Source organism: Magallana gigas, chromosome 5, assembly GCF_963853765.1.
Source record: "Magallana gigas chromosome 5, xbMagGiga1.1, whole genome shotgun sequence".
Classification (NCBI taxonomy): domain Eukaryota; kingdom Metazoa; phylum Mollusca; class Bivalvia; order Ostreida; family Ostreidae; genus Magallana; species Magallana gigas.
Window position 1 is genome coordinate 37,220,821 of NC_088857.1, and position 576,716 is coordinate 37,797,536.

At 33.3% G+C, this 576,716-nt stretch overlaps 38 protein-coding genes and 4 long non-coding RNA genes across 74 annotated transcripts in view; 21 read left to right on the top strand and 21 right to left on the bottom strand.

The window, feature by feature from the left end:
* Window positions 1–5,631: 5,631 nt before the first annotated feature.
* On the bottom strand, window positions 5,632–7,816 carry LOC105318856 (homeobox protein engrailed-1-B). The gene is made up of 2 exons (XM_011416150.4): window positions 7,438–7,816; window positions 5,632–6,060 (listed from the first exon to the last, which is right to left on the bottom strand). Exons 1-2 carry the CDS (start codon window positions 7,814–7,816, stop codon window positions 5,750–5,752), a joined length of 690 nt encoding a protein of 229 aa, XP_011414452.2. The 3' UTR covers window positions 5,632–5,749.
* An 11,707-nt stretch (window positions 7,817–19,523) lies between these two features.
* LOC105318858 (homeobox protein engrailed-1-B) lies at window positions 19,524–20,896 on the top strand. The gene is made up of 2 exons (XM_011416152.4): window positions 19,524–19,972; window positions 20,255–20,896. Exons 1-2 carry the CDS (start codon window positions 19,645–19,647, stop codon window positions 20,566–20,568), a joined length of 642 nt encoding a protein of 213 aa, XP_011414454.1. The 5' UTR covers window positions 19,524–19,644; the 3' UTR covers window positions 20,569–20,896.
* An 11,770-nt stretch (window positions 20,897–32,666) lies between these two features.
* LOC105318861 (uncharacterized) lies at window positions 32,667–39,585 on the bottom strand. 6 transcript variants are annotated; one of them, XM_034466250.2, is made up of 7 exons: window positions 39,410–39,585; window positions 35,835–35,937; window positions 35,593–35,675; window positions 35,397–35,501; window positions 34,225–35,159; window positions 33,752–33,903; window positions 32,667–33,182 (listed from the first exon to the last, which is right to left on the bottom strand). In XM_034466250.2, exons 4-7 carry the CDS (start codon window positions 35,414–35,416, stop codon window positions 32,913–32,915), a joined length of 1,377 nt encoding a protein of 458 aa, XP_034322141.2. In that variant the 5' UTR covers window positions 35,417–35,501; window positions 35,593–35,675; window positions 35,835–35,937; window positions 39,410–39,585; the 3' UTR covers window positions 32,667–32,912. The 6 variants fall into 6 exon arrangements, with proteins under 6 accessions (XP_034322141.2, XP_065940993.1, XP_011414459.4 ...); XM_066084921.1 differs by having other exon boundaries at window positions 35,607–35,695; XM_011416157.4 differs by having other exon boundaries at window positions 35,593–35,695.
* LOC105318859 (low affinity immunoglobulin epsilon Fc receptor) lies at window positions 36,845–39,637 on the top strand. Its single transcript, XM_011416154.4, has 5 exons — window positions 36,845–37,125; window positions 37,453–37,541; window positions 37,917–38,007; window positions 38,159–38,396; window positions 39,511–39,637. The coding sequence occupies exons 1-5, from the start codon at window positions 37,083–37,085 to the stop codon at window positions 39,536–39,538; spliced, it is 489 nt and encodes a 162-aa protein (XP_011414456.3). The 5' UTR covers window positions 36,845–37,082; the 3' UTR covers window positions 39,539–39,637.
* A 917-nt stretch (window positions 39,638–40,554) lies between these two features.
* Window positions 40,555–42,007, bottom strand: LOC117688348 (temptin). Its single transcript, XM_034466361.2, has 3 exons — window positions 41,762–42,007; window positions 41,287–41,437; window positions 40,555–40,710 (listed from the first exon to the last, which is right to left on the bottom strand). The coding sequence occupies exons 1-3, from the start codon at window positions 41,939–41,941 to the stop codon at window positions 40,628–40,630; spliced, it is 414 nt and encodes a 137-aa protein (XP_034322252.2). The 5' UTR covers window positions 41,942–42,007; the 3' UTR covers window positions 40,555–40,627.
* Window positions 42,008–43,868: 1,861 nt separating this feature from the next.
* On the bottom strand, window positions 43,869–56,675 carry LOC105318873 (protocadherin Fat 4). Its single transcript, XM_066085225.1, has 23 exons — window positions 56,630–56,675; window positions 55,553–55,639; window positions 55,240–55,407; window positions 54,127–54,202; window positions 53,563–53,726; window positions 52,953–53,105; window positions 52,507–52,622; window positions 51,983–52,157; window positions 50,951–51,109; window positions 50,680–50,817; window positions 50,379–50,501; window positions 49,985–50,167; window positions 49,199–49,386; window positions 48,374–48,785; window positions 48,032–48,222; window positions 47,481–47,904; window positions 47,123–47,313; window positions 46,399–46,822; window positions 46,115–46,305; window positions 44,858–45,612; window positions 44,654–44,722; window positions 44,515–44,564; window positions 43,869–44,146 (listed from the first exon to the last, which is right to left on the bottom strand). The coding sequence occupies exons 1-23, from the start codon at window positions 56,673–56,675 to the stop codon at window positions 43,965–43,967; spliced, it is 4,665 nt and encodes a 1,554-aa protein (XP_065941297.1). The 3' UTR covers window positions 43,869–43,964.
* Window positions 56,676–80,751: 24,076 nt separating this feature from the next.
* LOC105318864 (uncharacterized) lies at window positions 80,752–86,508 on the bottom strand. Of its 2 annotated transcripts, none has more exons than XR_010713801.1 (3): window positions 86,491–86,508; window positions 81,525–81,677; window positions 80,752–81,412 (listed from the first exon to the last, which is right to left on the bottom strand). It is a non-coding gene; the product is annotated as an uncharacterized lncRNA (long non-coding RNA). The 2 variants fall into 2 exon arrangements; XR_002198572.3 differs by lacking the exon at window positions 86,491–86,508 and adding an exon at window positions 86,328–86,476.
* Window positions 86,509–90,339: 3,831 nt separating this feature from the next.
* Window positions 90,340–91,808, bottom strand: LOC117688358 (uncharacterized). The gene is made up of 2 exons (XM_034466383.2): window positions 91,676–91,808; window positions 90,340–91,371 (listed from the first exon to the last, which is right to left on the bottom strand). The coding sequence occupies exon 2, from the start codon at window positions 91,363–91,365 to the stop codon at window positions 90,766–90,768; it is 600 nt and encodes a 199-aa protein (XP_034322274.1). The 5' UTR covers window positions 91,366–91,371; window positions 91,676–91,808; the 3' UTR covers window positions 90,340–90,765.
* A 4,922-nt stretch (window positions 91,809–96,730) lies between these two features.
* LOC117693076 (melatonin receptor type 1B-A-like) lies at window positions 96,731–98,016 on the bottom strand. Its single transcript, XM_034483145.2, has 2 exons — window positions 97,754–98,016; window positions 96,731–97,596 (listed from the first exon to the last, which is right to left on the bottom strand). Exons 1-2 carry the CDS (start codon window positions 98,010–98,012, stop codon window positions 96,803–96,805), a joined length of 1,053 nt encoding a protein of 350 aa, XP_034339036.2. The 5' UTR covers window positions 98,013–98,016; the 3' UTR covers window positions 96,731–96,802.
* Window positions 98,017–106,495: 8,479 nt separating this feature from the next.
* LOC136275297 (uncharacterized) lies at window positions 106,496–114,741 on the top strand. Its single transcript, XR_010713852.1, has 2 exons — window positions 106,496–106,600; window positions 114,538–114,741. It is a non-coding gene; the product is annotated as an uncharacterized lncRNA (long non-coding RNA).
* An 8,447-nt stretch (window positions 114,742–123,188) lies between these two features.
* LOC105318866 (uncharacterized) lies at window positions 123,189–124,676 on the bottom strand. Its single transcript, XM_034466396.2, has 2 exons — window positions 124,535–124,676; window positions 123,189–124,177 (listed from the first exon to the last, which is right to left on the bottom strand). The coding sequence occupies exon 2, from the start codon at window positions 124,166–124,168 to the stop codon at window positions 123,557–123,559; it is 612 nt and encodes a 203-aa protein (XP_034322287.1). The 5' UTR covers window positions 124,169–124,177; window positions 124,535–124,676; the 3' UTR covers window positions 123,189–123,556.
* A 21,867-nt stretch (window positions 124,677–146,543) lies between these two features.
* LOC105318867 (uncharacterized) lies at window positions 146,544–148,301 on the bottom strand. 2 transcript variants are annotated; one of them, XM_011416165.4, is made up of 2 exons: window positions 148,153–148,301; window positions 146,544–147,524 (listed from the first exon to the last, which is right to left on the bottom strand). In XM_011416165.4, exon 2 carries the CDS (start codon window positions 147,488–147,490, stop codon window positions 146,885–146,887), a length of 606 nt encoding a protein of 201 aa, XP_011414467.2. In that variant the 5' UTR covers window positions 147,491–147,524; window positions 148,153–148,301; the 3' UTR covers window positions 146,544–146,884. The 2 variants fall into 2 exon arrangements, with proteins under 2 accessions (XP_011414467.2, XP_011414468.2); XM_011416166.4 differs by lacking the exon at window positions 148,153–148,301 and adding an exon at window positions 147,628–148,069.
* Window positions 148,302–157,604: 9,303 nt separating this feature from the next.
* On the top strand, window positions 157,605–161,189 carry LOC105318869 (protein NCBP2AS2 homolog). Its single transcript, XM_011416167.4, has 4 exons — window positions 157,605–157,744; window positions 159,847–159,877; window positions 160,193–160,265; window positions 160,924–161,189. The coding sequence occupies exons 1-4, from the start codon at window positions 157,722–157,724 to the stop codon at window positions 161,088–161,090; spliced, it is 294 nt and encodes a 97-aa protein (XP_011414469.2). The 5' UTR covers window positions 157,605–157,721; the 3' UTR covers window positions 161,091–161,189.
* A 4,262-nt stretch (window positions 161,190–165,451) lies between these two features.
* LOC105318870 (zinc finger protein 60) lies at window positions 165,452–170,594 on the bottom strand. The gene is made up of 8 exons (XM_011416168.4): window positions 170,435–170,594; window positions 170,221–170,336; window positions 169,515–169,594; window positions 168,721–168,905; window positions 168,312–168,462; window positions 167,360–167,713; window positions 166,495–166,624; window positions 165,452–165,900 (listed from the first exon to the last, which is right to left on the bottom strand). Exons 2-8 carry the CDS (start codon window positions 170,328–170,330, stop codon window positions 165,729–165,731), a joined length of 1,182 nt encoding a protein of 393 aa, XP_011414470.3. The 5' UTR covers window positions 170,331–170,336; window positions 170,435–170,594; the 3' UTR covers window positions 165,452–165,728.
* A 6,945-nt stretch (window positions 170,595–177,539) lies between these two features.
* On the top strand, window positions 177,540–187,874 carry LOC105329632 (calcitonin gene-related peptide type 1 receptor). The gene is made up of 13 exons (XM_066085747.1): window positions 177,540–177,709; window positions 180,207–180,384; window positions 181,987–182,112; window positions 182,294–182,424; window positions 182,793–182,890; window positions 183,477–183,594; window positions 183,723–183,867; window positions 184,660–184,729; window positions 184,988–185,051; window positions 185,608–185,693; window positions 185,842–185,962; window positions 186,254–186,295; window positions 187,165–187,874. The coding sequence occupies exons 2-13, from the start codon at window positions 180,348–180,350 to the stop codon at window positions 187,321–187,323; spliced, it is 1,197 nt and encodes a 398-aa protein (XP_065941819.1). The 5' UTR covers window positions 177,540–177,709; window positions 180,207–180,347; the 3' UTR covers window positions 187,324–187,874.
* Window positions 187,875–197,212: 9,338 nt separating this feature from the next.
* LOC105318872 (sorting nexin-33) lies at window positions 197,213–224,176 on the bottom strand. Of its 8 annotated transcripts, none has more exons than XM_066084949.1 (18): window positions 224,062–224,176; window positions 218,113–218,208; window positions 212,963–213,037; window positions 212,141–212,452; window positions 211,649–211,696; window positions 210,207–210,322; window positions 209,767–209,857; window positions 208,952–209,077; window positions 208,623–208,737; window positions 207,851–207,889; window positions 206,514–206,644; window positions 203,611–203,714; window positions 202,975–203,078; window positions 202,694–202,771; window positions 202,480–202,556; window positions 201,679–201,768; window positions 201,084–201,290; window positions 197,213–200,569 (listed from the first exon to the last, which is right to left on the bottom strand). In XM_066084949.1, exons 1-18 carry the CDS (start codon window positions 224,071–224,073, stop codon window positions 200,522–200,524), a joined length of 1,869 nt encoding a protein of 622 aa, XP_065941021.1. In that variant the 5' UTR covers window positions 224,074–224,176; the 3' UTR covers window positions 197,213–200,521. The 8 variants fall into 8 exon arrangements, with proteins under 8 accessions (XP_065941021.1, XP_065941018.1, XP_011414473.3 ...); XM_066084946.1 differs by lacking the exons at window positions 207,851–207,889; window positions 224,062–224,176 and adding exons at window positions 207,570–207,587; window positions 218,336–218,422; XM_011416171.4 differs by lacking the exon at window positions 224,062–224,176 and adding an exon at window positions 218,336–218,422.
* LOC105339803 (transient receptor potential cation channel subfamily M member-like 2) lies at window positions 222,909–252,986 on the top strand. 6 transcript variants are annotated; one of them, XM_066084941.1, is made up of 34 exons: window positions 222,909–223,023; window positions 229,617–229,804; window positions 229,940–230,125; window positions 230,670–230,906; window positions 231,230–231,437; window positions 231,575–231,773; window positions 231,880–232,024; window positions 232,318–232,411; window positions 233,215–233,345; window positions 233,796–233,990; window positions 235,153–235,170; window positions 236,488–236,652; window positions 237,023–237,204; window positions 237,710–237,962; window positions 238,114–238,198; window positions 238,663–238,730; window positions 238,827–238,964; window positions 240,276–240,419; window positions 240,652–240,885; window positions 241,270–241,444; window positions 241,643–241,696; window positions 241,892–241,924; window positions 242,208–242,334; window positions 243,673–243,702; window positions 244,940–245,153; window positions 245,612–245,751; window positions 246,707–246,846; window positions 247,014–247,135; window positions 247,264–247,358; window positions 247,673–247,876; window positions 248,383–248,590; window positions 248,809–248,928; window positions 249,134–249,307; window positions 250,610–252,986. In XM_066084941.1, the coding sequence occupies exons 1-34, from the start codon at window positions 222,933–222,935 to the stop codon at window positions 250,709–250,711; spliced, it is 4,899 nt and encodes a 1,632-aa protein (XP_065941013.1). In that variant the 5' UTR covers window positions 222,909–222,932; the 3' UTR covers window positions 250,712–252,986. The 6 variants fall into 6 exon arrangements, with proteins under 6 accessions (XP_065941013.1, XP_065941012.1, XP_065941015.1 ...); XM_066084940.1 differs by having other exon boundaries at window positions 238,114–238,197; window positions 238,659–238,730; XM_066084944.1 differs by lacking the exon at window positions 222,909–223,023 and adding an exon at window positions 227,142–227,244 and having other exon boundaries at window positions 238,114–238,197; window positions 238,659–238,730.
* On the bottom strand, window positions 245,022–254,993 carry LOC136275514 (uncharacterized). The gene is made up of 2 exons (XR_010714097.1): window positions 254,852–254,993; window positions 245,022–245,180 (listed from the first exon to the last, which is right to left on the bottom strand). It is a non-coding gene; the product is annotated as an uncharacterized lncRNA (long non-coding RNA).
* Window positions 254,994–255,099: 106 nt separating this feature from the next.
* On the bottom strand, window positions 255,100–259,122 carry LOC105339800 (uncharacterized). The gene is made up of 3 exons (XR_902058.3): window positions 258,869–259,122; window positions 258,344–258,514; window positions 255,100–256,876 (listed from the first exon to the last, which is right to left on the bottom strand). It is a non-coding gene; the product is annotated as an uncharacterized lncRNA (long non-coding RNA).
* On the top strand, window positions 257,351–277,973 carry LOC105339801 (zinc transporter ZIP10). Of its 3 annotated transcripts, none has more exons than XM_066084952.1 (9): window positions 257,351–257,365; window positions 265,317–265,831; window positions 265,989–266,184; window positions 266,504–266,673; window positions 273,879–274,055; window positions 274,365–274,515; window positions 274,979–275,305; window positions 275,815–276,002; window positions 276,660–277,973. In XM_066084952.1, the coding sequence occupies exons 2-9, from the start codon at window positions 265,451–265,453 to the stop codon at window positions 276,807–276,809; spliced, it is 1,740 nt and encodes a 579-aa protein (XP_065941024.1). In that variant the 5' UTR covers window positions 257,351–257,365; window positions 265,317–265,450; the 3' UTR covers window positions 276,810–277,973. The 3 variants fall into 3 exon arrangements, with proteins under 3 accessions (XP_065941024.1, XP_019927587.3, XP_034322427.2); XM_020072028.3 differs by lacking the exon at window positions 257,351–257,365 and adding an exon at window positions 264,683–264,770; XM_034466536.2 differs by lacking the exon at window positions 257,351–257,365 and adding an exon at window positions 264,685–264,770 and having other exon boundaries at window positions 265,992–266,184.
* A 1,615-nt stretch (window positions 277,974–279,588) lies between these two features.
* Window positions 279,589–292,536, top strand: LOC105339799 (proton-coupled zinc antiporter SLC30A2). The gene is made up of 7 exons (XM_011445523.4): window positions 279,589–280,312; window positions 280,771–280,917; window positions 283,215–283,371; window positions 285,022–285,346; window positions 289,374–289,485; window positions 289,851–289,985; window positions 290,290–292,536. The coding sequence occupies exons 1-7, from the start codon at window positions 279,676–279,678 to the stop codon at window positions 290,436–290,438; spliced, it is 1,662 nt and encodes a 553-aa protein (XP_011443825.3). The 5' UTR covers window positions 279,589–279,675; the 3' UTR covers window positions 290,439–292,536.
* A 4,066-nt stretch (window positions 292,537–296,602) lies between these two features.
* Window positions 296,603–298,832, top strand: LOC105340267 (uncharacterized). Its single transcript, XM_066085226.1, has one exon. It carries the CDS (start codon window positions 296,925–296,927, stop codon window positions 298,830–298,832), a length of 1,908 nt encoding a protein of 635 aa, XP_065941298.1. The 5' UTR covers window positions 296,603–296,924.
* Window positions 298,833–300,915: 2,083 nt separating this feature from the next.
* LOC105339798 (phospholipid phosphatase 2) lies at window positions 300,916–307,029 on the top strand. The gene is made up of 6 exons (XM_034466576.2): window positions 300,916–301,134; window positions 301,453–301,604; window positions 302,800–303,155; window positions 303,336–303,393; window positions 303,744–303,920; window positions 304,400–307,029. The coding sequence occupies exons 1-6, from the start codon at window positions 301,044–301,046 to the stop codon at window positions 304,796–304,798; spliced, it is 1,233 nt and encodes a 410-aa protein (XP_034322467.2). The 5' UTR covers window positions 300,916–301,043; the 3' UTR covers window positions 304,799–307,029.
* A 1,419-nt stretch (window positions 307,030–308,448) lies between these two features.
* On the bottom strand, window positions 308,449–319,821 carry LOC105339796 (DNA damage-binding protein 1). Its single transcript, XM_011445521.4, has 28 exons — window positions 319,671–319,821; window positions 319,145–319,293; window positions 318,121–318,237; window positions 317,834–317,979; window positions 317,531–317,606; window positions 317,286–317,400; window positions 317,102–317,199; window positions 316,639–316,797; window positions 316,446–316,529; window positions 316,238–316,354; window positions 316,033–316,135; window positions 315,728–315,800; window positions 315,485–315,593; window positions 315,114–315,292; window positions 314,758–314,921; window positions 314,465–314,572; window positions 314,155–314,362; window positions 313,944–314,039; window positions 313,434–313,669; window positions 311,165–311,329; window positions 310,949–311,043; window positions 310,690–310,860; window positions 310,315–310,424; window positions 309,905–309,990; window positions 309,669–309,752; window positions 309,298–309,400; window positions 308,897–309,020; window positions 308,449–308,732 (listed from the first exon to the last, which is right to left on the bottom strand). The coding sequence occupies exons 1-28, from the start codon at window positions 319,729–319,731 to the stop codon at window positions 308,649–308,651; spliced, it is 3,420 nt and encodes a 1,139-aa protein (XP_011443823.2). The 5' UTR covers window positions 319,732–319,821; the 3' UTR covers window positions 308,449–308,648.
* Window positions 319,822–320,660: 839 nt separating this feature from the next.
* Window positions 320,661–331,288, top strand: LOC105339795 (X-ray repair cross-complementing protein 5). 4 transcript variants are annotated; one of them, XM_066084955.1, is made up of 20 exons: window positions 320,661–320,701; window positions 322,949–323,030; window positions 323,372–323,485; window positions 323,859–323,933; window positions 324,042–324,089; window positions 324,361–324,415; window positions 325,215–325,308; window positions 325,563–325,641; window positions 326,002–326,109; window positions 326,287–326,363; window positions 326,888–326,971; window positions 327,639–327,735; window positions 327,933–328,047; window positions 328,255–328,343; window positions 328,535–328,663; window positions 328,912–329,023; window positions 329,417–329,578; window positions 330,076–330,176; window positions 330,380–330,478; window positions 330,768–331,288. In XM_066084955.1, the coding sequence occupies exons 1-20, from the start codon at window positions 320,676–320,678 to the stop codon at window positions 330,882–330,884; spliced, it is 1,863 nt and encodes a 620-aa protein (XP_065941027.1). In that variant the 5' UTR covers window positions 320,661–320,675; the 3' UTR covers window positions 330,885–331,288. The 4 variants fall into 4 exon arrangements, with proteins under 4 accessions (XP_065941027.1, XP_065941029.1, XP_065941028.1 ...); XM_066084957.1 differs by lacking the exon at window positions 320,661–320,701 and adding an exon at window positions 321,572–321,646; XM_066084956.1 differs by lacking the exon at window positions 320,661–320,701 and adding an exon at window positions 321,628–321,646 and having other exon boundaries at window positions 322,935–323,030.
* Window positions 331,289–338,015: 6,727 nt separating this feature from the next.
* Window positions 338,016–353,018, top strand: LOC105339794 (cytochrome P450 2B4). 2 transcript variants are annotated; one of them, XM_034466615.2, is made up of 8 exons: window positions 338,016–338,366; window positions 343,852–344,071; window positions 344,216–344,339; window positions 344,511–344,664; window positions 344,941–345,077; window positions 345,837–345,933; window positions 348,151–348,360; window positions 348,606–353,018. In XM_034466615.2, the coding sequence occupies exons 1-8, from the start codon at window positions 338,021–338,023 to the stop codon at window positions 348,791–348,793; spliced, it is 1,476 nt and encodes a 491-aa protein (XP_034322506.2). In that variant the 5' UTR covers window positions 338,016–338,020; the 3' UTR covers window positions 348,794–353,018. The 2 variants fall into 2 exon arrangements, with proteins under 2 accessions (XP_034322506.2, XP_034322512.2); XM_034466621.2 differs by having other exon boundaries at window positions 344,947–345,077.
* A 4,779-nt stretch (window positions 353,019–357,797) lies between these two features.
* LOC105334667 (cytochrome P450 2B4) lies at window positions 357,798–395,122 on the top strand. Of its 4 annotated transcripts, none has more exons than XM_066084964.1 (8): window positions 357,798–358,503; window positions 374,028–374,247; window positions 375,475–375,601; window positions 375,703–375,856; window positions 376,346–376,482; window positions 379,718–379,814; window positions 380,187–380,396; window positions 380,640–381,194. In XM_066084964.1, exons 1-8 carry the CDS (start codon window positions 358,137–358,139, stop codon window positions 380,825–380,827), a joined length of 1,500 nt encoding a protein of 499 aa, XP_065941036.1. In that variant the 5' UTR covers window positions 357,798–358,136; the 3' UTR covers window positions 380,828–381,194. The 4 variants fall into 4 exon arrangements, with proteins under 4 accessions (XP_065941036.1, XP_065941035.1, XP_065941037.1 ...); XM_066084963.1 differs by lacking the exons at window positions 380,187–380,396; window positions 380,640–381,194 and adding exons at window positions 393,829–394,038; window positions 394,282–395,122 and having other exon boundaries at window positions 357,808–358,503; XM_066084965.1 differs by lacking the exons at window positions 374,028–374,247; window positions 375,475–375,601; window positions 375,703–375,856; ... (2 more) ...; window positions 380,187–380,396; window positions 380,640–381,194 and adding exons at window positions 359,775–359,994; window positions 361,687–361,810; window positions 361,913–362,066; ... (2 more) ...; window positions 364,329–364,538; window positions 364,806–366,465 and having other exon boundaries at window positions 357,820–358,503.
* Window positions 384,427–391,878, bottom strand: LOC136275525 (RING finger protein 17-like). The gene is made up of 9 exons (XM_066084989.1): window positions 391,624–391,878; window positions 391,420–391,530; window positions 390,982–391,122; window positions 390,670–390,760; window positions 390,339–390,476; window positions 389,896–390,002; window positions 389,418–389,564; window positions 385,879–385,996; window positions 384,427–385,553 (listed from the first exon to the last, which is right to left on the bottom strand). The coding sequence occupies exons 1-9, from the start codon at window positions 391,714–391,716 to the stop codon at window positions 385,321–385,323; spliced, it is 1,179 nt and encodes a 392-aa protein (XP_065941061.1). The 5' UTR covers window positions 391,717–391,878; the 3' UTR covers window positions 384,427–385,320.
* A 10,185-nt stretch (window positions 395,123–405,307) lies between the features above and the next one.
* Window positions 405,308–414,324, top strand: LOC136269764 (cytochrome P450 2B4-like). The gene is made up of 8 exons (XM_066084968.1): window positions 405,308–405,927; window positions 407,194–407,413; window positions 407,732–407,855; window positions 407,958–408,111; window positions 408,745–408,881; window positions 411,487–411,583; window positions 411,998–412,207; window positions 412,475–414,324. The coding sequence occupies exons 1-8, from the start codon at window positions 405,561–405,563 to the stop codon at window positions 412,660–412,662; spliced, it is 1,497 nt and encodes a 498-aa protein (XP_065941040.1). The 5' UTR covers window positions 405,308–405,560; the 3' UTR covers window positions 412,663–414,324.
* A 509-nt stretch (window positions 414,325–414,833) lies between these two features.
* Window positions 414,834–424,893, top strand: LOC136275519 (cytochrome P450 2B11-like). Its single transcript, XM_066084972.1, has 8 exons — window positions 414,834–415,640; window positions 417,582–417,804; window positions 419,162–419,288; window positions 419,390–419,543; window positions 420,052–420,188; window positions 423,422–423,518; window positions 423,886–424,095; window positions 424,339–424,893. Exons 1-8 carry the CDS (start codon window positions 415,280–415,282, stop codon window positions 424,524–424,526), a joined length of 1,497 nt encoding a protein of 498 aa, XP_065941044.1. The 5' UTR covers window positions 414,834–415,279; the 3' UTR covers window positions 424,527–424,893.
* A 3,279-nt stretch (window positions 424,894–428,172) lies between these two features.
* Window positions 428,173–433,009, bottom strand: LOC136275620 (RING finger protein 17-like). Its single transcript, XM_066085227.1, has 8 exons — window positions 432,903–433,009; window positions 432,481–432,621; window positions 432,177–432,267; window positions 431,848–431,985; window positions 431,405–431,511; window positions 430,945–431,073; window positions 429,624–429,741; window positions 428,173–429,298 (listed from the first exon to the last, which is right to left on the bottom strand). The coding sequence occupies exons 2-8, from the start codon at window positions 432,523–432,525 to the stop codon at window positions 429,066–429,068; spliced, it is 861 nt and encodes a 286-aa protein (XP_065941299.1). The 5' UTR covers window positions 432,526–432,621; window positions 432,903–433,009; the 3' UTR covers window positions 428,173–429,065.
* A 9,455-nt stretch (window positions 433,010–442,464) lies between these two features.
* LOC136269581 (cytochrome P450 2B4-like) lies at window positions 442,465–449,263 on the top strand. Its single transcript, XM_066084970.1, has 8 exons — window positions 442,465–443,169; window positions 444,442–444,661; window positions 444,981–445,104; window positions 445,207–445,360; window positions 445,992–446,128; window positions 447,358–447,454; window positions 447,885–448,094; window positions 448,362–449,263. The coding sequence occupies exons 1-8, from the start codon at window positions 442,803–442,805 to the stop codon at window positions 448,547–448,549; spliced, it is 1,497 nt and encodes a 498-aa protein (XP_065941042.1). The 5' UTR covers window positions 442,465–442,802; the 3' UTR covers window positions 448,550–449,263.
* Window positions 449,264–450,905: 1,642 nt separating this feature from the next.
* LOC136269544 (cytochrome P450 2B4-like) lies at window positions 450,906–460,476 on the top strand. Its single transcript, XM_066084971.1, has 8 exons — window positions 450,906–451,502; window positions 453,407–453,629; window positions 454,793–454,919; window positions 455,016–455,169; window positions 455,686–455,822; window positions 459,060–459,156; window positions 459,530–459,739; window positions 459,983–460,476. Exons 1-8 carry the CDS (start codon window positions 451,142–451,144, stop codon window positions 460,168–460,170), a joined length of 1,497 nt encoding a protein of 498 aa, XP_065941043.1. The 5' UTR covers window positions 450,906–451,141; the 3' UTR covers window positions 460,171–460,476.
* Window positions 460,477–467,381: 6,905 nt separating this feature from the next.
* Window positions 467,382–494,234, bottom strand: LOC105328808 (tudor domain-containing protein 7B). 3 transcript variants are annotated; one of them, XM_011429824.4, is made up of 29 exons: window positions 494,110–494,234; window positions 493,561–493,675; window positions 492,270–492,375; window positions 489,484–489,592; window positions 489,034–489,210; window positions 488,092–488,181; window positions 487,716–487,830; window positions 487,453–487,503; window positions 486,541–486,693; window positions 485,893–485,973; window positions 483,131–483,195; window positions 476,812–476,945; window positions 476,387–476,618; window positions 476,147–476,190; window positions 475,797–475,908; window positions 475,599–475,709; window positions 475,088–475,228; window positions 474,788–474,878; window positions 474,465–474,602; window positions 474,028–474,134; window positions 473,225–473,371; window positions 472,782–472,880; window positions 472,491–472,603; window positions 472,049–472,332; window positions 471,204–471,757; window positions 470,976–471,059; window positions 470,508–470,609; window positions 468,896–469,013; window positions 467,382–468,529 (listed from the first exon to the last, which is right to left on the bottom strand). In XM_011429824.4, the coding sequence occupies exons 2-29, from the start codon at window positions 493,643–493,645 to the stop codon at window positions 468,297–468,299; spliced, it is 3,876 nt and encodes a 1,291-aa protein (XP_011428126.3). In that variant the 5' UTR covers window positions 493,646–493,675; window positions 494,110–494,234; the 3' UTR covers window positions 467,382–468,296. The 3 variants fall into 3 exon arrangements, with proteins under 3 accessions (XP_011428126.3, XP_011428125.3, XP_065941039.1); XM_011429823.4 differs by lacking the exon at window positions 494,110–494,234 and adding an exon at window positions 493,898–494,075; XM_066084967.1 differs by lacking the exons at window positions 488,092–488,181; window positions 494,110–494,234 and adding an exon at window positions 493,898–494,076.
* On the top strand, window positions 477,998–483,110 carry LOC105328807 (BTB and MATH domain-containing protein 38). Its single transcript, XM_011429822.4, has 3 exons — window positions 477,998–478,191; window positions 479,604–479,895; window positions 482,135–483,110. The coding sequence occupies exons 2-3, from the start codon at window positions 479,643–479,645 to the stop codon at window positions 482,683–482,685; spliced, it is 804 nt and encodes a 267-aa protein (XP_011428124.3). The 5' UTR covers window positions 477,998–478,191; window positions 479,604–479,642; the 3' UTR covers window positions 482,686–483,110.
* Window positions 494,235–497,570: 3,336 nt separating the features above from the next.
* LOC105328805 (aspartate aminotransferase) lies at window positions 497,571–505,791 on the top strand. The gene is made up of 12 exons (XM_011429820.4): window positions 497,571–497,883; window positions 499,155–499,292; window positions 501,008–501,135; window positions 501,240–501,303; window positions 501,574–501,613; window positions 501,972–502,062; window positions 503,527–503,592; window positions 504,032–504,145; window positions 504,362–504,444; window positions 504,620–504,773; window positions 505,054–505,230; window positions 505,527–505,791. The coding sequence occupies exons 1-12, from the start codon at window positions 497,682–497,684 to the stop codon at window positions 505,563–505,565; spliced, it is 1,296 nt and encodes a 431-aa protein (XP_011428122.3). The 5' UTR covers window positions 497,571–497,681; the 3' UTR covers window positions 505,566–505,791.
* Window positions 505,783–515,209, bottom strand: LOC105328806 (histone acetyltransferase type B catalytic subunit). The gene is made up of 11 exons (XM_066084973.1): window positions 515,128–515,209; window positions 514,662–514,727; window positions 514,260–514,335; window positions 513,039–513,162; window positions 511,361–511,502; window positions 510,940–511,093; window positions 510,580–510,684; window positions 510,086–510,192; window positions 508,224–508,375; window positions 507,917–508,033; window positions 505,783–507,029 (listed from the first exon to the last, which is right to left on the bottom strand). The coding sequence occupies exons 1-11, from the start codon at window positions 515,132–515,134 to the stop codon at window positions 506,862–506,864; spliced, it is 1,218 nt and encodes a 405-aa protein (XP_065941045.1). The 5' UTR covers window positions 515,135–515,209; the 3' UTR covers window positions 505,783–506,861.
* Window positions 515,189–534,473, top strand: LOC105328804 (electrogenic aspartate/glutamate antiporter SLC25A13, mitochondrial). The gene is made up of 18 exons (XM_011429819.4): window positions 515,189–515,312; window positions 515,476–515,544; window positions 515,878–515,931; window positions 516,172–516,311; window positions 516,450–516,565; window positions 516,806–516,945; window positions 517,295–517,441; window positions 517,587–517,725; window positions 520,653–520,746; window positions 521,422–521,506; window positions 528,859–528,952; window positions 529,067–529,275; window positions 529,691–529,771; window positions 530,085–530,225; window positions 530,334–530,472; window positions 530,808–530,966; window positions 531,421–531,511; window positions 531,775–534,473. Exons 1-18 carry the CDS (start codon window positions 515,292–515,294, stop codon window positions 531,935–531,937), a joined length of 2,082 nt encoding a protein of 693 aa, XP_011428121.1. The 5' UTR covers window positions 515,189–515,291; the 3' UTR covers window positions 531,938–534,473.
* A 1,238-nt stretch (window positions 534,474–535,711) lies between these two features.
* LOC105328803 (large ribosomal subunit protein mL45) lies at window positions 535,712–540,314 on the bottom strand. The gene is made up of 8 exons (XM_011429816.4): window positions 540,196–540,314; window positions 538,933–539,121; window positions 538,557–538,641; window positions 537,890–537,954; window positions 537,535–537,686; window positions 536,998–537,052; window positions 536,330–536,479; window positions 535,712–536,092 (listed from the first exon to the last, which is right to left on the bottom strand). The coding sequence occupies exons 1-8, from the start codon at window positions 540,217–540,219 to the stop codon at window positions 535,739–535,741; spliced, it is 1,074 nt and encodes a 357-aa protein (XP_011428118.3). The 5' UTR covers window positions 540,220–540,314; the 3' UTR covers window positions 535,712–535,738.
* Window positions 540,315–545,039: 4,725 nt separating this feature from the next.
* Window positions 545,040–552,005, bottom strand: LOC105346312 (protein YIPF3). Of its 2 annotated transcripts, XM_011454840.4 has the most exons (12): window positions 551,925–552,005; window positions 550,373–550,442; window positions 550,011–550,096; window positions 549,474–549,580; window positions 548,924–548,969; window positions 548,494–548,586; window positions 548,219–548,350; window positions 547,683–547,805; window positions 547,365–547,488; window positions 546,615–546,692; window positions 546,011–546,152; window positions 545,241–545,296 (listed from the first exon to the last, which is right to left on the bottom strand). In XM_011454840.4, exons 1-11 carry the CDS (start codon window positions 551,958–551,960, stop codon window positions 546,028–546,030), a joined length of 1,020 nt encoding a protein of 339 aa, XP_011453142.3. In that variant the 5' UTR covers window positions 551,961–552,005; the 3' UTR covers window positions 545,241–545,296; window positions 546,011–546,027. The 2 variants fall into 2 exon arrangements, with proteins under 2 accessions (XP_011453144.2, XP_011453142.3); XM_011454842.4 differs by lacking the exon at window positions 546,011–546,152 and having other exon boundaries at window positions 545,040–545,296.
* A 174-nt stretch (window positions 552,006–552,179) lies between these two features.
* Window positions 552,180–558,476, top strand: LOC105346314 (protein Hikeshi). Its single transcript, XM_011454843.4, has 4 exons — window positions 552,180–552,341; window positions 554,452–554,581; window positions 556,403–556,507; window positions 557,640–558,476. The coding sequence occupies exons 1-4, from the start codon at window positions 552,312–552,314 to the stop codon at window positions 557,963–557,965; spliced, it is 591 nt and encodes a 196-aa protein (XP_011453145.1). The 5' UTR covers window positions 552,180–552,311; the 3' UTR covers window positions 557,966–558,476.
* Window positions 558,477–569,121: 10,645 nt separating this feature from the next.
* Window positions 569,122–576,716, bottom strand: part of LOC105346315 (uncharacterized) — a 9,090-nt gene continuing 1,495 nt past the window's right edge. Inside the window, exons 2-10 of one of the 2 annotated variants that reach the window (XM_066084975.1) lie at window positions 575,604–575,728; window positions 574,949–574,975; window positions 574,268–574,653; window positions 572,796–572,849; window positions 572,531–572,669; window positions 572,195–572,310; window positions 571,213–571,291; window positions 570,606–570,949; window positions 569,122–570,284 (exon numbers count right to left, since the gene is read on the bottom strand). In XM_066084975.1, the coding sequence (XP_065941047.1) occupies window positions 570,264–570,284; window positions 570,606–570,949; window positions 571,213–571,291; window positions 572,195–572,310; window positions 572,531–572,669; window positions 572,796–572,849; window positions 574,268–574,653; window positions 574,949–574,975; window positions 575,604–575,728 (1,291 nt within the window). In that variant the 3' untranslated portion in view covers window positions 569,122–570,263. The remainder of the gene's footprint in view (window positions 570,285–570,605; window positions 570,950–571,212; window positions 571,292–572,194; window positions 572,311–572,530; window positions 572,670–572,795; window positions 572,850–574,267; window positions 574,654–574,948; window positions 574,976–575,603; window positions 575,729–576,716) is intronic. The other variant, XM_011454844.4, reaches the window with a different exon arrangement.

Genomic DNA, 576,716 nt, shown 5'->3' on the forward strand with positions numbered 1-576,716 from the left:
GTTTTCCATGTAATAGTATGGATGTGAGCAGGCAGGCATAATAATATTTAAACAAATGACGCGTTTTAGTAGTTTTTACTTTATCATTTAATTTAGAAGAAGACATTTACATTTATTCCGTAACGTAATAGATCCAAAATATGCCTGTAGACATATATTATCTACTTTTGAAGCTGCTTTGGTAAATCGTCGTCTGTTTGAAATGAACGACCTATTTATAATAGAATTGGTTTTTTGTATAGAAACAGATTCTTCTTTAGGTTTTAGTGTTAAAGAGAAAAGGAAAAGATTGAATGTGTACTTACTTACTTACTTAGGCCTCTTCATGCCAGGTGGCACATAAGGCAGCCACACAGTCTCTCCACCCAGTCCGATTCTTTGCTTTTGCCACCACTGTTTTCCATGTTAGCTCCATGTTAGCTCTATCTTTTTCAGCTCACTCATTGAATGTGTACTGTTTTCTTTTATATTGATTGTGAAAAAGCTTTTGCTTTTGGTGCGTAGGGCTATAGATTATAAGTATCAAATATTATATTATAATACCTATCCTATATATCATTAAATCAAGAGTTATCTTCAAATTGGTTACTCAGACCAATTTTATTATATATTTTATAATATATGAAAGTTTTAATGAATTCAATAATGTAATAGGTTTTTATTTAACTTCTACAAAATGAAAAACAAGTTTGATTCGTATTTTAATAAACTTATGATTTAGATGCTTACGATACATGTTCAGTTGTATATCTAGTACAGTACCAATCAGACCCAACCTAACATCAGAGTAAACCCCAACTAAACCCTGGGTTTACTTTGGGTTTACTCTGGGTCCACTCTAGTAAACCCGGAGTAAACCCAGAGTAAACCCAGAAAGTAAGCCCAGGGTTTAGTTGGGGTTTACTCTCTGTTAGGTTGGATCTGATCGGTACTGTGCATGATCTATAACAAGCTGTTAATTGTTGACATTGCTTTTTGACAACAAGGGTAGTTCTTGTCCGGAAAAGCAATCAAACATTTCTTAACGTAAATGCAAACTAAAGCTATGTGAATATCAATGCTGACATTTGGACCTGCCCTAGACTTGCCTTCAACTTCATCATCATAAGAATCGATTAATGTGTAGGTACAGTATTTTCAAACTTTTTTTCTCGTGGCTTTGAGCATGCTTATATTTTCGGCGAAAAACAAACGTAGATGTTAGCTTGATAACTAGTAAATTTGATGTTTATTCCCTAAGATACATTATCATAAACTTACCATACGTTTGCTTTTAACGTAAAATCTTTGAGCTGTTTACTATTTTTGTTTCTTTTTGTACTAAAACAAGTTTACAATGATTTAATCCCAATAAACACAAAAATCAAATATAAAATACTATATAAGACTACATGTACAACTCGTTGCTTTTGTTATATTAATGTATTTGCCATATTGATATACCTTTTATAAAATAAAGACACATGGAGAAGCAACTCTTGCATAAAAATTCAATAGTTTGAATTATGAATAATCACATGACTCGAGTCTAAATAATAGTTTGCGTTTACTTACTATATTTTAAGGATATCCCGAAAGATGGCAGAACCCTTAGGGTTAATCGATCAAGAAAAGGTGTATAAAAAAAAACAATGATAGTACATGTTTGTGTTAATTTTTAACTTTAATTTGATTATATATGTAATTATAAACAAAATCTTTTCAACTGAGTGAAAGAATATTCAAATTTAAGAAAACAAGCAGAACCAAATTGTAAGAATAATCGTTTTCAAACCTTCTTAAACTCCATTGTCAATCAAAGTAGTACAATGTAAGTGCATGATTTGTTTTACAATCAAAGTTTGTTTTACAATCAAAGTCTATCGCCTTGCGTTCACCAAAAAACCCTAGCTACAAGCATGTCATAATTTGATGTTACAGACAATGTCTGTAATATCCAATTTTTAAAAGCAATAACAATCAACAGTTATCTAACTCAGTAAAAGGAATAAAAATGCAGTGTTAGAGCCAAATAAAATTTGTTGGTAAGTTCATGCATATTTCATTCTAGAACACCATTCTCAAGCTGTAGAATTTCATTTGGACGTCTAGATCTCGAACCTACATGTATTTATTTAAAAACTAAAATTAGTATGATATTCTACAATACGCTAACAACATCAAAGATGTGGTAAAGTAAAGAACATGTGAAAATATTGAAAATTTTAAAAATTTGTCGTTTAGCCATTATTTAAAATTTTTAAATCTATACTGTTGACAGACAAAAATAGAGATCTTAAAGAATTAAGGGACGCTGTAGTCAAACAGAAACAGAATATGAAAGTGCATTCTATCATTATTTATTATAACTACATGTAACCTTTATCATAAAATAAAATAGGCTTATTCGTTTTGCTTTTTTATTTAAAAAATTCGGGGTTTTTTTGGAAAATTTTCAAATTATTTTTGGGATCATGGGTTTAGAGAAATCTGTCACATGTTAATGAGTTACTAATGAAAAATGTTTTTAATCCATATATGCACATATTTTGAAATAGCATTTACATACATAGAGAGATGTAAAAGTATTTCCTTACGCGGCCTGATATCTAAAATAGTGATGTATCATGAAGACTAGTAAGTGCGAAATACAGCGTATGAATACAAATATTTTATATTTCTTACGCTTTCAAGGCAACAATGGTTGATATAGAAACTGTTTAAAATTATTCTGAAACCCGATCATGCGCAGTGGGTATGACCTCTTATTTCATTTCCATCTAACAAAGCAATACATGATAATCACACAGTGAAATGTTAAGGGACACCATAGAATTTATTCAATCCATCTTAATGTTATGCTAAGTTAGATGATGACTTCTTATCCTGATTAAATCAAGCTGAATCATGCAATAGCCTGTCGTTATGAATTAAATAAAGAAATAGGCTTTGATTTGAATTTGCAAATGATTTGCCCTTTTCTTGTTTAGCTTTTTATTGTTATGTTTGGCTTTTGTTGTATTTTAATTGCAGAATATTAATCAAGAAAACTTCACAATCTACCGAGTCTGTTCTTGTGAAATAAAAGAATTTTATGATAAAAGCATTGTTCAGTTTCTTTACTTTTTTACCCAGCATTATAAGGGTTGGATGTGGTTGTGGCCAATTTTACACTATATTAATCTGTTTGAGACCAAGAGCTCTTTAAAAAAACATTCCAATTTTTAACCAGTTTTAAAATTTCAAGGAAGATAATATGATGGATTATTTGCTAACCATCAAGCCTGCTTGAAAAAACTAAAAAATAGAAAAAAAAAACTTGTAGGCCTACAGAAAAAATCAATAGTATTTTTTTTTTACTTCTTAAAAATTATATGTTTATTTTTAATCAAAAGACATAATGAAATGATGTCCCACTGAAATAAGAAATATCGAATTATATGCTGTTGCCTTTATTAGATGTTTCATAATATTCTGTCAAAATGATATACATGTAAAGGCAGAAGAAAACCAAGGTCTGGTTTAAGTACATGTATACGGGTACATATTTAATGTACTTACTAACGTATTTCTTGATTTGTTACTATTATTTAGTATATCATCATGTCACAAGGAAAAAGGTATTTCGGACATTTTTCTAAATTATGAAATTTTCATCCTTCATAGCATCAATTTTGATTTACAAATTTAATTCAATTGAAAACAAAAAACACAGTTCATCTTAGGAAAATCTCTCTATATATTTGCTTTCAAAATCTTATATACATACAAATAAGTCCGTATTAAAATTTTAGAGAGAAAATTTAAATGTATTCAGTTTTCATTGGCAGAGAATTATGTCCGTCTTCTTTACACTGACGTAACATTTTTGAAACACTACTCCAAAACTTGAATAGGTTAATTATCTGTCATTTCATTACTTAGCCCGCTAAATTTACACTTTAAGGAAATCTATATTCACATGCAATGGGGAGAAGTCAGTTGTAACGAATGTCAATATAGTGATGTGAAAAGCACTCTCCAGGGGTCCTAGTCTGAGTGGCTGCAAAACTGACTATGGATTTCAAAAAGCGGTTAATCTTGTAGTAAGAATAATTGAGATAATACATCGCCCTGTCGGATACCCGGTTCTCACTAATAGATTGATGACAGTATAGAATTGACATCTTATTCAGACAAGAAAATGACATTGTAGCAAGGAAGGGATAGCTATTTCAAACACTGAGTGGGGTGCAGTATACGGCCATAGGCATGCTAAACAAGCCAATGGGTAAGCATATAATTGTATGAAAGATAACACCATTAATAGAATCTTACCAGGATATTTACAATTTTTTTAGACAGTTTGACTGAACAATTTAAATTGGGGCTAACTGCATGCCATCTTTCCCAATACTCAGTTATTATAATCTTTTTATTGTTTAATAACTTTTTTCTTAAATTACTGTTAAACATGTGAGTACAACTGATGAGTACATATTGGAAAAAGGATCGCTTGAAATATTACCACCGACATAATTTTTAGTAGATTAAATATCACTGAGTTAACAATAAGTGGATCTGCACTATTGTTTATTCCATCTAGATTTTTCAACATTTTCCAGAAGACTTGTAACTTTATTTTATCGATTCAGACTTGTCATGGGTGGTTGAATGTGGTCGTTATAGTATTAAGGAAGAGAAAGTGGTAATCATGGCGATCCACTATCGCCTTGATTGTCTATATCCCGGGGACATATTCATGTTTTGATAAACAGCTATCAACTGATAGTATCTTGTAATAAACCTCACAATATAGACTTTTTTCAAGCTGAAAAGTTTTTCCCTATCGTGAGAGAAATTCATTGAAAGTTGATAGGTCTAAGCCGGAAAAGAGAAATAAGTTTAGAATTGCAAATGGTGTCTTGGACCACAGCAAAATTAATGACCGATTGATAGCATCAGGAAAAGGAGAATTGAATGGAGAGGAATAATATCGCGGTGTTTATAAAATCTGATAGGTATACCAGATTGTTGATACCATGTCAATAAAAAAGACCAATGAAAAGAGGAAAAATTAAGTTTTTTCTTCTGCAACGTTAAGAAAAATACTCGTGTTTAGATATGTTAATCAGGTCCACATCAATTCGAATAGAAATATATTATCAATTCTACAGATCAGACACTATACAGTCAATGAATATATTTGTAATCCAATCCTAAGTCAGCATCATCAAGTGAACATTTATAACTTCAAATCCCCCATTAAAGAAAAATAAAATATATTTGGTGTTTTAATTAAGAATTCAGATTTTGTTATGATCGCAGCGTATAGCTCTAATTATTCTTTAAAGATAGATAATTTGTTTAAATGTCTTTCATATGATACTCTTGAACTTCACAAATTAATACTTTTCAAGCAGAGGGTTCATGATGAATTTACTAGAATTCTTTGTATTTTACCTTAAACTGAATGGAACAAATGTTCCGTTTTATTAGAATAAAATGCATTTTTACAGAAATTCAATTTTCGGATCTTTTTTTCAGATGAGTTGTTGCATAAATATAAATTTTAGGTAAAAGTTTTAGGTTTAGGGGAGGACGAAATATTTTTCATTCAGAAATAATAGTATTTTCTTTACCCACAAAACTGGAAATAAAAAACAAAATCCATTGATTTTAATTCCTTTAAATTTACTACTATATCACGTACAGAAAAACATGGTTTAAAGAAAAACGAATTCGAATAAGTTACACATGTATAAAATATATATACACGAGGAACCATATATTATGACTCGCCTTCATCCGAAACTGTTACTGTTGAATGGTTATAAAGTCCTTGTGACATCAATTTCAGAGCCAGTGTGTTATTGCCTCCCGTGGATTTCTTGATTTTTGCACGTTTGTTTTGGAACCATATTTTGATTTGTGATTCTGATAGTTTCAGTTCCTCTGAAAGTTCAAGTCTTCTCTTCTCCGTGAGATAACGGTTTTCTTCGAACTCGGATTTGAGCCTCTGTAGCTGGTCTGTAGTGAAGGCTGTTCTTGGTCGCTTTTCATCCGGGGCTTTCTTTTTCTTTAATTTTCTGGAACGTGGACCTAATTTTGCAAAGACACATATCAATGTAATATTGCAATAATGTTGGTTATTGTAATATTTTTTTGTAAATATTTTAATGATAATTAAAATTACTATTTTTATGCATTTCAGTAAAAACATAGAACAATAAATTTGCCAATATAATTAAAGTCACGATAAATAGTTTGCTCGATGTCAATTATTATTATAAAAAAATTATGCCGTAAAAGAATTTCTGAAAATGGATATGTTGTAATGCAAATTACAATTATCCGCAAATCAGTGTCCAAAATCTAGAAAAATATACATTTAACCAGTATCAATGTTTTAAATGCTATCTTTTTACTTAGAATATGTTATGTCTACAAATTGCAAATTTTAGTTTTATTATCAGCATCAACTAATCAGTATCCAAGTTATCTTATCACCATATACCAGGAGAGGCTTTTTGATTTGAACCCTCCAAAAAGGGGTCCATAACATTATACAAATAAGAACACTAAAATAAAAAAAATAAATGATCGAAGAATTCAAATTTAGGTATACTGGATTAGATAAAAAACGGAAGTTGTTAAAATAACAACAGCCATACAAGACAAACAACTAAAAAAAGCCTTTGTTACACGATTTTGAGCAACATGACTGTATCATTCTGTGTTGTAATTGTTATAAACGGCCACAACAGTAGAGTTGTTTTGAACCAATAAAACTAATCATAATAAACAAATAGCAAATCATAAATCAGATCGGTGATCATTGGGGGTAAATGGCTAACTCAGTGGCAAGTTTGTACATCGGGAAATGTATGGTGTGGGGAATAATGGGGTCCAATTAGGCGTCTGCTGAGAAAGAGGCAATAAACATTTTCAAATGTCTCGTCTTCTTTTCGCCATTCTGGTGGGCTACCTGCCACATTTTTCGCATTACAATGAATTAGTTTTCCTAGCAGGTTCTTTAAATTGAAATACTATATTGTTTTTAAAACAAAATTATATAACGATTTTTAAAAAACTAAATATAAAAAAAATTATAAGACGTATATAATGCTATCCTGGACAACAGATATGAAATTTTGTAATATTTTAGATTCCAGCGCATAAAGTAAGTATAAGCAATATTGAATCATTGCAGAATGACTAACATTTTGCAGTTTATTCGAGAATGGTTCTATTTATGTCATAATGTAAATTTGCATTTAAACCGAACTAATAAATCCAAAATATACATTAAGACAACAATAATAGGACGTTTTGTGTGTATTATTTTGAATGTGTACATGTACATATCAAATATGTACGAACGAAGCAAAATTCGGCAGACTAAACTATTTAATTAACAGAAACTGAACACATTTTTTTTCCCAGTTTCAGTGGTATGTTTGGAGGAGTTTTATATACCTGAAGAAGGTCTATCAGAATATCTGGTACAAAACACCCATGCTGGCCACAATGGTTTTTCATTCCCGTCCGATCCGGGCGAAGTGGCTACTGGACTACTAGTTGTAGGGTTCGAATCAGGACTGGAACAAACTGAGAGTTGGGAGTCTGATGGTGAAAGTCTGACAAACGCGGACTCGTGTCTGTTTGATTGAAGATCTAGACTAAGTCCGGATGTGGAAATTGTCCTTGAACCATTTCGCACAGGAGAAAATGCCGATAACCAATGGCGCTTTGGTGGTCCAAATGATGGTTTTAATATTTCATCAATAGAGAAATTTGAACATCTTGGAGCAATTTGTTCGTGTGCAGCCTCCGCGTTATTTTGTTTAACATCCATCTCTGAATGTCCGAAGAAAATATCCAGTAAACTTGAAAAAAGACCTTTCTCACATTTCACTCGCTGAATAACATGTAGGTACTCGATCTAATTACCAAATCTTCATAACAAGCATAATTTCCACGCAGCAAAACTTTGATAACTTTTTTGGGGGTCCACTTTGGTTAGGAAAAAAATTAACAAACAAGACCTCGAGAAGGCGGAGCCGTGAGATGCGAACGACGACATCTAATTAAAAATACGCCAATCAGAGCGGGCGGATGGAATGCATTCATACTCCGCGGTATGGGAGTGATCCCGGTTATATCAATTTCTGATTGACGGGTTATGAAAGTTTGGTCTGGGTAGACGGGGGAAATGATACAGAAATATGCGGTACGTCCATAAATTAGTCTCAAAAGAGACGTCGCCTCGTCGCTTGCCTTGGACTTTTAAGGAAATACGATCTTCCGTTCTTTAAATGAGCGACTAATTTATTTTCTAACTGTTTATAATAATGTCAGCAAACTAACCATTTTATGATTAATATAGTTATTGATATTATTTATAGCAGTAATGCTGTTTTAAATCATTTTTATATTGTTTAAAGGAGGAAGTACTTTTTCGGAAACAAGAATTCTTTGTTTGGTTGTTTTATTTTTCTTGTTTTCGGTTTTTTAAAATTTATATATTATATATTAGACATTAGCCGATGCACGGATTTGTATTTTCATCTCGCATTTTGTATTTAAGCCTCGCAAAGTTAATAATAATAAAATTTATTTTGTTTTATTTTGAATTTTGTAAATCTATTTTATGCAAATCAAAATCGTTACAGTTTTGGGGTTTCTTTTTTTTTGGGGGGGGGGGTGAAAACCATTTAATTTACCCAAAAATTTTGAGTCATATAATGTAAGTAACAATTTTCATACAAATATATTTTTTTATGATAAAAAGGTGAATCGTTGCCAGTACACCCTGTATGTTGTTTTAATAATAGACTACCTAGATGTTTTCTTTATTGCTGTCCTTTTTATATACATATACCCCTCTATTATCAGCCTAAGACGAAATAGCTATCATAGGGCAATATCTTCTCCCCGTCATCTCCACGACTGTAAATTGAAGAAAGAAAATAAATAATCCGAACCTAAATTCGTTTGAGAACTTGTGACCCGCAGCTGAGAGAAAGATATAATTTTATTGGTCATTACTATACATGATTAAATACACTAATGACGGCAGTCGAAAACTAATTACCTGTAAAATCATTCACAATAAGACGTCCGGGGCAGAGCTTACCCCGGGCAACGTGTGGTGTTTAGTGTCAATCTTAGCACGTTACAAGATCAATTTCTGGCTAACCCGAACGATTGTTGATAAAATGCCATTAAGTCAGCTAGCGCTGGGATTTCAGAAAACCCAATTTTATTTTCTGTTGATGTTTATGTAATATTAGTGGTTTCTTATAAGATAGAAAGTGAGTACATATGAATCTTATGGAAGAAAAGTGGAAGTTATTAAAATTATTAAAATATGTAAAGACCCCCCCCCCCCACACGTTCAAAGTATTATACCGTATTTGTAGATCAAAATATTCTGTGTGAACAAAATGTAGGCCTTATCATGTTTTTTCTTAAAGCGCAAGAAATATGTTTGCCCAATATGAAACACATACTATCAATAAAAACTTTTTGAAAAATAACTTTGAAAGTAGTTTAAGCATTGATAAAAATCGGGTAAAATCATGTAAAATCTTTATTTAATAATAGAGTAAAAAATCAAGACAACCGTGAAAAATTTAACCCAAAGCGCCCGTTACCATCCTTAAATAATGACTGTGACGGATGATTAATCATGCTTGTTATCAAATCGTGGACATAGATAAATATTTCAGTGCTTAGAACAGATCTTAACGAAGTCTCCAAAAGAATGTCCAGAGGATTTAGAACGAACAGTTAGAGATGAAGTGAAAACCATCAGCAATTAAACTTCTATCTGACAGGTCGCGCGCCATCAACGTGTCATCACGTTATCGGAGTCCGAATTCCCTCTGAGAATTTTGGTAAAAGACCGGGGCGAACTATTGAATCATCTTTGGAAATTCAAATTAATGGCTCAATCACTAAATAATCAGGAATTAAGAGTAGCGCTATGCACAATATTTCGATGTTCAACAATTATAAAGTTATAAAATGTTTGATTTTTTTTATTTTCTTAAATTACAAGAAGGACATGGAAGATTTAATAATTAATTTTTTCTTGTTTTTGCTATTTTTATACTGTATATCAACACAATTTACTATATTTTCGCAAATGCTTTGTAAATGCATATTTATGAGTATTACTTTTATAAAATTAATAACTAAAAGTAACATGTAATATCAAAATGACAACTGTATATATTGTATATATTAGCATTTATTTTCTTCCTTAGAAAATAGGTGCCTTTATTTCACGAGAAAATATTTGAATTACTGTATATTGTAGGCAAAACATAAGTCTGGATCGGTTGGGGGTCCCCCCGCCCCCCCTTTACAACTTATTGGGATCGGGTTCGTCCTTTCAAATCATCACTCTGGGCTGAAAACATCCAAACAAGGTGGGCAATGTATTTTCCAAAAAATTAAGCTCATTTTATGCATCTGTAAAAATCCCACCCTCCCTTCCCTGACAGTCATATTCTTCCCTTTTCTGCTGTTGTGTTCTTTATGTATTTCAGGTCATTAATGAGGACGAAGATGTTAAATTTGAAGAATTTTAAAAAAAAAGACAGTTCAATTAATCGTCGTGGCATATACCAGTGTATCGTTTGCGCGCACCAAATCAACTGATGCCTATGTATTGTTGTGCTGACTTATTGAAAAACTTTGTGACAATTGATTTGTGCATGTGAAGTTGCTGAACTGTTGAACCAGTGAATTGTGTAAAGTTGTACTTGTCTTATTATATAATTTTCATTTAACAATAATTCAACATATTATTAGATTAATTTAAAGTACTTAAATATGTGACCATCCGCGGTAAACCCGGGGTGGTCAATTTCAAACTATAATATTGATGATGTGTTGATTGTTGATGAATATTTGTTGTGACTTTTGTTTGAGTGGGTTTGCCCAGATGTTGTCAATGGCATCCCACATTTCATTTATGCCACGGCCAATACTCGCCAAATAAACTTTAAACATAATATTTTTTGTGTGTAATTTTCTCTGTGTAAATAATATCATTAGGAGAGGAAGATGTAAGTTATGAGAACTTGTTTCCAACCCGCTTGTGTAATTTACACAATAAAATATGTTCAAATCATTTAATTGGTTTAAAGTTGTACTTTTCATTTACATTTGGAGCACGTAGAAAAAAAGTAATTTTTTAAATCATAAGTTCAAAGAGAAAACGTTGACGAATAAGACCGTTACTAGTCGAACATTAGTTTTCTTGGAATATCTCAATCCTAGCAATTACTAATCTGGCGCTAGAATAAAAGTATATACACACGTGTGTTTAAATTTGTAATTTTTTATGCTTGTATCGTATATGTAATTGTGAAAATTAAGAATAAGTAAGCATAGTAACCGATTGCGTACTTTTAATTCGCATTTTAAAAAATTATTGGGAATAAAATTAAATGGGAAAAAATATGCCCCCCCCCCCCCAAAAAAAAAAAAAAAATTGGAAAATTTATTTCAATAAAGAATTCATAAAAGAGAGATTTATAATACCATTAAACACTATCTGCAAGAATTCAGATTATGCAACGAAGGGGCAATTAATTATTTAGTGAAAATATGAATGAAAAATCATTGATTTATATTGTAATTAATATGAAGTAAAATTGAAATAAATTGTAAAGCATCTAATATTTAAAAAAAAAAAAATTATGAATTATAAATTGCCTTTTCTTTATCAAAATTTCGTTGTAGAATAGAAAACGTTAAAAACAAAATGTGAATATACAAGTAAACCCTCTATGGACGAATCCAAACTGGTGGTAATATTTACATATGTTTATGAATATATCAACTACTAATTGTGGGAAAGTTGTCGGGGAAAATACACATCAGTTGTCTAATTTGATACAAAACTGTCAAACTCTTCCAAAATCACTCGAAGACACAAGTTTATATAGGACATTTCTCGTTTATCTACCATGTAAGTAAGTCTAAAAGCGACCACATGGCTTCTTATATGGCTGAACAGCCGTCTCAACATGTATTTATCTACCACAATCACCAAATCTATTTAATTAATTGGAAAATTTATACATTTCGCTAACGTTAATCGTGGGAAAGTGAGAAACAATTGAAGACACATGGAAGGGGTGGTAGGAAGCGTCTATTTGGGGCATTTTTATTCGAGCTCTGTTTAATCAAGCTTGGATGATTTGCCTATATCGTAATGCGTGAAGACATTCCAATCATATTTCGCTAAAGCGTAAACTTCTTATCTAAATTAGGTTTCAATAGAAATATTCCTCATAAAGATTGAAGGTCTATCAAATGCATTGTAAAGTGTACATAATCATCATTCATTAAGTTTGAACGCTATTTATGTGGTCTAGTTTGTCTAACGAGGAGTTATGCATTCGTTTGCATACTTTGCTGACGGAAAATATATGTACTTTTCAGATTTTTTTCCGTAAATTTCGTACTTTACTCGTTAAATTACAGAATACCCCTGTATATCTATGAAATGCGTGCAAAATGCAAATTTTCCGACATTGAAGAGAGAGAGAGAGAGAGAGAGAGAGAGAGAGAGAGAGAGAGAGAGAGAGAGAGAGAGAGAGAGAGAGAGTACATGTACATGTACATATATAAATACATATACTTGTGGTACACCTGTGAAGGAGTGATTGTCGTACATTCTTAATTGACAGATAACGAATGATACATGTTGGAGGTTTGACAGGTATTATGGTTGATGTTTATTAATTTGTCACATGGTTATATGCTGGAGTAAGAGTGGGTATACTTACGTGTAGACCGTGACTGGCCTTACGCTGAACATTGCTAAAATAGACGTATACATTGAATATAATTGCTTAATTTGTCTCCCTAAGTCAGTGAGCTATTTTAGCGAGCCTTATATCTTAGATAATATTGCACACCATATATACTTATTACATTTGACCCTGTCGCTAGAAATAAACATTTACTATACACGTGTATTTTAAATATGAAGAGAAGAAATGCAAAAACATCCACTGCCCTAAAAATATGTCCATATTATCAACTGCTCCGAAAAATATGTCTATATTTACAGGCCCTAAATTTTCATTGATTTACAATAAGTACCATTTTAAATATAATATCCCTTTTGGAAAAGGCTTATGTGGACAGATTGTCTGTTGCCCATTCCTAAAATGTTTACTAGACTAAGTATATTATGTAATAAAAATGTTATTTTTATCATAATGTTTGAATAAAAAATGTAAAATTCGTTTGTTTCAGCATCAGTCATCATAGAAATCAAATTAACTTGGCATACCATAAGATATCTGGGTGACGGAGTAATAGGTTTAGTGGACATATTAATATTGTAATCGTGTGATTTTGTGAAAAATATTGATAGCAACATACAGTAACCACTATGATTTAGACTCCAAAGCTTTGTTGTTACTCTTTCAGCTCTCAATATTTTTTCACAAAATTCAAAGATTGCCAAAAATATGTAGTCTCAACTTTTTTGTCATTCTTAAGTGTTTTTATTGTGTATGTACATTTTTTTATATATATATTCACGATAATGTATCTTTTTGGTTGTTTTATTTTTCATCGTGACATTATAAAATATACAAATATACATGCATTTGATAGCGGACAATACCGCTATATTTACACTGCCATTTGTAATAAAATTCTCTTTTTAATTTAAATGTGCTGTTAAAATTATCTTTCAGATTGGCCAAAAAAAAACAACCCCAACAACAAACAAACAACAAAGCAGAGTAGACTCTGATAAAAAAAAAAACCCCAAAAAACAAGATAGGTTATACACGTATGAAGAAAACATGGACGATGGAGTTAAATTTCAGAATTAGGCAGGATGTTTTCCACGAATGATGAAGGCTTTCGCAAAACAAAATGCATGTATCGGTAACACTAATTAACGAAAGCGAAAGGTCGCTGGGACCATATTGGGCGTGGAAAAAGATTTGTTAGGACAAATCTACGGTCCGAATCCCAACAAGTACGCGGTCAGTGCAGTAGGCGACGGCACAATAAGATTCCTTTAATGGTTTGACGACTTCATGAGTTTGAACGAATCAGCTTCTCTAGGAGAGGGCTTCTTGCTGACTTCAAGAGATTTTAATATCGAATAATTTGTATGGAAATATGTAATTATATGTCTTTTTACAAATAAATTCTATTACGAAGAATGTACAGCAAAAATAAAAAAATCACTGTTCTAAGCAGGCATTATTGTCATATTCCAATGTCCTTTTTACAAGTGTATAGCCTAAGTGTACATCCTACTTCTAAGCTCACGAGCAAAAATTTAAGAACGGTCAAATTAGATAAAAATCAGTGAGAATGACTAAGACAGACAATTTACTTTGTCTCAGGAATGTCAAAAACTTAAGACCTTTTCTTGATAATGGGCCGTCTTTATGTAAGCATTTCTCACCACTTATGAATGTAAGAAGTTAGGCAAAATTCTTTCAAACATATAACGGTAACTACATGTATATACATCTCTTCCCTATCACCCAAGGGCAGGGGCTAATAAGACCGCGCTAATGGCGATGTCAAAACGTCATTAGACTTCCCTCTGTTTATCTTCAAACAATCGGGTATCCTCGGTATCGTTCAATCAGCCGAGACAATAACGGTTACTAATGATTAGTCACACAACGTAAAAGACTTCCTCCCACCAATTAGCCACGATGGACAGTTCATTGTGTATCATTAAGACGCATACAGACATTTTGCTGACAGAAAATACAACCTTCTTGTATTATACCGTATTTCAATTTAAAAAACCCAACACGACGTAGGTTCTACTATCCCAGAAATTATTGTGCAAAATAACAACAGAAAACCAAAAAAAAAAGAAAGAAATTCTTTAATGTAAATTGCTTCTTTCGCATGCCAAAGAGATTTTATCTTCAAAATGCGAAAAAAAAATGTACAAGCTTAATTGTTTTAATTTCGCCAAGTTTTCATAACACTGGTCCGCGGTAAATAAACCATAATAATAATATTTGTAAATTTTAATAAAATGGAACTGCGAAGAGACTGATAATTGGTAGAGGTTATGGTCTGATAATTGTTTCACCGCTGAAGAAGGTTTCATTGGCTCAACAAAAATTAATTCTTTAATCTTTTAGGTTTGATAACATATGAGGAAGTAACAGATGCAAAATAAAAGAAAAACCCGTGCCTTATCGGTTCCAGAATTATCTCTGGAGATTTATAAGACTTTGTTCTAATAACGATCTTCCTGTTTTTCTGCCTCTTATCCTGAAAATAACAACAAACTTTTCATTTCAGATCTTGTTAGGGTGTCAGAAGAAGTCATTGAGGATTGTTAAGTACAGGTGTTCTCCATTCAAAACTTTTTACATTCATCTTTGATTTGTTTAGTCTCTTTAGGCATTTATGCGGGTTAGTTTATTACTTTTTTTGATTTTGATATCAGTGCGTTTTGTTATTTGAAAACATATAATAATTATATAATTATCATGATATATATAAAGAGAATTAATTTTATGTAAAATAACTTGTAATTGGTGATTTTTATACGGGAATTGTACACAGATGTAATTTTCATTGACCCCTGTAAAATTCTGATTTTTTCAAACAATATGTCGCATTTTCATAACTCAAGTCAGTGTATATTGTAATGTTCATTGATGTGCATTTATGTTACATTCACAATTTATTTTAACAGGATTTTTCTATTGTTTTGTTTTGAAAGTATTTTATTGAATAAACAAAAGGATCAGAAGCAAGTTCTAACAACCTACAAGTTCCTCTCCTTAAATATTACAATAGTTGTCTTGCATATGAATATAGAACAAAAGAAAATATAATACTGATATACACAAAGAAATATTATTTAAATCTCAAGGATTCGTCTATAAACTTGTACAGAAGCAAAAATGCTTTTGTTGATATGTAAAGGAAGGTTATTGTTGCCATATAAAAGTAAATCAGTATCAATATTGACTAAATCTAACATAAACAATTGATCAAGCATGTTGTTTCTCGCTCTAGAGTATTTTTTACAAGAAAAAAAGAAATGATACACATCTTCTGTTTGACCACATAAACACAACGGATTATTTATAATATTACGTTTACAAAGATCATAGTTTAATACACAGTTATGTCTCAGCTTTGTATGAATAATGTTGGTACAGCGTTTACCAAAAGAAAAATAAATAGGGGGTTTCGTAACTTTAGGCATATGTTTGCAAAACAAATTGATTGAGGTGGCTGTTCTGGCTTCTATATTTAGTGAATTTTTCTATTTCAACAGATAAAGAGATTTTTTTTATTGTTCTAAATTTTTATGGTTATTTTATTTTAGATTATCTTAAATTTTGCTTTTGCCATTCTATTAAGGCTTGCACAAAATCTTGACGATACTTATCTTGAATTCTACTGTTTTCCTAGGAACTTTGATTTAAAATTATTTAAATTGTCATATTTTTATGTGCTTTAAGAATACATTTGGCGTATTTATGCCCATAAAATGTCAATTATTGAAGCAGTTACCTATTTGAACGCTCGATGGGTCAAGGCAAAGATCATTGTAATGAAACTTGATTTAAATTATTTCTTTCATAATTCTAAGAAGTAGGGTCGATAAATATTAATGATTTTGATTAATATTTCATGGTTATGTAATAAATTACGTTTTTGCGCATTTTTCTGATACTCTTCTTGATGGTAAGTTCGATAACATTGACGTCCCATCTGGTTCGTTGAGTGATCTGAAATATTATTCTTGTTTAACAAAAGGTTAACGCGAATGTTACCAGATGACTTCCAATTGAAATCTAATGTATCCCAAATTAACAGGATTTGTTAATCTGCTAGCCTTGTAGATTACCAGATGATTGCCCCCATAACGGGTCGCAATTAATACAAATAGAATAAATTAATTAATACTCAGTTTCTCTCTTCTCTCTTCCTCCATTTTTCAACCTCTTTCCCTCTTTTTTCTTCCCTCTTCAAGAATTAATTGATTTATACACAGTTTCTCTCTTTCTCTATCACTCTTATTTTCTTCCCTCTTCAACGATAAATTGGTCTATACCCAGTATCTTTCTTTCTCCCTCCTTTTTTTACATGAAATTTTGAAATAACAGGCGTTGGTTATTTAAAAAATTAAGTTTTCTTTAACGATCAACGAAGTAAAAAAATCTTTTGAAAATGATTTTTTAAAATCTTATCTCTGGAAAAAAAAATCAACTCTTAATTTTGCAATTTACTTATAATACTTAACTGAACAGATAAGGATGCACGTACCAGTATATTATAATATTCAAATTAAGAAACTTTTGCATCCTTATCTTGTATTTTGACATTCTTATGCAAGAAGAGGATAAAATAGGCTATGCCTGTGTCCCAAATCCTTCTTGAATATATCCAATATACATGTTTGTTTTAACTAATGATCAATTATTCATGAAAGTTCTTTTTATTTTCGCCAAAAATTCGCAGAAAAGATTGACATTTTCAAAAATTCACACAATAAACAACCGAAAAATAGAACCGGAAACTTTAAACATGTTTACATTTTCTAAAATTCACACTGTAAATAAAAGAGAAGAAGAATTCGATAAACTGAAAAGATTTACAAATGATTATGAAAAAATATCTAATTTTAAATGAGATGTTCGTGAGCTCATCTAAACAAAGTATGATACTACGAACCAAATTAGGGCTTCTTATATATAACAATTGATCGGAAATACTAATACTGCGTATAACGTGTAAAAGGTTCGGACGCTCTTGTTATTAATTATTTACTAATCAACAAAACTTTAATGAAAGGTTAATTTTATGCTTTGTATAACATGCCGTTAAAAACAGATACGGGCATTGTTTACAACATATCACGCATTGCTATCTAAACAAAGGTCTCGTGTCAACATGTGGCAAAGATGGAATATAGATTTTATCTTAAATGTTTGTTTAAACACTTTTGATATCCTACGGTAATAGTACACAGTTAGGTAATCCTTTAACATCTTGTTAATTTTGGCAGATTGTTCCGGAAGGTGTGAAAAAGATTTTCGTTAAATTTTAATGCTCCCCTAATTTTTTTTGTTAGTTTTTTTTTTCTCTTCACAACTTTAATGTTCATACAAGGAGGAAACATGCACATGCATCCATTGGTTTGAATTAATTTCATCGTAATATATTACAATGGGATTGGAACAAGTTCTAAATCTTATGTTGCTCTCTCCCCATACAATAATTGACATCAAAAATGTTCGCATGCAAATGAGATATATTTACTATTAAAGCTTTCTTAAAAAATGTAAATTAATTACATTAAAGATTCAAAATGAAATATGAAATATTCTTAAAAATAGAACATAAAAACTTCTGAATTAATATAAGGAAAAAATGTAACAACTTTATAAAATCAGGTTATATTCACTTGCATCTGACAACATACAAACAGAATATGTCCATGTGTGGTAGCATTATGTTTGGTATGAGTATATGTTTGATAAAAACGAGAGAAGTCAAAGAAGTGGGTCTAAAAATTCAAAGACATGGGCAAGTTTATAGTTTCCCCTTTGCTAAATACTTGATGTGTTGCAAACAAAAATGACATTGACTTTTCCCACACAAGATTTGTGCAAGTTAATTGCCATAGCTTTAGATGGAATATGATATTGCAAAATATTATAATTGATATTTCTCTGCGCGTGGCTCAGTTTACAAAATTTAAAAAAAAAATAAAGTGCAACCTTGTTTAGATAACAGGGAGGTCGACGGAATCTCTTTTTGACAACTAATATTTTGCGAGAGTGTTAATTTAAATTGGATTTCAATGTCATTAATCATGATCTGCCAGTTTTATGAAATGAAAATACAAGTACTTCAGTTCTATTTGTAAATTAACGTATTAATTTTGATATCCATTAAGGGTATTCATTGGAAGTTAATATAAAGCTATTCATCGCTAATACAGAGTTATTAGCAAAATACTGACGATATGAGAATCTTTTGTGAACACATGAGAAAAATTTTAGTCAAAGCCGCAGATTATTTAAAGTCTTTGATATTTAGTTAATATGACCAATGTCCATGTCATATTTCCATTTTACATACAAAGTAAAAGTTCTTATATAATTTTTTTATCTCACTTTTTTCTCTCCATTTGTCAAAGTCATAAATAAATAAATCAAAGAAGCCTGAAATTGCAATGTTTTAATGTTAGGTGAGGTAACGGAACCCATAAAACTTCCAGTTTGTATTTTCTTCCTACTTCCGCATAATGGCGATTACCCGGGATATTGTACCGGGCTAATATCTAGCGTAATGATGTGAAGTGATCAATCAAATGTGTGCCAAACACGAATCGATGATTGTTTACAAAGTGTTAACACCATTGTCATTACAACTCGCTACGGACCCAATGCCATCTTCTCTTCCTGCGGGCATGCTTCATCAACAGAGTCTTTTGGACGCTTCAAGTCCCGCCCACTTTCTTGTTAAACCCCGCCTTTATCTCACTTGGTTTCCATAAGAACGTACGAATTTCGAGTACATCTTTATACCATTTGAATGCTAATTCAAGGTCAATAGAATAGCATTGTGAACAAGCTTTTAAAATTTTTTAATTCATTTCTAACAGAAATCTTTGTTTATCTTTAAAATATGTCGGACGTGAAAGTGAAAGTAGAACTTCAAAGTGATGGGGAAGATTATGAAATTGACATTGAAACAGATACAGAGGTTGTTCAAAGAAATTCTTTAGAATTGTTAAGAAGCGGACCTTTTACAAATTTCTCCATTGAAGAAATTCTGAAGCCCGATTTTGGCTCGAAAAAGCGGAGAAGCGTTTTTGGTCAGTTCAGCCACCCTAGTCCAAAAGTCTCACCTAAAGAGCAAGACGAGAACCGATCCCCACCCAAGGGGTCAGCCGGTCCTCTCCCCCTCCCCGCCTGGGTATACTGCACCAGATACTCTGACAGACCATCTTCTGGTAAGTTATCTTAAATCTTATTGCACGCTAATTGATAAGTGAAATTAAATTATGCTCGGAAAAAGTAATTGTCTATTAATTCATTTTTTTTCAATGTTAATGGCATAAAAATGGGTAGTTTTTACAAAAATAAATTTCAAAAAACAAAAAAAATTCAAACTATCGTATTCTTTTAATTTGTAACTTTTTGATACCATTTTATACTCGTATTTATAATTAGTGCTTACTCGGCTCATCTAGCATTTGTTATATTAAATCAAATTTATTACTTTTATCAAACAGGTCCGAGATCGAGAAAAATCAGAAAGAAAGAGAAATCGCCACAGGACGACAAAAGACCAAGGACCGCCTTCTCTAACGAACAGCTGCAGAGACTAAAAGTAGAATTCGAAAAGTGTCAATATCTCACGGAACAGCGGAGACTGGAACTGGCAAAGACATTGAATCTCTCGGAGGGACAAATAAAAATCTGGTTCCAGAATAAACGCGCGAAGGTCAAGAAATCCTCGGGGGGCAAGAACATTTTGGCTCTCCACCTGATGGCCCAGGGCCTGTACAACCACTGTACGGTATCAGGGGATGGGATGGAGCAATGACCACATATGTCCCTGCATCGATATCGTCATTCTATGGGCAAAGAATGAGACGGTTTAAATCAAAGGGATATAGGATCGAAGCTAGGCTGTGATAATTTTGTGGACGAGGACCTTAAAATCGTTTTTGAAAATTCGCTCGTGCGTGTACTCTGCAATAGGGTGATATTTGGGCACTATCATCAATGTTGATATATTACATATTTATTATGATGTTGAGGTTCCTGTTGTGCTATTATTAATTTTGTACATATTTTAGATATTATATATTAGTCATATAGATAACATTAATTTATGAGATGCAATGTAATGAATAAAAATATTTAGCTTTAAACGACTTTTTAGATTTATTCAATCCGCATTATTGTTATTTAAACTTAAATCAGCTGTTGAACAACTTTTATATCACATCATTTATTTTTAATTAAAATGAACACTTATTTATTTGAAAAAAAAAAGAATTATTCGTCGCAGAAAAAGAAATTTCCAACAGAACCTTAATTTAGTATATATAGAACTTTATTGCAATGATAACTTAATTATATTTAAGATATTACAAAGAAAAAAATCAATAATATTCGATATTGGGTTATAGAATTATTATCACTACCATCATTTTTGAAATAGTTTAAATTAGTTAATTTTTAAAACACGATTAGTGTCACAGAAAGGATGAATGTTAATACAACACGAGGTCAGCTCATTTCGACTCAAACAGCTTCATTTTTGACAAATATGGATGAAGTTGGCATAATTTTTTATCCCAATAAAATAAGTCATAATGAATTTCTATAACAGCGTGGACTGATGCCAATAAGGAACGTTTGGTTTATAAATGAACTTAAAGACACAAATTTGAGTTAAGCATAATTAAGTTTCGCTACAAAAAATGAAATCGGTAGTTTTTCCGACTTATGAATAAAAAACTCATTTTTTTTCTCTTTCCAAATTGCAAGAATTTCTAGATTTTGTGTAAAATATCACGGTGGCATGTTCTTTTCATGGTCGATCGACAGGCGAGACATAACCAGCTCCAATTTTCATCGTCTCTTCGTCTGACGCTATCTTCGGAATTCTGGTAACCCCGAGTCGGTCCGGAGACAAGCGACACGCGCCAATCGCTTTCTAAAACCAAACAGATTGCTTGGTCATTAAAACGTTTGGTTCATTTCACGCGAAAACAAATATCGTTAGACACACGTGTGAAAATGAGAAAACCTGACAAAAACCGGACCTGATTTGGCATGTCCAAGACAACAATTTATCTGCACGTGGCTGCAAACTAAACTAAAAGTTTTCATCGTTAAATCAGTCTTTCATTTAGAAAAAAAAACAACAATATTACACTAACTCCAAAAGGTCCGAGAAATCAGTTTAATTGGGGTATCGAAAAAAAAAATCTTATTTACCAGAAGACGACAGAATTCAAACGTAAATGGACTTTAAATTTTCAATAATGAATGTACTAATGATGACCTAAATAAACAGGGCTGATAGAGATGATCAGTAAGAGATATGTGACATTTTTATTATGTGTTAAGTATTTTGATTCACTGATTTTGAGGTAGATTTTCGATTTCCGCTCTTCCGTTTGACTAACATTGTTTATGACTCAATTTCAATTTTATGAGTCAAACCTTTCCAGATGATTGCTACAAATATTTAAAGTAACGAACTAAATATCTATCAACATCTTAATAGATTGATATGGCTGATACATGTAAATATGGCAAAATCTGATTTCACTTAGTTTTATCATAAGTATTTTTTTTTTCAAGCTTAACTTTAAAACATAATATAGATCTGCAATGCAACAAGACTGTACACTATTAATGGAACTATGTATCAAGACATAGTATCGTTAATACACAAATGTACTGTTAAAATAAAGAAAATTTGTAAGGAACAACATGTACATATTACTTATATGTACATATATGGCAAGAGCAAGGCAGAAAATAAAAACTGTTCCATCTGATTGACATATAAAGAGAAGATTAGTTAAGTATATATTGTATACAAATACTCAGAATTTACTTTCAGTTGTCTTTTTCTCAATGAACATTGAACATATGTCTTCCCTGTGTGGTTTTCTTATCTTTGCCTCCAGCCTTTTGTGTACCGTTTTTCTTTAATTACATTTCAATGTTTTTACATCGACTTTGACACTTGTTTAACCGATTATGGGTGCCCGCAGATATACAAGTCATGCATTTAATTTAAACAGACCCTGTCTCCAGTCAAATTGACTACTGGTATTGAATATACCAGCAATCTACTCAATTTGATCGCATGTATAATTAACTGATAGATTTGTTGATTATCGTATCGAAGAAAATTGTCTGACAATCAAAGAAATTTCAACAAACTTATATAAACAATAACTATTACATGTATGTTTGTTTGAAAATCATTTCTTTTTTGGTAATAAATTAATTATTGAATATTTACTAGTCTTTAAGAAAACCCGTCCATTTAAAATGGATTTGTATCATTTCTTGTCAGCATCAGTTCAGCAACATGCTAAAAATGGTAACTGAATAAAAGATGTACTGAGAATGTTAACAAAGAAGCTCTCAAACTGTACATTGCGATACGTAAAATCTGACAAAAGAGCGAGAGGAATTAAGGGGCGATGGTTTCAATAATAGAGTAAATATATATAGCGATTAATTACACCACTAACTGGGCGAATGATAAACGAAGCCTGAGTATAAGTCGGTGTGACAGCAACAGATAGTCAAATAACGCCTCCAGCACGGCCCTACCCACTTATCAGGCCCCCATTAATGAAACACCGCCACAACAAGCAATTAAGTGTCATCATTTATAATAATAAGATGCTACTGTAGACAGACTGCTGCTTAATTGAAAATAAAGTGATTTGGGAATTCGGAAGGCGGGACCGTGCCGGGTTCTATGTTGTATATCATACTGCCAAACGGAACTGACCTTTGGTGACACGATGTCGAAGATGAGACTTTGGTGTATAACTAATAGTGTATCCGGTTTCAGTCGCCAAATGATCGCCATTTTCTTCTTTCGAGCGATAATCATCTTTAGGCTAGTTCAAACAAGGTGATGTGGGTTATTTGAGAAATAAACTGTTTTCTTGAAAAATAAAAGCAATTCTACGTGAATTAATTTTGTTGCCCGTATATTATTCTTGGTAAAGCCATTCTTTGTTCCCCAAAGGCAAACTCCTTTTAGCATCTTTCTAACAAATCAAAAGAAGTTTTTTTTTAAATAAGACCCGTCGTTATATATATGTTCTAAATATGAAGCTCATGTCTCCATTGCGAGTTTGGGGCGAAATGGTTATGGTGTATAAAATTAAGAACTCTATGAAGCCCAAGCCCATCGAATAAGTTTTAGACAAAATGGTCAAGGATTTAGATGAGTTTTAAATTCAAATTTGATTAAAATGTTAAAATCTTTGCATCAATCGATTTTGTTGTTAATAAGAATTAAGTATTGATAACTTCCAGTGTTTAATTAATTCAATCTTCCATCCGTCTCTGTCCAGGACGATTTTTATCAATCTCTATACGTGCAAAACGGAGGACTTGCTATGATTCTGTTTGAAGCACGGTTTTGGCGATATCATTATCTCTGTGATAATCCCCCCTAATTTGCCGCGGTTTTGCCGATCACACACACCCGATAGCTGGCATCTTTGATCATCCACAGCAGCAACTGATGCTAGTTGACAGAGTTAATGCGGAGAACTGTGCTATCTGTCGCGAACGGTAATTGTGAACGAGCTCGCCCGTAGGATTTCTCAAATCTGGGCTTTCTGAACTCTTCAGTAGATTTGGATGAAATATTTATTAGTTGAGAAATAATTGTTTCACTTCATCAACTTTCAATCAAAGAAAGTAATGACAACAAAATATTGAATAATGATACAAAAACGTTTCAGAGAGTTTAAAAATGCGTATAAATGTTTGAAAAAAAATATCTATATTCAAAAGATTGTGTTAACTTCAGTAGGATAGACAATTTTTATAGTTAAATATTCTTTACATCAATTGACCAGTATTGACCATTATAAATCTACAGATTATTAGAATATTTCATGTATTCTTGACTTAACATACAGAATTTCACTTTATGGGGGGTTTTTTTCTTCAAGAAAGTATTTTGAAATTAGAAATCTTTACTATTTTATTGTTTTTATGATTTTGGATTCATTTTTTGGTAAATACTTAAAACTAAAAAACCTCAAAGAATAAATCATGTTAAGTAAAGCATAAACTACTTATCCAGCTATACAGTGTGGTAAATTCTACTGTAAAAAAAAAAAGAGAAAAATATAAATAAAGTTTGAAATATCTACATTGCTAGAAAAAAAAGAGACCTGTGCTTCCTTAACCAAAGAAATGTTCTCGGAAAGAATGATATATTATAGACCTAATGAGCTCATTTTCCGAATCCTGTCTACAAAAACAAAACATCAAAACATATATTTACATTTCAGCTGCTAAATCTTCATCTCTGCGGAACCAATTTCACGCTATGGCGCCACTGATGAATGGTCTCTTTCACAAGATGCTCCATTAACACTGAGATACTTTGTAAAATGTAATAATTCTCACAGAAAAACCCTGTAAACATGTAATAAATTCATCAGCAATGTGTCTTATACATATTTTCTAAATTTTCTTTTCGGTAAGTTTTTGTACAATTCCTACATGTCCATTACTCTGTTCGTTTTGGGGGAAATAGATGCGAAAAATTAATTACTTGGGATGGAGCTTAATTTAGTGTTAAGAGATCATCCTCTGTAATATTCTTAACAAGGACCATTTTTGTAACATTCTTTAAATGTTATTTTCAAATTTAAGACAACCCAATAGTGTATGGTTGATAATGATTTTTGAATGTAGAGATGTGAAAAACAATCGGTATTTTGTTCTTATTTTCTGTATTTTAATTTAATGTTGAAACTATGTTTAAGTATCTGTATGAAAATCGTTCTACACATTACTGTGATAATGAAAGCACTGCATAAGTGTATCAATCATTACAATTGGATGGATAAAAATTCGTATAAAAAATAATTTTTGTTGAATGCTTATGGCACTTTAGCTGCAAGTGAAAATTCGGATGAACGACCTGGGAGCTACAGTTCCGCACGTGTTAAAAATTTACGGCGCCCAAAAAATGCACAAGTTTTGGACTGATAAATACGGTACGCCTGGTAATACGTAGGTCTAGTTTTTAGACTGTTCTTAAAAAGCGTCGTCTTACCGGTGTTAAAGCTCGCCTGAGTCGAAGGCGTATGTATGGTGTTCCGATGGGGCCACTTCGACCTTCGCACTTTCGCCTTTAGGTCGAGGTACGAGAGTGCGAAGTTGCGACGGCGAAAGTGCGAGAGTGCGACGGCGAAGGAGCGAAAGTGCGAAGATGCGACGGCGAAGCGCGAAGTTGCGACGGCGAGAGTGCGAAGTTGCGACGGCGAAGAAGCGATACTACTATCGCAACTTCGCACTCTCGCCTTCGCATCTTCGCACTTTCGCCTTCGCCTTTTTATAATTATGGAGCTCTCTATCGTTTAAAGACAATTTTAGCTGTATAAAAGGACATCTGAGGCAGACGATGGACTTTTTAGAAATTATTTTCAACAGCCTGCGCAGATCCATAACTTTTTCTAGGGGGTGGGGTGGATAAATAATTATATTTGTCGGGGGTGGGGGAGGGTTCCGAGACATATTTTGGAGATTTTATTATATATAATTAATAAAATTAAATTTTCCGGGGGGATGAGATCCGGACCTTGTCTCTCCCTTTACTGCATGTGTGAAGTTATTAGTATTGAATTTTCCGGGGGGGGGGGGGGGGGGGCCCTCTCCACCTCTAGATCCATACATCAGCAAGGAGTGTCGCATAATGAAATTAGAATGCTACTGTGTTTGATCTACGGTAAACAGACAGCTGGTAAGTGACAGGAGTCTGGAAGTGCATATGTATACATTATGGCGGACCTTACATTTTATATGGAGTATATAACAATTATTTATAAACATTCATAGTAAGCACAATGGCTTAGCGCATGCGTACCAATGATATCATGGATTAATCGGAAAACCTTTGCGAGTACGGTGCCTGCATCAAATTCTATGTAATAGACCGAGACTTTCTGAATGCTATCAAAAAAGGCGAAGGCGAAAGTGCGAAAGTGCGAAGGCGAGAGTGCGAAGTTGCGAAGGCGAGGGAGCGATAGTAGTATCGCTCCTTCGCCTTCGCACCTTCGCACTTTCGCCTTCGCATCTTCGCGCTTCGCCGTCGCATCTTCGCACTTTCGCTCCTTCGCCGTCGCACTCTCGCACTTTCGCCTTCGCAACTTCGCACTCTCGCATCTTCGACCTAAAGGCGAAAGTGCGAAGGTCGAAGTGGCCCCATCGGAACACCATACTTATGTGAGCTTTTCTAATCAAAAGTTGTCATTTGTCTGTCGTCGGCGGCGGAAACTTTTCACATTGTTATCTTCTTCTCCAGATCCTCCGCGCCAATTTCAACTAAACTTGAAAAAAGCATCCTTGAGGGAGGGGCTTTCAAGTTTGTTCAAATGAAGGGCCAGGTCCCCTTTAAGAGGAGATGATGTAAAATCATTTAAAAATTGTTGGGTTTTTTTTCTTCAAAATCTTCTTCTCAAAAACCAATTGGCGAGAAAACTGTACGTTGTGTGGAAGCATCCTCAGGTAGTGATGATTCACGTTTGTTCATATCATAATCTCCAGAGGTAAATCGGGGCCACATTGAAGAGATTTAGTTTTAACATTGGATTCTATAAAGAGAAATCTTTAAAAGATCTTTTAAGAAAAACCCCAATCGGCCAGATTAGTTATTACTCGTGTGGAAGCGTCCTTACGAAGTGTAGATTAAAGTTTATGATGGGGCCATTATTGGGGGGGGGGGGCGAATTTTTACATAAAAAACGTGTAGAGAAAGATATTTAAAAATCTTCTCAAAAACCAATTTGCCAGACAAACTGGAACCTGTGTGGAAGCATCCTCAGGTAGTGTAGATTCAAGTTTGTTCAAAGTTTGAACCCGAAGGTAGGGAGGGGCCATAATGGGGGTCAAATTTTAACACTGGAATATATAGAGAAAATCTTTAAAAATCTTTCTCTCAAAAACCAATTAGCCAGGCTAGTTATAACTTGTGTGGAAGCATCCTAAAAGAAGTGTAAATTTTGAATTTTGAAAGTTTGCTCAAACCGTGATTCCTGGGAAAATAATGAGGCCACAATGGGGTTGGGGTTGAAGTTTTACATAGGAAATAAATTTGATTATCCTCAAAACCTTAAATATTACAATAAATGGTTTTACTTATATGCATTTTGACATTTGTTGATTCTCAATTATAAGACTGTGACCCCTGGACAATTCTGGGGCCACACAATGGGTTCAGTTATATAAAAGTTTATTTGTATATGAATAGTTACATTTAATCTTCTTGAGAACTGCATATATTCAGTGTGTAATATAATTATGAAATCATCCAGTTACAAAAGGGACTCAATATTGAACACAAGAAAAGCTTGAGAAAATCTTTAAAAAATTCGTTTAATACAGGATATATTTTACTTCATTGTTCAGATATTTTGAACATGACTCCTTAAAGCTGATTTGATCATGGCTGTTGTTGCTCAGGTGAGGGATGTAGCCAATGGGTCTCTTGTAGGTAGAAGTTTTTTTTTGGGTTTTGTTTTTTCTTTTGCTTGTTATCAAAAAAAAATATACGCTAATGCAGTAGGAGTCGTTATAAAATATGCTAAGACAGAAGTTTCCGAGCTAACTAAACGTTGACTGCTGTCCGCGTTTCTGACGGGTTTTTTTTTTTTTTGGGGGGGGGGGGGTGTTATCGTTCATTGCGGACTCAACGAGAAAATGGGAGAAGAATGTTCAACAGTAAATATTTAACAGATGGATAAAAAATGAATTCATAATTTAATGTAAAATTATTTTTGTCGATTTTTTGTTAAAATGACCTTCAGTTGGTATTCACTGTGGAGATTGCTTTTTTAAGCCACGGAGTTCGAAATGAGAAAATGGGGGGGGGGGGGGTGTAGTATCGTTAGAAAAGGGGAGTAATCGTCTCAAAACTTAAGGATATCTACTCTAACTTACACATTGCGATTACAGAATTGCACGGAACTTCATAAAGGTAAATTCGGTAACTCGTAGGCATAACTTTTAGGCTGACCTCAAAAGACGTTGTCATTTTAGTGTTTTCAGTTGATATGTACTGTGTCTTAATTAAGGCTCTATATACCACTTTTTGATGACGCAGTGCGCAAAAAAGTAAATCTGGAAGCATGTAATTCCGGTATTTGCTTACTTCAGCTGAGGCGAATTGTATGGGGACCGCTCTTTTGAAAAAATTGTTAAATGAATAGATTAAATTTGATAATATAAAAATTCATAATTACATGTAAGGTGGTATGGGACACCTTCATGTTGTGTCGTATTATTTATCGAAATAAACAATAAAATCAAGTATAATATTATAAATAGTTTCTTTTCTATTTTTGTTAGCTTACAGCGTAGTGCAGTGGGTTAGAGGACTCTCTACGGACCCGTAAGTCACGAGGAAATTCTAAACCGGTGAAAGTGTTTCAATAGTAATGAACTTTAATCCACATTATTATTGACAGATGTTCCATACCACCTTAGTTTAATAAGGGGATGGGAGGGTGGCTTTGAATTTCTCTCAGGTAAGGATACATAAATCCTATAAGTTAATTTTTCCCTTTATTTATTTGACATAGTTTTGCACTAAAGCGAATATATTTACTAATATAGACCTATAATGAATTATGCATGTATTTATCATTCCAAAATAATATTTAGGAAATTTTCTTCAACTCAGAAATTGAAAAGTCCCCAAAATGTTTGGGCCTTGGGACTTACACACGATAACTCTCACCTGAGGAACTTTCATACCAAATAATTTGTTTAACGTTTTGTGTGTTTATTTGCATTGATTTTCATTCAATTTTTATGTCACATTTATTGAAATACATTTTCTTATAACATCAAGCAGCCTTTTAAGATGATTTTCAACAGAGTATGAAGATATGAAAAAATGGGTTTTGGGGAAATACTAAAAAAAATTGCAATAATAAAATTTTTTAAATGTTATGAAACTGTTGTATTTTTCTTATGTGTCTAAAGGAGATATCCATTATATGACAAAAATTCTTTCAATTTGTTAATAGTTAACTTTTTAAAAATTATTTTACAAAAACATGAAAAAACATTAAAAAATTCTTTAAAAATACCTATAGTTTCACTATCATCATTTTACTAATTTGATAAGTATATGTTTTGTGGTCTTCTATTGAAAATTGGTATAAACCGTGGGTGTATAGAGCCACCTTACTTTTTAAAGTTTGTTTGTTATTGAAAATTAATGTGGGCTTATGCAACAGCAGTCATGTTCACGAAGCTGTCTTAGGACTATGGTGCGTCCTAAGTACATCTTAGGATGAGTCTTAGTCTGTTCTCTAAGCTCTCCTAAATTTAGGAACCGTCATGACTTTGTCCTAACTTTAGGACATCACCTTCCTTGTCCTAAGACCATCCTAAAGCTATAAAATCACGTTTCGGGGAATATTGGGATGTTGTGAAGCTTTTTATTAAGACCGGTAGAATAAAGCAATATTTTCCACAGTTCAAGCATTTTCGACAAACATCAAATTCCTAATCCGGGAGGAGGGGGGGGGGGGGTCATTTATTCTATCATGTATGTTCATTTTAACAAAATGATGTGGAAAGGGACACCGAACTCTCACCACTTCCCCGTTGCTACGTGCCTGCCCGGGAGCTGACAAATCTAGAATTGTTTTTTCGCAAATACTATCCCTGTATGAACGAATGAAAATTATTCACTTATTTTTTTTATCTACACTGTACACTAAATGAGTTACATTCATTGTTTTGATTATAATAATTTTTGATAACAATTATTTAAATGTCCTTTGCTAAAAAGTAAATTTACATCGGATTATATAGGCCATGCGTGATAATTCCTAATTTCTATTACTTTATTCTGAAAAAATAATCTTTAAAAAATTTGTAATGTTGAATGAACTGTATTAATATATATTATATAACTTATTTCTTATTTAAAATGTTAGTGTATTCAATATATTGCAGATTAAAGGGAAATTGGTTGTGTTTGTACATGTGTTTCCTCATGTAACGTTTCAAATTTTATGAAAATCGCGTGTTTATGTATTACATATACTTGAATGACAAGATTCTCAAATTTTAATTATCAAATGACAATACACACGTGTTGTTTACATAATTATCTGCTTGCAAGCCAATTCTGTCCTGATTTTTAACAAAAGAACATTCATTTTTTTTGGGGGGGGGGGGGGTGTTTCATTGAAAAAAAAACTTAATTGTTATTGCTCACAGATATATATTTAGGTAAATGTAAATTTTTTAAAATGTATACATTAAAATTACTGGTATTAGGCCTATTGTGTTAACTACCGAGACGTACAATTTTCTCTGGAAAAATGTTTCATGATTCATCCCTAGACAAGTCTCTCAAATTCGATTTGAATGAATATGTGAAAAATAAGAATGATTGTAGAAGATTAGGATATCCTAACTTAAGATGTTCCTAAGTAATCGTCGAGCTACATCTTAAGACGTGTCCTAAGTTGATCTTAAGATGTTCCTAACCTTTTTCCTAAGTCATATCGGGTCATATCTTAGGAAAGTTTCGTGAACATGTTGCAGAATGAGCGAAGAACGATAACTTATTTTTAACTATGTCCTCCCAAGAAAGGTAACCGTTCTTTTAGGTTTCGATGTATCCAAAAAAAAAAAAAAATACTCCTGTCATTTCTCGATGGAAACTTCGTATTCCAAATTGAAATTATTTCTTTAAAATAAAATTTTCATTAAAGTGCTCTCATGATAACAAATGAAATAATTTTGATTGTATCGCCAACTTACATGTATGTATAATACACAATCCAAAGCATGTAAATGAATTTGGATTGTAACAATATATACTGCAGACCCTCTCATGCTCTTATGTAAACTTTATACATATATATCATATTTTTGTATTCCAGTGCTAAATCTACTATGTAGGAAACTGGGGAAAGATATCTTTGTGAAACTTTTTCAAAGTAATTATACCAAAAGTGGCTTTACTAAGTACTGTTAAGGAAATAGAAAAATAGAAAATTCAATATTTACAGCTAAGTGGAAGTTAAAGAAATGTTGAATGTTTTACTGCAATAACATGAACCATACAGCGCAGCGAAATTGATTAAAATGTTAACTTTTGATGCTGCAGGTCATGAGTTCGAAACCGCTCTGTGTGTGTAGGGTTTTTTTTATGGGGGGGGGGGGGGTAGTCATTTGCATTTTTAGGGATATCATGTAAATCTTGTTCCTTTTGTATAAATAAAACTTTATTACATACATGATTCGTATGTTGATATTATTAAAACAATCTTGAAGTTTATCAACACATGGTTTGAAAATACGCAAGTTCAATATGATTATATAAAATTGTAGTTTCAAACATATACATGACTGTAGTCAATTGTTTTTTGTTTTTGTAATATAAATTTTGCCTTTAAAAGATTTCAACATGTTCTTACTTTAAATACAACAAAGTTGCACAAATATACTGCAAAATCATATAACCTCTTTCATACATTTTGTGAAGAGGAATGACTTCTTGATATCAAATTAAAACTTGAATTGAATCTTAATACTTGCATCTTTTCCTGACCATAAATGAGATTTAATGTTTAGGAGACTGGGCAGTCAACAAACACATCAGATCTACCTTAAATTATTTGTAAATATGACTTTTATAGCAATAAACTATTATTTAGTTAAGAAATAAATCAAATATTTAAGCGTTAAAATTTGAATGTTTCTCTATATCTTTACACAAAGCTTTTCTTTCTAAAAATGGCGAAGATCATCAAGCCCTCTTGCTTATTCATCCAATTCAAATAAACCCAAGCTGATGTACTTGCATGTACAATTTTTACTGGTTTAGCATTAAAAGCACTATGGATAAAAAGTATTTTCAAAGACTCAATGCTTAGATACAAGTAAACCATGGCCAAGCGGCAATTTTATTGAACAAACCATATTGATTTTTAATAATCTTCTTTTACATATATACTGTATCATGAAAATGGATTCAAACAGAGATACAGAAAACTTAATGTTAGATAGCAAGTAATTCGGAAAAAACACCACTTCAACATGAAATTCGTTGACACTTTCAGCAGTTGCATTTGTACATGTAAAAAGTTGATAAAGCAAGTTGAAGAATATATGCCAACACTATTATTTTCTTAAATAAATTGAACAGAGTCTTATGGTGACACAGAGATTTAGGGTTTCCCTGGTTGTCAGACTTTCTCGTTTCCTCAAAAGTCCACATTCCTTCAATGCCTGAACACACGGTGACGTCATCGCCATTCTTGAGATGTCGCATAAAGACTTTGGTAACCTGTGGTACATGTCCAGGCCGTTTTGTTCACATCTCTTGAGATATTTGACGAAAGTCTCCGCGTCCGGAGGCCTATACCCAATGTTGGTCATTACAAAGGCAACCTATTGAAAATATTAATGAAGGTACGGTAACTGTTAATCGTGGTCTCGAGAGACTTTCACTTCGCCTTATAAGACACTTTTTATATCTTTTAGCAATGTAGCTTATTAAGATTTATTAATTAAAAAATAAATCAATTTATCTCATAGTGAAGCTAAGTTTTTTAATTGTTCCGGAATTTTTATTTCTAAAATTAGTACAGTTTGGGTTTACGTTTACCAAACTTCCTTTTTTGGAAAAGGCATGCATCACTCAGGATGCACATGAACAAGTTGTGAGTAACCAATAAACACTAATATATGTATATCGTGTTCAAAGCATATTACGTATATCTCCACTTTATTAAAAGAAATCGTATCAAACAAAACGCATTATACAGAGAAAAAACGGGTATTTATGATACATGTATCAACGAACGATTATATAATTAAGCATGCTACACATACTATACCTAATTTATTGAAATGTGTGCAATTGGGTTATAATATTTAGTTTAAATCAATTTGGCTTTTGGAATGTTAGTAAATAAACGTAAGAAAAAAGAAATATCGGTAGCGTGGTATATAATGACCTGGACTCCTATTTGTTGTACCCATGACACAAATGTGGACGGAACTGTCCAGGCGAAGAACCAGACAACCTGTCGGAGTTGATCATCCAATGTCAGACTCGTATCAAAGGTGAATCCATAGAAAATGTCTCTCAGCATCTCCAAAGTTATGTCTGCAACAAGATAACTTAAATCCTAAGATAACATGATGTACAGCTATATCGAACAATACTTCGCAATTAAATTTGTTTCTAGATAGTGCTAAAAAAACCAATTGATGTTTATGATTTACCCAAACAGTAAAGCAATGACAGAATACATTCTGAGACATATTTGAAAGGTAATTTGATAAACATGAAGTAATTAAAATTGCATAATTTGTTTATTTTTGTCCATTTGGCCAAACATTTTGAACTATGAAATTGACAACTTTTACTTTCTGAAACCTTACTTGGATTACGTCACTAAATTTTGAACCTTTGAAAATTACCTACCACCAGTGCTGGGATCGGTATACAGAAAATCACTCGAAATCTGAATCAGACTTGTGAAGAAACCCAACACCAGAGGTAAAAAATAAATCCCTTCCGGACAAGAATCGTATCCACACACCCGGATGTAAAGAGACCTTCCGGTCAAGGACAGACAGAGAAGCACGATGGAGACTGTAATCCCCCACAGTTCACATTTCCGAATGGTTCCTAAACGCATGTAGGATCCAACAAGTACGATGATAAGTAAATGAGAGACATTCAAATTGATGATGCTTTCGCGGCGACCACCGATAAGATAAAATTGGGATAAGAACATCATGCTAAGAATTAAGTTAATTGGCGTTGCGATGAAATTGACCCATCGGGCTAGAAAAGTCACGTGGCTCACTTCAAACATGTACATGTCTTTCAGTATATCCATGAACGTCCACCGGGACAACTTGTCTCCATTTAGGAAGGTAGTGATCATCACCTTTTCCATTTCTTCAACCGTTTTGACTTCATGAATATGGTCTGAACACTCAGACATGTAACCACGAAAAACACACCTCCAGGGTTCTAGCAATCTCTCAGATTTCAGGGACAATGCTGATGATTGCTTTAACAGAGCTTTAAAGTAGGTTTTCTTCAGCAAGTCTTTTATGCTCTGATTCCACATCGTTTTAGTGAACAGATAAAAATGAATGGTGTATTCCCCGCTGGTTCCTTCGAAGATGATGGAACCCTTGTAGAAGACGGGCCCAGCTTGGAAGACACAGTCGCCATCATTTACCACTTTTTCCACATAGTCGTTGACAATGCCACCTATACTATCCACACAGTCAACGTTAGCAATTGCCAAGGTCTGGCTGTAGATGGTCTCGCAGTCTAAATTCAACCCATCGCCACTCAACGTCCGGTTAAAAGCGTCGGATGTTTTACGTTTGTACAAAGCCCTGGACAGAGATACATACATGTACAAGTATACGTACTTGAATATATTTAACTCCATTATGCAAACAAAAAACAAAAACCACAACACTCAAACAAACATGCTACCGGTGTGTGTAAATTAAAGATGTGCTTGTTTGTTTATAAATGTCCCGATTATGCTTGTTTAAAATGACTAATGCTAGTATAAAATAAAAAATGCATTTTAACATCCGGAAAACAAGAACATGTATATACGTTACCTTCTCCTAACGAATGACATTTTTCAAACTACAAATTCCTGTGTCCCCTTACTTCAGTTCAAGACAGGTTTTCAATTGATCCACAAAATATATGCACAAGGTAACCTAGATTATAAATAGAACATACAGCCTTATTCAATAAAGTTCATTCGCAATGCAAGTGAAATACTAATATTGCGTGTAGCTAGACACTTACTTGCAAAATCTTACGTAATCGATTGAAGGTCAGATCATGTCTTTTCCCCGGTTAGTAAGATTACGGTAGCGAATTTGGGAAATCTAAATCAAGTTGAACAACTCTTAAAAAAACCCAAAAGATTGAGAATTTTTTTTTATATTATTATTTATTCGCAGTTTTTAAACAGAACAAAAACATTTGATATCAGGATCACATTTACATTAAAAAATGTGTTGAAAATTTCTGAATATTTAATTTACTTTGTTTTTTTCTGTTCATTTCACATAACCATTTACTGAATTGGAGTTAAGTAACTATTCCAGTCGTCGTTCGCTTCTTTCCAGAAATCAAAAACACGGTTATCTATACAAATGGATACATTGTAATTAAATTCCAATCCGTCTTCACTGAGGTTAATTCATAACGATAAGGATGTTGATTCACAATATCACATAGAAAGGAGACGCAACACGTTTTAAAAGCTTTCAGACATTTTGAAAACGCACCGTGTTTTTCAGGTCATTGGTCTTTAACGATTAATCAACCTCGCTTACTGCTGTCGTCGAGATGATATGGCAAAATATTCATAATTTCGTCAAAGAAGACAAGTGACATTTATAACTCGTTTATATTATCAATTTCATCACTAAATTCTTTTATACATTCAAGTTAATTCCTAGTTATTGTTGATCAAACTGACTTTGGAATTTGTTAGCGTATCTCGTCAGATGACGGTGTCGGATTACGAGCCGCGGCCTTATTCACGTTTTATACAATAGAGGCCCGACGGTTCTGTATTCAAATATCTGACGCTAAACACCTTTTTTTAAATATTTGGTTTAAATGTTGACAATCTCAAAAAAAAAATCTTTCCTTTATAGGATAGAGAGTGTATATTAACAGTCACAGGTATTTCTCCTCTATTCTTTTAAAAAAGGGATAAATGTAATTAGTTAATTAATAATTGTCTTTGAAAAATCACCCAACAAAAACCGGATGTTACAATATGTACCTGTTGATTTAAGACAATTTCAACGATTTCTTTTTTATATATTTCAACGGTATTCAAGGTCTCCTTAAAGATTTTATTTGTAAAATACTGATTGTAAAAACAATATTTTCATGTACTTTTAGTTTTTGTAAATGAAAACAATGGAGAATATATATACAATAAAGTGCTTCCTCTCGAGGTTCATACATGCCAGTGAATTGGTATTCGTCGCAGAAAACAAACTGAAAAAATGTCACAATAATTTCATAAATTATATTGCTTTTGAATTGGTCCTTAAAATATTATGATAATCCTATATCAGACTATAGGAAACAGCATATTACATGTATTTTACACATATGTTTGTAGTAAATTGCATTCTTCGTTTTTTTTTTTTCGAAATGGTTTACATGTTGATCTCAACAACAAAGGATTAACATCCGACCTCCATATATTGAGGTCAGTCATATCTATCATATCTGACCGTATGGAAAGTGGTTAATACTGCGATAAGAAAATGCAGAAGATTTTATTTCTATCGCTGGTTTATATCTGCCAAGGTAATAATTATAACACAATCATTCTTCAAATTCAAGTGATTTAAATAAATATCAATCTATTATCTAATATGCATGTATTTATGTTCATGTCAATAACTGCATCTTGTTATTTAAATCGAAAGTAGTATCTATTTGAAGTTAGTTAAATGTTGTGCAATCAATAAAATATGTCAAAACAAAACAGATTTCAGTAATTTTCTTAATACACCAGAACATTTAAATTAAATAAAGTTCTGAATACTTAAATCGCATGGTTTTAAGGATTCAAACCTCGTTCGAAATGTGTAATCTATTTAACCCATTCATCTTAATTCGCATTGTTTTCAGCATTGGCGGTCTGTCCGCAAGGATTTGTAGAACACGAGGGGTCCTGCTACCACGTGATAAGGATTCAAGCTACGTGGGCGGAAGGAAGAGTAATTTTGCGTTATGATAATTTCGCGACTCTTTCATGTAGTATTAACTCTCTTAGCGACTTCTGTCGATATATTTCAGTGCTAACTCTTGTCGTATTTGTGTTATGTAACCTTAGTTCTTAGAATCAGCAATCAATGCCCTTTGCTTTTGCATTGTAAAATTAATCAAACCTAGTATTCATTCTAAATTTACCGATGCATTATTTATCGAGATAATCATTCATAACGAAACGGTTGAGACAAGAATTTAATTTTTTGTGTGACTTTGTTTCTAATTGTGAAATCTAGTGATTGATTTTAAAGTTTAAGTCTTTGACACGTATGATATATATATGTCACAATACTTATTCAATGCGTGGTTGTTCTTGTTTTTAGATGTACTGCCATGCATATGGATCGAAGTTTGTCAGTATTGAAACGCAGAAAGAAAACACGTTTCTTGTTAATTACCTGAAAAGTATTGATAGTATGTATGCAAATTGTGAATACATGTATAACCTAAAAAATAAAATAAAATTGATCTCAGTAAAAGAAACACGTTTTCCTTTTGAAAACTGTTTTAAGTTAACTCTTTTTGTCCGTAGAACAGACTGTAAAAATCAATTCCTTTCATTTAGACCAGTTTCATTCGGCACGGTTTTGGATCGGCGGAAATGACATAGCACAAACCGGAACTTATATCTGGGAAGGAACACAATTTCCCTTGAACGCGGGGTACACTAATTACTACCAAGGGTCCCCCGATAATGGTGGAGACGATTTGGAAGAACACTGCATGGAAATGTCAGATCGCTATAACTATGAATGGAATGATAATGAATGTAAAAGCAAGTTCTATCCTATTTGTGAAATGAGGTAATTGCTTCCGTTTATATTTCCCCATAATAATTAAGTACATATATTTAGTATATGACTATGGAATAAATAAAATGACAATTCTTCGTTGAAATGCATGCTAAAATATAATTCTACCCTCACAATGAATTGTACAATCTATATGGCAATAATAATATTTCATGTATATTTGCAAACATTAAGTGTTTTCTTTCCGTTGTCGGCTAATTTACAAATGTTATTCGATTCGGAATATTTACATTTTACTACGACGGTGTATAAGTGCAAACTGACAGAATAAATAAATAAAATCGTTTTTACGATTTAAAAATTCGTTCATATATTTTATTCATCATCGTACAAACGATTTTATTTATTTTTTCTGCCAGTATGAAATGGCACTTATATTTTCTAGTGTCTTTGTATAGTGTCAATGTATAGTCCAATACAGTTCATTAATGGTTATTTTAAAATTCAATCGTGCAAATGCTGAAAACTTAATACATATTATTAATAAGGAATCATTCTTTGAATATTATAAGGTGATTAATTACGTTCGGGTGATCAAATCTATTATAAAGACCTTTGGGTTTAATTGGATTAGATTACCTCCGACCGTATTTGATCAACCCATAATACTCAATGAAAGATTCCCTAAATACATTCAGCAGAGTTACATGAATCTTTGGCTGTAAAAATCTCAACGTGCGCCGGCTTCTCGTCACACTGACACTCGATACGTTCTTAACTCATATTACATGTATATGTGAAATCTGAAGACACATCAATATTTTGTTGGATAATTTGTTTCACTAATCATATTGTAGTACCGAAGTATTATTGACCACCCGCAAATGTATGGCTATTTTAAAGAAAAAACACATACACCGCTATAAATTATTCAAGTGTAATATTCCATTGAGAAGAAATAGTAAAAATCGTCGATTCATCTACATGTATATTGTTGATGATTTTTTTAACTGAAGCTGGCATATATAATTATACATAATCGTTACTAAGCAAGCGTTTCTTACCTCGGTACCGCTCGGGTTTGTGTGTGCATGTTTGCATGTGCGAAATGTTCACGCAATAAACAAACTAAACATTTTAAAGTTAATATCTTTTCATTTTCTAGTGGAGAAGATGCCGAAATCATTGGATAATGTAGGAACAATGCAACTGACGTGTGAGACGCCAGCAAAAAATAACACAGACGTCTAATTATGCACTCAGTGTATAGATAAATAAACGGAAGAAAAATGTCTAATATTAGATTACATCCTGTTAAGTTTCAGTAAAAGCGGAAATAGGTTTGGAGATTTATACCGATACATATTTTTGTTACGTGAAGAGGAAGGCAAAGCTACAACTACGCTGCATATGTGTAACATGATGAGTAAAAGATACACTGTACTATACTATGTCCCAAGATATCCTCGATTAATATTTTCCTTCGATATTTATAAATAAACCTCAGGGTTCAAACAAAGTGTTTCCAAAAGTATGAAAAAATCAAAAATTTCTCTTTTGGAACCCCTATCTAGTTTTTCTGCCTTTATTACACGGCTAATAATAAAGGAGTCTACGAGGTTTTTGCATCGAAGCAGACAAGAAAGTACCAGGATGATAACGTAAACAATTGTGCGAGGTATTCCGAGTGACACCCGAATGGAAAAAAATGTCAACACTCATTTTCTTAACAGTTACTACATCTTCGTTGAGATGTTCACAAAAAAAAAATAATACCGTCGTGGTTTATTATAGCAGCTAACTTTTAAACAAAATTAATTCTAAATTAGTCCCTAAACAATAATTATTGTGTGTTTGTCAAATTGTGCGAGTCCTCAACTTTTCCAGCCTTATGCTATGTTCATGAAGTGTATACATGTAGTAACCTCTAATGATAAAGTAACTACTTATGATATACTTATATAAAGTCGCAATAGTGCCCATAATCATAAAAAAAATCATTTAACTTTATTTTTATTATTAAGCACTCATTTATTACAATATGTCAATGCAGTTTCATTTGTATCATAGTAGTACATGTAAATGTTTATAATTATTTAGACTACTTCATCAAAGTAAGATTTCCTCCAATTACTATACATTATAATTCACATGTGGACAGTGTACCACTCGTTGTGGTCAGCACAATATGCCATTATTAAAAATCACAAAATAAGGTATAACAAGCCAACAAACACGAGGGAAAATAAGTTATGAAATTTTTTTTATTTTATTTTTTACATCTAACCAGTGCATGCGTTTCCATGGCAACCGCACCTGAAAGCAACATTGGCACAGGGTCCAGATCCGATCGGTTCACAGATACCTGGGACCAAAAAAAGGTTTAAAACTACTTTGAAAACTTGTATAAACAAATGAGTTTATATGATATTATAGTTACATGTACACTATAACTTATCGTAATAATTTTGGTGCCAAATCGTCACAAATTAGTTTAAAACGTACTTGTTAAACGAAAATTTATGCTAACTGAATCAAATACATGTAGTACATAAATGATATATAATTATTCACAAACTAACCGAAATCAATTTTTCGAATTCTATGCTGAATACAATGAAACATTGTCTAAAATAAGAACCCAAGGCCAAATTTGTAAATTAGTCTCATTTCTTATTTTCAAAAAAGTATTCGAAGCCTCGCTCCCTCCGCCCCCTTCTTAATCGCGTAAATTTTACTTAATATGATCTAACCATGCCTTGACCACAATCTTAACAGATTTTCATCATAGGCCTTAAGTGTACGTGTACATTTATTTCAATGTCTATAAAAAGGAATCATTGTTATATATAGGCGCGCTTACGCAATACGTTGTTTTTCCACGAAGATGCGACTGAATGATGTAAACAATATCATATAAATTTTTGGAAAACATGCAAACCTGGATGTCCCGAGGAGGCTTGAGATGGTGTACTTCCGAGTGTAAACACACAATTTGGATCCCCCAACTCCTCTCCATTGGTCTTACCGTCCCCGTCAGAATCCGCTCGACACAGGGCCTCGTTCCAAACATGGTTGTTGTTACTTAAAGCCTAAAAACAGGAGATGTTTGATTGCATAACTAGACAAAGTTGAGATTGTGACCATCTTAAAGGGTCCTGCTTCATAAAGGGCAAGATAAAACAAATTTAGAGGAAGTTGCTTGACCTTAAGTTAGTATGTAACCAAGAAAAAAAGTTTCAAATCTTAACATATGATGTGTTAATTGTAGTTTTTGTTTTGACGCAAGAAATAGATAGTTACGTCCCACTGAAAGTCAAAGGCCTTGTTTGAATGGTTCTAAAAACTCTTGTTATGTACAAATAAAACAAAAATCTATGTAAGATAGACGATATCAACTGAGAACGTGTACTTACAACACCAAATGGGTTTTTCATGACAGTATGATGGTTAGGGTCATAGTGTCCTACGGCCTGCCAGTAACTGGCGCCGCAAGGATTAAACACGGCGTAACCATTAGGGATATAGTCCCTGTAGTACGGGTGTCCACAGACCAAGGGTAGCAGGCCCAGAACGGTGAAAACGATGCCCCTCATGCCGGCTATGTAACAGATAGTGACTGTAGTAGACTATCACGTATTTGACGTATTCTGAGGGACTGTTTGTCACAAACTTGGAGATAATGCCTCCTGACCTTGTTATATATTTAGCTTACCTGTGTTATAAACGCTTTATGTAATTTGAACTCTTGGAACCAGCATGCGAGGCTTTAAGTTATAAATATATATTAGAAATTATAGCTTTTTTAGTTTTCATCGTCTTCAATCGTCTATCTAAAAAATTTATCTTTTTCATCTTTGGTCAATTGATTCAATAAAGATTATATTGTGCTGAATTTAAACGTTGTGTGAAGACCCTTTCTTGAACTTTTATTCTCACGTTTCCCATACCAAGGCCTGTTTTTCATACACTGAGATAACTTTTTCTCGCATTATCCCCGGTGTGAGATCGGTCTGTCCAGTGTGAGACAGCAGTGTGAGATTTTTCTGTCTCACACAGTGTATTAATACGCCGCTTTGAAACGAAAACAAACGTTGTCTGCTATAAGAAATTGCAAATGATGGATCGAGATTAAAATTACTGATTTTTACTGAAAAAACTGTCGTATACACTCACTTTGACTTGCACTATTTGAAGCACGCGGAGGGATAAACCGAAAGTAATCTTTTGAACGTCGTAACAGAAAGTTGTCAAACATCGTTTGTAAATGTTAAATAATGCGAGAAAAATAATCATTCATTATGTACTCGTGAGGTATATTGAAATTCCACCGAGGGGACAAGATTCACGGTCTAGGACGAGGCTCTGCCGAATCCTAGACCGTCAATCTTGTCTAATCAGTGGAATTTCACTATCCCACACTCGTTATAACTATTAGTCTCGTCGGCAATAAATGGCTAAAGACGGTATATCTACCGATTTTTCGGAGGGTTCCCCTTTGTCCTCCCTTCTCCTGTCTTTTTAGAAGTGAGAGGGAAAACAACTTTTTCCGTATGTGCACTATGTCTGATTAGAAATAGAAGTGTTAATTATTAATAAAAGTGAAGATAAAAGGAAGAAGGCATTTATTTCGAAAAGCTTTCTTGTACGATACACCATACATGTGTTTGCTGAACACGTCGTATTCATTCGGAATAGAACTTCTGTGTGAAACAAAATGATTATAACTATACAAGGAGCAGATACACCAAGATCAATATAACTGTTTTCAATATTTTACAAAATTCTTTTAAGCCCCCCTTATTGAGATTATTATTATTATCATAAGTAGACTTCCTCATATATACATGTACATAACGATTTACTGCCGAACGTGGACACGTGTGTGTTATCAGTTTTCTCGACATTACTTTGGAATGATGACCTCTACTACTCGTGTGCTATTTTTTCCATATAAGAGAGCAATTAATTAGTCAAAAAATCGCAAAATTAAAAATCAATTATTTACTTGTAAAAGGCTCTGCCCGGTTGATCTTTAGTGCTTTCCCAATTTTTATAGGTATAAAGTCCGTGGATATAGATACGTAATGGAAAGCGTTTGAAATACTTGATACACATGTACCCACTTTTTCAGCTGACACGTGTACTGATTAGACAACGTACTTAAGGGAGAGTATATGAAAAAAAATTGATGCGTTTATTTCATATCCAGGGAGTAGGTAAATAAAGAACCATTTTAACACGGCCTTGGACTTTCAGTAGGATGTAACCATCCATTTCTTGCGTCACAACAAGTTAAAATGACGCTGGTTTCAAGCGAAATACACACGGATTGTGTAGTCTTAGCTAAAAGGCTAGACAAATCTTGTTAATTTCAAAGGGCCGTAGCTGTAGTGCCAGCAATGAAATAGACAGGCCTACGTCACAATGTAGTTTGACACAACTACCCAAAGTCCAAGCTCCTGTTAAAATGGTTCTAATGATTTAAACAAGGTAAGAGTACAACAACAAAAAAGACAGAGTACAGCTGATTTTATTTCATGAATTTTATATAAACCATAACGTAACGATTTTCAACAAGAAAAAAAACACAGAAAATTGCTAATCCAATAAAAAAAATCATACATAGTCAAAGTTAGATCGGGGGCCTAATACGTCACTGATTCGGCGACTGGGTCTTGGGAATGACGGGAAGGATCGGTCACTGGAGATAGAAGACCGCCCCGTCTCAAAACCGTCATTGAAAGAAATATCCGTGGGCGTCAGGATCCGTTCTAGATCTTCACAGCGAGCGTTGCTAACTGTAAAGGGATTCCAGTAAATTATCAAATAATATATTCAGGGAAATATTCGCCCCCGCTTTATTTTCGAATTTAAGACTGGGTGAATTTCAATGTCTCAATTTATATCTGTTTTCACAAAAGTTACTGTATCTGGGCGAAATCAAGACTGGGCAAAGCAGTTTGCAAGTGTAGAAAGGCGAAAATAACACGGGGCGAGAATAACTCTGTATACAGTAATTGGTATTTGACCATATAAGCGAAGACAAATTTGTTTGAAAATATGAATCATTTTAGTATACATGTACTTATTTATCTTTAAATGAATCAACCAGCCACGCAGTAATGGGATTGGTGACTTATTTTGTGGATATTATAACATGCATTACCTGAAACTGTTTCCATCTTTGGAGTAGTAAGTGGCAATGAAGGTGCTCTTCTGATAAAACAGGAAAAAAAATTGGATTTATTTGCTTAGCAGAGTCAGTTTAAAATACAAATAATCTTCCGTAAATACGAATGACAAACCTAGTTTTCCTTCGAGCATTTTGGGAAGAGTTAGGTCGGCTCTTACGCTCTTCGGGCTTATCTTCCACTCTGAAAAATAAAGAAATCTCTACTTAATTATAATGAATCTAAATAAATAATCATTGCCATTTATCTAATAAAGAAATCCGGTTTATGCGGTTAAGGCTTAGTCGACAAGCAGAAATCATTACTCTGAGACTTTACCTATTCTTTTCTGCTACTTTCGAGGAGTCTTTCCCCGTTGGAAGTTTCTTGCAGCATCCTTTGCGATACATCAACACCGCGTTGATCAGACCCAACAGACCCACGAGACCTATAGCCCCACAGATCAGAAGCACCTCCCAGTCAGTAAAGTTTAAACCGCCAGAACTGGCTGCAGTGGTTGCTGGTTTTTCCGTTCCTCGAATAATTATTCGGACCAAAGCAGTTGACGACAACGAAGGATTTCCCGCGTCTTTTACGACAGCCGTAAAATTTATTTCCGATCCTTCCGCCATTCCCTCTAGACTCTCGGTCTGATAAATCGTACAGTCTCCTGCGAGTGCAAACTGACTTGCAGCGTGAGAACTGTCCATGGAGCACGTTAACTGAGCATTGAGAGAACTGTCCTTGTCGCTTACGCTAAGCTTCTGGACTTGGCTGCCAATTAAAGAATCCGAATAAACGAACTCAACTAATTCCGGTCCCTCGAATTGCGGGGCGTTGTCATTGATATCCAGAACTTCGATGTTGACAGATGTTGTTGCAGAGAGACCCTTGCTATCTACTACTTTGACAATCAAAGAATGAGTCGAGGGTAGACTAGTGTCAATATCGTAGTTCTTAGCCAACGACAAAGCACACGTTGAAGACAAAATGTCAAAGTACAGGTTATCATTTCCGCTGAATATCTCGCAAGTTGTCGTATCACCAATATCTGGGTCGGAATAAACGACATCGAAGTCAATGATAGTCCCAGCCTAAAACGTAAGCATGGTATTTATAATAATCGATAGTTTATGTAAAAATCGATATGGACGGTATGGTATTGATACTAATCGATACACGTAGTTTATATGAATATAATATGAGTATGAGTATAATATATTGATACTCAGATTGATTTTTAGTGCGGAAATAAATTTCACAAATTACATCATTTCATCCTTTATTTAGCAATGGTGATAATGTACTTCTAATGTTGAAATTTAAAACAAAATTGCTATCAAAATTGAAATAATAAATAAAACGCTACATGTATGAACGTGTATTTGCAAAAAGGAAATTACCTTTTACCAACTACAAATTGAACCAGTACTTTTAAAGATAGGATCTAAATTACAATTTTTGATTTCTAGCTATAGTGAAACAACACATCGGACTGCTTTTTTAAACTTTCAAATGGACCAAACAACCATCGACCGATATGAGTACAACCATCGCTGAACTAATGAATAGACAAAAGTACTTGAATTTACTTACATCACTTTCATTGACTTTGACATTATATGTGTTGTACTGAAAACTGGGCGCTTCATTTACGTCACCAACAGAGTAAGCAACCTGATAGGACGGCGAATCCTCGTAGCCGTCATTGAATATCAAAGTCAAGTTGTACGAAGATTGTACTTCGTAATCTACGGCCTCGTTTAGATAAATGTAGAGTTGTCTACCTGTACAAATTAATTCATCAGTTAATTATTAATTTGAAGCTTTATGACTTAAAGCAAACTATAAGATGAAAAAAGCAGCCAACAGAATCTTACTTGAAAAACTCAAGGAAAACTTGTCGACACCCGAGGCAGGGTCCCAAGAAATTCTTTTCGTTATGATGTCAAGAGAGTCGGGATCGGTGACAGAGAAAATAGATAACAAGGAACCGACAGGAAGTGCTTCCGAAATCTCGTAGCTTCCTGTGAAATTTGCAATCTCTGGCCTAGTATTCACGTGGTTCACAGTGATGACTACGGTTGTTTGGTCATAGGCACCAAATTGGTCCTGAACCTGAACAAGTAAGGTGCAGTTCCCAAACGTCTTGTAGTAGGCGTCATCTACTGCCGTGGATAGTTCCCCGGATGTTGTGTTGATGCTAAATATTCCTGCAGTGCTTTGGCTTACAATGCTGTACGATAGAACGTCAGTGATATCTGGATCCGTTGCAGATATCAACACTGTGACAGGTAGTCCTAACTACTTACAAATATCAGAATGATTCTCTTTAGAAAATAGTCAAAGCAATTAGTACATGTGTAAATTACAATTTAGGATTAGGACTAACCCATTAAAGCTTATAAAATCATACTTATAACCAATGAACCTTTTCGAACGGTGTCATCAGCTTTTAAAATTGAGTTTGTGTTTGCGTTTTATTAATATGTCAAGATTTATTATAAAAGGAAAACACATTCTTCACTGAATAAAGAAAGTTTATACTAGTACATGTAAGTTAACGTTTTTGGCGTAATATCAAAACAAAAAAAGTGTATTTACCGTTCCGTCATCGACTTCTCCAAAATATAGATTGGAGGAAAATACAGGGGGTTCGTTGACGTTGTCTATGTTGACGGTGAGATTTGACGTCACTGTGGCACCGGACAGGTCTTGAACGGTTACTGACGCCACAACTTGATTCAATAACTGGTAGTTCAGTGTAGCATTGTCGCGCAACTTGATTGTGTTACCTGCAATAGATATAGACACATTATCTTAAATAAGAATGCATTCACATTAAACTTTCTCTTACTAAATCTTTGCATGATTTTCTGATTTGAGAATCTAAATTTACAATTGGTAGCTTATGAATTTTACAGAATTCTATGGATTTTTCAAAATTAATGTTATTGAATACCTGTCGAATCAAATTGCAGCAAAGCGGACGCATATATGGGTACAAAAGCAACAGTGTATGTTAAAACATCAGTGGTGTCATCGTCTCGAGCAGTGACGTCATACACAACAGTTCCAGACGGGATATTCTCGGCAACGTTTAAAGTGAAAGGCAGGTTGAGGAAGTAAGGTACTCTATTTACGTTAACAATCGTCATTTCAACGACAGCCGTTGACGATAGCCCGTTCGTGTCCGTAACTTGGACAGTGGTGTTCGTACTGAGTGTATAATCTATGTAAAGGTCTGCTGTTAAATGCATCTGACCCGTGCCAGAGTCTATTCCAAGTTTTGTCAAGTAATCTCCTGTTAATAGACTGTACGTCAATGTGTCACCAGCATCTGGGTCATTAACGTTGTATGCTATTGATGGAAGTGTGGATCCGCTCTGAAATCAAACCAGGTTTAAATGATTTATATATAAATATATGCAATTTTACAACATATATCTATGTCTTATTCACCATGTCCGAAAAAGATGCGAAATTTCAAATATGAGCCGTGCAAAAACCTACAGCATTTTCGTTGAAAGTAATATAATAAACAGGAGATTGAAATTTTGGGGCTTCGTTGACATTGGTAATCTCCAGGCATAATATTGCCGAGTCCGAAGTGATAGATCCGTCGTTGGCTTCGAACGTTAGGTTATACATGGTGGTTGTTTCGTAGTCAAAATTAAATCCTTCCGCAAGATTTAGCTTCCGGTCTACAAACATCGTTCAAGCATAAAATTAAATAGTATCTAATTAAATCAAAATATATTCATATAATGAAATAAATCACTGTGATGACAAATAGATTTAAAAAACCGATTTCAATCAAGGTAGAATGTACTTGTAAATTATGTTATTATTCACCTGTATCATTGTAAGAGAACAGATTGGTGGCCAACACGGGTGTGATGGAGCAGGAGACGGAAGTAGACGCCAAGCTCTCGTCCACAACTCCCAGTACATACAGTTGTGTACCGGAAGCCGTGTTCTCCGGAAAACTGAGGGTCACCGGTAAGTTGGTAAAATACGGCTTCCGGTTGACATTTCTAATTGTGACCACCACTACACAGGTGTCAAATAGCCCACCTGAGTCGGTTACCTGTACGGTAATATTAAATGTGGAAGTAACGGTCACTTCAATGTCCATAGCAAATGATATAACCCCCGTTGTGGCATTGATGACGAAATTCGGTCCATCGGTTATTGCGTAAGTGTAGCTGTCGCCTATGTCTTCATCGGTCACTACAAATCCAACTGCCGGAAGAGGCGTGTCTTTCTGATAATAGAAAGTAAAGGCTTAAACAATCAAAAATCTGCAAAATAAATCATTGTCTCAACGAATAAATCATATTCTCAGGTCCATGTTTAATTTTTTAAAAAGATACTAGCATTTTTAAACTATGAAATTTTAAAACAATCTCCGAACATATATTTTAGAAAACACGCTTTTGCAGCTACTTACCATACTCGAAAAGGTTCAGATGAAGTATAAAATTAAAACTTTAAAAAACGGTTTACAATTTGTTTTGGACAATGATTGTTAAATATAATTGTAATGATCTGTCTTATGATTTAGTTTGGCCTACTCAATCCATCTCTTAGACGATAATATCAGATTAAATGTACGGAACGATTAAAAATAAACAAAACACCTGATATTAATTTTGACTCAAAGACCTGTCACTATACCTGTCCCTCGTCCACAGTAATGTAGTAGGTATCGAGATTGACGTTGGGGGGTTCGTTTTCATCAAGCACCGATATCGTCAAATACGAGGCATCACTAAATATCCCATCGCTTACCGCCACGTATATCGTGTAATTGTATGCGGTTAAGGCTTCATAATTCAACGATGCCCCGTAATGGACTGTTAAATCTAAACAAAAACATTTGTCAATTTAAAGCAAAAAATTTTTTAAAAAAAATAGGATGCATTACAATTAACGGCAACATTTTACTAAACTGTTATAAGCATCTTAAAGAACTTGGTTTGATTACATATTTTTTACTAGGAGTACACAGTACAAAATACATTATATAAATAGTGCCTGTTTGGGAGGGTAACAGTTGAAATTGACACCCCGAGGAAACCATTGTCTGTTTGGGAGGGTAACAGTTGAAATTGACACCCCGGGGAAACCATTGTCAACCGACGCTTCCCTCCCAAACAGGCACTATTTATTTTATTATACTGAAAGTCTTAATTTTAGAGAATTTTTTACTGCTTTTATATAGAAATGACGTGAATTCTACGGCGAACCGTACGCGCATAATTTACGCGCATGTAACAATTCGTTGTGTTACCCGTTGCTAAGTGTGTTGCTAACGCCGAGGGTAATAGAACTGATTATCGACTGCCTCTAAACCAATCAGATTTCAGTATTTAACATGAAAGTATAATAAATTCATTTAGCTTCTTGAATCTTATAGTGCGTTTTTTGTAGTGTTGATCTTTGGTGGACGACATTGGATACCTGTTGTATTAGTTTCAAAGAGCAGAGCACCACTAGAGGGCTGTACTGTAAACGTTGTAGATAGCACGTCAGTAACATCCGGGTCGTACACGGAAATCTGGTATATAAGGGAGGCAACAGACAGATGCTCACTGATAAACAGAGTTTGCGGAAGATTCTGGATGACAGGAGCTGTGTTTAAAGCTATTGAAAAAACAAACATTTCATTCACATACATGTACATGCAATCGTTTTAAAAGGGGGATTTTTCTCGTCTGAGAGAAAGAGAAGACGTACATTGTTCTTTAAAAAAAGGTCCTTGGTCTTCAGGTTTAACTTAATCCCTTTAACCATTACGATATTATTATAAGATAAACACAATTGTATATGACGTAATCATCTGAGGAGAAAAAACCTGAGAGATGAATGGTGAGTGTTCCCGGCCCGGTTGACACTAGGCTGTCTTTGACGTGGAACTCTAGACTGTATGACACAGTTGTCTCGCCTTTTAAATCCGTGGTACAAGTTATTGTGCCATCTGTAATCAAACATTTAAATTAACTTGCACATCTAATTTCATGTTTCTTAGGTACATGTATACTTTCATGAAGTGCTTTTAAAAATGTAAAATTAGAAATGCAAAAACATAAAGTATTCTTATAATAGAAAAAAAAAGTTTTAAGGAATTTAGGAAAGAGTAAATGATATAAATATACCTGAAGCGACAGAGAATGGACATGGTAAGGGGGAACAACTGCTGCTTAATGTCAGACTACTGCTATCGGGATCGGAATACTGAACCGAATACACTGTTGTTCCTATCAGAGTTGACTTAGCAGATATTGTTGTGGAACCTTTGAAAACACGAATGTTTTATTTTTTTATGTTTTACATTAATGTACATGTATTAACAGATTGAAACCGAAAATCTCATATTTTTGGAATATATTTAAAACTGAAGTAAAAAAAAATCTTCGAAAGGCTTACTTGGTAGATTAGTAAAAGAAGGGGCAACATTCTGGAGAATGTACACGATGAATATCTCTGATGACGTGTCGATGCCGTCAGAACAGCTGATATTCAGTGTGTACGTGCTAACCGCTGCATAGGACAGGCCAGGACTGCTCTTGGAGTATATTTCGTAACCTTTAGAAGTAAAACATTACAGGATAAAGCATTTATCATTAAATATCTTTTTTTCTCGCATTATCACCGGTGTGAGATCGGTTTGTCCGGTGTGAGACAGCAGTGTGAGATTTTTCTGTCTTACACTGTGTATAACTACGCTATTTTAAAACGTAAACAAACGTTGTCTGCTGTAGGGAAATGCTAAATAGTGCATTGAGATTATCCATTAAGTAATTGTGTTGCATAATTAATTACAATTTTTCATATTTTAATTGAAAAAACTGTCGTATGCTTTCATTTAACTTGCACTATTTGAATCACGCGGAGGGATAAACCGAAAGTAATCTTTTGAACGTCATAACAGAAAGTTGTTAAACATCATTTTTTAAGCTAATATAATGCGAGAAAAATAATCATTCATTATATACTCGTGTGGGATAGTGAAATTCCACCTCGGGGCCAAGATTCACGGTCTAGGACTCGGCAAAGCCTCGTCCTAGACAGTGAATCTTGTCCCCTCGGTGGAATTTCACTATCCCACACTCGTAATAATGAATGATTCTATTAATCTTTTTAAGCAAAAGCATTAGCATGCAATACCATTATAAAATTCATATTTGGACAAAATAAAGAGAACATTTTAGATCACTTTAACGAAAAATATATTTCAATATATGCACACTATAAATTCCTGGTTGAAGCAAGGAATTAACATCCACGTAATATCGCGAAAAGTACATCTCGTGGATTTTCAAATATCGCTTTTATTTTTCGAACGCATGTAAAATAGGATAAATCATGAAAAATACGGCGTTCACGATTTGATGAAAAACAGTTGACTCGCAGAAATAAGTACTCGCGTAAAATAAAGAATCTACAGTACGGAGGTACCTATGATGCTTCCTGTCAAGTTAGACTTCAGTAAGAATATTCCAAATGTGTTCTCTATTGCACAGGTGAACGAATCACCATCATTATCTGTTGTGCTAAAGGTATGAAGAGAGGTCTCAAGGATGGTGTTTTCATGCAGGTCGTTGCTGAAGGGCAGTCCACTAATCGTCGGTGCCTATATGTAAGATACCAGATTTAACGGTAAGAAACTTCATCAAAGTGTCTGATTTATTCGTTCGAAAAGGTAAAATAAAATCTTGATTTGGCATTAACACAGTAAATTCATGTACTAAATACAATGGACTTCTTGTTTTTTGAAATATTATAGGGCCTACAATATATGATATTTTTTTCTTATTAAAAAGCAGATGGTATAACAGACACTTATGACTGAATAGTGTTGATAATCATGAAATGTTTAACTTGATTCAAGAAAAATACAACAAACTACAATCGGATAGAAATCGTTAAAATTAAGAATCAAGTCGTATGATTTTTTTAAAAAGAAATAAGATACTCCTCACATCATTGGTTGAGATGACGATGAAGCTCTGGGTCTGAGACCGCCCGCAGGAGTCTGTCACGCTGACGGATAGGCTATACGACCCCACGGCCATAGGAGCTGATAAAGTAACTACTCCTGTAGAAAAACAAAGGATGAAACCATTCCAATTTCAACAGACCTTTTGAAACGCATTTAGCAAAATGGATTCTATCATTTTTATGGATAAATTTCGTCTCAACCTTCGCGATATTGCATTTTTAAAATTAAAAAATATATATAATTATTGCCTTACATTTCTAAAAAGAAAATGAATCAACAAACATTTTGAACCAAATTACTGATCATCTTTGTTGCGAAATCATAGTATTACACATATTATTCAAATTCATACTAATATGATTATCAAAATTCACAAATATATTTACGTTCTAATATGTTTTTTTTTTGGTATCTAAATTGATTTACCTGAATTTATATCAATGGCAAATTCTCCAGAGGAACTGAGTGAGAATGTTCCGGACATGCTTGTTAGAACTGGGGTGTAAATGATGGTCCCGAGGGCTGTCGTATGAGACAAAGTTATGGATGTAGGAAAAGCACTCATCTCGGGACCATTTCCTGAATATCGAGAAGGCATTTGTAATCTATGTTGCTAGAACTAAGTATTATACTATTTATCTACAGATTAATTAATTCATTAATTTATAACAATTTTGAATATTTATTTAAGACGGCCTTTAATTAAACGTAGTCGATTTGACATGAGCCTCTTGATTCAGTTTTCCTTAAGAAGTCCAGTGGCGTCAAAAGCAAATTGAAAGAGGAAGGCTAGACTAAAAAACCTTGACCAGCAAAAATTTAAAAAAAAAAAAGAACCCCCCCCCGTTCCGTTGTTGATCGAATTATAGGAATCACATTTTCACCGATTAATGAAATTTTGAAAACAATATGATTTTCCATCAAATTATAAAATCCTAGGAATTGTGAAATAAATCCTGTGAAAATTAATGTACCCACAATAACAAAAAATAAGGAATCGTTCGATCGATCGTCCTTATGAATAAGCATGCCTCACCCGGAGCAAGAATGGCTTTGATGGCGTAATATCTCTTGTTAATGAGTGTCCCTGTGCTCCAGTCGAATTCACCCGCCACCGCCACATCCGCCATACTCTCCTGTATAACCACAGATCCGCTCCCCTCTCTTTTATAAGGAATAATCTCATCATCAGGAGTTGCCCTACGGACGGAAAATGTCGTGATGATGTCAGTTGTTTGAAATGGTATTAATAATGATAATGCATCAAATAAGAAAACTTAAAGTAAAACATGGTATAGACGATGATACATGTACTACAATAACAAGGAAAACTTCACGTTAAACACATTTTGTTTCGATTTATATTCAGACAATATACAGCACTTAATAATCAAATTGTATTGTTTTAATGTGTCAAACCCCCGTATACTAAGCTTTGAATTGAATACATCAACTGTAAGTATTCTCCTATACTTACTACTGAAATTAGTAATAATTGTCGTTTTTTCTATACAATGTTTAAACTTTTTACACTCGTTTGAAGACATATAAGAATAGTTATTCACTGAGAGTGTTGTTCATTTATTAAATAATGACATACCAGCCGATGACATCATTAGCTTGAACTTGTATTCTCTGCTCTGGAATTATGGGTAGGTACTGCTCCTTTAATCCGGCTATTATTAATAAAAAGATCATATTGAGGCTTAGATTTTTAATTTAAACGTCATGTTGGAATAACCATGGATTTTTAGCAGTTAAAAAACGTTAAATTTTAATTTACTTTACCAAGCATTGAAATATTTTCCTGGTCTTTTAACAATCTATAATATTTGTAGTTTTTAATAACGGCAAATAATGGCAATAAATTTAACTACAGTCAACTACAATAAAAAAATTTTTTTTCTCTATATCAACAAAAACGGAAAGGAGTAACATCTAATATCTATTCATAGCAATAGAGTTGGCGTTAGACAGAAAATTTCTTTGTAGGTCAAATAAATTAAAATGAATAAATCTGAATCTATTCTACAAAGATGAAGTGCTAATTTAAAGATAAAACGCAAAGAGCTTAAGCGATGTTTCTAGAATCGATTTAAGTAACAGTATTTCAGCTAGATTTTCAGTGTCAAAAATCATGTCATTCATTTTTCTAAAGATCTTGTTACAAAAGAAAAATCTATTTTAATCTCAGAATTATTTGCAGTTTGAGAATATCAATGACACAGAGGCTTTCTTTTATTACACGTGTGTAAAGCACGTGACTCTACAGATGAAGTCTATTCACCTCGTACTCCCGAGCCTTCGTCTATTGAAACACAGATAAACAGATATGATTGTCAACAAGAATGAATCTTACTTATAGTTATTAGGGGTGAACTTACCGTGTTGATGTGTTATTCCACCTTAACTAAAGCCTATTTCACCGACATTACGCATGCGTGTTTTCATAAAACTTTAGACGTATATATATGTATAGGGTGCATTCCAACTGTCATGTAGTAAATTTTGAATTTACTCGTTGCCATGTTGTATATATATTTGCATTTCCTGCCATCCGGTAAATTCAAAATTCACATCACGACACAATTCAGCCAAAATTCTGAAAGAGCTTATTTCATAAATAGCGCGGGTATTTAGGATTATAAACGTTAAGATTAGTTTGCAATGTAATTTAAATTATCATGCATTCAAGAAAATATACCACACGGACCTGAGGTCAATGAAAAGTTGTTTTGGCCGACAAGTTGGTATCCTGACGCCGTTCCTCGCCATATTTGGAGTTGCACGCGACCGGGTTGCTCTACATACATCTCCCATTGTTGCACCTCCCCGCAACACTGAACTGTGTACAGTGAATCCAGCATGAGATGGCCTCTGTCTAAACACACAAGATTTACTCATGATTATATTTTTATATTAATTCAATAGATTAAATTTCTGTTTTAGAGGTTTGAAATGTTTATCTTTTAATCTTTTTATATCCATGTACACAGTCTATCAAAATCAAATCAAAATTGTCTTACTGAAGTTCCCTCCTTCAAAAGTGTCCTTTTTTGAGAGGGCTTTTTCATGACCCGCGTAGTCATCTGTTGTGCATACAGCGGCCAGTCCTTGTTTTTAAAAAAGCATTTCTTTTAATCATCTTAATCCTCAACTCAAAATATTTTTTAACTTTATAGTCATCATTAACACTCCCAGCATTTTCCCTTTTACCCCACCTATTTTAAATTCTATATATACTGAGGTGTTATATATTGTACTTTTGAAATATTGTTTTTGGTATGCATTTCAACCTTTTAGTTGATTTTCCGGATACCAGTGACAAGTCCAACTCACTGAATTCTAATAAATATCATGTTTCCATCTTTTCAGAATTGAATACAGATTTAAATGGCTTTCCTTTCCCTAAAATCCCCAAACAACTTGAATTTTCGGAAGTTAAAATGAAAGTGCGCCTCTTGCTATAATATTGCTTTACGGACATAGATAATATCTAAACCTTGTGCTGAATTTGATCACAGTTCATAATAAGCTGTGTTATTTTCTTATAGTAACACAATTCATATTTTTTCCTTTTCTTTGAGGGGTGGGGGAGGGTAAAATTTAAAATGAAATATGAGATCATTATTAAGAAAAAAAATTATCAAAGGAAGTTATTCTAATTTCATTGTTTACCTTTCGATGTATTTTTTGGTTATTCTTCATTAATGTTAATTTTATTTTATTTTATTGCTTTTTTGTGTGTTTTTGCTATTCTTATTTATAAAGTGGTTTCATATTTTATCAAGTTAGAATTGGGAAAAGGGATTCCGTTAAATTACGTGACCCAAAATATTGTTCATATAAAAACGCACATCTTTAAATTAATTAACATGAAAAAAAAAACAAATCCTTAATGACAAATTTGATATAAGATAACGAAAAAAATTAAATCACCGCTTTCTAATATTTACATATTATTTAGCGACAAAAATTAAACTACGTTATATTACTGATAGCTAGATTTGACAAAAATTGTTGAATTTAATTTAATTGATTGCATGTTAGTAATTCAAATTTAAAAATGAAAAAAAAAACCGTGTGTATAGAAATAAACTTACCGCATCTAACGAAGAACACGGCGAACACCAGACACTTGCTAATCATCTTTCATTGGGTTTGTTTGAAAAGACGTCTTCGGTAATATTCTTTGCATTGATTTCGAAACATTTGTGCAAGTCTGATGTTCCAGCGCCTCGTCAAAATCTTAGGGAGCAGATTGGAAGATGTTTGACCCCCAGGTAAGAAATCTGGGTTGATGGTCAATTCTTAAATTTGATTGACACCTAATGGAATTGTAGGTATAAAGAAAACATGCACCACGCGCATGGACCAAAACGTTATATTCTATCTTGTTTGTTTAGCAAATTAAAAAGCAAATAACGCATATTGAAACCGTATAAATTTGCACGTGAATCATATATGTATAATGCGTCTGAAATCCAAATCAAATAACAATAGGCATTTCTTTTTGAATCGGCTTTTGAATTTTTAAAGTGTTAATTAATGAGAAATCTACAGAGTAAAGTTACTATTTCATATAATATTTATTTAATGTATGGCAAGTTTGCCGATAAAATTACCCTAATGGAATACACCAAACGGAAATACAATATGAAAATCTTTCATTTTCCAATCAAAGTCGACAAATTATTTGAGTTTACATTACCTAACTAAATTTATTGACATTCAAACTGGGTCACGGGTCACTTTTAAAGGCCGAACAATTAGGTCGTATTCTAGGATTCAGCTTCTCTTGTGTACATTTTGATTTTCGTAACCTCATATTGTTGTCTGCACTTAGTTTGCTTTGTTCACGTTTAAACACCACTTAACATTTTTTGTTTCTTCCTTTCACTACATGTTATTTTAACTTAATAATATGTAGTTTGATATACTGAATGTGCATTTTTATATTAAAGTTCTGGTACATTGCACGTTCTCTTAGCTGTTTTTTTTTTCATTAAGTTAAAATAAATCGTTATGTTTTGGGTCCGATCGACAATTTTTGACAAAGTTATAATAGAAAATTGAAAAAAATCCTATTATTTGCTTTCCGTTCATTATCTCTGCAAAGGTTGAACAGATTGTAATTTCTGACATATCATGTAAAACAGGATTTTGCCAAAAAATGTGTTTAAGAAGACTATTTCTCGAATGCTCTTTAATTCATGTACCTGGGATACAAGTCCACAAAAAGTAAACTATGACACGTCATACTTGATAGGTTGATGCATTTCACAGTGTACCGGAAGATCTCCACCCCTTTGGATTTTAAGTTCAAAAGGTCAATTTCATTTACATGTATACTGCGCATAATGTATACTGCCCATAATGAAGGCTTGTGCACCCTATACTATGTGTCCAAGGGGGGGGGGGGGCATAAATGTTTAACAGACACCTCTTGTTTAAGAAAAAAGTACGGTAATTAGAAGTTGAATTTTTTTTTTAGATATCCATTGTGTCAAACTTTTGAGTGCAGAGAATTTTTTTCTTCCCTTCAAGATAAAACCTCCTACACTAGAACACATATAATAGTATATTGTACACGAATTTAGCGTCGCCCTGTACGTCTATTATAGGATAGGCCTTACAGTCTTATAGACAGACTGAAACATAATATGTTTTTCATATGGTTGAAGAAAGACGCCGCTATTTTTTTCAATTTTGAAGTTTCAGATTAAAAAATTAAACGGTAATGTTTAACTAGTGTGGGATTTTTATTTGAGTTAATATTTAAGCGTGGGTAAGATGAGAAATTAGACACGAAGTTATACATTGTATATCTATCTTCTGGTGATTTTTTCCTTAAAGCCTATTTAACTTTCTTTTAAAAAGCCGTCAATTGGGGATTTCCCTTTGTTAGTATGTTGATTTATTGAAATATCTAAATGATTTTTACGTGATATATCAAGAAATCACTCGTTGTCGCTGGAGTTTAGTTTCGCATTTCAGCATGCTTTGGAATAAACTCCATATACCCTGACATATTCTCGACTTTTCAGCGTTCTCGATAATATGTTTGACAATCGTCCTAGCAAACATTCCTTTCAATTAACAAATCTGATTGTGCATTCTTTAAGGAGACAAATACGTCCCTTCTCTGAACCGGAAACGGCAGCAGACTTTGTGTAAATTTTGGATAGTCGAAGGACATTAGCCTTATTGCACTTATACAATGTGAGCTCCAACCCCACAGCACCCAGATTTTGATAATGTTTATCTAATTGTGGGTTTTATATATAAGATTAAGACTGTTTTTGAATTTTTGAGCGCCTAATGGGACACAAGAAAAAATATAAGAATTACAAATAAAAAGCGAAAAAAAATCATTGACTTCTTTAATATACATCAAACCGTTTTGTTTTATAACTTCTCTTACAAAGACAATAACAACACAGGATTCAATATCACAATGTCGTCATACACGTTAAAACATTCTCAAAATTTAACAGTAACAATTTCAAATGTCTTGAAGAATTGCCTAGCTACAAAAATGAAATGTCAAAGACCGTCCAGGCTTCTAGAAGTATGTTGGACTTTTTAAAAAATAATATTATCAAAGGCAATTCAATAACAAGTACAGCTCTAGTTGAACCTTACTTTTCTAAACTGCACATTAGAATCGTTGTTCATGACGATATTCTAATGAATATATACAGTGCAACATGATACATTCTAAATATTATTTTTGCTTAGTGTTTCATCTATTTGTAATTCCAGCGTCTGTCGAATGTTGTTCTAAATCTTATACTTCTTTATTCCAATAGTATATATGGAAAACAAGTGATTTTTTAATTAAAGATTATTTTCCTAAAACCTGGATGATATGCATTGTAGAACTCTTTTAATGATTTACAGATACCAAATATACTATTTATTCTTTTTAACATGATTTTTAATAGCAGTTACAAATCATTCTTTATGGCACTACCTTAGAGGAAATCGAACTTCCTTATAATTGAAAAAAGGGCCACTATACGCATAATTATCATCGACCCTTTTCCTAATTCGGATTCATACAAACTTTACTTGATCATTTTTGATTTTTTAATCAACTCTCCTATGCAGTTACTCTGGCAAACCGAGAGTGAAACAGTGTTTGGAACTAAGCACAAATCATCACCGCTGACAAGACATCGATCTTGAAAATAATAGATAAATTCGATGTATTGTATGCTGTACCATTGTTTTTCAAAAGAAAAACATCTATAAATACCTTAAAAATAGTCAGATTTTATATAGTACGAACAATTCAATTGTTTTTTGTAGTTGCATGTATTCCTACGCTAGAGTTCAATAAAGTCTCGTTCAACCAGACTGTCTCCGTAAATCGCCGACAAGCAGAGAGTCTCTCTTGGTAGTCGGAGATTAACGGAGACAGCCGAGCGTCTGGTTGAACGAGACTAGAGTTCAATATTGCTTGGATCCAGACGTTTACAATTTTTAGAAACATTTCGATTACTGATACACAGTTTGGTGGAATTAATTCTATCTTTAAATATTACACAACATGATTCATATGGGGTTTTCTCGAAATTCTTGTCGGAAGAGTTCGAGAATTCATATTATAAAAATTTGCATAACATATCGTTGATTTCAAAATTGATAATAATCAATAAAATCAACTCCTGACAGTACTTCAGTACTTTGATTTATCTTAAGATGACACTGTCCAAAGAATGATTTGTAGCAAAATGAACAAAGATCTTTGGATTCCGAAGTGTAGTTTTCAATATAAATGTTAGAATATTTAAACTACATGAAAAATAAAACTCTGTTCTATGATATTCACAATGACATTTAATAAATATATTGGTTTCTTATTACAAATCCTTTGCCTTCGCGAGGCCATTTTCGATGTCGAAAAACGATGAAGAATGATAGGTTAGCCTAGATATCTTACTCATTCACGTAAATGATTTCAGTAATCAGTATTGTCTTACGGAATATTGATTTTTAAAGGTGAGACCCACTAAATATCAAAATACTAATTCATGAAATATATTGGATTACACTTTACATAATCCATTCATAGTGTTAACACGGACAAAAAACTGGAAAATGTAAATATTCGGGTGTAAAATTGTCGCCTCTATCATCCTCCAGCTCTGTGTTACATGTAATGTATTTTCTCATAAATGCAGGACATATATGTTTTCATGTATTAATGGGGATCTTTGCAGGTTAAGTTGAATAGAGTTGTCTTTCCTGCCTTGGTGTTACTAATAACTAAAACTTTTATAATTCTTACATTGAAAAATGGTAATTAATTTTCTTAAGGACTTCGCTTTACTATTTCTTTCGTATCATTCCTATGATATTCATCCATTCATTCTTAGTCTCTGAGCCACTGCAATACATGTAAATGTGTATAACTAGCTCTAATGACTAACGCATAAGATTGTAATGAATAGTGTTGCATACAGCTAATATCTTTAGCATTATTTCACTTCTCTCACATGTATAGAGTAATTCTCTTTGAAGTAAGTATCTTTCTTAAGAAAGTGTATTCATTATCAAACCAAAAAGAAACATATCAAGCTCGTCTGTACTTCATTTGAAAATATGAATTTCAGATCTAGTATATTTATCATATTTGTAAACATTTTTGTTTGTGGTTTTTCATGCGGTGAATGTCATAAGCAATATATGTATTGATGCATGTATGTAATAATGTCTAGGAATATCGTCTTTTTTTTAAGGTATTCAATGTATAATGAAGGGATGTTGAACAATTTTTAATCGTTTTAAACCAGTTAAATAAGCATTGCTAGATAACAATGAAAGTGAAATGAACCAAATTCACATGACTGACAACGTAAAAGAAGCCGGTCATTTTGCACCTTAAAATAAAGAGTTATCTCCCCTTGTTGAAAAAAAGAGAAAATTTTAATTTCGTCAAAATATCTGGATAAATTATTCATTTTCATTCATATTTTAATAAAGAGAATGTTTATGCATGTATTAACCAAGAGAGTTTTACAAATTTTAAGTTACTTTTTACAATATCTTAATAAAACATGTGTTGCCCATAGACTTCAATACAAAATTCAAGGTGTAATTAGTTGGACCATAATTAATATTTTGAAAATTCCTTTGGTGGAGTATTTTTATTTGATAACACCTTCAAAATGAAATTATGATTAAGAATATCGGACCGTTCATTCATCATGTACAAAATGTGGTCGTTATACATTGGATACCTATATACCTTTAAAAGTGGGTTGTTTTTCTAAACCCATTTTACTTGTGGGATTTATAGTGTTCTAGACTAAATTGAAAATATTCATTAATACAAAAATTAAAGGACATTTAAAAAAACAGAGAGAGAGAGAGAGAGAGAGAGAGATTACACATCTTGCTGCTAAAGTAATTAACTCAGCTACACTGAGACAAAGCTCTCCATATTTAATTAATCATAAACATTATCAATCCTAAACAATACTGCATGTGTTCTTATCCTATCTCCGGTTTCCTTTCCCTATTTGTCATAATTTCAGTATTTTGTAAAAAAAAAAATCCAAACAAATAACACTTGTGACTAATGAATAATCACTCATTGCTGTTTGGCATGACAAAAAATATGTGTCATTCCATCGGTCACATGTTTCACAAACTGTGAACAATATTTTGTTAATTTGTTTACACCTTTTCAGTATTTAAAGTAAATCAGAATATATTTTGTTTTCATATTTAGATACTTTAATTTTGAAAATAGATATGTATTTACAGGCACGTAGCATCAGGGGGGGGGGGGGGGGGGGGCAGGGGGGCCTGCCCCCCCCCCCCCCCCCCCCACTTTTTCTCGCAGCAAGAAATTTTTTAAAATTTACATATAAAAAATGGAACTATCATGGAGTTGCCCCCCCCCCCCCACTTTTTTGGGAGTATGTAAAAAATTGATATGAAAATAAGGAAATGAGGAGTGAAATTGAAGTTATATATATGTTCGCCAGACTCCACACCCCCTCCCCCCCCCCCCCCCCAACGGGTTAGGATTTTGAATATTTTGGGAAACTTATAATTTTATTTTTTTTTTTATTTTTTTTTTTGCTTGTCAAGATTTTTTGGATGAGTCTGCCCCCCCCCCCCCCCACTTTCAAAAACGATGCTACGTGCCTGATATACATGTATACTAACTTTTTGTTTATGTATTTAAAAAAAATTAAGATACACGATATACGGGATCAGCTTTCAGTTAGGCTTGTTACTCAAAATTTTTATCAATACATGGACTTATTTTTCAGGGAGATAGTAATCTAGATGCAAAACTGACCATGTATAGGTACTCAAAACTCGTAACCCGTTTAAAATAGCGTGCATGTTGAGTTTTTGATGACAGCATTTCATAAATTTGATATTTTTATGGATATTAATTGATAGTTATTATACTTTATAAAACAATAACCTAACAAAGATCCATTTCACAGCGGTGTAAACATACTTATTCTGGCGCCAACATTGAATTATTGGCTCCGAATGGAATTATGGCAGGTCTGTTGCACAACCAAGGACTACTTCACAATGGTCCATTGTTCTCACGATGGGGACAAAGCGCTGTAGAGTGCAGGAATTTGATGTACTGCAATACTCAACTTGTTTAATACAAACATTTTTTTCTTTCTCTCTCCATGAATTATGCTTTTTTAATTGCATTCGGTCCGAAAATCTTTTTTGATAAACAATGCAAAAGTACACACATTTGCATGTTAATTGTTAAAATGTAGTACATTGATCCGTTTCATGCAAAGTTTAAGCATGTAGATTAGATGATCTGAATTTCTTGAAGCAGGTTTCAAGAATGTAATAAAAAGTACAATAGAAAAGTCATACAGAAAAAAAGCAACATGATGCTTCTATCTGAATTATTAGTACGTTACATGTACATAGAAAGTTTAAATTTATCTTTTTAAACTGAATTCTTAATTAAAATAATTAAAGTTTAAATTGATTTTTTTTAAAACTTTTTTTTTACTTTTAACATAACACAATGGACCTGAAGATGTTTTTGGTCTACCCGATGACAAAATGGTTTGCCATTCTAGATATATTTGTATATATGTTTGTCTTTCTTTCTTTAAAAACTTTATTATTTTGCTATGACGTTTAAATCGTTGCAAAAAATAAGTATATCTCCCCCCTTTCAAATTGCTTCCGACGTCACTGAAGTTTGACAATTATATTTCACTATTAATGAACTTTCAAATTCAAACCTGTTTACCTACGATTAGAATTAATACTCATGTAACTATAAAAATCAGGATCCCATGACATATTATGTTATTTTTTATTGTTTGGGATCGATTTTCCTTTGTTTCACTTTATGAGGCATCATTATGTATTTTAGAAACATATCTGGCTACATCGTTATTCATTTCCACCCTTTTTTTTTTTACAGAGGACTGTGTTCGGAAAATAAGGTTTATCCAAAAATTAGCACAAGTTTATGTGCGCCGTTAATTACAAGGTTTTGTATGGTATGTGAGGCACTGTTCACATAGCGCTAAGGCATGTCAACCCGAATTACAGCAAAGATCTGCAGTGTACAACTCCCGGATACCTTATCTTAGTATTGTACACATAAATGAATGACTTACTGCATTCTTTGTAATATTACAAATCCTTCAATTTTCGTTTTTGCTCTCAATGTATGGAAAATATAAAAAAAAATGCATTAAAAAGTTGCTTGCCTATAAAGACGGAATGAATCAATATATTTTTAGAAGGAAAATCGCCATACCTATCACGCTAAAACGACATGACTTCTCTTTATAACGATCAACTTCTGCATGGAATGTTATATGTCCTGATTGCTAAACCAAATTTCGTGAATCAATGATATTTTTTAAATCAATGTGAAAAACGCTCATGCCTATAGCCTCTTTCGATAACCTAATTACTTCCCCTATTTGACTCTCCAATATTGAAGGTACTTTCTCCCGGTAGGTATTATTGCTGCAAAACTTTTTCCCCTTTGCGGGGTCAACCCAAAGGTCAAAAGGGAAAAGTAACTTTTCCCTTCTTTATGCAACTAAATATTTTGGCGTCCTGTGAAGAATTCTCTTGGAATTTCATTCATTCCTTCGATGTGTGGGTTGCCCCAACTTGGGTCAATCAAATTCACAGTGGAAACAGATTTCTAATGTCAAATGACGAAGTTATAATCCTCTAACTACAAAGGCTACTGTGAGAAATATATGGGTTTTTCCCGAAAGATGGCAACCAAGGGACATAACTTTTGTAAAGTGTGGATTGGTCTATACAAATAAAACAGAATATGGAATCTTTGGACAAAATGACGAAAAAACAACTGATGATTGAATTTTTTTTTAAAGTGTTTAATTAAGAAATAAAGTTGCCAAAAGAACGTGAACATCCCTTTGCTATACTGCGGGGATATCGAAATTCGTTCACTTGGCAATCATGGATTTATTAAAAAAGAGTTTTAAGAATGTGTAAATTCATGGGCATTTATCACATCAATACAAGATATTATTAAAAATTTCACTTTAACTAACATTAGATTTCAATTTCAAATGTGTAATTCAATTATCATAGTTATGATCGATGTTGCATTACAAACAATGAAGTTCCTTTTCCGGTGATATGCAGGTGGACTGCTAAATAGGTTGTAAACACGTAATGGTCGGTTTACAAGAAGTAATTGCATATATAAACTCGCGAAACTTAAAACTAAAAAACGACGTTCGAAGACAGAAAAATCCTTAGCGATTTTAAAGACGACGATTGTCTCATTTCAATATATCGACTTAATGAAGAAATTATACCCAGAATATGTGAATTGCCTTATTGGTGAGGTAAGAGGTAGAACAAAAGATAAAAAGAAATCCACTATATAAGTATATCAAGTTCTAACGGCATCGCAATATTACGCCACAGGCAGTCTTCGAGAACGACTAAAATAGTGAATATTCATCAAAGCAAATAAGCAACAACAATAGACTGAATATATTGTCCGAGATCCATCGCTTTGAGCTTTTTAAAAATTTTAGGCACATATGTATATATACTCATGCCACCTTAAATATTGTGTCTGTACATTTACATCTACCCCATCAAATATCAAAGATGTCATGCACGTGTATCTTATAAAAACCAATACATTCAAATTCGACAAAAGAAATGAAAAATACGTTTTTACTTTTTAACATAAACATGACTTAGCTAAGACATTGCTAAGTTTGCTTTGTGTTACGGTATAAGACATTCTTAAGCAGGACTTATGTAGGTCCTAAGATTCCGCAGTTCTACTTATGACCCTACTGAAGTCAAAATCTTAGCATGCTTAATGTTACTAGCCCCTGGTCACGATTTTAGTCAAAAATTATTTTTTCGATTTTAATATTTACAATGCTTCAGAAAGGCAATTTAAATAGGCGACCGAAATTTGAGAGTCATTTGTTGAGTTATAAGCGAGTTACAGAGCTTGAAATTCTTCGCTATGTAAACAAAGCGTTTGTTTACCTTTAGAATGTTGAAGTAAAAATTTCAGTTTTAAACCTAAAACGAATGTGTTAAACGTTAGAAACTGTTTATATATGCTCAAAATAAATAAAAAGGTAGACAAATAAGCTAGAAAAATATTTTTTACTGGTATCTATGTAAACAAAAACAGGGCACGAGCCTTGTTTACATGACGAAGAGCCCATGCATTGTAAATAATAAAAACATAAAAATAGAATTTGACCAAAATCGTGACCTTGCCCCTTTAAAAGAGATTATAGACATATAAAAACCACAAATTTAAAAAAGCTCACGTCTAACCATCATTAAAAAAATTTGAAATGAAGTCATTTTGGTTCTTTTTTCCTTTAAAAATTGTTTTTTGTTCTTACTCTTTTCAATTTTTCTTTAATTCAATTTTTAATACCAACTAATCACGCATATACTCATATCTAAATAATTATTCTTTCCTTTTTTATTTTGCTTAAGATCTTTTGCGCTATGTATTTATCAGTTTGTTTACTGGCTTGATTTTGCATTCTTAAAACGGGGTTGTTTTTTTATTTACTCTGCACTGTTGTCTGTTTGACAACACATGTGAACTTTTGGTCCCAAATGGGCGTCAAAAACAGACTCATTCACGAGAGCAACATCGAATTGCAGACAATGGACTGTATGTCGCAACTGAAAAAAATCCCGAAATGCTAAAAATAAATCATCATCTGCACCAGCCGACTTTGGAGTTGGTTAGTATGTCACTATTGCAATATTTAGGTCCGTTGTGAATCAAGTAGAATATTTTTTAAAAACAGTTTAACATCTTATAAAAGCTATTTTATTTTGCTTTAACAATGAAATTAGTGAAAATGTAGGCTCTGGATTTCAGTTAGATTTTCTTTAAAACAGTTCATAGATCACACCTTAGCTTATATGTATGGCGTTGAGCTATAACAAATGCAAATATGTGAAGATTAAATAGGAAAATGAACCAAAAGTAAATTATTCTTTATCGGCGATGTGATTGCGAAATTACCTAAAACACACGAAAAAAAAAGAACGCCCAATATTGAAAAAAAACAAAAAACCGTGCGTCCAAAAAGATTCAAGGTCTAACAACTATATTTACGTTCCGACTTAATTTATTCATATTCACGAAAAATACCTAAATAAATAGATTCATACACATGGCATTTAAACATTGAGATAAAGTACTGTTGCCATATGCTTAATAGCGTTCTTTTTCTCCTTATATAATAATAGGAGAAATATGGGTCTGTCTATATTCTAGAAACCAGGGTATATGTACTTGGTATCCGTGAAACAATTTTAACGGTAGTTTTATTAACAGTTTGTTTGCTTATTAAGGCATTAAATTATTGGAACTTTGTGATTGCTTAAACACGCCCAAAAGCACATGGTGGGGAAAAAAGGTATTTTTATGCATATACACTAAATACAGTAATATTTACATTGTCCAGGGCCTTTGTCTGTGATAACACTTCGAATCGATTTTGTACTACACAGTCAAATAAATTCAAATGACAAATGGGCGCCAGCGGGGTTTGCATACTACATACATCTTAATTTTTAATCATACGATTGATGGACAAAATATAAATATAATTAATAAGGAATCATTATTTGAATATTATGAGGTAATAATTTCGGTCGTCTGGGCGTGATGAAATATATATTGTAGATTTATATTGGATTTGATCACGCCCCGATGAAAATTATCATCTCGTAATACTCGAACAATGATTCCTTATTGCTTAATTATAACTTTCCCATTTGGGTAAAACCGGGTAGAACCATGACTGTACAAGTATATGAATGTAGATAATCGTGGCATCAATATCCCATTTGTTTATCATGTTTCAATACATGTTATAAAACACACTTGGTTATTCATTGTTTCTAAATCTAGCGTCTATGTCACTGGGTCAGTACTTGGAATACATAGCACGTTTTGTTTTAATCATGCCATGTGTGATGCGCAAACGTTCCAAGGGTTCAATAGGCCTCACAAATAGCAGCTCATGGCGCCAGAATAGGAATGTCGTCTGCCATCTGGGGTCGCCATTTTGTCAGACACCTCAGCTGATGCTTGGCCCAGAACATCTCGTGAGAAATGTACTTATTGAAAAACATACGTTGACACCCATACTGGGCCAACGAGAGGTCTATATTCAGTCCTCTGTCTCTCATTGGTCCTCAATCATTGCAAAATAAAGGGAGTAAACTTTTTTGATAAATATTGAATGGCCTTTACAAAAGGAACGATAATGTCTCAATTGATGACAACCCCACTGGCTGTCAAGAAAACTTATATGCAACATCGCTCAAATACGGTATTTTTAAGTTCAATTTATAAACTAAAGGTATCCAGATTCCTAAAAATGTGACAAGAACTTAAGAATTCTACATCAAAAGCCGTTAAAAGTCCTTTCATTTTATATCCAGCATTTGCATTGTTCAGTGTGAAAAAATACATTCTTATAAAATGACTCTGAGATGATTATTTGATGTACATGTACTGTATAGGAAGCCTGTTTCTATTTAGAATACCATTGTACATCACGCGTGATTACATACACAGTATGTACTGAGTACATGTAGCTGGAGAGTACACCGGAACTACATCAGTATGTTTGACAACATCAGTGATGTAAAGTGACAGCTGCAGGAACCACGGGAGTGGTTCATTCACAGGATTGGCAAAATAACTTCCCATGAAGCAATGCATTTTTATTCGTGTAGATTTTCGAACTCTAAGTCTATTTACTTGGAAGAAAAACGAAAACTTGAAAGTCTGCAAAATTAACCGTTCAGTAACAAGTTTTTTAAGGCAAGGATTTCGTATATAATGCACGGATACCTGCACATCGAATAAAGAAATAATCATCACTATTCATTTTGCATTTCTGAACGAAGTAAACATTCAAAATAATTCCTTTTTAAACAAAGAAAGCAGCTATTCACATTTTTAAAAACACACCAACAATATCAATGTTATTTTAAAGCTTTTCAACAAGTAATTATAATATAAGTATTTCATATACGAAGTAGTTCTCATCACATGAGTTGATCATACGATGTGTCATTCCACAAACCAAAAATGAACATTCACACGCTCTTGTTTTCGAATAATATTTACTTATTCATTTCATTAAAAAAGTGAATACTAATATTTGTACGGCTGATAAACAAGAGGCCCATGGGCCATTACGGTCACCTGAGTATCACAGCGTAACCTTTAAATAGTAGTATTCATGTCGTACCTACTCACCCCCGCCCCCGGGGTAAGCAAAATTCTTAATGTTTTTATTAAATATATTCAATGTCAGTATGTTCATAGAATTCACCCCCCCCCCCCACACACACACACAACCGAGACCTAACTCTTGCCACAATGGCTATCATAATATCCTAACTTTGATAGAGAGTTTTATTCTCTCCTATAAAATTAATGTGCTTTCATTTTTTATTCAAATTCAACAACAGAACAAACAAGAGATTATATCGTATAATTTATGACCCCCACCTCCACAGTTCGAGTCAGAAGCCCTGCCTGAGGTATCATAAAATTTACAATTCTAAAAGTACACGTCTTTATGGTCTTCTAAATATGCAGTCAGATCATATATTCACAGTCCGTATATTTTAAACATTATAATTATACAATAATGTCATGTAACCGTTTTGGTCCTGCCCTGCAAATCAAAACCTATACCTTAAGGGACATGGAATTTCACTTTTGTTATAGGATTTTGTAGTACATATGTAGTTAAATTTTATTTCTAATCTGCAAAACTTAACTTCAGGTTTCTTTCTGATTAGCATAAGTCAGTTGTAATGCAAAACGACCGATGACGACGGACGACGACGGAAAAGTACTTTTTGCGATAGTTCAACTGAATGACTCAGGTGCCTTTAAAACAGTATCGATTAATTTCAATATTGAATGTTGGTGTTCATTCTATACAGAAGTCTGAAGGTGTTCCCTGTTAACATGTGCTGTTGACAATATAATGGAAAGAATGAAGTATACTCGAAGGAGAAGTGATTACGTCTATCGTAGAATTATTTATATGTTAATGTATCTGAGATTGCTAATCAACAAGGTTATTTCGGGTTAACCAGTGAGCTAGACCTACATTAGGCTTCATATACTTAGGTTGTTCCAGATAATTAATATGCATTAGATATTCGTAATAAAAAAACTCAAGGATACGGTCTTATTGGCCTGGTTTGAAAAAAAAGTTATTTTAATGAGATTTTCTTTTTTTAAATGAATTTGTGAAAGCTTAATTTCTGTAAATATTGTTGAAGTATGTTTCCTGGAAAACTTTAAGTTTTAGAAAGAAAGATAAACAACGATGACAGTATGCGATGCTACACTTTTACATTTTCTTGACAATCTGTAAAAATTTGACGCAATTTTTATATATCATAGACTCAAATAATAACGTAACATACGAGATTTGAGAATACTTTTCATTCAACAATTTGTGGGGTTTTTTTTTCGCGTTTCTTGGTTTAAAAAAAAACGAGTTTGAACAAAATATCATAAGCAATTGCAGATCATGGGAGATTATCTATATGTTTTAAACCCACTTTTATCAAAGACCCATTATAATTCTAAGTATTGACATTGTCATATGATGCAAAGCTGACTGCCTCCATTGCACTCAAGGTAAATCGAAATGTTTACTAAATTTAGGTAAACAAAGTGTACCTGATGTTTTTCACGCGTAAATTTAAAACTTTCAAAAGCCAGTTCTTGCATATGTGAAAAACTTCACGACGTGTGCGACTGTTGCTCTGTAATATGAACAAGAAAAATGATCAAACTGTGTGAAACAAGATAACAAAAAACTGTACTCCTGGACTGGTATAATTATGCGAAAAACAAGACTTTAAAAATAATGCTGACAGTCAATATGTTTAATAAAGATAAAAAGCCATCTTGCATGCAGTACTCTTCACTAGTTGCGAATTTTTTTTCACAATATTTGTTAGTTCACATATGTAATTGTAAGTTTGATATTTTCCTGATTTTAGTACTGATGACGTCATTCGCCATGGCAGGAGATAGATCTTGATCTGTTTTTGACAAACTATTTCTCGATACTGCCACATTAATTTATTAATGTGGCAGTATCGAGGAAGGGTTTGTCGAAAGCAGTTTATAAATTTCAGTCCTATCAAAAGTGAAACGAGCGATGAAATTAATAAACCGTAAACTTTCTGCGAAAGGAATGGAGAAGTGCTATAAATAGAATAAAAAAGGCTTGTGGAGAACTTTGTGATGCTGACCACGTGTGGTATCGCAGTGTTGTCGGAAGCAAATTGAAATTGGGGGGGGGGGGGGGGGCTAGACTTATAAAAGAAAAAAAGGTATTTGGTAATGTCCCCAGCCCCTCTCCGCTCCTAGGTACCGACACCTTTCCAGCAGCGAAACACAGCTCACGGACTGCCATGCGTTATGACTGGAGTTTTTCTTGGTTGTCTCTCGTAGCTCAGCAATGAACAGCCAATCCCAATGGTCTCTGAAAGCCACAAGTACTCAATCATACAATTTTTATAGTACCTGCCTGACCACACATTTGCAACCTGCTAAAAAAATTAAAGAGTATCAATTTAGCAACGTTGATTTTTTTTGTATCACGATGCTTTTTTCTTCCTGCTTTGATAGTTTTTATAATTAAAGAGTTAGATAGAGATGAATTGCCTGCACATGTAGAGCTGAGGTGATTTACACTAAGTCTGACATTTATTGCTCAATTTGCATATTTGGTCTTCTAAAATACGTTTTTGTTAAAACCTGAAATATTCACATTTGTACATACAATACCGTAATTACTTATCTTTGGAAATCTAATTTTTTCAAAACATTTAAATTGTTCGGATTCTTTTGGTAACCAAGAAAGAGGAAAGAATTATTTTTTATCTATCAGTTCACACACATGCACACTTGTAATTACACATTGTTTTCGACAAGCTAATAAAATCAGGGGCGTAGCTTGAGATAATATTCTAGTGAGGCAAATTTATTGCGGCAGGGTGTCTGGGGCCGTATGAGGCCCCCAGCGGGTCCAGGGCAGAGTCCTACGAAAAATGAATTTGGGAGATTAAAAATGTGAAAAAAAACTCATTGTCCGGAACGAAGTTTTGTTATTTTACATTTTAGACCAGCATCTTTTCACAGAATGGTCGTATACAAATTTTTGAATTATAAGAAATTCAAAAATTGAGAACACGATTGTCGTGTACTCACTCTTTGAATTCTTTATAATTCAAAAATGTGCATACGACAATATTTAATAAAATAAAACTTGTAACATATTTTAGATGAATGAACATTTTTATTTTAATCGTTGTTTTACTTCAAACAAATTTAAATGGGCCGATTCGGCGTTCTTTTTTAGGTGTTTGCAAATTTTGTGAGAATATTGTCAACTGAGCCAATTTGGTGCCTGTAAACAAAAGGAAAGGCAGGGCAAACTAGACGGTCCTCGGTCATTGTTGACCTTCCCCAATGTTTCAAGCGTCTCATTGCGGAGAAAGATCTCTCGCAATGGACTGAACCAACTGGCATTGTGAGTAAAATGCGGAATATGACATGAAAATTTGGATAAAAGTCAGAGTCCGCCAACATAATAGCATTGCTCAGAGAGCTCCTTTCAGAACCATCATTTTGCAAGTTTCCACAGAACGCTTTCCAGCGTTCAAATTCTTGACTGATGCCATCTTTGTCCGGTAAATCAGTTTGGAACCTTTCCACAATATCTTTAAATTCATGTCGGGTAAGGGTGTTTATCCGGCCTGGAATGTGCTTGAACTGAAGGCAAGGAACGAAGGACGAATGAATGTGGGAGGGAAAGTCCCATTGATGGTCAAACAAATTCTAGTGAGGCAGTTGCCTCATTGCCAAAATGGAAGCTACGCCCCTGAAAATTCACAACTCCTTTCTTATCCAGCATAGGTGAACAAGCATTTCAAGTCATCAGAAAGACGCCCCTAATGCCCTGTTACACCTTTATTTTCCAAATATAAATTTTCTGGTTGCTACATTAACAGATGTAGAAATGTACAGTATATAATCTCTTCATATTGTGCCACTCACAAACATTCCAACCCTTACAAAAAACGAATGTATTATAGCATATAAACTTGTGTTTGTTCTGTGAAACATAAATTTAAAATCTTGCCTGTCTACTAATCCCGTATGCACATACACTGTGAAAAGCTTACTCAGCAAATCGATGTAAAATAGTTTTTATTATATTAGTTTAGAAAGGGTAAATCTTCTTCAATTCATATATACGTTTACATTTTAGTTATTTATGTGTGCAGTATATCACTAGACCAGACAACTCGGCGGACATGCATTTAGTGGTTAACCCATACATGCCTTATTTTCTAAAACTAATTTTAATTTGTTATGTGATAAACTTTAACTTTGTATTTAAAATTAGTTAGGGACACGTGTACCGATTATCAAATTCCATGATCTGAGAGAGTAATCAATGAAGTGGAATAATTGAATTATTCGGATTATCTACGCATTTAATTGCTATCAAATACATGTTTATCTGTTAAGTAATATAGATTTACGAATGATATATTTAATCCCTGATTTAAACAGTCAAATACCCAAAAAGTTATATTATTTCTCGGTATGTAATAATCGTTTCATAACCGTGTCTCAGTATTCGTCTTTGATCCAAAGTATTGCATCATTCACGCCACAACTCTGTGTATTACATGCAATGCGTGGTCTGTAAATAATCATAATTAATCAAGGTAATGACAAGGTCTCATTAGCTACGTAATTATTCCTGTCAACTTTTCTATATCGGCAGTTGGAGCAAGTGATAAGAATACAGATAAAAAGAAGTTTTTGATGTACGGCAACGATTTCTGGAAAATTCCACACACGGAAATCGTGATCTGATTAAAACAAAATAATTAAAAAAGAAATAATGAACGAGGATTTATACCACATCTCCTGTGAATCGAGTTAAAATCGTTATTAATAATACATATACGTGCTATTGAAAGGATCTTAGTCAATGCTACATGTATAGCTTGTTGTGGGTTAAACATCTGATAATTCGATTCTTAGCCAAAATGGAAGACAAAAAACACAAATTCCAGCACAAACGGACAGACAATGGATATGCATATGTTAAAGTACTACACATTGTAGCAATATGATAATTATTTATTTGTGTGTATGTGTGTAACAAAGGCTTCCTCAATCAAACCATGCACAGGAATGCAACACTTGACACACACATATTAAATATCAAATATCAGTCAAAAGGATGACATAATACGCACACTGATCTGGTTAAATCTAGCTGGTACCTTGTCTAATCTGATTCCATTACCAGCATATCAGACAGTGTCCCTGTTCGAATGATTGAGCGAGGATTATGTTCCTAGTTACCAAATATCTCATTCTTATGTTTATTTTTTCAGCAATCATTAAACATTGAAGTACTTCGTTTGCCAATTTGACGAGATTCTGGACGGATGACTTTCAAAGCGTTTACTATACATTCCTAATACTTTTTGTTGATTTGAAAACAATATTTTTAACAGTTACTTTGTATTATGTACGAGGGCTTTTCGGAATTATTAGGACATTTTCTCTTATGTATCAGATTATGCTAGAAGGATGTAATTTTTCTCGAGATGTATCTTATAATAACTATTTATCTCGGCTGTTTCCGTTTTTATTCACATTTCACATCCTCACACATAATTTCTATAAAAACTGTACATGTGTGTCAACAATAATGCACAATTGTTATTTCAAACGGATACTTCTGTACCAATAAGTTCTGTACTGTTATCTCATCTGAGGATTTTTATAATTATATTGAGTTCGGATTACTCAACGAAGCCATTACTATGATTCTTGGTCTAATTTAAAAAAAATGTAGTGTATGGTGTTAGTCTCGCTGGAGAATTCTATACATTCTGTTGAGTTTTTAAAAAAGGTATTTTATTGCAAAATGGTTGATATCCCGAGTTTTTCAAGTTTATTTGCAACATAGAGTATGTGCTTTTTGAACCCGGGATAAGAAGTTTAATAACTGATGACTAAAAATTGCCTTTACTTATTTTTATTTTAAAAAACACTTGACTTATGTAAATTATGCTTCAATCTTTCTTGATCTGATCTAATTTTTAAAATACTTGAATTGATTACAACCTGCAACTTGCGAATTGATTACAACTTATAACCCATATCGTTTATTTTATTTTTATCTTATTTTGCATCAAACTGAAAACCAGTCTTACTACTGAAAGTACCCCAATTATTTTAACAGGTTTGGAGAACGGTAGTTAACCCCCCCCAAAAAACTGGTACATAAACAAGATGCCCTCGAATTCTGCTTGATACAGAAGCAAAACAAAAATTTGCAAAGGCTGGATTTGGTATAATTAGCAGCGCATTACCGAGCAATCAAATAGTTTGACCGATATTGCCAGCACGATTTAGCCAAAAAACAAAATCATTAACCATTGAATACTTATAACAAATATTCAAAAATCAGAATGGTCATTATTTGCACAGAATACATGCATAAACAACATAAAAACCATACAGCAAAATGTCATCATGACATTTGTCAACAATAGTACATGTGCATCATAAAAATTGGTTACAATACGACCTATTCCCCACTTTCCATATTATGAATAGAAGAAAAAGGAACGATTTTCAATGCACAAACAGGATGAATCATCACAAACATTGTATACATCAAAGCTATATAGTTATACATGTAATGGTTGACCAGAAATAATTTCTCTTGGTCTCTGGGTGCCAATCCCACAAATCAATACGAGAATTCTAGGGGATTTGGATTTCATTGTTTGTCAATGATAACGATCTACTAAAGAAAGTTTCCGCACGGCTCTGTTTATTGAATATGTCTTATTTGTACAGTTAGAAAGGGATGGATACAAGTACATTAACCAACTTTTGGTGTTTTGCATTCATTTATCGCTTCTTGCACGCTAAATATGCATGATCTTTGAAATATGAATTGTTTCATACATGTACGTATGTTTGCTCTTGTTTCATTGGTTTAGCACTTGAAATAATAGCTGATCATAACTGTAGTAAACATTGTTCAAAATTAGGACTTATATAATTCAAATGTGCGTGAAAGCAATGCATGACCAGTAGGTATTTTTAATTTGCAAAACGGGAGTGTTTAGTTTCGTAAACATTCTCCAATTCCATATACATGACACGTTGGGAAACATTTACTTTCGGATCATGATCAAATTGATGTTTTAATTTACAACTCATATAACTTGACATGAGCTGTACTTCTTAGAATTTTAAATAAGCTGTATGTTTGCTGCAAAACCCTTCCATTATGTAATTCTGCATGTGTATTAAATCTTTAGTCTTCTTTGACTTTTAAACATTCTCTTTTAAGAATATTTGTATAGGATGGCAAAAATGTAATACAAGTAGCTCTTCACACAAAAATATGGCTAACAGAAGTTAATAATCAATAATATATAAAACGTTTTTGCAATTTTATCAGTAAATTAAATAAGAATTTCCTCTATTATAATTTCACCGTAAATATAAAACAAACTTCCACTGTCGATAAAAGTTTTTTATTGTTTTATGTAAAATGTCCCAACAATACACAAAATTAACGATGCAATGATATTCTAGTGAAGTTAATATAGAAAGTTGCCGGCACGGGTATAGTTGAGTTAAAGACAATTCACAAGGTGACCGATTATTCATTAGTCTTCTTACAGACTACCGAAGATACAGGGCGGCGACCCTATCGACCAAACGATCAGTATGTAACATCCGGGTCTTGTCGCCCCATAGTAAATGAATACGGACCGACATTACTCACAGACAGAGAGGTACTGACCGATTATATGTGTCAAAGTTTGTCGTTCAACGTTCAATCGATTTGGCTTTATTGCTTCTCACTCTTTTGCAAGGATCGTCCATTGAAGCTGTAAATCCAATTAAGTTGTGTTTTTTGTGCCTTTGCCAACACTCGTCGCACGGCAATACACAACCAAGGGGTTGTTGTCCGTAGCAAACACAGACGGACTGGGTTATTTGGGGATGAAGGAACTGGAGCAGAAGATGAGGGGAAGAAATCGACATGTTTCCATGTCATTGACTCGTGTGGTCAAAGATCCGGGTTACCTGACTCAAAATGACATAAGTAGAGTAAAATTCGCTTATATTTTAACTGTATGGCAACAAAAGTATATCATTCATATATACTCGATTAAAAAAAATGTTTTAAACCATAAATGTGCTGGGTTTTTTTATGGTTGTTATGTTCAGCATTTTTCTGGAATATTTACATTTAACCCCCCCCCCCCTCCCACCACAAGAGAGGAAAAAAAATCAAGAAAAAAAAATTATATATATAAAATTAAAATTCCAACTTAGCGTCAACCCAATATACTGTATCAATTAAACGAGATTCTTGTCATGCAAAAAATTAGAACAGGTTTGTAGTTGAGGTTAGGCAATTGGTTGTATCTGTCATTTAAACTTTAGTGTAACGTTAATATTGAAATCGATTAAATCTCATTTCAATTTCATTATATCTTTTAATCATTGAACGCAATGATTTCTCTGAGACTCTCTTAGCATTTACATGGATAAAATGTCGGTGACCGCCGCCTCCTTTCTTTACGTTTTGGTTGCAGCAATAGGCGTTGACCTAAAATAAATCATTTCAAAATGGAAAATACAACATGTCATAAATAGCCCTATTGACAGTTGGATTGATCATGGCTGTAAAAAGAAATTGGAGGTACAAGAATTGATTTTTCATACAAAAGATATGGAGCAACGGCCTCAGATGCCAACAGCAAGAGTTTGTATCGACTCCGTTTTCTATTATTATACATGCATACTGACTTTAGAACAAAGTCTCTGAATTTAACGACTTTACATGTGCAAATGTAGAGGTTAACGATACCCTTGTATGGCATCATGCTAGAATACAACACCCTTGTTATACATGTATCTTATTAATTATTCTCGCTTGACTGCCCCTTTTGACGTTTTATTAGATTTTAATAGAACATGAACCGAACAAAGTCACTTCAAAAACTTTAATTTAAAAATTTAGGTAAGACAAAAACAGTACAAGTTAACTTGATATTTTCCTACGCATGGACGATATGTTTTGTTTGATATATTTGGTTAATTATGACACGACAGCTCACATTTGACAGTTATGAACTCGGCGCTGTCCAGGGCGGCCTATGAGGGGCCCTAATCATAAAAAATTATAAAATATTGATAATTACTTATCGCTATAATTTTCCATCAACGTCAAGGGTTGGTCTCTCATTGCATAAACGGAAGGTCTAATGCTGACAGAAATAATCACGGAATCTTTTTAACGAGGGATCATCAGCTTGCAACAAGGATACTGTAAACACTTGTTTTTCTACTTTTAATTGAAGGTCTAAAGGTCTTTGACATTATTAGAACAACAATACTCTCTCAGCGAATTGAATTCGTCTATGGGAGTAATGGGACTGTACTAAGACTTCTGTGACGTCACAGAATAGATACATTTCAGGCGGGCTTGTCAGAGAGCGGGTTTACGGCCATCATACTTGTGCTCAAGTTTATGTTTTGTGTACAATTTTGAGTGAATTCTGAAGGACAAGCGATTATTTCCGCAGAAGGCTCATTAATCTCCTGTACAATCTATACAAAGAGTTTTAAATTAGCAGTATTATATACATGTAGATTGTACAGAGTATCTTTTAATGCCTTATTATGATGACATGAGAACAAAAAGTTATTTTAATCATCAACTAATTTGACATTACATCCATTATAGTGTCTTTCTTGTTGATGGATGTCTTTGATACCGTCCTCTTTAAATGTTAAGTATATGTATCAGCCTTAAAGGTTTTTATTCAAAGAAACCTTAATTATGATAATTTGAAGCAAAAATATTAAGTCTTCAACAAAAGTTTGTGCAACATAAAGCATTGCAATAATACTCCTGCGGACGGAGGAAGGTTTGGACTGTTGTCAAGGATGAATACCGGTATTAATCTCTGTTTTATTGAATGCAATTGTCAGCAGCTATAAGCGTATTATAGAATATTCAAATGAATTCTGTCGACACATTTATAGCTACTGGCGTGTCTTTGGTCAGAACTGATTTTTTTAGCTTCTTACACGAATGAGAGCAGAGGAGAATAATGTAACGCCCGCTGTCCATTAAACATACAGACATCAAAACAGACGCCGGTCCTTGGGGTCAAAAGAAGGGTTCCCAGTGCTAAATATCTTGTCAACATCCTAAGAATTGTTTTTCACACCGTGTCATTACAGTAATTGAAAGGAGTTTTACACCTAGCGCGGGAGTTCTGGATCCCAATGCATCAGGCACCATTTGGTTGTTATTCGATTGCTCTGACGTATCAGACTTCGAGGAAAACACATTTCAATAGGTCGGCAAAAATATCTCACAACATGACAGGAATCTGTCTCCAAGTCTTTTGAACGTTTGAAACACGTGTAAAAGAACACTAAACGTTTTGTGAAAAAGATTTACTTGATGAAGGGTACAGATAAAATGACGCAACAATGCGTGTTTGGCGTTGCAAGACTTTCCAAGAAATTGCAATGTGCACATGTTTTTTTCTACTGCTTTTAAGAATTCGAAGGTCCTACATTGGATGGACGATTGCATTACTATTTGGTCTTGAGAACAGTTAATTTGATCTACATGTATTTCCATGCATCATGACCTATTTGCATCGTCTGTAATGACAAGAAAATATAAGTTAGTTCTCCAATATACATTCTTAATCATAATTGTTTTTTGTTGACACTCTAACGACTTTATAATAATGTAACTATAAACAGAAAATATTAGTTCTATTAATCCTGCTTCAAGGAATTAAATTGATTGTAAACGAATGAAATGAATATTTATTTTAGTTGGAATTCCATGCAATCAGAGAGCGGCCTGTAGAGAAGACTACATGCACACGATATAAATACCTATAGGTCGGCTCTTTGTGGTCAACTTGAGGTCATCTGCTTTAGGTATGGAAATCGGTCACACAAATGCTTTATATAATTTTTCTTAATATGACAAATTACAACGTCACCTTCCTCATGCTAACTACTTTTGCAGGTTTGCCTTCAGCTCATTTGTGGACAAAGCGCGCGGTTTTTGCCAAGAAATTAGTTTTTCCCAACAAAAAAATTAATATAGACGAATAATTTGTTGAATTGTTGAACAATCACATGTAAAGCAATGCGTCCATTAGATAAGGGGGAACAAATGCCATGTTTAAGACATGTCCTTCACATATTTATACTTGACATGTTTAGTGTAATTGTTAGTAGTCAAAAATTGATAGAAAACTGTCAGAAAAGATGACATTAATATGCAAAACATTGCATGCATCGTCATGAAAGAGAATTTGTTAACTAACTTCTTACAGTGTTTCTCTTCATTGTCAACTATAGTTTAACATTTATATTTCTATTGTGATAGAAACACAATGTATACTGGCATGATGAATTGTTTTTCGAAAATTCGCAAATAAATAGAATTCAAAGACCATGTGTGATCTCTGAAAAAAAAATTACATAATTATGTTTAGAGAAAATGATCCATCTAGTTTTTATCAAAACCCCTTCTGAAATACATAAAGAGCATTTTAAGTCATGTTGGTTATTTTCAGTCTTGCTTATCGTTAATCTATTAATTAGTTAATGATAATCAATAAACTCCTAGTTTTGTTGACTTGGATGACGTCAAAAGCATAATTATACATACATGCAATGCACATATAATGTACGAATTGGACACTCGTTTGATAGCTTGTTTGCACAGGTCAGCAAATTAAAAATATACACAAACGTAAAAGGCTGATCGTGCATTCTTCTCCCCGCGCATTCTGACAACTGTTTGACCTTGTCAGGGGAGAGAGGCGGCTATAAGAAATTTACATACAGCTCGGGACAGGACAGTGCAAAAGAGCCTCTCGCTCCCAACAACGTGACTCTAAACAAAGCGAGCTCATTGAATATATCAAAGAAATTTCTATTTTCGTGCTCACATTTGGATAACTGAATATTGAAAATAAAACTGAAAACAGATATTAAATTCTTAAAAGGATTTGATTTTTATAAAACTAATTTAGATTCTACATTGTTTTTTTATTGTTTCATAGGAAAGTGGAACCTTTTACATGTATATATTGAATTGAATAGTTGCATTGAGAAAAAATATCCATTCGCATATTGGGAGCCAGTTGCATGATGCCTCAGGATTATTGATAACGCTGACTTCCTAGCTAGCCTGTAAATAATAATGACTGCAATAAATAAAAGTAATGGATTATTTTTAGCATTCTAACAATCAATCTAAATTAGTAATTGGTTGCATTAAAAAAAAAATGGGCAAATTCTACCTGTGAATATGGATTTAAATTTGACTGCAGTCTGAAGTGCGAAGATTCACTGCTTGTCAAAGTGTATTGCATTGCATTGACACACTTTCACGCCCAGACTAATCCGTCCTTGTCGGAAACGGAAGGGACCCAGGAGAACAAACGAGCATGTATCTGAATTAGATACAAATATAATAAATCAACTACAATTTGCGTCTAACAAATGTCTCTTTATTGGGATAAAAGTAATACTGATATACAGCTTTATCTGTCTTAAACAGATTTATTTTCCACATCAAAGGTATTGCCAAAATATTGATATTCAATTGAATTAACATACCAAAAAAACTGTACACGGCTAATTCTAACAAAAATCATAAAACTACATTACTCACTTGATGAGACCGATCAGAGAGAGAGAGAGAGAGAGAGAGAGAGAGAGAGAGAGAGAGAGAGAGAGAGAGAGAGAGAGAGAGAGAGAGAGAGAGAGAGAGAGAGGGGGGGGTTGGGGGTTGGGAGGGGGTCTAGATCTGAAACAATACAATATTCGAACAAACATTAATTTTCGATGTTCTATATTCATCCATGTTGTCAGAGTTTATTTTCCGGAGAAACCAACTGCATTATATCTCAATTAGAAGTTCTATGTGAGTCGGACTTTCATGCTTCCCAAATTAATCGACATTACACATGTTTCAGATGTGCTTTTTTATTTGCTTAATATATACTTAGTATCTATTCATACAAATTTTTGAAAATATATATCTATGGTAATAAAATTTTATTTCCGATTGCATCGATGAATCTCTCTGTACCATTTAATGTATGTCTTTATAGCATGACAAAACGGCTTGCAAAGTAATACTCATAACGATTTTGCTCTGGGGCTTCGTTTTTAAATACTTCATATTTCACTGCACTTGCTTGTTTAGTTATTTAAAGAAAAAAAACCCTGGGCATTTAATAATCCTTTGATGTGTCAAAACTTCCGTAGAAAGCAGTGAAAACCGGATTTTTCTGGAAAGCGTTGGTTCCAAAACATTGTATCACGATTATCATACGATTATGGAAGATCCCCAATTAATAACAAATGAAATAGACATGTTTAATACTTTAATAGCACTTATGTACAATGTGTAGGATCACGAGCAAACACTTATATTCTTACACTTGTGATCGATCATACTCCTGTCATGTTGTAAATTTTGAATTTACTGGGTGGGTGTAAATACAAAATTTACAAGTTGTCATGTTGTAAATTTTGTATTTACACCCACCCAGTAAATTCAAAATTTACAACATGACACTCCTCTTGATTTAACACAGTGCAAAACTAAAACACATGAAATGTATACATATACATGTATTGTCATGTAAATTTTGAATTTACGTTTACCGGGTAGCAGTAGATGCAAAATTTACAACGTGTTTTAAAATTTGTATTTACTACTACCCAGTAAGTTCATGTTGTGAACTTTGTATATATATTTACTGCTAACCGGTAATTCAAAATTTTCAACATAACAATATCATCAACTGTTAGATGTCAATTATCTAAGCGTCCTAAAATTGCAGCAGGGTATTATGTATTCTTTGCCAGTTGTTTTTTGTTATTGTCAAAAACATCTTAAAATAAAATTTACATAGATCTAAAAAAAGATTTCTTGTCTCCCATTATAAAGGGTAGAAAATCAGGGCGTAATAAAACTTCTGTTTGCATTCATCAGCACATACTAAATGTGTTTTTCATTGATATTTTGGATATTTCACATTTATAACCTAGTTAATGGGCGATCTCTTCGCTTCAGAGGTTATGTACAAAACAAGAAAATCCGATGCAACATGATCACTTTATTTTTCCCGAACTCAAGGACGCGGAGACTAGGTGAATTGGAAAATTACCGGCCGCCGAATACTTTGCATCCTGTTTTAAACACCCTTCTCCGTTGTTGAAATGAATACGATTTTTGATTTATTTTAAATCTCGCCACAACGTCTTGAATCTATAACGCGACACCTTTTATTTACTGTTTTTAATAGATATTGCATTATACTTTGTGCTTTGAGCAGTCTGATAAGTGTTGAAAATCAATTTGTAACATTTGTTGTTGACTCAGTACTATATATATAGTATGTGTCACACCTTAACGCCTGGTTCTTATGGATAAAAAAATTAACACTGTAATTTTATTTTGATACTAAAAGAGCTTTGAAGACTTTAGTGAACGCCTCATCTTAAAGTACATTGAATTTACATCGAGCATCCTTGAATCTTTGCAGGGATTTTTTTTTGTTAATTTATTTATTTGTTTATCTACTAGTATTACAAGAGTATCACATGCAGTGCAAAGTTCGAGGGGTTTTCAACAGCTTTCCAATTGTTGAACATATGTTATAATCTCAACCATCAGGATTTTTTTTTTAAACTTGCAAATTAATTTCATATGCATTTCGGATATTTTTGGATCAAATTTCAGCTGTACGCGGTTTCATGCTAAACCTTGAACTATAGAGTTTATTAAGTCACAAGTCACACCTTTGTTTTGAAATTCGAGAAGACCTAATTTTTTAAAAGAGGCATCAGGTCAAATCATCTGAACGGATTAACTTTTCTGCATCGTTGTTTAAAATCAAAGAGGAGACCCTTAACTCGGAAAATGATATCGGAAACACTTCATGATGTGTGCGTCAAGCGCAAAAATCTGCAAAACGCAGATCAATTTTGTTCCCCATCGGTCGTGACTCAGAATGGACAGAATTTCCTTGTTTTGATTATTATCTACTCTGTACTGCCTCACCCCAGCAAAAATCGTTCAAGATGTTGCTGATGTGCACCGTGATATAAATTATTACGCAATATGCATGTATATATCTTGCTTTAAAGCGCCCAACCCAAAACACTATATTTTATATTATTATGTACATGTATATGTAGATTTTGTTCATGGTAAACGCTTTGCGTTGCATAACTTTAAAAGCCCATAGAAGGCATCAAGATATAGACACCTATCAATTTTTTTAACAAAAATGTGTTGCATGCATTATGATTTTGACGATTTGTATCCGTTATCTAAAGCGGTAATGTATTGCAAATAATGACTGGCCGTGGGGCTTTGACGGGCGCGAACAGTTTGCTTAACTGGTGTACATGTGTTTTGTGTATACATTGTACATGTTTAATACTTACTGGTGTTTTACGATGTGTTAAGGAATTTTTGTTATTCCTGACCTAAGGCTGCGACAAATAAGGACAGATTCGAAGTTGTTTGAGCTGTCCATCTGTTTTAAGAGCATGCTTTATTATTTTTTATCAAGTTGGCTAATAGAGCTGGCCCCCCCTTTTTTTTTTAAAATAAAAAAAATAATCTTCAAATAGAGAAGAGTTTGAGATATCTTTACTTAAGTTTACCCCCTCCCCCCCCCCCCCACCCAAAAATAAAATGTAATAAAATCAATAACTTAACAAAATGTAAGTGATTGTTACATGTATCAGTGATACGTGTATATTTATTTTTTAATAAAATAGTATGGACCCACTGATTAACACTTAACCTTGAAGTTCTTAAAACCAGCTTTTGCTAAGAAATCGTATCCACACATCATACAGGTACATGTAGGTTCTATTTCACATCATTTCTATCGTAGGACGCATGATATACAAGTAACAGAAGTAAGGTCTATTTTAACGTATTGGATACTTGCCAAGGTTTACTAAGTTCATTATCACCAATTACAAAAAAAGTTTTTGAAGAGGGAGAAAAAAAAATGTTCATTAAAAAACTCTCGCAACATTGCTTCATGTCTGTATCCATGGTACCATTGTCGGTAAGGAACAAATAAATCAAAGGTTAAACATTCCGCATCTCCTCTGGTAACAAACTAAACAATACTCGGGTAGATGACATTTATATCAAGCTGATGGGTTTCCAGAGCAAGGGATTACTAAACCTGTTTATCTATCACCTGCAATACGGCTTCTTGCAACGCAAAACAGGAAGGCAGATTGGGCACAACGCTCGGTTGTTATGTAATTTAACAAAAATGGTAAAACCGGAATTTTTTTGGAACGAGTTAAGTCTAAGAGATAAAAACTATGGTGAGAGCCTTTAGGAATTACATAAAAGGTCTTCTTCTCCCACACAAATTGTGTTATCGTTTAGTGTTTACATTGCAATACACACATCGCGTGGTTTCGTTTCCTCCATTTCCGGCGAGCGAGATTACGTTAATATTGCAGAGAATGGCCGCAATCACTTTCATCTACCAACATTTATTAAATGACAAACTTCCTATGGGCTTTTATGTGAATGGATAAAAGTAAAAAAAAAATTAATGAAGAAATAAATTTTCTCAACCTTTTGACGGTGAAATAAATGAGCCATAAAGTGTTAGGAAATGTCGGTTAAATAGGTCCTTACGTCGGCCAAGTGGATATTGGTTTAAGAGATCAACGATAAGATTGGGCTAAGTACTATATATAGATATATATAGATAACACCATGGGTTTACTTTGTCCATGTATGCTTATTACATGTACATGTACAATCATACGATGTCGTATTGTCCTGAAAGGAGGGGGGGGGGTAAAAACCGAAACATTATATTATCAAACACCAAGAGAAATCTTTGGCAGAAAAAGATGAAAACATCTTCAAGATGTTAACTGATACAATAGCAGGCAAAATATGTCTTTGGCTTGTAATGTGGTCTTCTTTCATTATATTTTATCATAAGATAAATTAATCATTAACCTGTGGGCATGTTCAGATCTGTAATTACTGTATATTAATCAATTTTTCGTTTCTATTTTTAACACTTTCTTACCAGTTACTTTCCGCCTTTAGAAAATACCACAAAAACTTTCTAAGAACTTCTGACATCAATTTAAGTGTGCCATCGATTAAAATCATAAATAATGTTCTCTGGTTTGATTGCACCAAAATTAGAAAGGGTAAATTTAAACTATAAAAATATTCAAATATCTAACCCATTGTTTCACTGTGAATAAGAAATACACAAAGGTCGTAACAGTGGTGAGTTGTGCATGTACTCTGAAGCAGTCAATAATTGAGGTACTTGCAATTTTGAGTAAGGCCTCAACCAATTACATATAAGTGGTATTTTATTCTCTTAGAGGGAACTTAAGCAAATGGTTTAAATTGTTGCTGCGAATAGGGGTTTGAAATATGAATAGTTATACAAATGTGGAACAGCCTTGAAGCATTGCTGTGTGGAGAAATAAATTGCATGTGGTCCTTCATCTAACGAAAAGAAAGCAAAAAACTGTGTCAGTCGTATGCTGAAACACGAGACCTTAAGTTTATTCTACTTTTTTGTTCGTGTACTGTAATAATGTTTACACAAGGCGATTTATCTGAAAACTTTAATCTTTGAATACGTTATAGAGAGGTAAAATTGACATGGATCCAACAAAGCCCTCCTGTAGTGATATCGGCATTGAAAGTTAGGGATATCTTGTATGCGTTTTGTAATTTTTCTCCCCCGGACTGCATTAAAGTTAAAGACGACTTCTTTTCATCGATTTCAAAACCTGAATTGACGATATCGTGGTGGGAGTTATCTAAATCAATTAACTTTTTTCCTACAATAATCTATACAATCTTTTTTCCACATATTTCCTTGCATCAAATTCAGTGTTAAATGCATTTGAAAACAGCACTTAAAGGTGACTGCGGCTGGACCAACTTGTAAGACTTCTGGATAAAATGACGATGTTTTTATTTGTTCGAATTCGTCTCTTAAATTTAAATATTATGAAGCTTATGGAAGCAGAAAGTGTGCAAGCCGAATTGCTGCATAATTTTGCAACGCTGAATTTAGAATCCATTTTTTCTGTTCGAAAAAAAAAATGTTGGAATTTCGAGAAATAAGATCATTTGCCAAGAAATAGGTCAAGTATTTTCAGGTTTGATGGAAATAAGAACAAAAAAATATCAAAATGGCAAAGCAAAATATCAGATGCATTCAGCACACTACCATTGTTAGAATAATAATTTTGTTAATTAATATGTTACTTAAACCTTATGATATCGATATACTAAAATTCACCAAAATTTGTCTTAGTCTTAAAAAGTACATAAGAAGGCAAAACATACCAGTGATGCTATAATTAAAATGATTAAAATTATACATTGTTAATTATTTATATGGCCTTAATTTAAACGAGATGCTGCTTCTATTATTAATGGCAATTATGACTTGGTTCTACGTCATAGTCCAAGGTTGTATAATTAACAAAATCTCACTACCATATAACTCTGAAGAATGTAAACAATTAATTATGTAGACTGTTGTATATTTGACATTAAATAATACTAAAATCGTGCTGAACAATATTTTATGGGTTACAAAATTTAACATTTATCAAGTGAAGTAACGTGTAATTCAATTTATTTGAACTTTCCTTCTAATACCTTTCCCAAATTAACTGAAGGAAAATATATTTATACATGTACGAAATTATATTATTTCTTCAATGTTTGTGCATGGTTTTGGTTGCAACATTGGTCTTAGAGATGGAAGGGGTGTATAAATCGAGTTTTCTTCCCTTGTAATACTTGTATCTGTTAATAAATACCGATATAACTGCTGTAATCGTTGCTTTCATAATCTAAATAAAATGTAATTTTCTTGTTCGGATGCGTTACATTTTACACGTATTATGCAAACATGTACATGTATATAGCGGTCGCTTAAATAACAATATCCAACTAAAAGCACATGGGATTTGCTAGAATAATTAATGGTTACCAATATTTTATTTTTAAAAGTCACAGTGCTTTGGATCTCGAACCTATCCCACGAAAAACGGAATTAAATGGCTTATTATTCTTTCATATGGAATGACGTACGCTCGGTCATTTACGTAAAATGGCAGAAAGGTAGTTCGTCAAAGACATGAGAATCTTACTACAAAATTTCGAATAGACGATCATTTTCCTTATTGAAATTATGTAAAAACAGACTGATGAAATCACCAGTCCGATTAATTGCTTACAAATGTACTGAGAAGTTTACAGGGGCTGATGTAATACCTGTTACAAAACCATTTTTAATGACATTGTTACTGCTATAGATTGTTATTTTACGGAAAAAAAAAAAGAGAAAAAATGGACGCTTTATTGGATGATGTATGGTGATATAGCGTGCATTCAACGAATCGAATCGATCATTACTTTAAAAAAAATAGGTTATGAAATTCAGTTACGTAACCAACCTTTGAACAGTTTGGTATTTATTATGTACCAGTAAACAGGTATTCAGGGAAGCATGATGAGGCGATTAATCAGATAGTTATTCCAAACTTACAAACAAAAGCAAATAATGAGATACAGTTCCATACGACAATACCAATACTTGTACCAAACTCTTAGTTAACCCCCCCCCCCCCCCTTAAAAAAACCAAACAAAAACAAACAAAAACAAAAACATGTCCCCCTAAATACATGCACATCGTTATTCGGCTGTTCTCTGTGAGATTGATTGATTCTGTATATAGCCTTCAGTTTCTCAAGAGTTTTCCAAAAATAGTATTCCTGCATATATATATACGGTCTATAGGCTTGTTTTACGGACGTCAGAGGTTCGTAGAGTCACGGCATCTGGTTTCTACACACTGACACTGACAGTATGACAGGATCTGGTGTGTCCTGCATTTCTATCAAAATAATTTTCAAATTTTCAATTAAAAAAATATCTCCTTTTAAAAATATTTCGGGTTTTTTTTATTTTTCCGTAATGAGGGTAAACTTATGTGTTCAAAAAGTGACACTTGAATTCAGGTTACATTACTAAAAATTTCCATAAAGGTGCGAATTTTCATTTAATAGGTATGGGTGGAAACCCAATATACCACAGCTTGAGAATATACGACATTCTATTTCAGGCTGAATGGTACATGTGCCAGAACATACCCGTGTATATGAAATCTTTTTTATGTGCTCATGTACTTGGTTTTGTAATACAATACTATCTATGCTAGTCATTAAAAAAAGTTAACTATTCCGTTAAAAATGACTCACTGTCTTTTTCTTGAGTAAGGAGAATGTGCGTCTGCAGTTAACAATGCATGCAGTTTTATTCGATTGACCAACATGCTTCGGCGATAAAACTCGATTTGAATTGGTCATTAGGAAGCTCAGCGACATAGCTGTTATGATAGAGGGAGAGTGATGAGTGCCGAATTATGACTTTGCTACCATAAATCTGGCGTTTATTCTCTGCGTTCAAATAGACGCCCTCTCAAGTCTATTACTCGAGAAATAGCTCGGTGTTTGAAATAAAAGATCAATCACGGGAGAGACCTTATATTCTTGCCATAAATTTGAAAGCTATACGGCGTAAGTAACAGTTAAAAAAACACAATGTTTATAATGCCAAGCATCACAGGTCTCCCAGACGAATTTCTAATCACCCTCCCCCTTCTTCCTTTTCTCTCTAGTATAACCCCTATCAAGTAAACCGCTGCTATTATTATGTATGCTGCGAGTCAGGTTTTGTTTACAAATAAAACAACATCGTTTCAAGTGGCACGACCTTGCCCCCATTATCTATACTGATCCTCGCTGCACACTCTGCAGTGCGACTGTGTCATCCGGGTGACTGCCTGTGCATACAAATTCCTTTGTTTACTCATTGGAAGTGCTCGCGCATGTTTATATTCTACAAGGCATGGTTTTTAAAAATATTTTCCGACCTTAGCAATGTCGATCTGTTATTGCTTTACTCTGGAGTTTTAAGCATGGTGTTTACAACACTGAAATCTCAGTAGGAATGTGTTTTGCTGCGACCATTTAAAAACATAAATAAAAGTCAGTTATAAGTTTTCATATTTTTTATTATTTGCAATATAGAAATGCACAAAGAAAGGTGCATACATAAACAATAATATCAAAAATACATGTATATTTGCTATGGCACCAATGATGCGAGATCACAAAGTCATTGAAAACAGCTTGTGGTATCATGAAAATCAAATTCATGATTTTTTTTTATGTCTGCAATAGTGTGGGGAATTTGACAAGAAAATAAGATCAGTCTTAAAGTCTGTCGAACGATTCCGCGTCACAGAGAAAGGTTTGGTGGCGGTGTCCTTCTGACTCTTGGAGTGCAAGTTAAGACTCCGAGCTGAAGCGCCGGCCCCGATTTATTCGGGATTAAAGAGAGTCTCTCCTCTTTTGTAAAATATTTTCATCCAGGTTGGGTCTAATTGGGTATTAGACCCAAATGCAATTCAGACAGTTCACGTATCATTGGTTATGGAGGACAGATCCCGGTAGTATATTACGGATCCGACCAATTGTCCATTCTGAAGTTTTCCTCCCAGTGGGAGAAAGCCGACCTGTTGGAAGTTCCCGATCTTTTCGATGATTCTTTGGACGGCAATGTTGTTGGAGAAGGTATCCACGTACATGCCCATGTAACCGATTTTCACGGAGAACTCGATGGCTTTCCTCATGCAGAATTCGCCAAGTTTCTGGTTTCTTTCGGAGCGTTTGACAATGATGAATGGATCGACCACTCCGCTGGCACCTCGGTAGAATTTGCTGATGGCCAAGATGAAACCAGCCAAGAGTTCGCCGCTTTCTTTGCAAACGACAGCAAAGCAATCGCTGCCCTCGATTTCTCGGCGGAAGTCTTTTTCGGAGTCAAATTCGTCAATTCCGTACCCATCGCCATGTTGGGCCGCCTCCTGGATCATACAGTAGGTCTCTGTGAGCTGTTGCTCTGTCATGTAGTCAATGATCACATGACGACCGTTGAGTAAGGTGGTCACCATTGGTAGGGAACTGAGCCAGGTCATTCTCTCCATAAATTTTGGGCTTTCTGGTTTCAGAAGCATTTCGATCTGAAAAATACAAAGAGTATATTCATAAGAACTTGTTCTTTGTCACCATGTCGTCACTTATACACAAAGGCATTTTTGTAATAAAAAGACATCGTTACGTAATAATTAATTAGGGTGAACACTGTTGCGTTGTCCTGTTGTAAAATTTCGACAGGTGCTAAATATCAACCATTGCCGAAAGGTGAACTGACAACATGTCTCACGCAAGACGCGTTACCTATTACAACATGTAAATATACACGTGTAAATTTAACCGTCTATTAAAAACAATAAATGCGTTAATAATAAAAGACAAAATACATACCTAGATCTGCTAGAGATTAAAGCAGGAATAAATCCAAATATAGAATATCTGCAGTATATGCAGTGTTATGAAACTCGTATGTTGTTATCTGATGCAATGAACGATAGTGATTTTCTTACATCGCGGGCCGCTTATATACTCTCTGGTGTCAACAAACCGTCAGGGGCGGAGCCTATATCGCTTGTTGTCGATCCAGTTTTTTCTGGAATCTCGCCAAGTCGGCCATTCTCTGATAAGTGTGTGTTGATATGGCTCGATGTACTTTGGCGTTGATTGGTCTACAGAATATTGCGGTTTTGTGGATTACATAGACAGTGAATTATGTGTTAATTTATTATTACTTTATTATTCCTGATTATTATTTTTAACGATCTTATAAAGACCCCGTGCCACTCAGGCTTTGCCTGACGTTTCAGAAATTCTATTATTTTCATTATTGCAATTTTATTCAACCATTTCCATTTGTCCATTGATTGAATAATTACGAAAATTTTCTTTATTCTCGGTGAAACTCTGCATCCTTATTTGCACATTATAGTACATGTACAAGATGCCAAGTTATGCAAAATATGTAACAGGATTCTGTCCTAATTGTGGTATAAATTCAATTGCTTTTAATATAACATGTCCGATGGAGCAATTGAGAGAGAGGGTATAATCGGTCGTTCCACTGTCCAGTGGGTGTCAATGTTTGCACAGACATCAGTAGGTAAAGGTGCCTGTACATGTTGATGTACAGTCATACAGACACAGTAAACACAGCTCTGTGTTAACATTGATACCGATAAAACATTTGATAACACTTTGACCCGCGACCAAATTGTTTGCCCGATTGTGATATCAAGGACTAAACCGAGTAGAAAAGTTAATTCCCTTTTGTTTACTATTCGTCACCGCTAAGAAAACTAAAGCAATTAAAAAATTAAAAGCCTATCATTTTTTTTAATGTGTGAGCAATTTAAGTCAATTGTTCAACGCTGCGTGTCCTTTGCTTGAGGATTAAACAGTATCCTTGACAGAGTTTAAATCCTTTTGACCCTTTTTTTCAGTTGATTAAGGTAAACATCTTTGTGACCTGGACTAGGGTGAAAAGAACTTTTTCACGTAATAAATCACCGAAAAGGATAAAAACACACCGTCTTAAAAATAATCAATGAAAGACAATCAGGCGCAAAGGATGAGTCACTTCTCTTTAGTGGATCAATAGTATTACATTGGGAGCTCTCGATCCGAACATTTAAAAATACATCTATATTTAATAAAGTTTTTCATACATATTAGACGCTAAGGACATTGACCCTTTATCAGAATAACAAGTCTTTCAATTACAGCGATCAGCAAGTTTTTGATATACAAGGTTGACCTTTATCGGATGTTCATCTAATGATCCAGATATGTTGATTTATTTATTAGTTTCTGGAGCATATTCTGGATGCAATCGATGCCAGCCTTATTAATTTGAAGACATTGCAATGATTTACTATAGTAATTGGAGCGTGCATCCTCCTGGACTTTATATTGAAGACATATCGACGGAAACTTAATCAATTTACAATATTAAAGCATTAATACTTCTGCTTTGCCAGATTGTATAGAATACTTGGACTAGTTCACGATTAATGTTTTCTATTCGGAGACAAGCAACCGGATTTCCCTTTGTCTATTTTTACATATTTGTTTATTTTATTATTTTTTTGACATGTTTTTGTGAACGTTCATCCAAATAATGAAGTAAACTATGTAATAATAGACACAAAGAGGACACAACTGCACTCCCAAATATGTAACCGGGAGTTTAAAGCTCTACATTAAAGGTGTAAATATTGATATTGGTTAATTAAATGTATGAGATCATCCATCTGTTTTACCTTACCATTTTAATGTATATCTTTAAAATGCTTCTGAATGACCATGACTCATCTCTGCAACCGCATCGAGCGTGACCGCTTATACTACCAAATATAGGTACTATTATTCAAACAGCAGTTTACTGATGTAAATAAGTTCTTAGCTGTTTACGATGATTCAAAATATTTATTTCTGTCAACAAAAATAAATTTAAAAGTAGATCAGTTCAGGCGTTTATATTATAAACAAGGTATTAAAATAAAGGGGCCATGACTCTTTGCAGAAATTCCCGTAAATCTTCGGTTCGTTTTCCTTTATTTCCATATACGGTCTTTCATAAGTCGATCATTTTAAGGTGACTCACTTGAAGTGTATCGATGTGTTCATAAATATAAACAATCGTATCGGATCAGGACGAGGTGTGGCAGATTGCCGTGACATTGAATCACATATATACCTGTTCGATCGCGTGGCCGCTGTTATCATATTACATATAGGTGCAACGGAAGTCTTGAAAAAAAGGCAGTTCCTTAGATAATTTAAAGGTGATATCAAAATCGTCACAGACTTTATCTCCATGAACTCAAAGAACGAGGATATACTAGATTCAAAGATAATATTACAAAAGATAATTATATTGATTACTGATTAAAATTGGACGAATAAAAATAAGAATAATAGAAAGATAAAGGTTCAACAGGATTTTTCAATGCTAAATTTAAAATTCTTGAATTAATACCAAATGCTGACTAAAGAATAATTAAAACGTCGCTCAACGAGAGATATAATTTTGCGTCACTGCGTACACTTTGTATGAAATATATGTGCATGCATCAATTTATTTTCTGCCCAATATGGTGTCCAAACATTAGTCACTTCCAGCATTTATTATGACAAACGGGGTTGGGTTATTGCATGCACAAGAGAAAAGAGGTCTTGAAGTCTGAATCATGAAAAGAGTTTTACTATCATTTCAAGTGTTTTATTCGGTAATAATTCAAGAATTTTTTTTAAATAAAGATACATGTACCTGTAATTTAAAAACATTTGTGATAGTGCACATTGCACTAGCTTCTTCAGGTGTCAAACACTGATTTACACACCTGTATAGTTTGTCTTCAAGGTTCGTCTTTTACTACTTTGACGTGTGTGATTGAAAAATGTTGACGTAGTCAATCACTCATTTCATAAGACTGTTCAAATTCCAATGACTTTTACGATTTCCAGTAAACAATCCCATTTCTTTTTTTTAAATGATACTTACATGTAGCAATAGAAATTTAAGGAATTTGTCAGGTACATAATTTTACTTCAAACAGCATAACCACAACAGATTTATCACTTATCGTGATCATGCACTTAGCTGTTTAATGATGAGGAGCAGATCTAGGGTTAAATGACTGCTGTTCGTTTCGTGAAAAAATATTCCACGGGAAGTCGACTTCCGGTAAGTTCAGGAGGCCTCGAAACATATTCTCGTAAGTACTGATCATTCCACAGAGGATGAAAGTACAACACAGTACAAAGTCCACATGACAAAACATAATAATAAGGAAATCATCAGATTTAATGCGTAATTTCACTTCCACTAGAAATATATGGGGTGATATGAAATGACTTTTGAAACAAATATATATTAGAAGGTCATAGAATAAAAAAAATAATCCTCATTTTGACCAGGCTACTACTTGTGAAAAATTTATTGCATATAATTCAATGGTTTATTGAATTGACCGATTTATATAATTTAACTAAATGATAAACACCCATTCTGCATAAGTGTTTAGATATATACTTTTTAAAGTTCGGAAATATATTTAGCCAAAAAAATTAAATAACTGCAAGTACAAACAACTAGCATAAGTATGCGTTGTTAATTGAATTTGCGTTGTATATGGATATAAATGCAATGGCTTTAATTTAGTGCACATTTCTAAAATGATATTGGCTGAACTCCGTGCGCTGAATATTGTTATAACATCGCGGACATTTTGAACAGAAAATAATGCAATCGTATTATTGATCAGTGCTTCAAACAATGAACACTGTTTTTCAATAAGATCGATTATAAGTCTCTAAAAAAATTCCTCGGTAAGTCTATACCTCTTTTAGTGGTTATGTTCAAAACGCAGATTATGTACGTACAGCCACTGCAAAGATGCGACGTCACTTCTTGCCACAGTAGGCCTATTTCACCAAGCTCACCTTATACGCACTTTGAAATATAGATCCTAACAATGATATTAATTTTTTTTTAAAATAAAAACAAATTTTGAGGTTAGTCGTTTTTTTCAGCTGCAATCAGTCAAGCTATAAAATGATCAGATACGATTTTGGTGATCACACATAAGCCACGCACACATTAGAAAATGTGATGCATCAATCTTAATGTCATAATACTATTTGTGTGTTTTCTGTAACTTAAGTATCATTTATAATCATCATCTTTTACTGAAGTGTGCATTTTTTAAATTGACTTTACTTTTATTGAACTGAAATCACTGGGAAGGGGGGGGGGGGGTTGCATTGCATGCATGACTGACACGTTATTTCCATTTTGCAAAATTTTGGGAAAACATTTTATACTGTTTATTATTATATTATTAATATCTATGTTTTGAGCATTACTACACCTGTACATATTTACTCAAAAATTGACCAAACGAAAATGACATAATAACATTCCTTATGATGTTAACGCCATTTAGAATTCCCATATGAATTAACTACTTTAATGTATCTATATCGCACAACTGTACTGATTTTAGACAACACAGAACTAAAGAGAGCTATACTTTTTCTTACCATTTTCCTTAACATTTATTCGATTATCAAACAGGCAACGAACAGAAATGTAAATGCACATAGGATCAAGACATTTATAATTTACTACACAAAACCGAAAACAACATAAGAATTTACATTATGTACTAATCTCTCTCTCTCTCTCTCTCTGAGCTATTCCCAACAATATGTACCTTTTCCCCCTAAATAATCATTTTAAGACACTTTTTGACGATTCTGATCTAACTATACATGTACAACAAATCCAAAAATAACATGATACAAAGATTTTGTAAAAATCATGCATGAATATGAAATACACCCGTTACGTTGTATTACATACAAATAAAGTTGGTGTAATTCATGAAAAATAATATAATTTCTTTTATTTTTTTCCCATTTTTTTTGGGGGGGGGGGGGTTGGAAAGTAAAAAAAGGCCACTATGTCAATTAAGCTTTGGGGGTGGAGGGTGGGGATGGTCACGTGTCTGTAGTTTACTCGACTTCTTCGGTCGTGGGGTAAGTTTGAGATCTCGTTGCAGCACTGCTGAAGTTTGTCTCGGTCCTTGACGTATCGGTCTCTTCTTTTACTGTTGGTATACACACCTTACATAGTCTGTCCATCTTCACCAGTTCGTTAAAGGCATGCTGGAATTTCGTGTTGGTAAAATAGTAGATCAGCCAGTTGATTGACGGGTGCAGGTGTCCAATAGCAGTGAGAATCAGATGAGGTTCATAGGGAAACGTGTCGTGTCTGTCTATTACAATTATCAAAGCGTATGGAATCCAACAGAGGGAGAAAACGGCGTAAATAATAAACAGTGTGCGCGCAAGTCTGATTGACTTCCGGTTGCGACTGGCGTTTGTAACTTCCTTCATCCTCTGAGTGCTTCTCTGTACGGTAATAAATATATTAAGATAAAGTATCCCGGTGATAGCGACTGGGACCCACACTAGCACCACAGAAAAGGCTACAGTGTAGTAGTAAGTGGCCATGCGATCCCAAATGCACTCAAGACTTTTTCGATCGAAAGTGTGGTCTCCTATTCCCGCCAAATTTAACAACACAAGCGTCAGGCCAACAATGTACAGACAAAAACACATTGCAACGCATGTCGGTTTCTTAAAAATAGTGTTGTAGTGCTTGTGATGGCAAATAAATATGTACCTGTTAAAACTCATCAGAGTAATTGAACCGAGAGAGTTGACGCAAGCAATAGTGCACAAACAGGCTATTGCTTGGCATAATCCCGGGATAGCATTGAAGAAATTTTCACCCTCCAATTTAGCTGAAATAAATGAAGTAAAATTATGTTCCGTATATAATTAATCCAAGGTAATAATTACAATTAAATTCAATTTCCGAAATGCTGATAACGGGGTAAAAACTTTGCCATTCAATACAAAAGATAGGACGATCTAATAACTGGAATGCCGCATACTTACCCACAATGCTCATTGGATCCGCCACAATGGTTACATACAGGTCCGATAGTGCCAGGTTGCCGATGAAAATGCACTCTAACGAATTCATTTTCTTCGATTTGCAAAGAGCAACCAGGATGAGTAGATTTCCAAACGCTCCTACAAGTGAAGCCAGTATTAGAGCCACGAACAGACAAGACCCGACCCCCGGGGACTCAGCGATGAACTCAAACCGGCTGAAGACTCTTGCTGAGGGACTGAGGTCGGTTGTGACGTCCATCTTGAGGTTTTAAATTATTTACTTGTAATTTTTATTTTCATTAATTTAGAAAAAGTCTTGTATAAGACTCGGATATTGCAGTCAAAATATTACAAATAATCGCAACAAAACTATAGAAATTTCTATAGACCTTTATAACAGAACCATATTCTACCGAAGTGCATAGGCGATTCTTTAAGTCTGTTTTATACCATACGAGCATTGGTGTCTAACCCATTGATATACCTAACTTTAAGGGTAGCTCAGGAAAAAGAAGTCAGCAATTTGTTAGAAACTGGATATCGTTTTTCCTCTAGTATTGAATGAGAGGAGCAAAATCAAATCATATAAAAGGTCAGATATATTACTAATTGAGGAATTATTTTGTTGACAAAAGGATCATACAAGGGCCTAATAGATGTAGTTACGGTTAATTTTTCAAACGAAATGAACAAACAAAGTAAGATATTTAGGTACTCGGAAAACAGGCATGTAGCATCGTTTTTGAATAGGGGAGAGGCTACATGTAGCTTATTTAAACTCTTGACAAGCAGTTTTTGTCTCAAGGGGAGAGGTGTATTACCTTATTTTTTATTTTAATATCGTTTAGATTACCGTATAATTTTTCACTTGCACCCAAAAAAGTGGGGAGGTGGAGGAGCTAAATTTTCAATACGTATGCTAAAAATACATTAAAATCTTATACCCAATTTTTATAAACAAATGTAATTGTATAAAACAATTTTCGACTGCAACTAGCTTAAAAAATTATTGCTTGACCCCATCAAGTTAAAATTCAACTAAATTAGATGGTTGATTTTAGCAAGTATGTTCATAAGGTACATGTAATAAACTCGAAACGAGACGGCACATACAAAAAGTAGTGGGTGGTTAGGACAACCAATCAAAACTTGAACGGATATTTTCACAGTCTACTGATCAAAGAAACAACATCAAATTAAAGGAATTACAAGAATCCTGGAAATGTTCCTTTTGAGTAGACCCAACAGGACACATGTTGATTAACAACATGGAACCATGTCCTTTTCTGATGTCCGATTACATGCTAACGAACAAACGTCTATATTTAATGTCTGTTTTTTGTGTTTAAACATCATCGGGAATCTGTTATGAACGTGGCAATTTGTTTTGTATGGTATTTCAATGGTATTTGCAACACGAGTTTCGTGTTTATGCTGTAGGCTTACAAGGTAATTTGCACCAAGAAACTAAATTTTAATTAATTTGTTCTTGTTCAGTTTGTGAGCTATTTTCACCGTCCTTTGTTTCCAAGGGAATCATATATTTTATGCATGTTTTAGCGATGCTTTTTTTTCTCCATATGATTAAACATGAAAATTAGTTTGAAGTTGGATAAAAAATATTGTTATTTCTTCTACCAATGACTTTTGTCAAAATACTCAAATGCATATTCCTAAAACGTACACAGAACTAATACTGAGTACTTCTATCCAGCAGATAGCCAACGAAGATTCTTTTTATTCAATTTCATTCTTTTTATTCAATTTAATTAAACATTGGCTGAAAAATGATTACAGAAGCTTGAAGATCAGTCATATGTTGAGTATCATTTTGTCTTGAGACAGTGTGATCTTACTTTTTAATTTGGTCATATGGTTATATGTACATGTAACACTTCTCACAAAATGTAGAACTTGCAATCAGTTTGCTCATGTATCACCCAATTACATCTGATTTCTGCGATCAAGTGTAACTTCAAATTTAACAAATTGACACTACTGCCATAAATACATTTACCATGATGTTCTAAATAAACTTTTTTAAAAAGGAATTCCCACCTCCCTGGTGCAATATTAAGTACATGCTAAAATACGCTGATTCGACAAGCTATAATATGTTAACTTAAAGGTTGCTTACAATTCTTGTGCTGCTCTGAGCCCTGAAATCTGTTTTCTTTGCAGGAGACTCTCTTGTAACGATTCCCGACCATCTGCCTACAGATAAATATGGTATCAAGCGCGCTTAAAAAGCGAATGACTCCAAGTTCGCTGGCTTCTTGTAAAAGCCTTCCTTGTTCACGGCTTTGCATGGTTATGCGTTACCTAAATGGCAGATCTTTTGATATTCTCCCTGTATAGAGAAATTGTGTATGAAAATATAAGTTTATCATGGAAATTGAAAAAAATTGTCTTAGATATGCCCAAGTCAAGTAACTTAAGGTTTGCCTTTAAAATACTGATTTCTCATATTAAGCATTATTATCAAACGCAGATTCATGTGTGCGATTTATATGTATGAAGCTGATCAATTATGGAACTTTGTTAATATTGTCCTGATGACATAATTTACAATATATTGCTTCGCGGAGGTTGACAATGGTTTTCGAGGGGTGTCAATTTCAACAGTTACCCTCCCAAACAGGCACTATTTATTTTATTATACTGAATGTCTTAATTTTAAAGAAAATTGTACTGCTTTTATATATAAATGAAGTGAATTCTACGGCGAACAGTACGCGCATAATCTACGCGCATGTAACAATTCGTTGTGTTACCCGTTGCCAAGTGTGTTGCTAACGCTGAGGGTAATAGAACGGATTACCAACTGCGTCTAAACCAATCAGATTTCAGTATTTAACATGAAAGTAGAATAAAACATATTATCATAATCTAGGCCGACATATAATACGTTCTAATAGATAATTCATACATGTATGTCTGCAGAAGTCTTTGCGCTATACGATATTGATTCATCCGAAAATTTTAAAATTTGCTTCTATTTTTGTGTCTTAGAACAATAAATAGTCACATTGGTCACATTTACTTTTTCCTTGTTTTTAAATGTTATCTGTCTAGAGGGTCTATTTATAGTCAAATATCAGCTCAAAACCACAATCACAAGAGAATTTGTCATGCCCAACCAAACTAGTTTTTTTTTTTTTTTTTCTTGTATCTTAAAATAGTTATTTTTACTGGGAATTAAAAAAAAATGAAAATAAATTATATAACAACTAGAGTGTGTTGACTGTAGGGTTTTGACATGTTTGGTTTTTCTGAACTAATACCAATGTGGGTTTTTTACGCAAATGTACTAATTTATTTTACATACTTGACCGTTCATATAAGTGAAGTACCCACACCATTCAGCTCTGATGTCCCTTTAAACTGATACGTAATTTATTAATATCAATACATGAAAATAGAACAAGTAAATACAAATGTACAGAAGAGGTGATTTTAGGTGTGATATGTACGTTGGTTAATTTGTCCTTGACCGTCCTTGAAGAACACAATGTATGATGGAAGTAGAAAAAAAATGGAACCGATCACGTTGGTTTGCAAAGAGATTTGTCTGTTACATAAACACACACTAATTAAGGAAATAAGTACATTGTGTGTTAATGCCTGATTATGTAACATAGATTTCATAAATCCTTCATTAATTACCCAAAAATCCTTTAGAGACAGAAAATTATGCAAGATACTTCAAGAAATTATCGACAATTTATTTGTAGCTAGCAGAGTTTTTACCAATTGATTACAAAACCATCGTCTTAATTTTACATTGATTGCAACTTATTATGCCTGTTAAAGACGTGAATTAATCGCCGTTTTCTTTCATTTATTCATCTAGATAAATTGGACATAAGACACGTGGAGAAAAATAGGCCACCACATCTCTTCTGATCTTGTAGCCCTTTCAATGACTTGTTAGATTATCTCAATGTCATCCATATCGGAACACAAATATGGTTACTGTGGTAGGCTTTCAATAAAACTAGGTGAGAACATTGCATGGTCATTGAAATAAGTCTCATCAATATATTGTTGTTATACACTGTATGCTAAAATCCGAATAAGTTCCCAAAAATAAAGCTTGGTTCATTCACATAAGATGAGTCTGTATGAAGACTGGGTTTGTTCGTCTGTTTGTTTGTGGTATTTTTATATGTTCACATTCAGAAGAACCATTAAAACTATGTTGCTCTTGTGCATGTTGCGGCTCATATGGGTATAAAGAAAGCATGTTTTATATTCCTCCGACAAGACTTAGTAATGCATGCGTTTACTTGATTAAGAACAATGGTTGCAAGAAAACGGTGTGTTGACTGGCTGTTCCGTGATTTCAATGTGTTTTTGCACTGAAGAAAAATCTTTAGACTGCAGTTGACTGATTCTTTTTAAAAGAGCTTAGACCTGCATCAAATGCACGGCATCTGTCACTTATAACCAAGCATGCAATATTAATCATTCATAGTTCAACATATATACATTTACAAAGTTTATTTTTTGGTAAATATCAATCCATGTAGGAGAGAAAGTAAGGCAATAAAGTGCGAGATAAATGGGATATACATGTACATACAGTGTAGTAAAGTCTATTTTCAGCGATCGAGTTAATAACATGGACTTAAATAAGAAGGCATTGTTTTTACTTTAATTACGGTAATCACATATCTCTAATTAGTTGAAACAATAACCAACAGTAAGCTCCGGAGACCGATGCATGTCCATTTGTAGAGCTTTCACGGTCGAATGAGAGCGACTGTAAACCCGAGAGAAGGCCCATTATCCAATCTCCTGGTGCAGCATCATTAATAATGGCTGTCATTGGGCCCCCTATGGCCTCCTTATTTCTCGTCCATTAACTTTTTAACGAGTTTACACATTAAAAGTAATTAATCTGCGTAAGCGTGTTCCGCACGTTGCTTTTTGTTAATAACTGAAACTGACCTTTGCACATGCACACCCAATATTGAATTAAATTGTGTATAAACGCTCTCGCATCAAAGCAAAATTGTGCAATTAGGTGTCAACAAAGCACTATTTTTGGCTCCTGTTTATTATTTGTTTTGTTTTTTTATGAAAAAATACCCAAATGCAATTTTCCGGGTTTCCGTTTAGCTGTAGAGCTCGTTAAAACACATCGAATGTATTTAATTCACCGGATGCTAGAATTTTATACAAAAGTCGATTCCTGTCAGTTTAACTATTCTTTAGATATATATAGACTTCGATATATCTTCTATTGTGTAATTTAGGGTAAATCATTTATTTTAATTTAAAACTTACCTCAATCAATAGCAGTTACTTTATATGTATAAACATTGCTAGTTTTTTAAGGTGATTGTCTCAACCAGCGCTCGCTAGCGTATACGTTGGTTATTTTGCTGAATATCGTGTTCATAATGATAGGTAAAGTTTTACACGCATACTGGTGACAAAACCATCCAACGGTCTTGTATTGAGAATGAACAACAATCAATCAACCACCCCATTAGTTTTTTAATCACGAGAATCAGAATATAGTACATGTATGTCTTTTGTGTATGTAGTTTTCAACATACTCCAAATCATATTACATGTAATTACAATCATAATGCATTAAATTTATACAAATATATATATAATTAGACCTTGAAAAAGATATCAGCTGCTGTTTCTTTATTTGGATAGCTTTATCAAAGGTCTCGTCCTTGAGTGTGTACCCGCTTTGACAATGTGTCACTCTGACACGTGTTGAATACATTGACTGCGAAGGTTGGTTTAATGTATTTTTTTTTTTTGCCGTCAGAACAAACGTTTTGTGGGAAGAAGTTCCTTTGTTTCAAACCTCCCACAAATCATTTGAAATGTGTACGTATCAAAATACCATGGCCCGACTGTCATTATAAAACACGTCACATACCAACATGCATTCTAAGAAAACCAATACTTTTAATTATATACGGGAGAATGTGAATGGCTAGGTCCGTATGTCTTGTTAGCTATTTTGTTTCAGCACCGAAAATAGCCTCGTACATGTAAATGCCCAGGAACAGTGGTGATATTATATAAATAGTGCCTGTTTGGGAGGGTAACAGTTGAAATTGACACCCCGAGAAAAACATTGTCAACCGACGCGAAGCGGAGGTTGACAATGGTTTTCGAGGGGTGTCAATTTCAACTGTTATCCTCCCAAACAGGCACTATTTATTTTGTTATACTGAATGTCTTATGGACTGGACTGAGATTATTTTTAAACGCCATTTGAAGAGCCCTTTACAGACTTACTTTGACCCTATTAAAGATCTCTTTACAGACTTACTTCGGTCTCTCTCTCTCTCTCTCTCTCTCTCTCTCTCTCTCTCTCTCTCTCTCTCTCTCTCTTTATAAAATTCCCGTGTCCCTAACCAACACGTACATTCCAAGATTGAATTAATGAATCAACGATAAAAGAATTGTTTGTGAAATGCTTTGAAGCCGTGTCTTTGCAATGACATACATGTACGTACGTCATCACGATGCACCAAACTTCTAGGTCATTCACGAGTTCGACATAGTAATAATTGCGTGTATGATGTATGTTCTTGGGATGCATACTTCTTCATGTCGTTTGTGTCAAGGACGTGGCTAATACAAACGTTTTACTGTCAAGTTGTCTGCTCCATCAAAGATACGCTGATATCTGCTATTCAATGAATACTTATCAACCCGAGCACGACGAAAGGTTGACATGTTCTTAATGTCTGGAACATTTAATTATTTGGGGGGTTTTTGTGGCAAATATTTTTCTTGGCAAAATTTATGTTATCTTTATTTTTTGTTCTCTTAAATAAAAGTCAATTTCATTAAGAGATGAATAAATTTCAATCAAACTGTCGTTTGTTACCATTCATGCTAATATTATACTGAAGTCGACTTAATAAGAAAATTTCGATTAATATTCGTATCACAGCAAGAAATACACTATATGACTCGTTTTCTTTTTAGAAAGCGTATGATAGACATCTTCGGGATCCAAATATTTTTTTATGCTTTACAGAGAGTTCCTCTCTCTCTCTCTCTCTCTCTCTCTCTCTCTCTCTCTCTCTCTCTCTCTCTCTCTGACACTACACGCAAAAACACAAAAGTTCATTCCATTCATTCCTCATAAAGTGTTGAGGAAGAATTTTATTTTTATTTTCTAATTATGAAAACATTGTTCCCCACTATATTGTTATCTTGTAAAGTAGGAACAAATCAATTCTCCCACTTACGTGCTACTAATCTACAACGTCAAAAATAAGCAATTTTGTAAAATCTTGAATTTAATGTGTACAGATTTAAAACACATTAAAAAAGAAATGTTGTGTTCAAGGACTTGTTTCAAGGTTGATACACATAAAACAAGATGCCTGTATCATATCTACTGCAAAACTTGTTGGGTTTTTTTCAAAGTAAATCAAATATTTTCAATGATTATCTATAGGCATTGGGTCTCCTGTCACCAAGGACGAATATTTTATGAATTTAAGTTTTAAAAAAAAACATCATTTTTCCTAAAATATTTAATCTATGAGGATTAACACCAAAAAACTTGTGAAAAATATCAACCAGATATTTGATAATGTGTCGTATACTTTAAGGTACAGCGGAACGATAATAAGATAAACCGATTTGTCGGGGTTTTTTTAGGTGCAGTTGAACTGAAGATATCGGTCGATTGTGTAAAATAAATTGACAAAAAAATCGGTGCATATGTACAAAAAAATCTTAAGAAATCTTTCATACATTTTACCCAGTAGGTAAGTTTTAGAACAATATTGAATTCACTTATGAGACTTTACATAGTTACAAAATCAGCATTTGCAATTGGTTCGGAATTTCTTCACAGCACATCAGCACATCAGTATATGATTGTAGAGTTTATTTTCTATGAATTCTCGTACTACCCTGAAAACATTGTAAAATATTGATCACGTCGTACATGTAGTTTAAATGTAAAATTCGTTAAAAGTTCCAAGGCTGATTTTTCCGTCCGTGGTCAATTCTGCCTCGTTTGCAGTTCAAAATCGGTTAACATTTAAAAAAAAGGCTTTTGCGTTGTTGAGAAAAAACTATTTCTGAGGTTAATGACACAACTTAACTGAAAAAAATCCAAATAAAACGATAATCAATAATCGAATTATCAACTTTGCTACCGTGTTTTATCTATACAATATCTATATAATTATCCTCTCATAATAATTTGAGCTATAATAAAGAGGTTTGGAAGGTATTGAAATAATAAGGCAATAAAATAGAAAAATGTAATATAATCTGATCGAACAAAATCAGTTTTACAGCGAAAAGACGTTTTGTAAGAGTCGGTGTAAGTCTCCAATGCAGACATAACTGGAAAATCGCTCCCTTCATCTTCTGAAATAAAGCACATTTTACATAACGTGTGAAGAAAATGGGAATAAAGAGAACAAATCATTCCAATTGTTATCGTAAGAGAACATGCAACTTCTGCTCGTATATTATCTGCAGATATTGAAAGAAGATGAGCGGTTATATGGTGCAAATGCAAATTAATTAATTTTGTTTTAATTGTAAAATATGTAAGTTTTTCTTTTTACGCATAATGATACCAAAACTACTAAGATGAGCGATTAAATGGTGCAGATGCCAATTTGTTTTAATTGTAAAATACCGGTTTTACCCAAATGAACCACAATTATGCTATTTTACGAGTATAATGTGGGCCATCACACAAAGTTTTTGTAACTGTTGAGTGTACAAAAACATGGAGCACAGACCCAATGACACTGAAGTTAAAAAGAATGACACCAAAGATTTTGGTATGCATACACCAGTTTGGTTCAGAATTTCGTCATAATGATGGTAAGATAATATGTTAGTTAAATCTCTATTTTGAAAATCGTTCTCTCCTGGAAAAAAACCTTATTATATTGTAATTTCGATCAGTGATGTAGTCCAAATGTAAAACTCATCAAATAATGGGATCAGTTACAGCTAGTTTAATTTTCCAGCTAGTTAATTATGATTTTAATTGGCAATATCAGAATTTGATGATTCTGTGTCGTTCAGAAAAATATTTCAGCTAATGTATGTAACAGAAGCTTAACTGAGAAAAAAAGATTGTACGACAAAGATATTATCAATACGAGTGATAAATTTCAATATTGTTATGAGTTTGGAATGTTTTCTTTCGGTAATATGAATTATACTGATACTGGGCAAGGTTTCGAAAAAAAATGGAGAGGATGTGATAAAATAAAATTTTACTGCGACGAAACATTTTGTAAGATTTTGTATCATTCTCTAACCTAGACATATTTATATATCAGCCAGAAAAATCGCAGCGTTAACGCTCATATTGATCTTCTGAAGTATTCACATTTTGTTTAACGTGTTAAGAAACTGGAAGATAAAAGAGGACAAAGCATGCAGCTACAACTGCCTTATACCGGTATTTTATACCATGTTATAAATTTTTTAGGTGGGTTAAAAAAGACAAGAAAACTCGGGTTGAAAAACGTGGTTTTAGTTTTAAATTTTCAATACCAATCAGTTGCAAGTTTAAGAGACCATGATAACCCACAATCTAATTAAGAAAACATAGAGAAGCGAAATAAATGTATCTTATGTGTTTGTCATCGTTACAATACAAAACTGGAATGCTATCGAACTGTATTTTCTAGATGCTAAAGAATTCCTAATATGATTACATTGAAATTATTGAAAAAGCAATTTACGCAAATGTATCGTATGTCGCATACAATGAACAATTCTTTATTATCTAAGAGTTATAAAAAAAAGAAAAAACATGGGTTCTTTTTAAATAATGTAATGGGCAAGCTTTTAACATTTCAATTCCAATTTGTGAATATACTAATCAAAGGTCGCTCGAAAACCCGCGCTCCGACCTTGTGAGTGGGTGATAAACCTAACCGTACACTACTGTACAACACCAACAGTAGAACTTATTCATCAAGTTGACCATATACATCCTTTGGCATAGTTGAGTTACCTTTTGTTCTGAAAATTTTCATGTTGCAACTTGTTTCATAAAATTCATAGCTATACTCTCGGACAAAAAAATAGTTTTTTGGGTGTGTTTTTTTTTGCGATTCCGCCAATGACCCTGACTTACGTATTGATTATGTATATCACTGCAATGCTACCTTCATACTGGCATGGATCAGCAAGGAAAACACTTTATTGTTTAAATATTGTAATCAAACTCTATGGTTTGACGAAGCCGAAGAAACGACATGCAGGTTGCCTTCATGTACATTTTTGAATTGTTTTCTCCTATTAACGGGGTTTTTTTTTTGGCAATCAATAAACTCAACACCTTAATTGTTTGAATATTGTAATCAAACTCTATGGTTTGATGAATCTAAAAAAAACTAGTATGTAAAAAATTTACTGAAATGTAAAATTTTATTCTGTAACCCCTTTTCTCTGCACCTCCGTGGAACGTAACGCACAGTAGTTTGTTGTCTTCTTTGATCCACTACACTCCCCATCATACGTTCATTTAACCGCCAGGACCTGTTGCAGAACGTGTTACTCATAAAAATGATAAATCAGAAGAATATATACTCAGTGTGGAATCTTCTTATATATACCGACATTTTCTTGTGAAATTCCTTTATATAATTGATAAAAAAGTACACGTGGCCGGATCAAGAGCTAGATTTGTAACTGCCATTTGACACAGTCTTCTCTTGAGACTTGATTTACACTGTCGTGATAAAAGTAATCCGACATAGGTTCAGAAGACCCCTGCAATCTCATGCTAAAGGTCTTAAATCAGGAAATGGTTTTCAGAGTTTGACAAAATACCTCGATAATGGCACCAAACAGGGGCATTAATCAAGCCGAATCTCGTTTATATACCTACCCTAAACATGTGAAAGATAATCTACATCCTGTAGGTCTTTAATGCCCAGTGGACATTTTGCTTTTCAATTGCTCGTTACCCTTTTTGTACTTTTCTACGTATCTTAAAGCTCACACAGAGGAATCTCTTGGATACCAAAACCTTTCCGCTACTCAGTCATCTAAATTTACTATTAATGAAGGCATCGACCATTGATGTTCGAGGCTGTTGTGTCGTGGTATACATGTATTATGTTACAGGACGGGATGAATAGAACCTCGGTTATAAAACGCTTGTTTTCAAACCCTAGCCTTGATTCCATGTCTAACGTTTTATCAGTTCTGGCGACGTTTTTATGAAAGACGACTATACTAGTTCTCTTATTTGGCCTTTAGAAAATCTTCAATGAGAGTTGACGGCCTTCTATATTTTTATATGCAGCGAACGTTGCAAAAGATACACCAAGCGCTATCTCCAGAGGGAACTTTTTTTTTATTTTAATATTTTTTTTTACTTTATTGAATACTAATGTTCATAAGTTGATCTAAAAATTAACTAAAGGTTATCCATGTATCTCTTAAACACTACGAGATTTTTAATTAATTTTATAGTTTGTAAATTAAAACAAGGACATACCTTTTACGCTGTAATTAATAAATTAAAGACGGGTTCGTGGGGCTATTAATTATCTTCTTTGTGTCAGACATATTACATTTGTAAAGCAGATTTAACGCTTATTTTAATTATAAGTAAATAATACACACGCCGTCTGTCAGTTTTTCCCTCTATACGTATTTTTCATTTGACCAAAGAACATCACCAAACGTCAGCACTACAGGAACGGTTACAGAGGCATCCGTGAAAATATTCCTAACTTCGTACAACTCGGTTTTTAATTAGCCGTTTTAAAATTCAAGGAATATGTGGAATGCTTTCGTTATATCTAACCTGCAATAAAACCTGCATTCCATGCAATGACCTAGATTTTTTTGTATGGTTTATAAGTGTTATTTATGTTGAAGTTCTTGATAAAATAAAGGCTTAATAAAGCCTCATTGTATTTTGTATAGGACAGATTGTTGTTTTTATTATGAATTTTATCCATGTATTTTTTTTCATTAAAATTTCATTAGGCATGCACAACATGCAGAACGATCGAAACTTATTGAATGAAGTGGTGTTCGTCTTTTTAACTGATTCATGTATACGCATGCTCGACTTCACTTTAGGGTATTCTAGGAATACTTCTGACTATATATAAACTGTACCGAATCGCAACTTCTCGTACCTTTCTGGCAGAACAGGTTTTTCCCACTGTATTAACACAGGATGTAAGAATCTTACACAAAATAAATGGAATCGCTTCCTGTGATAGTATCGGCTATCCCGGCTAGACAGCCTTGTATTTCGTTTCTGTGGTATTTTTTTAGGGTATATCATTGACTTTATTAAGGCTAGTCCACATCCTAACTGATCGTAAACTGTGTTGTATTTGCATCAAGTTTTGTATTAAAAAAAAAAAAAAAAAAAAAAAAAAAAAGGGGGGGGGGGGGGTTCTGGACGCCTATGTAATAAAATCGAGCTATTTTTCCGAGGCTGTCGAAAAGGCCCGGGAGGTTGCCATCGAAACTGTACAATGTCACTATAGTTTATCATCTATTTATAGTCTGAAGTTTTGTGTTTTGTTGTCTAACCTGTACATAAATGCCAAAACATAACAGTGGCTTTGGTCTTATATAATGGCAAGTTATTCTTAAAATTATATTAAATAGCTTTATCTTTTCTAAACTACCCTCCTCAATCTTATGCCAATGCTGATGTGAAACTGAACCTAGATTCACCATTCTATCCCTGCATCCCAACACAATTTCACTGTGACTTCTTATTAAATGAATAATCAATTTAGAAAATTAAACCACAGTTTAGAAATCTTCTTCTGTGTGTCATGATGGCTACAGCGCTAGCTCACCTATCTTTTTAAAAGGTAAGCTTGTTTGAAAATTAATGACATAAGTAAATACAACAAGAATTCTGCAACTATAACTATTTATATTGGCGTTAACAAGACCGAAACTATTGGTACGACTGTTTACTTACCGTTCAGCCAGTCCCAACCATTGTACAATGGTTTTAAACAGGATCGGTTTAGCGTAATTGAGCAGCACATTGACATATATGCACAGATTGAGTGCAGAAAAGTCTCGAGCCGACAATGTTAACATTAAGGTACAGCTGATACAAGGTGGCTCTTTACACCATTAGCCTGCAAAAAATATCTTAAGGAGAAACTACAAACTACTGCAAAACACGCATAGCAAATCCTGGGGTACTATTTTAGTCATTTGTAAGTACTGTTTATTGGTACTGGGCTTAAGCACTATATAACGGTGGTCATAAGTCGGTACGAAACCTCATCGAAACGAGGTTCTGGTAGTGACAAAAAAGACAACACTGGGGATAATGCGTACGTTAAATCTTTATAGTTTAATCAGTTTAACACCTGCATGTCAGTATGCTAATTTTATTTGCATGTTAATTACAAAACTTATGACGAAACTTAGTTGTTTTGAATGGTCATATATCCAATGTATGGAAATTCGGTTTTACGCAAAATAAAAGTCCCGGCCGCTGGTTGTTTTTGAAGTTTTCGCTTGATAGGACTCGCCACCCACACATACTATTGAGTCATGAAAAACATTCATAATAACTGATTGTCCCTAATATACTTTAATTCAGTTTCACAAAACAATATGATCGATAAAGGACTTGGTTTAATCAAAATTACAGAACATTTAATTACATGCATAGTGACGTTTCCTTTTTTTCTTCGCACTTTTGCTGCATCATTAAAAATATTGCGTCAAAACCTTTCACCTTATGAAAATTATCATTCATAGCAATAAAACATCAAGATAAGATAACATATTTAACTTGAGCCATGTTATATATCATTCTATTCAAATGGGGGTAGTAAATTCAGACCATGCATTTTAACCATTTTTATCGGTTTCTTCAAAACACGTGTCTCGATAAAACGTGAGTAGATTATCCATAAAACCTCATAGTTCATTTAATTTTAATTAAGCTCAAGCATTTTGATGTCCTTTGTTTAAAAAAATGGTAATTTCCCATTATCAACAATATATACATCGTACCTTGCCAAGATTTCCATTCTTTTCCGTCTGTTTTAAGGTCACGCTAAGCGTAAGGGGGAGAGGGATGACCTAGAACGAATAAACTTGACATATTATTTAGGACGTTGACCGTGGTACATGTATAGGCAATCTGATCGGTTTGACTGTTTTCTTGAGTTGACACTAGCATGCATCGATGAAAACACCTATGTCAGCTTTTTAAGGGGCTTTTCCTTATTGAAAGAGATAAGCTCGATTTAGTGGGTCTTTTTGAAACATAGTAACATACATTAGCTTGAACTCGAATAAGATAAATATCATGTTATTCATATATAGAAATCACTGGACACCAAAAGTAGGACAGGCTTCGTTATTTCTATGTACACAATTTTTTTTTGGTACTTTACTATCTGTCTATCAATTTTTGAAGCCAATCGATTCATCACTATATATTCCTACCTTTTTGATTAGACAAAAATAATTTTCTTTCAAAACTTGTCATATTTCATAATCGTTTGTTGGTAAAAATATTGCATAAATGCATAATCATATTTGGTAACGAATGCAGATGAGATTTTTTTTGTATACCTTAGCATTACGCCAAAAACATTTTTGTTTTTTTACGTATAGCCTACTGTGTAAATAACCTTTGCAAAAGAATACCAAAACCCTGAGTAAATATTTTGATATAGGAATTGACAGAAAACATGTAGTCCAACTATCTGATTTTAAGAGCAAGCGTCAATCGGAAGAAATTGAAAGCGCTGTTGTTGTTACTTAGCTTCTCAAACCTTTCAACGAGAATTCAAAATTTGCGTCATTTGTGAAGTTAAGTAAATATTTTCGCAGATCAAATAAATGTAAAGTTCAGCTAGAGGATATTCAACACCATAGGCTCTGCAGAGTTTTGATTAAAAGCTATTGATTTCAAGAGAGAATCGAATGATTGATTATTTTAAAATTCACTTTAAAACTTATAACCAAAGGGTTTTTTAAAATTATTTTGATTGTTTTGGTTGTATGCACTCAATTAATTCATTACTCTAACAAACGCCGTTTACAAGTATTACGATCTTCTCCCTTTTCATGCCTTTACTTGTATTTAAAAAAATCTTTATGAAAAAATAATGCATTGTTTCATTACAACAATAATAACCTGACATTGAGAGTTTTTAATTCAATGCTGAGTTTCAATGATAAGTTACGGACATGTGATCCTTTTAGGGTCTCTGGCTATGACGTCATCGATTTTCAAAAATGAATACTATACAAATAACAATTAACACTGTTTTTAATTCATTTTCATGTAATCTCTTCATGATAAGTTCAAATAACGTCATTACTGGTATCAAACAATTAAAATTACTCAAAAATGAGCCATCAGCAAAGTTGACATAAAAGTAAAACCAATATACATAGTGCCAGTTAAATTGATCAGTATTATTATTCCTAATGAACTGACGTCATGTTTTGTTTTTCAGTCATTCATATTTTGTTTTTCGATTTCACTAAAAATGCAATTTGCTATCAAAGAAGCAAAAAATGAGACCATAATTACTTGCAAAGAGTAAAGTGTTAATAGATGTGTCCATGGTCTTTCTTATTATTTATAAAAATGAAAAGCCAGCACAAATTCCAGTTTTATGGATATAATCATTCGCAGCGGATTTGGAGCTACGTCAACATTTTAAAACATTGTACGGTTTAATTGAACTCCAATGCACTTTTTTTTGTCCATTAAATGTAGAATTATGGAAGCGCATGAACCATTAAATCAAATGTTAATCAGGAATACAAATCCGTCTTTATGGCTTGTCGTGATGGCCTTCATATACAGCATCGTGTCTTTGACGTATTGGTACTACTAAAACCCCGAAAAGCCGTCACTAATTCCACTGAAATGACCTTACAGATCTTTTAATAGCCTTGCAGCTTTTTCACCACCTACGCTGTGTAAGTTATACACACGATTTCAAATTGTTTTCATTAATTATACCTCTGATATACTGTTGTTTTTACATGTAGGACACGTAATACCCCGTAATTCACGAACTGAACCCGCACACGTGCAAAGATGACGAAAATGAGAAATGACAAGAGTTATATATGATAATTGTTTGCATGTATGCGATAAGAAATTTTTGCATACATATTATCACCAAGGTTATAAAGTACATGACTATGTTGATAATTTATCAACAATAACAATAAAATCAAAACTTGTTTAAATGTTGGTGCATTTTGAATGCAAAATTTACATGTATATTATCTTCATTTCGCATTGAAAAATTTAAAATAAATTTCATATTGTATATTTGGTCTTCTTTAGATATACCACAACTGCAAATTATTTATTGGCCATTTAAAACAAATTGTTTTGGATTTTTTTTAGCAAAACCTTGAAAACTATCTATATATTTACACGTTTTAACTTTACTAAATTTCATTTGGTAACCTTCGTTTCGGGATTTTAAGGACCATTGGTTATGAAGACGTTTAATTGTGTTCATGTGCGTTCGGCGTTCATGGCCAATATAGTAATGTGTCTTTGTTCCATCAGCTCCCAGTTTCAAACCGTTTCCTCGACTTGCCAAAGTCTCTTACTTAATTGTTTTGCTGCTCTTTTATGAACCTTTTTGATGATGGCAAATATTTATATGTTATTTTTTTCATTTTGGGGGGAATTTAAAAAATGACTTTGGCAAATCTGGTTTTATCCGTTTGATCGCCACTTTTGTAAAGCGTCGATCGTTGACGAACGAACCTAATCACAATTTCTTGGGTCTTTCTTGCAGAGCTTGGAGACGTTTTCCCGCTGGTGGAGAAGACCTGAAAAGTCGGAGTCAGCTGCCTTATTTCATATACTGATCTACACCTTCTGTGGCTGATGGTCCGTTCCAAAGTTCTTGATTTCCGATCAAAAAGCTAAAACTCACTGGATCACGATTAGAAGATATCTGACTTATATATCCCCTCAAGCATGTGAAATATGTAGCAAAGACTTTACCAAAAATAAACTGGCGACTTAAAAATCCTCATTATTTGAAGTTATTACCTTGAATTTATCAAGTACAGTAATGGAGTCTTCCTTTGAATGCATCAAAATTGCAGCATCAATGAATGACTTAGAATGCATCAAAAATGGCAAGAAAGTTACAATTGAAATAAAAACTAAGAACAAGGTAATTGGTTTGTTAAGCTTTGATCGCAGCACCACCTAGCATTGCGATGGCAAGAATACTAACTGCCATAAGTACGTCATACATCACGTGACCTGATAACATTTTATAAAGTTGTCTATAGCAAAAGTCAAATTTCCAATCATCTCTTTATATTATTATATTTCTTTGACCTGTTAAACACTGTCTAACTAGAGTCCTTTACAGACAATCGTTACTTTGTTTTAATACGGTTACAAGCAGTGCAGGGTAAAAAAAAAAATAGGCATGACAAGAGACCTCATGTTTAATTAATATTCACCATAACGGTAAGAAAATGTATATACTATGTAAATCATAATTATGCATATTCAAATTTTTCGACGTTCTAGGTCACCTTGTAATGCTTTTAAGTAAACACTTTACTCTTTGAAATATTACAGCATTTAAAATGTAATAAACATCCATTTTTTCTTGAGGCAGATTCCTTGTATGGAAGTATGACGTTCGTATAGGGCAACCTTTTCTGTGAAAAAATGTAAATGCTTTCTGGAGATATTATATTCTCGTGTTGTTACAATGAAACGCAATCAAGAATACTTCATTGAGTGAAAGAAATAGGCCTACCACAAAAAGCATTATTTGAAAGAGCTAAGTACGGGGTGTCACAAAGTTAATAATATGCAATATTAATCATACATACAGTATTGTGCTAAATCTGAGTGTCCTATTACAACATCTTGTTTCAGTAATGTTATATTTAATTTTGCAATATATATTGAATCACCATATGAAGTGAATCACATGTTTTAAAAGAAGTTGAAAAAAAGATTGCATAGGGATATTTCAAATCCAAATCCAAGTCCAATCACTGTAACCCATATGAAAGATGAAGATTCTTTTTATCCATTTTGATTTTCGGGCTGCTAAAATAACAACTGAACGATGATTATGAACTTCTGTTGAAGTATTTTGCAATTTACCAAATGCAGCGAATAATGAACAAAGCTCAGAGGGTAGAATTTTGAGCATGTTTCGGTTTGTAATAACGCATGACTTAATTTTCGGTTACCATCATCTTTTTAATGATTCATGGGAATGTGATTTCGTGGATTCGTGTGTATCTATCATAATGTATAAACACTGTGTTAAATATAACTTAGGTGATTTAAGTTCTGGATGAGGGGTGTTTATACCAACGAAACCCACGAAATCTAACCTTCAGGATTTTTAATGATTCCATGGTAGATACTGGTATAATGGGGTTCTCTGTGAATCTATGTATCCAGTTTTCACGTGACATAAATTTTTCAGTAAATGATAAATGCAAGTGTGCATCCGTTTAATGTCGCCAGAAAACAAAATGCTGCCTGGGAATTTAACAATCGTCATTGCATGCCTGCTGGAGCAGAAAAAAATGAATGGTATGAAATTTATCAAGTACATGCTTCAATATAAATCACATTTAACATAAATATAATTGATGGAACTACATTTATATAAAACAAATGCTTAAATTTAGATCGTTTGTCTGTTTCAAGTTGTACTTCATGTTGACAGAAATAAAGTTATGAATCGCCACAGATCACTCGGTGATTGATTTCAATTAGAATAACACGAATACAATTACAGGCATTATGTATTGTATGTAAAGCATACCAACTATTTATGACGAACATGTATATTGATTGGACTTAATCAATAAGACCATCGGACTGTTTCTTTGAAAAGGGACCTCCATACGCTTTTGAAATAAGACTATAACGTTTACATACATGTATATACTGCCAGAACTTAAACATGCAGGGGATGACGTCATAAGAATAAAATCACCAAAAACTGTTTTTATTCACTGATGTCACAGAATAGTATTCCCCCACCCTCTACAGAAAAATAACTGTTCACTTTGATGTGGTGTGTCACTGCTTTCCTTTTCGACTTCCTAAACGTGTCAAATGGAGGAATTGATGTCCCTGTTATTCGTGGTCTTTGTGCAGACATAGAACAACTACGATTTGCTAAACCAACCTCAACTACTTCCAACATTGCCACGGGGCAGGTGGGGATTTCTTTTTTTTTTTTAACTAATTAAGTACTCTCTTACCGATGCTCAATGATGCGGGAAAATAAAATGGCAGTAAATCATTCCGGAATATTTTTGTATATTTGTTGCATGCAGTGAATTATTCAAAGCTGATTGCATTGAAAGGCCTCCATTGTATTTAAATTTTTTAAGTAATATTTCATTAAACAATCGAATGCCTGAATTTTAAATCACTTAAAAATAAAATCTTTGAATAAAATTCTAGATATAAATTGGTTATTTTATTTAAGTCTGCTCCCGTCATTCACCTTATAGTCTACTTCAACAATGTACCAAACGTACTTCAAAAACTGGTGATTGTCAATTGTTTTATTGGTGTTTTTTTATTATTATCTATTTTTTAAGCAATCGATCATTGTCAGAAATAAAATTGAAATCTCTTACGTCATAGAAATCAAAACTCTCACGCGACTTTTAAAATTAGGGCGAAAATTGTGATGGGGGTTTCGAGAAGAAGGTCGTGACCTTGTTTGCCTAAAACCATAAAACACAGGAGGTATAAATATGTCCTGTTTGGGCTTTGATGCATTGTATAATTGATTTCTTTTTTTCGTTTTCTTAGATAGAATCTTTATTCTTCAGTTCATTTATCAAATTTATGTAGACGGGTTTTTAACCAAAACTTCCCGTTTCTATGTTAATTTAATAGCATAACATGGAAAGTTTTACAAGAATTTCGTAGTTTGACCCTTTTATGTCATTCTATAACTTAAGACATAAAAGACACATTGTCTTTACAAGCATGAAAAAAGAAGTCATTTCATCATTTGCGCAAGTAAAAATAACAATTACAGGTCATGCTATTATTCCACAAGCATGTGTATTTACATGTATGTACATACTGTAATAAATCACCAAAACGGTCCTCTAACAAATGCCGTTATAGCAGTGTATATAAACAACTCAGTATTCTCTTAGTATATTTAAAGCAATATGAGCTGCATTTTTCATATTGAATTTTTTTTTTTACTAAAATGTTCTTTTCTACTAAAATGACAAAAATATCATGGTTTTTAAATTTCTGTTAGCCATATTTTTGTGGAAAAGATCGTTAAGAAGCCTTATTTGGAGCCAAATTGAATTATTGTCGTCCTGTACAAAAATTGATTTGCTATATATTCCTTAGAAGAGAAATATTTCCTTTGACAAAAATTAATGATGTTTTCAAATCTTATTTATCATAAAAGTTTAAGTTATATGCAGACTTATCATACTAGCAGGTTTTAGCAGCAAAATAAAATTCTAAAAAAAATACAGCTCATATTGCTTTAAGCTTTTGTTTGAAAATATATTTTATCTAAATTTTTCCTTTCCATTAAAGGAGTATATTATATGATATGGGCCTAAAATGGCCCCTAAAATGAACATCATCATTTTACTGTAATTCTTTTTTTTCTTTGTACAGATATATATGTGATGTTTTTACATAATATTCATTTTGATTCAAGTGCTTACAATTAAGAAATAGGATATCGTTAAGACAACATTTTCCTGCCATTTTTGCATTTTTAGCATAAAACAGCTTGTTTTCAAGCAATTTTCCTTTTAGAAAACATAGAGCGCATGCTTAAACAAACCAAATATTTTAGTCAGTGATTTATCTAGCCAAGACTAATAAGTGACAAAATGATTTTTCTTGTTCAAGCATGCGCTCTATATTTCCCATTCATAAAAAAAGATAAGAAAAATTTCAATTTTTCACTAATTTTAATTGAAACTATAGAAATAACGTCACTTCTGACGTCACATACTGCCAGTGAGTGTAAAATAAATCGAATAAATAAATGGAAAATATATTTTATATCAACTCTTCTAAAAAATAACATAACATTTTATTTTATGGGAGCCAAATTTAACTCATATCATGTATAGTTCTTTCAAAGTTTTTTTAACAATAATTATAGGTCAAATTACAATTGACCTAATGATAAAGTCGATACATGAATTAAATTTTAAATTGACTTTTTTCTCGGTCGCAAATTTTGAACGATCATATAATTGAACAAATGTATAAAAATTATGCATGTACATTGTATCATTAACCTTAAACACTAAAACGCTGGGTGACAGTATATTCAAGTAGTCTGTCAAGGTTGCTATCTCTTGTCTGGTTGTAAGTCATTTTATCAAGTAGATATTGAAAAAAATGTATGTATGTTTAATCACAATTACTTTATATAAAAAATTATAAAAGATAGATTGTGTAGGATGTACGTTTTGAGTAATAAAAAGGAAAAATTAGCATTACTTGTTTGTGTCGAAAAATAACAACCAAAGTTCATAGTGTACATTTATTTATTTATGTTAATGTCTTCAAAACACGATAATCTGACTAATACGAGACAGGATAAGTAAAGTATGTGCCATTCAAAGCAGTTTTGATAAACCATTGTGTTAAAAACCAATCAACAATGAATAAATAACGGAATAAACACTAGGGTTGTGGCCCGGTCAAGGTCTTTCCCGGGATTTATAAGGTCGACCCGTTCGTGTTCTGACGGTTAGTTTTGTAGTCTCATGGCGCGGTACATACAACACGATTTGCTGAAAATTTTAAAACAGGTCGTGAACCTCCGCATTATCCTGATGTTGTTCTTTTTAATTGTTATGAAAATTAATATATCTTTTTTTTCTTTTTTAAATCTTGAAATAAACAAAATATATTTGCCAAAAAAACCCTGTAATATTGTTGACAAACGTTGCTCCAAGGTCATTGCCACTTGGTAAGAACCAAGGAACAGAAACATCACAAAAAACTTACCATTATATACAATTATATAGTCGCACGGTACGGATGTGTACAGAAAATCTTGCAAAATAACATGTTGACCGCAAGGATTAATCCTTTGGCAGTTTGTTTCATTTGTCTAGCTATAGAAGCAACATGTGAGCCTGAATTTTGTTTTAATTTTTTTTTAATTTGGGGGGGGGGGTCAGAACAGTTGGATATCTATAATAAATATTATTGAAATAATCTGCTTAATACTTTTACACGCTGTCCCTGGGTAAACTTAGCTTCCAAAGTTATGACTTATTACACCTTAGCATGCTAGAAACATCAATGATGTACTGTTGGTATTACCAAACATGAACCAAGCTAGATTTAAAAAAGGAAACAGTGTATTGAGATTTGTCTACTGTGTTGTAATACCGTGACAGGAAATAATTAGCATAATGCCACTACTAATAACCTTACACAACCGTTTTCTAATTACAGTTATTCTTTCCTAATATTCTTAAATAAATCATCAATACACATCTCTCTCTCTCTCTCTCTCTCTCTCTCTTCTCTCTCTCTCTCTCTCTCTCTCTCTCTCTCTCTCTCTCTCTCTCTCCACACATTTTTTATTTGCACGTGAGCAATTTGGACACAAACTACAAATCAGCCCGTAGGTTGCATATCATCCTAACCTAGATATTAGAGATTGCGTGCCTGTGCATGTGCAGGAAGACAGTTTTCTTGAACAACAAGACAGACGTTGACAGTTTTGAAAAATAAGAGAGAACGGAGCTATGAAACTGCGGACCTCATTTGTTTCTTCCATACATCTGCAATATTATCCCATTTAACTTGAATAAAATGAGGAGAAAACTACAATTTAAAGCTATTATTTAAAATTATCTAATTATTTAACCTTAATCGTCAAATTTTTCTCGTTGTTGAACCAGATTCCTGACCAGTTACACAAAAAAATATATTTGTGATATTTGGAGAAAATTTATGAAATGCACTTGCTTTCTTGATGGATTCCATGTACAGTAAGTACAGCGACTCTCTAGTATACGGACCTGCAATCTGCATTGGATTGTTATTGACCTTCACGCTAATAAAAAGTTCACCGTAAGCTCATACTCCAAAGGGGCGAGAGGGTTTTTTTGTTTTTACGAAGCGACCCTGCCTTGGATGGCTGCAATATTTATGACCGGGAGAAGTTTGAAGTGTCCGGTGTTGGTCTCTGTGACGTCAAAGAGCAGTCAAGGTATGCGGCAAAATGAATTCATATCCCATAAAGCAGCAGCAAAAACACCACATCAGTGAAAAAACATGTCCACCGATGATCGATCTAATTTACAACAATTTAATGAATGTAAACAATGTGGCCATTCAAGGTGAGGGTCGGGGTTACCCAAGGCCAATCCAAAACGGAAATTCCATTATATATCCAAGTACATGTACAAGTGTATATGCACTTATCGGTCAGTTTCAAACGAGGAGCGAACTTTTAACTTGTACTTTTATACTGCAGATTAATGGCACTTGTAGTGGAAAGGCAGAAGTCAAAATTTTCAAATTCTCATGAATTCATTTATTTGCACCATTTTAATGGACACTTAAAATGTCAGCAGAGGCGGTGTTGCGCTTCTATATATATATTTTGTAATTATTAAGATATGCAAAAAATTATTAGAAAATGCCAATATGCTAAATAGTTATTTCAGTTGCTCTAATATTACTAGTCTTGTACTTTTAATGATTAATGAAATCCAAATTTAAAACCATTTAAAGAAACCTCAAGCTGATTTTTTGCCCAACATTGTAACAGTATCATTTATGTTTTTAGGTATTATTTATGTTTTGCATTATAAAGTGCATAGAAAGCAATAGCTATATAGTAATGGGGAAATCATGCAAAGTAATGAAAACGTTTTCAGTCATAAAGTAAATATGAGAAAATGACACCATAAACAACTAGATCTAAGACCCTTGGAGAGTATCCCATATGTCCATCCTCGTTCAAATTTCGTTGTAATGTGCAGAGTATTCCGGATTGCAAGGGTAGACATGCACTGACAGCTAGCGTCCTTAAAATTAGCCTGCCATTGTGTTGTCACGGGGAATGAATCCACGGATCTCCAGGATGTCTTTATTTGTCACTTAAACATGCACTAATGTAGCCAGGCAAGAGGACACAATGCAAAACCTTATTGCATGTATTGTATCAAAATTTGACACAGGGAATCCACGTTACACGGCCTCCAAACGGGCGGTCGTCAGTCGTAGTCTATAGTCGTACTCAGCTCTGAAGCAAACGTAATAGAAGAATTGAGCTACCTACATGTAGCAATAGCCAAAGACTGACCCCCCCCCCCCCCCCCCCCCCCCTTATGATGAAAAGCTTTCAATGGTGTTTTATGACCAGCAACAGTTTTTAAATACAAAAACACATACCACTGTCTGTGATTTTGAATGTCTTTACACTTTTCTATTGTTTTAGAGTGGGGGTGGGGGGGGGGGGTGGGGGTCATCTACATTGTTTACCATTAGGATGACTGATCTTGTGGAAAGAGGGGGGATGCTTATAGATTTTGTTTACCAACAAAATGAAATTTTGGCGATGTTTGTATGTTTGTTGACCAGCATGGAGCCTTGTTTATACCATGATAACAATTATTCACCGAATTCATTCGCTGTTAAAATGCAGTTTTCATTCCACGTCCAACAACTACAACCTAATCTAGTTCCACCGATTGATTTAAAACCTTCAAAAATCTAAAGGAAAAGCATGCCAGGTGCAATAAATGTAACACAGGTGTGACAGATAAAAAATCGAATTCCTTTGCTATCGAATCCGTTGCATAAGTTCGCATACCTTCAATACTGCTTTGAAAACATATAGCATTCTTTTCCTTAAAATTCTGAGACTTTTTTCGGTAAAAATGACACAAATTGTTTCAGTGTCTCTTTAGAGAATATGACAGTAAAATACAATATATCACGCATGGAATATAGGACTTTCATAAAATATGCATAAAAAACCTGTACTGACAGTTGAGATATACGTTCTGACAATTATGGAGAATACTATCTACTTGAGAAATTTATTCTTAAAATTAACGTAATATTCAAATTTTTGTATCCTCGGGCTAGAACAAAAACGTCTTCAAATGCTAGTGAGGTAATCTTCTGGGGGAACCTGGACAGAAATGGCAAGTTCGCTTGGTGAAAGTTGCGCAATATCTGGAGATCCTTTATTAAAAAATATAATTTAATGTGTTTTCTAATTCATTGTTTAATTAAAAACGGCTTTTACTGACATTTCCTTCGTTATGAAATTTTATTCATTGATAAAAATTGGCTTTGACATTAGGTGCACGTCACATCATGTGACATTACGTACTTAACTTTGTAGGACCGCGCCTCTTTATCTTTTGTCTATTGTATATCAAATACAACAAAAATATCAAAATTTTGATGTGCTGCTTTTAATATGTACAAAACTTATAACAATTGTATAAATTTCAACAACAGTCACAACCAAGTGTTGCAATAGAATGAGTGTAAAAGTCTCGTCTTTATCGCAAAATGTTTATAGGACAATGAAGTCACTGTGCATACTATGTACACGAGACAATATCGCGGAGATCTACATGCGTATGTACATTAATATAGTTCTTCAAAATACATCTCAATTTGTGGAGCACTACTGTCGCGCATTGTCATTTTGTAAGCTTAAACACTTGATGGTGACAACGGTAAGCTCAGTTTGGCATGATAGTAAAGTTATCTGATATTGGGGCATCAGATGAATGTTTCTATACACAGGTCAAAGTTCAGGTATCTTCCGGTTTTTTCGGTTTTTCCGGAGACAGGTCCCGGTAGTAAATAACAGAGCCCACCAACTGTCCGGTCTGCAGGCGACCTCCCAATGGAAGGAAACCCACCCGTTGGAAACCGCCTATCTTCTCGATGATTCTCTGCACGGCTACGTTATTAGAGAAGGTATCAACGTACATTCCCATGTATCCGAGCTTCTTTGAAAACTCGATGGCTTTCCTCATGCAGAACTCGCCGAGTTTTTGTTTTCGCTCTGTGCGTTTTACGATGATGAACGGGTCACATACTCCGCTCATTCCTCGGTAGAACTTGCTCACAGCCAGAATCAACCCGGCGAGGAGTTCGCCACTGTCTTTACTAACGATAGCAAAACAATCGCTGCCCTCGATTTCATGACGGAAGTCTTTTTCGGAGTCGAATTCGTCGATTCCGTACCCGTCACCATGTTGGGCCGCCTCCTGGATCATACAGTAGGTCTCTGTGAGCTGTTGCTCTGTCATGTAGTCTATGATCACATGACGACCCGTTACTAGAGTTGCGACTACAGGAAGGCAGTCCATCCATTCGAGTTCGGTCTCATGGAATCTGAATTCGTGTTTCAGGAGCATGGTTTCTGTCTGTTAAAAGAATAAATGAAATCATTAAAATCCAAACTCATCACACCTCTTACAGGTTATCCAACGCACTGAAACTCAGCATCTCTGCTCTCTTTATTTATAGCAACAGGGGAAAATCGAGAGTGAGAGTGCTTGCCCTACAGACTACTGACACCTAAAATCGATCACAAAAATTGTATTACATGTACGTTAACCTAATGCCTGAGCGAACGTTGTAACACTAAGGGAAAAAATGCGCCAACTCAAAAATTATTATATATATATACATCGAGGCTTAAATCTTGTAGAAATTTGAATAAAAATTAAAAAAAAATGATTCTTTGGTTAAAATTCTATACTATATAAAAAAATAATTACCTTGAGAATGCTAGATGCAGCAAATCACCAAGAGAAAAAAAAACACAGCGGAAGTGAATACCGTGACTATTTGACACAAGTCTCTCGCAATGACGAGATTGAAATTCTGTTGACATCGTAATGTGTTATATAGACTCTGGACTGACAAGGGAGGGAGGAGCCTTTGGGTGATCCGAGCCATAGGTTGGTTGAACAGTTTGCAAAACAAAGTGCAAGGTCCCTGGGAATTAGCTTTTCAAATTTAGTCATACTTAACGAGTTTAATGACTCAAGTCCTAATGCACATCACTGACCGACAGAGGTCGCTTTAGTCGATTGTGATATAATAAACAAAACGATTCGCTCTAGTTGAATTTGTTTATTGCTATTGATAAATTGCAATTTATTTCAGTAATTAACCTTTAGTGCATATGATAATTAGATATTGGTCTTTTACTTTTTTATTTTGCATATTTTCTTGGTTTCAAAATGAAATGCAATTCTTTAAGTAGATTTATTGTACTTTTATGTAATTAATATTTATCTAAATATAGAGAGCCAGAGCATCTCAACGTGACTCCATGATTTGCTTTAAGTAACAATAATTTATCTTTTTGTCAGATAGTCAGATTATAAAAGAAGCTGCTTGCGGAACTGGCTCTGGATTAGTTGGCAGAATCGATTACCGTCTTTGCTCTTATTTACAATGTATTTGTTGCAATTATATTGCACCATAAAAGACCAAAATTCAATTAACGATACACATTTAGATTTATTGGTGTTCTGCAATGTCCTTATGATATTTGGAATGAAATCTCGCGAGATCAAAACGATTGCCGAAGAAAAGGTTGGCGCTTGCGTAAAAGATCGGATTATTTTGAAGTAAACAATCAAGACCTCGCGTAACGGACGACCTTGACCTTGACTTAATTTTGTGTCTTTGTTAAAATGGCAGTAAACAGGGCGATATATATCGAAGTATGTAACGAGTAACATGAATAAGAACATTGATAGATGGTCTTTGTCAAATTTTCAACTGTCAGTCTCGCATTAAAAACTGTTTTTGCAATAATGATGAAGTATCTACACGAAACAGCTTTCATAGTTTGACTCTAATGGAAGTAATGCTTTTGGGATTTTTAATACCACTAATTATCACTGTTTCATAATAAAGATATGTTTTTCTGCAAAATTATTACAGTTTGAACAACCACATTTTTTGCAACGTGAATTATAAGGACCTATTGACTGTGAACACATAATGGCAGGGAAGAACCCCTCATCAAAATGGTGTTTTATCTATGATCTTCAAATCAGTAAACAAGACAGTATCCTGATCAAGAACTTGACATAAAACTTGACTTGATACCATTCTGTGGCAGTCAGCAGTAATTTGATGCATCCATCACTCTAAACTCTAAATGTATGAAATGCCTTTAAATTAAGTTCATTTAAACAATGGTCCGCCTCATTTGGTCACTTACTTGTCCTCATGGAACATTATGATTGGTTGTGCTAATTTTGTATCTGTTGTAATTGCATATCGTTATTTACTCGTTGAATACAGATGTTCAGAAAGCCTTTAAGAGCGTAAGTCAAATAATCACGCAGTAGCTGTGTGCAATTCACACATACAATGTAGTGTGATTATTATTAGCATACAAACTTGTCATGTTATGAGATATCTCCTCTCAATCAATGAAATTAATTAGTTATTAATAATAAATTATGAAAAAGTATATTTATCATAAGCCATCCCTTCTCAGTCAGTGGCATTAATAAGTTTGCATTAATGTCTAATGAAGCTTCTTTGGATATGCAAAGCGGGTCATTAGTGTCAGCGATTGAGACATCCACTGGAGAAGCGTTCCATGACTGTGGGGTTATTAATAAGCTTAAAAAGTATGAATATTATACTATCATATACCAGGGACGAAGTTTATATACATATACGTCCCTGCTTGTAGGTAATGATGTCCACACCTGTTGTACTTTTCAGGTAACAATGTTGTCGAATATATTACTGTGATATTAATAAAATGACTTATACTTCAATACGCAGTTTTTGGTGTTTTATGGTTAATTGTTTCAGCTGTACTTCCCTATAAGTATGTTCAAAATTCAAATTGTGGTCTAGTTTATTTTTTACATATCTGACTAGCAGTGTAGTACTTTTCATGTAGCGAACAGACCGTATAATTTCTGTGTATTAAATATTTTGTGATATAAAAGTGATCACTAAAAAAGCGAAAATGAGATAATCAAATTGAATTTTGATGTTTGTTACTTTAACAAGATTGCATGACATAATATATTCATATTTTTGAACACTTGGGTCTGATTATTTAATTTAACTACTAACTTTAAGACACACTCCTTGATCAAAACAAGCTCATGAAAGGTCATAAAGGCCAACGCTAACAAAATTAGGTCAAGGACGAAGTTGAAGAATAACCGTTTGAGCTGATTCTGTGTCAGTAGCAGCCTGAGAATAGAGGAGACAACTCGCACAGGTTCTAATTACTACCTTATCAGATGCTTAGAGATGTTTACGATTATCAAGCCTTTTAATTTAGGAGAATCAATAGTTCTCCAGTTAGCGTAGCATTATCGCCAATAAACGAATAAAACTCAAAAGCATGTTTTCTCTTTAATTTTAATGTCACATCTAACCTTTTGTATCATCTATTTTGTCTTTGATAATAAATTTTTTTATAGATGTTTATATTTATTAAACTTTTCAGGGGGATTATAATTAGTCTCCAGTTTGCGTTGCCGTAACTTCAAAGCTGTTATTTTTACGACGTTTATTAAGGGCAAAAATAGAGAGCGTTCGAAAATTTTAAATAAGGCGTGCAATACCTGCGTAGCTTTTACTTTCAACGATCAGCAGAAACACACTGAAATACAATCTTTACGATGAACGATGAATATAGTATACATGTATATACAACTTAAGCTTGGTTGAGTGTGCATGAGTTGTTTTTTTTCCACAATAATCAAGCATCTCGAAGGTACATATATTACGTGAGGTACAAACAAAAGTTCCAGGTTATTTTAATGCATAGATCACACACGTGTCTGTTCTCCTAGTCACGTTTGGGTTGAGTCGGAGGGCAAGGACGAATCAGACACAGTGATTTTACACGGTCAAGGTAATTGTGGTTTGATTGGGTTTTTTTGCATGGCCATTTACAGTTATGTAGTAGAATAACATGTAGTACGAGGACCTCCTTGTTTTACTTTTGTCTGGTTGGAAAATGCATCATGATTATTTACCAACAAAATCTGTTTTGTCACCGTTTGATTTATAGGGTCTTGTAAGTTTTAACCCCAGTCCGCTCAGAAGAAGTGTTAATAATGTAATCTTAGCTCTAATAGGTTGAAATAACGTGTTCTAAGATGTAGCTAGACCAATTTGTCTGGCGACCGGGAAAGATAGTGTTTGAAAACTCGGTCATCTAGCAACTTCTAAGGGTAGGTTGAAAAAACTGCTATGTCTTTTCAGAACTATTCCAAAATGATTATGTTAGGAATGTGTATCAGAAATTTTACCAACCATTAAATTCTACATACGAATCTTATTTTTCCCGCGAAATGTTCACTTTCAGTCGTTGGATGTTAAAGAATCTTTGCCATATGTAATGCGATAGTCGTGCATGGCCGTAGTCTGGTGCCGATGCCTTCCGAATCGTAACAAGAACGCACCGGGTACGAGGCTACATGAACGTACTAATTAAGTTGATTTTCTTACATCGCAAGGACCCGCCCGCAAGGCCAACGGTAGGATTCGTATCTGCAAAACAAGATTTTATTCTTTCGCCGGTATGTAAAAATAAAGACATGGCGAAGAATCTGAAGTATCTGTATGTAATATTAAAATTTCGATACATTATTTTTGCTTCCTCGTTATACATCATCGAAGGTAATTTTTTTTTAGATTCCGTAATCTTGATTTATTACATTCCAGTATATTAACATTAATATTTCATTGCTGATCATCGATGGAATGATGAATACGGTTGATATACATGGAGATATTTTCACATTTATATTTCCTGGTATTTGAAAGTTCATATAGTCAACTTGTGAGAAATAAAACCGTGTCTTTTTTGTTCATCAATTTGCAAACTTTGCATGATTTCTGTTGAACCCCATGCTTTTAATGCAAATAAAAATAAGCAAACCATAAGTTACTATTTTGATATTTAAAAATATGATAACAACAGATAAATGAATAGTATTGCAGTAGCAATAATTTGTCCATTCTGACGAATTCTGGCATATTTTACTACATGTATCATTTCCATTGCTATCTTTTGTAGTTTTGTTATAACCCTAGCCTGGTCCCTTTTTCATCGGTGTTTATATCTCTATTTCAATATGTCAAATACAGCATGATATGAAGTGATGTCGTTCTGCCTGAAGGAGAGTATATGTTCAGAGCAGGAACGGTTACGGTTGGGGTGGTATAGATGGGGGTCAACAAGGACAGCAGAGAGCAAGTGGAGACAGCGTATCAGAGCTGGCACGGAAAAGGCAGGTTAGGGGAAGTGAGGTGAACTATTACTCTAGCATAATAGTGGATATGGCGGTGTACATACACGTAGATTAATAGTGGTTTTTAATTTTGTAGTTTTATGTTTTACTATTTGATTAAATGTTTGATGAACAAAATATCAAACTCTTAGTGGTGGACAGTAGCATTGAAATATATTATACTTCTGAATCAAAATGTGGCGCTTTTACATTAAAGTTGCTTCTTTTTCTTTTAAAAACCTGGTCTGATATCAGTCTCCATTAAGAGACATAACCCATATCATGATAAATAATCGTATCTTTTATTGGTCAATCAAAATTTCGAATATGCATATGACGTCCGAAATACATGTATTATGATTTAGTCTATAATTTTTTGATGATGAAATATTGATTGGCGCATAAACACTGACCACAAGGGGAATAAATCACTCCGCCCTCTATTAATGCATAATGTATTTCGTCCGGAACAAAGCAATACCAGATTGTCAAATGCTCAACAGATTTTATGATAATGTTAAGAAAACCTTTGAACTTCTTTTATAGTTCTATGCATTTTGTTATTGTCTAAGACAAACAAACCAGTGTTTCTTACCATCATCAAGGATACTAGGTATGTATTTATAGACATAGGAATATTCATTCCCGAAAGTTCGTTTACATTGGTGTATATTCTAGCTAAAGGCTGTTTTTCAAAATTATACCTTATATTTCAATGCACGGGAGGAAGCCGCAAGATAACCTTTCGAGTTGATTAAAAAAGTAAGTTAATGAATAAATTGTGGAAACTAAGATGATTAAAAGTTATTTTGCTATGATGAAAAATCTGCAAGAAAAGGGATGAAAGGTTAAATGAAATGTTTCCAATTTAGGTCACAGCTTCATGAGCTACTGCAAAATTATTCATGCGATGTTGTGATACTCAAAACATCCTTGTATGACTGAAGATCTATCTACTATGGCAAAACTCTATGGAATTAGTACTCTTTGCGTTTTTGAGTTAATTAAAACACTATCGGGACACAACGAGGTTTTTAAAAAAAGTTGTCTAAATGCATCATCTTTTACACTAATTTTACTCGAATCAAACAATGCGCAAAACTGTGTCTTCTAAAAGCCCTCGCCACAAAAGCAGACAACTTGAAGACTTTGGTGCCAAATGATACGATAGGCGTAAACGTTGTCCCATCAATGAACCGAGAAGTTTATGGTCAGTATTGGTGACACCACACCCTCTTACTTTATATATGTCTCTCCATATAGAGGACAAAACCTGGTGGAAACATTGAACTAAACGTCTCAAGGATCACATTTTATCACAAAGCATTACGACGGTCATCATTCAATAAATGCCAATAAGTCAATATTCTTGCAACAAATGCGTCGGTGGTTAACACTCCAAACATTGATGGAAGCTCGATTTTTTGCATCGCTGAGGTGGTCGCACTTTTGATGTTTGGACATTTATTTTGTTGAATGCGTGCAGGTAGTTTTTTTTAAAGTTCTCATAATTTTTCCATGATATATTTTGAATAAAAGATCTTAAAATCAACTGGGTTTTTTTTTGGTTAGATTGATGATAAACTGGAACTTCTGTTTTGTATAAAGTTTATTAGCATCATAAACTACTTTCGTGCATCTATAAGCAAATCTACATCATCGTGGTTGCCTGTTGAGCACTGCTACTTTTTTTTAAATCAAATCTATTCTAAAACGAATTATATAAAATTCTTCTTTTTCAGTATATGGGGTCATCTACAGAAAGATTTTTCAAATAATGATTATTATTTACCTGTATGATTTATGTAATCTTTGCAACTAAATTCTAAAGTAATTTGATTATAATGGTGATTATAATATCATCCAAATTTATTTATCTTTTAAGAAAACTTGAAGTGCAACGACTTTCAAAATTTAGTTTTAACAGTACAACAGAACTAAGAATCGGGCTTTGAATTTCCTAAACACAATTTTTAAAATCGGAAATTGATATACAAAGGCCATGTTTGTAACTAATAAATCATTTTCCTAAACCGCCAATGCAATTTGTTGCAATATTTAATGAAATACAATACGTCATAGCCGCTAAAAGTACTCACTCTTTTTCGTTGTACAGTTTTTGTCAATTTTCAAGGTAACCATCAAAGAAATAAAATTAATAAAGTTAACATTTGTTTTACTGGCAATTGTCTTCAACACCAATTTCAATTATGGAAGAATATTATGGTTATGGTATATTTGGTTAAGTATTTTTCTTTATCCAATCATGTTTTTCATTCAAGAAGACGATTAAAACCCCATTAAGAAGATAATCAAGGAAGATTAAGACCGCCATTTAAAAAGCTGGGGAACAGTGGGATAATGTTCGTGTAATGTGTTGATGATAATGCTTTGTAGCAAGCCAGTCTTGTCACAGTAAACACACCTATCATTGTCACCACTCTCTGGCTAATTTTTTTTTACCATGGTCTTAGAATATAGGGCAATCAAATAGGATCACAAACACTTGCAAATATATCCGTGTCTGGGTTTTTTTTTCCAATTTAGCATATAAACGAGAGCCAGATGTCTGTAACTCTGTGAAGTTCTGTTTTTACAATCACGTCTTTACTTTTTAGTTTTTCCCTTTAATATGTTTTTTATATTATAATATTCTTCCATATTTATTCAAATTATCGTATCACTTTAAATTGCCTACCACCAGAGTTGAACAACAACCATAAAAACCTTTTTAAAACCTAAGCTTGTTTAGTACATTCTTAATTTTTTTAGGTTCCCAACTCATTCTAATAGTGTATGCATGTAGATGTACAAGTTCCAGGCAGGAAAGTAGGAAGAAAGAGAACATCTATTCTACGCAGTCAGCAATTCCACTTAAATACATCAAAACATGTACTTTGCTGTGATACATTAGCCGTATATATAATGTACAAAACCTACATTTGTCTTTCTTGCCGTCGCGTCCCGGCTGACAAGTTCATTGTGTTAACTGACAGTGAAAGACTAATTAAAAAGTAATATCTTATTTCATCTGCCTGGATAATCCTTTCTACAAAAGAAATTATTTCTTTTGGTTTACAAAATCGTTATATATACATCAAAATAATTAACAAGTGACTGATTGGTGGTATATTTCAAAAGCTTTTGAAGTCTAGCCAACCCGCTAAAGTTTAATGATTTCAACCCTTATCAAGAAAACATTAGCATTTGAGTGTTTGGATCTTTGCAACTTTTGCCAACTTAAGGGGGATGGATGGTCGAGGCCGGTTTTTTTTAAAAACCATATTGATCTTCTTCCGAAGAAGAGGCTTGTATAACGATATAGTAAAATTTATTCTAAATCTCTTGAATGAATTCTTTTATGAATTATAGTTTATAACATTAAAATGATGCCGAAACATTTAAGGTAGACCTGATAGATAAATTGTTAACCGTCAAGCCTCCTTAACAGATTCAAATAGTACCGAGTTGTTGCGTCAACTCGTTTAAAATAGCATTGTCTTAAAACACATTTTAAACACGTGCGCATTGTGAACCACCTGTCCAACCAATATTCACAATCTTGCATAAACCAGTCACAATATTTTTAACATCTTACTTCAAGGTTAGGATGTAAAAAAAAACAACTCACAAAAAATGGAAGGATGTTCCACTTGATGCATGAGAGGCAAACAATTAGGACAAGTTTAGTTTCGTATTTTTATGACAAAATATTTCAAAACTGTTGTGAAATACGACTTTGAGCTAATCATTGACGTTTGCAATTGTTTGCAGCGTGTGCATTGGCTGGTTTGTAAAATATCTATAATAAACATAATAAACAAATCTGTCAAGTGACATTTTAGTTAATTATCCAATGGAATAAGCTTTGTTTTTAGTTATATATTCAATGAAACATGCATTATGCATTTGTGGTTTGTAATGCAATATATGACAAATATTGGGTAATTGTTTATGAATGATCAAAGAACTCATTTTTAAATGTAAAAGATCAAATTTTCTTACAAGAAAGTCGTCAAAAGAGTGTCACGTGACAATTTAATGAAAACAATTCCTTTGTGTGTAAGTACCAGTATATGTACAATCATGTTAATCATTCAGACAATTTAAGAGAAGGAACCATTTAAACAAGACCTTTGACTTTCGGTTGGACGTAGCAATCTATTTCTTGCGTCAAAACAAGTTTAAAATGACACTGTTTCAAGCTAAACATGCACCTATTGCGTAGTCTTAGCTCAAAAGTCAGACAAATCTTGTTGATTTCAAAGAGCTTCAAAGAGCCATGGCTGAGTAGCCAGCAATGAAATAGACAGGCCTACGTCACATTGCTGTTTGACACAACTACCCAAAGTCCAAGCTCTTGTTAAAATGGGTCTAAATACTCATGAACATGCCATGGTCCGTCGTTCCTATGTCTCACATGGACATTTCGATTCAAATTATCTTTCATTTAATATAAACATATTTTATTGAGAATTCAATTCGATTGGGTAAGCCTTTGTAATTGGGTAAGCCTTTGTAAAAAAAATCTCCAAAATACAAAGTATTTATTCTAGATTATAAAACTAATTTATTATTGCTACGTACTGCGGTAGCCTCTAATTTTCGTGGATTTCGATGTTTGCTTGATCCCCGAATTTTAATGTTTATCGAAGTGCATTTTCTAATGGTGTGTCATCTTGTAAATTTTGAATTTATCGGATGCATGGCAGTAAAGACAAAATTGCTTGTAAATTTGTATTCACAGCTACCCGTCATGTTGTAAATTTTGTATAAACTGCTACCCGTCATGTTGTAAATTTTGTATTCACTGCTACCGGTCATGTTGTAAATTTTGTATTCACTGCTACACGTCATGTTGTAAATTTTGTAGAAACTGCTTCTCGTTCATGTTGTAAATTTTGTAGAAACTGCTACCCGTCATGTTGTAAATTTTGTAAAAGCTGCTTCCCGTTTATGGTGTAAATTTTGTAAAAACTGCTCCCCGTTCATGTTGTAAATTTTGTAGAAACTGCTACCCGTCATTTTGTAAATTTTGTATTCACTGCTACCTGTCATGTTGTAAATTTTGTACAAACTGCTACCCGTCAAGTTGTAAATTTTGAAGAAACTGCTACTCGTCATGTTGTAAATTTTGTAGAAACTGCTACCCGTCATGTTGTAAATTTTGTAGAAGCTGCTACCCGTCATGTTGTAAATTTTGTAGAAGCTGCTACCCGTCATGTTGTAAATTTTGTACAAACTGCTACCCGTCATCTTGTAGAGTTTTTATTTATTGCCACCCGTTAAATTCAAAATTTACAACATGACTGACATATTGTATTTGATTGGATCAGTGTCGACCAATTACTTATCCTCGAAACTGTGATTTCAATATCAATCAAATTCACGATTTTGATCAAACCGCCGCATACAAATACTAAATATTAGGTGTAATTTTTGAAGAACAAAAAAATATACTCGAGGGAAATGGTCTATTTACAGAGAATTTAAGTTCAGGTATGATAACATTTGATAAAAATTATGCAGATAAATCATTAGAGTTTATTTATTTTTATATATATGAGTAAACAAGATCAAAGGGTATATCAAAAGTTGATTAAAAGCAATGCAAAAATAATTAAATTTGCAAATGTTAACATATTTGCATGGATTATTAAATGATGCATTCTTCAAACAGAACCGAATTGTGTACCTTAAGCAATCCTTGACATGGCCAAAGAACAAAAGTACGGAAAAATAAACAATCTGCACCTGTTCTGCTTGCAGATACTTAATTAAGAACATTATTTAAGGTATGGTCTCTCATAATTAAGCTCCTCAAGGATTTTTGTTACGTATGAATGGTGAGCAAGCGTTGCTGATTAATTGAATATGTCGTGATCGGCGAATTATTTTTTTCATCTGATTTTCATAAAATTGACATTTTTATATGATAAAAATAACCCCATTATAAATTCGGGTCATAAATTAAAGCTTAAGGCACTTTTGCATGGAATATGTAGGTCAGACTTTTTTTTAAAATGGTGATTATATTAACCGCATATGAAATTCTTAAACTTTTGAAACCAGTTTTATTAGTTTCAACCTGAGCAAATATTTTTTCCTAAGAAAAAAGTCCAGAACAACGAATTTCAAACATTGTTTTAAGATTTTGAAGAGCATTATCAAAGTTAACAAACGAGTACTACCAATCTAATACACTGTGTTCAACGAACATTACCTTTTACTTACTGATAAAAACTTAAATATTTAACTTATTTGTTCTTCACGATGAATGCTGACTGTTGCATGAACATAACATTATTCTTCGAAACTCCTTTTTTGACGAGTTGGTTTGATGGATAATATGTACATTATTATTTCTCAATATCATTGGGTTAAAAACAAATAACACCTCGTTTGGAAAGAACAGAAGTCTATCTCCGCATCACCAGAATATTTTCATGGTCTATATGTTCTCGACAGAAGGCAATTAATATAATTAATACAATGCATCTAATATTCTTGGCCATAGCACAAAATCCATGTGCTAGCCAATAGAGTGAGCAGAAATGAAACTCTGGTCAGACATTGGTTGATGCGATTTACTAATTAATTAACGTATCTAGCAAACAATGCTAAACATTGCGGAACGGATGGGCTATTTGGCATTGGTCAGTGCGCCTTCTTTCGCATTGGTTGGTATATTCAGAGGCGGAACAGAAGGACATAGGCGTGTACAACATACTCTGATGCTTTCCCGCGTTTTATTGGCACGTGCCTCCATGCTCTGAAGACGAGTAGGAGTCGGATCGTGAGCTGCAATGATGCATTTACAAGACAAAGTTATGGTTGGTATGCCAAGTAGATCTAGTAGGAAAATAGGTTTGGCCGGTCTTTTGCTGACGTCATAGTGGACAAGCGTGTCGTGAACCAAAACAAGTCGCACTTATTTTGCGCAAGAAACTTTCGTGTGAAAACAAACACATTAATTGAACTTCATCAACCGTGCGATTTTTGCACACAAACATGTATACATGTAGACTATATATAAACATACAAGTACAAACCCAGTTGTCCTTGAGCATTCAAAGTGGCGATGACAGTGCACTAATGCCCAAACCTGTTCGGAGAGGGCTTGACCTTTATACGATATTATATGATAATTTTATGACCATAAAACGTACATCAAAGATTTGGGGGAGTGAGAAGCTTGACAGAATAGTATTAACCTACAAATATAAATAATTTGTTACTTGTTCGCTTGTATATTTTGATATACATGTTTTAGTATTAATTCTTAGAAACCCGTACCTGGTAGATATGTATACTGTTCAGTGGAAACGGTCCTGGTAGGAAATACCACAAAATCAGCAAGTGTAATCAAAAAGTTAAAGTCATGATTATCCCTTGGATTTGTCAAAACCATCTGTCATTCAATTAAGTTTTCATCTCAGATGTCACTCGCAGTTCATCTCATCATAGCTTTGAAATCAAATGAAGAATTTTTTTTTCAGATTAACATCTTTTGTCGGTGAACTGGAATACGAGTTTATATTTTATGTAAAGAACGTTAAGAATAATATAGGAGAAAAAGGTTCATCTTGCAGGACATCATTTGAAATAAATAAACACGTAGATTAACGTATATGTCAACATTCCTTGATATTTTAAACAGGCGATACATTTTGTATAAAAGAAATCTGAAACATAGAGCAATTTCCCTTGCAAATATTGTGCAATAACATGGACTTCTGAATTATATCAATTGCCTTTGTAATAAAGATTAAAGCGCATTACAAATGTGTGTGGGTTTTTTTTATGTTCTACTCTTATGTCCAAACAAGTGAGTATGTAACTAATTGCTTTGTGTGACAGAATGTAATGGACAAAAACATTAAAGTTATTTGGTATATCGAAATACCCAGGACACATTTTATACTAAACGTTTGGCTTTCTAAAAAATGAACAATAACAAAAAAACATTGAATTTCTGTTATTTAAATGATTATTTCTAGAATTTTCTATATCTAAAGTACATTTAGAAGTTATAGTTTAGAAACTGTCACAATGTGTTACTGTGTCTGCAACTAGGGTGAATATGTAGAATGCTGGTTCTGCACGCTTGACTTGCTTCAGTTTGCAACGGTAGCTACGCTTGACTTGCTTTGACATGATATACAGAATCTAGAATGCGACACGGTGCATCGTTAACATTGACAGGATCACCAAGGTTTCTAGACGATAGAGGCCAAAAGTCAAATCAGGGGCATTGCTTGTGCCAGTCTATATATGCAGTAATACTACACTCAACAAAAGTTAACTTCTAAGTGTTCACCCAGTATAAAGTATCAACTTTATGAAATATTAAGCATATTTACTTGATAAAATTAGCATATGTATTTGTCTTGTCGTCGGGGTGACTGATTTCTGACTTCTTTCAAATATTTAAGAGCGATGCATTGGCCTTGACCCCTGGTTGCGACATGAGACCTTGACCTCTGCTAAATACCACAAACACCTCCGGTTTGTTAAATTTCGCTCAGAGCTTTTGGATTGAATTAAGTTGACGATAAAAATGACGTTACACTTATGGAAGAGAAAAATTATATCAAAATAACGTTTCCTTTGGATTGTTTGATTTTAAAACAAGGTTGAGGACAAAATAAACAGCAAATTGAGAGTGAGTACAGTCTGTCATAGAAACATTATTCCAACGGGTCTGTCTGTTTTCTCAATGATAATTTTGGCCATGTGGGTTTTTTTTTCTTTTTAAACTATCGCCAAAGACTTATGCCAATCACAAAAATTGTCAATCATATTAAGCACGCGCAGAAAAAAACCAATGCAATGTTTTGACGTTTCGTCAAGGGTAATTGATTTCAATAGTTCTTGATTTGAATGAAATATATTTTTGGAAAACCAATGAACTGGCATACTTTTGGCAGATGAGTGTAGATCTAAGACGTAATGTATTCTCTTTAGAGAAGTCGACAGAATGTGTCGTCATCCATTTCTTCGCAAACCATTCTGGAAAACGTGTTAATCTTGGAATCGATAACGGCTTTCGATTCGACCGATGTCTTGACTCAAATAAACGTAGACTTAAGGAGGTAGACTTGGGTTTTATAGTACAACAGACAAACTCTTTTACAATGTAGAGACTAGAACTTGTGGGTAGAGAGTTTTTGGTGTGTCGTTTTGTACAAACCATGAGTAACAGAAAACGATAGAAGATCAATGTTTAGGTTGTCCGGATAAATGCAGAACTCCAAAATAAAAGGTTTTACAGCTACAGAACACCGCTCTCGTTTATGGCTGCTTCTCATAAGCTGAAACATGTACTTTATTCTTGCATATTTTTTTTTTTAGAAATTGTCTTTGAATTTTCCAGTCAAGAGGATGAAATATTCAACTTATCTTAACAGTTCAACCCTCAAGATTTGAATAGGGTAATGCAGCATTTCAAGGAAATTAGAAGAAAAAATTAAGTGTGTTACTATAAAAGCTAAATATTTTTTTCTTAACATGTGTAAATTTTCCTTTGCTTACGTCAATTCATTTAGAACCATGTTGACTGGATTTTTTTTAAATCGTAACATTTGAATTCCTCGTTACACCTTTATGTAATGGGCAAGTTTACAAGCTTATGTGACGTCATGTGACCGATTTTGAATTGCCTTTGAAATACAACTGAGGCAACTAGGCTGTGCTATAGACATTGAAGTAAAGAAAATAAGTTTTAAAATATAAACAATTTTAACTTGCAGACAAAAGTGCCTTATTGTTTAATACAATCATGATTGTAAATAATACTTGGTATTTTAATTTGAATGGGTTTACACACATGTATCATGTTAAAGCTATACCAATGTGAACGAGTTCCAGCATTGTTTTAGACTTCGTTGAACAGGGTCGCAAAATTTCTCAAAATCGCAGACTTCTTTGTTATAGATTCCAAGATAATGGGTTTTTTAATTATCATTTAACATAGATGACAAATTGCAACTTTGGTAGCCTTTCCTACTGGCGGAAAAACAACCTAATTGGACGAGAAGTTGTGTTCGATCAGAAAGGAATTCTATATTGCATTCAGATATATTGTAATGAAAGAAAAGGAAAATTAAAGTCGGGCATATTTGATTTATTAATTTTTTTGATTCAATATTGCACTTCATATTAAAATCTCTAGAGTACATAAGAGTATTTTGATACATATACATATCGATATGCATATTAACAGACTCTTTCACAATTGCCAACTTTCCCCCCTTTTTGAAAGGCTTATTTGGTCGGTAGATAATCTTTCTGTACTTAGCCTTAAAGCAGGTTAACAAGTGTTTGAAATCTAAATGAACAATTCAAATTGATAAAATCTAAGCAAATGGAATATGTACATTTCATTTTTAAACCCTTTTCCGTCATTTTCGAATTTTTAAATAAAATCATTTTAACATAATTATGCACCAAATTCCACCTGAATTTCACAACAATTTTAGTTTTCTAGCAATTTGTATAGATCTATACACTACAAGGTGCAATTTTCTTCAGTCAATTTTCTTCATCAAGTTCTTCAGCTTTCCACTCAAAAAATCTACTTGAAATCAAATTGCAAACAAGTGCATGTTGTATAATCGTAAAGTGCAATTTATATCAGTCTCTTAAGATTACATCAAATAAGCAAAGAACAATAAAATGGGGCTCATTAGTTTTTCTTCACTTTCAAAAACGACTCGACACTGTGTATACAAATATTGATTTTGGACATTTTGATAAAGCGTACTTTTATCAAGTGGGACAAAATGGCGTAATTCCCTCAAGAACGCTTTATCAAGTCTCTCGAAGTTTTCATTCGTTAACACACTGGCGAAGTTACCAGGAAGTGTTCAATACAGACTTATCACTGAAATTGATAGGTTTTAGCAAATTAGTTTTCTTAATATTTTTCGAGTTATTGCCTAATAGCTTTGAAGACATTTTACATGGATATACAAATATACCAGGCCAGAAGGTAAAGATACGATGAACTTTAAGGTAAACATCTGTGACCCGATGTACCCCCGTTTCTGTCCAGATCTAGGGCAATGTTGTCTTATCATTACCCTTGACACCTGTCCTAATTACTTTACCTGACAGACGCATTCTTCATTCTGACCGATACCTTTATAATTGATTGTTTACAAAACTTAACCTCCTCCGTCTTATTTCCAAGGTCTGATTTTAAAAACCGTCGCAAAATTCTTACTTGGGTGTATTGTAATACGATACTATATTTCCTTTTGTAAATTTTTAGTAGACGGTAATATTGGGGGAGGGGGTTTTGGGTTACTTTGTTAATTCTTAGTAAACTGTAATATTGGGGGAGGAGGTGTTGGATTATTTAATATAATAAAACTATATTGTTCGTTGTTTGGTTCACTTAAGTATTGGGTGTTTCCTTTTTATCGTTTTACTTGATACAATTTTTTTTAACATACATACATGTATTATACCATCTGCACGTCTTGTTTGATTATATTTTAAGGGAGCTCGTCTTCACTTTCCAATGTAAAATACAAGTAGTCCATAATATCGATACCCTGGTTTGGCCGTCTGTTAATCTGTAAAATCAAACATACTGTACACGTAGAGGCTTTCTCCTGTGTACAGCGTACGTTGTTTTAATAAGTCAAAATTGTGGTTAACATAATATTTGGCTCCTTGTAGATAAATTTCGACCCCAGTCAGTGCCATTTATTTACAAATCACCATGTGGACAAATTAGGAATACCCAAAGCGTGTTTTGGATTTAGCTTTTTCTTGGTCTGTTGACGGATGTGTTTTTGTCTTTTAAATTCTTATAAAGAGACCTGGGACATCTATATATTGACAAACCTTTTATTGAAATAAGCATCAAAATAAGTTTTCATTTTTCATTTCACAATCTTGATATCTAAAAAAGATGAGCGGTAGATTATATCATTAAATGCATGGTTAAAAGGTTTACAAGTACTTCTTAAAAGTATCTGAAAAAGATAAGTTCAAAACCCTCTGAAATTTTAACATAGTTTACTTTCATATGGTTTTGTAACATACTTTTAATGCGCGGTCAAATGTTTCACAACTTGAAATGGGGTCATTATTTGAAGATATTGTACTTTTTTCCATACTGATATATACCGGTATCAAATTGGCCTTTATCACCTAATTAAACTGTTTTATTTGTATCATTACTCTTTTCTTGGAAAACATTTTCATTTGATACATCAAGCTTTTCCTTCCATAGTTTATCTGCTAAAAACAATATATTTTTCATTACTATTCAACTTTTTTGAAAACCGAAAATGAAGATATCGAAAGTGAAAACAAATACCGATGTTTAGTAAAGCTTTTGAACTAGTTTACTCTTTCAAGGTATGTAATTAATATTAAACTATGGGCTTTCCTAGGTTTCACTATATATATTGTAGGTAATATACGAGAATGTTTAGTAGTCCAAAAACAACAAACAAATTGTCAATGACTAAATGTGATGACAATTTATCGCGAATGTTACAGGTAAGTAGTGTGGATTTAGTACACAGGGACTGATATTTTAATAATGAATGCATCATGTACAGATAAATGCACTTTTGGTCAAGTAATTTACGTACAAAATAAATACTTTGTTGAAAAAAACACATAGAAAAATACATAAACAAACGAACGTATACGTGCACTACGACACTAAATAGTTAACAAATTGGTTTTATAAAGATTGAAAAACAATTTAAGGGAACGGCATGTCCTCAAAACAATTTGGAAATCATATTGCAGTGTCGAGTGATATGTAAAATCGATAAGATATGGGTACGTAATAGAAAACAACAAAATTGGAAAAACCTGCTTTTAAAACAATTTCAAAATCAATACTGCAGTGTCGACTCATGAATATGTTAAATAGATAAGATTTGCACGTGATATTGAAACTATCTCACGGCAGATAGTGTCAATAAACAAACTTGACTTGACAGTATTTTAAGAACAATTATTTGTTCAGATTATCAAATTTAATCGGACGATATTTCACCTGACTCAACAACCAGTGCATATTACAACACATCACCCGATTCACAAGGGTGCGCTTTGTGGAAAATAGTTGAAAAAATATTTGTTGAACTTGACCGTGACGTTTAGTCCAAGAGCACCAAAAACAAACTTTGTTCGGGACTCGCAATGTGGTTCAATTTCCCATGTTAAATTTCAATCCCACAAACACATGTAGATCGACGTTTTTCTGTTATAACGTGTCTGAGTTGTTTAAACTATTCTGTCGTCATTTTCGATGAAGTTACATTTCACATAAATGAAATCATATATTTTTCTATTACCTTGAATTTGATAATTAATACGAATTCTATCATGAAAACATGCATTTGTTTACAGAAGGTTGTGGAAGCAATAAAGTGATTGATGGTATTTCCTTCACGAAATTGTAAAGTACCCAGTCGATTAGTGCATAAAATATTCACGAGAACGAGGAAAAATCAACGAGTTGACACACGGTTATAATACATGTACATGTAAGTACACTGTATGATATACTAGCTATGTGTTTAGAAGGATAAAAATGTTATATCGCCCCAATCTACAGAACATTGTAGCTGAAAATACATCTTTCCTGGAAATGAGGTACCCTTTAACGGGAGGGAGACCAGATTGCCCTACAAACATATCATGTATCTTCCATGCGGGGTTTTTTTTTCGTGCTTCTTGATTTGCTTAATATGACCTTCTTTTCTTAAGTTTCTTTTTTTTTTTTTTCTTTTTTTTTTTTTTTTGAAAAAATAAATGCGCCGTTTGGTACATGACTGATGTTTTCCTGCTGCTTTTACAAGAATCGTAATCGATAATGATGCATGATCCTATCACAAGTGATCAAGAAGTACATAAACAATTGGCATTCCGAACCTATTAAAAAATATCAAACTCTGCATGTATTTATAAAAAAAATGCGGAAATAATATATTGAATGAAAATATCTACTAATCTGGGATTATTTTGACATGCAGTGAACATTGATGAACATTTGTGGATGGTTCTAGAACATAGTATTACGTAACGATTGCGCGTGTGTCTGTGAAGGCCAAGAGTTACATAAATTTAGCATCAACCTGTACTGAAGTATGTCGTCAAGGCCAACCATTATGTAGGTGGTTGGGTGCGTTTCGTGTCATTGAGAACAAATTCTGCTGAGCGTCCTGTGAATGCTTCTTTGTGTTATCAGTTTTTTGCAAATACAAAACAAACTTGGCAGATATCTTATTTTTTCTAAATCTGGTATTGAATATTTATGAGAATCCGCGGAGAGTTAAAAGAAATCCATTCATGAATTGACGGAATTGTTAAGGCGGAATATTTTCATGTTTTCTGATTTTATGGGGTTATTTGAATTCAAGGTATCGAGTGCAGTTGTTTGCATTTCTCAGTATCCATGCAAATAAAGTGGTTAAATATCTTTTACACTTTACGCTCTCAGGAACTGTCATAACGGAAAATGGCCACAGCATGAATTATATAGGTGCCCATTAAAAATCTACAAAATACTAGAATCTGCAGACGCATACCGGTAACGTTATCTCATTTCTTATATTTGTGATATTCCTAACTATTAGATATTAGGCATACACGTAAGTAGATCTGACGGGTAATGTTTGACCAACCAGTCTCCTTAAAATCATTGGACTTTTTTCCTCCTTATTCATTAAAGCTTCATCACAATAAACTCTTAGTCAAGAAACGCCTACAATAGCTGATACTTGTATCTGTCATCAAAAATTATGAATGGCGACGTTTGATTTCTTTCAGGCTCAGCAAATCAACTTGTCACCATACTGTTTCCGTAACAATGCTATATACTCTGGAAGCAAAATGTATCTTGTGGTTAAACACAGTTTCCTAACCTTCAAATAACTTCATTTTGGTTACCTACAACCAAAAATCATGTCTATGATAAACTACGGAAATAGTCATAATTGACTAATAGATTTAACCTTATCACGGAGAATTTGTAACTGTGGTTCCATATTTTATTTCCGCGAGGCAAATGTTCGCCAGGTGTTCAAAGTACATTCATGTATGTATAAATCTATACCATAGAATCAATTTCCAGATAATTTAGTTCCGGCTCTTGCACTTTTTATATTTAAGTATGTATGAGTCAACCAAGGGAAGTTCTGCTCTTCCATTTCTTGCAAAGCATACGTTGGCAGAAAGTAAACTTTGAAATAAAGAAGTGTCTTGTAGATTAATCTTTCTTGAAGAAGAAGAAAAGAGGTCGAAGAATGAAATTCTACGATAACATCAGACCCTGTCATGGTAATAAGGCAATACAATTATTTGAAATTTTTTTATATTTAAACATTTAATTTTTTTTTTACATTTACATGTTGCTCATGGTCTTGGCGTATGACCTATATAAATAAAGTTCATCGCCATTCTTATGTGCATGTATCTACACACCGGAATGTGTACATATATAGTTCGATTGCATTTAATTCTAATTCGCAAACTTTGTTGGACAAGCAGAGATATTTAATTCAAACCCTTATTTTATTATTGTGGAAACAATAAAAGTACTATTTCGTCTAGCAGCATCCGTCATATCAGTTGGGTTTTTACTACGGAAGGTCGACGAATAATGAGCTTATGCCAGAATATGATTGGTCTGATGGAATATTTTAGCAGTCATATATATACTAGTAGTGCACAGTAGAAGTCTGATAGTACGCTGGTTCCACGTATTTTACACTCGTGTCCAGTAGTTCAGCAGTATTGAAGCACTTTCCAAATAGAATATGCAGGGGGGGGGGGGGGGTCTGATGGAAAAGGGTAAACTATAATCAATTAAAATCCTTTCCCGCGTCGGCAAATATATACATGCAAAAAAATAAAAATAAGTCATTTAAAAGATGAGAACAGAAAACACAGACTTTTCCCAGATTGTTTCCCGACCTGCATGAAATGTCGTCTTCATCAGATTTATATCGGAGCAACAATAAATATAAGAAATATAACCTCTATAGAGATACCAGTTTACATATGAGTTCAAAAAGGGACCACAAGTAGTATAAAAATCACTTACTATAGACAGCTCAAGGCCGGGACTCCACCACACGGGCACAGTCCAAGCCTTTGTGTCAATGGGTCCATGTAAGGTTACCTTTATTTATATCATATGGAAAATCGTAAATAATATTCTTGTGTATGGCTACTTCGCATTACTTTAGAGTGTCTCTTCAATATTTCAGATGTAGAAATTACGACGCCGTTGCTAGATGTTAAAAAGCTAGATGTTAAAAATAAGTAAAGGAATGCACACGGAGGTTGTGTGTCTTCATAAAGTCTGATCAAGTGAAACGATGTAACTTTCTCACACAGACTCCATTTTCAGGCTTCCTTAGTACCTTTCTTGTATCTTCAATTAAACTAGTTTTGACAGATCAGTGTAGAGCTAGAGAGACTACGAGCATTGTGTATGTTTGATCTCAAACTACAATTCACCCATGTTTTAACCTCAGGATCGTTAATAGCAAACGTCAAATGGATATTGTTTAGTGATATTGTTGATGCCTTCCACCACCCCTTCACCCACAGGAGACTGGTTGGGGATAGGTAGATATTTTTTTTCAAATATTCAAGATTAAAAATACTAGAAAACAAATGCATTATCATCTCAACTCTCCTCTGGGGTCAGCCTAATCCTTCAGATGAAAGAGTGATAGAGGAATTAGAGGATCGTCTAAATTTGCAGTGGTTTTCATCGATAAAAAAAACATTATTTTGAGACGTATCAGGAGATAGTATTTCTCTGTAGCCTGTCAAATGATGATTGTAGACTAAAAACACATATTTGTTTTGTTCCTAATCAAACATGGTTCAGTTCAGGAAGTCGGTTAATTAAATCCGGAAACAAGACAAAATAATATCATAGGGCGGGAGGGGGGGGGGGGGGGGTAAATGATTTGTACAAGAGGGATGGGGTAGGTTATTTTCCCTCGGCACTTTTTGCTTGGGGGTAAATCTAACCTGGATCATTATTTCGGGGGGGGGGGGTATATGCACGAACCTGATGTTCTACTGGTGTTACATACTGTACTGTGTAACACTTGGCAATCGTTGTGCAACACTATTTTGAATCAACGGCGATTAATTTGACAGGAATCAGAATGGCTATTCATTATCAATGGAATTTTTACGTTTTTGTCACCCAGTCTGAGAGATTGATTACCAAGAAATCAATATACAAAGAAGTACAAGTGAAGATTGATTGATAAGTTAAAACATTAAAACCGAGTCCTTGATAAACTTGGAAATACATTTTTCTCTCCGTTCATCAAATTAATGCGCTCAACTTTGCAAAATCATAATAAATGGAATTCACAATTAATTCTCATCTCTTAAAGATATTTTTTTTTAATTATGAAATCGTGTGTTCACATCATCTTACTTGACGCATTAAGAATTAAATTTAAACAAAAGAAAGAAGTACTCTTTTTATAATAATTTTATTCAGACATTAATAGAGAATAATTGTACATTGTGCATATAGATACCATTTGTTTTGAATCAAATTCTTCGTGATATCTACAATATAAACCATCTGGAATGTTAAAAGTTCTCGTTGGAATGTGCATGAGAGACCATTCTTCTTGGTGCATTGGCCACTGCAGACAGAATTGACTAATTAAATTCCTTCTTCGCTTGGCAAGCCGTTTGCAAGTAAGATGTAAAAACCGGTGAAATCCAGCTTTATAGTTCTTTCCAGGCAACTCATTTTGACCTAATTGGATATTAGGCCGTCCATGGGAAAAATGAACATTAAAAACGCAATCACGTGTCGTCTGAAGGGTTTGTTTGTAGATCCCGGTAGTAAATCACAGAGCCTATTAATTGTCCATCATGTAATTTACCACCCATTGGCAGGAATCCAACTTTCTGGAAATCGCCAATTTTTTCAAGGATTCTCTGAACGGCGACATTGTTGGAGAAAGTGTCCACGTACATTCCCATGTATCCAAGTTTCTTGGAAAACTCGATGGCCTTCCTCATGCAAAACTCACCAAGTTTTTGATTTCGTTCTGAACGTTTGACTATAATAAACGGGTCTACTACTCCACTCACTCCTCTATAGAACTTGCTGACCGCCAAAATGAACCCAGCCAATAGCTCTCCGCTTTCCTTACAAATCACGGCGTAACAGTCACTTCCTTCAATTTCCCGGCGGAAGTCCTTCTCGGAGTCGAATTCGTCGATCCCGTACCCGTCCCCGTTTTGAGCCGCCTCCTGTATCATGCAATAGGTCTCTGTGATTTGAGGTTGCGTCATGTAGTCAATGATGACGTGTCGTCCGTTTATCAATGATGTCACCATTGGTAGGGAACTGATCCAGGGGATTTCTTTTTCTATGAATTTGCTGACCTCTTGGTTAAGCAGCATCTCGATTCAGAGTCTGGTATATATACTAGTAAATCTGGAAAAACAAAAGAAACGTTACGGTACGTGATCAAAACATGAGTAATATAGAATAAGATTAATTGAATACACAGTTATTCCCTGAACTGCCTAATGCTTACATTCTGTAAGGTCGCCGCAGACTGAGTAAGATGGGTGTTTGATGGTTTATTTATCTATGACGCCTCGGCTCGCGAATCGTGTCTACTTAATTAATAATGGCCGCCAGAAAATCCGAAGCATGACGATCATCGAAAACAAGGGAAAGTAAACGAAGCTTAACAGAAGTCATTAACTCCATACAAACACCAACCGAGATTTCTAGAGTACAAAGCCACAATTATTACTACATTCAGAATGATGCACCCACTGAGCCGGTGGCCATTGATGATTTAAATATTTAAATTAATTACCGTTTAAGTGAATAGGGCCTTTTTTATTAAACCGCGTCGATTGACCACAAACCAGTGGTGTGGTTGGATAATTGATTTTCCGAAGTGTTTTATGTGACGCGACAAATATTTTTTTCCTTACATTAAACCATAGTTAAAACGTTTTAAAAAACAATATTTTACAGATTATAAAAAAATTAACACTTTGGGAGTAAATTATTAATAATTAGAAATTATAAAATGACAAAATCATACCTTTTGTGTATTAAGCAATTTGATATTTGAAGAACTTTAATTAGGCCTATTTTGATGTCGGTCTTGTTGGCACAGGTTGTCGGTTAAATATGGTCACACAGCTAATGTGTAGCGGCATTTTTGTGTTTACATATAGGTAAGGGGCAGGTCCCGTACAGGTAAATGACTACATTCGCCGTCCAGATTGGACGAGAACTTGGATTGCGGATAAATGACAGAGTGTTGGGATCTCGTCACGGATTTCGTCAGATATTTAAAAAAAAGAAAAGAAATATCTATACTATCAATTTGAAATAAAGCGAACAGGCCAGATCTATTTTTCATGTCGCTGTATATCTATACTGCATTTTATATCATTTTGGAAAAAATGAAATATTTTTAAAATTTCGAAATTCTTCATTTTCATTTTCAACTTTTTATACATAATTAATATATTTATATATCTTACTAAAATTTTAAGAGTTAAGAGTAAGATTTTATAGTGATACACAATTATGTATCTGATCTAGTTGAATATACCCACATGTATATATATTTACAGAATAACCACTTAAATATTAATTAATATTAAAACATAAACTTTTCTGTCAAAACCATATTTTTTTTATATCATATTATGAAATTTGGTTTTCGGTTTACTTAAATTATTCGGTTTAGGTAACTTATTTGCATTTAGAAAGATAATTATTATTGCGTTTGGGTATGTTCGGTGAATTAGATAATATTGATAGCACTTTGCCTGATTAAATATGAGAAAATCTCCAAGAGAACATATTGGACTTTCCCCATTTTGGCAACTTTTCAAATAGATCACATTTACTGGGTTGACGGTTAAATATAATAATAGCCGGCCTTGACTGACTGGATTATCAATATTTCTCTCTTATCGGGGGTCTTTCAAACGCAAACATAACCTAGACATCTTGGGTCAAGGGCACCTTATAGCGAATAAACATCTTTCTCGTGTGTTTAAACCCATTATTTCTGTCACATTAATCAGAATAATGATGTACTTTTTCCAATGAGGTGTCCCATTGATTTTTATTGAAATTACCGGTTGGGACAGCGTATATAGCAATATGAGATAAATAACAAGTTTACTGGGCTTCTTCAAATTTATTTTTAGGCATATTGTGTACCATCCAGTAAATTCATAAGATATACAAAAATTACATTATTGTAAGCATGAAGTCTTTAGTAACATTATTTTACTATCTGATAAACTTGATAACCGTTTTCCCTACATGTATATTTTCAAATTAATAAAAAGGTTATCAGTGCGTGCATTTGTGATAAGAATTTGATAGATTATTCTAATATTATTTTAATATAATCGTTTAGTTGTGTTTATTCATAAATATTATGTTGTGGTTTACCATGTGTATGTTTTAATCAACTTTTTTTTTCTTTTTTTTTTTTTGGCAATGAAAATAAAAAAACAATAAAATTGAAATTGTAAAGACAACGAAAGGTCTGCCTCAATTTTATAATAAAGTCAAATCTAACTACCCCCACCCCCACCCCCACCCCCACACACTCATATAGATTAACTATAATGCTGGGATGAGGTACGTCGGTCACGATGAAGACAAGATGTACATACTGTCATACATTTGTATATTACGCACTTCTCCTGCATTTGTTGTTTACGTAATATAAATTTATAAACACTGACACAGGTGCGACGATCAAAAATAAGTAATTATTTATTGGACAAGCATTCACTGCACCCCCTCTCCAACGTCTCGGCCAAAATACCTCGTACTGATGCACAGCGAGAATTTATTTTTTCATCAAAGTGTTTTCTTTTTCTCAGAAGTGGAATTTTTCTCCTTGTGGGGGTGCAATGTCCATTGTTGTTCACAACTTCATAAAAATCCATGTTTACTTGTTAAATAGAAAAAATATAGATCACATATATACTTTAGGCAGGTGTATCACTATGCTGCAAAGGTTTTATATCATTATTCTAGCTGCAAGCATTTAATAGAAAAAATGAACAAAACAGAGGGTTTTTTACTGTAAAGTTTATTATGTATCGTTCAAACAAAATTTGTGCCAAAAAGGCGTTCATATCTATAGAAAAATGTATGCATAGCAATGGTGCCGGCCGAAAAGAAGCGACCGAAATGCGAGAGCTTTGTTTGCAAAGATGTTTGATCCTTTGGATTTTACACCAGAGCAAACATTATATTGTTCCGATGAGCTATTTTTGAAAATTGGCATGAGATCTGTTGAACTTTAATTCAAAATAACGGCTATAAATAAGTTTCCATTCAATTTCTGTTTAAAGTGTGGGTTTCGGAGCAGAAGAATAATTTATCTGGGTGTATAAGATCTACATCAAGGTACTCAAATAGACTGCAAATAAAACACAAAGGTTTTGAAAATAGTTCAAAGGTTCAATATAAAGTGCTCTATTTTTTAACCTAATACATGAATATGTTCAAAAGTAGCTGATAACATTTAAAATCGACGATTCTTGCAAGTTTCAGGAAGAATTATAATCCATCATACATCAGTCAACTTAAATTTGAACCTTTCAAATATACGCCAGTTTTATTATTTATTACCTTATCTATTTTTTGAATGTCAATGATTTAAAAATATTGGCACGTAAATCAATTTACAATTTGATACTCCTTGGCGTTGTAACCGGGGGGGCTAAGCCCCAACCCCCCCCCCCTTTTTTTTTGGCAGTTAGACATATTAAACCATAACCCAAATCCTCCATTTTTGGTTTTACAAGATTTCTTATGAGTCAAGCCCCCCCCCCCCTTTAAATTTTCTTCCGACGCCATTGATACTGGCATTGGAATGATTCTTCAAATGCGTATAACAAATTCTCCTAAAAGTACAAGACAGAAACCTTCGCCCGACGTTATCACGCTCATACATGCAACACCTTTTAAAAAGTCTTTAGTTATGATTAAATAGAACTTGGTAAGAATATTCAGTAGTGACATCATCAAGACATGGACCCTTGCCTGAGTATGGTAATTATGGTACATGCTGTCTGCTAATTTATCAAGAGACGGTAGAGGCTGCACAAGCCGTCAGCGACTATAAATTTAGACTTTGTGATATATCCTTCATAGCCAAGTGCTTGATTATAGTTAGTCTTGGGATTTCAACAAAACTGCGCAAATTCATTTCTTATCTGTGCTGTAAGTTTTGTCATAAAAAAAACAGGTGACGGGCTAAATGATCATGACTTTTCACTGAGTCAAAACCCGAGGGCAAGGCCGCCCTAAAGTATGAAGAATTTCAAAATACAGGTAGGGACAAACACAAAGAAAGAAGTACCTTCTTATGTAACAAACTATTAATCATCATCAAACACATTTAGTTTCACTTATTTATATTCAGTTTGTTCATTTCGTCGGAATTATCCTTAAAAGGGAAAAAACGTAAACGTTAGTAGTAGTTTTCCATATAAGCATGTTATTTGTTCACGTGAGATACAGGCCTAATTATTCCTTTATTTACATTTTTTCTTTACGGTATGTTGGGAAATTGAAAAATTGCGGACAGGTGACGTACATTTCACATGAAAGGGACAAATACTTATGATGAAATAAAAAACGTCTAAAACTCAATCCTTTTTTTTCCCTACTTGTCAAATATCATTTTATCATAAATGTACAACAATATGATTTGCGTAAATAAATTTTATTTGATATCACTAACTTACGCACACAATTCTATCCCCTCATCACTAATTCCTCCCTTTTTATTAATCAGATTTTTTGTTAATATTTTGAAAGCGTTCAATGAGCAAAAAAAATGGGTGTTCCAGGAAATTGGAATTAATTAAAACAATAAACAGTTTGTTCTACTTAATGAAATAACCCTAAAAAAATCAAAAGGAAGTTTATTGATGGTCCAACCATTGCTTATTGATTTGATGCCACATTTGGCGGTAGACTTGAGGTTTGTTTGTGGGTGAGTGAAAAATACCACGTGTCACATTGATCACGTTTCCTTCTTTGCACTTTTATTGGTGTTTCGCGTATTTAAAAAATCCCCATATAAAATTTTGACGAAAAAACAATTTTCAGAAAATTTATTGTTTTCAAAATATGAAATGATTACTAGTATGTGGACGGATTTGTCAAACGTTCATATGGGAAATACATGTTTTAAGACGGCAGGGTGGTGGGGGCCATTTTTAACCAATATTTATCTCCTTAAGAAGAAGAGCTCTGTAAGACGCGTACGATAAAGAAAACTTGCAAAAATCGTAAATATTTTGAATTTTTTTTGTATACTTAATAAATCTTTATGATAAGAGTATCATATTTAAAATTTAAAGGCAAATATGTTGGATAATTTGTCGTCTATAATCCCTATTTGAGCTTTGGCCACGTATACAACTGTGTATTTTGCAGAATGGCAATATATTGCATGGTTATATTTAATTTTACGATGTCATGGCCAACGAATGCCATTATCTTAAACGTACCAATAGATGTATTCTCTCCTTGCGACCACCATGCTATTTAAAATAGAAAATATAAATCATTTAATGATTAAAATAATAAAGAGAATTTATTTCACAATGACCTGTAGCCATAATCATTGGATATTTCATCAAATTAAATCATAATGGCCATTTCATGCAGTTTATCAGGCCGCAAAAGAAATACTTGACATAAAAATCCAATTAATCATACCAGCTTTATTAAAAATGGCTGCCACCCTCGCCTGATGTAAATTTCACAAGGGAGGCCTCTGCTTCTGGTGCAATTTGATTGGACAAGATCCTGTAAGCTACCGTTTAAAGAATTAATGTCCGGAAAGAAATATGCGGAATGGAATTTATCTAGCATGGAATAAGAGAGTGAGTTGTCTATATGATGTATGACCTAAATAAAACATAAAGATTGTCAATTGTCTATTTTTTTTTCAAAATGTACAGACGTTTAAATTTCGTTGATTAAAAGTGTAAATGTACATGTATTGGAATTTCATGGAGAGAGAGAGAGAGAGAAAGAGAGAGAGAGAGAGAGAGAGAGAGAGAGAGAGAGAGAGAGAGAGAGAGAGAGAGAGAGAGAGCCCTGCATCTAGTTCTATTCAGACACGTGACGATACGTAACGATTTTGCTTCTTTGGTTCGAACCACAGTGTTTGCATGGTTGGCATTGCGGATAAAAGAACAGAGGTGAGGGTTAATGTAAAGGCTCACTGGCATATATTTACATCTACCAAGTATTATTCCCTCTATTTCTTACGGAAACTTATAGTTAATTCATAGCTATTTAGAAACAGCCAGACTGAAATCTACAGCGACTGAAACTGACAGGACCGAAGTTGAAACGCCCTGTTTATCGATTGGTAAAAATCTACAGCGACCTAAGAAATGTCACGGACTGCACGAAATAATCATGATGATGTCAGACTCAAAGTTCCACAGGAGACGATTTGGCTGTTTCTTTTAGTTAACGTACTTATGTGCATTAAGAGTAATCTAGTGAAATTTACTTACTTTTCGTAATCAATTTATTTATTAGTTAAAAGAAAGATGTTAATATAAACAATAAAATGCTTTCTTTGGTGATTCATGCGGGTTATGAAGGTAGCGATCATCGCAGAAAAAAATTACATAACGCGTTAACGCGGGTTATGTATTTTTCTGCAATGTCGTTACTTTTATATCCCGAATGAATCATCAAAGATAACCATCTGTGATTTTTAAAATTCTGTATTTGGGGACATTTGTGTTGTTGATTCAATGAACTTTGCAAATTAACTTTGCGATGTGCTGTTAACAATTAGTTGCTACTTTATAAGTGCCAACTTTGCTTATGTCATCATAAGAAGGTTAATGCTGCATATCACTTTGCTTCTAGACGTGTCACGTGATGTAGGAGTTCTAAGCGGCCATTGCTGACAATGGAGGTTCTGTCTTTTGTCGACGTCATTTTTTCTGCTTTAAAAGAAATGTCAATCCAGCAGTCTATAGTTGTGGTACATCTTATTAATTAATATTCCTTGGAATATGTATAAATTAAATCTAATTTACCACTAATAAGAAACAAAATGTATATGTTTTGAAGATATCATTGATAGATGATGACAGATGAGGCCACAGAACTGAGGGGTCGAGGCTACCAAGGCGCCAAATCAAGTGATGAAGGATTTAATTGACAGGTTGATTAAAACATCGAAAGATATCAGGGATTGAATATGGGAACTGAAGAGGTTTTACATGCACACAACAAATGAAGATTAATTTACCGTAATCCCTCATGAATGATCGCTTGATCCGCGGCTGGCTGCACGTGACCTCAGTTCTCATTCTATTCATCGCAAAATTCCGTGCTTTATAAGTATTTAAGGCAAAAGTACATCCTTATAGTATTTCTGGAGCCCAAATAACATTAAATTAACGTTTTTAGCATCGATCGATGTATTTATTAATGGATTTAATTCATCAAGATTATCTACTTTTAAGATATAAATGTTGTATCTCGTTTGAACTACCTGTATCGATTCATAGTTGTTTACATCTTAATGTAGGTTAGTTTCAAATTGATAAGGTAGCAAGGAATCGAGATCACAATCAGATTTTTTTAAAACCAATTTACAATAACCTTGACCTTAGACACAAGCACAATTCTTTTTTTTCAAATGGACTGTAATCAGGTAGAGGGCTTGAATATTTTTTTTCATCCATTTATTTGATAAATGATCATTTACTATAGACAACATAACATGTGCACCTAGATACGAGATCCCGTCAACACAATACGTCTCAACTACAAGTATTCGAGTCTTAAATCGCAGGACCACCGTTCGAGAATAATTTAGATAATTCATATTGATGTTCAACAAAGTTTTTAGCTAACGTTAAACAATGTTAAATAAAAATTTTGAGGAGCGAGGTAGCATTAAACAGGCACGTAGCATCGTTTTTGAAAGTGGGGGGGCCAGACTCATCCAAAAATCTTGACAAGCAAAAAAAAGAAAAAAAAAAAAAAAAAAAGGAAAAAAGTAAGTTACTTTCCAAAATCCTGAAAATCCTAAACCGTGGGGGGGGGGGGGGGGGGGGGGAAGAAAGAAAAACTTACTTTTAACTTCAGTGGACTTATTTTCAATCCAAAATTTTTACATGGTCCCTTAAAAGTGGGGGGGGGGGGGGGGCCAACTCCATCTTCATTCAATTATTTGTATATAAATTTAAGAAAAATCTTTGCTGCCCAAAAAAGTGGGGGGGGCATAACGGAGAAAATTCAATGATTTCCGACTGTGTGAGAGAAAATTCATGTGAGTTCCGACGATGTGTCAGGAAAAACTCGGGTTCCATCTATGCTTAAGAAACTAGAGAAAGCAAAAAATGGCGAGGTAACAAAAACCACACTTTAGCACGCCAAAACCATCGACTTGCAAAGAATGTGTACAATTACTAGAATAGACTCGATCGTTAACAGCTACAAGTACAATGTAGGACTAAAACGGGTATAGTGATCATGAGTTTCTCATGCTCGAACAAGATTCGATATAAAGTAAGATATATATTTACATCCCCTAAGTATGATTCCCTCTATTTCTTACCATTCTGAACTTAATTGGGTTGTTTTAAAATTTGTTGGAAGAAAGATGTAAGTATAAGCAATAAAATGCTGTCTTTGATGATTTTTATGGGTTTTGAAGGTAACAACCATTGCAGAAAAAATTAACCCGTTAACACGACTAGTGTAAATGTATTTTTTCTACAATGTCGCTAATTTCATAATCCGCATGAATCACTGAAGGAAGCTTTTTATTGTTTAAAGTGTTTGTTGCATGGCCAATATGTTCATATCACAGACGTAGCTTGTGCCGTTATAAAGATATGCGAATATCTGCGAAAAGCCCGTTCAACTTTGCAGACAATTTATTTTCTACCAGTACCATTCATTCCATCCATGTTCTAGAACAAAGAAAAAGAGAAAGTCAGTGTTTTTTGTCAATCTAGTTTGATGTATGATATGACGGTTGGAAACGATTGCTGAGAAAACCTGAAGATTCTACAACCAATTTTTTGTTTGTTGTATAACTTTGACATTATAAAGCCATGTTTGTGTGAAATTTCAATTTTAAAGAAAAATTATATCCCCTCCCTAATGATTAAGTAAGCAATATCTTTTAATTGTGGGAAAAAGGATTTTGAAGTTATGATTATGCTTCAACGGTTGTAGAATTTTTTTTCCTTTAGAACTGCAGTTTGTTCCTGATACAATAATATCTTCCGGATATTGTTTTGACCCAATGATTATTGTCATACTTGATCTGACGAACAAAGAGGAGTAACTCTATTACAAAGTGTGCAAAATGTCCACATGTACTATATCGTACATAGTTTGAATAAATTACTTAGAGATCGATTATTACTTATTCTCAATTGCTCATGGTGTATTATGTAATCTCTATCGGGCTGGTAAAAATATGTTCTTGGTCTCACAAGTAGTTGTGCATCTGTGGACTGGTAACGGGAAAATTTAAAAATATGAAAACGACTCGTCGTAGAGACACGAGACAATTTGCATTGACTTCGTTGACTTTTCCGCATGCTGAAAGGTCAATGTCAAATGTCAAGGTCGTTCAGAAATGTGTAAAGCTGTCATGTCGTGAAGGTTTCTCAGCTTTTGGGGCAATTGCAACATCTCGGGCCTTTCATGCAGAGCTCGGATAACACCTCGATAGGCTGTTATTAGATGCTTCATGTTAATTTATGTCTTGTTTCCTATTTAGTATCTGATAAACATACGAACATTAAAACCCAGAAGCATTCAATTATAATTTTGTACAAATTTAACTCTCTCTCTCTCTCTCTCTCTCTCTCTCTCTCTCTCTCTCTCTCTCTCTCTCTCCATATATAGCATTCTATACCTAGCAACGTTTCTAGAATTATTTGAGAAATAAATACACTCTCAGATGCATTTATTTAATTAGTTTATTTACATTTACTTCCGAGCACAACAATTGGTATGAAAGATGGATGATCGCATTAATGTGTTCTCTCCATAATTTAAATTGACTACTTAACAGAATCTTTACTTTACACTTCCGTAAATGAGTTTAATAGCGTATAGGCAACGCTTTAGACTTCGGGTCCAAGGGTCTTGGGTTTGCTACCGCCTGGAGAAAAGGATTTTTTTTTCTTAGATTTTTTAAAAATTATTTTTACAAAACAAAAGAAGCAATTGCTGGTAAAAAGACCTCCTTATTGTTCCATGAACAATAAGTCAACTAGTTTTACTTTGCTTTGTATATGTTCATATTTATTATTCGGTAATCAACTTTGGAAATTCTAAAAATCATATACTTTCCTGGGAATAAGTCTCAAGGTCGACGATATTTAACAGTTTATGAAAACGTAGCTGTAGAACTGTAGTTCGACAGAAAAAATACTGATGTATCAAATATATGACGTTTATTTAAAACTATAATAGATCTAAATGAAAGATGAAAAGCAGCAGTCTTTCTATTTTAGATCGGGATCGACATTCACAGCTGACCTTGACTTTGTAAAAATGAAAAACGAAGACATTGGTTTATGAAATATTCAAAGAATATCACATCAGATGGTTTTTCGACATTTATTAAGGTGAGATTCTTGAAAGGGACATAGCCTTATCTGTTCTTGTTTTCTTGTTATTCCACAAGGGTTACACCCTCTGTAAACCAGGAAAGAATGTTAAATTCTAATTTAAGTCATTACAAATATATACTCTGAGTAAATAGAATTGCGATTTGAAAGAATAAAATCATATTTATGAATTATAATATAGTAAATAACAGGATCTTTTTTCACATTGATGATAATTTGATATTATTTCAGGTAATTCATTTAACGTTGGTTTCGTGATTATATTATTCAATGTTAGTATAGTGATGATGTGTTTCTATGCAGCTATGAAAACAATGAGATATGGTAAGGGATTACCGATAATGAAATTGAATATGTGTCGTTATGTGAGGTTGTGAAATGAAATGTCCAGTTATATTCTGTATCCTAGTATTATGCGAGGAAATCACATGATATCACATTCATTTGTTGCCAGGTTCTGATTTGTAAACAACAATCATAGCTGTACTATGTATGGTAGACGGACATCTCGGCCCAACGACACCTCGGCCCAGGGCGGTTGACACCTCGGCCCAGACGGGTCGGCCCAAAACTATTGACACCTCGGCCCATGTACAAGACACCTCGGCCCACAGAAATTTTTATTTAAAAATATGTACAAGACACCTCGGCCCAAAGAAACAATTATTCTTAAAATATTTGATAGACAGTCGAACGTATGCATAGGCGTCGGAAGCAAATTGAAAGTGGGGGGGCTAGACTAATCCTCAGAAATATTGAGAAAAAAGTAATTCCCAAAATCATGGAAATCCTAATCCGTGGGGGGGAGGGGGGGGGGGGATATGCCTATACTTCCAAAAAAACAACTACTTACCCAATTTTTTTTTTTTCGAAAATCTTGAAATTCCTATTCCGTGGGGGGGGGGGGGGGGGGGGGGGGAGCTAGTATCCTTCTGAATCTCTAACTTCTCATTCTTTCAAGGTAAATTAGGAACGATAATCTTTCCTGCGAAAAAAAGTGGGGGGGCTGAACCCTCTATCATGCTATGTTTCTAATGGTTAGGTATAACTTTGCAAAAAAAGTGGGGGGGCTAAGCCCCCCCTAGCCCCCCCGGTTCCGACGCCTATGGTATGTTCTTGTACTCATAAAGACATAATTAATTCAATACAATTTTTTGATGATAAAAGTTTCATCCAGTATCTTACAATACGTATTTTTCTAATACACTAACATACTTACTTTGTTCCTTAATTGACAATGCATTATATTATTATTACGTGACCCAAAATTTAATTAAAAGTTCATTAAAAATAATGAATTTAATAGACTCTTAAAAGTGGATATACTAGAAGCATTTCTAATGTTTCTGGTGTAAATTATTGCAATATTTTTTTTTAATTATGACTAGTCAATTATTATTTTTTTAAATGAAAAGCAGAATTTATAAACAGTAAACACAATCCTTTTTTCTTAACCTTGGATCATTTTTGTTAAGTTTATCACATTCTTAAACAAAGTAAAAAACTGAATAATTCATGATTTAAGTTTAATAAACAGGGTGAGAATATTCTTTGTTTGTCTAGACATGGTTTTATTCATTTGCGTATAAGACCATGGAACTTTAACTTGCAAGATTGGAAATATACAGCTTACTAACACAGAATATACAAGATCTATTCAACAGGTGTGTCGTGTGCCCATGTGCGCGGGGGGGGGGGGGGGGGGGGGGGATTGGAAATATACAGCTAACTAACACATAATATACAAGATATACTCAACAGGTGTGCCGTGTGCCCATGTGCGCGGGGGGAAGATTGGAATATACAGCTAACTAACACAAATATTTTTTTAATTACAAATTATATATATCATATAATTTATATTCAATAAAATATAAATAAAACATGAAAATCATTGATATTTTATTTTAATTCTGCTTGAGCCGAGATGTCTTTTGCTTGGGCCGGGGTGTCTCAAAATTTGGGCCGACCCGTCTTGGCCGAGGAGTCCTGGGGCCGAGGTGTCCATGGGCCGAGGTGTCGTTGGGCCGAGGTGTCTGACATTCCTATGTATAAACAAATGTAATGAAAAATGATATTCAATTTCTTTTTTTTTTCAGGCTTCTGCACAATGATCAGTTTATTCAGAAGGTAAAGTGAAAAATTCAATAAACATTAATAACTTTATTTTTTACAATTATCAAAAATGCTACAAGTAACAAGCTGTTTGACTGGAATTACTTAGCATTAATTTTATTTTTTCTTCTCTAGACTCAACTGTGTATTAATTTAAGCATTAAATATGAAGATATCAAGTTATATAGTTTGACATTCTTTTGTTAGATGTCTCAGTAATTAATTCAAATCAGAAGCCAATTATAATAACTTCATTAGCCATAAAAATACAATTTTTTTTCAACAACTGATATGCTAACTCCACTCACCTAGATGTTATGTCTGTTTCAGCTCGCAGATAGCCGGCCTATAAGGCTCGCAGCCAAATATACTGTAGGAATCTTCCACAGGTTTAATGCAGGAGGTATATTCATATGGTTATTTATTTATATTCCCCCTATTTTTGTTAATAGAACTATTATCTTCTTCTTTTTGCCTGTTAATTAAATGTTAAAGCTGAACATGACTTGTATATTAAGGCATTCTCAGGCATGTTTCTCTTTTATTGCTGCTATCAACACAACTCCTATATAAGCAGTACACCTCTTAACAGTTCAAAATATTTCGTTGTACAGTTCTCACCTGTATGAATGTATATCTTTAATACATCGCCATGTTAACTCTGTTGCTATAAAGTTTTAAATTTTTGCTCTATATTCAAGCTAGGAAGAAAGTAACATCAAATAAACAGGCCAATGCTTTTAAATATACAAACAGAAAAAGCACATAAATCAAGGAATAAAAGTGGAGAATTTAAAACATAAGGAATACTATACATCAGCCATATGGGTTTCAGATGTGCAATCAAATGTAATGATCAACTTAAGGGTTTTTATATAGCCAGGTGCTGGTGCCTACTTGTATTTGAGTCATGTTCAGCCTAAAGTACATGTAGTTCTCTCAAATGTATGGTTATTTTTTACAAGACAGACCTGTAGAAGTTGTGCCCCTCTTCAAAATTCACTGTCAGTCTCTTTGTTCATTGTACATACCGGTAATGTCTTGTAAAAAAAAATTTTCAGAAATTGGGGATATCCTAGGAAAAATACAGAAGATGGCTGAAAATGCAACGAAAAACACACAAAGTTCTAGCAGCACACCACCTAAACAAATTGGATTTACAGAGACATTTAAGAGGGAACTTAGAGAGGGGTTCAAGGAACTAGAGAAAAAGACTAAAAAACAATAGACAAGAATGTAGGGAAGAGAAAAAAAAAGTATTTTCTGTGATGAATGAATGCATGCGTGTGTGTGTATGAGAGATTTTAATAAAATGTGAAAAATTTGATTTAATCTTTGTCTGATCTTAACATATTTACTGAATTACGAGATACGTTTACAGTCAAAACATGGATATTGTGTTTTAAATGAGGGGTACCAGCTAGTATGTGTTTTTGATACATTTATATCCTGGTCCCACCCACTACATGTAATTCACAATTCAATCCTGATGTTTGTAATGCCTGGATTATCAGGATATCTCAGTCTCACTGGCCAGGGTTTTAAAAGTACTTGTACCAACATGTATGTTCACATGAATTAAAATAAGTATATGCAATATTGATTCTTAACTTTGTGTACCTACCCAGTATATGGGTTTATCGAGGTTATTGCAATAACTTGATGAAAATGCTATTCTACATGTATTCTTCTAAAACTTAGACATGTACCAATAATAGGTTTTCCTTGACCTTTCAAGTAAATAGGTATTTTGGGTATTTAAAATTAACGAGGCTTTCGCGCAGCGTTTCATTTGTATTGTGACGTCATCTTTTTGCTTTGTTGACGCCATGGCATCATAGTTTCAACTGCAAAAATTCAGCGAAATTTGTTGAAAATAGCTCGTTTGATGCGTAAAATTGATATTATATTGTGGAATAAACATAAATGTCTCGAAGTATAAGCTATATTTGGGCTCGGGTCGAAAAAATGAAAAGGGTTCAGCAAGCCTAGCCCTCTGTCCAATTTATTTAACCCGCCTAAATATAGCTTAAATCATATATTTCAAGACAGTAACTGTGTATTTTATATTAATGACCCTTAATATGTGATGTTATATATTTATTTATTACTTAAATATGTCTGAATGTTTTAATAATACTATAAAGATCACCATTTCCGTCTTTGTCAAATAAAAAATAGCCATTATCTGACAAACTGGGAAAATAGGCATACATAATATAACTTTGATAAGACCCCTGGAACAAACCAGGAGGTAAAAGGGCTTTTAAAAAAAATGTGCAAAATTGATACATTTCAAGCAAAATCCCATAGGGTCCTATGTTAAAAATTAACAAACTTTGAGACTGCCCCTTAAACAAACGGTGTGGTAAATGTCTTATTTTTTTATCTTAAAATAATAATTATATCAGTAGAAATTCATGTAAAACTTTCATTCAAAAATCTAGGGCAGAACAAATTAGACCCGGCCTCGTTAAGCATATAATTGTTATTACATGTAATATATTTAACTGTGATCACATGATTGACAGGTATCTCTGCTCTTAAGCAGGTCAAACTGACATTAATTGTTAAATATGATGAATCAGCATTGTTTAATCTACATCATTTAAACCTGCATAGTTCTACATTTCACCAACCATGGTCTCCCAATGCAAAGTCTGGCAGGCTTAAGGAGCTTGCAATGGACCAAGTACCTGGTATATTGAAAGGGACTTTTCAAATCCAATATTTAACACTTGGTACATGTGTATATTTTTTTTTCAACAAAAATACAAAAAGAAAACTCATGCTTCAAGTCTCAACCACTCTGGAAGTAAGCCAAGTTGAAACTAGAACTGTCCTAATGGGACTAATACCCCCGCAATGGGACAAATAATTGAATTGAATAATAAAGATTTGAACACATACAAATAAAAAAAATTCAAGAATTGTAAAAAAAAAAAAATTAAAATCAAAATTGTCAGGATTTCACTGTTAGTAAATACTACGAAAGCCCATTGAGCTCATTTTCGTAGGTAGAAAAAATATTTTTTTCGCGAATAAACGCGAAACTTTCGCGATATAACGCGTTAGTTTCGCAAATAAACGCGAAACTTTCGCGAATAAACGCGAAACTTTCGCGATATAACGCGTAACTTTCGCGATATAACGCGAAACTTTCGCGAATAAACGCGTAACTTTCGCGAATAAACGCGAAACTTTCGCGAATAAACGCGTAACTTTCGCGATATAACGCGAAACTTTCGCGAATAAACGCGTTACTTTCGCGAATTAACGCGAAACTATTATATAAATATTGTCATTTCATACAGAACCCATATGAAGAAAAACGATGGAAAACAAACACATTTTAAGTTTTATATAATAAAATACTTATTATTCATTATCATTATAATATCCGTGTTACGTTGATTTATGAAGACAAAATTATCTTTTTTGCATATAGATATTCACACATCTGATAAAACTTTATCATAACATTTTTATATGTTATATGTCCAAAGTAGATAATAAGTTTGAGCATCATATTACGATTTTCAGTTGTTCGCCGACCCTGTGTTCGAACAGGCATTCATTGATGATCTTTTTCTTATAAAATTGATATAAATTTAACCATCACAAACCTTTTAAATCTTAGTATTAATTTTTAAATGACATATGTGATAAATTTGGAGGACGAATTTACGTCATCTAGATTTGAACAAAAGCTTGAAAATTTCAATTCACAGCTTGACTTATCTTTCTGATATAAAACTAGACGTTAAGTTATGTTGCAGCGATATAATATATATTATAACGTTTTAAACAATGATATCCTTTAAATTCTAAAATGATACCTAATTAAACGTTTAATTCGAATTAAAATTGTTATAATTAAAATATGTTGCTGCCTCATTTTCAATAATACAGCGCGCATTAGAATGTGAGAAGCGCGATGCATTATGTTCTTTGAAAATCAGTACTAAGATTTTAAAGATTTCCTACGTTTGAATTTATGTTATTTTGTATAAGGTTAAATCTAATTCATTTACATCTTTATATAATATTATTTTGTTTTATTTAAATTAATATATTTGTATTCAATAATTATTCTTCATAGGGTTTCTTCTATGAAATAACAATATTTATATTTAAGTTTCGCGTTTAATTGCGAAAGTTTCGCGTTATATCGCGAAAGTTTCGCGTTTATTCGCGAAAGTAACGCGTTATATCGCGAAAGTTACGCGTTATATCGCGAAAGTTTCGCGTTTATTCGCGAAACTAACGCGTTATATCGCGAAAGTTTCGCGTTTATTCGCGAAAGTTACGCGTTTATTCGCGAAAAAAATATTTTTTTTACCTACGAAAATGAGCTCAATGGGCTTTCGTAAAATACATATGTATAACAGTAATACATTTAAAAATTTATATATCTGATGATATTTTTTTTTTATTTCATTGTTATAAAGAAAAACCAACAAAATGACAATAACCCCTCCCTTTGCAGTAAATGGAAATACCGATAGCCAAGCAATGCTCTTCTGTTGATAAAACTTTGAATATCTTTCTAATAAAAGTCTTGACAGATGCAATTAGTTGTTACAAATTTTCCCCACTTTCTCCTGTGGTACAATGGAACTCCACATCAGAAAATTTATCCCATATGACTATGATTGAATATCTTTCTAATAAAAGTCTTGACAGATGCAATTAGTTGTTTCAAATTTTCTCACTTTCTCCTGTGGTACAATGGAACTCCATATCAGAAAATTGATCCCATAGGACTATGATTTTCTTTGATGAGCTTGTTAAATTTAATTAACTCCCAAGACATTACCATAATTACCATACTATGTAAAAATATGTAAAAAAAGAAAGTTAACATTACAAACAATTTTAAAATTGCCAAAACACTACAATCATACCAGTAATTTTGAATTTTATTTAAATTATGCCCTATAGGGTCACTTCATCAATTTACTTGACTAATAAATTTAAACAACTTCTTAAAAATAGTTAGCCCAAAAACCACCACCCATTTTACAGATTATCAATTTTTCCTTAACACATGCTTCATCTAAACCATGGCTCAGATAATGGCCCCCTTGGGACAAATGAATTCAGCCACACTTGTCTTTGATGTTCTTATTAGCTCCTAAGAATTTTATATTGACAAACAAAAATTGGCACTGTCAGTTGATAGAATACTTATAAAAAAAATTTAGTTAAGACATAAAGACAAAAAACCTCCATCTGGATGTATTTACACAAATATATATTAGTGTTTTAATACTATTAATTAATAAAAAAATCTGTAAGAATTACCTCCCTTACTTTTCAACATCAGTGTACAATATATAGAATAAGGAAAATGAAAACTGTCATAAAATCATTAAATCTTGTCTAATCTTAAAAAAAATTGCAGGTGCACATCTTCAGATGATGATCAACATATGTAAAAATTTTCAGACTGTTCCATGCAGTAGTTAAAAAATTCTATAGGGGGGACAAAGTTGCGTCTACTTACAGACGGACAGACAGGGTGAAACCAATATATCCCCCTAAACTTCGTTTGCGGAGGTATAATTAGAAAAAACAACAGGTATATGGTGATTGCAAAATGTATTTTGGGAACAATATCTTGGTCAATATATGCATATAAATATAAGCAGCAAACATTCTAAATGACAGCAGAAAAGTATAAATATAATGTACATCATGTATATCAATTACATATTTTTTTTTTAAATACAATCAAAAAATATTTACTTGAAAGACAAACACCTGAAAAATTGAGGTAGAACTACAAATCTTGAACAGTAACTTGTAGAAATTGTTTCAAAATCAAAGCATGAACTCTGTGTTCAAAGCATCCATCTTATTCTCAAATGTCAATGTATCCATTGATGACAGCTAGGGCCATTCCAGCCTCGGGATCCCAAGGTTTGATCCCCTGACAAGCCAGCTCAAACATGTCATCCTCGTCAAAACCCCAGGGATTACAGGCGTAATCAGAATCATCCGAGTCTCCAAGGTGCTCTTTCATAGCTAGTAATCTGTTAAATTAAATGAAGTATAAATCATTACATATCATATACATTGTACCTATATTTATCCATCACAATTCTAACTTTATTTAGAATGTTATAAAATATTTTATGTGAAGTTACACAAATTTCCAAAAGACTGTTAGTACATTTTAGTTTGTTTAATTAAGACTTGCAAAGTCTATATGCAATTCAAATCAATTAAAGTACCAGTAAATCTACAGAGTATTTTCTATAAGAAATCTGATTTGTACAAATAGCTCCTGACAAAACTGACCATGCAACCAGAAGTCCAGAATAAATTGATTTGTCGATCCAGATGTATGAAAATATGCATGCCTTGAAATATTTTGAAGCGGACAAATAATGCATTTATTCAATGACAATTTTTATTCAAATACTGTTGAACTTCGATATCTCAATTACAATGGATATGTGGGAAGGATTTGTAAGTCCCAACCATTTATTTTTTTTAAGTATTTTACTCTCGATACCTCAAATACTCGGATATCTTTGAAGTTTCATCTAGTTCGAGATAACAAAGTTTGACTGTAACTATAATTACGTCAAAGTATTTAAATATGAAAGTGGGTAATGATGTACCTGAAGAAATCGCCCAGATTTCTATGGTTCAAGTCACTAGAGGAGTCGCTGTCCCCCGTGTAGGACGCCACCAGCTGAAGAAGCAGGGTGTCCATACATTCCTTGTCATCATCCAGGCCAATGTCTCGAGCTACATGTCAGAAATGATGATGTAAAAATTATCATTCAAGTTTACCGTGATTCAGTCAGGATGTTCCTTTTAATCAACATAACTGGTTAAACAACACATTCCTTGTAAACACACCCCAAACTTATCAGAGGTACCAGTATATGGCAGTAAAACACACGATTATTATATTTGCAATGGTTAGTAGCCATACAGTAAAACTCAGTTATAGCGAAGTCCTAGTTACCAATGGATTTACTTCATCATATCCATAATTCGTTATATCCGTATAACGAATTCGTAATAATAACTATAGCGAATTCACTATATACATGTTTACTTTCACCAGACTATAATTTTTGCTAATTGAGGCTTTAAACAAATATTACATTACTTTGATACCTTAAATAATCGGATTGTGAATTGAAAAAATTATATAAATAAAAAATCATTCAAACTATTATGTTAAATGGTAGTGCAAACTTTTTAAACTGTAAAGAAATTTGTTCTAAAAATGTTAAATTTCGCTATTATTTACCACTACAGGACTCAATATCAGTTTGCTATATCCATAAATTCGTTATATTCGAATTAGTTATAACCATAAAATTTTGCAAAGTTTTCTTAAGAATTTTACCGGGGACTCAAATAAACTTTGCTATATCTGAGAATTTGCTATATCCGTGTTCATACTAAACGAGTTTTTAAGTATAAAAATTAAAAAAAGATGTAGAAATGTGAAGTGGTGTTGATAGTTACTTGTAAATGCCAAGACCAGCTCGTGTAGCAGTTCCGTGTGATTCTCCTCGTCATCGCTGCCAGACTTGACTTTGTCCGTGATGTGTTGCAGAAGATGTCGGGTCTTCCCAAACACCCGGCCACAGACATTGCACAGCGTCTCTTTATGGAAGCGAGGGTCATGCTGCAGAAAGCCCAGGTGGTCCTTGTTCATGCTGAGGAGCTTGTGGTAGTAATGCTGCTCCAGCTCGTTGTATTTGTGAGTGACATCACTGTCGGTGCTACTTACTGATTTCCCATCATCCTCAGCATCATCAGGCTCTTCGTTTGAAACTCCTGGCAACGTTTTCATGTGAATGAGTTTTCCACATTCTCCTGAAAAAAAAATCTTTTCAATTTTACATAGAATCCAAGAATATCTTAATTTTTTTTAAAGATCTTTTTTAGATTTGCAAAAGGCAAAGGGGTGTGAATCAAACACTCTATTATTATACATGTATTTTCTAATCTAGCTCAAACACTAAGAGTGTCTTTATCTAATACTTGAGTATACCTTTTGCCAAGAACACAGCACAATATTGATTTTTTTTTTTTAAGTTTTATTTAATATCATTTGAATACCGTAATATACTGTCAAGTTGTTTTGTCTATTTGTCTTTGACTATAAAAACAGTATAGTTAGTTTATTTATTGTTCATCTTTAGCAGATGATGAATTAAAGAAGAACCTTGAGTTCTGAGCGAAATTGAATTTTTACTTCGCTAAAAACATTTTCTTTCATCAATGCAATGTTTGCCTGATTTCTTTCATACTTTAACCCCAAATTTAGTTAGGAGGACTTTGACCAGGACTATCCTAACCCTAAAAGCAAGAGTTCAGTTCAGTTACCACATATAAATAAAGGATGAAATAATTTGCATAAAGAATTTCTTTTACATTATGGTACAGTTTCTTTTTTCTAACGAGCACTTACCACATTTAATTGATCCACTTTTGTCCATCTTGCTGTTTTTATCAACACAAGTATCTTGTTCTTCCTTTTTCGAGCAGCTATTGTCCTCGGGAGGGGAAGCTATGGTTTCACCGTCAGGCTTGTCATTCTCTAGTTTAGAAGCACAGTCAACCTACAAAATTAAAACATGTTCTAAGGAAATGATACTATTCTTATTTCAATATCAAAGTTCAAACTCAAATAACCTCAAGTTGATGCACTGTCATATGTGCAGTTGGATAACTAATGAGCTTAATTAATTAACAAACATTATTCTAGAACTGCATGTATATATACTGCTTTATGACAAACAATGAGAATGTCAAACTGTTAACAACTGGGATATATTTTACATGTAGAATTTTTTTTTATTAACTTTGGTTTAACACACCTCTGCTGATTTCTCTTTGCACACTATTTTTCTGGTATCACCTTCAGCTGTTGGTTCCTTCTTCGATTCATCATTTTCTTTTTTGGTTTTATTCTTGGATCCAAAGGATTTTGCATCATCAGAACTCATGGATAATTTTTGAAGTGCACTTGCAATTCCTTTGTCAACCTCAGATGATATTACGTCTACAAAAAGAAAATAAATGTCACAAAGTTTAACCAACCAATAAAAGAATCACATATTCAGTCGTCTTAGAACAATTAAAGCTTACTAATAGGTGCATCTGGACTAGCACAGCATGTTGATATAACATTACTGAGGACATCTTCAAGGTTCATCTATATCATCAAAGATTGACTGTTTCAATACAACGCCCAGTACATACCCCTATTAGTATATATCTGACTAGACTGCTATTCGCGAGTTCAAATGCCAATTTTTTTTTTACCATTTTCTTGTCTTGAAAACACCAATGTATATAAAAACATGAAACAATATATTTAAATCTAGTGCTAGATCATGCACATATCCATATAGAAGCTACTGCCTAGTTTTTGCTTTACCTCCCTTGAATATGCATATCCTTAACATTGCACTATCTTTTAATTATAAGATACAGTTGAACTTCGATATCTCGAACACAATGGATATATATGTCAAAGTGATTTGTAAGTCCCAACCACTTATTTTTTAAGTATTTTACCCTACATATCTTGAATACTCGGATATCTCAAACTTTTTGAAACAGTCCCATCTAGTTCGAGATAACGAAGTTTAAATGTAATTCTTCTCACCTTTAAGTTTTTGAGTCGGTCCATCAAGATCCACATGTCTAAAATAACACTGACTTCCATTTCTACAGGTACCTGGTCCACTACAAAGTTTAGCTTTGAATAATAAAAGTTTCATCAAAAATAAGACAAGTATTAATCATATAATATATATACATGTGCAACAAACCAGTTTGATCACATGCAGCAAATTATGAAATAGCTCAGATGATAGAGCACCTGACTAGAGATTTAGGGGGCCTGGGTTCAAATCCCAATTTTGGTCCGTCGATATTTCTCCAGCTAGCATCATACAGACCAAAAGCCTCTGAATTTCAATCAATAAGCTGTTAGATGTATGGAACAAGAGAGAAAGGTACATGTATACCCTATTCATTTATATATAGATAGGGTATATATAGAAATCTCTTTTCTTCCCATACATTAATGACTTATTGAAAGAAATTCAGAGGCCTGTGAGGTTGTACACACAAACCAGTCAATAAGGTATTACCTACATGCAAATACGGGAATTTCAATACGGGCCAAGCTGACATAACTGTGCTTAGTGTGCTAGTTTTAATTACCTTTGTAGGCAAATCATTTATATATACATGTATTTTCTTTAGCAGAATTTTGAAATTGCAATAAACATGGGACAATATTTACCGTTTTTCTGCAAAAAACTACTTTTATAGAATTTAAGAATCAAAGAAACCATGAACATTACCTGTAGAAACGGCACCTTGGGGCCACACCTTTGACGTGGGCGAACCTGCAGTGGTCACCGAACCAACATCCCGAGGGAGAGTTGAAATACACACATGGCTCCGTACTCATAGTGCCCTGCAAAAATAAGTTCGACCAGTCTGTCTCTACATGCAATGTGAACAAGTTGATGGCTACATGCTTTATGCTTAAGACAAACACAAATTGATACTTACAATGGAATTCGAAACAGTTTATACAGATGTACATTCAGTGCAATTTGCACTGCCACTTGGCTTGAGTTGAAATCACATTTCCCGCAATAATTGGGTCTGGGTAAAACGGTATCGGGTTCGTTCGCCCTATCTACATGTTCGCCTGAGTGCGATTGCTCTAATTAAATGATACTAAATCTCATCGATGAAGGTTTCATTATTTCTGATATTAAAGCAAACCCTTTTTCTGTGTCAGAGAGAATTAACTCTATCGCAGAATGCACCGATAATGAACTTTACATTTGCGTTAAAAATCTGATCATTGAGTTTTCTTTTTTACGGTGAAAGTTTTGTTGGTCGGATTTAGAAATATGTAACCCCAACCCCCCCCCCCCCCCCCATTGTGGCCCCACCCTACCGAAGATCACGATTTTGACAATCTTGAATCTGCACTATCTGAAGATGCTTTCACTGAAATAGCAAATGTTTGTTTTGAAGATTTTTATTTAAATACATGTATATCCTGGCGTCATCCATGGGTTTCCGATAGTCTAACACTAAACGATGTTTCTAATGATATATTTATATTCCTACGTAAGAACTCCCCCCCCCCCCCCAATCACCACATTGTGGCCCCACCCTTCCTTCGGGAATCAACTGAACAATCTACATTAACCGAAAATGATTACACACAAGTTACACCTTTTCTGGCTCAATTGGTTTTGAACATGTTTAAAAAAATATTTCACTTTATATCCCTTAAAGGTTAACATTTGCTCGCCCCTCCCCCTTTCCGTATAGTTTCAACCCTACTCCATCATGAATTGAACAAATTTGAATTTACACTTCCTAAAAATGTTTCAACACAAGTTGCAGGGTTTTTTGGGCCAAACGGTCTTTGAGAAGATTTTTTTTTTGAAAAATACAAACATCTTCAATATCACTTATATATCTTCCTTGGAAGAAAGTGTGGTAATTCATTTTAACGAACTTTAATTTAGAGAATTACAATTTCAATTTACACCTTGTATGCTTTCTATTACTGCCTGTATATAAATATTAATTCAAGGTTATTCTAGAATCACTTTCGTTGTTAGCTAACAGCTTGTGAAGAACCAAAAAAAAATCCAAATAAGGCTGATGCGCCTTACTGGTCACCTATGTATTAAAAACAAGAGGCCCATGGGCCACATCGCTCACCCGAGCAAAAATAGTCACAATATAATCAGCTTTATGTAGTCATATACAAAAATCTGGACAAATGTAGTAAAACACAATCATGCTTCAATAAAAGGGGTTTCGAATTTTCCTCTAGAAATTATGTTAAACATATAGCCCCTTTTGTAATACATGTATAATTATTTTATAGTTATATCACATTTGTTTTTTAGAGGAAAATTTTGAAAGATTTTTCTCTCTATATATATTCCTATGTAAAATTTAGTTCCTCTATTGTGGCCAATCCTACCGCCAGGGATCATGATTTGAACAAACTTGAATCTACACTTCCCGAGGATATTTCCACACACGTTACAGCTTTCCTGGCCAATTGGTTTTTGAGAGAATTTTTTTTATAATCTCTCTATATTTTTTTTGTAGAAATCCTACCCCACCCCCATTCCCATCCCGAGATCATAATTTGAAGAAACTTGAATATACAATACCTGAGGATGCTTTCGCACAGGTTTCAGATTTCCTGGCCAATTTGTTTTGATTATATTTTTAAAAAGATATTTCCCTATATTTTCCTATAAAAATTCGATCCCACATCGTATACCCACCCTACCCCCCGGAGATCATGATTTGAACAAACTTGAATCTACAGTACCTGGGGATGCTTTCTCACAAGTTTCAGCTTTTCTAGCTTTTTTTGAAAAATACCAACAAATTTTCAACAATTTCTAATTATCTCCCCCTGAAAGAGGGTGTGGCTCTTCATTTAACAAATTTGAATCCTTTTCACCTAATGATGCTTTGTGCTAAGTTTGGCTGAAATTGGCTCACTGATTCTGGAGAAGAAGTCGAAAATGTAAAGAGTTTGCAGACAGGCAGACGGACGGGCGGACGAAGAGACTGACACCGGACAAAATGTGATCAGTAAAGCTCACTTGAGCTTTCAGCTTAGGTGAGCTAAAATATATTTCAATTTGTTTCTAATAAAAACATGTCATTTTTTCACACAAGTGATGATTTTTAAAAACATATTAAAAGGACATTTTGAAATTTAGAAATTGATGAAGTTGAAGTTTTTGCAAACTATCACTATAAATATGGTTTGTCCTCCTAATGATTACCTGGCTTCACCTATTTATTTTTCACTGTTTCTTGTAAAGTAAAAAATCAATACTTATAATGGTAATGATATGACACAAGCAAACATTTACAATAGAATTAATTGTAGCGTTTATGATATATGCTTTCAATGTGTACAGATATTTACTGTAACCCATAAAAAGTGAGGGAAAAGTTGTTGATCATTAGATAAGAGGTCGGCTCCAACTTTTGGACGTGGCAAGGTGAGGCAATTGTATGACTGGTCTACCTCAACAAATTGTACATTGGTCTTAGAACAGGTTCCTCATCTGCATCAGTTATAAATTGCAAAATGCTTCCAAGACAAAGGTTTTCACTTCGACCACTTGAAAAGTATAAGTACAACACTTATCATGAAATCTCTCTCTCTCTCTCTCTCTCTCTCTCTCTCTCTCTCTCTCTCTCTCTCTCTCTCTCTCTCTCTCTCTCTCTCATATGGGCCATATCGCTCACCTGAACAACAGTTCATTGTATCATTCTTTTTCAGGTTTTTTTAAACATTTGTCCTACATATTTTTATGTTAAACTTGTTTGTTCCTGTTTTGAACACATTTAAAAATTAGGCATCGAAAAAATGTGTGCAAAACGGGAATTTGACCAGTTATCATGCAAAAAATAAGTAATGATAATTTACATTTAGATGGACACTCTATACATGATAATATGTCATGCTTGGATGAGGAGTAATCTTCAATGAGATACAGTCATTTGGTGGTCCTTTTAATTTGAATTGCATCACGTTTTATGTTTTCCGACGTTTGAAGTGCCGCCATAATGTACAAAACATTAACAGATGAAACTGCCCTACCGTCATATGGTATCTGTTACAAGTTTGAAGAGAAACTATCATACGTTAATATTTAATAAATGTTTCGCTGACGTTGATGGAGGAAATTGAAAACGCTGATAATTATTTTTCTCATTTATTCTGTGGCTTGTATATATAAATTATGTACAAATCCGAGACACTCGATATTTTTTAAGCATCTGTCGTTTAATAATGATTTCTTTCTGCCTCTAGCAGCCAAACGGTGAAGCATCAGGTTAATTTCTTTTGAGTTAAAGTCGATTTGATATTGATGAGTAATAGAGCGAGTACTCCTATAGGAACCGCTATAATTGAAATTTTTTTTATTGGATTGTTTCAATACGAAACCACGTGAATAATGGAACATACCCCTTGGGACGAAAACATTGCCCTCCGCTTCGCGTCGGGCAATATTTCTTCCCTCGGGGGCTAATATAATCAATGTTGCCCTCAACCCCAGTCAGTATTTGTTTTGTTATATGAAGAAACAAATCAAAATTTAAGAAAGTAATTGAAAACAGATCGCCGTAATTTTCTCAGCTCAACAAAGAATTCACGAATTCAATTTTGTGCAAAGTTCATTTTCAAAATATCCTCCGCATCAAACGGTGACTAGTGATATTCCGCCGACTGTAAGAATTAACATACAGATGTTCTACCTGATTTTCCTTCTCAGAAATTCGCAAATCCTTATATCCGTTATGATAGCAAACCGTTGCATTGCGCGTCCGTTGTTTACTTGCCTTGACTGACTCTCTATTATGACGTCACCTTGTTTTGGAGTCGCGAAAGGTTATTTACGTCATCGTTTACAAATCAACAAATCAGAGGCGATTATTTGAAACAGAGGGAATGTTCATTAGATATTATTCCTAGCCAGTCAATATCAAAAAAATATTGACCGGTCAATATTTTTCGGACGAGCTAATATTACAATTAATGACTACTCGTCTATATAGAGTTATATAGTGAGAATATTCTACTGAATATAACAATATTTTTTATTTTTGTTTAGATTTATTAATCGATGTATGATTGTAATCAAATACATGTTTGTTTTCCTATCAAATCACTAAAATCGTTATTAATAAAAAAAGCTTTTTGAAAAAAACAAAAACATTTTGGGCATGTTTGCGTGAGCTGCAAACTTTCGATTTCATCTAATGGGAATACAAACTGATAGGAAGATTTATTGTTATCGTGGATTCAACTTCTGGAGGCCAAAAAAATAAACAAATACATCAACAACTTTATTTGGGCAAAACCCTGGAGACTTCAAAAGTCCAAAACTGTTGGTGCGATTCAGATGTCCTTATAAACAACAATTTTTCATATTTGTTGGAAAAAATTCCATTTAATTTTTAAAGTTCTTTTAATTTCATAAAACAAAACATTTCATCAATCATTATTGAATTATTAATAGTTTTGTCTGCATATTAAAAAACTTATTTACGACGACTTAAACATAAAATTTTAGAGAGAAAATTGCTGCATTTCAGTTTCAAGTACATGTATATCGAGAAATTTGACAGTGCCTAAGAAATCAATTTTTCTACAATTATTTTATTCTAAAACAATTTTTGCATTATATCTAATTTTTATATTAGAAATACTCCTTTCGTAATGGATATTATTTTTGAATGTCCATAAATTTTCTATACCTATGTTTTAAATTGAATGTTTTTACCGATTGAATTTTCTCTCTGAAAATGTCTATATATAAAACATTGTTTCCATAGCTAATACCTGCATGTATAGTATGAATTCAGTGGGTTTTTTTATCGCTTGAACATTTGTTTGGTGTGTTTTATTTTCTTTGTATTGTATTTTAATAAACCCAAATTTATTTATCTGACTTGTGTTGAAAGCCTCTCTACCATGTTTTTCATTACTAATACAACGTGTATTGCAGCTGATTTTGCAGAAGGACCTAATGTACATTTAAATTCCATCACTCCCCCGTTATCAATCAAGCACCATTAAAGTGGACCCAGATATTCTATAGCAACATGACGTTATCATCCTCATTTTATAAGATGTTGATGAGTTTAATGATGGGGATGTGAACGGCTTGTTAGTTCACATTTATTTACTGATTGATTAATACTACTCTAGATTATTGCTTGATAATACTGCTGAAATTTGGCTAAAGCTCAACATGATAGGGCATACTCTAAAACCTGGCCTGGCCTGGCTTGGCCCCATTGGCCTGGCCTGGCCTCAAAGTTGGCCTGGCCTCATTTTTGGCCTCAAAATTGGCCTGGCCCCAAATTTTGGCCTGGCCTCAAAAATTGGCCTGGCCTCTAACTTGGCCTCTTCAAAAATTTTTGGCCTCAAAATTTTAAAATTTCTTTTTTTCTCCTTTTCTTACATTTAGATTGAATTTTTATTGATTTTTTTTAGAAATTGAATATTTTAAAGGAATAATCATATGAAAAAATATATAAGACAAGATGACCGATTTTTCAAGTTGAATAACTTTAATCCATGTCTAAACACACAAAAAATACCTATGACATGCATGTACAGCACTGCTCTTATTATAAGGAATAGATTTTGCAAATACTAAAGCGATTAAGTTGCCACTCCCATCTCCCATTTTAAATTTAAACATCATTTTAAGAGACTGACCTGATTGATATCCAAAACATTTGTAAACTCGTACATAGCATTTAATTGTTATCACTGTGTAATGCACTTTAAAATTTGCTGTTTGTTTACATTACCTGTCAACACCAATCGAGCCCAAATCCCCCCCCCCCCCCCCAGCAGCAATTCTGTCCCTAATCTGCAACATTAAGGTCAGATTCATTGCCTATCCTGTCGTTTAACATTTCACATGTCTAATTTAATTAATGGCATTTGTGAACGACTGCAACATTGCATCCTTCGATAGCTTGACTCAGTGATGTTCATTAATCATCACCTCCTGATTATAGAATAGAGTTTCTTGTATGTGTTGCTTGTATATTTAGGAAATAATTGTTCTCCTATGGGGAATTGTCATTATCAGAATTTTAACAAAGCAGAACATTTTGTGATTTTTGATGTTGGTTAGAATAAACAAATATTGGCCTTCTCCCATTACTTTTTTCTCAAACAAGTCATTGGTAAAAGAAGAGTTACATAGATATTGTCCAATCCTGAGAGCATTTTATCTAAATACATTGCAAAAACATGCCATGGTTATACATTGGCAGGGCAAAATCATATTCTTAAGTTCTTAAGAATTTAAATCAGACTGAATAAAAATCTGTTAGAATTGATTACTCAACATACTTGTAGTCATAGATATATATTGTTAGTACTATATTTTCAATTGTATCTATTATTATTAATACACTATCACTTTAAGACACTATAGCCACCAAACAGGATGTTTAATGTGCATTGAAAATAAATCAATAAAAAATTCATAAAAACATCAAATATGTAAAGAAAATATAAAAATAAATTTGAGGCCAAAAATTTTTGTAGAAGCCAAATTTGAGGCCAGGCCAATTTTTGAGGCCAGGCCAAAATTTGGGGCCAGGCCAATTTTGAGGCCAAAAGTGAGGCCAGGCCAACTTTGAGGCCAGGCCAGGCCAATGGGGCCAAGCCAGGCCAGGCCAGGTTTTAGAGTATGCCACATGATAGAATCCTTTGGTAAAACAGTAATACCGGTAATAAGTGAGATTTTTTGAAATTTTTGATAAGAGGAAGAGACTACCATTTTAACCTCTTAGATTCAACAAACCTAGATTCATATCAAAAAGATGTCTACATCTGTTTTAATTTACAAACTATTTAAGGTTAATAACCTCTTTACTTACATGTACTTATATAAGTACTTTTTAAAGTATTATATATACATGTATTTACTTTATAAGCTTTAAAACTTATTAGTGTACAAGTATACTATAGGTGTGAATACATTTCAGGTTGTAAAAGAGACTGACTGAAGAGTTTGCTCCTTTAGCAGATTGCTACTCAAGCGAACTGATTTACATTACAAAGCAAGCAACTGTTACAGATTCGAAAACAATAAACTCCTATACGTTACGTCATCGCGATACTCAATAAAACAACATGACAGCGCTTCCTTCGACACTCACCCCAAGCGTTGTCATATAGATGATCTGATAGAATCGCCTCACAGAATACGGAGGTCAAAAGAAGAACTCTCCTTGATTCAAGTGAGTGGTTTTTGGATTTTTTTATTAAGCAGATCTAGCTAAACCCAAGGTGACAATTTTTACAAATGCTTGCAGTCTGTGATTCCATTTATATGATATACGTGCGTAGAGTTGTTTGCTACTAGTATTGGAATTCTCAGGTCTTAAACGTGCTTTGTTAAACTTTGTTAAAACTTTTGGTTGGTGGTTGTTTTAGTTGATTTATGTGTACTTTCTAGTTGTGTTATAAATGTTTTGAGAGTGGATCATTCATCATGTTACTTGCTCTGTCTTTGTGATAGAATTCAATTTGAATGATTCTATTCAGCCATCGCTAATAATGATTAGATAAAACCTGTTATTATGAAATCTAAATAGAAGACACAGTTGCTTATTGCAAGGACACTCGGCATCCCTCTGGAAGCTTTGTATTGCCCAATTCTAAAGGACCCCATAGAACATTAGAACAAAATGCAATGCTGACATATACTAGTAGTTAATAATTTGTGATGAAAACTTGTATGAAAAAAAAACCAAAAAATTAAATGACCCAAATCTAAATTATGATGTTCAACGGGTAGTTTTAGTTTTCTTGCGATTTTGGAAGAAGCCAAGGCGTTCACAACAGACGCATAAATACGTTCTTTTTCAAAGACCGCATAACGTTAGTTACTTTATGAACATCAATGCATTTATTTACGTCATCTTATTAATTGGACAGAAATCTATTTGTTCCACAATATTAACCGTCACTTATTCTAATTGATATCAAAGCAATATACATTATTTACAAGTATATAGCATGTTGAAAAAATCATCGCAAAAAAGAGTTTATCATTAATTTATACATGTATATTCAAGGGTATAAACTTTAATCATTTGTTTTTAAATATTGCTGTAAAATACGTAAGCAATATCCATAACAATGTAGAATAGACATTAAAAAACTCGATCATTTCATGATGAACAAATTAAAAGGTTTTTTTTCTTTTTGCAAAGAAACGCGATGAAAAGCCATTTAAAATTGCCAAGGCAAAAATTAGATATGAATGGACTACTACATTAAGTACGTGTTGAAAAAATGCCAGTAATATTTAAAAACATAAAATACTTCCGACTCCTACTCATAACGGTCGCTGTTTTTTGGATTTTCATCATCAAAACTTTTATTTATCTAGTAAACGCTACAATAAGCAGTTTACTTAATATAATTTGACCTGAATTTAAATTTGTAACTTATTACATGTATCTGCGGATTACATCCTTTTCTGAGTGTGTTTGTGTCCTAGGGGGCATAACGTTATTTGGTTATTTTCAAGTATAAGTAAAAAGAGTTCATATGGAGACTTATTTGATAAGCCTTAAAAAAATAATGTTCAATGCTAAAATAATGTTCTAAACAAACATAGATTTCTTGTAGTTATTTTAAACAAATTATCTAAACTATTACAAGAAAAGAATGTTTTGACGAAAAAGGCCAATTGTTTATACCTTTGTTATTTAAGGAATAAGAAATCATTCTTTGAGTATCATGGGCCGCATGGGCCGTGGTCAAATACAATAAAGCCCGAAGGGCTTTCTGAGTGATTTGACCACGCTCTGACCTAAATTATCACCTCATAATATTCAAAGAAGAATTCCTTATTACTTATATTCATATTATTTCCAATTTGTACACTTTAAAACTAAATTATTTTAAAACCACTATTTTTTATGTAGCACATGCTAATATCAAATCAAATATTTATTATGGTTTTTTAAGGATAATTAAAGAAAATTACTTCAAAGCACTTGATCTGCAACGATTGTATTGCGTTTATTTTAATTCAGTCGTGTATAGCACTTGATCTGCAATATATATATATATATATATATATATATATATATATATATATATATATATATATATATATATATATATATATATAAACTAATTTCATGTGATTGTATGCAGTTCCGAATACAACGCGACTTTGATACTGTATTATCTAAGTTGAATTTTAAAGACAAAAACATTGTGGCGGTAAAGAGATAATTAACGAGCTATTTGTTATATTACAGTAATATCATGTTTATGCATGGATAAACTTAAATATAAATAAACAGATAACTCTTATGAGGAGGTAAAATCTATAAAGGCTATCTTACTTTTGGAAACTTTACGATAAAAATAATTTAAGTTTAACAATATTGTCAATATATCGGGATTGATTCAGAAAATTCAACCCGTCAATTTTAATATTGATAAACCAAACGTCGTGTTCTAATTGGTTAATTAATATTTTTATCAGATATTGGCGTTTCGCGTTTACAAGCGTTTATCCATTAAAATGATAAATCACAGACAGTAAAGAGTCCCCGATGGAACATGTGAAATATTTTCTAAGCGATATTTCTATGACGAGCATAAATTATGTATTTTAATATTTTTAATAGTAAAATGTGATATGACGATCCAATATTTATCAATATTTAGTTCTAGCATGAATTATAGTAGAAATCTTTCTTGTCTGATCAGAGAGCATTGGTTGAATAACACCTCTGCGTTAGGACCAGAGAAATCAAATTGCGATAAACCAGTGGAGAAGAACAAGACGAAATCTCATAGCTAGTAATCATTGGTACAAAGATACATGAGCAAAAGAATCAGAGGCAGATAATGGAAGAGTGCAACTTTCCCCCATATCCTACCGACGGTAAGAGAGAGAGAGAGAGAGAGAGAGAGAGAGAGAGAGAGAGAGAGAGAGAGAGAGAGAGAGAGAGAGAGTTATATAGAACCATTTCTTGGACTTTCTGTAGGACGTAGCTATCTAATTCTTGCGTTAAGTTAAAAATGACGCGGTTTCAAGCGAAATATGCACCGATTGCTTAGCCACACAAATTTTGTTGATTTCAAAGAGCCGTGGCTGACAATGAAATAGACAGGCCAACGTCACATTGCTGTTTAACACAACTACCCAAAGTCCAAGCGCTTGTTAAAATGGTTCTATAATGACAGAGAGAGAATGAAAAAAGATGGGAATAGTGTACTAAAATGTTTTTTAATAATGGTTACCATTTATAATAATTTCAAGATTCCATTAAAATAAGCAATAATGACATAAACAGAAACATCACCTTACATACGAACGGAAAACATAAACTATTCTTCATTTTTCATCTTTTCTTTTTATTTCAAAATTGTAACAGATGCATTTTCTCACAGTTCTTGATGTTTTGTAAAAATTTTGTAAAATATTTTAACAAGACCTTGGACTTTCAGTAGGGCGTAAATTTCCATTCCTTGCGTCAAAACAAATAAAGAACGCGGTTTCAATCGAAATATGCATCGATTGCGTAGTCTTAGCTCAAAAGCCAGAAAAATCTTGTTGATTTCAAAGAGCCATGGCTAAGTGGCCAGCAATGAAATAGACAGGCCTACGTCACATTGCTGTTTGACAAAACTAACCAAAGTCCAAGCTCTTGTTAAAACGGTTCTAATTATAAGTCTACCAACACATGTACATAAAATGTAGATGTTTAAGTTTTATAAACCCCGAGTTTGGGCCTGCGCCGGACATCCTAACCACCGACTTCTTTGTGTACCGTCAAAAACAAATTATAAATTGTTTTGTAATATTATTTTGATCGATGATTTGCTTAAGTTTATTTAATGTTTATGCCAATTTTCACTTAAATTCGTCTATTAGAAAGGGAAATATTTATGTTGCCTCAACCCTCGTATGTGGTTTTTTTTTTCAAAATAAATATTGATTATCAACTTCAGGCACTTCAAGATAATCATAGTTCTTCCGAATGGTTCAGTATAGTAAATTGATGTCAATATTTTCTAATAACATCAATTTATCGACGCTCTAATAGCTATTAATAATTAATTTCCCACGCATGGGGTTCAGTAACAAAATTCGTTTGGAGAAAATGAATGAAATGTTCTAGAGAAAATAGTAATTTTTCAAATATGCGTTAAAAATTAAATGCCTCATAACTTTTAACAGCGCTGAAAACACAAATGGGGTTAATACAACAATTTGACTTGTCAAATTGCTCGTCACGAGACATGATGATGTTATCCAAGTGAAGTAGATTTACATTTATTACACAAAGAAATTTTCATTTTAAAAGAACTTAATTATGTAATCATAGTCTAAATTATCACGATAAAGAATTATTGTATTATCTGCGAGATGATCAAGTACCAAAAAGGTTTATTGTAAATTGTATCCATATTGCTAAAAATTATGTGTTTTCCCTATAGACCGTATATTAATGACTCACAGTAGATTACACTACTCATTTAGGTGAATTATATTGCAACGCTACCTTTGATGGCGTGCAGTGTTGGAACTACTCTCTGGCGGGAACAACAGCCTTCGGGGCGTGTCCAGAAAGCCATCCATTTCATTATATGTTTAATGATCCAAAAGGTGAGCAAAATCGGCTTATAGAACATTACTTAAAAGTATATGAAGTTTTCGTGCTTATTTAGAAAATACATACTGTTCTCAAATCAGTCCACGAAATAAACAGGTTTTTAAAGCTATTGATAATTACAAAAGCTCTAGAAGCGGTCTTAAAATAAAGCATGAAATATTTCATGGTTTACAGGTTATTCCTACAGAAAATGTGAAACTAACGGTCATTGGTGGAACAATAGCAATGCTGGAACTCATCAATTCACCAAATCGAATTATGTCCCCTGTCTTTCTCCAAGTACCATTAAACAATTTGAAAGTGATGTACGTCAAACCTATTTAAAAGACTTGTCAATGGATTATTTAATACATGTATATATTTTACATCAACTTGAAATGTCGATTTATTTAATTTGAGGTTGAAGTTAAAAAAAAACCACCTGTTTTTTTTACTGTGAAAGGACAAACAATATATATATTCTAATATATGGTTTAGATACAGTAGATAGTAGAATGCTATAATGTTGGGTAATTCAACATAGATGGGGTAAATTTTAAATATAATAATAAATTACACAGTTTTCTTTAATTTTCGTTAACCGTAGAAATCGATTATCTATAGTATTTTATGTTTCTTTGATATAAAAACACAACAATGAACAATGATGACGTTTTTTACGTTTTAATTTTAGAGCACGCACGTACCGATAATAACGTATATCTATATCAGTGGGTACGCATTGTCCGTATTGCTTCTTGTAATTGCATTGATCATCTTTGGAAAATTCAGGTAAGTATACTAGTCAATTTATCATGAGCAGAAATCAAAGAAAGAAAAAGATGCATGTACAGTATATTAACTTTCTTTCTCACCTGGCCCAATGAGTTTTTTAACCGTTTAGGTATTGTGCGATTCATGCTGGCTGAAAACGGTCCACTTTATGGATTCGATAAGAAAGATGCAGCTATTGTAAATAGAGTAGAATCTCGCTATCAACTCAGCGAAGCTTTATTGGAGTTTGAATTTTCAGAATGACATGCCCTATTATATTATATATACATCTACAATATATTACTTCAGTATTTTGAAGAAAAAAAATATCAGGGACATAAGAGAAATGTTAATTGAAACACTTATATTTCCATGAGAAGGTTGTAGCATGTTATGGAAAACATTCTCATTAAAATTAAATTTTTATAGCGATTTTCTGTTGTTCATTTTAAACTGTGTAGCCACTTTCTAGAATATCGTCCATGATAGAATTCAAATTTCTCATCCCATTTACATTTTGTCAACTGTAGATGTAGCTTAGACAGACGTGTTTGTTTCCTTGGATCCTCTTGTTCATAAAATATAAAAACCTGACATATTTCAGACAACTGTGGTGCAAACGTGTCTTTATCCATTCCAACTTGTTCTCATCATATATCCTGAATGGATTTGTATGGATTGCAGTATTCACCATACTGACGGTTCACCCCCAAGGCTTTTCGGTAAATATGTGACTGTTTAAACATCTACAGTAATATATATTGCATACATTTGATATACATATATTTGCTTGCAATAGTTTTCCTATCCATAAGACCTTTTCTGCCTTTGAATCAAACTGTATTTCCAGAATGCGTTGCCTTTCGTTGGTTTGTACACCATGACGTGTTGTTATGGCTGGATGCTGGCCGAGGGGATGTTCCTGCACTTCTGTGTGGCGAACGCGTTTTCTAATAAGAAAAATCTGATGATAGCGTGCTGCATCGTTGGCTGGGGTAATTATTCAACTCCATAGCAAACAAAACTTATAAATTAGAATGAACAAAAATAAATAACCAACAAATAAAAATTCTTTTGGAAAAGACTAAAAGGACTTGCAAATAATTTTGTTCTAGTCATAACTTTGGAGTAGTGCTTGAAAGGAATATATTTCCTAATGTCCTCACTCTCTAAGAAAAGAAAAACGGAATGAAATAGAAACAAAGTGTATCATTTAATAGCTAACTACATATGTATATATTGCAGAAAAATTGAGTCTGAACTCATTGTCAGCAAAATAATAGATAGTCACGTGTTCAATAGAAGGCCTTTCTTTGTAATGGTATAAATTATACTAAATACCCAAACCAATCAATGTAAATAAACAAAAAGAAAGTTTATGATCGTTAATTTATTGAATATGCATAATTCAAGCAGGTAATTGACCTTAGCTTTGGTAAAGATTAGGGTCCTCAGACCTCCAGTTCGAAAACAACGCCTATACTTATAACATTTTACTTTGATTGAATAAATGAAAAGTTATTTAGAAATATTTTAAAACCTCTTTTGTTTGATATGGGCCCTGAAGCGTATACTTTCCTTGGTAGTTGTCTTTGTAGCCAGAAAATAAAAAATTACTTTCTCTTTTAATCTTAATGAAAATAATTTTTCCTATCTTAACATTAGACATATACTTTATTAGTTGATAAATGTAACGATGAGAAGATTTCTTTAAAATTAGCCTTTTACAGCTTTTAATATAACAAGCACTTCTTAAATTTTTACAACTCTCTTCACCTGAATTTCAGTTTGTCCTGCCATTTCAACGGGGACGTACTATGTTGCAATGCTTGTGGAGGGAGAAAGATCAAATATCAAGTAATTCTAAATTTGATCGAAATATGGCTCATATAATTATTCATCGTTAATGAGATTTTTCATTTGAAAATCTTGACAAACAGAAACAAGTTAATAAAAGGTTTGTTCATTCATTTACCTATACGTAAAAGACATTGGTAGAAAAAAATCTATTCAGTTTTTGAAAAGAAGCACAGAATTATATGTTAATCCGTGTGCGCGTGTGTTAGAATTTGACGGAAAACGTTCTAACCTATTACCATATTTTTTTATTTCTAGTTATTTGCCGAAAAATATGGACTATATCTGGATTGTACTTATTCCTATCATCCTTTTTCAGCTGGTAGGTCCACGTTCCCCCCAAAGTATGTTATTTTGTTTGCGAACTTATAGGTATCCCGTCCGACGTTCTGTATACCAAACTAGGAAACCATCAAGTGTAGATGTTAATGGAGCAATTGTCTTGATGTCGAGACAAAATAAATGTTAAAAATTTTTTTAAATGAATTTCGCAGATCATTTTAAACTTGACTTTTTACGTTGACAGAATATTGAAGGACAATATATGATAATTGGTACAATGCCCGAACAAAAAGATGTACTGTACAAGTAGCGAAATTCACAGCATAATATAAAAAGATACGAAATTGTAGCATGAAAACTACCTTTGGATTAATTGGTGCATTAGAGAACAAAACATTGAACTTTGGTGAAGCATAAATAAATTTTTGAATGAAAAATTAAGATACAATTATGAAAGCGGCATCAGGGTGGTATTCGAATGGAAGTGAACAAATATGTTGCCTTTTTCATATTAAAACAATTTCGTTTTTAACAATTTTGTACTATTATTTGTTATTCAGACTCTGTTGAGTATCAATGTTGTCAACACATTACAGTTAAACATCATATTCCTCATCAACATCATAAGAATACTGCGATCTAAAGTACAAAGAGTGGAAAATAGGAACTCATCGCGATACAGGTAAGAACAGGGTTACATACATTTATCATAGTTTCCAAATCATTCAAATACAATGTACAATAGCATTGTCGAGTATATTTGTTTATTTCAGCTGTTGTATTTTTTTGTACGTTATGCTTACTTGTGTTTTGGGTTTTGTTTTTGGTAGAAAAATTGCCCGCGCCATCTTAATTCTGATACCTCTCCTGGGGTTGCAAAACCTTACCATGGCAGTGAAGTTTGACTCGGTCTATTATAGATACTTCGCCGCAGTCATGTCATCTTACCAGGTGTGTCCTTTATGAACAATGAAATATCATAACAATGAATATTGGTACATGTGTACATCTTGTTTGGTGTTTACACAGACTGACCATATTTGGTAATTAGGTGTCACGTGGTTTTGCCTGTTTTTGGTCACCGTTTGTGTTTTCTGTCGATTATAACAGAATGGTTCTTTAAATTTAATGAACAAAATGAATTTAGAGCATACGTCGGATATTTCCTTTAACAAGACATTCTATTTTGTATCTGTTTTACCATTTGTGACAACACCAATGTTACTTTGCTGTCTGTTTTAGGGAGCTGTTGTTGCCGTTTTGTTCTGTTTCCTAAACAAAGAGGTAAATTGTTTATTTTACGCATTTTAAACATTGAGCCCTTGTTATCATTCAATATTTCACAATTCATAAATGTATGTTTTTTTCTTATAATAAATATTGCAACACGATTTTTTTTTAATATTGAAACTTATTAAGTATATCTAAATACGCTACAAATAGCTACGATTAATCTGCCCCGAGTATTCTACGAGTTAATGTAATTGTTTCTCGAGTATTCCTCGGGTGTCCTCCAAGTGAACGGGAATGTAGTTTGATTTGATGCTACATGTAATACAATACGAAAACAGGCGATCGAGGGCGAGTGCAATACGAGAATTTTTCGAGTGATATACGAGTTAGTACGAAAATACGAGACTAGTTATTGTTTCGCAATATAGTATTTCTTCTTTTGATTACTAAGTTACATCGTTCACTAATTATGTAAGTTTATTACAGAACCTTGTCTTTCGAGATTTTACGTACAGTAATTTCTTCATCCTTAAAAAAAATGTTGTTCTTCATTGATAATCTTATTCATGGAACAAATCGAACATTACTGCTGCCGCTTTCATGATTATTCAAACAATTCATGAACCAAAACAATATCACGATCTTCGTAAAAATTGCCACAGTTATCCAGCCCTGTCTCACGCCACAACGGTTTCACTTTTATAATGAACCAGTGCCATTGATGAAGACTATCACGAAGTATAAGCACATATTTCATTTCAAAAATTCTATGATTTCCACAAATAATTTCCGGATTTGCGAGTTATCGTACCTTGCTGTGGATAGGGCACCTTAAATATTTATAAGGATTTCCATAATCCTCAGTCTCGAAATCATACTTGCATACACCTTTATTTTTATGATAAACGTTGGTTTTGTAGGTTTTAAGAGTTATGAGCAATAGGATTATCACTTGGAGAGGACTCTCTGCAAATTTCTCGATGGGAACAGAAAAAGTTCCTATGATGTTCAACATAGGAAGGAGTAGTGGCAATCAGATTCCTAGCCCCGAAAAACTGGAACCAGACCCTCTCCTGTAATGACACTATTGTAAATCATGTTGTCACCTCTTCAACCGAACCACGGCCTCTACGAATAGCAAAGGGCCACACTGTTTCCTACTGGACTTTTGTTCGAGGATGATCTCGGCTGTCTGAGGCATTACATATTTTCTGCTGTAATATTGAAAGCTGTCTGTCCGCAACCCATTTTTAAGGTCTTCCGTTTCCAACGGAAGACCTTTCTATTATTGTGCGGGTTAAGATTATTCTTATTTTTCTTTTTTTTTTTTTCTTCCTAGACGCGAACTTTGAGGCTTCATATCTTGCTCATTTCTGAACGGATTTTGCTCAAATTTTCAGGGCTAATGGACTTTACAAAACACTATATTCATCAATTCATAAAAGTTAGAATTCCCTTTCCGTTAACGAGTTATTTCCCTTTTAAAATTTTTTAGGGCCTTTGGTTTCCAGACAAAGGCTCCGAGACTATGATAGCAGGGAATGGGAATCCAACGAATTTGAATAACAAAGACATTGAAGTTGTATACATCGGTTTTTGTTTTTGGATTACGTTCCTTATTTAGGAAAAGGTATGGGGTCAAAAAACAGGATTCCAAAAAGTGCAAAAATTTAGACATATTTTCCTTTATATCTTTTTAACGAAAAATATTTTGTTAAGACATGTAGAATAAAAGTTGTGCAGAATATCAAGGGCTTTCATTTAACACCAATAAAAAAGGGCTGGCCCCTTAAATTAAGGGCCAATAGCCCCTAAAAGTTTTTGCTTAATAACTCAAAAACGGTTTGGATTTTGATATGGATGTCGCTGGAAAAGTTGTTTGTTGGGATCTCATAAAGGTCGTAACAATTTTTTTTTGTAAGTGAGTTGTGTAGTATGAGTGTAAAAAGCTTTACATGTTGACATGTACCTGTTTTCATTTGACAAGTTAACGAAAGTCTTTGTGCGTACAACTGGCATTAAGTTGCCGCAGAAAGTATGCTGGTTTATACAGGAGGCATTAATTTATAAGAATTTTTTTTTGTTGGAGTACATGCTTTTTTTTAGGAGTTTAAGTCATTGTTGTTAAGTTCTTATAGTGCACAATCATTAAAAACGGCAATTGGAAAACAAAACATTCTTTTTCTTTTCTTTTTAACCACAAAATATGGAATTAAAAAACTCTATGCATTACATTTTATTTATTAACTCCATGCATTTAAAATCTACCTTGAATCAGAGCTGTGTGTGTGTGTACCATTACGTAAGCTCTCCCTCGCCCGCGGCCGAGAAAATCGGTCACCATGCTCGCGGCTGGACTACCTAGCGGTCAGCGGTTATCTAATACACGAGAGTTGCGTCTCTCATATATGAGTTTATTTAGCCGCGAACTCAAGAATTGTTTTAGTTTTGATTACAGAAAATCTTTTGTGGATTAAACGATTGGATGTCAAGTAAGAAATAGTTCATTTAATTAATAAAAGCAATGTCATTCTCTAAAGCAATAACAGACATAGATCAATTGTGGGGTTTAAGTTTAAAATATATAACTTCTATTTGATAGAGTAAGGTCATTATATTGCAAACTTTTCAAATCTTCCTTGGTTGTGAGCTGTGCGTTGTACCTTTACGAAATATATTCTTTGCCCACGGCCGAGGAGATCAGCTACGGCTGCATTACCTAGCGGTAAGCGGTTATTTAATACACAAGATTCGCACACCGCGACTTACACTTACATGCATATGAACGTGTTTGAGTTAATATAGCCGTATATACAAGAACTGTTTTAATTTTATGTTATAAAAGTTTGTCCTACTTGTATATATTTCATTAAATATTTGAGAGTAAATGAATATTAATGAACGATATTACTCCAAATCGGAAAAATCGTTAGACATAAACTAATTGTTGGTTTGTTTATGTAAACTACTTTAAAAACTGTACAATTAATGTTTTAAATCAACACCCCCCCCCCCCTCAAATATTAAACATTTAAATGATGATAATCCCTCGCACATGGCTGAGGAGATCCGGCGCGAGTGGATAAGTGATCCGCGGTCGGTTCGTGTTCTTCTACATGTACCTTATGACGCGTTTATGTTTCATATTTTGCACGAACACAACTATATTTTATTATGTTTTCAACTATTATATTGGTTTAAGATGAAAAGATAAATTTATTTTACTTGTACAGTTGATTAAGCATTGATTTATACGATAGCGTATAAGGTAGTTTAAAAATCAAATCAAATTATAATCAAAGTTCCATGTTACATGTTTGCGGTAGGTGCTAGCACGATAAAGGAATGCCCTGAATTGAGGCATTCGATGATTATTTTAAAAAATATTCACATGAGTTTAAACAACTTTAGATTAGATTCTATCGGTCACATATTAATCACTACTGTAGTTTCATTGTGGAAGCGAACTCATTGCTGCCTCCCCCCTCCTCCCGCCCCGCTGACTGGTTCTTTTTTAATTGGAGAAAAGATAGCAAGATCTGTCGAAAATCATTTTTGGTGGATTCTTATGTGTAACATTTTGTTTCACTTTCCCACCCCTTTGTTTATTCGGCCAGTCTGTGTTAATTCAATTGCCGCATGCGACCGAGAATCTTGTGTCGCTTCAGCGCACACAGCTCAGAAAATTTATAGCCCCAGGTCATCAATTGTTATGTAATTGAGTAACAGTTGGAAGGGTGATTTTACTACATAAAATAATAAAATCATAATATAATCTATTTGAATTGAGTACCATGCGTATAGATTCCCATAATAATTAATTTTTTTTATTACCTTTCTATGCTTACATTAAATTTTGTTCAAATAATTAATAAATTTTCTATCATTTAAATTGTGTGCTTCATCAAATACGTATTCCGATTACCTTGAAGTCATTAATTTTCCATTGGCTTTTGACAAAAGAGAGACGCCTGACCATCCAATGAAAACAAATACACAGAGTTTGATTGACAGGTTTACCCAGGTGCAGGTCTCACCCGATGTCCGAGGTTATGTGTGCTGCTTGTACACAGCCGAATGGTCTCAGTAAGAGTTATCGATATAAATAAATAATAAAAATACATGCTTATCAAAACATGATCGTGCAAGTTAAAGTTGATTTAGGTTTGTTCCAATAGATATCATGTTTCACTAACTGTATTTAATATTTTTTATGTATAGCGAATTTAAATATTGTTTCAGTACTGAAACATCGCATGAAAACGTTAAATATACATGTAATTATCTGTTACTAGTCGTCTTTTAATATATATACCTTTCTTTTGTTTGTTAAAAATTCGCTCAATTTTGTTAAAGTAATGTAAAACACGGGCGCCATTTTGAAACAATTAACTTGTCAGAGAATTCCGAATGAAATCTGATGAACGTTTCACACGGTTCTCGCACGCTTTGCTCGAAACGATTTACACGCTTTGCCCGAAACGCTAAACGGTTTACATGAAACTCTAAAAGGTTTACACGAAACGTTTCTCGCACGTAGGCCGCACGCTTTTTTGGTGTAGTAGTACGTTTTAGGGTCTGTAAATTTTGTCAGCACGCAATTCTAAACTTGCACATAGTCTTCAAAAATTTAGAAATATTTTAATATAGAAGTTATCTTTGAGAAAGGTTTACGTGTTTTGTAGGCGGGTTCAGTTTAAAAAAGAAATACAATTCCTGACATGAATCATGAGTACATACTGTTTATAACAATGCTTGCTACCCTTGAAAATTTAACTCGCCATTAAACATCTCACTTTTTAAAGAACGTTTGAAACGATTACATAAACTCTGCTCGACAAATAGTTTTCCTAAAATATTTTCTTCCTTTCTTTGTTTCAAAACACGTTTTATATACAGGCTTTCAATCACAACACGTTTTTATAACAAAAGCAGAACTGAAAGTATAGTCATTATAATCGTTTGACACCATATAACATATATTTTCAACTCGCAGCAACAACGGAAGACCTACTCGGGGCTTTGCCACGAGCTGTGCTCTAGTTCAAGTTTTCTGTTTTATCTTCGAAGAAGAGCGAGTCGTCAACCGTGTCTAGAGAATATAAAGTCATTAGCAGATAAACGGCTCAGAATCATGAGATCTACGATAATGCTGATCACATGTTATCATTATACTTTTCCATTGAAAATTTTATACTTTTTTTTAAGAATAAAGTCGTGTTTTAGAAAAGATTTTGTTTGTACTGTCTGAAGTCACGACCCAGAGTCCGTATAGATGAAAGAGAACTCAATATGTAACGAGGGGGAGGTGAATTTGAACTGTCAAACATTAAATAAGTCGAACATTTATTAAAAAAAAAAATTTGGAGGGGGGGGGGGTAATAATTATATATTTGGGATGTGTTTCACGCTCCCTCTTTTGCAATTGGATGCTATCCTTACCAATCATATACTAGTATGCTGAAGGAATATGTAAAATTGCATTATTTTGTTTTAGTGAAACAGCTTCTGGTTCATTAGAAAGTGTGAAAATGCAATCAATCCATGCTTAGCTCATAAAACGTCAATAATAAGCAATAACAATTAACCAATTTTTTTTATCAAATGCATCGTCGAATGAATCTTTGAAAATAGCCTTCAATTAATATTAAACCTTAGTCACAACTGTTCGTACGTGCTTCTACGGATGGTCTACGGGCGGATTTTACTGAAAATCTTGCGAGACACGAAAGTGCATCTTACGGTTTTGGAAGGACGTACGCTTCCCTTAAGCAATGGCTTCTTGATACTTGGTTTCCTTACATCTGAACATATAATTCTTGTCCTCCATTGTATTATTTCATTGTTAACTATATGATTTTAATTTGTACAGTTTCGTCTGTTGGAATCAGACCTTTTGGTGATGATACACCCCAAACAATAGATAAATGTCCGAAAACGCGTGTTGGCTTGTTGGAGGTTTCATGAGACTGGGTCAAACAATAGAATAATCTCAGGGTTGGAATAGTATTAATGCCGTTCGGAAGAGAGCGAGCGTAATAGTTTTGTTATGGTTTTTTTTTAGTTGGGTGAGGACTGGGGAGGGGAGCTAACCAAAGATTCACTATTAAAATCAAACAGTTTATAATGTTAATATTAGACTTAATTTTTGTGATACTTTTTTAACATGAATAGCGACACGTGATAATTTTCATTGTATGTTCATTTTTAATTAAAACATAACTTGTCCGTAATTGAAATAAATAAAATAGTATAAACAGTGATACAATGTGAAGCAGTGTTGTTGCAATAGGTACATCTGGAAATATTCCTTATATTGTTTAAGGTTTAAGTAAGTATAATATAACACTAACTGATATATACCCAATTCAAGTATAACATTTCCATTCAACCAGACGCAACAATAACAAAAACGCGAATCAAGCATCGCAAGAAGACCAACAATGAGAGGCCATGAAATCAAATGCTACGATTACTTACACTTTTTTCAAAAATTATACGTGAATGTTGAAATCATCATAATCTCATCAAAAATTCATAAAATTTCATTCGTTGTTTTCTTGGACGGAGGGTCAAAAAAGTATAGCAAACGCAAAAAGTTGTTCCCAAAAAATTATAGCATTAACCTAAACAAATGGTAGCTCCTTTTCTTATAACAACACTGTTCATTTAAGTTTGGTTACTAGTATGCTTTTCGGGGGAAATTGACAAGATTTTCCACAATAACTCAGAACTAACTTTTCTGAAATATTTAGCCTCCCTTATCCCCTTTGAAGTCCCGCATTTACAAACATACACAAAAGTACCCAAATCAATATAGCTTGTGATCCAAATCAACCATATTTTCGATTAGAACTTCCATACAGTGATGCCGCGATGAGTACAGATCTGCTACTGGGGTTTTACGCGCTGCGGGTTTCTGTAACAGTTGGAGTTTCAGCTAGAGTAGCGATCAGCAAATGGAACAAACTCTAAATATATTTTAACCAATTAACTGCTATATACTAAAGAAATATTTCAAATTTGAATGTTTTCTCTATATCTTTTATAAAGCTCTATATCTTCTTCTTACGGTGATTGCCACGACTACCGAGTCGTCTCAAAGTATTAAGGATGACATGCCTTATTATAAATATTTTAAAATTCCATTCACACATGTTGTAAAATAAAGTGTCAAAAATAACAGGAGTCGATTAAAACTGTAAATTGAATTTTTTATTTTTTTTTTTTTTTTTTTTTTTTTTACATTTTTTTGAGAAGCTTTCACTTTCTTTAAAGAAAATTATCGTTAATATCTTAACTTCTAAAGCTAAAGCGATTTTCTGGGGTTTTTTTTAAGCCGAGTAGCCACTTACTAGAATATCGTCCATGATAGAAATTCCTCATCCCATTTAAATTTTGTCGACTGTACATGTAGCTTAGACAGATATTTTTGGTTCCTGAGATCTGTTTGTTCATTAGATGTAAACACTTTGGAAGAGGCAGCCATGGTACATGTACACTTGCGGCAAAATTAAACACAAACATAATTATGATCATTTAAAAAAAAAAAAACATTGGCTAGAAAATTTGTGAATCAAAATACGAAAGATCTAATAGACAATAAATTTTCGCGATTTAAAAGAGAGGAGGAGCAGTCCCCTAATTCTTTATAGTCAAAATATTCAATACCGTAATATCATGTACACATGTACACAGGTAAAATTGCAACATATGTTCAACATATGTTTCCAGTAACATAAGTTAAACATACGTTGAACATAAGTTAAACATTGAACATATGTTAAACATATGAATTTTTCACAATGTGTTGAACATATGTTGAACATTTTTCGGGATAGATATTAAAAGTTCTGCCTCAAATTACTTTGCAGCTATAAATTTTTTTATATTGAAAATGATGAAAAATTGAAAATGTTTATATACATGTAATAATTATTGAGTTACTAAGTACTTTAAGGTGGCTCGACACACCGATGCATTATTTGATGGATCGATGAAGAATCATTTTTGAGAAATGATTATACAAAAATGACACCTATATCGGCCTCTGATTATTTTATATGAATTTTTTTTGTATTTTTTGATAGAAACCGGAAACATCGTTTTAGCTGCGAACAAGATATATTAGAGCTTAAAATTTGTTATCAATTAATGCACAATATAATTATCTATAAATACATATCAAAACGGCCAGATAAACTTTGAAATATTTTTGTAAAAAAAAAATATTTATGAAAATGAAAAAAAAGGATTGTAGATATTTTTTAAATCTTTGGATAAAAACTGCAGATAAACTGTTACTCGCATTTAACAATTGCTGTACAATCATATTTCAACAAGAAATTGAAACCAAATAGTGAAATTAAAGAAAAAATGGAAAATTTTAAAATCGAACCGATCCCGATTGTAATTAAACTGATCCCGAACGAAATCACATAAAGTTAGAATGAATCAGAATTTTGCAAAAATTTCAGGTTGTTTAGCTGTAAAATGGTTTCGTCATTTACTAACTTTATAATGTATATCAATTACTTAGAAAAAAACTGCAGTTTATTTGTAAAATTTCAATTTTAAAATAATTCTGATCGGGATCAGTTTTTTTTCAATCGGGACCGGTTCAAATTTGATGAATGGCAATTTTTCCAAAATTTCGCATTTTTATTTCAATTTCTTTGTAAAATATCATTGTTTAGTAAATAGTTTATGTGACTATATGTTATTTTTAAAATTTTATCCATAGATTAAAAAGATATTAAAGAATTAAAATTTTGATTTTCAGAAATATTTTTTTAATTAAAAAATTAAACACTTGACCAAACGATCTTTGGCATGAATTTATTTATAATTATATTACACATTAATTGACAACAAGTTTTAAATTCTAGTATATTCCGTTTGTCTGCAAAACAGTTTTTCCTATTTCACTGAAAAAATACAAAGAAATTCGTATAAAATAACTGAAAGCCGATATTGATCTCTGTTTTGTGAAATCGTGTTTCAAAAAAGATTCTCTATCGATCCATAAAATAAAATTTTGGTGTGTCGAGGAACCTTAACAGTTTAAGATGGAGCACGTCTTTGTAAACCTCTAGTCAGTCCTCGCGTGCCACGCTTAGTTATGTTTTCTAATCGTGGAAGAATTCCGCGATTTTTATCGTTCTCGGGAATTAATGAATTAGAACCATTTTAACAATGCCTTGGACTTTTAGTAGGACGTAACTATCTATTTGTAGCGTCAAAACAAATTGAAAATGACGCTGGTTTACACCGATTGCGTAGTCAAGTTAGCTCAAAAGCCAGACAAATCTTGATGATTTCAAAGAGCCATGACTGAGTGACCAGCAATGAAATAGACAGGCCTACATCACATTGCTATTTGACACCAACTACCCAAAGTCCAAGCTCTTGTTGAAATGGTTCTAAGTCCTATTCTGATCAGCTCCTTCACATTTTCATGGAGAAAATTACCTCATTGCACACGCTGATCGAGTACATGAATCTATTGCATAGTGTAGGATTAGATGCATCTTTTCGAAGAAATTGTGTGGCCCTGAAAAGAGCCGTTTGCGTTTCTTTTTTACATCACCAGTAACTGCTCAGGACTCATCATCTGATCCGGAGTCTGACATTTCGTCGGAGATGATCTGTACATCTTCTCCAAACATTTCACGCCTAAGGTCTGCTACAATCTTTGCTTTGTGGTGAGCGTAGTCGTAGTACATGTTTCTGATTCCCTCAACGACGGACAGCCGCAGTCTAAGTCTGTATCTGAAGGAGCGATGATTCTCTGTCTTGGCTGTGCTATACCTGGACTGTAGGTCAGACATCTTGTAGTTGAGTTGTACAATCTGATCACAGGCTTTCTTGAAGCGACGCTCGCTGTCCATCAGAATGAAACGTTTTTCCAGAGTTGTTCTACCTCGGTTGGTACTTGAGGTGAATTCCATCTCAGTAAATTAAACAATATTAGGAAACTTAAGGCAGTCTGTCCTATTTGCTCTGCAGGATCTTTATGCCCATGCTTATCGAGTACCGCTTTATGTGGCAATATCTTGCGCACGGTGGCATTGCTAATTGAGAAACTCGTTTCATTTCATAAGGCGACACGAGTCGCCTGAATAAACAAGTTATTATCTGTCTCAGGGCTGTGCCAGGTGTCACGATTGCTGAGCTTGGGTTGACAATTAACTACCGGAATATACAGTTACTTCGTAGAGTCTTAGGTGACATATTAGAACATTTAATTATATAAGCATTAATTAAAAATAATTTGATGTACCGTAGTCATTAATTACTTTAAAAAAATGTTTGCTCATTGTTTATTTGTTGTTTTTGTTCTCTGTTGCAGTACGGAAAACCAGGGACGTATATTAATCGGCATTCGGTCTGTTAAAAAATGATTATGTTAAATTGACCTTAACTGGTTTTCAGGTTAAACGGTCAGATGTGAGCAGCCTAATCAATGTATTGCCCAAGTAATATGTACATATCTTTTTTCTTTTTTTTGACAGTCATAAAGTTGACGACATTGTTTAACAAGTCGATAATAAGATTCAAAAATTAACCATGGTTGTTTTTAGAGTCAACGGTGAAAGGTCATGATGATTTCATCAAATTTCGTTATATGCCAATTTATGTGGATTATTGTTGAGTTTCTCCACAAAATTAAAGATTTATCTAAGTTATAAACTTTAATTTACGCGTTGATAAATCTTTTTAATAGAACCATTTTACCACAAAATTACGTAACATAAAAACTCCATAATATTGAGCCCTTTTAACTTTATACACAGCTTATTGGCCATTTAATTAAGCCAAAAGGTCAACAAGTCTACCAAAACATTGCCATCTTCCCAAATACACTATTTAACATCCCTCTATTTTTTTTCCCAATGATGTTGGACTAAGTTTCTTGTTTGTTAATAGCCAATAAATGAAAGAATCAGAAATTTAACAAAAGAAAACTTTACATTCTACAATAAATTGATCTTTATTCAAATAAATAACAAAGTCAGCAAATGAATGCAACAGAGCTAAAATTCTAGAATTGGCTACATGGAAAAATGGAGATGGTACTACACAGTAGAGTGGCTATATATAATTATTGAATATGCAACTTCATTATACATATATATAACTGGGAAAAAAGCTTAAACATAAATGTGAAAATTACACATTTTTCTTTTTTGCTATCAAAATATTGCACAAATCATTCAACCTCACTATAAACAATTTCTATTTAATAATTATTCATAATTTTGAATCCCAAAATATGTAATACGTATGAATTCCATTAATCAATACGTTGATATCTGCCTTTAAAAGACCTCAATCTACTGACTTAATTAATTATTGCTAAGCTGACAAGTTCTGTTCCCTGTCTCCATTTTACATGTATAAAGAGACAGGTTTGTCAAGTTTAGCATCATCATAGATTAATTAACAGAGCATAATTACATTGTATGAAGTAAAATGAAATTAGTCTCTGTGCTTATTGAAATCTCCCTGATATTGGACATAACATACATGTGAAGAAAACTGCTAATAAAATCTTGTAATTTGATTTCTAGCTCTATAAAATCATTTCACAAAACTACAAGAAATTTGTTTCTAAGAAAAGCTAGTATCTAAATCTTTACTAATTCAAGTGTATTTGATTGAAGGTCAATCACTACTTATCGGAATATATTTTATTTGTTTTAATTATTTCTTTTAACTCTTACTACTTAAAATTCTAATTCAGTCATCTATATTTAAAAAATGAAGAAAAAAAAACATTCTAGTTTAGTCAAAGTATACATGTATTAAATGACACAAGTCTACAAAGTAAATATATATTTAAACAATGTTATCACATTTGAAAAACAAAATATCAAGTAATCTATCACGTACAACCATAAACAATTTCAACAAGAAAACCCTGAATGCTGACGAGCTTTCACTGATAGATAATAGATAGACAAACTTATTTTTACAAGCATTTTTAACATGTACAACATGCCCTTTTCATCATTACTTGTCCCAATATGTTGAAATAGTATTACAGAAAACATAGTTGAATAGTAGGCTATTACCTTTCCATGACGGAAATATTTATAACATCAGAGGTTGCTCTGTACAGGTACATCAATTGTATCCAAAAATAAAAGTCAGCTGCTTTCAAAATTGCCATTGCTTTGGGGTTTCACTTCAGGGTTTTTTTAATGCAAGTTAATTCCATATATTAATATTTTCTTTGCCAGCAGATTATATGGTATATAAGAAAACATTATAATCATGAAAAACAAAAATTCACTGCATTTTATCCCAAGATAATACATGTTTTGATAAAATATGGTGGATTATTTAGATGAACTCATCTTAACATAATCTAAACATACATGTGAAGCAATATAATCCATATCAACATTGTAGCCACGGATGCTTTTGCAAATGTTTTTGCCATCTTCGCAATTATGATATCATTTCTATATTTTGTGTCTATATATTTCACTGTGCCATCTCCCATACAAAACTTTTAACATACAAACAGCACTAACCCACATTTAGCATTGCACTCTTCATGAGTTTCAATTTGATCAAAGATGGCCATATACACAAAATTGATGCAAAGCACAGAAGAAGAAGAAAAAGACCAATTTGACAACTAGCTTAGTACATGTAATCTGACATGGTAACATCTTGCAGTATATAAAACAAGTAGGAGTATGTAAATTTTAATATAATTATATCAAAAGTACATGTATACAAATAATTTACATATGTACCGGGGTATGTACAATTTGAACTGTACACAATTGCACGTACAAGTACTATTTACAAAGTTACAAAAAGTTGTTGTATAAAGAACCTAGGGCTGGGGGATGACTAGGACATGAAATAGAAACATAGACTGAAGACCCAACTTTAACAACAACTAACCCTCAGAAGCTCTTTTTTTTGGTGACATTAGATATCAGCAATGTTATCAAGGTTTTGGTTTTCGTCTGTAAATTTTTACAAATACTATCCGCATTGTTTTATAAAAATGATATTATCAACAGTTATGACTTATGAGACCTGCCTATACTAAGTACTGTACCAGTATGAATATGACTTTACAATTTATACTCCCACATTAATAGTTTGCTTTTTTAATCCAGTTATTTTCTTTTAACCCACATCCAAGAGGCTGTATATCAGTGTTGTTTTCATGTAAATAATTTTTCATTTACAGTAATTTGAATAGCATGTACTTTATACACACCTTCAGTTAATTTTGATAGATTCTTTCCCTACTCTTTCTGAAATGTGAAAACACCATTAAAAAATCCTTTGACTTTTTTTCAAGAGAGATCAAGAGATGTTTATATGGACAAAGCAGTAACTGGAAAAAGATGCAAATTTCTTGATATACAATAACTGGATAGTGATATTCAAATTATAGGTTTTGTATAAAATATACTTCTTTGTAAGGTTTAGCCAGTACATAATGCATATACACGTGGGTTATAAAATCACAAATCCAGAAAATCTTATCTTGTCTGCCAGAACAAAAAACATTCATTGAAGCTTTTAGGAACCAAGCCACCATTATATGATTATCAGTGATATTTGCAACACCTATCCCCCTCCCCCTTTTTTTTGGTGGTGGTGGTGGGCGTAGAAGGGTTGCATCAAAATATTCATACAGTGAATTTGTATTTTTTATGTCAATATCCTATTTCATAGCACATTAAAAGCACTTCGTACTAAAGTAGTAACAACAGTACAGATATCATTACACATTTCAAGATTGTACAAATATGTAATACTGTTACAAGTTCACCTCTTTTAACAATGCAGAGAAAAATATGTTTATAAGCAGAAATACAAAGAAGCTTAGAGCTGCATCTAACAAATGAGCGACAGTTATTTGTGTCAGATAATGCATTTGAAACAATATATAGGAGTACTTTCACGTGTCTCATATTCATCTTTTGGTGAAATATGTCACCTCCTCCCTCATCGGCTCTTAGCAAATGAGGAACATATGGAATTTATATTTTCCAATGTGCTAAAAATAATTCAAAAATGGATTTGGAATGTATGCATGATACATGTACTAGCCTATATGTCTTCATTCATCACTCGTTTCACACAGAGGTAAGTTATATTAAGATGCCTTTTTAGCTGGTTGGTTGCGAATTTGAATCCATGTTTGGGTTTCATCCCTCATGATGACTAATATAGCCAGCAGCGTAATTCTGTCTAGGTAATTTTCTATATGAACACTTTATAAACACAGTATGTCTGCTATGCATTTTCATATTTGTGAAGAGCTGACTCTAGTTTTTGGGTAATCTGGAAAATAAAATTGTATTGGCATAGAAGTGACAGTTCATCAATTACATCAATCTCTATAATTTGTCATCAAAACCACACTGACAGCCTGGATTAGCAAATAAAGACTATAGTCATTATATTAGGTAGTTAACAATGATTAATGTATGTACATTTAAGAAATTAACAGCAATGTCAAAAAGTTCACCGGGATATGAAGTTGGTTGGTCCCGAAGGGCTTCTTGGTAGATTTGATCACGTACCAACCAACCTCATATCCCAGAGAACTTTTTAACTGTTTATTACTTATATTTACGTTTGAAAAAGACAAATCGTCCAGATTTGTTAAATGAGATTTTAAGTTTACAATAATCCAATTGATAAGTGCTTGTTATGATCAATGTGACATTATGAAAAAGTTCATACAGAATTGAACGTTTTCGCTATTCTATAGGTTCATATATTAAGGAAACATATTTGCAAATGTAAATATGTACAAATAAATGTTTATGCAAGCTCTTCTCGGTTTACTTACATCTCTATAAAATTTAATTTGTCCATGTAAGAATTTTTGCATCATTTCTTTATAGTCTGCTACTCTCTCCCTCTGGAAATGGTTCATTTCTGCTAAAGTTCCAAAAGATATAACATCTGCCCGCTGTATGACAGCAGCTACATCAGACTCGGGCATTCTTCCCTCGTCCTTCAATCGCTCACATTCTTTGGCCTTTCCAATGGCTCCCTACAATCAACCAGTCATAGATAAGGACATCAGATTCTTATAATATATATATTTCTATGAAAATTTTCTATTAATATGAAAAGTTCCTCTAACTGTTAACAAATCAATTCACTGAGAACATGACTGTTTTTATGGTCAAATACCAGAATCCTTAATTTAGAGGATTCATTTTTATACTGAGACATATGTATTGGATTGTATGCAGTGTGACCAAACTTTGAAAGATCCTTGCAAAATTCTTCTGTAAATACATACACATATATGTACAATATGTACAAGGACTGTACAATCTCCCCCGGTGATTGAAATCCTTCTAACTATCTACGAAGTGCATGTAAAGTAAGATGGTTAATACATAAACCCTATTCAGAGTTTACAAGAGACAAACCTCATGGAGTTTTAGAACATCAGGGTAGGTGGAGAGCATCCCTTTGTACTCGAACAGAACCTCTAGCATGTAGTCCAAGTCTTCCCGTGGCTGTAAACATTGAGAATAGAATCAGAAATCAAGCACTGTGAGGTAATACTGTGGAATCATTAAATTTCGTGGGGGCCAATTTTTGTGGATTGCTTAAATTTTACAGGTTCGTGGGGACATAATTTCGTGTATCCTCTTAAACCTACAAAGGAAATATGACTTTATTACCCTCATTCATTAAATCGTGGAGGATGTTAATTCGTGGATGAGAGGTACCCACGATTTCCATGAAAATTGAGCCACCATGAAATCTAATGATTCCACAGTATGCAATGTTTGTGCTATGGTATGGAAATCATACTGAATATACTTGCTTGTAAGTCAGTTCTATGGGAGTAGAAAATCAAGTGAAATTGGGGGTTCATCTTATAGGTGTGACATATGTTCCAACTTATTTTTACAGAGCACAGAATATATCTACTTTACAGTCTTAAAATGATTTGCATGATTACATGTACATGTAATCATATCACGATACAGTCTCCCATGGATCAAGATAATCCATGTTTAAGTCATGTCGTTACACCCTTACAACCTTATCATTCGAATTGCAGATTTACCTGCCATCCTTTTCATTCTCTGAAGAAATGAACATTTATAAAAATAACAAATTTTGAAAAAAAAAATCTGTTTTTGCAGAAAAAACATTTCATGCCATATTAGCTGCCAACAAGCTAGCACATTTTACTGAGCAATTTTTAAATTTCTCACCTGTTTTTCATACATATCTCCGATTTCATTGTAGGTATCACCAGTATAATCAATTGCAGCCGTTAAATTTTGTGAATCTAAATGTACAAATTACACAAAATATTCATCAAATTCAAAGTAGCTCTTATTCATTATCAAAAATTGTATATGTTATTTTTACAGTATAATAATCGTAAACTTTTTTTCCCAAATTAATTTTCAATTCCACACTTACGTGCCGCAGAGTCCAAGTTAAATGTTTCTGCTAACTGTTTAAAGGACCCTCCAATCTTTTGAAATTCTCTTTTGTAAGCTATCAATAATCAAATGCAACTTTCAATCAACAGTTCTCTTGAGAAATCAACGTTCTACAAGTACTACAAAGAGAGACAATTCACATTTATGCAGGAGCAAGTTTCCATTAAAAGGCAAAATTGTCATCTTTGGTACAAATATTGGCACACACAACCCCCCAGACAGTTCAACATATGTACCGGTACATGTACTTGTACTTACGACCCGTGTGTTTTTTCCGACTGTCATGTCCTATTTGCAGCATGTTACGCATATTGTCGTCCATGCCTTTCACAAATCTGCAGAATATTTCCATCCTCTTTTCCCTGTTAATGAAATGGGAGAAAATAAAACATTATCCAGACTTTGTCTTCTAACAATTAATATTTTTTTTAACACAAACTTTGAATAGGCTTTTTTATACACTGCAGAATTTTTACAAGAGTGATTTGGTAATAGAAAATAACGAAAAAACCCCACTGTATACCATATGTTTGAGTTTAATGTGCAGTAACTTTATCTAACTTGAACCTTAGAATTGAGAACTAGCTGAGAATCAATTGCATGGAAAAACATTTGTATAATGTTAAGTGCCTTCTATGAATGTTTTTTAATAAAGAAACTTGACTTTTATTCTATACACAAATTGAAATCTCCCTATCAGACAAATAGAGATGAAGAAAGCTGCTAATAACAAATGTGTAATTTGATTTTTGACTCTATTGATTTAAAATCATTTCACAATACTATTGGAAGTTATTAATTCATATATATTTCTTCTATTTTTCAGACTGCATGGTTTGACCAATGGGCAAGGCTGTATCATTTTTGTTTATCGCAGATCTACCCTATACTTACACGTCCCTCATGTCCAGGGAGGTGGGAGGGGTCTGCAGGGTCAGGAAAAACTTGCCGCCCTGGTATTCATCCTTCTCTGCTTTCCTTTTGCCAGCCTTCCATTTCTACAATAACCAAATAACACTGGAAAATTACATGAATATCAAAAGTACACATCCACAAGTGTTTCGATCCAATATTCAATACACATTTCATGTTAACTTTTATTTGCTGTTTTGATATCTACATATCATATTTTCACTTTCAACAATCAATGCATGCTCTTGAAATGCTAGATTTTTTCTCTCAAAATTTGTCATGAATACAAATACTTTGAAGGTATATAAAATTGAGGCAACTTTTCAAAATTAAATGTTTTCCGTAAATACTCAACAGAAAGGACTTGAAAAGAAAAAAAGATGGCATGCATTTTGTTATCTTAGTTTTGAAACGATAATAGAAAAAGAGTCTCAGAAAAATAATAATTTTATAATTTATAATTTTAATGAACATGGCAGTATAATGAAAGATATCACTGATATGTAAACCTTCACAATGTCAATGCATATAATGTTTTTGTTACTCACATTAAAGTTGCTATCAAAAAAGTCAAATTAATCAACTACTATCTGATTGCATGGTTCCGGTCAGAGAACATATACAGTAACCATGGTAACCAATCAGAATTTGTTTCTGTTCAAAACAATTAACAGAGACTGAGAATTAAAACTTGTATTTATGTATAATAATATGAGACAGTGGCTATATTATCAACCATTTACCGGTATGTACATGCATGTAATTAAAAAATGTTAAACATCTTCAGCAACTAGTGGTATTTATTCTTTACCTGAAAAAGTACCGTAACTAATGTAAGGTACTATTAATCAAAATAAAACAAGTATACTATCGCACGTATTTGGGCGGTACAATGTACTTGTATTACTCCCTTTTTCTCCCCTGGATTGTATCCAAGTTTATAAAGAACAAATTTGCACAGCTGCCATTTATGCATGTAATTACATGTAATTGTTATACACGATGGGAATTGCAATAATTTAACTTTTAGTTGACCTTCACCTTAAGTTAATGTCAATGTAATATTATGAACTAAAAAAAAGTGATTTTACTGTATGTTTTATTTGTAGCGGATAATATATTATTTCTGATGTCTCCACCTTTTTGATAGCAACTGTTGTCAAAGGATAGCATGAGGATTGTAACTAAAAACCTTGACATTGTGAAGATGCAATATGTCAAGTTAATAATATAGTTGTATAACATTCTTGTTTCTTTCATTAATATATAAATCAAAGCATGTAAACAAACTGGGTGATTTTTAATTTTATATATACATTTATTAAAAAAATTATTAATTCTTTTAATGTATTCTGAATCCAATAAATTTTGCGTGTAAAACTACCTACATGTTCTTGTTTTCTGTAAATGTTGCAAGTCAGTGGCGTAGCTAGGGAAAAAATAAATGTAAGCAGTGGGTCTGGAGGGGGCAATAGCCACCACAAGCTGAGCATAATTCTATCAATCACTTTGGCAAGAATTTCTCCTACTGCATGATAATTAGTTTTAAAACTTCAACATTCTGTCTCAAATTTTGATTTTCAAAATAAGCAATCTCAACAATGAGAATAAGATTTTTGCTCATTTCAGGACACTTTCTATGTCCAAGTGATTAAATGTAAGGAAAACTGGCAATTTTCTTTCTTATATTTATGAAAACTGATGTTTGTGGTTGTTTTATGCATGTACTTTAACCTCCAACCAACAGAATTTAGGGCTGAGATCTTGTTTAATACTAAAATAGCCTCATATGATGTTGAATGTTTCAAGATGGTATGATCATTATCCGATTTGAAGGAAAAATATTTAACTACTTAAATGTAATAACATGTCCAACAGTTAAACAGTGTATTGGAGCAAGTTCAGAATGCTTCAGGAAAAGTTCCAGTACAAATGCGAAGCAATATCAAAATTTTCTACGAAAAAATAACCATTTAAATTTTCAAAAACTGCAAAAAATATTTGTAAGCATGTGCTTACAGTGCTATAATGTAGCTACGCCACTGCTAGTAGATGTAAGGTGTAGATAAAATTGTCCAATAAGTTCATTCAAAGAGTTAATTAATAAAGTAAAAAAAAAAAGCCCAGTTTGATACACCAATGTACTGAAATCTGTGTCCATACAGAATACAAATAATGCAAAACTTACTGCAAGACCCTGAAAAAATGTTAATATAACATTGTCAATGAGTTGAATGATCATTAATATCAATACATGTACTGTGATACAATCTCCATAACTTGAAATGCTCAAATTGCACGTACTGTGGCTGGGAAATATCATATTATATATAACAATATATGACTTTTAGATCTTGCCAGGTACATAATCTCTGGTCATGCCAAAATATCTAGTATATCACACTCCTGTCCAGAATCATAATATACTACATTTGTAGTATTTATTCAATCAAAAGAAGACTCTAAAACTTCTCTAAAGGACTGGCTAACTCTAGAACTAGAAGATATTGTTACTCATTAAAACATTTCATAACTAAGGATGATTATAATCATCATATATATACAGGTACCTTGATAACTTGGAGTGTTTAAAATTTTTTCGAAGAAATATGCCTAACAAGAACTTTCTTGTTGAAACAAACAAAATGAAATGAATCAGATTCAGAAGTTATCAAACTTAGAGATATCTTGGCAAATGTAAACATTCAAATTGTAATAATTAACAAGTTCCCATATTCATGCAAAATATTAGCCTAAAAATAATACAGACTGAAAAAAAAATGACAGTTATAACATGTGCATACATGTACATGAACAACACCATTGTCAAACACCACTACTCTGTACACAGGACTGTTATATACAGTATACATGTACAGCATTACCTTTTCGTCTGTACAGGTGAGGAAGTGGTTGAAGACCTCTGACTGGGAGATGACGGGGTGACGTACCATCCTGTCCACCCACAGCTGCAGCTGTCGCATGCGCTCTGACACAAAGTCGTCTTCGTAGCGACCTGCGGGGTCAGAAATGCATTGTTGATGATGTCATTCATGGAAATTACATCAGCCCAAAACATGGGCTTAGATTATGTGTAGTACTGTGGTGCCATTCATATTCAAGATCATCAATTTTCATAGATTTATAGTGAAAACCCCAGTTCTGAGGATATGTAAATTCATGGCCAATGATCTTTTCAATACAATGTCTTGTTTGAAAATGATTTTCAAGGAACATCTAACTTCATCAGTGGCACCTGAGGTTATACATTTTGTTTTAATTTACAAAATATGTAGCCTCTATCTAATTATTAGGTATGGGGGTATATTTCTTTATTATGAGAAAAATATATACCGGTAAAGTCAGGCGCCCAAGAATTTCATGGATCATCTCAATATAAAAATTGCTTAATGAATATTAATGAAACCACAGTATAAATGATGATACGGTTAGATGTTGATTAGAAAAAATGAACACGTTTTATTTAATGTATTAAATACACACTATTGCATTATTCATATTATGAGCATCAAACTTCACATCTTTTAAAAAAATTCAGTAATTTTCAAATTAAGTTCAATTGACTTGATTGAAAATTATCCAAATTCCTTTAAAAGATTATTAAGCATGTAAATAGCAGAGTTATATAAATTGAGAAACTGCCAGTGAACACAAAATTTTTAAAAGTTATTTTGTTATACCAGAGAGTCTAGTCTAACCACCATTTCTAAACCACAAGAAATGCAGAGCCCAAATCCTACACCCATAGCACCCCTAGTCTTTACGTTCGTATCATTATGTGTAAGGATTAATATTTTGCAATGAACACTATTTAGTCACTTTCGTCATGCATATCAGTAATTTCTTCTCGTAGTTCTTCTAGAGAGAGAAAACAAAAATAAAAATTTCACACTTTTCAAATCCCAAAAAAAAACTAGTACCTTTTGATGAATGTTTTGCTGAAAATCCAAATGGTTTAATGTAAGATTTAGATGATAAAGCATGTTGCTTCTTCATCAAAATATGATGAATGCAAGGGATAATAAATACCATCGCCTATAAATGATGTATACATTGCGGTTTGAGATTTTCATACTCCAGGGGAAATTGGATGTGATGTTGGATACTAAGTTTATATAATAGATGGAGGCTGTGTGCAAGGAGGTCCCTGAGCCTCTATACAGGGGCTCAGACGACCAGCTGATCGGGATAAACTACAAACCTCCTTTCACCCCCTGAGTAGACAAGGAACCAAAACTCACTGCAAATTAAGAATCTCATTAGGCTTCGTGTGAATTCAATAACAAATAACACATTCTTTAGGTTGTGCGGATATAAGCAATCCGTACAAGTCCTGTCCTCTTTGGATTGTGGAGACAAGAGCAATCTGTAAAAGTCCTGTCCTGTCTCCAACTCGAAACTAAATGGTATAAGTGCAGTCAAATCTGGGCCACGAGGCTCAAAAGACTGGGGCCTACATCCAGTTTCTCCCCTGATTAACTCCCAGTATACACTGGTAGCTACTTTCAAGTGGGTGGACTGATACAATGCTGTTAAAATGCCTAGACCAGGAACATATAACACCCAGCAGAATTTGAATCAACTGCTTTAGGGTTGGGAGGCAAAAGCTTACCTGTAATATGACCACTAATTTTTAATTCTGTTGAACTTAGGTATCTTGAGCACAGATACCAGTATCTCAAATACCATAGATATGTCTGAGTGATTTGGAAGTCTGTTTCACTTATTCTTTAAGTACAAATACACGTGAACATGTACTTATATATCTCAAATTCTTGGTCCCATGGAGTTGGAGATTAAGAGGTTTAACCGTATTAACTGAATTATGGAAGCTGATTTATACATGTCCTGCATTTCAAAATATATGACTGTATACAGTTTTAAGAGGAAAACATTATAAAATGGCAAGTTAGGTGTAAAAGCGAATGTTACATACATAATTACGTGACAGATCTTCTCCATATAACACATACCTGAAAGAGCTTTATCGGGTAATGGAGGAATGGGAATACAAGTAAATTTGGCTTCTAGGCGCTCGTGTAACCAATCAAAGTGTTTGTATCTCCGACTGACTTGAATGTTGCTAAACTGCAAAAACAAGTTACAAAAAAGTTTTTAATGCATTACATTGATAACGCAACAGCACTATCCGGAAGCAAACTGATGTAAAAATTGCACACAAAACCACAAATCAAAAGTTCTGTTACTGACAAGGGTTTAATTCCACAAGTCTTAAATTTATTTCATCAATTATGAAACTTCACTTCAACAGAGGGAATAGACTTTGGATCATGTGACTTACAGAAGGTGTGAGTTGATAGGCGATGTAACTCTTGAGTCCCTTTAACTTGCTCTCCTTTTTGGGTGACTTGATAGCGCAGGTGTAAGGCTGGGAGGGGTAGTTCCAGGCAGGACCGTCCTGTGTGTCCTACAATGTATTTAAAGCAGTTGAACAAATCATTATCACATAGCAAGATAGATGTACACGTAAGTTCATATGTACCAGTACACATGTAACATCTGTTTTTTGTAAAATATTCAAATTAAACTTTCATCATTTTTGAGACAGGCTTATAAGAATATGCAAAGTATTATGGTAATACAGAATTACGGAAACCTGCTGTTTAGCAGTACATACCTTTTTAACAACGAAAAAAATTGAAAATTTTCATTTATGGTAAATAAATTTGTAGAAAATTTGATATTTTGTTGAAAATGAAATGCTGCATACCGGTAATTTAAATGTGGTAATTATACGTTTAATGATTATTTTCTTTAACAAGAAGCTGCAACTTTTATAGAAAGTGTCTTGAAATTGCATTACAGGTACTAAAAATAGATACTGGTATACTGTATACAGTATACCGCACAGCTGGTTATTTTGGCAAAGTGTTTATTTTCGTCTATTTTTGCATTTTAGAAATACCACCGTTCCAAAGCTGAAGTCACCAAAATTGAGCATGAGTGTGGTTGTGCATCCTTGTATAGTGGATATGTTCAATATTTACCAATATTATTAAAGGTAAACTCGAATCTCTTGAAATTTCCAAATTATACACCTGTCAAAATAACCCGCTATATGGTATAATGTTACCAGAAAAATATAGAATGACATACTATAATCTTAATGAGGTCACTCTCGGATACATTTGCTGACACTGTTCCCATCAAAAAGGCATCCCCTCCAGTTTTGGCAAAGGTAGAGAATCTACAATCAACAAAGAGATGTATTTTTTCTTTAAAACTATGATGAAAAATGATAATGTTTTATGTTTTCTATCACCCTATCACTAATACATGTACCTGCCAGAATCTAGCTAAACTTACTATTAACCAACTTTTATTTGTGATATCTTTATTTCGTAATTTACAAGAGATAAACAAGTTTGCAGTGACTAATTTTTGAGATCATGAATTAAATAATCCGTACAATAATATACTAGAGATTTCAATGACTGGTAAGTGAAAAAAAATGTTCGCGATGACGAGGCTCTCGCCAACTTTACGAAATTTTCTAACACCAATTTAAAGTTGGTTTACGGTATCTAAACAAGCACCTGTTAAAACTTTTCTTCACTGTGCCATATTTGGAAAAATCTGAATTTTGAGTCATCTGTTTTTTTTCTCGCTTTGGGGCAGATAATCCAAAGTTTCCTGACCCAGGCAGCTGGTCCTGTGAAAAAAAAGAAGATATTAAAAATTTAATAGCAACAAACATATAAACTTTTCAGTTTCAAAAAATGTTATAGGTAACTTGTAAATATAATTTTCCTTTAATCTTATTATTGTATCTTAATAATTTAAGATTAACATACAAATTAAGTTTAACATAACTTATCTAAAATGAAAAGCAAGTTCTAGATGAAAATCAAGTCCACAGCAAAACTATGTTATTGATATTTTTCCCACAAACCCATGCATAATAAAGATCTGGAGTTCATTAACTGCCTCTTTTTTTATTTTAATTAATGGTATGTTTTTTATAAATTCACATAACAAACACACTGGTAGAGTTGAAGAATATTTTCAGTAAACCACACAATTCACGATTCCTACTTTGCAAAATAAACTAATACTAGTATGGAGCACAGTATTAGCCAATGGGTTTTTGACAATGATGGAATGAATATTGGTTTAACTATATTAACTGATTAAAGCAACATGCAGTTTTCTCTGGGGTTTGTTCATTCTTTTCCATAGGAGAGACCACCCCTTCTCCAAGCTGTGCAAACCTTACCTCTAGAAAATCCTGTTCACATTGAGTATCAGAAAGAAAAATATTTTACTAATTTATAGAGTACCTTGCCTAATATGATCTGAGAAAATCAACCCAAACCTTAATATTTTGACAAAATGGCCATGGCATTCAGCATGCAAGTAAAGTTCATGAACAATAGATTTAAAAAAAAATCTCAAGTACAGTTTTAATTGGAGTCTTCATACAGAGTGAAAGATACAGGTATTTACCGTAATATGTAAAATTATAACCAGTTATTGGTCATTTGTATTATCTGAAAATATCTATCGATTCTGAAACTCTAAGACATTAACTGAACAATCTGAATTAATTTGGTGCCAGTCATATTGCACAAATAACTTTTACGACAGCTAATACCGGTAGGTCTTACATTTTTAAAAATTAAACAATTTGATACATGTACTATATTAATAAGTAACTGGCCGGTTTATTAGTTAAAACAAAATTGTAATTACTGGTAACTAATACTTGATTACCACCCCTAGTATATTTATCATCATTTTAAATATCATACACAAATATGGTAGGGGTATGCTGTGAAATTTAAATACTGGTACATGTAAGCGAATGTAAATCAATCTTATGTTAATTATATACAGTGATATTGTGAATTTTGAGTATCAATAGGGCTTTGATAGTGCAATGGATCTGTATCTCATTTGAACAAAGAGCTTGGTAATTGATTGCATCATTACAATTGATTGGCTGGGTAGGTAACTGCTGATTGGCTAAGTAATCTACCTTATCTGTAGCTGTAGTCTCAGGAGCATCAGGCTTAATCTCATTGGGCTAATTATTCAACTTGTGTTAATTATCAGCACAAACAGAACCATGCATAGCAAGTATAAGAGGACCTTTAGGTGCATATACAATTGCAATCTAGCTTTCAACATTCCATTATATACTCAGATTATTATTTTAAATTTAACATTTGACTTCATTTATTTTGTTAAAAATCTTTTATATTGTGAATAAAGATGCAACTTAAATCAGAAAATCATGCAGGTATAAATCTGGGTTTCTGAGTTAATAATTTCAAAATAATTTTGGTAGAGAAGATACAGAATTTAGTAAAATATTTAAAGCAACAAAAGAAAAATGTTTCAAAGATGTTGTGTACCAACATTTGTTATATTTACATCTGCAGGTAAAGAAGATAAAATATGTGACATTCGCCATTCAAAATAATCAAAGAAAAAAACGACCAATGGGAAGCCAGGGACTGGATTTTACCTGGCTGGTGTTGGTGGTACTGTTGGAGGAGTTGTCCTCATTTTCATCGTCCCAGTCATCATCCCACCCCTCCTCGCTGGCCTGCTGTTGCATCCCTCCCCCTCGGAACCCCTGGTTGTTGACGCCACCCGCATTGTTGTGGTTGGTATAGTCGGGGGCATGAGGTGGCTCCTGGTCCCAGCTTTCGGAACCGTGGCTATTCCATGCATCGTTGTTCCAGTCCCCGCCCTCAGTTTGTGGTGTGTTCCAGTCACTGACCGGTGCTGATGGGGGTGGGGGTGGAGGGAAAGACGGTTCAGGTGGTTCCAGTAGCTGAAAATTAAGGCAAAATGTCTCAAAAATGGAAATCACTTTTCAGTTAATTGCAAATTATGATTTCTCTTGTTATCCAACTTACCGGTACCTTTACAACAATTTTACAATTATGAAGCATTAATTCCCTTGTTTTGCAAAAAATGTGATAAATTTTACTAAGTAGGATGAATTAAGTTAAAAATAGTTTTACAATAGACACATTGATAGAAATTCTAGAATACTGCCATTATAACTTTCATCCCATCAATATGAGTATTTTTAATATATTTATTTATCATATAAAATTGTGACGATCGAAATTAAAATTCTTAAAGTTAATCAGGAAGTACTTATCTGTATAAATACTAATCAATTCAATATAAAAGATCATCACTTCTTCAATCAAATACAACACAATTACTGCAATAATTTTGCCCTTCCCAATCTTTTTTATTAGCAGTTAAAGGAGGGGACTTACAGTATGAAAAGAAAATAGAGAGGTTTGCATAACTGCAGCTTAAACATTACCTGTACATAGGACTCAGGTATCAACCCCTGTTGGCCGGCTTCATTCCTGGCCTCCCACCATCCCTCTCCAATGTCCTACAACAACAACAACTTAGATAACTATCAACAATCTCCACGGAAAACAACAAATGGCAGAAAGCAAAGAGGAATGCACATATCTCTGGCATCATTATCTTTAGAACTGCATGATTATTTTTTCAATTCACATCTTTTATCGACATTCTTATACATGTATCAGGTTTTTAAAGAATCCTTATTGATTTCTCATCTTTATTCGATCAATAAAATATAACCAATGATATCCTTCAAATCTGTATTTCATTCCTACTTTTCAATTTTAATTTAATATATACTCGAATGATTCAGGAGAGAACATAAATAGGTATTATGCCTGCTGTTCAATCCATTTCAATGTATCTATATACTTGAATAAAATACTTCTTAAATTAAATTAAATACTCGAATGATTGTTTATAAACAGCATCTAATGTTTATCAAACATAACATGTTCTGAAAATAAGTGAAATTTATAATACCATTGAAAAATTTATTAAAGCACACTCTTTTCTAGTAAATCACTAACACAATCTTTACTAAGAAGTGCATGTGTAAGTTGGGATTTTTGCCTTTTATTTTGTTTATCTGTAAACATATTTCCAGTGCACAAACATACCTTATGTAACTTTCCAAAATAAGGAGGATCTAATCTTTACTAGGAATAGCTTTGGGTGAAGGCTATAACTTTTAGTCACCTTAACTTGACTTTCCAAGTAAATCGCTTTAACCTTGTGAGGATTTAAAAGTTAAGTCATCTATTTTGGTAAACATTGCTTTATTTATAACAATGACAGTATGAAACACACCTTCGCACATAATAAACTACCCAAATCTATTCAATAACAATTGAACTATGATCGTCAGTTATTCAATGCATTTATTACATTGCTCTGATGTAACAGGAAATAATTAATCGACAGGTATTTTTAAGTCCCTGCAAGTTCAAAGAGCATAAAGGCCCTGTCACACTTATCCAATTTTTATGTGTATAAATATCAACAGTTTCTCTCCTTCAGCATAACAGCTGTGTATGTACAAGTAAGTAGTTAAAACAAGTGTTTCACAAGTGCCTGGAAGCTTGCCGATAAATATCTAGGACAATAAGGACATCTACATAATCTGTGTAAACGTACTTTCCCGGTATTCCTGCCTCACGTCATTTGTATTGTTTACTTAAGCAGGCATATCTGATCTGTTTGTATGATAAGAGAACTATGTGTACATGTACAATGTATACTAGGATAGTTTTACCAGTATATACATATCACCAGACTTACTAAATAGTAACATGTACACTGTATAAGTATCGTATAGATAAACATGCACGCAATTTGCTGTACAGAGTATGGCCATGGATGAACACTATGAAGCCTCTCTATTTTGGGCCAATAGGGGGCTGTATATTACTTTTAAAACATCTAAAGTTTTTCCTTCTCTAGCTACGGAAACACTGTTTCTTCCTTACATGATACAGAAGAAAATTCTGAGGTCAGAAAACACAAAATAGCTACAGTTATAAAATCAACATAGAACGCGCAGCTGCCTTGGAATTACAAAAATCAAGAGTGGGTGAAATCGCTTTAAACAGTGAACTACAGGTGAAAGGTCGTGACCTGACCCAACCTGGCCACAAACTTCTCTTGAGTCCCCTGCAGGCAATCACTGTCAATTTATATCTTCTGTAGAGTAGTTTAAACAATGTGCAGGTATAGTGTGCGGTCATTGTGTTTAGATGAAATGATACCTAATGGTATTTGCACTCATTATTGTACATGCACTCATCATATTTCTTTGAATGATGTCTCTACTTTGAATGGAATACACTGTGCTGGCATCCTGCAGAATTTGAGCAATTTACAGACTTTCTGATTGCTTAAATTCAGCTAGGATGACCAAAAACTTCAATGTAAATTGCAAAGACGAGAGTAATTTTCTCATTGTTTTAAAGTAAACTCTTTCATGCAGACACCTCTGAATTCAGCTAAATTCAAACTTAAGGGGTGAATCACAAAGTTAACAGCAATTACAACTCATCAGGAAATGATTAAAGCTCCCGCATCCCTAGCCAATCCAAAATACTTGTTGTCTGAGCATTCAAAATAAGATATTTCCTCTCCATGGTGAAACACAGACAAATTGTTATCCCATTAGTCTCTTGCTGAGTCCATATACTATCTGGTTTATCTAGAGTAAATGTACCAACATCACACTTTTGCTAAATGTTTGTAACCCATAACGGCTTAGGCAAAGGTGTTCAATTTGCCTAAACTGATTTATTTAGTAAAGTGTCAACAAACTTCTCATGGCCATAGGACAAGCATTTACTTGATAATGACACCTTTAAAGGAATTCGGATGAGGAACTTTATACAAATTTTAACACACCTTTCTAGATGTCATTGACAAAGATACGCAAATTATTACAAATTACCAGTATACGAGATAACGCTTACAGGATTTATTCTCCCTTCATTCAAATGCTGACACACCATGACAAAAACAACCCTCAGTTCAAATGGATGATTCAATAGATATAGTATTACTTCATATCTGTCTTCTATATAAACCCAAACCTTCCTAAATTATGAAATTCCTTTTCTCCTACTTAATGTCACATTTCTTAATCCTGAGTAATAAAAAATATATAATACTCTGTTTACCTGAAATCAAGTGTGAAATGCTATTAATTATCCTAATTAATCACCTTCTATTCAAGATAGCTAATTCTTTGCTCTCAGTCACCTGTATCATCACATGTATTCATCAACCTTTTAGCTTTTATGAAATGAAAAAATTCAAACTATTATGTAAACATCTTTTTCTTTCCTTTTTTTTTTTAATTTTGAAAGTGTATTATATATCAGATTAGTGTATAGATAATGTTTCATATGTTTAAAAAGTACCTGACAGTATACCAATATATATATATATATATACACAGGGAAAAATTCGTTCCAGTTTTATTTTCGCCCCTTTTGCCTTCATTGTCGGTGGGCAAATTTAAGACTGGGCAAATACTAATGTCTCAAATTAACCTTCTTTAAATACAACTATGTCTTGGCAAATTCAAGACGGAGCAAAAACATGTTTAAGTAAAGAAGGGCGAAAAAAAAAACACAGGGCAAAAATAACTCTGTATACAATATACAATCTATACTACTATATTAAAATAATAGACTCGAATTTCTGCGCTTTAATACCGATAAACCGGAAGAGTGCTGTCTTTTGTTTTATATATTTTTAACATCATTGGTACATGAAGATTACCAATTTTTTTTTATTTTTTCTCAGTTAAGCTTCGCTTATTAATACCGGTAATCAACGAAAATTCCGTAAGGAATCCCGGAAATCATCTGGATTTTTCGGATTTTATAATCTTGCTCGAGCGCAATACATTCACGCTAACAGGATCTTTAGTTTATGTTTCCACAATATCATATTTCCATTAATAAACTCAGAAACAATAATACAAATACGTGTACATTTTTATTGGAAATTGCTTTATATTCTGTTCATGTATATGAGAGAAAATATAAAATAACAATTATACATATCAACTTAGTACTTACAGAATTTTGTCTTCGTGATGGCAATAAAATATTTGATTCCATGCAAAAATTCACATTATATTTCTTAGGAGAGTGAAGATGGAATGTTTTATTGTTGAAATAATAAATGTCCTTTGCTATGGACCCGGTTTTACAAAAGAATGCGTTCCGTGTATTGTCTCTGTATATCGAAGAAAATACATGTACGTTGGTGAAAAAGTGTTGAACTCTTACATTATAATATGGATTAACATTTTAGATGAGAGGTATCTACAGTCTCAAAAAGGTTTATTATGATAAATTTGACTGTTATTTTGAATGCAACTTCAATTTTCTGTTCCATTACGGGTATATGGAAGGCATTCTAACTGTGGTGAGGGCCTTTCCCGGGACACAGTTAGATTGTTCTAACAAAGGAAAGTGTTGTTAAATTAATAGCATTATTGTAGGCTTATAACTTTGTTATGTAAATGTCAACAATATAGTGTATCGATGTATTCATTTCGTAAATGTCCGATATGCAATATCAACCCGTGCACGCACGCGTCAAAATCTAGTATGTTTAGTAGATGTTATCTATTGATATGAGATAAGGATTCATTCAAAAATCTAAATATGAATTTGCATGTACCGTAAATAAATTAAATATGTGTATCTATATTAAGACGAGGAAACAAAATCTTTTACCATATCATACTGCTATATGTACTTCATCTAATTAATGTCTAATCACGTAGGCTATGATATAGATTATAGAGGCTATCATAAACAGTTGGGTCACATCGACAGGTGGTTAAATTTATTATGTACACAGAGATGTCACCTTGCCGTGTATCAAATATTGATCAAAAAGTTTTATAAAGTACAAACTTCGAAAAACTTTCTATCGTTATAACTTTGTTACATTTGAAATGATGCAATTGCAATGTGTATAAATTACATATTGTTACACTAGTCCTGAGGCTGCGCGGAATAAAAATACTACAAAGATATACTCTCCAGTAATAACAATAGTCTGAAAACATATATCTAGTGATAATCTTCATGAAAATTCATCATTTACCTCAATGGTTGGTAAGGATTTATTTCCTAGGTCCATATTGAATCATGATTGTAATATCACATGGGTGATTGCTTAGTATGTAGTGCAACATCAATTTTTATAGACACAATCAAAATGTTAATTATTCATTTAAGAGGATTTTTAAAAATTGATCACTCTATTATTATCAATGTTAAGTATTTTTTACTTAGCTGGAAATACTAATTAGACATGCCTCTAATGAACAAACATGCACAAAGTTGTTTTTTTTAAATTGATCAGTATTATATCATTTATTATAATACTTAAATAATAGTTTTATCTTAGCAGGAAACACTACATGTTAGTACCTCTGATGGGCAAACAGGCACAAAGTTCAATTAAGATATTAATATTATTCATAAATCATTGTGCAAGAATCTTAACTCCCCCCCCCCCCCCCCCAAACACAGTATCAGACCCAGTGTAAAAAGAACAACCTGGATGCAACTTCTGTCAGCTTACCTGTGTTACGATGGTTAGTGTCTCCCCCGTGCTGAACGTCAGCTCCCCATTATCAAGATCCCCGTTGAAGTCGTACAATCCTCGGGCTTGTATAGCCTACAACGAAATCAAAAGCACAGGTTGACAGCATGTCGGCAGATTGAACAAGATTTCTGTGGTACTTGTCATTACTAAAACCATTAAAACATCTACAGATGATGAGAAGAGACAGAACCGCGGCTACCTGTGGCACTGTTAGCATGGTTACAACACTGAGGCTGTTACAGCAGTCATGGAGAATCTGAACTGCGGGCATGAGCAAGGAATCAAATAAAGACTTGTTTATCCTCCCCAGTGGGTTTTTTTTTTCAGTATATATTTTTGCTTCATTAATTAGCGCATATGGTTCAATATTTTTCTGTAGGATTTCCCTTTCCATTACACATCATGATAATAAATTAACAAGAACATTTCCTTAAAATATCAACATTATCTCCTCTTCAAATTTCCAAAACAAAATTAAGGAAAGTATGATTAGAAACAAAATCTAGAAGGATGTATTTAAGGACTCATTGGGTCTTAATCTCTGCTTTTTTGAGTGAAAAATTCAATAACATTACAAAAATGAAATTTGCATAGTTTGGGATAGAAAACTTAACCCTTTTGTATTCAAATTTAAATATGAAATTACACTGTCTGAGGAAATTTGTTGATTTAATCAATATCATGATATGACTGAAATTGTTGTAATATTAGCATGCACACATTATATCTAAGAGTATTCATATATTACCGGTAATGTGTACTGTAACTTTCATATCATTCCTCATAAAATTGGCTGTACCTTTTTATCATGCCCCCCCCCCCCACTCAAATCTTGAAAATGGGGCATATTGTTTTGCACTAAGCTGTTAGTACATCAATCTGTTGGTATAGACTTGCAGTGTTACCCAGTCCACCTTTTTTCAGAATTCTCCCAATTTTAGTGCAATTAAGATTTTATTCCCCTCTCCCTTTAACATATGAATTGAATATCGATCATCAACAAAGTATTGCAATCTTGATCATATGATTATAAAACAAGCATGCAAAAGTAACATGTAAAACATGGAAATAAGTTATCTTAAAGACACATACAGAAAATGTTTTGTAAACCACACAACTAAGAGTATTATCTTTTGTAGAAAACCTCTCTATACCTAAAGGCAACCATATCTTGTTCCATCAGCGAGGGAAAACAAGATTCCAGAATGTTTTAAGCAAATGAATTGATACTCTTTATAAAAATTCCAGCCAAACCCGAATAAACAGATACATAATGCATTAAATAGAACTAAGCATTGATAGAATGCTTTTGAATTAGGTGAAAGATTATCAATTTACTTTAAATTTCTTGCATTTTTTTGTGCAAAGGCCCTAGTTTGAGCTGACCCATATATTTTTACCCATTTTTTGTTTACCTGGGGCCAAGGTGTTCTTAATTAACCATAAAACATCTTAACTTGGGGTTGTGGCTGGACTCCACAAGAAATTAACCCTTGCTATTAACTTGGTGGGCTAGATTCCAGTTGCTGGCATTATGATTATCACTTATATTTTTTTAGTTACTATCAATTAAATCTCTATATATAACCTTGAACATGTATCAGTGTTTGGTTAATTATATCAAAAATATATTTAACTTCTGCATATAACTTCCTCTGAATTTTATATTTCTAAATAATATACAATTTTTTAGGAAGTTAAATCATATCAAAAGCAAAACTTGAATGAAAACTAAAATTTAAGACAAAATGCAAATACATAATTATAGAATATATATTGCAACAGCTAGTAATGAAAGTTTTCTGCAACTGTCAACGTACATATGCATCACCTCTGCTGAATTACGGTTCTGTCACTATCTACAATCCTAATCAAGAGAATATATTTTAGGATAATTTTCGTAGTGGATAACAATACAAATGGTCAGGTTAGAAGGTTCGTCAAGGAGTTCATAAACAGGATGAGCAATTGTGGTCAATCTTTTTTTTTTTGAGTCTCCTGGTGAATGACCATGAATGACCACATGCATACCAGCATACTAAATGCTCCTGTATATAATACTTGTGCCTACAGTACAACCCGTACATTTATACATGTGTAATACACCTTCATAATGACAAATAACAATGGTCTTCTTATATCATACTAAAGTTTTCTTTCCTTCTACTGACTGTAACAGTAATACAATGTACATGTATCTCACATACATTTACACCCAACTTGTTTATAATACACATGTTTCAGGATACACAAATTTGTTATCCTTTTCAATACTAAGTACAAGTTTATCTATATTCTAATTGATTGTGAACTAAGTACCTATTAATTTATATATCCTGTATTTTTCAACTTGTTTGCAACAAAGATAAATGATTGAGTGTTTTTTACAACTACCAGTATACAGCTTTCCTTACACTAGAAGTATTTGTGAGGTACCCAACAATGTATTGTATAACTCATGAAACAGCAATATCTAGAAAACCAATCCAGACAGCCCTACAAAACAGTAAATGTAAGAGAAAGTGGTTTTATTAAATAAATTATTTAAACTAATGTGTCGTACTATACAACTCATTTTCTTTCCGAATCTTGAGGTACAATACCATATACAAATTTTAATTGAAATACAATGTAACTTCTCTATTGTACAGACAGTTGCAATCTTGATGCACATTAATTTAAAAGTTATTGAAGCAGCAATTCATAGACCATAAAATCTGTGCATCTGCCATCTTCATACAAACATCATCTGACTTCAAGATTTGGCCTGCTGTCTTATCCTATTCTTTACATTTACTAAAACTTGTGTTGATAACTAACATGAGGTACCCTGACACATGTCAATATAATGACATTTAGCAATCTACAAACCATTAAATCAGGATCAACCGTTGACAGATGATATCATTTTTTTTAAATCAATGCATAATATTACTGACATAAATAGCATAACATTGAAGTTTTCTTGTCAGTGCACTACATGTACATATGCTATATGGCAATGGGTCACTATTCAATACTACAGTTTCAATTCAAATTTAATTTCAATTTATTTATTGACCAATTAGGGGCCCTCAAGTGGGAACAGGATGATTGTACAATCTTGTAAACAATATGATTAACCAACACAGTACAAGAGGAAAAGAGTTGTATGGTTGAAAGGAGACAGACTTAACATTAATTTGTAAATGCATACATGTATCTTTATCTATATATGATTGAAATAAAAATTTGTATCTGACACTCATATATACATGCAAATCTTTAATAATTTATCACAATGATGAGAAACTGTAATATTTGAAATACAAATTAAAGCACTGTCTTTTGTAAATAATTACCAAGTGATTTTAATAAATGTATGTGGCTATGTCTAATTCTTCACAGTTTAAAATCAAATCTATTTTTTATTACAAGTTTATTTCTGTAAATATTTAAAAACATGCTAATTTTTCTTCTCCTTTGTGAAAGAAACAGATATATTTTTCACATGCAATGGCCAATTAATTAATTGGCAATATTTTACTCTATAAGAGCACACCAATTTAATATCTTGTTCGGTGGACATCTGATGAAAAAAAGTACGTTTAGGTGAGCGACTAATTAATAAAATTAAAATTTTGGGGGGCAAAATTTTTAGGTGATATAGATTAACTTGAGCAGACAATTACCATGATTATATTTAATTTCTACTTTTTTCTGACTTAATTATAAACTAAAACAGTTTATTATACAAAAAATGGAGCGGAAAATAAGAGAAAATAGAACAGAATTTCCTGGATGCTAGAAATCTGAAATATTATTTGTATAGTTTTGTTTAAATATAATCATGAGGGTATATTCCTATGGTGTTGAATTTAATTATTTCTATTTTTTTATTCTTTTCATTTTAAAGGTCATTTTTTTTTTCAAGGGGGGGGGGGTGTGGAAAATTTTTTTTTCTCAGGGTGAAGTTTATCGAGAGAATATTAAATACAACTGTATCCATATGCATGTTATTCAAAGAAATTAAAAAAAATTATATTTCACTTTTTATCTAATAATCTGATTGAGAATACCTAGTATATCTGATAAATTTCACTTTCATATATATACTATAAATATAGTAGTATATAAATAAAAAAAAAATCATCAATATTTGACTGCATAACATCATATAAAGCTAACACCAATGGTACAAGTCATTACATGTAATGTGTTAAACATACACCAAGGATCAGTGACCTGCATGGCTAACACAACCAGCCAAATGCCAAGAATAAACAGGACTGAACTGCCGTTTACCACCACAGTTTCTGCCATAATACAACATTCTGTAATACATGTACTAAGAACAAGCACACTCAAGGGCAGTCATTGATCTAATGGTCAAAAGACTTGACTGTATACACAGTAATACCCCTATTGTCTTTGTACATTTGTATGCGTTGCATATATCCCTATTAATAATTATCTGTGGTCACTTTCAGAGGACCGTGGATTATACATTAGATATTGCAAAGAAAATGTATGTCTAAGAAATTATTTAAGTTCTATACAGGTGAGTAAATGAATTTTCTTTTTTGTAATCTCTATTGTACTTTTGTTGTCATTTTCCAAAATACATGTACATGTATCATTTTTAATGATAAATTCATGGGCAACTATAAAAGATGTCAATCTAGAGTCTTTTAACATTGATGTGCTCTAAGAAATAGCAGTTTTACTGTTAAATCTAGATAAACAAGCCTTTTATTTTAAATTATAATTTAAATCATATTGAAATTGCCATCACAGCAGTCACATTTATCTGAGATATGGAAACCAGAAACAGTTTTCACAGCTGTAACAATGACATCCATGGGGAGTCTGGATGGAAAACCCCAGCTGGTGATGAACTCAAGGACAGTAAGTTTACAATTTACACTAACACTTTTCTTACATAAAATATTCATGACAATCTTGAATCTGCATGGTGTACTTTTTAAACACTCTGACATAATATGAGTATGTAGGCCTATTTGAAAGAGTGGACTCAGGGTACATGACATACATGTATTAAATATATTCAACATATAATGATTGTCCAGTATAAACATTTTACATCATTTTGCAATAAAAAGAATAGCACAAAAATTAAATATAGAAGGAAAATGTAAAAAATCAACATTGCTTTGAACTATACCATGGCTTCCGATGAATTACAGTTCACAAACACACCATTCAATCAATTAAACTGAACAGTAAACCACAAAACTAAAAATATGAGGATAAATGATAAAAAAAAATATGTGATCAATTTAATTGTGTATTTTGAAAGAGAGTACTTCGCAATATACCGACAGAGGTGTGTCCCCATGGGCCCATACCCTCTTTGGTGTTCTCAGGGTCATCTCTAGTGTGTCATTCCTATTTTTGGATTAATTGTTAATGTCATTAATACATTCTAAATAATATTTCTCTCAAAAAAGGGAATATACTACTACCAAATGTTGGTCTAGATACACATACACCCATCCACACAAACAAACTTGTGAATCCGCCACTAACGTATGGACGATTGTTTGTGTATTGATAAAATGATAGTGACAGTTCTGTTATGCAAACAAATATGATGATCCAGCAAATGAATAATTATAAAATAGTGGTAGTGAATATTGCATACAAACGCGTGCATTTTTTTATTTTATTTCAATGGTAACACGGGTATTAAAGTTGGTCAGAGATGTGTGACCAATCCACACGTGTCCCATGAGTTTTAGGGGGTGTCAAAAAGATTTAAGAGATCAAATATCAAGATGGTTGTCAACAGAATATACAATTAAAATACTGCCTATATATACAACGGTATGTTGTTATTAAATATATAGCCATTTAACAAAAATATATATATACATATAAGATATAATACATAAAATTGGTCAATTTTCGTCGGTTCACACTTACCATATCCGCCATACTACTTCGTATTGAAATTACAGCGCCATCTGTAAACAAAGAATCAATTTACAAGGGAGACTACCGAGAATGTACAAGCACCCGAGTGAATCATCTTTGCCTCTCCCTCCTTTCTGTTGTATTGGATGGCGTACTGTATAAAAGTTAAAGAATGAAAAATGCCAGTAATATTTTTTACTGATCTCTGTCAAAGCATTAAAGTACCGTAATATGAGATATATAAGGGGCCTACATGTATATGTAGACATAATTTAAATAACATTTATATTATATTTTATATTTATGCCTCTGGTCTGTGAACATAACCATAATTTATAGTAATAAATTTTACATCCATTGAAGTTTTTCTATTCTATTTTCTGTGTGTTAACCAGAGACATACATAACATTTATTTTATGTTATTTATGTCTCTGTTTTAACTTATTCGTCCATTCAAAATAGCGGGTATTTCAGAATAAATAAACACGTATATGCATCAAGTGCACATGTATTGTTTATTAACAATCTTGAGCCATACGATTTATTGGCGGATCCAGGGAGGGGTTCAGGGTTCGAAACCCCTTTCTCCAGAACATATGAATCCTTATAAAGTTTTGGTGCTTATTTATAGAAGATTTTTCCTATCTATAATCTAAATGCAATAATTATCTCAAACAGATAGTTCAAAATCACCCATTTAAAGAATTTCGTACAATGGACCGTAATTTATAACTTATGGTATGTTTATTCACCATGCAATCAATGACCCTAAAGGGAAGGGGCATATGCATTAAGATAAATAATATCATGTCATGATTATAACAAATAATGAAATGAAATAATAGCAAAGAAAGTTCAGCTTCAGTTCTAAAAAAAATCACTATCGATATTTTATCGAAGTAAAGTTCATCCCTGTTTATTTCACAGAATAAATGTGGAATATAAAAAAATTGTATAAGCTTACGGCAGTATCGCTAAAACACAAATTCATATTTCACAGGGTATTTTCTTTTCTGTTTCTTAAAGACATAGAGCACTGGCGTCGGAAGCAAATTGAAAGTGGGGGAGGGCTAGACTAATCCTCAGAAATATTGAGAAAAAACCTACCCCCCCAGCCCCCCCCCCCCCCGATTCCGACACCTATGTAGAGTTTTGAACGGACAATTAAGCCGGAAATCTACTTGATAAAGGAAACGAACGCTTATGCGGGTTATTTTTGTTTGTTTTTTTCGTTTGGTTTTTTTATGCTAGCTACCGTCATACCCCCATGAAACACAAAAAAAAAAAAAATTGTTTAAATATTTCCAAGAACCGGAAATTCTGTTACAAAAATACCCCCAAAATGGTTTATATGTAAACCATAATGAAAATGTATTATAACTTTTCAAACCTTAATTTCCTGAATATATATCGTGCCAGGATAACCTTGCGTCTACTCTCTATTAGTACCAGATGATATAGCGCATCCCTTGCATGTGCATGTAGAGGTCAGTCGCATCGAGTTCCAGGGGACCGTCATGCTACACAGTGCAGTGATTTTTTTATGAATTCCTTAAGCGCCGTTTTAAGTTCTTTTCTTTCTTTTTGACATCAAATATAAGTGATCATACATCATCTGACAAAACTGAATGGCACTCAGACCAGTGTCAGTCAATTTTTCTGCTATGCCAAACTGATTTCACTCAATAATAAAATGTTTTCTTTGGAGGTTCATGAGGGTATGAAGGTATTGAGCACTAATTCACAGGAAAATACATTGTACGATACCTTAATATATAGCCCATATGAATCGCAAAAAAAACATTGTCAAAATACTGTTAATATATCTATATACATGCATCTCTCGCGAGATAAATTTTGATCAAGGTACAGACACGTAACATCCTTTTTAAAAGCGGGGTGGGGGTGGGGTGGGGATGGGGTGGGGGTTAGGGTTGGGTGGATGGTTAGATTTATTCACCGATCGTCAAAATCCTAGACCATTGAGGGGGGTACAACTCAAGGAAATCCAAATATATAGAAAACAATATTTCACCAATTAAAAATCGTAAGCCTTAATTTAAAAAAAGGGGGGGGGGTCAATATAGTACATAAATCTATAAACCCCAGTCAGAGTTCGTTTGCTCCCAATTTCTAGATGAGGCCGCGACGGAAAGTATGCCTTGATATTCACTATATAATCACTGATAATAATCCTTTGTTACTTTACCATACTGTAATCATTATTCAGTTTTCGTTTTTTTTTGGACATGCTCTTAAAAGGACGGGGTTGTACGTCAAATATCGCCTGACGTTATTCCTATGATGCAAGAAGCCTGAAAATTAGCAGCTGATTACGGCCATCTTCCTGAACAAAAGATGTTTTTTTTATTTTCATAAATATTTTTTCATAAAAAAAACCCTGATAAAACGTCTTAATGATATAATCGGACATGATTTACTCTGATTTATTAACGCTCAATATCTAAATATATATTGCATTTATAAACTCTACAAGACATTACTTGCAACCAAAACAGATTTTTATCTTTTTCTTAAAAAATACACAAAATCTTAAAATACTAAAATAATAATTACGGGCAAGTGAAGTCATCGGGTTCGGGATTCAAAAGTGAAAGTAACAAAACCGAAAACAATAGGTCACATACCACTATTTTTACCCCGTGCTCATTGACCACGCAAGTAGTTCCATTCTAAAAATGTATGTATTATTTCAAAAATTCCTAGGGGTACTAAATGGTCGAATTTGGTTCCTTTTATGGCATGGATGGAAAGAAGAAGGTTTGAAATAAAATACAGGCAGGAAAAAATTTAGAAAAATTATCTTTACAGGCGCAATAGAAAGGGTGTAAAGAGGCCAATGTTTACACAAATTCCAAAGTGAAAGTGAATTTTTCATGGTAGGGGTTATTTTAGGGGCCATATCTCAGTCCCCTCTCGATTGATTTTCCTGTAGTTTGGATATGTTGTTGGACTAGTGTCATTCTATAGGTATGCTGTATTTGAACTCATTTGAGCTGGTGGAATTTTTTATATGATTTATTTTTGTATAAAGGAATAAGAGGGAAAAATAATTGTGGTCTGTGTCCAATACTGTAGTCTACAGTGTAGAATTAATTTATGAACTGAAGGTTGATGACCTTATATATAATGGATTGACAACGCTGGCACATGTCTGTTTAAAATCTAAGGTAAATATTTTCAGCGTTAAGATTTCTTTAAAAAATCAAAAGTACTTAGTAATTTAATCCAGTTTTACATGCTTTCGACTGGGGAATATATGATATAATAATATGATATAATCGCCCCATTAATATGCAATTGCATCATGCGTAGAAAAAGTTTTTAATCCATATGCCTTGCCTAAACCTTACATGCACATACAAATAGTTTACAAGCAAGGCAAGACAAACATTTAAAGCTGAAAAGTTATGTGGATTGGCATATATATTTGAATTCGTTGTGACGAGCTATGCTGGTGGTAAGATGTGCAATTAACAGATTAAATGTTTTATATGCAGTGTCAGACAACATTGCCAAAGAAAACAACGAAATAAATCATTGACTCTAAAAATGCATTTTTTATATTGTGGGTAATGCTCAGTACTAAGTTGCCTAGCATTCTGGCCTCAGTAGATTTTTTAGCTCACCTGAGCTGAAAGCTCAAGTGAGCTATTCTGATCCCATTTTGTCCATCGTCCGTCCGTCTGTAAACTTTTTACATTTTGAACTTCTTCTCTAAAACCGCTTGGTCAATTTCAACCAAATTTGGCACAAAGCAATCTTATGGGTAGGCAAATATAAATTGCAAATATGAAAGACTGATCTTTATTCAAAGTGGAGAAAACCTCGAAACTGTAGGAAAAGGGAGGTGCGTTTTTAAAAATCTTCTTCTCAAAAACTACAGAGTCAAATTCAATGTCATTTAGCAAAAATAATCCTTATGAAAAGGAAAATATAAATTGCAAAAATTATGGGCCAATTCTGTTTAAAAACTGAGTTATTGCGACAATAATAATAAAGGAAAGGCGTGGTTCCAGTTTATAGCTTCGGTATCCATGAGTCTTGGTAAAATGGGTAGCAAAATCAAGCCGGGGCAAAACAAAAGAATGGCAGTTATTAATCTGCCAATCTCATTAAAATTTTCAGGATATTTTACGGACCAGTATATTTGTATTCGCTGTAAATATTGCTGGAAAACAATGTGTATTTTGGAATTGACGATTGCCGATCTAGGCACCAGCTTTTATTTTGCCCCAGCCCGTGTTTGCTTACCCATTTTACCAAGACTCGTATATATTCCATACTTCTAAAACAAGGTTCTTTGTTTAAAGCAGCCATGACATATGATAAATGAATCGATCGGACAATGATGAATTTGTTTCTTGTGCAACAGTTCGCGTATGAAGGGAATCTTTGAAACATGCAAAATACATTGGTGCCGATTTTGTGAAGTAAATTGAGGCTAAATATTTCAATACGTTGACAGTTTTCACATATGATGGTGGTGGTAGCTTGTTTTGATTTTCGTTTTGTTTTCATTATTTATGCTTTGTAATCTGGGAACTATCGCCTGTATTTTGTGAATTTTACATACATGTATCAAATCAAACAGAGACTTCGGTAAATCAGACAGTTAACTGTTTACCTGCGCAAATTAAGCAAGATCTGATATATTAAAAAAGTACTAAAATTCATTCTATCGGTAATTCGGTATGATCTTTTGCGTAATGGTATATTAATGCAATATGTTTTGTTGAGATGCTCGGCATTTTCTCGAGTTTATTCAGTTTAGATAGAGTTTAATATCACTGACGGAAATATGTAGGTATATACATGTATATAATTCATTTTGAAAAATAAATTGTGCTCTTCATTTGTTATAGTACTTATAGAGCTACAGACCTGCAGCGAGGTGGGGCCACAATAGGCAGATCAAGTTTTACATAGGAATATATATATATAGAGAAAATCTTTAAAAATCTTCTTCTCAAAAACTATTAGGCCAGAAAGCTCAAATTAAAATGAAATCATCCTCAGATAGTGTAGATTCAAATTTGTTCAAATCATAGTCCCTGGGGGTAGGGTGGGGCCACAGTAGGGGAATCAAGTTTTACATAGGAATTTATAGAGAAAATCTTTAAAAATCTTTTTCTCAGGCCAGGAAAGCTCAAATTTGAGTGGAAGCATCCTCAGATAGTGTAGATTCAAGTTTGTTCAAATCATGGTCCCTGGGGGTAGGGCAGGACCACAATGGGGGATCACAATGGGGGAAAATCAGTTTCAGGGATATGTGAATTTGTGGCTAATGAAACTTTAACATCTTGATTTTGTCAATTTTAATTAATTTTTTTTAGCAGTGCAATACAGAATGATGTTTTACCATTAATTTGTTGCTATGATCTAGCTAGTATTTTTAACAATTTTAGCAATCATTTGATAAAACATTCCTATGTACGATATTAAACTATCTAAATCTAAGAAAAAAAACCCAACCATATACATGTATATGGTATAAAGTATAAGAGTGTACTGGTATAACAAACATGTGTATGAATTGCAGATCTAGTGACGATGGATGAGGACCTTGAGGAGTTCCCAGAGATAGTACAGGACCCGGTCTACGCCACCGTCAGGAGCACTGCCTCCTACATCAGCACCGACTCCGCCGACGATCTCGACTGGTTAGAGCACTCCAAACTTGCAGGGGGCATCATCAAGTTTCTTTATGAAGGTTCCACTGAAGAGAAGGTAGCTGGTCTTGAATCTGTTGGCTTGTTTCAGTTAAATGTTTTTTGTCAGAGAATATGGTTTAGATCAACATTGGACAGCTTTATAATGGAAAGAATAGGTAGCAGTTACAGTAATTAAATGCATATATTTCAGAGTCACACAGCATACTATGTCCGTGTTGAAGAAGAGGCCTTAATTGATGACTTGGCTAGATATATGTCCAAAGTATGGAAGAAGAGAAACCCAGACATTATCCTATCGGTCATCTCCAGCCTCAGTCACTACAAGAAGTGGAAGAATGGCCAGGAGGTGGAGGACTTTCAAGCAGGTTTGATTCAGGTGAGACACAGGTGAGATGTGGACGAGTTGCTGATGAGACTCAGGTAAAATGCAGATAAGACTTACTGTAAATGAAAAATATTTAGCTTGTACGATATTTTGAGGAAAATGATTTTTCAGCAAGTTACCGTGGATTTTAATTGGTGTTTTTCTGAATGTGCTCATTCTAATACATATATAAAAGGCATTTATTGATGTACTTGAAATAGCAGAAGCCGCTTTCCACCAAACAAACTAAAAAGAATACATAGCCAAATGTTATACGTTTACAGTATGTCAGATGCAGTTGAGATTCGGGTGACACATATCAAATGAAGCGAAAAAAGTAATATTATGATTTAATAGTACATCTGATAAACAAATTTAGTGTAAAAATATTTAATATCTTTGAGAAATTGGTTTTAATCGAATGAAATAAATGCACACTGTTTTTTTTTTTGTTTTTTTTTTTTTGGGGGGGGGGGGGGGGGACTGAAATATAGAAGCTCAAGGGTGTTCATAAAATATATATACGGATCTGTAAAATGCATTTTTTTTTTTGCAGGCAATGAATTCAACGAACATGTGGGTCCTTACCAATGGGTTGGATGGGGGAATCGCTAAAATTGTGGGGGATGCCGTCCGCTTTGAGAGAGAGAGAAGGATTATACTGACCTCCAGAAAGAAGGACTTTTATGTTAAACTCTCCAAGAGAGATGAAGTGGATGACCTTCCCAGACTGACTGTGATGGGGGTCGTTCCAAAGCTTCAGATTGATTTTGATGCAAGCAAGGAGGGAATAGTAAGAAATTTCAAATTTCTTCTCTACTCCCTCACTTTTTGCAAATAACTGAATGCATGATTATGATGACCATAAAGTCTTGATCTTAACAAATTGTGAAATGCATAGCCCCTGGATCAGAGGATTGACCCCCTATTATGAAAATAAGACCCTCTGAGAAATCAATCTAAGGTCTTTGGTACCCAGGTGACCATCAAGGCCTGAAGGCCACCTGTATTGCTTTTAAGTCTCTTTGCACAAATTACAAGATCGTATCAACATTTCCTTTTGAAGTTATATTAAATAAAACTGTTACAATCATAGTAGTTTCCTTCTTTCACCAGCATGACTCCATCATTTCACTGAAAAAGTCTGGCATTAAAAGTGAGGCTTTGGAGTTAAATTCAGAACATTCGCATTTCATCATAATGGAACAAAACACAGATTTGAAAGAGTTGGAAAATTTCCGGCTGAGGGTGGAGGAAAGACTCCTAATGCCCATCGGGAGGGGGAAGAGATACAGAAAAATGCAGATGTTTGACCCTACTCTAAGTGAGTATATTAATGAATCATTTATAGTGGTTATAAAAACAAAATTCAGTGGCTTGAATTTTTTAATACTTTCTTTTAATCCTGTGTTCAAATGCATGTTTTATTTATTTGATTTTGTTAATTTTTTGAATCCATAGATGCTGGATCAATCCCTGAAAATTTGCCGACAATTTCTAGCACCTGTACCCCCATGGTTGGCCTCTTGATACAGGGTGGACCGATAGACATTGATCATGTGGTTGATCTTCTAAGGCGTAAAGTGCCTGTTCTTGTTGTACAAGGGTCAGGACAAGCTGCTGATCTCCTGTCCTTTGTGTATTTTGAAAAAGTCAACCAGTTAGTATAGAAAGCAATTTAAAAAGATGCATTTCAGTCTTGATAAGCATTGTGGTATTGTACTTTGGTGTATGTTGTATTATGGTTTATAATATGTTATTTTCAGTACCGGAGATGACTATGAATCCTATGTGAAGACAGAGCTGATCAAGAGAATGATGAACTGTTTCCCCAAAGATTTTGTGGACGATGAGTTGGCAAGGAATCGATGCAGGGACATATTCCTTGAGTGTGTCAGTCTGGCTTATCAGGTTTGATATGGTTTACTTAAATACAAATTCTGATACTAAAGTTTCAATACCCCATTTTTACACGTCCTTCTTGTGGCTATGATTTTATAAAAGAAATTTTAATTTCTTCTGAATAATTCAACGTATTTTTTGAGGCAAATCTAATCTAAAATCACAATTTTTAAAAAAAATTAAAGTAGATTTATTTTCCTGGTCAAAGAGACATTTTATCAACCTGAATTCTTTAAACTATACTAACATCACATTTTATGTATTACGGTTACTGATTTTATTTGTAAAATTATGAATTGAAGGATAATGGAAGATTCCTTACTGTGCTGGATATTAACGCAGACCCCGATGGACTCAGAAACCTGGACAAGTACATCTTGATGACTTTATTTGAATGTAAGTTACGACACCATATATGTATTGGTATTTAAGTATAATATTGCATGATTGCATGGCTCCATGGTTATACACTGTATATTGACAATTTTGTATGGTTAAATCTGTTTTGCAAAATTTAAAAAAAAAAGTAATGAGGCAAAATTTTAAGGGTACCATGGTAGTTTCCTCATCAGTGCCATATAAAATTTTACGACAATGTTCAGGGCAGATTAAAGTTTTAATGTTTGACAATAAACTGTATTAGTCAAATTCGTTTTCATCCAGATCCCCTTCCCCCTCTTAAAACTTAATGTATTGAATGTTGATTAAGAGCTTCTTAAAATATATTATCTGCTGTTAATTCAAAGAAAGGAACATTTCAGTTACCAAAATTGTGAAATCCAATGTTCAATAACCACTTTTTATGCATTTTGAAAGGCCTTAAAATCTAAAATACAGAATTTATTTTGTCAAGTGTATCATACATATACATGTAATAATCAAAACAGGTATTGTTGCTTTAGAATTGTATTTTACAACACTTATACATTGGACGTTTTTCAAGTTTAATGCAATGTAATAATAAATAGATCAAAAAGTTTAGCCAGCTGTCTGTAAGTGATGGTAGAAGGAAAATATGCATGTTTGGAATATGCTTAATGTGTATTTTTACAAATTCACCACAGTCTGATTAAAGTAAATCCAAGAGTTCCAATACTTTAGCTATAACTAAGTTATATTTCATACCAGCATCTTTTAATGAAGGTTACAAGTCTGAATACACTGCAGTACCCGGTAATTGTTTTTCTGTCCTTTAAAAGCTCAAGTATCCAAACAGGGCAGTAGATTTCAGGAACAGTTCCAATCCGACCTTAAATTGACCTTGGACTGGAATCGACCTGATTTAGCAGCTTCACAGATATTTGAAAAATATGATTGGACAACAATAAAGGTATTAGATGATTTTGATAAGTACATATTTACCATACATATACCGGTATGTAAGTATAGCACTATGTTTTACATGATACATGAAATCATTGTAAAACTTTTGAGATTATTTCAGCGACTTGAATATAAGGTGTACATTTTTTTATAGAAATATTTAATTGGATATGAATTTGGTTAGTGGTCAAACCTTTTTAGCATACCGTAGAACATTTTAGCTTAATATAATTTAATCCATCATCAATACCTCCAGTTAAATACTCTACATTTTTGTTTCCTTCATATGCATTTTGTGATGTCTAGGTATATGTTTGGCAAATTGGATTTAGAGAGGTAATGTTTAAACAACTTCAACCATGTTTACTAATTCTATGTGGAAGGAAAAAAAAAACAACTAAAATCTGAAAATATTTTTCATTTGTCATAACATTACAGTATCATAATTATTATGCAGATCACACCAGAATTGTTTGACAAAGCTTTGTTGAAGCCTGGACGAGAGAAGTTTGTGGAACTTTTCCTGGAGCGTGAAACAATTCTCCTGCATGAGTATATCAACTACAAGAAGCTCTTGGACCTGTTCAACAATGTGGCCAATCCTGATTTCTTCTGTCAGATTTGTCTAGAGGGGGTTCTTGCCAAGTCCCCAGTAAGTACTGTACATATATTAGGATAGTACTGAACTTTGACCTTGGTCAGGTACATGAACAATTCTGATCAAGGTCATTTTTTTTACTCTAAATCAGGTCAAGGTCAGCCCCAAAAATTTTCTTAAACCATTTGTTATTATTGAGGTTCATCAACCATTTTATAAAGATACAGTAAAACTCGTTTAGCACAAACACGGATATAGCGAATTCTCAAATATAACGAAGTTATTTTGAGTCCCCAGTAAAATTCTTAACAAATTTTGCAAAATTTTATGGTTAGAACGATTTCGGATTTTACAAATTTATCTTGAGTCCCATAAAAGTGAATAATAACGAAATTTTACACTTTTATGACAAATTTCTTTAAAGTTAAAATAATTTGTGCTAGCATTTATCATAATAGTTTGGATGAATTTATTAACCTAAATATTTTTTAATTTCCAATCCAATTATTAAAGGTATCAATGTAGTGTAGTTTTATTTTAAGCCTCAATTAACAAAAACGTAATCTGGTGAAAGAAAACATGTATACAGTGAATTTGCTATAGTTATTATTGTGAATTCATTATACTGATATAACAAATTACGGATATAACGATTTAAATCCATTGGTCCCTTGGACTTTGCTATAACCAAGTTTTACTGTATAATAATCATTTTACCTTGATGAGAGTAACTGTTGATGCCTTTCATTCGTTGTATCTGAAATATCACAGTTGGCTGTGTAGAACTCAACTTTCCACAATGGTTTTAATTTCAACGAGACAAGAGTCAATTTTTCTACATACAGTTATTATATAATATTCATGGTTTAATAAAATTAATTTAAATCTATAATTATCACAGTGCAATCTTATTAAAATCATCTGATTTCAAACATAGTGAAATTAAAAACGTGATAATTTTCATGTCCATCTCTTAGTGGATGAAGTTTGAACCTTAATGATAATAATGAATTTTAAATATCTCAGAAACTGTAACTCTGTTGTTAATGCCCCTCACTCTTCTGTATGTTGTCTCAAATATTACCATACATGTACATGTACCTTTGCTGTGCAAAACAGCTTAATATTCCATAGACATTGGACAAACATATTCATAACATATTCATAACATATTCATATCAAACCTTTCATGCTGCATGATTTCCATAATTTATAGGTTGTATTGGCTAATAAGGTAACATTGTTTGTCAGAACTGTCATGTTTTCAACTGTTGTGAATTTTTTGCATTTACCTATTTAGGTATGACCTATTTACATGTATTGATGCTTTAAACTTATAGTTGTTACACCTTTTGAACACTGAGGCCCAAGCAATAATGTATTACTTGTACTTGTACTAAATCAGAAGCTTTGAATGTTAATCTGTGTACAAAGATTTGGGAATAAGAGGGTTGGAAAAAAACATTGTATCTTAGCAAGTCAGTGGTATTTTTATCTGCAAGAACTGAGCAGTGTAGTAAATACCAAGGGCTTGCCCATTGTGCTGACTATTTAAGCCATGTACATGTATGCTCTATAGTCCATATCCAGAGTGGCAACTGTACATATGAATTTTATTCAAACAGCTTCAATGCTGTTTTGTCTGTGCTTGTATATTACTTTTGCTTCTATTTCTCTGTAACACAGAATTGATATATGACTGATGTACAATAAAAAAATGTTTGTGCTACTACAAAAATCCATGTATATCGGTATTTTTCAACCGCTCAATTTCCAAACTGTAAATATATTTTATTGTAATTATTTTAATAGATGAGGATGATATTCTCAATCAGAAAAAAGTTTAAGGTTTCTGATGTTTTTGGATAAAAACTTGTTTGGTCTCAAAGGTGTAACAACTATGTTTTGATGGGAACGAGGTACCATAATCAAAAAGTTACTCTCTTGAAACAAAAGGTAATTTGCATTCAAATTTTAAAAAAGGAATTAAAACATTGTTCTTTGATATACATGTAACATCAAAGTGATCAATAGTTATGCATGAAGTTTATTTTACTTAATATGTTAATGATACTTTTCCTCACTTGAATACAAGAACTTGTAATATTTAGTTCACATTTCTCACTGCATGATATTATGCTTTTTCCAATTACCCAACAAGACAAAAATAATATTATTGCCGTAGTAATTAATGATCAAAGCAATAAATTATTTGGATATGATTAACAAACTCAAATTGTTTATGAGATTTCTAAAAAAAAAAAATATTGATTTTCAAATTTATGTGAGAGAACTCTCTCTGCTGTATAGTTTTAAGATACATGTACCTATATTAATTTACAAAAATCTTATGATAACATCTTTGAAATTGCCTGACAGTGATTGATTACATGGGGAAATTTCCATTGACAGAAATATTAAAAAGGGGGGATAATGAGAGAAAATACTAAATGTACCTACATGTACCATACTGCAGAGAAATGAATTACAAGTCACTCACTGAATATGTATTAACGGTACCTGTGTGATTTGGAATGTCCTTGTTTTGTAGGGAATGAGCTACCCTGTGGGAAAAGATTTTGTGATTGGGAGAGATTGTGACCTGAACTATCTGCTATACAAACTGACAAACCTTGAGAACTTGGTTTCCTCTAAAGATATTTCCATGAACTTCAGTGGGCAGTTTGTATGTGACAAAGTCACAGCAGAGAGAAAGGTTTGTGTTAACAAGTAACCCCTAGTGGTCCTACTACAGTCAAACCTCGTTATCTCGAATTAGATGGGACTGGTTAAAAACTTTGAGATATCCGAGTATTCGAGATATCAAGGGTAAAATACTGAAAGTTTAAGTGTTTGGGACTAAAAAAATCACTTTGACATATCCATTGTATTCGAGATATCGGTGTTCAAGATACCAAAGTTCAACTGTATTTGTTTAGTACAATAAGTAGGTATATGTATTAGTGAAACTATTAAATAAATAAAAAAAGATTTTATGCTGGAAAAGTAAAAAGGAAAATGATAGATTATGCCAATGTGAAGAAGTAGAGTTATGGATTTGAAAAGGATGTATCGATGTTTTTAAGGCTTTGAATGCTCTCATCTATTGGTCGGTTCTGACCTTTAACCCTGGGGTCACCAGGGTACTGTGGAAGAAATCAGACCAGCCAATGGTGATGGCTCTGGTTATTAGCATGATCTGGCACAACCTGGCCATAAAATGGAGCAGGGATCTTGACACCAAACGCCAGCTTAAGCAAGCAGCCATGTAAGTAGATATCTCTGTGTCTACATTCCATAGAGTGATGGAGAATAGGTTGTAAAATAATTATTGAAGGAGTTAGAGTTGATGGAAACAACATGAAACTCTAATTTGTTTGCACATTTATCTCCAGCTTTTGAATTGTAAGAAAATCATCACAAAACACTGCCAGAGGAATAAATTTAATTTTATGAGAGCTGATTTTCTTGGATTAGCAATTTTGAAAAATTCATTGGGATGTAGTGTCTTGATTTGGTTCTATGTAAACTGAATGAAGATTGTGTGTTGTAATTATTGGGGATGTTAATTTTGCGGTATGGAGTCTTGACAAAATCAATGAAAATTGAGCCACCACGAATAATAATGAAATTGATTCCACAGAAGTTCCAATTTCGTCTGTTTGATGGGAAAGAAAGTTCACATCAAAGACTTCAGACAGTGGATTTTTCTTTTATCTGTATTCCCTATCAGTGATACTTATGTTGAATTTTTATTTCTTGTAACTTTCCAGAGAGTTTGGTAAGCAGGCGGTGAAGCTGTTGGATCTGAGTTACTCAGACTCTTGCCTCAACACTATCGCATCTTTAGATGAGAAGTTTCCAGAGCTCAATAACAAAACCACCATTAAGCTTGCCCACATAGCTCGCAATAAGTTCTTTATTGCCCATAAGAGTTGTCAGAAATGGCTGGTTCAGCGTTGGCATGGAAACCTGTTGATAAGGGAGGTGGATTATGGAGTGTTCAAACTTCCAAATTGGCTGAAGGTATGGATGTTTAAAGCTCTACTGAAGGCTACATTGAAAATGCAATTTAAAAATATTCATTTACAGATTCAATAAATATGCATTTTTATTTATATTTGATTGATATTAATGTACTGAACATCAAATAATGGTCTACTTTTTAAACTTCCAGATTTACTTGAGTGTATTGTTCATTTTCCCTATGTTATTCTGGATTACGTATGAGGTGAAAGAAGAAAATGGGATCAAATTAACAGGTAGGCCACTTTGTGTGTATAGAGTAGGTATCTAAGAGAGCAGTGGATGAATAGATTCAATTAGTTTTGTACCTGGTTGATATAGGTAGAAGTAGTGGATAAAGAGATTTCTGCATGTTATACATATCAATTTGTACATGTATATAGAAAGCAGAGCATGGATAGATTGGTAAATGTTTAAAGAAACTAGAACCAGTGTATTGTTAGATTTCTACATGTACATGTAGAGAGGAGACGTTGCCTGAATAGTTCTGTTCATTAAAAGACGAATACTAGATGTAACTCCAATCTTCTTAGTTTTGCTTTCATTGTCAGTAGAAGTTAATATGCCATATTAAAAGATAGAATTATCTCTTTTTAATTATTAAGACAGGAAAATATGACATGGGGCATAAAATGGATGATCATTATTTCATTAAGGAAGGTGATTGAATTATTGAGCTTTGCCATTGTTGTAACTGTAGAAGAAGAGGAAGATATGGATTTAGATCAAATGGATACACAGGACTTGATGCCAATGAAAATGAAATGGGTAAGGCCGTTTGTCATGTACAGATGCAGGAATTTGCCTTGATTTCCATGCTTATGTACAGTTATTTACACCTATTTTGTACACATGTAATGATAGGACAAGAGTACAAAAGGGAAGATGAAGTACCAAATGAAGGAGATGTTATCGTATGGACGCCAGAACCTCAAAGTGCCCATCTATCTGCAGTTTTACTACCTGTGGAGTGCCCCAATCACGAAGTTCTATGTCAGTCAGGTGAGGAGTTTTATGTCAGTCAGGTGAGGAACCGTCACCAAGTTTTAAGTCAGTCAGGTGAGAAAGAACTACAGTATGTAGTACACAGACCATTAGGTCAGTTACTTTGAAATGTACTAATTAGATAAGCTTTCTAACCAAGGTATATTCATTTTTACCTTGCAAGCTTTTGATTATGATAAAGTTAATTTTAGTTGAAAAGCACAGTACAAACAGATTATGACACCTTATTGAACTCCAGTTCCTCTGTCCCAGCATGACTCCCTCGTTTTGTATTGAATCCCAAGAATATAAAATCTCAAACGCCAAGATATTATTATGCCCCCTTTAAAGAAGGGAAGGCATTTTGCTTTGCTGCTGTCCATCTGTCCGTGTCAGTTTATCTGTCGGTCACTCATTCTTTTGAGGCTTTTGGTCTGAAACTTGTATATCCTCTTTTCCTCTGTCTTGGTTAGCTTCCAAGTCTCACATCTATGCAGCAATACGGACAAGACCAGGCTCTTGAAGAGGGAGACTTTGGTTTTTCTACCTATATCCATGGCCTTCTAGCCTCCTGAAGGATGTGTCAGCCATTGCTATTCTCTTCCTGGTGTCAGCCATGCTCTCACCGCCCTATGTAACATTTGCCCCAAGGTATATAAGAAGCTGTCAACTTATTATCAACTGTTAGGCTAGCTTTGCTCTTTCTGTTCAACTTCAGCACATTGCATTTCTTGGCATTTAGTTTCATCCCACATTTGCTGAGTTGTCTTCCAGCTTTGCTGTCTTGAACTGTAGATGGTTCATTGTCGCTGGGCAATGTCATCCACAAAGTCAAAGTCTTCAAGCGTGGTGGTGAAGTTCCAGTGAATTCCTGATATCTCTTTTTTGACCATCTGTTGCATTTCTCAATCTATGAGAAGGAGGAACAAGAAAAATGACACCCGTCACCACAGGAAAAGAGGCTGTGATCTCTTGTCCTCCATCACAGAGCCATGGAAGTCATCATACAGGGCTTTGATCATCTTAATCAGTTTTTGGGGTTTTCCATATATTTTATTAATGATAAACCATAAGCTGTGTCTGTGTACTGAGTTGAATGCTTTCTCAAAGTCCTCAAAACGGATGTACATGGTAGCATTCCACTTGTTGGCTTGTTCGTTCTCGTTATAGTTTCATATAATTCACAACTGCCAGACAAATGAATAGCGAGATTTTAAAATCTGAGATTAAAGCTTTTTGTGATTTTACACAGATATTTTAAAAATCAGTGTGTTTAATGAGGAATCTACTGCTTTGATTTTCATGTAAAAGTATCTTGTAAATTTTCAGATTTTCTACCTGTTTTACTTGACACTGTTCAGCTACGCTGTCATCATTCCGTCGTGCGGTGACTTCTACATAGATCTAGTCGTGTATTTTTGGACTGCCATGATTTGGGTTGAAATCATCAGAAAAACCATCATCAAGAGAAAGGTAGACCTACATGTACCAGTGACCCTTATTTTTATTTATGCAGTATACATATACTTAAATTGAAAAGGCAAATTTACAGATTCAGTCAATTTGCTTGTGGATTATACGTTACTGCATGTGTATGTACAGGTATAGAAGAAAATAGGAGCAAAAATCCCTTTATAATGCAGTAGTTTTAGGTTCATCATACAATAACCAGTATACAGCTGCTAACAATTTCCCCTGATTTCAGGAGTACAAAGAAATGAAGATATTTTGGACAGTCCTGGAGATTGTCCTGATAGGGGCGTTCCTGTTGGTGATCGGCCTCCTTCGCATCGTCCCAAAGTTTGTCCCCTTCATCAAGTACACCACCGCCAAGTTCGTGATGAGTCTGGGCCTGCTTTATTTCTACTACAGGTTGCTGAGTGTGTTCCTTCCCATCAGTCCTGTCCTAGGCCCCATGATAATCAATTTCAAGGCAATGGTATGTTTACTTTTTATGACCTCATCACAACATTGAGAATAAGATTTTTTGAAAAATTGTTTATGAAAACAAATTAATTTTGCAGATTTTGAGTTCTAGTGTGGCAAGGAATTCTGTTGCAATCATTTATGATAAACTTTTGAACATCGAATGGTTTCTCCAAAACTGCATTCTTTTTTCATTTCTTTACAATTGCAGTATAATTATGTGTATTTTTAATGGTATAGTGAGTTCTTTTGAGAAAATTTTTCAGAAGGTGTGATGGATGGTAAACCAATTTTTCCTAGTATACAGTTTTCTGATGTGTGCATGTTTGTTTGAAGAATGGAACTAATAGTAAAAAATACAAAATAGTTCATCAACATACTCTTGTTTGATTTCTAGATGAAGAAGGACTTTGTGACCTGGCTGCGGATGTTCCTGATTTTTATGTTTGCCGGCGGTATCACCATTCAGGCAGTGCTATACCCGAACTACTACCCTCTGGACGAAAGCATCATCATGGCTCTGAGCAGGGCATTCTTTGGAATGTTTCTTACCAAGATAGATGACCTAGATAGTAAGTTCTACTCTTGCATGTTTTGTTTTACAGTATAATGCCTTCAAAAATGTATGATCTAAAAATAGTCTATAAACTTGTACCATTCAGCCCTCATGTTTCCCAGTGCTATGCATCAATGCATCAAGGCATCAAAAGTGAGATTTAATTTATTGACAGAATTGGATTTGCTCACATTTCCTTTCTTTTTCCTTTTAGGTAATGAGAAGTGTGAAAGTTTTTATGACAACCAGACAAAGAAGGTTTGCTACAGTAAGTAATGTCTGTGCATGGACATGTTTCAAAAAGTGATTTAATTGATTATTTGATAATATTTCTTAAAATGAATTGTGAAAGATTTTAAATTTATGAATTATATTGCTACTATTTATCTATAAAATTTACAACACTTCTTTTACAATGTACTTGTATGTGTACAGTATTTGTACAATTGGGATATTTTTTCAGATTCTGCAGCTTCATTTTGGAACAGAAATACTTGTATGTTAAATAATTTTGTTTGATTTTAATCCTACTTATTTTACATGTAAATCCAGATGTCTGATAGAGTGTAAAATGATAATAACAGTATTATTATATTATAATAACGTGATTAATCTCAATGAGAGAAAAAAATTCTTTTCATCTAAATTTGGCAAACCAAGGCATTTCTCTCATCTTAAAAGTACCAGTTAACAGTTGAAATTTGTATATTTACAAATTGCTTGAATAAACTTTGAATGTTGTGTACACACAAAATTTGCATTATTTCTTTTTGTTGTAGCCCAGATTCGGTTCCAGCCTGAGTATGCATCCTGCCCCTATAGAAGTTTTGGAGGCTATGCCATAGTTATGCAGTATTTAGTCATTACAAAGCTCATTCTCCTTACCCTACTGTATGCCTTGTTCAGGTAAGATTTGGAGGTTATGGAGATATACGGTATCTAATCATTACAAAGCTGTGGTCATGGAGATATGCAGTATTTAATCATTACAAAGCCATGGTTATGGAGTCATGCAGTATTTAATCATTACAAAGCCATGGTTATGGAGTCATGCAGTATTTAATCATTACAAAACCATGGTTATTGAGTTATGCAGTATTTAATCATTACAAAACCATGGTTATGGAGTTATACAGTATTTAATCATTACAAAACCATGGTTATGGAGTTATGCAGTATTTAATCATTACAAAACCATGGTCATGGAGATATACAGTATTTAATCATTACAAAGCCATGGTTATGGAGTCATGCAGTATTTAATCATTACAAAACCATGGTTATGGAGTTATGCAGTATCTAATCAATGACATTATAAAACTCATTATTTCACTCTCCTACATGATAAGTTCAGTTACAACATCAAAAGAAATTTTAGTAAATTACAGTAAAACACGCTTACAATGAGGTGCCAGGGACGGGTGATTTTATTTGTTATAGGCCTAGACGTAATTTGTAATTTGTTATATCCATTAGTTTCACAATTTGTTTAAAACCCAAGGGGAATGAAAATAACTTCACTATAAACATCGATTCATTAGAAGCGTGTTCGATACAAGTGTGTTTTACTGTTTACATCAAGTAATAATTTCAATCAAAATAGGACGATTTTTTTATCTCTTAGTCTTTCAATAAGATGCTGTTTTTAAAAACAATTTCGGTATATGCAAGAAGGACATTGTTTAAAGAGTGACTTCATTACAATGGGAATTTATTTAGCCACTTCATCCAATATTGTTTTTGTTTTCTATAAAACATGAAATTATTTTTTTTGCCTTCAAACTGTAAAATTCGAACATGCTAATTTTTTTTTTTTTTTTTTTACAAAATTCTTGTTCAAAAGCAGTTGACTTTTAAATGTTGTTTGAAGACTTTCTTGATGTTCCTATTTCAATGCATGCCTACAAGAAAAAAACATAATACACACTCCAGTATAATTTTCCTTATATATTATCCATATTTAACTTGCTGTTTTAATTTTAAAGATTAGCATTCACGATTTAATTCAAGGTAGAATTTGCTGTGTGTACTCATGTATGCTATTTGGGTTACAAAGCTTGGATGCAATTGTTTCACTGAATAACTATATTATTACTAAATACAGTGTTACTAATGGTCCTCCACACCTGTAACTTATACGTTTTATGACAGAACATCACAACATGGAGATTTTGATTTTCATTTTGATTAACCTGATACTTACTATTGCCTGTGACTACCCACCATGTTGAATTAACCAAACAGAGCAAACTTTAGGACTCGTCCTAGACCATGGTAGGAATTAAACACACTCTCTGATTGGTCCAAATTCTTAATGATTTAGAGAATCATTATAATGTACAGTTTCTTTAGGTCTCTGATTAATATCAAAACTTAAAATAAATAGATACATGTAAATTGTATGGAAAAACAAAAGAGCTAGAATTTTTCATGCAGGATATATTTTTCTTTAGCTGTATTATTAGCAAGATTTAAAAGAGGTAGGAAGTTAAATTACACGCTAGAAAAAGGTAGGGGGTAGACAAGAAAGAAGTGGTTTGGGGGTTGACAAACTAGAAAGCTGGAGTGTACAGAAAAATGAATTACCAGTATAAATTTGATCATTGTGCAGTGAGGTTCTGTCAAAGAACTCTCAGACTTTGCAGAGATTGTAGCTTATTTTTTCAAATGTTTTGATTAGAATTTTGCAGGAAATGTAAATAATGAAGTTTGTTTTTTGTACAGTAGCTGGATGGTCCTCTAAAGAGAATGAGTGCATTAATAATTTTCTCGTTAATTTCAGATAATATGGAATACTTGTTACAATACTTTACGTGTACGCCACATAAAGAAGTAAATTCTTAAAGCTGCTTGGTCCGATTTTTTTGTTAATACACTATCATATTTTTTTCCATACAAACCATTTATCTTAGAAAGTTATGGACTTTCTCCTATTTACACCAGCAGAATCAGTCTCCTTTCAAAGTTAGAAATATTCAAAGTAAATAAAAATAATTTCTCTTTGGGCAAACGAAAAAACAAATCAAAATGCATCACGGGAATGTTTAGAAAAGGAAACCGTTTGGTTTCGTCCCCCGAATGATTGGGGTTATCCAACCTGCATGCAATGCATTGATTGTAAATAAAGCAAACTTCAGAGATATTGGCGAACAAAACGTACACGTTTATTTGTAATTTGTCTGATCATTTCGACCTTTATTTAAAGCGATGTCAAAGTCGTAATACAACCATACCCGACTCGTCGTCAGGGGTGAAATTTAACATGAGGCGAATTAACGCCGTACCCTTTTATCTCGTTTGTTTTGTTAGCAAAGTTTGTACGTAATTTTTCTTCATTGAAATTTGGCTTGATTGACTGGAAACTACTGCAATGTCTATTATTATACGTATACTAAGCATAACCATCGTTTAAAAGCGTGCATTAAATTTGAAATAAAATCGGACCAAGCAGCTTTAAATTTGAAGCAAAAGGTTACTCGTGTATATGGTGGGTAGTGTCTTTTATTTTCAGTGTCACCAATGCCAAAGTGCAATCAGAATCAGAGGAAATTTGGAAGTACCAGGTGTACAGCATCATAGTGGACTTTGAGACGCGCCTCAGACTGCCCGCCCCGTTGAATTTCATCAGCTACATCATCATGTCACTAGAGTTCATCTTCAAGAAAGTCAAGCACTTTTTTGGCTGGTGTTGTAAATCATCGTGTTGTAGGAGGAAGGATGCATTGGTAATTAGTGATTTAGATAAACCACTCCTGTAAAAATTTCATTAAATGTGTACATGTATTGAATTCTGTTTTTATTAATTTCAATTAGATATGCAAAGAATTCATTTCTGTTTTAAAGGTTCTTTAAGTTATTGTTTATGCTTGCTTTTAATATAATTATACTCATTATACAGGATGTTGAGTTTATACATTTTTCTATGAAAAGGAGACATTTTTTTTTACTGTAGATCTATTTTTTAAATGATTTTCATGAAAGCATATTTATATAGTAGTTGGGCCATAAGTGTTATAAATATATTCAGCCTAGGTAGCCTAGGTAGACTTCCTGACAAGAACTACAGGAGCCCTGGGTTTGGGACCCAGTCAGTCATATATTTCCATGGTATATTTACTTACCCATCCTTTCCTTCTCATGATTTTTGCTTATTTTAAAAGGAAAATTATTTATTTGATTAAAGGATGGCAGAAACAAACTTTCCATTGTTAAAGTTCGTGGCTCTGTGGACTATAGCTATTGGAAGAGTTGTATGAAGAAGCTGAATGAAGAGACCGAAAAAACCACGAAAGAGGAGGCTCGCCCTAAAGAACAAAGCCAAAGGTCAGAAGTCTTTCTTTCATCTCAGACATTTAAATACTCCAGATGCTCACAATTCAAGATAAAAGTTCTATTTAAGGATAACGGACCCAATTCATTTCTACATTCATTGTGATTTTCATGAAAATTTTTACATGAGTTACAATTACAGTACTAATGATATATCAAAATCAATCAAAAAATAATGTACAGTTACATATAAAAAAGGAATTAGATTTTTTAAAGTAGGGACCATTCCAAAAATTGTATGTTTTACTTCTCTTTTTCCAATAGACCAATCCACACTTTACAAAAGTTATGTCCCATGGCCGCCATCTTTAGGGAAAAACCCATATATTTCTCACAGTAGCCTTTGAAGTTAAGAGGATTGTTACTTTGTCATTTGACATTGGAAATCCGTTTCCGCTGTGAATTTTGATTGCCCCAAGTTGGGGCAACCCACACATCGAAGGAATAAATTAAATTCCAAGAGATTTCTTCACAGGACGCCCAAATATTTGGTTGCATAAAGAAGGGAAAAGTTGTTTTTTCCCTTTTGACCTTTGGGTTGACCCCGCAAAGGGGAACAACTTTTGCAAAGTGTGGATTTGACTATTGGGGAAAAGCATTCTTAAGAGAGAAAAAATAATTTTCAAAAAATTCTGTTATACATTTTCTATTGGAATTGAAATAAAACTTACCGGTATATGATGATTTTGAATCAATATCATGTAAAAAAAAAAAAAAAAATGACTATGTAATCGAATTAGTATTTACGGGGCACATGCCAAAGTGCGGTGTATCTTTTTTTCTTCAATTTTTCATGAAAGGTACTGTGCAAACTTGGTTATGTACATTTTGTGGTTATTAATTTATGAAAAAAACAATAACTTTAGGTGCATGATATATACGTACATGTATCTGCGCAGAGCGAATTAGGTCCATTGTCCTTGTTAAGTTTAATTATTATTAATTTTAGAATTGAGCAGTTGGTAACCCAATCGAAGCTGCAAAAAGAGTTCAATGACAAAATGACAGAACAGATGTCGAACCTTGAACGACAGTTGATTGTCTGTAGTCTGGCCCTGGAACAGATAGCTCATAAAATAGACACTATAGGTCAGTTTTACTCTTGCACAGAAAGTCATATTAAAATTAATTGGTATTAAATCTAATTCCTGATAAATATATCTGCTTTAATGATATTTGATCCAATGATATCATTATAAAGTGACAGTCTGACAGTAGCTGCCATAGATGACCAGTATTTTCTTTTTTCTCCACAGATCCCAAGGCTCGGCCGGAGCTTGAGACGGTCACTAACCTACACATGGCCAGCAGACAGTCTCCTTACCCTCAGACCAAGCTACAAAGGTTTCCGGTCTTTGATAAATTTGTCAGTTGGGAGGTAAGCAGAAAATAGACTTAAGTAAGCTTGATATTAGACCATTGTCATTTTTTGTTTAACAAAAAAACAAAATTTGATACTCTGTTATGTTCAGACAGAGGGCTTGAACTGCCAAGTCTATCTTTCAGGAACCCTACCCTACTTATGACCCTGTGCTGTACACCAAACCAGTAGATGAGTACAAAGAGTCAGTTCAAAATCTGGTAGATCCAGACTTCATAGAGTAAGTTCAGGCCAAAATACACTGAGGAAAACTGACTTAATAGATCAGTATCTCACTAAATAGGATATTTTTGCATAATGCATGTTCTTTTTAATTACCGAACATAAAATTTATATACTGGTTTAAAAAAAAAATTGCATTACTGAAAAAAATCTAACTAGAGATAGGTTTTTAGACAGTACTTCCAAACATAGATCCCTTCAATTTTGAGTTGGAAAATGAAATAGAAGCATAGATTATAGAATTAATATAAAGTACTGTTTTTAAAAAAATCTATAGTGTTTTAATTCTGGGTGTTTTTCGTTGTTGTACAGAATCACAGAGCGGTTGATCATGAGCAGCCAGAGCCAAGCAGAGCGTGTCAGTTTACTGTCATCAACGGGATTTCAGGTGCCAATGTGGAATAACTCCGCAACATATGTGATTAATGACACGAACGTGGAGGTCAACAGGGTGTCCTGGATCACCAAGGACGGCATGCCCATACGATACGAGCTTGACTCCTCCAACATGCCCATGTAAGAATCTTTTATTAAGCATTGGCTGGCTTTTTTCTAATTTTGTGAAAATTTAAAGTTTTTTGAGTCATTGAGCATATTGACAATTTCTGATTTGCCAGGGTTTTAAACATTCTAACAGGTGAATGTAAAACCAGGTCAAACTGAGAAAAGAAATCAAACATAGCTGTTACAATAATATAATGAACATAAATTACAGATATACTACTAACACATATAAATAGCACTCAAAATTAAGTGAAATCTTTCTCTCTAAGTTAAAAGCTTTATTATTGTATTCTATTAAATCCTAAATATGTACATGTAATTGGTTTGTTATGATATTAGTGCACAATACATAATGAGAAAGGTACTATGATTTACACTTAATAGAGAACTGGTACAATGTACATTTTCAGTAAGCATGGGAGTTACAGCACTTTTTACATAATTGTGTACCGGTACTAGGTTTAATAAATTGTCACTAGATTCACCTACAAATAGGAAGGTGCATGTTTTATCTCCAGAAACCCGATGGGTCGAACTGGTTTGAGAGGGAGAGGGAAGCTGAGGCGGTGGGGCCCAAACCATTGTGTGATGCTGGTGGTGTCCCGGTGGAAGCGGTACCAGTCCACCAGCCAGAGCCAGCAAAACTTTATAACAGTGGACGGAAAAAAGGTCCTAGAGGTCCTTGTTGTACTGAAGAGGGAGACAGGGGAGATCACCCTGCCCAGTGTAAGTGAAGGAACAAAAACTGAGAGGAATATGAACTGAAGCACTGTTTAAGGTTCTGTAGATCCATAATTAAATGTAAGGAATTAATATTGGCTTAAAATCATAAGAAGAACTTGACAGTATGGTACATGGATTAGTATCTTTTTTTATTGTTTAATGTGTTTTTTTTCATACTGCCTCTCAGACTGATGAAGTCATATGTTCTGTTTGTTTTATAGGGCAAGGAGTATGGGGACATATCTCTCTACTCTGCTGTCTGCAGAAAGTTCCTGGAAAACATTTTTGAGTCCAGCAATGTTGAGTTAAACAATAACATGACAGAACAACAAATGGTTCAGGTGAGTTCTAAAAATCAAATATGAAAAAAAAATATTCAAAACATCATTCTCAAAAGTAAATTTTTTTTCAATTTTAAATTGCTATATTTTTTGATTTCATTTACATTATTGAGATTCCTATATATGATGTGTTATATAGTGGTTTATTGATTCTCAACCTTGTTACTGTTTTAAACTCATAAATGTATTTTGAATCAAATTGCAGTTTTTTGAGCAGTTTGTTGAGCCTCATCCTGGGCCCTTCACTGGGTTCACCTCAGGTCAGATTTACAAAGGTTACATGGATGACCCCTGTAATACGGATAATGCCTGGAGGGAAGCGGAGGTCTGGAACATCCACTACCATGTTCCGGATAACCTGGATTTAAAGATCAAAGATGTATGTGTATATTTGTTTACAACTCTCAATGTTTCTGAAATATCAATATGAAACTTCAGATGACGACAAAAGTTCATAATATTTTTGCTCTGAACCATTGATATCAAATAACAATATACCGCTAGCACAGTCATAGAAACAAAGAATTGAAATTAAGGAGAAAAGTATGAACATAAATGTATGTTTGTTGATGGTTAGATATTATACTGTACTGATTAATGTACTGATACACACCTGTCTTGTATGATTTCTGTATATTAAAGATATGTATGTAAGTCGTTTAAATGCATGTATCCTAGGTATGGGAGGATTTTACATATGCATGAGTTCTTTCTGGATCAAAGGTCAATTAAAATAAAAACACATCATCACAAGCCGCAGGTTTTCTATCTGTTTTGCTTCCACAAATGGTATGTGGAAATGAAAAGAAAAGAAAACCTGATGTATGCGATATATGATATACACACTATGTATATTCTTATTCATCCTTAAAGGGGTATGGTTACGAAAGCCATTAAGCTTATTTTCATAGGTTAAAAAAAATGTGAATAATTGGGTAACTTTCATGTTTTAAAGCATAACTTTTGCAAATAAATGTGTTAGTTTTGTGAATAAACACGTAACTTTTGCGAATAAACAGCAAATAAACGCATAACTTTCGCGAATTAACGCATTAGTTTCACAATAAGCGCAAAACCTTCACGATATAACACATCACTTTCGCAAATAAACAGGTTAGAATAGTTTTGTAAATAAAAGCATTAGTTTCACGAATTTCCCAAATAAACTCATAAGAGCCTTTGTATGCAATGTCTATATTCATATTAAAATTTATTCGAGAAACTAACGGGTTTATACACAAAAGTTTTGCGTTTATTCATGAAGGTTACACATGTATTCGCAAAAGTTTCGCATTTGTTTGCGAAAGTTGCACGTTTATTCAAGAAACAAATTTTTACCTATAATAATGAGCTCAAAGGGCTTTTGTACATGGTCATGATTTGATTTCAAAGGGAAAAAAAATGCTTAATCATTTCTCCTTTGCACAGAAACAAAATATTCATTAAAACAAATTTGTTTTGAGACGTTAGATTTAGCCCTTTTGATCCATACCTTGTACCTTCTAAAAGGGTGTTGAAATAAGCATATTTTTTAAGCTTTCCAAATACATGTAGTACACGAGTGAATTTTCTTTTGAATTACCATGGTACATGTACAGGTAATATGAGTGTGTTTCTGTAATCATGCATTTATCATTTCCAATCTTGTGATTTTCTGATTTGATTTTTTTTTGTTTTGCAGAAAGAGAAGAAATGGAAGGAAGTATCATCATATATTCGGCTTCCTGGAAATCAAAACCTGATTGTACAGGAAGCAGCTCGAAATCAAGGCGCCTACTTTTAGAAACCGTTGTAACTGCGGTCACTGTGAGAGCAAGTCTGCCCACAGTCATTATATGCCTTATGTGTTGAAACATATTCCAAGTACTTGTATGTGAACGAAACATTTTTTTTTAATTCAGGTTGTAAGGTGCAGGACGTAGTGCAATGTTAAAGAAAATTTTACATGCATGTATTTACAAGTAATTTTACAAGTATATTTTTTTTTGCAGTCTGAAATTATTGATTGTAAGAGCTCATTATAATTTTAAAGATAATTACTTTAATTATATTGAAGTTTCAACTAAAGTTTAATTATGGGACCTTATCTCACAAAATGAAATGGTTCAACTGGGTTTCTCATTTTATTTATAAAAATTTATTATTTTTCCCTGAAAGAAAAATCTTTTTATCTCCTTTCTTAGGAGATCTATTGAAAATATTTCTTGATACAACTTGATATAATAAAAGTAGCAGATTTTACTGTTCTAGCCCACCTCCGAGGAAAACAGGCCTTTTACAGGTATTTTACAATAGGTAAATTTGAATTATGAGTGTTTTGCTGTTAATTTTTGTCATCTTTTTGAAGAGGGTTTGTTGCAAACTTTATGAACTTTTAAAATGTTCATGTGTAATTGATCATTAATGTGTTCAATGTTTTTTTTTAATTTTTCACAACTGTGCATTTTTAAATGTTGCTTTTGCTCATCAATTTATCTTTTGTTTATTGACATGCCATATTATTTATACTTTATTACTTTTTACATGTATATCTTATCAGTTTAATACAGATAGTCTTGCCTTTTATATTATAAATGTTCATTTATTTTGATTAGTCATAAATGTAACTTGAAAAATAGGGTAGGGGTTATTTATTTCTAGGACTAAATTTTGTTTCGATTTAGTTTTGATTATGTTATTTTTTCTCCCAGATACTAGTCTGTTGTCCTAAGTTTTTCATTTAAATGTAGGTCATGGAGTTGAATGCTGTTGACCAACTATTTTTCGCAACAACTACCTTTTGTGACTTACTGGAGGTAAACTGGTTTGCGGGGCCTATTTTTCGTTATCAAGATGTAGATTTATAAAATAACGTCCCGTGATATTTTATGACTGGTTCCTGGCGAAAAATATTTGCGACTAGGCTCTGGAAAACCTTGCGAAAATTTCTAGCAATGGAAAAAGGTTGGTTTATACTAAATAAATGTCATATTGAACACCCAAACTTTAAGTAAGCTAGTAAACTAGTACTTGTGTTTCGTATGCATGATACATTGAATAACACATGCAGAAAGTAGAATACTATGAACAAAACCAATAGTAGCTAATTGGGATTATGATTGGTTGTATGAACGGTGAATTTGCATGATATTTTTTCTATGGTGCTACACACTGAGGCTTATTTTTTCGTCTCCATTGGTTGCTGATCTATTGATCTCCGCTTATTGTAAGCAACTGTCTCCATAATGAACGTGTCATAATAAAAGGTGTTGTATTTTTTATTGTTAAGGTAACTGTGTCATAAAATGTTTGAGTATTTTTTTTAATGGATAGTGCTTCATTTGTTAAAGTATTAGATGAGTAGAAAATTAATGAACACGAGAAACTTTAGGTTATAAATGTACCGGTATGTACTTAAGTGTATAGTATAGATTGAATTATACCAGAGCCCTGAAAGGGTTACTCAACCAACACAATTCTCTGAAAGAGGAATTTCTTAATAAATTTTATAGATTTATAAATTTATCCTGTCTTTTCAATATAATATACATGGAAAAAGAAGTTGTAAATTATAGGAATCCATCACAGTAGAAACAACACATATGAAGGTTTAACTGCAATATTACATTGATTCATTTCGAAATGTAACATACATGTATGTGAATCAGCTAGTATGAATATACCCTAAGTATTGAATGTTTACATGAATTTCCTTCCCGCAAAAAAAAATCATGTTAATATCCCACGCACAGATACTAGTATCCATACGTATATTTACAGAATTATTTACGGGTTACCATATGTCTAGGGCTTTTTTTTTTTTTTATCAAAAAATGATTTTGAAAAAGTATGTATTGGTTTGCTGCTGTTTGTACGTATCATTCCTTTCATATTAATCTAAAGTAAATTAGATGTATTCTATCCTAGTTAATTGTTTTAACAGATTGTAGCATGTTTTAGCTTTTCCTTAGTATTAATAGTAGTTGTACACGTACGATGTATTTGTTATAGAGATAAAATACAGGGTTTGGTTTGAATAAAATCCATGTACATTTCAAATATATAAAAATTTTAACCAGTTTTTTTGTCTTTAATCAAGTGATCAGACTCCATGCAGCTTCACCAAAACTATTTTATATGTGACAAATACAAAATCAACATTGACCACGGAAACATTTTTTGGTAATTTACATTTGGAAAATGCCAAACTGAGCCATTGATAGGTGTATTTATACATCTACTGAGTAATTTCTCACTTTTTAGTTCTTCTGAACTGCAGGCTCAAAGAGTTGACCTGTGTACGATGGCCATGTGTGCTGTGTGCATAAATGTTTTGGATTATTAGAATGTGGGCCATATCTGAAGAACCACTTTGCCAATTCCTGTAAAATTTGTCAGAGTATCCTCAGACCAAAGGCTTTCTGAATGCTAAAAGGCAAGATACTAGTATGGTCCTTAAGATGGTATGGGACACTTCCATGTTGTGACATATTGTTTATCGAAATAAAAAATAAAACCAAGTAAAGTATAATTATATACCAGGTAAGTAGTTTCTTTCCCAATATTGTCACATAACAGCGTAGCTCAGTGGGTTTACTACGAATATGTAGGTTATCACCAAAGTTGTAGAGAATAGAATATTTTTACTTTATAGATTTAAACAATTGTCTCTTTTTGGCTCACCTGAGCCAAAGCTCAAGTGAGCTTTTCTGATCAAAAGTTTTCTGTTTGAATTGTTGTAAAATTTTCACATTTTCATGTCCTTCTCTGTAACCACAGGATCGATTTCAACCAAACTTGGCACAAAACCTCCTTTAAGGAAGAGCTATCAAGATTGTAAAACTCCCACAATAATAATTAACTCAAGAATTTTATATTACTGGTAATACTAGTATGCAAATCTTCATATTATTTTCTTTGTGGTTCTAAAGATTTAGCAGTTAACAAATTGTGCTGATTGATTTAAAAAAACAACAAACCAAAACAGGACTCACTGACAGATGGGTCTAGAAACATTAACCCCCCCCCCCCCCCCCCCAATAAATTAAAAAAAAAATTCAATGTATGGAGTATCCCTGTATTCATGTAATATAACCAACAAAATTCATGTCAAAGGATAGTTGACTTGCATATCACGGTGACTATTACTGGTATACAGTTGTTGACTGGGGTCGAGGGCAACAGTTGATCTGTCGGACCGTCTCGTAAACTGTTGCCCAAGGCCGAAGGCTGCGGGCAACAGGTTGCAAGCTGGTCCAACAGATCAACTGTTGCCCAAGACACAGCAAACAACTGTTTTGTTATACCCCTTCTAATCACTAACATGTTTTCGCGGAATGTGACGTCACCGGTCAACAGTCTTTTTTAACAGTCGATTTTAACAGTTCTAGTCCAACAGTCAAAATGCTGGACTTTTTTTCGTATAGAGTTATATAGTAACTGTTTTACAGGGGTATAACAATTGGTATTATACACCCAACATATATGCACACTAGTGTGAATTTAAGTGCATGCACCCACTGACATTTGACGAGATGCTTATTGCCTCTTATTTATATTGCTAAATTAACAATAATTTAATTAATTGTACATGTACTATTTTTTCTGTGAATTTCAAGTAAATATTGAAAGTAATAACACTTGGAATTCAAACTTGCATGCAATTTCTTCAATCCCCCTCATCTAATCAAAATTGAACTTTTCTCATAATTACTCCTAGCTTGCTCAGTTCATTTCATGAAAACGGATTAAACAAAGTACAATGAAAGTCCTAATACTATTAATTTTGTTAATTTCTTCTTGAACTAATCTGTCTTATCATTAAAGAGTTTACATGTAGGTACCGGTATCTGTTATTCGTGTTGAGGGGGGAGGGGGGCATAAAAAGACATTTAAAGTAGAAAAATACTGAGGTATTATAACAAGTTCTTCAATAAATAATTACCGTCATGTTGACCTGAGCCATATCCTGAACTGTATCTTTTCAATAGGTTCTACTTTGTACTAGCCCCTCTCTACAATCACTTCTCTGTCAGAGGAAAGGCCTTTTGACAACAATAAATTTCATTTACAATTCACAGATGAATGCTCTATCGGATACATCCTGTTGTTATCAAAACCAGCTATCAATACAGGGAATTTCTGTTTACTGAAAGGAACTTAATGATACCCTGTTCAAAGAAAAACAAACACTTTCTCATTCTAAAAAATAAAACTTTTATTTTCCCTGGAAATTTAAAACAATCAATATAGGTTCAATCATAATAAGATTGCAATAAATGATCAAGTATTTTATTCTTTTCAGTACCGTTGTCCGGTATTCTGAAAAGAAAAAGTTGCCCTTCTTTATTAAACATTTATTTACATGTACATGTATTTGGTTTGTTCAGGTTTTTGGAGGATTGTCAACATATGAGGTTTTCATTATTCAAAGGCAAAACGGTAAAGGAAAAGAATATTTTTTCAAACAGAAGTAGTCACTATGTCAAAGTCAAAAAGGACATGCACTGCAAAAACAAAACTTTATGGATCAAAGTGGAAATTAAAAATTAACCCTTCAAAATACATTTACCACAACAGATATTATTTTATATCTTAAATGAAAGCAGCAACAAATATACATTTTAAAAGTTTTAAAAGGTACATCAATTTGCCAGAGCTGATGATAAGTATTATAAAAATTAATTAAAAGATGGCAAGAATATTTTAAAACCATGTTAAGTTTGGTGCAGTGCAATTGTTGACAGCAAAATACCATTATTTCTCTATCTTAGGAAAAAATGTACCATGACTGGTATAAAAAAATTAACTTGGCTTTGCATTTTTTTATGTTGGCACAGAGAGCCATACAATGCAACATTCAAATACCTGATAGGTCATGAACTTTTGAGTTTAATTTTAAAATCAAAGGCAAAAATCAGATGGTCAATCAAGTCGAATTGAATATGTTTACTCGCTGTTGCCTTCCTGAGCCTTGACCTGGGTGCAGACCATATATATATATCCTTGTGGCCCACGAGTTGTTACCCTATTAATTTGTGCCACAATAGGCACTTATATGCATAGTTAAATTTGTTACACTAAATTAATAGATGTAATAACATACATATTAATGACTTCTATTTCTTTGCATGACTTTACATTACATGCAATATCTTTTTTTAATTTATTAACCTTGGACTAAATCTCACGAGATTTGCGAGGAAAACAAAAGGGCCTCCGATGCAATGATATGTATTGATGTTCAAACCCAAAATTTGTGATGCATGGAACCAAAACATTTTACCCATGAATTGAATAATTTGTGAGTGATTATTTGTCTAATATTAATCTTATTTTAACTTTGTTTTCTCATACTACTGCATAAAGTTTTTATTGAATTACAAGAGTCTATCTACCTATTAAGGAAACAAATACACCTGGTATTTTTTTCAGCTTAGCACCAGACTTTAAAATAAATGCGATTGTACAGTTTGTTTCACTGAAACCACATAACTTGTATACATACAATTGTTATACATGAATTCTTTTATTATCAAATACGATGTACACAAATGAAGATCCACTTCAACATCAGATACTGCGTAACAACATCTTTTAATGACATAAATTACTGAACAACATGCAAAAATTCAATATAATATAAAAACACTTTCCATAAACAGATAAAAGGGTACAAAGCCCATTCATAAAAACTAAAAACAAATAATGTTTGACTATTCATTAGTAGATGATTTTGGTTGATCTGAAGGACTAGGGTCTTCCGGCTTTACATATTTCTTCCACAGATATTCGAAAACAGGTTTTGCTACGATACTAGTGGCACAAACAACGAAAAATCCTTGAGCATACACACGTGTGTGTATAAGATATTGTGAAAACTCCACATGCTGATATTTACTCGCTAACCTTTTGTACCTTCTGTAATAAAGAGCTCTGCCTATTGCAATTGCTGCAATTCCTGCTAAACCTGAAAATATGTAAGAAAGTAAGTAAGTAAAAATTTCAGTTTTCAAGATTAACAAAAACAAAAAACTGACAAATTTTTTAAAGTACCATGTAACTGAAGGTCAAATCAATCAAACACAAATTTGACAATTAAATCATGGTAGTTTGACAAATGATAAAGGTCACAAAAGGTCACAACAACATAACAATGACCCGGGGGACAAGTGGCAGGTGACGGAAACATGTGCATTCGAAGCTCATGGTCATTTCAAGACAACAATTCACTTCACCTGTTACCAGCCCTTTCTCCTGCTGTTGCACTGGGCAATGAATTAACAATTCATTTATCTACCTAAAAATATTGGATGCAAACTTGTTTTTAGAATATAAGCTTTATATCAGAAACGTAAACTGGAACAGTTCAGACGAATTCAGGGTTTTCAGAATTTCACACATTCACAATTTCCAGAATGGATTGTTTGGAATTTATCGCAGAAACTGTTAGCTTTTGGTAATGTACAAATATATTTTTATTTGTTTTTAAGTGAATAGTGGTGAATGACTTTATTAATGTTTTGTCCTTAAAGGTACAAATTACTACCGTTATCTACTTGAAGTACTTCCTCCCTTATAAGTCATGCAGGGCCTTCCTTGGTGGTACTACATAATATTTGAATTCCAAAGTGAACCTGTACTGTTTTTTATTTTCATATTATAAATGTTCATAAAGGTAATTATATGAAGTATATTGAAGTGTATATTGAACTAAAACTTGTTGTTTTCAAAGAATAAAGTTCTAAAAAAAAACTGAGCTGCTGCTATGTTGTACATGTACATTTTATCCATTAAACATGCTGTACAATACATACATGTACAATAAGTTTTAACTTTACAGTAGTCTGTATATTTTTTACATGACCCGGCCATTAGACCAAAATAAAATTAATGTTTGTTTAGAATTGCCGCCCGCCTCTGAATATCTGTTGATTGCAACTTTCAGGGGGGTTTTTCATCATGTATAAACATGAACAACTTTAATCGTAGATTCTGCTCGAAAATAAGTCAGTAAAGCTTAGTGGTCAATTTGTAATTAGGACTAATGCTATGTCACACTGAAAAAAGTTACCAATTCAATAGCTACAGCTTTTAAACTCATAAAAACTGAGTTGGGACAGTTTTCACTTTACAAAATCAAATAACAATGTATTAAAAACATCAATTAATTTTAACCCAATTTATATGAATTTTGTAATCAAATTTTTTAAATTTCATTCTTATCAATTTTTCTGTTCATAAAAGCAGAAATGAAGACGATATGTGTTTTCTGGTTCACAGACTATCAGCATAATTTAATTGGTTAATCCACATCGAAGTTGTTGACTAGGGCTACTATATGTTTCAACCCATGCTCTGAAAGAGTCAGCATCAATCTGATATGATAGATTTTATATGTATAAGTTATTGATATATGCCTGTGATGATTTCATACCAAAACCAATCTGTGGGTAGTCTTTTAGAGGTTTCTTATAGTCAATTTTCTGGTCATTTTTCCACTCCATGATAGCTATTCTGGCTCTCTCCTCCTCACTAAGCTTGTTTTCCCAATTCCTGATGCCTGAGGAATCCATCTCAGATTCTGTCAACTTCCCATCTGGCATATCTGTGATATAAAAGTACTTCTCTGTTTTGTCAAGTTTCATTTCTCATTGTAATCTAGTAATAATTCTTAGACAAATTAGAGTTAAACATTAATGATGAGTTATGGATGCTTCTTTTTAATACCGAGAGCTCGGTTGAAAAAGAACATTTAGTATATTGTTAGAATATAAGTATGACGTCCCTAATGTGATCAAGACATTTCCTTGGGACACCAAATTCCATGCATCAATTCCATGCATCAGCTGAAGTGCATTTGTTTAGAACTTAAACGTATTTTTCAAATTGTTCATCATGTTAATTATTACGTTACAGATATATGCATAACAGTATTGAGACAGAGTGACTTCAACATTACCTTTTAAATTGTGAAACCGGCTTTTAGTTTTAAACTGACGAGAAAATTCGCATCGACACAATCCTCAACTGGGTAACGTAATAACGCAATTTCCTTAGTTTAGTATGTGATGAGATCATTCAAAGCTCTATTCGATAAATCATTTGACATCCGTAACCTTTAACCCATTCAAGTTCAAGAGATATCGGCATGTACGTGACAATCCTCAACCATTCCCTTCCCTGAAAGTTGCGTAAGCAGAAGACGTTATGACCTTTCAGGTGTTTTTCGATCCCGATCATAATTATAGTGAGTGTGTGTGAAAGACGAAATATTGAAAATCAACATGCAAACGTCACGAGTAAAACAGAATTCATTTAATATTGTTTGAAGTATGAATATTCTAATTTTTATTTACATTGAAAACATATTTGCTGAACCGGGAATTGAAAATATCACGAATTAATTAGGATGTCACTATTCAACTCTAAGTGATATTTTCAACTCTGATTCCCAAAAATTTGGATATGCGCATGATGAAATCACCAATTTAGATTTCTCAGAATCATTGTACATGGATCTAGAAGGAGGGTCCGGAACCCCCCCCCCCCCCCCCCCCCCTTAAAGAAATCAAATTCAGTTTGTGATAAAGGTAACGATTGTACGTAGCCTATTTGTATACTAGTATGTGATAATTGAAAATCCAACTATATGAAACGCACGCACGTGCACGAACCATGGCTATGCTGGACCATGTCCCGCGTCCATTCGTGATCTTTTATCTTTTTCTCAACTGACCTCCACCATGTCTCCTTTGGCCGCCCTCTATTTCTTTTTTCAAGTGGAGTCCATATTAAGGCTACCCTAGCTTGCTATCTCTAATGTTTCCTTTAACACATTTTCTTTTCTTTAATCCTGTCAGCTATGGCAGCTATTTGAGTTCTCTTGCACAGCTTTTTCGTTGCAGATCCTGCTTGGCAAGAATATCTTCAGAATCCTGCGGAGACATCTTGCTTGAATGAAGATGTCTATTTTTGGGGTGATGGTATTTGTCACACTCCAGGACTCAGAACCATATAGGAGGACTCCATGTTTATGGTTGGTTTGAATATCAAGAATTTGGGTTGGGTCCGGATATTTGATGACTTTCAGATGTTTTGTAGATTTGCAAACTTAGCACGGACGTTGGTTATTCTCTATTGGACATCTATTGTAGAGCATCCATCTGCTATATCTTACTGCTGAGAAAGTAGAAATACAAAATCGTTGTCTTTTTCAATTATGTTGCTGTTGACTGTGACTTTGCTATCTAGCTGTCATCAGATTTATCTTAAATGTTTTTGCTTTGTTAACATTCATATTAAGTCCAATATGTCTGCTATATTTGACTAGTTCATCAGTTTTATCCTGATATCATTGTGCTTGTAAAGCGGTGTCATATGCAAAGTCAACATCTTCGAGTGATCGACTGTTGGAATGCATGTACAGGATATTCCTATACTAGCCTACCTGGTGGTAATTACAGGCAAAGACACTGGAAAATGTAAATATACATGTATATTTACATTTTCCAGTGTCTTTGCCTGTGATAACACTACGTATCGATTTTGTACTATATAACCCATAATACAAATGACGCCAAATTGAGGCGCCAGCGGGGTTTGCTTATTTATATTTAAATATTTAATCGTTCGATGGCTTAAAATTATATAAATATAAGTAATAAGGAATCATTCTTTGAATATTATGAGGTGATAATTTCGGTCGGGGCGTGATCAAATCTATCATATGGATTTGATCATGCCCCGACCAAAATTATCACCTCATAATACTCAGAAAATGATTCCTTATTCCTTATATCTACGCAGCGACGAGACCAGAAATAATAGACATCCTTGCTGATTTTTAGTCTGACTGACTTGGCTGTTTGTACGTACTTACATGTATTTTCTTTTATACTTTGCATCTTTTTTCGTTGAATTTCCATGTCTTTGGTGTTATCCATTCTTTCTTTTCAACCCAAGTATCTCTTTACTGTGTCTACCACTGATGTGTTGAATTGTTCGGAGTCGGGTTGTTGTGTATCCTTAAGACGGCGAAGGGTTTTTAACCTCGAGCTGAAGCTGAAATGATTTTACGAATGTGGAATATTGCTCGCTTGGGGTGATCAACGTTCCCCTCTATTTCTCAATTTCAGTTTCACTAAGACAATTGTGTGGTCACTTCCTTCATTAGTCCCTCTCAAAGCTCCTGCAGGGTTCCTCTAGTTCACCTCTTATTTATTAGTGCTCGGTCAGTTGGACTCTGCGCGTGACCATCCGGTGAATTCTATAATGATCTGTTAATGGTCCGGTGGCTCCTATAAATTTATTCAGACACAGTGACTCAAACATTCGTAATGTATATAAGCCAAGAAAAAGAGCAAGGTCTGGTCCAGAATTCAATTGCTAGTCAATATAGATATATGTCTGCTCTGGCCAATGCCCAGACTTGGCGGTAAAACACATAAAGCAAGATATACAAACCAACCAAATTCAACCTGACACAAACAACCAATAAAAACCAAGATCACAAATATCCACTGACCAACTCTTGATCAAGCACTGCCCTTAGGGTATATGTACAGGTGAATGAATTAAAAGAAATGGTGGATCTAACTTTTTTATATGTATAATGTTTAGATGTATTAATTACAATAACTTTATTCATTTATTTAAATCAACAATTTTTATACTCTTACAACAAACGTCTACTATTTTGCTACCTTTGTTGTTCATCACACTACAACCATGTTTTCCCATCATGGATTCTTTCCCCTCGTTGTTTTTTGCCAACCTTTGCATTCGAATCACCCAATATAAGGTGTCTATAATGGACTGGTGTTTCCTCCAGAACGTTCTGCAGTTCTTCATAAAAATAATTCTTGTCTTCTTTCGTTTTGTCTTCTGTTGGTGAGTAGCAGACTATAGCAGTCAGTTTTGGCATATTTTGAATGAAAACTTGCAGGAAAAAGTCTATCATTATAAGCAATATACAGGCATATATATACTATGACTAGAATTTTTATTGATTATTCATCTTTATCAAAAAAAAATTGGAGATACAGAATCCCCTTGACTTAAATCAAAATTTTCTTTTTCTTATTTTATGTATAAAATAGTTGATCGACCTGCTCATTGTGAATACTTGACCAAAATTTGAATGTTGGAAGTAAAGTTTTAAGAGAGATACAGAGGTAAAAAGTCATTGTTATGTAAACAAAGCTCGAGTCTTATATTTGTTTACAAATATTGTAAAGTATGGAATTACCGTTTTTAAGACCAAATGATTCGTGGAAAACCAGGTAAACTGATTCAAAGTGTTCATAGATAATATGATAAACAGAAAAAGCAACATTTGATAGAGATTTACACCAATAAAACACCAACACAGTAAACCATAACAAAACTCAAGCTTTGTTTACAAAACAAAGATTTTCAAACTATGTATCTTGCTTAAAACTCAAAATTTGACTTTCAAATTTTGATAAAGCATTAAAGGTACCAATATTACCAATATTAACCATTCTAAACATTAAAATTGGAAAAATAAACTTTTAAATTTTGAGCTCAAATCGTGTCAAAGTCCCTCTAAAGGGGCATGGTCACGATTTTGGTCAAAAATTATTTGTTCGATTTTAATGTTAACAATGCCTCAGTAAGGCATTTGTTTACATTTTGAATGTTGAAGTGAAAATTCCAGTTTTAGACCTGAAATGATCGTGTTAATCGTAAAAAAACTGTTTATTAATGCTTTAAATGAAAAAGAAGATAGACAAATCAGCTTGAAAAAGATATTTTACTGGTATATTGAACCTACGTAAACAAAAACAGGGCACGAGCCTTGTTTACATGACAAAGAATTGTGAGCCTTGGATCTGTCTTAAAACTCTATGTCTGACTCTCAAATTTCACATGATTATTAGAAATACATTCCTAAAGCATTGTAAATAATAAAACAGTAAAATTAAATTTGACCAACATCGTGACCATGCCCCTTTAATTTTAAGCCTCCCATCTCTACACATACCAAATCATGTTGGTAAGTTTTTATATTGTTTGATATCAAGATTTGGATATCAAAAACCGGTTTTAATATAAAAATTTCAGAAGTAATCCCTTTTCTACATTAGACATAATCATATATAAGTTAAACATGTCAGTAGGTCAGATGATAATAGTTAAAACCCTACGTGCTAAATTGGATAGGAACCCCCCCCCCCCAAAAAAAAACAAAAACAAAAAAACAAACAAACAAAACAACAACAACTAAAACACTACAGAAATGTTTTACTCTCTTCAAAAAGTATTGAAAAAAATATATACATATATCAGCATTGGCAGGAATACCCAACAGATTGAACTAGTTTCTAGGGGTTAACAGGAATGGTACTTTGCAAATGTTTCATGAATACTGTTGAATCATTAGAATTCGTGGGGGCCAATTTTCGTGGATTGCTGAAATTTTATAGGTTCATGTGGATTAACTTCGTGTATTTTCTAATACCTACAAAAGGAAATATGACTTTTATTAATTCGTGGAGGATGTTAATTCGTGGCTGAGAGGTACCCACGAATTCCACGAAAATTGAACCCCCACGAAATCTAATGATTTTACAGTAAGTTACAGAATTTTAGACAAGAATGTAATATAAAGACTTTAAGTGGGCCTACATAAATGAAAAAGCTCTACAAATGTGACAAATTACAAGTAACATTTATAACACATTAGAGTTTTCTAGAATGACATAAAAAGACCTTCATGGCAAAGCATAAGACCAAAGATATGCGCATTTAATGCTCCCACTGCACACTTGCCTGTCATAACTGGGTTGTATCTCCAATAAAAGCCCACCAGAGTCCCTAATTATAAGAATTTATCTATAATTGAATGCATTTGGTTTTAGATAATATGGGACGGTTACAAACGGAACTAGAACCATTTTTATAAGACTTTGGACTTTCGGTAGGATGTAACTATCTTTTTCTTGCGTCAAAACAAGTTAAATATGACGCTGGTTTCAAGTGAAATATGCACCGATTGTGTAGTCTTAGCTCAAAAGCCAGACAAATCTTGTTGATTTCAAAGAGCCATAGCTGATTGGCCTACATCACAATGCTGTTTGACAAAATTACCCAAAGTCCAAGCTCCTGTTAAAATGGTTCTATATGTACGGGAATGACGTAGTCATGCGGGTTTGATACTTTAAGAGATTGAAAACTGTATCACAAAGCTTTTCTATGCGTTGTATTACATAATACTGATATTTAATTCTCACATTCAAAAATTTCGAAATTTTGACAAAATTAACGAAATGTTTGATCTTCTTGCAAAATCCGAGAGATAACTGAGGAGGACAGTTTACAGCGTCGCATTTTACAGCGTCAATTTATTCTAATCGCTATTTTGTTTTATCCTTGACAAAAAGGCAAATTAAGTTCGTGAGTACAATAGCCCTATACTTAGAGTAAAACCCTGTGTAGCATTGCTCATCAAAGAGGACGATTTAGTCTATAACTGCGCAAATTTTATGTGAACACTAAAGTTCCATTGGACAGATTTGGCATTTAGGTCGCCTCCGCGCCATCTGCTTGTGAATAAACGGTCATTTTCAGCAAATATGTGAAGTGCAGTAATGAATTGTGAATTTTTTTTTTCAATTGAACCCCACGATATTTCTGATTTATGTAGAACTATGAAACCCTCATTGGCTCATTAACTGTCAACGATTCTTTAATTCAATGTATAATTATTTGTGAGTGGGATAATTCTCTAAACTATAGAATCTAAAATCATAATTATTCTCTCAAAATCAATGGACTCCTGGCAGTACTAGCAAACGGTCCTCAAATTCGTCAGGAGATAGGTGCCAGGTACATTTCGAGTATGTATAAGTTGTTTTTGTTTTGTTTTTTTCGTTTTTTTTAAAGGCTTTTATGTTTTTTGTATTTTAGGTGTTTTTTTTTTTTTTTTGCTTCTTGCTGTAAAATAAAAAAGAACACCTCGATATAGATTTAAACAATATTCTTGGAAATGGCTTATAATTGAGATATTCTTGTCACTTTTTAAAAATCTTTTGTTATAAAAAGGAACAATATACCGGTAAATAATCGACCTTTTCGTTTTGGGAATTCGGGCTTTTGTTTGTTCGTTTGTTTGTTTTAGCCTTTTTGTACTAAGTTATAAATTTTTATTAAAACTAAAATAAATCAAATATTAAAATAAGATACGAAAATGCATCGATTTTTTATTTTGAATAAACTTTAAAATCTTCCAATGAGTTAAATTCGCGATATAAAAGTAACTTGTTTGTAAAATCCACTTAATATATATAAACAATATCAAACCGATAATTACGCGTTTGTATTTGATAAGTGAATTGCTTGTGAGTAAAAGAATGGGCCACATTGTTGTTTTATCTTTATTGTAGAGAGGACACCGGTTAAAGGAAGCTGACAACTCGCTGTTTTCTATATACTTGTATATAAAGGAGCGATTACATTTAGACGCCTTATCAGTTTTTTAATCATCCGGGACTACGTTAACCTTACCTATATACCTGCCATGTTATGCTGGGAGATGCTGGTCCTTTTCCTTTGGGGTAGTGTGGGGGTCCTTTGGGCCGCGAACACGACAAACGAAGCACCCACACGAGCCGATAAAGAACGGTTGTTTTATTTGTCGACCATTTTCCAAAAGTACTCCACCGATGATAACGAAATACCACTGGATAACGTACAGAAGTTGCTGGCCAACCTTGGGCTCCCCGTCCCCGCGGGAGAGGGTCTTCTGTTGAACTCTGAGGGTGGAATTGCAGAGAATGACTCCCACTGCCACGACCTGGAGGCAGGGTGTCCGACCACTTCCACCCCCCTCGATCCATCTGATAGACACATCCACAAGAGGTCGGTGGCCACGGCTGATGATCACTACAATCACCAAAAGGTGTCCTCTTTTGTTATTTGTTTACATTTTTAATTTTACCCCTTTTAACAGCTTACAATCTTTTTTTTTAATTTAAATTTAAGTGTGTGAATAATTTAATTGAATGAATCCAGAATCATCGATGTATATATATATGTGTTTTATTTTATCTCATAAGCAGTGCTTGAGCACAGTTGAATTGTTGAGAACCTACCATTTCCAAACCAAATCGTCCATTGGCAAAGAAGACTTCATGAACCTATGTCCCAGTCTGATTGTACATCTGGACAAAGAGGAATGCAAGAGCGACATAGAACCGCACATTCATAAAGAGGAAGTTGAAGGGAGGCCCTTGGGTTCGATTCCACTAAGTGGTAGGGAAGCTATCAATTGCCATACATGTAATATAACATTTGGAGATGCAATTTTGGGCAGAGGAAAAATTATCAACTTCCCTTGCTAAATTCCAGATTTGACTTTGCTACAACTAGTAATTAAGTTTTTTCTCTGTACAAAAGTGACTTATTGGTGATGAAATTAAATTTCAAAATACTCATTTTATTATACCTATCCACGTGAATGAAAGGTTAAAATAATCATTAAAGATTGCATTTAGCAGTATTTGTAGTTTTGTCCCAACTGTGTGTTTACCCAGGTCTTATATTTACGGATATACTCCCTGTGTTATTTCAGTGTGGGGGTACAGCGCCCTGTCCATCCTCATCATCAGCCTGGTCGGGCTACTCGGTGTGGCGGTAATTCCCATCATGCAAGGCCCGTTCTACAACCATTTACTCCAGTTCCTGGTGGCGCTTGCCGTCGGCGCTCTATCCGGTGACGCAATGCTCCATTTAATTCCACATGTAAGTTATATATCACCCATCCACCCTCTACAGTGTGTAGAAGACTTATGTGTCGAATTCTGTATTTCTTTACACTACACTAAGACACCATCCGTCAATTGATATTTCTTTTTTCAACATGAGATGTCGCTACATAAATGTATATTGTTGTGTACCTGAGGTCGGCATTTACTCTTGGTGAACTTTGTTCCAAACTTAAATCGTATTATCTTTTTGCACTTGACCATTTAACAGTTTGCCTAATGCTTACTATAGCAGACAAGACAACTAAGGTGTGTTATGGGTTTTGTTTCATGAATTGTTCCTCGTCTAGCGTAGGCAAACACTGCACATGCTGGTTTGAGGAAGAGAGGTGTAGCCGTATAACGGGTATTTTCTGCGGTTGTTTATTTTCTGCGCATGAAAGACGGAGTCAACATTATTAACTACAAAGTATTCGGATAACATGTACCACGTTTAAATTCATTTATGCGGTCTTATGTAATCGCAGAAATTGGAAACGCAGAGTATCAATTTAGGGTCTAATCCGCCAATATTTAAAGCCGCAGAAAATACTCGCCATATGGTATGTACATGTACAGTACATATTTTGATGGTATTCGGTAACTGTTAAATATTTTCGTGTAAATAATTTAAATCTTAGTGATTTTCCGGTCTTTAAATCAGTTAATTGAGACTTTGCTGTCGGTAATTTTATTTAACCCCGTCTTTTACAGGCACGTAGCATCTTTTAGGGGGGGGGGCATGTAAAAATTGAAATAAAGAGCGAAATTGAAGTTAAATGTATACAAAAGCAACAAATTTTCGATCCATTTGACTTGATGCCTGGCATTTTCTCCTACGAAATGGCAGAAATCAATTGACCAAAAAAAAAAAGGAAGAAGAAGAAAGGGCACTGTGGCAACGCACTTTGAAAAAAATTACGCATTTTAATTTTTTTTCCAAAGTGCGTTAAATTTGTGACCAAATCAACGCACTTTTGGAAAAAATCGCTTGAATTAAGTACATGATTTTTGTGTAGATGTATTTTTATTGTTTAACCTGATAAAATTCCGTTCAAATCCAGTAACGGACAACAGTAAGTTGTAATCCAGTGTCATCTTAAACTGAAGAATTGCTTTCATTGTAGCACTGTGACATTACACATATTGTTATCAATCTACTTGATTAAAACAAAGTCTTGAATCAAAATCGTTTAGACTGTATGTGAACTATTGGGATATGCATAGTTAGGTTATCTTCTCCAATCCATATCAAAACAATTCTTTTCTCGTGGATTTCCATCAAAATATACAGAAATATACAGTATAATGTATTAATTTTCAAGTCGTAATTTTTGTTGTATAATCTCTGGGTATCTTGTTATAGAAGAATCATCTCTTTCTCAGAGTCATCAAACCCATACTTATATTATAGTTTGTGGTCACTAAACACCATTATGTCAGTTAAATAATCATATTTTCATCTCAATTTTAATCTCCAAACTAACTCATCTTTATCATGCGAATGAATCAATGAAAATATCATTATAATCTTGAAAATATGAAAAATATTTTTAACTCATCATTTCCCATTGTTTGCAATATTGTATAATTTTTTAACTTTAAATTTTTACAACTGAAATGAAAGCTACGACTGAAACCTTTGGCTTTTTACAAGTTTATATGTTCGATTGTAGTAAAAAATAACAAAAATAACGTCTCACATTTTGCTTTCAGAAGAATGATTTTCTTTGTGTAAACTAAACATGTGAAGATTGAGAGGCTAGATTATGAAAGCCTGGGAAAGGATGCGTCAATTCAAACGACATACAGCGAGTGCGTAGTGCAAGTACATTGTAACAAGCATAAAGACCATAATTGTCAAACATCACTGACTCAGACTTTCGGATATCGACATACGAGCTTACTCATTTTTCCAACAAATGGATAATTATCAAGAGATATAAGGATAGGCTGGTCTGATCAGTTCAATTACTGAAAGAACCCGGATTTTTTAAAAATGCAAACATCTTCTTAATTGTTTAACAAACAATTAGCTTTAGAGTCCCCCACACCTTTGGAAATAGTCCAAACAATTTTATAATAACATTTTCCTGGATTCTTTACCGATTTTGATATTTTACTTGCCAGGAACGTTTGAGAAAAGTGTCTTGTAAATTTTGAATTTACTGACACCCGGTAAATTCAAAATTTACAACATGACAAAAGATTCGCACACAAGCCCAATCTTCTGCATTCCATAAATGCATGCATTCAACTTGAAAAATTTGGGGGGGGGGGGTGAACTTTTTAACATTTTTTTGCAATTGATAAACACAAAAGTCCGAGCTGAATTTGAATTTGGGACTGTGGATCAGTAGGCCAAAGCTATACTTATTGTACCACAGAGTCAAGCACCATATTTGGTGATATAAACAATTTTACGATGTTGAAATCACCCGGTTGTGACGCACTTTCATTAAAAGTCACAAGGTATGGAGGGTTCAATGAATCCTATTATACAGACAGATTCACGTTTAATAGCCGATAAGTTTAATCAATTTGAAGAAAAACTTATTTGAACTGTAAAGGTACATCCAAAGATTCTCACCTTAGAGAGATGCCTTTTGAAATAGACACCCCTTTAATATATAGAAATAATTTCGGAGTATATATATGCAATAAAAATAAAGCTGTGTCGTTTTAAAAATAAAAATCTATTTTGAATGTAGATATCAATTGCAAAATTAAAAAAAAGACTCGAATTACTGTAACTTTTAATGGAGCACTGCTTTTAAAAGAGCACATGAAAAAATGAATTTGTGCAAAAATGAACTATTGCACTTCCCATCAAAAATATATAATTCTTCTAGCTGCTTCATGGTCACGCATGTGCAAAGGACCTTTTACACATGCCTTCATGATTTCATTTATTAGTTGCATATTTCAAATATTATCACCAAATTACCACTTATTTTATTCCTCCCCCAGTGTGTCAATCCCATTGAGACCATTTTTATGTAACCTAAATTTTTGACATATTTTACTCTGGATAATTTTACAACGGTTTTCATGCCTCATTGCATAAAGGCATGATTAAGAGTGTGCTGAAACTCATGCATGGATATATTTTTTATTATATATATTTTGTATATTATTATACAATTATTTAATGCTTGAGCAGTCAATAGACCCGAATATTTTTCCATTGGTGCAGGGAACAGCTAAGTATGATCTATTGCCCGAGGCCAACGACCGAGGGCAAAAGATCATACTGAGCTGTTCCCTACACCAAGGGAAAAAATATTCGGGTGTATTGACTGACTGTTCGGACATTAAATAATTGTTTTATTACCTAATTCTGTTTAGTATTTTAAAAGATAAATTTTATGAACAATAGTAAGATAAACATAGTTAAGTTATCTTTTAATCTTGTAGCAATTAAACTTTTTCTAAAATATGCTGCCGGTCCAATAGATCGCAGTCTATTGACCGGCGGTCCGATAGATCGTAGTCTATTGACCGGCAGTTCAATAGATCACTTAATTTCAAACCTGAATACTTTTACAATATAGACGAAAAATTTTAATCTGTAATAAAACAACAAAATCCCTTTGATTAGGTAATAATATTACCTAATCAAAGGGATTTTGTTGTTTTATTACAAATTAAATATTTGCGTCTATTTTGAACTGCCAGTCAAAAGACTGCGATCTATTAGACCGCCGGTCAATAGACTTCGATCTATTGGACCGCCGGTCAATAGACTGCGATCTATTGGACAGGCAACGTATTTCAGAACGCGGGTATGTTAATGTTACATCCTTTCGATAGTTCTCAGGGAATGTGTATTCCTTTACATAGACGCTGTTATTAGTACTTAGTGAAACCAAATTCAATGTTATCAAAATGGAGTATCAAATAATCAACAGTTTTAAAGCTTTATATAAGGTAATTTTAGACTATTTAAAATCAAATGGGTGGAAGACTCCCCCTTCTTTGTGTAAACTAATATTAAATTGAGATGTTGTAATGCATGCAGATTTTGTGCATGTAAAAGATGAAAAAAAAATCTGAGTATATTGCATAATGGTACGAAAACCATCTGCAATATGCAAATTATAAACCCCGAAAACTAAAAAAGAAATTATAGTCTGCCCCAAGTTATTGCTTCCATCGCTTTTTGATGATTTTTAATAAAGTTAGATATACCTGTGAAAGAAATACAGTTGAAATCATTTAAAGGGAATATATCCAAGATATCTTCATTGAACAATTATCCCTTTCCACTCAAAAAAATTCACAGGTACGAAAACAGATTCCTTACGGAGATTTATAATGGGGAATATGTTAACATCTTTTCTCCATTCGGAATACACTCGGAATACATCGCGCAATTTTTTAACGTTATCATCCGGGCATATTAATGGCTGTTGCAATGCAAAATCTCCGTATACTTTCAATTTCGGGATGTGTATTGAAACCTGAAGCGATAGAGGGGGCGTTTCAGAACAGATAATCTGGACATTTTTTATATTAGTGGATGAACGTAGTTTGAGCACAAATGTATTTACTATTATTGAAATATCAAGCAAAAAGTGGTGGAAGCAAAAACTCGGGACAGAGTATAGGTAATAAAACAATTATTTAATGCTCGAACAGTCAATAGACCAGAATTTTTTCCCTTGGTGCAGGGAACAGCTCGGTATGATCTATTGCCCTCGGCCGTTGGCCTCGGGCAATAGATCATACTGCGCTGTTCCCTGCACCTCGGGAAAAATATTCTGGTCTATTGACTGCTCAAGCATTAAACAATTGTATATTATAAAGGATATATTTACATCTACCAAGTATTATTACCTCTATTTCTTACGGAAACTTATAGTTAATTCATAGCTCTATAGAAACAGCCAGACTGAAATCTACACGCCCCGTTTATCGATTGGTAGAAATCTACAGTGGCTGAAACTGACAAGAAAGTGACAGGACTGAAACTGACGCGCCCTGTTTATCGATTGGTCGAGACCTACAACTACCTAAGAAAAATCACAAACTGCACGAAATAATAATGATGATATCAGACTCAAAGTCTCCCAAAAAACGATTTGGCTGTTTCTTTTACCTAACGTACTGATGTACATTAACAGTAATTTAGTGAACTTTACTTACTTTTCACGCTTAATTTATTAATTAGTTAAAAGAAAGATGTTAATATAAACAATAAAATGCTTTTCTTGATAAATATTTACATATACCGGGTGTAATTTATTTTGTTCTTAAGAAAACTGAAAGTTAATTCATACATGTAGCTAAATAGAAACAGCCAGACTGAAATCTGCACGCCACTTTATCGATTGGTCGAAACCTACAGCGACCTATGAAAAATCACGGACTGCACGAAACAATTATGATGATATCAGACTCAAAGTCCCATAGACGTACTGATGTAAATTTACAGTATTTTAGTAAATTTTACTTACTTTTTACAATCAATTTATTATTTATTATATTATAAACTTCGCGCTTACAAATAAAATTGCCGACCAACTCCTGGAATTTTATCTCGTTCTCGTGAATAATTAAAGCCCTATTATATTCCGACTGGCTCTTAAATTTTATGCTTTCGTTAAAGAAACCTTGTTATTGCGTGATGTCGTTGATACTTTCGCATCCATCTATAAACAATACGCATGTTTTCAGATACTACATGTTATGCTTAAAAACAAATACAAGACTTGGTACTATGAACCTAAAATGTAAACAATATTGACATTATACTGTTTTCCGAAATTAAGGCCAACTGTCGGTTTTTGAAGTGTTCTTTTCCAGCACATATACACTGTCTTATTGATGTGCGGTGAGTTTATTGATGGTGCGGTGAGTCTTGACAAATGCAGGTCCGGGGGCGAATGATATGTATATTGTATACAATAATTTTACATTTCCGAATAATTAAAAACTAAATGTAAACAGGTTGTAATTTGATCTGATAGAAATCCTTGTCTCTTTGAGGCGATTTGCACTTTCCTTTTCTCGTCTTCAGTTTCCGTTTTTATGCAAACCAAGGAGTGTTAATTCCGTTTAATTACACACAACAGAACAATCCTAGCCCCTGTCATTAACTGTTTTTGTTAATTTATAATGTACTGTTAGTCAGTTTATGATTTTTTCGACATCATTTCCCCAGTATCAATACCACTTAGTCTATAGCTTTCCCGGGTGTTCAATCTCAATTCTTCATTCACTCAAGACCAGGTTAATGGTTTATGAGGTCCATGTATACAATTAGATACAAATACAGAGAAGGATCCCAAGAACATGTAAATAATTCTTTAAAATATGAATGTAAAGTAGGATGTAAAGTAAACTCTTTGAAAATTGTTAAAAACACCGGGGGAAAATCACTGAAAAATGCTATTATCAAAGAATCGGAAAGTTGTTCAAGAAATCTTTTTAAATACTAGACATTGTCTTCAATAATGAAATAAAGAGCTAAACTTGATCGAATGTCATTTTAAAATATTTAGTGTAATGAAAAATGAAAAAAATATACTAGTACTGTTGAATAATCAAAAGTCTTTAAAAATGTGATGGCTTCATAAGATGTGTTTTCCTTTTCGTGTGTCAGCTTTCGTTTACGAAGACAATTGTTTGATTATAAATAATATTAATGTAACGCCTTTTTAATTCAAATAATGTGTATTATTTTGAATTCGCTAACTACATTCGTAAAATTATCAACTGAACTTCAACAAATTACAATCAACGTCTGAAGCCACGGTCCGCAGTCCGCATAGCTCTCTCAAGATAGGAAAGGATACTGGTACATTGTTTACGACGATGACAAAAGTATTAGAACCATTTCAACAAGAGCTTGGACTTTGGGTAGTTGTGTCAAACAGCAATGTGACGTATGCATTGTGGCAACACACTTTGAAAAATTTGTTCAAAGTGCGTTAGATTTGGGACCAATTTCATTGCTGACCACACAGTCATGGCTCTTTGAAATCAAGTTTTGTCTGGTTTTTGACTACGCAATCGGTGTATATTTTGAAACCAGCGTCATTTTTAACTTGTTTTGACGCAAGGAATAGATTTTTAATTTCCTACTGAAAGTCCAATGCCTTGTTAAAATGGTTCTAATAATGCTATTGTGTATAGTACGTCTTTGCTTCCTGTGTACATGTACCAACCCTTCGTAAATTAACTTTTTTTCCTTTTAAGGCACTAGCCGGGGGTCATGATGAACATGGCGAGGAAGAGGCAGCTCCCGGGGAAGGACTGACCGATGAGCAAATGAACGTGTTCAAAGGACTGACGGCTCTCATCGGCATCTTCATCTTCTTTTTCATCGAAAGAATGATGACCATCATTACAGATATTAAAAGAAAGCGAAGAGAAGTATGTATTGGTTTCATATAATTAGTAAAATCAATGACATAATACTAGTATCTAACCCGTTTATTATATTTTTGCTATCCGATTTTGTTTTTAGGGGGGGGGATATTATTTGCATTCAACATAGTACGCGAAAATTAATATATATGCGCAAATGTATTTATTCGCGTATTTGAGCAATTTATACCAACGTGCGTAATCTTTACTGTAAAGTTTTTTTAACGACATCTTTAAGATTAATATAAAATGAAAAATAAGCAGTGTTTAAAAATTCTTCAACTTATATAAATTTAAACTTAAACACAATTGTAGGAAGAGCATTATAAACATCAGTTGGAACTGGCGGCTAAACTTGGTGAGGATGAAATCGAACAGATCAAAAAGGCCCACGAACTGGCGCATGTCTACAACCACGACCACGACTGTGAATCGCTCAACTGGGGGATCCACCCTGGAAACCGAGGTCAGCTGACCCTGTCGTTTTACAATTAATTCATCTTAAAAAAAACTGTAGGCTAGTTTCATTATTTTTGTTTAGAACTAATTTTCGTGGGTTTGGGTGTTGCGAGGAAAATATTCAAACTTAAAAGCTTACATATATTGCTTTCCATTACTATATAGTTGTTTGGAACTAAATAAATTTAAGGTAGATCAGGTGGGTACGTGTCGTGTACTAGTACTTTGTTGATCACCCAGCTGAAAAAAATAATACCAACCATTACAAGTATCTTTGAAACTTCGTGTTTTATATAGTACAAGAAAAATGATGCTCACAAATGATAATGAAACTACTGTACAAATGTAATAAACTTTTAAGAAACAAAAGAACTAAAATAAATCTTACAGATTTTACAAAATCAAAAAAAAAAAAGAAGAAATCTTCTAGCCTTGAATGTGATAAACACTTTCTTTTCGCCATTTCAAAGCATTGGAACTCTTCGCCGAGGAAGCAAACAAGGAAAAGCACGAGGACGAAGTTCTTATGAAGAAGATTGAAGACAAAAAGAGACTGGACCGGAAGGACCCCAAATCAACTAAATCCCGGAAACTGAGCCGCTCCCATAGTCACTCGCATTCCCACAATGCCGGAATTCCAAAGGACGTGGCAGCAGTTGCATGGATGGTGATCCTCGGGGATGGGATCCATAACTTCTGTGACGGCTTGGCCATAGGCTCGGCCTTCGCCGCATCCGTTACCGGGGGCATCAGTACCACCATTGCTGTGTTCTGTCATGAACTGCCTCATGAAATTGGTACATGTCTCTTTTGGTTTTTTTTAAGGGGGGGGGGAGTATGCCTATGACTCCAACTTCTCAATCTTTCAAGGTATATTTAGGAACAATTACATTTCCGGCGAGAAAAAGTGGGGGGGGGGGGGGGGGGGGGGGGGGCTAAACCCTCTATGATGTTATGTGCCTAATGGTTAAGTCTAACTTTGCAAAAAAAAAGGGGGGGGGGGGGGCTAGCCCCCCCCCCGGTTCCGACGCCTATGCAAACTATTTTGTCAAAGATCTGACATGCATACTACCATTTACTCGTATACATTTTTTTGTTTTTGTTTGGTGTGGTTCACTCATTTATATATATGCATGGTGTGAACAGACAATCTAGTTTATGTAGCTCAGTAGCCCACTAGCATTAGGATCATTAACTCAAAGATAAATTCACTGTGTAATTATTCAACAAAGAAGGTGGTGAACTGCTATTCGAACACGAATAATATAAGTACATGTATTAACATGTTGTTTTTTTTCTTTTTAAGGGGATTTTGCCGTTTTACTGAAGGCGGGAATGAGGCCGAAGCAGGCGATCATGTATAACGTGGTGTCGTCTGTGTTGGCGTTCTGTGGAATGCTTATTGGAGTCATGCTTGGAAATATTGAGTCTGCAAGTCTCTGGATCTTCACAGTGGTCGGCGGCATGTTCCTCTATGTGTCGCTGGTCGACATGGTAATTCCGGGGAAAAAAATCTTAAACTACTCCTGCTACCTGTGTTGAGATACATGAACATTTGTTAAGGAGGTTGGGTGGTTAACAAAGAAGCCATCAGCTCTAACTTTTATTTCAAATATGAATTTTTATGCTAAAAACTATTATTTAGTCAAGAAAAACTCCGTATATTTTAACGTTAAAATATAACATTTTCTATATTTCTATACAGATCTGAGCTCTTCTCTAAAGGAGATCAATAAAGTCTTTTAAAAATGGCTACAACCGTCTTGCCCTCTTAACTCGCTTAGTTTTCTTTTTGTTTATTGACAATTTTAATTTTTTTTCTCTTTAGTAAGGATATAGTTGTTATTGTTTTATGTGTTTTTGAAGGGGCAGGGGCTTTTTTAGCAATAGGATAAAAATATTTAGTTTTGTAACTGCTTGAAATGACCAATAGTGTTTCTTCTGTTACGTCTCGATTGAATAGTATATATCCTATAGTTTTAGTTTATTTCTATGCAAGAGAAGGTGGAGGGAAAAAAATTATCCAATATAATTGTTTATTCTTTTAAAAAAAATGATTCATTTATATTTTACTACATGTACCTTAAATATTGTTTATATATGTTATTTCATAAAAATGTGTCTTTGGTAACTTTAGAATTGTTGTTCCAGCTGCCTGAGATGATGTCGGTTGACTCCAGAGACGGCGAGAATCCATTCTTCCACTTGGTGTTCCAGGCTTGTGGCATGTTTCTTGGGATAGGAATCATGCTTATCATCGCCATGTACGAGGACAAGATGAAAACCATGATGGAACCTTAAAACAGAAATCTACAAACCCAGAAAAAAACCAGCATTGTACGAACCAACTAAAGGTCTGCGCCACCGATTACTGCCACGATTAATGACTGACAATACTCAAAAAACCTTTCACGCTATCATTGTTAAGTTTGTTCTTATCATTTTTGCATAATGAATCTATGTGTGATACTGTGTCCCTGATGCAATGAAATCCTCTCTTGCTTTCTTAGCTGTGCTCCCGTTACAATGATATAGATTTAAATGCATTACAGTCCTGCATGTGTCCAACCCCCCCCCCCCCCCCCTCCGGAAATGTCAATTTCTTAAATATATACATTGTACAATTATACCGAGAATATGCCTCGCTCCGTCCGCCCCGCCCCGGCAAACTCAAATACCCTCCTCTCCCGGAAAAAAATTGCTTGATCTGCGCATGGCTTTAATTAATGTGCAACTTGTTGGACATTTCAGTGTGTTGAACACTTTTTGTGAGGCGTTACGTTTACTAGTAACTTGTGGTTTTTTTTTTTTCGAGTTAACAAGGAAAATGATAACATCATTGTTTCTTTTCAGTACGTAGCAGCTTTTAAGACCGTAAGGTTGAACATTTTTTGCAAGTCTTTTATCATAATAAATATATATATTTATTTATTTATTATGATAAACGATATTTCTTGGTTACTCCAAAAACTTATGCAAACAGTATAGTACCTGTCCAGGTTATTCTGAGTTTTTTTATTTAACAGATTATAGGCGAAAATCGTGTTCAAATGTAAAGATTTTAAAGCGCCTTGTCATTAGTGTATATCTGGATAGATTGATTCGTCGTTTATTTTATTTTATTGTCAGGTCCTTAAAGTTGCAGCTATTTGTCAATTTGTTTATCAAACTGTTTGTTTGATTGTTTAAAGTTTATATCACAGAAAATTCATCTGATAAACAATGCAAGAGTGATTTGATTGTAAATACATGTATACAAGCTTGTGGAGTACATAAGTTTTATAACTGCATGCATGTCTGAATATCATTTCAAAAATGATATGCAAATTTTTAAAAATGTTTATTGTTTTGTTTATTTATATGAATGTTTTTCTCCCCCTTTGTACATATTTACGTGTACATATAGAGATATTTAATAAATGATATACTCATGATGTTTATCAATAAACTGCAATATATACAGCTTTTATTTTTATTTTAATTTCTGGATCACACTGTTAGTGATTACAGGTGTTTGGCCAGGATAGCAATGACATTGTATCACACTTGAACGTCCAAATTTCTAAAAACGGTTCTCTCCTACAGTATGAGGACATGACATCTAATAAATTACATATTGCACGAGCGAACCTTTTTTTTTTTAAGAATTAGCCTACGGACGTTCAACTTCAAGTGTGGTGCAGTACCATTGCTATCCTGGGCCAAATACCTGTAAGGTAGTCCAATGGTTTCCAACTGGGCTCGTCACACGTTTCTGAAAGCTTATGCATGCATTTGTAAACAACTGCAAGGTTTGTATCATCTTCAAATGTTTATATCAATTAATACATGGATAAAATCTTATCGTTGTTCGTTGTGTCAGGAGCTGTGTTGCCATGTTGTGAAATTTTTATGTACAGGGTGGCAGCAAAATTTTAAATTTTAAAACAAAATAGTAAATTTCTTATTAATTGTCACTCGGTAAATTCAAAATTTACAACATGACAGTATGAGCACAATCTATTTTTCTAAGAAGCAGGAAGATAACACTTAGTGGATGTAAATACAATAAAATCGCCATGACCCTTTGGCCTCTTTACTGTATTCTAATCACTGTTTTTGTGAGTACACAGAGTTGAATGAACAAACTTGAAAAAATGAACATAATGGCGTTAATGAATCGGTGATTTGCCCGGTTTTAATATAGAAGTGTTTTGTTTGAGAATAGAAATAGACCTGTCCTGGAATGAGGCTAATGTCACCAGACAGTGAGACTTTGTTTACTCGTGACCAGAAAAGGGGGTAAAGTACTTGATGATACTGCGCGCACACACACACGGAGAGAGAGAGAGAGAGAGAGAGAGAGAGAGAGAGAGAGAGAGAGAGAGTAGGTTCGTGTGTGTGTTTCTTACTTTATTATTAATCTTAAAAGTATTTTTTGTATACTGGCATCTTAGTGTTAGAATGAAAATTTCATTATATCAAAACTCAATATTTCAGACCCGAATATGGGAAATATTTGAGAGCGGTCTTTATGATGTTTTCTTTTATTGTCGTGTCTACTCTTTGAATTTACTGGGGCGAAAATACAATAGAACCAATTTGAAAGTTTTCACTTTGGCTTTGTCGACTCGTCTGTGGATTTTTTTGCTCGCAAAAGGGACAAAAGGGAATTAAACCCAAGTTTGAACATACGACCTAGACAGTGTTCGTGTTCTCCTGTTAAAGCCCAGGCACAAGCGGGGACCAGCTCCATAAAAAAAACCAAAACAAAAGAAAAAAATGCATCTAGAATTAAGTGTTCGATGGGCTAGCGTACTATACTGACCTGTAATTTCAATTTCACTGTTCTGCATTTCCTTATTTTCACTTCAATTTTTTTATATTGGTCCCATAAAAGTGGAAGGGGGGGGGGGGACTCCAGGATAATTCACTTTTTTTATATGTAAATTAAAAAAAAAAACCCACACACACACACCCGACTGCTGTGCTATCGATGTTTGCAGTTTGCACACGTCACTGCATTTAACTTTCAAAATATATTTTCTATTTCGATCTGTTTATCATTGTTTTTATACGAAGGGAAAGAAAAGATAATTCTCTTTTGAATGGTGCTTTTAAATTTCCCGCTAATCCATCATTTTGACAAAATCATGTGATTTACCACGTGGATTTTTATCAGTTCAAAATGGCAGAAGGGTCAAATCGTGAGAATTATGTCAGTTTACCTAACGAAAACAGTGGCTTCGGTGTGAACATAGGGCTAGAGATAAAAGGAGATATTGAAAATAGCTCAAGCACAGACATGTCAGCATCAACGATGGAGATTGGACCATTTGTCAGTGCTGATGTTGATAGGCCGATGGATAACTCAAGTGTAACCACTGCAAATAATATTAATGAGGGTTTATGGCCGAAAGAGGCGGAGCGTGACGATTTATTGTTTCATGATAGTGACAACGACCAAGAGTTTGTGTGGGACAGTTTGCGTGGTGGGACTATGCCAAAACTGAATTTACTAGAAGATATGCACGATGGAAATGCAAATAACTCGGTCCCACATGAGAATGACGGAGTTAAGAAGAAATCCTCTAGAGAAAGCGACAGGCTACTTTCCTCGTCCTCTGATGGTCTGTATAGTGAATATAATGTACAAGAACATGGTAGTGGTAATGGTACAGTGCTTCAAATGGACAATGATGAAAGTGAAGACCCAATGTGGCACTGTCACTTGGATTCCCCCGCTAAAGTTGACAGGGTAGCTAGGAATCAGCTTATTGCCATTAGTGTCATTTGTGTTATTTTCATGATTGGAGAAATTATAGGTGAGTTATGATTTAATGTATAAATGTTGATTTTTTTTGTTTTAAGTACAGTTGTTGGATGCCTTGATTGATCAATTATTATATTCATTATAATGTTTACAAGTTAGTCACCCGATCATTTAAGATTATGACACTTGATTATTTATGTAGGTGCATGTAAATAATATTTGTTTTTATTAACAGATTTCAGTTTTACCTGTAAACAGGATTCATTAGGCACAATCCTTTATTCATCAAGTTGTTAACAGTTGATAATTATAGAAATCCTGTTAATGTTTTGTATAAAACTTTCATGGGGCAATATCCTTGTTCCCTAATTATACTACAATGTAGAGTAGTCTATATGCATTACGCTACCAAGCTGTTTTATTTCATTAACAAAAAAATTAAATGTAATTACATCTTCGACCAAATCAAATACAGACATGTATTGTATCAAGTTGTATTGCACATTTCAGGCGGTGTGTTCTCTCATAGTGTTGCCCTGTTTACTGATGTAGCTCACCTGGCCAGTGACCTAATTAGTTTCCTGATTAGTCTACTAGCTCTGTACCTGTCCACAAAACCAGCTTCAAAACGAATGTCCATGGGGTACTACAGAATAGGTAGGTCAAATGTGTGTGTACCTTGGAATAAATTAAAGGTACTCTTAAATTGTCATTGAAGGATGAATAATAAGTGTCCTCCACACACCTAAGAAAAGTTCTGCATACAAGGCTTACAAGCCCATTCTTCTCAATACTTAGAGATATGGATTTAAGTATGTGTTCGACTTGAAAATGACCCCGAAAAACAATTTTTAGTGGAAAAAATCATCTTCTTAAAATTACTGCTCTTTGAATGTTTAAAATATGTTTTGTTTCATCTATGACCTGTATTAATGAGAGTACTTATGATCGATGTTTGTGTTACTGGAAAGTAGAGAACTCAGATGGAAGACCGCTTGAATTACCATCTGCATCCTGTAATGGATATTTCAGAGAGCATTAAACATGTTGAATTACTGAATCCCATTTGTATGCCAGTGAAAGATCAGGTGATTCATTTACGGATGTTAATTTTAGAAAATGTGGGACCTTAGATAGAAATTGTTAACCCACATGGCACATGGTGACTTGAGGACCACCATCCTCTTTATACACCTTGAGATGTTGACTTTCTTTTCAATAGAAATTCATTTAAGTCATCTACACAACATATTTTACGTTAAATGTCCTTATTAATATGCACATGGAAAATAAATGGATCATGATGACTTGCAAGTAGCCATTTGCAAACGTCATTGACCTCGTAAGAATTATTGGCATTGGTCATTGACCCACTTTCTTTATCTAGTCTATGGTCATCATTTTTGGAAGTGTACATTTGTTTGATCATTATTTTAAGTAAATAGTTGATTCCTCTCTGTACAGGTGCTAGAAGCATTTTTCAATGTTCTAATGATATGGTGGATGATACATTTGTATCACCATGTATCATGATGATATAGTTTATGATCCATTAAATAGGGATGTTAGTCAATATCCTAATAAATGTGATGATATGGCTGATGATACATATTATATATTTAATTATATTATTTGTGGTTTTGTTTTCTGTCTGAAAAAGTTCTAGGAGGACAGCTGCAGATCAGTAGCTCTCAGGCTGAAAAAATCGGATGGATGACCAGGGATGTACATGCAGTTCCATGTGTGTTAAAAAGTTGCAATTAAAGGCACACAAAAACTTGTTTTGGACTGATTAATCTCATTTTAATTCCAGCAAATTCAATGAAAATGATCAGTACCATTAAATTCTTGAGACAATTTACTCCTGATGTCGCTTTACTTGCTTAAAACTTTCTTTAAAATACGGAAAATGAATTATGTTAAATTCAAGTGCAGACAAGAGTCGTCATTTTCTGATGTAAACAAACCACATCACTACGTTTAGGGGCCTACTCATGGTGTTTTAAATAATATGAGAGGCAAATAAAGTGACAATATCGGTAGTTAAATCTCAGAGGAAATTTTAGGAATCGAATATTAATACAGAATGTGTTTGAATGTAAGATAATCTGCGTCTGAAACTTTTTTTGTGTGTGCCCAAATTGCAAGATTCTGAACTGTTGCTCCCAGATTGTCCATCTAAAGTTTTCCAGAATTGGAGCTACAGCTAGGGTATCTGCAGCCAATAGAAGCACTGGGCTGCATTTTACAAAAGAACTTACATGTACTTCAGAGTCTTAAACATACTCTTTGATAAACAAAATTAATATATAACCATTTTTAAAAGCCATTATTGATTAAATTGCAACATTATTAGTTTGTGATTAATAAGGCAGCATTAATCAATTGTAAGTTCTTACTTACAATACTTGTAAGTTCTTATGTAAAATGCAGCCCTGGTCATTATCCTGATATGAACATACATTAGTATGTGTATTGTTTTCTGTCTGTAGAAGTTCTAGGAGCTTTGGTCAGTATCTTGATGATATGATGATGATACATTAGTATATGTATTGTTTTCTGTCTGTAGAGGTGCTAGGAGCATTGGTCAGTATCTTGATGATATGATGATGATACATTAGTATATGTATTGTTTTCTATCTGTAGAGGTGCTAGGAGCGTTGGTCAGTATCTTGATGATATGATGATGATACATTAGTATATGTATTGTTTTCTATCTGTAGAGGTGCTAGGAGCGTTGGTCAGTATCTTGATGATATGATGATGATACATTAGTATATGTATTGTTTTTTGTTTGTAGAGGTGCTGGGAGCATTGGTCAGTATCTTGATGATATGATGATGATACAATAGTATATGTATTGTTTTTTGTTTGTAGAGGTGCTAGGAGCATTGGTCAGTATCTTGATGATATGATGATGATACATTAGTATATGTATTGTTTTTTGTTTGTAGAGGTGCTAGGAGCGTTGGTTAGTATCCTGATGATATGGCTGGTGACCGGAGTGTTGTGTTACACGGCAGCCAAGAGAATCATCACAGGAGACTACACTTCCGTAGAACCCACCTATATGCTGGCCACAGCAGTATCCGGTGTCATATTTAATGTTATGTAAGTATAGGTAAAAATAAGCAAGGCTATACTGCTTCCTTTGGGTCAATCATGAACTGTTGAATTTAGGTTGGTTCACAGAAAGTTCCTGTGAATTGTGTGCTGTTTATCCTGTATTTATATCAATTAATAATTTTGATTGGTTTATTGTTTTGTAGACTTCTTAAATCTGCTAAAAACCAGGATATTTCAAATTCAGGAAGTCATTACAAGCTATCAAATTTCTCCTGTTAAACAGGTGAAAAGGAGTTCATGCTTTAGTTAGCCTCTAACCATGATGAGAGTGCTGTTGTCACCCATTAACTCTTAACTTTGACCACTTTTAAAGCATATCTTGAAAGAGTTTTGTGATTGTTTAAAATAAGAATTTTAAATTGGGGAGTGTATTATACATGTACACTAGTGCGTACTATATTCAGCAAAATACGATACATCAGATACTGGTACATAATGTGTTCTGGAGTTTTTATCACTCAATATATCCACACTTGCTTACCTTACCATGAAAATGAGAAAGTGTCAAGGCCTGTTGATGATTAACATAATACATGCCTGAGTCCATGAAATTTTTCCAGTGAGGGGGTTCATTGACAAGGCTGATTTGGGTTGCTTTGGGTGGATGGGGGTGGGGGTCTGAGGCACAGAAATTTGACATACATGTAGAAGAAAAATTGAATTTAAATTTTATGCATTCAAAACTTATTCCAATCGAATTGTCTTCACTTCCAAATATTACTACTGAGCATTTTGTTGATCATTTTAAATTGTAAAACTCTGAATAAGTCTAATTTTGACATTGCAAAAAAAAAAAAAATGAAGCACAAAAGCAATGCTCACAAACAGTGAAACAAATCTCTCCTGCTTGTTGGATGTTTTTATTCCATTTTTCAGAGTGCAAATGCACAAACTATACCTGCATGTTCTAAATGCTTAAATTTCCAGGTGTCTTTGAAATGTGACCTTATCATGTACCTTTTGAAAGAGGAAATACCCTTCATGGAGCAATTATCCCATAAGGAAAGTTCTGATTTGTTTATTTAATGTATGGTCCTAATGGACTCAAATTTGCAAATACAGATTATTGATGCTAGCTATAGAGGTTCATGAACAGCTGTTTCTATTTATCAATTTTCAGATCCTTTTTCTAATTTTGTATCTGTTTGATAAAAAAATTATTAACATACATTTACATACATTTGTGTATCAAATTAAATCAATACCAGTTGATTCAGATTTCAATTTTTCTGAATAAGTGCCTGAAGTTGGGCTTATTAGTTTTAGATAGACTACCGAAATTTTTATGGCACGTTGAACTGTATTCATACAGCAAGTGTTTTAAAAATCTTTTTCAAACAAGTTGAAAAGATAAAAAAAACAGCTGTGATATTTATAAGATGCAGTATGCTGTTTTATTCTCATCCATTATGCTAATGAACCTAAAGGTTATATCACTATAGGTTATCAAAGATATTGCAGATACACATGAAGAGCTGGGCCCTGGTTAGTCATATGAGACCTTAACATTAAATTGTACATATACCCTGGTATGTTCCATGCAGCACTCCTTTGAAATGACATGAGGGTATTACATATATTACTTTAAATGTGTCCAATTTTTAAAATCTTTCAAGTATTCTATTACTCTTTCAGTATGGGTGTTGTTCTAATCTCCCAGAAATGTGGGTCGGCCACTTCCAATCTGAAATTTGGTCACTCCCATGGCCATGGACACTCCCATTCTCACGGACATTCCCACAATTCCCTGTCGGTCAGTAGCGACCGGCCAGACATTGCTTACCAGCCTCTCCTGAGTCCCGCCAGCCAGGAGGATCTGCTGGACTCTGGGGAGGGGGAGACAGAGAGTCCCGTCCACAAACACGAGAACATTAACATCCGGGCAGCTTTTATACACGTGATAGGCGACATCATTCAGAGCCTAGGGGTTCTCATTGCTTCTCTAATCATCAAGTTTACAGTGAGTGAAACCACCATTTTAGCAAACCAAAGTTGTCTTTTACTTTATTATTATAGTAACTTAACTGTTTTGACATTTTATATATCCTGAATTATTCATGTATATGACATTCCTATTAAGGATCTGTTTTGAGCATTTGTCTTATGAATATCATATTTTTTTGAGATTCAACCAATATGTTTAGCTGATGTCTAAATTTAAGACTGAGTGTTGACAATTCTTTACCAGAAATATCAAATGAAATCTACTTATTAAGGCTAAAATTGATATGTACAATTATTACTAATGCTTCATCTGAATTCTGGTCTAGCTGCAAATTAGTACAAACAAAAACATATGGTGATGTACATATTACATGTATGTACATTGTCTCAAATATATACGGTTGTTCACCAGAAAACATACAACAGGTGCTGCTGTGATCAATTTAATTTACCTCTTCACAAAACTCATTTCTCTGCTTTCATGACATTTATGTTATAGTGGTGCACCTTGAAACCTAGGTTTGATCAAGCCCTCTTATAGATAAAAAAAAAAATTGAGCTTGAATGTTGAGCCTGATTGTTCTAAAAACCCAATTTACATGCTTTTAAATTTAGTGTGTCTTCAGTTTATAAATTCTGCAGGACTAAGTCTTATATGGGGGATTTAATTTATGTGTAATACCCTTGGTAATACATTTACAATTACCGTTAGGTATTGTTAACCTCCATAAAGTTCCCTGTTAGATGAAGACAATAAGGAAATGATACACAACAGAAATTTTGAAGACCAGTTTGGTTGGTTTTTTTTTTTTTTACAATTGATAAATGTTGAATTTCCTGTTAATACATGGAATCTATAATTATGATAACTGATTTGGATTATTTAGTTTCATTTTACAGATCATTCTGTATCCATCTTAAAAAAGTGTTTTCATAAAAAAATCTGACTGAAAAACCATGCACAAAACTTGTTCAATGATTAACACCCCAGTTAGGTGCCAGAGGGTTTTGGTGTGCTTTAAATTGCTTCAAGTACAGCATTTTCTATTCAAATTTATTCACACAAATAAAGGGACAACAGGAAAATAAATGATAATTGACTCTTTAGTTTGGATTTACAGAGTGCACCATACCTACTGGCAGACCCCATAGAGATTACAATTACCCCCCCCCCCCCCTAGTACATATACATTACTCTGTATTTATTTTACACTGTATGAATATGGAATATATAATGAACTTGAGTTGCAATATAAAGGCAATGATCAGGGGTGAAGCAGACTTGATCATGTGATGCAAGGAGATCAGACTGTCTATAGGCATATATCATATATATATGCATCTCTTTGTATGTACTGTAAATGTGTACTATTAGATTTTGTTTTGCTGTTGCTTAAATTTCAAAAAATAACAAATGCATGGTTAGTCTAGCATAATCATATCAGTAAGCATTTATTGTTAAAACTGTTCATTGGTTTTCAAGGATGCTTTCTTCTAGCTTTGCATTTAAGGTATCCGATCCATAATAGCTTCAGATTCAATGAATCTGGGTGCTTAACAGTTATGTATGGTCCAAATACTCAGTATAATTGGACATAATTTTCCTATTTAAGATTCAATATGTAAGAGTGGAATGTGTCCTAATTAATGACCTTTTCCTTTCTTTGAAGAGTTGTCCCCCTTTGCTTTTATTAAATAAAAAATAATTCTAAAAAAATCTACACTGTATAAAATTTATTTACAATAGTTTTTGGATTCCTAATGATAAAATACATCTTTCTACCGAAGCATTTTTTGATATTCCTAGTAATTACTTTTTTATTTTAAAAAATGTACTTGTCTCCGTAGACCTTAATGCAATCTTTATTAATTAATTACTGCTTAGTTAATAATATTTTGGAAAATTTCTCTCAGTAAATCTTTTTCTACGCTTAAATGCTTTAAGTAAATATCAAAGTATTAAATACATAATGGATATTCATGGTTGGAAAAATTTGGTTCTAATATGGATCGGATACCTTAAGTCATTTAGCCTCAATTCCTGTTACATGCAGTAATGCTACATGTAATTACTGTACTTGAACAAACTTCAATCTTATTTGAATCATAAATAATATATTATGAAACAATTATTAAAGATTTGATGCTAGATATAGAGCTTCAGGTGTTCTGCATTAACATCTGCTTTTGAAATGATTATTCACTGTTTTCATTATTGATTAGTGTTTTAATGTTTTGTTTTCCTTGGTTTGAGGCTATGCTTAGCCATACAACTATGCTTTTAGTCCGTATTTAGAGGAAATGTTACAAACTGCATGGTATGACTCATCTTAATTACAGGTAGAGATGAAATAAAAACCGCTTTTAGTTACCAGTACTTTAATTTAGTTTTAGGGAAAATCAATAGTGAAAAATGAACTGGAGTGAAAACATTTATCTTGCTATGTTGAAGAGATTTGAAAGAAAATTAATTTGAATACATGTAATTCTCATTAGGTAAAAGGCCAATTAAAACTGTTTAGAAATGAGTTTCACTTACAAAAGTGAATGCTTGTGGGTGTAATGCATTTTATATAACATCCAGCTCAAACAAACATTTTGTATTTGTTTTGGTTTTTTTAAACACATATGGGCTGAAGTATACCGGTATGTATCATTTACATGCATGTCTCCATTAGATGCACATGTATCTCCATACAAAAATCTCCAGTCAAAATATTTTTGTCTTCTCAATATCTTACAACTTACAGCTGTTAACTTTTGAGCATGCTGATTTTAGCAGAGCTTGGGAATATTTTTTGTGAATTTAGCTTCATGCAGTGTCCTAAACCATTTGCTTCTTGGTTTTTGCAAAGCATAATGCTTTAAATATGAACTTAGAAATTATGTTCTGAAAGCAGCAAAATAGGCTGTTCTTGTGATTCAGCATTCATTGAGAAATTTAATTTAAAATGATAAGATTATATATAAAAGAGTTAAAAATTAACTTTTAGTCATCTATATAGTTTAATTACTTATTTGTTTTCAAAGCATTTTCAAATATGGTGACTTTTCATCTTTGAGATTTTTGTACAATATGTCTTGATTTATTGCATGATTTTTTAAAAATTGTTCTAATTAGTAACACAATATGTTACATATTTCTGGTTAAAAATAGCAATTTAATCAGAAAAAAATGTGCATCCTGGAGGAAAAGTTGGAACAGATTGTACTGCCTCATGCTTTTATTGGTATCTACCAGTACTTGATATTACCAGTTGAATAACTATTAAAATAATGAAAACATGTTTTCACTATTTTATCACATAAAATCTTAATCTTTATTTTTTCATGGAAAATAGTGTATAAAAAAGATTTGTACTGGTTTATAACTGTAATGTGCCCTAAATCTCAGACAAATTGACGTGTTCAAAAAAGCTTTTTTAAAAATTAAATGTACGCATTCATATTGCAAAAGTGTAACTGCTTTACAGGTTTTTCTCATATTGGGCAATGTTTGTTTGTGTTAATCAATCTATGTACCAGTACCTTTGATGGGCCTGGCTTAAATTATTTAGCATGTAGCATCTTTGTTAATTATTAAACTATTTGTATCCATCTAATTCTTAGCTAGGTCAGTCAGGCAGGGTGATTTTATAGTACACAAGGAATTTAGTCCATCACTGCAGACTACCGTATCTGTATCTATAAGCTGACATTGAAGTGACTTCTGTGTAGTACAATTGAGATGCTGTATCTCTTGAAGGGAAATCTCTCAGAAATATAATACTTGTACATGTATATGTATTTACTGTAATTTGACATTAACAAACCATTTGTACTCTGTACATGTTTGGTACATTGACCAATCCAATCCAACCTAATGAATCCGTCAAACTCCCACCGCACTCCCTCACCCCCAGTAAAGATATCCATAATATATATTATGGCAGATATTGGCAAAAGTTTGAGATCTACAAGCATATCTTTGATATTAATATACAAGGAAGTTTCAAGTTGTTGTATTAAATCTTGATATTTCATTTGCTGTCTTGTTGTTGCAGGATGGAGATGAGTACAAGTTAGCAGACCCCATCTGTACATTTGTCTTCTCTATATTAGTCATCATCACCACAGTCAGGGTCCTGAGGGACACACTTCATGTTGTCATGGAAGGTAAGTGCATATGCTTTACATGTACACTGAAGCTCTGTCAGCTGTTAATGAGTTGTCACTACTCTGTGTTACCTTCAGTAGCTCTATGTGTTTGCAACACTATGCCTATGTATGGACAATAATACAGAGTAGTGTATATAGGGATGGTTCCTTGCTGGTCTATCTTTAACATAACAAACCACTGTCACAAGTGTCAACTAACAAAATATTTTTCAGCTAGTTTTGAATTTTAAGTATCATCTTAAAAGTCATTTATTCAATCAAAAGATCAACCAAAATTGCTGAATATATTGGGAATATTTTGAATGGGAATTAGTAAATCCATTCACAGTGGGTTTTTTTTTACATTTGACTTTGAATTTCAGCGGTGCCAAAAGACATGGACTTCCATCAGATTTTGAATGACATTAAATCCATTCCTGGGGTAAAATCGGCCCATAGCTTGGCTCTGTGGGCTCTCACAGTGGACAAAAATGCTGTAACCGTACACATTTCAGTGGGTGAGTAAACATTGTGTCTGGTATTCAAAAAATTAGGGTTAGATATATATAATATGAATGCAACAGTACATGCATTCAAGGTATTTGGATGTCCACATGTGTGTGTTTATAGTTTTAAAGAAGTAGTCAAAGGAAATTAATTTTTTGGGAACCAATATGGATTGACATTTTAGAAACTTGTTCATTTAGATACACAAATACTTATATTTTGAAAATACAAATGTGTGTCGGTATTAGAGATGTTCAAGGAAATGAGAAAAAATTCTGGATTGGCACTTTAGAAACTTATCCATTTTAATTTCAGATGGCTCAAATGATCATCAAGCAATTCTAGAAAGAACATCAAAGATGCTACGAACAAAGTACAAATTCATCTTTACAACGATACAAGTGGAGACTCACCAGTCTTCTATTATGGACTCCTGTCGACATTGTAGCATTCCAAATACTTAACTTAGTACTTGTTCTGCAATTAGACTAAACAGCATTGTACATAAGCATTCCAAATCTATCCTTTAAAGGTGGAAATACATGTATCCGTGGTACAGTTTAAATTGTGGGCCTTGACATTCCACAACATAGGTTTATCAATACTAAACTTACCTCTGACTATTCTAAATTAGCTTTTAATTAATACATTGATGTCGATTCAGAAAGAGAACAAAGCATGATGTATGCTTTCAAACATTGACATGGATAAAATTACAAAAAATTTACGATTTCTAAAAATGTTCGTAATCATTGCTTGTAGTATTTAGTTTATAAAATTCCTGAAAAAGGGTTAAAAAAAATTGCTGAGTAACTTGGCTTGACTTGAACTCAAGCTATTCACATCACAAGCATACTCTTGGGACAACTTAGCTATGCAATATTTGTGACAAAATCTTAGTCCATGTGTCAGAGTGGAGATGTCCCATTCCATAAGCTAGGTAGCTTTTCTCTGTTTTGGATGCAAGAGTCAATGCAAAGCACTTAATTATCTTGACAAATTAATTTGATACCTTTAGACATATTGCTAGTATATTTACAGTTTATAGTTTCTGGTACCCTAGAGTTTGCTCCTGGTTGGGCACATTGCTGCCATTATGGTATAAGATGGTAATTTTGTATTAATGTTGAATTTAGAAAGGTAGCTATATGTATATGCTTATGGATCTGTTATTTCTAATAGCTAAAACAATCCCCCTTTTTTAATTAACCTCTCTTTGCCTGAGAGAATCCATATTTTTTATTGATTGAAGGTGCTGTGATATTATGTTCAATCAAACTAAGTGATATTCATTTCATGTTGTCTTCCATGGTGATTGTTCACAATATTGTGTGTTGAATGTTAAAATGTTCAGGTAGCCTATATGTCATACGGTAATGGTTTCTACAATTATTAATTGAACTTTGACAAACTTCTTTTAGACTGTGCAACTAAGAGGTCAAGATATTTGTAACCCATTTATCTTTTTTCTTAAAGCCTGAAAAATTTTGGCTGTAGAAGATGACATATTTCTCCTTCACAAAGGTTTTTTTGCATTTCTTTTCTAAGAAGTTTTACTGGTAATTTCTGTACATATATACAAATGTATGTTTTAATTTTTAAGTGAGAAATTAAAGACTAACTGAAAAAATGCAATTATTTTATTATGTACTCAAGAATCTAAAGCAGTAATGCTTGTAGGATTGCTTGAAACCTGCATATATATTAACAATTTATTTTTATGTTATTTGTTGTTTGTTGGATGGTCGTAACACGTTACAATCCACTTTCTTATGGAGGTTTATAAATCCAGAAGGTTTAATTCAGGTTGTTTTTTTTCGAAACATTTTTAATTTTTTCATAATGAATTAAGGATCTTGCACAGCTAGTGAGGAATGACAGCTGATTTTTTGTGGGTTTTTTTTTCCTTTGAATAAATTCATTAAAAATGGGTTTTAATGATTTGATGTATAAACTGCATGTTTTGTTTATTATGCTATTTGTTCATAAATCCAAGGACATGTTCTTTGTTAGGGGGTGTCTATATACATGTGATATTGATTGTCCATTTATTGTGCCATTTAACACCCCCCCCCCCCCTTAAAACAAGCAAATCATAAGTTTGAACCACCTAGGACTTTTGTTCATATTTTCTGATATAAATTGATCTAAAAACATAATTTCTATCATAAATTTCATATTTTTTTGGCCTATTTGACTTATATACCTATTATACATCATGCTATTTATCAAAATGATGAAACTATTTCAAGGTGTATTGATCGGGCCATCTTATTCTGACAACCTTTTTTTCTCTTTTTTGACTTTATGATGCATATAATTTTACAATACATAGGAATGTTGATTTTGATAACTGTAGACAGTCTGACAGTGTGCTCCTGCCACAGTCTCGGGATATAAAGTTGTTAGAATATAATTCTATTTTTTTAAATTGATTATCAATCATGTTATATATGATAACTTGTGCTCAATTAATTTTTTTGTTGTTGCTTTTTTACAGAGAATATGTATATGTATGTACTATTTTATCAATATAGTAATAAAAAAATATCCCAGCCTTTATTTCATAAATTATTGAGAAATGGCTTGATCTGTAGATGACCAGGGTTTGATACATTTTTTTCTTGTTAAAATTTTCACAAATCCTTGAGTGAAGAGATTACAAGATTGAACATGTACACTAATAATGGCCCATTGCTAAGCAATAGAAAGGCCATCACTGAAATACTGTAAGTTGCAGATACATGTATTATTAGCCATATGGTTAGTAGTTGGTGTAATGAGTTTTTATGCTGGTCAGTCAAATCCATACGTCCGATCCTAACCTTAATAAAAAGCTTAATCCCATATGGAATTTTCTGACCATGTATAAACCATATATTAGGTAATCTACAAACCATGTGTAATTTACTTATGTTATTTTATCAAATTAAATTTAGTTATAGTCCTGTACTTAATTGCATTTGATGAATTAAAATTCACGAAAAGACACGTGTAATGAATACCTTGATACCGACAGCCTTTATATTTAAATGGCATATCGTTAATGAAATAAAAACTTTTTATATAATTTGGGTTGGAGCAATTTACGCTTTTTCAAAATCGCAGATTATAAAGCGTAAACTGCCCCAACCCAGGTTATACTCGTATAACTTGGGTAGATATTGAGTTCATTTCTTAAATAGCAACGTTACATGCAAGTTTCATAGTGCGTACAAAACCAAAATAAAACTAGGTCCTGATGTCATGATATTCAAAGAAGGAGAGTTATGTTTAACATTTTGTACTTAATGTGTATGGAGTATCGAAGGTTTTACTCTATCCAATAATTTTCTAACAAATAAGGAGGATGGAGGATATATGTACATGTATGTACTAGTATTTAGTCGTAAACGGATTTTGTCTTTGAAGGTATATGTATATATGCGGACGAGTAATAAATTGTGTCATATTGTAAATTTTGAATTTGCTGGGTGGCAGTAAATACAAAATTTACAAATGTAAATTTTGTATATACTGTCACCTGGTAAATTTAAAGTTTACAACATTCATTCAATCATTCATAAATTTGGGACAAAGTCATCGCACTTTCAACTGATTTTTTTGTTCAAAGTGCAATGATATGGTCAATATTAAGACACTTTGAAACAAATTTTGTGCAGAGTCCAGTCGAAATTGGGAAGACCCGCAAATCTGATATAGTTTAGCCCGATGGTACATTGACAAGAGAACGCGAGATTTTTAGCTATCCTGAATAGCAATTTTGTGCGTTAAGTGTTGATGATAAAAAATATTGAAACACATTCGACCTCAACGCACTTTAAAATTTGTGCGTTGAAAGGCCTAAAATTTAACGCACTTTGAAAATCATTTTCAAGTTGTTTTGATTTTGACCCCAATTTAAAGCACTTGGAATAAAAATTCAAAGTTCGTTGCCACAGTGCATATTGATTTAATCATAAAATGCAATTTCAAATGATTTTTTTTTCTATTATATTTTTTAAAATTAAGATAATACAATTTTGAGAAAGCACGATTTCTAACTATTATCAGTTTGAATATTTAAAACAAAAATAAAGTATTTTTTTGTGTATCGAACCTTCAACACAAAATGTTTATTTTATAAAATTACCTAAAGCCTGGTGCTCTAATCACAGAGCCATTTCAGCAGCTGACTAGACAATGACAAAAAAAATGGAGCACAGGCCCACTCTTAAATATAAAAGGTATTATTTTAGAATTCTAAAAAATGGCCCTTTAGTTTTTGAAAATGTTGGCACGTAACGTTATACGTACATGTTCATTATTTTTGTATTTACGCCCAGTATTTTTTTTTTTACCAGAAAAGTCAGAGTTTTAACACAGAATTATTGATTTTATAATATCATCTGAAAACAAAATTAATCAATAGGGGGTTCAGTTTACCTGGCGTGACGTCGTAATTTTCGGCTCAGTCGGAGTAAAATTGACGATTTTGAACTCGCTTTAACTTTTTCTTTCACTTTTATAGAGTCTGAATTTTTTCATAAATGCAACGTAAATAAGTTGCTCTTTTAAATGGTACTAATTTTTAAACGTCATCTTTTATATCTAGTTATATTTCCCCGTAGTCAAAAATGCTCGTTTTTTCGTCTTTAGCATTTGTAATACAACTTGGATGCTAGTTTTGCTCGATTTTTGCACAAGTCGCGCAGTTTGATTGGATTTCCGCAAGCTATACGTAATGACAGCTAATATATCAGCCAATCAGGGAAAAGGTTACAAACTGCAGATTGAATATAGACTGGAATTCCCCCTCTCCGATGTAAACACGAAGGCCCAAAGATACTGCGTTGTATGTTTCGTGAATTCCATATGGTAAGCGACGTTTCAATGAAAGGAATTCACACAGAATCTTAAATCTTATGATTTTCCCCGTAAGAATGTCTATTTAGTTTCCTGCTATTATTATCAGGCCGCCGCGGAATCCCCAGTGAAACATGACCTTGATAACCTTACCGACGTCAACATCGGCGACATGGCAGAAGCGAACGTTATAACAGACATCAGAATAGGCAAGTCTTCACGTGCATTTTTAAATGCTGTATTGATATAAATGTTTCAAATTTATTAAGTAAAATTGTTATTATATAGTATTTTGCTAATCTAAGACCACTTAAAAGTTTTACTGTGCAATTCGAATTTTCTCATCGTCATGCCTATACTTACTGGCATGCCAGTATACATCATACTCATAGTGTAGAGTTTCTTCCGTGGTATAAAACAAAGGGTTTTTTAAAAACTAATATTTTATAATGAAACATTTTTGAATTGCAAGACTACTTGGAATTCCAAATTAATACTTTCAAAATTAAAAAGCTAAAAGTTTTTACTCCCCCCCCCCCATAGAAATTAATAGTAAAATCACATAATTTATAATTATCATATACCACAAGAATTTTTGATTTTGTCACTCTTATAAAACTAAATGAATATTTTCAATTGAGCTCCAAAATTATATAGAGTACAATAATTCTTATTTTGTATGTTTGTATTTACATACTGTAACTTTGATATAATTATTATAGTTTGATTTTACTAGTACAGATATGTACATGTACCTACATGTATACACATGTATGTATATTAATTATATATGTACATGTATTTTATTGTGTAGTGTGGTTGTATACCAACATGTTTGGTGAACCAATAATTTAAAGTAAAGATACTTTGCTGCACCATATTTATTATATTTTCAGAAGTGTGTGCTGGTCATCCATCTTCATGAATGTCACTGCTGGTCGGTGTGAAAACTAAAAGATGTTTCTTAAAATCTGTTTTTGATATTTGCTGGCAAATATCAAGCAATCAAACTGTGTTAACTGCTGGACAGTGAACTGGTCAATTAAAAAAATATATGATGTCAAAAAATAATTTGGCAATGGTTTATTAAAAAATAAAAATTTGTTTTCTATTTTTATTTATCAAATCTTAGATTTGGAAAAAAAATGCCCAACAAATGGAGATATCATCAAATGTCTTGATGGAGAGAGAAGCTTTCCTGAAAACCTTGAATTTCTTAAAACCAAATACCCAACCTCAAAGTGGGAAAATTGCTCTGTGCGTGTTTTTCGCACAAAGATATTTAGATTAAAGAAAAAAATCAAGGATCTAAAGAAAAACAAAATCGCAGAAGGCTTATCAGAACTGCTCAGCCAAGAATTTGAATTTCCGGTTCCAAACATTGAGCTTCCAGTATTTGATGACAACATCAAAACTCAGAAGCTGAATTATCTTGTCAACAAAACAAAAGATGTTGTGTTTGAAAACCGCCAGCTAAAGAGAGAGCTTGTTGATGAACAAGAACAACTGAGCAATTTGAATTTACAAATATTCCATTATGAAAAAAAAATTGATTTGTTATTGAGAGTGTTAGATTCTTGTACATTGAAACATCAAGAAACATTGTCAAAAACTAAAGATTTGAAAGTGTTAGAGAGAGATTGTAAGCACTGGGAAAAAAAGTATGATGACTTGTCAAAAAAGCTAGATAAATCTTTAGAACATTTTGAACTTTTAAAAGAAAAAAGTTAGAAAACTTGATGCCAGAAATTCAAACAAGAAGTTGAAAGTAGAGATCAGAGAATTGAAAATCAGAGAATTGAACTTGATAATAAGAATGAAGTGTTAAGAGAGAAAGAGAAAGAAATGCAAGAACTGAGAGAAGAGAGTGAAAGAAAGAATGCACAAGTAGAGAATCTCAAAAAAGAAAAGAGAAATCTACTGGTTAAGATTTGTAGATTAAACAAAAAAAGGGAAAATGAATTTGACAACTTTATTTCTGAAAATGTTGAACAAATCATGAATCTGAGACAGGAAATCAAAATTAAAGAGGAAAAGATAATAGAGCTTGAAGAAATCAACAATGTTCTATTAATTGATTCAATATAACTTCTTTCTGTGATGGGATGTACACAAATGAAATTCGTGAAACAATAATGACACTAACAACTGAGTGCGGTGTTAGTTGCAAAAAAGTAAATCAAGTAATTCAAACCGTCTTAAAAAATATTACAGGCAAAACATTGTCGAGACTTCCAAGTGCTGGTGTTAGGTCTAGGTTGCTTATTGAAGCAAAACGTATTGCCCAGTGTCAGGTTGTAGATGCCATGGTTAATTCATGTGACATAGGTAATATGAAAGGCAACTGTCTGCATCAGGATGGAACTTCAAAGTTTCATAAACAATTTCAGTCATTTCAATTGACTACACCTGAACATAGGTCTTACTCAATTGGAATGACTGAAGTTGGCAGTGCAGATGCTGATAGTCTGATGAAAGCTTTTAAAACAAATATTTCTGAATTGTCAAACTGCTTACATAATGAAGACAAATCTTTCTCTAAACTTGTAGCAACTATTATTTCAACAATGTCAGACCAAGGTGCAACAAACCCAGTTTTTAATAGACAGTTAGAGGAATTGCGGCAAAGTCTTCTTCCTGATGTTCTAAAGAATTGGGATGAAATGCCAGAAATTAACAGAAAAGAAATGGGGAGGGTGGCATCATTTTTTTGCAAAATGCATGTATTTGTAAACATGGCAAGTGAAGTTGACAAGTGTTTAAGTGTTTTTGAAAACAATGTTTGTTCAGGAAAGAATCCTTACAGTTTTGATTGGAAGGAAAGTGGTGCCTCAAGACTGACTAGAACAGTTAGCAAAGCATTAACAATGCATGGCTGTGAAAAGTCAGGAGTGGGGTCCCACTTCTCCACCCACTTGCAAGATAAAGGTGTAAAAAATAAACTTATAACCTTTAGAGGACATAGGTTTAACCATCTTTTTTATGCAGCTGGGGTTACATATCACCATTTAGCAGATATTAAAACATTTCTTGAAAGTTGGTCAGATCCTAATGAATTATTGAAAAGCATTTCTTTTGATGTGAATGAAAAAGTTTACACTAGCAGTCTTAGAGCTTTAGGTATCATAGACAAAATAATTACAGGTCCCTTCTGGAGGGTTATTGAGAAAACAGAAAATATTTTGGATTTGAACCCTGTGCTTCTAAACATGAAGTTGAACTTACAAGACTTGTCACAAGATGCGTCACCTCTTCTGGAAGGCCATTTAGTTTTTCTAGAGGAGAGTGTGCATAAAGATGAGGTGTATGATTCTCTCTTTGAGAACACAAATGATGCTATATTTGAAACATACACTCAAATGGCTTTAGAATTGGCTATAGGTGGCATGTTGTTGATACTAGAGAGGCAAGCAAAAGATCAACTTCCTGGTGGAATATATTATGAACCATCTGAAACTGATCAATTGAGAGCCGCTGCAGTACCAACAACAAACACATGTTCTGAAAGAGATTTTGCCCAACTAGATGTTTTAATGAGACTTAAACCATCAGCTTCTACAACTGCATATGAGTCTGTAATCATGTGGACTAACAATAAAACATCTACTTGGTTAAATTCTCTTTCAAATAGTGAAAAAAACTCCATTATTAATGATGCAAGAAAATCTGCACCTGAAATAATGGAGTTAATAAAAGAAAGACAAAGGTCTTTGTATGAAACAAAACTTGAAATTTTAAGAGCTAAACAAGAAAAAAGAGTCATGCAAGAAAATAAAATGTACAACCAAAAGGTAAAGCTCACAAATAAATTGACAGATATTGGTGGTTTATGGCAGAAAAGAGATGACATCCAGGCTTACAAATTAAAGGTGTCTCAAGAATCTAACAAAGACCAGCTGTTAAGAGATGCATTAGTTGCACAATTGCAGTTTAGAAAAAATATTCTTTCAAGCAAAGGCCCTAAAAATATTTTTCAACAAAGCAGTAAAGGCGTTATGTACCCTTTCCATTGAAGATCTTGAACATAATCTGGTAAAAGTTATGCAAATTAATGAACATTTGGAAGAGGTGTCTGAAAATTCTAAACTCTCTTACCATCCTTTAAGTCAGGTTGAACAAAAATTTAATGAATCAAAAACAAATTTAGCTGAGAGACTAAAAGAAAATAGGAGAAAAATAACTGTCAAACAACAATCACTTCTTCTTCCAAGTTTTATTGAGTCTCCTTCCAAATTAGTTGGAAAGAAAATTCTTCATAAATTAAAAGATCAAACTTCAAATGAAGTTTGTTGGTACAAGGGGGAAGTTTTGTGTGTAAAAAGATTGAATGGAAGGATGACAAAGTATGAATGCTTGTATGAAGGTGATATGGAAGCATGCGAATTCCCATTGTTAATTGATTTCCAAAAAGGTGAAATAATAATTCAAGATTAGACACACTGTAAAACATAATACATGTACATGTACTTTGCTTGCATGTAATATATCTAAGGCCCTAAAATGTAACGTACGTATCTAAATTATTAAAAATATATACATGATTAAGATACTTGTTGGTTTTTTGTTTTGGTCATTATATTAGTTTCTAATAATATATCACTTTACACATATATGGTTATAATTGATATATTATACATATATTACATGGCTTCGAGGGCGACATACCAGAATATTTGCCCCGAGGTGACAGGAAAGCCCTGAAGTGTTATGTCGCCCGATGCCGAAGGCAGAGGGCGACATAACACTCCAGGGCTTTCCTGTCACCGAGGGACAAATATTCTGGTATTGTCGCCCGAGAAGACATGTAATATATGTTATATAACATTTTTAAACAAATCAAACTCGGGTTATCAACATATTATTTAATTCACAAGGCAGATGAAATTTTTTTAAAACACTAACGCTTGAGTTTATCACTTTTGTCGTATTTGCCGAATTTTTTTCATCAATTAAACTATCGAGTTCATCTGAATTTAGATCAACAAACCGCAGACGTTGGCCTGACATGTTAAAAATTCGCGGATCTGTTTACGTTTGCTTAGCAACTGGCTTGTTGAATTTCGAACCCGACGTAATTAATATGCAGGATTCTTGCACGCGATGGTGATATTACAGTTTCGGGAGGGCAATATAACTATTTCCTGTGAAATATAACTGTTTCCGGGAGGGCAATATAACTGTTTCCGGTGTGATTCAGCAATTTTCAGGGCATAGTAATAAAATTATTTCATTTGTGACATAACGATAAAACTTATTCAAAAATGGTATATACATGTATTATTAACAATTGATGATAATTAATTTTATTAATTAAAGTTAATTAATAACAACAATTTATCTTAAGCATCAATATTTAAAATTCATAAATTACTTAACATATTTTATTGGAAATTTGAACTACTTGCGGGAATTATAATTAGATAAATCTTCATAATTTGTGTATAACTTACCTAATGACCATATTTGGAAATATGCAAATTTCCACCATTTTGGCGGCCATTTTGAAATTATGCAAATTATGATGCAATTAAAATACAGCTTGAAACATGACAATTTTAGAAATATACAGTTTGCTTAGACTTAGACAAGATTTATATTTAATTTTGAAATTTAAATAGCAAAAATGCAAAAAAATTTACAATTTTGGTGCCATTTTTACCTACACATTGCATAATATAAATCATTACAAAAAACCGTACAATACTCAACTTTAAAATCTTATATCTTTGCTTCTAGATGGAATATTTCAATGAAATAAAGTTTTTTGGTTTTGTTAAAGATTCCTCTTTCAATATAATTAAACATGAATCGAAAGTAAATAGCTGGAGATTTCACATGAACCCCCTATAATCAATTTCATTAATTTCAAATTTTTAATATTAAAAAAGAAAATCGAATGTGGCAGAATGTTTTTATTTATTAGATGTCTCTATAACGCCTATCGCATGGATATTTCCCGATTTTGTGTAAATCAAATCAAATACAAACATTGAAAAAATTATCAATGCTAAGTTAATATGATAATTCTATTTTAGCTTATCTAACGTTACAGTATATCGGTGTGTACTTTGTTTACGTAACGAATGATCTCGAGAACGTGTTATCTACCGAATACATCCTGTGGTCGTGAATGAAAACATTGGATTGGGGTTGGACTTTTAACCGTTTAATGATCATGGGGTTATGACCAATCAACAAATTGTTTTCTAACATAAAGACAAACAATGTTTCCAGCTACTGAATCAAACAATGTTGGAGCATGCACCAAAAGAAAACTTGCCTTTACTTTCGTCGATATATGCATTGTAGGACTGGGTAAGTACACAGAGAAAATTCGAAAATCTGTTATTGATTCATTTCCGTGAACGACTTTATCGTTGTTTACCTACCTTAGAACTTTGCTACTCATAAAAAAGGGAATTCTAAGATATAAGTATTATAGTTGTTGCCCTTTAGTAGAAAAAAATCCATTATTTATAATAAAATTTTAATTGAAGTTGGCAAAAATTTGAAATTGAAAGTAGCCTAACTTATATACTGAATTATCGAATGTGTCTTATGTGACGCAATTCAACCAAACAAATCAGGGATTATTTTACTTTAAAAAGTTAACATAGTGTTTTCATATTTCAGCTGCATTGCCTTTGCTAATATTCAAAGTGTCAGTTACCCCATACATGAGAGGATTTTATTGCGAAGATGACAGCATCAAATACCCATTCAAAAACTCCACTATAACATCAACAGCCCTCTACACCATTGGATTTGTTGTCAACCTTATACTGGTAAAACTAGAAGATATTTAAAACAATTGAATTGGTATAGAACATATTTAACACAAACCTGTGTATAGATTTTTTCCACAGGCACTTGATGTTAAAAATATTTTTTATATAATAAGAGTATTCCCTGTTATATTTAATAGTACTACAGGGAATAGTCTCATTATATAAAGATATATAGAGAATAATACATACCCTTTTTGATATCACAGACAGTATCAGCCCGAGACTCCAATATCAACACGGGGGCCAAGGCCTGAGGGATGATATCGGTCGAGGGCTGATACTAGCTGTGATATGGAAAAGGGTATCTATTATTATATCTTTTATATACTTAGTAATAAAATAAAATTAAAAAAAAACATCAATTGAAACAAATTGATTTTAAATATTGTTTGAAAGTAGTCTGTACATGTATTAAATAAAGATACGAGATCTAATATTTTAAGACATTTGCTAGCATTTGAAGTTTTCAACTGCACTTAAAAAAGTCCACTGTAACAAATGTTTTGAATTATTTTTGTCTGTAAACATGCGCAAATGCCGAACGAAAAAAGGCAGAGGAGTTCCGCAAGGGGTGTGATACAGATCCATATCAGCCCTACAGAGCTGATGACCTGTATCAGCCCCGGAGGACGATACAAGTTTTGTGATGTCATCTGTATCACATATGCAAAAAAACATGTATTTATTACTATATATGTAATAAATATTGATAACATTAGGTGCCTGTAATTTTTTTCTGATATTAATCTGAGTTGTGTTTACAACAAGCTAGCTAGGTTAGGATGTACAGACCCCTTCGTGATAACTGTTGTGCTGCTCTCTTGCAAGCCAAATTGATACAGTAACTGTGGTTTCATCAATATTCGTTGAATACCAATTTTCGTGGATTTTGTTGTTAAGTTTATCCATGAAATTAAGTGTTCATTGAAGTGCAATTTCTACTAATAATTTGTATTGAAAAAATCATTGGCCACGAATTTAAGTATCCTTGAAACCATGATTTTCACTTTATCCATGAAAATTGATACCCTTGAATATTAATGAAACCACAGTATACTTGCCGAAGTTTTTTACGAGTATAAATTTTACAAACATTTGCACTTCAGATGGGAAAAAAAAAAAAGATTTTGGTAGTTTTATCAGTCATTTTTGTTATACCAACTAGTAAAACATGCTCCTATTTTCTTTACAGATTTGCCTTTTTGAATTTATTCATTACCTTTATGGTAGCAGTTTTGGGTCTAGTAATGCCAACCCCTCATCAGAGAGTACCACAAGTTACACAGAGAGCTCCCAAGTCAGTTATCCTGATTCCACAAGGCGTAAAATCTACCAGTACTTCTATAATGTCTACCGAGTGTTTCTCCCGTTTGTGTTTGGTGCGGTTGTCGAACATTTAACGACCGACATCGGGAAATACAGCATTGGCAGACTGCGCCCCCACTTCCTGTCTGTGTGTAAGCCAGATACTGCTCAGTATGACTGTACCTCTGGATACATTACTGCAGATGTCTGCACAGGGGATCAGTCCCTCATTCGGGAAGCTAGGTTAGAATTTCTTAAAAATTGTTTATAATTTTACTTTATTATTGTTGAATTTGAGATTCAAGAACTGTAAATTCCTGCTATAGATTTGTCTTTGATTTAAAATTTCTAGAAAAATTTACAGAATTTTATTACTAGTATGTACCAGTATGTGCAAATGTGAGGTTCATTTTTGTGTTGTAGGCTATCCTTTCCATCAGGCCATGCATCATTTTCTTCATATTCAATGATATTTGCCATTGTGAGTATATATTGAGTCAATAGTAATCCAGTTCACTTAGATTTCAGTTTTTGCAATTGACTAATGGTTTTCAACAGAGTTTGAGTAGTTGCATCAACAGAATGCAACACATTTGTCAGTGTTTTGCACCAATTCAAAATGTAACAGAGACACTTTTTGCCTCTTCTGGGTTTTGAACCCTTGTCCTCTGGCTTGCCAGTCAAGCACTGTATCGATCGAGCTAAATGGTTAACCTGCTAGCCAGAGCTAGTAGGAATAACACAAAAACAATAGCTCTATTATATAAAAGCTGTATTTACTTTTTCATTCAAAAATGTTTACTTTATAAAATTTTTTTTAATAAATTTCAGTTATATGTCCAGGCTCGCTTGCAGTGGAGATCAGTCCTTCTTCTGCGGCCATTAGTGCAACTGGTTTTGTTTTACATGGCCTTCTATACGTGTTTGTCTCGGGTGTCTGACTACAAGCATCACTGGAGCGATGTGTTAGCTGGGGCTATCATAGGGTTTCTGACGGCAGTGCTAGTGGTAGGTTACCATGAAAAGGTCATCTAAAATCTTAAAGCTGAAATATTACTCTGTTCTTAGCTAAAGCTAAAAGTAGATTGTTGAGCTTTTAAAATACCGGTAATGTTTGATATTCTAAAGTTATATTGACAAATGAATAAAATAACTCTTCCTTTAGTTAAAATTTAAAAAAAAGCGTATTTTTCAGAAATTAGGTCGATCCTGTTAACAAGGCAAACGACTGTTTTTAGCCCCCCAAAAAATGAAAAAAGTATAATATTAATAGTTAGACTTTGAATTGGTCGAAAATTCACTGCTAGTTTGAATGAATAAATGGTTTAAACCAATAACGTTATCATAGTACACTGAAGTAGGAACTTTGTTCTTTAAAATAGTTCTGAATTTTTTTTAACACATTCAGATTATTGAGTATTGATTCAGAAATTTATTCAATAATGTGTATGTATGAAGTAAGTGTATGTGAATGAACTCTTTTACAGGTGTTCAAAGTCTCTGATCTTTTTGAGACTAAGCCCAAAAAAGCAAAACCTGCTGCCCCTGTCATTCAGAACATGTCGGTACAAAACCCTGAACATGCCATAATGGGTCTGCGGCACTTCACAGAAACCCCTGCCCCACCACAAGGGCGATCTGATCCCCACCCTCACTACCACTCCCAGAGCAAAGGGTATCACAACTCTCACTTTACTGAGGATGATTATGATGACGGATACTACACAGGAGGATCCAGGCAGAGAAATGGAGGACCCCAAAAATACCCCGGGAATGACATCAACACAGAGAGGCCAATATCTACACAGGTGTATTATATTGATGCTTCAGAGAATGCAGAAAGGGAGAGGAAGCCAACTTTTTCCAAAATGACAACCCAGTTATGAAGTTGCTTAAACAAGTGTTGTTGATTCTTCGAATTTACTTGTTTTGTCCTTTGATAATCAAAAAATGAATTCATTGGTGTATTCTAAAAACTTTCCTTAAAAAATAACGGTCCCATTAAAACCCCCGGCCATTCCTTCTCCTGTCACCTTTAAAGGAGTGGGAGTGGTTTTAAACAGACTTATGAAATAAGTACCAAAACATACCATATAGTCATAAGGGTGCTGTATAATAAATCTGACAAATATAAAACATCAAGGAATAAGTTTTGACCTTGTATATATGTGTATTGTTGAAATATATTTAATTTTACTAAATGAGCCAAAAATACATGTAAAAATTAAATGTTTCCAGCATTACCAAGTACAGTTGAACTTCGGTATCTCGAACACCGATATCTCGAATACAATGGATATGTCAAAGTGACTTTTTAGTCCCAAACACATAAACTTTAAGTATTTTACCCTTGATATCTCGAATACTCGGATATCTCGAAATTTTTAACCAGTCCTTTAATTCTTGTAGTGCGAGATAACGAGGTTTGACTGTATATATATCGTACATACTTCCTATACATAATTTTAATTTCTCACAATCGAAGTTTAATTGTAATCATTGTGCAGTTGTGTATAAAAATTTATCCTTATATGTAATTTTTAAATCAAATCTGTATTGATTAATCTGATTAAATGTAAAAATGTCCCATCTCCAATATTGGGGGATAATGGGAAATTTTCCCCCCAAAGTTTTAGTGTTTTTGTTCACAACACATACATGTATTAAAAAGAAGAAAACATTATAAATGTAGTGGTTTTAATTTTTATACATTTAGGCATAGTCAAAAAATTTTCTGGCTAGTTTGTCAAACCAATTTTAAAAGTACCAGCCGGCCTTTTATAAGTTATGACTCATGCATGATAAACTGCAAGTAAATTCAATTCCAGGACATTTAAAGTTACAATTGTGATGGTTTTCATGTTAACATTGGAAAGGGTGTAGGTTTTCTACAGTGGGGTAAAAATGACAGCATTTACAATGTGTTTTATTTTGTGGGAAAATAATAAATAGTACTTAAAGATATTATAACCACAATGCAAATTTTCCTATCTACAGTGTGTATTAAGAGTCTACACAAAATTAGGACTTCTCTGTCTGAATTGTTAAAAATTGGAATAAGATGTAAACAAATTCCCAGGAGCTTGTACAACTTTGAATTAAGGTAATGGAGGCCTATTTTTATTTTAGGTTTTTTAAAGGTTTCAAAGATGCTTTTCCATGAATTAATGTTTATAAATAAATACTTCATGTTGTTTTTCACAGTTTACTGAGAATGTAAGGATTTGTACCTTTCAAATCTATGGAAATTTAGTCCTAATAAATTCATTGACAAATAATTCTACAGTATTATGAAGCAATTTGTAATTGTTTACCCAGTTATTACAGTAACTATATACTTTCATTCATCTCATGACATTTTTATTTTGAATATGCAATGTTTATACCAGGTATGTACACAAATATATATTGTATCTATTTGTACAAATATGTGTACACTAACAAATGCATATTAGAAGCAACATTATTTAGGCAATCTAGTTCTTTTGATTGTGACATTAAATAACCAAGATTTTATATTCAATCACTAACATTCCTTAAAGCTTGGTGACCAACTTCTGACATCATTCCTATTTCCATATCCACTTTGAGAATGAAAGTTTACTTCTAGTCACTTTAAAGAGTAATGTTTCATTTCTTATGTACAACATTATACCAAGCATTATTGTACATTTACATTAGCAATACTAGTGCGAGGTTAGTCTTTCAGTCTGTCTTAGAACCATTTTAACAAGACCTTGGACTTTCGATTGGATGTAACTATCTATTTCTTGCGTGAAAAAGTTGAAATTGACGATGGTTTCAAGTGAAATATACACAGATTGGTATTCTTAGCACAAAAGCCAGACAAATCTTGTTGATTTTAATGAACCAAGGCTGAATGACCAGCAATGAAATAGACAGGCCTACGTCACATTGCTGTTTGACACAACTACCCAAAGTCCAAGCTCTTGTTAAAATGGTTCTATTCAGACCACTTATATTTCATCACCTTGTGATATGTCTATGATTGTGTTTAGATTTCATGTATTTAATGGCAGCATGCGATAATATTACACTGTATTAATCTTTGATTTTTGTACTTTGTATTAAGTGTATATTAAAATGTTAATTTCAATTTATTGTCTTAATTAATTTGTAGCATGAAAATTGGTACAATGTACCAATACCCACCCTACCTTCTTTTTAGTAAAAAAAGAAAATTTAAAGAATGTGAAATATACTAATGTATTTAAAGAATGGCCAGAGAGCTTTCTTTGGAGATTCATGTGTGTAAAAAGGTTAAAACATCAAAATTACTCAATATATAATTATATTGAATTCTATTTCAGCAAGAACAGTTATTCAAAAAGTACAATTATTTTCATTTTTCTCAGTATTAAAACATAATGCAGACTGATACTCCTGTCAAGATGTAGGAAAAATTCAATCCATTTAGATAAAGATTTGCAAATCAAATAGCAAAGATACAATGACATTCAATGTCCTTAAACATCAGAATACAGGTCCATGTAATGCATGCAGGCATTCCGATTATTGTACACACAATGCATTTTTTATACTGGTTGACTCTCTGTAGGAATCAAGTGTACAACAAGTGAAAAGCTGTCAATGTGACAGCAAACCGGGTTTTCATTTATGTGAACTGTATCCATAATCCATGTCAACCCATATCCAGTGAAATGGAGTACCCTATATGCAATATTTTGCCAAAAAATGAGTAAGTTCAAAAGCTGGTATTTTTTCATAAATTATCAGAAATCAAAATCCTAGCAATATGCACACCTCTGATATATGTACAATTGATCTGCAAAAGAACAACTTCTTATCTTGAGAACTGTAGGGGGAGTTATCCGTACAATGAGGGTACCCTATATGCAATATTTTGCTAAAAAATGACTAATTCAAAAGCCAGTATTTTTTTCATTAATTATTGGAAATCAAAATCCTAGCAATATGCACACCTCTAATATATGTACAATTGATTTGCAAAAGAACAACTTCTTATCTTGAAAACTGTAGGAGGAGTTATCCGTACAATGATGGTACCCTATATGCAATATTTTGCCAAAAATGACTAAGTTCAAAAGCTGGTATTTTTTTCATAAATTATCAGAAATCAAAATCCTAGCAATATGCACACCTCTGATATATGTACAATTGATCTGCAAAAGAACAACTTCTTATCTTGAGAACTGTAGGAGGAGTTATCCGTACAATGAGGGTACCCTATATGCAATATTTTGCTAAAAAATGACCAAGTTCAAAAGCTGGTATTTTTGTTCATAAATTATCGGAAATCAAAATCCTAGCAATATGCACACCTCTGATATATGTACAATTGATCTGGAAAGAACAACTTCCTATCTTTGTAGGAGGAGTTATCATACAATGAAGGTACCCTTTTGGCAGCCGCCTGCCCACCATTTTCACAATTTTAATAACCGGATTTTTCCGTTGGAAAACCCAGTTAAAAACTAAAGGGAAATGTTCTGATCCTCATTATCTGAAAAAAAAATACAACAAAGAAAAAATCTGAAATACATATAATTTAATGGACATACCGAGCAACAATTTCCAAAGTACAAGACATGTACTTCTGATAATAAAACAATATACACATCAGTAGCACTAAAACTTCCCAGTTTAATTAGTCCTCTATGTACAAATGCAGATGTGGGAAAACATCCACACCTTATAGTCTTAGATTACTGTTCATTTGATGGTGGGATTTCCTTAATGAATGCGTGTTAATTCTTCTATGGTTTTCACCAAATCATCAACAGTAGCTTCCCTTTTCATGCCACTCCCATCGTCAATCTGTGGGGAAAAGAAAAAAAAACATTCTAACAAAACAAGAACAAAGCAAATGGTTTACCTTGAAGATTTTAAAAAATTTAAATTAAATTATTTTTTTTAACAGACTTAATTTGAATATGTATCAATTAGCAAGTTTTAAATGACTTCCCACACATGATACGTACCTGTAGACCTTTCACAGTTTCCTGCATTTTATCTCTGTTCAGGTCTAGGAAGCTCTCAATCAAATCTCCATCAATAAACCCTTCACAGGCCTCTGTTTTTCTTTCCGTGTGGAAGGATCGCCAGCTTTGCAGAAGTTAAGGAACTATACATGTATATAATCGTTCTCTGCATTGATGCATTATCTCTTCAATCAATATTCACAAGAAAAGACTACAGTTAAGATGTTTCTAAATTTCTAAGAAACTAAAACAGTTGTAGAGGAACCAATTTAATCAACTTATACATGTTATAGGCACTGACATGACGGATGGACAGACCTGTCACTGTCTAAACCCCAACATCTTGGATGAGACATGAGAATGTATCAAAGAGGCGTTTTTGTTTCATTTGTAAAAGATACAATGAATGCTCAATCTTGCCGACACTCTTGATCACCTTGGCCAGGCGTGACTGAATGTCCTGTAGGAAGGAGTAAAACTCTTGGGGGACCTGGGTCACCAAACCTGCAAAATACACAACAAAATCACAATCGGTTGTATTTTTAATACATGTACTGTATTGTACATGTACTTCTTACAATAAACCAAAATCTATGTGTAACTGTTGCGCTTTACGACAATCAGAACAATGAAATTTTCCAATTATCTCTGCTAGGACCACTCAGCATTATTGTTCACTTTATTTTGCAGCAAAAAGACTGACATAAATTATTTTGATCACTTGTCCAGGGACATTAGGAAGGGGCTATGTGACTTGATATTTAGTACTTACCTACAGCCCCATTGACCGTACCGTACAGTACAGACCCTTGGGTGGGAGTGCTAGTCTCTCCAGAATGTTGCATCACTAAAGAACCTGAAAAGTCACATTGAATATAATTGTAGAAATTCAACATATATTTACAATAGGATGAATTGACTTTAAATTTTTCTTTTAAAATCCAGAATGTTAACATGTAACCTTTAATCACAATATTATAATGTATTCTTATTTGAAATTCCACCTACCATGTCTAAATACATTGACAAATTCACCAAGATGAAACATTCCAACCTCCTGAAGATTTTGTCTGTCCTCATCCGTTGTAGAAGCACTGAAAGCAATTCATTAAATACACCATCATATACATGTAGATAAAGAGCTATATTGAACAATGTCAAAAAAGTAAAGACAAAAGTTGACAAAGGTTATTCTGGCCCTTGTAATCTGAGATACTTACATGTATAAAATCTTGCTTAATTATTTTAAAAACACCAAATCAAATTCAAAGATCCAAATCAAATATGCTCATCTATTATTTATTTCATTTTTTTCAACACAAATTATGGCTCAGATCAAGTTGCAGCAAGAAATGAGTCTTCCTTGGGAATTAAAAGTATAAATTTACAGGTTTGACATGATTCCATTTAATTCTTACCTGTCTTTCTGGCATGTGAATAAATTAAAAGAATTTTCTGCTCCAAGGAAATTATCATCATCCAAAATCTCGACTGCTGTGGTCCAATTAGGATTGCAGTCCCTTGCAATCTGTAAGCGAACATTTCATGTAATTAAATTTTACTGGTACAACAAATGAATGCTGTATATGTTATTAGCAAATAAATTGACACCAGCTCACATTAAACAATTTATGGTCTTAATTTAAACAAAATGTGCTTATCATTGACAAATAAATACAGGTAAATCAACACCAGCTGCACATTAACATTTTCTTGACCAAACTACATGTAAAACAAAATATACTGGTGTGCAATCACTTTAGAATTCTTTAAGAATAAGTCTGTCCATCTACCTCTTCAAAAGTTCCCTCCATTGGCTTGTACAGCAACAGCGTGATCGACCTCATTAGGTCCCCCACTAAAATGAAGTCTCCTTTGGTTTTCAGATATAATGCCACAATACTATTGAAATAATTGCACTCTAGTCTTAACTCCTTATCTGTTGTCCATTCAAACAACCGCACCTGAAAAATAAAACAACGCCAACTGATAACTTCATCACCGACAGATTCACTTGTTTGAGACTTTCAACATACTGTATTTTCTACTTACAGTGCTGTTGATGCTGGCTAATAATTTTCCATTGAACTCCACCAGTGTGTATGCAGCACCTTTGATTTCTTTTTCAGCTATTTGATTTAATTTACCTATGAATGAACAATTATATATGTGAGCAGTGCATTTTGAATGGTGGTCCTCAAATACTTTAGAAATTTTAGAATTTTTTTTTTTAGAGTATCGGTAATTGTTATTTCCAGGCAGATTTACCTTCATGGAAGTGGAAGATGACGATCCTCCCTTGCTTGGGTTCTGCCTCCTCTGGGTGGACTAGGGCTGTCCCCACAATGTAGTAGTTACAGGGGTCCTCCCCGAGTCTGGCTGAGATAAGACTAGTGGCGAACTCATTTGGCATTAGCTGATGAGAGTGTAGCACTGAAACATAAATTTATAACTATGTTAATGTTTATAACTATGTTAATGTTGTACATAATGCATATACACAGCATTTGAACAAATCTCCACCAACATCTAGCAAAATGTTGATAAGCTCCATAACAAGCACTATACCTATACAAACTTCTTGATTTTCCAGGCAATGCTCTTTCTGCCTACCTGATGTAAATCTCATTGTTTTACGCCCCAAAATATTTATGTTTTGTTTCTCATGCACTGTTGTAACATGTTAAATGCTTCTACATTGATTATTAGGGGTTTTTTGGCAAAATTTTAAAAGGGGAATAACTTAATTTTTCTGATGGATTGAGTTACACCCCTGTGCAAATTTTGCAACAATATAAGGCCAAAAAAAATTAATCATTAGTTTCTCGGGCCAAAATTTTGAAATTTTGATGAGGCAGGCAGGTTTTTTTTTTTTTTTTTTTTTTTAGACAAAATTAACAATGATGTTAACCCATATTTTATGATTTACTTGTGTACTACTCATCAGCAGATATTCATCAAGCTGATACATTGGCGAAGTTTAAATATTTGTTCTAATTGTTCTTTTTAGCTGTTTCTGTTTCCTTTTCAAAGGTTGAGATTTACAAATGAACAAACATGACAAATGGTTTGTACCCCTGCTTCATTTTGCGGCCCATCTTGCCCTCCACAATAACAACACAAGTCTGAACTGAAAGAGGGGAATTTCTATGGCATTTCACTAGTTGAATTTGCCATATAAAAATTTATTAAATAAAGCATTCATTTGGGGTGTTTTCTAATTATAAATCTCCAGTGCCTTGAGGACGGAAATCAAGATAAAGTAAATTAGTCATCATAAAATTCTCAAACAATACAATTGTCCTTTATTCCTGCTTCTAGGCAATATCACAGAGGCTTCAATTTCTTAAGATAACAGAGAAATTTCAGTGGTAGTGTTAACAGGGACCAACCTAGAGCAAACTTAGTTTAGGAAGACTTCATTTCTGAAATTCTCCCTCGCAGAAAAATAGGAGAAATTTGAGAAATCAGGTAGACTTCCATTCTTTGAAAATGGCATAATGCTAATGATAATACATGTATAGAATATACAGATTCAACCTTAATTTGAATTGGATTAAAAGCAAGTCAATTAAAAATAAAACAACTCCTTAAAATTTTATCCATTTTTTTTAAAATTTAATTTATTAGGTGTATTCATACATTTTGTAGATGAAATGTTTCATAATTGTGTAGGCTAAATGACAAATGAAATCAGTCTATGTGTTTCAGTGTATTTTGGAGGTATTAGTCCAACCCTTTGACCCAATTACAACCGTCATATAGCATGTATAGTTGGATCTGTTTTATTTTAAAGATAACTGTAGACAAACGGTTTTAAGATTATTTTAGCACGAACTTGGCAGAGTTATTAACTACTTACAAGTTACCAACTAATTGTAATATCAGCACCTAAAGTTATAAACATCGGTTGTAATTTTCAGTGCACGTCAGTATGAGAATGCATCAACAGTATTTGTAACCTCTAAAATAAGACAGTCGCTAGTTATTAATCACAACAGGATTTAATTTAGGCTATGATAATGTCTTTTGAATTACATGATTATCATTTTAATGCTTTTTGGGTTAACTTTCACGATCGTACACTCAGAATACATGGCAACTTCAACCTCTCTTTCTGAGGAAATTCTGGCAAAGTTACCGACCACAAAGCGAGTACTTATATTTACATAACCTTGTATTTAACCCAAGTAGCCCCCTAGGTTGGTCACTGGGTAGATGTGTCAGATAAAATAACGTTTTTACTGACTGAGACAAGCCTTTATTCTGAGCGTTTGTTTACATTGATTTTATAATAGAGAAAACCGATATTGATAAGATATGAAAAATCCGGAAAAATAACGATAAAAAAGTTTGATGCGGCGATGATTTTACTGATGCGGCGGTGCCTGAGAAACAAATCATTAATTTTTTTTGGCCTAATAACAATATTTTAACAATAAAATCCCTGTGCAAAAATAAAGTTATCAATAAAATGTGGCATAATATTTTAATTTTCTTTGCTTGAGAAACTAAATATGTTTTTTTTTGGCCTTACCTTCAAATGTATGTTGATCAATGATCAGCAGAGAATGGACCTCCACTTCATCACCAGCAGAGTGCTCTCCCATGGTGCTGGTTCCCATGGTGACCTTCCCACTGGAGCTGGAGCTCATCATGGCGGCGTGGGTGCTGGCACTAGGGCGGGTTGGGTTCAGCCCGTTACTATCCTGTAAGTCCATCCGCATGGAAATAACACCAAACGTCTGGGATGACTCCTGATAAGCTATGCGCCTGAAAACATCACAAAATACATGTAATACAAAAGTGGTTCTCATTTACACAATCATACATTGTACAAAAAAATTCTTTTCTGTTGTTAATAATGTATTTTACTAAATGTGTGTGCTTATCTATCTAAATAGAACAAGGACATTGACGAGACAGGTTCTGTGAATAAGATCTTATTCAAAATTGAGGAATTCTTGTAAAATTCATAGACATCATTTCATATTATGCCACAATCACAATGAAATAGAAAATCAAATTTAATATCCATTTTTCTGACCTTGGTGATTCTCCTAAGGGAATTGTTCTGATGTGTAATTTCTGAATTTCATCTATTGTTCCAATGGTAAGAGTGCCATCATTAGCTAACGCCAAGCTGCAACAACAGAAATACAAGTTCTTATCATTTACCAATAAATATCCAGTTTAGCATATGTATTTCACAAATTAAAATTTATCCATCCAAATAACAAACCAACAATAACACAGACCTGTCGGGATATCCCTCTGAATTCAACGGACACATGTGATTGACCTCTTTCAAGTTGACATTGGAGAAAACAAGTTTGTGATTGCTGGAATATATAACAGTCGGTCGGTCTGAGCACGCAAACACATTAGTTGTGGAGAGAGATCTAAATGTCCGTAACACTGTTGGCTGTGTACCCAGGGTTACTTTCCTCTTCTCTGTGAAATAACCTACAAAAATGACCAACATACCATAATTGAATGAAGGGAGTTTCATACTTGAGTTGTAAGCCAATGGTCAAACCTTTATAAAGCTGCAATAAGTATATGTACCTGTGTCAATGTTAAAATTAAAGTAGAACAAGGAACCATCTCCTAGTGCACACAGTAAGTAATGGATGCCTTCAAAAGTTGTCATCAGAATAGATCTTGGTATAATTTCTGTAACAATAAAATATAATAAATTTAAACCACTGATTTGATTTTCGTTGATACTTACATTAACTATCCAAATTTAAAAAAAAAAATAAACTTGGAATTTTTATGTAACGAAAAAGATTAATCAATTTAAAACTGTTTCAATTCTAATTGCATTTAATTTCTCATCAAAATCTGATGTGCAGTACCTCCACCCAGCATTTCCACGTGAAGACTGTTGAAGTCTGGGAGACTGAGAACTCTGGCTGAGATGTCCGTCCACAGACCAATAGCACACAGGTGGGACTTTTCCTCCCCCTCACGGAGGGGGGTCAGGTCCACGCAGGCCACCTCATGCTCCATTGTGCTTGTGCTGTAAAAACAAATACATGTAATGTAGCTAAGCTGCCAAGAGAAGCTTATTATGTAATAATAAAAATTCTACTATATTTTTATTTCTTTCATCAACTTGATAATTTAAAGTGAAGAAAAACATCAAACATAAAATGCCGACAAACATTAGGAATGATTTGAAATCGAAAAGATTTGGCATTCATATTTTTACCTGACTTGCTTGATGTCCCCTTGTAACAGCTCCAGGTAGTACAGCTCGCTACCCACACAGGCGACCACCTGGCAGGTGTTACTGCTGGCCAAACTGATGTTCTTACCCCCAGGGTGCTTCCATTCCTTCAGGAGTTTCTGGTTATCACAGCTAATCAGTCGGACTGACTGAGGAGTTATCTGTAGAACAACCACAAACCTCGCTAGGATTTCTTTTTTCTCAAATACTTCATGTATTTAAACCAAAAACAATGCAAGTTTCAATTATTTATTTGTACTTAGTTGCACGAAACATATATATAAATGTACTTTACATGTACCACTAATTTTTTTTCTAAAGGATGTACACTACAACCCTGTGCAGTGCCTCACCTGAAGGAGCTGGTTGTGGACAACATTGGCACAGAGGAAGGTCTGTTGATCCGATTCAAACCCAGACAGCTCCGTTTCCTCAACCTCTTCCCCATTCAGCATTAACACTCTAAAACAGCAATACATAACTCAATTCACAAGTCATTTTATTACACCTTAAAACATACATGTAAACTGAGAAAAAAACAGTACAATGTCAGTCCTAAGCTATCATTAAATGTATTATACATGTAATTCACTCACCTTGTTTGTCCCACAAAAGATAGAACTATCATGTTGTCATACTCGGGGGAGTTCACTCTAAGGGACCAGATTCCTATAAAATTAAAAACAAGACTTTCATGCATAATTGACAAAAATAATATCTACATCACACATGCAAATGGTTTGCCATGCAGTATGTGTGATGTCTAGTTGACCCACTACTACATTTTGCATACAAAACACTAACATGTGGTCTTAATCAAACAATTAATGAATGTATAAAATGATAACACATTTAATTTTCTCATGCTGACAATTTTGCAGTTTGATATCAAACACTGTACCTTTGATTCCTGGTAAATCAATACTGGCATGTTCATGAATTCCGATACCATTGCGTATTATCCTCAAAGAGCCTTCTTTGTATGCACCAGAACAAGTAACAAGCTACAATAGTTCCATGACCAAACATTACTCAACCTCTTTCTCTTATAAAAAATGTCAATTTATATAAATTCAAGATAAGAAAGTCTTTGTTTTAAATCTTACCTGTCCTTGACCTTGTCTCTCAAGGTCAACAACACACATGTCCAGAATAGGACCTAGATTTGTGAATCTCTCCATTTCCTGCACATATGATCCATTTTCATCTGGCTCCACATTGAGCTAAAAGATGTTATGACATTGATTACTTTTTTCATACACAAGATCAGAAACAAACAGACTGATCATTTTGATAAAGAATAAAATCCCAAACCTTGACAAGCTGTGAATCTCCTAGCCTTGATCCTATGTACACCACAGCATTGTCCAAGTAGGTAATGCACTCTGCTATTGTTGTCTGTAACCAAACCAATTAAATTACATATGCATGCTTGTAGCATAATTTATGTGACTTATTCAACACATTCCAGTATTGACACATGTTAAATTATTTTAAAGACTCTGACCTCCCCGAGGAGTTCAACTTTGAGGTCTTTGACAGTGACGGTGGAGTCCATCTTCTCCTCCTTCTCTAACATCAGCATGAAGAGTCTGCCCATCATGTCTCCCAGTAAATAACGGGAACCATTTGCATCCACCTTGCCGTAGCATGTTAATGTACTTTGCTGAAATCCAAGATGATTGAAATACCCAAAATCAGAATTTGTCACATTAAGCTTTGAATACATTTACAATTTACATAACCCAGTTGGTGTATATATTATATAATGGACTATTTACAAATAAAAGCATAAATTCAGGCAAATATGCATTTCTCATTAAAATTGCAATTCTTTAATTTTTTATTCCACAGTTAATTGGTTTTGCTATTGCTTAAAATCATTTAAAGTTTCTGAACATCAACACAGACATTTTCAAAATCATTAATAAAATAAAACTTAAGAAAACCAACAGAATATATCACTTTACTTTAATGGCAGGAGGGGCAATTGGAATAAAGTTATCTCCCTTGTGGTATGTAATAGATTCCTGTCCAATGATCAGAGCTCCACCAAATGGCTCAGGTACTGAAACAAAAATATTTTTTTTTTAATTTTCAGTACCAAAAACCAGATATAACTTCACAATATTTCATTTAGACTCTTCTCTTTACCAGCAATCAGCATGCAGGCTTCTGTTTCCACGTTATCCTGTTTCCATGGACCTTTCTGAAATTCTTTGTCTCGAAGAGAAATCTCGTATGTTTTGACATGGCGACCATGTTGATCCTGTTTGAAGGACAAAAGATTGGTTATACACAAAGTCATCAAATGATAACAATTTAAAACTACTAAATTGATATTAAGCAAAAATTTCAAGATAAGGGAGGCTTGCATCTCCTTTAATGAATTGACTTGCCTGGTGAATTAGGATGAGGGTTGGTGTGGTACAGCCATGAAGAAACTGGATATCAATAACAGTCAGCTCTTCTAGTCTACAAATCATTTTAAACCACATGATTACCAATTCAAATATGTATTAAATTTCTCAGAGGAAAAAAAAATATTTTTTTTTTCACCACTTGTTATCATTTCCAACTCTTTTAAGTGAAGGGTATATACATGCATATGAATAAATCAATAGGATAATTGAACTTGGTAACCATTTTAAGTTATTATTGTTTATAGAAGTTTTAGAGAGAGGAAAAAACCCATAACAAACCTTATATTAAAAGCCTTTAGTTCTTTGTTGTCTCTTTCAAGGGGAATAACTTTGAAGAGTCCATCATACAATCGGAGTCCAATTACACGACACAGTGGATCAATGATGCCAATAATTCCAGTCTCGGACGCTCGACCAATCTTATCCTTAAAAAACAATACAATCAACAAATAGAAATATCAACTTTGAAATAAGTTCACGTGTCAGAAACATTGATATGAACAGATTTAACTTGATACATAAAAATGACAGAGATAAAACAGGAAGTTGAACTTTTTTAAGCTTACCTGCACATTGCCATGTGCTCTTGTGATGATATCAATGTTTTCTCCATTTTGATTACATTCTAAAATCATGGCATTATATCTCTGCGTCAGTAAAAACATCAAATCTTTGGACTCTCCCTGTTAAACAGAAAAAATCATGTTTCTGTTCTATTTTGTTTCTATTTTTTGATTGATTTGGGGGATGTCATCTTCATTTCATTTTGTGGAACACTTCCAGTATGCCAGTCCCCATAATTATGGTGCCAATATATATGCCACCAAAGGCGGTCTCTAATATATAACGTAGGTGTTATGATAAACCTTATTTCACTGTGTTTCTAATTCAAGGTATGCATCTACATTAGCCCAATTCCTGTAATTTTCGGGTTTTTTTAGTGCCTTTTGAAAGCAAATTCACAAGAATTAGCCAAAGTCAAAAAAGTCTCATAAAACTGCTAAATAAATTAATTCTACCCAGAAACTCTTAAACCTTACCCTAATCAAAGGGAAAATAAAATCCATCTCTGGCTCTAAAGCGAGAGCTTAAATGGCAATTATTAACCAATTACATGTACATGGCAATGACTGGGGAGACTAATCACTTCTCGTCAAACAAAGACTGGCATACTAGAAACTTCCCAGATTTCTTTTCAAAACTAATGATTTTTAGTAAACAAGATAAACAAGGAAAATACAAACAATTTCAGACAAAGGCTATATCTAACTCATTTATCTTATAATTATTCAATTTGATGATTTTCACAATAATTATTTATGTCCCCTTAGTTCACAAATCTTTTCTTTCTTGAATTCTCCTGAAGTCTTGCAATTTAAATTAAGCTATATACTATCTATTATACTAAAAGATTCAATGTTATTTCAATTTGCATGAATGTAAGTTTTAATTTGCAATATTTAACGTTATAAAGGAAAAATATAAACCTTTATCAACTGACCCCGCAAAAGGAAATAACTTGCACACTGATGCGAGTCTACTAAATTTTAAAGAAAAAATAAGTGATATGCATGCATAAAGTAAGCTTACCGGCGGTCTAAATAACTCCATCACTGCAATTCTACCATATACACCGACTTCCTTCACAGGACGTAGACCTTCTGGTGTCACAACATATATTTCCATTCGAGTATTTCTTGCAATTATTAAATTTAAGTCATCTGGTGATGTGAAATTACCTGAAATATAAACACAAAAAGTTATTCACACAGTCACACTCTAAATTAAGGACTATATACTCCCTTCTAAAACACATCAACATGCAAACTATTTGACCCTCATCAGTGTACAGGCAAACTGTCCACTTTATTTAGGGCCTTCAGTTTGGCGTAATCATTGTTGCCATGCAGAAATGTATAATGTCTTTCAAATAAGGCTAAACCGGCATATTTTTAATCTCGTTATTAGATAAACAGCCTTTTTCTCACTTATTTAAAATAAATAAACAATAATGTCCATTGTTATTATAAAGCACGTTTTCCTTTTGAAGGCCCGGTTCGGTTCTTGCAAGAATTAATCATTAGATATGTAAGTCAAATTTTCTATAAATATGTACCTGTAACACACGCATTAACAGCAGTCGGCTTATGTGCCGTGACAACATAATTATGTGCCATCTTGGAACAAATTATTGCAGAGGCATTCAATTTATGATCTTTCTCCTTATTTACGAACTTTCTATCTAATCAAGCATCAAAACGATGAAGATTTTTACCACGCGCATGCCTGGCGGGAACATACTAAAGACCTGAAATACTAATGACCTGAAAGACATGAAAGACCTGAAATTTTATATAAATGATACTTTTATAAGATTTTAGTCAAATGAAATTATTTTCTGGGGTTTAAATCATATATCCTGGTATAATTTTGTTTAAAAAAATATCATAATGATCAGTTATTCAAGCAGAAATATGAAAGACCTGAAAATTTGAATTGACCTGAAAATTTCAAATGACCTGAAATTTTATATAATTTATATAAATGATACTTTTATAAGATTTTGGTCAAATGAAATTACTTTGTGGGGGTTTACATCATATTTCCAGATTTCCAATTGTGTTGAAAAATATTATAATGAGCTGTTATTTACGCAGAAATATGAAAGACCTGAAAATTTGAATTGAACTGAAATTTAAAAATGACCTGAAATTTTAAATGATTGATACATTTCTATGTTCTGTGTCAATTTTAATGTCTATTGTTGAGTTTTTATCATATTTCCAGGTATATATGTGTTAAAATATAGCATACCGATCAATTATTTATGCAGGAATACGAAAGACCTGAAAATTTGAATCGCCATGGAACTGAATATTAACTGACCAGAAATTTTATATAATTGATACATTTGTATATTCTCACAATCTGTGTAAATTTTAATGTATATTTGTGCATTTTTATCATATTTCCAGGTATATATGTGTTGAAATATATCATTAAATAGCACCATTATCGGTTATTTACGCAGGAGTGCGATCCCCATCTAAGGTTGGAATTGAAGCGTACAACCCAAGACAGATCGCTCGTACGTGCACATGCTGGTATAGAATAGGACTTCATGCACTGTGTACAACCAAAGACAGAGTAGGACCCTTTATATTTTTAAAAAAATGTTTAGTGTTGTGAACTACCCTGGAAAGGCCTAACTTCAGGCATTTGTGTTTTAAACATGGGCTGTTAGATGACCTACGTGGTGTACAACTACATCATCACAAAATTTCAGGTCAGCCCAAATTTTCAGGTCAATTCAAATATTCCGGTTTTTCATATTCCTGTGTAAATAATATATTTTAACACTTATATACCTGGAAATATAATAAAAACTCACAAATAGACATTAAAACTGACACAGAACATATAGAAATGTGTCAATTATATATAATTTCAGGTCAGCCCAGATTTTCATGCAGGTCTTTCGTATTCCTGCGTAAATAATTGATCAGTATGATATATTTTAACACTTATATACCTGGAAATATGATTAAAAACTTACAAATAGACATTAATATTGACACAGAACATAGAAATGTATCAATTATATAAAATTTCAGGTCATTTGAAATTTTCAGGTGAATTCAAATTTTCAGGTCTTTCATATTTCTGCTTGAATAACTGGTCATTATGATATTTTTTAAACAAAATTATACCTGGAAATATGATTTAAACCCCCACAAGTAATTTTATTTGATAAAAAGCTTAGAAAAGTATCATTTATATAAAATTTCAGGTCTTTCAGGTCATTAGTATATCAGGTCTTTAGTACGTCCCTGCCTGGCGCCAATTTTAGAGAAAAAAATTTAAGAACAGATAAGAACAAATCGAAAATATAGGTTTATGTTAAATAATTAAATTAGAAGCACAAATTAATTGAAAAATTAGAAAGAAATTATAACATGTATTTTTTTAAATAATCACATAAAAATTAATATAATAGAAAGAGTGTTTTAGCAATTTCGTTTCTCTATTTGCGTATCTTTATCTCGAATTTGTTCTCTTTTGAGTAGATTGTTGTGCATTTGAACATTTATTGTAAGTATAAAAGATTATAGATGGACAATTAATGCACCAGCTACCCCATATTAACTACTGCGATATTAATTTGTAAGGGACTTTGTAACGTTCGAGCTGTCAATGTCTTGTTTTCTTTTAAGAAGTAAATTAAACTTAAAAGTATTTAAACAAAGTTATACACCATTCGGATTGTGATATACAGGTTGGGACCTATCTCCCAATTGGGATATATTAGCTTGTTTGGGATATAATACCCCAAGTGGGATGTAAAATACCATAACTTCTCCTATCTCGTTATCATGAAATGTCTTTTACAAAATTCCAAAAATTCATTTACATATTTATACATCATATTTTTTTTTATTAAGTTCACATGTTGATTTAATTAGATTTGTAATTATCATAGAGATTATAAGTTTTGGACAATAGCCATTTTTTGTGTGACCATTGCTGAGGCCATTTCAGAAGGCTTTTATGTCTTACCAGTACCAGGTCCAGTACAATCTCTTGATTTAGCTATATAGCTTGAAAAAGCTATATAGCTATTCAAAATAGCTTAATTAAGCTTTTTATGTGCAGTTTTTGAAGAAAATATTTATTGCAAGAAATGGACAAAAAATCGCAATTAACTTGCTACTCATATTTGCACAATTGACCATTATAAACTTGACCACAATTAAAGATAGTTTTAACACTGCAGCTTTTAAACACTTATAAGCAAAAAATATATTTCCATTGTTTGGGTAACTGTTAACCACTTTGTGTGCAATGAGGTGTGGATAAGTATGATTTCTTCTCATTGTGATAAATTATTACCAATCAATTATCTTGTTTACCATAACTGACCTCCTTTATATTTCATTCAAGAAGTAACTGTGTGGTCATGAATCAGTTGCCCCAAAACTTTTAGTGCAAAGTCTCTTAAGGAGACGCAAATTGATGAGTACCGATAATCTTCACATACATTGTTCACAGAACAGTTCAAAGCTGAAAACTATCACTGGACTAAAGTGCGATTTTTTATACATACTGATAAAATTACAAATAAAATTAAGAAAAATGTATGACAAAATAGCTAAATGAAGATTCTCTGAATAGCTTAATAAAGCTATTTAGCTTATTCAAGCTATATAGCTAAATCGTGAAATTGTACTGGACCTGAGTACATGTAGTTTATATGTAAATCTAGAACATATGTTCCTTTCACCCTTAATCTTATTTAGGGAGTGTCACGATATATATAATAATTACATAATAAATAAATACATGTATCAGATAATACTCATTTGTTACATGATTTATTTAGTTCATACATTTCAGAGTGAACAAAGAAATGGCAGACTTTGGTTTTGCAAATTTTGGAGATGATGATGACAATGAAGAGGAAGAATTCACTTTTCAAGTAAATGGGATTTGTATCAATTTTAGATTTAATTGCTCAACTTTAATGAATTGTATGAAACACTGTAATGACTCAAATTCTATTTTTTTATTCCATCTATTCATGTTATTATAATAACATATAATTTGTGTATAATGGAGGATATTTTACCACAGTGGAAAAATAAAGTATGTTTGTGTTTGTCACTGAATGTAATTTAAATACATGTACCTGTATATAGATATTTTTCATTTATTTAATTAATTTTTACGGATTTAAAAAAAAAGGCAGAAAACTTGAATATCTAATTTTCAAACTTATTAATTTTAATTTCTCGTTGCATCCATTTGATTGTCCTTTAGGGAGTGACACAGAGGGATGGCTTAATTTTCTTGATTGACTGCTCCAAGTCCATGTTTGACAAGGATGATGAAGACAATGAAGAAGAAGAGTCACATTTCCAACTTTGTTTGAGGGTAAAAATAGATTAAACTTCTTATTTAAATGCTATTTAATTTAGCTTTAAATATTTTTCTGTTTAATGAAATAGCAGGTCATTTTGGCAGTGTGAACATTTGGCTTATTTTGATACTTAATAAATTCCAAACTTTTTCAAAATTAAGGTAATGTACACTGGTAAATTATAAAGCAAAATTTCAAATCACCATAAAAACACCTCAAAATATCTTTAACAGATATTTTATTATGAAAATAGTTGTGAAAATAAATTATACTGGTTTTCATATTAAGAGAAGAAACTGTCAAACAATATGAGTGATTCAATACAAAAGTCCCTGAATGAATGTACCAATGATTGTGTAATTTACTGTTATTTTGGTATTTTCTTAGTGTGCCCAAACCACTTTGCAGAACAAGATTATCAGCAGTGATAAAGATCTTGTAGGGATTGTCTTCTATGGAACTGTAAGAAATGGTCTGATTACATAGTGTAACAAATGAGTTTTTCTTTTACAGCGTACATGTATAATGTCTGCAGTGTACTTTCAACTTCTGAAAATGATTTTTTTGTAGGAAAAGTCCCAGAATCCTAGTGACTTCAAGCATGTCTATGTGTATCAAGTAAGTAAGCCTTGTGTTAATGCACATGTAAGACACAAGTTTTTCATTTCCTCCCCTGTAAGTTATAGAGATGTATGGTCTAAACTATGTTTTAAATGTAAAAAGTTTAGCATAAAACACTTTGAGAGAAAAAAATTGTTATAAGTTCTGTATATTTAGAAGATATCCCTTTAAACATAATGTTTATCATGTCAAGTAGCATTATTCAGATTCCTGAGCTGACATACAACCAACTAAAAAATCAATCAATCTTACCTTTATGATCTTTCAGGGATTAGAGCAACCAGGTGCTGAAAGAATCCTAGAGTTGGAGAACTTGATTGATGGTAAGTGTGCAATGAAGAATTCATAAAAAATTATGTTCTAACATTAGAATCTTAACATCTTGTTATGACTTGTGTCTTCACAAGTTGATATGATTGCCTTATATCATGATATGTTGGTATGACCTACATCATGATATGTTGGTGGGAATTACATGTATATCATATGATGGTATGACCTATATCATGATATAATCTATATATCATGATATGTTAGTATTACTTAAATTGTATATCATGATATATTGGTAGGACCTATATCATGATATGTTGGTAGGACCTATATCATGATATGTTGGTAGGACCTTTATCTTGATATGTTGGTAGGGACTACATAATGATAAGCTGGTAGGCCTTTATCATGATATGTTGGTAGGAATTACATGTATATCATGATATTTTGGTAGGACCTATATCATGATATTTTGGTAGGACCTATATCATGATATGTTGGTAGGACTGATATCATGATATGTTTGTAGGACCTTTATAATGATCTATGAAATATATCATGACATGTTGGTAATACATATACATGTATATCTTGACAACTTTGACTTGTTGATATACTTGACATAATAAATTACAGTATACTGAGTTTCCTGACATATAGCAACATTTCTGTTGAACATGTGACAATACCTTTTGTATTTTAATTTTAATTTTAATTTATTATTATTTTAATTGTTATTTTCTTGTGATTTTCAAAGTGGAGGAATCGCAGGAGTAAGAACTTGCATAAAATAAGAAATTTACAGTGGTTGTATTACAGTGTTACTAATTGAATGTTGTTTATTTTTAGATGGTATGAAAAGTTTTGAGAAAGACTTTGGCCACAACACAGCTTACTCTCTGAATGATGCACTATGGACATGTCAAAATATGTTTGCAAACAGGTCAGTATCTTTTACTTGTCCTCATTAATTGCTTTCTGTATGGAAAACTCACAGCTTTGCATATTAGTAGAGTAAGTGCTTTAGTGGTTAATTTGAATCAGGACTAGGTGCTTTAATGGGTTTTGGCCCACTCACAACAAACTTCGGTCAACACAAACGAAATATCTTCATTTTCTACGCTTTCATCATTTGAAGTTAATTTAGTAGCTTTTTAAAGTGATTAGATTTATTTGCATACACATTTAATCTTGCAGTTCCCAGAAGGTGGGGTTTAAGCGCATCATGCTGTTTACAAATAATGACAATCCTCATGCCGGTGCCCCACAGCTTCAGGTAAGTAATGAGGACCTCAGAAGCTTGTGAACAATGAAAAGTGCTCAAAGAAACGGGCTCTTAAAAGTGAAGGAGCAGCTTGAAGAAGGGATTCTGTCAAAATAGGAAAAGGTTTTAAATGCAGGGGTTTTTTGGAAAGAAGCTAAAAAGATAAAAACATTTTCAATGGAATTGTGTACGAAAGAATGAAAAATATTTTTTAAATATTTTTCATTTTAACCAATTTCCATCTTGAAAATGTACCATCAGTTAAGAGGTTTACCGGTAGTTACTCGGTATTCATTTACGATTGAACAATAATTGATATTTATTGTTCATACAGATTAATATTATATGTATACTTTTCCATGACCTTTTAAGCGCCAAGCCAAAACAAAGGCCGGGGATCTAAAGGAGACAGGAATAGAACTGGAATTGATGCATCTCCAGAAACCCAATGAAAGTTTTGAAGTTGATAAATTTTACAAAGTGAGTCATACTTACATTTGGTTGTAAGAGATTTATACTTGAAAAAAAGAAATATATGTACCAGTATTTCTTATTGTATTGTATGTGTATATTATTAATTGGAGGGAGATATAAAACATTAATGTTAGCCTTTTACTTCTGAGAATAAGCTATGATTTGATGTGTTTATTTGAATAGGACCTGTTATATAGTGCTGATGATGATTTCACAGAACTAGCTAACCCAGCAGAAAGACTAGAGGAACTTCTTACAAGGTACTTGTTGCCTTCATTAAAAGGAAGAAAATGAATACTGTAGCTAAAAATAATTACCGATATACAGGTTTATAGATGAAACTGCACCAAGGAGGGAAAGAATTTTTATGTTTCAAACCTAACATACTTTGTGTAATCAAAGAAAAGCAATAAGAACACTTACTACAAAGAACTTATTTTTAGCCTAGTAAGTTTTAGAATTTTGTAAAGATTTTTTTTTAATTTTAAATTATGAGCAAAATTTTGTTTAGATTTATATGTTTTAATGTAGAAATAAGGCAGAAAATGGCATTTTAAAGCTTTGAAACAAATATTCTTTCTAGGATTCAATATGTTTATGTCTATTATGAATCCATGTATCATTTTTGGTAGTACATGTATGTTTAATTAAATTTGGAAAGGTTGAAAAGCACAAGAAGTGAAAATTCACCATCCAAAATATTAAGATTTGAGTACAGTATACATTATTACATAATACTTGAATTTCAGAAAGTAATTGAAACATATTGTTTGTGAAATTGCAGAGTTCGATCAAAAGATCACAAGAAAAGAGCCTTAAGAAGAATTCCTTTGACCCTCGGACCTGGACTTGAATTAGGAGTGGGAGTGTAAGTACATGCATAAACATAAGTAAGAGACAGGGCTTGAAAAAGCATAACAGTAATATGATGGATGAAAATAGGCCGGGCTTTAATTAGATATGGGAGTTCATGATTAAAATAGGGTTTAGAACTGTTTCTCTGTAAGTATAACTCGATTATAGCGAAGTCCAAGGGACTATGGAATTTACTTCGTTATATCTGTAATTCGTTATATCCGTATAACGAATTCGTAATTATAACTATTAATAGCAAATTTACTATATACATGTTTTCTTTCACTAGACTGTAACTTTTGTTAATTAAGGCTTAAAATAAAAATACATCGCTTTGATATACGTTTTACTGTAATGAGGTTGCTTCTTAAATGATTTGTATGCATATAATCTATTACAGTAACACTCGTTTAGTACGAACACGAATATTGCGAATTCACGGATATAGCAAAGTCATCTTGGATCCCCAGCTATGTAAATTTAATGAATTTCTTATATGGTTATAACGAATTACGGATATAACGAAGTAATTTCTTATGTCCCAGTGACTTCGTTATAACCGAGTTTTGCTGTACCAATAGATACAGTTATACTGGCAGGGACTTCTACTTGAGTTTGAAGTAAATAGATGTGAAATATACATATTAAATGAGACAAGTTTATTTGTTTGTTTATTGCAGGTACACACTTGTCCGTCCTTGTTATAAACCCACAGCTGTCAAGTTATCCAGGAACACCAATGAAGAACTCAAAACTCACTCCAAGACCTATCTTAGGGTGAGTGGGACTTTGAAATGAGTGGAATTTATTGTGGATTCATCAAAATTTGTAGTAACTTAATACGTGGATTTTATGGGTATCCCTCATGTAAAAGATACTGTAGCAAGTCATGAAGCGCATTGGAATCTACAAAATTAGTACAATGTAATGAGAAACCTGTAAAATGTTTTTTTTTTTTTTATCATTGTTTGTAGGAAACTGGTGAGGTGTTGATGCCACAGGACTTGAAGAAAGCACAGACTTACGGAGGAAAAAGGATCAGCTTTGAAAACGATGAAATTAATCAGATCAAAAACTTTGGAGAGACAGGTAAGATGAGTAATTTACGAAAAAATAATTAATTTATATGATAGCCATTTAGGTCATTAATCTTAATTATAGAATTCACAAATACTTCCATTCCATAGCTCATATTTAAGCTGGAAAAATAGGTTCAAAATATTGTAATTTCTGCACATTTATTTCAATAAAAATTTAGACATTAAATGGAGGTATACTATGTATTGGTCATTTCAGGCTTCAAACTAATGGGATTCAAGCCTTCCAGTCTTCTAAAGAAATACTATCACGTAAAACCAGCACAGTTTATTTATCCAGATGAAACGGTAAATGCCTGCAAAGATACTTTAATACAAGATTTGAAATCATCATAGATGTATATTTATTGGTTGTAATTGTAGGGTTCTCATATGTTTTGTTGTTCTTCATTTTTGGTTCATCTCTCCTTTGCATCAATGATATTGGGAATATTACTGTCATGGGACCTACATGTAAATCCAAGTTCTTATCTCTTCAGACTATTACAGGCAGTACAACATTGTTCACTGCTTTACTCAAAAAGTCGCTAGAAAGGGACGTAACTGCCATCTGCAAATACATCAGCGGCAAGAACTTCCCTCCACGCTTTGTGGCTCTTGTACCCCAGGTAAACTTGTAGCAATACAGTAAAATACAGTTACGGTGAACCAGCAGAAGCGAAACTTATCGAGTCATTATAAACAAAAAAATGTTATATGCAAACAGTTCATGATAAAATAAAAATTAAAGAGAATTGACTTAACCATAAGCATACATTTGTTATGTGTTCATTGTAACCATATTTTGCTGCATCTCTTGACTATTGCTTTTTGAAAATTATAGATGACTAATTTTAATTTATTTTGATGGTTTTAGGAAGAGGAATTTGATAAACAGAATGTACAGATTTCACCTCCTGGATTTCATGTGATTTATCTCCCTTTTGCTGACGATTTCAGAAAAGTCAAATTTGAGGAGCAGCCAAAAGGTGAAACAAAACAAAAATTTAAAAGATTCTTTGTAAAATTGAAATATTTTATTCAAATTATATTGTTACAAATGCAAATTTTAAGTTAAAAAAAATATTCTACATGTAATGGCATTACCTTATAATCAACATGCCATTGAATTTTGGTACATTAATCCCATTTTTTAGCTGAAAATGTAAAAGAACGCACTGGTTAATATTATACTTATTGTTTCATATACAAAATTAATGCAACAATGAAGTGTAAGTACCATTGATTTTTATCGATAACTTTTGCCTCCTAAGATAACAGACATTAAGAAATTTTGTCAGTTTTCAAATGCTAAATATTTATCATGGAAAGAAGTGTATACCAATACAAAATGAGCATGGACATTATTCTTTACATTTCAGCGGGGTCTGAGCAGGTTGAAAAGGCCAAGGAGATGATCAAGAAGATGAAATTTACATTTAACAGCGAGAACTTTGAGAACCCGTCCCTGCAGAAGTACTGGAGGAACATTGAGGCCCTGGCCCTGGACCGAACAGCTCCGGAGGAGGTGGAGGACTTCACTTGTAAGTATCCTAGTGGTGTATAGAGTGAAAGCTGAACACAACTCATTGATAGATATACAACATACTGAGCACAACTTGGAAATAAGCATACAGCATACCTATAGATTGTCCCAAGTTACATTTCTATCCATATTTGCTTGATAATCTAATATTCATGTATGCCTTTGTATCCAAAATGCATCATTTTATTAAAATAACAAAAGCCCCAAATGTTTTTTCTTTGAAATTCCTCCTCAGGATTCAATATACAGCTAAAATTGAAAAGCACCCAAATGATAATGTTGTAAAGTGGTTTACAAATTGTTTAAGGGAATTTTATATGGAAAAATCTGGCAACTTTTATCTATTTGGATGTTCTCAGTACACCTTGCAGAACTTTTTATCAGAACATATTGCATGAACATGTACTGGTAGAATTTCTCTGTAGTTACAAACCATGAATATTGAGCAAGTTTCAGACTTTTCAGTCTGCTTAATGAAAATCATTTTATTTTTAGTACCTGATGATGAAAGAATGTTAAAGAGGGCAGGAGAAGCTATTGATAACTTTAAAGACATGGTGTTTCCAAGTGGATATGAACCAGGGGCCAAAAAGAGGGTAATTTCTGAGATTTTAGATTGCAGTTCTGTGAATAATTTTTTGAAATACACTTCTTAAAGTGTATAAATAATAAATAATATTTATAAAAAAAATTGAGTATTTAATCTGCTTGGAATGCTTCTTGCTATTTTACAGGGATAATATTTACTTGCATTTCTTTAGGAATTGACATTACTGTAAACCTTTACTTTGAATTGCAGAAAGCAGGAGGGGCCACAGGGAATGCGGCAGCTAAAAAAGCCAAAACTGCGGATGCATCTGCGTCCATTGATGTCAAGAAGGAAGCAGAGGAAGGGAGGGTAACTGTCGATTTCTTTGTTTTGGTATTTCTTTAGTTAACATTGAGATGTTGATTCCTTTAAAAATCTCTGTAAATTTGAGGATTGAAGGCATTATGGTTGGAATATATCATTGTACATGTAAGTGTTCTAATGCCAGTATGCATGTTCATGCATGTAGAAACGTAGTAAGCAATTCTTGGGGAAATTTTGACCAATTTGTATGTCAGCCAACCATCGACACCAATGGCATTGTGATAAAAGATACTGTTCATGTACTGTCACTTATTTTGGAAATATTTTCTTTCAGCTGGGGAAGTTGACTGTGGCGGTTTTGAAGGAGATTGTGAAGAAAGAGAAGATCACCGCCTCCGGTACCAAGAAAGCAGACCTGATTGATGCCATTAATGACCATTTTGGAGTGTAACAGGAAGACACTAAAGCAGATTGGTTTCCATATAGAGAGACAGAGAGGCTTTCATACTCCACTTATTTGTAGCAGATGACTTCAGTGTTAATTGTTCATAGAGAAAATAAAGGCAAAAGCTGTCTTCTTTCTTGGAATGTACACTTTTCCATCAACACTGAAAAAACTCTCAGAATCAAGTTCACTGTAATTCTTTTTTGTTTGTTCCAATTTTAGGAATGTGTATAAAGCTTCATTTCATAGTAGATCGTGAGTAAATGCATTTACATAAAAAAGCTTCTGTTATTTTTTTTAATCATTTATCAGAGAAGACGAACAAGCATGTACAGAAGGCAGCTTTACACTGAATGTACATAGTGTATTTTCACTTGGTTATTCAATGAATACATTGTATGTTAAAATCATTCATTTTAGTGAGCAAAAATCTTCATGGATGAGGGGAAACAATTTATAGTGCTTGGATCATTAATATTCCTGGGGGTGGGGGTGGAAAGTTGATTTGTGGGGTTAGATTTTATTTTGCACCTATGGTATAGAATAAAGATTAACTGTGAACACTACAGTCATAATAAGAGCAATTTTGAGGGTTATTTCAAAATAGATAATCTTTAAATCAATTTCCTTCTAACACAAAACAGGAATACTGGAGAGGAATAAACACTTATGTAATGGAAACGTCTCAAGTGGAATACACATAATGAATATTTATTTCTGGCCCATGAACTCTTAAATTTTTGTTAAAACTTAAAATTATGTATGTTGTTGTTTCCCTTTTTCAAAGAAAAATCCTTAAGATTATGAAAGATTTTGCCAGTTTTAATGCTATAGCTTTTATTTGCAATTACTTCATTTCGCGTTTATCAGACATATATAAACTGGTCCACAACGACTTATTTTCGTGATAAAGAAGAAGACTGTCTGAAAAACTAGAAACATTTAACGACTGGTTTTTGCAATAAATATTAACAATGATGAGGCTATTGGGAACCGCGCGAAAATTTCACGCACAAGAAAAAAGTTGGTTAACAGTTTTACCTAGGGACTTCGACACCGATCCTCCATTCTATGCTGTATTGAACCTATCTACATATCTATTATATCTAAATGTTCATTGTCAAACAGGGTATCTTAGTTTGGTTGAACATCAACTTGTAATCTACATTTCATGGGATTGACTCTGAATTGGGGTTGTTATTGTTGGGGTTTTTCATCACAATATCACCTTTGTTATCCATTTTGAAATGCATCTAATGGCTTAAAATGGAAGATGTTGAAAAATGCTAAGAATTTGAATAGGGTTCGCTTTCATAATTTCCCATTAATCAGACAAGCAACTGTGTTGCGCTGCTAAAAAAAAACTACTTCCCTATTGTATTTGATAGTAGAATGATGTTATTTTAAAGCATGTGAAAACCAGGATGTGTCCTAACACTTAACACAGGATATCGACACTCCTTTCGTACAGGGGGAACAGTTCAAGAACACCATGTGGTTATCCACAGGGATTTGCAAAATTTTTATAACACATTTATTTCCTGGACCTTCTTTTAAGATAGAAAAAAATGTATATAACGGCTACTTACTTTATATGCAAAAATGTAAACATCAAAGTTATAGCCATTTCTGTAGTTTAGCATTTGTATTTTGATGTCTTGATTTGATTTGATTTTTTTTTTTTTTTTTATAAATTTTGAAATCACTTTATGGAGGCTTTGGTAATACTGTATGTACATGTATATGGTTAATTGGTTATATATATTTTATTGATATTACAAAAAGTTAAATAACCCCACCAATTCTTTATAATAGAACTATTTTAACAAGGCCTTCGGCTTTCAGTAGGATGTAACCGCGTCAAAATAGAACCATTTTAACAAGACCTTGGACTTGTAACTATATATTTCTTGCGTCTTAAAATGACGCTGGTTTCAAGCGAAATATACACCGATTGCGTAGTCTTAATTTAAAATGGCCAGCAATGAAATAAACAGGCCTACGTCACAATGCTAGCTGTTTGACACAACTACCCAAAGTCCAAGCTCTAGTTAAAATGGTTCTAAGTTAAAAATGATGCTGGTTTCAAGGGAAATATACACCGATTGCGTTGTCGTAACTCAAAAGCCAGACAGATCGTGTTGATTTCAGAGAGCCAAGGCTGAATGGCCAGCAATGAAATAGACAGGCCTGGTTGAAAGGACTACCCAAAGTCCAAGTTTATGTTAAAATGGTTCTAAAGTATAAAAAAGAGGGGGGGGGGGTAAAACATTTTTTAGTTAAAATAATTTTAAACATTAATACTAGTAAATCAAGGATGACTTACTGACCCAATTATTACACTGCAGTGACCCGACCTTTGAAATTGTTTTTATGAGTATTTGTGTTTAAAAAAATTAAATCAACCATCTCTAGGTAAACTCAACAGATACTTTTCTAAATTTGATTTAAAAATTCAATAACCAATACATAATCGACCTATGCAAACTATAATCTTTTTAATTCTACTCACGATCGCAAATAATAGCAACAAATTATTTAAGATTTGCCTTTAGTAAATTTGTTTTTGCTAACCATAACATAGAAAAGTATTTTTAAGGGTTCATAAAATTACTACACAAAAACTATATCTAGCCTGTTTGAACGAAAAATAAATCAAACACTTTAAATATGAGTAAAACACTAAAAATCGAACCACCCGCAGAAAGCTCGTTCGAAACACCTGTTAATAGTTTGTTAAAAGATTAAGAAGATGGGTGAATAAGGCGTGTAAACTGCCTATATGGGGATAGATAAGATACCATAAAATTAAGTATGAACAGAGACATAAATAACATTATTGTTATTTATGTCTCTGGTATGAACAAATCTCATAATTTCTTTCTAAATCATTGAAAACAATGTACATTTACCATAACATCGATATATAACCTTTAAATATGTTAAATATTTAGAATAGGTTGATTTAAACCTGCGTATGCGTGTCAAAACCTCCAAATAGTGTCATTTTTAGAACTTCAATGCCTTTTCTTTCAAACCCCTGTCACACGGGGCTGCGTCCTTACGGCGATCCCGCTGCGTCCTTAAATAATGTAAAACGCCATGGTAAACGCAGTAGAGTCTCCTACAGCGCCGTAACAACGCAACGGCATCTTCGACCGTCGCGGTGGGATCGCCTTGAACATTTTAGAACCCCATGCGACGGCGCGCACTTACAACATGCACAAAGTACGCACAGTGGCTCTGCGTTCTGATAAACATGCCGTAGAAGCGTAGTGAGGTCGCCGTGACAGCGCTGTATGATCTCCAACAGCGCCAGGAGAGCTCCGTCGGCGCGCTCAAGGAACGCAGCTAATCGCAGTGTAGACGCAGTGGCAAGTCAATTGCGCTTGAACGGAGACCTCACGGAGTCCTTTGGGATCTCACTGCGTCTCTATCGCGTTCTCACTGCGCATCCACAGCGTTTGAACAAGTTGTTTTTAATTTGGCTGCGTTCACACAGTGACCACAATGAGCTGCTGCGTTCATCGCGCTCTCGTGGCGTTCCTTCTGCGTTTGTACCGCGCTCCCACGGCGTTTCTAGTGTGTTGTCATCAAGACCACGAAAACTCGAACAATGGTTGTTGTACAATTGCAAGCGGTGTAATAATTATCAAACTGGATGTAGATGACTATGTAAAAAGTAGCATTTGCTAATATTCCAAGACCTATCAATGGAATTCATGCCATTTGGTTCTGATGTTTTCACACCTTTTCTATGTTTTGTAACAACTAATAGCGGATCTTTTTTGTAGACCTGACTACTAAGGGTTTTGTCCTAGTACTTCACAAATTGTTTAGAAGTAGTTATGTTTCAATTACAATGTACCTTTTCAAAAATCAAAGCAATTTTTTAATCATTTATTTACTATAGTCTGTCCCAAGTTATTGCTCCATCACTTTTTGATGATTTTTAATAAAAATACACATACCTGTGAAAGACATACAATTGAAATCGATGAAAGGAAATATATCCAAGATATCTTCATTGAACAATTATCCCTTTTCACTCATAAAATTTCACAGGAACGAAAACAATTTTCTTACGGAGATTTGTAATGGGAAATGTTTACATCTTTTCTCCATTCGGAATAAACTCGGAATACATCGCGCAATTTTTTAACATTATCATCCGGGCTTATTAATGGCTGATGCAATGCAAAATCTCCGTAGACTTTCAATTTTTTGATGTGTATTGAAACCTAAAGCGGTAGAGGGGGCGTTTCAAAACAGATAATCTGGACATTTTTCAAATTAGTGGATGAGCGTAGTTTGAGCACAAAAGTATTTACTATCATTGAAACATCAAGCAAAAAGCGGTGGAAGCAAAAACTCGGGACAGAGTATAGTTGTAAATTCTTGTTTGTTTCCCATATAATTGTAAAAACTAATATTAACCTACCAAGAAGTAAAGAACGTCTTGTGCACGCAGTCAGCGCGCAGAGCACGCCGTGGACGCGCGGTAAAAACTCTTAGCACGTCATGAGCGCTCGGCGGAGACTCGACAAGAGCGCAGTTAATCGCCAAGTAGAACTCCGTGGAAACGCAGTTACACGACGTGGGAGTTCCGTATGAACGCCTCGGTCGCCGTCAGGACGCCGTGACATCTCCTCTTGTAAAATTTTCAAATAAAACTGTACATTTTTTCTGAATTTTCCTTGCGATCCTACGGCGATTCCATGAATTTCACAACGCCGTGAACACGCCGTGGGGACGCAGCTTGGTGTTACAGGGCCTTTATAGAGTGGGTCTGGGCTCCATATGTTTGTCATAGTCTATATAAGGTTTAAAGGATTTCAAACCGATTTCAATCAACAAAAACGTGTAGAGATGACCCACTATACTTTTAAACGTTTTAGAGAAATACTACAAGTCCGTAAATTCGTGGTTGAAGTTGCATTTAGCATTAAACAATGAAGTTTGTTGTGACTGAAATGGCTCAGTGGTTAGAGCACCAGACATTAGGTGACAGTATAGAGTTAGGGTTTTTAGGTTGTGGATTCGATACCACCAAAACTTCAGATTTTATTTTTTTTCTTATCGTTTGTTAAAATATTAAAAACTGAGTGTAGTTAGATGTTGTGCTTTTGTAAACTTGTAATATAACATCATCTAGTATATTTGGTTGGAAAAAAATTAATTTGAAATTGTTTTTTACGACAAAACCAAATGATCATTTGCGCTCTTGTTCCCCCATCTTCTTATAAGAGAAAAAATGGAATATGGCAGCACAGCAGTTAAATTTTATGATATCATTTCAATGCAAACTCTTCTATAATGTCTAAGGACGTATGAGCACACATCGCGTACTTTTCTATTATACAAGTGTTGGGTTTTTTTTTATCCCCTGTGAAATAACTATTGATGCAGCACACGTTTTATTGTGTCATTCAAACGTTTAAAATTTCACAACACATGTTGTATGATAATTACATACCTTCAATTGACACATTTTTGTTTGTTTGACAATAAAATGGATTGTCAGGTGTAAACAGCTTGATTTTATCGCGCGAGTTCGTGATCGGGCAAAAAATTTAATTGATGACCAATTGATAGGTTCATTTAAATATACAGGCAAAAAAATTACATAAATATAGTGCACTGACATATATAAATTAACCAAGGCGAAGACATAACTAATCAAATTCGTCTTTTCTCATAATTTAAAATTTCTGCCTGAATTGTCAATATCTTTAATCGGATACTTCCGAGGAAAATACATCATGCATCCAAAATTATAACTTAGCAACAATCAACATATACTTTGGCCAGTGACGTCATAAATGGTTTGAACAATAAGGCCTTTTTTGAAGAAAAAAAAGTTTGCATATTGACGTGGTTGTTTGATGTTTTTTAAGCGAAACAAAATAATAGACTGAAAACAAACTTTTGTGACCTGGTGTTCTAACGATGCAAATATTCTCATGATCAAATTAACGATAGATGATATTGAGATCGAGCAGATACATACAAAAGTGAAGAACAACAAATAAATACATTTAATGTATAATACCAACATGGTCATCTGTTGTATATTTCTTTTTATTTCAACACTGACAATGACGCCAGAGGAGAAAAGACTAATCGAGTACAGTTTAGAATTTGTAAAAAGGTAGAGACTGGAACTTCGGAGTTGGAGCGTTATTTAACAGTTTCAATCAATTTTCGCAATATGCATTCTTCTACGATACGAAAAGTCGCAAAACAATAACGTTATGGAAAATATTGTAATTCTAAAGGTGATGTTTCAAGAGACGCAACATTTGCATGTGAAGACTACCACAGTCAGAACTTGAATATAGCTGCTATCCGGGTCCATAAGAAGGTCAGAAATATAATATTTTTCCAGACATAACATAGCACACTGTGTGTGGAATATAAACTGGATGGATCATATCAGTGCATGGTGGATCCAGGATTTGTTTTAAGGGGGTCCGGAGCGGCCGGGGTCTGGGGGCCGCCTTAAGGCTGCCAGAAGCTCCCGGGTTTTGGAGGTCTTTTAAGACACTTTTATGAGCTATTCTAGTTAAACTTGACATATTATAAGAACGATGATAACAACAAAACTGATTTGACATTCCTCTTCTATGGGTCTTGCATATATGGGGGGGGGGGGGGGGGGGGTCCTCAAAATTCTCTCTTCTTCTTTCAATCCAATTCAATATAATAAATCATCTTTTGGTCATCGCTCTCGGCCAATAGACATCAGATGAACAGTTTACTATGAATTTTCATCCTCACCCTCTAGCTAAAGACAATTTAGATGAACCAGTGTTTCGAAAGACATAATCCCGTGTCATTAAAACATGGCATAATCTAATTTATACGTTTGTCATCATAGCTCAATTTAAACTTTGTAATATAAAGAGGGAAAAAAAACCATTAAATGTTACTGTTGCTAGAGACATGACGTTTGACAAGAACGTGTAAGAGATTTATACCTGATGTTTTTCTTGACATCACTTATATTTATTCACAAATAAAATGCCAATTGACTTTAGCAAGTGCCTGTGATCTTTTATCATTGTCACCATCCATACATGTATACATTAATTGAACTAAAAGTATCAGCCTCCGCTGTACATATAAATACGACACATGGCATGGACATATTTAACATCCTCATTTCGTTCATCATCATTGCTTTAGTGTACGCGTATGCTGCTGCATGTGCAATGTGGCGAACAAGATACCGTCTACCCCCGGGGCCCTGGGCGTGGCCAATTATAGGCAATCTCCCACAGCTGAATGGTAAAGAGGGATTTTACCACTATGTGCTGGAGTTTAGAAAAACTTACGGCGATATATTTAGATTGAAAATGGGGGTCCATGAAGTTGTGTTTGTGTTTGGACATCAGCACGTTCAAGAAGTCTTGTGCAAAAACGGAGCTTTGACATCAAATCGTCCAAATTGGATGTACATTCCAAATAAGATTTTTAAAGGAAAAGGTAGGCACATTGTCGAATGATATAGAAAACCTGTAGTGGTAATTACATTTTTTGCAAGGGAAATACTTTTTTGTACATTAATTGACTAATTCTAAGGTAAACACATATTATACGGCATTTATTCAAGCAATGTTTAAGTATAAGGTTAAATCAATTAAGGAAAAACAATCTGCCGAGGAAGTGTCATGTTAATATAAAAGACAATTAGAAACAATCTACATTTTTTTTATTGCCTTTTCACCGACACATAAAGTTTGTTACTATACCGGATGTTTAAAAGACATGTAGGTATCTAGACACATTAAATGTTTGTCCGAATGATTAAGCGTGTAGTGAAAAATTTGTTCCACTTTCTAATTAAGTTTCATTAATCATCCCAAAACCCCTTTAAATACCAAAATCCTTCCTTTTTAAAATTGAGTTTTCCAATTCTATTTAATCAGAATCAGATTCTATTTATTTAAACTTACGTAAAAATCAAAAGAAAAATGAATATAAAACGAAAAGCAAGATTTATAAAACATCGTATTTATATCAACATGTAAGGGGTAACTGATAACACAATTCTCTTATTACGAGACTGGGATAACTAATGTCTTTCTTCTCCCTCTAGCAGTTTTATGTGAAAAATTAAGTTGCCCGTTCTATATCATTCATGCAGTTGTTTTGAACTTAATATCTTGTCTTGGGCGAAACAGGGAAGGAAATGTTGAAATTGTTTGTGCTCTTCATCCACTTAAAGAAGTTTATCTTCCTCTCTTGTCCATGTTTGGGAGGCATCTCGTATTGCAATAACCGCTTGCATTTAATTCATGTGCTGTATTATAGTAGGCTTGATATTGCTTCAAGTTTACATAATTATACATTTACAATACGTAAAATGCCAGAAAGATAACATTTATTAAGAGTGTTTTCGACCTGAAAATGTAGGACTTTTCGCAATCATCGCCATCTTAGATGACGGTTACTGCAATGGCTTAATACGAGTGGTATAAAAATTTCAAAACCTTTTGAAAGACAGATACACCAACATCACATTTTGTGAAATTCATATTTAGTATAATTGAGTTGTAAAACTAAAGAAAATGGGGGAATAAGATGGCACAACTGCCCATTCGGTTCAGTCGTAAAATACAATTTCAAATTGAACACATTTTTTCAATTAAATATATTTGATATTTTATAATACAAGTTTACAAAAGGGTAACTTCTAACTATCTTCAGTGTCTTTCTTTCTTTCTTTCTTTATTTCCTCCCAAAGGAGATTATCATAACATATTTACAAAACAAACATATAGACAATTGTAGAGAAAACGATATAATATAGGTCTACTATGATGCAAGATCTAGTACATATAATACGTAATTACCAACAAGTTTACAGGTGTACACATTCTATAAGGCAATACCAAAATATAAAGTATTATTATTTATATGACACTGTAATCCTGTGACATTTATGTGTATGGACAGGATGTTACACGTGATATTCTATAATAACATGCTGCTGCATCCCTAATTAGGCGGAAATTAAGAAGGTGTAAACTATAAGAAAAATCAATAAGTGAAAGGCCTGGGAGTGACCTTGCGCCTAAAAGAAACAAATAGAGGTCGTTATTACTAAGTCCACATAGGTCAGCAGATAAGTTAATGTCGAAATTTTCTATAACAGTTTGCCACCAGGCTTCTCTAAATAAATAGGTTCCATCACAAGAAGTAGTAACATGTTCAAAAATATTTGTGAACAATTTTTGACATAAACTGCAGATGTGCGGGGGAAGGTCTTGGAGAGTCCAAAGCTTAACAATAAATTTACAAAGAGTAACTTCCTGAACGTCGCTAGGAAGTTTCCATATCCAGTCTGGTCTGCTGTTTCCAGTTATATGTCTGAATTGAGTAAAGTCGTTGTCTCGGAGCATGCGGTTTGATCTAAAAGTTGTAAAGTGGTAGAACACAGCTGAGTTTACAGTCTTTTTCCATTCAAGTTTATTTAGAAACAATCCATTTTGTAGATACGAGTTCAGATGTTCTAACAGATTATATTTATCCAGAAGGTGAATTACGTCGGGAATAAAGCCGTAGTGTTTGCAGTTTGGAGAATCGAGGTATGAAAATAGGCGATGAAGAAAGATCTTTTTCGTGAGGCATTTTGTGTCCATTAAACAGAGACGGCCAAACAACTGTAATTTACGTTTGTCAATTTCGGAGGCTATTGGTAAAAGTCCAAAGATTGACTCACACATATCTGATCTTGTATGTTTTGGAAGATTCATGGCGTGTTTACATATGAAGTGCTGAAATACATCCAAAGCGCGGTTGTCCTTCTGTTTAAGGTCACACCATAGCTCACTACCGTACAGAACACTAGGAAGAACAATCCGTTTATAAAGCTTGGAAAGAGTTGCGGGATTGAGGTGTTCACTTATTTTGAGAGCAAAATACGTTTGTTGACCTTTTCTACATGCTTTTGTTGTTCTTTCTGTTGGGTCAAGCTTAGCATCTAGAAGAATACCAAGATGGTTATATGATTTTGAAATTTTAATGGTGTCGTGGCCAAGTTTCCAGGAAAGAGAATTGTTGTTGATGCCTGTTGGAGAGAAATATAGAACATTAGATTTGCTTGCGTTAAATTTGAATCGCCATCGAATAGAGAAGTCGTAAGCTGTGTTGAGAAGGGTTTGAAGACCTCGTGGTGATAAGGCTATACAAGAAATATCATCTGCAAGTGCTGGATTTGAAGATCTAATGCTGTGGATTCCAGTATTTGGGTTTTGGTTTTGTAGTTCTTGTAGGAGATCGTTTATAAAGACTAAGTAGAGGAATGTTGAAAGGACTCCTCCTTGCCTCACTCCTTGGGATATAGGAAACCAGTTGGAGTTTTTCTGATTCACGGCAACGGAACAAGATGTGTCTGTATGACAATCGTCGATAAGGGTCCAAAGCGATCCTTTCACACCGAGTTGATGTAATTTACACATCAGACCATGTCTCCACACAGTATCGAAGGCCTTCTGTGTGTCGAGAAAAGCAACATATACTGGACTACCTTGCTCAAGGTTATGAAAGACGGTTTCTTGTAAGTTGAATGAAGCTGTTATGCATCCAAGTTTTGGCTGGAATCCTTGCTGCTGTGGATTTGGAAAGGAAACGGAAGGGAGAACATGGTCACGAATCCTAAGCGTAAGAATTTTTTCGAAAAGTTTCATTAAACAAGGAAGAAGAGCTATCGGTCTATAGCTGTCAGGTGAGCTCTTTGTTTTGTTGTTGCCTTTGTAAATAGGAATAATGAGATCTGTTTTCCAGATAGATGGGATTCTGCCTATGTTGATAACTGCATTAAAGAGGTGTGAGATGCAGGCGAAGAGTCGGGGTCCTCCAAATATGAGATGTTCGTTCTGGATACAGTCGAGCCCAGGTGCTTTTCTGCGTTTAAGATCTTTGATAGCCTTGGATATTTCGGTAGCGGTAACTTCACCCCCCGGTAATTTCGAAAGTGTTTGAAGTCGTGAGTTTTCCTGAATAAACAAATATGAGTTTTCTATGGTTTTGTAAAATTCTGAATCAAACATTTTGCTTTTTGTTGGGTTATAAATTTGTTCAAAATACTCAGCAAAACAGCTTGCAATTTCATCCGGGTTGTCAACAAGTCTGCCATCGATTTCGATTTCCTGATAGAATCTTGTGTTCCTGGGTCGCTGACGTTTAACAAGTTTCCAAAAGAGCCGCACATCACACTCGGAAGCTTGATCAATATCGTGGAATACCGATGTCATGTATCTGTCGTGTTCAGCATTAAGTTTATTACGGAATTACAGAAAAAATTATCAGATTCAATGATATTCTAATTTTGCAGTATTTATCATTCCTCATATGGGCATTTTACACGCTTTATTCACCCATCTTCTTTTTGAAAAAAGGGGGGGGGGGGAGAGTGTGAGAGGGGTTGTGGGCCATTTAAGCCTACGGGAAACGCTTATCCTTTTTTATTTCAGTAATTAATTAAAGCTTTTGTTTGAGGACGATCAGATACATTGACATATAATTTTATTCTCCCATGAAAACAGTTGAAGACTCCACTCATCAACTATAACTGGTATGTTGTATTGACTTTTTGGTAAGGGCTGCATTAGACGGTGAGGGTGTGTTTCTGTGGTATATTTTAAATACCCATTTCTTTTTCTTTCATAATGTCTGGGGTTTTTTCAATGTTATAACTGGCATCCTTAAATCTACTCTAGTATAATATAATCAGAAATATTTATAAAGTATTGGTATTTCAAGTTAATATTTTATGAAATCGCATTTTTTTTATGTGAAAACGCTTGTTTTTATTCGGTATCACAGTCATACATTAAAAATAAAATTGTTGATGGAAAAGTGTGACATTTTGATAACAACAAACTTTAAACTCTTACGATGAAAGTTTGCATTATCATTGAACCATTTTTAGCTCACCTGAACTGTAGGCTCAAAAGAGAAATTTAACCGTTGTCTGTCGTTGTCGTCGTTGTAAGCTTTTCATATTTCGTCTTCGCATACAGAACCACTATACCGATTACAACCGAACTTGGTACAAAGTATCACTGGGTATAGGGGATTCAAGCTTACTCAAATGAAGGGAGATAATTTAGAGTTTTTGAAAATTTGTTGGCATTTTTAAAAATCTTCTTCTCATAAACAATTCGTCCAGAAAAGCTCAAGTTTGTGTGGAAGCATTCTCAGATAATGTAGATTCAGGTTTGTTCAAATCATGGCCCCTGGGGTAGGGTGGGGCCACAATGGGAGGATCAAATATATAGAATAAATGTTTAATCTTCTCAAAAAATTTAGGCCAGAAAAGCTCAAACTTGTGTAGAAGCATCCTCAGGTAGTGTAAATTCAATTTTATTCAAATTACGGTCCCCGGGAGTAATGTTGGGCCATAATGGGGAAGATCAAGTTTTACATAAGAGGATATAAAAAAATCTTTGAAAATCTTCTCTAAAACTATTTTGTAAGAGAAACTCAAATTTGCTTAGAAGCATCATCGAGTAGTGTAGATTCAAGTTTGCTCAAATCATGGTACCCAGGGTATGATGAGGCCGCAATGGGGGGGGGGGTATTAAATATTTACATGGGAAGACATAAAGAAAAATCTGTTCAAATCTTCTGAAAAAGCATTCAGCCAAAAAAAAAAATTAAGCTGAAACTTGTGCAAAAGCACAGATTGTGTAGAATGAATGATGATTATGATTCCCTGAAGAAATCTGGCACCACGAGGAGGGACGGACGGAGGGGGGGGGGGGGGTGGTAAATAGGAATAAAGAAAAATCTAAAATAACAAAAGAAATTTGGTGATATGTGGATAAAACCAGCAACCTTTTTAACATTTTGTTTTATATATCATGCTCATTTTAAATCAGAGTTGTGACTATTGTTGCTCAGGTGAGCGATGTGGCCCCATGGCCTCTTGTTTAAATCATACTGTGTACCTATTAAATTTTAGGTATCGTATGGAACAACAGGGATTCATGTAAAGCATTGCGGTCCGTTTTAAAATTGGCTCAGGAAGATAGTTATGTAGTGGCGTCTCTGCAGCGTTACCTAGCGACAGAGTTTGACGTATTCCAGTCACATGTCAAGGACAAATCGTCTGCATACGATTTGGAATATCTGATTGGACAAACGTCATTCAACTTTCTCTCTGCTTTTCTCCTGGGAAAAAGGTTAAACTTTCACATAAATATGATAATTTATTAATCAATATTAAATTTTCTATTTACAAAAATAACATATTTAAAGAGGGGTCTATTTTATGAGTTTGGAATCATTTTAATTGTTTTTTTTTTTTTAACTTTCATTATACTCAGATACAGTTACGACGATCCAACTATGATCGAAATTAGGAACAAATTGGCAGAATTTGGTGCTTCCACAGCCTCAGCTAATCCGGAAAATTATCTCCCATTTTTGGCAAACTTTACGCAGGCTAAAGTATGTAAATAGTTTTAATATAGTTTTGAAAACTTTTCAATCAACTAAAATTAAACTTTAAAGAGACCAAAAAAAAAATTAGTCTTGCATAATTATACATGTATAATGAGTCAATTTCAATTTTTTACAAGAAAATTAAAATTTTGGTTGCTTTTATCATTTGGATTTTAGTTTCAAACAGCCGCTGCTAACCAAGAAATTGTATTCAACCGATTCCGAGAAATTATTCAAGAGAAAAGAAACACTCCGGAAGATCCGCCGACAGATTTCCTTCGGATATATTTATCAAACTACGAAAAGGAGGGATTGAAAAACAGTACATGCGGTAAGTTCGCGCATCAAGGTACTGATATGATTGAAAACAAATGATTCTGTATAAATGCCATGTTCATCATGATGAAACTGTAAAAATTCTATTTTAAATTGCCATATCTAGAAAATTTTGACAATATCGTTCCTATTTTTCAATAGAATTTTTATTTAAAAAAATGTCTATTATCGTTGGATTGTGTTAATGATAATACCGGTATCAGTAAATCAATTTTTTTTTTCATCATGTTTATGAACTGCCATAGAGTTTATATACGTTGTATACTTTCAGAAGCAGATCTCCTACAAGCTGTGATGGATATGTTTTTAGCGGGAAAAGATAATCTATTACTGAGCACAAAATGGATACTGATGGCGCTGGTGAACTATCCGGAAGTTCAGTCTAAATGTAGATCGGAAATACATCAGGTTTGTCAACGGGGATTATCTTCTTATACACTCGTTTGAACGCGGACGGAAATTTGCCCCTTTATAAAATCAAAACATCGTTGTACAATATGTTGTTCCTAGTGTGAGGTCAATAAATGTATTAGGTACCAGTAATTCAAAGACTCAGATGGAGAGAACTAATATATAGGCTATTTTTGCCTGCTGTTTAATCCAGATTCACTTATAACTTGTATGTATATTTTTGAATAAAATATTTTTTTAATTAAATTAATTCAAAGACTTTTTCTAAAAATGTTGTCAAATTATGGCCATGTTTATATCGTAGATATGAGAATTCTTAATTACAACGTATAATTAAACAAAGGGCATAAAAACAACAAAAACAAAGTCGTACATGTGCACGTGTTTCTGACGTTTATAGAATTTGAATCACACTACATGTACTGTAGCTTCGCTATTCCTAATATTCGTCGATATCAATTTTGGTGGACTCGATGAAAATCACTGTTTCAAGGACACGCAAATTCGTGGCCAATGATCTCATTAATCCAAAATGTTAGTAGAAACTGCACTTCAATAGAGATTTATTTTCGTTGATAAAATTAACAATGAAATCCACGAAAAAATGGCAATAAATGAATATTGACGAATTCACAGTATTCTTTGTCCCAAGATACCATCATCAATTCAATTCATATTTATAAATACCTTAGGGTTCCTGATTATGACATTTAATATATATAGATACAACAATAATCTATCTTTCTACGATGACAGGTGATTGGCCAAGGTCAAAGAGTGCAATCCCAGGATAGGTCAAGGACGCCTTACACCGTGGCAACCATCAAGGAAATTCAAAGATTGTATTCACCGGGTACACAGAAGTTATTCCATTGTTTTAAAGAAATCAGCTGATTAGACTGTCAATATTTGGTCAATTCTCAATGATCAATTAACTATTTTAACGCTTCATGAGTATCGTGCAATATTAATTATCAACGTCCAATCAAGGGTGTTCGAGGATTTACCCCGGGTTGTATTCTATACACTCTGAGGCTGCAGGTTGAAGGGTGTATGGAATACAATCCGGGGTAAATCACCGTAGATACTTGATCGGACCTGGATAACGAATTTATTTCCTATGTTATACATATTTTAAAATTAAATTGTATTACCAGTGCTTTGCAACTTGAAAATCTGGTCTAGGATACCGGTAAATCATACAGCGAAATACGTAGAAGCGTTTAAAGGGGCATGGTCACGATTTTGGTCAAACATTATTTTTCCGATTTTAATATCTACGATGCTTCAGAAAGGCATTTTAAATAGGCGACCGAATTTTGAGTGTCATTTGTTGAGTTATAAGCGAGTTACCGATCATGCAATTCTTCGCTATGTAAACAAAGCGTTTGTTTACATTTTGAACGTTGAAGTAAAAATTTCAGTTTTAAACCTAAAACGAATGTGTTAAACGTTAGAAACTGTTCATCTATGCTTAAATCAATGGAAAAGATAGACAAATAAGCTGGAAATTTTTTTACTGGTATATTGAACCTATGAAAACAAAAACAGGGCACGACCCTTGTTTACATGACAAAGAATTGTGAGCCCTGTATCTTGCTTATAACTCCACGAATGACTCTCAAATTTTATTTGATCATTCGAAATGCATTTCTAAAGCATTGTAAATAATAAAAACATAAAAATAGAATTTGATCAAAATCGTGACCATGCCCCTTTAATAGGCGGTAACTCCAAAAAAGTTTCAACGTAATGTTTTGACTGACCTTTGTCCAATCAGATTGTAGTAGGGTGGAGTTTTGACATTGCCGCTCGCGACTTGAATGGCAAAGAGAGAGAGAGAGAGAGAGAGAGAGAGAATGGGGGTGATGCAGATAAAGAAATCATCATCATTCATAAAATGGCAAATAAATTAATTAAGGTCTTTAAATTACATGTATATCCTGTATTGGTGTTATTTAAAGCGTTTTAAGTATAGATCGTAAACTTTCTTTTGCCGCCGACGGCATGCGCGCAGTGTCTACAAATAGGAATGACGTAAAAAACCGAAACGAAATTGCATACAGGCAATAAATATTTTGAAATGCGAATGAATGATCATATAATGAAACGGAAAGGTAACTCAGGCGCAAGCTTAGTGGAAAAATAAAATAGTGGCGGATCTTAAAGGTAAAGAATGATTCACACTGAGTAACCCTGAAGAAAGTTTTATAGATCGATTTCACGTATTATTCAACGTGCCTCCAGCAAAATTACGACCTATGCTATATTCGGGGAAGATTTTGGCATACGTTGATTAGAATACAGCGCTATGTTTTACATCAACTCATCTTATTTTCTATATATATATATAGACATCGTTGTTCCCCAGTGAAAACGTTTTTAAACATAAAACATAAATTTAGGTATATACTAGACCTTTATTTGTCACTTTATAACTATTGATTGATATCTTGCTCGATCATCTTTGTCATTTCTAATTTACTCTCTCTCTCTCTCTCTCTCTCTCTCTCTCTCTCTCTAAAAGCATATTTTAATAATTATGTTCAAATTAATTATTTTAATAATTAATTATTATAAACAATGTATTTTAATTAAATTTTTACACATGAATTTTTCACCCATCTATAGGTGCACTTACAATTTCAGAAAGCATGAGAGATCCCCGAATATTGTATAATTTGTATAATTTTCTTAGCTCACCTGAGTTAACGGCTGAGGTAAAAAAAATTATTAGAATGTCCGCCCTCTGTAGTTGTTGTCCTTGCTTCCCCCAGCTTTTTTTAAACCACTGCAGTACCTTCAACCGGCAAAGCTATTGTAGATAAGAGAGGATATATCTTTATTAGGGATATTGCATTTGGCTGTTTTTACCATCAATTTTCAAACTAAATTGTACTGATGCTCAAATGATTTGTTGGTTTTTTTTTCACAAAGCCTATAGCTACCGTTCATGTACGTGTACACACTTTTCGAAAGTTCCCAAATGTTTGTACTACAGAAAACCCACATGGATCAAATTTATTCAAGTATACATCGTTATTAATTCATAACTTACATTTTGCTTTAGTGACCTTCACGGTATTCCATTATCCGGAACAGGACATCCAGGTTGGGGGATACGATGTCCCAAAGGACACGTTAATGATGATCGAATGCAAAGCTCCGTGCCGGGACATACAGTTTTGGAAGGATCCCGAAGTCTTCAATCCGGACCGCTTTCTGGGAATCGATGGAGAGGGGCAACTACCAGAAGGTTGCTTCATTCCTTACGGAGAAGGTAAATACTCGGTTTCGATGCGATAAACTACACATGTGCAATATATTGGTTTTTGTAGAGTCTTTCCTCACCACAAAGAAGTAGCATTAATTGCCATCGTCATCAGAAACACAAAACCAGTCTTTAATTTAATAGTACATGGGTGATTGGCTTTGAGTTCCCGACATAAAAAAATGAAACAAATGGATTTTGTCTCGATTTATTTATTTGTATTTATTGCTCATTTTCTTTATTTTAAACTTTAGGGCCACGATACTGCATAGGAAAATACGTAGCAGACATGTTTATGTACTTTCTTGTGGCAAATATAATACAGAACTTCAAGATTACAACCAAACACCCAGAACAACCATTGTCTTTTGAAAACGCCTTCAGTTTCTTTGGCCTCCAACCACTGCACTTCCCAGAAATAAAGTTAGAACCTTTGGAATGAAGCTTAACCGAGACACGCCATATGATTTTGATATAGATATATCTATATCAGAATGTGACGTTGTGACCAAACAGCAGCTATGAACTTTCGATGTTCTTTTTTACGGAACGCCATTGCTGCCTTATGTGGCTATTTCATGTAAAGATGGTGCTTTATTATATGAAGATGGTGCTTTATTATATGAAGATGGTGCTTTATTATATGAAGATTGTATTTTATTATATGAAGAAGGCAGCTATGGCGTTTCATACTTTTTATTTGTGTATATGTGTGTTCAGTTGCTCGGAGGCTGTCAGAGCTCAAACTGTTTCGGTGCTTTACACTAAAAATGTTGTCAGTTGCAATATATGTCCCTTAAGCTATTGTTATCAATCAATACCAAGTGAATACCAAATCACAATTGATATTGTCATGTTCAAAGAGAAGATTCATGGGCGTCGGAACCGGGAGGGAGGGGGTAGGGGGGGGGGGCTTAGCCCCCCACTTTTTTTGCAATGTTAGACGTAACCATTAGGTACATAGCATCATAGAGGGTTCAGCCCCCCCCCCCTTTTCTCGCAGCAAAGATAATTGTTCCTAAATTTACCTTTAAAAGGTGGAAATATTGAGAAGATGGAGTCATAGGTAAACTAGCCCCCCCCCCCCCCCCCCCCCGAATAGGAATTTCATGATTTGGAAAAAATATTCTGGTAGGTAAGAATTTTTTGGGGGGAACTATAGGTATACACCCCACCCCCTCCCCCACACTCACACACACGGATTAGGATTTTCATGATTTTGGGAATTATGTTTGATTTTTTTTTTGCTTGTCAAGATTTCTGAGGAATAGTCTAGCCCCCCCCCCCCCCCCCCCCACTTTCAATTTGCTTCCGACGCCACTGAGATTGCATTAGTTTTAACCAGTTTCAACCTTCTTTCAAAAAGTAAATAACTTATAGAACCAACTGATCTCTTCGTTCATTGAGAAGAATTTTGATTTTTATGAAATAAAATATAACCAAGGTCCACGTAAATACTTCCCTTTAAGATAAGGAACACAAACTTGGTTTGTTGCTACACCATTCCATGTGTTCCATGTCATGTGTTTAGAGGTTTATCAAGGCCAGTAAATAAACAAATTAACATGTTTCTGTCCACATACTAGTAGTACATACTTTTTAAAAAATTTGAAAGTAAAAATAAGAGCATTTCAAGTTTTCTGTTCGAATTTGCCTTTGTATTATATACTGGTAACCTGAATAATTGAATTTAATAATATATACTTTTGAACAATACAGGTATTTACATGAGATATTCCATCGAACACACTGTACCTCGCAATATACCATCGCTCACAATATATCAACGTTTCCTTGGTATTGTACACACAAAACACTTACTATTACTGTATCAATCGAAGTTTTAACACCTCACTTATCAGTAGCATCTAACAATTCAGTCTAGCTTTTTAAAGAACTATTTTAACAATAGCTTGGACTTTGGGTAGTTGTGTCAAACAGCAATGTGACGTTGGTCTGTCTATTGCTGTCCACTCAGCCATGACTCTTTGAGATCAACAGGATTTGTCAGGGCTTTTAGGCTAAAACTAGGCAATCTATGTATATTTCACTCAAAACCAGCGTCATTTTTTACTTGTTTTGACACAAGAAATAAGTTGTAGCGTCCTACCAAAGTCCAAGACCTTGTTGAAATTGTTCTTATGCCAAATAATATGTAAATCAGTGAAAAAACCTACAATATACTAGCGTGCGGCGACTTTTCTCACCTCACGCTTTATAATATATATTATCTTCAGAAATAGAACCATTTTAACAGGAGCTTGGACTTTGGGTAGTTGTGTCAAACAGCAATATGACTTAGGCCTGTCTATTTCATCGCTGGCCACTCAGCCAAGGCTCTGTGAAATTAACAAGATTTGTCTGGCTTTTGAGTTTAGACTACGCAATCTGTGTATATTTTACTTGAAACCAGTGTCATTTAAACTTGTTTTGACGCAAGAAATAGATAGTTACGTTTTATCGAAAGTCCAAGGCCTTGTTAAAATGGTTCTAACTATCACAAAGCATTAAAATTATCAGATATGAATTAAATTGGTGAATATCTCAAAGCACGAAAATTTTGTCACTTTACGCCGATTTTTCACGATTTTACCGAATGTGTGACATTACTGTTGGGATCAACCCTCGTACGGTGTACGCTATACATGTACATTGCAATCAATTCGTGTACTCTGAAGTTTAGATTAGACCAACACAAACTATTTGAAAACTTGATATGCATGCATTTCATACTTCAGTAAGTATTTAAAACAAATTTTCATTTACGAATACTTTTTAAAATAAAGATTCTTCCTGGGTACTAATGGCACTTATCTTATGATGAAATTAAGTCAGATTAACCTTTTAAAGAATACAAATATTCTAATGAATGCAGAATGATTTATCCGAATTTTTACCAAGAATTTTTTTTAAAAGTGAATAATTTTAAAAAACTCCCCAAACTTTGAAACTATAAGGTACTTTTCCACACCTTAATTTAAAGTATTTTGATGTAATGTAACAATCCAAATTGTAATGTCTAATACATGTACATAGGAACGTTGCTCTTGTTTAACAACATCAGCTATATTCATGTACTTTAACAAAATGATCTTCAAAAACTCTTATAATTTAAGTAAGGAGTATGCATTGCAAGTGTAAACAATTTAAAGCAGTGATGTTAAAACTTCAAGGGGCCAGCCGATCACTGTCTAAGTATGCGGTGTCTGATTACGTGTGACTATATCATAATGTAGACTTTTGACTTAATGACCCGATTTAGCCAATGTTCTTTAAAAAAAATTTCATTATTCATATAATTGTGTACTTCCAATTTTATGATATGGTAGGATATATTCAGTCAGTCGAATTAGTTTTTGACTGTGATAAGGCTTTACTATGGTGGCATATCTCTGCCCCTTGTGTGCAAGTTATTTTTCCATCAAATATGTCGACATGCAAGATAAATATGTTGACATGCAAGATAATTATGTCAACATGCAACATAACTATGTTGACATGCAAGAAAATTGCAATCGGATAAGAATTATACAAAATCTAAAAAATTCTCAAATATCGCCCACTTGTGACATCCAAAATGCTAGATGCTACCTTTTTATGTCGACATGCAACTTCTTTATGTTAACATGCAAGATAAATATGTTGACATGCAACTTATTTATGTCAACATGCAACTTATTTATGTCAACATGCAACTTATTTATGTCAACATGCAACTTACTTATGTTGACATGCGAGATGAATATGTTTACATGCAACTTAGCTATGTTAACATGCGAGATAAATATGTTGAAATGCAACTTATTAATTGTATGTCAACATAACTTAGTCGCATGTTAACATAACTAAGTTGCATGTCGACATAAATAAGTTGCATGTCGACATAAAGAAGTTGCATCTTAACATAACTAAGTTGCATGTCGACATAAATAAGTTGCATGTCGACATAAAGAAGTTGCATCTTAACATAACTAAGTTGCATGTCGACATAAATAAGTTGCATGTCGACATAACTTAGTTGCATGTCGACATAAATAAGTTGCATGTTGACATCAATAGGTATCGTATCTAGCATCTTGAATGTCACATTTTGGCGATATTTGAGATTTTTTATAACTCTTATTTGATTGCAGTTTTCTTGCATGTCAACATAATTAGTTGCATGTTGACATAACTATCTTGCATGTCAACATATTTATCTTGCATGTCCACATAATTAATAGAAAAATAACTTGCTCACAAGGGACAGAAATATGCCACCATACTTTACAGTAAGATACAATCTGATTAAATCTTTGATCCGCTCCGATAAAGTCAATGTCGCTACATAGTGACATGGAATTTGTCGGAGCGGATCAAAGACTGTAGCGACAATCGAATTTGTCGGAGCGGATCAAAGAATGGAGCGACATCGAATTTGTCGGAGCGGATCAAAGATCTGATTTTAATCAGATTGCAGTAAGATGTAAAACTTGGTTATCGACCACGGCTATTTTTTTTATCATTCAATTTCTATATTTATTTGTTTCTTCTTTTTTTGCAATTTAGTTAATCTTATGTTTCTACCATAGATTTCATTTGAATTGCTTTCCAGAAACGAAGGTACTAAAACATAATTTTTTGTACATCGGTTTGTTATTAAATAAAATTTATTATTTTGTGTTCAACATGATTTAAGTGTAATATATTTATTTCATTACAGGGGAATAATGATATTAGATGAATATGAAATATGTATTAATATCACTAGACTTTGACCCGTGCGTGCACGGGCTGACATTGCATATCGGACATTTACGAAATAGGTACATCGACACACCTTATTATTGACATTTACATAACAAAGTTATAAGCCTACTATAATGATATTAATTTCACTACACTTTCCTTAGTTTGAATAATCTAACTGTGTCTCAGGAAAGGCCCTCACCACAGTTAGAATGCCTCCCTTATACCCGTAATGTAGCAGAATATAGCAGAATCGCTCCGGAACGATTTTGGGGAAAATTAATGAAGTTGCCTTGAAAATAACAGTTAAATTCACCACAACAAACCTATTTGAAACTCATTGTAAAACTGGGTCCGTAGGACATTATTCATTTTTACGATAAAACATATCTTATCTTCACTCTCCTAACAAATATAATTTCCATTTTTGCATGTAATAAAATATTTTTTGTCATCACGAATACAAAAGTAAGTACTTAGTTGAAATCTATATTTGTTATTTTATACTTTCTCTCATAAGAAATCATTAATATATATGAACAGAATATATAGCAAAAGTCCAATAAAAATTTATCCGTATTTGTATTATCATTTGAATTTTCTGAGTTTATTCATGCAGATGTGATATTGTGGAAACTAAAGATCCCGTTAGCGTGAATGTATTGCGCAAGCGCAAGATTCTAAAATCCAAAAAATCCAAGTGATTTCCGGGATTTTTTGAGGAATTTTCGTTGATTATTAATTAGTGAAGCTTAACTGAGAAAAAATAAAAACAAATTGGTAATCTTCAAGTACCAATGATGTTTAAAATATAAAAAACAAAAGACAGTATTCTTCCGATTTCTCAGTATTAAAGACCAAAAATTCGAGTCTATTATTTTAATATAGGAGTATAGATTCTGATGGGAAATAAATATATGCAGCTCAAAACGAATAAACATACATTTGTATTTTTTATTCATTCTTTATTTGAAGTTTTACTATTTCCCAGCAGACATTTAGACAATTATTAGAGAACCGTGTTACGTATTTCCCAATGTTTTTTACCTATACATGGACATACATTTTATATGGTATCATTTAAAAAAAATCATATTACTATAGTTTTATTTATTAGCTGTCACAAGTGTCTTTTTAATGAATAGTGACTAATAGGTGAATAATGGACTTAGTATATGTGAATAAACAGGCTCTGACAAATTGTTTACTCATATACATCTATCTTAAGCAAGTTATATAATGTGATACTAAATGGATAAGCCCACTTAAACAGGAAGTCCTTGAAATTGAAATTAAAAGCACTTGCATCTCTTAAAAAGCTATAATTGAAATACTTCCTCAATAAATGTTTTCATTCACAAACCTAAACCTTTCACAAGTGGTACCTTAGGGTTGATTCTTTAAAAACAACACATTTCAAAAAATTGTGCTATTTAGAACCAGGCCTTGGACTTTCGGTAGGATGTAACTATCTACTCCTTGTGTCGAAACAACGTTAAAATGACGCTGGTTTCAAGCGAAATATAAATGCGTAGTTCTTGCTAAAAAGCCAGACAAATCTTGTTGATTTCAAAGAGCGAAGACTGAGTGGCCAGCAATGAAATAGACAGGCCTACGTCACATTGCCGATTGACACAACTACCCAAAGTCCAAGCTTTTGTTCAAATGGCTCTATATCAAAACTCAAAGTACCCCCACATTTTTTGCCACGTTTGACATAACTATCTGGCAGGTAGCAGAGAGGGGCCAGTCCGGATTAAGAATTTCATAATTTTGAAAGTTGCCCCCCCCCCCAACGGATTTGGAATTTCATTATTGTGGAAAGTTTCCCTTTTTTATGCTTGATAAGATTGCTGATGATAAGTCAAGCCCCCCTTTCAATTTGCCTCCGACGCCACTGCAAAAATATATCTTTTTCATCTATAACTCACTTTTGTAAAGGTTCTTTCTCGATGGGCGCAAGAACAGAAGCGACAAACAATTCATGCGACCGATGAATTAGGATTTGGATCGTAAACTGTTGCTGAAATAATCGCGAAAAAATATTCGTACGAACGAATGATCGCGAACGTTGTCTTCATGATGAAGATACGCTTTTTACCAGTTGAATTCATCATAGTAAATATATTCTCTAAAGGATACACGTATTTCCTGTAGAAATTTAATTCAGAAATGTTATTTCCTACATCACGTTTGAAGTTTGTTCCGATCCCTTCGAAACTCAAACTCGTGTAGGAAGTAATTTATTTCAGGTAGGTATTATAGGAAAATACTTCCCCTTTACGAGTTTTTAAAAAGGTAAATATCTCCCCCGCCCTGTTAGCAGAGATACACTGATAACAAAAGTGATTATAGAATCTTTAGGTACACCTATCACATTACATATTGGAACTGGGGATCTTGCTTCCTATAGATGGGGGTCAAAAACCCCCATCTTCGTACTGGCGCATTAATATACCTTCATGCATTTAATAATACACGGATGAATGATTGATAACAAGTAACATGGTGGAAGGATACCTTTGTTTCCTTGTTAAACGATTTCCTGAAACTCAATTTGTAGCATAAGAAAACAATGTTTTTTGCTTCCCTTTTGTCTCCCAAGTTGATTAAGTCATTTAGTGCGTGGGCAATAAAAACAAGATAGGGAGTGGCTTTAGGCACAAGTATGTGTTACTAGCTTAATTTCTATTGTATTCCTCCTCTTGAAATATGCCCAGTTAGATCTATATTATATAATATTTATTTAAGTATTGTAACAAGACTTTAATTAGTGCCTTTAAATAAAGTCAGGGGTTGAACCTGATTAATAAAAAATAAAAAATCTTTATCATCTGTTGATCAATCTGTATAAAACTGCTGTGTAATCATTCACCAAACAATAACGATAAATGTATGGAAAACAAAGTTTGGACAGTATGACTGAAAGATTAGACCTCGTGTCGTTTGGAGCTCCAATATACATATTTCTCTTTGTATATTGGAAGAATACAGTCAAAACATCTACTGTAAATTCTTTATATTACGCGAGTAATTAATTCCGCGATCTCGCGGTTTCGGATCAAATCACGAGAATATAAAATCGCGAACACGGAATTTCCATCATTATTTCTTATAGTTTTTAACTCTCAGAAAATAATAGCGAGATTTTAAAATCCGCGAAGAGTGCTTCTCGCGATTTTAAGCGGATATTAATTCCTCGCGGTTATTTAGGAATCTACAGTATTGAATACATGTATTCACAAGTCTTGCTCTCTACTTCAAATTTTTACTCACAAAAACGTGAGGGGTTTTTTTGTAATTAAAATTCAGAATGTTTCTTTTTATCAAAATTATCATTATTATTTATTATCGAAATACTGTGGAATCATTTGATTTTGTGGTGGCTCAATTTTCGTTGAATTCGTGGATACCTCTTATCAACGAATTAATATCCCCAACGAATAAATAAATTAGGGTTATATAGTCATATTTCCGTTTGTAGGTGGAAGAGAATACACGAAAATACGCCCCGGAAACCTGTAAAATTTAAGCAATCCACGAAAATTGCCTCCTACGAAGTTTAAATGATTCCACAACAGTATTATGAATTGGGTTATGATTAAATGTTTGCAAAATCTACAACAATTATAAAGGTACCAAACGAAATATATTTGTTTAATAGTGTCATTCGAGAAAAAAATTCACACGTTAGAACTTTCAACCAATATTGACTTTAAAGACCAGGACGCGTTTGACCTTTTTAGCGTAAGTTCATAATCATTCAATAAAAAAACCTCACAGTTGTAATTAATGTTCAATTGATGACTGTTTAATTTTAAATGTTAATGTTAACAATACATGAAGTAACTCTACGTGAAAACATAACTTAACGATTTGATATTTTCTCATAATTTAAAATTTCTGCAAGACTTCATAATATTTGTATTCGGATTTTTCAAAAGAAAATACATCATGCATCCACTTATATACTAGTAGATGTTGAAATACTGGTAATAAAGGTGTATGATCAGAAACGTCATGAAATAGGTGGATTTTATTTTGTTACAGAACGATGCGATAGATTTTTTTAGACGTGGGCGACAGACCTGCAGCCACCTATTACCTTGAAATAAAGTTTTTCCTCATTCATCGTATTGAAATGATTTTTTTGTTAAACTTGGTGAAAGCCTTTCAACTGCATCACACACGGTTCTGTCGTATCAATCAGTGGGTCGGACTTTTTCCCCTAGTTCCCCTGATTTGGAAAAAATCAAAAGCTAGCGCTATACCCAAGTAGTAAGAAAATGCCAATTTTGTGAAAATTAACGATCTGTGAAGCGGTCCATCTTTTTTATTTTAAATGTCAGTTTGAGGATTTACTTACTTTACACAAATCTCGTCTGAACGCCTAGCAAAACTTTTACTTAAATGTATATAATTTTACTCATGTGTAATTTTGCATACATGCAAAATTTCGTCGTATAATGTTTTAAATCTTAATTAATTGGGCAACTTTGACTAGGATTATATACATTATTTGTGTCTGTCCTTCCTTTCATCCTCTTGCTTAGTGAACCATACTATACAAACGACCTCTCAGATCGTTCTCGTCCATACGTAAATATCGGCCATTTTCTGTGTTGGTCGCTCTGATTTTCATCTCGCCCTCTAGCTAAAAACAAATGAACCTGTGTTTTGAAATAAACAGTTTCTATTCATTTCTGTTTGATAAAGCAGTTATTTAACGTTAGAAAGAGCCATAGTCCAATTAATCTTTTCCATCGTTGTACATGTACATTAACGTGTATAACCCTAAACTTAAAAGAAAGGTCCTTTTTCGTATACAGGCAATCGCGTAAAATTCAGAAGAGTGGCTTCGTTCGATGAGGATGTTAATTGTATATGAACAATCCCAATTGTTTTTTGCGTTTTATTAATGAGTCTCTGCTTTCCCCCTGCATTCGTCAGTGTTCAATATCAATTGAACAGAAATACATCCGTTGTTTGACAGATGACGGATCAGAACCAGACAACACAGACAACACTATCCTGACGAGATAACACGGGTGTCAGACATGGAGAGACAAGTGGCCTTATTTTCGGATCTTTGGACTATTCTCGGAGCTTTTTCCATTCTATCACTTTGCGCGTATGCAGCCACACGTGCACTGTGGGGGAGACGGTACCGTCTACCCCCGGGGCCATGGGCGTTGCCAATCTTTGGCAATCTTCTACAGCTGAAAGGAAAAAAGGGATTCTACTACTACGTACGTAGATTTAAAAAAAAATACGGCGACATCTTTAGATTGAAAATGGGTGTCCATGAAGTTGTGTTTGTGTTTGGACATCAGCACGTTCAAGAAGTCTTGTGCAAAAACGGAGCTTTGACCACAAGACGTCCGAACTGGATGTACATTCCAAATAAGATCTTCAAAGGGAAAGGTAGGTAAAGAAAATGGCGTGTAGTTCTATTTAATTAGTTATTGATTTAGTATGTATACTATAAGATTGTCTGCTGTAGTCTTTATTTCTCGTTGCAAAAAATAACGATGCATATATTATCATTAAAGAAAACATTAGATGAAAGAGAAGATATAAATTAACATTTTCATCAATGGTTTTTATTTGCAACGACAGAACATTTCTACTTTTTAAACAAATCATTTGAGAATTTGTCTTACTAAGCAGTATAAGAATAAAGATACAGTTGAATCGACATTTAAATTTTTAAAAGCAATTTTACAATGAAATGTAAGTGTGTGCGACCCAGTTTTTAAACCGTTTGTATATAATTATATCAAATAACTTTTAAGACAAATCACCTTAGTCTCGGATGAAGAGTTATACCAGGTACGTGTTCAAGTCGCAAAAACCTGAAAGGGTGGACATACTCCTTAAAGTGGGGAACACATTTATTATAAATCCGTTTTAAGACAAAAATAAAAACAAGATTATTCATAATAAAAAGTGGGAGGGGGGTGGGGGGGGGGGGGTGCATAAGCCTTTGCTGGCCTGCAACCAATTTTCGCCGATGACCGTTTCTCGCCAGTGCATTGTTACGTCATTTTACCAGCACATAAAATCATACGAAAAATGAAGAAACAATGAACTGGCGAGAAATGGTACTCTGCGAGAATCGGTGGCACCCCGGTATAGTTTTTCCAAACGGAATTGAATTTTTCCTGGGTTTTTTTGTGTGCGTGTGTGTTTTTAGTACTAATAGTAGTGCTTAACAAATAGGAACAGGGAAGGATATGAAAGTGTTGACGGTGACATAATTCCTTCACTGAATCTTATTAATTTACACCAAACAACAACCAGTTAAGAATGTGTATTGCACTGTATTTTATATAATTGGGGGTTGATAGAATGGAAGTTCTTCTTTCTTCACGTAATTTTTGTCGCTTTCCTTACTGTTTGGTTTTATGCTTTTGAAATAAGATGAATATGCTCTTGAACAGGTAAATAAAACTACAAAATTGAAAGTGTTTTTTTTTTTAATTTGACAAATATATATTCTTAATTTTTGATTTTTTTAATTTACATTCATGCATTGTGAAAAAGTCTTTGATCAAAAAGTGTGATATTTAAATCGAAATATTTTAATATCATTTTGAAAAAAAAAACTTTCAAAATATCGGTCAATAAACTACAAAGTGCCTGACTTTGTACATGAGAGCGTTTAAGCTTATTGTGAACCTTATCAATTTAAGGTATCATATGGAGCAACGGTGATACATGGAAGGCTTTGCAAGACGTTCTGAAGTTGGCACAGGAAGATTCTCGTGTGGTTACATCTTTACAGCGCTATCTAGCGGCAGAGTATGACGTATTCCAGTCACATGTCAAAGACACGTCGTCTGCCTACGATCTGGAATTTCTTATCAGACAGACCTCTTTCAACTCTCTTTCTGCTTTCCTTGTGGGAAAAAGGTTAATTTATTTTTTCAAATCATCAATAATAACAAGAATCATGTCATCAATTCATTAAGATTTTGAGGAGTTCGCACGCACAGATATTAAAAGCAAACACATTTTTTTTCAATGCAGATGCAAGAGCTGTTTTATGCTCGAACGAAACAACAATTTAATCAGTCCCAAATGTATATTTAAGTCTTTAGAAAACACCGGCAAAGTCTCTATCTGAATGGAAAGGGACCTAGTAGGAATGTACAAAACAATTTACATTGAACCGCTAAATAATTTTTTTCTTCTCAAATTATGGTTCATAAATCTGGTTTGTTACAAAGAATGTGGGCGCTTAAGATGTAGATTCGGCAGGAATCTGGGCGCACAAGGAGAGTGAAAATTTCATCAATTAATTTTGAATATTTTTCGAATTATAACCGTTATTTGGTTTCTGTTGGATGTGGAATGAGTGGAAATATATTTGAAATGCAAAAGGTTTTATCATAATATGGGTCTAAATATAGCAACAGGATGCAATTCATGCAAAATCCTACTTATTTACAACTGTTTTTAAATGATTCTGTTGTCTCTGGGTCTTCTCTCCACAAGTTTGAAACGTGTAAAGATAACATATTTCAACATTTAAAATGTCGCTTTTTAAAAAAAAGATGGAGAGATGACCCAGAGATGACTTATTATGTACTTTTTCAAATTATTTTTTGAGGGATAAAAAACAAAGTCCATTGATATGACAGTGTTGTTTCAAACAGTACTTTATAGAGCATATGTTGACAAGTTTCGCATGGCTCAGTGGTTTCGTCCTGGATTAGTGAATACATACTTTCAGTGTTTTGGGTTCAAATCCAACTGGTGGTCTTTTTTTTTTTTTAATTTAACTTTTTTGTTTTAAATGTTTGTTATTATAACATGATGTTGAATTATAATATACCGGTATATTTTAATTTGTTATTATTGATTTCTAGATCTGCTGTATAAACACTATAAAAAATTCTTTTCTTATTACTAGTTTTTTAGGATATACACAATATAACTTCATTAAAATATGTTTGCATTAACATTTCCAACTAGTTATCGGTTTACCTCTCATTGCCATTTTTTGAAAGCTTTGTGAGTTTTTTAATAACCGGAATAGCCATGTACTTCGACTCTCAACATAATATATTTTTGTTGAAACCTGTATATAGCCTTTCGAAGTTATAGACATTTAAATCCCAATTGATTCGTGTCGAGGATTCCTGCAAACTTACCATCTTGTGCGCACACTTTCTTTTTGTGAAATTTAAAAGAAACTCTTTCTAAGCTCATAAACTGTTTATAATCGATAGTCCCGGTTTTTATCGGCATATTTTTAAAGATCTTCGAAGTCAAGGTTTTCGTAACTTGACATACCTATCCAGCAATGAGAAATGTACGGGTTTTTTCACTGAGATAATGATTTGAATTGGCAAAATTAACTTATAAAACCATTTAATTAAACCTGTGTTGATAAATCACATGTATACAAAGTTGGTAGCATAATCAATACCTTTAATAGAGCTATTTTTTCATTTTGAGAACCAGACTTATATTAAAAAATACAAAATTTGAATAACAGTTGAACAAATTTGTCAAAACGTAAGAAAAGAATAAAAACCTTTTCTTTTCATCATTTATAATTGAAAAAATAAAATTCGTCATGTATTTTATTCAACGTAGATACAGTTACAACGACCCAGCTATGATTGAAATCCGGGACAGACTGGCAGAATTAGGCGCCTCCACAGCCTCAGCTAACCTGGAAAACTATCTTCCATTTTTGGCCAGTTTTGAGCGGACTAAAGTGTGTAAAAGTTATTAAATAATAAAAATCATTCCAATGTAAACTAAAATTATGCTTTTATTAGAAACCAGATTATGTATATTATTATCATTTATAATTTAGTTTCAAAAAGCCGCTGATAATCATGAGATTATATTTAACCGGTTCCGAGAGATAATGAGGGAGAAGAGGGACACTCCCGAAGATCCGCCGACAGATTTCCTTCAGTTTTATTTATCAAACTACGAACAGGAAGGATCAAAAAACGATATTTCCGGTAAGATAACGAATAAATGTGCATCAAAGTACTGAAATGATTGTAGAATTTGTTGCTATATGTCCCTCATAATGAATTGCTTCTTTTATCAGGCCAACGGATAGCATTACTACGTGGTCAGTAAAGTGAATTCTATCAAATTCACGAAAACCGTGTGCCAAGAAGATATTGTTGTAGATCGATCCTTGTACGAGTATTAAACATTAAGTTCAATTAATTGTACAACAAATACTAGTATATGAAGTAATCAGTGGAAGCTAACGAGCTTAGTTTTGACCAAATTCAGTTTAAGCAATCATTCCTTTACAGTTTGTAAACTATAAAAAGTATTATTTTGTTGAACTGGTATCTGTCATTTGGAGTTTATTAAACTTTGTGTACTTTCAGAAGCCGACCTATTACAAACTTTGATTGACATGTATTTTGCTGGAAAAGATAATCTATTACTGAGCACAAAATGGATACTGATGGCACTGGTGAAGTACCCGGAAGTTCAGTCTAAATGTAGATCGGAAATACATCAGGTTTGTCAAGAGGAATTATCTTCTTATACACTCATTCGAACTAGGAAGGAATTCACTTCAACGTTCAAAATGTAAACAAAAGCTACTTATAACTCAACGAATGACACTCAAATTTTGGTTGCCTTACTGAAACATTGTAAACAATCAAATGGGAAAGATAATTTTTTACCAAAATTGTGACCATGCCCCTTTAACCAATCAGATTTCAGTATTTAACATGAAAGAATAATAAAATAAATTGTGCTAATAAGTTCTATAATGAATTGTGATAAAATCCTGGAAATTCAAAAATAATCTATATTATAATATAAATTTCAACAGTCTTTGGTTTAACGACACAGTGTTATTGTAAAGGTGATATTATGTTAGCATAAAGAATATGGGTGAATAAGGCGAATAAACTGTCTATATGAGGATAGATAAGATATTAGTACTATAAAATTAAAATATCAACAAATCTCACAATTTCTTTCTAAATTATTGAAAACAATGTATATTTACCATAACATCGATTTATAAACCTTAGATATGTTGAATATTTGAAATAGGTAAACTGACGTATGCGTGTCAAAACCTCCAAATAGTTTCATTTTTAGAACTTCAATGTCTTTTCTTTTATAGAGTGGGTCTGAGCTCCATATTTTTGTCATAGTCTATTTAAGGTTTAAAGGAAACCAAACCTATTTTAATCAACGAAAACGTGGAGAGATGACCCACTATACTTTAAAAATGCCATTTGTATCGCAACAATCGAACGTTTTAGAAAAATGATCAATATGTAAAAACTTTATTATCATCAGATTAAAATAATTGTTTCAAACTTTATAGGTTTATAGAGCCTCTTGTTGCCGGTTGCAATATTCCCACATTTCACATATGTGTAGTTTATTTATCACTTGCAGTGCAGTGCCTGTGATTATGTAAGATCATGAGATGAGCACTTATATAATATTTTCAAAATTAATCTTTCCGTTGTTCTGAAAAATTGATATTAAAAAAAGTTTAAACATGATAAACTTAAAAAGGGGTTTTAGTATTATAATCCTATTATCAGATACTTCACCAGTCCCTGTCTTATACGTCCAGTATAGAACAATGGAATAATGGACAGGAAATGAAAATCATATTTAAAAAATAAATATTTAAGACAATGAAGTTTATCATTCAGAGAATCATGTATGTTGTTGATTGAAATAGAGGTTGTGTTTTTTTGTGATGACAGGTGATTAGCCGAGGTCAGAGAGTGCAATCCCAAGATAGGTCACGGACGCCTTACACCGTGGCAACCATCAAAGAAATTCAAAGACTGTATTCACCGGGTACTAACATATTGTATTCCTTTTTAAAGAAGTTTGGCCCAACAGCTTATAATTTACACACGCCAGTAATTAACCTGACAGTCGCCATTTTATTTTTGTAAATATTTGGGTGATGCATTATTTTTTGACGTATTTTAAAAAAAAAATAATTGGGTATTCAAAATAGTGCAAATAAGTAAAAATTACATATGGTGATCAATATAGACCACTACTAACCTTATTTATAATTACTTTGAATTTAACAAAAATAAAGAATATCATACTTGTTTCGGACACTTGGAATACTTCGGATTTGTGGATTATCCTGGTTTCAGATTTTGCGTGCTTCGCTTGGTATTCCCATTTGTATGGTTGCGTACTTTAGAGTAGAATGTCTCAGGGTTAAAATCCAATCAATACTTATGTTTGACTTTGAACAGTGACCTTTACGGTGTTCCACTATCCGGAAAAGGACATCCAGGTTGGGGGATATGATATCCCAAAAGACACGATCATGATGATCGAATGCAAAGCTCCGTGCCGGGACAAACAGTTCTGGAAAGATCCTAAGGATTTTAATCCGGACCGCTTTATTGGGTTAGATGGAGAGCAAAAACTACCTCAGGGATGTTTCATGCCTTATGGAGCAGGTATACTTTTGATTTGGGCTCGTATTTTGGTTTTATCGAAATTTTAGTATTAAACTTTAAAAGGAAAGAACTAAGTCAAAGTCGATAGGTGATGCATCATCGGATACCCATGGCCACTAGTAATTTAAAAATCGCAAAGCTGGTCAAGGGTTTCGGATGAGGAAAACAAGTATGATTCTTTGTATCAGCCATCTTCATGCATGTATCGATCAATATTTTTCAAAAATGTTTTGTATCTGTTTTAAAAGTGGTTTTTCTGCAATTTAGGGCCACGATACTGCATAGGAAAATACGTAGCAGACATGTTTATGTACTCTCTTGTGGCCAATATACTACAGAACTTCAAGATTACAACCAAACACCCAGAGCAACCGTTGTCTTTTGAAAACGCTTTCAGTTTGTTCGGTCTCCAACCAGTACACTTTTCAGAAGTTACCTTAGTGCCCTTGGAATGAATCTAGACAACGCCACACGGCTGTGTATTTATAACTGCCAAAAATCAAATGTCAGATATTTTTCAAGGAAGCATATGAATCATATCATAGAAATCACCACATGTATTTGACCAAGCCAAAGCTAGGTCGTTTATTGTCTATGTTAATGTTATGTACATATTTAGAAAAGTGACAATTAACATACACGTATCATTTTTTAATATTTATAAATATTGTACTAAAGTCTAGTATAGTGAATATCTATCAGTTTTTAGCCGGGTTTTCCGTAGGAATCCGGTTATTGAAGTTCGGGCGGCCAAAAGAGTACCCCTTTTGTAGGTATACCTCTTCCTACAATTTTCTAGAAAGGACATTTTTGTTTTGTACATATATCAGAGATTGCATATTACTTTGATGTTGATTTTTGATAATTTTTGCGAAAAAGTACCAGTTGTTGTACTTTGTTGGTTTTCTTGGCAAAACATTGCATACCCAATTTCTCTGGATAGGAAGTTTTTATCAATTTAGGACTGACAAATGGATTAAAGATACTGTACACACAAAAGAAACGCCAGATAGGTGGAATAACACATCATCACAAAATGGCTGATCTCTGATCGAAACGACATTTCGTTTCATTAAGAGGGTTTTATCGACGGCAGTTTGTAACTTACACCAAAGCCGATAGGATAAAGTGTCGGGATTGTGATCCGTACATCCAGAATTCAAATTCCACAGGGACTTTTGTTGTTACCTACTGAATTTATTTTTTTTATAGATTCATTCTTTTCCCCAAACTGCAAATTTTTCGCTTATTTGACAGATGTACAGTTTATTTACCATTATATCAAATAATTTCCTGCAGGGACGTATATAAGGAATAAGGAATCATTCTTTGTGTATTATGATGTGATCATTTTGGTCGGGGCGTGATCAAATCCAATAAAGCCCGAAGGGCTTTCTGATAGATTTGATCACGCCCCGACCGAAATTATCACCTCATAATATTCAAAGAATGATTCCTTATAATTACTTATATTTATATAATTTTAAGCCATTGTACGATTAAATATTTGAATATATATAAATAAGCAAACCCCGCTGGCGCCTCAATTTGGCGTCATTTGTATTATGGGTTATATAGTACAAAATTGATACATAGTGTTATCACTGGCAAAGACACTGGAAATGTAAATATATACTGTTATTAATTTGAGTGACTTTTTCCAGATGTGTTATTCCACCTAAACAGCTTTTCTCGGGTTATTTCTTTGTTCAAAGCAGTTTAATAATGCTTAAAGATATTTTTTATAGTTTCGCACAAAATAATGTTTGTTTTTTTAAAACATCATATAACTTACAATATTATTAATATAAGCCTGGTCCCCGAGGCCTACCGGAATATCCCGGAAGGCCTCGGGAACCATACTGAAGTGCTTGCAGTTCGGAAGGCCTCGCAAACCAGGCTATATGAATAAACCATTCGATTTTTTGCCCTGTTGTGATGAATTTTTCGGTAGAATTCGACAAAACTTGAGAAGAATAGGGGCGCATATGACCTGTTTATCTCTCGCATTCTAAATGTACGAACGAAAAAGAAAAATGTTTACTGATACGGTCTATCTTGTTACTCCAACTAGGGGATATCTAACGCCTTAAACGCCCCCGTTCTTTAATCAAGGCCAGTAATATTTTGACTTGAGGTTATTATGACAAACATAGCATGACTTTTTTTCTTGCCACTACTTTTTTTATTACTTTAGACTTTTAAAAATAAGATTAATTGTTAACAAGTATTTTTTAAAATAAATACATGTATATCGTAACAATTCTGACGGATTCTTATTTACATGTAGCTCTTTAAGTTTTAATGGTTGTTGATGTACATTTTACAGGATTGCTGCAAATGAGTTCATCCTCTCGGATTTATGTTATTATCAATAAGCCAACATTAAGGTGAGGTAAACCTCATTTTCCCAACCTATAAAACCAAGCACTAAAACAGGATTTCTGTTAAGGGACTCAAGGACCATATTCTCGCATCTTTTGTACTTCCAAATAAGAGAACCCTGTACCTCACATTAGCCTAGAAAACACAGTTTAGTCAAACATTTGAGGCAATACACATCGTTTTGACTAGAATTAACACGTGAAATTGACATGGTTTTAAAAAATTTTGGTTGTAAACCTTAGATATTAATTTGTAAACATTAATGGTTAATAAACAGATTATTAAGGTTTTTCTGCTGGGAGCGGAAAACCTTACTATTATTCTGAAAAATTTTCAAATTTCTTCTTATTTTTTTTTTCTTCTAGACGCCAACTTTGATCCTTAATATCTCGCTCGTTTGTTCACCGATTGTTTTGAAATTTTCAGGACTGATAACATGCCGCGTGATGTTGGCGTTGCATATTTTAGTTGAGGAAAATCCCTATCCGGTTTTGAGTTATTCCCCTTTTAGTAAAATTTAACGACTTCTTTTGTCCAGGGGGTTTAGCTTTAACGATGACTTGCAGAGTCTCAAAGATGGGCTCGTTTGGAAGCTAATACATTGAATTTGTGCGAGATATATTTTATTTATTATTTAAATGCAATGTATAGATGTTGAAACAAAGGTAAGAAAAAAAATTTAAAAAATTCGCGTATTTTCCGTGTTAGTTTTCTACCTGAGTAAAATTTGTTATAACATGTATTTTAAAAGTTCTTGGTCTTACTCAGACCTTTCATTCGGTATGCTGAAAAAAGGGCTGGCCCTTATAATTAGGGAGTTAGAGGCGTCCAAAGTTTCTTGTCAATAACTTAAAAAGGAATAAAAATTTGTAATGCATTATTGAAGCAAAGTTGTAAAGAAATTAATTTTGAATCCTTCTATAGTATTCAATTTAATGTTTTCGTAATTTATAGTCAGTATTTGAAGAAACAATTGTTGTCAGTTTGGTCCATTTTTGTGGGGGTGCGCACGTTTATGAGGTTATGAAAGGGCTTCTTGTAATGAACTAACTGATACATGTAGTGCGCAAAAATAATTCCACATAAAATTCCCAAATGTTTTTATTCATATGTACATTTTCATTACATATAGATGAACCTCTTTGACCTTATTTTTGTTGTTTGTTTCATAACTATGCCCCTGTCTATATTTAGATGCATTACGAGACTCAGGTAACCGATCGATAGGAGAGTCGCTAGCTGTATTCAGGCCGTCGCCTAGACGACAGTGCATTTGCTTGTAGAGCTGGACGCACACATGTTTAACGCCCCACTGTTTTACTGTAGCGGAGACATTATGAATTGTTTCAGTACTGGGAGATGTGTTAATAAAATGATTCCAATGCATGGTAATTAAACTCAACTTTTCTACAATACGTATACACGGCCGTCTTATAAAGCACAATGTGTATTACTGACATGACAAATGTACGCTGGCAATTTAAACGAATGCGGGATTGCTCTCGATAGAACAATTCTTTTAAAGCAAAAAAAAATAAATACTGATTTGCGATGGATATAATATTATTATCATCGTGGAGATGATTTTAAAAAGTGAACTTAATATTCGTATACGATAATATTTGAATCCAAAGCCGCTCGTTTAAAGTTAAGGTTATTAGGGATATTAATTATGACTTGCCCCGCGTTTCAGGTTTTTTACTTGCAAAACATCTACAAACGAAAATACCAAACAACCTTCAGCAGCAACTTATAAATTATTTATTCCATACACAATTCTAAAGAGGTAATTAAATAAATTTTATAAATGCTTTATACTTGTATACATTCGCTATCTTCCATGGAAAAAAGTGGCATGGAAAAAATGTTGTTCAATGTTCATCAAATACGCTGTAGCCTTAGCAATCGAAAATAATCAACAAACTGTATATTGATAGATTGACATATCAACAAACATTCAGACCCGCAATGTGTTTTTTTACAAGTTCTATAAAATGTAGACTCAATGACTTAATTCTTTACCGTTTTCCGTGTTGGTTATTTTGAATCACGTGTGTACGTTATGTGTAGCCATATAGATGAACACTTTAAGTGTTTAATTTTTAAAAGAAATTGTGTACATGCAGAGCAATGCAATGCTAGGACAATTAAATTCCAACAATGTATATGGTGAGGCCGGTCAGACTGATGTTCTACAAATAGCGAATGTAAGACGAAGTATTTGGGTGTTATATTTTAAACAAATATAAGTATTGCTTTGTTAAAAGCTTGCATTACTCAACAAAGTATTTTATTGGAATCATTCTTAGTTACCTTAACTGCATATATGTACCGCTCGGTCTGTATCCCGGAAAAATTGACTACCATCCGAAATTTTTCATACAAGGTCTACAGACTTGCAGCTAACATTACCTTTAAAAATACATTTTAGAATTTGCCGCTGTTTATAAATTCATTAAAAAGACGCGCAGAATTAAGTGGTTATATGTCGTTTGATATGGGATTTATGACGTCTATTTATATTGTTTTCATTAAAATTATATCATTATTTCATTATTTCAAGCTTGTGGGTGGAATGAAATCAGTTTCACATGTTATATGACATAAAGATTTCCTCTCCCCACTTTTTCTCGCAGCAAATATTTTTTTTGAAATTTACATAAAAAATTGAATTATCATGGAGTTGCCCCCCCCCCCCCCCCACCCCACCCCACCCCCCCCCCCCCCCCCATTTTTGTAGCATGTAAAAACAATGGTATGAAAATCATGAAATTATGATTGAAATTTTGAAAATTTTGGAAAATTCTAAAAAATAAAATTTCTTTTTTTGCTTGTCAAGATTTGTTGGATGAGTTTGCCCCCCCCCCCACTTTCAAAAACAATGCTACGTGCTTGGAAATTACTCATATCTTTATTCCCCTCTTTAATAAACAAAACAAACTAACAAACATAACCGATCCAGATAAATATAATTACATGTATCAAAAATAAACTTCAAAAACCAACTACACATTCATCCTTCACCCACAATATTGCCTTTTCGATATTTGTCATCGTTGTAGACCCGTGTAACAATCTGTTACATTATAAATGTAAGTAGGTGCTTGCACGACAAAGAACCCCTTGCTGATCTTTATTTTCATTAACGCATACAAAGAAAAAATATATTTTGATTTATTTTTGAATTTCTTTTGATGAAAAAAAAAAAGAGAAGAAATTGGTTCTCAGTCTCTCTTTATGCCTGTTTGTAAGCGGTTAATCCAAGTTCATTTTGAATATCCTTTTGTAATTTAAAAAATGCGATGTAATTTTTTTTTTCATGCAATATTTCGGATAAAGCAATGAAGAGTTGTTTCTTGAAATTTTATTAGACCATAAAATTGTAAAATACTAACATTGAAAATTGTGCCCGATTTCTTTCTTTTTTTAAGGTAAAACTTTATTGATTTAAAAAATGATTCTTTGAGACAAACAAATTGACATAATCAATAAGAGTTTGACAATCTCTAACTGCAGGTCTGTAGCTTTTAGTCAGAAAAAGAATCGGATGGACGACCTAGGACACAGATCGTCCATCCGAATTTCTTGGAAATTGCCATTATTTTCGTACGCGGACGCAATACTCACCGAGACTAAATGATTCGTATCTTTAGTTTTAACTGCTTTGAAAGGTAATATTGGTTTTCTGATAATTATGAACATGAATAATTAAAAATGGTTAAAATTATAGTAAAATTACCGGCATCGGTCTTCTCCGTGCGCGGATCTAGAAGGGGAAGGGTTCCAGACCCCCCCCCCCCCCCCCAGCGAAATTTCTTTAAATTACGTGTACATTATAAACTTACCAAATATGCCTCGGACATCCCTTTGCAAACTCAAATAACCGTCTGACTTTTCAACCCCCACCCGGAAAATTTTTCTGATCCGCGCATGTTCCCCCTCCTCGAAATACAAAATTATTCTTCAAAACCCCTTTTAAAATTTCCAAAATCTCCGCATATATACTAAGAGATTCATTGGCGCTTGCGTTCGATAAAAATGCGTGTAAAACGTTTGCCAATGGTCTTTTTACCTTCGTACCGGGCATAACCACAGTCCCACTCTGTGTATAAAATGCGGCGAATCAAACTAGAGACAACATGTTAAGATCTGTATTTGATATAAACATGTAGTATCATCGTGCAAAATGCAGTGTTCAATCATAATTTTTTTTTTGACTTTACTTGTAAAATTCGTAATTTTTTCTCACAGTTTATTTCTTACAAAGTTACTTTTTTATTTAGTGATTGACACTTTTCAGACTTTATATGTGATTTCAAACAGACAGAGTGTCATGTCTCAAGGACTGTTAATCTCTTAAAACAACATTGTGCAATTATCAGATTTTCATTTCTTGGACATCAAAGACTCATTGAGTTTATTTAATTATTTTATATCTGTGAACCTTTCACTCAGCTTACTTATATCATTACCTGTCAATTTATACTCATTGTTAAGATTCTTATAAATAGTTATGTACAATTGTCAATGCGCAGTCTGGAATACGGCGGCCAGCCCCGGCCACGTCCGACTCTCCCAGAGTCTTGAGTCCGGAGGCCACTACTGGCCATATCCGAATTGTCTGTAACATGTCTGTCTGTTAAATTGTTATAATGTTGCCATCGTTGAGTCTCGTCCAATAATGTGGAATCCTGCATCAATTGCCTGTTTATTTCTCTGGAACTGTATACTGGTGGACCTTCGGGAATACGGCAAACCTACCCTTCGTTTTAGCTAACGACCCACAGCGCGCCACAACCTTATACCTTATACACTTTACGCCAACATTCCCTCACCCCCTTCGTACTGCACACGACCGATGCAGATCCAGACGAATTCTCTATCACCGTAAAATCTACGCGGTCACAGAAATATAATACTTTGTTTCTCAGTGTTTACACATCTAATATTGTACTATGGTCAGCTATAAATTTTTTGTAATACGTCACAAGTATGACGCAGCTACGACGGAAAACCTAATCGTTGCTTGCAACGAGCTCGTCTCTAGTTGTATTCTACGTTTATATGGATAAATGACGTATGAATAAAATGGGGAGGTTTAATGGGAATGCCCCCCCCCCCCTCCAGATTGTTTTTCAAATCAGTCTTTATCTGAAATTCTTATTTGGGACAAAATAATAGAAATCTTATTGAAAATTGACCTAAAGAACCAAATTCACTTGTTTGAAATAAATACAATGAAAAAAGGTTTTTTTTCAGTCAGCTGCACCAAACATGTTTATAAATATTATCCATTTCAGTGTAGATTTTTCATCGATCCCTGCCCGCTCCTCTAAATATCTAACAATGCAGTTTGTTTTTTAATTCAATTCTAAAGAATAAGATAGAACTATTTTAACAAGAGCTTGGACTTTGGATAGTTGTGTTAGCAGCAATGTGACGTAGGTGTGTCTATTTCATCGCTGGCCACTCAGATATAGCCTTTTGAAATCAACAAGATTTGTCTGGCTTTTGAGCTTTGTCTACGCAATTGGTGTAAATTTCGCTTGAACCAGCATCATTTTTAACTTGTTTTGACGCAAGAAATAGATAACTACGTCCTACTGAAAGTCCAAGGTCTTGTTAAAATGGTTCTAAGGAAAAAAATTGGACAGTGATACAAAAATGAATAAAAAAATGGTTCAACTTATTAAGCATTATATCATAATAATGTCATATGTGTGAAGTGTTATTTCTTGCGCTTGCGCGGGCTATCACCCAGCAGAATTTAAATTAACAAATATGAATTTTGAGGTCGTCATCAAGTGCTACAAATCGGGTCCTAAAGAATCTTATACGACAGTATGAACATTTATAAGTATGAAATATGTAAAAAAAAAAGAAAAAAAGAAAAAAGAAAAAAGTCAATATTATTCAAATTAAACATGCACACTGCATACGCAACATGATATTGATTATTATAATGGAATTTAAAGATCGCTTTAATTAAAAAAAAAATTGTTTACTTCTTGATTAATAGTGACTAATAGGTGTACTTGGAACATGTGGATAAACAGGCTCTGACTAATAATTTACTCACACTTTGTAATTAAAATTGTACAAAGTACATGTATCCACTGAACTAAAATGCTTCCGTTTTGTGTTTTTGTGGTGTTTTTTGACACTTAATTGTCTAGATAACACGGTTATCATGGAGGGACAAGCGGCTTTATTCTCGGATCTTCGGACTTTCCTCGGAGTTTCTTCAATTGCAGTATGCGTGTATGCTGCCGCACGTGCAATGTCGCGTAGACGGTACCGTCTACCCCCAGGGCCGTGGGCATGGCCAATCTTTGGCAATCTTCTGCAGCTCAAAGGAAAAAAGGGAATTTATTACGATATCATAATGTTTAGAAAAACATACGGCGATGTCTTTAGGTTGAAAATGGGGGTCCATGAAGTTGTGTTTGTGTTTGGATATAAATATGCTCATGAAATCTTAGTAAAAAACGGAGCTTTAACCACAAGACACCCGAACTGGATGTACATTCCAAATAAGATCTTCAAGGGGAAAGTTAAGTACAATAAATGATATATATTTATCTTAAAATGACCTTTGACTCAATACATTATATAAATATATAGGGCCTGTTTAGGGGGTAAGAGTTGAAATTGACACCCCGAGAAAACTATTGTCAACCGACGCGAAGCAGAGGTTGAGAAAGGTTTTCGAGGGGTGTCAATTTCAACTCTTACCCTCCTAAACAGGCACTATCTATTTTATTATACTGAATGTCTCAATTTTAAAGAAAACTTTAGTACTTTTATATATGAATGACGTGAATTCTTTGGCGAACGGTACGCGCATAGTTTACGCGCATGTAACAATTCGTTGTGTTACCCGTTGCTAAGTGTGTTGCTAACGCTGAGGGTAATAGAACGGATTATCAACTGCGTCTTAACCAATCGTCTGCCTACGATTTGGAATTTCTTATCAGACAGACTTCTTTCAACTTTCTCTCTGTCTGGAATATAAATATTAATTAAAATATTGGTCGATACACTATCAAGCGTCTGATTTTGTACATGGTATAGAGTGTTTATTGTGAACCTTATCAATTTAAGGTATTTTATGGAGCAACGGTGATACATGGAAGGCTTTGCAAGACGTTCTGAAGTTGGCACAGGAAGATTCTCGTGTGGTTACATCTTTACAGCGCTATCTAGCGACAGAGTATGACGTATTCCAGTCACATGTCAAAGACACGTCGTCTGCCTACGATCTGGAATCTCTTATTAGACAGACCTCTTTCAACTTTCTTTCTGCTTTCCTTTTGGGAAAAAGGTTAATTTTCATATCAAGACAAATAAAAAGAATCATATATCATTGATGTAAATTTAGAGTATTTTGACGAGTTTGCACATATGATCATTTTACATGCATTTAAAGTTAGTATTGATTGATATATATATATATATATATATATATATATATATATATATATATATATATATATATATATATATATATATATATATATATATATATATATATATATATATATATATATATATATATATATGTGTGTGTGTGTGTGTGTGTGTGTGTGTGTGTGTGTAAAGTTAGCACAGAAATATCATTATTTCATTATTACACAACATTCATAAAGAAATTCAATCCAAAATTAATAAACAGGAAAGATTTGTCGGGAACTACATTTTCGTGCTGGTTTTCTAGAGCAAAAATAATTATGAATTCATGCATTTATAAAACATCTAGATTTCAATAGTGACTAATTCGACTGAGTGTCAGCGTAAAGCATTGCAGATATACAGAAAAAATCTGAATTTTTTTAAAGGCAAAATTCGCTAATACGCATCACTATACAAATTGCATTGGATTTATAAAAAGTCTGATATTCAGATAGATTTTAGTTTTAAGTGCAAAAAGTTATGCGGCTTTACATAACTGGTTTTTTTTAATCACCATACTCAATTTGATCATTGTGCATAATTTACAATTAATATTTGATGTAAATATCCTGATTGGTTAGAAAAACTGGCGATGAATTTCAATGCAGGAAAAATTTCATGTTTACTGTAAAAAGTTCAAATTAAATGCGCCCTCACTCAAAGGGATGGGCACTGACCCCTCATTTCTCAGTATTTTTAATGCCTTATGGTCTACAGAAAAAAATGTTGATTCTATCGGGACAATTAATTAAATAAGATAAGTACAAAGGACTGCAGTTTACAAATTCTTGTATGAAGAGCTGCAGGCATTTTAAAATTAAATTGACATGAGATTATATAGCACTTCCAAAAAACATTCAAAACTTTGTTGATAAATCAAACATAAAGAACACCGTATTACTACATGCAATAAGACTTTTGTTTTGATTTCGAGAATCAGGCTGAACAAATATTAGAAAATACTTTATTGGAGTAATAGATAGGAAAAAATATCAAAATGTGAGGAAAAAAACCTGTAAGCCAATGATTTTGATCATGTTTAGATAAATAACGGAATCATATATATTGAAAACTACATGTATTTTATTATTCAAATCAGACACGGTCACGGCGACCCAGCTAGTATGAATGAAATCAGGAACAGATTGGCAGAATTGTTCGCTTTCACACAATCAGGCAATCCGGAAAACTATCTTCCATCTTTGGCCAATTTTGAGCGGGCAAAAGTTTGTAAAAGTTTTGAAATTATTAAAATTAGATTACTGTAATTTAATACCATGCTTTTATTAGAAACAAAATTGTGTTTATTATCGTCATTTAAATTTAGATTAACAGAGCTGAGGCTAATCAAGAGATTTTATTCAATCGATTCCGAGAAATAATCCAGAAAAAGAGAGACAATCCCGAAGATCCGCCGACAGATTTCCTTCAGATTTATTTATCAAACTACGAACAGGAAGGATCGAAAAACGATATATCTGGTAAGTTAACGAATAAATGTGCATGGATTGATAGCGGACTTTTGATTGAAGTAAAGGTTGTTGTAAAGAACATCATATATGACCCTCATAATAAATCACATCTTCCAATAGTCACATGAGATGTCTGTATCCACCCATTTAGCAGAATGTTCAAGTCAATAATACCTCTTAATTAACCAAACCTTTAAAAACAACAGAAAAAAATCAATTATGGTGCCAGTTCTATAACATCTTGTGTATGAAATTACAGTGAGTTGTAATTTCACCATGTGCCATGAAGATTTCGTTTAAGACCGATCCTTGATGGGATCCTCACTGGGATGTTAAACATTAACTCCAACTTTAAATACATATTGAAAGCAAACGCATTTCATTTTGACCAAATTTAAATTTTAGCAATCACTTCATGATTTTGTTAACTAGGATAATCATTATTTTGTTCAACAGTTGTGTGTAGTTTGCAGTTCAGTAAACTTTGTGTACTTTCAGAAGCCGACCTCCTACAGACTTTGATTGACATGTTTACAGCGGGAGAAGTTAATCTTTTTATGAGCACAAAATGGATACTGATGGCGCTAGTGAAGTACCCGGAAGTTCAGTCCAAATGTAGATCGGAAATGCGCCAGGTTTGTCAAGAGGAATTATCGTCTTATGTACTCATTTGAACGAATAAAGAAATTTGCTTTTTTTTTTTTTGGTAAGTACATCACTGTACAAATAATTTATATGCATGAACATCCATTTAACATCCGGATCAGTCATATTATTTTTTTTAAACCACTTTTTTAAACCATGTAAGTATTTATATTTACATTCTACTGTGTTTTTCATTAAATTATGTGATCTTTAAATAAAAATGCCCCTAAATGTAGCGACCTAATCACTGCGTATGAATTTACATGTAATTTACATAAGCAGTTCCCAAACATTGATTTCTATATTATCGGTTAAAAAATATATTTCATACATGTTGTAAAAACCCATTTTTAACAATTATTCAACAATAAAGTTAAGAAGGTTGGCACCTGAAATAATAGAAATGTCAATCATCCGAAAACCTCTTGGATATAAAGATGGGGATCTAAAATGTTCATTTGTTTTATTTGTGACCCATGTCACATGCCATTTTTTTTTTTTAGAAATGATAATTTTCCTGAAATTTTTGCTAAAATTTGACGTGAAAATTGATAATTTGAAGAAATCAAACAAAAATTTATAGTTTGAACTATTATATAGTTATGATTTTAATACAATATGAAGTTGAACACAAGAAGTGACTATAAAAGTAAAATCTAAGTCAAAGTTTTAAAATTCTTGCTTTACTGGTGGCTTCAAAGGCCAGTACATAATGAATACAACAACAAATGTTACACAATTTGGAGCAATCAAATTATAACGCAAATAAAAAAAATTATAGTAATGTCATCTTTCCAAAACTTTGCATACAAATAGACATACATTTAATGTCTAATTTAAAAGTAATATAAGTAGGGGTCACATATAAAAAAAATTGAGGTATAGCATGAAATAAGCTAATTTTAGGCCAAAATTGGGGTTAAATTTTTCTTAACTTCTATGAAATATAAGCTAAATATGCCAAAATATATCGAATATTATTTAGATATGTTTTTAGAACGTCATGAATATATCGAAATACACAACCTATCTAGAAGTTCAGTCTGCGGTGAAAATTAGGAAGGCTAGCTAAAGTAACAGTATTAAAACAAGAAAGGTATGAAAATTGTTCATTTTCTTCTTGAAAACCTTTAACTGAAGGCAGGTATTGACACAACGACGTCAAAAATAATCATTTAATGCTTATATTTACATTCCCTTACTGATGAAATCAATTATTTACTGAAATAAATCGATACAAATTGCAGATCACGGAGGGAGTAAATACGTAACAGCAAGAACAGCTGTTTTAAACTGGTTGTCACACTCGACTGTTGAGTTGAGATCGATGAGGATGAAAATATAATCCATGAAAAATAACTCTTGAAATTTTGCTTTTAACAATAAAATCAACATTTTTGTTAAATAATTGTAAAACATGGTGCTTTGACAACATGTATGAAATATATTTTTAACAGACAACATAGAAATCACTGTTTGGGAACTACTTATGTAAATTACATGTTAATTCATACGCAGTGATTAGTTAGGCATTTAATCATCAACAAATTTAATGGAAAAACACAGTAGAATGTAAATATGATGATTTAACTACCATTGAAGTACAATATTCAACGAGCGTACTTCTTGGGTAGCTAAATCATCGAACTGACCCTAAAAAACAGCAATAATTGTATAATATTCACCTGCACGTGACCTAGGAGGTCCATATAACTTTTGATTTTCTCTACATTGGACTAAAAATAGATCGTCTGATGAAACATCGCGTTTCTCAATTTGAACTAGTCCTCTGCAGTTATAAAATGTATACATGTTATGAACAAACCGATAGATACAATACCTATATTGTCAATTGCTAAGAAACAAAATCCAACATTTTCGGAAACTGTATATACTAGAATTTCCCTCTAGGCCACACCAATCTAATTTCTTGTTCGTTGGACCCCGCGCGCTCGTATCTAAATAAAACTATACAAATAATGTTACCAATAATTTCCCGCATCCAGGAAATTCTGCGCTGTTTCTGTTCTATTTCCGCTTTTTTAAAAATACTATTTTAAAAAGTTTTAATTTATAAATCAGAAACAAGTAGAAAAAAATATATTTTATTAATTTACCGCCTAAAAATTTTGCCCACGAAAAAAATAAATTCTATTATCTAATCACTCGCCCGCTCGTGCTATTTTTGCATTTGATGTTCGACGAAGAAGAAATATTGGTGCGGCCTTAAACCCTGATTTAAAACAGTTTGGATTGAATAAATCAATGCACAAATCCGGATAAATCATCTAGCATAGTATAAGGCGCAATTGTCAAAAGGAGGTGAGCTCGACTACGATGGGTCTTAAATCTTTTCAGATAATAACTTTTATATATTTGTAGTACATGGATTTATCTTATTATTTAAAGAAACGTCGCCTATAGAGTACTGCGACAAACTGCACTGCAACTGAAATTTAACGAATAAAATGAAGAGAATGTTTCGGGCTGATAGTTCTTAAGAACCACTCTCTTTAATTATTTTATTTAAAGTAGAACGAATTTTCAATTGTTTTTATAACAAGTGTCCCTTATTATTGTTAGAAACTGTTCCCACATCTTTATTTTGTGAAAATAAAACAGAATTAATTTTGATTGATTAATTTGTTACCGCTTGAAATATTCCCACATTTTAAATATATGTAATTTACCCAGCACATGCAAAATAAATTAATCCAAGTGTATTTAAGTGCCCGTGGTTATGTAATATTAAGAGATATGTAAAGATAAGTTGATTTTTTTAATTTAAGTAATCTTTCAATGGGTCTGAAATCTTTATATTAGAAGAAATAGAATTGAGGTTTTGATCACAATCTTACTATTAGACACGTCATCCTGTTGTACAACCAGAACAAAATGAAATTTTATATTCAAATAAATTCAAATATTCGTGGCCTTTTCAGGTTTTATTATTCTCCTTTGGAAAAAGAGCTTTGTATAAGGTTGTGGGAATTTTTTTTATTTAAAATATTTCATAATTTTTAACTAAATAAAAGTTTATTGATAAAATATCGTATTAAAATTTTTAATGTAGATTTTATGGGTAATTTGTTGACCACATTCCCTCCTTGACACAAATGAGTGACCCTGATGTAATTTTGAAAGTATATGTCATTATTTGCAAATGACCAAATATTTAACTTTAACACGTACGTTGATTTAGAGGGTTTGTTTCTGTGACGACAGGTGATTGGCCAAGGTCAGAGAGTACAATCCCAGGATAGGTCAAGGACGCCTTACACCGTGGCAACCATCAAGGAAATTCAAAGATTGTATTCACCGGGTATGGAGATATATTATTTCCTTTTTTTTTAAATAGACCCCCCCCCCCCGAGCCTATAATTTACAAATCCCTGTACATGTAATTTATATGACAATCATTAGTTTATTATTGTAAAATCTGTGTCTCGCGTTAATGTTTTGACGCATTTTAGAAACAGGAATTGGGTACCGCTATTCAAATATCGTGCAAAATTATGTGTTGGTAAAAAATTACATACAGGGGTAAATATAGACCCCTACTATCCATATTTACTGTTGATATTGAATTTTCAAGTTTAAAAGTTTTGCGTGTTTTGTGCACGGTTTCTGTAGACTACTAATCAGAATGCTCTTTGATGGTATTCATTGTGTTAATACTGATGTTTGACTTCAGTGCCCTTCACGGTTTTCCACTGTCCGATACAGGACATCCAGGTTGGGGGATACGATATCCCAAAGGACACGTTCATGATGATCGATTGCAAATCTACGTGCCGGGACAGACAAGTCTGGAAAGATCCGGATATCTTTAATCCAGACCGCTTTCTTGGGATCGATTTGGAGGGGCAACTTCCAGAGAGGTGCTTCAGTCCTTATGGAGCAGGTGCACTTTAAATTTTATTGTAATAAATTGAAAATATTGGCATATATTTCAGTTTTATAAGAATTTTATCCGACTTTGAAAATATAAAGCAACTGTTGGCCCCGAAACAAACCCTGAGTCTCTATGCATTTCAATAACGCAAAGTGGTCAATGGTTTCTAATGAGGAAAACGTTTTATAAGAAATCTTCATTTGTATCAATAGTTTTCAAATGTTTTGTGATGAATATTTTTATGCAATTTAGGGCCACGATACTGCATAGGAAAATACGTAGCAGACATGTTTATGTACTCTCTTGTGGCCAATATACTACAGAACTTCAAGATTACAATTAAACACCCAGAGCAACCGTTGTCTTTTGAAGATGTATACTGCTTGTTCGGTCTACAACCAGTGCACTTTTCAGAAGTTACGTTGGTGCCCCTGGAATGAATGTAGACTATGCCACATAGATATCTTATGTATTGAGGACTACTAAAAATAGAACAATGCCTGATTGTATTAATGTATCATATAAAGGATAAACCATTTGACCAATCCGAACCATCATATTCTACTTGGTTTTCATGTACATATTAAAAACATAGGTAATCATAAATTTCTAAGCTCACCGAGACGGAGCATCACCCTTATGAGACATCACCTTCATAAGACCACCTTTATCATTTTATATGAAAATCATACTTTATGATCTTGGATATTCATGGATTCTGTTTTGACAAAATATCGTATATCATCTGATAAATTTTTTGATAATCATATGTTCATATGTTAATCAATACAATGATATAAAATTAAATATTGCATCATCTCATATTTATAATATATATCATATAATACAATTAAATACCGTAATAAACAATAATGAGATATGATATTGTAACATATGATATAACATTGTATTGTGTTATACCTTATTGTATTTGATCACATAATACAATATCGTAAAATATAATACAATATAGTATCATATTACAATATCATATTACATAATACATCATAACATTGTAACATGATATTTTATTGTATAATATAGTATAATATTGTATTGTAATACAATATAATTTGATTCCAACATTGTATCTTATCAAATGATACAATACTATGTGATAAAGTAAAATATTATAAAATACATTATTATATTATACATATTGTATCATATGACACAATAATAAACATTTCAATATCATATAATACAATTTCATGTGATATGATAATATATCATATAAACCAATATCATATCATACAATATCGTATGATACAATATTATATATTATTACAATACCATATAATACAATTTCATATGATAAAATTCTATATTAAAGAAACCAATATCATATTATACAATATTGTATGATACAATATTATAGAATATACAATATTGTATGATACAATATAATATTTTGCAATATCTTATGTAATTGTATCATGTGATAAAATAATAAATTAAAAATATAATATAATACAATATTGTATCATAATATACAATACTATACATCACAATATCATATCATAAAATATAAAAAAAGGATACAATATCATATCGTATCATATAACTTTTTATAATATAACATATGATATCATATTGTATCATATCAAACAATATTGTTTCATATCATACAATACTATATCATAGGAATCATGTTATATCATTTATCAACAAACACATCTATCTATCGAGCAGGTTTGAGTGAGGTAGGAGATTTCTTTAGCATCCTTGATAATGGAGATCAGGCTCTGCATATGAAGCAACCTCTGCGTTTAATTTATAATAAAGTTAAATCAACTATGCAAGCTATCATCTATAAAACATGTGACCTGTTCCAAAAAACTAAACCTCATCCAGCATCAAATAAATGCATCATAAAAAAGTATTTTTTATGAAAATATCTCAACAGTTCTAACTTAACCTGCCTTAGCTTTATTATTGGTTGTTGATGCATTAATATTTTACAGGACTGCTGCAAATATGTTTACTCTCTTGGGTGTAAGTTATCATTAATAAGCCAATATTAAGCAAGGTGATATAAACCTTATTTTAATCCCAACCTATAAAACCAAGAACCAAAACAAGATTTCTGTTAACTCAATGTCCCAGTTTTGGCTTCTTCTTGTATTTCCACATCATCGAACCATCCTAGAAAACGGTACTTCAAAATACTTTACATGTATATCCCCTGAACACCCTTTGCAACAAAATACCTCATCAAAATTTCATATTTAAATCATAACAAACACTTTGTATTTTAGAATATACTCGGTATTTCAGACGCTATTTACTTCACAATAAATATCTTATCGAATATGTCCTCCAAAATAACCGTAAGTTTCGTTTGTACTTCCGAATATCTCTTCGAATACTCTGTACTTTAGAATATCCAATCGAACACCATGTAGTTCAGAATATACCCCGAACAACATTTGGCTACCCTTTTGCAATATTGTACTTCTCGGATAGCTAAATCATCGTACTGAACTCAGAAACAGCAATAATTAATTATATTTCGATTGTTAATTGATCTTAATGTAACAAACACAATGTGGCATAAACACACAGTCGTTCACACCGCTTCAGCATCTTCTTCTTAAATTCCTGCCTTGAAGTCATCTAAACTTTTGACAGTAGCAGTGGGATCGGGAGACTGGTTTCACAGTTGAATGTTATAATGTAAAATTAATTGTAAAAGTATGAATTGCGAAGACAACTCGGAGTTCCTTCAGGTTGCCGAGCCTAGTGGGTGTGATATTTAGTCGATGTTATATCTACATGTCATCACATTGTGACCCGAGTTGTTATAAGGTACACCATTAAGTCTCGGATCATTTGGCTTTTCTGCTCCTAGTCTTCTACTCGCCTACAACAAACAAACTGGAGTCTAATCGTCCATTTAAGTACAGTTGTTATTGATGGGATTCCGCTTCTTTTTTATCCGTATTACTTTACATAATTATAAATTGACTGACGTCTGTCAGTCTCTTTCTCTAATGTTGTAAAACTCTTGTAGAATGCTTTAGTCTAATGTCCTGCGGTAGAGCAGAATGTCGTCTGCGAATAGTGTGATGGTTTGTTATAAACTCACTTTGTTTTCTTCGTTAATGTAGGTACAGGCATAATAATAGGAAAGATTATCGAGCGAAGGCCTGGTCCTTGAGGAACTCCAGAGGTTACCGGTCCTGGTGAATGTTTGTCAAGAATCTCTGGATTCAAGTACAAATGAAACTATTCATCCAGTATTGCAGTGCACCTGTAATACCATAATGGAACATCTCTCGGGATCGTCGCTAAATAGAGAATTTCTTAAGAAGTATAGCATCTATTTACTCTCCGACGTCCAGTCTAACAACGGAGTCGTTCACTGTAAGAAATACATGGCTCTCATAAGACTTACGTAACGAATCCCTTGAAATTTCCTCTTCGGAATACCCTGCACCTTGCAATATTCTATGTTGGCATCTGCAGATTTAAGTAATAAATTTTTACTCCATGAAGATGCTTTTGGTATCTCGGATTATTTTAAAACTCCCTGTGTCCCGGAGTCTATCTTTGAACACCTCAATATATTTCTGCATTGAAAAAAGCTTCAACCTTTGTAAAACCACCTCATAGTTTAAGTATCGGTCCCTCTGCCTATCCATTCCCAGCATTCACAGATGGTGACCGTTTACTGCTTGAAGTCTTGAATTAAATGTATTTTTACGTGCACATCTGGTAGATATTTTTTTTAGTTGGATGTACATGTAATAAGTATTTTGTTTACTTCATTAACAACTGATTAGCCAAGGCCCTGGTGATACATGTACTGAAGGTAAGTGAATTTTAAAAAAAAAAGTATCACTCTCAGTTAGCTTGAGTTATACTGTATAGAGGGGGCATTACCAATGAATTCACTGACCAATTAATGTTATCTTTCCCTAGAATCTTCAACAACTTGGGACTTTTGATAACCCTCCTTTGTAAACACACCTATAGTGTTTTTCAAACATACATGTACACAATATAACTTACAATGGAACAACTAGGAAACCAGTCATTTAATTTCCAACAAAGGTTGCATTTATTCAACAATCAATAACACAATGTTTCCTATCCCACTAAGGTTAATAAAGTGCAAAATAACGGTCAAGAATGTCAACGGTAAATTACAGCATATTTCTACCACCGTGTATAAATGAACAACTTATTGAACACGTATACACTAGTACTGTACCGTTTAGGCAAAATTTCAAATCTTTCATCAATTCATGCTTGTCAGGTATGACACTCAAATTTATCACACAAAAATAAAGCAAATGTCAAATATATAAGCTATATAAATTAGTTTATCCAGTTATACATTTTGAAAAAAAGAATATATCATATGGATTAATATTTCTGCACATAAATTTTGGGACAATTTCTGACATGAACTGAGAGGTAGGAAGTTACAAGAAAGCTTTGTTTGTAGCCATATTACAGGAAACAATGAAAAAATAAAATGGTGCTTTTGAAGCAGCCTCTTTAAGATAAACATAAAGTATTGATACGAGGAGCTTAAAAAAAAAGATGATTAAAAAATAAAATAAAAGAAGCCCTATGTACAGATCAGTAATCTAAATCCAACAAAAAAATCTGTCAGATTAAAATACCTGGTACTGTTTGTATTGATACGCCTTTATATCAAGACACTTCATGTAATGATAGCACTGTTAGCATATAGTGTATCATAAGAGGCATATACAGTAACACCAGCAATAAAATACACACACAGGCCAGTAAACAGAGAAGCATTTTGGATAATTTGCCAAAAGATCCAATTTCATGTTTATTACACACGCCCACATGCTGCATGAAGCCTATGAAAGTGTCACTTAAAGTAACTGAAATACAGATTCAATCAGTTTTATGAGAAACAGATTCATTATCATCATAAGATTTTAACAATCTCTCAAGATAAAGGTCTAATTTTTTCCGCAACTCCCATCTCCAAGAGTTCGTCATCCAGACAGATGTCTTGATCTTGCTGACTGGTATCCACCAATCGCATTAAAGTGACCTCTTGACCCATGACATCCTCTGTCCCACAGCTCAAGGCCACCAGGCTTTTATTGTGAGCCATCTGGAGGAACTTGTACTTGGCTGCCTCGCTCCATACCTTACTCTCCTTAGTTGGTTTAATACCTGAAGAAAAAATTGTATATGCTTATATTATTACAGGATATTTAGGATTGGAAGTTCACAATGTTAACTTGTATCTTTATTTCTTATAATCCAAAAGCTGTAGAATTCTGTATATATTGAGACTAAACACTGAGCCAATCAGATTGAAATCAGCATTGTGTGTATTTTACCAGCAGATGTTGCTAAACATGTGGACTTTTCATAGCGACATCATATAAGCATGTACATGTATGTGGGAGAAAATCAAAGAAATAGGATGTATACAGTAAACAGCTTTTAACATACACCATGAGGTGAAATACTTATTTGTGAAATAATGACTTACTAAATAGGTTCCCTTTGAATGCTAGTTGTGGGAGTTGAGCAAAGCAGTAAGGCAGCAGTCTGATGTCTTCTATACTCATCACAATAAACTCTCCAAAGTCCACCATGTATACCGCAGCCTAGAAAATCAAATCAATGAGTAATAATTGAAATATATTAAATAGCCAGAAATACACATGTATCTGTGGCACAAAAATATTGTGTTTCGAAATGAATAACCTGGTTATTTTGCATTATATTTAAAGATTAAATTTCTAAGCAATCTTATCTTAGACTAACATTTGTAACTGAAGGAACAAGCATAGAAAATTGGCATAAAATTATTTTGCCCAATGACAAATATATACAGTAAATGCATAATGTTCAAAGACAGTTGTGTTTAAAGCAAGATAACTCTGTTTATCTTTTCTTCATCCCTTTCATTGAAAATTAAAAAGAGTGTGGCAAAACGAAGTGGGCAATATAATTTTATATTCAGAAATAAAAATTCCAACCCTGAAATAATTCTATACAGTAAGAAAGTCTAATATCAACCACATTTACAAAAGACAGAAAATAATGACTAGAAGGATTGATAGGTATGAAATTTACTAACCAGGTATCATCCCCTACCCAGTCACTACTATTACTTATTGGGTTAGTTACTGATTCACTACAGAAATATATTGGGTTGATCAATCTTATAATGGCGAGGCGAAGCCGAGCCGTCTATGAGATTGATCAACCCAATATATTCCGCTTTCTGCACTTGAGATCCCCCTTTGAAGTCAGACATGAGACAGGTGCATCGGAAATTGTTAAACAAACATTGACCACGCGCCGAGTCAACAGGTGGCTGGTTACGTAATGGTGAATACACTGGCGATGGTCAGAGTATGGGCAGCGGAAAGGGCAAAAAATACTTTTTTACAAACTCAACGATAAACTACATTCAGCAATCTAAAATAATATTATCAATGACCATAAATGCAAAACCAACAGTCTTCTTTGCAAAATAAATGTACATAAAAATCAACCAAAGGTATTTAAATACAAATCAAACACAAAAAGTAAAACCAACAGACATAAATGTAAAACGAACATACATCAACATGAAACAAGCGGACGCACAAATAAACGCCAGGTGGCGTTTTTTGGGAAGCAATATATACGTCATCGATTATTGGAATCCGGGATGGTTCGCACCTGTTTTGTTTCGCCCTGAGATGTTTCGCACCTGCCTCGGAGCGAAACATCTCACTGTATTTAGATATTTTTCTCGTATTATCATTCCTCTGAAATTAATTATTACCTATACAAGAATTGAAATATGTTTTTAAAAAAAACTATTGAAACAGTGCTTGTCTTTATTCATGCACGGCCAAGAGAGCGTTCTTGCTTGATTAGGATTTTTATTTACTAATTTTATTAAGCCATGTCGTTTTATATGGTTAAGATCAAGAGGTGTGAACTGTGTTGTAATAACATTTATAGCCTGTCTTTCACTTGAGAATTACCTGTATTTTTATAATGAAAAATTTGGGAATGTTAATTACAAATGTAAAATATTATATTGTTAGCATAGCTCTGTTTTGGGGATCATTTAATTACATAAATTATCAGCTTGAATTTTACATTACCCACCCCGCCCCCTCCCCTGTATCCATTTTTTATGGAATTATCCATTCAAACTCGTTAAATATTTTATTTTTATCCGACTTTTTTTTATTCTATAAATTGTTTATTTACCGGATGGCAGTAAATACAAAATTTACAAAGATGTCAAGTTGTAAATTTTGCATTACTTCCACCCAGTAAAATTAAAGTGATACGAAATGCAACAAATGACTGACAAAGGGGGGGGGGGGGCTAGACTGATCCTCAGAAATATTGAGAGAAAAAAACCTAATTCCCAAAATCATAAAAATCCTAATCCGTGGCGAGGAGGGTGAGGGTGGGGGTGAGTAAACCTATGCTTCCAAAAGAAAAAATCTAACCTACATTAAAAATTATTTTCCCCCAAATCATGAAAATCTTAATCCGTGGTGGGGGTGGGGTGGGGGGGGGGGCTAGTATGCCTAAGACTCCAGACTCAATCTTTCAAGGTACATTAAGGAACAATTATATTTCCTGCGAGAAAAAGTGGGGGGGGGGGGGGCTGAACCGTCTATTCTGCTATTTACCTAATGGTTAGGACTAACTTTGCAAAAAGCCATCCCCCCCCCCCCGGTTCCGAAGCCTACATGTATGTGTCGATAAGCTTGAAGTATTCTGATACATGCACTTAATTTTAATTCACAATGTACATATGTCTTGTAGCATTTTAAAAATGTTTTTTATTTCCAGATATTTGTATATCATCATGTTTATGGGAAACAAATAAATGACTTTTTTTTATATAAGACTGTACAATATTTGATTATACATATGTTTTCATCCAAATATGAAATTTGGAACAAATGTACGAGTATAAACAGGTCATTAAAATATTATTTATAATTTTAAATAAATCATAATAAATAAATGGGAATGGAAATAATATTTAACCCCACTTTTGCTATAAGAATAAGACTGGTAAAAATCGTAGTTAAATAGTGGATGCAGTTGGGTAATGTAAAGTTCAAGCAGATACCGGTAATTTATGTATTTAATGGTCCCCAAAATAGATCTATGCTAACTATATATACATGTACATTTTTATTTACATCAACACTCCATTACATTACATTATAATACAGTCAGATGTTTTGCTCCGAGGCAGGTGCGAAACATTGACGTGGGAAACATCTCAGGGCGAAACAGAATAGGTGCGAACCATCCCGGATTCCAATAATCGATGACGTATATTGCTTCCCAAAAAACGCCACCTGGCGTTTATTTGTGCGTTCGCTTGTTTCATGTTGATGTTTGTTCGTTTTACATTTATGTCTGTTGGTTTTACTTTTTGTGTTTGATTTGTATTTAAATACCTTTGGTTGATTTTTATGTACATTTATTTTGCAAAGAAGACTGTTTGTTTTGCATTTATGGTCATTGATAATATTATTTTAGATTGCTGAATTTAGTTTGTCGTTGATTTTGTAAAAATGTATTTTTTGCCCTTTCCGCTGCCCATATCAGAGTGGGTGATTATTTTAATGCATGGGAATAAGATATTTCTGTCAAAGTAAGTTTAATTTGCATAACACGCGATATCGGGAATTGTTTACAATGCAAGCGACTTTGTAGATGTTGTCGGTATTTGAAAATATGATGCATAAGTATAAAGAGTTATTGTTTAAATGTTAATCATTAATAATAATTGGTAGCAATATCGGGGACTCGTGGCATCATACACTGATAATGTTACTGCAGTTTTATACACCATTTTGAAGCGATAAGTTCGACGTGTCGTAGGATTTTGTTAAAATTTTGGCTAAAAATGAGCAATTCGACGAGTCGTCCGCATCGACGAGTCGTCGGGAAAATACGGTAAATACTTTCAAATCTAGAGTAAACATGTATTGATTAAAACAATATGTGTTTAATGTGAAAAAAAATGTTTAAAAAAAGTTTGTCCACCTTTAGTGGTTCCTTCTTGATGACCCTGACTCGGTGGTAGAGCTCATCCACATAGGCCACACACACCTGTCCTTCCGCAATCTCCACATCCTCCTCTGAAGAGTGGAAAACCTCCTCCAACTTTTTCTCCAGCTCTTCTAGTTTGTCCTTCAAACACAAGGTCATCGATTGATTTTGATATTGTTCAGTATTCATTTTTTAGTTGTAAAGTATCATTAATAGTGGAAAACATGTATATCCACATTTACAGTATTCTTTAGCATATTCTTGTTCTTTAAAACAATATTCTTTGGATATAAATGATCAATAAGTATACAACAATGATGAAAGGATAAACAAGTGCCACTCTTTCACATGTTCATAAAACCGGCATGTTAAGTGCTGAAATACCTATTGTACTGAGAAGTTTTAATAGTATGAAAACAGAATGATGTGCAAATAGTAAATGAAATTTTTCCGATATATTTGATGTACATACTGAATACTTCTCTCCAACCAGACGAATCATGACCGAGTTGGTACTAGAGTTAATGAAGGAGACGTAGATATCCCACTGGTTGGTGTCTGTCGGTAACTCCAGCTCCTCTGAAACATCACACAAAATAACTCATCAGGTCAACATCCAGCACTTCTTACTTACAAAGTGCTGTTTAGGATAATTAATGTTATCATGTTTTCAACAAGACATGAGAGATGTATCACACGATATGCCAAAACATAAACTTTTATGTGATCATTTTTTTGGTCAATCACTACTTTTTTCTAATCAAATACATGTATATTGGTTACGCTGCATAAAGCTAAAGTGGAAGTAATGATGGATTTATTTTTGTGGCATTCCACAAAAATTGTCCCCCATTATTTCAAATAATTCCAGAATATTTGTTGTAGTGATATCTGAGAGGAAGGTATATACTGTACCAGGTTCGTCGTCACTGGTGACAACATCTTGTTCTTCGTCCGTAAGCTTCCTGAGGATACCCTCAGCGACCAGCCTGTCGTTGATGCTGGTGGAGGGGTCAGAGGTCAAAAACAGGTCTACAATGTGTGTGCCATCAGCTGAAAAGGAACAAGTAAATCCACAAGTCAGCCTCAGAAGCGAAAACAAAATTCTACATGTACAATTAATTCACTGACAGATGTTGCAAAAGTTTTGTCCAATGACTTGCCACACAATACTGTCTCTATTGAGCAATATAAATACATGTATAAGAAAAAACCCAAAACTTGTATTATACATCTAGGGACTAACGTGGGATATCTCTTGTTATGGCAATCAGCTCTTGATCTGTGACAATCTCGGCAAACCTCTCTTTAAATTCTTTCGACCATGTCTCTGCATCCTTCAAAGAATTAAAAGGGTTCTTTAAACATCACCCACAAGTATATACTTATGATAATAAAGACTTTGGGAAGACCCGAGGCTATTTAATTGTACATGACTGTATACAGTATACAATATACCATAGTTCAAACACATATACCAGTGTCTTTACAAAATTACAAAAATTATTCTTCAAGAACTTCATCGCCATCATCATCATCATCAACATCATCATCTAACCTCTAGAGGAGCCACTCCGTGTAAATAACAATAGATGATCTGCATTGGGTACTGAGCCAGTTCCTCTGTAAGAAACCGTATGGAGTTCTGGGAGCAGGAACCACTGTTTCCATAATCAATGAAAAGAACATCCACTGTTGTCTGTAAAGTTAAGATTACTTATATGTACAGGTAATTCAATTATAAATTCCATGCATAACATTCCATTACGACAGTTAGGCAAAACGACCCCCCCCCCCTTTTTCAAATTGTCAAAATTACAGTTACCTCATCCCTTCTAATGAAAATGTATCATTTCCCCTTATGTACTGATAACATTTTGTTCTTGACTTACTCTTTTCTTACTGATGCAAACTTGTATTTTTAACCCATTCTTTGCTGAAAAAACTTGTTTTTTACTTACCTGATCCCTAATGACGACTTTTTCTCTTAACTTACCCCATCCCTACTTATGACTTCTGCCCTGCTCCATAGTTTCTCTGTCTCTGTGATGTAGAGAGCAGCTACAAACCGTCCTGGCTGCAAGTCTTCTAAATCAGGCACAGGACCCTGTCAAAAGAACAACCAAAATACAGCTACAGGTAAAACAAAAAGCTCTATTACACCTGTACTGCTGAATTTTCAAATGAGGAATATTCTTACGCTCTCCACTGCATCTATTTGTTGGGTGATTTGAAATATGGCACTATCTTCATGTTGAACACAGACACTCCCATCCTCCCCCAAAAATGTCATATACACCGTCACTTTCTCCCTGTCTCAATATCTACGATGCTTCAGAAAGGCATTTTAAATAGGCGACCGAACTTTGAGTGTCATTTGTTGAGTTATAAGCGAGTTACCGAGTTCGCTATGTAAACAAACCGTTTGTTTACATTTTGAACGTTGAAGTAAAAATTTCAGTTTTAAACCTAAAACGAATGTGTTAAACGTTAGGAACTGTTTATCTATGCTTAAATTAATGGAAAAGATGGACAAATAATCTGGAAAAAGATTTTTTAATGGTATATTGAACCTATGTAAACAAAAACAGGGCACCAGCCTTGTTTACCTGACAAAGAATTGTGAGCCCTGTTTTTTGCTTATAACTCCACGAATGACTCTCAAATTTTATTTGATCATCCGAAATGCATTTCTAAAGCATTGTAAATAATAAAAACATAAAAATAGAATTTGATCAAAATCGTGACCATGCCCCTTTAATAGGCGGTAACTCCAATAAAGTTTCAACGTAATGTTTTGACTGACCTTTGTCCAATCAGATTGTAGTAGGGCGGAGTTTAGACATTGCCGCTCGCGACTTGAATGGGAGAGAGAGAGAGAGAGAGAGAGAGACAGACAGACAGACAGACAGAGATACAGAGAGAGAAAGAGAGTTAATGGGGGTGATGCAGATAAAGAAATCACCATCATTCATAAAATGGCAAATATATTAAGGTCTTTAAATTACATGTATATCCTGTATTGGTGTTATTTAAAGCGTTTTAAGTATAGATCGTATTCTTTCTTTTGCCGCCGACGGCATGCGCGCAGTGTCTACAAATAGGAATGACGTAAAAAACCGAAACGAAATTGCATACAGGCAATAAATATTTTGAAATGCGAATGAATGATCATTTATATGAATTGAGATATGATGAAACGGAAAGGTAACTCAGGCGCAAGCTTAGTGGAAAAATAAAATAGTGGCGAATCTTAAAGGTAAATGATTCCCACTGAGTAACCCTGAAGAAAGTTTTATAGATCGATTTCACGTATTATTCAACGTGCCTCCAGCAAAATTACGACCTATGCTATATTCGGGGAAGATTTTGGCATACGTTGATTAGAATACAGTGCTATGTTTTACATTAATTCATCTTATTTTCTATATATATATAGACATCGTTGTCCCCGGTGAAAATGTTTTTAAGCATAAAGCATAAATTTAAAGGATATACTAGACCTTGATTTGTCACTTCATAACTATTGATTGATATTTTGCTCGATCATCTTTGTCATTTCTAATTTACGCACACACTCTCTCTCTCTCTCTAAAAGCATATTTTAATAATTATGTTCAAATTAATTATTTTAATAATTAATTATTATAAACAATGTATTTTAATTAAATTTTAAACATGAATTTTTCACCCATCTATAGGTGCAATTATAATTGCATTGTGACATCACATTTTATTTACACCCGGCTTCAGCAGGTGGTACGAAAATTTACACCCGGCTTGTTAACCAATCTGTCGGGTTATAAGTGACATAGGAAATAAAAATCTATATTCCTATTCCGATAAATTAGCTGCAGATCTGTAGCTCTCTGGCTGAAAAAAATCGGATGGACAAACCATAAAGGAGTTAAATACAAATACCGATACATGTACTCCCCCAATTGTATTGTTACGGTAAAACGAACAGGAAATACAACTTTAAACATTTGAACCGTGTCAATTTCAGAAAGCACGAGAGATCCCCGAATATGGTATAATTTGTATAATTTTCTTAGCTCACCTGAGTTAACGGCTGAGGTAAAAAAAATTATTAGAATGTCCGCCCTCTGCAGTTATTGTCCTTGCTTCCCCCAGCTTTTTTAAACCACTGCAGAACCTTCAACCGGCAAAGCTTTTGTAGAAAAGAGAGGATATATCTTTATTAGGGATATTGCATTTGGCTGTTTTTACTATCAATTTTCAGATGCTCAAATGATTTGTGGTTTTTTTTTCACAAAGCCTACCGTTCATGTACGTGTACACACTTTTCGAAAGTTCCCAAATGTTTGCACTACAGAAAACCCGCATGGATCAAGTTTAATCAAGTATACATCGTTATTTATTCATAACTTACATTTTGCTTTAGTGACCTTTACGGTATTCCATTATCCGGAACAGGACATCCAGGTTGGGGGATACGATGTCCCAAAGGACACGTTAATGATGATCGAATGCAAAGCTCCGTGCCGGGACAAACAGTTTTGGAAGGATCCCGAAGTCTTCAATCCGGACCGCTTTCTGGGAATCGATGGAGAGGGGCAACTACCAGAAGGTTGCTTTATTCCTTACGGAGAAGGTAAATACTCGGTTTCGATGCGATAAACTACACATGTGCAATATATTGGTTTTTGTAGAGTCTTTCCTCGCCACAAAGAAGTAGAATTAATTGCCATCGTCATCAGAAACACAAAACCAGTCTTTAATTTAATAGTACATGGATGATTGGCCTTGAGTTCCCGACAGAAAAAAGTGAAACAAATGGATTTTGTCTCGATTTATTTATTTGTATTCATTCCATTTTCTTTATTTTTAACTTTAGGGCCACGATACTGCATAGGAAAATACGTAGCAGACATGTTTATGTACTTTCTTGTGGCAAATATAAAACAGAACTTCAAGATTACAACCAAACACCCAGAGCAACCATTGTCTTTTGAAAACGCATTCAGTTTCTTTGGCCTCCGACCACTACACTTTCCAGAAATAAAGTTAGAACCTTTGGAATGAAGCTTAATCAAGACACGCAAATACGCCAAATGATTTTGATATAGATATATCAGAATGTGACGTTGTGACCAAGCCGCAGCTATGAACTTTCGATGTTTTTTTTACGGAACGCCATTGCTGCCTTATGTGGCTATTTCATGTAAAGATGGTGCTTTATTATATGAAGATGGTGCTTTTTTATATGAAGATGGTGCTTTATTATATGAAGATGGTACTTTATTATGTGAAGAAGGCAGCTATGGCGTTTCATACTTTTTATTTGTGTATATGTGTGTTCAGTTGCTCGGAGGCTGTCAGAGCTCAAACTGTTTCGGTGCTTTACACTAAAAAATGTTGTCAGTTGCAATATATGTCCCTTAAGCTATTGTTATCAATCAGTACCATGTGAATACCAAATCACCATTGATATTGTCATGTTCAAAGATTCATAGGCGTCGAAACTGGGGGGGGGGGCTAGGGGGGGGGGGGCCTTAGCCCCCCACTTTTTTTGCAAAGTTAGACCTAACCATTAGGTACATAGATAGCATCATAGAGGGTTCAGCCCCCCCCCCCCCCCCCACACACACACTTTTTCTCGCAGCAAAGATAATTGTTCCTAAATTTACCTTTAAAAGATGGAAATATTGAGCAGTTGGAGTCATAGGTAAACTAAGCCCCCCCCCCCCCCCCCCCCCGGAATAGGAATTTCATGATTTTTTTTTTAAAATATTCTGCTAGGTAAGAATTTTTTGGGGGTAACTATAGGTACACTCCCCCCCCCACACACACACACGCACACACACGGATTAGGATTTTCATGATTTTGGGAATTATGTTTGGGTTTTTTTTTGTGTTTGTCAAGATTTCTGAGGAATAGTCTAGCCCCCCCCCCCCCACTTTCAATTTGCTTCTGACGCCACTGAGATTGCATTAGTTTCAACCAGTTTCAACCTTCTTTCAAAAAGTAAATAACATATAGAATCAACTGATCTCTTCGTTCATTGAGAAGAATTTTGATTTTGATGAAATAAAATATAACCCAGGTCCACGTAAATACGTTCCCTTTAAGATAAGGCACACAAACTTGGTTTGTTGCTACGCCATTCCATGTGTTCCATGTCATGTGTTTAGAGGTTTATCAAGGCCAGTATATAAACAAATTAACATGATTCTGTCCACATACTAGTAGTACATACTTTTTAAAAAATTTGAAAGTAAAAATAAGAGCATTTCAAGTTTTCTGTTCGAATTTGCCTTTGTATTATATACTGGTATCAATTCGTGTACTCTGAAGTTTAGATTAGACCAACACAAACTATTTGAAAACTTGATATGCAAGCATTTTTATACTTCAGTAAGTATTTAAAAGAAATTTTCATTTACGAATACTTTAAAAAAAAAGATTCTTCCTGGGTACTAATGGCACTTATCTTATGATGAAATTAAGTCAGATTAACCTTTTAAAGAATACAAACATTCTAATGAATGCAGAATGATTTATCCGAATTTTTACCAAGAATTTTTTTTAAAAGTGAATAATTTTAAAAAACTCCCCAAACTTTGAAATTATAAGGTACTTTTCCACACCTTAATTTAAAGTATTTTGATGTAATGTAACAATCCAAATTGTAATGTCTAATACATGTACATAGGAACGTTGCTCTTGTTTAACAACATCAGCTATAATCATGTACTTTAACAAAATGATCTTCAAAAACTCTTATAATTTAACGAAGGAGTATGCATTGCAAGTGTAAACAATTTAAAGCAGTGATGTTAAAACTTCCAGGGGCCAGCCGATCACTGTCTAAGTATGCGGTGTCTGATTACGTGTGACTATATCATTATGTAGACTTTTGACTTAATGACCCGATTTAGCCAATGTTCTTTAAAAATGTTTGCATTATTCATATAATTGTGTACTTCCAATTTTATGATATGGTAGGATATATTCAGTCAGTCGAATTAGTTTTTGACTGTGATAAGGCTTTACAGTAAGATACAATCTGATTAAATCTTTGATTAAATCTTCTCGCTACATGCGACATCGAATTTGTCGGAGCGGATCAAAGATCTGATTTTAATCAGATTGCAGTAAGATGTAAAACTTGGTTATCGACTACGGCTATTTTTTTTATCATTCAATTTCTATATTTATTTGTTTCTTCTTCTTTTATTTCAATTTAGTTAATCTTATGTTTCTACCATAGATTTCATTTGAATTGCTTTCCAGAAACGAAGGTACTAAAACATAATTTTTTGTACATCGGTTTGTTATTAAATAAAATTTATTATTTTGTGTTCAACATGATTTAAGTGTAATACATTTATTTTATTACAAGGAAATAATGATATTAGATAAATATGAAATGTGTATTTATATCATTCTGATGGGAAATAAATATATGCAGCTTAAAACGAGTAAACATACATTTGTATTTTTTATTCATTCTTTATTCGAAGTTTTACTATTCCCTAGCAGACATTTAGACAATTATTAGAGAACCGTGTTACGTATACTTCCCAAGGTTTTTTACCTATACATGGACATACATTTTATATGGTATCATTTTAAAAAAACATATTACTATAGTTTTATCTATTAGCTGTCACAAGTGTCTTTTTAATGAATAGTGACTAATAGGTGAATAAAGGACTTAGTATATGTGAATAAACAGGCTCTGACAAATTGTTTACTCATATACATGTATCTTAAGCAAGTTATATAATGTGATACTAAATGGGTTCGTTAAATAAGCCCACTTAAACAGGAAGTCCTTGAAATTGAAATTAAAAGCACTTGCATCTCTTAAAAAGTTATAATTGAAATACTTCCTCAATAGATGTTTTCATTCACAAACCTAAACCTCTCACAAGTGGTACCTTAGGGTTGATTCTTTAAAAACAAACACATTTCAAAAATTGTCCTATCTAGAACCATTTTAACAAGGCCTTGGACTTTCGGTAGGATGTAACTATCTATTCCTCGCGTCAAAACAACGTTAAAATGACGCTGGTTTCAAGCGAAATATACATCTATTGCGTAGTTCTAGCTAAAAAGCCAGAAAAATCTTGTTGGTTTTAAAGAGCGAAGACTGAGTGGCCAGCAATGAAATAGACAGGCCTACGGCACATTGCCGATTGACACAACTACCCAAATTCAAGCTCTTGTTCAAATGGTTCTATATCAAAACTCAAAGGACCCCAACATTTTTTGCCACGTTACACATAACTATCTGACACGTAGCAAAGAGGGGCCAGTCCGGATTAAGAATTTCATAATTTTGAAAGTTGCCCCCCCCCCTATGGATTTGGAACTTCATTATTGTGGAAAGTTTCCCTTTTTTTTTTTGCTTGATAAAATTGCTGATGATAAGCCAACCCCCCTTTCAATTTGCCTCCGACGCCACTGCAAAAATATATCTTTTTCATCTATAACTCACTTTTGTAAAGGTTCTCTTTTCAATGGGTGCAAGAACAGAAGCGACAAACATTTCGTGCAACCGATAAATTAAGATTTGGATCGTAAACTGTTGCTGAAATAATCGCGAAAAAATATTCGTACGAACGAACGATCGCGAACGTTGTCTTCCTGATGAAGAAACGCTTTTTTTCCCAGTTGAATTCATCATAGTAAATATATTCTCCAAAGGATAAACGTATTTCCTGTAGAAATTTAATTCGAAAATGAAATGTGTTTTTTTTCTACTGGATTATAAAATCACGTTTCAATTTTGTTCCGATCCCTTCGAAACTCAAACTCGTGTAGGAAGTAATTTATTTCCGGTAGGTATTTTAGGAAAATACTTCCTCTTTACGAGTTTTTAAAAAGATAAATATCTCCCTTGTCCTGTTAGCAGAGATACACTTATAACAAAGGTGATTATAGAATCTTTAGGCACATCTATCACATTACATATTGGAACTGGGGATCTTGGTTCCTATATGGGGGTCAAAACCCCCCATCTTCGTACTGGCGCATTAATATACCTTCATGCATTTAATAATACACGGATGAATGATTGATAACAAGAAACATGGTGGAAGGATACCTTTGTTTCCTTGTTAAACGATTTCCTGAAACTCAATTTGTAGCATAAGAAAACAATGTTTTTTGCTTCCCTTTTGTCTCCCAAGTAGATTAAGTCATTTAGTGCGTAGGCAATAAAACAAGATAGGGAGTGACTTTATGCACAAGTATGTGTTACTAGCTTAATTTCTATTGTATTTCTCTTGAAATATGCCCTGTTAGATCTATATTATATAATAGCTAAGGATTGTAACAAGACTTTAATTAGTGCCTTTAAATAAAGACAGGGGTTGAACCTGATTAATAAAAAATTAGTCGTTTTAAATTAATCTCTTCGCCATTTGTTGATCAATCTGTGTAAAACTCAAACTGCTGTGTAATCATTCACCAAACAATAAGGATAAATGTATGGAAAACAAAGTTTGGACAGTATGACTGAAAGATTAGACCTCGTGTCGTTTGGAGCTCCAATATACATATTACTCTTTGTATATTGGAAGAATACAGTTAAAACATCTATTGAATACATGTATTCACAAGTCTTGCTCTCTACTTCAAATTTTACTCACAAAAACGTGGGGTTTTTTGTAATTAAAATTCAGAATGTTTCTTTTTATCAAAATAATTATTTATTATCGAAATAATAATGGAATCATTTGATTTTGTGGTCGCTCAATTTTCGTTGAATTTGTGGATACCTCTTATGAACGAATTAATATCCCCAACGAATAAATAAATTATGGTTATAAAGTCATATTTCCGTTTGTAGGTGGAAGAGAATACACGAAAATACGCCCTGGAAACCTGTAAAATTTAAGCAATCCACGAAAATTGCCTCCTACGAAGTTTAATGATTCCACAGTATTATGAATTGGGTTATGATTAAATGTTTGCAAATTCCACAACAATTAAAACGTACCTAACAAATCATATTTGTTTCAAGTGTCATTCGAGAAAAAAATTCACATGTTAGAACTTTCAACCCATATTGACTTTAAAGACCAGCTGGGCCCGTTTCTCAAAAAGGCCTAAATTTGGGCCTTAGTTAGTCCGACTAACAAAGTCACGCCAAAATTTAGTCGGGTCTAAGTTGCGTTTCTGAAAGAGGCGTAAGTAAGGGTTTAAATGTCCAAGACATTAGACATCTCCGCAGAGTACTAAGCATGCGCAGATCGTATTTTGTTTTGCTTTGAGGCTATGATTATATGTGGTGGATCAATTTTCCAATGTATATAATTATATAGTACATGTACCCGAAAGTACGAACGTTATTCTATACCCCTGTGTATAGTTCAAGTCGTCCATAACTGTTACAGTGTATATTTATGAAAGTAGAACAAATGCCTAATACATGTATACACTTCTTAACATAATGAAATTTTATATATGCCATTTATCATAACGGAAATTATACAGAAATTGGTTAAAGGACATGCGGTAAATAGATAACGTATGTTTATTTAGGTTCATGGAGAAATGTGTTATTAAGTCCAGTGATGAGCCTGTCGATGCCGGGTCAGAAATCTAAATAAAACGCTTCTACTGACCACGGTGCGTCAGATCATAAGTATGCACTTAATCGCATTTACTTATACAGGTCGAGACCACTATATTTTGTGACGTCGGCATTAATTTGCATACTAAATTAGGCATCTGTTTACTTTTATCGACAAACCAATCAGGTGAATGAGTTGCAAGGCATTGTGGGCTACTACAAGTTTCAGTGTATACAAAGCGTATTGAAAATATATACCATTTTGAATTGTCCTTTGGAAACTCATTTTGAATGATTTTTCAGAATTTATGAAAGTAATATGCTTTCTCCAAAGCTCCAATTTCTATGCTCACATTTAAAAAATATTGCATATGAGGACTTATATCAACCTATTTAAATACCCCATTGTCAATGTTCAAAAGAGAGGTACGACCTATTGAATTAAAAGCAGTGAGTACTGTTTTTTTCACGTGATATCCCATATTTGGGACAACATTAGTAGAATGCGCGTTGATATTTTCTTCAGGGACATTCATCAGAATGCTTAACGGACAAACTACTTTATGCTGCATATAGCTTGCGCTTCTGCGTTTGTTTATTTGTGCATTTCTACTACCGTGGCTATTCATGTATGTTAAAAATGTACAGTTACCTGTATTTATTTCTAGTGCACAATGATAAAGTCACCAATACACAAATGTGATGTTTTTTTCTTATCAAAATATGTTTGTACTTGTATGCGTATGTTTGTCAGTCGTTTGATACTGATCATTTTTGAAGCAACAATTAATCAACTAAAACAACAGTATTTTTTAATGTGAGCATGGAACAAAGTTAATGGTACGTAATCTTTCATTTTTTACTACAAACATTACAGCAAGCAATTAAATATTGTGTATAAAACAGACAAATACCACGTGCGTTTGTTGAATCATAAAAACGTTATAGACCGTCATGCATTGCAACTCATTCACTTGACTGGAGAATCTGTTTGACGAAAATATTGTCATGTGTTAAATAATGCTATCCATATAAGGTAGTGTACCCGACCTGTTATAAGGTCCGGAGATCGGAGGTAGTGTCCGTGCGTATAAAAAGGAGGTGCGGGGAAAGCGGCTCTCCAGTAGTCAACTGGAAGCTGTCTTTTGCCTCCTCTTTTTATACAGGTAAGATCATAGTAAGATACTTGCGCGGTTTTAATAAAAGTTAACAAAAATGATTCAGAAGGTTCAAGTAAATATAATATCTTATTTTCAGAGTTTTTGTAATCAATGTTTATTGTTATTAGTCCCCTACCCGTTTCACCGGAGGGGACTATAGCTTTCCTCTGCGTCCGTCAGTCCGTCTGTCCGTCCGTCCGTCCCTCTGTCCGTCCGTCCGTCTGTCCGTCCGTCTGTCCCACTTCAGTTTTCCACACTTTTTTTCTTTATGCAATTGAGGAATAATATGAAACTTGCTGAACAGCTTCAAAATGTCAAACTACAGATCAAGTTTTAATTACACTTTTGTAGCGTCTGATTGACATATTTTCGAGAAAATTAATTTTTTATATTCCAATTTTTTAATGTTCGGGTTCGTTATCGGGTTCGGTGTGTAACTGAATAAACGAGGTCAGTATGTAGTCAGTTACTCAGTAATAATATCGTGCGTTACTTGTACCATTCCTTCTCCGGTACCATTCCTTTTATCATTTCTAACAAACAAATAAATTCTATAAAATAGTGTCAAGCATTGTGTTGTAAATTTAATCGGCAGGGTTTTTTTTGTATTATTATTACAATCGGGTTCGTTGTCGGGTTGGGCTGTTTAACTGTTTTGGTTTGATTCGGGGTACAGAAGACGGTAAGAAATGATATTGTGCACAACAGTGCATTGTTTTCACTAATTTTTACCAGCGAATACGGAATAGACTTGGCGAAATTACAGGAGATGAAATAAAGAGTATTATTTTACCTATTTCCTATTTAATTTCTATATCAACTATATAGTTTTAATTTCCTCTTTTCTTTTATCTCTGATTAAAGCATGACATCTCGTTTACAATAGCTCTGAAATAGTTGTGTGCTTGGAAGCTTTCATGGGATAATACAAACCGGTAGGGGACGTGTATTGCTTATGCAATACTCTCAGAATGCTTGTTAATTATACATTATATTATATTGTGGAATTTGATTGGAATGTTTTATTAGTAAACTTGAATAAAAGAAGTAGTCAACTGGAAGCTGTCTTTTGCCTCCTCTTTTTATACAGGGAAAGGGCTACTCCCCAGGTTGAGGAGGAGAGAATTCTGGGTTATATAACGTGGCACAGACAACGCCAGGTGTCTGGTCAAGGACGAATAAGATCCAGAGGATCAAATTAACGGAAATATCGTATTAAGCAAAATCCTAGTACGATATAATGGTGGAGAATCCGGGTATCGATCCCGGTACGTTACCGTGGCTTGGACGAAGACCGGATTTCCACCACTATATCGTACTAGGATTTTGCTTAATACGATATTTCCGTTAATTTGATCCTCTGGATCTTATTCGTCCTTGACCAGACACCTGGCGTTGTCTGTGCCATGTTATGTCAAATTAACGGAAATATCGTATTAAGCAAAATCCTAGTACGATACATCTATCTTGTTGGGAAAAACATGTTTAATTCAGAATTATAGCATCTTTTTAATTATTGTGCTTATATCATTTATCGGGGTATACCCATCTTTTCTTCATACTTATAGTTGATTTCATTAACGAGTAGTAATGTATATTATATGCGTTTAATAAGGTAAGCCCATTATTGTCAAATTGATTTAATCTTAATTTATTAGAAATAGGAACAGTTATCAAACAATAGGTATTTTTTTAGGTTATACGTACATGTACAAATATTTCAATAAATGTGAATGTTTACCTTAATAACACGTACAACAAACCAAAAATTAAAATTCTCTGTTTATTTTGCCTTAATAACAAAACACTCGCTATTTTTGTGCACAGACTAAGGACTTACGCCTACCCATTAGCAGGCGTAGATTTAAACCCAAATTTAGTACCGACTAAGTTTCCGCCTTTTTGTGAAACGCAACTTAGTCTGGTTTTGAGGTTTAGTCCCTGATTTAGTCCGGACTAAGGTTACGCCTGGACGTAGGCCTTTTTGAGAAACGGGCCCCACTGGACACGCTTGACCTTTTTAGCGGAAGTTCATATTCATACAATAAAAAAACCTCACAGTTGTAATAAATGTTCAATTGATGACTGTTTAATTTTAAATGTTAATGTTACAATACATCAAGTAACTCGACGTGAAAACATAACTTAACGATTTGATATTTTCTCATAATTTTAATTTTCTGCAAGACTTCATAATATTTGTATTCGGATTTTTCAAAAGAAAATACATCATGCATCAACTAATATATTAGTAGATGTTGAAATACTGGTAATAAAGGTGTGTGGCAAGAAACGTTATGAAATATGTGGATTTTATTTTGTTAAAGAACGATGCGATAGATTTATTTTTTTTTACTTGGGCGACAGACCTGCAGCCACCTTTTACTTTGAAATTAAGATTTTCCTCATTCATCTTATTGAAATGATTTTTTTTTTGGTTAAACTTAGTGAAAGCCTTCTAACTGCACTCTTAGAAGTTAATTTCACATTTTGAGATTTTCCCGCTACCTTACTAATAATAACACTTCACTATTGGATATACCCCCACCCCACCCCAAACATACTTTTTTCGCCGGCCACACGAAACCAAATACCCCATTCAAACGACACGATTTGCATACATCAGTTATTTTACACATACATGTACAATGTAGGTATATTCATTTACATTTGTAATTTTTGTCGTAAGAATGTTTTGCTCATAAGCAAATTCTGCACAATTGAGTAAATCTGCACCTAGTCAGGACTAGATGCAAATTTACTTTTACATATCTATTGTAGACATTCCGCTGAAGACACTATAAACAGAAGATGACAATATGTATTTTTTTCTTTACATGCAACGTCTCTTCTACAGTCCATGGGGATGTGGCCAAACAGTTTCAACTTTTCACAAAATTTTAAGAAATTTTCCTGCTTTGTTAAAAAAATTCCTCATACCAGTCTTCGTCCTTAAAGACATTACGTACGGTTCTGTCGTATCAATCAGTGGGTCGGACTTTTTCCCTAGTTTCCCTGATTTGGAAACACTCAAAAGCTAGCCCTATACCCACGTACATGTAGTAAGAAAATATCCATTTTGTGAAATATCACTAACTGTAAAGCGGTCCATCTTTTTATTTTACATGTCAGTTTGAGGATTTACTTACTTTAGATAATCTCGTCTGAACGCTTGGCAAATCAACTTTTACTTTAACGTATGTAATTTTAATTATGTGTATTGCATACATGCAAATTTTCATCGTATAAAGTGTTAAATCTTAATTAATTAGACAACTTTGACAAGGAATATATACATTATTTGTGCCTGTCCTCCACTTCACTCTCTTGCTTAGTGAACCATACTATACAAACGACCTCTTGACAATCTTAATTCAGATCATTCTCGTCCATACGTAAATATCGGCCATTTTCTGTGTTGGTCGCTCTGATTTTCATCTCGCCCTCTAGCTAGAAACAAATGAACCAGTGTTTTGAAATAAACAGTTTCTATTCATTTCTGTTTGATAAAGCACTTATTTAACGTTAGAAAGAGGCATAGTCCAATTAATTTTTCCCATCGTTGTACATGGACATTAACGTGTATAACCTTAAACTTAAGGTACCTCACTATATCTTGAATTAGTTTTTCCAATTGCAATCAGCAGAAAATCACTTGATTATGATAGATATCATGATGGATGAGAAGTATGTTAGTCAAATAGGCGAAAAAATTTCAATTTGTGTAAAAAATTATATTTTCGAAAAATTGGTTTAGTAAATGTGAACCACAGCCCAAGACGGATTCCAACTCATGATCTGTGGTTCACAAGCCTGCTACTTAAACCACCGAACTATGGCGATATAATTGATAAATAAATGTTAAATAACGAAACATTTAAATCCCATTTGTAACATAGTGTCTTTAAAGCTTAGGTCTAGGTGTAGTGAAGTACCTTAATGAATATATACCGGTATGTACGACAAAAGTTTAACGAGACGTTCGTATGAAATGTTACTGTGGCTAGAAAAACTGTAATAAAACTACGATTTGACCTATATTAAAAGGATATTATTCAGACATAAAAACATTAGAATATGTAAGGTTGGAGTACTTGCTTAAAGAAGAGATCACAATCAGTGTGCAATAAATTGTGAAAAACAAAACTGGTAACTTCAGAAGCAAAAGAACACTGTATTAAACGTTTGTAAGCAAAGTTTCCTTTTTCGTGTGCGTAAAATTTAGAGGAGTAGCGAAAATTGCTTCGTTCGATGACAACGAGGATGTTAATTGGTGTGAATAATCCTAATTGTTTTTGCGTTTTATTAATGAGTGTCTGCCTTCTCCCTGTATTTGTCAGTGTACATATATCAATTGAATAGAAATGCATCCGTTATTTGACAGATGACGGATCAGAACCAGACAACAGATTACACGGGTGTCAGACATGGAGAGACAAGTGGCCTTATTCTCGGATTTTTGGACTATTCTCGGAGCTTCTTCCATTCTTTCACTTTGCGCGTATGCAGCCACACGTGCACTGTGGGGGAGACGGTACCGTCTACCCCCGGGGCCCTGGGCGTGGCCAATTATAGGCAATTTCCCACAGCTGATGGGTAAAGAGGGATTTTACCACTATGTGCTGGAGTTTAGAAAAACTTACCGCGATATATTTAGATTGAAAATGGGGGTCCATGAAGTTGTGTTTGTGTTTGGACATCAGCACGTTCAAGAAGTCTTGTGCAAAAACGGAGCTTTGACCACAAGACGTCCAAACTGGATGTACATTCCAAATAAGATCTTCAAAGGAAAAGGTAGGTACAGAAAATGGCGTGTAGTTCTATTTAATTAGTTATTGATTTAGTATGTATACTATAAGATTGTCTGCTGTAGTCTTTATTTCCCGTTGTAAAAAATAACGATGCATATATTATCATTAAAGAAAACATTAGATGAAAGAGAAGATATAAATGAACATTTTCATCAATGGTTTTTATTTGCAACGACAGAACATTTCTACTTTTTAAACAAATCATTTGAGAATTTGTCTTACTAAGCAGTATAAGAATAAAGATACAGTTGAATCGACATTTCAATTTTTAAAAGCAATTTTACAATTAAATGTAATTGTGTGCGACCCAGTTTTTAAACCGTTTGTATATAATTATATCAAATAACTTTTAAGACAAATCACCTTAGTCTCGGATGAAGAGTTATACCAGGTACGTGTTCAAGTCGCAAAAACCTGAAAGGGTGGACATACTCCTTAAAGTGGGGAACACATTTATTTTAAATCCGTTTTAAGACAAAAATGAAAACAAGATTATTCATAATAAAAAGTGGGAGGGGGTGGGGTGGGGGGGGATGCATAAGCCTTTGCTGGCCTGCAACCAATTTTCGCCGATGACCATTTCTCGCCAGTGCATTGTTACGTCATTTTACCAGCACATAAAATCATACGAAAAATGAAGAAACAATGAACTGGCGAGAAATGGTACTCTGCGAGAATCGGTGGCACCCCGCTATAGTTTGTCCAAACGGAATTGAATTCGTCCTGTTTTTTTTGTGTGCGTGTGTGTTTTTAGTACTAATAGTAGTGCTTATCAAATAGGAACAGGGAAGGATATGAAAGTGTTGACGGTGACATAATTCCTTCACGGGATCTTATTAATTTACACCAAACAACAACCAGTTAAGAATGTAATTGCACTGTATTTTATATTATTGGGGGTTGATAGAATGGAAGTTCTTCTTTCTTCAGGCAATTTTTGTCGCTTTCCTTCCTGTTTGGTTTTATGCTTTTAAAATAAGATGAAAATGCTCTTGAACAGGTAAATAAAACTACAGAATTGAAAGTGTTTTTTTTTAATTTGACAAATACATATTCTCAATTTTTAATTTTTTTAATTTACATTCATGCATTGTGAAAAAGTCTTTGATCAAGAAGTGTGATATTTAAATCGAAATATTTTAATATCATTTTGAAAAAAAAACTTTCAAAAAATCGGTCAATAAACTACAAAGTGTCTGACTTTGTACATGAGAGCGTTAAAGCTTATTGTGAACCTTATCAATTATAGGTATTTTATGGAGCAACGGTGATACGTGGAAGGCTTTGCAAGACGTGCTGAAGTCGGCACAGGGAGATTCACGTGTGGTTACGTCTTTACAGCGCTATCTAGCGGCAGAGTATGACGTATTCCAGTCACATGTCAAAGACACGTCGTCTGCCTACGATCTGGAATTTCTTATCAGACAGACCTCTTTCAACTTTCTTTCTGCTTTCCTTGTGGGAAAAAGGTTATTTTTTTTTTCAATCATCAATAATAACAAGAATCATGTCATCAATTCATTAAGATTTTGAGGAGTTTGCACACACAGATATTAAAAGCAAACATATTTTTTTCAATGCAGATGCAAGAGCTGTTTTATGCTCGAACAAAACAAAAAATACCTTTTGATAAGTTTTTTTTTACAACCAGACATATATTAGAAAATGCAAAATTTGAATAACAGTTGGAAAAAAATTATCAAAACGTAAGAAAAGAATAAAAACCGTTTCTTGTTATCATTTATAATTGAAGAGGTAAACTACGTCATGTATTTTATTCAACGTAGATACAGTTACAACGACCCAGCTATGATTGAAATCCGGGACAGATTGGCAGAATTAGGCGATTCCACAGCCTCAGCTAACCTGGAAAACTATCTTCCATTTTTGGCCAGTTTTGAGCGGACTAAAGTGTGTAAAAGTTATTAAATAATAAAAATCATTCCAATGTAAACTAAAATTATGCTTTTATTAGAAACCAGATTATGTATATTATTATCATTTATAATTTAGTTTCAAAAAGCCGCTGATAATCATGAGATTATATTTAACCGGTTCCGAGAGATAATGAGGGAGAAGAGGAACACTCCCAAAGATCCGCCGACAGATTTCCTTCAGTTCTATTTATCAAACTACGAACAGGAAGGATCAAAAAACGATATTTCCGGTAAGATAACGAATAAATGTGCATCAAAGTACTGAAATGATTGTAGAATTTGTTGCTATATGTCCCTCATAATGAATTGCTTCTTTTATCAGGCCAACGGAAAGCATTAACCACAATCGTTAAGTACATATTATACCTCCTAAAAAAGTAACAGCAAAAAAAAAAAATAAAAACAATCATTGAGGCAGGTGTACCACACGATGAATTAGGGTTATTCTTTCATCTTATTGTGGTTTCAAAAATATTCGTTAAATTCCTACGTTCCTGGATTTCGTTGTTAAATCTATCCACAACACAGACGTTCATCAAAGTAAAATATGTAAATATATATTTATAGAATCGTTACATACAAAATTTACGTGGTCAGTAAAGTGAATTCTATCAAATCCACGAAAACCGTGTGCCAAGAAGATATTGTTTTAGATCGATCCTTGTACGAGTATTAAATATTAAGTTCAATTAAATGTATAACAAATACTAGTATATAAAAAAATCAGTGGAAGCTAACGAGTTTAGTTTTGACCAAATTGAGTTTAAGCAATCATTCCTTGGCAGTTTGTAAACTATAAAAAGTATTATTTTGTTGAACTGGTAGGTGTCATTTGGAGTTTAGTAAACTTTTTGTACTTTCAGAATCCGACCTATTGCAAACTTTGATTGACATGTATTGTGCTGGAAAAGATAATCTATTACTGAGCACAAAATGGATACTGATGGCGCTGGTGAAGTACCCGGAAGTTCAGTCTAAATGTAGATCGGAAATACATCAGGTTTGTCAAGAGGAATTATCTTCGTATACACTCATTCGAACTAGGAAGGAATTTACAATATTTACAATATCTTTAATACATCTCTATACAAATGATTTATTTCAATTTAATGTACGGGTTAATCTTAATAATTGGAAACTTTTATAACAAGCTTGTGTATGAGCAGACACGGAAACACCTGAACTAGTCTTCTGCACTTACAGTGCATTTTATCATTGTAAAGAACGATAGATGTAATGCATAGTAAATTGTTAAGAAACAACAACCCCCATTTTCAGAAATTGTATGCTTTGAAATTTTCTTTCAAATTCTGATTTGAAATAGTTAAGATTGAATAAATCATTCTGAAATCTAAGTAAACTATCCTGCATAAACCAAAGGCGCTCCCGATCTAATTTTGTAAATTACGAATAAATGTCTATATATATACCTTTACCCTCTAGATCTATAAGTGAGCTCAGCCAGGCTATGTCGCAAATGAAGGTAGTACTACTCACAGGAAGAAATATTGTAATGTCAGTCGCCTGTGGTATATGTAGCAATGTGTAAACTGCACTGCAACTGAAATTGAAAGGCGAGAATGTAGAGAATATTTCGGGCTAACATTTTTAAGAGCCACTCTCTACAAGCATTTAAATCAAAATAGAACGATTTTCCAAGTTTTTCAATGAGTGTCTCTTGTTATCGCTTGAAATTGTTCCCACATCTTTGTTTTTGGGAAAATGAAACAGGATTAATTTTAAATAATTTTTCGAGAACTGTAAGCCAATAAGAAAAATAAGACGTCATTTAAAAAGTTCATTTGGTATAGGTCAAGGTCGTATGGAGGATCGTATAGCGGCTCTCTATAAAGAGTGTCGTCGAGTATCCTTTATATGGTAACATACATAACACTAATTTACATATAAAACAAATAAATTAATATTCAAGTAAACAAATTCAATTATATTAATAGTGCCTGTTTGGAAGGGTAATAGTTGAAACTGAAACCACGAGAAAACCATCGTCAGCCGACTCGAAGCGGAGGTAGAAATGGTTTTCGAGGGATGTCAAATTCAACTGGTACCCTCCTTTACAGGCACTATTTTTTATTATACTGAATATCTTAATTTAAGAGAAAACTTTATTGCTTTTAAATAGAAATTACGTTAATTCTACGGCGAACTGTACGTGCATAATTTACGCGCATGTAACAAGTCGTTGTGTTACCCATTGCCAAGTCTGTTGCTACATGTAACGCTAACTTTCAGGGTAATGGTATACAATCCCGAATATTTTTCCCGAGTTGCAGGGAACAGCTCAGTATGATCTATTGCCCGAGGCCAACGGCCTAGGGCAATAGATCATACTGAGCTGTTCTCTGCACCAAGGGAAAAAATTCGGGTCTATTGACTGTTCAGGCATTAAATAATTGTTTGATAACATAATTCCGTTTATAGTATTTTGTGTTCTCAATTCTAAATTACAGAAGGTTATACCATTATGCATCCAGGTCATTGTTAATCATTACCAAGATGATCTAAAAGACAAATTTTAAGAACAATAGTAAAATAAACATAATAAAGTTATCTTTTTATCTTGTAGCAATTAAACTTTTTCCAAAATACGTTGCCGGTACAATAAATCACAGTCTATTGACCGGCGGTCCAATAAATCACTTTTAAACCTGAGTATACAAAATAGGCAAAAATATTTAATCTGTGATAAAACAACAAAATCCCTTTGATTAGGTAATAAAACGGATTATTAACTGCGTCTTAAAGGGGTATGGTCAGGATTTTGGTCAAATTCAATTTTTCTGTTTTTATTATTTAAAAATGATTTAGAAATGCATTTCTAATGATCAAAGGAAATTTGAGAGTCAGTCGCGGAGTTATAAACAAGATACAGAGTTCACAAATCTTTATCATGTAAACAAGTCTCGTGCCCTGTTTTTGTTTACATAGGTTCAATTTGCCTGTAAACAATCTTTTTCAACCTGATTTCTCTACCTTCTTATTCGTTTTAAGCATAAACAGATAGTTCTTAACGTTCAACACATTCATTTTAGGTCTAAAACTTGGAATTTTCACTTCAACATTCAAAATGAAATCAAAAGCTTTGTTTACATAGCAAAGAACTGTAAGCACAGTAACTCGCTTATAACTCAACGAATGGCACTCAAATTTTGGTTTTATTATCAGATTAAAGTACATTGTAATTGTCTCAAATCCTATAGGTTTACAGAGCCTGTTATTGTCGCTTGCAATATTCCCACATATTACATATGTGTAGTTTATTCATCACTTGCAGTGTAGTGCTTATGTAAGATCATGAGATGAGCACTTATAAAATATTTTTAAAATTAATCTTTCCGTTGTTCTGAAAAATTGATAACAAAAAAAGTTTAAATATGATGAACTAATAAAAGGGATTTAAGTATTATAATCCTATTATCAGATACTTCACCAGTCCCTGACTTATACATCCAATATAGAACAATGGAATAATGGACAGGAAATGAAAATCATATTTAAAACATAAACATTTAAGACAATGAATTTTATCATTCTGAGAATCATGTATGTTGTTGATTGAAATAGAGGTTGTTTTTCTGTGATGACAGGTGATTGGCCGAGGTCAGAGAGTGCAATCCCAGGATAGGTCAAGGACGCCTTACACTGTGGCAACCATCAAGGAAATTCAAAGACTGTATTCACCGGGTACTAACATATTGTATTCCTTTTTAAAGAAGTTTGGCCCAACAGCTTATAATTTACACATGCCAGTAATTAACCTGACAGTCGCCATTTTATTTTTGTAAATATTTGGGTGATGCATTATTTTTTGACGTATTTAAAAAAAAAAAAATTGGGTATTCAAAATAGTGCAAATAAGTAAAAATTACATATGGTGATCAATATAGACCACTACTAACCTTATTTATAATTACTTTGAATTTAACAAAAATAAAGAATATCATACTTGTTTCGGACACTCGGAATACTTCGGATTTGTGGATTATCCTGGTTTCAGATTTTGCGTGCTTCGCGTGGTATTCCCATTTGTATGGTTGAGTACTTTAGAGTAGAATGTCTCAAGGTTAAAATCCAATCAATAATTGTGTTTGACTTCAGTGACCTTTACGGTGTTCCACTATCCGGAAAAGGACATCCAGGTTGGGGGATATGATATCCCAAAAGACACAATCATGATGATCGAATGCAAAGCTCCGTGCCAGGACAAACAGTTCTGGAAAGATCCTGAGAATTTTAATCCGGACCGCTTTATTGGGTTAGATGGAGAGCAAAAACTACCTCAGGGATGTTTCATGCCTTATGGAGCAGGTATACTTTTGATTTGGGCTCGTATTTTGGTTTTATCGAAATTTTAGTATTAAACTTTAAAAGGAAAGAACTAAGTCAAAGTCGATAGGTGATGCATCATCGGATACCCATGGCCACTAGTAATTTAAAAATCGCAAAGCTGGTCAAGGGTTTCGGATGAGGAAAACAAGTATGATTCTTTGTATCAGCCATCTTCATGCATGTATCGATCAATATTTCTCAAAAATGTTTTGTATCTGTTTTAAAAGTGGTTTTTCTGCAATTTAGGGCCACGATACTGCATAGGAAAATACGTAGCAGACATGTTTATGTACTCTCTTGTGGCCAATATACTACAGAACTTCAAGATTACAACCAAACACCCAGAGCAACCACTGTCTTTTGAAAACGCCTTCAGTTTGTTCGGTCTCCAACCACTACACTTTTCAGAAATTACCTTAGTGCCCTTGGAATGAATCTAGACAACGCCACACAGCTGTGTATTTATAACTGCCAAAAATCAAATGTCTGATATTTTTCAAGGAAGCATATGAATCATATCATAGAAATCACTACATGTATTTGACCAAGCCAAATCTAGGTCGTTCATTGTCTATGTTAATGTTATGTTGTATATTTAGAAGAGTGACAACTAACATATACGTATCATTTTTTAATATTTATAAATATTGTACTAAAGTCTAGTATAGTGAATATCTGTCAGTTTTTAGCCGGGTTTTCCGTAGGAATCCGGTTATTGAAGTTCGGGCGGCCAAAAGAGTACCCCTTTTGTAGGTATAACTCTTCCTACAATTTTCTAGAAAGGACATTTTTGTTTTGTAGATCAATTGTACATATATCAGAGATTGCATATTACTTTGATGTTGATTTTTGATAATTTTTGCGAAAAAGTACCAGTTGTTGTACTTTGTAGGGTTTTTTTTTGCAAAATATTGCGTGTTATTTCTTTGTTCAAAGCAGTTTAATAATGCTTAAAGATATTTTCTATAGTTTCGCACAAAATAATGTTTATTTTTTTTTGAAAATCGTATAACTTACAATATTATTAATATAAGCCTGGTCCCCGATGCCTACCGGAATATCCCGGAAGGCCTCAGGACCCATACTGAAGTGCTTGCAGTTCGGAAGGCCTCGCAAACCAGGCTATACGAATAAACCATTCGATTTCTTGCCCTGTTGTGATGAATTTTCTGCTTGAATTCGACAAAACTTGAGAAGAATAGGGGCGCATAAAGCCTTTTTATCTCTCGCATTCTAAATGTACGAACGACAAAGAAAAATGTTTACTGCTACGGTCTATCTTGTTACTCCAACTAGGGGATATCTAACGCCTCAAACGCCCCCGTTCTTTAATCAAGGCCAGTAATATATTGACTTAAAGTTATCATGACAAACAAAGTATTAATTTTTTCTTGCCACTACTATAATTTTATTTTTTCTATACTATTTTTAGACCTTTAAAAATAAGATGATTTGTTAACAAGTATTTTTTTTTAAATAAATACATGTATATCGCAACAATTCTGACGGAATCTTTCTTAGCTCTTTAAGTTTTATTGGTTGTTGATGTACATTTTACAGGATTTCTGCAAATGAGTTCATCCTCTCGGATTTATGTTATTATCAATAAACCAACTTTAAGGTGAGGTAAACCTCATTTTCCCAACCTATAAAACCAAGCACTAAAACAGGATTTCTGTTAAGGGACTCAAGACCATATTCTCGCATCTTTAGTACTTCCAAATAAGAGAACCATGCACCTCACATTAGCCTAGAAAACACAGTTTAGTCAAACATTTGAGGCAATACACATCGTTTTGACTAGAATTAACACGTGAAATTGACATGGTTTTAAAACATTTTGGTTGTAAACCTTAGATATTAATTTGTTAACATTAATGGTTAATAAACAGATTATTGTTATCTACGTTTATATGGATAAATGACGTATGAGTAAAATGGGGAAGTTTAATGGGAATTGCCCCCCCCCCCCCCGATTGTTTTTCAAATCAGTCTTTATCTGAAATTCTTATTTGGGACAAAATAATAGAAATTTTATTGAAAATTGACCTAAAGAACCAAATTCACTTGTTTGAAATAACTACAATGAAAAAAGTTTTTTTTTTCAGTCAGCTGCGACAAACAGGATAAAGGCTACTTACATGTTTATATATATATTATCCATTTCAGTGTAGATTTTTTATCGATCCCTGCCCGCTGCTCTAAATATCTAACAATGCAGTTTGTTTTTTTAATTCAATTTTAAAGAATAAGATAGAACCATTTTAACAAGAGCTTGGACTTTGGATAGTTGTGTTAGAAGCAATGTGACGTAGGTCTGTCTATTTCATCGCTGGCCACTCAGATATGGCCATTTGAAATCAACAAGATTTGTCTGGCTTTTGAGCTTTGTCTACGCAATCGGTGTAAATTTCGCTTGAACCAGCATCATTTTTAATTTGTTTTGACGCAAGAAATAGATAATTAGTCCTACTGAAAGTCCAAGGTCTTGTTAAAATGGTTCTAAGGAAAAAAATTGGACAGTGATACAAAAATGAACAAAAAAATGGTTCAACTTATTAAGCATTATATCATAATAATGTCTTATGTGTCAAGTGTTAATTCTTGCGCTTGCGCGGGTATCACCCAGCAGAATTTAAATTAACAAATATGAATTTTGAGGTCGTCATCAAGTGCTACAAATCGGGTCCTAAAGAATCTTATACGACAGTATGAACACTAAGTATGAAATATGTAAAAAAGAAAAAAAAGAAAAAAGTCAATATTATTCAAATTAAACATGCACACTGCATACGCAACATGATATTGATTATTATAATGGAATTTAAAGATCGCTTTAATTTAAAAAAAAATGTTTTCTTCTTGATTAATAGTGACTAATAGGTGTACTCGGAACATGTGGATAAACAGGCTCTGACTAATGATTTACTCACACTTTGTAATTAAAATTGTACAAAGTACATGTATCCACTGAACTAAAATGCATCCGTTTTGTGGTTTTTTTTTGTGTGATGTTTTTTGACACTTAATTGTCTAGATAACACGGTTATCATGGAGGGACAAGCGGCTTTATTCTCGGATCTTTGGACTTTCCTCGGAGTTTCTTCAATTGCAGTATGCGTGTATGCTGCCGCACGTGCAATGTCGCGGAGACGGTACCGTCTACCCCCAGGGCCGTGGGCATGGCCAATCTTTGGCAATCTTCTGCAGCTCAAAGGAAAAAAGGGAATTTATTATGATATCATAATGTTTAGAAAAACATACGGCGATGTCTTTAGGTTGAAAATGGGGGTCCATGAAGTTGTGTTTGTGTTTGGATATAAATATGCTCATGAAATCTTAGTAAAAAACGGAGCTTTAACCACAAGACACCCGAACTGGATGTACATTCCAAATAAGATCTTCAAAGGGAAAGTTAAGTACAATAAATGATATCTATTTATCTTAAAATGACCTTTGACTCAATACATTATATAAATATATAGTGCCTGTTTAGGGGGTAAGAGTTGAAATAGACACCCCGAGAAAACTATTGTCAACCGAGTGAAGCAGAATTGACAATGGTTTTCGATGGGTGTCAATTTCAACTCTTACCCTCCTAAACAGGCACTATCTATTTTTATTATACTGAATGTCTCAATTTTAAAGAAAACTTTAGTACTTTTATATATGAATTACGTGAATTCTTTGGCGAACCGTACGCACATAGTAACAATTCGTTGTGTTACCCGTTGCTAAGTGTGTTGCTAACGCTGACGGTAATAGAACAGATTATAAACTGCGTCTAAACCAATCAGATTTCAGTATTTAACATGAAAGTATAATAAATACTGTTATTCAACATCTGTCCTTGTTCTAGTCTTGTTTTATACAATGACAGGAGATTGTTATAACTTTTTGAGGTTTTGATTTTGACAAATCAGTTGGATCCAGGGGCATAAAGGTACGTTTGTTAGCGGAAGTATCATGATACATTTGAATCGACATTACTTTTTATCCAAGAGCAATTTTACAAAACCACTGAAATTTTGAGAGATCCAATTTTGGAATCTGATTGATAATTACAGTAAAACACGTTTATAGCGAACACGCTTATAAAGATTTGACGCTTAGACCGAAATGATTTTCATTCCTAGTGACTTAATTACATATATATGTTGTAATCTTAATGAATGTAACGAATAACGCTTACAACGAAGCAAAATCGCCTGTCCCTTACACCTCGTTATAAGCGTGATTTACTGTATAAAATGGTAGTGGAGACGCCTTAAAGCGGAGGAAGGCATTTAAACTCGGTAACAAGCCAAACTATAAAAAAGTTTTAAAAGTTATAAAAGAGGCATTAACGTATTATGGCCTCGGCCTAATCGAGGCTTCATTTGAAAAGGGGGAGGGGGTCCTTCACTGCTCCCTGAAAAATAGGTATTAATAGCTTGTCGATCTGAACTTAATTTGACTGTTTTTATTAATCTAGGATAAAGGTAGTGATTATCTTGTCAAACAAGGAATAGGGAAGGAAATTTAAACAAGGAATAGGGAAGGAAATTACGAACATAATGAAAGTGTTTACTGCGATATCATTCCTTTACTGAATCTTTTTAACTTATATGGAAAACAATCAATGAGTTTGTATTGTATTGTATTTTTTGGTGGGGGAGGGGGATGGAGGGGTGTCGGATGGCTTAGGATTTTTTTCATTTGAGTGTTATCTCTTTCCTGTCTGTTTTATTCTTTTGAAATAAGGTGAATAATTATGCTTGAAAACAGGTCAATAAAACAAAAATTGTAAAAGTGAAATAATTTTATACGACTATTTTTTATACGCTCTTAGTTTTTATGTCCATTAATTATAATTTTTTTTAGATTAATACAGTGTGAAAAAAGTCTTTGACTGGAAAAGATTGTAATATCCATTAATTTATTGAATGTTGGATATGGTTATGTTGGCATACAGAGATTTCAATACAGTGCATACGTTTTAAAATTTTGTTCGGTAAACCACAATTCATAATTGAATCACTAATTCTGGTTACGATATGGAGCTTTTATTATCGGACTATCAATACCAGGTATCATATGGAAGAATGGTGATACAAGGAAGGCTTTGCAAAACGTTCTGATATCTCATGTTTTGATGTCTCTGCAACGCTATCTAGCGACAGAGTATGACGTATTCCATTCACATGTCAAAGACACATCGTCTGCCTACGATTTGGAATTTCTTATCAGACAGACTTCTTTCAGCTTTCTTTCTTTCTGGAATATACATATTAATTAAAATATTGGTCAATACACTATCAGGCGTCTGATTTTGTACATGGTATAGAGCGTTTATTGTGAACCTTTTCAATTTAAGGTATTTTATGGAGCAACGGTGATACATGGAAGGCTTTGCAAGACGTTCTGAAGTCGGCACAGGGAGATTCTCGTGTAGTTACATCTTTACAGCGCTATCTAGCGGCAGAGTATGACGTATTCCAGTCACATGTCAAAGACACGTCGTCTGCCTACGATCTGGAATTTCTTATCAGACAGACCTCTTTCAACTTTCTTTCTGCTTTCCTTTTGGGAAAAAGGTTAATTTTCATATCAAGACAAATAAAAAGAATCATATATCATTGATGTAAATTTAGAGTATTTTGACGAGTTTGCACATATGATCATTTTACATGCATTTAAAGTTAGTATATATATATATATATATATATATATATATATATATATATATGTATATATATATATATATATATATATATATATATATATATATATATATATAAAATATATATATATATATATATATATATATATATGTGTGTGTGTGTGTGTGTGTGTGTGTGTGTGTGTGTGTGTGTGTGTGTGTGTGTGTGTGTGTGTGTGTGTGTGTGTGTGTGTGTGTAAATTTAGCACAGAAATATCATTATTTCATTATTACACAACATTCATAAAGAAATTCAATCCAAAACTAATAAACAGGAAAGATTTGTCGGGAACTACATTTTTGTGCTGGTTTTCTATAGCAAAAATAATTATGAATTCATGCATTTATAAAAATTAAACTCTTTTTATATTTTTTATGCACGCAAACTTATAACTTGTGATATGCTTATGTATAGGCTCTGTTAAACATCTAGATTTCAATAGTGACTAATTCGACTGAGTGTCAGCGTAAAGCATTGCAGATATACAGAAAAAATCTGAATTTTTTAAAGGCAAAATTCGCTAATACGCATAACTATACAAATTGCATTGGATTTATAAAAAGTCTGATATTCAGATAGATTTTAGTTTTAGGTGCAAAAAATTATGCGGCTTTACATAACTGGTTTTTTTTAATCACCATATTCAATTTGATCTTTTTGCATAATTTACAATTTTTGATGTAAATATCCTGATTGGTTAGAAAAACTGGCGATGAATTTCAATGCAGGAAAAATTTCATGTTTACTGTAAAAAGGTCAAATTAAATGCGCCCTCACTCAAAGGGATGGGCATTGACCCCTCTTTTTCTCTGTATTTTTAATGCCTTATGGTCTACAGAAAAAAAAATGTTGATTCTTTCGGGACAATTAATTAAATAAGATAAGTACAAAGGACTGCAGTTTACAAATTCTTGTATGAAGAGCTGCATGCATTTTAAAATTAAATTGACATGAGATTTTATAGCACTTCCAAAAAACATTCAAAACTTTGTTGATAAGTCAAACACAAAGAATACTGTATTACTACATGCAATAAGACTTTTGTTTTGATTTTGAGAATCAGGCTGAACAAGTATTAGAAAATACTTTAATGGAGTAATAGATAGGAAAAAATATCAAAATGTAAGAAAAAAATTCAAAAACACTGTAAGCCAATGATTTTGATCATGTTAAGATAAAAAACGGAAACATACATGTATAATGAAAAATACATGCATTTTATTCAAATCAGACACGGTCACGACGATCCAGCTGGTATGAATGAAATCAGGAACAGATTGGCAGAATTGTTCGCTTTCACACAATCAGGCAATCCGGAAAACTATCTTCCATTTTTGGCCAATTTTGAGCGGGCAAAAGTTTGTAAAAGTTTTGAATTTATTAAAATTAGATTACTGTAATTTAATACCATGCTTTTATTAGAAACAAAATTGTGTTTATTATCGTCATTTAAATTTAGATTAACAGAGCTGCTGCTAATCACGAGATTTTATTCAATCGATTCCGAGAAATAATTCAGAAAAAGAGAGACAATCCCGAAGATCCGCCGACAGATTTCCTTCAGATTTATTTATCAAACTACGAACAGGAAGGATCGAAAAACGATATATCTGGTAAGTTAACGAATAAATGTGCATGGATTGATAGCGGACTTTTGATTGAATTAAAGGTTGTTGTAAAGAACATAATATATGACCCTCATAATAAATCACATCTTCCAATAGTCACAAAAAAGAGATGTCTGTATCCACCCATTTAGCAGAATGTTCAAGTCAATAATACCTCTTAATTAACCAAACCTTTAAAAACAACAGAAAAAAAATCAATTATGGTGCCAGTTCTATAACATCTTGTGTATGAAATTACAGTGAGTTGTAATTTCACCATGTGCCATGAAGATTTCGTTTAAGACCGATCCTTGATGGGATCCTCACTGGGATGTTAAACATTAACTCCAACTTTTATCACAAATAGATAAATACATATTGAAAGCAAACGCATTTCATTTTGACCAAATTTAAATTTTAGCAATCACTTCATGATTTTGTTAACTAGGATAATCATTATTTTGTTCAACAGTTGTGTGTAGTTTGCAGTTCAGTAAACTTTGTGTACTTTCAGAAGCCGACCTCCTACAGACTTTGATTGACATGTTTACAGCGGGAGAAGTTAATCTTTTTATGAGCACAAAATGGATACTGATGGCGCTAGTGAAGTACCCGGAAGTTCAGTCCAAATGTAGATCGGAAATGCGCCAGGTTTGTCAAGAGGAATTATCGTCTTATGTACTCATTTGAACGAATAAAGAAATTTGCTTTTTTTTTTGGTAAGTACATCACTGTACAAATAATTTATATGCATGAACATCCATTTAACATCCGGATCAGTCATATTATTTTTTTAAAACCACTTTTTTAAACCATGTAAGTATTTATATTTACATTCTACTGTGTTTTTCATTAAATTATGTGATCTTTAAATAAAAATGCCTCTAAATGTAGCGACCTAATCACTGCGTATGAATTTACATGTAATTTACATAAGTAGTTCCCAAACATTGATTTCTATATTATCGGTTAAAAAATATATTTCATACATGTTGTAAAAACCCATTTTTAACAATTATTCAACAATAAAGTTAAGAAGGTTGGCACCTGAAATAATAGAAATGTCAATCATCCGAAAACCTCTTGGATATAAAGATGGGGATCTAAAATGTTCATTTGTTTTTATTTGTGACCCATGTCACATGCCATTTTTTTTTTTAGAAATGATAATTTTCCTGAAATTTTTGCTAAAATTTGACGTGAAAATTGATAATTTGAAGAAATCAAACAAATATTTATAGTTTGAACTATTATATAGTTATGATTTTAATACAATATGAAGTTGAACACAAGAAGTGACTATAAAAGTAAAATCTAAGTCAAAGTTTTAAAATTCTTGCTTTACTGGTGGCTTCAAAGGCCAGTACATAATGAATACAACAACAAATGTTACACAATTTGGAGTAATCAAATTATAACGCAAATAAAAAAAATTATAGTAATGTCATCTTTCCAAAACTTTGCATACAAATAGACATACATTTAATGTCTCATTTAAAAGTAATACAAGTAGGGGTCACATATAAAAAAAATTGAGGTATAGCATGAAATAAGCTAATTTTAGGCCAAAATTGGGGTTAAATTTTTCTTAACTTCTATGAAATATAAGCTAAATATGCCAAAATATATCGAATATTATTTAGATATGTTTTTAGAACGTCATGAATATATCGAAATACACAACCTATCTAGAAGTTCAGTCTGCGGTGAAAATTAGGAAGGCTAGCTAAAGTAACAGTATTAAAACAAGAAAGGTATGAAAATTGTTCATTTTCTTCTTGAAAACCTTTAACTGAAGGCAGGTATTGACACAACGACGTCAAAAATAATCATTTAATGCTTATATTTACATTCCCTTACTGATGAAATCAATTATTTACTGAAATAAATCGATACAAATTGCAGATCACGGAGGGAGTAAATACGTAACAGCAAGAACAGCTGTTTTAAACTGGTTGTCACACTCGACTGTTGAGTTGAGATCGATGAGGATGAAAATATAATCCATGAAAAATAACTCTTGAAATTTTGCTTTTAACAATAAAATCAACATTTTTGTTAAATAATTGTAAAACATGGTGCTTTGACAACATGTATGAAATATATTTTTAACAGATAACATAGAAATCACTGTTTGGGAACTACTTATGTAAATTACATGTTAATTCATACGCAGTGATTAGTTAGGCATTTAATCATCAACAAATTTAATGGAAAAACACAGTAGAATGTAAATATGATGATTTAACTACCCTCGAAGTACAATATTCAACGAGCGTACTTCTTGGGTAGCTAAATCATCGAACTGACCCTAAAAAACAGCAATAATTGTATAATATTCACCTGCACGTGACCTAGGAGGTCCATATAACTTTTGATTTTCTCTACATTGGACTAAAAATAGATCGTCCTATGAAACATCGCGTTTCTCAATTTGAACTAGTCCTCTGCAGTTATAAAATGTATACATGTTATGAACAAACCGATAGATACAATACCTATATTGTCAATTGCTAAGAAACAAAATCCAACATTTTCGGAAACTGTATATACTAGAATTTCCCTCTAGGCCACACCAATCTAATTTCTTGTTCGTTGGACCCCGCGCGCTCGTATCTAAATAAAACTATACAAATAATGTTACCAATAATTTCCCGCATCCAGGAAATTCTGCGCTGTTTCTGTTCTATTTCCGCTTTTTTAAAAATACTATTTTAAAAAGTTTTAATTTATAAATCAGAAACAAGTAGAAAAAAATATATTTTATTAATTTACCGCCTAAAAATTTTGCCCACGAAAAAAATAAATTCTATTATCTAATCACTCGCCCGCTCGTGCTATTTTTGCATTTGATGTTCGACGAAGAAGAAATATTGGTGCGGCCTTAAACCCTGATTTAAAACAGTTTGGATTGAATAAATCAATGCACAAATCCGGATAAATCATCTAGCATAGTATAAGGCGCAATTGTCAAAAGGAGGTGAGCTCGACTACGATGGGTCTTAAATCTTTTCAGATAATAACTTTTATTTATTTGTAGTACATGGATTTATCTTATTATTTAAAGAAACGTCGTCTATAGAGTACTGCGACAAACTGCACTGCAACTGAAATTTAACGAATAAAATGAAGAGAATGTTTCGGGCTGATAGTTCTTAAGAACCACTCTCTTTAATTATTTTATTTAAAGTAGAACGAATTTTCAATTTTTTTTATAACAAGTGTCCCTTATTATTGTTAGAAACTGTTCCCACATCTTTATTTTGTGAAAATAAAACAGAATTAATTTTGATTGATTAATTTGTTACCGCTTGAAATATTCCCACATTTTACATATATGTAATTTACCCAGCACTTGCAGAATAAATTAATCCAAGTGTATTTGTATCCCCATGGTTATGTAATATTAAGAGATATGTAAAGATAAGTTGAATTTTTTTTATTTAAGTAATCTTTCCATGGGTCTGAAATCTTTATATTAGAAGAAATAGAATTGAGGTTTTGATCACAATCTTACTATTATACACGTCATCCTGTTGTACAACCAGAACAAAATGAAATTTTATATTCAAATAAATTCAAATAGTCGTGGCCTTTTCAGGTTTTATTATTCTCCTTTGGAAAAAGAGCTTTGTATAAGGTTGTGGGAATTTTTTTTATTTAAAATATTTCATAATTTTTTACTAAATAAAAGTTTATTGATAAAATATCGTATTAAAATTTTTAATGTAGATTTTATGGGTAATTTGTTGACCACATTCCCTCCTTGACACAAATGAGTGACCCTGATGTAATTTTGAAAGTATATGTCATTATTTGCAGATGACCAAATATTTAACTTTAACACGTACGTTGATTTAGAGGGTTTGTTTCTGTGATGACAGGTGATTGGCCAAGGTCAGAGAGTACAATCCCAGGATAGGTCAAGGACGCCTTACACCGTGGCAACCATCAAAGAAATTCAAAGATTGTATTCACCGGGTATGGAGATATATTATTTCCTTTTTTTTTAAATAGACCCCCCAGAGCCTATAATTTACAAATCCCTGTACATGTAATTTATATGACAATCATTAGTTTATTATTGTAAAATCTGTGTCTCGCATTAATGTTTTGACGCATTTTAGAAACAGGAATTGGGTACCGCTATTCAAATATCGTGCAAAATTATGTGTTGGTAAAAAATTACATACAGGGGTAAATATAGACCCCTACTATCCATATTTACTGTTGATATTGAATTTTCAAGGTTAAAAGTTTTGCGTGTTTTGTGTACGGTTTCTGTAGACTACTAATCAGAATGCTCTTTGATGGTATTCATTGTGTTAATACTGATGTTTGACTTCAGTGCCCTTCACGGTTTTCCACTGTCCGATACAGGACATCCAGGTTGGGGGATACGATATCCCAAAGGACACGTTCATGATGATCGATTGCAAATCTACGTGCCGGGACAGACAAGTCTGGAAAGATCCGGATATCTTTAATCCAGACCGCTTTCTTGGGATCGATTTGGAGGGGCAACTTCCAGAGAGGTGCTTCAGTCCTTATGGAGCAGGTGCACTTTAAATTTTATTGTAATAAATTGAAAATATTGGCATATATTTCAGTTTTATAAGAATTTTATCCGACTTTGAAAATATAAAGCAACTGTTGGCCCCGAAACAAACCCTGAGTCTCTATGCATTTCAATAACGCAAAGTGGTCGATGGTTTCTAATGAGGAAAACGTTTTATAAGAAATCTTCATTTGTATCAATAGTTTTCAAATGTTTTGTGATGAATATTTTTATGCAATTTAGGGCCACGATACTGCATAGGAAAATACGTAGCAGACATGTTTATGTACTCTCTTGTGGCCAATATACTACAGAACTTCAAGATTACAACCAGACACCCAGAGCAACCGTTGTCTTTTGAAGATGTATACTGCTTGTTCGGTCTCCAACCACTGCACTTTTCAGAAGTTACGTTGGTGCCCCTGGAATGAATGTAGACTATGCCACATAGATATCTTATGTATTGAGGACTACTAAAAATAGAACAATGCCTGATTGTATTAATGTATCATATAAAGGATAAACCATTTGACCAATCCGAACCATCATATTCTACTTGGTTTTCATGTACATATTAAAAACATAGGTAATCATAAATTACTAAGCTCACCGAGACGGAGCATCACCCTTATGAGACATCACCTTCATAAGACCACCTTTATCATTTTATATGAAAATCATACTTTATGATCTTGGATATTCATGGATTCTGTTTTGACAAAATATCGTATATCATCTGATAAATTTTTTGATAATCATATGTTCATATGTTAATCAATACAATGATATAAAATTAAATATTGCATCATCTCATATTTATAATATATATCATATAATACAATTAAATACCGTAATAAACAATAATGAGATATGATATTGTAACATATGATATAACATTGCATTGTGTTATACCTTATTGTATTTGATCCCATAATACAATATCGTAAAATATAATACAATATAGTATCATATTACAATATCATATTACATAATACATCATAACATTGTAACATGATATTTTATTGTATAATATAGTATGATATTGTATTGTATGACACTGAAACATATTTGATACATAATATGATATAATATCATAAAATACAATATAATTTGATTCCAACATTGTATCTTATCAAATGATACAATACTATGTGATAAAGTAAAATATTATAAAATACATTATAATATTATATGTATCATATGACACAATAATAAATATTACAATATCATATAATACAATTTCATGTGATATGATAATATATCATATAAACCAATATCATATCATACGATATCGTATGATACAATATTATATAATATAACAATACCATATAATACAATTTCATATTATAAAATTCTATATTAAAGAAACCAATATCATATTATACAATATTGTATGATACAATATTATAGAATATACAATATTGTATGATACAATATAATATTTTGCAATATCTTATGTAATTGTATCATGTGATAAAATAATAAATTAAAAATACAATCTAATATAATACAATATTGTATCATAATATACAATACTATACATCACAATATCATATCATAAAATATAAAAAAAAGGATACAATATCATATCGTATCATATAACTTTTTATAATATAACATATGATATCATATTGTATCATATCAAACAATATTGTTTCATATCATACAATTCTATATCATAGGAATCATGTTATATCATTTATCAACAAACACATCTATCTATCGAGCAGGTTTGAGTGAGGTAGGAGATTTCTTTAGCATCCTTGATAATGGAGATCAGGCTCTGCATATGAAGCAACCTCTGCGTTTAATTTATAATAAAGTTAAATCAACTATGCAAGCTATCATGTATAAAACATGTGACCTGTTCCAAAAAACTAAACCTCATCCAGCATCAAATAAATGCATCATAAAAAAGTATTTTTTATGAAAATATCTCAACAGTTCTAACTTAACCTGCCTTAGCTTTATTATTGGTTGTTGATGCATTAATATTTTACAGGACTGCTGCAAATATGTTTACTCTCTTGGGTGTATGTTATCATTAATAAGCCAATATTAAGCAAGATGATATAAACCTTATTTTAATCCCAACCTATAAAACCAAGAACCAAAACAAGATTTCTGTTAATTCAATGTCCCAGTTTTGGCTTCTTCTTGTATTTCCACATCATCGAACCATTCTAGAAAACGGTACTTCAAAATACTTTACATGTATATCCCCTGAACACCCTTTGCAACAAAATACCTCATCAAAATTTCATATTTAAATCATAACAAACACTTTGTATTTTAGAATATACTCGGTATTTCAGACGCTATTTACTTCACAATAAATATCTTATCGAATATGTCCTCCAAAATAACCGTAAGTTTCGTTTGTACTTCCGAATATCTCTTCGAATACTCTGTACTTTAGAATATCCAATCGAACACCATGTAGTTCAGAATATACCCCGAACAACATTTGGCTACCCTTTTGCAATATTGTACTTCTCGGGTAGCTAAATCATCGTACTGAACTCAGAAACAGCAATAATTAATTATATTTCGATTGTTAATTAATCTTAATGTAACAAACACAATGTGGCATAAACACACAGTCGTTCACACCGCTTCAGCATCTTCTTCTTAAATTCCTGCCTTGAAGTCATCTAAACTTTTGACAGTAGCAGTGTGATCGGGAGACTGGTTTCACAGTTTAATGTTATAATGTAAAATTAATTGTAAAAGTATGAATTGCGAAGACAACTCGGAGTTCCTTCAGGTTGCCGAGCCTAGTGGGTGTGATATTTAGTCGATGTTATATCTACATGTCATCACATTGTGACCCGAGTTGTTATAACGTACACCATTAAGTCTCGGATCATTTGGCTTTTCTGCTCCTAGTCTTCTACTCGCCTACAACAAACAAACTGGAGTCTAATCGTCCATTTAAGGTGCAGTTGTTATTGATGGGATTCCGCTTCTTTTTTATCCGTATTACTTTACATAATTATAAATTGAATGACGTCTGTCAGTCTCTTTCTCTAATGTTGTAAAACTCTTGTAGAATGCTTTAGTCTAATGTCCTGCGGTAGAGCAGAATGTCGTCTGCGAATAGTGTGATGGTTTGTTATAAACTCACTTTGTTTTCTTCGTTAATGTAGGTACAGGCATAATAATAGGAAAGATTATCGAGCGAAGGCCTGGTCCTTCAGGAACTCCAGAGGTTACCGGTCCTGGTGAATGTTTGTCAAGAATCTCTGGATTCAAGTACAAATGAAACTATTCATCCAGTATTGCAGTGCACCTGTAATATCATAATGGAACATCTCTCGGGATCGTCGCTAAATAGAGAATTTCTTAAGAAGTATAGCATCTATTTACTCTCCGACGTCCAGTCTAACAACGGAGTCGTTCACTGTAAGAAATACATGGCTCTCATACGACTTACGTAACGAATCCCTTGAAATTTCCTCTTCGGAATACCCTGCACCTTGCAATATTCTATGTTGGCATCTGCAGATTTAAGTAATAAATTTTTACTCCATGAAGATGCTTTTGGTATCTCGGATTATTTTAAAACTCCCTGTGTCCCGGAGTCTATCTTTGAACACCTCAATATATTTCTGCATTGAAAAAAGCTTCAACCTTTGTAAAACCACCTCATAGTTTAAGTATCGGTCCCTCTGCCTATCCATTCCCAGCATTCACAGATGGTGACCGTTTACTGCTTGAAGTCTTGAATTAAATGTATTTTTACGTGCACATCTGCTAGATATTTTTTTTAGTTGGATGTACATGTAATAAGTATTTTGTTTACTTCATTAACAACTGATTAGCCAAGGCCCTGGTGATACATGTACTGAAGGTAAGTGAATTTAAAAAAAAAAGTATCACTCTCAGTTAGCTTGAGTTATACTGTATAGAGGGGGCATTACCAATGAATTCACTGACCAATTAATGTTATCTTTCCCTAGAATCTTCAACAACTTGGGACTTTTAATGACCCTCCTTTGTAAACACACCTATAGTGTTTTTCAAACATACATGTACACAATATAACTTACAATGGAACAACTAGGAAACCAGTCATTTAATTTCCAACAAAGGTTGCATTTATTCAACAATCAATAACACAATGTTTCCTATCCCACTAAGGTTAATAAAGTGCAAAATAACGGTCAAGAATGTCAACGGTAAATTACAGCATATTTCTACCACCGTGTATAAATGAACAACTTATTGAACACGTATACACTAGTACTGTACCGTTTAGGCAAAATTTCAAATCTTTCATCAATTCATGCTTGTCAGGTATGACGCTCAAATTTATCACACAAAAATAAAGCAAATGTCAAATATATAAGCTATATAAATTAGTTTATCCAGTTATACATTTTGAAAAAAAGAATATATCATATGGATTAATATTTCTGCACATAAATTTTGGGACAATTTCTGACATGAATTGAGAGGTAGGAAGTTACAAGAAAGCTTTGTTTGTAGCCATATTACAGGAAACAATGAAAAAATAAAATGGTGCTTTTGAAGCAGCCTCTTTAAGATAAACATGAAGTATTGATACGAGGAGCTTAAAAAAAAGATGATTAAAAAATAAAATAAAAGAAGCCCTATGTACAGATCAGTAATCTAAATCCAACAAAAAAATCTGTCAGATTAAAATACCTGGTACTGTTTGTATTGATACGCCTTTATATCAAGACACTTCATGTAATGATAGCACTGTTAGCATATAGTGTATCATAAGAGGCATATACAGTAACACCAGCAATAAAATACACACACAGGCCAGTAAACAGAGAAGCATTTTGGATAATTTGCCAAAAGATCCAATTTCATGTTTATTACACATGCCCACATGCTGCATGAAGCCTATGAAAGTGTCATTTAAAGTAACTGAAATACAGATTCAATCAGTTTTATGAGAAACAGATTCATTATCATCATAAGATTTTAACAATCTCTCAAGATAAAGGTCTAATTTTTTCCGCAACTCCCATCTCCAAGAGTTCGTCATCCAGACAGATGTCTTGATCTTGCTGACTGGTATCCACCAATCGCATTAAAGTGACCTCTTGACCCATGACATCCTCTGTCCCACAGCTCAAGGCCACCAGGCTTTTATTGTGAGCCATCTGGAGGAACTTGTACTTGGCTGCCTCGCTCCATACCTTACTCTCCTTAGTTGGTTTAATACCTGAAGAAAAAATTGTATATGCTTATATTATTACAGGATATTTAGGATTGGAAGTTCACAATGTTAACTTGTATCTTTATTTCTTATAATCCAAAAGCTGTAGAATTCCGTAAATATTGAAACTAAACACTGAGCCAATCAGATTGAAATCAGCATTGTGTGTATTTTACCAGCAGATGTTGCTAAACATGTGGACTTTTCATAGCGACATCATATAAGCATGTACATGTATGTGGGAGAAAATCAAAGAAATAGGATGTATACAGTAAACAGCTTTTAACATACACCATGAGGTGAAATACTTATTTGTGAAATAATGACTTACTAAATAGTTTCCCTTTGAATGCTAGTTGTGGGAGTTGAGCAAAGCAGTAAGGCAGCAGTCTGATGTCTTCTATACTCATCACAATAAACTCTCCAAAGTCCACCATGTATACCGCAGCCTAGAAAATCAAATCAATGAGTAATAATTGAAATATATTAAATAGCAAGAAATACACATGTATCTGTGGCACAAAAATATTGTGTTTCGAAATGAATAACCTGGTTATTTTGCATTATATTTAAAGATTAAATTTCTAAGCAATCTTATCTTAGACTAACATTTGTAACTGAAGGAACAAGCATAGAAAATTGGCATAAAATTATTTTGCCCAATGACAAATATATACAGTAAATGCATAATGTTCAAAGACAGTTGTGTTTAAAGCAAGATAACTCTGTTTATCTTTTCTTCATCCCTTTCATTGAAAATTAAAAAGAGTGTGGCAAAACGAAGTGGGCAATATAATTTTATATTCAGAAATAAAAATTCCAACCCTGAAATAATTCTATACAGTAAGAAAAGTCTAATATCAACCACATTTACAAAAGACAGAAAATAATGACTAGAGGGATTGATGCTGCGCAGGTATGAAATTTACTAACCAGGTATCATCCCCTACCCAGTCACTACTATTACTTATTGGGTTAGTTACTGATTCACTACAGAAATATATTGGGTTGATCAATCTTATAATGGCGAGGCGAAGCCGAGCCGTCTATGAGATTGATCAACCCAATATATTCCGCTTTCTGCACTTGAGATCCCCCTTTGAAGTCAGACATGAGACAGGTGCATCGGAAATTGTTAAACAAACATTGACCACGCGCCGAGTCAACAGGTGGCTGGTTACGTAATGGTGAATACACTGGCGATGGTCAGAGTGGGTGATTATTTTAATGCATGGGAATAAGATATTTCTGTCAAAGTAAGTTTAATTTGCATAACACGCGATATCGGGAATTGTTTACAATGCAAGCGACTTTGTAGATGTTGTCGGTATTTGAAAATATGATGCAGAAGTATAAAGAGTTATTGTTTAAATGTTAATCATTAATAATAATTGGTAGCAATATCGGGGACTCGTGGCATCATACACTGATAATGTTACTGCAGTTCTATACACCATTTTGAAGCGATAAGTTCGACGTGTCGTAGGATTTTGTTAAAATTTTGGCTAAAAATGAGCAATTCGACGAGTCGTCCGCATCGACGAGTCGTCGGGAAAATACGGTAAATACTTTCAAATCTAGAGTAAACATGTATTGATTAAAACAATATGTGTTTAATGTGAAAAAAAAATGTTTAAAAAAAGTTTGTCCACCTTTAGTGGTTCCTTCTTGATGACCCTGACTCGGTGGTAGAGCTCATCCACATAGGCCACACACACCTGTCCTTCCGCAATCTCCACATCCTCCTCTGAAAACTTTTTCTCCAGCTCTTCTAGTTTGTCCTTCAAACACAAGGTCATCGATTGATTTTGATATTGTTCAGTATTCAATTTTTAGTTGTAAAGTATCATTAATAGTGGAAAACATGTATATCCACATTTACAGTATTCTTTAGCATATTCTTGTTCTTTAAAACAATATTCTTTGGATATAAATGATCAATAAGTATACAACAATGATGAAAGGATAAACAAGTGCCACTCTTTCACATGTTCATAAAACCAGCATGTTAAGTGCTGAAATACCTATTGTACTGAGAAGTTTTAATAGTATGAAAACAGAATGATGTGCAAATAGTAAATGAAATTTTTCCGATATATTTGATGTACATACTGAATACTTCTCTCCAACCAGACGAATCATGACCGAGTTGGTACTAGAGTTAATGAAGGAGACGTAGATATTCCACTGGTTGGTGTCTGTCGGTAACTCCAGCTCCTCTGAAACATCACACAAAATAACTCATCAGGACAACATCCAGCACTTCTTACTTACAAAGTGCTGTTTAGGATAATTAATGTTATCATGTTTTCAACAAGACATGAGAGATGTATCACACAATATGCCAAAACATAAACTTTTATGTGATCATTTTTTTGGTCAATCACTGCTTTTTTCTAATCAAATACATGTATATTGGTTACGCTGCATAAAGCTAAAGTGGAAGTAATGATGGATTTATTTTTGTGGCATTCCACAAAAATTGTCCCCCATTATTTCAAATAATTCCAGAATATTTGTTGTAGTGATATCTGAGAGGAAGGTATATACTGTACCAGGTTCGTCGTCACTGGTGACAACATCTTGTTCTTCGTCCGTAAGCTTCCTGAGGATACCCTCAGCGACCAGCTTGTCGTTGATGCTGGTGGAGGGGTCAGAGGTCAAAAACAGGTCTACAATGTGTGTGCCATCAGCTGAAAAGGAACAAGTAAATCCACAAGTCAGTCTCAGAAGCGACAACAAAATTCTACATGTACAATTAATTCACTGACAGATGTTGCAAAAGTTTCGTCCAATGACTTGCCACACAATACTGTCTCTGTTGAGCAATAAATACATGTATAAGGAAAAACCCAAAACTTGTATTATACATCTAGGGACTAACGTGAGATATCTCTTGTTATGGCAATCAGCTCTTGATCTGTGACAATCTCGGCAAACCTCTCTTTAAATTCTTTCGACCATGTCTCTGCATCCTTCAAAGAATTAAAAAGGTTCTTTAAACATCACCCACAAGTATATACTTATGATAATAAAGACTTTGGGAAGACCCGAGACTATTTAATTGTACATGACTGTATACAGTATACAATATACCATAGTTCAAACCAGTGTCTTTACAAAATTAGAAAAATTATTCTTCAAGAACTTCATCGCCATCATCATCATCATCAACATCATCATCTAACCACTAGAGGAGCCACTCCGTGTAAATAACAATAGATGATCTGCATTGGGTACTGAGCCAGTTCCTCTGTAAGAAACCGTATGGAGTTCTGGGAGCAGGAACCACTGTTTCCTTAATCAATGAAAAGAACATCCACTGTTGTCTGTAAAGTTAAGATTACTTATATGTACAGGTAATTCAATTATAAATTCCATGCATAACATTCCATTACGACAGTTAGGCAAAACGACCCCCCCCCTTTTTCAAAGTTACCTCATCCCTTCTAATGAAAATGTATCATTTCCCCTTATGTACTGATAACATTTTGTTCTTGACTTACTCTTTTCTTACTGATGCAAACTTGTATTTTTAACCCATTCTTTGCTGAAAAAACTTGTTTTTTACTTACCTGATCCCTAATGACGACTTTTTCTCTTAACTTACCCCATCCCTACTTATGACTTCTGCCCTGCTCCATAGTTTCTCTGTCTCTGTGATGTAGAGAGCAGGTACAAACCGTCCTGGCTGCAAGTCTTCTAAATCAGGCACAGACCCTGTCAAAAGAACAACCAAAATACAGCTACAGGTAAAACAAAAAGCTCTATTACACCTGTACTGCTGAATTTTCAAATGAGGAATATTCTTACGCTCTCCACTGCATCTATTTGTTGGGTGATTTGAAATATGGCACTATCTTCATGTTTAACACAGACACTCCCATCCTCCCCCAGAAATGTCATATACACCGTCACTTTCTCCCTGTCTCAATATCTACGATGCTTCAGAAAGGCATTTTAAATAGGCGACCGAACTTTGAGTGTCATTTGTTGAGTTATAAGCGAGTTACCGAGTTCGCTATGTAAACAAACCGTTTGTTTACATTTTGAACGTTGAAGTAAAAATTTCAGTTTTAAACCTAAAACGAATGTGTTAAACGTTTGGAACTGTTTATCTATGCTTAAATTAATGGAAAAGATGGACAAATAATCTGGAAAAAGATTTTTTAATGGTATATTGAACCTATGTAAACAAAAACAGGGCACCAGCCTTGTTTACCTGACAAAGAATTGTGAGCCCTGGTTTTTGCTTATGACTCCACGAATGACTCTCAAATTTTATTTGATCATCCGAAATGCATTTCTAAAGCATTGTAAATAATAAAAACATAAAAATAGAATTTGATCAAAATCGTGACCATGCCCCTTTAATAGGCAGTAACTCCAATAAAGTTTCAACGTAATGTTTTGACTGACCTTTGTCCAATCAGATTGTAGTAGGGCGGAGTTTAGACATTGCCGCTCGCGACTTGAATGGCAGAGAGAGAGAGAGAGAGAGAGAGAGAGAGACAGAGAGACAGACAGACAGAGAGACAGACAGACAGAGACAGACAGAGATACAGAGAGAGAAAGAGAGTTAATGGGGGTGATGCAGATAAAGAAATCACCATCATTCATAAAATGGCAAATATATTAAGGTCTTTAAATTACATGTATATCCTGTATTGGTGTTATTTAAAGCGTTTTAAGTATAGATCGTATACTTTCTTTTGCCGCCGACGGCATGCGCGCAGTGTCTACAAATAGGAATGACGTAAAAAACCGAAACGAAATTGCATACAGGCAATAAATATTTTGAAATGCGAATGAATGATCATTTATATGAATTGAGATATGATGAAACGGAAAGGTAACCCAGGCGCAAGCTTAGTGGAAAAATTAAATAGTGGCGAATCTTAAAGGTAAATGATTCCCACTGAGTAACCCTGAAGAAAGTTTTATAGATCGATTTCACGTATTATTCAACGTGCCTCCAGCAAAATTACGACCTATGCTATATTCGGGGAAGATTTTGGCATACGTTGATTAGAATACAGTGCTATGTTTTACATTAATTCATCTTATTTTCTATATATATATAGACATCGTTGTCCCCGGTGAAAATGTTTTTAAGCATAAAACATAAATTTAAAGGATATACTAGACCTTGATTTGTCACTTCATAACTATTGATTGATATTTTGCTCGATCATCTTTGTCATTTCTAATTTACGCACACACACTCTCTCTCTTTCTCTAAAAGCATATTTTAATAATTATGTTCAAATTAATTATTTTAATAATTAATTATTATAAACAATGTATTTTAATTAAATTTTAAACATGAATTTTTCACCCATCTATAGGTGCAATTATAATTGCATTGTGACATCACATTTTATTTACACCCGGCTTCAGCAGGTGGTACGAAAATTTACACCCGGCTTGTTAACCAATCTGTCGGGTTATAAGTGACATAGGAAATAAAAATCTATATTCCTATTCCGATAAATTAGCTGCAGATCTGTAGCTCTCTGGCTGAAAAAAATCGGATGGACAAACCATAAAGGAGTTAAATACAAATACCGATACATGTACTCCCCCAATTGTATTGTTACGGTAAAACGAACAGGAAATACAACTTTAAACATTTGAACCGTGTCAATTTCAGAAAGCACGAGAGATCCCCGAATATGGTATCATTTGCATAATTTTCTTAGCTCACCTGAGTTAACGGCTGAGGTAAAAAAAATTATTAGAATGTCCGCCCTCTGCAGTTATTGTCCTTGCTTCCCCCAGCTTTTTTAAACCACTGCAGTACCTTCAACCGGCAAAGCTATTGTAGAAAAGAGGATATATCTTTATTAGGGATATTGCATTTGGCTGTTTTTACCATCAATTTTCAAACTAAATTGTAGTGATGCTCAAATGATTTGTGGTTTTTTTTTCACAAAGCCTACCGTTCATGTACGTGTACACACTTTTCGAAAGTTCCCAAATGTTTGCACTACAGAAAACCCGCATGGATCAAGTTTAATCAAGTATACATCGTTATTTATTCATAACTTACATTTTGCTTTAGTGACCTTCACGGTATTCCATTATCCGGAACAGGACATCCAGGTTGGGGGATACGATGTCCCAAAGGACACGTTAATGATGATCGAATGCAAAGCTCCGTGCCGGGACAAACAGTTTTGGAAGGATCCCGAAGTCTTCAATCCGGACCGCTTTCTGAAAATCGATGGAGAGGGGCAACTACCAGAAGGTTGCTTTATTCCTTACGGAGAAGGTAAATACTCGGTTTCGATGCGATAAACTACACATGTGCAATATATTGGTTTTTGTAGAGTCTTTCCTCACCACAAAGAAGTAGAATTAATTGCCATCGTCATCAGAAACACAAAACCAGTCTTTAATTTAATAGTACATGGATGATTGGCCTTGAGTTCCCGACAGAAAAAAGTGAAACAAATGGATTTTGTCTCGATTTATTTATTTGTATTCATTCCATTTTCTTTATTTTTAACTTTAGGGCCACGATACTGCATAGGAAAATACGTAGCAGACATGTTTATGTACTTTCTTGTGGCAAATATAATACAGAACTTCAAGATTACAACCAAACACCCAGAGCAACCATTGTCTTTTGAAAACGCATTCAGTTTCTTTGGCCTCCGACCACTACACTTTCCAGAAATAAAGTTAGAACCTTTGGAATGAAGCTTAATCAAGACACGCAAATACGCCATATGATTTTGATATAGATATACCAGAATGTGACGTTGTGACCAAGCCGCAGCTATGAACTTTCGATGTTTTTTTTACGGAACGCCATTGCTGCCTTATGTGGCTATTTCATGTAAAGATGGTGCTTTATTATATGAAAATGGTGCTTTTTTATATGGAGATGGTGCTTTATTATATGAAGATGGTACTTTATTATGTGAAGAAGGCAGCTATGGCGTTTCATACTTTTTATTTGTGTATATGTGTGTTCAGTTGCTCGGAGGCTGTTTCGGTGCTTTACACTAAAAATGTTATCAGTTGCAATATATGTCCCTTAAGCTATTGTTATCAATCAATACCAAGTGAATACCAAGTGAATACCAAATCACCATTGATATTGTCATGTTCAAAGATTCATAGGCGTCGAAACTGAGGGGGGGGGGGGCCTTAGCCCCCCACTTTTTTTGCAAAGTTAGACCTAACCATTAGGTACATAGAGGGTTCAGCCCCCCCCCCCCCCACACACACACACTTTTTCTCGCAGCAAAGATAATTGTTCCTAAATTTACCTATAAAAGATGGAAATATTGAGCAATTGGAGTCATCGGTAAACTAAGCCCCCCCCCCCCCCCCCGGAATAGGAATTTCATGATTTGTAAAAAATATTCTGGTAGGTAAGAATTTTTTTTGGGTAACTATAGGTAAACTCCCCCCCCCCCCCCCACACACACACACACACACACGCACACACACGGATTAGGATTTTCATGATTTTGGGAATTATGTTTGGTTTTTTTTTGTGTTTGTCAAGATTTCTGAGGAATAGTCTAGCCCCCCCCCCCCCCACTTTCAATTTGCTTCTGACGCCACTGAGATTGCATTAGTTTCAACCTTCTTTCAAAAAGTAAAAAACATATAGAACCAACTGATCTCTTCGTTCATTGAGAAGAATTTTGATTTTGATGAAATAAAATATAACCAAGGTCCACGTAAATACGTTCCCTTTAAGATAAGGCACACAAACTTGGTTTGTTGCTACGCCATTCCATGTGTTCCATGTCATGTGTTTAGAGGTTTATCAAGGCCAGTAAATAAACAAATTAACATGTTTCTGTCCACATACTAGTAGTACATACTTTTTAAAAAATTTGAAAGTAAAAATAAGAGCATTTCAAGTTTTCTGTTCGAATTTGCCTTTGTATTATATACTGGTATCAATTCGTGTACTCTGAAGTTTAGATTAGACCAACACAAACTATTTGAAAACTTGATATGCAAGCATTTTTATACTTCAGTAAGTATTTAAAAGAAATTTTCATTTATGAATACTTAAAAAAAAAGATTCTTCCTGGGTACTAATGGCACTTATCTTATGATGAAATTAAGTCAGATTAACCTTTTAAAGAATACAAACATTCTAATGAATGCAGAATGATTTATCCGAATTTTTACCAAGAATTTTTTTTAAAAGTGAATAATTTTAAAAAACTCCCCAAACTTTGAAATTATAAGGTACTTTTCCACACCTTAATTTAAAGTATTTTGATGTAATGTAACAATCCAAATTGTAATGTCTAATACATGTACATAGGAACGTTGCTATTGTTTAACAACATCAGCTATAATCATGTACTTTAACAAAATGATCTTCAAAAACTCTTATAATCTAACTAAGGAGTATGCATTGCAAGTGTAAACAATTTAAAGCAGTGATGTAAAAACTTCCAGGGGCCAGCCGATCACTGTCTAAGTATGCGGTGTCTGATTACGTGTAACTATATCATAATGTAGACTTTTGACTTAATGACCCGATTTAGCCAATGTTCTTTAAAAAAATTTGCATTATTCATATAATTGTGAACTTCCAATTTTATGATATGGTAGGATATATTCAGTCAGTCGAATTAGTTTTTGACTGTGAGAAGGCTTTACAGTAAGATACAATCTGATTTAATCTTTGATCCGCTCCGATAAAGTCAATGTCGCTACATAGTAAGTGACATGGAATTTGTCGGAGCGGATCAAAGACTGTAGCGACAATCGAATTTGTCGGAGCGGATCAAAGATCTGATTTTAATCAGATTGCAGTAAGATGTAAAACTTGGTTATCGACCACGGCTATTTTTTTTATCATTTAATTTCTATATTTATTTGGTTCTTCTTCTTTTATTGCAATTTAGTTAATCTTATGTTTCTACCATAGATTTCATTTGAATTGCTTTCCAGAAACGAAGGTACTAAAACATAATTTTTTGTACATCGGTTTGTTATTAAATAAAATTTATTATTTTGTGTTCAACATGATTTAAGTGTAATACATTTATTTTATTACAAGGGAATAATGATATTAGATAAATATGAAATATGTATTTATATCATTCTGATGGGAAATAAATATATGCAGCTTAAAACGAGTAAACATACATTTGTATTTTTTATTCATTCTTTATTTGAAGTTTTACTATTTCCTAGCAGACATTTAGACAATTATTAGAGAACCGTGTTACGTATACTTCCCAAGGTTTTTACCTATACATGGACATACATTTTATATGGTATCATTTTAAAAAAACATATTACTATAGTTTTATCTATTAGCTGTCACAAGTGTCTTTTTAATGAATAGTGACTAATAGGTGAATAAAGGACTTAGTATATGTGAATAAACAGGCTCTGACAAATTGTTTACTCATATACATGTATCTTAAGCAGGTTATATAATGTGATACTAAATGGGTTCGTTAAATAAGCCCACTTAAACAGGAAGTCCTTGAAATTGAAATTAAAAGCACTTGCATCCCTTAAAAAGTTATAATTGAAATACTTCCTCAATAGATGTTTTCATTCACAAACCTAAACCTCTCACAAGTGGTACCTTAGGGTTGATTCTTTAAAAACAACACATTTCAAAAATTGTCCTATCTAGAACCATTTTAACAAGGCCTTGGACTTTCGGTAGGATGTAACTATCTATTCCTTGCGTCAAAACAACGTTAACATGACGCTGGTTTCAAGCGAAATATACATCGATTGCGTAGTTCTAGCTAAAAAGCCAGAAAAATCTTGTTGATTTTAAAGAGCGAAGACTGAGTGGCCAGCAATGAAATAGACAGGCCTACGGCACATTGCCGATTGACACACCTACCCAAATTCAAGCTCTTGTTCAAATGGTTCTAAATCAAAACTCAAAGGACCCCAACATTTTTTGCCACGTTACACATAACTATCTGACACGTAGCAACGAGGGGCCAGTCCGGATTAAGAATTTCATAATTTTGAAAGTTGCCCCCCCCCCCCCCCCCCCCCCCCCATGGATTTGGAATTTCATTATTGTGGAAAGTTTCCATTTTTTTTTTGCTTGATAAAATTGCTGATGATAAGCCAACCCCCCTTTCAATTTGCCTCCGACGCCACTGCAAAAATATATCTTTTTCATCTATAACTCACTTTTGTAAAGGTTCTCTTTTCAGTGGGCGCAAGAACAGAAGCGACAAACAATTCGTGCAACCGATAAATTAGGATTTTGGTCCGTAAACTGTTGCTGAAATAATCGCGAAAAAATATTCGAACGAACGAACGATCGCGAACGTTGTCTTCCTGATGAAGAAACGCTTTTTTCCCAGTTGAATTCATCATTGTAAATATATTCTCCAAAGGATAAACGTATTTCCTGTAGAAATTTAATTCGGAAATGAAATGGTTTTTTTTTCTACTGGATTATAAAATCACGTTTGAATTTTGTTCCGATCCCTTCGAAACTCAAACTCGTGTAGGAAGTAATTTATTTCCGGTAGGTATTATAGGAAAATACTTCCCCTTTACGAGTTTTTAAAAAGATAAATATCTCCCTTGTCCTGTTAGCAGAGATACACTTATAACAAAGGTGATTATAGAATCTTTAGGCACATCTATCACATTACATATTGGAACTGGGGATCTTGCTTCCTATATGGGGGTCAAAAACCCCCATCTTCGTACTGGCGCATTAATATACCTTCATGTATTTAATACTAGTAATACACGGATGAATGATTGATAACAAGTAACATGGTGGAAGGATACCTTTGTTTCCTTGTTAAACGATTTCCTGAAACTCAATTTGTAGCATAAGAAAACACTGTTTTTTGCTTCCCTTTTGTCTCCCAAGTTGATTAAGTCATTTAGTGCGTGGGCAATAAAAACAAGATAGGGAGTGTCTTTATGCACAAGTATGTGTTACTAGCTTAATTTCTATTGTATTCCTCCTCTTGAAATATGCCCAGTTAGATCTATATTATATAATATTTAAGTATTGTAACAAGACTTTAATTAGTGCCTTTAATAAAGACAGGGGTTGAACCTGATTAATAAAAAATAAAAAATCTTTATCATCTGTTGATCAATCTGTATAAAACTGCAGTGTAACCATTCACCAAACAATAACGATAAATGTTTGGACAGTATGACTGAAAGATTAGACCTCGTGTCGTTTGGAGCTCCAATATACATATTTCTCTTTGTATATTGGAAGAATACAGTCAAAACATCTACTGTAAATTCTTTATATTACGCGAGTAATTAATTCCGCGATCTCGCGGTTTCGGATCAAATCACGAGAATATAAAATCGCGAACACGGAATTTCCATCATTATTTCTTATAGTTTTTAACTCTCAGAAAATAATAGCGAGATTTTAAAATCCGCGAAGAGTGCTTCTCGCGATTTTAAGCGGATACTGTGGTTTCATCAATATTCGTTGAATACCAATTTTCGTGGATTTCGTTGTTAAGTTGATCCACGAAATTAAATGTTCATTGAAGTTCAATTTCAACTAACATTTTGTATTGATTGGATCATTGGCCACGAAATTACGTATCCTTGAAATTGTGGTTTTCAGAAAATCCACGAAAATTGATACCCACGAACATTAATGAAACCACAGTATTAATTCCTCGCGGTTATTTAGGAATCTACAGTATTGAATACATGTATTCACAAGTCTTGCTCTCTACTTCAAATCTTTACTCACAAAAACGTGAGGGGTTTTTTTGTAATTAAAATTCAGAATGTTTCTTTTTATCAAAATTATCATTATTATTTATTATCGAAATACTGTGGAATCATTTGATTTTGTGGTGGCTCAATTTTCGTTGAATTCGTGGATACCTCTTATCAACGAATTAATATCCCCAACGAATAAATAAATTAGGGTTATATAGTCATATTTCCGTTTGTAGGTGGAAGAGAATACACGAAAATACGCCCCGGAAACCTGTAAAATTTAAGCAATCCACGAAAATTGCCTCCTACGAAGTTTAAATGATTCCACAACAGTATTATGAATTGGGTTATGATTAAATGTTTGCAAAATCTACAACAATTATAAAGGTACCAAACGAAATATATTTGTTTAATAGTGTCATTCGAGAAAAAAATTCACACGTTAGAACTTTCAACCAATATTGACTTTAAAGACCAGGACGCGTTTGACCTTTTTAGCGTAAGTTCATAATCATTCAATAAAAAAACCTCACAGTTGTAATTAATGTTCAATTGATGACTGTTTAATTTTAAATGTTAATGTTAACAATATATGAAGTAACTCTACGTGAAAACATAACTTAACGATTTGATATTTTCTCATAATTTAAAATTTCTGCAAGACTTCATAATATTTGTATTCGGATTTTTCAAAAGAAAATACATCATACATCCACTTATATACTAGTAGATGTTGAAATACTGGTAATAAAGGTGTATGATCAGAAACGTCATGAAATAGGTGGATTTTATTTTGTTACAGAACGATGCGATAGATTTTTTTAGACTTGGGCGACAGACCTGCAGCCACCTATTACCTTGAAATAAAGTTTTTCCTCATTCATCGTATTGAAATGATTTTTTTTGTTAAACTTGGTGAAAGCCTTTCAACTGCATCACACACGGTTCTGTCGTATCAATCAGTGAGTCGGACTTTTTTCCCTAGTTCCCCTGATTTGGAAAAAATCAAAAGCTAGCGCTATACCCAAGTAGTAAGAAAATGCCAATTTTGTGAAAATTAACGATCTGTGAAGCGGTCCATCTTTTTTATTTTAAATGTCAGTTTGAGGATTTACTTACTTTTCACAAATCTCGTCTGAACGCCTAGCAAATTAACTTTTACTTAAATGTATATAATTTTACTCATGTGTAAAATGCAAAATTTCGTCGTATAAAGTTTAAAATCTTAATTAATTGGGCAACTTTGACTAGGATTATATACATTATTTGTGTCTGTCCTTCCTTTCATCCTCTTGCTTAGTGAACCATACTATACAAACGACCTCTTGACAATCTTTAACTCAGATCGTTCTCGTCCATACGTAAATATCGGCCATTTTCTGTGTTGGTCGCTCTGATTTTCATCTCGCCCTCTAGCTAAAAACAAATGAACCTGTGTTTTGAAATAAACAGTTTCTATTCATTTCTGTTTGATAAAGCAGTTATTTAACGTTAGAAAGAGCCATAGTCCAATTAATCTTTTCCATCGTTGTACATGTACATTAACGTGTATAACCCTAAACTTAAAAGAAAGGTCCTTTTTCGTGTACAGGCAATCGCGTAAAATTCAGAAGAGTGGCTTCGTTCGATGAGGATGTTAATTGTATATGAACAATCCCAATTGTTTTTTGCGTTTTATTAATGAGTCTCTGCTTTCCCCCTGCATTCGTCAGTGTTTAATATCAATTGAACAGAAATACATCCGTTGTTTGACAGATGACGGATCAGAACCAGACAACACAGACAACACTATCCTGACGAGATAACACGGGTGTCAGACATGGAGAGACAAGTGGCCTTATTCTCGGATTTTTGGACTATTCTCGGAGCTTCTTCCATTCTTTCACTTTGCGCGTATGCAGCCACACGTGCACTGTGGGGGAGACGGTACCGTCTACCCCCGGGGCCCTGGGCGTGGCCAATTATAGGCAATCTCCCACAGCTGAAGGGTAAAGAGGGATTTTACCACTATGTACGTAGATTTAAAAAAACTTACGGCGATATATTTAGATTGAAAATGGGTGTCCATGAAGTGGTGTTTGTGTTTGGACATCAGCACGTTCAAGAAGTCCTGTGCAAAAACGGAGCTTTGACCACAAGACGTCCGAACTGGATGTACATTCCAAATAAGATCTTCAAAGGAAAAGGTAGGTACAGAAAATGGCGTGTTGTTCTATTTAATTAGTTATTGATTTACTATGTATAGGATTGTCTGCTGTAGTCTTTATTTCTCGTTGTAAAAAATTACGATGCATATATTATCATTAAAAAAAAAACATTAGATGAAAGAGAAGATATAAATTAACATTTTCATCAATGGTTTTTATTTGCAACGACAGAACATTTCTACTTTTTAAACAAATCATTTGAGAATTTGTCTTACTAAGCAGTATAAGAATAAAGATACAGTTGAATCGACATTTAAATTTTTAAAAGCAATTTTACAATTAAATGTAATTGTGTGCGACCCAGTTTTTAAACCGTTTGTATATAATTATATCAAATAACTTTTAAGACAAATCACCTTAGTCGCGGATGAAGAGTTATACCAGGTACGTGTTCAAGTCGCAAAAACCTGAAAGGGTGGACATACTCCTTAAAGTGGGGAACACATTTATTATAAATCCGTTTTAAGACAAAAATAAAAACAAGATTATTCATAATAAAAAGTGGGAGGGGGGTGGGGGTGGGGGGGGGGATGCATAAGCCTTTGCTGGCCTGCAACCAATTTTCGCCGATGACCATTTCTCGCCAGTGCATTGTTACGTCATTTTACCAGCACATAAAATCATACGAATAATGAAGTAACAATGAACTGGTGAGAAAAAGGTACTCTGCGAGAATCGGTGGCACCCCGGTATAGTTTGTCCAAACGGAATTGAATTCGTCCTGGTTTTTTTGTGTGCGTGTGTGTTTTTAGTACTAATAGTAGTGCTTAACAAATAGGAACAGGGAAGGATATGAAAGTGTTGACGGTGACATAATTCCTTCACTGGATCTTATTAATTTACACCAAACAACAACCAGTTAAGAATGTGTATTGCACTGTATTTTATATTACTGGCGGTTGATAGAATGGAAGTTCTTCTTTCTTCAGGCAATTTTTGTCGCTTTCCTTCCTGTTTGGTTTTATGCTTTTGAAATAAGATGAATATGCTCTTGAACAGGTAAATAAAACTACAAAATTGAAAGTGTTTTTTTTTTTAATTTGACAAATATATATTCTTAATTTTTGATTTTTTTAATTTACATTCATGCATTGTGAAAAAGTCTTTGATCAAAAAGTGTGATATTTAAATCGAAATATTTTAATATCATTTTGAAAAAAAAAACTTTCAAGATATCGGTCAATAAACTACAAAGTGTCTGACTTTGTACATGAGAGCGTTAAAGCTTATTGTGAACCTTATCAATTATAGGTATTTTATGGAGCAACGGTGATACGTGGAAGGCTTTGCAAGACGTGCTGAAGTCAGCACAGGGAGATTCACGTGTGGTTACGTCTTTACAGCGCTATCTAGCGGCAGAGTATGACGTATTCCAGTCACATGTCAAAGACACGTCGTCTGCCTACGATCTGGAATTTCTTATCAGACAGACCTCTTTCAACTTTCTTTCTGCTTTCCTTGTGGGAAAAAGGTTTTTTTTTTTTTCAATCATCAATAATAACAAGAATCATGTCATCAATTCATTAAGATTTTGAGGAGTTTGCACACACAGATATTAAAAGCAAACATATTTTTTTCAATGCAGATGCAAGAGCTGTTTTATGCTCGAACAAAACAAAAAATACCTTTTGATCAGTTTTTTTTTTACAACCAGACATATATTAGAAAATGCAAAATTTGAATAACAGTTGGAAAAAAATTATCAAAACGTAAGAAAAGAATAAAAACCGTTTCTTGTTATCATTTATAATTGAAGAGGTAAACTACGTCATGTATTTTATTCAACGTAGATACAGTTACAACGACCCAGCTATGATTGAAATCCGGGACAGATTGGCAGAATTAGGCGATTCCACAGCCTCAGCTAACCTGGAAAACTATCTTCCATTTTTGGCCAGTTTTGAGCGGACTAAAGTGTGTAAAAGTTATTAAATAATAAAAATCATTCCAATGTAAACTATAATTATGCTTTTATTAGAGACCAGATTATGTATATTATTATCATTTATAATTTAGTTTCAAAAAGCCGCTGATAATCATGAGATTATATTTAACCGGTTCCGAGAGATAATGAGGGAGAAGAGGAACACTCCCAAAGATCCGCCGACAGATTTCCTTCAGTTCTATTTATCAAACTACGAACAAGAAGGATCAAAAAACGATATTTCCGGTAAGATAACGAATAAATGTGCATCAAAGTACTGAAATGATTGTAGAATTTGTTGTTATATGTCCCTCATAATGAATTGCTTCTTTTATCAGGCCAACGGAAAGCATTAACCACAATCGTTAAGTACATATTATACCTCCTAAAAAAGTAACAGCAAAAAAAAAAATAAAAACAATCATTGAGGCAGGTGTACCACACGATGAAGTAGGGTTATTCTTTCATCTTATTGTGGTTTCAAAAATATTCGTTAAATTCCTACGTTCCTGGATTTTGTTGTTAAATCTATCCACAACACAGACGTTCATCAAAGTAAAATATGTAAATATATATTTATAGAATCGTTACACACAAAATTTACGTGGTCAGTAAAGTGAATTCTATCAAATCCACGAAAACCGTGTGCCAAGAAGATATTGTTTTAGATCGATCCTTGTACGAGTATTAAACATTAAGTTCAATTAATTGTACGACAAATACTAGCATATAAAGTAATCAGTGGAAGCTAACGAGTTTAGTTTTGACCAAATTCAGTTTAAGCAATCATTCCTTTGCAGTTTGTAAACTATAAAAAGTATTATTTTGTTGAACTGGTATCTGTCATTTGGAGTTATTAAACTTTTTGTACTTTCAGAAGCCGACCTACTACAAACTTTGATTGACATGTATTTTGCTGGAAAAGATAATCTATTGCTGAGCACAAAATGGATACTGATGGCGCTGGTGAAGTACCCGGAAGTTCAGTCTAAATGTAGATCGGAAATACATCAGGTTTGTCAAGAGGAATTATCTTCTTATACACTCATTCGAACTAGGAAGGAATTCACTTCAACGTTCAAAATGTAAACAAAAGCTACTTATAACTCAACGAATGACACTCAAATTTTGGTTGCCTTACTGAAACATTGTAAACAATCAAATGGGAAAGATAATTTTTTACCAAAATTGTGACCATGCCCCTTTTACCAATCAGATTTCAGTATTTAACATGAAAGAATAATAAAATAAATTGTGCTAATAAGTTCTATAATGAATTGTGATAAAATCCTGGAAATTCAAAAATAATTCATAGTATAATATAAATTTCAAAAGTCTTTGGTTTAACGACACAGTGTTATTGTAAAGGTAATATTATGTTAGCATAAAGAATATGGGTGAATAAGGCGTATAAACTGTATGAGGGTAGATAAGATACTAGTACTATAAAATTAAAATATCAACAAATATCACAATTTCTTTCTAAATTATTGAAAACAATGTATATTTACCATAACATCGATTTATAAACCTTAGATATGTTGAATATTTTTGGAATAGGTAAACTGACGTATGCGTGTCAAAACCTCCAAATAGTTTCATTTTTAGAACTTCAATGTCTTTTCTTTTATAGAGTGGGTCTGAGCTCCATATTTTTGTCATAGTCTTTTTAAGGTTTAAAGGAAACCAAACCGATTTTAATCAACGAAAACGTGGAGAGATGACCCACTATACTTTAAAAATGCCATTTGTATCGCAACAATCGAACGTTTTAGAAAAATGATCAATATGTAAAAAAAAATTTATTATCATCAGATTAAAATAATTGTTTCAAACTCTATAGGTTTATAGAGCCTCTTGTTGCCGGTTGCAATATTCCAACATTTCACATACATGTATGTGTAGTTTATTTATCACTTGCAGTGCAGTGCCTGTGATTATGTAAAATCATGAGATGAGCACTTATAAAATATTTTCAAAATTAATCTTTCCGTTGTTGTGAAAAAATGATATTAAAAAAAGTTTAAACATGATAAACTTATAAAAGGGATTTAAGTATTATAATCCTATTATCAGATACTTCACCAGTCCCTGTCTTATACATCCAATATAGAACAATGGAACAATGGACAGGAAATGTAATTCATATTTAAAAATTAAACATTTAAGACAAATGAATTTTATTATTCTGAGAATCATGTATGTTGTTGATTGAAATAGAGGTTGTTTTTCTGTGATGACAGGTGATTGGCCGAGGTCAGAGAGTGCAATCCCAGGATAGGTCAAGGACGCCTTACACCCTGGCAACCATCAAAGAAATCCAAAGACTGTATTCTCCGGGTACGAACATATTGTATTTCTTATTAAGAAATTTAGCCCCACATAGCTTATAGTTTACACACGTCAGTTATTTACTTGACGATCGCCCTTTTATTTTTGTAAATATTGGGGTGATGCATTATGTTTTGACGTATTTTGAAAAATGTAACTGATCGGGTTTTCCAAAATAGTGCAAATAAGTGTGGGTAGAAATTACATATGTTGATCAATCGACCACTACTATCCTTATTTACTCTAACTTTAAACTTACCCCCAAAAAAAGGGGATTTCATACTTGGTTCGGATCCTCGGAATACTCCGGATTTGTGGATTATCTTTGTTTCAGATTCTGCGTGCTTCGTGTGGTATTCCCATTTATATGGTTGCATACTATAGAGAAGAATGTCTCTATGTTAAAATCCAATCAATACTTATGTTTGACTTTGAACAGTGACCTTTACGGTGTTCCACTATCCGGAAAAGGACATCCAGGTTGGGGAATATGATATCCCAAAAGACACGTTCATGATGATCGAATGCAAAGCTCCGTGCCGGGACAAACAGTTCTGGAAAGATCCTAAGAATTTTAATCCGGACCGCTTTATTGGGTTAGATGGAGAGCAAAAACTACCTCAAGGATGTTTCATGCCTTATGGAGCAGGTATACTTTTGATTTGGGCTCGTATTTTGGTTTTATCGGAATTTTAGTATTAGACTTTAAAAGAAAAGAACTTAGTCTAAGTCGATAGGTTATGCATCATCGGATACCCATAGCCACTATTAATTTAAAAATCGCAAAGCTGGTCAAGGGTTTCGGATGAGGAAAACAAGTATGATTCTTTGTATCAGCTATCTTCATACAAGTAACGATCAATATTTTTCAAAAATGTTTTGTATCTGTTTTAAAAGTGGTTTTTCTGCAATTCAGGACCACGATACTGCATAGGAAAATACGTAGCAGACATGTTTATGTACTCTCTTGTGGCCAATATACTACAGAACTTCAAGATTACAACCAGACACCCAGAGCAACCATTGTCTTTTGAAAAAGCTTTCAGTTTGTTCGGTCTCCAACCACTACACTTTTCAGAAATTACCTTAGTGCCCTTGGAATGAATCTAGACAACGCCACACCGCTGTGTATTTATAACTGCCAAAAATCAAATGTCTGATATTTTTCAAGGAAGCATATGAATCATATCATAGAAATCACTACATGTATTTGACCAAGCCAAATCTAGGTCGTTCATTGTCTATGTTAATGTTATGTTGTATATTTAGAAGAGTGACAACTAACATATACGTATCATTTTTTAATATTTATAAATATTGTACTAAAGTCTAGTATAGTGAATATCTGTCAGTTTTTAGCCGGGTTTTCCGTAGGAATCCGGTTATTGAAGTTCGGGCGGCCAAAAGAGTACCCCTTTTGTAGGTATAACTCTTCCTACAATTTTCTAGAAAGGACATTTTTGTTTTGTAGATCAATTGTACATATATCAGAGATTGCATATTACTTTGATGTTGATTTTTGATAATTTTTGCGAAAAAGTACCAGTTGTTGTACTTTGTAGGGTTTTTTTTGCAAAATATTGCGTGTTATTTCTTTGTTCAAAGCAGTTTAATAATGCTTAAAGATATTTTCTATAGTTTCGCACAAAATAATGTTTATTTTTTTTTGAAAATCGTATAACTTACAATATTATTAATATAAGCCTGGTCCCCGATGCCTACCGGAATATCCCGGAAGGCCTCAGGACCCATACTGAAGTGCTTGCAGTTCGGAAGGCCTCGCAAACCAGGCTATACGAATAAACCATTCGATTTCTTGCCCTGTTGTGATGAATTTTCTGCTTGAATTCGACAAAACTTGAGAAGAATAGGGGCGCATAAAGCCTTTTTATCTCTCGCATTCTAAATGTACGAACGACAAAGAAAAATGTTTACTGCTACGGTCTATCTTGTTACTCCAACTAGGGGATATCTAACGCCTCAAACGCCCCCGTTCTTTAATCAAGGCCAGTAATATATTGACTTAAAGTTATCATGACAAACAAAGTATTTAATTTTTTTCTTGCCACTACTATAATTTTATTTTTTCTATACTATTTTTAGACCTTTAAAAAAAAGATGATTTGTTAACAAGTATTTTTTTTTAAATAAATACATGTATATCGCAACAATTCTGACGGAATCTTTCTTAGCTCTTTAAGTTTTATGAGTTGTTGATGTACATTTTACAGGATTTCTGCAAATGAGTTCATCCTCTCGGATTTATGTTATTATCAATAAACCAACTTTAAGGTGAGGTAAACCTCATTTTCCCAACCTATAAAACCAAGCACTAAAACAGGATTTCTGTTAAGGGACTCAAGGACCATATTCTCGCATCTTTAGTACTTCCAAATAAGAGAACCATGTACCTCACATTAGCCTAGAAAACACAGTTTAGTCAAACATTTGAGGCAATACACAATTGACATGGTTTTAAAACATTTTGGTTGTAAACCTTAGATATTAATTTGTTAACATTAATGGTTAATAAACAGATTATTGTATTCTACGTTTATATGGATAAATGACGTATGAGTAAAATGGGGAAGTTTAATGGGAATTGCCCCCCCCCCCCCAGATTGTTTTTCAAATCAGTCTTTATCTGAAATTCTTATTTGGGACAAAATAATAGAAATTTTATTGAAAATTGACCTAAAGAACCAAATTCACTTGTTTGAAATAACTACAATGAAAAAAGTTTTTTTTTTCAGTCAGCTGCGACAAACAGGATAAAGGCTACTTACATGTTTATATATATATTATCCATTTCAGTGTAGATTTTTTATCGATCCCTGCCCGCTGCTCTAAATATCTAACAATGCAGTTTGTTTTTTTAATTCAATTTTAAAGAATAAGATAGAACCATTTTAACAAGAGCTTGGACTTTGGATAGTTGTGTTAGAAGCAATGTGACGTAAGTCTGTCTATTTCATCGCTGGCCACTCAGATATGGCCATTTGAAATCAACAAGATTTGTCTGGCTTTTGAGCTTTGTCTACGCAATCGGTGTAAATTTCGCTTGAACCAGCATCATTTTTAATTTGTTTTGACGCAAGAAATAGATAATTAGTCCTACTGAAAGTCCAAGGTCTTGTTAAAATGGTTCTAAGGAAAAAAATTGGACAGTGATACAAAAATGAACAAAAAAATGGTTCAACTTATTAAGCATTATATCATAATAATGTCATATGTGTCAAGTGTTAATTCTTGCGCTTGCGCGGGTATCACCCAGCAGAATTTAAATTAACAAATATGAATTTTGAGGTCGTCATCAAGTGCTACAAATCGGGTCCTAAATAATCTTATACGACAGTATGAACACTAAGTATGAAATATGTAAAAAAGAAAAAAAAGAAAAAAGTAAATATTATTCAAATTAAACATGCACACTGCATACGCAACATGATATTGATTATTATAATGGAATTTAAAGATCGCTTTAATTAAAAAAAAAAAATGTTTTCTTCTTGATTAATAGTGACTAATAGGTGTACTCGGAACATGTGGATAAACAGGCTCTGACTAATGATTTACTCACACTTTGTAATTAAAATTGTACAAAGTACATGTATCCACTGAACTAAAATGCATCCGTTTTGTGTTTTTTTTGTGTGATGTTTTTTGACACTTAATTGTCTAGATAACACAGTTATCATGGAGGGACAAGCGGCTTTATTCTCGGATCTTTGGACTTTCCTCGGAGTTTCTTCAATTGCAGTATGCGTGTATGCTGCCGCACGTGCAATGTCGCGGAAACGGTACCGTCTACCCCCAGGGCCGTGGGCATGGCCAATCTTTGGCAATCTTCTGCAGCTCAAAGGAAAAAAGGGAATTTATTACGATATCATAATGTTTAGAAAAACATACGGCGATGTCTTTAGGTTGAAAATGGGGGTCCATGAAGTTGTGTTTGTGTTTGGATATAAATATGCTCATGAAATCTTAGTAAAAAACGGAGCTTTAACCACAAGACACCCGAACTGGATGTACATTCCAAATAAGATCTTCAAAGGGAAAGTTAAGTACAATAAATGATATCTATTTATCTTAAAATGACCTTTGACTCAATACATTATATAAATATATAGTGCCTGTTTAGGGGGTAAGAGTTGAAATAGACACCCCGAGAAAACTATTGTCAACCGAGTGAAGCAGAATTGACAATGGTTTTCGATGGGTGTCAATTTCAACTCTTACCCTCCTAAACAGGCACTATCTATTTTTATTATACTGAATGTCTCAATTTTAAAGAAAACTTTAGTACTTTTATATATGAATTACGTGAATTCTTTGGCGAACCGTACGCACATAGTAACAATTCGTTGTGTTACCCGTTGCTAAGTGTGTTGCTAACGCTGAGGGTAATAGAACAGATTATCAACTGCGTCTAAACCAATCAGATTTCAGTATTTAACATGAAAGTATAATAAATACTGTTATTCAACATCTGTCCTTGTTCTAGTCTTGTTTTATACAATGACAGGAGATTGTTATAACTTTTTGAGGTTTTGATTTTGACAAATCAGTTGGATCCAGGGGCATAAAGGTACGTTTGTTAGCGGAAGTATCATGATACATTTGAATCGACATTACTTTTTATCCAAGAGCAATTTTACAAAACCACTGAAATTTTGAGAGATCCAATTTTGGAATCTGATTGATAATTACAGTAAAACACGTTTATAGCTAACACGCTTATAAAGATTTGACGCTTAGACCGAAATGATTTTCATTCCTAGTGACTTAATTACATATATATGTTGTAATCTTAATGAATGTAACGAATAACGCTTACAACGAAGCAAAATCGCCTGTCCCTTACCCCTCGTTATAAGCGTGATTTACTGTATAAAATGGTAGTGGAGACGCCTTAAAGCGGAGGAAGGCATTTAAATTCGGTAACAAGCCAAACTAGTTTTAAAAGTTGTAAAAGAGGCATTAACGTATTATGGCCTCGGCCTAATCGAGGCTTCATTTGAAAAGGGGGAGGGGGTCCTTCACTGCTCCCTGAAAAATAGGTATTAATAACTTGTCGATCTGAACTTAATTTGACCGTTTTTATTAATCTAGGATAAAGGTAGTGATTATCTTGTCAAACAAGGAATAGGGAAGGAAATTACGAACATAATGAAAGTGTTGACTGCGACATCATTCCTTTACTGAATCTTTAACTAATATGAAAAACAATCAATGAGTTTGTATTGTATTGTATTTTTTGGTGGGGGAGGGGGATGGAGGGGTGTCGGATGGCCTAGGATTTTTTTTATTTGAGTTTTATCTCTTTCCTGTCTCTTTTATTCTTTTGAAATAAGGTGAATAATTATGCTTGAAAACAGGTCAATAAAACAAAAATTGTAAAAGTGAAATTATTTTATACGACTATTTTTTATACGCTCTTAGTTTTTATGTCCATTAATTATAATTTATTTTAGATTAATACATTGTGAAAAAAGTCTTTGATTGGAATGTGTGATACTAAGATTGTAATATCCATTAATTTATTGAATGTTGGATATGGTTATGTTGGCATACAGAGATTTCAATACAGTGCATACGTTTTAAAATTGCGTTCGGTAAACCACAGTTCATAATTGAAGCACTGATTTTGGTTACAATATGGAGCTTTTATTATCGGCCTGTCAATACCAAGTATCATGGTGATACATGGAAGGCTTTGTAAAACGTTCTGATATCTCATGTTTTGATGTCTCTGCAACGCTATCTAGCGGCAGAGTATGACGTATTCCATTCACATGTCAAAGACACATCGTCTGCCTACGATCTGGAATTTCTTATCAGACAGACTTCTTTTTTCTTTCTGTCTGAAATATACATATTATTTAAAATATTGGTCGATACACTATGAAGCGTCTGATTTTGTACATGGTATAGAGCGTTTATTGTGAACCTTATCAATTTAAGGTATTTTATGGAGCAACGGTGATACATGGAAGGCTTTGCAAGACATTCTGAAGTCGGCACAGGAAGATTCTCGTGTAGTTACGTCTTTACAGCGCTATCTAGCGGCAGAGTATGACGTATTCCAGTCACATGTCAAAGACACGTCGTCTGCCTACGATCTGGAATTTCTTATTAGAAAGACCTCTTTCAACTTTCTTTCTGCTTTCCTTTTGGGAAAAAGGTTAATTTTCATATTAAGACAAATAAAAAGAATCATATATCATTGATGTAAATTTAGAGTTTTTTGACGAGTTTGCACATATGATCATTTTACATGCATTTAAAATTAGTATTGATATATATTTGTAAATATATAGCACAGAAATATCATTATTTCATTATTACACAACATTCCTAAAGAAATTCAATCCAAAATTAATAAACAGGAAAGGTTTGACGGGAACTACATTTTCGTGCTGGTTTTCTAGAGCAAAAATAATTATAAATTCATACATTTATAAAAATCAAACTCTTTTTATATTTTTTATGCACGCAAACTTATAACTTGTGATATGCTTATGTATAGGCTCTGTTTAACATCTAGATTTCAATAGTGACTAATTCGATTGAGTGTCAGCGTAAAGCATTGCAGATATACAGAAAAAATTTGAATTTTTTAAAGGCAAAATTCTCTAATACGCATAACTATACAAATTACATTGGATTTATAAAAAGTCTGATATTCAGATAAATTTTAGTTTTAAGTGCAAAAAATTATGCAGCTTTACATAACTGGTTTTTTTAAATCACCATATTCAATTTGATCATTTTGCATAATTTACAATATTTGATGTAAATACCCTGATTGGTTAGAAAAACTGGCGATGAATTTCAATGCAGGAAAAATTTCATGTTTACTGTAAAAAGGTCAAATTAAATGCGCCCCCACTCAAAGGGATGGGCACTGATCCCTCTTTTTCTCTGTATTTTTTAATGCCTTATGGTCTTCAAAAAAAAAAGTTGATTGTATCGGGACAATTAATTAAATAAGATAAGTACAAAGGACTGCAGTTTACAAATTCTTGTATGAAGAGCTGCATGCATTTTAAAATTAAATTGACATGAGATTTTATAGCACTTCCAAAAAAAACATTCAAAACTTTGTTGATAAGTCAAACACAAAGAATACTGTATTACTACATGCAATAAGACTTTTGTTTTGATTTTGAGAATCAGGCTGAACAAGTATTAGAAAATACTTTAATGGAGTAATAGATAGGAAAAAATATCAAAATGTAAGAAAAAAATTCAAAAACACTGTAAGCCAATGATTTTGATCATGTTAAGATAAATCGGAAACATATACATGTATAATGAAAAATACATGCATTTTATTCAAATCAGACACGGTCACGGCGATCCAGCTAGTATGAATGAAATCAGGAACAGATTGGCAGAATTGTTCGCTTTCACACAATCAGGCAATCCGGAAAACTATCTTCCATTTTTGGCCAATTTTGAGCGGGCAAAAGTGTGTAAAAGTTTTGAAATTATTAAAATCAGATTACTGTAATTTAATACCATGCTTTTATTAGAAACAAAATTTATTATCGTCATTTAAATTTAGATTAACAGAGCTGCTGCTAATCACGAGATTTTATTCAATCGATTCCGAGAAATAATTCAGAAAAAGAGAGACAATCCCGAAGATCCGCCGACAGATTTCCTTCAGATTTATTTATCAAACTACGAACAGGAAGGATCGAAAAACGATATATCTGGTAAGTTAACGAATAAATGTGCATGGATTGATAGCGGACTTTTGATTGAATTAAAGGTTGTTGTAAAGAACATAATATATGACCCTCATAATAAATCACATCTTCCAATAGTCACAAAAAAGAGATGTCTGTATCCACCAATTTAGCAGAATGGTCAGGTCAATAATACTTCTTAATTAACCAATTTGAAACCTTTAAAAAAAAACAACAGAAAAAAATCAATTATGGTGCCAGTTCTATAACATCTTGTGTATGAAATTACAGTGAGTTGTAATTTCACCATGTGCCATGAAGATTTCGTTTAAGACCGATCCTTGCTGGGATCCTCGCTGGGATGTTAAACATTAACTCCAACTTTTATCACAAATAGATAAATACATATTGAAAGCAAACGCATTTCGTTTTGACCAAATTTAATTTGAGCAATCACTTCATGATTTTATTAACTAGGATAATCATTATTTTGTTCAACAGTTGTGTGTAGTTTGCAGTTCAGTAAACTTTGTGTACTTTCAGAAGCCGACCTCCTACAGACTTTGATTGACATGTTTTCAGCGGGAGAAGTTAATCTTTTTATGAGCACAAAATGGATACTGATGGCGCTAGTGAAGTACCCGGAAGTTCAGTCCAAATGTAGATCGGAAATGCGCCAGGTTTGTCAAGAGGAATTATCGTCTTATGTACTCATTTGAACGAATAAAGAAATTTGCTTTTTTTTTGGTAAGTACATCACTGTACAAATAATTTATATGCATGAACATCCATTTAACATCCGGATCAGTCATATTATTTTTTTTAAACCACTTTTTTAAACCATGTAAGTATTTATATTTACATTCTACTGTGTTTTTCATTAAATTATGTGATCTTTAAATAAAAATGCCCCTAAATGTAGCGACCTAATCACTGCGTATGAATTTACATGTAATTTACATAAGTAGTTCCCAAACATTGATTTCTATATTATCGGTTAAAAAATATATTTCATACATGTTGTAAAAACCCATTTTTAACAATTATTCAACAATAAAGTTAAGAAGGTTGGCACCTGAAATAATAGAAATGTCAATCATCCGAAAACCTCTTGGATATAAAGATGGGGATCTAAAATGTTCATTTGTTTTATTTGTGACCCATGTCACATGCCATTTTTTTTTTTTAGAAATGATAATTTTCCTGAAATTTTTGCTAAAATTTGACGTGAAAATTGATAATTTGAAGAAATCAAACAAATATTTATAGTTTGAACTATTATATAGTTATGATTTTAATACAATATGAAGTTGAACACAAGAAGTGACTATAAAAGTAAAATCTAAGTCAAAGTTTTAAAATTCTTGCTTTACTGGTGGCTTCAAAGGCCAGTACATAATGAATACAACAACAAATGTTACACAATTTGGAGTAATCAAATTATAACGCAAATAAAAAAAATTATAGTAATGTCATCTTTCCAAAACTTTGCATACAAATAGACATACATTTAATGTCTAATTTAAAAGTAATACAAGTAGGGGTCACATATAAAAAAAATTGAGGTATAGCATGAAATAAGCTAATTTTAGGCCAAAATTGGGGTTAAATTTTTCTTAACTTCTATGAAATATAAGCTAAATATGCCAAAATATATCGAATATTATTTAGATATGTTTTTAGAACGTCATGAATATATCGAAATACACAACCTATCTAGAAGTTCAGTCTGCGGTGAAAATTAGGAAGGCTAGCTAAAGTAACAGTATTAAAACAAGAAAGGTATGAAAATTGTTCATTTTCTTCTTGTAAACCTTTAACTGAAGGCAGGTATTGACACAACGACGTCAAAAATAATCATTTAATGCTTATATTTACATTCCCTTACTGATGAAATCAATTATTTACTGAAATAAATCGATACAAATTGCAGATCACGGAGGGAGTAAATACGTAACAGCAAGAACAGCTGTTTTAAACTGGTTGTCACACTCGACTGTTGAGTTGAGATCGATGAGGATGAAAATATAATCCATGAAAAATAACTCTTGAAATTTTGCTTTTAACAATAAAATCAACATTTTTGTTAAATAATTGTAAAACATGGTGCTTTGACAACATGTATGAAATATATTTTTAACAGATAACATAGAAATCACTGTTTGGGAACTACTTATGTAAATTACATGTTAATTCATACGCAGTGATTAGTTAGGCATTTAATCATCAACAAATTTAATGGAAAAACACAGTAGAATGTAAATATGATGATTTAACTACCCTCGAAGTACAATATTCAACGAGCGTACTTCTTGGGTATAGCTAAATCATCGAACTGACCCTAAAAAACAGCAATAATTGTATAATATTCACCTGCACGTGACCTAGGGGGTCCATATAACTTTTGATTTTCTCTACATTGGACTAAAAATAGATCGTCTGATGAAACATCGCGTTTCTCAATTTGAACTAGTCCTCTGCAGTTATAAAATGTATACATGTTATGAACAAACCGATAGATACAATACCTATATTGTCAATTGCTAAGAAACAAAATCCAACATTTTCGGAAACTGTATATACTAGAATTTCCCTCTAGGCCACACCAATCTAATTTCTTGTTCGTTGGACCCCGCGCGCTCGTATCTAAATAAAACTATACAAATAATGTTACCAATAATTTCCCGCATCCAGGAAATTCTGCGCTGTTTCTGTTCTATTTCCGCTTTTTTAAAAATACTATTTTAAAAAGTTTTAATTTATAAATCAGAAACAAGTAGAAAAAAATATATTTTATTAATTTACCGCCTAAAAATTTTGCCCACGAAAAAAATAAATTCTATTATCTAATCACTCGCCCGCTCGTGCTATTTTTGCATTTGATGTTCGACGAAGAAGAAATATTGGTGCGGCCTTAAACCCTGATTTAAAACAGTTTGGATTGAATAAATCAATGCACAAATCCGGATAAATCATCTAGCATAGTATAAGGCGCAATTGTCAAAAGGAGGTGAGCTCGACTACGATGGGTCTTAAATCTTTTCAGATAATAACTTTTATATATTTGTAGTACATGGATTTATCTTATTATTTACAGAAACGTCGCCTATAGAGTACTGCGACAAACTGCACTGCAACTGAAATTTAACGAATAAAATGAAGAGAATGTTTCGGGCTGATAGTTCTTAAGAACCACTCTCTTTAATTATTTTATTTAAAGTAGAACGAATTTTCAATTTTTTTTATAACAAGTGTCCCTTATTATTGTTAGAAACTGTTCCCACATCTTTATTTTGTGAAAATAAAACAGAATTAATTTTGATTGATTAATTTGTTACCGCTTGAAATATTCCCACATTTTACATATATGTAATTTACCCAGCACATGCAAAATAAATTAATCCAAGTGTATTTAAGTGCCCGTGGTTATGTAATATTAAGAGATATGTAAAGATAAGTTGATTTTTTTAATTTAAGTAATCTTTCCATGGGTCTGAAATCTTTATATTAGAAGAAATAGAATTGAGGTTTTGATCACAATCTTACTATTAGACACGTCATCCTGTTGTACAACCAGAACAAAATGAAATTTTATATTCAAATATATAAATTCAAATATTCGTGGCCTTTTCAGGTTTTATTATTCTCCTTTGGAAAAAGAGCTTTGTATAAGGTTGTGGGAATTTTTTTTATTTAAAATATTTCATAATTTTTAACTAAATAAAAGTTTATTGATAAAATATCGTATTAAAATTTTTAATGTAGATTTTATGGGTAATTTGTTGACCACATTCCCTTCTTGACACAAATGAGTGACCCTGATGTAATTTTGAAAGTATATGTCATTATTTGCAAATGACCAAATATTTAACTTTAACACGTACGTTGATTTAGAGGGTTTGTTTCTGTGACGACAGGTGATTGGCCAAGGTCAGAGAGTACAATCCCAGGATAGGTCAAGGACGCCTTACACCGTGGCAACCATCAAGGAAATTCAAAGATTGTATTCACCGGGTATGGAGATATATTATTTCCTTTTTTTTTAAATAGACCCCCCCCCCCCAGAGCCTATAATTTACAAATCCCTGTACATGTAATTTATATGACAATCATTAGTTTATTATTGTAAAATCTGTGTCTCGCGTTAATGTTTTGACGCATTTTAGAAACAGGAATTGGGTACCGCTATTCAAATATCGTGCAAAATTATGTGTTGGTAAAAAATTACATACAGGGGTAAATATAGACCCCTACTATCCATATTTACTGTTGATATTGAATTTTCAAGTTTAAAAGTTTTGCGTGTTTTGTGTACGGTTTCTGTAGACTACTAATCAGAATGCTCTTTGATGGTATTCATTGTGTTAATACTGATGTTTGACTTCAGTGCCCTTCACGGTTTTCCACTGTCCGATACAGGACATCCAGGTTGGGGGATACGATATCCCAAAGGACACGTTCATGATGATCGATTGCAAATCTACGTGCCGGGACAGACAAGTCTGGAAAGATCCGGATATCTTTAATCCAGACCGCTTTCTTGGGATCGATTTGGAGGGGCAACTTCCAGAGAGGTGCTTCAGTCCTTATGGAGCAGGTGCACTTTAAATTTTATTGTAATAAATTGAAAATATTGGCATATATTTCAGTTTTATAAGAATTTTATCCGACTTTGAAAATATAAAGCAACTGTTGGCCCCGAAACAAACCCTGAGTCTCTATGCATTTCAATAACGCAAAGTGGTCGATGGTTTCTAATGAGGAAAACGTTTTATAAGAAATCTTCATTTGTATCAATAGTTTTCAAATGTTTTGTGATGAACATTTTTATGCAATTTAGGGCCACGATACTGCATAGGAAAATACGTAGCAGACATGTTTATGTACTCTCTTGTGGCCAATATACTACAGAACTTCAAGATTACAACCAAACACCCAGAGCAACCGTTGTCTTTTGAAGATGTATACTGCTTGTTCGGTCTCCAACCACTGCACTTTTCAGAAGTTACGTTGGTGCCCCTGGAATGAATGTAGACTATGCCACATAGATATCTTATGTATTGAGGACTACTAAAAATAGAACAATGCCTGATTGTTTTAAGAAAGCAAAATTAATGTATCATACAAAGGATAAACCATTTGACCAATCCGAACCATCATATTCTACTTGGTTTTCATGTACATACATGTATTTAAAAAAGGGACATTAATTAACATATACGTATCATAATTTGATATCTCTTGTAAATACTGTTCGACAGCCTTTGTGGATATCCGAAAGTTTTATTTATTTGTTCAAAGAAGTTTGATAATAAAGATATTTTTCTATCGTTTTGTACGAAATAATCTTTATTTTAACAAATCAAAATAAGACTCGTACCCGGGACTTTCCGAAGTGCAAGCACGAAACTTCGGAAGGCCTTCGGAACCAGCCTAGATAAATATATACATTTCTAAAACCATTCGATTTCTTGTGGTAATGTGACGAACTTTCTGATTAAATTTGATAAAATCTTATAAAAACCGAGAAGAATAGGGGCGCACAAAGCCTGTTAAACCCCTTTGGAATATAATGAACGACGAAAAAGTGTGTATCGACCAAATAAATGTTTGTTGCTACAGTATACCTTCATTATTCCAACTATATCTAATGCCTTTTAATATAACATCGTATTTTTTCCAAGCATATGATTGGTCGATTGTTTTACCATGTATTGACCTCATCAAAATGCTATAATTGTATATTTACATTTTCTAATGTCTTTGTCTTTGATAACATTACGAATCAATTTTTGAAGCCTAAAACCCAATAATTTCATAAAAGATGAGCGATACAAGATGCGCGTGTCTTATAGCATAACCGAAAAACGTAGTAAATGAAAAAATAGTGGCTTTAATTAATGTTGGTTAAAAGTGTAGAAATTGGAAATAATATGAAATAAAGAATCATTCTTTGAATATTATGAGGTGATAATTTCGGTCGGAGCGTGGTCAAATTTATCATAAGGGCGTTATTGGATTTGACCTCGCCCCGACCGAAATTATCACCTCAGAACACTCGAAGAATGATTCCTTATTCCATAATAAAAAAAATACACAAACCTGTGAAAGAAATGCATTTGAAATCGATGAAAGGGATAATTTTCGAGATAACTTCATTGTTGCATTACCATTTTTCACTTGGAAAATTCACAAGACGAAAACAGATTTCTTACGGAGATTTATAATTGGGAATGTTTACATCCATTCGGAAGTCACTCGAAATACCTCGCACAATTTTTCAACGTTATCATCCGGGTCTGCTGCAATAGAAAATCCCTGCAGACATCACATTTCTTAACTGTGTATTGAAGCCCAATAAGCTAAAGGGTGCGTTTCAGTGGAAAAGTCTTGGAAAAAATTTCATACTTTTGAATGAACATCATTTGAATCCTGAGGTATTTGTAAATATCGAGTAAAAAAGCAAAATGGGATTCGAGGATATCTCGGGACAGAGTATAGACTAAATAAATAATTTGTTAAAAAGTATTTTTTATGAAAATATCTCCACAGTTCCGACTTAACCTACCTTAGCTTTATTATTGCATGGTTGTTGATGCATTAATAATTTACAGGAGTGCTGCAAATATGTTTACTCTCTTGGGTGTATGTTATTATTAATAAGCCAATATTAAGCAAGGTGATATAAACCTTATTTTGATCCCAACCTATAAAACCAAGAACCAAAACAAGATTTCTGTTAACTCAATGTTCCAATTTTGGCTTCTTTTTGTATTTCCACATAATCGAACCATCCTAGAAAACGGTACTTCAGAGTACTATACATGTATATCCCCTGAACACCCTTTGCAACAAAATACCTCATCAAAATTTTATAAACGCTCTGTATCAGCGGTGCGTCTTTTTACCCCAATGAACCCCAATGATACCCCAATGAACCCCAATGATACCCCAATGAACCCCAATGTTACCCCAATGATACCCAAATACACCTAATGATACCCCTATGATACCAAATGATATCCCAATGATACCCTTATGAACTTTGAAATATTAATACCCCAATGAAACTAAATGTGTGCATAGTTAAAAGATCTTCCGCGCAAGCGTGTGAATAAACACCGTACAAGTATATAATTAATATCAAGGGTTTTTTTTTCCTTTTTGTTTTTGTTCATTTTTGACCGAAAGTTTTCTTAATTCTTTTTAAAAAAAACTATTCTTTAAAATTTAAATAAAAAATCCAAACAATGGCTGAATATTTAGAGGAGCTGGCAGGGTTTTAAAAAATCCATGTTAGCCATTTCCAGTGCTCTATATATTCAATTTACTGGCTTAGTATCTATAAATCAGACCCGACACGTTAAAGGTGCCTTGTGTTATTAATATTGGGGATATGTTTTGTATAATTTAATACATCTATACAATGTACTTTGATCTTATTTGGGGTTTTTTACGAAACTTGAGGTACTGCGAGCAAGCTCACAAATGAAAATATCAAAACTGAAGTCTTTCTCTAATGGAAAAGAATTGATATGTCTCTTTTTCTTAAAGTTATGTTGAACTAGCACAAATGACCAAAGCTCCCACCAGAACATAATTACAGGTCACAAACAATCTCTGAGTCAAATTTTAGCTAAAAAAATTATAATCATTTCCCATTACAAGATATGGCCCAATCGGTGAAAAAACGGCACGTAGATGAAATTTCATTTGTGTAATATGTTGTTACATAAAATTCATTAGGTGTATCAATTATGAACATACTTAGTATCATTTGGGTATTTCAAAGTTCATTGGGGTATCATTGGGGTTCATTGGGGTATCATTGGGGTTCATAGGGGTATTATTGGGGTTCATTGGGGTATCTTTGGGGTTCATTGGGGTATCATTGGGGTATCATTGGGGTTCATTGGGGTAAAAAGACGCACCCCTGTATCAGTATTTCATACGCCATTTACTTCACAATAAATATCTTATCGAATATGTCCTCCAAAATAACCGTAAGTTTCGTTTGTACTTCCGAATATCTCTTCGAATACTCTGTACTTTAGAATATCCAATCGAACACCATGTAGTTCAGAATATACCCCGAACAACATATGGCTACCCTTTTGCAATATTGTACTTCTCGGGTAGCTAAATCATCGTACTGAACTCAGAAACAGCAATAATGAATTATATTTCGATTGTTAATTAATCTTAATGTAACAAACACAATGTGGCATAAACACACAGTCGTTCACACCGCTTCAGCATCTTCTTCTTAAATTCCTGCCTTGAAGTCATCTAAACTTTTGACAGTAGCAGTGTGATCGGGAGACTGGTTTCACAGTTTAATGTTATAATGTAAAATTAATTGTAAAAGTATGAATTGCGAAGACAACTCGGAGTTCCTTCAGGTTGCCGAGCCTAGTGGGTGTGATATTTAGTCGATGTTATATCTACATGTCATCACATTGTGACCCGAGTTGTTATAAGGTACACCATTAAGTCTCGGATCATTTGGCTTTTCTGCTCCTATTCTTCTACTCGCCTACAACAAACAAACTGGAGTCTAATCGTCCATTTAAGGTGCAGTTGTTATTGATGGGATTCCGCTTCTTTTTTATCCGTATTACTTTACATAATTATAAATTGAATGACGTCTGTCAGTCTCTTCCTCATTTCTCTAACGTTGTCAAACTCTTGTAGAATGCTTTAGTCTAATGCCCTGCGGTAGAGCAGAATGTCGTCTGCGAATAGTGTGATGGTTGGTTATAAACTCACTTTGTTTTCTTCGTTAATGAAGGTACAGACATAATAATAGGAAAGATTATCGAGCGAAGGTCTGGTCCTTGAGGAACTCCAGAGGTTGCCGGTGTTATATAGTGCCTTTTCCCCCTAGCCATCTTTCCCCCCGGAAAAATGGCTATATAGCAGTTCTTCCCCTCGGAAAAATGGCTATATAGCAGTTTTTCTCCCACGGAAAGCTGACTATATAGTGGGCTTTCCCCCTTTTTATAGCCAGATTACCCCCACGGAAAACCTACTATATAGTGGATTTTCCCCCCATTTTTACTTTCCGGCCATCTTTATTGCGGACCATTCGTGACAATAATTTGCAATAACTGATATGATATTAATTTCTCACAAAAAAGGATAATCATGGCATTTATTTTTTTCAACCCCAAATATGAACTAAAGCATGCGCCTTCATAACATGCATATGTCATCATCGTTTATTTCACCTGTTCTCACCCCTTTTTGGAACACCTTTTACACGGATTTCGGAATACCTCGAATCTTTTTCATCTAATCGATGCTTATCTACAGTTTTGACTTCGACGTTATGAACACGTGAGAACACATTTGAGTGAAAAAACGCCGGTTTGGAAATTTAATTTTCCAATGTATTACCATCAATGTATAAGCTTAAAAACAATTATAATATATTTCTTCTTCTAAATATCAAACGGGAGACAGGGTGCAATGATATAATGAGAAACTGAAATGTTTTAGTTTTACTTTGATTGATGGTGTTCGAAATCATGGGTGAGGGGTATTTTAATTATGTATTAAAAGCATGTGTAAAGTTAGTGTTTACAATTTCGTTTTAAAGTTACGCATATTCATATTTTTAAGCACATTTCTACGAAACGCGAGAAATTATGATGTAAACATTTTAAAAAACAATGAAATGTCTTCACAACCAGAACAATGTCGGTATCTTTGCTGGTTACTTTGGAAAATGTAAAATGGAGTCTGAACTAACTTTATGTTTATATTGTCACTCACCATTTGCTAATTATTCCACTTTTATGTTTGCAACTTGATTTATAAATATACAATTTTAAAATCGATGCCATATAAATCAAGATATACGATTCAATTACCTAAAAATTTATACTATAATAATTTGTTTCATATTTTTGCAATTAAAATTTACTTGTGTACCATATTATTTCTACGAACAATTAAACAAGGGTAATCAAAAAAAAAAAACAAAAACAAAAACAACCAACACATATATTGTGATGAGCTGACTTTTTTTTAAATATAAGCTTGTTCTTCTAATCAACTAACAAGTAAAAAAGTCGTATATGCGCTTAGGTTGGTTATTTATTTTTGATTTTCGGTTTCTCCTTTTCATTGATTTATTTATCTAATTATTTATTATATCATTAGTCATCTTATGAATTGATTAAATGTTTTGAAGAATAATGAATTTTTCCCGGGTACCTTTTTAAAAAATTTTGTTCGTAAATTTAAAAAAAAGCAGCAGAATTAAATGTAATTTTCAATCATTTTGATAAAGAAATATATGAGTGATTGTGTATTTTTAAATGATGTTTTTACTTTTAAATGACCGTAAAAATATGTGCATGTGGTTATCTAGAGTTTTTGAGATATGGGGCCCTAAAAATACATATTCTTTATAACTGGATTTCAAACATCGGGCTCGAAAACAACAAAGGCTCCTACCCTGCATGGGGGCTTAAATTTTTGGTGACATCTACTAGTGGTATACCACTACCACTGTGAAAATATGGTTAATTGGTCATCTCTAGAATTTGAGATTCGGGTCCCCACTCATAGAACACTATTCAATCATTATAATGGGGTTTTAAACATAGGGCCCTGAAACATCAAGGGCCACTACCCTGAGGGCTGAAATTTTCAGAGTCATCTTCAAGTGGTAAACCACTGCCACTATAAAAATATGGTAATATGGTCATCTCTAGATTATGAGACATTGGACCCTAAAGAATATGCACTATAATTATTATAAAAGGATTTTAAGAATCGGGCTCTGAAACATCGGAAACAATTTTCCTCTAAAACGGAGGTTTAGCCTGGATGAAATTCTCACAAACAGACAAACAGTCTGATAGATTTATCAAGAAATTCTTAAAACATTCTCGTTTAATACAATTTCAGAACTTGTAAAACTTTTTTTTCAATAAATTACCTAAATTAAGTTCTATGTGTAATTCCATTACACACATGTTCAACTTTCAGCATTGTCTATAAAAATAATAAATCGGCAAAACGAAACTTAACCTGTACAGATGAATGTAGATATACATGTATGCAACTTGGGAGTGTAGAAACATTGATTTTAATCCTAACTGGATTTCCATAAATATTTTTTATAAAATCTGAACCAAAAACGTGAGGGAGAAACCCTACTATGGGGGAAAAGCTACTATATAGTAGCTTTTCCCCCCGGGGGGAAAGGCTACTATATAGTAGGTTTTCCGGGGGGAAAAGCTACCATGGGGGAAAAACTGCTATACAACACCGGTTCTGGTGAATGTTTGTCAAGAATCTCTGGATTCAGTTACTAATGAAACTGTTCATCCAGTATTGCAGTGCACCTGTAAATACCATAATGGACTGGGGGGGGGGGGGCAACTCCATGATAATTCAATTTTTTATATGTAAATTTTAAAAAATTTGTTGCTGCGAGAAAAAGTGTGGGGGGGGGGGGGGGGGGGAGGCCCCCCCCCTGATGCTACGTGCCTGATGGAACATCTCTCGTGATCGTCGTTAAATAGAGAATTTCTTAAGAAGTATAGCATCTATTTGCTCTCCGACGTCCAGTCTAACAGCAGAGTCGTTCACTGTAAGAAATTCATGGCTCTCATACGACTTACGTCACGAATTCCCTGAAATTTCCTCTTCTGAATACCCTGCACCTTGCAATATTCTATGTTGGCATCTGCAGATTTAAGTCATAAATTTTTACTCCATGAAGATGCTTTTGGTATCTCGGATTATTTTTAAACTCCCTGTGTCCCGGAGAACACCTCAATATATTTCTGCATTGAAAAAAGCTTCAACCTTTGTAAAACCACCTCATAGTCTAAGTATCGGTCCCTCTGCCTATCCATTCCCGGTATTTACAGATGGTGACCGTTTACTGCTTGAAGTCTTGAATTAAATGTATTTTTACGTGCACATCTGCGGGATATTTTTTGTTGTTGGATGTACATGTAATAAGTATTTTGTTTACTTCATTAACAACTGATTAGCCAAGGCCTGGGTGATACATGTACTGACGGTAAGTGGATTCTAGAAAAAAAAGTATCACTCTCAGTTAGCTTGAGTTATATAAAGGGGGCATTACCAATTAATTCACTGACCAGTTAATGTTATCTTTCCTCAGAATCTTCAACAACAACTTGGGACTTTTAATACCCTCCTTTGTAAACACACCTATAGTGGTTTTCAAACATATATGTACACAATATAACTTACAATGGAACAACTAGGAAACCAGTCATTTAATTTCCAACAAAGGTTGCATTTATTCAACAATCAATAACACAATGTTTCCTATCCCACTAAGGTTAATAAAGTGCAAAATAACGGTCAAGAATGTCAACGGTAAATTACAGCATATTTCTACCACCGTGTATAAATGAACAACTTATTGAACATGTATACACTAGTACTGTACCGTTTAGGCAAAATTTCAAACCTATCATCAATTCATGTTTGTCAGGTATGACACTCAAATTTATCACACAAAAATAAAGCAAATATATAAGCTATATAAATTAGTTTATCCAATTATACATTTTGAAAAAAAGAATATATCATATGGATTAATATTTCTGCACATAAATTTTGGGACAATTTCTGACATGAATTGAGAGGTAGGAAGTTACAAGAAAGCTTTGTTTGTAGCCATATTACAAAAAACAATGAAAAATAAAATGGTGCTTTTGAAGCAGCCTCTTTAAGACAAACATTAGGTTTTGATACGAGGAGCTTAAAAAAAAAGACAATTAAAAAATAAGATAAAAGAAGCCCTATGTACAGATCAGTAATCTAAATCCAACAAAAAAATCTGTCAGATTAAAATACCTGGTACTGTTTGTATTGATACGCCTTTATATCAAGACACTTCATGTAATGATAGCACTGTTAGCATATAGTGTATCATAAGAGGCATATACAGTAACACCAGCAATAAAATACACACACAGGCCAGTAAAAAGAGAAGCATTTTGGATAATTTGCCAAAAGGTCCAATTTCATGTTTATTACACATGCCCACATGCTGCATGAAGCCTATGAAAGTGTCACTTAAAGTAACTGAAATACAGATTCAATCAGTTTTATGAGAAACAGATTCATTATCATCATAAGATTTTAACAATCTCTCAAGATAAAGGTCTAATTTTTTCCGCAACTCCCATCTCCAAGAGTTCTTCATCCAGACAAATGTCTTGATCTTGCTGACTGGTATCCACCAATCGCATTAAGGTGAACTCTTGACCCAGGACATCCTCTGTCCCACAGCTCAAGGCCACCAGGCTTTTATTGTGAGCCATCTGGAGGAACTTGTACTTGGCTGCTTCGCTCCATACTTTACTATCCTTAGCTGGTTTAATACCTGGAGAAAAAAATTGTATATGCTTATAATTAGTACAGAATATTTAGGATTGGAAGTTCACAATGTTAACTTGTATCTTTATTTCTTATTATCCAACAGCTGTAGAGTTCTTGCTACTTGGTCAAACTTCAAGAAGAGATAATAAAAACAGAATTAATCAGATTGAAATCTGCATTGTGTGTAAGTTAGATGTTGCTTAACATTCATATCAGTGTGAAATTTGCATAACAACATCATACAAGCATGTACCTGTATAAGGAAGAAAATCAAAGAAATGCAATAGTTTAAGAAGTAAAATGTATAATTCATAAAAATCTTTTAACACACACCATGAGGTGAGTATTATTTTGTAAACAGGTAACTTGCCAAAGAGTTTCCCTTTAATTGCTAGTTGTGGGAGTTGAGCAAAGCAGTAAGGCAGCAGTCTGATGTCTTCTATACTCATCACAATAAACTCTCCAAAGTCCACCATATATACTGAAGCCTAGAAAATCGTTCAACAGAATCAATGTGTAATTATTGAATTATATTAAATGGCCAGAAATATACATGTATCTGTGGCACAAAAATATTGTGAGTTTAGAAATATATAACCTGGTTATTTTGCATTATAAGATTAAAGAACTAGGTACAGTTTCAGTCATATTTTGCCCTATTTTAGAATGATTATTAAAAATATCACAAGACATTGAAATGTAATATTTATTTACACAAAATACCTATAAACTAAGAATTTATAAAGAGTTACCTGATTTAACTTTCACAAGGGTAATTGTGACGCCATAAAATGTGAATTTTCCCATAATTTTTATAAAGCTGAGCAGAAGATACCAATTCCTCAGTGTTTTTTTTTAATAGAAAACTATGTCCACAGCTGTCACCCATAATGAAACTCACATTATAACTTTATCATGTGATATCACATAAAATATATTAGTTTCGTTGTGGGTGACGGCTGAAGACAGATTTTCCTCTTCAAAAACTATGAGAAAATGTGCCATTTTTCATCACTTTTGACTAAATCTTAGTAATATGCCAAAATGTTGAAGTCAAAACTATTTTTTGAAACATGATAAACATGAACGACTTGGTACTTTATATACACACATATTAAAGATGGTATATATTTTTATGAGATTTAAACAACTTTTGAATTTTATGGCAAATATCAAAAGAAACTGTACCTTCTAAAAGCGATCTTATCTTGTACTAACATTTGTAATAGAAGGAACATGCATAGAAAATTGGCATAAAATTATTTTGTCCTATGACATATATACAATGTATGTACAGTAAATGCATGTTTGCTTAAAGACAGTTGTGTTTAAAGCAATTTAACTCTGTTTGTCTATTCTTCCACTTAGAGAATGTGGCAAAAATGAAGTGGGCAATATAATTTTATATTCAGAATTAAAAATTTAAACCCCGCAATAATTCTATACATACAAAGCAGAACACTGTTTAGTTTTGAAGACTTATCACAGTAAGATAAGTCTAGTATCAACCGCATTTACAAAAGACAGAAAAAAATTATTGATACTGCTTATCAGGAAGAGGGCCAATATTATTAGTTACATAATCATGTAGTGACCAGGTAGGGGATGACACCTGGTTAGTAAATTTCATACCTGGCAAGTCGAAGCCGAGCCGGGTATGAAATTTACTAACCAGGTGTCATCCCCTACCCGGTCACTACATGACTATGTAACGATTATATAGTACTGACTGCCTTGGTGTTAATGATATAAAGATAATTTTAAAAACAATGAAACACAAGAGTTTTATAACAACGTTACAAGTTTCAATTTGGGTACGAAACCTGACATCATAATACTCTTAGGATGTCGTCATAATGCTCAAGGGGAGATAAATTTAATACTGACTATGTATGGAATATACAGGGTCTCCACCTGACTACTGTTAGCCTATGATTTCCTTACAATTTAGCAGGAGGTAAGATATATATACATATGCTTACATGATTTGATTGGATAACATTTTTTACAATCACTCGATACCACGCCCCCTCCTTCCTTCCTGCATACATCTGACCAACCATCAGGTCGGAACCTGTTAGTGACTACAAAAAAAAAAACTTGTAATCAGCATTAACACACATACATGTACATATATTTCTGTCCTTTAAAGTTATCATAAGCCTGCAATGTTCAGCCAGTACATATAAAAAATTTTTCGTAATATGTTACATTTATAATGCATTTTTTGTTATTCATATTTAAAACAATTTATTTGCTTCCAAGTTTCTTCTGTGATAAATTCAAACTAAATCATTTTAGTTTTGGGAAAAAAATTATAAAGGCATCTGATATACCATTTTAAATTACAACTCGGATAAATTCATTAAATTCATTGGTGAATCTTATTTCAAGTTCAAAATCAGTAAAATATAATAAAGTACATGCAAAATACAATGAAAAAAACAAACCAATTTTTCTTCCACAGAGTTGAAATATTCTATCATTTTCCGGATGAGTTCATCAAGTTCGTTCATAAATTGAAAAGGTATTAACTGAAATATTAAAGCAAAAGTCATTCAAACATTGAGAACTTTTAATTGGCAAATTCATATACATGTAGCAACAAATCATCAATGTTTAAAACCTGAATAAATCTCTTTTACTGTATGATACATAGAAAAGAATATTCTTCTTACCACAAAGTTGGTCGGATCAAATATATTAATGATGTGGACATCACAGTATTCTCCCTTGGGAGGAATCTCAAATTTCTTTGGCACCGGTCGTGTATTATACACTTGCACATTCACAAGAGCAATCTCGTCATTTTCAGAGGGATTCCCCTTGGAGGCTCCTGAAGGCCCCTTTGAGCTGCTCCAGGTATACAGAGTCTGTGCCTCAGGGTTCTGGGTGGCACCACCTTTAGTGGCTCCTGGGGAATCCCCAGACATCACAGTATCTTGCGTAGATAGACTAGATAAACTTTCTGTTAATTTTTTCACGGGGGAGCTGACTTGTTTGGTTTTTGGTTGTTTTGTCACTTGCGCTGGACTGGACTCAGTCTTTTTTTGTTTAGCTTGCAGTGGAGATTTCGGACCTGATGCTGTTAACGTTTTACCGGCAGGTACTCCCTCTATCACCTCCTCTTCTTCCGTTTCCCATGAACCCTCTCCACTTTCTGTTTCACCGGAATCAGTCCCATTGTTTTCCTTTCCCTCAGTTGACTTTGAAGGCACTTGGGACTTGGGAACTGAATTTCAGAAATGTATTAGGCATTCTTTAAAATTATGTGCACTATCAAATGTCCAGCTATTGTATAATTACAAGTAGTTTTCAAGTCTACCAATGATCAGTTTATGTAAATGATACTGCCTTCTGTGATAATTGCATTCAATCCTTTTACACATAATGTTAAAAGACCTACTGATTAAAAGCAACAGAAAGGAATGTATGCAAGGAATACCCATGATAAAGACATTTTCCGACACGTCATTCTAAAGCATTTTCCATACACATTACTTTGCTTAAGTTCATGCATTACCTGTAGGGACCTCTGAGGTTGTACTGGTGGCTGCTGTAACAGCTGATTGCGGTAGACGTTTGGGAGAGAAAGACTGGGGACTAGAACTTGTAAGGGTCTTTGACGACGTGTCTGTGGTTTTGCGTAGAGGAAGTGGCGAGGACTCCGTTGACTGCGGATTACTCCCAGAGGAAGTCAACAACGAGGTTGCCGCTTCCCGCTGCACAGCTTTCAGGATTTCTTGGTTGACGTTGACGTCTGAGGCACCTTGAGTGTCGTATATCACGATGGAGAAAATTTCATCCCTAAAATTCAGTCTTGCTTTGAGAAAATTTACTTATTAAATTGTTCATTATTAGTAAAAGTATAATTTCCTGTACTCTTTTTTAAAAAATTAAAATAGGTCTGAATTCTTTAATATTTTATTTCACTGTACCTGAGAGTTTGACATTGATTAACTTACCTTGCTGTAATCTCCGCCACCAAAGTTTTACCCAAAGCCATGTCAAACAGTTTCTCCAAAGTTGTCACATTTTCTGCAAATTCCTCCAAACCATCCAAAGATACTTCAAAGGCCTACAGAATCAAGCATGTTTATTCCACATAATGGACAAATTTTCATCACATTGTCACATACATGTACATGCACTTGTGTTTGGCTGTATAATTACATTATTACAAAACCAAGGAAAAATACATACCTATATATAGTGAAGGCTACCATCTTTTAAAGATTATATGCGACTAAAATTACCTGATATGGTAGAAGTTTGTTAATTTTGGGGTCAAGGACACTAAGCTGGCTAGGAACTAATCCATCAGAGTCGCCATGATCCAAAAAGTAGCACTGATACTGGAAAAACAGAAAATTATGCTTTATCATATTATCAATACATCCTATTCATTAAAACAATGAAAAGCTCCTGGCATGCAATAAGTTTGAACCACCAATCTACCCGGTATATTAATAACTTTATGCTTTTGAATTTTAAAAATAGTAAATATGTTCCAATGAAACAAAATGTGTGTTGTGCAAACTTGTGTTAAAACGACAAAAAAAATAAAACAAATTTTCTATTAATTAATTCACCTAATGTTTGATACAAACTAAATACTTTCAAATCTATAGTAAACATGTATTGATTAAAACAATATGTGTTTAATGTGAAAAAAAAATGTTAAAAAAAGTTTGTCCACCTTTAGTGGTTCCTTCTTGATGACCCTGACTCGGTGGTAGAGCTCATCCACATAGGCCACGCACACCTGTCCTTCCACAATCTCCACATCCTCCTCTGAAGAGTGGAAAACCTCCTCCAACTTCTTCTCCAGCTCTTCTAGTTTGTCCTTCAAACACAAGGTCATCGATTGATTTTGATATTGTTCATTATTCATCATTTAGTTAAGAAGTTAAGCATCATTCATAGTGGAATACATGTATATCCACATTTACAGCATTCTTTAGCATATTCTTGTTCTTTAAAACAACATTCATTGGATATATTTACATTTTCCAGTGTCTTTGCCTGTGATAACACTACGTATCGATTTTGTACTAAAAAACCCATAATACAAATGACGCCAAATTGAGGCGCCAGCGGGGTTTGCTTATTTATATTTTTATATTTAATCGTAAGATGGCTTAAAATTATATAAATATAAGTAATAAGGAATCATTCTTTGAATATTATGAGGTGATAATTTCGGTCGGGGCGTGATCAAATCTATCATAAAGCCCTTCGGGCTTTATTGGATTTGATCACGCCCCGACCGAAATTATCACCTCATAATACTCAAAGAATGATTCCTTATTCCTTATATAAATGATCAATAAGTATACAACAATGATGAAAGGATAAACAAGTGCCACTGTTTCACATGGTCATAAAACCAGCATCTTAAGTGCTGAAACACCTATTGTACTGAGATAGCAAGTTTTAATAGCATGAAATCAGATGTGCAAATAGTAAATGAAATTTTTCTGATATATTTGATGTACATACTGAATACTTCTCTCCGACCAGACGAATCATGACCGAGTTGGTACTAGAGTTAATGAAGGAGACGTAGATATCCCACTGGTTGGTGTCTGTCGGTAACTCCAGCTCCTCTGAAACATCACACAAAATAACTCATCAGGACAACATCCAGCACTTCTTACTTACAAAGTACTGTGTAGGGATAATTAACGTTATCATGTTTTCAACAAGACATGAGAGATGTATCACACAATATGCCAAAACATAAACTTTTATGTGATCATTTTTTTTAGTCAATAACTACCGGTACTTTGTTCTAAACAAATACATGTATATTGGTTACACTGTAGAAGCTACAGTGGAAGTAATGATGGATTTATTTTTGTGGCATTCCACAAAAATTGTCCCTCATTATTTCAAATTATTCCAGAATATATCTGAGAGGAAGGTATATACTGTACCAGGTTCGTCGTCACTGGTGACAACACCTTGTTCTTCGTCCGTCAGCTTCCTGAGGATACCCTCAGCGACCAGCCTGTCGTTGATGGTGGTGGAGGGGTCAGAGGTCAAAAACAGGTCTACAATGTGTGTGCCATCAGCTGAAAAGGAACAATTGAATCCACAAGTCAGCCTCAGAAACGACAACAAAATTCTGCATGTACAATTAATTCACTGACAGATGTTGCAAAAGTTTTGTCCAAAGACTTGCCACACAATACTGTCTCTGTTGAGCAATAAATATAAGGAAAAACCCAAAACTTGTATTATACATCTAGGGACTTACGTGAGATATCTCTTGTTATGGCAATCAGCTCTTGATCTGTGACAATCTCTGCAAACCTCTCTTTAAATTCCTTTGACCATGTCTCTGCATCCTTCAAAGAATTAAAAGGGTTCTTTAAACATCATCCACATTATATACTCATGATAATAAAGACTCTTGGAAGTCCTGAGACTATTTATTTGTACATTTATACAGTATACAATATACCATAGTTCAAACACATATACCAGTATCTTCACAAAATTACAAATTTTTTTTTCAAGATCATCATCATCATCATCATCATCATCATCATCTAACCTCTAGAGGAGCCACTCCGTGTAAATAACAATAGATGATCTGCATTGGGTACTGAGCCAGTTCCTCTGTAAGAAACCGTATGGAGTTCTGGGAGCAGGAACCACTGTTTCCATAATCAATGAAAAGAACATCCACTGTTGTCTGTAAAGTTAAAATTAAGTATATGTACAGGTAATTCAATTATCAATTCCTTCATGGAGTTACTTTTTCCATTGCATAACATTCCATTTCGACAGTTAAGGCAAGTAAAAACAATTGCCCTCCCCCTTCCTGACCACAAACTTTTCAAATGCTCAAATTTGAGCATCACAGATACCTCATCCCTTCTAATGAAAATGTATCATTTCCATGCCCATTTCCCACATATAGAAACTTAATATTCTTTTTTTTACCCTTGACTCACTCTTTCCTTCCTGATGCAAACTTGCATTTTTTTAACCCATTCTCTGCTTACAAAAACTTGTTTTTTACTTATAAGATCCCTAATGATGACTTCTTTCTCTTTACTTACCCCATCCCTACTTATGACTTCTGCCCTGCTCCATAGTTTCTCTGTCTCTGTGATGTAGAGAGCAGCTACAAACCGTCCTGGTTGCAGGTCCTCTAAATCCGGCACAGGACCCTGTCAAAAGAACAAATAAAATACAACTAAAAGAAACAGCTCTATTACACCTGTACTGCTGAATTTTCAAATGAGAAATATTCTTACGCTCTCCACTGCATCTATTTGTTGGGTGATTTGAAATATGGCACTATCTTCATGTTGAACACAGACACTCCCATCCTCCCCCAGAAATGTCATATACACCGTCACCTTCTCCCTGTCGTGTCAATCAACAAGAGAAATGGTTAAAGACTTAGCAACGCAGGATAACTGTCCTTAATAAGATATGCAAATTTACACTGTAATCGGCCATGCAGTTGCAGTTGGCCTTGACTTCTTTATACTTTCATCAAATTGAATTTTCTATGAAATTTATACAAAATAACCCATACTTTTTAAAATAACTTTACTGCAAATATTGATGGTTTTTTTCTCACAAATAATTCAATACCTACCCTAATGGTAAATTTTCGCCTGCTGGTATTTTGATTTCTTTGATCTTAAAAGAGAATGAAAATGATTGCTTAACAAATCTGTTCATTTAAAGCATTGGCAGGAGAAGAAAATAATACTGCATGTGATAATCATTAAATCAAGACATACATAAATTGACTAGAAAAAATAAATCTGACTTATTTTATCATGGATTTCAGTAATTAACAACACTTAGAAATATATATACAAATCAACAGTACCTTCTGGCTCACTGCAGGTTGGCTGCGTGGTCTGTCAGGTGATGATGTGGGCATGGCGGTAGGTGTGGCGGTAGGCCTGGTGGTAGGCGTGGTCGCTGTCTTGGTGTTTGATTGTGGAGAGTCACCACCAGCTGATTTGGATGCTATGGCCTTGGGGACAGATGTTTGAAGATTTTTTTTCCTTTCTTCTTCTGATACTGGATACAGTAAAGTTCTACCAATATCTGGATGTCTAAAAATAGAGTTGAGTAAATACTACAAAAACTACAGCTGTTTTTATATCTAAAAATACAATGAATCAACATGGAATATTTTTATTAATATCTAATAATCAAAAAATTTAAAATATAGGTTCAATTGAGGTCAATCTTTCTCTCTTTTTAAAACTAACTCTCTTTCTCTCTCACTCTCTCACGTATACTTACTCCTCTACTTTGACTACATCTGTCCATTTCTCTATCAGATACATTAAGTTCGGTGGAGGTTCTTCATTATATCTTTCTTTATATATCACTTCTAGTCGAGTACTCCACATTCCATTTGTTTTTCCTTCCATTAACTATCCAAAAAAAAACCCAATTTATTTTATAAATTTTTCAACATTAGTAATTACGGACAACCAACTTTTATTCGCGGTGACTTTATTTCGCGATTTCCTGGAGATAAACTGGATCGCGGCGACTAATCATCGCGACCAAGCCTTATCCAGACCCATGTTGTGATAAGAATCAAACAACAAGGGATGGTTTGCGGTGAGAAATATTTGCGACAACAAGGCTCTCGCGAACCTCACGAAAATTTCTCGCACGCGAATAAAAGTTGGTTTACAGTATTTGGTTAAGCCTCTAAAAGTTTAGACCCCAATATGCTGTTTAAAATTTAAAATTTGTGAATGGGGAGTATGCACATGCATGCTGACAGAAAAGAGCTAGCTCATGCAAAGTTTTTTCCAAACATCAATTTAGGACAGAGCTAGCTCTTGGAATGATTTTTTCTTTACATCAATTTAGGACCAAAGGGAAACCCCAGAAACTTTGAATCAGTCCAGTCCTACACTTTTTCACCAAATCCTCTACACAATGTAGAGGAGCTGAGTGAGTGATGCTGATATCGATGCTTTGTCCTATTAATGATTCTGTTCATTTCTTCAATAAGCATAAAACTGGCAAAATATGTTCATTTTAATACATGTATTTACTTTTTTTAGATAGCAACAAACAAACTGTCAAATTTACCCTGTACAACCCAAATTTTAAAGATCAGAAAATTTTCAAAGTTTTTTTCATGTCAATATTCTTATAATAAATCCATGAATACATGTGAACATTTGATAGAATAAATAATGTGTTTCTTTGTGTCATCAATAGAGAATGCAAAGAACACACTAATTAAGTGAAAACACAGCCAATGATTTTTATTTTAAACAAAACAAAATTACAAAAGTTGTTGATAGTTTTGAATAATTGACTGTTATAAAGAACTTCGAAAATCTTTGAAAAACTACAAACTGGTTCACAAATTAGTCAACAACACACTCAACATGGAAGTTCAAACAAAATTATTTCCACACTCATTTTCTTAAAGTAACATGAACCCGGTTTGTTTTCTTCACAGAATGGATGCACCATTCATTCTGCTAGGATAACTCTGGCGGTTTGAAGTGCTTGGGATTAGAGTTAAAAGGACACAGGTATAATACTTTTCTTTTGGCAATTTAAACTCCTGGCACATGCCTAGGTCTGCATAAACTGGAGTAAGGCGAACGTGTCACCTTACCTGAGGATCCGGCACTCTGCCCTATACAGGTACGGGAATCACTTTGCATTTATAATTCACACACAATTCTTTATTTTTAATGGATGCATAGCTTTGTTGGTTTTTTTTATTTAAAGAAAAAGGACTGTTATATTCACATGTATCTCTTGATTTTGCATTTTCCCCCAGATATCATTTTTGGATTAATATACTCAATTTAGTATCTTCTTACTTTTTAATTAACAATGAATTCTGTTTTTTGTAGCATTTTATCATGTCTTCATAGATTTTCAAATGAATAACCAATTTGGTTTATAAATATGGCATATCATATACAAGTTTGTTTGCTTAAAAAAGTTAATAAAAATGGGACATTGAAATAATTACCTTAGATTAATATAAACAAATATTGCTTCATTTTGATTTCATAAATGACATGATAAGAAAATCACAAAGATCTAATCTTGAGCTGTGAAAAATCACTTAGCATTGGCACTAAACGTTAAGTTTAAAATTTGTTAAACCCTTCAAGAAATAAATCTACATTCAATGGTTAACTGATGCCAGAGTTAGATAAAATTGTGATCATAACTTTTAAGTTATGTAACATACAAATCATCTTCACAAAAATCTGATCATGACCTAACTTAGAGAAACACACAGGAATATTTCAGGTTTAACAGACCAACAAATTTGTTTTCATAACAGTAAGATAGATGTGTATCGTTCATGAAAACAATTTAAATGTATATCTATTTAAATGTCGTTGATAACTACGAGCATTACATCACAAACAAATGTTGATACAAAGCTTTATGACAAAACTTTGCTAACAGCTTTCTCAGCATGCTGACATGTTTATTCTGAGCTCTTATTAAAGTAATACTGTGTTTACTATAAGTTCAAACTGTTCTAAATGATAGCTTCCATTAGGGTTATTCAGATTGCTGTAAAAATATATATATTTACAGGACTAAACTTTGCCAAGTTTAGGTTACAAAGAAATCAAACTGTGTAATTTTGTGCTATATTGAAGACAGATATTTTAACAGCTTTCCAAATAATGTGAACATGGTATTGACTTTCCTAAATCTATGCAATAAACCTCAAATTACCCCCCCCCCCCCCCCTCACACACATACAAACATGAAAGCTTTCCATTGAACACACACACATACATGTTTCTTGAACTCTTCTTCATATTAACATAACAATTTCCCCAACATTGAAATTCTACATGAGTGTTCACATTCCCATGAAATATTCTGCGTTAGTATCTGATTGTCTTACATTATGCAATGCTTTTAAAATACACTGCAACATTCCAAACAAATACCTCCCCTCCCTAGATCAGACTGGGCACTTGCCTTGTGCACATCAATACTTGATGTTCTTTTCACTGACTTTAAAATGCTACTAATTTAACAAAATGCTGATCTGAAATGAAATTTTATGTCCTCAGCATCCCGACAACAATGTCTATAGTTTAGTAGACTCCATCATGACAGATGCGTCAGTGTTACGAGACTTCACTCAGCCGGACGAGTTGAGTGACCTTACGCTTGTCATTGGTGGTACCCCCCTCCATGTACACAAACAGTACCTGGCTGAGTGGTCTCCAGTGTGGCGCCAGATGTTCCTGGAGGAATGCTCCAGCCCCCAGGGTCTACAGGAAATAGCAATGCCGGACAAAAGTTTACAAGAAGTTACGGAACTGCTCCATTGCATCTACTCTACACAAAAACCTATATCAGGTGCGTGAAAACTTGTTGTGTAACAAAAAAATTAAGTTTTTAGGTTTAAGGTAAAAAAAAGAAATTCAATTCACACTCTTCACCCTTCCATATTTTCACATTAAAGGGAAAAAAAATGTTAATATTTTTTCAAATACCGGTAAATAAAAGTCTCAATTATGTTAATACACTACAAATGTACCTGGTATAATCTTTGAGATTAATAAAAAAAAAAATCAAAATTGAAGTGCAGTTCTTTATTCAGTTTATGAATATCAACAATAAGGTATGTTACTATGCGTGGATAGAAAGTATTGAGCGGTGACAATCACACAGACAGCCCTTATATACTAAGTGTTTCCATTAAAATTGGAGAAAATAAATTGATTTTCCATTACAAGACGTCCATAGAAAAATAGAGTTTGTCTGGAAAACAGGTAACAATCCCATGTCTGGGAATTTTAAAATCAACTGACAGACCATTTCCTTATCTGAAATCTTACCTCCCTTCAAGAATTTGATTACATAATTTTTATCAAAAGAAAGAGCAATTACAAGTAGATCCATGTCATGTTTACTATGTTCAAATAAACCGATTCATATCATTTGTAAACGTTCACATATGAAGTGAGAGTTGCATCATAATCCAATAATTCTACTCAGGTGATTAACAATAATTAAGTAGGAGGAACTGTTTGAGTGACCTTTTAACTTCTCTTACACACACAGTATTGGCTTAGCCTTTATTGGCAGTGTCTCTCCTAGCTTATACCAGATTTTCCTAATATCCAGTGCCACCTCTACATAACTGTTTCCTGCCAATTTACTTTAAAGGTTTAACCCATCAATTCCTCATCCTTATAATTACCTTCATAATTCAAATGGGGCACTGGTAGTTTTTAATGAATGAGATGTGAAAACATGTTTTCGCTTATCTATTTCACATATTAACTGACTAAGTGGAGCATTCAGGAGAGGCATATGAATGCACACTGTGAAAAGTTAACAAATTTTTTTCATATGATTGAATCAGTCACCTCAAACAAAAGAGAAATGAACACGTTATTAAAAGTGAAAACACAAGAAAAAAGTTTTATACATATATACACTTACAGTGAATATTCAATGCAATAAAGCATTGTTAAAACAGAGAAACTTTATAAACTTAATCATTGATCTTAGCCTTGTATACCAACATCTAAAAGTGAGTTATTAAGACAAAACTTATTTTTTATATTGATCGGTGACAATCACACAGACAGCCCTTATATACTAAGTGTTTCCATTAAAATTGGAGAAAATAAATTGATTTTCCATTACAAGACGTCCATAGAAAAATAGAGTTTGTCTGGAAAACAGGTAACAATCCCATGTCTGGGAATTTTAAAATCAACTGACAGACCATTTCCTTATCTGAAATCTTACCTCCCTTCAAGAATTTGATTACATAATTTTTATCAAAAGAAAGAGCAATTACAAGTAGATCCATGTCATGTTTACTATGTTCAAATAAACCGATTCATATCATTTGTAAACGTTCACATATGAAGTGAGAGTTGCATCATAATCCAATAATTCTACTCAGGTGATTAACAATAATTAAGTAGGAGGAACTGTTTGAGTGACCTTTTAACTTCTCTTACACACACAGTATTGGCTTAGCCTTTATTGGCAGTGTCTCTCCTAGCTTATACCAGATTTTCCTAATATCCAGTGCCACCTCTACATAACTGTTTCCTGCCAATTTACTTTAAAGGTTTAACCCATCAATTCCTCATCCTTATAATTACCTTCATAATTCAAATGGGGCACTGGTAGTTTTTAATGAATGAGATGTGAAAACATGTTTTCGCTTATCTATTTCACATATTAACTGACTAAGTGGAGCATTCAGGAGAGGCATATGAATGCACACTGTGAAAAGTTAACAAATTTTTTTCATATGATTGAATCAGTCACCTCAAACAAAAGAGAAATGAACACGTTATTAAAAGTGAAAACACAAGAAAAAAGTTTTATACATATATACACTTACAGTGAATATTCAATGCAATAAAGCATTGTTTAAACAGAGGAACTTTATAAACTTAATCATTGATCTTAGCCTTGTATACCAAAATCTAAAAGTGAGTTATTAAACTTATTTTTTCATTAACATGGTTAACAAGACATGCAAGTTTATCAACATGGCTTGGAACATGCATTTCTTGTAAACTAAATATCAGTAATTTAACTAATTTATTTTTCCTCTCTTTTTTAGATGCAAATGTGAGATTTTTGTTGGAACTTTCCGATGAATTCAAAATAAATCGTGTGAAAGAACGCTGTGAACAATTTCTGAAAAATCAGGAGTGTTCCCTTGGAAATTTAGTCATCGCAGAGAAATATAACCTCCGATCCCTCTACAAACGATGCATGGAGCATGCCAAAACCAAAACTCTAGAAGAACTGGACTCAAGTGTTGAGTGCAAAAAGCTGTCCCAAAAGACACTGTTAAAGATATATCATGACAAGATCGAGATGCTACGGGATTATTCAAAAGACTTGACGCAGAAGGACAGACAGACATTAAAAGACTGCGACACACTAAAGATGGAGAAAGAGAACATGAAGAGAAGTCTACAGAGTATACAGGTGCTCTGGGAGTCTCCCAGCAAGAGGTGCTTCAGGCACATTGCAGACAGTGCATTCAATTACAGCTGTGCAGACTGCAATGAAAAGATTTACTTTGAAGTGCGAAAGTTGTGTGGCGAGGGGCAGCATCTCAGGAGATACTTCCCTAAACAGTTGGACAAGAAGTCATCGACTTAGTTGAAGAGGAGATGAAAGGATTATCTTTTTCTAACTCTGAGAGGAATTAAGGCCTAAACTTATACATGAAAGAGTTGGAAGGGGGGTGCGGGTGGATAAAGATTAATTCTTGGATATAAATTTATGTGGAAAGGGGGAAGGTTAAACAAATGGTACATGTATAAAATAAAAACATGCATGAAAGAATTAAGGGACATTTAAAGGTTCTAAAACTGAAATTTTTACACTTAATAGAGTAGGGAATTGTTAAATGATGTAATATTTTTAGTACATGTTATGTTTTCCAGGGAGACTATATATTTTTACCTGTTTATGGTACATTAACATAAATATAATGAAAAAAAGTGGTACTGGTCTAAAAACAATAACCATGCTTTGTTTAATATTTGTGTAAATTGTAGATTAAATAAAACAAATTTACTGAACATGTACAATAAGTTCTTACTTCTTTGACACGCCTCTTCACTTGTGAACCATCAGATGCCGGGGGACTAAGGGCACGTGAATGTTCTATAAAAAGATAAACCAATGAATAAAAAACTAAAATTAACCCTCAACTAACATGAAATCTGCAGCATGCAACAAAAAAATCTATATATCACAAAAGTAGTATATGCACCAATAACATAATAAAAATAGCTACAGAAACTGAACTAAAATGAAATATTTTAGAAATGTATACATCCAATATATTGCAATACATGTATTAAAATGGGTTTACTTTTCACCATGTACAAAGTTAGCTGACAAGCAAAGAGTTATGAAGATATTGATTGATAATCTTTCTATAATCAGAGTAGTTTGACCCAAGACCTGTGACTTTGTGAACTCAAACTCAATGGGTTTTTTTAACTCCTTTACGTGTACCAGTTTACCAAGTACTGTATGTCTGACATGCAGTTGGTACTCACTACTCAAATATTTAGAAAATATTTTCTCTATTTAGACTAGTATGATCCTTGACCATGTGACCTTAATATCAATTGACTGACAGCAAAACTGACCAGTCAGGAAGGGCCCCGCTATGACAATTAATATAGAGAAGTGAAAAAAACTTTGAATTCCATCCTCTTTATATTACGAATGATGAAAAATAAATGCCCGAGAGAAGATGTAAAGAACTGGAATATATAGGATCTCGTGATTTGTAGTTGGATATGATTTTCATCCAACAATTAAAGTGTTTTTTTCTTGAGCCTTAGTGAGGGGATAAAACACACAAGTTGGATAAAAATCATATTGTACTACAAATCATATGAGATTCTATTTATCCCATGTTTTATACACCACAATCAATGTTTACACTGTTTATAAAACTCCACATTATTTTACTTCATTATGCCTACGCAAATCCCATTGTAAAGTCACAACTGTGGGATAAAAATATCCAATGAGTCATATCCACCGGATAAAGGGGGTTAACATGGGATGAAATAAAATTTGTTAAAAAAACAAAGAATTGATACCAATGCAATGATACCTAGGCTTTGCCTCAACTTCAAACAAACATCACTTGCAGACACATGTGTATATATCTTGATTTTAGAATTCAATAAAGTTATCATTAATCATTGTGTACTGTATTTTAACCAAAATAAAATATGAATATTATATTTTAAATCCATATTTCAAAGAATGTACACAATACTACACATCATTCAAAATTGACCTTAACTTCAAAACAAAGTTCATTTGCAGACACAGGCAGTGCAGTAATTAATCTCAATGTGACAGATAAAAATAAAGCTTAGGATTTTCTTTCTGTGGAAGGTTAATTAATCCCAAAGGACAAATATTGCACAGCCTTCCATGCATACAATGGTAACATTCTCAGCAGTTATCTCTCTTTGCCCATTCATTCTCAGCAGTTATCTCTCTTTGCCCATTCATTCTTATGCATCTACCCCACCACCCCAGCTCCAAACCAGATGACATAGAGTACCAAACTTAGCATCAAAATATGTATTTCTGCCTACTGAACTACCATACCAAATTTGAACTTGATTGGGCAACCATAAAAAAAGTTATTAGAAAAAAACAGGAAATTTGTGGACGGAAGAGTGACAGACGGACGGACAGAGTGATTACTATCAGTCTAGACGGACTCCCAAAACGGAGTCAACGGAAGTGAATTTCTGCAAGTATTTTGGACTCCGTTTTGGGAGTCTACGCATGCGCACTTGTACAAAAAATGGCGATTTTTCGATGAAAACATGGGGTCCACGAGAAATCATCTTGCAAAGTGCTGCATGTGTTGGCAGACTTCTAACATGTTTTAAAAGACCCAGGATATAATTTACTATCGATCGTATTTGCACGAAATAGGTGTTTATTTGCACTTAAGAAAGTTATTTATCTCCGAATTTGGATGTTTGGACGATGCTTAAAAAGTGATATTTTTGTGTTTTTCATGGAATTTTATCGTTACTAAAAGGTAAATTGCATTAAATTGTACTTTCTTCGTATTGTGTTACAATTTAAAGTCACCAAACGCACAAATTGATAACTGCATAAACGAAAAGGGCCCCGACTACTAACAAAAACTGACTGCTCTAGCGATGATTAAAAACGTCTTATTTGTTTTGAAAAAATAGAATTGGTAGTTTAAAAACCTAGATACAATAACTCTTTAAATTAAACAGATAATTATCATCAAAACAATTATAATCGCTCGCAGCGTTTCCGATGTTAGTTAACCATATTAAATGCATAATTATTCTAGATAATTAAGTAATTAAGCCTGAAAATGATGTAAATGAGACTATATATCAACCAACAACGATTAATAATCATATCCAAGCATTTAATTTATTTCTAAAAAGTTATAGTTATGCGCGATCGAAGATATGGGTGAATTTTTCACTTTAAAAATTAATCTTACGTAATACAAGTAAACAGTTATGAAAATTTGACATAAATATGACAAATAAACGTTTAGAAATGTTTTTGAAAGTTTAAAATTAATTTTTGTCGTGTTTTTGGCCAATTTTATAGATTTATTTAGAACTAAGGGGCATAACTCATACGTTGTTTACATTAGAAACGCCATTTTACCGCAATGCATGATGGAGACAAAGACTCCGTTTTGGGAGTTAACTCCGTTTTGGGAGTCCCGTCTAGACTGACTATAGGGCACCCGCAAACCCTTGCGGGGCCCTAATTAAAGTCTACATGGCTAATTACAGCTATGTTCTAATCAGTACCAACCTGAGGATGACTTGATGCCCAGACTTCTGACTGCAGAACTTGCTGCTGCATACTCTGACTCAGCGATTGTCTCAAACACACCTGATGAACAATGTAACACTTAGAATCAGACTACAAAGCATGCTTTCATGGTGTCTTTAATTGAATATGACCTCTCTCTCTCTCTCTCTCTCTCTCCTCTCTCTCTCTCTCTCTCTCTCTCTCTCTCTCTCCTTTGTAATACATCTAGAAGAGTTCATCTAGGTCACTCATCAAGAGAGTACAGGATACTTGCAACCTTTGAAACATGAATGTTTATTTTTTTTCTGCATATCTGAATGCTTCAAAAACTGATCATTCATAAAAAAATAGGTCATATAAAGGTATAGCATCCAAAACATGGCAAATGCATTTGTCACTCAACTATGGTCTATAAAAGGCTTGAATTACTTTGAAATAGACCAACCCCCAATTCTCCGTTAACTTCATTGCCATCAGTTAAAAGGAGTTTTCGAATTTCTTGGGCAATGAGTACAGACACTGGGGAAGTTTATGTAAATTATAAGTTCATGTTTCAAGTCATTTATTGTTATAAAGAATTATCCATATGTTTTATGTAAATCCAATTACATTGTTTTGTAAAAAACAAATGTAAACAAAGTTTCACACCTCCACTTCCAAAAGTTTTCCCATTGATGTTGACTGAACTCGCAAAGCCGGGATGATTCTCCAATTTTGTGGAGATAGAATCAAACTTCAGAGTGATGTCATTGGCCATGGCATAGTCCTTTAAAATATTCATGTACTTATCTCCATCTGGGACTGCAACAGAAAAAAAATGTTTTGGTCAAACATAAACTTTATTAATGAATATCAAATTTAGTTTAAGGCCAATTATTCTTTTAAATCAGCTAGCTCACAAATTAAAACATTTGTGTATAGATCAAATCATATGCATTATCATCTGCAAAACATTGAAATAATATTGATACAACACCTTACCTATATATGTAAATGTAAGGCATATGAATATGTATTTTACTGTTAAAATTTTTAAAAGCCTTATAATCTGCTACATCTGACCATAATACAGATAAGCTTACTATACTGTCCCAAGTTTCTGCTCCTGCCACTTTTTGCAAAATATCTCGATAATCATACATACCTCTGGATCTAAACTACATCTAGATTAACTGTTCTGAAATGCCCCCTCTACCACTGTAGGTTTCAATACACAACCCAAAATAGAAAGTCTAGGGGGATTTTGCAATGCAAACAATGTTAAGTAACCCAGATGATAACGTTAAAAAATTGTGCAAGGTGTCCCAAGTACTTCCGAATGGAGAAAGATGTAAACATTACCCATTTTGAATCTCCATAGCATGTTTATTTTCTGTTCATTTGAAATTCTCCGGGGCAAAAAGATGATGTATCAATGAAGAAATCTTGGATTTTTTCCATTTTTTAAAATTTGATTTGTACTTCATTGACAAGTATGTTTATTTTGATTAAACATCATCAAAAAGTGATGGAAGCTATAACTTGGGACAGACTATAGGTACAATGTACTGGTACGTTTACCTCTCTCAAAGTGCACTGTTCTGGTTCTTTGTCCTTGTAGTGGTCTTGGCACTACAAGACAACAATAATATTTTGACTGTTTAACACCACATGAAAATAAATGTGCGATTAATTTTCTACGTGCTTAAGTTATAAAAATGAATTCAATTAACCTGCATGTGTATAAAAATGCATAGCTGAATATTTTACATAAACTTCAAGAAAAAGAAATTAATATATAAATCTCATACATATGGCTCTATCTGACATGCCGTTTTAATTACCAGATCTAAATTTAGCAGGGTCAGTGTTTTCTGTGGGCACATTTTCTTTTCCCTCTTGTTGCCTCTGAAATCTAGGAGGGACCTCAAATCTCTGGCCAAAATGTCCAACTTCTGACTAAAGATGCAAAAATCAGCATTTGAATTACAATGTAACAGTACATGTATTTAGATGTACTAATGACTGCACAATAGTATATGCCACATGAAATGTTTCCCTCTAACCAAACATGCAATCAACATAACACAAGTGTAACAACCGAGTAATCATGCAGTTACATTTATGTTTTGATCATATGAACCTATAGATGAAAAATCCTGTTAGAGTACTTCGATAGCGATGGATGTGGGAGCTAGCTCCCCATTCAGTGTTAGTTACCCTGTGCTTGTCTGTAGTGGCAGCTGTTACTGCCTCGTTAAACACTCTGTTAACCGTGACATGACGTCTGCTTCCATTACCCATGTTAACCTATGTATCACAAAGAGGAGGCAATTAAACAATGGTTAATACTTCCGAGACATTTAATTACCGAAAACCACAAACATTTTACATGTGGGGCATCCAGATACCAAGTGATTGTCATTGTGTGCAGTGTCAGTTTTATTGAAAACATTAGGGCAAAATACATTGCACCCGAACATGTTTATTTTCCAATTTGAACACTATTCCTCAAACCTTTCGGTACTTCCATGCCCTTTCTAGTATATTACTATACAAGCTGCCGTATAACTTATTTTATTTGCATCAGTAAGTTTTTGCGATTTTAAGAGTTTATTATAGCAAACAATACTCGATATAATTAAAATATAAAAATATGATCATCATGAAAATTACCCAAAATACAGTATATGCTTTGGGTTAATTTTCATTGCATTTAAGTTGCAACTGTTCTTCTAAATTTGTCTCTGGTAATTACATCTTATTAAACAATGATTACAATATTATTTTTTATTTTTATTTTTTAACTAAACTATAAAAGTACCAGTATATCACAATGAAAGCAATACCCAGAGAATCTTCTATCTCTCTTTTTCAAATCACAAACGAATTATTTTATAATCATTCAGCAGATTTTATTCGATCATCTGATGGATGGCATATAGAGACACTTTTAATATGATACAATGTAGTAGTTTTCAGCTTCTAATAAAAGGTACTTCTAGATCTCAAGCTAATCAATGAACCTTGTGTTTATTTCTTGTTACATAGATTTTTTATAATATGAAAACTGTACCTAAATGCATGCATTAGAAGGAGATTCAGAGATATCTAAATAATACAAAGAGACTACCTGGAAATTGAAGGGAAAATTTCAGGTACCTGAATATTAAGAGGAGATTTTCCAAGCAAAGGTGGCCTCTTCCAAGGGGGACTTCGCACTGGGGAGATCATCTGGGCCCAAGGGGGTGGCCTTCCTCTGGGAGGGGGTCGAGAGTTACTTCCAGCGGTGAAAAATTTATATGGTTCTGATCTACGGACTGGTCTTCTTTGTGCAGGCTACAGAATAAGGAAAGAACTGTCAACTTATATATAGATACATGTTTAACAAAGACTCAAAAAAAAAGTACAAAAACATTTATTTTCATGATATTTTAATTTTTGTGATTTTGGAATTCATGTCTAGAGAAACAATTCATATACATTTAGAAATCATTTTCCTTCAATACAACTTTTTATTAAGATGAAACCACAAGATTTTGCAAAAAATGTAACCCCGCAAAAAAAAAATCAAGTTACACAGTAACCAATAAGAACATTTGAAACAAAAACCTGGAGTTTTTTCCTCTTCTTGTTACTCTTCTGTTTTGAGACCAATGACTGGATGTGAGCGGTTTCTTCATTGGCAACAGCATGGTAAACAACCTCCCCCTCTTTGTTTCTGCAATTGTGAAAGCATGATTTCACCCTTATCAATGTTATTTAGAGGAAGTAAAACCTAGCATTTTAAGTCTGCATGATTCTGTTAACACATGTTAAAATTGACATGTAGATCATAAATAAAAAATTCAAAACTTAAATGATAATTAACCTGCATTTTATCCCTTGTAAAAGTAATACCAGCATTTTCCCAAAATTATATACATTCAAAGTAAGCCTTTAGGGCGCGCTTGATTTAGCTTAACTTGGTGTACACCGGTGTCATATAATATTTTGATACTGCGAAATATTGAACCCGGTGTCATATAATATTTTGAACCCCGCGATATATTGAACCCGGGTTCAAAATATCGCTACGATATATTGAACCCCACCTTAAAATATTGAACCCAGGTTCAATATTTTATGGCCGCGATATTTTGAACCCCACTCTTTTTTTCATTGCTATTGGAGAGGGGGAACAAAATATTATGGCTGCGATATTTTGAACCCCCTACCTTTTTCCAATTCCCATTGGATAGGGGGTTCAAAATATTATGGCCGCGATATTTTGAACCCCCCTCTATTTTTCATTGCTATTGGAGAGGGGGTTCAAAATATTATGGCCGCGATATTTTGAAACCCACTCGAATTTTCATTGCTCTTGGAGAGGGGGTTCAAAATATTATGGCCGCGATATATTGAACCCTATTGTTTCCAATTTCCTTTGGAGAGGGGGTTCAAAATATTATGGCTGCGATATATTGAACCCCCTACTTATTTCCAATTCCCTTTGGAGAGGGGGTTCAAAATATTATGGCTGCGATTAGTGAACCCCCTACCTATTTCCAAATCCCATTGGAGAGGGGGTTCAAAATATTATGGCCACGATATTTTGAATCCCCCTCTTTTTTTTTTTTGCTATTGGAGAGGGGGTTCAAAATATTATGGCTGCGATATATTGAACCCCCTACCGTTTCCAATTTCCTTTGGAGAGGGGGTTCAAAATATTTTGGCTGCGATATATTGAACCCCCTACCTATTTCCTATTCCGATTGGAGAGGGGGTTCAAAATATAATGGCTGAGATATTTTGAATCCCCCTCTATTTTTTTATTTCTATTTGAGAGGGGGTTCAAAATATTATTGTTTCCAATTTCCTTTGGAGAGGAGGTTCGAATTATATTATGGCCGCGATATTTTGAAACCCCCTCCATTTTTTATTGCTATTGGAGAAGGGGTTCAAAATATTATGGTTGCGATATATTGAACCCCCTACTTATTTCCAATTCCTTTTGGAAAGGGGGTTCAAAATATTATGGCCGCGATATTTTGAACCCCCCTCTATTTTCTATTGCTATTGGAGAAGGGGTTCAAAATATTATGGCTGCGATATATTGAACCCCCTACTTATTTCCAATTCCCTTTGGAGAGGGGGTTCAAAATATTATGGCCGCAATATTTTGAACCCCATACCTATTTCCAATTCCCATTGGAGAGGGGGTTCAAAATATTATGGCCGCGATATTTTGAACCCCCTCTCCAAAGGGAGTTGGAAATAGGTAGGGGGTTCAATATATAAAATTTTGTTTTGTATATCAAGTCCACTTCAATGGTGTAGTGTACATGGTGTAGGGAAGTTAAGAATGAATATGACGAAAAAGGGTGCAGTTTTAACAAAGAATCTACTGTTCTGCGACAATTAATAGGTTTTTTGTGATATAAATGCAAAAAATAAACACACATTTCAAATTTAATGGCTTTCATACAAACGACAACTTTTATGCGACTTCTAATCCATTACATTACTTAAAATCATTTTCCAAGTTTCCATCATAACATTCGTCTGCCATATTGGTTTCAGTGCTACACCCAACAACACATGCCCCTGACTCGGTGTAGAAAAGTGTACACCCGGTGTACACCTAAACGCTACACCTTTGCACTTGATTTACAAGTGTACACGGTGTACACCTTTTGGTAAAATCAAGCGCGCCCTAAGAAACCAGTCTCACTTAGAGTGTACAATTCAAAGTAATATAGTATTAAATGTACAAACCACAAAATTACAAAAAATCTAAGTTCAATAGGATTCCCACAAATTTTATTTCTCATACAAAATTATGGATATTGGATATGTTAATTTTTTTTTCAGCTTCATATTAAGCAAACTATAAGTATTACTTCAGCATATGGCATTTAGCATTTTAAATGAATAGCATAACCATAATATGGGTTGTTTACAAACAACCATATTTAAAGATTCATTATAAAACAATTATACTTTTAATAATCTTTTTCAACAGGAATTTTTATCTAAACATATTTTTTCCTGTCATTTCAATCTGTAGCTACAGAATAACATTTTGTAGAATTTAATTTGTTCATTCATTTTGAGAAATCAAAGTCCAGTAAAAACTTATTTCCTTATATCATGTACATGTATGCAGATACATGTATTGACAAGAATGGTCATAAGGTAAACCCATATTTTTCTTTAACCCCCCCCCCTTACCCAATTAACATTTCTATCTATTTGAGCTAAAATTAAAAATATTAATCAATATATAAAGGATTTCAAGAAAGAAGGAACTAATTAAGAAAACCTTGACTTTAGGATAGATTTTCCCCTTAAATAAGTTAACCATCAGATTAATGATTATTGCGAATTTGGCATTGTGAATAAATAACATCACATACCTCCGGACTCTAACGACATCAGGAATACTGTTAATAAATTCATCCAGATTAGGAAAACCAAGCTTCTTGAAAGGCAGTGGTTCCTGTGTGACGTCTCTGTAATCTCCTAATATGAAAATCAATAAAAAATAAAAATGTAGTTTTTCTCTCCATTATATACTTATTAAGTATTCTTGTTTCATTAGAGGAATGGTCATGATTTGGGCTTTAAAAAATGTAGATGGTCTACAATCTTGAAATTGTGCCACTGGGCAACAAACTACAATTTGAAGCAAATATTTAAAACAGATAAGTTTCTTGTTGAAGTCTGAACACAAGACAGATTGAAGGTTTCTTGTTGAAGTCTGAACACAAGACAGATTGAAGTTTACTAGTATAAAAAATGCCATGTCATGATTATAATGTCATAATGATATACTTATAGAAGATATCAAAGAAACAATAACAAAAATAAATCAGGTTATGTCGTTTGTTGTCTATATATTTGTATTTTATAAACTTGACTGTCAATTTGCACCAGCTGTTTGTATTCCAAGTTGATGTCGACGTAATCATTTGACGTCATTCTCAGAAATCGCAATTGAACAACATATATCAAATTTAACGTAATAGCCAATGATTAACAAACCACAACGAAATGAAAATTTTAAAGATTAGAAGATCAAGACAACATTATATACTTATGTCTAAACTAGAGACATAAATAACAGATCTAGAGATTGGCAACTCCGCCAATAGCGTGAGCGTGTTTTGTTGTTGAAAAATGTTGACCAACCTTACTTTGGGAACTACATATAAGTAAACTGAGATAATGATCTTAAATTAAAAGTACATTGTTTTTATGAAGAATGTGCAGGTTTTAGACATTTTTGAAACAAAAAATTGAAAAATAAGATTAATATATAGAAAATATATTGACCAGCTATAAAACATCAGTAAATCTCAGACAACGGGTAGCCAACTGCCTCCTAAAACTCCTTTTTTAATATTGTTTATAAGACAAACTCATGAAAATATAATATTTTGAATGTTTTGGAAATAAGTTTTAGCTGTTTATATTTCGATATAATTGGAATTAATATATACTGATTTAAACTGGGAATACTTTACAATAGGAACCGCGAGATTTCACGAGATTTCGATAAGTTGCCTATTTCTGTTATTTATGTCTCTGACTTAACTTAATTTGCAACAATGTCCTGCAAACCAGATGTTGCCTACTCCGGCCAAATTTTTCAGAACCACCCTCACCGGATTAGACAAGTTTTACTTTAAATATATGTAGACTTACTTTGTAAGACATGAGCGGGTACCCCTTCTTTGCAGCTCATTAGCACTGCCCTCAGCATGCTCTTAACTTCCTCCAAGAGTGCCATGACTTTTTCAAATTTCTTCTTTAATAATAGCTGTATAAAAAATCAAAGACTGGAATATATATATATATATATTGGGGGAAAATTGTTCACTGATTCATAAAAAAGTTGTGTTTAAACCAATTATAGTTATTTTCAATGGATTAAATTCCCCTTATCAAGTTAATATTAAGCAAACATTTGAGATTTTGAGGAAAGGATTTTATTTGACATATACTCGTTTCAAACCTATGATTGAAAACAACCAATATTCACCTTGAAAGAGACGTGAAAATTCGATTAAACTCCTTCGTAAAAGTTTAACATTATATGTATCAAACAACTTCCTTAATAAATTTCAAAGAAACATAATTTCCTTTCGTTTTCATACACTGAGGAAATTCGAAAGTAGAAATAACACATGACAAATTGCTGCAAATAGTTTCCATCCGTTTGAAAAGTTTTTGTTTTGTACAAACTAGACTTGCCTAAGAATTAAGAACGTTCACATGTCAGTTTCGGTAAAGAATGCTGTAGTTTGCAGTATTATTTTCTCTTTTCTTTCCTTTTCGATGAAATTATTTTGGTAAATTGTACCTATTGTGTTTCGTATTCATAATATTTGGCGCCAAAAATCCTCTTCCGACTTTACTTTTTATGGAAGAAATGGGGAGACATTTGACATGTTTAAAACTCCATCGGGGACGTATATTTATAGATTGTGTTTCATTTCTCATCCGTAAAAGTGTGTTTTGTGATTCCCAGAATATAATTATATATAGATATTGTGTTATTCTCTTTTGAGAAGTGGACAGGCATAGCCTACATCCACGAATAGATGTAGGCTATGCCTGTCCACTTCTCAAAATAGAATAGATATTGTGTGTGTGTGTGTGTGTATCTAAAACAACAATTTAATGCTTTCTGTGGTGATTTATGCGGCGACATTGCAGAAAAAAATCATGATATTTTTCTGCAATGGTCGCTACTTTTATAACCCGCATCAAAGAAAGTATTTTATTGTTTCAGGCACGTAGCATCAGGGGGGGCCAGGGGGCCTGGCCCCCCCCCCCCCCCCACTTTTTCTCGCAGCAGCCAATTTTTTAAAATTTACATATAAAAAATTGAATTATCATGGAGTTGGCCCCCCCCCCCCCCCACTTTTTTGGGAGTATGTAAAAAATTGATATGAAAATAAGGAAATGAGGAGTGAAATTGAAGTTATATACTTCGCCAGCCCCCCCCCCCCCCCCCCCCCCCCCCCCCCCCCCCCACGGTTTAGGATTTTGAAGATTTTGAAAAAGTTTAAATTTCCCTTTTTTTGTTTGTTTTTTTTTTTTTTTGCTTGTCAAGAATTTTTTGGATGAGTCTGGCCCCCCACTTTCAAAAACGATGCTACGTGCCTGTGTTTATATTTACATCTTTCTTTAAAATTAATTACTGATGATAAATTGATTGTAAAAAGTAAATCACTGTTAATGTACATCATTACGTTAGCTATGTGTATGTGATTATATGTACATATGAGTTTCCAATATCTGTTCTATTTTCACATCACGTTGTATATATCAGTTTAAGACATGTAAAATTTTATGAAAGAATTTTGAATTTGTCGTGCTTGTATTAATTTTGCAGAGATAGATTTTCTATTGAAATTATCAAAGTTTTACATGAATGAATGAATCGTCTGCGTGTTGTAATTAGCTACCTCGGTTGATTTTGTCATGTTCTTTATTCCTTTAGCTCACCTGTCGGCTGACCTTAGGGCTGAGCTGAAAGCTCATGTAAGCTATTCTGATCACTTTTTAATCCGGCGTCCGTCTGTCTGTCAGCCTGTCTCTCTGTCAACTGTTTACACTGATTTTCAAATTCCCCAGAACCACTGGTTCGACTTCAATCAAACTTTCCACAAAGTATCCTTCAGGTGAAGAGGATTCCCGTTTATAAAATTAAAGTATCTTACCGCTTTTAAAGGGAGATAATGAGGAATTGTTGTAAATTTGCTAAGAATGAAACAGCATTCTCCTCAAAAACTAAATGCTTAGAAAAGATTTAACTTGAGTAGAAAATATATATAGGTAGTGTAAATTTAAGTTTGTCCAGATAATGATCCCGATGGTAACGTTGGGCCACAATTGAAGGGGGGGGGGGTCAAATTTTTATATATTGTATGAATATATACAGAATTTTTTTTCTCTCAAATCATAATTGGTCAGAAAAGCTGTAACTTGTGTAGAAGCATCCTCAGATAAAGTAGATTCATGTTTGTTCAAATCATGATCACCGGGGGTAGGGTTTGGCAACGATGCAGTCAAATGTTTTCATAGGAATATAAATAGAAAAAAATATTCTCAATAGACATTCGTCAGAAAAAGCTATAACTTGTGTGGAAGCATCCTCAGTAAGGGTAGATTCAAGTTTGTTAAAATCACGATCACCTTTGGTTGGGTGGGGCCTCAATATAGGGGGGGGGGGGGGTGGAGGTCGAATTTTAACATTTGAATGTTTAGAGACAAATCTTTAAAAATCTTCTTCTCAAAATCCAATTGGTCAGAAAAACTATAACTTGTATGCGAGCATCCTTAGATAGTATTAAATTTTGTTCAAATCATTGTGGCCGAGATTCACATTGTTGGTCGAAATTTTACATAGGACAGTTTTTAGAATTATTCTAAAAAAATTCAAGTGTTATTATAATGTACAGTGTATTACTTGTTTAGACTGGGGTCTCATGACAATTCTTGGGCTCAACAAAGTGTTCAAATTTTAAAGGCTTATTTGTTTAATTAAGATCTTCTTGAGAACTGAAATATTCAGTGTGACATGACTATAAAATGATCCAGTTACGAAAGGGGCAAAATGTTCAACATAAAAATATCCGGAGAAAAATTTAAAAAACTTTTTATACAGGATCAATGCTACTACATTGTCCAGATATTTTGTATATATGACTCCATACAGCTGATTTTATTATCCCTTGTGTTGTTCAGGTGAGCGATGTAGCCCATGGGCCTCTTGTTTATATTAGCTGCAGCTTTATACATTTTTGTCGACAGCCTTAAAATCTTTAATCAATAAATTAATTGATTTGATTATAGACAAAAATACACGTAGATATAAATTAACAGATATTTGAAAACACAATGAAAATATCTTGGTCATACTCAATGAAAACACTAACTATACTCTTCTATGATTGAGCGTCGCCGTCGTTTGGAACCGTAAACGTTTGGGTCTTTCTTGCACGTCTTCGGGATAGTCTGCAGATCGGAGACGAAGCAGTGTTGATTACTGTCGTCATAAAAGAACTTGCCATAATCAAATCAAATTTACCAATCGGACTACTTTATAGTTTCTTAACATGCATCTAGCATATAGTGTGAAACATATATCTGATGAAAAGGTAGCATAACAAATTACATTGATAAAGTCGATCGTTAATTGATCTATGTCTTATTTTCTGATTATAAAAAAATAGATTTTCTGATATCCAAATATACAAATAATTTTTTTTGGCATAAAAAAATGTTCTGAACTCAAGAAATTGAATTTCTGATATCAAAATGATTTTTTAAAGTCAATAATTTGATTTCTTGATAACAGGAAAGCAACTTTAATTCTTGATATAAAAAATTAGCATGATTTTTTTATATAAAAAAAAATGATATATAAAATATTCTTGGTATAAGAAAATATTCGTTATCCTCTCGGTGCAGTTTCAAGAAAAGTGAGACAACCTTTCGATGTGTCACTGCTCATGTACATAAAAACACACAAGCGCGATATCACTTGATAAAAATACATTTTTAAATTTTCTAAACGCCCGGAAGATCATAGAAAATAGAATCAAATGTAAAGAAGAAATGGCCACATTCTGTTCAAACAAATATATCTTAATCTGCATACTCCAGTACTCTAGTTAATTTGCGTTCACTAGATTTACTCTCTGTTTACATTTTCTGAGCGCGATATGGAAAATTTCCAATAAAATCAGCTGATTTAGCCAGAGCGTCGAGCGACCTTCTTATTCCTAACCGGAAAGATAAATATACCAGCGGCAATGACAGACCTGGTCAGGACGGATTTAGCCGAGTATGCCCCTGCCTCCAATCTTTTGTTCAACGAACATATACGGGACTTGATTCAGTCTGGGAGAAAGATTTACCATTTTGCGTTTGGACAGTCGCCTTTTCCAGTCGTGGAATCGGCCGTGCAGGCATTGAAGGACCATGCTGGGGAAAATGCCTATCTCCCCGTAGCAGGTAGGTTCCTGCGTTATATTGATCGGAAGCATGTAAATGTGGTTATTTTGCTCGACGTCTCGTATCACAGGCACCTGAATTTTTATCAATCAGTCGCTTAATAAGTCATATATCGAAAAATTCTACCCCTACTATATATAAATACACAGTAGGGGTAGAATTTTTCGATATATGACTTATTAAGCGACTTATTGATAAAAATTCAGGTGCCTGTGCTCGTATACAGTACAAGAGCAAAGTCAGTCACTTATAGAATGTGTTTTGAGTTAGAATTTTTTCGTTTCTATGTGAAATGCAATTAAGCAAGATAACATGTACGTGAATCTTATCTTACCGAAGGCCACACACTCGAACCACCCGCGAAAATTGGTAAATATGACATTGATTGAATTAATCTCTGAGAGAGAGAGAGAGAGAGAGAGAGAGAGAGAGAGAGAGAGAGAACACATCACACGTAATAAAAAAATGAGATTTAAAAAATTGGTGGTCACTTGTATTCTTTATTTAAGGTTTCATTAAGGTTTCAAATGTTCTGTCTGATATCTAGCACATGTTTATCTGATATATCTCAGACATACAGAAATGTCTTTCAAGTTTAAAAAGATATCTATCGATATTTCGTTGTTAAATATATGTTGATCATATACAGCACAATCATCGTCGGATACATGTACCTATACTGGTACTCGCGTCTTTTTTTTTACTTACTAGTATCCCCCGTGGGTATCCTACGATGCAGCACAATGATGCAAAGAAAGTTTTAAAAGTTCAGAGACACAGATTTACCCCTAAATAAATTTTACAGTGACTGATCACCTTTTGGATATTCAGAGAAATTCTTACAGTGAGCTAGGATCTGATTACCGAGAGAATTGAAATCGGGTCTCCATAAAAAATTGAATTAATCAATGTTATGGTTATCTCACAACTATATACTGAATTATTATAGTGCCATTGAACAATGCATATAAAAGAAAATTGATTTTATCTGATGCAAAATTATGACACCTTTCCAATACGGTTGGTTTTTATCATTAGAAAAATGATCCGACATTGACTTCACGCCTGTCCACTTTTTGAAAGAGAACAAATAAAAGGGTAAAAAAGTGTGGTTTTGTGAAAGAGAAAAAAAGGAAAATAATGGCTAGGGGTGGTTGGGGTGGGTGGCATCGCTGAAGGAAAAGTTTCATTCATGAGTCAATTACTAATAGTAAGCGTTGATCACGATTGTTACATATATGTACATGCATGTTTTATTTTTAATCACAAAGGGCTGAAGCAGCTCCGACAAGCAATATGCGATTTTCACCAGAAATATGACGGCTTTGACGACCTTGACCCTGAGGAGATCGTGGTGGGACCCGGGAGCAAGGAGCTGATCTACCTTGTTATGCACGTCTTCAATGGAGGTAAATAAGCGTTCAGTCAAATGAAGAGCTAGTTTAAAATATTATGTAATTTTAAAACTTTCTGCCTACATTTCTCAAGAAGCATACTTAAACATATTTGCTCAGCGTTTAATATAAAAATACATGTATTTTCAACCATAGTATTTATACCGATGTCAATTATTATCATCTGTAAATACTGTGGTAGACTAGGTTTTAGGTCAGCATATAATTTTTGTGCGATATGTATTTCATATTTGATGAAAATATCTTTATATCATATACCTAGTAGTGTATCAGCCCTGATACACGTGTTTTGGACTAGGTGAGAAGGCAACCGGACGCTAGGGCTGTATCGCCCTCGGGGCTGATATTTCTCTGTCTCAGCCCGTCGTCAAGGGGGTGTATTGCCCTCAAATTTGAAATTGATAATTTCCATATATCTCTGCTTTAAATTAAGACTAGTTTGTGAAATAACGATAGAATAACGAATACATAATACAAATTATCACCTTACACGTCTGAATATTTTTATTTATTACCAAAAATTGAAAAATAATAATTCAAAAATAGCGCCAAAGAGTGATGTGTATCTAAGTAAGGGGAGGTAACCTACACAACGGTTGTGTATTTAGAACAATAGCACGCTTTATTTAATATCAATCAACGTTTAAATTATGGAGGATATAGAGAAGGATGGAACGAGACTTAATCTTAGAAAACCACAGATTAGACTGTAAAAATTAAGGGGTTAAAGTAATGGACGCGCTTATGAACGTTCTCAAACAACTTTCTAGTTGCTATAACAGTATGGATCTTTATGAATGGAATCTGACGGGAAACTTACGAAATCCCAGTGAAAAAATTTGACTCATAACGAAGCTGCGTAGGAGGGAAGTTTCTCTCGCGATAATTTTGAATTCTAGAAGATAGTGCTTCATTTTAGACGACAGACTCCCTTCTACTGTATTTCAAATGACGATCGTTTGTCAACAAAGTCCGACAACTCTTACAGTTTTAACACATATAAAAGAAATAAAAACGAACTAGTTTTGTAAATCCGAAAAAAAAATCTATAGCTTCTTCATGATAAATTATATTCCTTATTTGGAATTTAAATTTGAATTAAATTCTTTGATTTTAGATATATGATATAAACAACATCACACTTTTGTTTTGATCTCGTCCCTGGTATCAGCCCTCGGATGGTATCGGCCCGCGCCCTTCGGGCTTGGGCCGATACCAACCGCTCGGGCTGATACCAGGGCCGAGATCAAAACAAAAGTGTGATATTCTATATATATCGGTCATACATTTATGAAAAAAAAAATTCAATGGGCTCTTAGGTTGAATTAAAGGTAAGGGTTTTTAATTAAAAAATTAATGTTTCCATTACATCAACATAACAATAATTTGAATATAGCTGTAGCTAGTTCATGTTCGGGCAAGTCTTTCTCCTTTCTTGCACAAAATATAGTTTACTGTATAATTTGTCTCATCAATTCATCGCAGTAAAACCACGGTTGATTACGCTTCGTTCATCTCTCCATAGACATATAACGCCCTTCGTTATATGTCTATGATCTCTCTATGGAACGCAGACTACCTGGGTAATCAACCGTGGGTTTCCGATGATTATCTCAGTTGTGGTATATATTTATTATGTGTATCCTTGTGTTACTTTACAGTTTTGGCCTAAATACAAAAATGCAGAAGATATTCCAATTTTGTTTCAGACGTTTTAGTGATATCTCCGTCTTGGACAACTTACAAACCACAGGCCCGCTTAGCTCACCACGAACCGTTTGTGTTAGAGACGGGTCTAGAGGACGCCTGGAAAATCTCGCCAAAGATAATTGACGATGTAAGTGTTTAAAATACTCAGGATATGTATAATTAGACAATTACACACATTTATGTGACTACAATAATTTAGGTTTGTCCTTTTGTAATATCTTTTTTCCGCAGTTTGTGAACAAGAACCAACTGAAAAAGAACCGACTTCTGATTCTAAATAACCCCGACAATCCAAGTAAGAATAAATAAGTCGTACGAAGTTGTGTTGTTGGAGATGGATATTAGACATGAATTTTTCTTTATTCATGAAAAACAAAATATTTCACCGTTGCAATCTTAAATGAAAGGACCAATATTTTCTGTACTATTTTACTGATACAAAACAAAGCGCTTGTAAAAATTTAGGAATTGAATATTTGTGAATTTTTCACAAAAAAAATATTGCGAAGGTTATCATAAATTAAAGAGTGTGTAATTTGTGAAATTAAAGCCAGTTCCGTTTCAGCCGGAACAAGTTATACTGCGACAGAACTACAGGAGCTAAGGTAACCAGAATAACTATGCCGGTATAAAAAGTCGAATATTAACATCATGCGGGGATCTAGATGGGACAGAGGAGCTCCGGACCCCTGCACACGCTAAACCCTGGAAATTTCAATTTTATTAAATTCACATATATAATAGAATTATCAAAAATAGATCTTGGACTATCTCCGTCAAACAAAATTATCTCTCAAACCCCTCCCCTTCCGGGGGAAATTTCTGGATCCACGCATGAACGAGTTCTACACAGTAATCGTTTGTCAGAGGAAAATCCAATAAAAGTTTTAAATGTGCTAGTACTTAGATGAACGGTTGGCATTCATGATATTGCTACTGACAAAGAAATGATTTCATTTTCAGCAATACGTTTAGGAAACATAATATCATTGTGCTGTCGGACGAAATCTACTCCAGAATTCGATACGACCAAAAGCACGTGTCCCTAGCTAAGGTAAGAATCTGAAGACAGAATATTGCAAAAAAATATCGTAACGAAAAAAAACCTTTCACGCAGTAAAACAATTATACTGTTACACTTTCAAAAATGAAAGAAATGAGGAAAAACCCAACCCCAAAACGAATGTGTAAAATATATGCGATTGAAGTCATTCTATGAATGGGAACTCTTCTCCTTTTTCATGCAATGTTGCTTTAAATCTATACTGTCTGTCGTGGGGACTCGAATGCGATGCCAATAGATTTTTTGACACATCAAACCGATTAAAGAAGATTGGTGGATAAGGCGTATAAAATGCCCATACGCAATCGGACAGGCTACTGAAAAATTAAAGTATCAATAAATCTGATGGTTTTTTTTAAATCATTTAAAACAATATATATTTAACGAATCATTGATTTTTAACCTATAGGTATGTTCAATACTTGGAATGTGTTGCCTCAAACAAGCGTATACGTATCAAAACCTGCAAATACTGTCATTTTTTAGAACTTCAAGGCATTTTCTTTTATAGAGTGGGTCTGTGCTCCATATTTTTTTCATAGTCTAATTAAGGTCTATTGGAAAACAAACCGATTTCAATCAACAAAAACGTGGAGAGATGACCCACTATACATTAAAAATACCATTTTGTATCCAAACAACTGAACGTTTTGAAAAAATAATACAAGTCCGGTAGTTCGTGACCTTAGTCACATATAATATTTAAAAAGCCCACTTTGTTGTGTCTGAAATGGCTCAGTGGTTAGAGTACCTGGCATTTAAAAAGCCCACTTTGTTGTGTCTGAAATGGCTCAGTGGTTAGAGTACCTGGCATAAGCTAACCTTATATATCTAGCGTTTTTATGTTACGGGTTCGATACCACCAAAATTTCCGACAAAATTTTTTTTACTTATTTATTGTTAAATATCTCAAAAACTGACTATAGTTAGAAATATTGCTTTTGCAAAGTTGTATTATAATATATTTGAATAGATTTAATTGGGGAAAAATAAATTTAAAATTGTATTTCACTACTAAACCGAATGGGCATTTGCGCCATCTTATTCCCCCATCTTCTTTATAATGTATGCAGTGAATAAACTAGCAATCGATACCATTCTAATTTGTGCAAGAATGACTTTGCTTGCGCTCTAAAAATTGATTTCGCGCCGATTTGTTAAATAAAACTTAAAAATTCTGATTCAATACAATACATTCAGCTATGCTCTAAAAGCATTCGAAATATGATTAATTTTTGTCAGGTCTTAGCAAGTTGTTAGAAAAAATGTTTTCTTATACTGTAGTTTTGGTCTGTTGGATTCCTCTGTATTGGAGAATTTAATTAACCGATTTTTTTTCACGGAAAATAAATCCAGCGATATTTTGACCACAATATGATATACAGTACTAACGTTATATATTTGGTGTTTTTGTTACGATATTACTGATCAAGTTGCTATTTGTGTTCCCTCTAGTTTTACCCAGAAGGTACCATTATAAGTACCGGGCTGTCTAAATGGGCCAGTGCTGGGGGATGGAGGGTAAGCTATTTCAAAACTTACATCCAAACAGTGTAAGAATCTCATCTACCCCATTTATAGATGTATAGATGCGCCCAGACGATCTTCAATGATGATTTCCGTTACAACAAGCCTGTGAATTCTGGAGGACAAAACATGATAAACATGTTCATGACATTTACAATTTATTTTAGTTTCTTGGTATAGACCGGTGTTTAAACACAAAAATACAGTTGATGATTAAAGAAATGCATTTACAAGTATATATCATAGTAATAGTTTATTTACCAGTATATTCCATTTTCAAAAATGGTGCCGTAGAAACTTTGAAAAACGTACAACATTTTAGTTTACGTCCGTAGTTCAACTTTTGCAGTCCAATTCTTGAGAAAGTTCAACTTTCGCAGTCAAATTCTTGAGAGAAAAAAATGACTTCCCTTAAAACTTTCGGTTCTTGTAGCTGGGATACCACATGTACCCCAAGCAGTTATCGGACCTAAGACGAGCTGTAAGGAGTGCTGCTAGCCACACCTACACCTCCGCCCCCTCACCTGTACAATATGCTGCCACGGAGGTAAGCAAAGTCTAAATGCTCGAAAAATTCCTTCAATTGCCCGAAAATTTCCGTGAACTGCTCGTTTTATTCCATCATTTCCTCGTAAAATTCCGTCAACTGCTGTAAGTTGCTCGATTAATTCCGTCAACTGCTTAAATTCCGTCAATTGCTTGTTAAATTCCGCAAGTTGCTCAATGGTACTGTACTGAAATTTTGCTGTGTCTCTGCCTGTAGATGTTCCAGAATTTAGACCTGTGTGACAGTTACATCAAACACTGCTCAAGGATTCTGGACGCCGTTGGATCTTATTGTTACTGGTCAAGATCTCTCTAGCTAAACATTTATCAGCTTTTAATTCCATTTAAAAAGATAATTTTATGAAAATTTGATTGAAAATTGATATTTCAACACAAAGTATAGATAGTGTATTTTTTTTCTCTAAAAATTTAAAACAATAATACATCATCTGAATTGAATTTTTTGTTGAACCAGGGAGTTGACCTCTGTGGGGGTTAAGGCCGTTAAGCCGACTGCTGGATACTACATATTCCCTGACTTTGAGGTAATCAAGGAGAACCTCAAGAGGCGAGGAATCAAGACGTGTGAGGAGATGTGCAAAGCGATACTAGACGAGTGCGGAGTCGCCGTATGTTGGGACTTCTCCTTTTTTTTCAAATATCTTATTAGCTATTATTATATATTATTACAATAATATTTGCTACATATTTTTCACCAAGAAAGACTGCAATTTGAAGTCATTTTATTTGAGTCAATTTATACATTTTTTTGTACCGGTATATTTATCCACAGAAACCCATGCTTGTTACTGTGGTATGGAAAGCAAAATAAATCATCTGTAACGAGCAGTGGCATTGATGTAAGCTGCTATATATAACTTCTGAATGCGTTTTTTCCTTTGTTGTCAGGTGATGGCTGGTGGTCCAGCTTTTCTGCGACCAGTGGATGAACTAACCACCAGGCTTTGTTATGTTCCTTTTGATGGTGGAAATGCTTTGAGCTACAGCAGAAGTTTAGGAATGGACAAAGATTTGCCAGAAAATTTTGTCAAGGACTATTGTACACCTGTGTATGACGGTATCCAGGTAATACATGTGTATGGTAGAAATTAATTTGGGTTTCCATAATTCCCTTGTTAAAGATTTTGAATACCCATTTTATATAAAGGAAAAAAGCTATCGTAGTTGTAGACTTTCTTAATGCCCCTACAAATTATCAGATGTTTGTCCCTTTGAACACTACATGTGGTATATAAAAAAAAAATTTCATCTGAATAACTTAAATAATAATCCTTATTCTACCAAACAAGAAATTGTAACCTGTAATGCTCCCTGGCAGCAAATTCAGTATATTTTTTTCTACAACTGAACTTACATTTTAGGCACTTAAGAAATGGGTATTAGACCAGAAATCGCACTAAAGAAAGAAGTGGACAGACTGCAGGCTTTGATCCTCCTGAGACTGAAAGATCAAGACAATCAGCTGTGCTTTCCAAAGTCTAAATTATCTAGACGTTGACATTGACTGAGGGATTTTTTCTTCCAAACAAATTTCATAGACTAGTAATAAACATAATCACTGATGGATATATCATAAAATGTTATTTTCTCTACAACAGAGCCAAGAATAAATCAGAATAAAACGGTCATAGTTTCAATTTATTGAGAACAGATGAAGAATATTTCATTCGCCCTTATTTCATCACCTTTTACACAAGACAAAAATAAATACAAAATGTATATGTATGATACATGGAGACAATCTACTACAAGGTACCCTAGAGACTTTAGTTTACTAGCCATCAATTATTAAAGCTACCTTTTCTGTACTTAAAAGATGAGCAGCTGTTTGCAGCACAATGAATGGGATATTAGAACACTTACACCAACTCTGTACAATGAAGTCCCAAATAAAAAGACAAACATGGCACTAAATATACAATCTTCTCACATAATTGTGTATAAATATCTTTCTTTAGAATTCATGAGGTAAATCAATATTCATAAGCAGAACATCAATATCAAATGCCAAATAATATGTGTGGTTTACACATCATTAACAGAAAATACAACACTAAACAAACCAAATAAATTACATCTCATCTGTAATTGTTGTGGCATATTTGACTTTCATTAATGACCTTTACCTAATTTTTGTTGACTTTAACTTTTTGATATATTATATATTCTGAGTTTTTACTTTGAAATCAGCAATTCAATACACAAGTACATGTACTTTGCACGGCCATGCAGGGAAAATAAAGGACATGTAGATAAACTCATCAAGTGCAAAGTCAAATGATAAAATGTCAAGGCACATACACATAACAACATAACCATTTATGCAGATCATAGAGTACCAGTAATAGAAAATGAAAGAAAATGGATGTTTTAGCTTAAGTTTTATAAACTGAACACACTATAACAGTCCACAAAACCTTCTTTTACTGCAAAATGAGCAGTGGTGATGTACAGGTAGTGTTTTGTTAGCCAACACTGGGACTAGAAAATACCACAATTTAAAGGTGTTTTTTTTCCACAATTCTTCATTTTATGAAACAACAATGATTATGTAATGAGATATTAATTTTGACCTCCCCCTATTTGAAAAACCCCAAACAACCAAAAAGAAAATACCAGTTTCCATCAGGTTAATGTTGAGATGCACAAACTTTCCGTTGCCAAAACAATCACAGAACTTACGCAGAATCTGTAGATTAATGCGTTGCCAATCGATCTATAACTTTTCGATACGTTTCTACATTTTCCTGAAACGTGGACTCTAAATACTGGTGTCTTTGATCCTCTGTGATGGAGCTTAACGTGGCGGAAAATTCATCTGGACGTAGAACGTTCTTGAGTTTGTCAAAATCTCGACCATTTTTCTGAAATGAATATTGCATTATTGTAAGTTTTGAAACTGATCTATTTTCCAAATAAATTTTAAAATACCAAACATATCACAAGATACCTAAAACATTGAAATGTAGCAGAAATTTAGCTATATTAAAGAGGTTAAGCATTTGAACGTGTACACCTATGGATCCGAGTGGAGATAAAAGAATGTTTTATACAGGTACACATACCAAAATATACATGTAGGTTACGTTTAATAAACTGTACGTGTATGCGTAATGCAATTAGATTTAACATTTGCAAAATGTTCACCTTTCTTTCAATGATTTTGAAATAATTATGTGACTGATAAAACCAAAAGCATAAATTTGTGATGCATGAAGAAGCAATTGGTCCATTTATATGTTTTTATCACAAAATTTAATTAAATAAATGAAAAGCATAGTCGTTCTTAATTTATTGTATATCATATATCTTGAGCATTTCAAATTTAGTCAGCAACAAAATATCTTGAAAGCAGATTTAACTAAACCCCAAATAACTATTGGAGTCTGTACAAAAGTCCAAGTTTGATGCTATTTAGCAGGTCTGGAACAATCACTAACTATAGCTAAGTTTATACCTACAGTGTATATCATGTGGCTTTATTCACCTCAATTTCTAAAATTCAATAATTGAATTGAACCTGATTGGTATCTAAAGCTAGGTCAATTTTTCAGGTTGGTTCAAAAATACATGAATGTAATACTAAAGTGTGTGGGTGTTTAACTTACAAATGCATATGATTATGAAACCATGCATATGAAAAAATCTTTGTATAAACCGAATTTACCTGCAAAATATACTGTACCAATAAAAGATTATCTAGTCCCTTACATATGTGTAGAAAAAAAATTAATACTTGTGCTGCATATACCTGAAATGGAGCATTGAGCCTCTTCTTCATGTCCAGTCGGTATGACTTGTACTGTTCTTTGTCACTCATGTCTGTTGCCTTCAACCGCAAAATCTCGTACACCCTTCTAGCTTGTCTCTACAAAATGTTTATACATGTACAATCATGCAAAGTACAGTACATATGCTGGCAGAAAAAAAATTTCAGTACAAAATAAGTAATCAAAGAGACTGAAGTACCTATATATACGAGTTCCATTTGTCACTTTTAGCAATGTACATGTACAAAGAAAACGAGCCAAAAAAAGAATAAAGTAATATATCATTACCCTATTGAGTTTGAATTTTTCCCTGGCCTCCTTCTGCATTTCTTCTGAAAAACCTTTGAGGAGTTTTGATGGCTGAAATGATGAAAGACCCTGGCAATTCTTGACATCCACAAAATCTCTCACTCTCTGAAAGTTTTCTGATGGATCTTCAACTATTTAGAAAAAAATATTTTTTTAAGCAATTAAAATATGATCTAGTACATTGTATACAGGTACACGTAATTTTCATTGCAAAGGATACGCAAGTGCAAGTAATACATTGACATACATGTTTATAAACTGAAATAACATAAGCTACAAAAATAAATCACCAATTTGAATAATTTTGAGTAAAATATGACAGGAACTCTGTATACCGAGTTTGTAACACAATAAATCACTTTTTTAAAAATCAAAATCAACTAGAACTGTCCTAATGGGACTAATACCCCCGCTAGGCTAATTTCAAATGGGACAAATAATTGAATTGAATAATAATTAAGGTTTGGAACACATACAAAAAAAAATTTCTAGAATTGTAAAAAAAAAAAAAAAAAGTTAACAAAGAAAAATTAAAATCAAAATTGTCAGAATTTCACTGTAAAAACATATCTATAACAGTAATACATTTACAAATGTATGTATTTGATGATATATTTTTTTAATTTAATTGATTTAAGGAAAAACCAACAAAATGACAATAACCCCTCCCTTTGCAGTGAATAGAAATACCGGTAGCCAAGCAATGCTCTTCTGTTGATAAAACTTTCAATATCTTTCTAATAAGAGTCTTGACAGATGCAATTAGTTGTTTCAAATTTTCCTCACTTTCTCCTATGGCACAATTGAACTCCATATCAGAAAATTGATCCCATAGGACTATGATTTTCTTTGATGAGTTTGTTAAATTTAATAAACTCCCAAAACATTACCATAATTACCATACTATGTAAAAATACGTAAAAAAGAAAATTTAATATTACAAACAATTTTAAAATTGCCAAAACACTACAATCATATCAGTAATTTTGAATTTCATTTAAATTAATGCCCAATAGGGTCACTTCATCAAATTACTTGACAAATAAATTTCAACAACCTCTAAAAATAGTTTAACTTCTTTATTAATAATTATATTATTTATTTCCTTATAATGATAGACCTTTTGGTTTACATGAAACAGTTTTAAAATAGCCCCAAAACCATCACCCATTTTACAGATTATCAATTTCCCCTAAACACATGCTCCATCTGAGCCATGGCTCAGATAATGGCTCCCTTGGGACGAATGAATTCAGCCACACTTGTCTTTGATGTTCTCATTAGCTCCTAAGAATTTATCATTGACAAACAAAAACTTTGCATTGTCAGTTGATAGAATACTTATAAAAAATAATTTTTTTTTATTAATTAAGATATAAAGACAAAAAACTCCATCTGGATGTATTTATATAAATATATTTTAGAGTGTTTTCTATTAATTAATTAATAAAATCTGTAAGGATTACCTCCCTTACTTTTCAACATTAGTGTACAATATATAGAATAAGGAAAATGAAAACTGTCATAAAATCATTAAATCTTGTCTGATCTTAAAAAAAATTGCAGGTGCACATCTTCAGATGGTGTTCAACATATGTACAAATTTTCAAACTGTTCCATGCAGTAATAAAAAATTCTATAGGGGGGACAAAGTTACGTCTACAGACAGACGGACAGACGGACAGGGTGAAACCAATATACCCCCCTAAACTTCGTTTGCGGGGGTATAAAAAATGTTATAAAAACATTGGTAGGTACATGTAGCACTGTGAAAATTGCAAAACAGTTCTATTAAATGATTTCTCGATACAGTTCACAACACATAAACTGCCTGTCTTTACCTGTGATGTCCAGCACCTCCTTCCTCCTGTATGCGTCGTTGTAGAAGGTCTGCAGCATCTCAGCACACAGACCCATCCTCTGGAACGGGGGCAGGACTAGAACTTGACTACAAATTATTTCGTAAATGAGAATGCAAATTGCAAATAACATTCAGTCTTTAACATGTACTTAGAAAAACAAATTTATAATATCTAGAGCAAGTAAAGCTTGGTTAGAAATTTTACACCTACAACAAATCCATGCTAACATAAAACAAAGTCAGTTTTATTCCATTATCTAAAACTCTATTACAAAGTTATTGGATATAATGAACTATATTTACAATGAAATCAAATTTGTTTTTCATAGCACTTTGCTGTATAGCTGTTAAACTTTAATAAAGTCAAATAAAACAATGGGTCTGCTAGGACTTGTCAATTAAACCTGAAGGCAAATACTATTGGGGTCAGCATCCATTCTTAGTGATACAAAGGGCTCTAACTGAGCGATGTACCTGACTCTAGGGCGCACTTTCTCTGGGTAAGCATAATAATTGTATATGGTCATGTATCCAGCTACAGCATACATTGGATTTCCATTGTACTTATATTTCTCAAATCTACAAATACAATTTTTTTTTCTAAACTATATTTTAAAAGGAATATGACAGTATGTATAAATATCCTGCTCCATTTCTTTATAAACTTTAACTACTATATTACTTCAATGTTTTTATAAAAGAAACATGTTGCTATATTTAATGTATTGTATCAAACTTCTACCACAGAAATTTGCATTATTTCCTTAATTTTCAAAGCAGATTGGGTGGAATATATGAGAAATTGTGATGTTTTCAATATTATGTACCACATACAGCAAAAAGAACTGCCATCGCTCATCATCCACATCTATGAATGAGGCAGCATCAATAAAGAACAAGATGAACGTTTGTAATTTCTCATGGTAATCACGGAAACCTGGGGCTTCAATACCCGTCTTGTAGATTTCAAATTGCCTGTCTCTTCCCTCTGTAAGATACATAAAAATACATGTATATTTTTTTTGCAATTTGGAAATTAACGTTTTCAGTTTCAAAAATTGCCTCAAATGCAATAGAATGCAATAAAATGCAAATACAAAACAAATGTCAAAGATATGCACTAACTTGAAAAATTAATCATTACCGGGTAATATCTTTTATCATGTACCATAAATACTGTTAGATCTATGAAAGGGGGGAATATAATATGTTTATATTCTGAAACAAAATCAACGACATGAATAAGTAAATGTACCTTTGTGAACTGTAAATGAATGCACAAGTTTTCCATAGGGTTTAAATTCAGCATCTTTAGGTATGGAATTAATGAAGGCATCTCTGCTGGTCAGAAAGCCAGGGGGGATGACCTCCTGAAGCTTCCCGATGACATCATCAGGCTGAAAATTCATGGTAAATAATTTTATTTTAAACCATTAACATTATAGCGAGCGCAGCTCGCCGGCGCACAGCGCCGGAGCGAAGCGAGCTCTACCGGCAAGGCGTGTGTGAATAGAAAATTCGGACTACATGTAGTTGCACATTCATTTAACGGATTTTTTTGGCGTCAGTAAATCGGACCAGTAATGCATTGTTTTAACCGTCCCAGTAGTTCTCTGTAATCATGGAAATTTTTATCACTTCACACTCTCACGAGAATCAGCAAGACAACATAAAAACAATAACGATGAGTGCTACCTCTAAAGTTCACCTCAGTACACTCTCAATCAAAAACAATCGAGTGACGTCACAAAGGTTTACACATTGATCCGATAGATTTTTCGGCGTCAGTAAATTTTGACCCACAATTCATAGTACCAATGGTTTCCAACCTCACGTTCTCGCGAGAATCAAAGTAAATCTTTTGAGAAGCATATAAGATGTGTAATTTTAAGAACATCACGCTTTTTAAGTAAATAAAAAGGTATACTTCGCGTACTTTTATTTCTCAGGCCAGTTTTAAGGAGTCAGACGGCACTTAACCAACGTCAGGTTTGACGTCACAATAAGCACTGATAATGGGAAATTACTCTAATATTGAAGTTATTGTAAATCTGCTGAAATGACCAAAATCCTCTAAAATCTTGCAAAGGCTAAGCTAAAGAACAGCTGAAGAATAATGACATTTCTTCAGATACAGGAAACAGTTGTAAATTGCACTCATTTGGATGAATGCTCACATTTATTTTATTCACTATAATTATGGTAATTTCCTGGAACGTACACGTAGCATCGCCTTTTTTAAAAAGGGGGTGGGTGGGTGGATGGATGGCAGCTTCATCCAAAAAATCTTTGCAAGCAAAAAGAAAAAAAAAATCATGAAAATTCTAATCCTTCAGCTCTTTAGCAGTTCAATGGTTTCTTTTAATATGATAAGCAAATATTTTTAAGCGTAAATTAAAAAAAAAGAAAATTAAACATTAATTTTTTTTTTTAAAGTGGAGGGGGCAAATCCATGATAAGTCGATTTATTATGTGTAAATTGAAAAAAAATTAAATATTATTTTTTTAACATGGGGGGGGGGGGGGGGGGGGGGCTCTATGATGAGTCAAGTTTTATATGTAGGTTTAAGAAAAAATGTATACTGCAAAAAAAGGGGGATGAACTGACGTTACAATCACTTTAAAAGAGGAGATACAGGGCAATGAATATTTATATACATGTATTAAAATCTTTATTATTCAACAACATTGTATCTGAGATTAAACTACTGTTCTACTTATGAATAAATAAATTATAACAAATCTGATAAACTATGAATGAAAAATACGTATGTTTTATTTTTTTGCATTCAAATTTTACGTTGTTAATTTTATTTTTATTGATTTATTATATTTCATTGTTTGATCACGTGCTGTGCTCACCCCAACGGTTGCACCGTAAAACATATTATATGAAGATAAGATCTTAATATTGATAATTCTTATATTTGTACCTGGAGTCCTTCGTGTAATTCTGGAACAATTTTTGTGATGTACTGTAGATTAATGAATGGGGTCAACTTGGCAGCAGTGTAATACATCTCTACAGTCAAGTCTTTGTATCCAAATATACTCTCGCTGTTCAAAGAGAAAAATGCTAAATGATATGAAAGTATAACTGTACATTAACAAGAACACAGATCCACAAAAAAATCCCTGAATGTACATGTACATATGGTGGCATATCTCTGCCCCTTGTGTGCAAGTTATTTTTCTATTAATTATGTGGACATGCAAGATAAATATGTTGACATGCAAGATAGTTATGTCAACATGCAACATAATTATGTTGACATGCAAGAAAACTGCAATCAAATAAGAGTTATGAAAAATCTCAAATATCACCAACATGTGACATTCAAGATGCTAGATACGCTACCTATTGATGTCAACATGCAACTTATTTATGTTGACATGCAACTTAGTTATGTCGACATGCAACTTATTTATGTCGACATGCAACTTAGTTATGTTAATATGCAACTTCTTTATGTCGACATGCAACTTATTTATGTCGACATGAAACTTAGTTATGTTAACATGCGACTAAGTTATGTTGACATACAACTTATAAGTTCCATTTCAACATATTTATCTCGCATGTTAACTTAGCTAAGTTGCATGTCAACATATTCATCTCGCATGTCAACATAAGTAAGTTGCATGTTGACATAAATAAGTTGCATGTTGACATAAATAAGTTGCATGTTGACATAAATAAGTTGCATGTTGACATAAATAAGTTGCATGTCAACATATTTATCTTGCATGTGAACATAAAGAAGTTGCATGTCAACATAAAAAGGTAGCATCTATCATCTTGGATGTCACAAGTGGGCTATATTTGAGAATTTTTTAGATTTTGGATAATTCTTATCTGATTGCAATTTTCTTGCATGTCAACATAGTTATGTTGCATGTTGACATAATTATCTTGCATGTCAACATATTTATCTTGCATGTCGACATATTTGATGGAAAAATAACTTGCACACAAGGGGCAGATATATGCCACCATATGTACATGCATGAAATAGAGAAAAATTAAATATTTGCTTTTCTGCAAAATTAAATATTTGCTTTTCTGTATGTAATGCTGTTTTAATCATTTCCATGTTGCGTATTATAATATCTTTAAAAAAGAGACAGAGGTAAATGAATTAATAATGCTTTACTTTTCTCCAAACACTTGATGTGTCATCTCTGGAAGAAATGTTGACTTATCATCATCAAGGTCTTCTTCTTTTCTCACTAAAAAAAAAGTCAACTGAATTTGATGAAATTAATACGAACATATCCAACATTTTAATCAACTCTTTCTCTCTTTTGCAGGACTAGTTTCTATTCAATCCAAGATTTTAACACCATGTACAAGGCTGAAATTAATCAAAGTCAGGAGTATATAGTCTATCAAATAAACTTTTTGTACTAGAAAATTTTTAAAGGACTTCTCCACCCTTCATAAAAATTTTGAAAAACTCATTTATCATAAATGAATGGTGAAACAAAGGAAAACAATGTAAACCAACATTAGCTTTGCTATAAACTTTATTACCTCATACAAATTTGGTACTTACCAAGCTTGAAATGTATGGCGTCGTTTGCTGAGCATTTATATACATCATATTTATTTTTTGTCAAACCTGAAAAAGGAGTGGTGATAAAATATGGTTAATTTTCTTTTAATTTTTTAACAAATAAATGTTAACATAAAATGCATGAGCAGATTGTTTTTTAATTAAGTATAATCAGGGACGTATATACTATAATACGTCACTGATATACTCCAAAATACACTAATTTACGTTTGAGTATTTCCTAAAGAGCATATAATGCATGCCTGTGATAATCTACAGAGGAATTTCGAACTAAAGAAAGAAGAAAAAAGATGTTGCATTACGAGTTTGTGCTCTTTAATATGTCTGACGGTTTATTTCATAACTACCCCAAATTTTAAAGTAATCTTGACTATTCTTAAAACCGTTCAAAGGATTATTTTTATTAATAAAGTTTTTGTCTGAGACAACAAAAATATCGTCTTACCCGCCATTTTTCTGACTTCCGAAGTAGTTGATTTTCGTACTATCTCTTGGTTTATCGATTCTTAACATGCATTGTCCTTGACACGTCTGCTGCGATCACGGCACTCGAAAAGGGGATAACCAATCGTATGAAAATGAGAGCATGATCTTTTCTGTTAGCGAGACATGGCGGCTAATGGCAAAGACGTGAGTTATCGCAGTGTCATGTTTTGCAGGATTTGAAGCCCTTGAAAGCCAACCTGCTTTGAAAATGAAAAGACAACGATATTAAATTATGTTATGGTCCCATAATATTTATTAAAAATGACTAAGTTTGCACATTGTGACTAAATATTTAATTTATTTTCAGCATCTTCTTGAAATTGTTTCCAAAGTTTGGCCCATCAAGACAGCACAATGTGAAGTGAAACATAGGAAGGTGAGATAGAAAAGTTTTTACAAAGTTTTATCTTCATAAAAAATGAATTTTTGTTTTGCATTCATTGATCTCATGTTTTATTATCAATTATACAAGACCCCCTTGCCCTGAAGGGCATGACTTGTTACCTTGAAAGAGTTACTTCCCGTTGGTAAACAGTCTAGTTTCAGTTTGATTTTTGGTGGTCATTTGGGTTACTTTACATTGCTATTTTGTCCATAAGCCAATGTGACCAAACTAAAAAAAAACTTTATATAGGCCAAATTTTTTTTGTTCTAATTTCAGCAGCATGAAAAATTTACAACTATACTATATATATAAAACTATTTGCAGGTGGAAGTATTTAAGAGAGCTGATCAAGATCAGTTGAAAGAAATATTTTCGCAGGTAAGAACAGTAGAATTCTTTTTCATTGATTGTTAAAATGATGGATATACCTTGCAAATGGGCCTTAACAGGGGTATCACTTTTACAATTTGTTCAATTTCTGCTTACTTAAATTTATCTCAAATTTAATTAAGTTTTGTAATTTTATAAAAATTTGACGCCCAAATTATCCATGTGTATGCCTTTTGATTATAACAAGTTATATTAACCAATTCACCTGAACAAACCTTCTTAATCTAGTATGCCAGTGTTGTAGAAGATGGGGAACAGTACATGACCTATGGCGATCTCATACAGAGGTACCTGGGCTTTCTTGGCGAGAATTGTGATGAATACACATTGAAGCTGTTCGCTTCCAGTGTAGACACTTCCAGAGATGGGTAAGAAGAGTTGACCATTTTATTGTTAATATTGTTATGCCGAGAGAGAGAGAGAGAGAGAGAGAGAGAGAGAATACACACACATAATATATATTGATTGGGACACTGCTAACATTTTCTTCTGAATTTTTTTTTCAGAAAGATTTCCTTTACAGAGTTTCAGGCCTTTGAGGCCCTTCTTTGCCTGCCTGATGCCATGTATGCTCTGGCCTTCCAGGTTTTTGACAGGAATGGGAATGGATATCTTTCATGCAGTGAGTGTACTTGTTTTATAGCCATGCAATGTGAGATAACCATGGAAGTGTAACATTACCCCGAAGAAACTTTATCATGATCTATTTTTATTTACTGAAACTATAATTTTGTGTACTTTACCTTTCATAATATTTCACACATATAAGATCTCTGTTTTGAAAGGTAAAGTATTTATCACAATGTATAATCATCAACTGCTGTCTTTATAATGTCATGGAGATTTCAAATTTATATTGCAGGTGAATTTGAAGATATTATCAAACACACAACACTGAATCGAGAAATTCCCTTCAATTTCAACAGTGAATTTATATCACTTCACTTTGGGAAGGACAAGCAAAGGAAAATCACTTACTCAGAGTTCACTCAGCTGATCCACGTAAGATTTCCTCTCTGTTTTGAAGATTATTGACTGAATTTAAACAACATGCATGTGGTGAAATGTGTTATCAATGGTGAAGCAACATTCAGATAAGGAATGTACAAATTTGACTCATTATTTTTATGCTTATTTTCATTTTAAACTAAGTGTGATAACTTTGTGGTAATGTTTGTGTTTTATTTTAAATTTTATTTTTTGAAAGGGGGGGGGGGGATACTTTTGATCTATCTTAAAACAAATGTTTGATCTATCTGCATAAAAAAAAATGCAGCTTTAAGACACAGTAGAATAATTTGATTTACCAAATGTCTACCTTAATGGTTTTAAACATGCTTGTGTTTTGTAGGATTTTCATGAAGAACATGCATTGCAAGCATTCAGAAGGCGTGACAAGGGGGACACTGGAAGCATCAATCCCAAGGACTTTGAGGAGATCATGTGCAAATTAAAAAGCTATCTTCTCACACCCTTTGTGAAAGAAAATCTGGTGACAGTAAGTACTATAGTAACCCATGGGGTAGAAATAAGTGAAGTCGTTCTCTGTATGCCAGTTAATACATGCTAGGGTCTTATATAAAATCTTGATGGAATTGAGCTTTAGTCAGTAACATTTCAATTGAATGTTTTATTCTGTTTAGGTTGCAGTGGGTGGAGGTCATCGACAGATCAGCTATGCTTACTTCACTGCTTTTGTATCATTGCTGAATAACCTTGAGCTGGTTCAGAAGCTATACTTGGCCTGTACTCGTCGTGATAAAACTATGGAGGTCACCAAAGGTAATATTGTGGATTATTATACTTTCATGTTAAATACTGAAATCTGATTGGTTTAGACGCAGTTGGTAATTTGTTCTATTACCCTCAGTGTTAGCAACACACTTAGCAATGGGTAACACAACAAATTGTTACATGCGCGTGAACTCTGCGCGTACAGTTCGCCGTAGAATTCACTTCATTTCTATATAAAAGCAGTAAAATTCTCTTTAAAAATAAGACATTCAGAAAAATAAAATAAATAGTGCTAAACCGGTTGACAATGGTTTTTTCGGGGTGTCAATTTCAACAGTTACCCTCTCAAACAGGCACTACCGGTATTTATATAATGTGATTGTTAATGCAAAGAGCAAAACCATTTTGTATGTATTACACATCATGTAATTCAGTTATGACACTATCAGGATAGAAATCTTAACATGATTGTTATCATAGAGAATTAAAAGCATGAAGTATTAAGTAAGAATGTTCATTTAAAATACATGTACAAAGTAGTAAAAATGAAGTACCATATTTTTCGAAAATTAGGTCGATACGGTTTATTGGGCGAAGGAGGCCGTTTTTAGCCAAAAAATAAAAAAAAAGTATAAATAGGTCGACATCGAAGAATTGGTCAAAAAATTACTGCTAGTTCTAATGAATAAATGGTTTTAAACCAATAACGTTATCAGATAGTAACCTTTAATCTTATTTCACAGTTTTAAACAAAAGGGAAATAAAAAGTATTTCTTGAAAACATCCTAAGAAAATTTCTGAAATTGCATCAAAATTTTTCGAACCAATTAATTCAGTACGGCCGGTTTTAATTTAAGATCGTTTTTTATTACTTCCCTGCCATGTGTACAAACTGGTGTTAACCGGGGGATAGTAACCTAGCCTGGAGGCATGACTACTGTAGCACATGCCACCCTGTGTCTCTGTGTGACTTTTCACTGTGTATATACACACGAGTCAACCTCTGATCTTATTAAAGCCTGCGGGCATGAGTAGCACGTGCCGAGAGTTCAACTTTGTATAAACAAAGTAAGCGCTACCCAGACTGATTTCAGAGACACCTGGCCAAAATTTCATCGAAAGTTTTAAGTTGAATATACAGAAAAAAACTTGTTCATGTATTCTATTATGAAAACAAATTGTTTTTTTTTAATTTCTACCCGACGATGTTTTTCCCCCGTAATTACCCTTTGTACGGTTCTCATTTTACTTTTACCGCGCGAAATCGATTTCCTGTTTATTGTAAGCACACGATCAAAATGCATGACAGCATATAATAATGATCGAAAGATGATTCAGTCAGTGATCTAAGAAAGAAATGTAAGAATAAATAAATCTATTTACATTTAATTTTGTTTAAATGATAAATTACTACAGTATATTGATTAAAATCCATAAGATTTTTACACAGAAATTCAAGCAGTATTATAGTAAACACTCACGATTTTATTGGAGGATTGCATAAATTTTTGCAAAATTTCATATCAAATTTTCCAACCAAAAAAAAAACCATAAATTGGGCGAAGCGATGAATAGGGCGAGGTCCACGTGTCAGGAAAAAAAGTATCAACCTAATTTCCGAAAAATACGGTAACTTAAAATATGTAGTTACTTCACATGATGAAGGAAACAATTGTCAGAAATTGATGGATACATATACATTGATGAGTTGAGTCTCTGAAAAATTGATTTTCTTTAAGGTTCCTCCACACACCTGTGCATGTTATGCTTAATCAATAGAGAATAATATTTTAGAAAGGTTGTAAAAAAATCTTTCCGATATCGGCTTTAAATTTTTTTATATGAATTTTTTTGTAATTTTTAACGAAAACCGGAAGTTTCGTTTTTTCTGCAAACAGGACAGTTAAGAGCTGAAAATTTGGTACCAATTTATGCAAAATACGATTATCTATAAATGCATATCAAGGACGACCAAATAAACTTCCTATTTTTTCGAGGAAAAAAATATTTATGAAAATTAAAAAATATTTTTATTCATATTTTTTTAATTTGTGGATAAAATGTTAAGATTAACATATAATCAAATAAAGTACTTATCAAACAAAAATATTTTACAAAGAAATTGAATCGAAAAAGCAGAAATTTAGATATATACCGATTTTGTAAATTTGACCCGATCCCGATTGGAATAAGCTGATCCCGATCATAAATTTTTTAAAATTACTTTTTTACTAAACTACTGCAAGATAATAAGAAAGTTTGGTATCCATTTAACGACCCGTAAATAAACAAATAATTTTGCATCGAAACAATCTCAATATCTCTCCATAATTGTAATATATTTCAATTTAATTCAGTTTTGTTGTGGATCAGATATATTTCAATCGGGTTCGGTTTGATTTTTAGAAATTTTCATTTTTTCTTGAATTTGACACTTTTGCTTCAATTTCTTGTTGAAAAATGATTTCATAGCAATTGTTTAATACAAGTTGAGTTGGTTTTGAGTTTTTATCCACAGGTTTAAAAAATATGTACAATTCTTTATTTTTCATTTTCATAAATATTTTTTTCCAAAAAAATTAGGACGTCTATTTGGTCGTCCTTGATATGCATTTATAGATAATCGTATTTTGCATAAATTGGTACCATATTTTCAGCCCTATATTATTTAGTTCGCAGCCAAAACGAAACTTCCGGTTTTCGTTAAAATTGTAAAGGAAATTGGAAAAGTCACGGGGTGTGGAGGAACCTTAATCAAAATATGTTGAAAGAAATTAGCAGTGCTTTTTGGTGCATATCTCTCTGAAGCAAGCACTCTGGCAACAAATCAGGGAGCCATGCACCATTCACTCATGCAGTTGGGGTTGTCAGATGTGTAGTGCTAATACAAAAGTGATGCATTATTGCTCACAATTTGATATTATGTCTATGTATTTTGCACTTATGATTGAGTATAAAGATTGTATGGTTTGCAGAGGAGATGATGTACCAGGCCCAGGAATTTTCTCAGATTACACCCCTGGAGATTGACATTCTGTTCCAGCTTATTGGCCTGAAACACCAAACAGGGTAAAATTACGTAATAGCCGGTCTATTTTGTTAGCATACATATGTTTCATTATGCCCTTCTCTTCATTCCTGCCATGATTATTTACTCTGTACATAACATTTCAGTTAAACATTTTATGTTCTTATTCCTTATAACTCAAACGAACATAAATAATTTATAAAATAAATAACACATAGATAGATGCAGAAGTGCTCTCAGAAGTGCTGTTTATTAATATGTTACACAAAACAATGTTTTCTGGTGTTCATTTCTATCTACAAAAACAATACAACACATTTTAGCAAATTTAAAATATATGTATGACTTATTGTGAGGGCGGATGGGTGGGGAAACATCTGACTGCACTGAGAGAGAGCCCTCTAATGGCTTAAAACTCAATTCTTTACCAAATCCTGTGCACCTTAGGTAAATACCCATAGAACAGGTTTTCTATCAATACAATAACCAATCAAACTGATAATCTTCATAATAAATGCCAGGTTAACGTGTCCGTTTAAATGGTATGTTGTGATGCCTTTTATAAACACATATACCCCAAAGAATTTTCCTGGTCCTCTTTGTATAATTGTGTAATATGATGGCAAATCTTCATATTTATATTTTGTGCATAAACATCTATGGAAGTAAGAAAAAAACTAAATATTCTGCAGTAAAATGTACATGAAAATTTACAGGAGAATAAAATATGAAGATATAACAGATCTTACACCTGCTGAAGGGAGGGAAACTCCATACTCCATCCAGATGCAGATAGCACAGGTAAGAGAAATTCAGGGGAAAAAATCCAAGTTGATCACGACTCTTTATGAAAAACATGCACTGTACCTAATGTAGCTTACCCATTCTTGCAGTTGACAACATAAAAAAACCCTGTAGAAAACATATGTTAGTTCTCATTCATTTTAGAAATGCTGGAATGCCATATTGTCAGATGTAGACGATGCTACATAAAGCTAGGTGAACTTGTTGCATTGCCTCATGATTGAATATTGAGTTCTGTAAGACTATTTTGGAATAGGTTGTACCTGTATGGTAGAGATACTAGTACAGCTCAAGTACATGTAAATGCATGGTTTGATTTTTCCTTAACTATTTTGAATAAAGACAAAGTAAGATTAAGTGTAGTTCAAAATAATGTCTTGAACCAGAGTGTTTGTTTTTCACTAAACTGATAATGTAATTATTTTTGTGGGACTTAAATAGGACATCTTGAAGGTATGGTATTTGCACATTGTAATCAAAGCTTTCTCAGCTTGCTTTATTTTTTACATCCATCAAACTGAGACCGTGCCTCTCTCTCTCTCTCTCTCTATAATTTTTACCAAACAAAAACTTGAAAGAGACTTGCTTAACTTTGGAAATTCTCTTGTCCTTTCCATTGTCCCAGTTATTAGTTTGGAGAAAATGAGTTTTGAAAAAAAGTTTTTCCTGCCCACTGCTAACATTATGATTATTTTTTGTCCATTCACCGACTTCATGTGGACCCACAAAAACTGAGTGCTCCTGTGAAATGTACAATTTTAAGACTTACATGTAACAAAGCATTGACATTGCATGGTTGTTGTCCCATTTTGGTAGATAAAAATGTTTCACTCTTCAGAGTTCAATTTCAATTGAGTTTTTTAAATGTATGTTTGTCCCATTATTCACCTGTGATTTCTTTTTTACTCTAAATAAGTATTGACCAGGTTTTTTAGCTCACCTGAGCTGAAAGCTCAAGTGAGCTATTCTGATCACATTTTGTCCGTCGTCCGTCCGTCCGTCTGTCTGTCCGTCTGTAAACTTTTTACATTTTGAACTTCTTCTCTAAAACCGCTTACTGTGGTTTCATTAATTTTCGTGGGTAACAATTTTCGTGGATTTTCTGAAAACCACTGTTTCAAGGATACGTAATTTCGTGGCCAATGATCCTATCAATACAAAATGTTTGTTGAAATTGAATTTCAATGAACATTTAATTTCGTGGATCAACTAAACAACGAAATCCACGAAAATTAGTATTCAACGAATATTGATGAAACCACAGTATCCAATTTCAACCAAATTTGGCACAAAGCATTCTTATGGGAGGGCGAATATAAATTGCAGAAATAAAAGTCCGATCTGTATTCAAAGCGGAGAAAACCTTGAAACTGTAGAAAAAGGGGGGTGCATTTTTAAAAATCTTCTTCTCAAGAACTACCGAGTTCAATTCAACATAGTTTAGCATAAATTATCCTTATGGGAAGGAAAATATAAATTGCAAAAATTAAGTGCTAATTCTGTTTCAAATCTGAGTTATTACGAAAATAATAATAAAGGAAAGGCGTGTTTCAATCAGTTTAATAGCTTCAGGCTCGGCATCTGGTAAAATGGGTAGGCAAGACTTGGCCTGAGCAAAACAAAAGATTGGCAGTTATTAATCTGCCAATCTCATTAAAATTGCAGGATATTTGATGGACCAGTATATTTGTATTGGCTGTAAATATTGCTGCAAAATAATGCGTATTTGGAATTGACGACTGCCGATCTGCCCCGGCTTTTATTTTGCCACGGCCCGGGTTTGCATACCCATTTTACCAAGACTCGTATTCCATACTTCTAAAATGAGGTTCTTTGTTTAAAGCAGCCATGACATTATACGAAAAAGGGTCGATCTGACTATGATGAATTTGCTTGCTATGCAACCGTTAGCGTATGAAGGGAAATTTTTAAAACATGCAAAATATATTGGTGCCGATTTTGTGAAGTAAATTGAGGCTAAATATTTCAATACGTTGACAGTTTTCACACATGACGTTGGTGTTAGCTTGTTCTGATTTTCGTTTCGTTTTCATTATTTATGCTTTGTAACCTGGGAACTATCATCGTCTGTATTTCATGATTTTTACGTATCAAATCAAACAGAGACTTCGGTAAATCAAACAGTTAACTGTTTACCTGCGCAAATTAAGCAAAATCTGATATAGGGGTACTGAAATACAATTCATTCTATCGGTAATTCGGCATTATCTTTTGCGTAATGGTAGATTAATGCAATGGGTTTTGTTGAGATGCTCGGCATTTTCTCGAGTTTATTCAGTTTAAATAGAGTTTGATATCGCTGACGGAAATATGTAGGTATATACATGTATATATATGATATATTTCGAAAAAATAAATTGTGTTCTTTATTTGTTATAGTGCATGTTTCTTGTGTTTAATTATGTCTCCCCTTTCAAAGGGGAGACATATTGTTTTTGTCGACTTTCTTATTCTTCTTATTCTTATTCTTCTTCTTCTTATTCTTCTTCATCCAAATTTGTCCAAGCCGTAACTTAAATACCCTTTGACATTAAGACTTCAAACTTGGAACATAGGTAGATGGTATTGAGAAGGAGTGCACGCCACCAAAAGTTTTGACCTTGACCGATTTTGTTATTCAAGGTCAAGCTTTTTATAAAAAATATTGTCTGGACCATAACACAAGACTCCTTTAACATACAGACTTTAAACTTGTATCATAGATAGATGGTATATAACCTAGTTGAACCTTACCAAAATTTTTGACATTGACCTATTTTTTTTATTTCAAGGTCATATTAGAAAAAAACTTCATTGTTCAACTCCTGAATATACTTTGACAGAAGGACTTCAAACTTTAAACAAAGAACAATAATAATACACTTAGGTGTACTATTGAATAATATTTGACCTTGACCTTGTTTTACTCAAGGTCAAATTAAGAAAAAAATAATGAAATTTTGTCTGGGTCATAACTTTAGTACCCTTTGACATTTAGACTTCAAACTTAGAACATAGGTAGATGGTATTGAGAAGGATTGCACGCCACCAAAAGTTTTGACCTTGACCTATTTTGTTCTTCAAGGTCAAGCTTTTCATAAAAAATATTGTCCGGACCATAACACAAGACTCCTTTAACATACAGACTTTAAACTTGTATCATAGATAGATGGTATATAACCTAGTTGAACCTTTCCAAATTTTTTGACCTTAACTTAGAATTTTTATTTCAAGGTCATATTAGGAAAACCTTAATTGTTCAACTCCTGAATATACTTTGACAGAAGGACTTCAAACTTTAAACAAAGAACAATAATAATACACTTAGGTGTACTATTGAATAATATTTGACCTTGACCTTGTTTTACTCAAGGTCAAATTAAGAAAAAAGAAAAAAATAATAAAATTTTGTCTGGGTCATAACTTTAATACCCTTTGACATTAAGACTTTAAACTTGGAACATAGGTAGATGGTATTGAGAAGGATTGCATGCCACCAAAAGTTTTGACCTTGACCTATTTTGTTCTTCAAGGTCAAGCTTTTCATAAAAAATATTGTCCGGACCATAACACAAGACTCCTTTAACATACAGACTTTTAACTTGTATCATGGATAGATGGTATATAACCTAGTTGAACCTTACCAAAATTTTTGACCTTGACCTATTTTTTTTTTCAAGGTCAAATTAGAAAAAACTTCATTGTTCAACTCATGAATATACTTTGACAGAAGGACTTCAAACTTTAAACAAAGAACAATAATAATACACTTAGGTGTACTATTGATTTATATATGACCTTGACCATGTTTTACTCAAGGTCAAATTAAGAAAAAAATGGGTCTTGGTAACATTATTCTTTTTCAATTGTTAAAATTGCCCCATATTACAATCCTTTGGGAGAAGGGGAGACATGTGTTTTTTTGTAAAAAAAACAATACCCACTAGTTGTTTACAATTTCTATTTACTAACCATATTTGAGTGTTAAGCTTCGAATTATAAGCAAGATACAGAGATTTGCTCACAATTCTATGTTTGTACACAGATCTTAAAAGCTAAAGATTAAAAAAGTAAAAAATTTGTCAATATTTAATTATTACGAAAAGTCTGTTCTTCCAGAAACCCAACTTATTGAATTGTAAACTTAACCTTTTTAGCTCACCTGAGGGTGTGGCCACAATGGGGGTTGAAGTTTAACAAATGAATATATAGAGTAAATCTTTAAAAATCTTCTTCTCAGAAACCAGCCAGGAAAACTGAAACTTGTGTGGAAGCATCCTCAGGTAGTGTAGATTCAAAGTTGTGAAAATCATGACCCCTGGGGGTAGGTTTGGGCCACAATTGGAGGTCCATGCTTTACATATGAATAAACAGAGTAAATCTTTAAAAATCTTCTTCTCAGAAACTAATCAGCCAGGAAAGCTGAAACTTGTGTGAAAGCATCCTCAGGTAGTGTAGATTCAAAGTTGTGAAAATAATGATTCCCAGGGGTAGGGTGGGGCCACAATGGGGGGGGGGGGTCAAAGTTTAACAAAGGAATATATAGGGTAAATCTTAAGAAATCTTCTCAGAAACTAATCAGCCAGATGATTCTTAATTGTTAAGACTTTGGCCCCAGGACAATTATTTGGCCTCCCGAGAAGGTTCAGAGTTTGAAGTACGTTTATATCCCATATATAAACTATTGTTAGGGATCTTTTTGAGAACTGCAATACTCAACATATGATATGACTATAAAATCATCCTGTTAGAAAAGGGACTAATGATTATAAACATAAGAATATCCAGGGGAAAATGGATTTTATTTATACAGGATCTACTACAAATATTATTGTACATTGTCCAGATAGTTTGTATTATGACTCCATTGAGCTGATTTTATCATACCTATTGTTCCTCAGGTGAGCGATGTGGCCCAAGGGCCTCTTGTTTTTTCAAGTGATAATCACATTGTGTGGTGGGTGATAAATAATATTTGAATTTATAACAGCAATTATTTTTTTTTACATATTTATGTCTTCAGATAAATGAGAACAATTTAAACTTTTCACTAGGTATTATTTTACAAAGAGCAGTTTAAAGATAAACACATGTTTGAATACTAGATTTGAAATGATGCAACTAAAAGACCATCATATGAGTAAGTCTGACAGTTGGAGTTGAAAGTAGGATAATTTACTTGTAAGTTTTTATGCAAATATCAAGTATAGTGGGCAGTAAATTGTCTATTGACGTTCCCAAGTTTTAATCACGATCAATGATCCAACCCCTTTACCTACCCATTTTTAATGTGATTTAGTAATACACTGTAATCTCAGCACATGGGAATGGCAAACTGTATCCCTACATATAGTGATCGTGTAATTCAAACTCAATTGGTAATAAAAAATTCTATCTCCAATCGTTAAGTCATCATTCCATTCTGTACTACTTTTACCAGGGATGTTACATGTACAGAATATTGTTCTTACAAGTTCTTGTATTTTTATTGGGCATGTGTCACTAAAGCATTAAGTACTGCAAGCTCCTAATTTTTTTTCATTGCAGTGTATAATTTTTTGGTGTATAGATTTTAGGTAAACTTTTGCAGTATTTACCAGTACATGTATAATTAAATGTAGATAACATATATATATAAGCTGTACGTAGTACATATATCTATAATTGGTAGAACATTTAAAGGGGCATGGTCACGATTTTGGTCAAAAATTATTTTTTTCGATTTTAATGTTTATAATGCTTCAGTAAGGCATTTTTAATAGGCAACCAAAATTTGAGTGTCATTTGTTGAGTTATAAGCGAGTTACAAAGCTTACAATTCCTCGCTATGTAAACAGCTTTTGTTTACATTTTGAATGTTGAAGTGAAAATTCCATTTTTTTTTTTTTACCTTAAATGAATGTGTTAATCATTAGGAACTGTTCATTTAGGCTTTAAATGAATAAGAATATAGACAAATCATCTTGAAAAAGATTTTTTACTGGTATATTGAACCTATGTAAACAAAAACAGGGCACGAGCCTTGTTTGTACATGACCAAGAATTGTGAGCCCTGTATCTTGCTTTAAACTCATCGACGGGCACCCAAATTTCATTTGATCATTAGAAATGCATCATAAAGCATTGTAAATAATAAAAACAGAAAAATAAAATTTGACCAAAATCGTGACCATGCCCCTTTAAAAAGATAGTGTACCTTATCATGGGCCAACTTTACGCAAAATTTTAGGGAGATTTAACTTTTCCCTCACAGAAAAATAGGAAGATGTTTGAGAAATCAGGTAGACTTCCATTATTTGAAAAATGCATAACACCAATGATAATACAAGTATACACAGATTCATCCTTAATTTAAATTGGATTAGAGGCAAGTCAATAAGAGATAAAACAACACCTAAATTTTTTAAAGACTTATCCAGGGGTGTTACATGTACATAAAATTGTTAAATAATGATTATTAATAATAATTAGTTAATAATTATTAATAATAATTAGATAATAACAATTTAATAATTTGATAAATTTTAATTACTAGATGTATTCATATATTTTATGGATGAAATGTTCTTAATTGTGTTTGCTAAATGACAAATAAAACCAGTCTATGTACTTCTGTGTATTTTGGAGGGATCTAAGTCCAACCCTTTGACGCATTTACAACCATCGTCGTGTAGTGGATCTGTTTAATTTTGAAAATAACTGCAGACAAACAGTTTTATGATTATTTTACAATTAATTTGGCAGAGTTATATATTTCATTTCAGATGATCATTAGCTGAAAGAGATTTTAAACCATATGTATCATTTAGAAAATGAAAACAAATTGCTGGTTGCAATTTTCTAAATATTTTTTTAAACAATTGATGTATATACGCATTAAATAATTAAGGTTCATGTAAAATAAAATATCTTGAAAAGTATGTACTTGACAACATACAATGTACTTGTATTTGCAAACTTATTATATTCATGGCAAATTATTTGATGATATGTACATGTAATGCCAAACACTATGCCCAGAAATTTACACACAGAAATTTGTACAGAAGAATGATAATTTTGTATGAAAAATATAGCCTCTAGAAACTTCACAATTGTTTACACACATATAAAATATTAGTCATCATGCAAATATTTTATATTTGAAAAAAATATAAAATATGCACAGAACATATTCAGAAGATTATTTAGCCTGTAGATTGGTTAAGAAAGATGATTAGTATTTTGAAGATAAGAAACAAATGTAAAATTCTCATTTAAGGAAAAAGTTTAATTTATTTTCAAGTTAACATAGCTATAATGTTTATGCATTAAATAAATTAATGTGAAAATAAATTTGTATATTTCAGGAAAAGTTAGCCCTAGAACAAGGTACAGAGAGGACATTTGCTTTGGAGGTGTTGGAGAGTGTTTATAGATTTGCCTTGGGTTCTATTGCCGGCGGTAAGCAAAAAATGATGACTCATAACCCTGTTTAATTTTATTTTGTCTTAAATGTACTTATTTGAACAAATCTCATTCTACTTTGTAATAATCATCACATTTTGTTAATTTCAGCAACTGGTGCAACTGCCGTTTACCCAATAGACTTAGTGAAAACCAGGATGCAGAACCAGAGATCTGGTCCCATGGTGGGAGAGTTGATGTACAAGAACAGCTGGGACTGCTTCAAGAAGGTCATTCGTCACGAAGGGGTGCTGGGGCTGTATCGAGGCCTTGGGCCCCAGCTGGTGGGCGTCTGTCCAGAGAAGGCCATCAAGCTTACGGTACATATTGCATAACACGGTATGATGGTACAGAGAAAAAAAATGGTTGTAGCGAATATATTTGTTGTTGTTGAAGTCACTTTCATTCCTTCAAGTCTTTTTGTATTTTTTGCCATTAAAGTGTTGATTAAAAAAAACATTTCCCCTAAAAGCTTGCATGTTGGCTTTCACCAAATTACATCCACAGAAATTATTTCTTTTCAATGTTAAATATTTGAATTAAAAGTAAAATATCCACTAAAGATACAAAGCCCAATTCTCATATAACGGATTTGAATCAAATTGCATGATTATCTGGTAATTTTGGTTTAGTGAACAATTTGCACAGCCTCTTCCAAAATTTACTTCAAAAGAAAATGTGGTCTTTGCTCCTTTGCTCAGCTTTCTATTAGATTAATGGAATGATTTATTTCAGATGAATGACTTGATGCGAGACAAGTTGACTCGTAAAGATGGCTCCATTCCTCTATGGGCAGAAATGGTTGCAGGAGGCACTGTAAGTATTAACACTGGTGTGTTCTAAGAGAGCTTTACTTACTTTATGCTCCTCATCATAGCATACATTTTTTTTTTTTAACATTGGAAAAACATGAATACATGTAATAGACTCTTAGTGCAAATTTCCACAAAGATTTGCTATAGTAAATAGAATTTGCTTACCATTATCTGTGAAATTTATCAATACGGATGTTTAAAGAAATGCATTACAGAAACATGCAAATTTATTAATTGCCATAATATTTCAAGATACATGTTTAAATGGTTTTCAAGCTGTATAATGAACATCTACTGCACGTCTATGTTGACAGGCTGGGGCATCACAAGTGATGTTCACCAATCCCTTGGAAATCGTGAAAATTCGACTGCAGGTGGCTGGTGAGGTTCATGGAAAGTCCAAAGTTAGTGCTTTTACTGTCATCAAAGAACTGGGCTTCATGGGTCTCTACAAGGTAAGTTCTTTTTTATATTAAAGTAGATGACCAGTATAGTCTTCAAAATGTGTAACAACTCTTGTCTGAAATCAATGTAGTGGTGATTATTTATTCGTTATGTTTTAGGGGTCCAGAGCTTGTTTTCTGAGAGACATACCTTTTTCAGCCATTTATTTTCCTGCTTATGCCAATGTTAAGAAGGCATTGGCTGATGAAAATGGGTACAATTCATGGGGAACTCTCCTTCTCTCTGCAACCATAGCAGGTAAATTGCAAATGCAATTTTTTTTCGTGTTATTATGGAGATTTCTTTTGGTTATATGAATGTAGGTATTAAATGTGTAATACTTAAACAATGAGACATACATGTATGTTGTTTATGTTTTAAAATTTATAAAGTTAACAATTCGACATCAAAATATTTTAGTTTAACAAGTAATTACATGAGCATGTGGTATCACGTTGCAATGTGTAATATGAAGTGCCTTGAGCAAGGCTTTTAATGATTTTAAAGTAAAAGAGGTGAAGGCATTAAATTGTCTCCTGCCACCCTTAATAGAAGCCCTGGTTTTGAGCATTGATTGCATGGCTTGATTTCAGGTATGCCTGCTGCTGCCATTCCTACACCTGCTGATGTGATAAAGACAAGATTACAGGTAGCGGCCAGGACCGGACAGACCTCGTACAACGGAGTGATCGACTGTGTCCGCAAGATTTACAGAGAGGAAGGAGGCTGGGCCTTTTGGAAGGGGACACCAGGTAATGAGACAATCAAACTGATGATAGTTGATATTTGATTGAATAGCAAAGCAAAACTACGATACAGTTTGACAGCACAATTTCTAAATATACCCATACATAAATTACTGTGAGTCAATTTTTATTTGTGTGCATAAACAATTTTGGAAGGTTCATTAAAACATTTTAGTAGCCATTATTTCACCTTGAAAACCAAAATCTGTCCTTCAGTAGTACAAAATGTACTTGTTTTCATGTACATTAAAGTTAAATCTATAAATTTCCCTGAACCAGTAATCAGTGGCAAATTAAAGTCACCAGAATAACACGACTTAAATAAGTATAAATATTGGCATAAAATATATTTCCATTATTACTCTGAATCCCTGTCAGAAGTCAATACTTGTACCATATATCAACACTGCAGACTATTGGAATGTATTATGTTTTCATGCTTTACTTATTTTGAATTCAGCTCGAGTGTTTAGATCCTCTCCCCAGTTTGGAGTTACACTGCTGACTTACGAAGTTCTCCAGAGATTGTTTTATGTGGATTTTGGTGGAAGGTATGAATGCATGATGACAATTGATTCTTACTGCTTTTTGAAGAATTTTAAAGAAAAATAAACTATACATGTATGAAATTGTCAAGCTAATGTGTGCGATAGTTTGATCTCATAATTTTGATATTTATAATAGAATAGACTGGAGATTATAAGCTTCTATATTCAGCATAATTAATTCATTAGATGGCTTCAAGAAATGGTATACTTGAAATTTCAAGCTGCTGTCATTATAGAATATCAATGTTGATTATTTGGTACTTCAGGCGTCCAGAGGGATCAGAACCTCAGTCCACTCAACTGGAGAAGCAGCTTTCTCGGAACCCGGACCACATCGGTGGCTACAGACTGGCTCTGGCTACCTTTAACGGAATGGAATCTAAGTTTGGACTGTGTCTACCCAAATTTAAAAGCTCAATGCAAACATGATTAGTAAAGAATTTAGGTTGTTTATCAGAAAGACTTTAGGTTTATTTTTATCTGAATTAGGAGAGGTGTTTAAGCCATTCCTTCAAACCCCTGTGTTATCTGCAGATAGACAAGAGTTGTCTATACTGTTTGACTTTGTTGCTATTTATAGATTATTGTTAACTAGGGATACTCAAGAGTTATTTGTATTGAAATGTTTGATTTTACCATTATTACATGTAATATAGGTTAGGGTAATTAAAATAAGAAAGTACAATGTACATATATTTTTTATTTTTGGGCTACATAAACTATGCCGTATAAAAAGTTGAAAAAGTTATGGTTGATGTCTATTAGTTTAATTTTGTGAAATGTTGAACAGATTGAAATGGATGTGATATGCATGCTTATGTATTTACTTGGCCAAAATTCTTTTGTAAGTTTTATTTTTGATGCTTGAATGTAACAGAAGGAGTAAGTGTAACCTCTATTAATGTAGGTAAGCTAGGATTTAGGAAAAAAATTGCTGTAAATAGATGTAAATAATTTTCAGTTTTTCCATCAATGAATAGTAGTGTGAAAGATTTACATGTATATAACATTTGTCTTTCTTACACTTGAATAAAAAAGAATTAAAAATGAGATAGGAAACAGCAGTTGATTAGAATTAATTTCATCTATAACCTGATAAAATCTAATTAAGGAACAATACATACACTGTAGATGCACATGAATGGATATACATGAACATTTTACATGCATCTGCACTTGTATGTATAAAAAAAAAAAAATTCTCTGATGCTGTAAGATCTGAAGATTACATATACATGTGATATCCATAGATTTCATACTGAAATTATTCCTTTTAAGTACCGGGTACTTTCCTGTATATAATACATGTAATTTTCAAATAACAAATTTGAAATTTTTTTTGTATTAACTAATTTTTGATTAACCAGAACCAAAAGAAAAAAAAAATGAATGCCTTATTTTAAGACATTGATTATGTGTGGAGTTCAGTACAATGTAATTTTTATGCTAAAGAACAAAAGAAGGACTAAATGGGATATAAATGCATTTCAACACTTGAATCATCTTATTTTGCCGGGGGTTTAAAGTGTGTTGTATAGTTTGGTTTCCATATAAGAGTATCACAAAACATTTTATAAAATTAATTTTCTTGACTCTTGTATAATTAAACTTCAATTAAGAATACATTTAAGAAGTAATGGTTTTCCATTTTAACTTTGAATGCATGCATGATATTTTAACATCTTTTATCTAAAGAAAATGTACGGTATGTGTTTTGAACATTTTCAGCAGTTGTATGTGGTGTTGTTACAAGTTAAGATTATCAAAAAATGGTCCAGTTTGCTCCAGCCAATTGTTATGCTGCAATTAATGTTAACATTTAAATGCTTTTTTTAATGCAGAAATATTTTGTTCAACTGCATGTATATTGCCAATATTTTGTAAGAATAGGAAAACTTTAGCCTACACTTTCATACATAAGTATGATAATGTTGAATCAGAATGTCAGCCAGTAAAACAGGTAATATTTCTGTTATCAGAAAAATCCTCATTTCACTTGAGGAAAAGTCAATTCTCTTGAATAAAGTGACTTGAAGAAGTATATTTCCTTCACAAAATATTTGATAAAGAAAATGGTGCAGATTTTAATATGTGACTGTTTAATTGTTGCATGAAAATAATGTTATCTTCCAAGTATCAGTGAATACCTCTTTATATTAATAGTTTTCACCTAGTCATAGTTTTATGAGTGCTTGTTTGAAGTTATGGTTTACATTTTTTCTATTTAACTGTAACCAACTTATACAGTACATGTAAACATAATCATAGCAAGTAAGATTTGCTGTGGAGTTCTACTGATGGTGTATTGTTTATTTTTCTTCTTCTGGATTTGCATACCGAAGCTACAGATATTTTTACTTCTTTGAATTTATGTCGTATGACATTAACAATCAATCATATAGGGTTTGTAATATGAAGTTAAATTTTCTTGTTGGCAAAAGTAAGGTTGAAGAGTAGCTTGATGCTGCAATGCAAAAAATTGATTCTGCTTAATAATTCAGTGTGCAAATTTGTAATACCTGTGTACATTTATTGGATTATTTAAAACAGATTTTTATTTAGTTGAAAAATTATTTCCAAGACACATGTATTATATACAATAATTTACATGTAAGTTTGAATTTGATTTATTTTTTTTATAGAATTGAATTGTTTATTAAAGACAATAAAGGTTGATAATGACAAAGAGAGACAAAATAAAAGGTTTTATACAGTTTTCTGTAAATGCTTGCAGCTGTTGTATTTAGAGAGCCATAATTGTTGTTTTGTCTTCCAAATGCCAGTGCTGTATACAGTCACACTTATAGCCCCAGTCTATTCTAAACATCACAGGAGGACTATTGTGCCCTCTCCAGAAATTCTTTGAAAAAAGGTTACAATTGTTGTTTGTCACTAGATGCCTTTTTATAGACATATATTTCTTATGAACACTGCTTGGGAAGCAATAAACATATCCGGACTGCTACACTGTAATGTTATTTTCCTGTTGTACTCTAATGGGATTTCTAAAGGACTCCAACAGACAACATGTCGATATTGAAAATGAGGAATTAAACATTCATCAAGGAAATTCTTGTATATATACATGTATACATAAAGGCATGTTAAGCTCTAAATTGAGACCTTTTAGAAGACCTCAGCATACATACAATGTAAATGGATACCCTTAATCAGACTGCACAAACATGTACTTGCATAATCAGACTGCACAAACATGTACTTGCAATGAATTAAATTAAATCAAAGATTAGAAAATAAAACTTTTGCATTGTTACGGCGTGTTGATATTTAATTAACCAGAAAGTACAGCACTGTATTTTCATTGTTTAGATGACTTTTATTAGTGTTGTTTAAAGCTGAACGATACTTGTAAAGGGCAGTGTCCGCATCGTTTCTCTTTTATCCCTGCTATCCCTATGGCTCACCCCTATATAAGCCAACGGACCTCTAACAGTTCAAAGTATTTTGTGTGGACATACAATTTACCCTGCCATGTTACTTGGTCATGATGAAATTAACATACCGGTACTATACTTTTTTTTTTCACGGCAGGAGAATATATAGGATAATGCATTATTTACATACAGAAAATGCATATTAAACAAAATAAAAAAACAAAATCCAAGACAATGTAGGAATACTACACGTTGGCGACGAATTTCAGATGTGCTCTAGGGTGAATTGAAATCAAAGGGTTTATATATACCTGTATGACAATTCCTATTTCTGAGGCATGTTCAGTTTAAATGTTTTGATTTTAACCATATGCATAGATTCATTATTGCATGGTTTCTGTATTGGAGTTGTGAAACAGTATTAATACATTTCATCACTACAGCACCCCATCTAATCTGCTCATTTTGTTACTCTTATTGACTTAATATTGGGCAAAACTCATTTCAAACTGTGAAAAACAGCATATGCACTTTGCTGCAAATACAAAATTGAACATTTACCTTCTGATACAAGAACAAAATAGGACCACATTTAACTATTACCTGGCCAACTTTTAAAGTAAAATCAACTAAAATGACTCAATTCAGGAGCTTCTCTATATGTTTCATTAGTTGCAGGAGACTTTCTATGCAATATTGCAAAAGTCTTACCCTTGCTTTATTGATAAATATAAAGTACCTATTACTTCCAATTCTAATTACTATCAGTCTCTTAGAAGCTTAAGCTATAATTAAACACATAAAGTGCTAGATTTTTCATATACTTTAATTTCTATTAAACAGTGCTTGTATTTTCCTTATTATCAGATACATTTGTTTCAGACACAATGTTAGTTTGTTCATCAGTGGTTTCTTCACGAGCTGTCATTTCATCAGGGTATTCGGGATTGAATCTGTGAATAACATATGGCTCAGGTTCTTCCTCCAGTGGGCTTTCTTTGTCATCTTTCCAAGTGTGTAGGAAGGTAAAGCCCTTTGTTTTCCACTCGGGTGTCACTTTGCCAGCAATCCTCCATTTTCCCTCCGTGTCTGAGATGTGTTTTTCGAACACAACATATTCCAGCATGTACCGCGGTTTTTCACTATCGCCATAGGTCAATCTTCCAAATCGATTATAGATAGCGAGTTTCTGTAATGCATGAAATAATAATAATACAAGCAATTTTATGTACATTGTAATTACAAGTTCTACATGTACCTGGTATACTGGTATGTTTATCAAGTGCAAAGGTATTTAATTAATGACTGCAAATCTATTACCAGAAAGACAGAGTATAAATAATGTATTACAGTGTATCTGAATTTAAAATTGATTGCATACATAGCTCATTTATAACATACTGCAAATTGAAATTGTATAAGGTACCTGTAAGGTATGGAATCTAACTGTTAACTGGCCAAAGGCGTTGTCCTTGCTGACCACTGCTCCCCCAGCAGCTGTTACGATTTTAGGCTGTTCCACCGACTCTACAAACTCCCAGTGAAGAGTTTTGTCCATCATGCCTTTTGTCATTTGCTGCAATAGAACAGAGACACTTAACTTCTCATTCAATTAAGAGGAAGTCTTGGTTGGTACACACATCATATTGACAGAACTTTTTCTGTGGTCTTGATGTCTGATGTACACATATTACTGTAAATATGATTCATTTCTATGTTTTCACCTTTGGTTATCAAACTTTAAATTAAGATGGAACATTTTTGATTTTCAAATAATTAAATTTCACTTGGTTAAATACAAATGAATTATAAAACATTTTCAAAATAAAAACATGGTTTTACAATTTGAACTCTTACAGTATTTGAACATGAATGCAGTCTAGAAATTCTGTGAAAGTAGAGATTGTAAAATACATGTTGAGAACAAATAACAGAAAGCTGAGACTTCAACCAATTTTGCCATTCCTGTTGGACATTGAGATTGGAAAGATGAAATACCAGGTATACCTGTACTAAATTTTATCTTTTATTTTGAGTAAAAGTACATTAAACTGAGGTGTCCCATTTCAAAATGAAATACCAATTTTAACTTACTCCATAGACGTGCTGGGTCACATAATCCATCAGTTCTTCGTCATTCTCCCTTAATCTACCAAGATGAAATCAATATGATCGTTATACTAGACAGAGCACATTTGGAGTGTTGCCACTTGGCAAGTTTTAGATTTATTTTCAAATTAATCAATAATGCTAAAGCATATATGTAACGGGTAATTACACTTATAGGTCCCTAGGTGGTAATGTACTGACTTAACAGTACTGTAGATTCCTTCTTTTATGCAGGAAATTTATTTCTTGACCCTGTTTAGTATCAAATTGCAACAAAATTGCAAGCACCAAACCTTAAAATAATTCTATATACCATTACATATAGTTTACAACTAAATATAAAAGCAAGGGGAGTTTCTTGCAATTTTTGTGCAGATTTTAATTCCTTGTGTTAAATTAGGAACCTACAGTATTGAGATGCAAATCAGTTCTTGCAAATTAACAAATATATAGAAACATGCATTAAATGTACCCAGCACTGACAATTTATATAACGTATAAACAGTCATTGTATAACCATACCTTTCGATGCATTTATGTGCCTGTATGTAGATATGATGGGCTTGTGCGAGGAATTCCTTTTGATTGAATGTTGGATCATACTTTTTGATGTGCCTCATAAATCGGATCTTAGAGATTCTATTAAATACATCTTTCCTGGCAGCATCAACTTTCTGCAGGATACAAACATGTTAAACGATGAGTGAATGTTATCCCTAAAGAGTTGAACTTTATTCAGTCCAAAATTATTTGAAGAAGAAAACCCGAGGTTTTTTGCAAGCATGGCTCTAAATAATTTTAAGTACCGGTAGTAGTAATTAAAAAGAGGTTTTAACACAACTCCAAACATTTTTTTCTTCAAAGAATTTAATATTACCTCTTTTTTAGTCAAGCCATATTTTGCATCACTCTCCAATGGAATATGGGGGTTGATAATGTCACCTAAAAGCCAAAGGTAATAAAATGTTCATATCACTCAACATTCCAAAATCTTGATTCTATATAGACATGAAATTTTTTTTAAAGATTTCCAAAGTGCTTTTCAAAAGATATATATCTGCATCTGGATTTAGGAGAAAACTTCTCTTGGACAAATATTGTTCAAAATCTACAATTTCATGGGATTTAAAAAAAAAAAAATTCCAAAGGAAAGACTTTCTGAACTATTATTTAATGTACATGTACTAGTGTGTATTTTGTAGCAAATATAACAATTTTAACGCATACCATAAGTAAAGAGTAATACAGTAAAACACGCTTATAACGAAGCGCCAGGGACGGGTGATTTTACTTCGTTATAAGCGTAATTCGTTATATCCGTCAAGTTTACAACATATTATAAAGTCACGGGGAATGAAAATCACTTCGCTGTAAGCGTCAATTCATTATAAGCGTGTTCGCTATAACCATGTTTTACTGTAATTAAAACAAAAATTAACAGTCTTCTGTGATATTTGATCACTACAAGTCCACAATGTACAAACATACCGGTAAATGAACCAATAAGGAAATTCTTTGTAATTTTTTGATCATTTTTAACTTACCTATAGTTGTGACGCCTATTTCCTTTGACTTTGTATATGTGTAGGTTGGTTGTTTTACCTTGTATTTGTCGGGTTTTTCCTCAATCTGAAAAATTATTTATTCCCAGTCAGAGAAACATAGAATTTAAATTATACATACAGAATTCATAGGGATAAATTTATTCTGAGCCTACTAGTACTAGGGCTTTCCAATAAAAGTAACAACACATTTAAAACTCAGTTGTTTTGTGTAGAGGATTCCTAAAAACTTTCAAATGTGCCATATAATGCGCCCAATTCTTTTCTTGGATTCTTGAGTGACCAGATTCCTCATAACATCTTACTCCAGCAATAACATTGATAAAAACTCTTCTGGAAGGTTATTCACAATACTTACTTTTTCATACTGCTGGATCATAACTTTTCGAGCTCTCTCCTTTTTGTACTTCACTGTAGGATTTGGAGGCATATGTGGAGATGAAAAAACTGATCGCTCATGGCATTTAGAATATGAATAAACGACTGCTCTACTCTGTAAAAGTTTGGCAGATGTCGCCAATCTGCCATAGCTTCCCTTGTGTACAAACTAAAAATAAAACATGCCATAGATAAGATAAATTTCAACTTTAATTGAATAATTATACCAACATAAGACAATTCCATTTCTAAAGAGAGTATCAAAATGATTTCTAATTTTATCATGTTTGGCACTAGATATGTTCAGACTTAATTACCAGCAATATATCTGTTTCTAAAAATGGGAGTAGTGATGATTTTTTTAAAGATTTAATATATTATCACTATATGGTCATATTGGCTCTACCCAAAGACCCAGAGGCCATGAATTTCTTAATTTCTGTAGAGGGCTTCATGGACATAATAACCATGCACTTACTATTTTTCTCACATGTGGGAATAGAGAAGAAGATTTTGCAGTTTTGTTTAAGTCATAAATTTTAAGATTTTGATTCATCTTATCATAGAGATGCTTCAAACAAGAATGGTAACAATTGACCTTGCAGTTTTCAAGAATTAAAGAATGTTAATGCACAAAGCAAATCATCAAATATAAGACAGCAATTCTTAAATAGCTTTTCTATGGTGCTACATTTAGGACACAATATTTTTTTTTTTAAAGATTCAAGGAGAAATATATTTTGTGAAATTGGTATATTATGTGATAATCTTGTGAAAATTAGATAACTTGTGAAATCGACTTAAAAATTGAGTATGTCACTGTATGATGTCTCTTGTTGAGTCAAGGACAGTAGTTTGACATGGTTAAGTCATTGCAAAACTAATGATTCTCTAAAGTATGTACATGTATACATGATTTAAACAATAGAAAAATGTCAGTGTCACACTAAAACACGCATGTCAACGTCTGTCATTTTCTCGACAGGCATGTTTTCATTGGCTGGCGTCGGCAGGCGTGTTTTAGTACGAAAACGTCGTACATTATTGCATAAAACAAATGGATATGATGTTCACGACCGAATTTCCTCAATTTCAAATTCTAATTGTGTTTTTTCTTGGGTCAGCATTAACATGCAGTTCTCAAAGACATAAATAATACAAAAATATGTGTTTATAATACATTGAAAAAGTTCTTAGCCTTACTGTGATTAAAATTAACGATAATTAAAGGTTTTACTATTACCGTCAAAATCGTGTTCGCTGCCATTTTCTGTATCTTGATCCCGATGTTTAGAACTCTCTAAATAGTCATTTCTACACTAAATTTTTTTTCGTGGATATACCATTCCATTGGGAATTGCAAATCGCTTCTCCATTGAAATGTATTGACTATTTTCCGTAGAAACCAAACAAATTATAACAAATGATTAGCCTGGTTCACAAATGATCAATTTGATCATCAATTTGTTATAACAAGTTACATGTATTTATGTCTCTGGTTATACTTACCGATATCTGTTTTTCTAACTTGGTAAAACATTAAAACAAAGTAATATTTGTCATACCAAGTTACTTATTAATATCAAGATCAAGTAATCAATAGTTCTTATAAAACATAAGCATTTCTTATATACCGTGACGCAAGAGTCTTTCCGGGGACGTATATACTATACGTCCCTGGGGCCCGTTTCACTAAAAGGCGTACGCCTGGCGTAACCTTACGCCTGTCGTAAGTCCGGACGTAAGTCAAATATTTGGACTAAGGTCCGTTTCACTAAAAGGCGTAACTTTGCGTCCGTCTTAAGGTAAGGTTTGCGGTTACAGGGAGATAACTCACACATTTTCATTGTGACGTAACACCAACTACCCTTTATTTCAATTATGACGTCAAAATTTATATGACGTCATAATTGATTTAAGTTTTTTTTAATTTCGCGGTTTTTTTTAGTTTCTTAAGGAATGAATTCAATATTTTTTTAGTTTTATACGATATAAAATGGTTTGGGGCAGTTTACGCTTTATAAACCGCGAAGCGGTTTATAAAAAAGCGTAAACTGTTCCAAACCATTTTATATCGTATAAAACTAATAAATATTGAATTCATTCCTTATAATTTAATTTATTTGCGATCAATTGTTGATAAAAACAGTCATTTGATCTATAAAATGACATCAAATTGTACAAAATTCAAACGTAACGTCAGGCGGATTGATACGTTTTTGACGTTTGTCATACTATGACGTAGGCAACATTCTTTATACGATAAAAAATAATTTTTTCAACCAATCAGAAAGCGTGTTACAACCAGAATTAAATTATAATGAAATAATAAGAGAACACAAGCATTTTATCAATTTCCACGAAAACGAAATCCGCATCATATGGTTTTGAATAGTGTTTTAGAAACATCAGATTACACATATTCTAAGATACGTTTTTCCCGAAATCGGTGGACTTGGAAAGGTTTCAAATAAGATGTTTTCGTTTACATAATAGTAGTCCAAAATTAAGAATTTTGTTGCATTTTATTCTATTTTTAGATAGTTCATCAGAAATTAATAAAAGTGAATCATGATATTAAAAGTGATATCATTTTCGAACATTTTAAGCATAAATAACCCCCATAATAGTCACATATAAAATGTACATATTCTCACGAAATTGTTTACATTTCATCAAAATGAAAATTGGAAATCATGAACTTTGACCTTTTGTAGTTATTTAACGGGACGGGCAAAATTCATTTGAATTTCATGAGTAAAAAGACTTTAGTATAGTGAACAAAATGGTATGTAACTTTGGTACAACCTCTCAAAAATGCAAGCCGCAAACCTTACCTTAAGTTAAGACAAAAATCTACGCCTAGCCAAGGTAGTCGTAACTTAAGGCGTAAACGGGAATTGACTGCTAATTCTGTTGCTGAGAATATCGGTGCTGACCGTAATGTTAAATTGTACAATTTGTCATGTAAATTTTATTAATTTCATATGAAATTAAGAAAATAGAGAGTTTTGATAGGTGGTACCAATTCTCGAATAGAAACTTTCTTACCATGTGTTATGCACATTCTTTATATTTGCACTTGCCGTTTACATGTTAAATGACATAATTAGAAAATCGATATTTAGTTTTCAGTTGATTATTTTTATCCAATAATTTGATTTACGTTTCATATTTTTTTTTTAGTAAATTGGGCAATGAATAATGCAGAAAATATACATACATGATGCACATATAGTACAAAGGTATATTTCTATAAGAAATGTCTAGCATTGCAAGCATTTCATCCCCCCCCCCCCCCACATTACCTCCACGCAAAATATGTGTGAGCGGAATATTTTTAAATTTAAAACTCACTAAGCAAATTATTGACTTTTATATTTTCCTCTTTTTTTATTTCTTTTTTATGTGAGTAAAAGGTGTTAGCTTAGGTAGTTAAACTAAGGTTAATCATAAAAGTATTTTCAGTATTGTTAAAATGTTAATACCAAAATATGATGAAAGCTCCACCTATGTTTATTGGGGCTTTATTGGATTTGATCACGCCCCGAGCAAAATTATCACCTCATAATACTCAAAGAATGATTTCTTATTCCTTATATGAAGCCTCGTTCAATATACTAAATACACATGTAAGTGTACTTGGGTAGATTATGTTGTGTCCATTATAGGTCTGACACATACATCTGTACCTTGGATCTAATAACTTTGGTGAAACATTTACAAATAAACGTGCATGCACTTATGGTTTGTATGTACCCTTTCACTTCAATAATTCGAAAAAAAAATAACTTCGGAAACAAATTGTGTTAAAAAAAAAAGACTTGGAATCCATCAATTATTTCCGAAGTTATTTTTGCTCCACATTTCACCTTGACACAAATCTTAATAAGTAATAAATATATTTATCCGAGCCTCTTCCTTTTTTCCGTTTTTTTTTTATTGTTTTGTTTTTAATTATTTTTTTTTCTTTGCATGAAATATTCAAATTTCGTTATTTTAAGTATCTGTTGTATAATTTTTCGATGCTTGTTTATTATTGTCCAATCCATGGTTAAACAGCTCATTACTGCATTAATTCGCTGTATTTTCTATTTTTTCTTTCAATGGTATAGCAAGAGGAAACCAGAAAATTTAATAAAAAAAATATTTATACTCGGGCCATAATTGACGCATGATCGAAAGAGAAATTTCAAGGGTGTTCGAAGCATGGTTAAATCACCGTAGATATCGATAACAAAATAGTTCTGTTGAGTTAATAATTTTGAATGAACATATCCTATATGCCTCATCAAATATATCTTTCAAATAAAACATTTTAGCAAGTTTTGCTGTGTGATTTTGTCACTTTACAGGATTATTATGCCTGAATACTTTAGGCAGGCTCTCTCTCTCTCTCTCTCTCTCTCTCTCTCTCTCTCTCTCTCTCGCAAACACAATTGACAAGTTTCTATCTTTTTATCTATCTAAAGAATTTATACATTTGTATCTATCTATATTTCTATATATTTATCTATCTATCTTCCTCTCTTCTGTTTATCATCTGTCTGAACATGTGCATAAGCTCGTTGTCAAGGACGTAAGTCTGGTCTTAATTTAGTCCGATACTAGTGTTTACGGCCAGGCGTACGCCTCTTAGTGAAACGCAGTTTACGCCGGACTAAATTTTGGCGTACGCCCTAAGGCCTAACTTAAGTTTCGTCGTATCTTACGCCTTTTAGTGAAACGGGCCCCTGGTTTTTCCAAACTCATTACGAATTTTAAATGTCAGGCCAATATGGTCATATCGCTCATTATATTCCAGTTTTCGTTTAGAGATTGTAATATTAGCTTAAAATGTTTCAGCGATAAAAAAAAAATTGGAGGCTTCTAAAAGAAAAATTGATTTGGATTCGGAAATCTCTTCTTAAAAAATACATGTCTATATCTAAATTTTAAGTGGTTTTTGTAGAATACAGAGAAAAGGGTAATTAATTTCGAAATTTTTTTGAAAATATACAAAAAGTAAAACTTTCTCTCAATTTATTCAGTATATATACCAATGAGTATCCGTAACGATAGTAAAGTACATGTATGAGAATATATATAGTGAACATAAGTTCAGTACGGTCGGTATTAATGTGAACCAAACATTTATCAATTTATCCACTTATAATGTAGTATGCTACGAAAATAGATTGTTACACATGCATGAATAGACAGAAATCTACACAATCTATTGCACGACAGTAACTATCGGCGTAAGAATATACACATTCTTCTATTTTTTTTAAAATGGCTATTACAGACGCGTTTTTAAGCTTTTAAAAATGTCAAGAATAGCTATAATTAATAATTTTACATCATTCATAGATTTCTTCTTAATAATTTTGATGCTAATTTGCGTTTATTATTTTTTGATCGATCTAAACTACAGGAACATTCAGAGTACGGACTCGACGGACTTGCAAGACTAAGTGTAATTACCATGGCAACTTTTATATGGAAAATTGGCTGTTCCTTCTGTGTAAGGCTAAATTCGACAATAAGTATAACATCCCTGTCCGAATTTTCCCGGGGGGGGGGGGGGGGGGAGGCGGAGCGGTGGACAATCTAGATCCGCAAATGGTATCTTTGTCGTTATTTGTTTAAGCGCTAGCATTCGATATCATGCAGGAAAAACGTTTATTTTTTCTCATACTAACGAATTCATTATTCATAATTATGATCTTTTTCTTCTAATAAAAATCCCGACTTTTCAAAGCTGTAATAAATTTTACCTCAATGAGACTTTTTTTTGAATCTCGTAATAACGACTTTTTATCTCGTAATAATGAATTTCAAGTCGCAATAAATGACTTCAAGTCTTGTTATTTCGAATTCTAATATTGTATTAACTCCTTTTTATTTCATTGAAACAACTTGCATGTATTTCGAACTACCGGTAATGAATTTTTAAAAAAAATGTTAAAATCCTTTGTATTAGAATATTATTAAGTGAATGAAATATCTCCAGCAACAAATATTACTGCTTTTATAGAATATAAAGCAGCAGAAACGCCACTTCAATCTATATCCTTGAATCTTGATAAACAATGAACAAAATGATGTAGATGTACATGTATTTGGTTACATACCAACTTTAATAATTTAATAAAAACATAGTTTTAAATATATGATACAAAGTTAACAGTATGTACAATTATATATACATTTTAAAGTGATTCAATAATACATTTGACTCAGCTCCTCATTGTATGATACCATCACAGTAGGAGTTCATTAACCGACCTAGTAGTCATGTTTGCACAGAGATGTTGTAATATGGCAGGATTGTCTTCTTGATTAATTAAGGTCTCAGGAGTCTGAAAAAAAGTGAAAAACAAACCTAACAATCAAAATGGCTTAGTGCTATATACCCTGGCTTTTACAGTTGTTAATCCTCTACAAAAGTACATGCAAGTTAATCGATAAATCATAATTGTGGGTCATGAGACATTGACACTTGAATTTATTAGTATTACTTTTTACATCAACATTACATCACAGAGAGCTATCTAAATTGCTTATGAGAGAAATGTTTTTTCCCACAAATGCATATATCTTGATATTGCTCTTGGTTCCCTGACTCTACTCTTTAAGCATCTATGCCTTTCCACTTCTCGAAAAAGAATACATGTACTGTAAACCATTACTACTGACATTGTAATGAAGTGACTTAAAACTGAATAAAGTATAAACTGTAAAATAAAACAGCTTATAAAATGAAAGCAAATTAGAAAATAAACTTCAATCTACTTCTAAGCCATGTTATAAAGAGAATGAAATATATCAGCATGCAAAGACATACATACAAAATGCTGTACATGTATATATTTACTTAGTGCTTTCTGTATTCAAATTGTATAAATTTCATTAAGAAAATATTTTCATATATCTTAATATGATTGTTTTAAATACGTCCCCTTGACTTCTGAGGAAAAGATACAAAATATGAAAAAAGCTTGGTGATTGTTAATGTGAGTTAAAAATCACTACCATACTGCACAAATTAAATCCATCACCATAAAAAATCTAACCTGCCCATATTTGAGTGTCAGTGTGTTTTGTTAGCCCTGTCTGCAATAGCAACAACTGCCTTGGTAACCAATTTGGGAATTTTCTTTAAGGTTTTGCTGGCCATTTTCGACCCTTCGTGTACAAGTTTTGAGTTTGTTATGTCTAAAAAAGGAAACAAGCATGCACTCAACAAGCATGCTCACAGACTTAGGGAATTACCATTACAGAGGTGTTATCAGTTTTATCAGGAGATTACCAATGATTAGTAAAGGATTTTGAAATGACAACATTACAGTAAATAGATATTAAATACACCTGTAATTATCAATTTGTATCAAATCACTATAATCAAATCACCTTCTAAAATACCATGCCTTCACAATGAATACGTGTCAAGAATAATTTGAACTTGATTCGATAATGATGTTTTTTGGGGAAATAATATATGTATGATGATATCGTACATATATAACAACATTTTGACATTCAATTTCAATTCAATACATGTATGTCATTTTTCATGATAAATGATCAAACTAGCAAAGTTGATACTGCTTTTAGTAGCTCTATTCTGGAGATTTTATAAAGCATGTTCTGAAAACAATTAATGTCCTTATATCTCACCCTTTGAAACAGTCCTCACATTGTTTACAACCTCTGGCTGCTTAACAACAGGATCAGAATCCAAGACTCTTGAGAGATCTGTATAGTAGCAGGAAAATAACAATTATTAATTATTATTCATACAGATAGATCAAATGCAGTGTAAACAAGAAATCTCGGAGCCAATGCTCACTAGTTACACCCTCACTTTGATTTGAATATACAAAATAGGCAAATTTGACATTTAACAGGAAGTTGCGTCCGATTGGTACAAAATTAATCCCACAAGGGTAAAACAGTATACATGTACCTCCTCCTCCTTCGGAGCGGGAGTATAATTCGGAGCGGGAGTATAAAAATGAACTGCAGAATCTGATTAATACCTTATACAGAGACCTTTATTCAACAGAGGTACACAGAAACACCCGTACAGTGAATAATGGTTCATGATTACCCCTCCCCAACCCATATCATTTCAATTCATCAACTTCCTTTAAAGATAGGCAAATTTAAAAAGGGATTATTAATTTAAATAGTAAATCATGTTTTCCTCTTGTGTTAAATCAACATGAATGTTGTTTGGAAAAGAATAATCATTCACAAATTTGCAACAGAATTTTTTTAATATGGTGTAAGGTTCATGGTGAGATATATGTACTTTTAACTTAGAGCCCTGTAACAGGTTACTGCTGAGATATATATATATTGAATGTTAGGACAAAAAAACAGACACTTACAATACTTGTAGGAATCATGTGTCTTAATTCTTACCTTCAACAATCTGATGATATGCGAAATGTAGATAGAGAAGAAATAAAAGATGAATGGCGGCTATTGTACATGACAGAATCAGCCGCTGAGATTTCCCATGAGTCCTTGACAAAATCACTCCCACCTGCAAATTTACATGAGTTTGGAAATACTAGATATTAAAATACTAAAGGGACATGATTATAAGATGACACATAGTCACTTATCAGGTACAAGTAGTTTGATTTTCTTGAATACAATTTTCAATAAAATTATTAGATATTTTAAACATTAGTAAAATTTAATGCTGTTGCACAACCTAAGGAGGCATTGAGTTACCATTTTTAATGTGGACAGTCCACCAAATACAGCCCACAACAGGTAGAAAAAGAGATGGTCATGTGACGTGTGAATCAATGTTCCCAGCAGAATAACCACACAGTGACCAGCGAGTCCGTAACCCTGAAAAATCCAGAATTTACATCAGAACATAACTGAACAAAACTTAGTTTTATACCCTACCATACATCTATATATGATTCCTTATATTTTTTTATGAAAATAAAGTGAATTAAACACTGCTTCTTATCAGAAGTTTGCACTGCTTCTTAACTCAAAAGATATGTACTGTAGATTCCTTATTTTACGCAAGTACTTAATTCTGTGACTCAGCCGTTTTCAATCAAATCGTGAGAACATACAATCCAAATGCTGAATTTTTATCATAGTTTCATGTAGTTTACATATGTCAGAAAAATAAAAGCGTGATTTTAAAATTCACGAGATGCGCTTCTTGCAATTTTACGCGAATATTAATTCCTCATGTTTTATTAGGAATCTACAGTAATTGAAAATATCTTTCTTGAGTGTCTCACCAGCAATGATAACAGCTGGATGCTTGTGATGTGTGCATTGCAGACGTATGACAGGAACCACATAAGAGCCGCCGTTCCCCACCAGTAAGTGAAGCATACCCCAAAGGCTGTTCCCATCAGTGTACCTTCCTCCTGCATAATCAAAAATACTTCAATAGGGACAGTGTATTCAAAGATACATTTGCCTTTTAATATATGAGTTTTATTAAACTTTGCATTTCATTTTACTCAGGGAAAGAATTCTGTTTATTACACCTTGAGGCTTTGATACTTACAACTTTGTGTTCTGCAGCTTTCATTTGAAACAGTAACAGTGCAATGAGTGTAAAAACGACCATTAAAGGTCCATACAGCTCCCTATAGGCTCTCTACAAAATCGTATGCATGCATTCATTTAATATTTTGTAAATTTTAAATGCTGTTTTACAGGTTGACAATCTAAACATTTTATGGTACATGTTAAGACAATTACATGTAAATGTTTTCATAAATCATTACCTCACCATACATAATTATACAATAATAAAACGATTAAAATATTACATTGTATTTTTTCTCTTTCTCAAACAAATATTTGTCTGATGAATTTAAAATGCAACTGAAACTCTCTTGCATGGTTACATTATTTCGTTGTATCTAAGTTTGTACACTTTCTTTCATCCAAATAAATTATTTAAAAACCAATGTAAAGTCAAAAAATTTTACCTGTTTTTCTGATGATGGCATTCTTGGCAAAAAAGACTGCAGGAGTCTGAAATGAAATCAATTGGTGTAGGAATTTTACCAATACATGGCACTACATGTGTGTCTGGTCATAGTCTGATAGAACCAAATTTTCATCCGCTACACAAAACCATGTATTACAATAACTTATCTCTTGCAGTAAAAATCATTTGGTACTACCCAGTCATAGTTTTAACATATAATCAACTAAAAAAATCATACATGTACATACTCAAATCAAAACATGCGCAAAATATAGTTTGAAATCTACACATAGATTATACAGTCATGTAAAATACAAAGTATCCAAATAATTTGATTGTTCAAGTGCTTACAGAGTAAATACATGTCAAACATTTAATGTTTTAGCATAAAGGAGAACTATCAACAAAAATTAAGTTTGTAACTTTAAAACATCCTTTTTTTCAAAAATGTGTAAGCATACGTTGCTTCCTATTTGCAAAATCTGAAATATCCAAACACACAAAAATATTTAAAAGGTAAATAAAAACAAACTTTAATACCATCATACCTTGTTCGAACTTCATGGGGTTCAACATTGAAGTAAGGTCGCAGTATATCTATGTTTCCATACAAACTCCAGGCACGCTTAGCTTGTTGTGTCCCTGCATTCCATACCTTACAGAATCAGACAATAAATAATTTTATATTAAAAAAAGCATCAATTGAACTTCTGTGTGAAAATTTCACATGAAATTCACTTCACATAAAAATTAAGAGGATTTTAAAATCATATCCCATGGACATATCATGAATTTAAATGCAATTAAGTGAAAATTTCTCATAAAAATTCCTGTGGAAAAAATCATGTCTTTTAATTTTTCATATGTTGGATTGCATTTGTAAATGAGATTAAGTTAATAATTAAACTTCAGTCTGCATGGATATCAGCTTTTAGTTTGTGTTCAAGACAAAAATTACATTTTTTTTTGGGGGGGGGGGGGTGGGGGGGGGGGGGGGGGTGGTCTAAATTTTATTCAATTTCAACTGACAGCATAGAATGGAAAAGATACATGTATGTTATTTCTGGTATTGCCAATCAACATACCATCTGAGTGACATTGTCTGTTAATCTCTTCCTAACATCTTCTTCTAGTGAACCTTTGCCTGAACCATCTGTTGGTCCTCTGGACACTTCAAATTGAAAATTAAAAAAAATGAAATTACCTGGAAAAAATAAATCATTATGAAAAATTTATATAATCTATTCTATCTACCAGTTTTCATCATCTGAAAATTCAAGCATTAATTAATCTTTCTGTAAACAAAATTAACAAAAAAAATGATATAACTGCTATTTTGGATAATTGAAAAGCAAGAAGAGATAAAATAATAGACTAAAGTGCTTATAACAAAGAAACTTGTGGTACTTTGAAATGGATAATTGAATTTTCAAGAAACAAAACCTACTATCTGTTTCATAATCAGACCCATCATCCCGGTCATTTACATCACCCAGATCAATGATAGCAGATTCATCCTAGAAAAACAATTAAACAAAAACATGCATATAGTTAAAACATACACTTTATGTATACTTATATCTTTATTGTTGACAGTTTTTGTTTTGTTTTTTGTTTTTTTGGAGGGGGGGGGGATCGATTTGATTCTCCAAAACATATAGGAATTTTAAATAAGATTATTCTGTTTTTGATGTAATATACCTTAGTTAATTGTCAATATATAGCAAATATATACCATTGCAATTCATTTCTAATAAATGAGAAAGGTTAGTTATTGTTACCATATTTATTATACCGGTATGTATCTTGATATAATGTAATCTACAAAGGAGCTACATTGAAAGTATATGTTTTTATTTAATTAAATATTGATATTGATAATGATATAGAGCATATTTCAATTGTGTTCAAGGGCAGTAACTCTTCTTGACACTGAAATTATGATGCATTATAATCAGAGTTATCCTTCTTTATAAATTAGGGTAACCGGACCTAACCTACAAAAATGCCCCAATCCTACCATTTTTAGATGTCTGTTTTTATCTGATTGTGAATTTCATACTATTTCTATTAAAAAATCCGTTCTTAAATATGACACAAGCAAACATTCTTAGGATTCATGCAGAAAAAAATGATAAAATAAAAAAAATTCCCTACCTACCTAACCTAATTTTTTTATCAGTGTTACCCTAAACACACCAATTTTTTTTATAGGCCTTAGTGAACTCTGAGCAGTAATGTATTTCATGAATATGTATTTGAATATGATTTTATATTTTTATGCTGAAACTTATTGTAAACATTGATCATTTTTATGCTGATATCTATTAATTATGTAACAGGGTTTAATCCTTTAATCCATGTATCTGAATAAAAGAAGAACCCTTATGTGGAATTGTTTATCTTTGGGACAACCCAGTATCACATATATGTCACAATAAATTCCACATCTTTTTACTATTTACATCTGAGAGTTGATTATGCAGTATTTAACTGATCTTTGGTAATGTCATTTCTTTCAAATGATTTGACCACAGGGGCTTGTGTAGAAAAAAAAAACATCGTTAAAAAAGTGGGTACCTCGGAGGAAATTTTCCTCCGAGGTACCCACTTTTATAACGACGTTTCTTTATCTACACAAGCCCCTGTGATTTGACAGCATATGACTGATATGCTAGTATTTCTGGTTGTTGACTTCTTGACTATTGTAAAAGATGACATCAAGTTAATCATGTCATGAACTATGACAAGGAGTGGCTTATTGTGAAAACACTTGACCAAATTGTTTTTAACTTGGGTACAATCATCCATTTTACTATTCATACAGTACTGTGTATATATTTTAAATCGTGTCTAAGCTTGCTATACTAAAACGTCAATAATAGATATCTAATCTTAATATTTTAGGCATATCTTGTATCTTGACGTAGTTATTTCAATTAAAAGCTATTGAAAATACCGTAATTTTGTGATAACCAATAAAATTATCAAATGTTTACCTGCTGAGTTGGCCAACTCTGTCCCCTGTCAGCCATGTTGGCATTTGTAAAATTCCGGAATAAGCCCCCCCCCCCCCCCCCTCAAAAAAAGTCTCAAAGGACCAAAATAAAAATCGAATTTTTAATAAACAATGTCGATTTTCAAGAACAATTTATCTATAATACCACGTGTCCATGAGGGGATGCTGAAAAATCTACCATAAATCCATAATATATCAATACATCTTCGACCATACATGGTTTTAAATTTTACATAAATAAAGAATCGTAACAACGACTTAGATGTGTACTTTCGTTTTCGAAAAAAAAAAATTGCGTCTTAAAATAACCTAAACTAAAGTGATTTTTGGAGGGTATTTGTTTCATTACGCGTATTGTAATTTCAACATGTTCGGCCTCATTGTAGCAGGACGTCTTGTAAGTAATATATGAAACAACCGATCAACTTGTCATACATTAAAATTTCCTATTCACTAACCCTAACGTTACATTTTTATTTTATGCACATTTTCCTTAAGTTCCAAAATGAGAAAAGGATACAGAATAAGAAATAAAAATATGAATAAAGATTTATCCTTTGAAACAAGAGACGTAATTTTTTTTTATCTCTCTGGTTGAAGCCCATAGATCGTCATTTTTGTATCTAATTAAATTAAATAACTTTGCTTAAATAACTTTGCTTTGTTATTGAATATTAATGAATTAAGGTTAATATTTGAATATGATATTTTCATGAAAACAAGAAATGTCATTAAGTGAAAGTGAGACTGTCTATAGATCTCTTGCAATTACAATATATTTAAACATATATTATAAAAAAAATGACTGTCTGCGTGGCCTCCCAAGATGCACAACTATTGCCGCAGGCATAAAGATTTTCGGGAATATTCTATTTACATTACCACAAACAATTAAGAGCCTCATTAGGGAGGAGCAGACTAAGAGTTGTGAGTGTTACATGTACTGAAGTACTGACTCTCTGTTTAAATGTTATACATTTTTGAGGGTTACTCCATGAAACCAAAGGCAAACAAAATAAGAAATCAAACAAAAAAACCTACAAAATTCATGTTGAAATGAAAAGGAAAAATCGTTCCCTCCTGAAATCAGGTGTTTGATGGGACAATAGATATGTTATCTCAGTGAGATTATATATATTTCTTTAATACATTTTTTAATTGTAGAGTTATTGTTAAATTTGTTGCTCAACAAATTACTATCGTATCTGCTTGAAAGTACAAAGCGAGAGGTTTAAAATATCTACAAGGGCACTGAAGCTTTAAGATTGCCCTTGTGTCACTGTTTCTTAAAAAATCTTAAAAAATGGCTACTGTATTCTCAGTGGTATATACATCTTTTGCAGGGCTGATAACTTCTTATAGGATGTCTGGCTAAATTTTTAACGAGAGTTGAACAATTAACAAGTCTAGCGTTTACCAGTATTTTTTAACTGCATAGATTTTTTATAATTTGAAATTTTTTAATTTAAACTTTATAACTCCAAGTATATTGTGGCAAAATAGCTAGGATGCATTTTCACTCTAGTGTTCAAGCATTTTTAAAAGCTTTTTAATTCATTTAGCAGGCACATAAATGGTTAGATTATGTGGTTATTAATAAACATTATGTTTTAAACATGGTACATGTATTATATACAGTAAAATTAGCCATATTTTCAGTCCCCCAAAAGCCCTGTTTACTGTATCTTAGTATAAAAGCGTGTCCATATTGATTTGTTAACTGTTAAATATGTGTAAACACAATTTTTAATTAGGGATGTCAATTTTACTCGGTTGGCTTAGTTGATTAAATGGGGACTTATGGCGAGCGATAGTCGAGTACTCGATGATTTATTGGAAACTATGTCTTTTTCAAATTAAATAATGCTTCTGTCACATACACCTTATCTTAAACTCAAAAATATTTAAAAAGTTAATACTTAATGGTGGTATGTAGTAAATGTATTTGGTTTAAAATAAATTGAAAAGAAATTTATCTAAATATCCATAAGCAAATGTTTTAGCTTTTCCTTTTCTTGTGGTGCTTTCAGATAATTGCATGAGCTCAATTTCATCTTAAGGTAATCAAAATTTACCTGTTCCATGTTAAGTTATTGTCCCATGCCTAATCATTAATCAAAAATAAATGTTTGATATACAAAAAATACAAGAGATGAATTATTAACTGCTCAATGAAAACCAGAATACCAGAAACACCATTGGAACGGAGTGTAACTTACGGATCAAATTCTGAGGAAAGAAAACGGTTATTTTCAGCCTCAAAACTGCAGTGTTTAAAAAAAAAAGGGAATGAAATGTTTTGATTTTTTCCCCCATTATAACAAGTAATCAACTAAGAGTAAGATAATTTTAGTCGATGATCGTCGTGACCGAGCGATAATCAAGTACTCGAATACTCGTTGACATCCCTTATTTTCTTATTTGAGAGAACTATTTTTTTCATGTGCTTGCCTAACAGGGTACTTTATAAAAACATCTTTTCAAAAGAAAGTGAATTTCATCTGTAGGTGCAGACAGACATTACTCAGGTTTCAGAGAACCAGTTTTTGTTTAACATCCCGGATGCAGATGACATCAACCACCTAGTGATCTTCATGACCGGACAGAGTCCATTTCCAGACGGCCTCGGAGCAGCAGGTAATCATCTTCAATTTATACTGAACCAAACTACATTATAACTCGTTTAGTACGAACATGGATATAGCGAATTCTTGGATATAGTGAAGTTTTTTTGAGTCCCCAATAAAATTCTTAGCAAATCTTTGCAAAATTTTATGGCTATAACGAATTTGGATATAATGAATTTACAGACATAGCAAACTGATTTTGCGTCCCGGGGAGGTCAATAATAACGAAATTTAACATTTTTATAACGAATTTCTTTACAATTTAAAATGTTTGCACTACCATTTAACATAATAGTTTCAATGAATTTATTTTCATATAAATTTTTCAATTCACAAAGTAATGCATTTTTATTTTAAGCCCCAATTAGCAAAAATTATGGTCTGGTGAAAGAATACATGTATATCATATACGTAGTAGTGTATCAGCCCTGATACATGTGTTTTGGACTAGGTGAGACAGCAACCTGAAGCTAGGGCTGTATCGCCCTCGGGGCTGATATTTCTCTGCCTCAGCCCGTTGTAAAGGGGGTGTATTGCCCTCAAATTTGAAATCGATAAATCCCATATATCTCTGCTTTAAATTAAGACTAGTTTGTGAAATAACAATAGAATAACGAATAGATAATACAAAGCATCACCTTACACATCTGAATATTTTGATTTATTGCCGAAATTGAAAAATAATAATTCAAAAATAGCACCAAAGAGTGATATGTATCTAAGTAAGGTGAGGTAACCTACACAACGGTTGTGTATTTAGAACAATAGCACGCTTTATTTAGTATCAATCAACATTTGAATTATGGAGGATGGAATGGAGACTTAATCTTGGAAAACCAGAGATTAGACTCTAAAAATTAAGTGGTTGAAGTAATAGACGTTCTTATGAACGTTCTCAAACAACTTGCTATACCAACTTATGGATTTTTATGAACATAATATGACAGGAAACTTACGAAATCCCAGTGAAAGAATTTTAATCATTACGAAGCTGCGTAGAATTGAAGTTTTTCTCTCGATAAATTGAATTCTAGAAGATAGTGCATAATCTCAGACGACAGACTCCCTTCTAGTGTATTTCAAATAACGATCATTTGTCAACAAAGTCTGGCAAGTCTTAACACATATAAAAAGGAATAAAAGCAAACAAGTTTTGTAAACCCGATAAAAATCTAAAGCTTCTTCATGATAAATTAAATTCCTTATTTGGAATTTGAATAAAAGTCTTTGATTTTAGATATATGATATAAACAACATCACACTGTTGTTTTGATCTCGTCCCTGGTATCAGCCCTCGGATGGTATTGGCCCGCGCCCTTTGGGCTGATACCAGGGCCGAGATCAAAACAACAGTGTGATATTCTATATCTATCGAGAATTCGCTATAGTTATTATTACCAATTCTTTATACGGATATAACGAATTACGGATATAAGGAAGTAAAAGTCCCTTGGACTTCGCTATAACTGAGTTTTACTGCACTGATCAAGGGAGCCCCTGGCAAGCCAGGTGAGATGTATATTGAAGCACTCTTTCGAGATACTAGTATTACCTTGAACTTAGTTGTAAATGTATGGCATTAACAAAAAAGAATTGAAAAATTATTTTGTTTCTTTTTATCAAAAGAGTTAGACAAGATTATACTTGCCAGTTATTTGGAAGCAGTCAGTTCATCCAATTTCAAAAAATTTGCTAATGCATTGTGAATGTACCTCATTCTTTAGTAAAGTAATTTCTTCCTTTTAGTTAAGGGATTTAATAGATGCAATGAAATTAAATAAAAAAAATAGATCTTGATGTTGTGCACTATAAAGGTTTTTTTTTTTTGCAGTGTACTTTTCCTTCCCCAACCCACAGGGACAGGCCTGGGCTCTTCTAGGACATATCACCAACACAAAACCAAGTGCCATATTCAAAATAACCAACATCAAGAAAAGTAAGTTAAGTAATTCAGTTACTGTAGGTTCGTTATTTTATGCGAGTACTTCATTATGCAATTCTATTGTTTTGTATCAAATGGCAAGAATATAAAATCATGAACATCGTAATTGCCAAATTTTTATTTTTATTTTATATACAATCAAACTTCATTATCTTGAACTAGATGGGACAGTTTAAAAACTTCGAGATATCAGAGTACTTGAGATATTTAGGGTAAAATACTTTAAAAAATAAGTGGTTGGGACTTACAAATCACTTCGACATATGCATTGTATTTAAGATATCAGTGTTTGGGATATCAAAGTTCAACTGTAGTTCACAAAGATTAGAAAAAGAATAGTGAGATTTTAAAATCTGTGAGGCTGCTTTTTACAATTTTCAACATGTATTAAGTACACTAAACAGTTATTCAAAAATCATTTTAGTGTTTGTAATCACCAGTACTGTGTTATTTAAATGCCAACAGTGGTTATAGGCTAATAGTTAACATAGGTTACTCCTCTTTGAACACACAAATCCAACACAATGACTATTTGTCTGTTGGCAATTTCTGATGCAGTCATAATAAATGCAGGGGATATATTATTTATTTTAAAAACTTCTGTGGTGTTAAGAATTACATATGTGTATAAGTTTTATAATTAGGTTGAAAAATTCATAAATGTAGTACATAATAAAGAAAGATTCTCCCAATGCAAGATATTTTGCATGATTTCCTTATAATGGTAACGCATGATTGACTTCAGATTATAAAACTTGCCGTTCAACCTTAAAGAGAATGTGCTGGCTGTGTTATTTAGGTCAATTCTTCCATAATTAGTGTAGTTGCACTAAGTTCATCTCTGTCAACTGTTGACCAACCCAGTTACTTAGGATCAACACACTTCTAAATTTCATACAAATTGATTAGTTTTGGATTTATAAAAGATGTGCCAATTAACTGCACAAAATTGTGGCGCATGGATTTTAAGATCAATATTTTTTTGTACTTCTGAATTGTTGCATTCGAGCCATAGCTGGAAACCCATGGTCGTTCTCGCTTCTAAGTAAGAGAAGCGAGACTGACCGTGGGTTTCCAAAGATGCATTCGAGCATATTTCATTGCACATGTACATGTATCTTGACAGGTTCTTTGATGAACGAGAATCCATTTTCTTCCACCATGCCGCATGTCTCCCACATGGGACAGGTCGGGATTTCTGTGGAGCCACTAACCCAGTTGGCTCAACAGACGCCCGAGGCCGGAACCAGTGTCTCAAAAGTGGACTCGTTCGTGGAATTCTCCCAGAAGATGCTTGAAAATTTCTTCAATTATGCTACCTCTTTCGCTGTGACTCAATCCCAAATGACACCCAGCCCAAACGAGGCGTATGTAACAATGAATGTTGTTCAGAACTGGTTTCAGAATTTTCAGCGCCGTTTACAACAGAACCCATATTTTTGGAGACAATAGGCTGTGTCAGTGTCAAAGATGCGTGACATGAGAGCTTTGTAGCAATTCTTTAGCGTTGTTAGTTTTTTTTAAAGGAAGGGAGGAAGAGGTTATGTTTGAATGAATTAGTGGATGTTCATGCTTGAAAGATTGTCAGATCTGACAAAAGAGGCTGCCATATGGAATTTTTATCTATCAGCAAAATTTTTTATACTGTAAAACAGTCTGCTCTCTCGTCCCCTTTGTACTGGTTGTCTTATAAAGAGCACAGGTGACAATGGCCTGGTATTGAAATTGCTATCTGCATCCCCTAAAATAGCATAGAATTGTATTTAATTCCTTATCATTTTAGCATATAATGAATTTTAAGGATTAAGAATTAAGTAATTGCATGTGCACTGAATCTTAAGTGTTTTATATTATATAATGCATAAATTAATGCACAATCTAATTCAAGATTAAACCTTTCTTACTTAATATAAGTTGTCAGTGACTTGTTGCTGTAATTTGAATTTTGCATTTCCTCTTGGACTGTTTTGTATTGTGGTTACAGTACTAGATATCCTTTGACTCTAACCAAAGTTTAAACAGACCATTCTGTGTACTGAATCAATTTTTCTAGAGTACTGTTCAGTCCCTTGCATTGTGTATGAGAACCATTAATCTCTCTTCTGTAGTTCCAGTAAAGTTACTTTGTTGAATGGTGTACCGGTATAATATTTATAGGAGTTGAAAATAATACTTATTTATAGCAATAAGAGAGTTGATAAATACCTCGAAATAATGCATTGTAAGGCATGTTTTAACGCTTGGAATGAGATTTTAAAAATTTTACCTTTTGATAGTTGTTTATATTGTAAATCCTTTTTAATATTTATAGCAGACATTTAGAGATTCACACTTAAAAATAAAAATTATAGAAAAAAAAAATAGCTAGAAAAAGGAAAAATTGTTAAGTTAAATGCAGATAGGTTTGATAAGTTTGGCAATGATAGAATGTCAGAGTAACAATCAAATTGTCTATGACATCAAAAGTTGACTGGGGTTACAAAAATAGTTCTGCTATGACAAGCAGGTCACAGTTAGTTCCTTAAGTTGAATGCTGATAATTATGCGATCAAAAAGTTGTGAAGCCATTTTTAGAAACCATCAATGGCTGCATATTGTAGCCATTATTCACTTTTCATAGAGTGTATTTTCATCATGACAAAGATTTTGTAATTTTTTTCATATTTTTCTTGTACAAAATAATTAAACCGAACCATGAAAGGACACTGGAACATTGAACTGATAGGCTTTGTTTGATATGTATTGCTATAGTTCTAATTACACTGTTTATGAGTAAAGTATGAGCTTATGATTTGTCCACTTTATAAGTCCATCTGTGTGTCCATCTGTCACTCAATCTTTGTGTTCATCTATGTTATGTGGGTTTTTTTTATCTATTTTTAAAGAAATTTGCATTGTTCTAGTAATTAACCAAAAACAGTGCAAGTTATTGATATTTGTAGAAAAGTTGAATTCTGTTGGTTTTGTTTTTGTAATAAGACTTAAATTGCTGACTGTTATGACTTTTTAAAAAATGAATTATGTTTTCAGTAGCCCCATGCAGTATATATAATCTGCAGCTACATATAGACATGTAAACTATGCATAAGATTTGGAGTATCTGTATAGGTACATAGATATATGAAATAATTCTCTCATATTTTTGGGATGATTGCTGAATTTTGTGTCTATTTGTTTTGGAACAAAACCATTTACAAGCAAAATAAAATGAAAATGTGAAGTGTACAGTTTTTTTTCTGTTTTAAAGAAATTAAAACATCATTAAAATATGTTTTTTAAAGATTATAGAGAGAAAATATTGAGTAATTGTTACATTTCTCTCAAGGAGAGACAATAGCAACATTAACTTTGCTTTATCAAAATCCATCAATACAGCTGTTACTCTACTCACTTCCCCATATGTATTATGAATTAGAGATTTTCAATTACTGTATTGATTTAAAAAAAATTTAAGACAACATATTATGAGGATTTAGAAATAGAAGAAATTTAAAGGTAACATTTGTGAGATTTTAAGCCAGTCTTTTTTGTGTCAAGGTATGGAAAGCTCACCAGTCTTCAGTGTCAAAACCATCCTTCCATGTTGTTTATTGTGGCTCGTGAGGGCACCAGGAATGTTTTGTTTTGATAAGAAGAGTACATGCACTGCGAGCCCAGACACACTCTCTGGGCACTGTGACCCTTGTGCTCTGGGGTACCAGACACCAGTGTCCGCAGCAGTAATGTCGCTGACCTAAATTAGAAACCATTTGCATGTATATTCACCTTAATATGTTTGCGAAGGAGACATAAATCTCTTCTTGTCTGACATTAACATTCATTTTTGCACCAATGATACACATTCAGCGGTTTCATTTTACTTTTAGAAAATTAATGTTAAATGATGTACATCTAATACTAATTAAACACCTTTGTTTAATTTCGTTTCATACATGTTTACATTGCCTGCTCATGTGTGAATGCAATAAGAATTATAATGGATAATGAATATTGTTCGATCTTTTTCGCTTTAAAAGCGAATGCTCAAGTGAGCCACTTTTTTTGTTTGTATTGCACTGCATTTCACATAGCATATAGCTTTTAAGTTAGCAACGTAGCCCATAGGCCTCTTGTAATTATGTACTTATTTCCTCATAATGAAAACATTTAACACATGCAGAGTGCGTTATTCGTTTCAGTCTTCATATAGGTGTAAATCATCATTAGTGCTCTAAGTAACAAACACCTACTCGATACACGTAAATTTTTAACCCCACCTTTGCAAAATTATTGTCAATTGTTCAATGATTTTTTATTATTTACTCTATTGTTTTCATTTTAAAACAATACAAATGTGGTTCATTGAATAAACGACATTTAATGCAATAATTTGTTCAAATTTCTTTGCAAATAAACTTAGACCCATTGGATTATGATAATGTACAATTTTTTTTGGTGTATGGTGGATTTCCTTAACTGAAAAAATTTGGTTGACAAAAATTCTGTGCGTGCGTGTGTGTGTGTGTGTGTGTGTTTGTAAGGGGTGGGGTCTGATGAGTATCGAGCATTGAGTCTCAATGTGTACGATTTGTAAAAGACAAGGGAAACAATTAATCAAACCAAACTTTGATAAAAATTAGAAATTTTTACTTTCCACAAAACTGCGAGCGTTGGTTTTGAAATTACATAAATTATCAGCATGTAATACCGGGTATATATTTGTACCAGCGCTAGTTAATTATGTGTGTTTGAAGCGAAATATTTTCCATCTTGGTTCACTTAGTTGCCATTGGCAATCAAACGTTCGAAAGAGGACACAAGTGCTCATTTACTTTTGAGACTAGTTGCTAAGGAAATAGCACCCCCCCCCTCCGAATTTTTGCTTTTGTATTCAGAATTCTTAATATCATGGAAAATGACGTAAAAAAAATTCGTCAGAGTAATTTGCTTATGTGAATTAAAGAAAATTAATTGATTTACTAATGAGTTGGATGCAGATTGCTGGTCGGGACTTTATTTAGTGGTTTCTTCACACAAATCTTCAAAAATAGTATACGTAAATGAAATTTTATATGAACAGAAAATGCAAGAATTTTCTAAAGTACAGTTTCCATTCTGCTAACTCTAATACTTGGTACTTGAATTGGAGCATAACAGGTCCATGAACTTCAAAACCGATCAATGTTAAATGCATTGTTCAAGATTCGTTAACTATATAATTTTCATTTGTAAAACCATATTAAACTGTTTAAATTATAGTTTTCGAATGCTAAAATAAGTTTATCTGTTTGTGAAAAAACGTTAACAATAGACTTTGCTGATAAATAGAGATTCGCTTCTGTAAACTATAGTTTACATTCGTGAACTTTTGTAGTTGAGAGTTGTTAACCATAGTTTCACAAATTGTAAAACTAAATTTATCTGATAAACTATATTTTGCAATCGCTAATAAATGTTTCCAGTAAACTTGATTAATATCGTTTACACTTCTAAAACATTATATCGCCTTAACTATGATTTACAGACGTGAAATATAGATTTACTTCGTTAACTACTGTCTGTAAACTACAGTTTACAACCTATAAATCTGGTTTATCGACTGTAAAACTATGTTAAGCTCATTTTTGTGAATTTTGTGTGCCACAACAAAGTGAGGGTTTTCTTAGATAGTGTAAGTTTCTTTAAAATTTGACCTCTCTAATTAAGTGTGTTAATTAAACATCTTACGTATGAACCAAAAGTTCAAAGATAAGATGCATAGTAAATTAGTAAATTACAACCTACATGTGTGTAAACAGTCGACAAGATGTACTATAAGTGTTAACTACAAAACCGACCGTACGGAATCCAGTAAATGAAGTGACCGAAATAAAATCCTCGTTTATTTCAGTCCTGCAGGAACACGGTCTGTTTCTTTATTTATATACACAAAGCTCCGTTACATTGTAGACGGATTTATGAGGTCTTCACCTTCACAATGTAAACGATTTGTGGCCAAGACCGGTCGTAAGACAGGCATAAAACGACCGTGTAAGATGTAAATGACCAAGAAGCTGGCCCTACAAAGCACTGGCTGGCCAGAAGCGAAAAAATCCTCAAATAGTCAGACTGAAAAATGAATACCAATTTAATATAGCTACTTGTGAATGATAGTCTGTCTTTAGCATAGTGAAAGTTTCAATTCCACCGCACGACCACCTGTATATCAAAATAAGGGTTGTTTATAGAGATTATTTTTGTTCCGCATAGAGTTCCGTCGCTGGTACAGGTACATCTGTCAGGAATTGATGAACAGTGAAAACAATGATAGCATTTCTAAAACAGGAAAGACAATTTCTATGAATGCCCCAACCGAATATCATGTGAAATATAAGCGCTAGGTCAGCAGCCGAGCGGTCAGTGGTTCGAATTCCAATTCGGTTTATTCCTCCATGCTGCGTATTGTGTCCTTGAGAAGGACATTGGCCTGTCAAGACTAACCGCTGGAGTGTTTTCGGGTGCAGGCTTCATTGCTTACGAACTCGTCCTTATTGCAGTTCATTTTTTTACATCAGGCAAATGGACTTTGGTACCGAGAAAACAGTTTAAAGTAAAAATGAAAAGTTTTATATGATGAATATCTGTTTATTTTGTTTAAAAACTCCCATATCAATTGAATGAAATGAAAAGTAGACTAACAAAATTGTTCTATTTGAAGTTCTTTAACTGAAAAGAATACCAAAAAACTATTTCAACAAAACAATATAGACAATCGTTTAATTTTTGTAATAATCGTAAATAGATGTCCCAGAAAATGAAAGAAAAATCGCTTGTGCAAGTTTTATTTTGTGCTTCCTAAGACAACTTCACGATCCCACTTAATGTGAAAAGATTGATCCATCAGGATTGGAAATCTGTGTCTGTGTTCAACATTTCCGCTGACATTGAACTGCATTCGGCGACTCTTTGTAGCAGAAGTATAAGAAAGTGTCAAACCAAGGAATATTTAATCCGAAAACGAGGAAGTACTATAATTAATCAGAAATTTGGCTTTAAATTTCCCTGTCATTGTCTCGGTTAATTAGTTCTCGTCAAATTTGATCAGCCATATGGTATAAAACGTTGACAGATATGCAGTATAATATCATTAAGTGCTAAAATGATATCATTTGTCATACATCATTTGTGCAATATGACAGTGACATAGTCGGCATATAATTCATTTTTAAATTAGAGACAAGGTTGAAATGTATAGTCTGTAGAATTTATAACACTCTGGTTTAGCTGAATTACGTAATTACAGTTCAGTATTTTTCAACTGAATTTCACTGCATGATGATCAAGATTTATGTATATCTTTTTAAGCATTGTATGTTTATTTTTGGATGTCGTCGGTCCTGTAACACACCAAGGCTGTGCAGACAAATTATCATTCTGCGCGTTAATAAATGTTCGTATTTTAATTCATATATGGAATATTTGTTTATCATCGCTTTAAAGCCCTAATTTTCGCTCTTAGTTAGGTATATGAAACATACATTGAACAGCCATATTAACATGTTATTTAGTTCGCTTCCGCGACTACAAATTTAGTGTCAGAAACTTTATTTGTAGAGAAAATTTTATTTTATTAACGAGTAGATTTGATTTAATGATTATTTTTCATTAGTACATATCAAATTGGTTATGTAAGTTTGAACTTTTCATTTAATAATACAAAAATAACTATACTCAAAAGACAAACGCGTGATGACGTTGATAATTGTGCTCGATCATGGCGCTTGAATAGGCTACACGTGTAGTATATTCAACGGAGATTTCGAATGCAAACAGAAGGGGAAATATACACTGAATGCAAATATTCACTAGTTAAATGTTATCGTGAATGAAAATCGCGATAAATTCGCTTGACTTTTTCTCTATCGGTTACGGTTGCTCCCCTTTTTCAAAAGAGGATTATCATTGCCGGCTCATCCGGACATCGTAGTTGAGCATCATTGCATCCGGTTTTAAAGCAATATTTCCAAGTGACAATGTCTGTCCAAACTCCAAAGGGTCTCCATATCTCTGTTCTATGTCTACCCCCAGTCAACCTAGAGGTTAGATATGGTGATGCTTTTTTGATTTAAAATTACAAATTGTGAGTTTTGTTCAGTTAGAAGAAGCAAATATAGGACTATACACAACACGACATATTTGACACTTTTTGCTTCTGTACTTGCACAAATACATGCACACGTGAAACTTGTATTTAAACATTTTTTTTATTTATAAGAGATGCTTCAGACCAAGATGTATATAGATTTTATAACGATTAAAGGAGTTCGAAGCATTGATGATTTTGGAATGTTCTTTTTCAAACCGTATCATGGCATATCATATAAGTTACATGTATATTGCGAAGAACAAATTTTATCCGTTTAGAAATGGCACTCTGACCTACAATAATATTAATATACTTATATCTGCTTACTCATGCTTACAATCGTGTTTTCAAATACCATGACCGATTCCTCATTATCTACTAGACAAGATATATGGGCCATGGTATATTATTTATGAGCAAATAAAAAAGCGTGTACAGCTTTCCAAAATGAAATGCCTTGGCCTTTAGAAATGTATAAATACACACAAAAAGCCTATGAAGTACTAAAGCGAGAAAAAAAATCCCGGTAACGGATTAATGAAAACCTAGGTATAAATTCTCCTGCAAGCTGGAATGCTTTAGAATCAGACCTCTTCGAGATATATCATTACTCTAAGAAATATACATGTATAAATACTGGTACGTGTCATTTTATGGTATATTTTCCAAAGTTATTATGTACTGTACTGTAGAAATGGAAAACATTTGGGTTCTTGTTCTTGGTGATAAAATACGAACACAGGCACACAGGGCCTTGACGGGCCATAGACACGCATTTTGTTTATTTGTTTATTGATTATATGTATTTTTCATCTATAAACAAATGATGTTCGCTTTCATCTCAGTAAGTTTAAATAAGGGGGAGAGGATATCCATTCCCCAAGTGCATGTGAATATTAGCAGTGACAATGTAACAAAGACAAAATCAACCCCAGAAAATAAAACATTGATAAAAAAAAAAGGTGTAAAAACCAATATCAAGACATCTTTACACCCCCCCCCCCCCCCCAACTAGCAACCTCTTTCCCCTTCTGAATTTAAGCTGCGGACAACACCCATAAATTGTGTACATTAAAAGTCGTTGTCCGTAAGGTTCATACGCCGAATCAACGCGCATGTATCCGGTGACGTAAAAGGAAGTTTTTTTCGTTTATTTGACGAGGTCACTTTGTTTTCCTTTTTCTTCTTAAATGAGATTTTTCAACTTAAATTTTTAGAATTAATGAGTTCATTTTTTCACTTTCCCTCAAATAGATTATCCGATGTTTGTCGTTAATATAAACCCCAACCCTCATCACCTGTTTTGAGTTGATTAGCCAAGAGGACGTTGCATAATAAATGAACTTTAAAAATATTGGGGATGTACCTAAACCACATACATATGTAACACCTGCACCAGAATATTTACAAGAATAGATATACCAGTAAAGAAAGGGGGACAAATAGTGGGATAAAATTTAGGTCCTTGGATTTACAACTGCTACATTTTTCAACAATTCGTATACAACTGTTACATTTTTTCAACAATTTTGTGAATTTTAAAAATCGTGTAAATATTTAATTGTTGATTCCTCGAAGTCTCTGGTATCATACAGTATAATTCCAGTGACTTCGAGGAATCAACAACTAGATATTTACACGATTTTTACTTTAAAGTAGTCATATTGCAGATATTATTTTGAAAAATAACATATGTCAAAAATAACAACACCTTTACCTAAAGATGTGTTGTACCAAGTTTGGTTGATATTAAGGGTGTTATTTACTCAGGGTTTGAGTTCTCGAATTTGGATTGTTATAAAGTTCAATGTCACGAGTAAAATTTGTTCTAAACACAAAAAGTATCTGTGAAATGAATTATTACTGACATAACATTCGATATTTCTACTATATTATGGGATTATGCCAAAACAAAAATGGACTTTTAGCCAAACAGAGGAAATTCGGACTAAATTTTGCAGATTTTGTTTTCTGCTTAAACATTTTTGGAAGTACTCTAACATTAAAAGTTAAGATTTTATATTTTGTCTATATAATTTTGCATATTTTGTGGTAGTTTTACCTCATTTATTCATTATAATAACCGTATGGCATGAATTTAAAAAATATTGAAATATGCTTAAAAACAAGAAAAGACACCATATCTCAAAATTTTGATAAATTTAAGTAGTTTAATACTATAAATGTTTTTGTATTATCATCATTTAATTTTTTGTAAAATTGGATCAAAAATGGGTAGGAATTTGAAAAGTGATGGAGGAAATTCGGACTGGAATATTTATAAAAATTGTAAAGGAAAACTTAGTGCTTTGTATGTATTTAGTGTCACTGCCATTCATAAATTGTATTTCATTTTCAAAAGTGTTGAGCAATTTGTATTATTTTCACAATTAAGGAAATCTCAATCATAGTGTAAAATTTTGAGTGATTTTCCTTAAATTTTCCAAAAATATACAATGGCCATTAACTCCAAAAGTAGGTCATTGACCTACTTTTTTGAAAATGAAAAATAACACTACAATAAAATGTCTATAACACACAATAGTTGGTTTTTCATTATCATCAGTGGAATTTTTTTTCATTCTGAGTAAACGTCATCCTTAACATGCATAGGGGTTTCAAGTGTAAGAGATGACGCGTCAAACAACGACGACAGCGACATATACCGGGAAAAATTGAGCCAGAAAACGCAACCCAAATAATTCTTTTTTTGGTTATTACGATGGCAAAATAATACATGACATAATTGAAGAGATGTCTCCACTATTTAACATGTCAAAATGTTTATGATAAAGTCAAAATATTCTCTAATAAAAAATTCTGTGATAATTTATCTTGATTTTTTACCCATCATTTTTTGATATGCCATTTTTTGTTTTTATCACTATCAGTTAACGTATTCATACACCACAGACTTGATTCAATTTAGCTAGACTGGCACTGATTGGCTGCTTAATGTATTCTTTCTGCGGCAATGTTTCATTAAATGTTGTACAATGTATGTTGCACCAACGGTGATGAGGTTATGTATATATGTAAAGTTATAGGTTTATTAACAATTCAGTCATAAATTTTCAAATAAAAAAAATGTGACAATTTTCAAAAAATATTTGATTTTGATTACATAAATATTTTCCGAAAGGAGAGCACACTGCATAGTATCGCGGATACAAACGACAAACGCCCGAGGGATGCAGTCTTTCTATTTCACTAACAAGCCTCTTTTCCTTGCAGCTAAATCAGGCGTGTCAGCTTAAATTTTAACGACCAATCAAAAGCGAGCAGGAAATAAAACGAAGTTGTATATATACATATATAATGAAGATTTTTGTTACACTTTTGTCTGGGTTGAAGTCTGTGGTAGAATTAATATGTTTTAATTTTAATGAATGTCTGTACAATGTTCGTAAGTGTCCGAATAGATAGAAATTTATGTAAATAAATTATGAAAGAATTAGATATATTTTTTTATCCTATTTAGAATCAGACACAAGCACTTAAGTATGAATCAGTTCTACATAAATACATAATGAATGACAGTAATGAATACATAGCATGCACTGTCTTTTTCTGTCTTACAATTTTGGGTCTGATATTTGTATTTACTGGTGACACGCCCAATAAATACAATAGTTCTATAAAGCTTGCTGTTAAGATCTGAAGTATTACTTGTATACTTCATATTTCTTAAACTTTGTTCAAATTTTGTTATTGGCGAGCTCGGCTGATTTAGAGAATTTTACAATAAAATAAAAATATACTAGTAGCTCTTAATCAACAAAAATAAAATAAAATAAAAATGTAAACAAAATGATTAAAATGCTTTGAAGATTTGAAAATTTCTAATAAATTCTATTATTACGATTATCATTATTTACTTGTATTTCCAGAACATTTCGGATTGATCTCCAATACTCTTGGCGATGGCAAAACAAAGAATCATCTATCAAGTGCGTATCGCAAGGTTGCCCATTGTCCCTTTCATTATTTCAACATCTGCATGATTATTGTGCTGGGCAGTACTTTCATGTACTAGTATCTCATTGCCGGTCCGCTGGACGGTAAATAAAATGGTGCTGTGATTTATTTTATGTGGTGGTGCTTTATGTGTATATGTGCAAGTTAACATCTCGGTCCGATCAAATAAACTCGGGGGAAAATACCTGAATCTTGTAGTGACGCTTTACGTAATAAGGTCATTGGTCGATTGTTTTGTTCTAGGTGATAAAAAAATCTTTGTTTCATTTGAAGTGTGGAAGATGAAATAAAAGAAGAAGATGAAATAAGGTACACAAATTCCTTCTTCAGTGAACTAGCCACCTTCAAAAATTCGTCTCATGTCATCCAGTTGCACTCCATTTATCAAGCTAGTGTTCAAAATCTCCATGGACAACAAAAATTTAAGCCTGCCCTCAGGATATACATGAATTTTTATAGTTTATACAAAGAATATTAATTGCCATGGAACGAAAGAAGTATTTGTCACAAATAACAAGAGCGTAGCTAAATTTACAAAGTTTGACTTTATTCAGAGTCTGAATATAAATAAACTCAACACAAAATTATAAAAATGAAATCGGTGAAAAAAAAACCACATTCACATTTGAATCATTCACACAATATGATAGCACTGCTATAAAACAGAAAACGAAACGAGAAATAACAAACTAATAGGGCTAACAAAACAAGTTCAGTTCAATACATTAAACAAATTAAAAAATTATTTTAAATATCTCTTTTGTTTATTATTTAGCCCCCTGTCTTAAATTTACAGATATACAAACAAGTGAGGAAACCAAGAGAGAATTCCTGTAGAGTAGTAATGAAAATGCGTGTATAAGGTATCGATAGCCAACTGAGACAGTGATTAATGTATTTACAGTGCACTTTGATGAAACCATTCGAACACCTCTCATATCCATATGACGAAATAATGATCTCCAATTTGAATAGTGCTACAAGTGCATCACGGGTAAAAAAAGAAAAACAAAACAAAAACTGAATCAAGTTCAGTATTAGATTATCACAGCTTCACGTCGATTAGAAAACAAAGAATACGAAAGGTATTATCTTCTTCATAATTTTTTCATATATACTAATCTTTAAAAATAAAATACAATTAGAATCCATCTTTTAAATTACCGCTAACGAAATTACTTTTTGCTTTTTATTCCAATTTTCAAATCTCCTTTTAAAAAAATTCTCCAAAAGCTTTCGCATCGGTGAAAAAACCCCTTAGACAATCCATGAGAAAAATACAAACAATAATAATACTGTTATTTCCATTCTCTTGAAAAGGCTACAAATTAGTAAAAAGTAAGTTTAAGAAATCAAGGCACCATTCCAAGCAGATGTTTGCTGTCTTCATCGCAAATGTTTCAGTCTGATCATTTCAGGTATCTTCATTTTCTCCTCTGCCATGTTCTTACATTTGACCACAAAGAACAGTTACAAAACACCACATCTCATCCCGCGGTCTATATACAGAATGTGCTGATACAGATATCACATGTTGCCCACGACGGCGTTTTAGTTTCTGGCGGAGGCATACAGACTCATTTTGGCGGGAACCAACATGGCGTTGGTACTCTTGTTGACCAATTGAACAATTGAGTTTGAACAAATGTCTTCGGGTATTTATGTTAATCACAGCTTGGTATGAAAGTCCTGAAATAAAACGTAATGAATGACAATGAGTATGGTTTTACAAGCCCGTATGCTTTATGAAGTAGATAGTGAGGAATACTCATAGGTGATTATAGCTCAATATATATATACCAGTAGATGCAATTTTATATATTTATTGTTGAATAAAAGGAAAAAATGAATTCACAACAACTATGAAAAGTAATAAATATTGATGAAGTCGATTATAGGAGGAATATAGGGGTATGCAATTATACTGAAATTCACGATTTAACACCGTGGTTTTTAATTTATCTCGTGAATTTATCAAACAATAAATTCCAATAAAAACAGATTTCTTACATCTTCAGCCTTTGTTTCGTTGGAGACTTCCCTATAGTTTGGAGGTTTTTCGTCAACATAGGCCAAATTATCGTGCACAAGGTTTTCTAAGCTGGTGCTGGCGGGAAAAGCTGATACGCTGCTTCCGGTCGATACTGTCCTGGCCAGACTTAGACAGTCGCTGCTGTAATTGCTATAGTTACTATTTGGACGGCTGGTGATCTCAACAGCGGAATCCTCTTCGTCTGAGGTGTCGTTAGACGCCGCCTCCTTGGTGAGATCGGCACTACTGCTGACTGAGCCAAGGAGTCCTACTGAGGCCAATCGAGTTAACACCGGTAACAAACTACTTCTCCTCCTCTTACCTAGTAATAATAAACAGGGTAAAAATAAGTATTTTTTCAATTATAAGTAAAAACAACATTTAAGGATTTTTCAACTTCAAATTAATACAGCATATAAGGATTTTTTAACTAAAAGTAATTGCAACATATAAAGATTTTCAATGAAAAGTAAATACAAAATATTTCAATGGTAATCATTTTCGTAAAACATATTCTATCAATTGGTCATTTTGATAAAAAAAAAATCATATAAATTAGAACCGTATTTAGATTTATTTGCTTACCTTCTGGGGCACAACTTTGGATTTCTTTTTCTGTCGCGCCGCGTCTGCGACATAAGCTCTGTAGATGACGCAACTCGATCTAAAAAAGAGAGAGCGATAAAATGAAGACAAGATATTAAAAATCCATCAAACATCTATGTAATCTTTCTGATTTTTTTTTTTTGGTTACTGGTGAGATGCCTAGTCATGGAGACTTAACTTTTTTCGCACATAAGACGAAAGGAAAAAAATGATATGAAGGGAAAATAAAGAAGGAGCCGGTAAGGCATGATTGACAGGGGTCTAAGATCTACGGTAAAAAGAGAACACCGTGTAACGACCTCTCTGACCACCGTTCTGAAACAAACGAGATTTTTTGTTCTTTTTGATACGTTTACAGGTGAGAATTGCCGTGTTTATGCAGGTAAACGTATTCAAATATATCGAGAGGTAGGCCAATCGGACATTTTTACGCGTTAATTATTCCATGTCTCCTTACTATTCTGATGCTCCGAGACAAGGATAACCTTGTGTCACGTATCGGAAACATCGATATGTAATCTGTCTGAATTCTGACTGAAGTTTATGAGATTATGTTGATCAAAATTCCATGTGGTTCCTTGAATAAGCATGCGCCAAGTGAATCATAAACTAGAGAATCTTAGTGTGCTTTTTTGGAGGAGCACAGGTTTTTTTTTTACCGTTACAGAGATTGCAAACCCATTGAATCAAAGAGGAAGAACGGATATCAGAAGTTATGAGTATCCTTTAAATTGATAGGATGCAAAAGTTTTTTAATGTCTAGACTACGCCTGGTGTTTGAACTAACTAATCTATGTCACGTCCGCTGGCTAAAAAAGTCATGTCATTCTGTCGACTTTAATGAAACCAACCTTTTCTTTTTTTTCTTTTTTTCTTTTTACTAAAACCACTGAATCAGCTTAATAAATGTAAGTGTTTAAGTGGCCGATACTAAACTAGAGAGATGAATTCGTTTACTTACCCTGTACAATTCCACTTTCATTTTCATGTCGCTGGCTCTTTTAACAGAGCCACGGTATTGTTGTTTGACAATTTTCAACTGAACTTGGTCCTTTTCTTGTATGACCATCACGAAACCTAACAAAGAAAACGTAAACATGAAAACATGGAAATGAATTTATCCTGTTATTTTATTCTCAATAAGATAATTTTTATTTCAATTTTGGGCCCAGAGGGCATAAAGATTACAAGTAAGGAGAAAAAGAAATTTAATTTAAAAATATAGTTTCAATGGGGGGGGGGGGGGGGGTTGGGGGTTGAAGCAACTTTGTATTAGTAAATAGTTAAAGTGACTTACTGTTGACTATCCTTATAACTCTCCAAGGAAGGATAAAAATCATGATATTTGCTGCTTCATTTTCTGGGTGAGCCCACAAACCTTCCCAGAATGCAATGTCTAATGCCCAAGATACGGTGATTACAAAAGCATCGAAAACCTGAGAAAGAGAATAATTATGTAGATGTTTTAAATCACAACATTAAGTAGAGTCTGGGCGTTTTAACTCAAATGGTACAAAAAGCAATTTCATGATATTCAATGAAATATCATAATGAAAATTTACCTCTATCTTGTGATTCAAAAACTTCTTTCCCATGGCTAGTATTTTCAATTTTGTCTGTAGTAAGAGAAAGAAAGATAGATGATAAAAATGTTTTTTTCTTTGCATTGGTAATTTAAAAGAAAGAAAGGAAGGAAGGAAACTTTAGAACGGTAAGGACGATTTTATGATTCACAGTTTTCTTGGTGTGCGAGATAAGTGAAAATTTCTGTACACATTATATACGAACACAGGTACATTAATCAAGGCCCAAGAAAGTCATAAATTGCCTTGTTTCTTTGTGTATTTATCGTGGTGCGTTTTATAGGCCGCAATGGCTTGTGTCAGCACGAGAACGAATTGTGATGCCTGTTTCGCGCTATATAGTAAAGGATGTCAGTAAATATTTCAATTTGATTTAAAAATAGAAATATATTTTTTTTTAAAATTACGACAGAAAAAAATCCGTTTAATTATCTATTTACGTCAAAAAGACAGGTAGATATATGTATGTATATATAGATGAAATGCATGTCTTATCATTTTTAGGAAAAACTGTATATCGTAATTTTAAAAATATTCGGTTTTTTTATATTTGTAAATGTGTTCGAATAGACAAAAAAGACAAATAAAAGTAACGCATCTAAACATTGAACAAAAAAAAAAATCTGTTAAAACTTATCAGAGCAGTAATTTGTACAACTGGACACATGTTAAAAGTACAGTTATCGCTTAAAAATGACCGCGTTTGCACAGTTGCAAGTAAGGTTCCCCGTGGACAGATACAAATTGCACAGGGCCAGATGAAAATATGCTTACGAGCGTGACAACCTGCGCTGGACCCACGCACAGCAGTGGTGGCCTTATCCTGGCCTTATTTAGTTACGTAACCTTCTACACGAAGAGGACCTTATGATTAATGATGTATGTAGCGGTCAGCTGACGAAGCAATGTTTGTAAATAAATGGACATCGCTGTATGCAGCACTTGTACTCTAATTAAGCTTATTCACAATTAACTCCGTGACAGCAACATTTTCATGGTCTCTTGACGTTTAGAGTCCCATTAAATGAGTTCGCGATTTGTAGACCAACTCTTTTTTATGAATTCTTAATTTGAGCTCTACTTTTTTGTTAGTTTTTTTTCCCTACAGAATTATTACATCTTGAAATATTCACTATGAAAATCAAATGTAGAATTGAGTAATGGGCGTTTTTGTGCTATAATGCATATATGGCATGGTATATTAACTACTAAAGAACACCTGGTAATTTGGTTTGCTTTTTCATACAGAGAGTTGTGACTTTAATTGTACTTCAAAGGACTGATTTAAATATTTATAGAAAGAGCTCCCTATACAAACCCCTGTTTAAGAATAACCAGAAATAGTCATGCATTTGACTGCGAACCAAAATTAATTTCAGCTCTCTATGAGGCAAAAAAAATATCAACTGATACATATTATTCCATAAGAATTTTATGAATTTCTTGTTTACCTCAACCAACAGGACTGTTAGAATGACCATGCTTCCAAGATGGAAGGCGTGCGTGAGCTCGTGGAGTATATGATGGTTGATGTGTTTCTCTTTGTCATGGAAGGTGTGCTGGTGGTTTCCGCCAGCGCCGCGCCGCTTTCTGTGTCCGTGCACGTGGTGCTCGCCGCCGTTCGGTGGGTGGCTATGTGGTGACAAGGCATGTTCCAGCTTGCTCTTTCCCTTTAACGTTCCATCTTTCCGAAGTTCGTCGAAACACTCTTTCATTATGACCATTATTTCTTCTAGACTAGCCTTTTCATAGTTCGTTTTATTGAAGCGTTCGGGGAAAAGATTTAACAGCGTTTCCTTTGCATGGTTTTCCATCAAAGTCTTTTCTTGAAGTTCGTCTGGTAAGAAAAATAATGAATATTATTTCGATACAGACAAATTGAATCCTTCTTTCAAAGCATAACATTGATATGAATTCATAGATGTAAAGGAATGCATGATTTCAGAGTAATGGTTTTGAGAAGGTGGTAAGTAAGAATGACTGCGCGCGCATGCTGTTTCGTAACTATCATAGTTGATGCATTTCTATGAAGTAACGCTAGCTTTTGTTAGTATGCGCAATTCGCTTATCTGCCCCGATTTTTTTTTTTTTATCTACACTATATAAACCTTCTTCACTAGTTACATACATACCACGCAATTCAAAATAATTAACGGTCGCTACAATTTACAACAAAAATGAAAATATTAGATTAAATATAGAATGAGGTTATGGGTCAGGTTTTTTTTTTCAAGATTGATAGGTTGTAGTCTAATAATTATGTTCGTTGGGTAGGTAGGTAACAATGAAAGGTGTCATCAGGTGGGAGTAAGATGGAATAATTATGCCACATTGTTCTAGATTATGCTCTGGGATGGTCAGATGGATTTATGACAAAATCTGCAATATATATGATCATCGGTATAATGAGAAGACTAGCGCTATTGTAATACACTTTTTATGATGCAAGGCTGACTTGGCCATCATAGTGTCCGTCTCAGGCGTCACGGTCCAACTTTACCGCCTCCAATCATGCGTGACGAGTGATTTTTAACACAATGGACTGACGATTAGGATGACAAATTGCGAACTAATCATGTCATTTGTGATGGAATTATTACCAGCTTGTAATATCTTTATGAATAATAAAGTAGTTGTGCCATTTCCTTGACTGGAAATATCTTAGGTGTTAGAATTCACCTTCTGTTTGGCTCATATTGCATATTATATAATAATCTTTAAAAAAAACGTAATACAAGGTTTTATTGATTAGTGATACACAAAACATCGGAAAGTTATAATCTTTACCTTTCATGATTAGAATGTCGCTGATAATTTGCCCTATCACACATCCTGCATCTAGAACGCTGAGCGTGCACAGTCCAATAAGAGCAACGTGCGTATGTAACAGAATGGAAAGCCTCTTTTTACATCTGTCAAGAAAAAAAAAATAAATCGTATAGCCTTTTTACCATAAAAGATATACTCTATAAACCGTGTCCTTTTACCTTGCGAAAATTAAACATTTGTTTAATTGCAAAATACACTCCAGCAAGAAAATAATTAACTCGTGCAAAAAATGTACTACAAATTATGATATAGACTATTCTTGGCACAAATTTGCGAAAACAGGTTAATTTTCACAATTTGTATTCTTTGAGTGCAACTGCTGTCATCTTGATATTTTGCCCCGGGGATCGTTATCAAAAAGTTGACCTATCAAAACACATTCTTCTATTCAATAAGAACAGAAAAACCGCACAATGTTAGTGGAACATTTTCGCAAATCCCAATCGTTGCATTTTTCAAAGGAAAAAAATATATTAACATGTTGCTTCGTTTAAGCTCTCAAAAATACATGTTTTGTTTAGGAAATATGTAACTGAATGTGGGTTTGTTTGTGTGCTAGCTATTTAGGGACCAAAGAAATGTTCCAGAACAGTTCATTTTTGACAGGAAAGTTATAATTGTACAAAAGCATAAACAAGTCAGATGACATATTGGTCGCTCAGACGGAGATCTTGCCCGTATTTATTATTCGCCAAACAGATGGACTATTTTCATCGAGCGCTGTTTCTATATTTAGGGTTAAGAGATGTTGTTAAGAGACTGGTCGACACAACTGGGCATATATATGTACGCTCTCCGAGATGCGAATACTGTACAAACTTTCACTCCAATTTGATACACGTTGGCATGACATTAATATTGCCAGAAGGTGCAACAAGCATAAATTTTGTGTCAACTGCAGGCAATGCACTCTGCGGTCACGTGATGTCACTAACTTTGCTTGTGTATTAGATCCCACCCAACTGTTAATTTCCCCACTATATCAAAAGGTGATTCAATGTTACATTCAAAGTGTTAAACAAGAGTGAACATGGTGAACTACACCAGTAGTTGACACCAGCTTCACAAATT

Excerpts from the sequence above, each read along its gene's own strand:
- LOC117688358 (XM_034466383.2), bottom strand. The coding sequence starts at position 91,365 with ATGCTTCTGAAACCAGAAAGCCCAAAATTTATGGAGAGAATGACCTGG.
- LOC105318859 (XM_011416154.4), top strand. The coding sequence starts at position 37,083 with ATGCAGAAGATTTTATTTCTATCGCTGGTTTATATCTGCCAAG. Across the intron at positions 38,008-38,158 it reads TTACCTGAAAAGTATTGATA|ACCAGTTTCATTCGGCACGG; the intron begins GTATGTATGCAA and ends CCTTTCATTTAG. Across the intron at positions 38,397-39,510 it reads TATCCTATTTGTGAAATGAG|TGGAGAAGATGCCGAAATCA; the intron begins GTAATTGCTTCC and ends TTCATTTTCTAG.
- LOC105318867 (XM_011416165.4), bottom strand. The coding sequence starts at position 147,490 with ATGCTGCTTAACCAAGAGGTCAGCAAATTCATAGAAAAAGAAATCCCC.
- LOC105318873 (XM_066085225.1), bottom strand. The coding sequence starts at position 56,675 with ATGATTAGCAAGTGTCTGGTGTTCGCCGTGTTCTTCGTTAGATGCG. Across the intron at positions 44,723-44,857 it reads AAAGTAGCAGAAAAGAATAG|AGTGGAAGATAAGCCCGAAG; the intron begins GTAAAGTCTCAG and ends TTTATTTTTCAG. Across the intron at positions 44,565-44,653 it reads AATGCTCGAAGGAAAACTAG|AAGAGCACCTTCATTGCCAC; the intron begins GTTTGTCATTCG and ends CTGTTTTATCAG.
- LOC117693076 (XM_034483145.2), bottom strand. The coding sequence starts at position 98,012 with ATGGACGTCACAACCGACCTCAGTCCCTCAGCAAGAGTCTTCAGCCGG. Across the intron at positions 97,597-97,753 it reads GGATCCAATGAGCATTGTGG|CTAAATTGGAGGGTGAAAAT; the intron begins GTAAGTATGCGG and ends CATTTATTTCAG.
- LOC105339799 (XM_011445523.4), top strand. The coding sequence starts at position 279,676 with ATGGCAGAAGGGTCAAATCGTGAGAATTATGTCAGTTTACCTAACGAA. Across the intron at positions 280,918-283,214 it reads CATGGGGTACTACAGAATAG|AGGTGCTAGGAGCGTTGGTT; the intron begins GTAGGTCAAATG and ends TTTTGTTTGTAG. Across the intron at positions 285,347-289,373 it reads CTCTAATCATCAAGTTTACA|GATGGAGATGAGTACAAGTT; the intron begins GTGAGTGAAACC and ends TTGTTGTTGCAG.
- LOC105328806 (XM_066084973.1), bottom strand. Across the intron at positions 510,685-510,939 it reads CGATGGCAGTTCTTTTTGCT|ATTTGAGAAATATAAGTACA; the intron begins GTATGTGGTACA and ends TTGTATTTGTAG. Across the intron at positions 507,030-507,916 it reads GGCTCAATGCTCCATTTCAG|AAAAATGGTCGAGATTTTGA; the intron begins GTATATGCAGCA and ends TATTCATTTCAG.
- LOC105318861 (XM_020063561.3), bottom strand. The coding sequence starts at position 35,215 with ATGGAGTTAAATATATTCAAGTACGTATACTTGTACATGTATGTATCT. Across the intron at positions 33,904-34,224 it reads TACCGATCCCAGCACTGGTG|ACATAACTTTGGAGATGCTG; the intron begins GTAGGTAATTTT and ends ATCTTGTTGCAG. Across the intron at positions 33,183-33,751 it reads TACAACAAATAGGAGTCCAG|GTTGCCTTTGTAATGACCAA; the intron begins GTCATTATATAC and ends TATTTTCAATAG.
- LOC105339801 (XM_066084952.1), top strand. The coding sequence starts at position 265,451 with ATGTTATGCTGGGAGATGCTGGTCCTTTTCCTTTGGGGTAGTGTGGGG. Across the intron at positions 266,185-266,503 it reads GGGTTCGATTCCACTAAGTG|TGTGGGGGTACAGCGCCCTG; the intron begins GTAGGGAAGCTA and ends GTGTTATTTCAG. Across the intron at positions 274,516-274,978 it reads GATCCACCCTGGAAACCGAG|CATTGGAACTCTTCGCCGAG; the intron begins GTCAGCTGACCC and ends GCCATTTCAAAG.
- LOC105318858 (XM_011416152.4), top strand. The coding sequence starts at position 19,645 with ATGTCGGACGTGAAAGTGAAAGTAGAACTTCAAAGTGATGGGGAAGAT. Across the intron at positions 19,973-20,254 it reads CTCTGACAGACCATCTTCTG|GTCCGAGATCGAGAAAAATC; the intron begins GTAAGTTATCTT and ends TTTATCAAACAG.
- LOC105340267 (XM_066085226.1), top strand. The coding sequence starts at position 296,925 with ATGTACACAAATGAAATTCGTGAAACAATAATGACACTAACAACTGAG.
- LOC105339794 (XM_034466615.2), top strand. The coding sequence starts at position 338,021 with ATGGACATATTTAACATCCTCATTTCGTTCATCATCATTGCTTTAGTG. Across the intron at positions 344,340-344,510 it reads CAAACTTTACGCAGGCTAAA|TTTCAAACAGCCGCTGCTAA; the intron begins GTATGTAAATAG and ends TTTGGATTTTAG. Across the intron at positions 348,361-348,605 it reads CTTCATTCCTTACGGAGAAG|GGCCACGATACTGCATAGGA; the intron begins GTAAATACTCGG and ends TTTAAACTTTAG.
- LOC105328807 (XM_011429822.4), top strand. The coding sequence starts at position 479,643 with ATGACAGATGCGTCAGTGTTACGAGACTTCACTCAGCCGGACGAGTTG. Across the intron at positions 479,896-482,134 it reads TACACAAAAACCTATATCAG|ATGCAAATGTGAGATTTTTG; the intron begins GTGCGTGAAAAC and ends TCTCTTTTTTAG.
- LOC105346312 (XM_011454840.4), bottom strand. The coding sequence starts at position 551,960 with ATGGCTGACAGGGGACAGAGTTGGCCAACTCAGCAG. Across the intron at positions 548,970-549,473 it reads CCCCATGAAGTTCGAACAAG|ACTCCTGCAGTCTTTTTTGC; the intron begins GTATGATGGTAT and ends ATTTCATTTCAG. Across the intron at positions 546,153-546,614 it reads TGTGAGGACTGTTTCAAAGG|ACATAACAAACTCAAAACTT; the intron begins GTGAGATATAAG and ends TTCCTTTTTTAG.
- LOC105328803 (XM_011429816.4), bottom strand. The coding sequence starts at position 540,219 with ATGGCAGCGAACACGATTTTGACG. Across the intron at positions 537,955-538,556 it reads AATAGGCGTCACAACTATAG|GTGACATTATCAACCCCCAT; the intron begins GTAAGTTAAAAA and ends TTTGGCTTTTAG. Across the intron at positions 537,687-537,889 it reads ATGGCTTGACTAAAAAAGAG|AAAGTTGATGCTGCCAGGAA; the intron begins GTAATATTAAAT and ends TGTATCCTGCAG.
- LOC105328804 (XM_011429819.4), top strand. The coding sequence starts at position 515,292 with ATGGCGGCTAATGGCAAAGAC. Across the intron at positions 515,313-515,475 it reads TGGCGGCTAATGGCAAAGAC|CATCTTCTTGAAATTGTTTC; the intron begins GTGAGTTATCGC and ends ATTTATTTTCAG. Across the intron at positions 520,747-521,421 it reads GGCCTGAAACACCAAACAGG|GAGAATAAAATATGAAGATA; the intron begins GTAAAATTACGT and ends GAAAATTTACAG.
- LOC105339798 (XM_034466576.2), top strand. The coding sequence starts at position 301,044 with ATGTTTCCAGCTACTGAATCAAACAATGTTGGAGCATGCACCAAAAGA. Across the intron at positions 303,394-303,743 it reads ATTCAATGATATTTGCCATT|TTATATGTCCAGGCTCGCTT; the intron begins GTGAGTATATAT and ends AATAAATTTCAG. Across the intron at positions 303,921-304,399 it reads TTCTGACGGCAGTGCTAGTG|GTGTTCAAAGTCTCTGATCT; the intron begins GTAGGTTACCAT and ends ACTCTTTTACAG.
- LOC105318869 (XM_011416167.4), top strand. The coding sequence starts at position 157,722 with ATGGTTTTTCGACATTTATTAAG. Across the intron at positions 157,745-159,846 it reads GTTTTTCGACATTTATTAAG|GCTTCTGCACAATGATCAGT; the intron begins GTGAGATTCTTG and ends TTTTTTTTTCAG. Across the intron at positions 160,266-160,923 it reads CCACAGGTTTAATGCAGGAG|AAATTGGGGATATCCTAGGA; the intron begins GTATATTCATAT and ends AAAAATTTTCAG.
- LOC105318870 (XM_011416168.4), bottom strand. The coding sequence starts at position 170,330 with ATGAGTACGGAGCCATGTGTGTATTTCAACTCTCCCTCGGGATGTTGG. Across the intron at positions 168,463-168,720 it reads GCAAAGAGAAATCAGCAGAG|GTTGACTGTGCTTCTAAACT; the intron begins GTGTGTTAAACC and ends TTAATTTTGTAG. Across the intron at positions 167,714-168,311 it reads AAGTGGATCAATTAAATGTG|GAGAATGTGGAAAACTCATT; the intron begins GTAAGTGCTCGT and ends TTTTTTTTTCAG.
- LOC136275525 (XM_066084989.1), bottom strand. The coding sequence starts at position 391,716 with ATGACATTTTTGGGGGAGGATGGGAGTGTCTGTGTTCAACATGAAGAT. Across the intron at positions 391,531-391,623 it reads AAATAGATGCAGTGGAGAGC|GGTCCTGTGCCTGATTTAGA; the intron begins GTAAGAATATTC and ends TTCTTTTGACAG. Across the intron at positions 385,997-389,417 it reads TCAAGAAGGAACCACTAAAG|GCTGCGGTATACATGGTGGA; the intron begins GTGGACAAACTT and ends TTGATTTTCTAG.
- LOC105339796 (XM_011445521.4), bottom strand. The coding sequence starts at position 319,731 with ATGGCACATAATTATGTTGTCACGGCACATAAGCCGACTGCTGTTAAT. Across the intron at positions 317,200-317,285 it reads AGCCTGCATGCTGATTGCTG|TACCTGAGCCATTTGGTGGA; the intron begins GTAAAGAGAAGA and ends TTTTTGTTTCAG. Across the intron at positions 310,861-310,948 it reads TAGCCAGCATCAACAGCACT|GTGCGGTTGTTTGAATGGAC; the intron begins GTAAGTAGAAAA and ends TTTATTTTTCAG.
- LOC105339795 (XM_066084954.1), top strand. The coding sequence starts at position 321,678 with ATGCACCAGCTACCCCATATTAACTACTGCGATATTAATTT. Across the intron at positions 323,486-323,858 it reads ATTTCCAACTTTGTTTGAGG|TGTGCCCAAACCACTTTGCA; the intron begins GTAAAAATAGAT and ends GTATTTTCTTAG. Across the intron at positions 323,934-324,041 it reads GGATTGTCTTCTATGGAACT|GAAAAGTCCCAGAATCCTAG; the intron begins GTAAGAAATGGT and ends ATTTTTTTGTAG.
- LOC105339803 (XM_066084940.1), top strand. The coding sequence starts at position 222,933 with ATGGAAACCAGAAACAGTTTTCACAGCTGTAACAATGACATCCATGGG. Across the intron at positions 237,205-237,709 it reads CAGCTTAAGCAAGCAGCCAT|AGAGTTTGGTAAGCAGGCGG; the intron begins GTAAGTAGATAT and ends GTAACTTTCCAG. Across the intron at positions 247,877-248,382 it reads GACTCCTCCAACATGCCCAT|AAACCCGATGGGTCGAACTG; the intron begins GTAAGAATCTTT and ends TTTTATCTCCAG.
- LOC136269544 (XM_066084971.1), top strand. The coding sequence starts at position 451,142 with ATGGAGGGACAAGCGGCTTTATTCTCGGATCTTTGGACTTTCCTCGGA. Across the intron at positions 453,630-454,792 it reads GCTTTCCTTTTGGGAAAAAG|ACACGGTCACGGCGATCCAG; the intron begins GTTAATTTTCAT and ends TATTCAAATCAG. Across the intron at positions 459,740-459,982 it reads CTTCAGTCCTTATGGAGCAG|GGCCACGATACTGCATAGGA; the intron begins GTGCACTTTAAA and ends TATGCAATTTAG.
- LOC105328805 (XM_011429820.4), top strand. The coding sequence starts at position 497,682 with ATGACAGACCTGGTCAGGACGGATTTAGCCGAGTATGCCCCTGCCTCC. Across the intron at positions 501,136-501,239 it reads CGCCAAAGATAATTGACGAT|TTTGTGAACAAGAACCAACT; the intron begins GTAAGTGTTTAA and ends TTTTTTCCGCAG. Across the intron at positions 501,614-501,971 it reads ACAGAACTACAGGAGCTAAG|CAATACGTTTAGGAAACATA; the intron begins GTAACCAGAATA and ends TTTCATTTTCAG.
- LOC136275620 (XM_066085227.1), bottom strand. The coding sequence starts at position 432,525 with ATGCAGATCATCTATTGTTATTTACACGGAGTGGCTCCTCTAGTG. Across the intron at positions 432,268-432,480 it reads ACGGAGTGGCTCCTCTAGTG|GATGCAGAGACATGGTCGAA; the intron begins GTTAGATGATGA and ends AATTCTTTGAAG. Across the intron at positions 431,986-432,176 it reads CATAACAAGAGATATCTCAC|CTGATGGCACACACATTGTA; the intron begins GTTAGTCCCTAG and ends GTTCCTTTTCAG.
- LOC105329632 (XM_066085747.1), top strand. The coding sequence starts at position 180,348 with ATGGAAGAGTGCAACTTTCCCCCATATCCTACCGACG. Across the intron at positions 182,425-182,792 it reads TTAAACAATTTGAAAGTGAT|AGCACGCACGTACCGATAAT; the intron begins GTACGTCAAACC and ends TTTTAATTTTAG. Across the intron at positions 185,963-186,253 it reads CAGTCATGTCATCTTACCAG|GGAGCTGTTGTTGCCGTTTT; the intron begins GTGTGTCCTTTA and ends TGTCTGTTTTAG.
- LOC136269581 (XM_066084970.1), top strand. The coding sequence starts at position 442,803 with ATGGAGAGACAAGTGGCCTTATTCTCGGATTTTTGGACTATTCTCGGA. Across the intron at positions 443,170-444,441 it reads TAAGATCTTCAAAGGAAAAG|GTATTTTATGGAGCAACGGT; the intron begins GTAGGTACAGAA and ends TATCAATTATAG. Across the intron at positions 445,105-445,206 it reads CCAGTTTTGAGCGGACTAAA|TTTCAAAAAGCCGCTGATAA; the intron begins GTGTGTAAAAGT and ends TTTATAATTTAG.
- LOC136269764 (XM_066084968.1), top strand. The coding sequence starts at position 405,561 with ATGGAGAGACAAGTGGCCTTATTCTCGGATTTTTGGACTATTCTCGGA. Across the intron at positions 405,928-407,193 it reads TAAGATCTTCAAAGGAAAAG|GTATTTTATGGAGCAACGGT; the intron begins GTAGGTACAGAA and ends TATCAATTATAG. Across the intron at positions 408,882-411,486 it reads GTAGATCGGAAATACATCAG|GTGATTGGCCGAGGTCAGAG; the intron begins GTTTGTCAAGAG and ends CTGTGATGACAG.
- LOC105318872 (XM_011416171.4), bottom strand. The coding sequence starts at position 218,407 with ATGCCCGCAGTTCAGATTCTCCATGACTGCTGTAACAGCCTCAGTGTT. Across the intron at positions 206,645-207,850 it reads TACTCAGGGGGTGAAAGGAG|GTCGCTACGAAGACGACTTT; the intron begins GTTTGTAGTTTA and ends CTGACCCCGCAG. Across the intron at positions 203,715-206,513 it reads TCACCTGTACAGACGAAAAG|AAATGGAAGGCTGGCAAAAG; the intron begins GTAATGCTGTAC and ends TGGTTATTGTAG.
- LOC105334667 (XM_066084964.1), top strand. The coding sequence starts at position 358,137 with ATGGAGAGACAAGTGGCCTTATTTTCGGATCTTTGGACTATTCTCGGA. Across the intron at positions 374,248-375,474 it reads GCTTTCCTTTTGGGAAAAAG|ACACGGTCACGGCGACCCAG; the intron begins GTTAATTTTCAT and ends TATTCAAATCAG. Across the intron at positions 376,483-379,717 it reads GTAGATCGGAAATGCGCCAG|GTGATTGGCCAAGGTCAGAG; the intron begins GTTTGTCAAGAG and ends CTGTGACGACAG.
- LOC136275519 (XM_066084972.1), top strand. The coding sequence starts at position 415,280 with ATGGAGGGACAAGCGGCTTTATTCTCGGATCTTTGGACTTTCCTCGGA. Across the intron at positions 417,805-419,161 it reads GCTTTCCTTTTGGGAAAAAG|ACACGGTCACGACGATCCAG; the intron begins GTTAATTTTCAT and ends TATTCAAATCAG. Across the intron at positions 423,519-423,885 it reads TCAAAGATTGTATTCACCGG|TGCCCTTCACGGTTTTCCAC; the intron begins GTATGGAGATAT and ends GTTTGACTTCAG.
- LOC105318856 (XM_011416150.4), bottom strand. The coding sequence starts at position 7,816 with ATGGATGTTAAACAAAATAACGCGGAGGCTGCACACGAACAAATTGCT. Across the intron at positions 6,061-7,437 it reads TTCTGATAGACCTTCTTCAG|GTCCACGTTCCAGAAAATTA; the intron begins GTATATAAAACT and ends TTGCAAAATTAG.
- LOC105346314 (XM_011454843.4), top strand. The coding sequence starts at position 552,312 with ATGTTCGGCCTCATTGTAGCAGGACGTCTT. Across the intron at positions 552,342-554,451 it reads TCATTGTAGCAGGACGTCTT|GTGCAGACAGACATTACTCA; the intron begins GTAAGTAATATA and ends TTTCATCTGTAG. Across the intron at positions 556,508-557,639 it reads AATAACCAACATCAAGAAAA|GTTCTTTGATGAACGAGAAT; the intron begins GTAAGTTAAGTA and ends GTATCTTGACAG.
- LOC117688348 (XM_034466361.2), bottom strand. The coding sequence starts at position 41,941 with ATGAGGGGCATCGTTTTCACCGTTCTGGGCCTGCTACCCTTGGTCTGT. Across the intron at positions 41,438-41,761 it reads TGAAAAACCCATTTGGTGTT|GCTTTAAGTAACAACAACCA; the intron begins GTAAGTACACGT and ends TCCTGTTTTTAG. Across the intron at positions 40,711-41,286 it reads AGCCTCCTCGGGACATCCAG|GTATCTGTGAACCGATCGGA; the intron begins GTTTGCATGTTT and ends TTTTGGTCCCAG.
- LOC105318866 (XM_034466396.2), bottom strand. The coding sequence starts at position 124,168 with ATGCTCCTGAAACACGAATTCAGATTCCATGAGACCGAACTCGAATGG.
- LOC105328808 (XM_011429824.4), bottom strand. The coding sequence starts at position 493,645 with ATGGCACTCTTGGAGGAAGTTAAGAGCATGCTGAGGGCAGTGCTAATG. Across the intron at positions 474,135-474,464 it reads CACCAGTGACGACGAACCTG|AGGAGCTGGAGTTACCGACA; the intron begins GTACAGTATATA and ends GTGATGTTTCAG. Across the intron at positions 469,014-470,507 it reads ATGTTATCCAATCAAATCAT|GCTTCAGTATATATGGTGGA; the intron begins GTAAGCATATGT and ends ACGATTTTCTAG.